The sequence below is a fragment of the Abramis brama genome (assembly GCF_963993115.1).
Source record: "Abramis brama genome assembly, chromosome: 6".
NCBI classification, from domain to species: domain Eukaryota; kingdom Metazoa; phylum Chordata; class Actinopteri; order Cypriniformes; family Leuciscidae; genus Abramis; species Abramis brama.
Window position 1 is genome coordinate 30,634,061 of NC_139968.1, and position 576,716 is coordinate 31,210,776.

Here is a 576,716-nt window from a genome sequence, read left to right on the forward strand (position 1 = left end):
GAAAAACGTGCATCAATGCAACCTGTTTTTAGCTTTGCCTTATAAATATAGCTCGTTACCTATAAATATAGCTCGTTACCGAATCAAACTTTACCAGTATCGATATGCTAGCTTGATAGTGAGGTACTAAAAGAAATCTTATTTGTTTATATTCATAGTGATAAAGTTAGGTATTTTATTACATGTGATTCTGACATGATGTCACTGTATGTACTGCGCTCCTCTCCGCTCGTCTCAGGTAATAAATGCGTCTTCCAGCTGAGCCTGAGCGTTTGGCGTCACGCGTTCATGTGTTTTGGGGGCGTGGCTTTGGAAGGAGCTCAGAAGGGAGGGGGTGGGAGTGAATGGAAATAATGAGCTGTGTTTATTGCAGATTAAAAGGTCTACAGTCACTCGATTATTATACTCTCTTTTTCAGAGTACTTACATTTTAATTATGTATTGGTATATAAAGACAGTTTAAACAAATTTGGAATGTTTTTTTTTAGAAAAATCCTTCCATACAATACCTTTAAGACTGGATTTTGATTTTTTTTTCAATGTATTGTAAGGGAATACTAATATTTTTATGTTTAAAAAGCTATTACAGTAATGAAAATATGATATGTTTTGTTAAGTTTCTAATGTAATACATTTCTCAAAATGTAAAAATTGTTATTACATTATGAGCGCAAGATTTTATTACGTTTTGAGAAAATTACAGTATAAACATTTTATTACCATTATGAGTTGCTACAATAATATATTTATATATATATATAGTGTAATAGTGCGCTTTGAGTACCCAGAAAAGCGCTATAGAAATGTAACAAAGTATTATTATAATTCTAAATATAAATATATATATATATATATATATATATATATATATATATATCTTTTTAACATTTCTTTTTAAATAACAGATTTTTACTATTTAATTATTCATAGTTATATATACATTTGCTTATATTATAAGAATTATAAATATGAGAATACTTCACCTATACCCAGTGAATAATATGTTATCTGTATAATTTTGTATTTACCTCATTCATTTCAGTACAGTACAGTACAGTATAGGCTACTATAAACAGAATATAATATATACTGATACTACATTTGCAGAACAAGACTTACAGCAATGCGGGCAGAATCCACCACACGAGCAGCATTTCTGTGTTTTTTTGTGTTGGACTTCCATGCACTCTCCTCGATATACTTTTGTTTGTTTTTAACTCTCTGTCTGAGGGTTAAACTAGCAAAACATGTTTTACATGTTTTGGAGCTGGCATTGTTGAGTGCCTGGCAGTGGGGACATGGTTTCTGTTTTGGTTTTGTCATTTTGCTCTAAAAGAAAGAAAAAAATTAAAATACAATGCAAACAAAGCAAGTGCAGGCAACTGCTACAATTGGAGCTTTCTACCTGAGGTTTCTGTTTGGAAGCTACAGAATACTGTATAGTAGAAGGTGTAGTGGTGTGGACATAAAATTAGATAATTAGATAATATTTTTTTGGAATGCATGACAGAATGTAGATCATGTGAAAGAAATACTTCAAATGAAAATTCATTCAAACTATTTTTTTTTTACTTATCATTACAGTATGTGTATTAATGCAAATACCATATAAGCACATATAAGTCACATATTATGTATAACAAATGTACATATACATACACTTGTAGAAATTATATATGCCTGTGCATGGACATAGACCAAGTCGATATTCTATGTAAATAATAAAAAGTAAACCATCCATTAAATATTTAATCTATTATGGCAGTCTAACACAAATCCCAGGTCATAAAGTATCTGATAAACCCCAAATCATAAAGTATTAGCTAACATGCTAATGGACGTAGGCCTATTGGTAACACTTACCATAGTACCATTAGCATTAGCACCCGTCAATCGGTTTTAGGTATGGCTTTTATTCTCAATAAAAAATAAAATAAAATAATAATATATATATATCAACAACCCTGATAGACGTGTGAACAGGCCAGAAGCATACACAGTAGGCCTACACAATCATTTAATTATGCATACAAAGTATACATACACATGTGTTATGGATTTTAAAGCTTTGGAGTTGTTGGAGGTAGCCTAGCCCAGATAAAAGTCTTTACAGATAATATTAAAAAGATGATTTATGGACATTAAATACATTTATATAGCTATAGAAACTTAGCTATAAAAAAATATCAATTTAATAGGCCTTATTTCTTACCAGAGCTTTAGAAAATTGCGATGACGTAGGGTCTATAATATAATAGTCTATAATAAGATTTAACATTAAGCTTTGTATTAGTAGAAAACCTGTAGTATTTTCGAATTACCATGCTTTCCACCCTCATATCCCCCTGAGACAAGAGATTTATGTATTTTTTGTCTGAAAAAAATCCTCCGATGACGCAAAAATCGTCATTTTGCGTCATCGGGGGATTTTCTGGCCAGAGGCTAAAGACTACAGCCAGTAGATGGCGTTGTTCCGCATGTTTTCAGCCCGCCCATAGAGGGTGGGATCTCACTCACAGAATGTACAGTGTCAGCCATCTTTCTTTGGAAGCTAAACTAGCAGGCTCTTGTTCTGTGGAGATAGCTGAATAGTAGGAGAAAGCTGAGTAAGTAGGGGTTACATCCTCCTTTTCCCGGACTTGTCCGGCAGGCGAGATCGTTCAAAATGTCCGGGATTCGGCTTTTGCGTTCTGCGGTCGCCATTCATTGTTTACATGCACACCTTTTGTTTCAATCTAACTGAATTCATTCCGATCGGTGAATCTGAATGTAGTGTTTACATAAACGCTAAACAAGTGATCGGTTGATGTGCGTTTTACCATTGCTAAGAAAATTCCCGCTCCTCCGTGAGAGAGACCCGGCGCGTCTCAGTATGACGCCACCGGCCTCGCGCCGTTCTCCCGCGGCCATCAGCCTCGTCCTGCTCGCCACAGTAAACATAATGAATGAATGGCGACTGTAGAACGCAAAAGCCGAATCCCGGACATTTTGGGCGATCTCTAAATCCCAGGCAAACTCATCACGTAGGCTAGCCTTGATGTTTGTTTTCAACTGTGCTCCCTTACCAGTAGGCGTGGCCTCCTAAGGCAGCGAAGCAAGTGCATTCTGGGAGTTGTTGTCTTTCATCCACATAAGCCAAAAATAAATTTTCTGGCTTTTCTCAGTTTAGAAAGCTCCAAATTAAAAAAATTTCTTCACATTTCTTGTACTTAAATGACCTATTTTAAATACAAACTCATCTTCCCAGAGGTGAAGTATTCCTTTAATTTGACGTATAAGGCAAACCGTTGAAATCAATGGAATTTCCTGTTCGTCAATTAAGTGACGCCTAGGGGTACGTTCGAAGTCTTCTATGTAACGCGGAAGGCACTTGACCATGCTTCAGTTTTTGACGCCCAGGGGATGAGAATGGGTTGCAATGTTTTAAAAATATAATTTACTAAAGCATACTGTATCAGTGATTCATATTTCAGCCACAGAAATAAGATATTTTATTTTAAATTTAATACAGTGATTGCTTTTATTGGTCGCACCACACGATAAGTGGTCGCTCCAAATGACACGAAGACCTTATATAGTTAAAAATCTATTTAAATAGATCAATGAACACCACTTTTTTTTTTTTTACAAAAAAATAGATTTAAACCAGATTTTATACAAATTTCACAGAATTTTCCTGAATATAAACATTTTATAAACATTCTTTTTTATAAAAATTACATCACAAACACAAGTGCACCATTTAATTTAATGTGACTTAGAATTCCTTTCTAACAAATAATAATGTTATAGATATAAATTATTTCATAAAAGTATTGTATACAGGTAACATTTGGGGTCAATAGTTTTTTTGTTTTAAGTAATTAATAGTTTTATTAATCAAAGACACATTCAGTGTCACATTCAGGCACAGGCTATAATGTTACGAAAGATTCTATTTAAAATAAATGCTGTTCTTTTGAACTTTTTATTCATCAAATAATCCTGACATATAAAATGAATCACAGTTTCCACAAAAATATGAACATTGATAATAATCAGACATGTTTCTTGAGCAGCAAATCATTAGTGACTCTGGATCACAAAACCAGTCACCAGTCGCACAGGGTAGGGGTAAGTGTACCCATTAAGCCCATGTACCCTTTAAGCCCACTTTCAACTCTTAAGTCAAATTAAAAAAAGAGAAAATAATATTTTATGCTGCTTATTATTTTAACCAATCCAGTGATTTGTTACTTCCCTGGCATTTTTAATTGCATACCAATTACATTTGTCAATGTTGAGTAAGCCCCACCCATGTGCACGCTGTCTCAGGGGACCTCACACAAAGTCACCCCAAAACTTTGGTGTTTCGGGACCCTTCAGAAATCAACACATTTCAGCAATTTTCAGCCATTTCTTTGGTAACTACATTGATATTATGTCAAATAAGAGATAAATGTATTGTTTTTTGTGTATGAACAAATAGTACTTTATCATTTTATATCATTTTCCTTTAAATGGAAAGATGAGTTTTATTAGCTTGCGTTCAAAGCTAATCTCTAGGTCAAACCATTAGCCTTACAGAAAGATAGACTGCCAAAGAATTAAGCATGTGAACTGCAAACAATGAATGTTTTGTGATTCATTTTACATTCATTTACAAATAAATGCATCATAAATTGTTTTGTAGAGAAGATTATTTTTATAAATTAACTTTTTTTTAAGATGGGCTTAAATGGTACAGCACCACAAAACACATGCAAACTACAGCCAACACAAGCTAACCTTGAATGAAATACTATGATACTAGTCCACAGTATATTTAAGCTCCATGCATGTATTTGTAAACATATCTTATATTTTTAAAGGAAAACATTGTCTTTTTTCACCATTACTCACTATGTACCATTTAAGCCCACCTTATGTGTTTCAATGAGGAATCCCTCTAATTGCAAACTTTGATACATTTTTTGAAAGTGTTTAAAGATAACATGTCTTTGTGTGCTTTTACCTTACTAACCTTTTAACCTTACCTTACTTACACACAAATTACACACATTCATTCATATCCTATTTGTGGCAATAGCCAACAATACATTGTATGGGTCAAAATTATCGATTTATCTTTTATTCCAAAAATCATTAGGATATTAAATAAAGATCATGTTTTATATATTGTAAATGTCCTACCATAAATTTATAAACATTTATTTATGTGAGTGAATGCAGCAATATCGCAAACATAAATGAACAACTTTAAAGGAGATTTTCTCAATGTTTCGATTTTTTTGCACCCTCAGATTCCAGATTTTCAATAGTTGTATCTCAGCCAAATATTGTTCTATCCTAACAAACCATACATCAATGGAAAGCTTATTTATTCAGCTTTCATATGATGTATAAATCTCAATTTAAAAAAAATTGACCCATGTGACATTGACCCATTGAGTGGTTTTGTGGTCCAGGGTTACATATTAGAATGATTTCTGGAGGATCATGTGACACTGAAGACTGGAGTAATGATGCTGAAAATTAATCTTTGATCACAGGAATAAATTACAGTTTACTACATATTCACATAGAAAACAGATATTTTAAACTGTAATAATATTTCACTCTTTTCCTATCAAGGTACTCTGCTCTTGTTGCAGGGTCAGAATTTTTTCGCTTGGCAGTGGCATCTGGTAAAATAGATTAAAATAGTTTTAAATAAATAAATAGGCAATAATAAATACACTACTAATAAATGCATTATTACTAAACTGAAATTACATGCTCTAATTTTTTTTGTTGCATTTTTCTCATATTGTATAAAGAGTAAACACAAACTGTCTGAAATATATAAAAAAAATATCCCAAATTGCATAAAAATCAATTCCAAATTATACTAAAGTAAAGTACTGTTTTTATATAAACCGTCAATTGAATATAAAATCATAAAACTGCCAATCTAGGACATATATCTATCATGGAAAACAGTCTGCAGTGCTCGCACCACATGATATTTGGTCGCACCACATGATATTTTCAAATTCAGTCAAAATTTACAGGCACAGAATTGGCCACCTAAACAAAACGAGCTAGCTTGCCAAAAAAGGTCACTATGAAATTTATAATAAAAATATATATTTGTAGAAATAACTTTAATATAAATTTTTTTTTGAGGTCATACCACATGACATCCAAATTTGGTAACTACATACCAACCATTACAAAGGTTTATTTTTTTTTCCAATTTGAGAGAATTACAATCCTGCTTGCTGCTTTCATGGGTCCTTGGTAAATTGGTTTATTTATTCAAACACAGGTAACTTCCTGTGTTTGAATAGTTTTCAACATATAAGTCCCAAAATGGTAGTTCCTTGATGGTCGCACCACATGATATTTCATAAAATGGACATCATCGGACAAAGTTTGTTTGTATATTATGATGGAAATATAAATACAAATGCTTTGAATTTTTTTAAAGGATTACAAAACATTTTGGAAATCATGCCAAATAGTGCAGAAAATAAATTTGAATAAATTCAGAGTAATTTCAAAGACGTTTTCAAAACAGAAGTTATGGCTGGACGGTCGCACCACATGATGTTTTGACACTTTAAATAACAAAAAAAATAACAAATAAGTAAAGGTTTTTGAAAAGTTAAAGTGAGTACATACATGGGAGAGGTACTACAAATATACAGTATCTTTTTATGCTTTTAAACCCATTTTTGCCTGAAAAAATGCAATCGGACAGAAAATGTAGGCCATTGACCCAAAAACGTGTCCCATTTTGGCACCGAAGACATTGAGTTTAGATTGAAATGGGAAGCCATTTTAAAAAAATGTTCATTAGATCTGATTCTGCTAATCATTGAACATAGTAAGAAAGGAAAAAAAAGTGGTACAAGAAAAACTCAATGAGATAAAGTACAAATCTCTGGGATGAGTAATGATGACATAAAATTGCCATTTGAAAATAAATTGAAACAGGATCTTGAGAAACTTACAGCTTTGGTCATACAACAAACAATCAAGAAACTGAAGAGAGATGAAAACGATTTCAAAGATGACAGAGTCTACAAGTTGAGATCTGTGTCCTTCAATTTTACTACCAATAACTTCTAATATGTCTTCACCAGCTGCTTCTACCACGTCTAATTTTTTGGACGAAAGACCCAAACACATAAAATCCAACATAAAAAGAAGAAAACAAGGAGAGGCAGAAAACAGTCAAAGACAACAACTGAGACAACAACCATAGATTATCAGAGACCGGAACAAGAGCAGACGGTAATCAACCTATCTAAAACACTCTAGCCCCTGACTGTGTTAGTGTGTTGTCTAAAGGACTTTCTTTTTCTCCCACTTATCACACTAATGGGTTTAATACCAAGGTGGGTCTATTTAGATAGCCTCCATCTCAAAGTATGGTATCATCAAAATAATCAGACAACTGATAGCAAAGCTCAAAGATATCCCTTTAGACCAAAATCATACTTTATGCCTCCAATTTCGAATGGGACTGCTTTTACAAAAAAGGTGGACTTTGAAATTGAGAGACTGTTCCTATCATCAAATCAAAGAATTAGGGAGAACTTGACTAAATCCCAAAAACTGGCAATAGATCATTTGGCCAAGAATGAGTCTATAATCATAAAACCTGCAGACAAAGGGGAAGCGGTTGTGGTAATGGACAAAGACAAATATGTTGAAGAAGCCTCACAACAACTGAACATCAAGACTGCTATCAACGGCTGCTATCCAATCCAATAGACAACACAAGAGATAAATTAAAAGGATACTGAGTGGATTTCAAAACAGGAGCATATGTCAACATCCTAGAATCCCAGTGAACATCCAATCAATGTTCTAATATAAAAAAAAAATGCAGACAATTCTGTAATTTCAAGACAAATAAGATGTACAATATAAAAGCATTAATTCATTGCAATACTACTTTTGTGGTATACAGGTTATCATATAAATGTGGATGCTTCCATATAGGCCGGACCAAGAATTGGAGCATTGGTATGAGTATCGGAGCATAAGAATGCCATTAGAAAAGATAATTTGGATTATCCTATGGCAAAACACTCCCAAAATGTGCACAATAGTAATCCAGAAGGCCTAATGGTTGAGGGTTTAGAAATGATTAATAAGAATATTTAGGGAGGTGACCGATCAAAATTACTTTTACAGAGAGAAACATTTTATATATGATTTACAGGCCACAGTGTACCCTGGGTTGAATGAAGAAATAGATTTCAGTCCTTCTTTATGATCATTTTTCTGTATATACAGGGTGGGCCATTTATATGGATACACCGTAATAACATGGGAAGGGTTGGTGATATTAAAGTCCTGTTTGTGGCACATTAGTATATGTGAGGGGGCAAACTCCTCAAGCACATTTTATAAATGGTCAGAAACTTGTAAATAACTCATGAACGAATAAAGTTACGTTGAAACCAAGCACACCATTGTTTTTCTTGTGACATTACCAATAAGTTTGATGTGTCACATGGCCCTCTTCCTATTGAAAAAACAAAAGTTGTATCCAAGATGGCCGACTTCTAAATGGCCACCATGGTCACCACCCATCTTGAGGAGTTTGCCCCCTCACATATACTAATGTGCCACAAACAGGACTTTAATATCACCAACCATTCCCATGTTATTACGGTGTATCCATATAAATGGCCCACCCTGTACATTTGTTTTTGGATTCAATTTGCAATAGCCACCTAGTGGACTCTGTCTGTATGTGCATGCTTCATGTGGTAACTCATGTCACTCAGGTGTTTCTAATTAGCACACTGAAAAGGGGAAATTATTTGTTTGGAAACCACACCCTGAAGAAGGCTGTTTGCGCCGCTACGCGTGGGTTGCTTCTCCCCAATGTCTTTAAATGTTCTATTATGAAATAGTCAGTAAAATAAAGGATGATTTTTTTAATAATTTTGAAAAAGAGTGTCTTGGATTTTCTATTTTCAACCACTCTTACTGCCTGAAATTGTGTTAGAGCCATAATGTGTATTTTGCGTTATTTGTATTTTATCACGTGATTTTGACTAGTTTTAAATGGGTTTCGTATGCGTAATAATTCTGAAGAATAATAAGGAAGAAGGAAGGGTTGGTGCTAGACAGTCTTTTGACTGTGGAAAAAGAATTCATGTTTTTGAAATGTGAAAAGGTTCCAAATAGTTTTTTAGTTTGATTTCTGAAATGTCACAAGACAAAGAAAAAGTAAAGTTTTACAAGACATGTTATGGATTCATGCGTCAAATCCTTTGCGCCACATCTCCCTTGTGGAAATGGTGAAGAACGGAAAATGGTTCAGATCGCCATAACATTGTGTTACGTTTGAACTAATAATGTCTGAAATCATAGTTCCTGTTCAGATCCACAACTTTTGAGTAGGGAAGCCAATTTATTTTTTTTCACATTTGTTTCACAAATGTCTATTGAAAAAATGTCTTTTTATTTGATTTAGAACTGGTATGTGTTTTCTGGTGTACTTTAAAAGCGCTCAGTCGTGTAAAACATTTTTCACAAGCAGAACACGTGTAAAGCTTCCCCTTTGTATGAACTTTCTTGTGCGTCTTTCTTTCTCCAGAATGAAAACACAGATGTAATTTCAAAGCTCGAACACTTCTGAAACTCTTCCTGCACTGATAGCATGTGTGTGGCTTCTTTCCGGTGTGGATTTTCATGTGATCCTTAAGGAGTCTTTTTTGTGTGCAGCTTCTCTTCTGGTGCCGCTTCAGTTCACCCTCTGTACAATAGTTTTTTCCACAAACATAGCACACATACTTCTTCCCACCACTGTGTCTTTTCTGGTGAAATTTTAAACCACTCACCCATAAAAATCCCTTTCCACACAAATAACACACGTGAGGCTTCACTCCAGTGTGGATTTTCTTGTGTCTCTTTAGGAGATATTTTAGGGCAAAACTTTTCCCGCATTGCTCACATGAGTGCGGCTTCTCTCCGGTGTGTATTTTCATGTGAATCTTAAGGTATCTTTGTGAAAAACTCTTCCCACACTGATCACATATGTGCGGCATTTCTCCATTGTGGATTTTCAGGTGATCTTTAAGGGTTCCTTTTTGTGAAAAACTCCTCCCACACTGATCACATGTGTGCGGCTTCTCTCCAGTGTGGATTTTCATGTGTTTCTTTAGGAGATATTTTAGGCCAAAACTTGTCCCGCACTGATCACATGTGTGCGGCTTCTCTCCGGTGTGGATTTTCATGTGTCTCTTAAGGGTTTCTTTTTGTGTAAAACTCTTCCCACACTGATCACATGTGTGCGGCTTCTCTCCAGTGTGGATTTTTAGGTGATCATTAAGGGCTCTTTTAACTGTGTAACTCTTCCCACACTGATCACATGTGAATGGCTTCTCTCTAGCGTGGATTTTCACGTGACGATTAAGGGCTCCTTTAATTGTGAAACTCTTCCCACACTGATCACATGTGTGCGGCTTCTCTCCAGTGTGGATTTTCATGTGTCTCTTAAGGGTTTCTTTTTGTGTAAATCTCTTCCCACACTGATCACATGTGTGCGGCTTCTCTCCAGTGTGGATCTTTAGGTGATCATTAAGGGCTCCTTTAACTGTGTAACTCTTCCCACACTGATCACATGTGAATGGCTTCTCTCTAGTGTGGATTTTCACGTGACGATTAAGGCCTCCTTTAAGTGCGAAACTCTTCCCACACTGATCACATTTGTGCGGCTTCTCTCCGGTGTGGATTTTCATGTGTCTCTTAAGGGTTTCTTTTTGTGTAAAACTCTTCCCACACTGATCACATGTGTGTGGCTTTTCTTCACTATGAACTATCATGTGAAATTTAAGAATTTGTTTGTAAGGGAAACTCTTCCCACACTGATCACATGTGAAAGGCTTCTCTCTGCTATGAACTGTCATGTGATTTTCAAGACTTTGCTTGTGTGGGAATATTTTTCCACACTGAAAGCAAGTGAAATTTTTGATGGCTCTTCTCACTACAAGTTTACTTACGGTCTGTGAGCAGCTCAAAGATTTTTCTTCAGTTTTGACACGATGTTCCTCCTCCGCTTCATCCAGTCCTTCACTGTCTTTAATCTCTTCCATCGGGTCTAAAATGAAAGTTAAAAAGTAACAATTTTCAGTAAATCATCAAAAAAAAAAAATTAACATTTGCTCTAAGGTAGTGTAACCAATTAGCTCAAAAGAAATATTAATAATTAATCAAAACTTGTTATAATTAATTAATAGCTGGTAGGATTTACGGCTCTGTCTCAAGTGTGGTTAGACATGGGTCTTGCCATTTGTTCTTGCTGGCCCGGGGCCGTCGGGCAGTCCTTATTGGCGAGCCCTGAATATATAATGCTATAGTGTAATAATCTGTATCAATATTTTATTTAATGAGAAGAACAATAATAGTACCAATAATTTATTGTTGAATGACTATTTTTGACAACCTTACTGAATTTATCTTCCTCTCCCTTCATACTTTAGCGCTTTTTTTAATAACAAAAAAAGTATTATATTATGTTAATATTTTATATTTTGTAAACTTGCAAGGCTTTGTTTTTAAAATAAGGACATTAATTATGCTTTAATGCTCAGTCACTTGCAAAATAGTCAAAACGATATGCATTAAATCGTGATTAAATAGTGATTTTCTTTAAACAAATAAGATATTTTTGCCATATCACCCACGGTGGGGTTACATTAACGTACTCAGTTTCCTAACGTAACCTCGGTTCTCTCTAGAAGAGGGAACGAGTATTGCATAAGTCGCTTACACTGTGGGTAAAGTCATCTTTTCTCGAGATCTGAAGCCAAAAAATTATCCTTAATTTTGTGTTTATTGTCAATGCAGTGCGGCAGCCAGCAGACTATGGCAGGCTGTATAAGCGTGCTCATTGGCTGACTTGCGGCTGGGCCAGGTTTGGGCCAGCGCGTCCTCGCTTTTTAAAAGAAATCTCAGGCAATTGTCTTTCAACGCAAAAAGGTCTACTTCCGCTTTGCCGAAAAGGTGCCACAGTAACTGGACTGTTTGAGGGTGCAGGGACCATTCTCCCGGGGGAATGTTGTCCCTGGACAGCCTGTCTGGGCTGACATTCCTGAGGCCCGGAACATGCGAGGCTCTCAGCGAGCGCAGCGAGTGATGGGCCCACACAAGAAGGCGTTCTGTCAGTTTGCAGAGGTTCCTGGTAAAGGTCTGCACCCGCGGGTCGCGACGCAAAACAGTGCGGCGCGGGACAAATTTTGAAAGGTCATTGCGGGAGCGTGCGGGATGATGGAGGTGCACTTGCGGGTACGGGCGGGAGGGATGATACACTGCACTCCCGCAAATTTTTTGAAAAATTATTATTATTATTATTATTATTATTAATATTATTATTATTATTAAAAAGTAGGCCTAGGCTATTTTCAGTTTAACATCTGCACTGAGGCTCAAAGCCCAAATAGTTTTTTAGTCTCAATGTTTTACGAATGTTCATGGCTAGCCTATGTGACCAGAACATTAACTAATATACTGTATAATATATATATATATATATTAGATAGATAATAATATTACCTAATCAAATAGATTTTATATTTTTGTTTTTGGTTACTGTTAGCCTACTATTGTGAATATTTTGCTGTTCGTAATATGGGACCGTTTCGTGTTTTGTGATCACATTTTAAATGTTTAAATGGCCTGTGATATAGTCTATAGTCTAGGCTAGATAAGAATGATCTGTTTTACAAATGTTCCTATGTAGGCCATGCCTAAGGCTGTTTTTATGTTACACGATAATTAAGCCTATTGGAATTTGGGCCGATTAATGTTTATCTTTGTTGGCGTTAGTTACTGAGGCCTAGGCCTATTTAATGTTTTGTATGGTTGAACATGCAGGCTTACCAATAAATATGTAACCAAGTAATGGTAAGGAATTATGTGCACACGCATTTTTTTCCCCAAGACCTTTCGTGAGACAGAAAGTGAACATCCATACTGCCTGCCGTCTTGCGGGCATTTGCGGGCGGGAGCGGGACTAAAAATGACAAATTTTTGCGGGAGCGGGACTGAACAGTGCGGGAGCGGGACTGAACATTGTGTCTCACGCAGGTCTCTAGTTCCTGGATCTGACACCGCCCTGGCGATTCACATAGGACACCACAGACATATTGTCCGAGCGGACTAGAACATGGTGGCCCCGTATGTGAGGGAGGCAGCGATTCAGCACGTTCTCGACCGCTATCATCTCAAAACAGTTTATATGAAGGCTTTCTCCAGGTCTGACCACAGGCCGAACGGCAGGACAGTGTATTGATATACCTGACCGTCAAAGGCGAATCTCAAGAATGGCCTGTGACGGAGTATTATCTGAATCTGAAAGTAAGCGTCTTTCAGATCGAGGGAAATAAACCAGTCTCCCGGGCGAATTTGCGCGAGGATCTGTCTGGTTTTGAACATTTTGAACGTCTTTTCATAAGAGCTTTGTTCAAATGCCTCAGATCTAGAATCGGTCTGAGAGCTCCGTTCTTCTTGGGCACTAGGAAATAATGGCTGTAAAAGCCTGACTCGCTCAGAGAAGGCGGTACCGGTTCTATAGCCCCTTTGCACAGAAGTTTCGCTATTTCTGCACGAAGTAGATGTGCTACTTCCCCATTCACTCTCGTCTCGGTTCAGGCTCGAAAGCGCGGGGGACGGCGAGCGAACTGCAACGAATAGCCCTGCTTTACTGTGCTCAGCACCCATTCTGACACGCCTGGAATAGCTTCCCATGCATTTGCATGTGTGGCTAGGGGCAGAATGGCCTCCGGGTTCCGGTCGCCGCATTCTGCGGGCTCGAGAACCTGATTCGGAGGCGTGGAGACTCGGTGCCTGAATACACCGGCTTGCAGACAGCGATGGCTAGCCGTTTTATACATGATGTCCTGGTGGCTTTGGACGGGGAACATTTTGTGATGTGATGATGACACATCTGTGATGTAACCGGCAGAGAGTGGCCGTGTGACAGAGCGAACAGTGAGTAGATGTGGGCACGGGCTCGTGGGCACATATCTGCAGTAGCCATAGCAAAGGGGACTGACAGAGCGGAATGCTTTGATGGTGGACCGGCCGCGGCGGGACTTAACCGTCTTTTCCTCCTTTGAGTGGCTAGGAGGACTTCGCGGGCTCAGGTTTCAGCGTGATCTTAGGCCGGGGTCCCCGTGGGGGAGGCGGCCTGTTGCGGCTGGACGAGCGCGATCTAGGGCGGCCGTCCTGTCGTCGCTGCGAAGGCGGAGGCTGAGCTGGACGCTGGGTGGAGCTTCGTGCAGGCTGGTCCCGAGGGCGGCGTGCGGCTGAGCTCGAGCGTTGAGGCAGAAGCAGATTCATAGCCTGCGTGGTCTTTTGTACCTCCGAGAAGCAGTCTACAATCCCACTAACCGCTGGGCCGAAGAGGCCGGTGGGGGAGAGCGGGGCATTGAGAAAAATGGCCAGCTCAGACTCCATGTCAGCGAGCGTCAACCAGAGGTGCCTTTCTGTGACGGTCAGCGAGGACATGCACCTTCCAAGAGCCTGGGCAGCAGATTTAGTAGCGCGAAGGGAGAGATCCGTCGCGCTGCGCAAATCCGTGATGGAGGCAGGATCCGGGCCTTTCTCATCCAACACACGGAGGAGATCGGCTTGCAGGATCTGAAGTACTGCCATGGAATGCAAGGCTGAGGCGGCGGAGAAAGCGCGGCCGACAAGGGCTGATGTAGTCTTGCAGGCTTTGGACGGGAGGGCAGCCTTTGAGCGCCATCCAGAAGGCGGACAAAGGTGCGCTGCGACCGCTTCCTCCACAGGGGGGATGGAAGTAAACCCCTTCTCGGTGGCGCCGTCAACCTGTGAGAGCGCCGAGGAGACATGAGAGTGTACTCTCGCAGAGAATGGTGCATTCCACGATTTCAAGAGCTCAGAGTGGAGTTCCGGCAGGAAGGGTGCAGTCCTAGACGTGGGTGCTTGGCGGCGGCTGTGAAGAAAGCAGCCGTCGAGTCTGTTCGGCGCGGGCTCCTTGGGCAGTGACCACTTGAGGCCAAGTTGGTTGACGGCCTTAGTGAGGAGGCGCAGAAGCTCCGCGTCTACCCCGGCCTGAGAACGGCCGGACTCCTGGACTGACGAGGATGTAGAACTGGACCAATCCTCGCTGTCAGAGGCCAGGATAGAGCAGCTGTCAGCAGCGGTGTCCTCGTCCACTTCAGCCGCTTCATCCCCTGAAGCAGTGGCAGCACGGGCGGGGGCTGGCGGCTGTGCGTCCGGGAGGGGGGCGGAGAAGGAGAGAGAGAGGCTCGAGGGCAGGGTTCCGGCGAGCTCTTAAGCGCCACATAAGACTCCGGTGGCCTCTGGGAGCGGCGCTTCTTTCTGCACGGCCCAGCAGAGACAGTCGGAGTGACAGCTTCATCAGGGAAGGCTTCAAGTCGAGCCCGCAGGGTCGACATTGAAAGCTCCTCGCACTCAGGGCAGGTGCCCGTAGAGAGTGCAGATGCACAGATCTCCGGTGCTGAGCGGGGCGCGGCTCGAGGGACAGGAAGATCAAGGCATTTTTACAAAAACTTTTAGATAGAAAATGTGTCGCAGCGGCGAACACACAAAGTAGATAAAGGATACTGTCGCCGGATAGCTCAGCAGGCACGGATGGCTGAAGGCGGCGAAGGCGGCCGGCTTCCTCAGACGCTTCCTAAGCTTGCTGGTCGCTCGATTCAACGGCGGCGGCTTCTCAAGATCCAGCGATGCGGAGAGCTTCGCTGAAGAGATGAAAAAGCAGAGTTCAGCCAGTCGAGCCCTTCCTTATTTATGCTAAGCCACACCCATTCTGACGGGCTGTGACGCGTAGAGGGCGCAACGTTACACGCAGGGCTCACCGATAGGCTGCAGCAGTTGCCGCAAGTCAGCCAATGAGCACACTTATACAGCCTGCCATAGTCTGCTGGCTGCCGCACTGCGTTGACTAGGCCCGGAGTGGGTAATCGGGAGAATCGGGAGAATTCCCGGTGGGCCGCTTCACTTTTGGGCCGGTCGAGGAAATGTTTTTTTTTTCACATTTCAATGTCACGTTAGTTACATAGGCTACACACGTTTTGCATTCTGACACCGCAGCGCGCAGCCTCTGCATGGGTTGTACCATGTGAGGGAGTTCTCCCCTCCCCTCCTATAGAGTTGGTTGGGTCCATAGTCCGTCTTTTCCAAAATGTTTTCTCAGGTAGGCTACCGCGGCACCGCCGGCACCTACCGATGGCTGGGCCGGCCCTACCGTAACGGTACACGTCAGGGAGGATGGGTGGGAGGAAGCGGCCAGGAGGTATGGAAGCTTTGTTTCCGCCACAGAATAAAACATTTTAAAAGATAATTGCGACTTTTTATCTCACAATTGCGAGTTTACGAAATTTTCTCAGAATTGCAAGATATAAAGTCAGAATTGCGAGATATAAAGTCAGAATTGCGTGATATAAAGTCGCAATTGCGTGTTATAAATAGGGTTGTTCCGATTCCGATACTAGTATCGGAAATGCCGCCGATACCAATAAAAATTCTGGCATCGGTATCGGCGAGTACATCTACCCATGTACCGATCCGATACCATTTTATTAAACAATACCTAGTTATGCACGCTAGCTTTGCTTTACGCTGCAAATCGGAGATCAATTCTTCTTCGCTGCTCTAAACAGTGGTTGCTTGTGGCAAAACAGGAAGTTGTGCTGTTGCCACAAGCAACCACTGTTTAGAGCAGCGAAGAAGAAATGAAAACGCACATTTTCAGATGCAGGCGCGCGGCAAGCGCATAATGTAAGAGACGCTGACGCCCAACATCAAATGGCAAACGTAATGAAAACGGAACAAAATTGCGCTACTCGTTATTTTGTGCTTCACGGACCATTAAACAGTTTGAAACAATGCAGCGTGAGCCGATCTTGATCAAGCTACACTGTTGCTACACAGCGCTAAGAGATCCAGTAAAGAAAGCATTTGAATTCGCCACTGAAGTAATAACATCGCTGCGAGATCTAGTGAGAAACATTCATATTTCTCCGTTATTAACGGATCAAACAGCGCTGACGTGGAAACCAGGAACATTGTGCTTTCAAGTAACGTTACGTTGGTTTTATTTTGACATTATGAATAAAATTGCTGCCCTTAAATGTTAATCTGAAATAAAATAAACCTTTGTTTATAACTTAAGTACTACAATATTACATTTCATTTTTTATAAGGAGCTGTTTTTGTTTTATATGCCAATTATAGCTCCATCATTGCTCAAAGTAAAAAATGATCATACTTTATGATGTTAATAAAAAATAAATAAATAAAAAATGTAAATCAAGGGAATTTCTCTGGCATTTCTTTCTTTTTGCTGTATTGAAAACGTACCGAACTGTGACACCAGTGTATGGTATCGAACCGAACCGTGAATTTTGTGGACGTTACACCCCTATTATTCATATATAATTTTTTAGATTCCTAGATTTATTTGTTGCACTTTTTATACAGTTATATTGTAAAACTAAAATACCTTTTATAAAATAATTCTATCAATTCATACAGGGCTAGTATGAATTGCAGCTGTATACACACCCAGGTATCGGATTAGTACTCGGTATCGGCCGATACCCTGAGTCCAGGTATTGGAATCGGTATCGGGAAGGAAAAAAGGGTATCGGAACATCTCTAGTTATAAAGTCAGAATTGCGAGATATAAAGTCAAAATTGCGTGAAATAAAGTCGCAATTGCTTCTTATAAAGTCAGAATTGCAAGATATATAGTCAGAACTGCGTGAAATAAAGTCGCAATTGCTTTTAAAGTCAGAACTGCAAGATAGTCAGAATTGTGTGATATAAAGTCGCAATTGCTTCTTATAAAGTCAGAATTGCAAGATATAAAGTCAGAACTGTGTGAAATAAAGTTGCAGTTGCTTATAAAGTCAGAACCGCAAGATATAGAGTCAGAATTGTGATATAAAGTCGCGTTATAAAGTCAGAATTGCGAAATATAAAGTCAGAATTGTGTGAAATAAAGTCGCAATTGCTTATAAAGTCTAAGTGAATTATTATTTAACCTTTACATTATTTGTTATTAATACAAACTACACAATAGTAAGAGCTGAACTGTTGCTTCATTTATCCAATTTAGAAAAAGTGCTAATTTGGAATTCCACCATGGAAAAAGTGGGCCGGTTTTGGGCCTGAAACTCCCGGGCTGAAAAGTGGCCCCACTCTGGCCCTGGCGTTGACAATAAATCAGATCTCGAGAAAAGATTACTTTACCCGTAGCGCAAGCAACTTACGCAATACGAGAGAACCTCTCGTAAGAGAACTAGTAGTTCTCTCATAAAGCATAGTGAAATAAATACAAATTCAAGATACATTATACAAGACATAGGCTAACAATATCACACACACAATGTCCTGGAATATGTGTTCATTTATAGATCAGTTCATTTACAAATTAATGCAGGAAAGTCTGTTTTAAGGTCTGTTTCTCTTTCCTATGGACATTTTTCCCAGCAATAAAACAATCTGATAGTCTCCTTGGTGACTGAGGCCTTTTCTGCTTTCTTGTCTCTTTTGTGGGGATGTTTTTAATTACTAAAAGTGAGCTTTAAAGCTTATTTGTTAAATGTAGCAAATAGTTATGTATCTGATTGTCTCAGTCGTTACAATAGTTATTAGTTAAAGGTTGTATCAGCGATTTCAGGCCCAAAAAAGGCCCAAACATAAATGATCATATTCATCTTATCTTTCCTAACCGTCATAGGCAGCCGTGCACGAGCGCAAAACCTCACAACACCCACCCCTGTCGGCGATTGGTTGGAACACTATTTATTTTGGTTGAGTGGTGGTGAAACCATTTGTTTTTGTGTGCAGATCTCAGAGCCTAGGCTGCCTACAGAGACGCGTTTTTTGACGGCCTGCTTATGGGGCGGGCAGCTAGCGGATCGTTAGGAAAGATTAGATGAATGTGATCATTGTTTGGGCCTGAAATCGCTGATACCACCTTTAACATTCTTGTTGTGAACGAGCCTTAACACTTATTAACACCATACAAGTAAAAGTTTGAGTTCAAAGAAAGATGAAAAAAAATCTTACTTTTAACAGAAATGGTTTGCTTTGTCATTGTGTTGTATTGTGCAGTGCACCATATTGCATTTGCAGTAAGACATTCATTGAATAGTACAATGATGTTCGCACCAAAAAAAGTGTTATTTATACTTGTTCAAAGCATTTAGCCTATGCATTATTTATTTAACCTCTTTCACACCTTTCGGGATTTTTTCCCACACACACACACGCACACACACACACACACACACACACACGCACACACACACACACACACGCACACACACACACACACACACACACACACAAAACATCTTTAGTGTTCTGCAGAAGAAATTCATCCAGATTTTTAAAGTTAAGGACGTGTAAATTATATCAGAATTTATACCTGTATGATTGAATGGATATGTTGACTGGCTAACCATTAAAGAACTGCTACAGTTTTATAACTTTAATGTTTCACAGCATCATTAATGAAGAATCAAAAATAAACACCAACCTATCTGTTCTTCAGTCTCTTCAAGCTTCACTCTGAGGAGTTCTTGATCAGGACCACTCCTGTTCTCACTGTAATCTTCAATAAACTCCATTTTTACAGGTTTCTGTTCTTCCTGCTGGTCTGGATGCATCTCTTCACTTGGAAATAGTGATCGTTTAAAAAACCGCTTCGTGAAGGTTCAAATACTTTGCAAATCTTTTGTTTTGAATCAGCTGTTGTTCAGAGCTCGTCTCCTCTTCTTCAGTGTTTGCCGGTTTGTGAAATCAACTTAAAGAGTGCCGCCACCCACTGGTCTGGAGTGTGAAGAGCACATACAGCTTTGGTAATAAGACGAGAAAAGTGAGAAGTCAAATCTGACCTAAACCATAAGCATTCAAAAGGTACTTACAATTTGGTCAGAAGACTCCCCTGTGGTAAGCCTATGTTCTCATAAAAAGTCTTCCAGCATCATAAATCTAAGTCTCAATAGGCAGATTTTGTAATCAATTAAATTTATTTTAATTGGTTACTTTTCTTTTTATAATAAACAAAAATATAAAGGCAAATAGAACTTCATTGTTTAAGTATAAAATACAATAATCACGTTTTGAATCAAAGGTGTAGTAAACTCTGGGCTTTTTATCTTCTGCTTGGGGTTTCTTGTCCTCAGCTCTGGGCTTCTAGGCGTCGGGGGCACTGGCGTATCAGTATCCCACGAGGCAGTCAGTTCATCAGTCTTTTATACTCCTGTTGTTTACAACAGGCGTTAGGTTGTCACTCCTCTAAAGTTTCCCAGATCCTTCTCCAGGCAGGTGCAAGCGGTCCACCTCTTCATGTCCTTGAACTCCAGTAAACTCAACTAAGATGGCTGAGTTCATTTAAAGTTCTAGGAGTCCTCTAGCGCACAAACATAATAGTCACACTTTTCATTGATTTAAGTTCAATTTAAAGGTCCTGTTCTTCGTGATCCCATGTTTCAAACTTTAGTTAGTGTGTAATGTTGTTGTTAGAGTATAAATAATATCTGTAAAATTATAAAGCTCAAAGTTCAATGCCAAGCGAGATATTTTATTTTATATTTTATACTTCCTTCTTTAATGACGTCACTAGAACCGTTCTTTGACTAACCTCCGCCCACAGGAATGCTCCCTCAACTCTACCGAAATTCGTTTATGTACTTGCGCACTTCTAATAACTTACAGTGTTTACTCAGCTCTTATGGTGATTTTCTCAAGTAAAACTGACGCTTCATCTTTTGTGTGATTTACAATAAACTTTATTAAACTCATCAGTATGTTTGATCATCATTCAGACAGCAGACTTGTAGGCTATTAATAAATAATGGATACATACAAGCAGATGACAAATACGTTATAATAACCGTAATTAAACTACTAAACTATACCCGTTTCATCTCTATACAGCACTCTGACTCTGTAGGCATTATTGTCCGACTCGAACTGAACACCGTTACTGAGAGTTTCTGATATTATCATCAGACATTCCGTGAGATGAAATTGTCCTGAGAGACTGTGCGCGAGCTCATGAAGCTCCGCCCCCTGTGTCGTCCAGCAGCAGCTCATTTGCATTTAAAGGGCACACACTAAAACAGCGCGTTTTTCTGAGCCCCAAAAAATGACAAATTAAACATGCTGTAAAAAATGATCTGTTGGGTATTTTGAGCTGAAACTTCACATACACACTCTGGGGACATCAGAGACTTATTTTACATCTTGTGAAAAGGGGCATAATATGGGACCTTTAAGAAAACGTATAAAGGTCTTGTGTAGTCTGATTTAACTTTAACAAAACTAGGTCACTTAATGAGATAAGAATTTTACACCAGTAACCAATATAATAATACACATAATAATCATTCTTGAATAGACCATAACCATTCAATACGACAGGACGCATACAATTGCATTAAAAAAAATATTTTCAAAAGATCCACAAGCGATTCAAAATTGTGTTTCTGGTTAAAGCTGCAGTACCTTTTGTAAAAATGTATTTTTTACATATTTGGTAAAACTGTCATTATGTCCTGACAGTAAAATATAAGACAGATAATCTGAAAAAATCAAGCTCCTCTGGCTCCTCCCAGTGGTCCTATTGCCATTTGTGGGAAATACACTGCTCCCGGTCAGAAACAACCAATCAGAGCCAGGAGGAATGTCTTAGCAGTGTCAATCAAGCTTATGTACACGCTGATCACACCCCTCGTTCAAAATCAAGATTGCCGGTGTGCTCAGGGGGGCAGGGTTTCATATTATTGAAGCTTCCCCGGGCGCCACCATTGATTAGCGGACCCCCACCTGCTGTTAGCATTCCATTGACTCCCATTCATTTTGGCGTCACTTTGACAGCGAATAACTTTACATCCGAGGCATTTAAAGACTCCATTTGTCCATTATTTATTTCTAAAGAAACACGAAAATGTATAAAAGGCTCCATTGCCTTGTAGCTTACGTTATGGCCCCATAGAAGCAATTTTTGTAAAAATAGGCTAACGATTGCGTCATAACCACGCGACTCTCTGTCGCACAGTAGAGAGATTACCGTGTGGACAGGAGGAGAAGCTCGCGGGCAATCGGGGGGACGTGGAGGCAAAATGACAAAATAATTAATCAGAATACTTAGCAAAAGTTTCTCCTGCTCCTAGCTCATGGACACCTCCTACTCACACTCTCCGTCTCTGCAAGTTTCGGAAGGGAATGATTCAGATTTCTCTTGGCACAGCTACTAGAAGTCAGACGGGTTGCTCATGTCACATCTATGTCGTCAAGCTCAGTTTGAGTCTGGGCAGTACGCTTTACCATCAGGAAGTGAGAGCTTTCAATTGACTTAACTTGTCTCCGTTGAATCCAATGGGGTCGCTGTGTCCAGTTTATATACTGTCTATGGGACTAACATTGACACTATAGGCGTGATGCTAACTCATTGGCGCACACGTCAGAGGCGCCCGTGCCATTGGATGTGCAGTTGCCGTAGCACAGCCAATGAGTGAGCCAAATATTATTTTTATCAAATCTATTTATTATTTTTAATATTCAGACAAATATTTTTATTTTGCGGTTAAATTAGGAATTATGCAGGATCGCAAAAAAATGCGACATTTTGTTGATTTTGCATTGTATACAGCGATCGCGGAATCGCGAAAAACTGGAGGGACTGATAATATTCATAACAGAACAAGAATAAAAAAAAAACTATAAACAAGCCAAAATGAAGTAATTTAAAGCAAAAGTGAAAGTAAGCGGCGTTGGGCTCACATATCTGTCTCATTAGAATAAAAAAAATTCATCATTCGTGATTTATTTGGATGGTAAACTATTCTTTATTATAGGCTTTATTTAATGTTTTGTGACAGTTTGTTTTCAGAAGTTTGTAAGAGTTAGTAAAAGAGTAAAGAAAAACTTAACTTTTTAAGTATCTATTTTTTATTAAGTGTTTATTTGTATTGTTGTATAATCGCAAGGAATTGCAATTACCTGCCTCCTTGCTTATTGTAGATGCCTTTTTGTCACATATTTAGCCAATGTATTGGATATAATACATTGCATTCAATGTTGTTATTTATTTTGGTTGTAAAAGATGGCTTATATTGTTTTGGCTTAGATGTAAAGTAATTGATGAGACAGAAATTCTGTCTGGCACCCCAGCATATAACAAACCCCAAACAAAGAGAGTGGAAAAATGTTATAGCGTTACGTATGCGTTAGCCTGGGTTTCCCCATACTGCCTTGCTCGCAGCGCGATTTTATTCACGCTGCTAGGCAGTCTGGACACCATGGACCAAATTTTCCCCTGAAAAAGGTAACCAATCACAGAACGGGGAGGGAGCAGCTAAGGATGGCTGACGCGAAACAGTCGTTCCGAAGCTTTGCGAGATCCCGAAGCGCAGATGTTTCGAAACACTGAGCCGAAGCGTGATTCAAAACACCCATGTCACGTGACTATGGCCAAACGAAGCCTCGAAGTGTTTCACTAAGTGTTTCATCAGGTGTGATCCGCCGAATCAGCGTTTGATTGACACGGTCGGGAACAGACCACACAATCGCACATCTGTATAAAAGTGAAATCAACGCATATTGACCTCGTGGGTTTTTGTGAGAGGACTTTGATTTTGAGATAGCGGATTTTTGGTGATATAGTGACAGTGCGATTTGATTAGTTACAGGCTATTTAGGCTTACATTTAAATTTAACTGGAATTTAAATTAAACTGGAAAGAGATAGCAGTAATCTTTCCTCATTTGTATGTCCTAGCTAAAAAATATCTTTGCATGCCAGCAACAAGTGTCCCTTGTGAGAGGATTTTTTCAAAGGCTGGAGAAATTATCTGTAAAAAAAAAGAAGTAGGCTAAGTCCTTCCACAGCAGAGAAATTAATATTTTTGAATAAAAATCTCTAAAAAAAGTGAGACATTGTGGCTTGATTTCTTTTATTAATATTCATTTTGCAGGACCAAAATAACATTATGCACAGTGAGGAGCCTATAGGTTACAAGCTTCACATATTAGAAAAATACAGTAATAAAAAAACACATTTTTTTAATGGCTCGTCACGGTTGTTTCAGATCAACACCTGCAAGTGACCACTAGGTGTCACCGTTGAGACGGGTGTCGGATTGATTCGAAGCCTCGAAACAATATGGCCCATTTGGTTCAACTGTTTCATTGCTTCACGAAGCCTCGATCTGCCCATCACTAGGAGCAGCAAGACGATGACGACACCGAAGCAGTTTGTTTATATCTATGGATCCAACATGGCATAAGACTCGACGTTACCTTCTACCCTCGTGTTTATCTTGCACAGATGGTAATATTCGCTAAACGCCATCGTGTACAAATAAATCTTTGACCCATCGTCTTTTTCCTCGTCGAATTTCTGTCACTTGTGGTGGATTTTAATTAATCAACTTTAATTAATCAACTAACATTTGTTTTTCTTGCAGGAACAACATTCATATGCTTTTAATGTTTCCAAACTCTTTGAGGAAAAACTTGTGACTTTGAGTATGTGTCTATGGGTAAAAATAACATAGTTTTGGGAAGTTAAACTAGACAGTCTGTTAGAACAAATTAAGTCATCGTTAGAAGAACCTTGTGATAAGTAATCACAAGATCAGAGTTTGCTTTACCTAGTAACAGAGGGGTTTGCATATGAAGAACCAATCAAATAGTGGGGAAATTATGTAATGCAGCATGAAATTTATGCCATACCTCTATTCTATAAAAACTGTTGTATATGTGTTTTTTGGTGGGATTCTCAATGGAATTTGTCTGAGATCCTCCGGCCTTTGCTTATTGGGAGAGATTCCCTGAGAACTGCTCGGGAAGATCTCCTGGCCGTGATTAAAGCATTTAAAGGACATTTGCAGATCTGTTTGTCAATTTATTCCTGCGCAGGAAGCTAGTTTAGGAAGGAAAACTAGTTTAGGGAAATCGAGTCAGAAAGCTGGTGATCTATAGAGTGGGGACGTCGGGGACGGGAACCAATAAATAGAGCCAGGTAGTCCGGTGATCTATAGAGTGGGGACGTCGGGGACGGGAACCAATAAATAGAGCCGAAAAATTAGATTAGGTAAGATATCCAAGTGAGGACGTCGCCAGGAGACGAGACTCAGATATCAGCTACCTGAGTGGTAGAAAAAATCCATGACACACTCTACATACGTCATCTGGTATAATTGAAGCGATTGGCTTATGAGCTACATACAGGCGCATTTGATAGACATTCATAGCGCCCAATAAACGGCTCTGGGCATTCGTAAACCACGCCTCAAATACGAGAAAATGAACACGTGGTTCCCAGACCAAGTCTCAAATGAGGCTTGGTCTGACGTTAGCCAGGCTACGTATGCGTAATAATTCTGAAGAAGAAGGAAGAAGGAAGGGTTGGTGCTAGATATACTTTTGACCGTGGAAAAAGATTCTTGTTTTTGGAATGTAAAAAGGTGCAAAATAGTTTTTGATTTTGAATTCTGAAATGTAACAAGACAAAGAAAAAGTAAAGCTTTACAAGGCATGTTATGGATTCCTGCGTTAAATCCTTTGCATCACACCCTTGTGGAAATGGCTAAGAACAGAAAATGGCTCAGATCGCCATAACATTGTGTTACATTTGAACTAATAAAGGTCTGAAATCATAGTTCCTGTTCAGATCCAGAAGTTGAGTAGGGTATTTAAGTTTTTTTTTTTTTTTTTTTTCACATGAAGTATGAAATGGCTTTTTCTGAAATGGCTTCTCTTCGATGTGGATGCTTCTATGTATTTTCAGTTGTCCTGGTGGACTAAATCTCTTGTCACAGTGTGAAAACTTGAAAGGTTTTTCTCCAAGGTGAATTCTCTGTTTCAGTTTTCAGGTTTTCATGTCTTTCACACTGCTTTCACACTGGTATGTGTTTTCTGGTGTACTTTAAAAGCGCTCAGTCGTGTAAAACTTTTTTCACAAGCTGAACACATGTAAAGCTTCCCCTTTGTATCAACTTTCTTGCGCTTCTTTCTGTCTCCAGAATGAGAACACAGATGTAATTTCAAAGCTCGAACACTTCTGAAACTCTTCCTGCACTGATAGCATGTGCGCGGCTTCTTTCCGGTGTGGATTTCCATGTGATCCTTAAGGAGTCTTCTTTGTGTGCAGCTTCTCTTCTGGTGCTGCTTCAGTTCACCCTCTGTAAAATATTTTTTTCCACAAACAAAGAACACACGATTCTTCTCACCACTGTGTTTTTTCTGGTGTACTTTTAAACCATTCGGCCATGAAAATCCCTTTCCACACCAACACACGTAAGACTTCCCCTTTGAATGAACGTTCATGTGCTTCTTCAGGGAACCTGCCGAAGGAAATTTTTTACTGCACTGATTACAGTTAAATGGTTTTTCTCCAGAATGAGAACGTAGATGTACTTGAAATGAACATGTGAATCTGAAACTCTTCCCACACTGATTACATGTGTATGGCTTCAGTCCTGTATGTATTTTCATGTGTTCCTTAAGGCCTCCTTTTCGTGTAAAACTCTTCCCGCACTGATCACATGTGTGCGGCTTCTCTCCGGTGTGGATTTTCATATGATCCTTAAGGACTCCTTTTAGTGTGAAACTCTTCCCACACTGATCACATGTGTGTGGCTTCTCTCCGGTGTGGCTTTTCATGTGATACATAAGCTTTGATATAATTGTGAAACTCTTCCCACATTGATCACATTTGTGTGGCTTCTCTGCAGTGTGGATTTTCTTGTGTCCGTTTAGGAGATTTTTTAGAGCAAAACTTTTCCCGCATTGATCACATCTGTGCGGCTTCTCTCCACTATGAACTTTTATGTGGTCTTGAAAACTTTGCTTATATATGAAACTCTTCTCACATTGATCACATTTATAAGGCCTCTCTCCAGTGTGGATTTTCATGTGATCCTTAAGGTGTGCTTTTCGTGTGAAAGTCTTCCCGCACTGATCACATGTAGGCTTCTCTTCGGTGTGGATTTTCATATGATACATAAGCTTTGATAAAATTGTGAAACTCTTCCCGCATTGTTTACATTTGTGTGGCTTCTCTCCAGTGTGGATTTTCACATGATACATAAGTTTTGATAAAATTGCAAAACTCTTCCCGCATTGATCACATTTGTGTGGCTTCTCTCCAGTGTGGATTTTCTTGTGTCTGTTTAGGATGGATTTTAGGGAAAAACATTTCCCGCATTGATCACATGTGTGCGCCATCTCTCCATTATGAACTTTCATGTGGTCTTGAAGTCTTTCCTTATATATGAAAGTCCTTCCACACTGATCACATTTATAAGGCCTATCTTCAGTATGGATTTCAATGTGTCTCATTAGCTGTTCTTTTAGTGTGAAACTCTTCCCACACAGATCACATGTGTGCGGCTTTTTTACAGTGTGGATTTTAAGGTGTTCTTTAAGGTTTCCTTTTTGTGTAAAACTCTTGCCACACTGGTTACATGTGTGCGGCTTCTCTCCTGTGTGGATTTTCATGTGATTATTAAGGGTTCCTTTTAATGTGAAACTCTTCCCACACTGATCACATGTGTGCGGCTTCTCTCCGGTGTGGATTTTCATGTGAAACTTAAGGTATCCTTGTGAAAAACTCTTCCCACACTGATCACATGTGTGCGGCTTCTCTTCACCATGAACTGTCATGTGATCTTTAAGACTTTGTTTGTATGGGAAGCTTTTTCCCACTACAAGTTTACTTCCGGTCTGTGAGCAACTCAAAGAGTTTTCTTCAGTTTTGACACGATGTTCCTCCTCCGCTTCATCCAGTTCTTCACTGTCCTTAATCTCTTCCAACGGGTCTAAAATGAAAGTTAAAAAGTTATAATTTTCAGTAAATCATCAAAAAAAAGAATGAACATTTGCTCTAAGGTAGTGTAACCAATTAGCTCAAAAGAAATATTAATAATCAATCATGACTTGTTATAATTAATTAATAGCTGGGAGGATTTATGACTTAGGATTTATGATGTCTCAAGTGTGGTTAGACATGGGTCTTGCCATTTGTTCTTGCTGACCCGGGGTTGTCGGGCAGTCCTTATTGGCGAGCCCTGAAAATAATGCTATAGTGTAATATTCTGTATCAATATTTCATTTAATGAGAAGAACAGAATAGTAGCAACAATTTCTTGTTGAATGACCATTTTTGACAACCTTACTGATATATTGCTTCCTCTCACTTCGTACTTTAGTGCTTTTTTGAAAACAACAAAAAAAAGGCCTAAATGTTTGGCCTAAATGTCTACCATCCTTTTTTTATTTTATATTTTGTGAATTTGTAAGGATTTGTAGTGGATGGACAAGAATCATGATTCTTTTATTCTTTCCTTCTGAACACATTCTTTGCTAAGATTCCTAAAGCTTTCAACCTCCTGACTCGTCAGATGCAAATCATGGCCTAACGCCCGAGAGTCTAGGCCAAATTGCCCCTCTGACTTTTTTTATGGGCCCGCGGAGTGTCCCCAGAACAACAGACATTCCTCACGAGTCACGTTGGCCAGCTTCAAAGAGATCAGAATCACTCCTCTGACCCAGGGAGAGAGATTGCGAACTCTCTGTACATTCACGCACACACATACACAAACTTTAAACATTAAACTTAGAATATAAGCCTGTCAAATGTGTATGATATACTCCTGTGTGTTTCCCAGTTCATATTAGCTTAGTTTATGATTTTCTAGTTATAAGAGTGAACTCTAAGTGCTCATAGTCATGCATACGAATGTAACTTTGTATTTCCACCTTCTTTACATACCGTTCTTGGTATCTCGTTAACCGTCTCGGTCTGACTGAGCTAAACATATATAGGAGATTACAGTAAAATGTAATATTCTGTGTGTACCATATTTCTGGAGTAGAAATGACGAATTCTGACATCGTCATAAACTATGCAGATGAACCATCTCGACAGGACAAAGAAACTCTTCCCACTCGAGAATCTCTGAAGGTGATTTGTCATTCACCCAAAAGGAGGCGTGAACGAGGATTTCCTTAAGAGACCGGACATTTAGTTTCTCCCCACTTCAGTTATTCACCTCAGCTATCCTCTTCGGTTTTCCTCACTTCGGTTTTCTTTTTAGCTTTGTTTTAGTCTTTTGTCTTTGTTTTTCATATTCTCCTTTATTTATTTCCACCTACGAGTGAAATGAACTTAGCCTGAATGATTTCTTTGGTAACTTCACTTTCAATGGACCTTTAAACTCCACACGACTCTGCTCGCCCCGGAATAAACGAGAGAGCACGCCCAGCTCGGAAAGACCGACACACATGCCTTCTTTCCTCAGCAACACAAAAAGAACCATATGCAAGTATTAGCTTTATCAAGCTTTTAATGCGTTAAGAGTGTTCGCCCCTGCTTAGGGTGATTTGATTTGATTTGATGTCTCTCAAAGGTTACTTTGTCTGTGATTTTGCCATACTGTGATCATTCTGTGATCTCTCTCTATTCCTCTCACTCTCTCATTCTCATTCTCTTTCATTGTTTACTGCCATTATTCTCTTGTATATATATATATACAGTATATTCCGTGTTTAACTGTAGTCACATGTATTCATAGTTTCATTTATTAAAACCCATTATATTCTTGATTGTCTCTACCTGTTGCTCACATTGCGAAGTCCCTTAAATGTTCGATCTAAGCTACAAGCTTTACATTTGTTGATACTTTAATTAGTATAGTACTTTTATTAGTATTTATAGAACATAAAAGTTATTTTTCATGGCCAGAAAAACAGCCTTTTCGTGAGAGTGTAAAAGGATAACTTTTCTTGAGAGTTGATAAAAGATTGTGCGATCAGTTCGCTGGATGAACAGATTATTCGATAACAAATTAATTCCATTAAGGGTTATCCTGTGAATTTATCTATTCTAGACTATTGGTATATTAATGGTTAATTATAATTTGTTGTGATTAATTATTGATATATACAATTGATCTATTTTTGCCTACCTGTATTAATAATTGATTATAATCCAAGTGCATAAACACAGCGTCAGTAAGTGCATAAACACAGCGTCAGTGGCCGTAGCGACAACAACTGTGAATATGAGCAGTTAAATCAGAATAGCCAGTTGCACTGAACGATAAAGGGCAAAATAACAGCATTAACATATATCACAAACTAGTGTCAAGAAGTATAGTGTCAATATCAGTATGTACACAAGTAGTGTCACCAGTCGAAGTGATAACGTCTGCGCAAACCTGTAGTCAAGACTGAAGACTAAGACTAAGAGATAATAGAGGATAATCATTCACCGAAAGCACTGTTCTGTGAAGATCAGCCAGTTGCAAAACATACAATCCTAAAGACACGCCTACATGGCCCCTGAAGAGGCGATAGACCTCGACGAGTGAGCTCACATGGTAGCCCTCAAACCGTATTCACTTTATAGCCCTTAATTCTGTAATTGTGGACAAATGTGGGCACAGAGGACTCAGATGTGACCCTATTTTTTATTTATTATAAATGTTATATCACTGTCTTCGATAAAATTTTGTCTATCCATTTATGGTGTGTTTTTTTATTTTGGGGGTATTTTTGAATTTATTTACTTCAAAAAGTACCATATTTTCTATGTAAATTATGCTTATTTTTTTGAGTGTGAGTTTTTGGCATGATGAGAATATTGTACAGGATCAGCCCTTCATTTGTGTGTATGTGTATGCATTGTATTGGATCTATTGATTTAGTTTTACAAAAAAACAAGAAGAATGCTCTAAATTACAGTTTTTGCTCTAAATTACATTACTTTCACTTTTTCCCATTCATTTCTATGGGTGCCCATTTTTGACCCAAATACAAGATTAAGGATTTTTTTTTTTTTCACCCACTTAACATTGTAGAATTGAGTCAAAAAAAATTGTGTTTGTTCAGGAGGCAAACTTAGGAAAAGTGGCCAAGTCTTGTACCGCTCAGATCAAGGGAAGTATTTTTTTAAAATAAATCAAAATTATTTTGCCCACATTTGTCCAGAATACGGTTTTAGGGTTAAGGGGGGTCTTTCCTCCTGAACGTGCACTAGTGAAGTGCTCGGTTGATGGGTCTCTGGTCCAGTATCAGAAGAAGTCCTCCATCCCTCTTGGGCACCACAAAATAGCGGCTGTGCACTTCCATTCTCAGAATGCGTTTTGAGGCATTATCCCCAGTAGCCAAGGTAAAAACACCTGGAATAACTGTCCACGCGCCTAGAAATGACACCGGCTTTGACATATTAGTCCTATGGCCGCTGTTGCCAGTTTGTCGACTGGAGCTCTGGCCCAGCCAGGCTGGCTGCCGATCGGGCACGAGTGGGGTCATGCACGGCGGAGGAACATTGGCACTCTCGCGTTTTTTCATCGGGAGGCCAATATAGGTACAGACTGTGACTCCGTGCTTCTTGGGGCAGGGCGAGTGACAGGGTGGTGAGTGTATGAGGAGGAATGGAGGGATTGAGGGATATGTGCTCTTAATGTGGGGCTCACACAAACATTGCAAATGTCACCAACAGGAGCAGAGGAGACATGATGCAGAAAACAGCGCTTGGGGGCAGGGCCCCCAACTCTCCTTCTTTGGATGGAAAGAGCAGCAATATTCGTGACTCATAGCCTTCGCGCTTCTGCGCCTCAGAGAAATGCTCAGTAACTGACTCCACAAAGTCAAGAAAGAGGCCGGAGGGAGTGATTGGAGCCTTTCTTTTCCAGCTAGATGGGGTCACTTTGGGGTCACTTCAAAATTTCCTTGTTTTCGAAAGAAAAGCACATTTTTTGTCCATTAAGATAACATCAAATTGATCAGAAATACAGTGTAGACATTGTTAATGTTGTAAATGAGTATTGTAGCTGGAAATGGCTGATCCGTAATGGAATATCTACATTGGCGTACAGAGGCCCATTATCAGCAACCATCAGAGTCCTGTGTTCCAATGGCACGTTGTGTTTGCTAATCCAAGTTTATCATTTTAAAAGGCTAATTGATCATAATTGATCACCAGAAACAAAGAACTTTCTTCTGAAACTCATCAGTCTATTCTTGTTCTGAGAAATGAAGGCTATTCCATGCGAGAAATTGCCAAGAAACTGAAGATTTCGTACATTGCTGTGTACTACTCCCTTCACAGAAGAGCGCAAATTGGCTCTAACCAGAATAGAAAGAGGAGTGGGAGGCCCCGGTGCACAACTGAGCAAGAGGACAAATACATTAGAGTGTCTAGTTTGAGAAACAGACGTCTCACAAGTCCTCAACTGGCAGCTTCAATAAATAGTACCCGCAAAACACCAGTCTCAACGTCAACAGTGAAGAGGCGACTCCGGGATGCTGGCCTTCAAGGCAGAGTTGCAAAGAAAAAGCCATATCTCAGACAGTCCAATAAAAAGAAAAGATTAAGATGGGCAAAAGAACACAGACACTGGACAGAGGAAGACTGGAAATAAGTGTTATGGACAGACAAATCTAAGTTTGAGGTGTTCGGATCGCAAAGAAAAACATTCGTGAGATGCAGACCAAATGAAAAGATGCTGTAGGAGTGCTTGACGCCATCTGTCAAGCATGGTGGAGGCAATGTGATGGTCTGGGGGTGCTTTGGTTTTGGTAAAGTGGAAGATTTGTACAGGGTAAAAGGGATCTTGAAGAAGGAAGGCTATCACTCCATTTTGCAACGCCATGCCATACCCTGTGGATAGCGCTTGATTGGAGCCAATTTCCTCCTACAACAGGACAATGACCCAAAGCACAGCTCCAAACTATGCAAGAACTATTCAGGGAAGAAGCAGTCAGCTGGTATTCTGTCTATAACGGAGTGGCCAGCACAGTCACCGGATCTCAACCCTATTGAGCTGTTGTGGAAGCAGCTTGACCGTATGGTACGTAAAAAGTGCCCATCAAGCCAATCCAACTTGTGGGAGATGCTTCAGAAAGCATGGGGTGAAATCTTTTCAGGTTACCTCAACAAATTGACAACTAGAATGCCAAAGGTCTGCAAGACTGTAATTGCTGCAAATGGAGGATTCTTTGACGAAAGCAAAGTTTGAAGGACACAATTATTATTTCAATTAAAAATTATTATTTCTAACCTTGTCAATGACTATATTTCCTATTCAAACTCATTTCATGTATGTTTTCATGGAAAACAAGAACATTTCGAAGTGATCCCAAACTTTTAAACAGTAGTGTATGTTTTATTTATGTTTCTGATACTTTACAAGTGCACAATCGGCAAAGCGTGCAAAAGATGCACTGACAGGGGAACTAGAGGAAGACTTGAGAAGCAGCACAGCTGGAGCATCAGAGGCTACAGAGCCACAAGAAAAGGTCCCTCGGGTGGAAGCAGCAGCAGCAGCAGCGGGCAGCTTTATGCAAGAGTTTGACCAAATTGTGGAGGAGTGTGAAAATCCCGCAGCAAAAGCTCGAGCCCTGCATTCCAACTGCATGGATATCTTACGGAGAAAACCATCGCTGCCTCAGACAACCCATACCAGTACTGGGGAGTCATCAAATACCGATTACCTTGTCTTGCTGCAATTGCCACAAAATACCTCTGTGCCCCCTGCACTAGTGTAGAAAGCGAGAGAGTGTTCAGCAGTTTCCAACATTGTGGATGAAAAGAGAAATAGACTTACAGTCATAGAGAGCAGTAAGGCTCGTCTTCATGAGAAAGAATTTGCCATTGCTGATTAAGTGAGCATTCACAGGTTAAGTGAGTATTCACAGGCCAAGAGTGGTGTGACACTGCACATGTTTACAATGTTTGGTTATTATTTGTATTAATAACCAAATAATTAATTAATAAGTTGTTGTTTGACCAACTTTTTATCAGTTTATTCTCAGGTTCAGCTATGTTTTATTTTGAATTCCTGTTTGCAGGACTTTGCACTCAATATGTTTTTTACATGTTTACAATGTTTGGTTACTGTTTGATTACTATTTTATGTTCAACCAATACACTTTTGTTTCTGCGGCTACATTTTATTTATTTTAATTTAAGAAGTTTGATTACATTCTGTTTTAGATTTGAATGCAAAATTTTATTTTATTTTTTATAACAAATAAATTAGAATTTATTTTTTTATTTTTTTACATGTTGTTTGGTAACTGATTGATTAGGCTACTAGGCTATTGTATGTTTGACCAATAAAGATTTTGTTTATACTGCAACATTTTATTTATTTAGTTTGATTACATTTCATTTTCGATTTGAATGCACAATTGTTTTTCAAATAACAAATAAATAAGAAGTCATACATTACATCCATGTTATTTTGTCTTAGTTAGGAAAGTCTGGTGCCTTTAGTCTCTTCCACATGGTGGAAGGAAGGTATAAGGTGGAAGGTATACAGTTATTATTAATTCAACAACGGTATCGAGTATCGACAGAAACACAAAGCCCAGGCATCGGTATCGGGACTGAAAAAGTCAGATCGGTGCATCTCTAATCATAATATGATATTTTTGCCATATTGCCCACCTCTTAGGTGGGGTTACATTAACCAGTAGGTATCTCATAAAGCATGCATGAAATAAATACAAATTCAAGATACATTATAGGCTAATATCACACACAATGTCCTAGAATGCATGTTCATTTATAGATCAGTTCATCTACAAATTAAAGCAGCAAAGTCTGTTTTAACACTAGAAGTGCCAGAATTCCATAACTACTAGAACTACAAGGCCGCAAGCGGTCATTTTGACAGCTTGATTCCGAACTCTATATCTTGAAATGATAAATACACAAATTGAGAGATTAATGCATTTATTGTATTAGGATATTTTTTAGAAACAAAACACCAACCTGTACATTTAAATAAGTTTAATTCAGTGTTGGGGTAGTTACTCAAAAAAAGTAATTAGTTACTAGTTACTAGTTACTTCTGTAAATTGTAATGAGATTACTTTACTAGTTACTGCATTTGAAAAGTAACTTCACTACTTATTACTTTACTTTCCCATTTCTTAATTTACCCTGTAGATACGGACAAACATCATAGCCCTATCATCACTTAGCCTGTCCAAATAGTGTTTATAAATGTAGCCTATACAAAATGGCATGTAAAACCATATGAAAGAATAATATCCATGTCTGCACAAAGAAATATGCCTCACTGTAAAATCCACAAACAACAGGATAAAGGACAAATGTCTGCGGTGGTAGACACATAATCAGGGCTGGACTGGGACAAAAAAAAATCGGCATTTTGGCCATAATAATAATAGCACACTAATATACATATATTGTAAAACAAATGCACTGAAAAATAAAGGAAACTTTCATAATTAGTTTTGTACTAATTTCTATACTTGAAAGAGATATAAGCACATAATCTTTTATTTTGACGGAAAACATGGTTTACAAACGCGTCTCATTAAATTTATAGTAAATTACGGTAATCGTCAACTATGCAGATGTGGAAATAATGTGTTACTGGGTAATGGGTTCCTACACTCATGACATTCCATACACAAAAGATAAATATATTTGAAATATATTTTCAGAGTATATTTTAGAATATATGCAAATATTTCAAATTGGCCCAATAAATATATTTCACACTTAACATCATATATTTTAGTTGTATTTCAGAATATATTTCAATGTATTTGGAATATATGCCACATATATTTTGACACTTTTGGGGATCCATACAGAAAAAAAGTACATTGAAATATATTCTGAAATATAACAAAAATATATGATGTTAAGTGTGAAATATATTTATTGGGCCAATTTCAAATATTTGCATATATTCCAAAATATACTCTGAAAATATATTTCAAATATATGTATCTTTTGTGTATGGGAAAGCCTAAGTGTTTTGAGAGTAACTGTTAGTTCTGCTTACCGCAGGCTCTACACTTTCTCTCTGTCCTGATCCTCCTCACTATTCTCATCATCAGCCACAGGAGCTGATGAAGGTCATGCTGCTGCAGAAAACATTTTGACACATTTTACAGCGTCTGCTTGAAGGGCCTGTGTCTATTTTTCACGCTATTTCTCTGCACATTCCTTGCGTTTCTTCTCCATCTCTCAGACTATTTTGACAGATACACACTGACACACGTGCACGCTCGATCAAAGTGTTTAAAGATGTGATTGGACCAGCCCAGTGTCAATCAAGAAAAGATCCAATGGGCCACGGTGTTTCATGGACCGGTCAGCTAACTTATCAGGAAAAAAAAAACTGACACAGACTTTTTTAACTAATGCATTACACCGGCACGCACTTACTTAACCCAGCGCCACCAATTAAGCAAAACGAATGGGCCGCCGATGTACGAGTTGTATGGTCCGTTAAGAAGAAGAAGAAAAAAGAAGAGATGTCGACCCAAAAGGCACGTCCGCCCACTGGGAATCTCCCGGTAGTCCCGATGGCCAGTACTTGCTGCCTGGGCATACAAAGTGCATTTTTGTCCTTTCGAGCAATAAACTGAAAGTGATGTGAATATTGCCACTGGCCGAACCCCCCTGTCTCCGTCTCCATTTCCCGCTCCCCTTCGCACCAGCAGCTACGTCACTCAAATCGATCTCTATGACAACGGTGCACGCGCGCGCACACACACACACACATACACAGACAGACATGCACGCAGCACAAACAGATCAGAGCTTTACACGCAGGCAAAAATGGCTTGGGTAACGCAGGAAAGCGCGTTCCTATAGTCTAGTAAAGTAGTGTAGTTACCGATATTTTTAGTGTAATGCGTTACTTTATTTCGTTACCCAAAAAAGTAATATCGTTACTGTAATTCGTTACTTTGTAACTCGTTACCCCCAACACTGGTTTAATTATACATTTATAAATAAAAAATATCCGTAGATGTCCTGAACAAAATTACGGAGTAGCCTATGTTTTCATGTTTCCACTGTTCGATCACGCCCGCGCCTTACACACACACACGTACACACCATATTCCAGCATTGCTATCTTGACATTGCAGCCCGTTCATTATAGCCATAATAAAATATAATAATAAAAGTCAACCTAACATATAAAAATCCCACTGCTCTGTTTATATAGTCAGTAGCCTAGTACAATTCGTACCATTTTGCGCATGTGAAGAGGGCGATTATTTCCGTCGATATTGGAATGTGAGTGAAGTACAATAAAGAATAGTTTACCATCCAAATACATCGCAAATGTTGAAACATTTCGATTCAAATTAGAGAGTTACGTGAGCCCAACGCCGCTTTCACTTTCGCTTAAAAAGTTCATTTCATTTTGGCTTGTTTATAGTTATTTTTCATTCTTTTTCTGTTCTGAATATCATTACATTTAAATGATTTGTTGTGGAATATGTTTTGTGTATTTTTTTTACCACATTTTATTGTTGTGTATATTGGTATAGGCTATGTATAATAATACCGTGAATTTCAGTGCAGTCAATATGACCGTCTATGGCCGAAATAGGTAAATATGTTCATTTGTTTTTTTTGCCTTGTGTAATTAATATGAAAAACATTTTAAATGAAAATAACAGAAACTTTTAGAAAAAGTCAGGTTGGTACCAGCCGGATTTTTATTTTATTTTTTTCAACAAAGTTATAAACGGTCAAAATGACCGCGATGGCACTTCTAGTGTTAAGGTCTGTTTCTCTTTCCTATGGCCTCTGTTTTTACCCCATAACAACATTTTTCCCAGCAATAAAACCATCTTATCTGATGGTCACCTTGGTGACTGAGGCCTTTTCTGCTCTCTTGTCTCTTTTGTGGGGATGTTTTTAATTACTAAAAGTGGGCTTTAAAGCTTATTTGTAGGATGCAACAAATAGTTATGTCTGATTTGTCTCAGTCGTTACAATAGTTATATTAGTTAGCATTCTTGTTGTGAACGGGCCTAAACATATTAACACCATAGTAAAAGTTTGAGTTCAAACAAAGACTGCAAAAAAAAAAAAATCATACTTTTAACAGAAATGGTTTGCTTTGTTGTTTTGTTGTATTGTGCACCATTGCATTTGCAGTAAGACATTCATTTAATAGTTCAAACCTTTTCACACAAACAAATCTATTACTTATACAACCTCATGTTGTTCAAAGCATTTATGCATTATTTCTTTAACCTCTCGTTGTTTTGTTTAGGGATTTTTCACACACACAAAAAAAATCTTTAGTGTTTTGCAGAAGAAAATTCATCCAGGTTTTAAGGGCGTGTAAATCAGAATTTATACCTGTATGATTGAATGGATATGTTGACTGGCTAACCATTAAAGAACTGCTAAAGTTTTATAACTTTAATGTTTCACAGCATCATTAATGAAGAATCAAAAATAAACACCAACCTATCTGTTCTTCAGTCTCTTCAAGCTTCACTCTGAGGGGTTCTTGATCAGGATCACTCCTGTTCTCACTGTAATCTTCAATAAACTCCATTTTTACAGGTTTCTGTTCTTCCTGCTGGTCTGAATCCATCTCTTCACTTGTAAATAGTGATCGTTTAAAAAACTGAATCGTGAAGGTTCAAATACTTTGCAAATCTTCTTCTTCTTCTTCTTCTTCTTGTGTTTAATGGCGGTTGGCAAACCATTTAACGGTGCATTACCGCCACCAACTGGACTGGAGTGTGGAACGAGAGATTAAGCAGAAAAAAAATAAATAAATAAATAAATAAAATAAAATATTGAGTCCTTATTAGACTCAGATTCTTTTAATTAATTCAGTTTCTTTAAGAAACCTAATTATATAACAGTATATCTGACCTGCTGTTTTCCCCAAGAGACCTGACAATGAGACGTCATGATGTTTTGCCTTCCGTAGTGACTGAAAGAGGTGCTCCCTATTAATATTGTATTTCCTACACTGAAGAAGAACATGTTCCACTGTTTCTGGTTGATTACAATATGTACATTTCCCAGTTGGGTGCTTACCTATTTTATACAATGAAAGGTTTAGACCTGTATGACCTATTCTCAAACGAGTTATTAAACTTTCTTCCCTCCAATTCCAGCCCACCATCCTCCCAGCACCAACCTGTCTCTGTACATTATATAAATGCCTTCCAGTTTCACTGTTATCCCAATACCCCTGCCAAACAGACTGTGCATACTTCCTGATAATTGATTTGGCTTCTTCTTTATTTAATGGGGTTTTTAAGTCTACATGTTTAGTTTTGAGTGATCCTTTGGCCAGCATATCCACCTTCTCATTCCCCTCCACACCGACATGAGCAGGAACCCAAAGAAAGCATGTGGATAGACCCTTTAGCTCCATCCTGTATAACATAAGGAATATGTCATTGATGATATTGGATCTAAATAATGATTTACCAGATTTAATACTCATAAGTGCAGACAAACTATCAGATGCAATAACAGTATTATTTGTTTCCCTCTCTTCTATCCACTGCAGGGCCAATAATATTGCAATCAATTCTGTGGTATATACTGACACATGATCCGATATTCTTTTCTTAATATATGACTCACTTGCTGGGATGTAAACTGCTGCACCTGCACGCCCTGTATCAGGATCTTTGGAACCATCTGTGAATATAAACATGGAATTTGCAAAATGCAAATCAAAATAATTCTGTACTATTCTGCTTTCAGGAAGTTTCTTTGACATATCCTTCAATTCCTGCTGTATGTCTAGGTCTACACGTGGTGTTGAGAATAACCAGGGAGGAATTGAAGACTGTATCACTGTAGAGCTGTAATCTAATTGTCTTAATCCTATGACTTCTGCCTTTGCATCACCAATCCACCCAAAACTTATGAAATTTGTCTTATTGTGTTCCCAGCAATCTATTAAAAGACTCTTGGCAGGATGAGACTCACAATGCCCCTGGATATTTACCCAATATGCCATCATTAATTTTACTCGCCTGATTCCTAACGGCATTTCTCCCATTTCAACCTGCATTGCTGATACAGGAGAAGTTTTAAAAGATCCACTACAAATTCTCAAAGCCTGAGCTTGTATTACATCCAACTTCTTAAGATTTGATTCTGCTGCTGACATGTACGCAATACATCCATAGTCAAAAACCGACCTCATTAATGCCCAGTATATATTTTGTAGGGCTACTCTACTTGCTCCCCACTCTTGTCCTGACAAACAGCGAAGTATATTTATGACCTTTTTACATTTATTTTTGACTTTGTCTAAATGAGTATTCCATGTGAGCTTCTCATCGAACCAAACTCCAAGAAATCTAACTGTCTTAACTAGCTCAAGTGGTTGTTCATACAACTTCATGGAAATCGGCGTGACTTTATGCCTCCTTGAAAAGCAAATCACCTTTGTTTTTTCTACAGACAATTTGAATCCCCATTTGTTTGCCCATTTTTCCACATCAACTATTGCAGCTTGCATTTTCTTACTGACATGCAATACATTACGGCCTCTTACCCACAGAGCCCCATCATCTGCGTACAAGGATTTCCCTACGCTTTGTTCAAGCTGAGAGAAGATATCATTTATCATTATGTTGAATAGCAGTGGGCTACACACACTACCTTGCGGAGTGCCATTCTCCACCTTATATACACTGGAGTATTCTGAGCCAACTCTTACTTGGATTTCCCTGTCAAACAAAAAGTTCATAACCCAATTATATGTTCTACCTCCAATACCCAATGACTTCAACTTAATAAGTAATCCTTCCTTCCAGAGCATATCATATGCTTTTTCAACATCAAAAAACACAGCTATCAATATTTCTTTGTTAGTCTGTGCTTTCCTGATGTCTGATTCTAAGCACAATACTGAGTCCATTGTATTCCGACCCCTACGAAACCCACTTTGATATGGGTACAGAAGAGCTTTACTCTCTAAATAATACGTTAAACGTTCTGTGACCATTTTTTCCATAATTTTGCATAAGTGTGACGTTAATGCAATTGGTCTGTAGCTAGAAGGATCTGACTGATCTTTTCCAGGTTTTAGAATGGGCACTATTATTGCTTGTTTCCAATCTAACGGAAGTTGGCCAATATCCCAAACTTTATTAAACAAACCCAACACCATGTCCAGTGCACTATCTGGCATGTGTCCCAGCATTCCATAGCATACACCATCTTTCCCTGGAGTGGTCTGACGAGCACCCATAATTGCTCTTCTTAACTCAAACATATTAAACGGTAGATCCAACGGCTCTCCTGTCATCTCCCTTTTCTCTGTTATATTGGGATTCTCCATTATGATTCTCTCTCTACACTGCCTAGCCTCATCTGTGAGATTACATGAACTATGAACCCTTTCAAATGTTTGTGCAAGAAGTTCTGCCTTTTCTAAATTATTGACCGCCAATTTGTTACCATTATCCAACACTGGTATTTCATAATTTCTTCTAATCCCCCCCATTCTTTTAATCATGCCCCACACATCTGACAGCTGTACTTCCCTTCCAATAGTGTTACAATATTTCCTCCAAAAGGTTCTTTTTTGTATTCTTATTGTCTTCCTCACTAATGCCTGGGCCCTTTTATACTGGATCAATGCATCCTGAGAATGAAGTTTCTTGAGCTCTCTAAATGCTTTATTCCTGGCCTTTATGGCTTTACTACAGTTATCATTCCACCAGGGTACACTCTTAATCCGTTTAGTTCCTTTACTCTTAGGAATAGTTTCCTCAGCAGACTGAATAATTTCCTTAACTATTTTACTATTAATTATATTTACATCTGTCAGATTCTCCTCCTTAAGTTTACAAAATCTATTAGCACTAATCTTTTGGAAAACTTCCCAGTTAGCATCTCCCAATTTCCATCTAGGAATTTTCTTTCCCTTTTCATAATAACCTTCTATGCCAATTTTCGTTACCACAGGATAATGATCACTTCCTATTGTGGTGTATTTGATCACATTCCATGTGCTTAAACCTGCTATTTCACTAGACACCAGTGTTAAATCCAGCGCTGCCTCTGTGTTTTGCATACTATTATATCGTGTTCCTTCCCCATTATTAATACATACCAAACAGTGATTATCTATAAATTCCTCAACCACTAAACCATTTAAATCTGTCCTACTGCTACCCCAAAGTGAATTATGTGAATTGAAATCCCCACACAATATCACATTATCATCTAATACCCCTACAACCTCCTCTAGTGATTCTAGACTTAATTCCCCACACGGATTATAATAATTGATTATGTCAATATTACCTCTATTAGTCCATACCTTAACTGTAATTGATTCATGCTCTGTGCTTATACGTATTACCTTATAACTCATTCCATTTTGTATGAATGTCACCACACCTCCCCCTCTGCCAGATTCTCTATCTCTCCTAACAGCAATATATCCCTTTATAATAAAATCCAACTGTGACTTTAACCATGTCTCCTGTATACAAATAACATCAGGTTTCTCTTCCAACTTATCAATATACTTTTTAAACTCTTGGCCATTTGAAATTAAGCTTCTCGCATTCCACTGGAGTAGAATTAACACCATTAAGATGATCCAACACTTGTCTGAGATGGCTGATTATCTTCATTAAGAATGTCTTTAACTGTTTCCCAGAGCAGCCCTCTCACATCAAGGTACTTCTCAGCTGATTTGACAATAATCTTTATCCTCTCATTTCGGCTTTTTGTCTGTGCTGAACAGTTGACTACATCTGCCATAAAGAATACAAAATCATTCTTGTTCACAATCAAAGTTTCCTCCTTCAACCTATTACATCCTCCACATTTCACTACGTCTTGATTTCTAGTGTCTCTTTGCCTTATCACCTGCGCGTCTCCTGAAACCTTCCTTGCTGCCTCTGCGTAGCTTATTCCCTGAGTAGTCTTGATTCGCTGCACCTCTTCCGCTCTTTTACTAACCTCGCAACCACGGTAAGCTGAGCTATGTTCTCCTCCACAATTACAGCATTTTAACTTCGTTCCCTCTGCACATTTGCCATACTCGTGGTTTCCACCGCATCTCCCACATGTTTGCTTTCCCTTGCACACGGATGCTACATGTCCGAACCTCTGACATTTAAAACATCTAAGAGGTGGGGGAACATAGGGCCTCACTTCATAACACATATATCCAATAAGAATCTTTTCCGGGAGTCTTTTCTCATCAAATGTGACTAGTACAGAAAGACTATCACTTCTAATCCCATTTCTGTTTGCTTTAAGACGTCTGGCTTCACTCACTTTTGCATTTGTTACATTTCCTTTTATATCCTCTGCTGTTACATTTACCGGAATCCCTGTAATTACTCCTCTGACCCATTTTCTGTCATTCATCAGAGAACAATGCACTTTCTTGCCATTTATTTTATTAATTTTAATTGCTTTTCCTTGTTGTTCTCCATCCTTACATATAATTATTAATGATCCATCTCGCAATATTTTAGCACTCCTTACCTCCCCGATTTCTTTACTTATGGATTTAGTTAGCTGTATTGGATTCCAATCGCCGAATGAAGCCCCCTCTTGCGCAAGTTTTACTATTATGTTGAAATCCTCTCTCTTCCTTTCTGTTACATTTCCTCTCCCGTCACTATCACACCCATCTGATTTTACGCTCTTTTTGCGTTTATTTGTCCTACCTGCTGTATTCCAATTTCCATAACTCCCGCCACCTACATCCATCTCTCCTGACTCACTTCCTGAACCGTCACTTCCTTCTGCCATCTCTCGTCCAGTCCAGCCCAGCCCATCCACCAATGTGATAACTGCGCAAGTCCTGACCATATACAGTATAAGGTCCTGACTCCTCACCGAAACACGATAGAAGCTGTTAGGGTGAACCCACGAGACACCAACTGACGCAATTCCTTTGCAAATCTTTTGTTTTGAATCAGCTGTTGTTCAGAGCGTCTCCTCTTCTTCTTTTTTGCCGGTTTGTGAAACCAACTTAAAGAGTGCCGTTCCGCCACCCACTGGTCTGGAGTGTGAAGAGCACATACAGCTTAATTAGGGGATAATGAAGAGAGAAAAAGTGAGAGAGAGAAAATGAGAAAACAGATCAAATGCTTTTATTTACTCCTGATTGTCTTTTAATTCCATTAGACCTCATTTTTGGTATAGCTGAAGTCTTTCACATGTATTTTAGAAGCTTATTGTTTCTGAGTGTCCACATTTGTCATATGTACTTTTTTTTGTTTTTAGTTTGTTTCAAAAGATTTACAAGTAATTTTAAAAAAATACATAATTCCAAATTGCCATTCTAAGTATAAAAAAGCACATCAAATACCCACATTTCTATCTTAGACTTCATTTTTTAAATAATAATATATAGGTTTCGAAATTTTTCCAAGAACATTCACAGTGAAAAAAGTTTAGACATTTTAATGAAACATTTGTAGAGGCCTGTACATTGGCCTGATTTCTGTTAAATACAAAAAAGACCATAGGCTACAACTTAATAAACTAACATAAATTATACAAATATTAAGTGTGAGCTAAGTTAATTATGGAGTGTGGGCTCCCACCTGAAACATAAATCAGTGCTTTTACAGATTGTTTCAAAGCAACTTTACAGTGATAAAAGGGAAAGTATGAATTTCGGCTGTTGTTCTGAAGTCACGTTCAGTGTTGATGCAAAGTTGGTCAATAGCAGAATTGTTTGTTTACACAGGATATATGATGTATTTGATATTATTTAAGCAAATAATTTATGTATGTAATTTTACAATTTTTCCTTATAGCCTACTGAAAATGTTAAATGTTGCACTTGCTAGTTTTGGTTATTGTTGCCTTAATTACAACAATTAAGGCAGTCAGTATCATAAACTGTGGATGTAATGAAATTTGAAAAAGAAAAAAGATTTTTTTTTTTTAAATATTACAATGACAAAGATGTGATTCAAATAAAAAATGGTTAGTGTAATACCATAATGGTCAACTCACCATAGACCGTAACTTTGAAACTCTTGTATTTGGTCTCTTGGCTGACAATTATAGCAAGAAGGAGGCGGGAACCGGCAAACATTCAAATACATTTTAATGATAAAAATAAAACAAATACAAAACGAAAGTAAGAGACAGCAGCCCCTCATGGACGACTGCTGCCACAATAAAACTAAACACAACAACATAAGGGGCCTGTTTCAGAAAGGAGGTTAAATGAAAACTCTGAGTATGTTAACCCTGAAATGGGGGAAACTCTGAGTTTTCTGTTTCAGAATGGGAGGTATGTTAAACCTCAGAAAGCAGAGTTAGTCAAGCCTGTTTCTGAAAGAGAGGTAACTTATACTCAGAGTCACTTACCATGGTAACTTACTCTGTGAACCTAACCTGGTCGTAACCTGGTTTTCTTCGGTAAACCCAGAGTTTCTATCGGTCTCCTCCCCTTTTTTAAAGAGGAAGTGGTGTTTAAACACCTCATTCATTCTTTCAGTACATTTTTATTAATAAAATTAATCTTTTATTAATAAATAAAATATTGCTATTTTTACTGCAGCTTTTTTCTATTTTCTATAACTCCTTAACTGGCAACTGAAAATACAGTAGTAGATTAGAGTTACATAATGTAGTTCTAAACAAATTCTACAGAATTAAACTGTGGCATTTACTAAGAATCACTGAACTGTGTTGATCTGTGCACCAGCAGTTGATGGACCATCCTCCTGCTGTTCTTCCACACTCTGAGGGAGGGAGAGATAAGAATACCCGTTTATACTTAGATTTAAACTTAGATTCTATAGGCTACTCCACATAAAAATGTGAAATAATCTGAATGTAGACACATAATATTAACATTAGCTCTGAAGGCCTCTCTGTGGCAGCAGAAACTCTTTATCCCCATCGTCCTGTGAAGATGAGCATTTGGTTGAGGACACTTTATAACACTATTTGTCATACTTTCTGGTGTATTGAGTAGGCGACTTACCTGGGGTTCTGTTGGGACAGGATGCTCCAAAAGACAGATCATCAGAATCTGTTGGGACCAACAAAAAACCCAACCCAAAGTAAAATAAATGGAAATATCAAAAATAGCCTATATAAAAAATAACACATAGACCTCTTCTATTTTATGAAGGCCCTTGTATCTTCGGGAGTGACTGGCTCTGAAGTCCCTCCAGGAATTCCCTCAGTCAAAAATGCTGCTGCACTGCTAGACACTGGATGCTATTTAGTTATTTAACATGTCAAATGTTTGTAAAGTCAGGTAGTCTACACCCATGATATGCTCAAGCCTTACTTGATTGAATTATGTTTTTATATTTAATTTTCAGCAGCTGCCATGTTCTTTTAATGCCTGCAGGATTGCACCTACATGAAAATTAAAATTAGGTTGAATAACATACTGTTCTTCCAGTTTCACCTCTGATATTATAACAGTTGGGTAAGTTACTTGTATTACTAACTACAAATGACATCTTCAGCAGTGTAATTAGATTCATGTAATAATGACTATCTTTAGAAAGCATTGGTCTACTTATTACTAAATCCCATTTCAACCTCAACCATTTGAACAATACAAGGAGAGACAAGAAACTGCACTTTTAATGCTTTCAAATAAACATACAATTGCATGAATTATTCTTGAATTGACCAAAGTGTGTAGAGAGAGAAAGTTACATTACAAATATACCTTTTAAAAATGTATGTTAACTATACAGAATTGTTGTATAGTCTAATGAAATTACATCAGATTTTACTTTAAATTACAGAAGAATTAAGAGTAATCCCTTTAATTAAATTATAGTATTAATGTTCTAATACTGTAAAATTACAGTAATAATGTTCGTACTGGTGAGAAATATGCAGACCTCTTTGTGTCTGTCGCTGTTGCCATGGTGACTCATAATATCTGCGCTCCATTGATATTGTTTTTTTATAGTTGTGGTGCACGTGCTTAACTCAGAGTTTAGGTCAACTCAGAGTTGATTCATTGAACTATCTAATTTCAGCTGTTCTGTAACCGAAAACTCAGAGTGTCCCATCTCAGGGTAAGTCAACTCAGAGTTCAAGTTTTAACTCAGAGTCCACACACTGTTGGTTGAACCTCCTTTCTGAAACAGGACCCTGGCCTGTCCTCACTCGCTCTTCACTGTCGTCGCTCCTCCTATAATGCTTCCGCTCCTCCGTGAGAGATAAGAGACCGGTGCGTCATGCAGGTGCAGCTCCTCCTCTCTGGAGATCCAGTGAGTGTATATTTGAAGCTGTATCCACTTGGGTGCATGTATGATGAGCGCAGTGGAGATTAAGAGGAACCGAATTATATCTAGACTAAATAATCTCCATTGATCACCTGTATTAGCAACATTCAGAACCTACACAACTCTACAAAAACATAGAGAGGATGTTGCTACTGCTGTCTCTTTCCTTGTTGCTTTTGGGCGGTAAGTAGATTTCTATCTTGGCTGTTGAAAGTATTTTTTGGTTTCATTTAGACATCCGCTGTGCAAAAAATGCATTGCTGTTATGCGCATTCAAATCCCACTTCAATCAATTGCGTGAACATCTGCTGATTTTTTTGTGATATAACCTGTGTTCATCTTTATCCTGTGTTCACTGCAGCAGGACTCAGTAGAAAACGTTTAAAGTGAAAGTGTTTAACGTGGTTTAATGTACCAAGCCTCATGTAGAGTGTGACTTTTGATTATGCTGTGGTATTGTTGTTTATTTGCATTATGACTTAAATGCTGGAAGAGTGTGTGGATACTTTTGAGATATATTTGACTTTCTGCGGACTGAATAAAGTACATCATATGTATAGCCTATCATATATAATTAAATTAAAATTTATTTTCGTTTGCACTGTTCTTACAGCAAACCTCAGCAAGACCACATGTTTAATTCTTAAAGTGAACTTTTTTGCCTGTATGGTGCTGTTCCAATAGATCCATTGTTTTGCACTTCAGCCTTAAAGGAGAACTCCGGTCAATTTTAACATTGAGCAAATTTTTTTGTAAATTTGGAGTGCTGTCAATACAGAGAACAACGACAAAAATCGGTGTTGCCTACACCGTGTTATCCTCTTTTTAAAATTTGCACCCTGTTGACTTCAATGGGGCAAGTTTTAAACCTGCTTTTAGCCTCTTAACATCCTTGATGTGACATTACAAGTGCCCAGCCATGTGAGTGATTCCTTCAGAGTGAACACGGTGAATCTGACTGCAGTAGAGGTGAAAGATATTAATAAAAGTGATGTTAATTCAGCCAGCGCACATACCTGTATTTACATCCTGTTTTCGGTCGAAATCCACAGTCGATTGTCGAGTTCACGCGCATAGGTTCAGTTACCTATGATCACGCGCGTGAACTCGACAATCAACTACTGTGGACTTGTAATGACTTTTTCAAATGACAATTTGAAAAAGTGAGGCGCTGGAGAGCAAGTGAGGCGCTGGAGAGCTGGAGAGCAAGATTAAAGTATAAACCAGTATTAAAGTTTAAAGTATTAGTATTAGTATTAGTATTAAAGTTTAAAGTATAAACCAGGCTTATTCATTTGAATGCAAAATACAATTTCACCACTAGATGGGAGAAATTCCTACTTATTGTCCCTTTAATAATACGCTTTAAAAAGAAACATTAATAGCAAGCAATTTTCAAGCAAGCAATTTTTATTTATATAGCACTTTTCCAGACAAGTCAATGCAGTTCAAAGTGCTTTACAGACACACCAAAAAATACAAGTACAAGTAAAATACAAAAAAATAAAAATGTATGAAAATGTATTAAAATGAAGAAAAGAAAGTGAAGAAAATTATAAATTTTATAGAAAGGCCAGGCTAAAAAGATATGTTTTTAATTTTGACTTAAAACTATTTATATTTCTAGCACGTCTTACTTCTTCTGGAAGATTATTCCAGAGGCGAGGAGCGTAGTGACTAAAGGCAGCATCACCAAATCTTTTAGTTTTACTGAGTGGTACTGTTAAAAGTAAAGAATCCGATGATCTAAGAGTCCTTATAGGTTCATATATTATAAGCATTTTTAAAAGATAGTCTGGAGCAAGTCCATACAGTGGTTTATAAACTAATAAAAGGTTTTTAAAATCAATACGAAAACTAACAGGTAACCAATGTAATGATTTTAGTATAGGTGTAATGTGTTCTCTCTTCTTGGTCTTTGTCATTACTCGAGCAGCTGAGTTTTGTATTAATTGTAATTTATTAATTGTAGTCTTTGGTAGACCAGAAAGGAGGGCATTACAATAGTCAAGTCTGCTAGTTATAAATGTATGCATTAATTTTTCTGTATTGATCAAAGAGAGAAATGGTCTTATTTTAGCAATGTTCTTTAAATGATAAAATGCAATTTTTGTAATATTACTCACATGCGCTTTAAAATTAAAAGCAGAGTCAAAGACTACCCCTAGATTTTTTTGCCACTTTGCTTGGGTTTAATCCCAGAATATTTAGTTTAGGGGTAGATCCAATTATCAAAACTTCTGTTTTGTCTTTATTTAGTTGTAGGAAATTTTGCGACATCCAGTTATTTATGTCTTGAATGCAATTTGCAAGTGAATCAATTTGACCAGTGTCATCAGGAGATACGGCAGACAGAATGCAGACAGAGTAAAATGCAACAATGAGCTTTATGAAAAAGAAACAAAACTCATTTTATTACAGTAATATGATCTTACAGTAGATGAAAGAAGATGGAAGTACTTGATCTTACAAGAGAAGAAAAGTTCAGAATTAGAAATAGAAAATTTTAATCTTGAATTTCAAAATATAAACTTGCAATTGTGGAAATTCTATCAGAATTATAGAGTTTTTCTCGATGGCTAACACACTATAAAATTCATTTGGCACAATTTTCCAAACCGTTTTTTTTTCTTCTTTTTTTTCACATAATTCTCAAAACAGACACGTTTCTCAAAACGATACACATTTCACTATTCTGTGTCCAGTAAACTGTAGCATGTACACCCTCAAATTCGAGATTGTCAGATTTATTTGTAGCATGTGTGTTGTATGTTCTGTATTTTTGCAGAACTGAGAGATGACTGCCTAAGAAAGGTACAGAAAGTCTTTTGTCAGAAGACCAGGAAACTGCGAATGAATTTCTTTATTTTTGTATTACTGTGATTTAAAATATACTGTACTGTGTTGCATACACCATTCTTTGGTTTGTGAACTTTTCTTCTCTTGTAAGATCAAGTACTTCCATCTTCTTTCATCTACTGTAAGATCATATTACTGTAGTAAAATGAGTTTTTTTTTTTTCATAAAGCTCATTGTTGCATTTTACACTGTCTGCATTCTGTTGTCATTCATTTCTGTTGTATACTGTAATTGACACTGAGCTGCCAAATTTGGAGGTATTTTTGTTACAGTGGTATGAATTGATCTCACTAGTGTTCACTGGGCAGGAATTAGTCTGTGTATTTGCAGGTTTTGTGTAACCTGAGGCGAATGTTTGATTTTGACAGAAGTAAATACGTTTTTGACTGAAATATTTGATTTTGACTTGGAAGTTTGAGGTTTATACAAGCCGGTGTGTAGTTATGAAGTTGCCTATATAGTTGTGAGAAAATGGTGATCTGTTTCATGAATTGTGTGTTAGCAATCAAGAATTGACAAACTTGCAATTCTGACTTTTTACTCATAACTAAGATAAAAAAAATAATAATATTCAGTGGCCCAAGCAAACTTTCAGACATTTCCTAAACAACATTACTGTTTAAGTTAACATGCTTTTTTTTTCTCCAGACAGTTGATGAGATTAGTAAAATTAGAGATTTTCACATTCAGCCTAATTTACACAATGTTTACATCTGTGCTGTTAATAAAAACAGTACAGGTCATGTCTAAAGTTACAGTAATGTTCAGCTAACGTGAAGTAACTCTTTTGGACTACAATTTCTGCCACATTGAAGAACTACGTTAAAACTTATTTAATTTTCAAATTTTTTCATTTACATTCTGAACAGTAATGCCATATCTATCTCAGACAGTGTTTTCGTATGAAACTGAGGTAACTAGTCTGTTTTCAGATTAAGCTATATCTGTTCATTTATTTTCTGCAGGAGTGGTTGGTGCAGAAACAGATGAGACGATGAAAGTGATGGAGGGAGATTCTGTCACTCTACACACAAATCTTACTGACATACGCAACGATGATACCATACTGTGGCTGTTTGGACCTAAAGAATCCGTCATATCTCAAATAACGAGAAAGAATGACCTTACTTCATATTTTGTCACCGATGATGTGTTATTCAGAGGCAGATTACAGGTGGATCAAAAGTCTGGATCTCTCACCATCAGAAACACCAGAGTCAGACATTCAGGACAATTTAAACTCTCTATCTCTAGAGAAAAGACTACCAAAAAGACATTTCATGTTACTGTCTTTGGTGAGTATCTCATGAGTATCTATTTTTTCTATGTAATGCAACAATGCAAACTGTAAAAGCAGTTTTATAATATTCCAGCTCTGATCTGATTTTTCCCAGATGTGGTTGGTGAAACAGACGGAGTGAAGTCAGTATCAGTGAAAGAGGGAGAGTCTGTCACTCTAAACACTGATGTTTCTGAAGTACAGAGAGAGGATCTGATCGTGTGGAGGTTTGGAGATAAAGGAATTCTCCTGGCTAAAATTGATGTAGAAACAAACAAGATCTCACTAAATGATGCTGATGAGAGATTCAGAGTCAGACTGAAGCTGGATCAACAAACTGGATCTCTGACCATCACAAACACCAGAACCGAACACAGTGGACTTTATGAACTACAGATCATAGGCCGTGAGAGCTCACAGCGATTCCTTCTTTCTGTCACTGGTGAGTCTATAAAACAAGTCTTTCAAAGTATTCACAGACTTTAGTTTGGTCAGCACTTAGATACTTGGACCAATTAGGAATAGCTGGTGTTTTCATAGTTGAAATAAAGCTGAAATAAAATAAATTGTATATTTGTATAATAATAAAAAAATAAAAAATAAAAAAATAATAATAATTGGTGTACAAACTATATTCACTCAGTAAATTTCACAAACTTACAAAATAGGGCAAGTATCACATCTAATAGCGGCGCGGGCGTCGGCGAAACTGTAGCCAATAGCCTCTTTCTATAATGTCTAGCACCCACTTCGAAACCCCGGGTAGCCTTGCCCATGCATGTGCACGAATGGCTAGGGGTTGAATACGAAGCGCGCTCTGGTCGCTCAGCAACAGAGGGGCTTCGGTGTGCGACAACATAAGCGTCGCGCTTATGACATTCGAGGCAGAGGGCGCGCAGATAACAGCGGGCAGATTGCCCGCACTCGACTCCTCTGCGGTGGTTAACCGAGAGGGGGAGGGCTGGGCGAGTCCCGTAGGACTTGTCATGTCTATGTGTGGATGTGGCCGCGAGATAGCGGGCACATTTACCACACAGAGAGCATTGTCCGCTAGGGCTGAATGATATGGACAAAATTTCATATCTCGATTTTCATGCCAGATATCTCGATATCGATATCGATACAAACGCGGGGCGGCAGCTAGATGAGCAAGAGCGCGGTCTCGCGCTTCGGGCCTGTCGGCGCTGCGAAGTGGCGGCGGTGGGCGGAGGCTGAGGATGTGAGCTCTGAGCAGACGGTTTCGCACGGCCTGCTGCAGAGCTGGAGCGCTTCGGAAGGAAGTGCTTCATAGCCTGTGACGCTTTCTGTACCTCGGCGAATCTTTCCGCGAAATCTTTGACGGAAGTTCCGAAGAGGCCGGCAGGAGAAAGCAGAGCATCGAGGAACGCGGTGCGCTCAGACTCAGACATCTCAGAGAGCGTTAGCCACAGGTGTCTATCAGTCACGGTGAGAAAGGCCATGCTCCGTCCTATGGCCTGTGCAGCAGACTTAGTAGCGCGAAGAGCGAGGTCCGTGGCACTCCTCAAGTCTGGCACGCAAATTGCATCTGGTCCTTTCTCGTCCAGCTTTCGGAGGAGATCGGCCTGGAAAATTTGCAGTGTGGCCATAGTATGCAGCGCTGACGCAGCCTGCCCAGTGGCGGAAAAAGCGCGACCGAGCAGGGTTGACGTCATGCGGCAAGCTTTCGAAGGAAGCGCCAGCTTAGCGTGCCATCCAGCAGAGGGCGGGCATAGGTGGGCTGCTATCGCTTCTTCGACCGGCGGCAGCGAATGGTACCCTCTGTTTTTAGCATCATCAACAGCGGAGAATGCTAGCGAAACAGAAGAGCACATTCTAGCTGAAAAGGGGGCGTTCCAAGACTTAGCGACTTCCTCGTGTAACTCAGGAAGAAAAAGCGCTGGTCTGGACGCAGGCGAAGCGCGCTCCCCGGGAAGAAAATATCCATCCAGCCGGATGTGAGCAGGCTGTTCAGGCATAGACCACTCGAGGCCGAGGCTCGCCGCGGCCTGTGCGAGTACGCGCATCAGCTCTGATTTGATGCTAGCTCTTTTGCCTTACGATGCGCGAGCAGAGGGCGCGAGATCCACAGAGCTCGCCCAATCCTCACTGCCCGATGCCAGGAGAGAGCAGGAATCATCCTCCCCCAACGCGGCTGTCTCAATGACGCAAGCTCTTTTAGACAGTGTGTGTCGCGGTGGCGAACACACACACAGCAGAGAGTGTAAAGGATATAGGCACCGGATAGCACAGCAGGAAGGCGATTGAAGGCGGAGCGGCCAGTGACTCGTCCCGCTGCAAAGGCTTCCTCAGATGGCGCGGCTGTGTGCTTCGCTGAAGAGATGAAAAATCAGATATCAGCTGCCTGCGAGCCGGATTTATAAGCCTAAGCCACGCCCGTTTCGGCGGGACGTGACGCAGTGGGCGCGAAGCACCCTCATTGGTCTGACGTCACGCTAGGCCTCGCTCAATAGGCCACTGCAGTTGCCGCACACGAGGCACACGAGCTGTCTTGCCTATGTCTGTATGCTGCCGCAACGCGTTTTACAATAATACAAAATTATGGAAAATTTTTTGGTTTAAATATCTCGCGGAAAAGGGATTTTCCCCTAGCGTAAGATACCTACGCAGTACGAGAGACCTCTAGTAAGAGAACTACAAATACAAAAAAACGCATTGGTCCATTTCACTGTAGTGACCAAAGGACCTCATTTAAGCCTATTTATGAACTTTTATGAACAGTGGTTTTAGATCACATTCACTGTCTGTCTTTAGCTGTTCCGGATCCGGGTCTGTCTCCACGTGCTATAGCAGGGATTGTTGTTGCTGCTCTGCTTGTGGCTGCAGTTTTATCCTCTGTTGTGATTTACTATCGCCGCAAGATCTCTAAGCTACAAATGGGTGAGTAGAACAGATGATGCAGCAAAATGAAAAGTGTATGATTGTATGAGTGTATGATTTTTGCATAATATGTGTGTTTTCAGTTGGTTCTAAATTTGTTAGTACATTTTATTGCGTGAGCTTAGAATTATAAGGTTCTATCTCCGTTTAGGTTAGTTTTGAGATATTGAGCATCAACGTTTTACATCCCAGCTGGCAAAACTGTTATGTATTATTATAGCTCAAAAAGACCATCACCCTACAGGTTCTTTGAGGATAGAATATCAAAATCCTTTGGATTTGGAAATGGGATTTTTTAAGATGGCCCAAATGGAGATAGAACCTTATAATTCTGAGAGCTCTGATTCTGTTCGGAATTATAAGCTTCTATCTCCACTTTTACAACAACAACAACAACAACAACAAAAACCAAAAACCTACATTTCAAAAGAATAAATGTATATAACCATTGATTTTAATAAATGTATATATTTATAATACAAGCACACAGCTTGTAGTATATAATATAATATATAATAGTATAGTATACATCAAAGCCAAACAAGTTTGTGAGAAAAAAAGAACATGGATATGGAAAAATTACAGCTAAACATTTTTTTTCATCTAAAAACAGTGTTCATTTCATTAAAAACATTGTAAACACTTCTAATCAATAATGTATTGTGGTAATTCATTAGATTCTTTTTAAATCCTCCACCCTTGACATCCTGTCCTCTCCACCCGTATACCCCCCGAAATACACACACTGTTACTAAACATCATTAAACACTTTTTAAAAACACATTTATTTATTTTATGTTAAACTATGAGACACTTTGAGAACACACTATGAGACACTTTTATTATTTATTATTCTGTATGTCTGTTTTGTTATGTATGATGTTCTTCATGTTATATGTAATTTATGTTGTCATGACTCATTCCAACCCTCCAACCTTCTATAGATATCACTTTCTAAATACTGCCTTCGTGCCTTGTAGTATGCTTTGTCAACGACAGGCATGTACTTGAACATGGATAAAAGGTCTGACTTTTTTGCCTCTGCGATTGTGTTTTTGTTGGTGAGCAACTTTGGCTTGGGCAGCAAAAGAGACGATGGCATGTTATCCCTGGTTTTTGTTATTTGAGCCCCTAATATCCACGTGTATAGGAGGCTGAGCATGGGAGGTACTGTACTTCCTGAAGAAAATGTGAAGTGGTGCTTGCAGTGGCAAAACTCGCCACTGGGGAGATGCTAACACAATTAACATGTTGTGATACCATGATATAGCACGTTTTAGCATTATTTACCACGATTTACCATGCTTCTAAGATGATTTACTACGATTTACCACATTCCAGCATGATTTACTATGATTAACATGTTGTTAGAATGATGCTAGCCTGATTAACATGTTGCTAGCATGATTAGCATGTTGTTAGCATGTATTTAGCAAGATGCTTTTGCTTGGTGTTTGCTAGAGTGTTCTGTGTGGTTGTTATGATGTTGCTAGGTGGTTACTAGGGTGTTCTGGGTGGTTGCTATGGTGTTGATAGGCGGTTGCTATAGAGTATTGTTGGTGGTTGCTGGGGCATTGCTAGGTGGTTGCTAGGGTGTTCTGGGTGGTTGCTATGATGTTGTTATTATATTCTGGGTGGTTGCTAAGCAGTTGCTAAGGTGTTCTGGGTGGTTGCTAGGCAGTTGCTATGGTATTCTGGGTGGATACTAGTGCGTTGCTAGGCAGTTGCTAGGGTGTTCTGGATGGTTGCAAGCTAATGCTAACGTTCGCTAATGTTAAACTAGCTAGCTAGCTACCTTGGCAAACAAGCCAAGCTTACATATATATTTTTTTTACAAAAATAACACCACACAGGGATAATAAACACCTAAATGATCAGATTATGTCAAACTCAATTTCGACCAAAAGTGGAGATAGAACCTTATAATTCTAAGCTCACAATTTGGTAAATCAATTTCTGCATGAAAATCTTCATTTTTGTATAAATAATTTAATATGATTCTCAACAAAAAACATACTTGCCCACTTTTTTGATTTAAAAAAAAAAATCCCCAAAATGTATATCTTTGAATTATTACACATGTATGCACATGTATGTACACAGTATAAATGCATCTTTTGTCACAAAGTGAAAATGCATAATCTCTTTTTATAGTGAACGAAGTGTCCGTTGCAGATGGAGATTCTGTCACTCTAAAGACTGGAACTGTCCTACAGAAGGATGATAAGACAAAGTGGTGGTATCTACACCACAACGATCTCATTGCTGAAATCAATGGAGTGACCAAAGGGCCATATGCTGGTTTGGAAAAAAGATTCAGAAGCAAACTGGAGCTAGATTATAAGACTGGATCTCTTACCATCAATAACACCATGCCTATTCACTCTGGACTCTATATACTAGAAATCAGTAGCAAAACCAGAAGAACCATCAAGAAGAGATTTATTCTTACTGTCGAAAGTGAGTAGATCAATGATCCTGCACTGTGTGCACATATTAGATACTCTCAATATAAGACAAAGTGCAGTGAAATTTTAATTACTTTTAGATTTTTTTTATTAGGTTGACTAAACATTAGTTGACTATCGTGCCTTTGTCTAATTACGTTATCTAACAAACTAAAATGAAAATAAATCTGCAACATGCAAACTTGGTTAAAATGTTATCTAAATGTAAGTAATATTGAAAATGCAAACTTAAATAAGTCACATTTTTCTCTGTTGTATTTCTGTGTGCTGTTTGACATGAAGTGATGACAGTGCCAGTGAAGGAGGGAAAAGCTACTCTGGAAATTGAAAACATGAAACAGACAGGTGATCTAATACTGTGGACGTTTGGACCTGAAAACCGTCTTGTTGTTAAAGCTGATTCAGCGACTTCTATTGGTGAGAGATTCAGAGACAGACTGGAGCTGGATCATGATAGTGGATCTCTGATCATCAAAGACATCGAAGACACAGACTATGGACATTTTAAACTACAGCTCATCAACAGCGAACATACCACATTCAAGAGATTCAATGTGACTGTCACTGGTGAGGATAATTCTAACAACTATATATTTACACAATACACTGTTAAAAATAAAGGTCCTTTATTGGCACTGATGGTGCAGAACTTTTAACATAACATGGATTCTTTCCATTGGACAAAAGGTTCTGTATAGAGTATAAAGTTTCCATGAAATGTCACATTACAGCATTATAAGTTAATCCCAACAGGAACAGTTCATGTTCAGTGACCAAGTTTGCCAATCAATAAGAAGACAAAACACCATAGAACTATTATAATTCAATTGTCCTTTAGTCTTAAAATGCTTTTTGTGAGGAACAGAATCTTCCCTTCTAAATCTTCTCCCCCATCAACTTCTTCTGATGCGAACTAGAAAATATAAGTCCCAATATGTTTTGTAAATAATAGACTAATATTTCATATTTTGAATATGATTCAGAATAATTATGAGCTCTTATTGTGTAGATGTAACATCAAACAAACTCATTAAAAAAATGTTGATTTAACATGGGTGTCTTCAAATTTTGAGTTCACTGAAACATCAAAATACATCAAAAAGTTTAGTTTCAACAATAGAAACGTTGTTGTGTTATCTGAACAACATTTATTTTCTTTAGTCATTATGGCAAGAAAAAAAGTTGTGATAACAAAACATGAAAAAAAATTAGTGTAATGATTTATTTGCAAAAAAATTTCTTGCTCTCTTCAGTTTCTGTAATTCTCTTTGTATTTTCATTCAGGTCCCACGGGAGAACATCTGAATAATTCAATGACTGCAGAGAATCCGCTGTTGGACAAAGTTTAATAAATCATTTAAGTGATAAGCCACACCCACCAATGTCAATCACTGTGACATCATCAGCATTTGAGCTCTACAAAAATTTTCAGGTTTTACCAAAGGGAAAAATGTGTGTTGTGAGCTGTTAATCTCACCACGTTCTAAACGTTTTTAGATGAACAGGGAAACATTTATGAAACTCTTTCAGAATTTAATAGCAACTGGATATGCATCCCACTTACTTTACAGTTTTTCTATAACTAATTCAGTTGGCCCAATTTCCCAATTAATTCAGTTCAACCAGAAAGTCTCGAGGAGGCAAAATAACACAGCAAAGCATACATTTTTTAGGTAGGCCCCGTCAGTAGCTCGCAATCCGAGGGTAACGGAATCTGCATTTCCTGCCTGAAGACAAAGGCAAAAGACAAAAGACAAAAACACTGCACACAAATATACCACATCCTGTTATGATGACTTACAGTATGTTCCATTATGTGTGTGGGTGAACATGGTTTCTGGCAAACAAGAGCATTGTTGTGTATAACTGCCAAATATTAAAGACAGTTAGGAATGAAAAGTCTAGAAAGATAGAAATCTGACAGAATGTGAAATAAAAATAAATAATTGTATTGCTAAATGCCCTTAATGCAAGCAAGAAAATGTATTGATGCATGGCAAATAAAGCAATTGACACAAGTAATGTAACATTTAACACAAGCAGGAAATGAGAGAGAGAGAGAGAGAGAGAGAGAGAGAGAGAGAGAGAGAGAGAGAGAGAGAGAGAGAGAATAGCCAACAATACATTGTATGGGTCAAAATTATAGATTTTTCTTTTATGTCAAAAATCATTAGGATATTAAGTAAAGATCATGTTCCATGAGGATATTTTGTAAATTTCCAATGTAAATATATAAAACCATTTTGTTTTTGTGAGTGAATGCAGCACAATTGTGAACATAACTTTAAAGGCAATTTTCTCATTGTTTAAATTTTTTTGCACCCTCAGATTACAGATTTTAAAATCTGCCTTAAAAAACGCCTTAAAATGTATGTGTATTCTGGCCCATGGAACTTTCAGCTTAGCCGGCATAGAGTGGTGTACAGTGTGTACTGTAGCGTTGTTGTCCCAGTCTTTTTATTGTTATTTTGTGGGGTTTTGTGTTACCCAGCTCCTGAGTCTGACCATAACAACCCAATTCAACCCAACAACCCATAACATTTTTTGTTACCCATAACATGATTTTATTAAAAAACAATACAGAATATAAATTATCTCAGAATTGTACACTGATTGTTAATGGACAGGTTATTTTTCGGCCACGAGTGAAAAGCAGGGTGGCGGTCTGAAGTTAGAAGTTCCCCCACTGAACATGATACAAGCCCGGCACGAGATACAACGAGTTTATGGTGGAAACGAAATAACAAACTGGTCAATTACACTTGAATTACTTGTAAATGTTTTAATTTGTACTTCAAATATTTGTTAAATGAGCTTAAATGTATGCAATATGTATTCAAAGCTATATAAAATATGCTACGCTGTTAAATATGATCGAAAATAAAGGAATTATCATGCAAACCAGTGGTTGTGTGGAGTAGCCTATTTAAAAAATTAAAAAATATAAAAAAGTTTTTGAAAATTTTGAAAAGTTAATTCATAAACAGTAAATGATGTATGAAGTAAGAATTAAATGAATTAAAAGTGAATTAAAATTAACCTAACATGTGTTCTGTCCTATATTTACCCAGCGCTTGTGTTGAAATCATAAATTGGTTTGTTTTTAACCCAGTGTTTTTTAGAGTGTATCGTGAGCTGACTGTCTGAGGAAGACAATATTCTATAGATATCCTGACAGACTATGCAAAGTCGGTCAAGTTTGCCAATCAGTCGCAACAGTGTGGCCCTTGGAGTGCATAAGCAGGCATAGCTGTCCTCTGAGGGGGAAGATCCAGCTGTAATAGAAAGGCTAACCCACACCACCCAGGCTTGGTTGTTACCTGGACCGTAGGCCTATGGAGGTACGGTAGAGATCAGAGTAGACCCTGAGATATTAAATAAGAGAAGAGAATATTATACAACTACCTGACTCCTCCTGAATCCATAAGGTAGACCTTTTACTGGAGTTGAGTAATATAAATAGCGGTAGTGGCTCACGACCAAAATAGTGTAAAGTGGTCGCGGCAGAAACCACCCAGGGTTGTGATGCAGCATCACTGTTTGACACTGAAGACAGAGATGTGTTAAACTGAGATACTCAGACACCTATCTAACAAGCCATTTACTTCTTGGTGTAAAAATCCTTTTAATGTAAAATCTTTTCCCACTATAAATAACCTTTTTTGGAATGGAAAGGTTCTATGTTTAAAGTTCTTCAAGGAATAACACATGACAGAAAAAAAAACTATTAAAATAATATTATAAAGTTTTGTCTTATTTTGAATCATTGTATATATTCAAATCTTTTCACATATGATATTGAGGGGGGAAATAACATGTTCTCTTACGAGAGGTCTCTCGTACTGCGTAAGAGTATCTTACGCTAGGGGAAAATCCTTTTTCCGTGAGATATTGAAGCCAAAAATTATCCTTTTGTAATAATGTAAAACGCGTTGCGGCAGTATACAGACATAGGCGAGACGGCTCGCGTGCCTATTGGCTGTCCTGCGGCAACTGCAGCAGCCTATCGAGCGAGGCCTGGCGTGACGCCAGACCCAATGAGGGTGCTTCGCGCCTGCTGCGTCATGTCCTGCCGAAATAGGCCTGGCCCAGGCCTATAAATACAGCTCGCAGGCAGCTGATTTCTGGTTTTTCATCCTTCAAGCGAAGCACACGCATCGCTGGATCCAGAGAGAAGCCGCGCCGTTTGAAGAAGCCTTTCAACGGAACGAGTCGTCACTGAAGTCGCTGGCCGCGCCACCTTCAATCACCTTCCTGCTGCGTTATCCAGTGCCTATATCCTTTCACTCTGTGCTTTGTGTGTGTGTTTGCCGCCGCGACACACACTTTTTCTAAAAGAGCTAGCATCTTTTTAAAGATGCCTTCCTGTGGCTCGTGCAGAGCCACACTCAGCGACGGGGACTGCCACGTGAGTGATCTGCGTTTCCTGCCTGGGTGAGGAACATGCAGCTCTCGCGCTCGCTGAAGGCGGCTGCCCTCATTGCGAGCTATTTCCCATGGCGACTCTGAGGACTCGCCTGGCATGTTTCGCCGAGACTGCACCCCCGCTCACCGCACCGTAAAAAGCGCCGTGCTCAGTGGGTCGCATAACCTTCTCTTAGCATCCAAAGCTTGCCGGTTCGCCCACCTGCTTCACCGGCTTCATCAGCTTCTCTTCCTGACGGACAGCAGCCGCGGTCTCCCGCCGCTTCCGTCATCGACGCTGACGAGGAAGCCCCGCGGGGAGAAGATGATTCCTGCTCTATCCTGGCATCAGGCAGTGAGGATTGGGTGACCTCTGAGGATCTCGCGCCCCCTGCCCGCGCACCGTCAGGCAAAAGAGCTAACATTGAGACAGAGCTCATGCGCATACTCGCACAGGCCGCGGCGAGCCTCGGCCTCGAGTGGTCTACGCCTGAGCAGCCTGCTCACATCCGGCTGGATGGGTACTTTCTGCCCGGGGAGCGAGCTTCGCCTGCGTCTAAACCAGCGCCTTTTCTTCCTGAGCTACATGAAGAAGTTGCTAAGTCCTGGAAAGCCCCCTATTCAGCTAGAATGCGCCCTTCTGTTTCTCTGGCATTCTCCGCTGTTGACGATGCCAAGAACAGAGGATACCATTTGCTGCCGCCGGTCGAAGATGTGATAGCAGCCCACTTATGCCCGCCCTCCGCTGGACGGCATGCTAAGCTGGCGCTACCCTCAAAAGCTTGCCGCACGACATCAGCCCTGCTCCGTCGCGCTTTCTCTGCCGCCGGGCAAGCTGCGTCAGCGCTGCACACCATGGCCACTCTGCAGATTTTTTCAGGCCGATCTCCTCTGAAAGCTGGGCGAGAAAGGACCAGATGCAATCTGCGTGCCAGACTTGAATCTTGCTCTCCGCGCTACTAAGTCTGCTGCACAGGCCATAGGACGGAGCATGACCTCTCTCACCGTGACCGAGAGACACCTGTGGCTAACGCTCTCCTAAAAGTCTGAGTCCAAGCGCGCCGTGTTCCTTGACGCTCCGCTTTCTCCCGCTGGCCTCTTTAGATCGTCCATTAAGGATTTCGTGGAAAGATTCGCCGAGGTGCAGAAAGCGTCACAGGCCATAAAGCACTTCCTGCCAAAGCGCTCCAGTTCTAACCGTAGAGGAGTCGAGCACGGGCAATCTGCCCGCTGTTGTCAGCGCGCCCCCTGCCTCAAATGTCATGAGCACGACGCTTATGTTACAGCACACCGAAGCCCCTCTGTTGATGAACGAACAGAGCGCGCTCCGCATTCAACCCCTAGCTATGCGTGCAGATGCATGGGCAAGGCTACCCGGGGTTTCGAAGTGGGTGCAAGACATTATAAAAAGAGGCTATTCGCTGCAGTTTCGCCGACGCCCTCGCCGTTATACGGCGCGCGTCGAATCCACGGTGAAAACAGATGTAGCACATCTACTTCGAGCCGAAATTGTGAAACTATTGAGCAAAGGGGCCATAGAGCCTCTCTCTCAAGCTCAGAGTGAAGGAGGGCTATACAGCAGATACTTCCTGGTACCGAAAAAAGACGGGGGTCTCAGACCCATACTAGATCTAAGGCAACTGAACAGGGTGCTTGCGAAGCGGCAGTTCAGAATGCTCACAACCAGAAAAATCCTCGCGCAGATTCGCCGAGGAGATTGGTTTGTCAAGATCAAGTAGATCATGGCGCCCTCCGTGGCAGACGTGTTTGCTCGCTCCACTTTTGAATGCCGTATTTTCTTTTGCCTTTGTTTGTTCTTTGCTTTTTTTGTAATGCATAAATGTGATGCAATTTAAACATATAACAGGCAAGCATTACTGGACATTGCAAATTCAGCCAACCGCTTTAAATGTACTGCTGTTATACCACTGGAGCTACAACTCTTTACTCGCTCCCGAAACTCTCGCCACCACTCCCGGGTAGGCCTGGAAGCACCGAGTCTGGGTGAGGAGGCTGATCCGAGGAGAGTGCTCCGGAGACGGCGACGCAAGCGAGGCAAGAGGGGAGGACTCCATGTTAGGCTAAAAGCCCGTACTAACCGGCCACCACTACCCAGTCTTTTATTAGCTAACGTGCGATCTTTAGAAAATAAATTGGACGAACTGAGAGCAAGGATTACATTTTTACCGAGACCTGGCTCTCAGAGAAAGTACCGGAATCCTCAGTCCAGCTACAGACTCACTCCGTGCATCGAGGAGATCGGACTGCAGCCTCTGGTAAGACCAAAGGGGGAGGAGTGTGTGTGTTCATTAATAATTCATGGTGCAAAAACATACAGACTGTTCATAAACACTGTTCACCAGATGTGGAGTTTTTAATGCTGAAGTGTCGCCCATATTATCTGCCGAGGGAATTCACTGCTGTGTTTTTAGCCGCTGTTTACATCCCTCCGCGAGCTAACTTCGCGGCAGCACTCGGAAGGCTTCATGATGTTTTTAGTGCATTAGAGACGGCTAACCCCGATGCTGTTTTTATTGCCGCTGGTGATTTTAATCAGTGCAATTTACGGACTGTGCTCACAAAATATTATCAACATGTGAACATTCCTACCCGTGATAAAAACACATTAGATCATGTCTATAGTAATATACGTTGTGCATACAGGGCTACACCACGCCCCCATTTTGGACTCTCAGACCATATTTCTTTGTTTATGTACCCAGTCTATAGACAAAGACTCAAACAAACAAATCCTGTCATCAAACAAATTAAGCACTGGACTCCACAGACTGAGGTCATTCTGCAGGACTGCTTTGCACTGACAGACTGGGATGTGTTTAAAGTTGCAGCCACCCAGGAGGATCTTTCTGTCAACATCCAAGATTATACCGAGTATGTGACTGGGTATATTAGCACTTGTGCTGATAACATCATACCCACCATAAAAGTCAGGAAGTTCCCAAATCAGAAGCCTTGGATAAATGGCCAGGTACGAAACATGCTGCATGCACGGTCTTCTGCATTTGCATCTGGCAATGATACAGAGTATAAAGCTGCAAAGTATGGACTGAGAAGAGCCATAATAGCAGCCAAAAGAAATTACAGAGAGAAGCTGGACAGTTTCTACTCTACTGCTGATTCTGGACGGATGTGGCAGGGCCTGCAGCATATTACAGACTATAAGACCATCACGGGTACTATCAGCTCTACGGACAGCTTGCCGGATGAACTAAACCTTTTTTTTTACTCGTTTTGAGACTTCTAGTGTTCACACAGAGTGGAGTCATCCACACATCCAGACAACTCAACACTCCTCTCCCCCTTTTACGGTTTCATCAACTGTGGTACTCAAAGCACTGAGGAGGATTAATCCTCGCAAGGCAGCAGGACCGGACAACATCACTGGGCGGACCCTCAGAGCTTGTGCCACAGAGTTGACGGATGTATTTACATCAATTTTTAACTTTTCCCTCTGTCAGAGAATTGTTCCTACTTGCTTTAAAACCACAACTATTGTCCCCGTTTCTAAGAAGAGCTCGCCAACCTGCCCGAATGACTATAGACCAGTAGCACTCACATCAATCATTATGAAGTGCTTCGAGAGAGTGGTGCTGGCCCACATTCAGAGCAGTATGCCGGAGACATTGGACCCCATGCAGTATGCATATCACTCAAACAGATCCACTTCAGATATAATTTCCGATGCTCTTCATATTTCACTTTCTCATCTGGAAGATAAGGATACATATATTCGGATGCTGTTTATTGATTATAGCTCCGCCTACAATACGGTCATCCCACAGAAACTCACACATAAACTGTTTACACTTGGATTACATCCTAACCTGTGTGACTGGCTCCTGAACTTCCTGACGGGCAGATCACAGTCTGTCAGGATTGGGAATAGGACCTCAGCTCCTATCATTACAAACATGGGCACCCCCCAGGGGTGTGTTCTTAGTCTTATCCTCTATTCACTGTTTACACATGACTGTTGCCTCCCACAAAGACAACGTTATTTTAAAGTTTGCTGACGACACTGTAGTAATAGGACGCATCACTGGCGGGGACGAAACCGCCTACAGGAGGGAGGTGGCCAGTCTCGTTACATGGTGTAAGGATAACAATCTTACTCTAAACACAGATAAGACAAAGGAGATGATAGTGGATATGAGGAAAAAGAGGAGAACTCATCAGTCACTATTCATCAAAGACCTGGAAGTAGAGAGGGTGAGCAGTTTTAAATATCTCGGGGTCCATATTAGTGAAGACCTTACCTGGACACTGAATACAACACAACTTGTCAAGAAAGGACAACAACGACTGTACTTTCTGAGGAGACTTAGGAAGTTTGGTATGTCAACTAAGATTCTTAAGAATTTTTACAGCTGTGTTGTGGAGAGCGTTTTTACAAGTTGCATCACTGTGTGGTATGGAAACACTACTACTAAGGACCGTAAACGTCTGCAGAGAGTAGTGAAGACGGCTGAGAAGATCGTCGGGACTTCGCTGCCTACTTTGCAGGCCATTTACCATCGCAGAGTCCAAAGGAGGGCTGCTTCCATCATTAAAGACCATACCCACCCCCAGCATAGACTGTTTAAACTTCTACCGTCCGGTCGGAGGTATAGCAGTGTGAGATGCAGAACCTCCAGACTCATGAACTCATTTTATCCATCAGCCATCAGACTTTTAAACAGAGTTTAATAACTATAACAACCGCACATCTGTTGCAGTTATTTCTGGTATTATCAAGGAGCTGCTCTTAAATTGTACTTTAAAAATTGCATTTTAATATAAATTTGCACATTACATATGCACTTCTTTTAATACTTTTATAGCTTAATTTTTATTTTTATGATATTCTTTTTAAAAATATTGCTGTGTGTATGTCTGTGTCTTTATTAACGTCTTTTGCTGGGCATTCAATGTGGACAGCAAAGAAAGAATTTCATTGTACATGGAAATTCTATTTCCTGATTGTGCATATGACAATAAAAGCTTTGACTTTGACTTGACTTTGTGTCAATAGATCTGAAAGACGCGTATTTTAAAATACAGATAGCGTCACGTCACAGGCGATTTTTGAGATTCGCCTTCGAGGGCCAGGCATATCAGAACACAGTCCTGCCGTTCGGCTTATCCCTAGCACCCCGTACATTTATGATGTGCATGGATGCAGCGCTCGCACCCCTCAGGCTACAGGGCATATGAGTATTGAACTACTTGGACAATTGGCTGATTCTAGCTCAATCTCACTCGGAGCTCATAGAGCACAGGACCATTTTACTCAATCACCTCGAGAAACTGAGTCTCAGAGTCAATTGGGCGAAGAGTTCTCTGTCCCCCAGACAGATAATATCTTTTCTGTGCATGGAGCTGGACTCGCTGTCCATGATAGCACGGCTATCACCACAACGCACACTGGACATTCAGCGCGCAGCAAGCTCTTTCCGCTGCGGCGCGTCTGTCCCGCTCAAGAAATTTCATGATGCTAGGTCTCATGGCCTCAGCATCATCAGTGCTTCGGTTGGGCTCGCTCCGCATGCGACACTGCAGTTCTGGCTGAAAGCGCGAGTACCGCGCCGAGCGTGGGCCTCCGGTCTGCTTCATCTCAAGGTTAATCCGAAATGCATCTCAGCTCTGAAACCTTGGAAAGCAAAGGACTGGTACCAATCAGGTGTAAGCCTGGGGACTTCCTCGAGGGTGAGGGTGGTGTCTACGGACATATCCACCTCAGGATGGGGAGCGCTGCTCGAGGGCAGACCGTCATTCGGCCTATGGTCAGAACGGGAGAAGTTCCTACACATAAACTGCCTCAAAATGTTAGCAGTAGACAACGCGCTGACACGTTTTTGTCCCCAAAAAAGAGGACACCACGTCCTGGTCCGCTCGGACAACATGTCTGTGGTGTCCTACATAAATCGCCAGGGCGGCCTCAGGTCCCGGAACCTGCACAGGCTAGCAGAACGCCTCCTGGTATGGGCTCGGCGCAACCTGCTCTCGTTGAGAGCAGTGCATGTGCCAGGGCTCCTAAACATGGGACCAGACAGACTGTCCAGGAACAATGTTCCGGCAAGCGAGTGGTCTCTACACCCACAGACAGTCCAACTGCTGTGGAAGAAATTCGGCAGAGCGGAAGTAGACTGTTTGCGTCTCAAGAAAACGCTCATTGTCCGGAATTTTTCTCCAAGAGTAGGGACGCGCTGGCGCATGTATGGCCCCGCCGCCCGCTCTTTGCTTTTCCCCCTGTCTCTCTCCTGCCTCAGGTGATAGTGCGGATCAGGGAAGAAGGATGCTCAGTACTGCTCATAGCGCCAATCTGGAAAAACCAGCCCTGGTTCCCAGTTATGATGCAGCTAGCGAGCACTGCCCCATGGCCAGTGCCAGTGAGGAGAGACCTCCTCTGTCAGGCATACGGCTCGATATGGCATCCTCACTCAGAGCTGTGGTCCCTTCATGTTTGGGCCATCAACGGGTACCCGCTAACCTCCCAAGGGGAGTGTTAAACATGATCACGCAGGCTAGAGCTCCGTCTACGCGACGTCTCTACTCCTCAAAATGGTCAGTGTTTTCCGGCTGGTGCGCAGCTCGTGATGTGTCACCCTCAGACTGTGGGGTGACGGAGGTACTCTCCTTCCTACAGGAGCTGTTGGATAAGGGCAGGACCCCCTCCACGCTCAAAGTTTATGTGGCAGCCATAGCAGCGTTCTCAAGATCACGCTTGGTCAGTCGATAGGAAGGAACGATTTAGTTATCCGCTTCCTTAGAGGAGCCAAGAGACTGAATCCTCCCAGACCTCCTTCAGTCCCTGTATGGGACCTTTCTACGGTGCTGGAAGCCATGAAAGGTGGCCTATTCGAGCCTTTACAGACGATTGAACGAACACCTGTCTTTCAAGATGGTGTTTCTTTTGGCTCTTGCTTCAGTGAAGCGCATAGGGGACTTACACGCGCCCTCAATGAGCGTGACGTGCATGGAGTTTGGGGCTAATGACTCGAAAGTTATACTCAAACCTAGACACGGTTATGTTCCAAAATCCCTCAACACACCATTTAGGGCACAGGTCATGTCCCTGTCAGCCCTACCGGTCTCTGACGAGGAAGGAGACGCAAGCTTCCTTTGCCCAGTCAGGGCATTAAGAGCTTATGTGTCTCGCTCATCTGTCTTCAGACAGACAGCGCAGCTCTTTGTTTCGTTCAGCGGGCGGTCTACGGGTCTAGCCACGTCGAAACAGAGCCTATCCAGATGGATAGTTGACGCTATCGCGATAGCATACACTTCCAAGGGCATGCAATGCCCGTTGGGTGTCAGAGCGCACTCCATGAGAAGCATGGCTTCATCGTGGGCCTGGTCAAGTGGGATTGCCTTGCAAGATATATGTATGGCGGCAGGCTGGGCCTCCCCGTCTACATTTATAAGGTTTTACAACCTAGAGGTTCCCGCCCTACAGGCCAAGCTGCTGTTGGTCTAAATGACCAGTATTGTCTGTACTGATGCTCTCAGTCAGAATGCTGTGTCTGCTGAGCACAGTTCACTGATCGACAGTGCAAAAAAAAAAAAAAAATGCTATGGGCAAAATGTATAAGACGCACATTTTCCCCATCAGTTCAGGCCGTACCCTGCCCTGTCTGTAGGGTGTAGTCCGCGTCGAAGTGACGCTGATATATGTGGAAGAGCGCGGTTTCGCCCCTCCCTCTTCCCGGACTCCCTGTGAGTTCCCTGGGTGATTGTGCACTATATGAACCCCGGGCTTTCGCCCTTGGGTCTGTGGTGTCAGATCCCAGCACGCACGGCGTCTTGCATTGGGTCCCCTAGCGTAAGATACTCTTACGCAGTACGAGAGACCTCTCGTAAGAGAACGTACTCTGTTACTCACGTAACCTCGGTTCTCTCTAGTAGAGGGAACGAGTACTGCGTATCTTGCCGTGCATGCATACGCTCTGGTTTGCTTCGATGATGAAAAACCAGATATCAGCTGCCTGCGAGCTGTATTTATAGGCCTGGGCCACGCCTGTTTCGGCGGAACGTAATGCAGCGGGCGCGAAGCACCCTCACCGCCAGGCCTCGCTCGATAGGCTGCTGCAGTTGCCGCAGGACAGCCGATAGGCAGTGTGCCGTGTTGACTTTAAGATAATATAAATGAATGTCTAGGTTTATTGTTAAGAAGTCTTTTTCATGGCATGTAATTTTGCATAATAACCCCTGAATGAAATAACTCTGATATCAAACAATTATTAACTTTCTGTGTGGTGTTTGATTTGACATATTAGTTATAATCACAAAAAGAGCATTTTTTCCAATTCAACATTTAAAAAATTGCAAATAAGTTTCTTTATTGTTAAGTTTTATGTTGACAATTTTAATCTATTTGATGGAAGCCTTTCTGACTCTTTTTCCTTAACATTTCAATCAAACTAAACTTAGAGTAAAGAATAAGGTATATATGGCACAAGGATTTTAATGCACATAATGAAACATGGGGAAGCTCAAACAGATAAAAATGGCACAGATTTAACAACAGTTTCAGCAATGGCTGTAAAATGCCAATGGGAAGGTAAATACTAGATCAGTCAACCATTGGTAGCGTTCATTATCCAATTCCAATAATCTGCATGATAGGATTAGAAGTGTAAAGGAGTGTGGTAGCAAAAATATTAGGATTACGTATGTAACTCCTGTTCACGACGAAGAGAAAAAAGAGACTGTGTCATGGTAAAAAAACACAGACAGTCTCTCTAGGGGGGAAATCTGCTGAAATTGTGTTAGGGTTGCGGGAGGGATGCATTTATCTTTCGAGTGTGTGCTCGCTCTTTGCTTTCGAATTCGCAGCCTACAAATGCCCTTCTGTAAAGATGTAAACAACTGAGACCACAGCAAGTTTCACTTCCATTCGCAAACTTACCTTCAAGTAAATCACGTGATATCAGTGAATATCCAGACAACTGCTATTTGAATAATTTAGCAGTTGTAAAATATGATCAGTGCTCTATCATGTTATGACATTATAAAAATACAGTAGAACAGATATAACAAAAAAACAAGCTCCACGGTATTGTAAAACCAAATCTTTATTAAAGTCACCAAAAATGTGCAACAATTGCCTCTGTGAGACTCATTTCAAGGATACAACAGAACTTATTAAATCATTCAATGCCATTTGTGTTGCTAATTATTATTTTGTTTCAAGCAATTATTTTTAGAGTCATACATTTAATTGAATAGATCAATCAATAAATGGCCAATGAATGCAAAAAATATATAATAATCTGTTAATAAATAGCTGTGAAAGGAATTTGCTTTATATCTCATCATATCTGGAACTTAATGTTCTGCACAATTCATACTGATGGTCTGATTCCACATCAGATTTGCGGTAATGTTTAGTCTCTTCTATTCTGATCAGCTGTGTAGATCTGATGTCATAAAACAGCACAGCAACAGTAGCCACGCCCACCAGAAAAGAGAGAGCCAATCGAATCACAGCTTCAGTAAAACTACAACAGTGGATGTGATCTGAAAAACGCAAAAACAAAGAATCAGTATTGTGCATTAAGTCTCTTTTAAACTGAATTACAGGTGACAGTTTTGTGGGTTATTATTAGGAGTTCCAGTATCTAGTAGGTTGACAATGTGTGCAAGTGCCTCCCTGACACTTGTCTGTTGTCGGTTCTCCATTCCTGTAAACTCCCAAAAAGAAAGCAAGCAAATGCTTCAAACCGTCAATATCCATTAACCCTAAATCCCAGGGAATACATGAGCTGATCAAACGAAAATGTTGAATGCAATGTAAATTCACTTTGGGTAAAAGCATCTGCCAAATGCATAAAGGCAAGTTTTAATTGGTTTATGCAGTCGATTATAGGCCAATCACCAGCAGAAATATGAATATTATGTACTGCTTTGTAAATAAAAGCTAATCATCATCAGTGATGTACCTGAACTTGGCTTATGGAGTTCATTATTGTTGTTATTTTCCACTTGATTGACTGTTGAGTTGTTCATCACAAAGCTGGACGTCACATAATTTGAGCTTGGCGATCTTTCCGGTGATGAAGTACTTCGTGGAGATTCTGGAAATGACAGATGATACTGTGACGTTAGTCTCATCACACACACACTTTTATTCAGCCAATATCATAAAATGTGGATGTAAAGAATATTGAAAATAATAGAGAAGTAACATTTAAGAATTATGCAATGACCAATATATAATTCAAATGAAGGTTAGTGTAAATTAAGCCATAATGGTAAACTCACCATTGACAGTAACACTGAAACTCAAGTATTTGGTCTCATCGCCGCTAAGTGTTAGATGATAAAGTCCAGAGTCTGTGGTTCTGATGTTTGTGATGGTCAGAGATCCAGTTTGATCCAGTTTCAGTGTGTCTCTATTATAGGTTGTGTTGGTTTGCGTGAGTCTGCTAAATTCAGCTATTCTTGTGCTTCCAAACGTCCACTGTATCGTCAAATATTTCTGTGTTTCAGTAATATCAGAGTTTAGAGTGACAGAATCTCCCTCCATCACTGACACTGACTTCACTGCATCCGTCACATCTGAAAAAAAAGAAAGAAATATATTTTGTCACATACTAAAGGTCTGTTGATGATATCAACAAAGATTTAACAATAACTACATTACAAATACATAAAATTACACAATTAGGCTGTTCAGTATAATTGAGGAAAACCTTTTATCGACAACTTTAATAAAATATAGACACATAATGATGCTCTGAGGCACACAAAGGACAACAAAGCCCATATTCCAGGGCCCCTGGGCTCTGGCCCCAGTCTAAAATACATCCCTATGTACAATAAATATCATTTACACAAGGTCTGTGCTTTTGAAGAGTATTTGCAAGACTGCAGAACTGCAGGTCAACACAGGTCAAGCTGTTTTGGTGGTTCTGAAATTATTTGTTCCTCATTAATGGACACAATCAATTCTTCTTTTTGAATGGCACGTGATATTTCTTCAGCACTCGTTTTTGCGTGCTAACAGAAGTGAAACATAAAACACTCACTCAGCTGATTCAATCTAATTCAGTTCACTGATAGTTCATGGACTAATTTAGTTTTCATACTGAGGAAATTAAATGTTATAAACCACCTTAAATTAGCTAAATGCCTTTTGAAAACATGTTAATAATATCCTCCTGAGACCCAGAAAAAAAGGTTTTTGAATTTCGTTTTTTTTTTTTTTTTTGTTCATGTCATCACATTGTTTAGAGCATAAAAAACAAATGGTGAAAAAAATATATATATTTTTGAAAAATATTTTATTCATATGTTATGCTATGTGCTTTGTAGTGACTTAACAGGACTAAGTTGTTTAAAAAATAAAATGACATGAAGTTATATGTATAGGCAAAAACAATAGGATTTTTTTTTTCAATCACCAATAAATTTAGGGGTTTCAGGATTTCTTTTAACCCAAAATTTGTATAAAGATGATTCTCAACTATGTTATGAAAGATATAACGGAATTAATTGATACACCATTTTACTTTAAGCAATATGCCATAAATTAATATTCCCATTCAATGCAATGCATCTATACACTGTATCTAATTTGCACATTAATGTGTTCTTGGAGCAACATTTAATAAAAAAAGTAATAATTGGAATAATAATTGGCAACATTTTAAAAATAATATCTAATATTTCATTTAAATATTGATGTATAATTTATTTCCACTTGTTGTGTCTCCCAAAATGCCTGATAAACAAGTCCTGATGTCCTCTACAGTGGACACGTATGAAATCAATGCCCTGTTCTGTAACAGAAAGTCATTTTTTGATTTGAAACCCCATAACGTTTTCCTAAGATGTTGGTGTATGAAATACACTTTGAAAATTAGTCCGATTTAAATTATAATTACAATATATTATCATTTTTCCTACATTTGATCACTAAATTAATGTCAAGCATTTTTAAGGAGAAGTTGTTTTCATGGTGAAACCTCCAAACATTTGGTATCTCTGAAAAGCCCTGAATGTGCTCTTTACATGACACCCAGGTTGTGACATGTGACATGTATCGTGTCAGAGAAATTTACTAAAATGTCCATCAATTTATTTCGAATTTGTCCATTTTCAGTGTTTTACAAGATAAACTTGGTATGTTTCTAGTTGAATTCCAAAATTACTAACCACACTCCAAAACTAATAAAAAACAGCCTACTCTTGTAAACATATAGGCTATCTGACAAAACTTCCTTTACGAAAAAAGCATGGTTATTCCATGGTAACCACAAATTAACCATGGTTTCGTAACAAAAACAAAACAAAACAAAAAATAACTATACTATTACTATTATTATTTTACTATGATAAAAACATGGTTAATTTTCGAGGGTTAAGTTAAGTCATAAAAACACATTCATAACTTACCAACCAGACGACACAAGATAAAACAGAACAAAACAAAAGCGTTAACCATCTTCCCTGTCCGTTTGTTAACCACGATGTAAATGTGTGAAACTGAAATGATCCCGATTTTTGTAGCCGCATCATGTCGTCAGATCCCGGAGATCGGTCGCTAGTAGGCGTTCCCACATCCCATTGCTGGTTGCCTAGTAACGTTTATGAGTGACAGAAGTGGCTGTCAATGTTGTTGACATTGATTACGTTTTCTCACCGCTAAAAATGAACGTTTTGAAAGGGGAATATCGTATATAAATGAAATGTCCATAAACGCTTAATATCAAACATGAACTAGAAATTGCATGCTCTTTAAAGATTTTTATTCCAGACGAAACATGATCATTATAGAGGAGTTTGGCATAACTACTACTACTGTAAATAAACAATATAATGAACATACTATATATGTAACAATCAAATGATGATAGATGAATGAGACAAATTTAGCTGCGTTTTGGAACCATAAATAGAAATCTTAGTGGGGAAATTAAGGGAAGTCCCTATTAAATGCAATATAGGAACATTTGAGTTTTTTTTTTATTATTATTATTACAATATTCAAAAATCAGCTAGATTTCAGTTAAGACATAGTCTACGTGATTAAACTCTCTAATAAATAACACAGATTAATGTAGTACAATATTGGAATAACTTTTGCTTACTCGGTTGCTGCCACCACCTTTAATTATTTAAGCCAGTATACACACAACACACCACCACAACTTCAATCAAAATATGTTGTTTTATTATTAGAGGGGACTACAGGGACAGACTAAACACAACCTGGAAAGCCATAGAACTACACAGAGCACTACGTGAATTTACTCACTCCATTGGTGACAAACCCCAGAATCAATTATAGATAGTGGCACTTCAAACTCATTTAAAACCTCAACCTCATACACATCCAAAAACCCTAAACCCTCCCGGTTTCAGTTCCAGCCACCCACTACCTATGGGGTTCCATTTGTGCCAAAAATGAGTTGACTGCTTTGTGCTTTGTACTATACATTTGTCCTTGTCAACAGTCATCATCTAGTTGTTCGAAAAAATTGGTATAAGTTGATGTGTGTGTTCTCTGTTTATGTCGATTTGTTCTGTCGTCCTTACTGTATTGATCCTCCTTTTTCAGAAAAAATAGTATGTTGATGTGTATGTCCTTTGTTTATGTCGATTTGATCTGTTGTCCTGTCATCTTGTTCTGTCTTCCGTAGCCTACTTGAACTGTAAGTTAGTCCTATAGCCTACTGTCGTCCTGTTCAGTCATATTAACTGTCGTCCTGTTCTGTCATATTAACTGTCGTCCTGTTCTGTCGTCTTAACTGTCGTCCTGTTCTGTCATATTTACTGTCGTCCTGTTCAGTCATATTAACTGTTGTCCTGTTTAGTCATTTTAACTGTCGTCCTGTTCAGTCATATTAACTGTCGTCCTGTTCTGTCATATTAACTGTTGTCCTGTTTAGTCATTTTAACTGTCGTCCTGTTCTGTCATATTAACTGTCGTCCTGTTCTGTCGTCTTAACTGTCGTCCTGTTCTGTCGTCCTGTTCAGTCGTCTTAACTGTCGTCTTAACTGTCGTCCTGTTCTGTCGTCCTGTTCTGTCGTCTTAACTGTCGTCCTGTTCTGTCGTCCTGTTCTGTCGTCTTAACTGTTGTCTTGTTCTGTCGTCTTAACTGTTGTCTTGTTCTGTCGTCTTAACTGTACCTTGGGGAACAAGATTAGGCCTATATATATATATTATTGTTATTGTATAGACAATTGTAAATGTATCATTTTGATGATTTTTAAAAATAAAATGTACAATTGTCTATACAATAAAAAAAAAAAAAAATATATATATATATATATATATATATATATATATATAGGCATATATAGATATATAGATAGAATATATCTATATTATATAGATATATATTATATAGATATAGAATATATAGATTTTTATTATGAAAAATATTCAATAACTTCACTGTAATACAATGTACTGTCGCCAAATTCAGTTTACACATCACTGCTGTCCTTTTGGTTATACTACTACGGTGACGCATTGCTGCCACTGTGCCACATACATATTATTTTTTCCCCCTCAATTATGTCGTAATAACGAGATCTTATGTCGTTAACGACATCTTTTCTCATAACAACGAGATGTTATGTCATTAAAACGACATATTTTCTTGGCCTTATAAGGACATGTGTAGTCATGTACAAAATATGCCTTTATCCACATAAAATTGATAGCCTATCACGCCTTTATCACACTTCTACGTTCAAAAAGCTTAAGCAAATAGTAGCAGCCCTTAATCAGGCAAAATTAATCAATCAATTTAAATATATTTTATATAGGCCTATAAGTTTTTTTATATAATATATTATATATAAGATTTATTTTTGTTAATGGGCTATCTTCATTATCTAGAGATATAATTAAACAAAAAGTAGTCAAAACACATCTAACAGAACATAGCCTAAGTTGTTTATTTTTTTACAAAATTGTGTTCTTATTTTGTTTAATTAACGAAATGTCAATCTTCGTCAAAAATCTTAAAGATACAGCCTAAAATCTTCACATGTATAACGGATTGTCACCTTATAAACAGTAATTTGTGTGGTGGATTAAGCAATGCTATATATAAATATATGGTTAGTATCTTAATTTAAACTTTATTTTATTAGTTCATGAGCTAATTATGCTAACTCAATTTAATGTAAAGAGCTGGATACTAATTAAATAATGTAAAATATTAAATGTAGGCTATTGATTAGAGTTGTCATATGATTTTTCTAGACTAGTAGTCATTCAAGCAATTAGGACTAATCGCACGTTTATATTCTATCCTGGTGCAAAAGTAGGCTAATGATAATAAATGTGTCTGAAAAAAATAACGAAGCATTTTAATTGTTTATTAATAAACTAGTCTTTTCTAAATCAGTGTAGGCTGCCTGCAAACATATCTCCATATCTCCGCACTCCGCAGTAATGTATGCGCCTTTCATACGGACAGGATTACATAATCAGATGGTAGGCTACCCCATACGTATTTGCTTTCGATTGGATTTTTTCGTTGGTGGACATTTTTTTATAAGCTTTATATAGGCCTAGATAGCTATATTTCTCATGTCTGTGAGGCTTGTCTATACACTGTTTTTCAGTTCATTTTTGAGACGCTCTCAAATTCATAGAGATCATGAAAGCGCGCCCTGTTCGTTTTCTTTTATTTTACAAAAGCACAACGTTTTTTAGTTGTTGTGAGTTTACACAAATAAAAGTAGTTGCGACTTATGTATTATTCGTTTCTGTATGACCAGAAATGATGGAGAATTTTAAGTTGTTTCCACTGTTGATAGGAAAATGCGAGTGATGGCACCGGCGCCTCCATGTCATGCAGTGCGCGCTCCACACTCCGCACAAACACTTGGATATGCGCTTAACAATAGCGAACATTTATCCAGGTTAACGTTAGATCGAGCGGCCATGCCAGACGGATAAGTCCTCTTCATGTTTAACAAATCAAATTCTGTTGCATTTTCTTGCACCATTTGAAAAGGACGACTGAAACACTTAGCCTATACAGATAAACGCCCAATGCTGGTGTTTTTCTTTAAATACATTCGTTTAGGCTTTAAAATAAATATTGTTTGTGGGATAATTAATGCTACAATAATTTGTTTATTTTATTGGCTACTTATATTTTTCATTTTTGTTTTGCATTGAATACCATTTAAAGGATTTGCTGTGCACCGCAATGCATCTCCCATAGAAAGACACATTAAGAGCCACCTTTATTTTCTTTATAATAAAGGGTTGCTATAAAGGTGCTTTATTTTAGGTGCCTACATTTATTAATTTTACACCTTATTTATTAATAAGGTGTGTACAGAATTTGATCTTTTAACATTAATGTCCATTGGGGGCTGCTATTTCTTCAGCTTTTTGAAAGTAGATGTATGATAAAGACATGACTGGCTATCAATTTTATGTGGATAAAGGCATATTTTGTACGTGACTACACAGGCCAAGCAAATATGTTGTTTTAATGACATAACATCTCGTTATTACGAGAAAAAGATGTCGTTTTAACGACATAAGATCTCGTTATTACGAGAAAAATGTCATTTTAACGACATAACATCTCGTTATTACGACATAAGATCTCGTTATTACGACATAATTGAGTGGAAAAAATAATATGTATGTGGCAGCAATGCGTCACCGTACTATGACAACACTTATTTTGGGGAAAATACATTTTTAATTGTAACAATTATATAAATGTATAATTTTGATGATTTTAAAAAAAATATTTAATAACTTTACTGTAATTCACTGTACTGTCGCCAAATTCAGTTCACACATCACTGCTGTCCTGATGGTTATTCTACAACACTTATTTTGGATAAGTATCTTTTTGCATCATTTTAATGATTTTTATTTATGAAAAATATTCAATAACTTCACTGTAATTCACTGTACAGTCGCCAAATTCAGTTCACACATCACTCCTGTCCTTTTGGTTATACTACAACACTTAGCCTATTTTGGAAAAATATATATATTTTTAATTGTATAGACAATTATAAATGTATGATTTTGATGATTTTTATTATGAAAAATATTCAATAACTTCTTGTTGGTTATACTACAACAATTATTTTGGTAAAAATGTATTTTTGGATATTTTTTATGATTTTTATTTATGACAAATATTCAATGACTTCACTGTAATTCACTGTATTGTTGCCAAATTCAGTTCACACATCAGTGCTGTCCTGATGGTTATACTACAACACTTATTTTGGTAAAAATGTATTTTTGCATAATTTTGATGATTTTTATTATGAAAAATATTCAATAACTTCTTGTTGGTTATACTACAACAATTATTTTGGTAAAAATGTATTTTTGGATATTTTTTATGATTTTTATTTATGACAAATATTCAATGACTTTACTGTAATTCACTTTATTGGTGCCAAATTCAGTTCACACATCACTGCTGTCCTGTTTGGATAAATATATTTTTGCATAATTTGTATGATTGTTATTTATGAAAAATATTCAATAACTTCACTGTAATTCACTGTAGAGCTTAGATCGGGCCCAAAAAAATCAAGTCCGACCCTACCCGAGCCCGTATGAGCCCGAGCCTGATTTAAACCTGACCATTTTTTAATACGTGGGCCATTATAAATTCAGGGGCGGCGCCAGATTTTTTTTTAACGCAGGTGCTGAGGGGGTGCTAGTTATAGGCCTATTATACCGGTATATAAATACTATTAATAAATGAGCAACATTGGCCACTTAATATTTAATATTCAATTATTTTAATTATCACAATTAAAGTATTAATTTTATTAAATTGAACAAGCACAACATTCAACATTCAATCCAATATTATTAAAGATTTATTATTAATAATAATGTTATTTCAACATAATATTCCGTTATTTCGACATATGTGTGCGTGCAACAAGCAAGATGTGCATTTGTACATCCGGTGACGCGTGCATTGATTTTTATTAATAAACTAGTGTTTTCTGTCAGTGTCGACTCGGCTGCAAAGATGAAGTTCACGATCGCCATCTCCGTAGTGAACGCGCCCATATGGAGAAATGCACATCATGGATTACATAATCATAGAGTAGCCTATTTCTGGGGTGCGTTCTCCGATAACGTTGTCTCTTAGCGCGCTACGAAGACTCAAAAGGTACACCTTAACTACAGGTATACCTTTCCTACGTGTGTTCTCCGAACTATACCTTAGGATGTTGCTTAAGGTAAACCTTCTTAAGTTCGACCTTAGCAGGCGCTGTCCATGGTGGAGGCGCTGAATAGGTTGAAATCGATGCCTCGATGATCGATTGTGCGCTCTTTCCTTCACAGCGGTATAGGTAAAGTATTGAGAAAACAATGTTCTTTATAAAGAAGCGTTTTAGAAATAGTACAAACTGCATTTATCAGGGCTCATTGAAATATGTACATGCAGAAATAAATATGAGTATGTGTTTATAATTTAGCAAGTGTGCAATCCCAAACCCTCACGGCCATAAGTGTGTTAATGTTCTCCACAACGTATGCTGATTATCCACCAGCCATGTAGTTGACATACACTAACTGGCTCCGCGGACGGCGCCGTCTTTGATTTAAAACAAGTACTCGCTGTCTCGCTGCCATAGCTATAAAGTTTGTGTAAACTCATCTTTCTTTATATAGACTCCTAAGCCTTTTCTGTCAAATGGTTCGCCAGCTGATGTGCCTTAGGATAGTAATTAAAAAAGCTAACAACCATTAGTGTATGGAAACTTTATTAATGAAAACACTTCCATACACTGGGTGTAGGCTATAACAACTTAAGTATTTTATGTGTAAAATTTTAAAGTAAAGTAAAAATGTAATTTTAATACTAAATCAGATTTTATATTAAATGTTCATATAAAATTGTCTATATGTAATTAAACTGCGATGTAAAAAAGCTTTTTGCATAGTGACCAGGCCACTAGCGGTATGAACCGTCAGCAGCAATAAGGTATAGCTAAGAGCGCTCCAGACCAACCTTACGAACGTATGACTTACAGAAGGTATACTTAACTAAGAAGGTTTCGGAAACCACGTATTAACGATAAGGTACTTCTTAAGGTACAACTTAAGAACGACGTAGCGTTAAGGTAGTTTCGGAGAACGCAGCCCAGGACTGATGTGTGAACTGAATTTGGCAACAATACAGTGATTTACAGTGAAGTTATTGAATATTTTTCATAATAAAAATCATCAAAATGATACATTTACAATTGTCTATACAATAAAAAAATAAATATATATATATATATATATATATATATATATATATATACGTACTGTATATTTTATTGTATAGACAATTGTAAATTTTATTTTTCATAATAAAAATCATCAAAATGATACATTTACAATTGTCTATACAATTTAAATATATATATATATATATATATATATATATATATATATATATATATATATATAGGCCTATATATATATTTTTTTTTAAATAGGTGTAGTAGTATAACCAAAAGGGCAGCAGTGATGTGTGAACTGAATTTGGCGACAGTACAGTGTACAGTGTAAACTCATGAGTTATTAATCCGGGAAGTTCGAACAAGACGACAGTTAAGACGACAGAACAGGACGACAGTTAAAATGACTGAACAGGACGACAGTTAAGACGACAGAACAGGACGACAGTTAAGACGACAGGACAGGACGACAGTTAAGATGACTGAACAGGACGACAGAACAGGACGACAGTTAAGACGACAGGACAGGACGACAGTTAAGATGACAGAACAGGACGACAGAACAGGACGACAGTTAAGACGACAGAACAGGACGACAGTTAAGATGACAGAACAGGACGACAGTTAAGACGACAGAACAGGACGACAGTTAAGATGACTGAACAGGACGACAGAACAGGACGACAGTTAAGACGACAGTTAAGACGACAGGACAGGACGACAGTTAAGATGACTGAACAGGACGACAGTTAAGACGACAGAACAGGACGACAGTTAATATGACTGAACAGGACGACAGTTAATATGACTGAACAGGACGACAGTAGGCTATAGGACTAACTTACAGTTCAAGTAGGCTACGGAAGACAGAACAAGATGACAGGACAACAGATCAAATCGACATAAACAAAGGACATACACATCAACATACTATTTTTTCTGAAAAAGGAGGATCAATACAGTAAGGACGACAGAACAAATCGACATAAACAGAGAACACACACATCAACATATACCAATTTTTTCGAACAACTAGATGATGACTGTTGACAAGGACAAATGTATAGTACAAAGCACAAAGCAGTCAACTCATTTTTGGCACAAATGGAACCCCATACTGTTTTACATACATCCCCATTTCCAGAAAAGTTGTAACAATTTTGAAAATGCAATGAAATCAAGAATATGAGATTTGTCAATTCTCTTGATACTTTATTTAATTAACAAAATAAGAAAAGATCTCCAATGTGGTCTTTTTACTGACCACCTTAAATATATTTTATAAATATAAGCACATTTAGAATTTGATGGCTACAACATACTCCAAAAATGTTAGGACAGAGGAATGTTTATCACTGTGTCACATCATCTCCTTTTAATTACGCTTTTTAATCATTTGGGAATGAAGGATACCAATTGTTACCATTGCCATTTTTCAAGTGATTTATTTTTTAAATCTCATCTGATACATCTGCTACACAGTGTGTTGTCGTTGTCTGTTTCTTCTTTTCATGTTGGCTGTACATTTTCAAAAAGAGACAGATCTGGACTGCAGACGTAGAGTGTCTAAAGCCACTCTTTTGTAGCACATGCAGGATTAGACTGATGCATGAACATACCATGACAGACGTTTGCTTTTGCATTTACATTTGCACGCTTTTATCCAAAGTGACTACATTGCACTTCAAGGTACACATTTACATTCTTATTAATTCTTGCTTTCCCTGGGAATCAAAATCCATGACATTGGCGTTACAAGTGCCAGCGCTCTATTGTTCGAGCTACAGGAAAGTTAAAAAAATATATATTTTCATATTCAGTCACAAGGTGGCGCTAAAGTATCTGTTTTATCGGCGCTAACACGTTTGCTTTTGCATTTGTCACTGATGAATGTCTTTTGTCTCTGCCACTAAAAATTAGTGGTGTCAACAATAATCGATTCGGCGATGCATCGCAATGCGGGGCATGCACGATTTAGCATCGATGCGGCAAAGTGCCATAATCGATTATGTCACTGTTTTAGGGGTGTAACGGTACGCGTATTCGTATTAAACCGTTCGGTACAAGGCACGCATTTTCAAACCGAACGGTTATTTCAAATGTAAGCGCGTCGCGAGCGCGCTCATAATGTAGACGCTGGCGCGACCACAACATCAAATGGCAAACGCAATGTAAGCGGAACGAAACTGAGCTACTCGTGACGGACTGTTTATCAGTTTGGACCAACGCAGCGCGAGCCGATCTTATACTACACAGCGCTAAAAGATCCAGTAAAGAAAGCATTTGAACTCGCCACTAAAGTAATAACATCGCTGCGAGATCTAGTGAGAAACATTCACATTTCTCCGTTATTAACGGATCAAACAGCGCTGACGTGGAAACCATGAAGAAACATTGTGACGTGAATGAACTATCCAGTGTCCACAGATCTGCAATATTCACCATGGATTTACTGTAGTAACACTAACTGCAACTTTTGAAGTTTGGCAGGAATAGTAGGCTATAATGCTTTCAAGTAACGTTATGTCGGATTTATTTCGACATTATGAATAACATTGCTGCCCTCAAATGTTAATCTGAACTAAAATAAACATTTGTATATAAGCACAAAATATTACATTTAATTTTTTCCAAGGAGCTGTTTTGTTTTATGTGCTCTTAAGAAGAGTCAATTATAGCTCCATCATTGCTCAAAGAAAAAAAATGTCATACTTTATGATGTTAGTTCTAATAAAAAAAGAATTAAAAAAAAATCAAGGAAATTTCTCTGGCATTTCTTTCTTTTTGCTGTATCGAAAACGTACCGAACCGTGACACAAGTGTATCGTATTGAACTGAACCATGAATTTTGTGAACCGTTACACCCTACACTGTTTATTTTCTGGCCTTGAGTTGGACAATAAAGTTGAAATTTAATTTCAAATGGTTCTCAAGCAGAGAGAAGAGAAACATTTCTCATTCAAAGCACTGAAAGCAGTGATTTATGCTTTCTTTTTCAGGTTTGAAAATGCCATATTCAATACCCTGTACCATTCAATTTTATTTTATTTAATGACATTTATGTCAAAGATACAGGAGAGTGATAATACACACATAGCAGCCAATAAAATCTGTTGTTCAATATCTGACTGCTTGTATTGCCTCATGACTGATGAAAATTTTGCCTTGTTGTGTGCAGTAGAATTTTGATGCATCGCAATGCATCGTAGAATCGAATTGAATCGAATCTGGTGAATCGTAATCGAATCGAATCGTGAGGGCAGTGCCAATGCACACCCCTACTAAAAATGTTATGTCCGTTTTCCCCCAAAACAAGCTGAATCATAAAATGGCCTGATTATTTGTAAGCGGCATATACATATTTTCAAAAAAATATTTCTTTAAATGATATTAGAAGTTTTACCAGTGACTATGACTAACAGACAGATTTTCCTGACATGTCCTGGCTAAGATTTTTCCTAATTTTTCCTTGGGATTTTCTTTTTTTCCTATTGTTTTCATACTTGCTCAAGGTAATGACTGAAGAGAAGGCTGGTTTGTTTGCAGACATTGTACATAATCGACCAATCATGGCCTGGGATCTACAGAAAACAGTCAAACAAAGCAAGTATGAGGGCTATAGAGAGCACATCAATAGGGAACCAAAGCCAAATCCCAGATATTTCAGGCAATTTAGAAATCCTGGCCAGGAAAATGTCTTAGGAAAATAATTGTGTACAGCATACTTCCCCAATGCAGATGTCACTGCTTTAGCGCCACCTTGTGACTGAATATGAAAACATATTTTTTCATAATATTCAAGCAATGGTCTTTGTGTTCATGAATGTTTTTTTTTGTTTTTGTTTTTTTTGAGAGAGAGAGAGAGAGACAATTTCGGATGTTTTCAACTCAAGGACTGGGTAAATATAGGACAGAACACATGTTGGATTAATTTTACACAGCAAAGTGGGTTGTTTAATTATTTGTGTTGATTCATTTTTACTATAGTGGCAACTTTTTTTGTTATTTTACCTCATACATTTTTATGGATTAACTTAAATACTGTAAACTTAAAAAAATAAAATAAAAAAAACTCACAAAACCAATGGTTTGCATGATAATTTCTTTATTTGAGGGCACCACTACAACATGAGATTAACAACAACTGCTGAATTGATGAGGAATTCACAATAAAAACGGAAAAAAATACTAACTATGTTACATCAGAGATAAAACAGTAAAAACATAATTATTCACTGGCTTAGTTCAATAAAATGTCTGATCTCAAACCCTAATCAAACACATTTGAAGCAGCAAATCATTAAAGGTGTAACAGCAACAGTAAGTGTGTTGGAGCAGGTTGAACTGGAGTCTGCAGTAAAGCAGCCCTACAGGAGCAGGGTTGGCCCCATGATCTAGAGATATCTAGCTCCATCTAGTGGTTGGAAGAAAGTGAAAATGATGTGTAGCCAAGTATGATGTCTCATGCTCTGCATTTCACCCATCCTAGTGCGCGCACACACACACACACACACACACACACACACACACACACACACACACACACACACACACACACACACACACACACACACACACACATGTAGTGTTTTCATTTTTTATGGGGACTTTCCATAGACATAATGGTTTTTATACTGTACAAACTGTATATTCTATTCCCTTACACTAACCCTACCCCTAAACCTACCCATCACAGAAAACTTTCTGCAATTTCACATTTTCGAAAAAACATCACTTTTTTTATTTATAAGCCGTTTTCCTCATGGGGACCAAAAAATGTCCCCACACGAACAAGGATTTCGGATATTGCCATCCTTGTGGGGACATTTTGTCCCCACAACGTGATGATTACCAACTCACACATACACACATACACACACACACCCGGAGCAGTGGGCAGCCATTTATGTTGCGGCGCCCGGGGAGCGATTGGGGGTTCGCTGTCTTGATCAAGGACACCTCAGTTGTGAGTGATGAGAGTGTAAGAGAGTGATGTTCATTGTAGGTTACAAGTCCAACTCTCATTATGCCACAACTGCCCACAGAAGATGTTTAATGAGAAAAAAAATAATCTGTCACTGACTGGTAAACGATTTAATATATAATATGAAGTCTAATATAAAGTAATATTTTTTTATATTTTATATACTTTCTTCTGTAGTTTGCAAATAAAAATTGTATTTATTCAAAACAGACGGTTTATGGATACTGTAGAAAGGACTTCAAAGGAGAACGTGCCTCCAGATACTGAAGTTACAACGTCCACCATCAGGGGTGAATTATATATTCAAAAAGATTTTGCAGTTTTAATGCCTTTAAAAGTGTTGTTTTTCCATGTTCAGTCAGTAGTTTGTAAAATTCTGACATGTATATTGGTCATAAACCACTGATAAAAATGCATTTAATACACCATAAAGATTAACTGTGTGTGATGCCTGACCTTTTGACCTTTAGTCTAAATCATTCACACAGTGACATTCAGGATCGCATTAAACACATAGTTGATGTTACTGTGTTTAATGTGACAGTAATGTGTTTAATGTTAAACACAGTCACATAAAGTCTGCAGTAATCAGTCATTTTGATTTATCGGTATTTATTTGTCTCCAGTTAACATGGATGTTTAGATTATTTCAGACGAAAATTTAAATGCCATGAAAACACATTGTACATTCACATGTAAAAAAAAAAAAAAAAAAAAAAACAGGCGTAACTGCATATATTTTGACACTTTAAGCTCTTGACATTTCTATGAAGAACTGCTTATCAGCATTTTGTATTTTAGCAGAAGTGCATTAAACCGCAGTGTGTTTAGAGGTTAAAGTGTCTGCACAGTTATTCTCTCTCATCTGATTTCAATTGATCACTTGGACAAAATATGTCTTTAGTTGATGTAAAGCATTCAGATTGTTGTATTAAACTCATCTCTTGCTGAAAGGCATTTGATTCAGTGACAGATGCAGCTGATGTTGGTTTGTGAAGAGCAGAAAAACACAGACTAAATTTGGTAATGAATTTAACAATGGAGATATTTGATCAGGTCAAACATCTGTGAGTCATGGGATTCACAGCAGACAGGAGTGTCAAAATGTGTATATAGTCATATATAGTTGTGAGATAAAGATCAATTTAAGAGAAGGGAGAAACATAAACTAAAGAACTGACTAAAGTTCACACATTTATTTTTGTGTTCGTGACTGTGGTCATTTGTTTTACTTCTCAGCTTCTCAAGTTCCTATTCTAGTAGTCAACATCTTCCTAGAACTGTTTAACAGTGTGTTTTCAACAGAAACACCAGCAGCCATGATGAGATTAATGTTGTCAACTTTTAAAAGACATTTTTATAGGTTTGAATGTGCATTTCTCTTCTTTTCATGTAATAGTTATATCAAAGTCATATGTATTTTTATTTTATTTATTTTTATCACAGAGAGTGGCCTATTGTGTCTCTGGTATTTTCTAAATAAAACTGTCTGATAAATAAGTGTAAGTAAAAATACATTCAAAAGATAAATGAGACCAGAACAAAGAAATGAGGGATGTCTCTTCTGAAGGTTGGTTGCATATTGTATTTTGGAAAGCAAAATATTTGATCAGTCATGCAGAAAACTTGACAGTGCAAGACTCATGGTGAGTTACTGCACTGAAGCCACTGAATGGCCAATTTTTTTTTTTTTTTTTATAGCAATAACTAATCTATTTAATTGTATAATTTATAATTATAGGCCTATCAATGAGGGACTGAATGAACAACTCCAATTAAGGTGATGACAGATAATGTTAAACTAAATAACTAACAAAAAACATAAATACTCATTTATAGGGAGAGACTGATTTGAAGATGCACAGTGACAAGTACTGAAAAAACAAAGTCACTGAATCTTATAGAATCTGTTTATTTAAAAGAAACATCCAAACAAACCAAACCGATTTACTACAATGAATGGTATTTTCCAGTGTTACATGCGAGAGAGTAGTAAGTGTTTTTTGTTGTTGTTTTTTTTTACCTTTGATCGAAGTGAAGTTGTATAAAGCACAATACAAATGAAACATTGGTTTACTGCACAACACTGCTAAAACTCTCAGCTGTATCTGTTATCCCAATCCAAATCATTTTCCTTATCTTGTTATTCAATTCCAAGGCTTATAATAATACAAAACAATACGATCATTATATATTGATTGTGATTAATCACAGTGGGTCAGGCACTATTTTTGTTTTAGAATATTTGTATTGTTAAAAGTAATAAAGAAACACAACTGTAATTCAAAATATTTGTATTTTATTTGAATGGAATAAAATATCACTTAAATGACATTTATAATAAATGATATTTACTCAAGAAAATGATATAGTCAAAGCAGTTCAAGAACATCTCAACCTTCCTGTGTATCTGATTAATCAGAGTTTGATGAAGATGTTTGCGCTCTCTTCTTTTTTGATCTGAATTCATAAACCAGCACAGCAACAGTAGCCACGCCCACCAGAGCAGAGAGAGCCAATTGGATCACAGCTTCAGTGAAACCACAACAGCGGGTGCAGTCTTATGAGAGAAGAAATGGACAGGGTAATAATAAGAAATAAAATTTAATTTAATTTGTGAACAATACACATATATAGTGTCATAGATGTACCTGCACATGTGTGGCAGAGTGTGTTGATGTCCAGATGTGTGGTCTGGTTGCTGATGGGATTGTAGATCACACAGCTGTAGGTGTTTTTATCCTGATATATTCCACCTCCAGAGGTAGAGAGAGACTGATGCTGAGATCACACACACTGATGCTGGACAATACACTGATTCCTTTGTACCAGGAGAGAGTCGCATCACTCACATTTGACACTGATGAACACACCAATGAACAATTTGACAATGATGATGATGATGATGAACAAGTGTGACTAAATATGACAGGAACAGGCAGACGAGCTGAGAACAAAAACATGAGAGCTCTAATTTACAGTAAGAACATTTTCATTTTATTGGTCTTTATTTGATGTGAGAGTCTCTCTCAACATAAAGGATTCATGCTACACTGAAATTAGAGTTTAAGTGTCACACAATTCATTACATAGAAATGTACTGCAAATACATTTCTAAAATGTCATTTCTATAAAAGTGACTGACACAGAACATTATCAAACACAATACATCATATTAACCATGCTGGAAATGATCATGACATTTTGACAAAAGACAAGAATGACAATGATGATGTACAGACATTGTTAAATTACTGAAATTGTGAAAAGTGTTTTAACTCACCATAGACAGTAAGATTGAATGTGTTGAGCGGCGTCTCTGATCTGCTGCTGGTTACTCTATAAAGTCCAGAGTCTGTGGTTCTGGTGTTTGTGATGGTCAGAGATCCAGTCTTCTCATCCAGTTTCAGTCTGTCTCTGAATCTCTCATCAGGATAATCTGTCTTATAGTTGATTTTAGCTATGAGATAATTGTTGTGGACAGTTCTCCACATTATCAGATCATCTGTCTGTATTTCAGTATCAGTGTTTAGAGTGACAGATTCTCCCTCAGTCACTGACACTGACTTCACTGCATCAACACCAAACACTCCTGAGAAACAAACAGAAACAGTTACTCGGAAAGAGGGTTTTAGCAATTTTGAAACTATTTGAACTAAATATTTGTCAGGGCAAAACTAATTTTCACTGCACTCATTTCAATCTATAATTCTATAATTAAATAAAACCTTTCATACTGGAAGGGAAAATCGGCACCATTCAGAACACCGTTCATATGAACACAAAAGTATTTTTGTCTAATAAAACATACATTTTATGGGAAACATTGAATGTGTGGACAAATAATATAACTGAAGTAAAGCCATAAAAATACTTACCAGACAGACTCCATGAGCACAAACAAAAGAAAAAAAACACCCTGGACATTTTTTTCAGAAGTGTGCAAAAGAGTTTTACAATAGAAATCTTATAATAACCAGTTCTGGCGCTCATGAAATGTTAAATGTGCTGCCGGTCTGTTGTGAAGTGGTTTAGTGAAACTCTACACTCAGTGTCAATAAACTCCTGCAGTAGACAGCCCACAACAGACTGTACAAGCCACATGACTTCTCAAAATGAGAAAGAAGAACAGAGAACGTGATATGATTCAAATGTTCACATTTTCTATTATTAAAACCAACTTAAATCTCTAGGCCAGTGGTTCTAAAGAGAGGACCATGAATTGAACTGAGTGTGTCAGATATAGACATACAGATGTACAGTCAGTAAATCCCCATGAAATAAAGGAAATAACATGAAGCCACTGCTTGTCTAAGAAGTCAAAATTGAGTCAGACATCTGGGTAGATTTTTCCCCTACGGACCTGACTTAGGTTGCACCTGGAGTCCTTGACACCTGAAAATATTACACTCAGTTGAGTTACCTCTGAACGCGCGAGTTGACGCCTAAGCTGCAATCCAACCCTGCCTAAGAGTCTCACAAAGAGTCGAACGAAGTCTCGCCCCCTATCGAACACTATCACTTGGGAATAAGGTCTCTAGTGTTCTTAATGCGATCCACACTATCACTTGGTTGTAAGGTCTCTAGTGTTTCCCTAAATAACTTGTTTCCCTCCCTAGCTTTCTTGCTGCGCAGCAATAATCGACAAACAGACTTCAGCAAATGTCCTTTAAATGCTTTTTCTCAGGGAAGTTCCCAGAGCAGTTCTCAGGGAATCTCTCCCAAGAAGAAGCAAGGAGGATCTCAGACAAATTCCATTGAGAATCACACCAAACACACAGTTACAACTGTTTTTATAGAATTGAGAGGTAAGTCAAAATGACATGAATTTGATTGGTTCTTCATTTGCAAAACCTTCTGTTACTAGGTGAAGCAAACTTTGTTTTAACGATACTTCATTGTTAATCACAAGGTTTCATTTACCATATATGTTATTTTTACACACACAACCAAAGTCAAATGGGGGAAGGCAAGGTACAAAAACACATGACAGAACATATTAGTACATTGTGTTTCAAAGTGTTAGAATGTTAGGTAAGGTTAGATGTTAGAAACATGGTTAAATGTATATTACACATCGCAGGAGGAGTGAAGGTGCTGCTCTATAAACTTACAAACCAAGACAGATACAATCTAATTATTTGCTAGCTTAGTTCAACAAAATGGCTAATTAGTCCAGCATAATTATTCAGCTGTCTCTCCATCTAGAGATATCTATATCTCCATCTAGTGGCTGTAAGAAGAATTTCATTAAACAACAAAGACTTGTAGGTCTAAATCTTTATGATGACGCTGAACATGACAAATCCAGAGGAAAAATGAGAAAAACAACATTTCCTCACAAAGGCAGTAATAATTTTTTTTTCACTTCATTACAATTGCCACTATTTTTGACGGATAAAGAAAAAGTTTGAAAAGAGTTTGTTAATGCAATGAAAAATAAACCGTTCACACATCATCCATTTTATTTTAGGGTCATTACTACACATTTCATCATGTGTCCAGGTGCTGCACTAACTTCTACAATAAAAGGACTGGGCCCGGTTTCCCGATAACGCTCACTCTAAGATATATCTTACCAAAGTTGTTTATGTTCCTAAGTGTGTTCCCCGAACCATACCTTAGGAAGCTGCTTAAAGGGACACTCCACCCATTTGCATTAAGCTTTGCATTGTTAGAAACCCAGTCATACTATTGAATGGTCGTGCAACACTCTCTCATTTTCCCCTGAGACGGGAGAAATCCGTTATTTACCTCTTACACTTCCTCCCACAATTACGCAAAAATCGTCATTTTGCGTCATTGTCGGAGGAAGTGTAAGAGGGGGGGATTTCTGTTGAGACTACAAGTAGTTCCTCATCTTTCCCAGGGGGCGGGACCCGCTCACGCTACAGACCTATTACAGATCAGTGGGTGGGACTTTACTCTCTGAAACTGAAAGCAATATCCTCCATCTTGTTTGAAGCTAAGCTAACAGGCGCTGTGGTGTCATTATTGTTTTGTGTCACTATTGTTATTATTGTGGTGTCACTATTGTCATAAGATGTAAAGTTATGACAATAATGGAGGAGAGTGCTCAATATGATATAGAGGAAGAGGATTTCGGAAGTCTGATGCTTGAAATCAGGTGTTTGTGGCTACCTTTACAAGCCGCATTATAGCGAAGAGCAGCCGAGGCAGAAGACCTGCCTGCCGCGGACGAGGAGCCCGGACTGGCTCGAGTTAGGGCGGACTGGTGGCGCCGGTGATCTCACTATGCAACTACGAACAGTTAAGTGCTATTCGGACGCTAATATTGTTTCTCATGGGCTCGTCCGGTATTTTAGTCGGTGATTTTAGTGCCGTCCGAATCCATAATATCAGTGTTTTTCTCATTTAGACATTTAGATAGGTGGGCAAATGCATTTTTTTCTCAGTGCATGCATTGTTTTAGTTTGACAGGGTCGGTGCTAGCTTAGCTTAGCATAATGAATGGAATCCTTTGTTGCCAGCTAGCATGTCCTGAGTAAAAGTGATATAAAAAAAACAAAAAACCCACCTAATTACTTCTTGTGGCCTGCGTATTCACAACAGGTACAAATAGCGATGCAGATTAACACTAGGCGATTTCCTATGCAGATATTGACTTGGGACTATATTAGGGGGAAGCACAGGCGAAGCACTGCTACTTGGGCGCAGAGATATCATGCCCAAGTAGCAGTGCTTCGCCTGTGCTTCCCCCTAATATAGTCCTTAATATATAAGTCAATATCTGCCTAGGAAATCGCCTAGTGTTAATCTGCATCGCTATTTGTACTTGTTGTGAATACGCAGGCCACAAGAAGTAATTAGGTGTTTTTAAAAAAAAGTTTATATCACTTTTACTCAGGACATGCTAGCTGGCAACAAAGGATTCCATTCATTATGCTAAGCTAAGCTAGCACCGACCCTGTCAAACTTAAACAATGCATGCACTGAGAAAAAAATGCATTTGCCCACCTATCTAAATGTAGGAAAGAAGGTGAATAAGCCCTATTTCAAAAAATGGTGGAGTGTTCCTTTAAATCCTTTTTGATCACTGCCGAGTATAGTATTTACAAGAACAATATTTCATCGTAGCTCCACCTCAGCGAACAAAAATGGGAAAGAGAAGAAGGCACGTACATTTTTGAAAAGGTTATTGTGCCAGCAATATGTTACAATTTTAAAATATGTAGGCTAGGCTATTATAGGCTATTATAGTTTGGATTATTTTTTATAATATCCAATAATCATAATAAATTGCAATTTCAACTATTTCTGAAGTGCTTCATTTATAAAGATCACCGCTTTCTCACATAAACAGCCCCTGCACAAGAGAATAATTGATTCTCGAGCCATCGATATCAAACAATTCAGCACCATCGCCACGGACAGCGCTGGGTAACGTCGCACGTAAGAAGGTATATATTAAGCAGCTTCCTAAGGTATGGTTCGGGGAACACACTTATGAACATAAACAACTTTGGTAAGATATATCTTTCGAGCTTTCTTAGAGCGCTAAGAGTGAGCGTTATCGGGAAACCGGGCCCAGATCTCTGGATAATCCATAATTCGTTTGTAATTATAAAACGAAAATACCGTTTTTCTGTTTTTTGTTTCAAAACGAAAAACCAAATTACCGTTTTTGGTGTCAGAATCAAAAAACAAACAAAAAAAACAAAAAAAACGGCCCGTTTTTCGTTTTTGCCGATCATTCTATCGTTATTCCTTTTTGAACAAAGAATGAAGAGAGTCTTTGAACTGCAGTCAATTCGTTTTTCGTTTATAAACCAAAAACGGAAGTCACGTGGTCTATTCCTTTTTTGGAAGAGAAAGTAACCGGTAACACTTTCAAAATAAAAGTAACTATAGTTAGCGAGGTGATTGTAGACTAAAACTGAACTAATATAACGTTTTTTAGTACAACTAAAGTAGCACTGGGTGTGAAAAAAAAACACTTTAGCTAACTGAAATAAAAATTAAAACTAATAAAATAATAACTCTGGCTGTTAGGGAGAACATTTGTAAGACCATTGGTGACCTGTAACTTCAGATTAAGACAAGTGAACTCATTTTATATGTAGCTTAGGACAGCAGCAGCAGGTAGCCTATTTATTTATAAGTTTCTATTATTTAATTTACATTTTAGTTTTGTATATAGCCCTTCTTGCTATGTGGAAGCTCAACCAGCAGAGGTCACTCTACCCCCTTCTGTGCACCGACTCTTTCTGTGGCGACAACAGGCAACAAGGGTTTGACTTTCTTTTGACAGCTTTCATAGGGAAAGATCTTCAACTCCACTTCCCTCGCAGAGGGGACTTTACTTTCGAGGGCACTCAAAACCAAGTGGAAGTTTTAAGGGGGGAGAAATGGGACAGGGCCAATGTCTTTTTCTGTTTGTCGATAGTCACTGCATTATATCTGTCATCTCCACGGAGGCTTTACGTTTTCTAATTCAAAACAGGGTGATAGCCTGTCTGTCACGTGACGTGCTATAGGCCTAAGACCCAGACCTTCAATCAGTTCATCTTATTCATATCAGGTTTAAAGTAGTACTATTAGTTCCGAAGTTGTATTTGTAGTAGAAGCACAGTAAAAACAACACTTACCATGCTTTTACCACACTATTGGTAGTTTTAATGTAAAACTTATTGTAAATGCACAGTAACCACAACACGTACCATGCTTTTACCACAGTAACCCTAGTTTTACTGTGATAGGTGTGGTAAAAGGACAGTAACCACCACAAAACTTACCATGCTTTAAACCTCAGTAACATTAGTTTTACCACAGTAATAACAAAACTTACCATGCTTTTACATCAGTATTGGTAGTTTTAAAGTGATATTTGTTGTAAATGCATATTAACCACAACACTTAACATGCTTTTAATGCTTAATAATGTAACATCCAATATTTGTAAGGTAAATCAGTCATTTTTCTTTTACTATTATTAAAAATATTTTACATAATGATATTTTCTTTTCTCTTTTTTCAGCTGAAAAGACCAAAAGGACCTTTCGGACTCAGTCAGCCCATTATTGTTTGAGGACAAGTAACCGGAGGAGACGGATAGCTGCCAAGGCAAATATTCGCAAAGGTATGTATGTGTTGGTTTTAACCCTAAATCAAACATTTTATCAATCATTTGTTGTTTCTAAAACCTTTTCTAATGTTGATAAAATGTTGTTAGAAGGTTGGCTACGTCGTGCCAACGTTCTGTGTTTGCTGGGACCTCTTTCGTTGAAACTTGACGCCAGGGGTCCTTGACCATGCGTCAGACATTTGACGAGTAGGGAGTGAGACTGTGTTGGCAGTTAACATGGTTTAGATTATTTCAGGCGAAAATTTGAATGCCATGAACACACATTCACATGTAAAATATATATATATATATATATATATATATATATATATATATATATATATATATATATATATATATTAGTAACTGCATATATTTTGACACTTTAAGCTCTTGACATTTCTATGAAGAACTGCTTATCAGCATTTTGTATTTTAGCAGAAGTGCATTAAACCGCAGTGTGTTTAGAGGTTAAAGTGTCTGCACAGTTATTCTCTCTCATCTGATCTCAATTGATCACTTGGACAAAATACGTCTTTAGTTGATGTAAAGCATTCAGATTGTTGTATTAAACTCATCTCTTGCTGAAAGGCATTTGATTCAGTGACAGATGCAGCTGATGTTGGTTTGTGAAGAGCAGAAAAACACAGACTAAATTTGGTAATGAATTTAACAATGGAGATATTTGATCAGGTCAAACATCTGTGAGTCATGGGATTCACAACAGACAGGAGTGTCAAAATGTGTATATAGTCAAATATAGTTGTGAGATAAAGATCAATTTAAGAGAAGGGAGAAACATAAACTAAAGAACTGACTAAAGTTCACACATTTATTTTTGTGTTCGTGGCTGTGGTCATTTGTTTTACTTCTCAGCTTCTCAAGTTCCTATTCTAGTAGTCAACATCTTCCTAGAACTGTGTAACAGTGTGTTTTCAACAGAAACACCAGCAGCCATGATGAGATTAATGTTTGCCAACTTTTAAAAGACATTTTTATAGGTTTGAATGTGCATTTCCCTTCTTTTCATGTAATAGTTATATCCAAGTCATATGTATTTTTGTTTTGTTTTTGTTTTTTCGCAGAGAGTGGCCTATTGTATCTCTGGTATTTTCTAAGTAAAATGCCTGCTAAATAGAGAAGTGTAAGTAAAAATACATTCAAAAGATAAATGAGACCAGAACAAACAAATGAGGGATGTCTCTTCTGAAGGTTGGTTGGATATTGTATTTTGGAAAGCAAAATATTTGATCAGTCATGCAGAAAACTTGACAGTGCAAGACTCATGGTGAGTTACTGCACTGAAGCCACTGAATGGCCTTTTTTTTATAATTATAGGCCTATCAATGAGGGTTTGAATGAACAACTCAAATTAAGGTGATGACAGATAATGTTAAACTAAATAACTAACTAAAAACATGAATACTCATTTATAGGGAGGGACTGATTCGGAGATGCACAGTGACAAGTACTGAAAAAACAAAGTCACTGAATCTTATGGAATCTGTTTATTTAAAAGAAACATCCAAACAAACCAAACCGATTTACTACAATGAATGGTATTTTCCAGTGTTACATGCCAGAGAGTAGAAAGTTTTTTTTGTTGTTTTTTTTTTACCTTTGATCAAAGTGAAGTTGTATAAAGCACAATACAAATGAAACATTGGTTTACTGCACAACACTGCTAAAACTCTCAGCTGTATCTGTTATCCCAATCCAGATCATTTTCCTTATCTTGTTATTCAATTCCAAGGCTTATAATAATACAAAACAATACAATCATTATATATTGATTGTCATTAATCACAGTGGGTGAGGCACTATTTTTGATTTAGAATATTTGTATTGTTAAAAGTAATATAGAAACACAACTGTAATTCCAAATATTTGTATTTTATTTGAATGGAATAAAATATCACTTAAATGACATTTATAATAAATGATATTTACTCAAGAAAATGATATACTCAAAGCAGTTCAAGAACATCTCAACCTTCCTGCGTATCTGATTAATCAGAGTTTGATGATGTTTGCTCGCTCTTCTTCTTCATAGATGTACCTGCACATGTGTGGCAGTGTGTGTTGATGTCCAGATGTGTGGTCTGGTTGCTGATGGTGTTGTAGATCACACAGCTGTAGGTGTTTTTATCATGATATTCCACCTCCAGAGGTAGAGAGAGACTGATGCTGAGATCACACACACTGATGCTGGACAATACACTGATTCCTTTGTACCAGGAGAGAGTCACATGACTCACATTCACCACTGATGAACACACCAATGAACAGTTTGATGATGATGATGATGATGATGATGATGATGATGATGAACAAGTGTGACTAAATATGACAGGAACAGGCAGATGAGCTGAGAACGAAAACATGAGAGCTCTAATTAACAGTAAGAACATTTTCATTTTATTGGTCTTTATTTGATGTGAGAGTCTCTCTCAACATAAAGGATTCATGCTACACTGACATTAAAGTTTAAGTGTCACACAATTCATTACATAGAAATGTACTGCAAACAAATTTCTAAAATGTCTCAAATTCTATAACAGTCACTGACACAGAACATTATCAAACACAATAAATCATATTAACCATGCTGGAAATGATCATGACATTTTGACAAAAGACAAGAATGACAATGATGATGTAGACATTGTTAAATTACTGAAGCTGTGAAAAGTGTTTTAACTCACCATAGACAGTAAGATTGAATGTGTTGAGCGGCGTCTCTGATCTGGTGCTTCTGACTGTATAAAGTCCAGAGTCTGTGGTTCTGGTGTTTGTGATGGTCAGAGATCCGGTTTGATCCAGTTCCAGTCTGTCTCTGAATCTCTCATCAGGAAACTCTCTCTTATTCTTCCATCTGTTGATTTTAGCTATGAGACTGTTGTTGTGTCCAAAACTCCACATTATCAGATCAGCGGTCTGTGTTTCAGTTTCACCAGAGTTTAGAGTGACAGATTTTCCTTCCATCACTGACACTGACTTCACTGCATCAACACCAAACACTCCTGAGAAACAAACAGAAACAGTTACTCGGAAAGAGGGTTTTAGCAATTTTGAAACTATTTGAACTAAATATTTGTCAGGGCAAAACAAATTTTCACTGCACTCATTTCAGTCTATAATTCAATAATTCACAATAAATAAAACCTTTCATACTGGAAGAGAAAATCGGCACCAGAACAGCAATATGAGCACAAAAGTATTTTTGTCTAATAAAACAAACATTTTATGGGAAACATTAATGATGAAAATAATAAGGAGCAGAAGAATGTGTGGACAAATAATATAAACTGAAGTTAAGCCATAAAAATACTTACCAGACAGACTCCATGAGCACAAACAAAAGAAAAAAAACACCTTTGACATTTTTTTTTCAGAAGTGTGCAAAACAGTTTCACAATAGAAATCTTATAATAACCAGTTCTGGCACAAATGTTAAATGTGCTGCCGGTCTGAAGTGAAGTGGTTTAGTGAAACTACACTCAGTGTCAATAAACTCCTGCAGTAGCACCGCCCACAACAGACTGTACAAGCCTTTATGACTTCTCAAAATGAGAAAGAAGAGCAGAGAACGTAATATGATTAAAATGTTCACATTTTCTATTATTAAAACCAACATGAATCTCTAGGCCAGTGGTACTAAAGAGAGGACCATGAATTGAACTGAGTGTGTCAGTTATAGACATACAGATGTACAGTCAGTAAGTCCCCAGCAGTGGTGTAGTACTATATGGTGTAGTACTCTATATATATATTCTTTATATATATATATATATATATATATATATATATATATATATATTATTAAAAAAAATGTATACACAAATACAAATTTGCTTTTGTGGGGAAAAAGGTGTTATTGTTTTGGCAAGTTCGCTGTTTAAATTAAAAAATGTAAGAAAACTTGTGTGATATTCCTTTAAAATATAATTTTAATAGATTTCTGTCACTAACTGCTCCGAGACACAAGGGTAAGATCCAAATGCAGCTTTATTTGAGGGCAATCCAGAGGCGTAATCCAGTGTACAGGCAAAAGGTCAAAACACAGGTAGGCAGTCCAAACAAACCAACAAAGAAACAAAGAAAACAGGCAGGGACCAGAGGCAAAAGAGTAATCCAGGGAACGGGGCAAGAAATCCAAATAAACCAAAAGACAAGAAACCAGGGAAAACGCTCGGAAATGCAGACTAACAGTACAACAAGACTTCGCGGTGAGTGAATGAATGAACATGGTATAAATAGACTGAGACTAACAGGATGATGGGACACAGGTGAATGCAATCAGTGATAATGAGGTACAGGTGAATGTGATGAGTGATCAGAGATGATGAGTCCGGGCAGTGAGTATGGGAATTGTAGTCTGAGAGTGAACGTGAGTGTCTGATGTGGAGTGCCCTCTGGTGGCTCTCAAGGGCACTCCAGCTGGTGACCGTTACAATTTCATTATTATTATTATTATTATTATTATTATTATTATTATTATTATTATTATTTTAAGGTACATTTTACTGTGCAATTTCTTTCATAATTTCTTTGAGTTAGACCGAACTTTTATTTTGGTGGGTTGTAGACATTTGAGTTTCTGTGTTTTTTAATAAACTATTATTATTAAGCCTACTTGAAGTACTTTACTGTGCAATAGTAATATTTCTGTTATAATTTCTTCAAGTTATACCGAACTTTTATTTTGACATAACAACGTTGTAAAGACATAACAGTTTCTGTCTGTATTTGATACGAATGAATGACGATAGTTTTATCAAATTAAATGGTGAAATTCTGGTGAAGTGACTCTTATAGCAGCTCTGCCATGAAGGTCACATGTGTGGCCTACATGCGTGCTTCAGTGTGTGTGTGTAGTGGAGTGCACATGGAGTGCTCGTTCCCTGTGACGCGTAGAACAATTGCAGTCTCTTTGAACTTTAATATTCACTAGACACTAGTCCATATCTAGATTTGATTCATTGTACAGCCTCACTTTTGATTTATTCATTCAAAAATGGCCAAATTCCGTGACGTAGTGGTAGCCTACTGCTTTATACAGCAAGTTCCATTTGTGACTGGATTCCACGATTCGATATGTGTCGCTTCGCAAACACGGACGGCGTGAATTTATGAATGAAAGTGTGGAAGTTCTGACAAAACAAAATTGTTACGTATCCTCACACTTTTTTTAAGTGGTTATACGGAAATCCTTGGCCTTTCCTAGTGGGTAGCCTATGGCGTATAGGCTACCTGCTTATCACATAGACTACACCACCCCAGGAAATAAAGGAAATAACATGAAGCCACTGCTTGTCTAAGAAGTCAAAATTGAGTCAGACATCTGTGGTAGATTTTTCCCCTACAGACCTGACTTAGGTTGCACCTGGTGTCCTTGACACCTAATGCTTGGTACACACCAAAATATTTTTTACATCTTATAAGATTTTCAAAATGTGATAGACCAGATAGATGTGATTTTGCTCCTATAGTGTGTGGTTTGTCATGATGTGACAAAGACAGCACACCACACACAAACAGATTTTCAACCAGAGTCTCGACTGTGAACACAGGAAATCTCGCAAAATCTTGAGAGACTTCAGAATAAGCATGGCGGATGATATGCAGGAAGAAATTGCGATGATAGTGTTTGGAATGATTTTCACAGAAAATTCACGTGAAAAAAAAACAAAAAAAAAAACATTGTACCCACCATTATATATAACCTTTTATACAGAAATATACTCATTTTTTATTGTCTTTATTTATTCTTTATTGGATTTATTGTCTCTTTAGAAAAAGTTATTTAATAATGAAGTTCCCTCTATAGAACTTCACTGAACCCTTAACACTCAGCTTCCTGCAAGTGTGTGTGTGTGTGAGAATGACCTATGCTGCATTCCAGTCCACTTTTATATCCACTCAAATATTTACGATTCACGATCGGGGCGGCTCCGACGTTCTTCCGAGCAGGTTCGGACACTCTTAACACACCTCACACCAAGGGAAAATCTGATAAGATAATCTGTTGAACCAATAAGATAATCGGGACATAGCTAGGATTGTCGGAAGGGGGGAAATCGGCCCAAAATCAGCCCGATTGTCTTTTGGTGTGTACCCAGCATTAGCTGCAATCTAAACCCACCTAAGAGTCTCACAAAGATTACTTGTAGCAACTTCATTGTTAATCACAAGGTTCTACCACCTTTATCTGTCTAGTTTAATTTCCCATATATGTTATTTTTATACACACACACACCAAAGTAAAATGGGGGAAGGCAAGGTCAGCTGTCTCTCCATCTACAGATATCTATATCTCCATCTGGTGGCTGTAAGAAGAATCTCATAAAACAACAAAGACTTGTAGGTCTAAATCTTTATGATGACGCTGAGCATGACAAACCCAGGACAAATGAGAAAAACAACATTCAGCACAATCAGTTTTTCCACACAAAGGCAGTAACAACTTTTGTTTCTTTTCATTACAATTGCTGCCACTTTTTTGGACAGATAAATAAAAAGTTTGAAAAGAGTTTGTTAATGCACTGAAAATTAAAACATTCGCACATCATCCATTTTAGGGTCATTACTACACATTTCATCATGTGTCCAGGTGCTGCACTAACTTCTACAATAAAAGGACTGGTTGTTTCAGATGAAAGTGCTACCTTTCTACCAACCAACAGAATTGATGTTCCAGCGTTGTATAATTTAATATGTGTTTAGTTGAATTAAAATTGTAAGTGTTTCGTGGCTGCTGCAGACAAGAGTATAAGGAGATGCATCATGCATCCTACAGACTGAAAGAGTTTGAGAACCACTGATATATTCAATAACTGATGCACAAAATCAGAGACAGTTTCCACTTTAAATAACCATCTGAATAAATATGTTCAGAGATAAAACAGTAAAAACGTAATTATTCACTGACTTAGTTCAATAAAATATCTGATTACTCCACCATAATAATTTAGATGTCTCTCCATCTGGATCGGAGGTCTATAACTCCTGCTCCTCGAGTGCAACGATCCAGAGTTCAGCTCAAACCCTAATCAAACACACTTGAATCAGCAAATCAAGTTGTTAAAGGTATAACAGGAACAGTGAGTGTGTTGGAGCAGGTTGAACTGGAGTCTGCAGGAAGGCGGCCCTACAGGAGCAGGGTTGGCCCTCTGATCTAGAGATATCTAGCTCCATCTAGTGGTTGGAAGAAAGTGAAAGTGAAAGTGATGTGTAGCCAAGTATGATGTCCCATGCTCTGCATTTCACCCATCCAAGTGCACACTCACACACCATGAATACACACCCGGAGCAGTGGGCAGCCATTTTTGCTGCGGCACCCAGGGAGCGATTGGGGGTTCGGTGTCTTGATCAAGGACACCTCAGTTTTGAGTAATGAGAGTGTAAGAGAGCGATGCTCATTCTCTTCCCCTGCCGGAAATGTAGGTTACATGTCTGTCTATCTAACAATTACACCACAACTGCCCACAGAGAATGTTTAATTAGAAAAAAATATCTGTCACTAACTGCTAAAAGATTTTAAATGAAGACAAGCCTATAATATAAAGTAATATTTTCTTAAAAGGTGTATATGTAGCTTGCAAATCATTTTATTTATTAAAAACAGATGGATTATGGATATGTTTGAAAGGACTTTTTGAAGGAGAACTTGCTTGCAGATACTGCAGTTACAACATCCACCAGCAGGGGTGAACAGGACATAAATAGGGCCTACAGAATATTCAAAAGGATTCTACACTGTTGTTTCTTAGTTTAGTCACTAGTTGGCGCTCCAGCGGGGTCTTTAGGAGTGATATACTGTCTACACCAGGGGTGGGCAAACTTTTTGGCTCAAGGGCCACACTGGGTTTTAAAATTTGACAGAGGGCCGGCCCAGTAGCAGATTATGAAACACGATCTCATTAAATTGCGTATCTATACCACAAATTTTATTTCTCGTGCCATTTATACGCCAAAAATATATTTTTTTGCGTGCATATGCTGCGCACTGTAAACCCTTTGGTTAGGATTAGGGGTGCGGAGTGCGTGCCTATTACACGCCATTAAAGGGATATTTCGCCCAAAAATGAAAATTCTGTCATTTACTCACCCTCAAGTTGTTTCAAACCTGTATGAATTTCTTTTTTCTGCTGAACACAAAAGAAGATATTTTGAAAAATGTCGGTAACCAAACAGTTGATGGACCCCATTGACTTCCATAGTAGGAAAAAAAATACTATGGAAGTCAATGGAGTCCATCAACTGTTTGGTTTACCCGAGATTTTTCAAAATATCTTCTTTTGTGTTCAGCAGAAAAAAGAAATTCATACAGGTTTGAAACAACTTGAGGGTGAGTAAATGATGACCGAATTTTCATTTTTGGGCGAACTATCCCTTTAAGTGCGTATCATATGCACGCGAAAACTGCGTTTCATAAGAACTACAAATACAATTCGTGGTAGCCTATTCGCACTTTCATGAGATCGGGCGGGGCAAACACATTTACGTTGTGGCAACGTCTGCGCGAAATTCAACAACTGAGAGACGACATTCTGACAATACATTTTTTTTATGCTAGATATCCCCCATTTAGCATGTTATGTTTTGAGGTTAATTTTTAAAAAACGAAAATTTGGAAAAAAAACGAAATAAACGAATATACAAATTTATTTTAAGTATAATAAAATAAAACATAAAAAGCAAATGCAGATCAGAACATTTAATGAACAAAACCGGGTTCTGTACATGGCAGACGTCAGGGGAGCGTGTAGTCGAAAGCCGGGCGATAAAGGTTTTGTAAACGGAATCAGTCAGGAGGATACATCCACAAATCCAGAGTAGCAAAACTAAATAGCAGAAAAATCAAAGGAAAAACTAAACGTGTGCAAGCGGTTACCAAACATTTTTTTTCTCTGTGAGTTTTCAAAAAAAGGAAAAAACATTAACGTGCACCAAGTCTATGCGCTTAAGTTGCTGTCTGTTTGGTTTCCATGGTGACGCGTCTAGCTTGTTACGTGACACACCGCAGCCACAACAGCGCTGAATGAATGATGATCTGCTTTTATGTCATTTTTCCTTTTTTACATTTGTTAGCTATGGCATGAAATATCTGATATTCCGATTGTCAAATATATGCAACGCAATTTATATATAACGCAAAGTATTGCAAGAAAAAGGCAAAATTAATGCGATCTTAAGACAATTTTTTAAATACTCGACGGGCCGGATTAAACAGCCTAACGGGCCGTATGTGGCCCGCGGGCCGTAGTTTGCCCACCCCTGGTCTACACCATTAATCTGAGTTAAAATCTGAGTAAATCTCAAGCTCAAAATGATTACAAGACAACATGTTGATGGATCATAAACCCCTAACAAGTATACATTTTTACCTTTTGTCTAAATTAATCACACAGTAACATTCACAATAAACACATACACAGCACAAAAGGCAAGTGAAGTCATATTTAAAATAGTACTTGCAGAAAAGAATCACATTAATTCAGAATTAATTTGTCTCCTCATATGATAATGTTAAATAGAGTAGCCTGATCTATAAACTACAAAAAAAAAAAAAAAAAAAATTATTTCAGTCTGCTCTCAGTTGATCACTTATTTGCACTTATTTGTTTTAATACATGTAAAGCATTCAGATTGTCATATTAAACTCCTCTCTTGCTGAAAAGTGTTTGCTGTAGTGATTCAGTGACTAATGCAGCTGATGTTGCTGGGTTAGTTGCTCTGTGGAGTTTCATTATGGTTGTAAGGAGTAGAAAACCACTGGACCAAAATCAGAACTAAATCAAACAAGATCTAATGTTCACACATTTATTTGTGTGACAGCACTGCTCATGTCTTTTTCTCGTCTTCTCATTTCACACTCAGTGTTTTATTCCGAAACTTCTCAGAACAGTGTTTTTAATAGCAACACACTAACAGATTAAAAATGTATGATCACAGTTGAATGATGGTGTTGTGTTGTTCTTTTTTCCAGGTCAAGAATGAGGCCAAATCATTTAAAGATTAGACGTTTATTTGATATGGTAAAAAAACAGGCATAACGTTACAAAAACAGCATGATCAAAAACTACAAATCAATTTTTGAATATCTTGTTTATCAACTTTCAAGATTTATTACACTAAAATATCACAGTGTGAGAGAGATTAGACATGTCAGTAAAAAAAAGACTACTAGGTGGAGCTTCAGCAACTACTGTATATTAACAGAAACATACTGTATATCAAAGGGTTAATTCACTCAAAAATGAAAATTCTGTCATTAATTACTCACCCTTATGACGTTCCAAACCTGTAAGACCTTCGTACATTTTCAGAACACAAATTAAGATATTTTTGATGAAATCCGAGAAGATTCTGAACCAGTCATTGCAGCAACGTCATTACAACTTTCAAGGCCTTGAAAGGTAGTAAAGACATTCTTAAAATAGTCCATGTGACTCCAGTGGTTCAACCTTAATATTATGAAGTGACCCTAAAAATAACGACTTTATTCAACAGTCTCTTCTCTTCCACGTCATTCTCAAACGCTGTTGACGTAGAATCTCTGGGTTCAAACGCCGGCTCACTATTGGCCGACGCTAGTCACGTGAGCACCACGACACATGCGACACATTTACACTACGTCAACAGTGTAGGAGAATGACACAGAAGAGAAGAGATTGTTGAATAAAGTCATTATTTTTGGGGTCGCTACAATCATTAATGTTCAACCAATGGAGTCACATGGACTATTTTAACGATGTCTTTACTACCTTTCTGGGAACGACATGAGGGTGAGTAATTAATGAAAGAAATTTTATTTTTGGGTGAACTGTCCCTTTAATTGATAGTTAACATTAAGCTAAATGTGGAATTAATCTGCTTGCTGAGACACGACATAAGCACCTGCAAAGAAGTGAAATTAATGCCGTTGCGTTTATGTGATTTGCACTCTTTAATGTCTGTCTGTTTATACTAAAACATCACCACATATGGAGAGATTTTAGAGTGTGAAACAAACAGCATAAAAAGTTTTGTTTGCTTTTGAAAAAAATAAAGAATCTTTGAAATGATAGTTACTCAAAGGAGTTCTTGTCATATAATGGCACCAGACATTCACGGTCATCTTCATCTGGTCGATCAGTGTTTGTTGCTGCGTTCTTCACAGTCTTCAGCCGTGGAAGATTTCTGGTTCTGTATTAATAAATCAGAACGACCACCGCAACCACGCCCACCAGAGATGAGAGAGCCAATCGGGTCACAGCTTTACTGTTAAAACAGCGACATTCTTAAGAGAGAAGAAAAGAGCAACATTAGAAAACATAGATTCATGTTTGAAACACAGTATTAGCCCGGTTCTGTCAACACTGGCATACACCTAACACATTATCAGATTTCTGTAATGCCCATTTGTTAAAAGATTGTTAGGTTGCATTAATTAGATCAATCAGAACCGTGAACACTTCCCATAACACCCAATGTACTTGTTACATCTTAAGAAGAATGGCATCCACATGGATATTAGTCTCTCTGTCTATCCTGAGGTTACCGTAGTCAGCCGTATCCAGTCCATATCTAGATCAGATGCTGGACCTACACCTAGACACGACCAAAACAAGAGATCCTGTCTACTAGAGAATTCCCTGTGAGGGCCTCATCGACATAATCAGACAAGTCCTCTGTACAGATAAGGGCTGGATTCTGGAATCCACTGCTGCTTCAATGTATATCTATTAAGTGAATATAATCAAGGTATTAATCAATATTTTTCCTTCTACATAAACAATTTGAATGACTTCTTTAAGCATATGAGATTTGTAGAATTACATGTCAGTTTAATAGAATGTGCTCTCCATGTTTTTGAGAAAGGCACCTAACATGTGTTAAAACATATATCTAACTCAGGGTCAGCCTGATAATCAGTGTGGATATGCACCTGCATACAAATCCATGTGTGTACAATTTCTATGTTTATCTATTTCTTAGCCAATCAGAATCCTTCAACCTGAAGTAACGATGTAGGTGTAAGGTATAACTGTTGAAGAAATGTGAATATATGTAGAGCGGCCTACAAACTCCTTATAAGTCTTGAAGCTGACTTCTGCCTGATGAAACTACAAACTATCTTCAGTAAAAAAATGTCTTCAATTAACTGCACTTCTGACTCCAGTTCTTCACTCATCATATCTGGTCCTTGGGTCTACTGTATAATCCCCTACAACAGACCTATAGGGCCAGCTTCGGCTCCACTGGTGTGATGAATCGATCTTCAAGCAAAAGGAACTGGATGAATATTTGAATGCTACTGATCCCGATCTTAATTCTGACTTGTGATGCAGCCTGAATCATAATGACACATGTTCGTCCCTTGGCTAGAGGAGAGGTGTTCCCCGACTGAGCCTGGTTATATAAATGACCATAGATCAGCTCAGAAGATCTCTGTGTACCTGAACAGATTGACTGGGATTTTTTCAGTACGGGTCCAACATCATCATATATACACACAATTAAGTGGAAAGGTGCAAGCCTTGTTTTTTTGAATGACCAATGTAAAGACAGTGTGAAAAAAACAACAACATGTGAACACAGACAGTCTAATTACTATGGAATCCCTAAATGGACATCGTGATGGAAAAAAATATGACATTGGAAGAAAAAGTTTCAATAATAAAAAAAAAAAAAATAAAAAAAATGTCATTGCTTTTGCATTCGTTGTGCTCCCTCACAAAACTTTTACATACTGTACCTCCAAGAAAATTTGCGAAAAGTTATGACATAATTTTTCCTCCCATCTAATATTTTTTTCCATCACCATGTTCCAAGTTTAGGGGCTCTGTAAATTACAACCAAACAGTAATATTTAGCATATATCTAACAACTGCAATTCATCCATTTTTTATAGAATATGATTTACGCACTAAAACCAGATGAAGCTCGATCATCATCTGCATTTTTCAATGCTCATGACAAACGTCATACCTGAGCCTCACAGCTGTAGGCCTATTTATTTTCTGCAAATTATTTGCATAAAGTTGCTGGATGCTATCAGTGTAAGCTTGGTGTAACTACACTTTTTCTTAAAAAAACTGTTCGGCACAATATAAATAGGAGAGAGAGAAAGTCGTGAAAAGTTTAACTTTATGGAAATTAAGCTCCTATCGCAATCCAGTGACAACTGAGTTTGTCAAAACATGACAGTGAATTTAAGGAGAGACTTAAATTCAGCCACACACATGTTTAGGCCCAAAAATAAAATGTCAACAGTCTTAGTGAGTATGATTCAGATAGCTATATTTACCCAGGCAGCAACATATCCGACCCACATCTGCATGTGAATTTGACACGTACCAGATGTGGGCCGGATCTGGGCCAAAACTGTGTTGCTGCCTGGGTATTGTTCAGCTGTACGACGCAAAGAGCAGATTACGTTTCTTTGAATTTAATTTGAATCAAATTCTTAAAGAAAGAAATGTTGTAAAATCATGCAAAAAATTCTGTCACCACAAAACTACTTACTTCATTATCAGACTAATTATGACCTTGTTTTACATGTTAAAAAGTTAATACCCAGACAGAAAAATAGTGTCGGCCCAGATCCGGCCCACATCTGGTACTTGTGGACTCAACACGTACCAGATGTGGGCCGGATCTGGGCCGTGACTGAGCCGACACTATGTAGCTGTCTGGGCATATCCTATGTATTTAATAATCCAGCTGGTATACTCACCACAGACAATAAGATTGAATATGTTGAGCGGCGTCTCTGATCTGGTGGTTTTGACTTGATAAAGTCCAGAGTCCGTGGTTGTGATGTTTGTGATGGTCAGAGATCCAGTCTGATCCAGTTCCAGTCTGCCTCTGAATCTCCCATCAGCACTATCATTATAAAATGTCGTTTTATTGTCCTGTCTATTGATTTGAGCAATGAGAATGTCTTTATGTCCAAAATTCCATCTTATCTGATCATCTTTCTGTATTTTAGAAACATTAGGCTGTATGGTGACAGATTCTCCCTCCATCTTTGACACTGTCTTCACTTCATCTGCAACGCCAAACACACCTGCCGAACAAACAGAAATGATTGCTTCAAACTAATTTGATATATACAGTATATTTTTAAATAGTTTTAAAAACATTTGACACTATTGAATGCATAATTGAAATAAGTTCACATTTTCTTACAAGTAAGATGAAGGTAAAGATTTATTTTGTTGTGAATCAGATTGGTTGATTTATAGTCATCATAATTTATGACATTAACAGCAAATGCAAAATCTATTCTGACTGATTTAAATAGTACACTGTGCATCATAAAACAAGTATAACTTACCAACTAAACACCACAAGCACAAATGGAGGAAAATCGGGTGAATCATTTTCTTCAGCAGTTTGAACGTCAGAACCGTTTCAAATAACGAAAGACTTCAATTCTACCGTCAGAAGAGCTAAAGATGAGAGAGATGTCAGTCTGAGTTGAAGTGCTCAGTGTGAATAAATACCTCTGCTTCTCCTTTCAGAGTCTGTACATCCTCTCACATGGACTCTTAGATACTGCAGACTTCCTCCCATGAGATATTTTAAGATTGATTTGACTTCCTCTTTATGCTAGGGCTTATTAATATGTGTATCTATTAGTATATTAGTGAGATGTGATGTTAACCTAGCAAATTTGACCTCAGACCTGGCACATTCTGGCTACACTTTATTATAAGGTGTCATTGTTACAGCCTAATTTTATATTTAAGTAGGCCAACTGAGTAATATTAATTAAAAAGGCATTTACTGTTCGGGTAGGATTAGTATTTGGTTGAGGGGTATTTGCGTGTAACTATGCATACTTTACTGTTATTACTATGGTAAATACATGTAACATGTAACAAGGACACTGTAAAATAAAGTGTACCCACATTCTCTTGTGCAAGTTATACACACTTCACGTCTCATCTCATACACACAAACCAGCTTCATCAAATCTATAGTGTGGATGCAAAATATTTTCATTAAAGACATAGTTCACCTAAAAATGCAAACTCTGTGCTGTCTCATTATTTCTTTTCTTTTTACCTATGTTTTTATATTCTGTATTTAATACCTTTGAAAAACAGATAAATTTAAGTATTAGGTCTATGCAAACAGCAGACGTACAGAATCACAATCAACTCTGGAAGGTTTAGCAAGTGGAAAATCCTCAGCAAGACAAGATATTTTATGTGAAACATTACAGAACTTATATGGCATAAAGCACTTAGTTGTAAGGATGAGTTTTTTGGGGGTTCCAGCCCTTCCAGTCCATGTCGGAGTAAAGGCGAATGATAAACTGGCAAAGACGTTGTTAAGGATCCTGAGATCAACATCAGAGTGCAGATGAGTAAACAGGAAATGAAGGGGTTGATGGGAACTGAAGTGAAAAAGAGGCTGCAGAGGATATGGCACTATGAAATATGAGGAAGGCATCAGTATAGTAGGCCTATACACAGAAATTTGGGGGATGGAAAGAAGAACTGTTGATAGCACTAAAAAGGATGTGATAATGACAAGATTATACAAAACTAAATCAAAGTTTATATAAAATAGGGAAACATGAAACTGGTAATTGTGATACATGTGGATACATTGCTGGAATGTACAGCATATAATAGAGAACGATTAAAGTTAGTTCAGTCACTAAAGGAAAGGGGTGATGGCAATAAAGAAAAGGGGTGTGTGTGTGTGTGTGTGTGTGCGTGTGTGTGTACTGCTCCATACTCATTTCAGTAGGTTGCAGAAAATGCATCTTACAGTTGGTTTGCCAACCGCCATATAAACAACAGAAGAAGAAGAAGAAGAAGAAGAAGAAGAAGAAGAAGAAGAAGAAGAAGAAGAAGAAGAAGAAACAGCAGAGGGCGGTAAGTAACTTTGCGATCCACCGTTACAAAGAAGAAGAAGAAGACTCCTGCGTGGATCTATAGTCAAATATCTCAGTGTATGGATGGAACCTAGGCAGACAATTGCTATACTAAAAAATTTATCAAGAAATGTAAAATAAGAGTAAATATTTTAAGATGTTTATCAGTGGTTGAACGGGGAGCTTGTAGATTATCGTTGAAAAGAATATAGTATATTTATCAGATCAAGTTTGGATTATGGCAGTAGCCTATAACGGATTTGCAACCGAAACTAGGGGAGCGCGGGGCACAACCTAACGCGGAGCTAGTTCTAACCAAGGGCGTAGATTTGGTTTGAACATTGGGGGGGTTGAAAAATTATTCTGCATATTTTTCATGTGATCATGGTATAAATATTGGGGGGGTTGTAATGCATAGATTTAAATATTGGGGGGGTTATCTCCCCCCTAACCCCCCCACAAACTACGCCCCTGGTTCTAACACACTTGTTTTAAATACTTCCACACATGCTAGCATGACGAAACTTGGTGTATTTACTAGTTGCCATATCAACACTATATAGAGAAAAAATTGCGCCAAAATTAATTTGTTTTTGGGAGATATAGACATTTATTAAACCATAGCAAAAGTAAATTTCTTAAGTTAATTTTTCATCTCTATTTTTTGTGTTTATTTAAAATTAGACAAATCTGATATTATTTTAATCTCCAAGATGTTTTTTAACAGTTGAGATAGTTCTTTAATGCTTCGCTAACTAGCAGAAGACACTAGCAGGGTTTAAATCCCAGTTGTGCAGGCGGGGGCATGTTGTCACACTGCGTTACAATGTGCCCCTATTAGAAATATGCTATTATATTCTATACTTTTATTAATTTTATTGAGAAAACGTGAGAAAAAGGTGAATAAAGACTGAGAGTAAATGTTCAGAAATTACTAATTATTTGTTTTGAACTATGTTGTATAGCTGTGTTTTCATGTGTTCGTAGTCAAAACTCAAAAATGAGTTTATATTTAATTATGAAAAATTGCCATTATTTTATATGAAAAAGTTTTTTAATTGTATTTTATTTAGAAAATATTTTAGTTTGTCTTGTATATTTTTTTATTAGATGAGATAACATTTTAAAGCTCTACTATGTAACTTTGGTATTTGACCACAAGAGGGCGCAGTTTCCAACAATAACAAAGGCGAAGCTTGATGACGCTATGAAGGAGGTGACGATGGGAGATGTCGTTTTTAATGCGTTTTCACCATCTAGCGATTTATCTAAATGGAATTAATGAATCATGATCACGGATGAGGTAATTTATTCGTTTTTGTATTACCTGTATGTCTGATCGTATTATTCTGAAAATATTAAGAAGTAAAATGCAACATATGCAGTAATATAAAAGCAGAACCATCATAAAAACCCTGACAAGTTTTTTTTCCCTGCAGAATTCCTTTACTTTTACTCTTGATGCCTTAAGTACATTAGAGTATGCAAGATAATTTTGCTTAATAAGGTTTGAAATATATGACTAGTAGTTTTTCCCCAATGCGTTATTAGTGGTTAAAAAAAATATATAAAGTATCTCAATATTTATTCCATGAGTCAGCCCTGCAAACCTGTTGGTAGACGTGGATAGTGAAAATATGCTGTCAAACACTCTGGAGACCGTCCCAGATGATGTCCCACCAGCAGGATCGAGGCCTTACCAGGGTCTCTAATTGTGGAGCCCATCCCAGTCCAGCAGCAACACCAGGGTCTCCCACTCAGCTGAATAAAAGTCTACATCATTTTTTCTTATTTTATGTACTGTAAATTTAAATGTTTATGTTGATTTTGAGATGTTTAACGTATGTTGTAAATAGTTGGGGGAAAAAAAGTTATAGAAGAATTTGTTTCATGTAGAAATTATGACTGTCATTACAAAAATAAACAATGTCCAGAGCAATGAATTCTCATTTATTTACACATTTAAAGTTGCATAATTTTTTTTTCCTTTTAAAAAAATCTAAGTGAAAAAAAGTTTAACATTTCTCAATCATTCTTTCAAGAAGAGAAAACAGCCTGTCCATTCTCTCTTGTGCTCTCCTCGCCTCTGCAGTCCCATGTCTTCTCTAATCAAGTCCAAAACATCGTCCTCTCTGTCTCGCCTTCATCGTGGTGCTGCTGCTGGTGCTAGTGCTGGTGCTGCTGCCCCTGGCTCCTCCTCTTCTTGGTCACACACTGCTGAACTCGGCCCCTCACCTGTCCCAGGACACGTGCAATCCTAAGGCAGAGCAAATTAACCATGGCTTGTTAACAACAACAGCACAATACATTTCAGCAAAGATGTGATCTCAACTTTCTTACTTTGTATTTTTAAAATCATATTCATATTCAGAAATCATATTTATGAATACTCAAATTTAGTTAAACCTTTGTAGATATATTGCTTGCATGAAAGCACTACAAAAACATATAAAGTGAAACCCCAAATGCTTGATCTACTGCTTTTCTTATTGTTGTGGGCTTTATAGGGTGAGTGATATTTCTTAATTACACAAGTTAGACAGACTAGTGCAAATATTACAATAAAATTTAATTTAATTTATTTAGTTTTTTTTTTAATTGCAGTTTAATAAATTGAGCTATCTGCTCCTTGCTCCCTGAAACAATTATTAAACTAATATTAGCACAATTTTTGCCTCAGACCACCTGACAAATGAAGCCACGCAATGGTGACGAAGGAGTTAAGTTTATAAGAAAGAAAAACTTGAGGCTTTTAACTGTGGTTTCACTAGCTATTTGAGTAAATGAAAACATAATACTTACATTTAAATGTGAATTTGCCGTCCACCAGCGAACTCTCGGCCGTCATTTTTTTTTAAATAAAAATGCTGTCGTCACCGGCGCGCGATGACTTATGGGGTAGGATAGTCCGCTAAGTGTCCATTTATGTATCCTTCCTTTCACGGGGAAACTTTTTTTTTTTTTTTTTTTTTTTTATTGAAATCTTTCCAGTACAGACATAACAATTATAAACATTACCATTTGAACATGACAGTTTAAGATGGCTTGCAGACAGAGTCAAACACAAAAGACGCTTAAGAGAAGCGAGAGAATTACAAGAGATAGAGATAGATTAACATAGTGAAGAAAAAAAATACGAAAAAAAAAAAACCGGAGACAGCTAGGGATTTTTTAGCATTTCGAGATCATCTACCGTTGTACAAAGTTTCACAGCATTCTTTCCTTTCATGTGTTTCAGAGATGAAAAGTAACAGTACAATTCTTTGTGAAAAGCAAAAAATTTGGGAATGGATTTCATAAATCTGTTCTTATGTATGAAGAATTTTCCAAGTATTACTATGGAGTTGATCAACATATTGTGATAGTTATCTTTGATAATAAAACCATATAAAACATTTTCTTTCTTTAAAACAGGAACAGGCAGATATTTAGACAACCAATGAAATAAATCACTCCAGAGGGCATTGATGTAAATACAATCATAGAATATGTGATCTGTGGTTTCTGCATTATTGGTACAAAACACACAGTTCTTACAGTCGAAACCAAATCTATTAGAAAGAAACTCAGAAGATGGGTAGATTCCATTTAGGACCTTGTAGTGTACTTCCTTAACTTTTGGCATAATTGGAAATTTAAAGAAAAAGGATCTTAAACATTCAGCGTCTTTTTTGGAAAAAAACCCTGGAGATTGAATTGTAAGATCTAGAGAACGGGTACAGTTCTTTGTTAAATATTTGTCTAATATCGAAGTTACTTATTTTACATTCGAACAGATTACTCCCTTGTACCAAAAGTGAAGGAAGCTTTGGAGTCGAACAATCTCGATGCCGGTGAGATATCATTAAAAGAACTTGCTTAGGTATTGCATTAAAAACTTTTTTATATTGCTGTTTGTCTATAATATTAAATTTAGCACAAAAATCCTCGAATGATAGTAAGTTACCATTACAGTCCATTAAATGAGAAACAGACCAAATGCCTTTATCTAACCAGTTTTGTATAAACAGAGATTTACGATTATGTAAAATATACCTGCAGTTCCATATTGGGATATTGTGGGGACTAAAATTATGTTTGAATATCATTTTCCAATAAAACAGAGTTTGATAATGAAATGAAGAAATTTTATAAGGAAGTTTCTTGAGGTCATAATCACAACTAAGGAGAAATTTGATGCCACCAAGTTTCATAAAGATATTGTTGGGAATGTGAAACCAAATTTGTGTTTTTTTATTTAGAAATTGTTTTAGCCAGTTGGTTTTAATTGTACCATCAATACATTCAAAATCAATTGCCTTAACCCCGCCTTCTTCATAGTTTCTAATCATTGTACTCTTTTTTATATAATGTGTTTTACCTTTCCAGATGTAGTTAAAGTTTGCTTGATTTATTGCTTTGATTGCTTCCTTGGGAACTGATAGTGATTGGGCTGGGTAGATGAAGCGAGAGATGGTTTCAGTTTTTGTAAGTAATGTTCGCCCGATAATAGATAGATCTCTCTGAGACCAAGAGTTGAGATGAGCTTTACATTTTTCCAAATTCCCCCAGATATTAAGTTTGGATAATTGATTCACGTCCTTTGTAATTTGTATGCCTAGATACTTAACTGTTGTTTTCACAGGGATGGAATGAATAACTGAGAGATTACAATCATGAATAGGTAGAAGTTCACATTTATTGAGATTCAATTTTAGCCCAGACGCTTTTGAAAAAAAATCTATTGTTTCAAGGATTTTTGGGAGCTGGTCGCTATTTTCCATAAATATGGCTGTATCATCAGCAAGTTGGCTTATTGTCAGTTGTTGATTAAATATTGTTAGTTTTTTAAAATCTGAATTTTTAATAAGAATGGATAACATCTCGGCTGCAATAATAAATAACAGTGGGGATATAGGACATCCCTGCTTAATACCTTTTTGAATCGGAAATCTTGGGGAAGTTCCTTGCGGCAGAAGGACTGTGCTATTTGTATCTTTGTAAATTAATTTGATTATGTTTATAAATTGTTCACCAAATCCTAAGAGCTCTAATGTCCGAAACATAAATCTGTGTTCGATCGAGTCAAAAGCTTTAAAAAAGTCCAGAAAAAGAATTAGGCTCTTGTCTTTTACTAGGTAATTATAGTCAAGTAAGTCAAGTATAAGTCGTATATTATTATGTATTGAACGTCCTCTGATGAAGCCTGATTGTGTGTCTGACACGATGTCCTCGATCCCCACTCTAAGTCTGTTTGCAAAAATATGAGTCAAGAGTTTGTAATCGTTATTAAGAAGAGTTATGGGACGTAGATTGTCAATTATCTTTGAGTTTTTGCCAGGTTTTGGAATTAGGGTGATAATTCCTTGCTTCATTGTTGTTGGTAAAATGAATGTATTACATATTTCTTTTAGCATATTTAGTAAGAGATCTTTTAGGTTATCCCAGAAATGCTTGTAAAAGTTGCTTGTTAAACCGTCTGAGCCTGGGGATTTATCCAGTTTTAGACAGTTAAGGGCTTTTTCCACCTCTTCCATTTTAATTTCAGCATCACAGATATTCTTAAAACAATCATCAATTTTAGGGATCTGTTCAGAAATTTTATTAAAGAAAGCTTCAGCATCGATCTGCGAATAAGAAGAGGAATATAAATTACTATAAAATTGAAAGACTGCTTTGGAGATCTTATCACGGTCAGTACATTCTTGGTTGTCAATTATCAGCGTTTTTACCGCATTTCGTTCCTGCCTTCTCTTCTCTAGACGACAGAAATATGCTGTGCTCTTTTCTCCTTCCTCCATCCATTTTGCTCGAGAACGGATATAAGCCCCTTTAGCTTTATTAACATAAATGCTGTCCAGTGAGGAATGCAGTGTCGTTAATTTTTGCTTATCATCTTCATTTATCAGATGTTTATTGTAAATGCTATTGATTTCCTTTACAATATGCATTTGTTTTTGTTTACTGTCTCTACTTAAAGTTTTACCAAACGAGATTGAAATTTGACGAATTTTATTTTTCAGATATTCCCATTTGGCTCTATAGCTTGTGAATGATGGATCCATATTTATATCATTAATAGTTCTTTTAATTTCTTGACAAAAGGGATCATGACTAAGGAGGTTTGAGTTGAATTTCCAATATCCATTTCTTCTTAAACGCATATTTGATGGAGTTACATTAATTTTAACTAGACAGTGGTCTGTAAGTGGTGCAGCCGAGATTGTACAGTTTAATTCAGAGTCAGGACTAATATCTGACACAAGCCAGTAGTCTAATCTAGATTTAATTGTTCCATCTGGTTTAAACCAAGTAAATCTTTGAGTGTCTGGGTTTAGATAGCGCCAAATATCTATCAGTTTGAGTGAGTTACAAAGTTCCAACAAAGCTGTATTGTAGTGATAATTTTGAAATCTTGTAGGGTACCTGTCAAGCCATTCATCCATTACTACGTTAAAATCTCCTCCCATAAAGATATCATAGTTTACATAATTTTTGGATAAATCTTTTACAGTATTAGTTAGATCTATTAGAAGATTTTTGTTCTGGTTGTGGTTATTATAACCGTAAATATTCCCTAGGATAAAAATTCTGTCACCCATCTCAAAAACACAAATTATCCAATGACCTAGCGGGTCCTTCTTAGTAGCAGTCACTTTCCCTGGAAAGTTGTTCAGGAGTATGGCAACACCTGCTGACCTGTTTGAACCATGACTAAACAGTATCTTATCTCCCCGTTGATTTGACCAAAATTTTTCATCTGTCTCATTGCTGTGAGTTTCTTGAACAAGATAAGCTTGTGCTTTTTCACTTTTTAAATACAAAAATGTTGCTTTCCTTTTAATAGAGTCTCTTAAACCCCTAGCGTTAAGTGTTACAAAAGAGAGGTTAGAATTAAATAAAGACATGATAAAAACTAAAGGGATGAAGGAAAGAATATCTTGAAAAAAGGTGAAAGGTTGTAGAACGTAGGTCTGTTAGTTGTAACTTACGAGTTGTGATGAGCCCCTAACTAATTTTTGGTATTAATCAACATCAAATATCAAACTTTGAATCGGTAATAAGCATCTTAGAAACCGGAAACTTAAACAGTTTTATTAATGAACTTAAAGGAATATAACAGACTGCCGGTAAGTTTACTTCTTCTGAAAGAAGGGAGCCTGAACAGGCATGCAAAATTAAAGTAAATAATCTCAATCTGCATAGAACTGCACACCCATTAATGTGTGGTAGAACCTTAAACATTTAACTTAAGTTAAGTTTTTTTTTTTTTTTAAGTATGTAAAATTGTATTTCAAGTATTGAATGTAAACATATCTATATGTTGTGGTCAGATATATGATATCTAAGTGGTCAGATATATGAGCTATCAGAAATAACCTCAGGTATCAAGAACCCTTTTACCATCAATAAAACCCATGTGGCCTCTGTAGTAGATGCTCTTCCCAGCTGCACGGGCTTGCTCCATCTTTAGCCACACTGCTGCTCGAGCCTCTCTGTCTGCTTTGCAAAAGTCCTGCTTGAAACGAATCCCAGCTTCCTTGCAGAACTTAGAGTTTTTAGTCAGTCTCCAGATTTCATCCCTCTGATGTCTCATCACGAACTGGATGATCACTTGGCGATGACTCCTTTCTTCTCGTTTCCCGAGCCGATGAACACTGTCAATAACCGTTTCCATGGAAGCGGCCCACTGTGGTGCGATCTCTGACAGGATGCTAATGATTTCTTGACGGATCTGTTCATTTTCCTTTTCTTTAAGACCTTGTATCTTAAGGTTCCATCGCCGCTTGTATCTTTCCATCTCTGTAACTCTTTCCTTTAGTTCTTTATTTTCTCTGATAAGCTGTGGCATTTCTTTCTCCACTGCTTTTAATTGCGCTTTGCACTCCTTAATTTCAGCGGCATTAAATTCTGCTAGCTTGGCAACACTGGCTACCATAACAGTGGTCTCTCGTAACTGTTCTCCAAATGTGTCCATTTTCATTGTTAGCTTTTCAATTGCCTCAACAAGGGCACTTGGGTGTTCCTTTGGTTCTTGCGAGGCTTTAATCTTGTTGGGAGGAACAGAAGATTTTGTTGGAGTCGGAGGGTGGTCTTTCCTCTTACCGTAGCTGCTTCCTGAAGTTTCCATTGGTGTGTAATCGTGGTCAGAAACGTTAGCTTGAGCAGAGGTTGCCGTTTGCTTAGCTTCGCTTTTCTTGCTTGACATATCTCGGTCGGGTTGACAAAAAAGTAAAGCAGCTGCTTGGTTTTTCTCAAAAAGATGCTGGTGTTAAAGGTTATTATATGATAGCAACTATTTTGGGTGGCTGACGTTGATTTAAAAGATTATTTCGGGGGCATTGATAGCGAGCTTAGAAAACCCGATGTGACCTGCTCGCCATTCCCGGATCATTCCACTCCTTTCACGGGGAAACGAAGGGTGCATTTGGCGTCGCTTTAGCCTTCGTCGCGCCGCGATGACGCAACCGGCCTTTGAATACGGCCTTCGGAGGATGCAGAACTGAATTGGGACAGCCTTCATCACGCCGCGGTGACGCAATCGGCCTTCAAATGCGACCTCCGAAGTGTGCAGCCTTTGAATTGGGATATCCTTCGTCGCGTCGCTGTGACGTTTCGTCGCGCCGCTGTGACGCAATCGGTCTTCAAATACGGACTTCGGAGGATGCAGCCTTCACATTGGGACACAGTGTATGGCTATAACGCTTTAACCACCACTTCCGCATTTGACCATGCGATATTCCGGTGTGGTGGGTCATATTTTTTATTTTATTATTTTTTTATTCTTTGTCAGACGTCTTTATTGTTTATTGTGATAAGAAAAAAAACTCAATAAAGTTGTTGTAAAAAAAAAAAAAATCCGGTGGGGGAATATCCTATCACATGTTCCAGACCGGAAAAAAGGATAGAGCGGACATTGCGTCACTGAGGCGCGACATTTCTTTTCCGGGACGGACAGTTATTTAAAATCGGAATTTCTCTGAAATAAAAAATCTTTGGAGACTTTTAAGATATTGTAAGTACACAACTGGAGGAAATATATCACACTGTGCAAGTTATTTTCGGAAATTTTATTACAAAAATCCTGCATATTGGAGCTTTAAGCTGCCATATGTTATGTTACAATGTGCCCCACACATGTTACAATGTACCCCACCTATGGGGCATGTTGTCACATTTCACTTCCATTCTTTCGGGGTATATCAAGAAAAAAGTATATACTGTATTAATAAAACAAAAACACATAATTGTACTAGACATGTGGGAAATTAATGTGGGAAAAAATAAATACTCTGAACCATAAGTAGATTTACACAAACTGAGAAAGTCAAAAAGCGTTACTTTGTGCCCCGCTCTCCCCTAAACCTAAAAAGATTGAAGCAATACAAAATCAAGCTTTAAGAAGAATGCTGTGGTGCGTTCAGAACGTCTCCCATTGTATCTTTACAGGTAGAAGTTGGTGAAGCTCCTTTAAAGCTTCGTAGGCATAAAATAAGACTGAATTATTGGGTTAATATAAAAGGTCATAAAGAGAGTCATCCAGTAAAGGGAGTGATAGAAGAATGCTGGGAACATGGGAACAAAAACATTAAAATCTTGGGATGGAGTGTTCACAGGGAAGCACAAGAAGTATTGCAGATTGTGATGTTAGCCCAAACGTTATAATATCCAGTATACCACCGTGGATATTTCCAATGCCAATAATTGACTTATTCAAATGAAATTCAAATGGAAATCAAGAATGAGAGAGAAACCCCAAAGAACATTATCTACACGCTTATTACTGCTTCACACTCCAGTCCAGTTGGTGGCGGTAATGCACAAAAAGTTGTTTTGCAACGGCCATAAAACTCCATTAGAAGAAGAAGAAGAAGAAGAAGAATCCAGTGTCTGTGAATGTGATAACTTGCGGTTTTTCTTTCGTTGCAAATCATTAATTGATTCAATAGAAAGTCACATTCGGTTTTAAAATGTCTCGGTTTAGTGGGTTTTGTTAACAGTCGTCGCTGTCAGTCTGGTGGGTGATAACACTACGTGGATTATTTATTAATTTCCATCGAAATCAGATTTTGGATCTGGAAGCTACAACAGTATGAAGAGCACTTTAAATCCCGTTTTGTTTTTATTACTACTGTGCGGTAAGTGTATGACTTGTGTTAATTTCAGTTTTTATTTTGACCCCGCAGAAGTATTTTGAGTGTTTCAGTGACGGAATTATAAAGCTATAAAAGTGGGCGGGGCGGAATAAGGTGAATAGTTTGGCCGCTAACCCCGCTGGACCTCTGGGTTGAAAAATCGTCAATGCAAGTGAATGGGAGAAAATAATTATTTTCTGATCCCGTTTGAATTTTGCCATGAATGTGACATATGTTGTCTGTGAATTTTTTATATAATCTTGGCTTTGTAGGGCAGACTTGATAAAGGTATAGAGAGAACTGAACATGTAGTCATTTTATAGCTTCATCTATTGATTCTAAAGCGTATTTATAGGACCTTTATATATTTATTCATTTAAACTCTGCGTTATAATAACAGATTAACTAAAATTGTACCTGTGATTGATTTAGGCTATAATAATTATATAAATACCTAAAACCCAGGGTTGGTGGAAACTAAACTGAAACATAGCAAAAAATACCATTTTACTATAAGCAATATGTGTGTAAAATGGCCATAAATTAATATTCTCATTCAATGCAATGCATCTATACACTGTATCTAATTTGCACATTAATGTGTTCTTGGAGCAACATTTAATGAAAAAAAATAAGTGTAATAAATAATAATTGGAGTAATAATTAGCAACATTTTAATAATAATATCTAATATTTCATTGGAATATTCAGTGGTATAATTTATTTCCATATTCACTTGTTGTGATTCCCAAAATGCCTGATAAAGATGATTTAAGTCCTGATGCCCTCTACAGTGGACACGTATGAAATCAATGTCCTGTTACATTTTTTGATTTGAAACCCCATAACATTTTCCTGAGATGTTGATTTAAATACAATTTGAAAATTAGTCCGATTTAAATTATAATTACAATATATTATCATATTTCCATAAGAGTGCTAGATTTGATCACTAAATTAATGTCAGGCATTTTTAAAGACCAAGTAGAAGTTGTTTTCAGGGTGAAACCTCCAAACATTTGGTATCTCTGAAAAGTCCTGAATGTGCTTTTTACAGGACACCCAGGATGTGACATGTGACATGTATCCTGTCAGAGAAATTCAAGTCTATTCCTGGGTCCCAGAAGGATATATACATTAGTTTTCACGATTATGTTAATTGCATTACTGCAAAGTAATCATATATAACGTTTACAAATAATTTTCACAATTGTTCTATAAAAAGCTTAGTTTTACTCTGGGTAACACAAATTACTGTAAACAGAATCGTACTCTTATTTCTACAGTGCATATGTGAAGGTACCCAGCATGCAATGCAGCATGATTAGATTGTGCTGTGAAGTAGTTTTTACTGGTTGGTTTTATCTGCGCTGCTGAACTTATTTTTTGGTTATCTTTTAGCAGTATGTGTTGTTGGTCTATTTTGTTATAGCTTTTTTATATATTTTTTAATTTGTTGTGTGTCACGTGTTTTGTATGTCAAATATTCATGTCTGATTCACTATTGAAAATGAAACTTGTACAAACAGTGATACATTTTAAAATGATAAATTATCAGTTTATCATCATCAAACATGCTTATGTTAATATTATAAGATTCTTTAATGCCCTTTTTTACAGTGTAACCCAATATAATATAAAATATTGTGATTTGTTTTGCACTAACTAGTTTCTCCAATCAGACTCTGAGTTTTGCAGATATGCTACTAATATTAAAGGTATTGCTGTTGTATCTGGGCAGTAATGAGTTACACATATTCACTCAGCTAAATGTATTATTGAATGTAAATTTATCATTTTAATTAGCTTTGTATAAAAGCTGAATGAATAAATGTAAATTTAGCTAATCTGTAGATTGTAGATGAAGAGTGTTTTCTCACATTAGTTTGGAAGGAAGACTGTCTGTTCTTCATTTACAGCTGAATAATTCATTGCTTATAAGACAAGACTAAATGATCTGTTAAATCTGTTCACTAATATCAGCAGCAGTGTTATATGAGTTTAATCTCTGAGAAACTGTTTCTGTTTGTTCTGCAGGAGTGTTTGGTGTTGATGCAGATGCAGTGAAGACAGTGTCAGTGATGGAGGGAGAATCTGTCACTCTAAACCCTGATCCTATTAAAATACAGGGAATTAATGATATACTGTGGAAGTTTGAAGGTTCCATTATCGCTCAATTCAATGGAAATAAGATCTCATATCCCCATCTCACTGAGAGATTCAGAGACAGACTGCAGCTGGATCATCAGAATCGATCTCTGACCATCAAGTATACGAGAATCAATGACACTGGACTGTATAAACTAGAGATCAGCCACAACTCTGGGACCTCACGTATGACATTCAGTGTTACTGTCTCTGGTGAGGACACATTTATTATTTTTTGATTAAGTTGTTTTTAATAGAGGCATTTCTACAGAACCAGTAAAATGCTCTATATCTTTCACAGATCTAAAACCAACAATTAATGCATATGCCAAAATAAATGGCAGTCAGAATGGGATCAGTGCTTAAACAACAAATTACCTGAAATAAATCTTGATGTTGGGACAAGACATGCATTTCATTTTAATAATCACTGGGATCAAGTCCTTTACACACAATTACAGACTTGCACATCAATCAAAAAATCAGGAGAAAATTCCCCAGTGTTCATCTTGTCAGAAAGAATCAACTATCATTAAACATATTTTACTGAACTGTAATGCTTCTATTGCTCTGATGAACTTGTTTTATTCTGTGGATGCGTTTGAAAAAAATTCAACCAAGCAAACAAAAATGTGGTCTTAAGGTTTTAACAATAAATATTATTGTTACTTTTTATAAAACTAAAACTTATTTATTTCTCAATAACTATAAAATATATTCACCATGAACATAGCCACAGCGGCTTGCATAGTGTTAAAAAAGAAGGAATTATTTTTGTTTCACAGATGAAACTAATTAAACTGCAAGAGCTGCCAACGGATATTATATATAATGTGTTTGACATTGTAACAGAATTTTTGAACTCTCATGTTGTTCTGAATATTATCACAGCTGAGCTTGGGCCACAAGATTGAATGGTCTTAAATTACTGACACCTGTAAATAAATCTGTGATAAATACTGACTACATGAACTTTAATCTCCATCACTGATTAGATTTTAATGTTTACATGTAATTAATTAACTATCATTAACATAAAGATCTACTTACCAGATCTTCACTCAGGTTATACTATAGTGATGATGTTTATAGTGTTTGTTTCTGACGGTCTCTCTTTATCATTACAGATCCAGGTCTGTCTCCAGGTGCTAAAGCAGGAATAGTTGTTGTTCTGCTGCTGGTGTTTGCAGTTGCAGCTGCTGGTGTTTTTTACTATCGCCGCATAATCTGTTCTCCAAACCCTTTATTGGGTAAGTATAACAACTCATACAAGAAGAGATTTTCCAAAGTCAGTAGTTATATATATTTGTTTTACCACAAGTTCTGCTACTTGTGATTGTGATTGCACAAGTTGGCCTAAAATCATAATCCTGCTGTCTTTTTTGGCCATTTTGAATTTTATCTGGACTGCCTAGCGCCTCACAGATGTATTTGAAAGCTAAGAGAATGATATTGAGAGTGTTGTGTAAATGACACTGATATGTCTTGTGAGTCAGTGAATCTATCACCTCTTATCTGGTCATTAGTTTGAGTTGTTCATGCATACTTAATGGGATTGTTCAAGAAAAAAATATTTAATGCCACGATAGTTGATAGAAACCATTTCTGTCAAAAAGGAAAATAAGTAATTTTCATGGTAAATTGCATTGGTTGTCACATGTTTTATAGTGAATCACAACAAAAGTTTGAGTGTGAAGAATAATATTTAATTGTTGCAACAAAGTGGAATATTTTCAGCAAATAACCTCTTAAACTGCACATAAAGCTTTCAAGTGAGTTCAAAAATGGTGGTGATGATGAAGAAAGAAATAAGATGAAAAATCACAACATATCTTCTCAGTTCTCCAGTGTTATTGACATCTGCTCAATATTATCTCCTATTTTCTCTGTTTCTATGTGCTGACTGACAAGACGATGAGTTATCTAAACAGAAATCAGAACCGTGTAAGTATTACACCTGATACATTATTTTCTGACAGTAGAGTTCTATTGTAGTTTTCATATTCAGCATTTCTACATCTTTTTACCACATGTTCTGTTTGTGATTAGTTTAGTGCAATAATCAATGAAACGTGATTGTCCAATATTGAGTGGCATGATATTAATATACTAATTACTGAATTTCTGTTATAGAATGCAAAATTAACCACAACTACATTAAGACTGTTTGATTGTGCCTGTTTGTGTTTCTAGAGGCAGAGCATGTTAACATCCATGTAATGTTTGTACTACTGCTTATTAACTCACAGAACTAAATTAAGTTTGAGAAACGTTTAGCATGAAACCCTAAACTGCTGTGGCTGTTCATTGTGTGTGGCTTCATTTGGCTTATTCTTTCAGACTTTAACACAGAAACCATGAAGATGGCGCTGCACTTGTTTTTTTTTATGATTTGATACTTCCGGTTAATACTAAGTGAGTTGGTTTATCTCATCATATCTGGTCAGTAGTATAAATTATCAATTTTTAAGCAATAAGCCATTTTTTAAGCAAGCAGTTTCTGAGAAATACTGTTGAAAATTGAAATCAACGCCCAAACAAACATGTAAGTGAATTTTTGCCAGATGTCTGTTCTGTGTGTGTGCCAATGCACAGTCATGACGCTTAAACTTGACTTCGACTAGTTGCTGGTCATGGCCTATATAAAGCACAACAGGATAATAAAAATTGGTAGTCAAACAGTTAAATGTATAGTTCACCCAAAAAAGAAAATTAGCCCATGATTTACTCACCCTCAAGTCATCCTAGGTGTATTTGACATTCTTCTTTCAGACGAATACAATCAGAGTTATATTAAAATATGTCCTGGCTCTTCCAAGCTTTATACTGGCAGCGAATGGCCGTTTCAGTTTTGAAGTCCATAAAAGTGCATCTATCCATCATAAAAGTGCTTAATAAAGGGTCTTCTGAAGCAAAGTGATGAGTTTGTGTAAGAAAAATATCCATATTTAAAACTTTATAAAGTAAAATGACCTGTCATCAGTGTTGGGCAAGTTACTTAAAAAATGTAATTAGTTACAGTTACTAGTTACTTCTCACAAAAAGTATCTGAGTTAGTAACTGAGTTACATCATTACAAAAGTAACTAATTACCAGGAAAAGTAACTATTGCGTTACTTAAAAAAAAAGTTAAATGAAAAATGGACACTAAATATAATAAATTATTATTATAAAATATTGTACACTAATTCACACTATTCTAATGTTAATTTGGTGTGGGACATTGTGAGAGACACCTATTACCTTAAATATTAAAATGTTATCTTTACTATAGAGGAACAACAAAACAATGGAAGGTTTAGAACTTTTAATATTTATTGCACAGTCAACAACTGGCCAAGAAATAAGTCTAAAAATAAATGATGCTTCTTAAGAAATGTACCAAAAATAAATAAAAAGTAATAAAAAATATACATACACATACGAGAATATACATCTCACATTATTTCTATAACCTACAGAGAACGTCACCATCAGAGGTTATTTAAGCCAAATTTCTAGTCGTGTTTACAGCACGTGTCGTGTTCACAACCGGTCAGATGTGTTCTGGGAACGTTCTTTGCAGGTTATTTTGGAGTTTTGTTTCATATGTAAACTAATTAAAACGTTGCAGATGATACCAATATGCTACAGATATTATTCAAATGCTGAAGTGTGTAATTTCTTTATAAACAAACTATATTATGCTCGAACACATTCGGTCTCTCTCGTGCACTTCCGAGCGCGCTCTCCAACATACACACCGGTCTCTCTCGCGCACTTTCGAGCTCGCTCTCAGACACATCGGTCTCTCTCGCGCACTTCCGAGCGTGCTCTCCAACGGTCTCTCTCGCGCACTTTCGAGCTCGCTCACGGACACATCGGTCTCTCTCGCGCACTCTCCAACGGTCTCTCTCGCGCACTTTCAAGGGCGCTCGCGGCGTTTGACTCGCTTTTGTTCGCCTTGCTCTCGCCTTGACTCGCCATGACTGCCGCACATAATTAATTTTAAAGACAACGCACCATATGGTAACGGTAACGGAGTTAATTTATTTAAAAAGTAATGCGTTACAGTATTAGTTACTGTCAAAAGTAACTGAGTTACAGTAACGCGTTATTAGTAACGCGTTACTGCCCAACACTGCCTGTCATACCCTCCTGAGACCCAGAAAAAATATATATATTTCGTGTGTTTTTTTGTTTTTTTTTCCATCTCATCACATTGTTTAGAGCATAAGAAACAAATGGTTTTAAAAATAATAATAATTTACCCCAGGACTAAAATAAAATGACATGAAATTATATGTATAGGCAAAAACAATGGGATTTTTTTTTTCAATCACAAATAAATTTTTAACTAAGAAATATTTACTTGAATACACCTTGTGCTGCAACCTGGACACTTAACATACTTAACAGTATGGTGGACATATCCTTATACTGCTAATATTAGTTAATATTAAAAATGTATACATGGCCATTTAACAATATATACATGTATACATTTTCATGTATTGTTTTATTGTTAATTCACATTAATGAAAGCTAATGTTAACACATAAAATGTAAATTCTTTATTATTAAAAGCACTTGTAGTGATCCAAACATAATCTTCATCTTTAAACTCACTTAAAATCTTCTCATTTCCCTGTTTCTAGCCACTGATGTGAACGAGGAAGAAATGATACCTAAACAGCCAAGTAAAACATGTAAGTATTTCAACTCTTTAAAAAAATTAAAATGAGTGTACTCCCGAGATTCTTATTGCTTATAAGATTTTATCAAATGTATGAAGACAATGAGATGGAGACATTTGAGAACATAGGGGTAAAATATGTATTGTCTAGAATACTATTTTACAAATATCTTCAAATAAGAAGTTATTTAAAGGATAAAATTAAAGTAAAAACTTTGGATGATATTCACCCTATTTTGTGCTTTGATTAAAGTTAGTAAAATGAATAGAGTAGATAATTAAGTGTATGGGTTTACATAATATTAAAATAACATGGGAAAATGTATTAGAGAATAAAATAACAGAAGGAGATTGGAAAGAAAAATTAAGAATCACGCATTCTTCAGATTGGCAAGAATATGCTTGGAAAATTAATATGTGATATTTTATGACACCAGAAATTTCTTCTAAGTGTGATCATTTATCTTTTGGATGTTGGAGAAGCTGCGGTGAACTTAAAGCCCATTATTCTCATATATTTTATGCTTGTTAAATAATAAAACAGGTTTGGACTGAAGTCATTCAGGTAATGGTAGAAATTTTTAAGAAATTAAATATAATAAAGATACAAAATATAGTTTTGGTTATAGGACCAATGCTACTTAATAAAGATTAGTTATACTTATTTAAAATAGTGAGAATTACAGCTTTTAAAGCAATAACACAATTTTAGAGAAGGCGAGAACCCCCAGTTTTAAAAATCTCCTCATTACTCTGTTTCTATGTGCTGTTGTGACAGATGAAGATAAGACCATATTAGTAAAGGAGGGAGAGTCTGTCACTCTGAACACTGATGCTGAAATACAAAAAGATGATCAGATACTATGGATGTTTGGACCTCAAGAGAATCTCATAGCTGAAATCAAAGGAGAGACCAGAGAAATCTCTACATATGTTGCTGATGGGAGATTCAGAGACAGACTGAAGCTGGACATGAAGACTGGATCTCTGACCATCACAAACATCACAGCTGAACACATTGGAGTCTATGAACTACAGACCATCAGCAACAGAGGAACCTTATATCAAAGATTCATTGTTACTGTCAAAAGTGAGTAGCTCAAGGTTTTCAGTATAATAATGATCACATGTCTTTATTGGCAGTTATTTCACACATTAAGGCGAGACATTACAGGTAAATAGGGTAAATTTTTTAAATAATAGATATCACCATGAAACTTGCTCAGTTCATAACTTACACAAGTATATAAACAAAAATTACAAGTTTTTGAAATTTGTATGTTTAATTATGCAAATTAGTCATTATCTCATTAAATATGCAAGATTTTACATATATTTTCGGTAGATAGATCTGAACAAATGATAAAGCACAAGATGATACTTAAACACAAGATGAAAAAAAAATTCAGAGGGATTTCAGGATATGCTTTCATTACCTAGAAAATCAAAATATACTGTCCATAGCCTTAAAAAAATTTAATGTTTTATTAACAAATCCCTCTGAAAATATCTTTAGAATACTGCTAAGTGTATAACTAGAAAGTTTGGTGTACATAGGTGCTACATAGGCTGAGATGTTTGTACTGGAGAATGACAAAAAACACGTTTTGAGAAAATAGCATTTAAAGACTTAAATAGCTCTAAATGAGATTTTGTCATTAGCTTTAAATCCCCCTTTGGACATGATTGGTTACTAGAAAGGAAATAGAAAAGAAATTGGGCATTTCCTTTACATAGAAAGGAAATTCCCAAATTTGGATTACATGGCGTTGTGCAGGAGACTCAGAGCTTTACAACGATACCGTCATGTCACGTTGGAATGCTAACTTCCTGGTAAATTTGGGAGAAACTTGACTACAAATAAAATTTAATAAAATAAACATCTTAAAGTAGGGATGCACCGATCCACATTTTTTCACTTCCGATCCGATCCCGATACCTGAATTTAGATATCGGCCGATACCGATACTATTCCGATACCAGAGCTGTGTTTGCTTTAATATTTTTGTTATCATTATTGTTTATTTTATATGATGCTGAAATAAACTTCTCTCAACATGCAAGTATGGTATGTATGTAGGCCTATGCATGTATGTCCCAAAAGGCAACTTGAGGTAAGTTATAAGGTCAGAAAAGGAAGTTAAAAAAAACAGGAAATCCTGTTAACAGGAAAAATCGCATTCTGAAAACAAATATGCAACTTTAAGGGTTTCAAATTGATTGTAATGTCAATATTTATTACATTCACAAAATGTCAAATACTTGAGTCTTGAAATATAAGAAACGTGCAAGTGTAAACATCTTACACACACACACACACTATCTGAAGGGTGATCCTCGCTCCGATGCAGTAACTCTCTCGATGAATGCTCGATCAACATCAGCATCTTGCGAGCAGACGGATTTCACCTCAGACGCGCGTCAATTTCGCACTGGACGCGCGAATGGATTCAAAATATTCAAGCGTCCAACTAGACGCGAATTTGACGCGCTATTCGCGTTTGGTGTAAACGCACAGTAACGTGGTGCTTTTTTAAATGTTTGATTGCGTTCGCTGTGTTGTACGACGCGAGGGAGCTTTAAAGAGGTCTGAATCACGGCTTTGCAAACATTGCATTTAGCTGTCTTGCTTTGCGGTGTTTCCAGTGTGAAGTATTTACACAAAGCGGACATGTTGGCTAGCTGAAATCAAAGGAGAGACCATTGAAGCCCATTACTCTCATATATTTTATGCTTGTTAAATAATAAAACAGTTTTGGACTGAAGTCATTCAGGTAATGGAAGAAATTTTTAAGAAATTAAATATAATATAGATCCAAAATATAGTTTTGGTTATAGGACCAATGCTACTTAATAAAGATGAGTTATACTTATTTAAAATAGTGAGAATTACAGCTTTTAAAGCAATAACACAATTTTAGAGAAGGCGAGAATCCCCAGTTTTAAAAATCTCCTCATTTCTCTGTTTCTATGTGCTGTTGTGACAGATGAAGATAAGACCATATTAGTAAAAGAGGGAGAGTCTGTCACTCTGAACACTGATGCTGAAATACAAAAAGATGATCAGATACTATGGATGTTTGGACCTCAAGAGAATCTCATAGCTGAAATCAAAGGAGAGACCAGAGAAATCTCTACATATGTTGCTGATGGGAGATTCAGAGACAGACTGAAGCTGGACATGAAGACTGGTTCTCTGACCATCACAGACATCACAGCTGAACACATTGGAGTCTATGAACTACAGACCATCAGCAACAGAGGAACCTTAAATCAAAGATTCATTGTTACTGTCAAAAGTGAGTAGCTCAAGGTTTTCAGTATAATAATGATCACACGTCTTTATTGGCAGTTATTTCACACATTAAGGCGAGACACTACAGGTGAATATGGTAACATTTTTAAATAATAGATGAAACTTGCTCAGTTGATTACTTACACAAAACAAAAATTACAAGTTTTTGAAATTTGTATGTTTAATTATGCAAATGAGTCATTATCTCATTAAATATGCAAGATTTTGCATATATTTTCGGTAGATAGATCTGAACGTATGATAAAGCACAAGATGATACTTAAACACAAGATGAAAAAAAATTCAGAGGGATTTCAGGATATGCTTTCATTACCTAGAAAATCAAAATATACTGTCCATAGCCTTAAAAAAATTGAATGTTTTATTAACAAATCCCTCTGAAAATATCTTTAGAATACTGCTAAGTGTATAACTAGAAAGTTTGGTGTACATAGGTGCTACATAGGCTGAGATGTTTGTACTGGAGAATGACAAAAAACACGTTTTGAGAAAATGGCATTTAAAGACTTAAATAGCTCTAAATGAGATTTCGTCATTAGCTTTAAATCCCCCTTTGGACACGATTGGTTACTAGAAAGGAAATAGAAAAGGAATTGGGCATTTCCTTTACATAGAAAGGAAATTCCCAAATTTGGATTACATAGCGTTGTGCAGGAGACTCAGAGCTTTACAACGATACCGTCATGTCTTGTTGGAATGCTAACTTCCTGGTAAATTTGGGAGAAACTTGACTACAAATAAAATGTAATAAAATAAACATCTTAAAGTAGGGATGCACCGATCCACATTTTTTCACTTCCGATCCGATCCCGATACCTGAATTTAGATATCGGCCGATACCGATACTATTCCGATACCAAAGCTGTGTTTGCTTTAATATTTTTGTTATCATTATTGTTTATTTTATATAATTCTGAAATAAACTTCTCTCAACATGCAAGTATGTATGTAGGCCTATGCATGTATGTCCCAAAAGGCAACTTGAGGTAAGTTATAAGGTCAGAAAAGGAAGTTAAAAAAAAACAGGAAATCCTGTTAACAGGAAAAATCGCATTCTGAAAACAAATATGCAACTTTAAGGGTTTCAAATTGATTGTAATGTCAATATTTATTACATTCACAAAATGTCAAATACTTGAGTCTTGAAATATAAGAAACGTGTGTAAGAATTGATAAATTAGGAAATTCCAAACAGTCTGTTTTGGGGGTGACCAGGCCCTGAGAGGACAAAAGGACCTCTCTGGAGATTAGCATTTGAACTGGCCCTCGTGCACCATCGAGACGAAAGTCTCACCTCCGAGTCATCCTAATCTACATCTCTTTCCCTCTCCCCTCACCCCTCTCTCATGCTCAGACGATCACCTGATTTCACCCAAGAAAATGTATAGTTTAATGTGAATGATTATCACAGAGAATTTTCATGTTTGGTATCATTTAAAATGTCACAGTGCGACTGGTACAAATGTCCTATTTCCAGAATAAGTAAAACACAAGGTAATAAGGTTTTTGAAGGTTTATGGATAACTAGCATACAAGGAGGGGTTGGTCTCTAAGCAAATGGTCCCACACCCCCATGAAGATGCGACCACTGCATGCAAATTTCTATTGTTACATGGTTCCAGGTGAAAAGGTTTGTCTATTTAAGGAAGTGCAGCAGGGAGATCGGGGCCTTTTTCTGTATTTCAGATGGGTCCGTTAGGCTGGGAGATGTAGATCTCTCAGCCTAATGTATTTCTTAAAGGGGTCATATAATGCCATTTTTGTACAAGCTAATATGATTCTTTAGGATCTAAATTAAAAGTTTGTAATATACTTTAATTAAAAATTCTCATTAGTATTGTAAGAAAACACTAATTTTACCTGGTCAAAAACAGCTCTGTTTTCAGCACGCCGTTTCAGTGCATGTGTCTTTAAATGATAATGAGCTTTGCTCACCCCGCCTTCTGTGGGTACACCGTATCTAACACAATAACCACGTGTTATTCGTTATAAACGTGTGATTATGAATTATATTGAGAACGTCGTACATAGAAAACATGCCGTAATGTACCCTGAGTGTAAACCTTAGACGCATTCATTGTGAAGCCTGCAGCAAGGCAAGCCCGTAGGCAGGGGGGATTCGGGTGGTTCGAACGAACCCCCCCTCACGGCCAAAGGTCCAGATTTTTTTTTTTATGTGATTATTGTCATCATTGTTTTAATCAATGCTTGTGACAAATATTCTGGGTTGCCGTTTCAAATTAATATGATTATTGTAGCTGGACTTGTGTGTGTGTGCCGCAGATACCTGTCAACACTCCCGTTTTTCCCGGGTTTCTCCCGTTTTTAGCCCTATCTCCCGGACCCCTCCCGGTTTGTTATTTCTCCCGGGAAACTCCCGTAATTTGCATGGCCCAAACACCTTTAATGTATAATCGGACCAATATGTTTGTCTAATGTTGACCAGTTGCCAGATCTTGTATTAAATGCATTATATTCACACAATCCACACACCATATACAATTTCAACCCATTTGTCACCTCAACCTGGCAACCTAACCCAGTTGCGCAGTCGCGGAAAGTAGGCTATAACCATAGACTGTAAAAAATAATAATAGTAGGCTATAACCCGAAAGCGAGCCGATAGACATGGCAGGTGAGGGCCGGATTAACCATTAGGGCAACTGGTCACTTGCTCAGGGGCACATGACATCTAAGGGGCACTGACAGGTAGGACATACACAGAAATTTAATAAAGTTATCAAACACTTTACAGTCTTCACTGCATAAAGTGCATCTACGCGGGTTCACGCAGACTTTCCTCCCTCCCCGCTGAACACCAGCGATTAGCCTACTAATTCGTGAAATGCACTCCCACTGGTTGAGCTCGGTAAATTCGTTTTAGGTTCGATATTAGCCGGACATTTTCTATAGTGTCGGGTCTAACAAAGATATCAATAGCAAGATTAGTTTTAATATTATGTGACCATTGTATATTGACATGATGAAAATATTCATTCAAAATCATTCGTGCATTAATGCTGCATAATTATACCTGAAAATGCTTTGATGCGTTTCCACAGCGCACGGTGCTTAAGGGAACGTCTGCCAATTCCACCAACTGCGGTAAACGTAAACTATAATTTGTATGATTTAAAATTACTTTTAACATTTAAAAACAGACATTTTAAAATTCCAAAGCTTGCAGAAGGTTCCTAATGTCAATACTGACTTAGGCTACAGCTTTAGCCTTGAGTAAATTAACTTGTCTAAGAAAATTATTCATAAAACGTATAAATATCAGTTGAGCCTACTTTCGTCACTGACACAGACGAAAATGAAAAGACTAAGTTCAGCTTTAGGAGGGGAAGAAATAGGCCAGGATAAGAAGACTGAGATAAAAAGAAATATGAAGATGAGGAGAGGTATTGACAAATAATCTAATGATAAGGTTTTAAAGATAGCCTATTTCTTATAATTTTTTGGCTTTCAAAAGTCCTAAAATGCACATATGTAGATCAGAGAAATCCAAATTTTCTCGGGGGAGCATGCCCCCGAACCCCCCTAACTACGCCGGGGCCTTGACTCTTGATGCCCAGGGCACAGGAAATTGGACACAATTTTAATACAAAAACAAATTACAAAAGGAAGAGAAAAACGGCAAAAAGGTCCACTTTTTGAAAAAAAGAACCCCCCCTTTCAATAGTCTGGCTACGGACCTGCAAGGTTTGCAAATTTCGCAAAGATTAATATAAATACTAATATAAAGGTTAATAAAACATTACACTCACATCTTCTGGAGGTTCAGCAGTAACACGTTGGTACCGATCCGTTTTTTCTCGTTTGTAAAGCTGTCTGGTGTGAAATGATTCGCGTAAACATGAAAGCATGGACGATCGTGGGGAATCCCCGTGAGGGAATCCCCGCGTCAATCCTTTGGGCATATCGCTTCAAAAACAAAACTCAGCCACTGCATCTATAACGGCTCAGATTTAGGAACATCCAAATGACTGATGAGTTCCTTATTACATCTAAGAACAGAACACCACAATCGCGTAGACGCCATTCTCCTCCAGCATATCAACAATGGCGGACTACTATGACGACGGCTGTCACAGCTTGCTCAGGGCGGGTCTTGTGTTGAAACACGGCTGTCAATCACAATCGCGGGAGGGGCGTACGATCTTATGACGTCACAATATCGAACGGCTTGATTTCATAGATGGTCAAACATATAAGGAGATTAAAACAAAACCACTGGATGGATTTTAATCATGATAGGATGGTTGTGTACAGGCACTGCCAACAGACATTTCAGTGCAATCAACTTGTAAAAGTGCATGTACCATTATATGACCCCTTTAAATGTTGGGTTTGCATCTTATCTCTATTCCAGAGCATTTGATGTTTTGTATCGATTACCTTTGAATTGATTATGGAATTGACATGATACATTTACCTGACATAATAAATTGTTACATTGTTGATTATTCTAACTGACTTTGATATTATTTTCATTGAAGAGTTAAACTCACTTTTAGTGAGGCACAGATATTATTAAAACCTTATGGAGTCAGATGAATTAACGAGAGAATACATAACTAAATGTATTGTAAATTTAACCAACCGATATTTTGCTTGAGTAAGGACAGAACACGTGATACCTTCCCCGTGTATTGGCGAACCGGCAATTGGGCCAATATAGCGGGCCTTACACGTGCAAGTGTAAACATCTTACACACACACACTATCTGAAGGGTGATCCTCGCTCCGATGCAGTAACTCTCTCGATGAATGCTCGATCAACATCAGCATCTTGCGAGCAGACGGATTTCACCTCAGACGCGCGTCAATTTCGCACTGGACGCGCGAATGTGTTCAAAATATTCAAGCGTCCAACTAGATGCGAATTTGACGCGCTATTCGCGTTTGGTGTAAACGCACAGTAACGTGGTGCTTTTTTAAATGTTTGATTGCGTTCGCTGTGTTGTACGACGCGAGGGAGCTTTAAAGAGGTCTGAATCACGGCTTTGCAAACATTGCATTTAGCTGTCTTGCTTTGCGGTGTTTCCAGTGTGAAGTATTTACACAAAGCGGACATGTTGGCTAGCTGAAATTAAAGGAGAGACCATTAAAGCCCATTACTCTCATATATTTTATGCTTGTTAAATAATAAAACAGTTTTGGACTGAAGTCATTCAGGTAATGGTAGAAATTTTTAAGAAATTAAATATAATATAGAAACAAAATATAGTTTTGGTTATAGGACCAATGCTACTTAATAAAGAAGAGTTATACTTATTTAAAATAGTGAGAATTACAGCTTTTAAAGCAATAACACAATTTTAGAGAAGGCGAGAATCCCCAGTTTTAAAAATCTCTTTATTTCTTTGTTTCTATGTGCTGTTGTGACAGATGAAGATAAGACCATATTAGTAAAAGAGGGAGAGTCTGTGACTCTGAATACTGATGCTGAAATACAAAAAGATGATCAGATACTATGGATGTTTGGACCTCAAGAGAATCTCATAGCTGAAATCAAAGGAGAGACCAGAGAAATCTCTACATATGTTGCTGATGGGAGATTCAGAGACAGACTGAAGCTGGACATGAAGACTGGATCTCTGACCATCACAGACATCACAGCTGAACACATTGGAGTCTATGAACTACAGACCATCAGCAACAGAGGAACCTTATGTCAAAGATTCATTGTTACTGTCAAAAGTGAGTAGCTCAAGGTTTTCAGTATAATGATCACATGTCTTTATTGGCAGTTTTTTCACACATTAAGGCAACACTACAGGTGAATAGGGTAACATTTTTAAATAATAGATATCACCATGAAACTTGCTTAGTTGATAACTTGTATAAACAAAAATTACAAGTTTTTGAAATTTGTATGTTTAAAAGGGGAGTGAAATGCTATTTCATGCATACTGAGTTTTTTACACTGTTAAAGAGTTGGATTCCCATGCTAAACATGGACAAAGTTTCAAAAACTAAGTTGTACGTTTGAAGGAGTATTTTTGTTCCAAAAATACTCCTTCCGGTTTGTCACAAGTTTCGGAAAGTTTTTTTCGAGTATGGGTCTATGTTACGTAAGATGGTGCGGAATTTCCTTATATGGGTTCTAAGGGCACTTCTCCGGTAAGATCGCGGGTGCGCGTGCACTCGTAGACCAGAGCAAGAGAGTGAAAACAGGTCGCCATCAATGCGCTGTGCTGCTCGGCTTTTGGAAGTCAATGTCACCAAAGAAGTGTGTTTTTGGTTGCCAGGGCAAGACAACCCTGCACAGATTCCCCAAAAACCCAGCGTTAAGAAACCAGTGGATGGAGTTTGTTTTTTCAGAGCATCATCAATGGAGCTGTGTTTGTTCCCTGCATTTCGACGATGATTGTTTTATAAACAAAGCCCAGATCGACGGATTTGCAGATCGTCTAATGCTTAAGGATCGAGCAGTCACAATGATAAAGGTTTGCGGTCGTGCGTTGGAACCGGACGGTGAGTAAAACTGTTGAACAAATGTCTCTGTGTGTTGTTAGCTCGGCGCGTTAGCACAGCTTTAGCTCCGCCCACACGGCACGCCTCCAGCCGCTCGTTTTTTTCCGGTGTTACAATATATTCAGTTCCTGAAATATTTGGTTCCAATGGGTGGAGCTATCATGAATATTCACGAGACCATAGCGTGGGCGGGGCGACAAATACAAGCGAGTGGAACAGAAATTATTAGCGTGAGCGCCTCAGATCGCGTCCTAAACTATAACTATTCGTTTCTGAGATTAAGCTTTTTAAATGTCTATTATTGTATGTTTAAATAAATATTTACAGATATATTCTTGTGTTTTGATTCTGTCTCCCAAAGTTGTCTGTAGGTTATTATTGAAATAGCTTTTATATGATATATGATAACTCAAGACAACATACGAACTTGGAGTTGCATGTTGTTGGAAGCTTTGGATGTTGCTTTACGCTTAACTGAAAATCTTTTTGATACACAACTGTCAAAGGTTATCATAAATGTTAGGCTTCAGTTGCTTTAACAGTTGTTTTCTCTAGCAATGCTTTAGAACGTTGGTCAAATTAAGTGATAATTATTTCAATTGTATTGATGTATACATAGCAAGGTCCAACTAAAGTAATGTTATACTCAGTTTGTGCAATTTGTCGTTTTGAATGTACCATTCCAAAGGTAAGTGCACCTAATTGTAATACAACAGAGACAAAACTCTAGCAAATTGATTCATTTAATTTTGTTTTTTATTTGACACTGCCAAATTTCATATTTTCTTTCATTGATATCATGCATGGGAGTGCAAAATTAAGGGTGTTTACATCTAGGGCAAATAAAAACCTCACTGTATAATATAGTATAAGACCTCATCTAAAAGTAGTATGTTTTGATCATAAAGAGACAGAGAAATCACTAAGTGTTACTTAACTCACCTCTCATTGTATAGGTCTGTGCCCTTCTAAGGACATATTTGTCATTTTTTTTAGAAACACCATGAGGAACCTTTCCAGATTCTTTAAATTCATACAAGGTTTTAAACATTTCCTTATCTATATTGACAGCCAAAATGACAAATTCAACAAAGATGGGTAGGTTTATTTACATGAATTGTGGTTAAGACTCGTTATTCTAAAACATCACCATAACTAATTGGATGATGAATGCTTTGCAAACTATATGTAATGAACCAATTATTTATTGGCCAAAGCTGTACAATAGTAAATTGCACCGAAATAGAGATCAGAAAAGAACTTTCTCATTTAAAGAATATAATACGTATAATTTTTATAATATAAAACATTATGCATAAAGTTATCTACCTATCCTAAATACATATACATATATACATGTTTAGTGTTTCAGATGTGCTTTCCCCCATCATGTTTGTGGATGATACAACCCTTGTTCTTTCACATTCACATTTTAGTACGTTAATGAGCAATGCAAATGTTGGCTTAGTTGCTTACACTGCTTGGTTCATGTTAAATAAATTATCTTTAAATATTAAGAAATGTAATTTTGTTATTTTCAGTGGCAAAAAAACATACAACAAAGAACTAGCGCAAATTAGAATTGGGCCTGTTGAGATGCTTAAGTTAACAACAACAACAAATTTTTAGGAGTTATTATTGATGAAGGTTTGAGTTGGAGAGGACACATAGACTATGTTTGTGGCAAAATTAACAAGTCAATTGGCATAATAAGGAGGATTAGTCATCTTGTTACTCCAAAATGTCTCCGTACCCTATATTACAGTTTAATCTATCCGTATTTGTCTTATTCTAACATGGTGTGGGGGAGCACATTTCCTACAAAGCTACATAAAATTTTAATTCTCCAGAAACGGTTTGTCAGGATAGCGACTCGTTCAGGTTCCCACACATCTTCAGCTATGTTATTTAAGAAACTGCAGATTTTTTCAATTTTTGACATTAACACCTTCCAAATATGTGTTTTCATGTACAAATTATTTTCATCGGAAGGAAAGATTCCTGGTCAGTTAATGTTATACTTTAAAGCTAACTCAGCTGTTCATGCCCATAATACCAGGCAGGTAAAGGATCTCCATCCTCCAAACTTTACCACATGTAGAGGCCAATTTTCAATAAGATTTAAAGGTACACAAATATGGAATAGATTTTCTCATGTGGCGAGACAATGCACCTCAGTAGAGAGTTTTAAAAGAGTTTTAAGAGGTCTGCTGATGAACTAGTTTGTGCACTTGGTTGTTTCTATATTTTTTTGTATTTTTATTTTACTGAGAAGTGCTTGCTGTTTTATCACCAGTATTATCATGACATATTTTGTTTGTTTTTTTCTTTTTTTCTTTTATTAATGTTTGTATGAGTTGTATTATATTGTGTTTGCATTCTTTGGTTATTTTTTATCTTTCTTTGGTGGAGGCTTTAGATAAGCCATACTGGCTTTTTGCCTTCTCCGGCACTGCATCAGTTTGTCCTTGGTGTTGTACTTCCTTTAATTTGTGCAAATAAATTAATAAAAAAAATATACATACATGAAATTGATAAACAAAAAAATTTTCCTCAACATATTTCTATGTAAAAATAATTGAGTTTTTTTTAAAGCAGTCACTCATTAACTCGAAATTACTTTTATAGTAAGATACAGTGTCTTAAAATGACATATTTTATTCATATTCATCTGTAAAAACGTGAATGTTAGACAAGAGAAAAACATGGGATCAAGGACAAAATTAATACAGCAGGACTAAAAAAATATTTACTATATTATTCAAATATGTATTTATGAATATACCTTTCCTTAATATTTCGGTAGCCTATACCCATGGCTTCTACACCAGTGTGTTGTTGTGTTCACTTGTTTACAAAAAGATTTCATAAGATAAGAATGATAACATTACTAAACTGATAAGATGTAGGCCTAATTTTTATGATTAGCCTAATGGTTAGTCATTATTATCAATTAATTTGACCAACGTTCTAAAGCATTGCTAGAGAAAACACCTGTTAATGCATCTGAAGCTTAACATTTATGATAACCTTTGATAAAGTAAAGGTTGTGTATCAAAAAGATTTCCAGTTGAGTAAAGCAACATCCAAAGCATGCAACATGCAACTCCAAGTTTGTATGTTGTCTTGAGCTATTAGCCTATAATTTAAAGGGGGGGTGAAATGCTCATTTTCACTCAATCTCCTGTTAATCTTGAGTACCTATAGAGTAATATTGCATCCTTCATATCTCCAAAAAGTCTTTTGTTTTATTATATTTTTAATTGCAAGATTGGCTGTACCGAGTCTTTCCGGAAAAAACCGAGCGGCTGGGGGCGGGCCGTGTGGGCGGAGCTAAAGCTGTGCTAACGCGCCGAGCTAACAACACACAGAGACATTTGTTCAACAGTTTTACTCACCGTTCCAACGCACGACCGCGAACCTTTATCATTGTGACTGCTCGATCCTTAAGCATTAGACGATCTGGGCTTTGTTTATAAAACAATCATCGTCGAAATGCAGGGAACAACAGTCTTACACAACTCCGTTTGCTCAGGAAAACAAACTCCATCCACGGGTTCCTTAACGCTGGGTTCTTTGGGAATCTGTGCAGGGTTGTCTTGCCCTGGCAACCAAAAACACACTTCTTTGGTGACATTGACTTCCCAAAAGCCGGGCAGGGCGCTTTGATGGCGAACTGCTTTCACTCTCTCGCCCTGGGTTATGAGTGCGCGCGCGCCCGCGATCTTACCGGAGAAGTGCCCTTAGGACCCATATAAGGAAATTCCGCCCTCTCTTACGTCAGACAGAGCCATACTCGAAAAAAACTTTCCGAAACTTGTGACAAACCGGAAGGACAATTTTTGGAACAAAAATACTCCTTCAAACGTACAACTTAACTTTTGAAACTTTGACCATGTTTAGCATGGGAATCCATTAACAGTGTAAAAAACTCAGTATGCATGAAACAGTAATTCACCCCCCCCTTTTAAAGGCTTTTTTAATAATATGCAGACAACTTTGGGAGACAGAATAAAGACACAAGAATATATTTGTAAATATTTATTTGAACAGCAATCACACACCTTTAAAAATCCTAATCTCAGTCATTCATGAGAAACGAACAGTTCTATCAAATGTAAAAGAAAATTGGAGAAATATGCCTTTATTGTAGGTCTTGCAACGCTTCCTTACAGGATCAGGTCTGTAATAGTTCAGGTAAACTCAGAGTACTGAAACACATGCTACAAAACGATTCATTATTTATAAAATATATACGAGTAGTTTAAGCTTATCTTCGTTCAACTTTATTACCTGTTTGAAATAAATAATCCATAAAACAAAACGCGATCTGAGGCGTTCACGCTAATAATTTCTGTTCCACTCGCTTGTATTTGTCGCCCCGCCCACGCTATGGTCTCGTGAATATTCATGATAGCTCCACCCATTGGAACCAAATATTTCAGGAACTGAATATATTGTAACACCGGAAAGACTCGGTACAGCCTATCTTTCTTTTATAAATATAATAAAACTAAAGACTTTTTGGAGATATGAAGGATGCAATACTACTCTATAGGTACTCAAGATTAACAGGAGATTGAGTGAAAATGAGCATTTCACCCCCCCTTTAATTATGCAAATGAGTCATTATCTCATTAAATATGCAAGATTTTGCATATATTTTCGGTAGATAGATCTGAACGTATGATAAAGCACAAGATGATACTTAAACACAAGATGAAAAAAAAATTCAGGGGGATTTCAGGATATGCTTTCATTACCTAGAAAATCAAAATATACTGTCCATAGCCTTAAAAAAATTGAATGTTTTATTAACAAATCCCTCTGAAAATATCTTTAGAATACTGCTAAGTGTATAACTAGAAAGTTTGGTGTACATAGGTGCTACATAGGCTGAGATGTTTGGAGAATGACAAAAAACACGTTTTGAGAAAATAGCATTTAAAGACTTAAATAGCTCTAAATGAGATTTTGTCATTAGCTTTAAATCCCCCTTTGGACATGATTGGTTACTAGAAAGGAAATAGAAAAGAAATTGGGCATTTCCTTTACATAGAAAGGAAATTCCCAAATTTGGATTACATAGCGTTGTGCAGGAGACTCAGAGTTTTACAACGATACCGGCACGTTGGAATGCTAACTTCCTGGTAAATTCGGTAGAAACTTGACTACAAATAAAATTTAATAAAATAAACATCTTAAAGGGATAGTTCACTTTAAAATTAAATTATGGTATGTTTTAGCTTACCTCAAGGGCATCCAAGATGTAGGTGTCTTTGTTTCCGCAGTAGTTTCAATTTTGATATTTTTAGGTCAAATCGTTCTTGTCTGTCAGTCATATAATGCAGGTCTATGGTCACCACCTCAAAGAGCAAGCACAGAGTCCAAATTAAAACAATTCCCCATCGTCCAAATTAAACAATTCCCCATCGTAAGTACGTTGATGGCCTAAGACAAGAAACGAGCGGTTTGTGTGAGAAAACGAGCTGTATATCGTTTTTACCTCTTGTACACAACCATGGCGCTTTCCGGCGCTTGCGCAGACTAAGCCAGAAGGCGCGCACACGTCACACACCAGGAAGCGCGCGCGCCCTCAGATCACTTGGACGTAGTTGTGTACAAGGTAAAAACCATATAAATGCTGTTCGTTTTCTCACACAAACCGCTCGTTTCGTGTCTTCGGACTTTCGGACTTCTCTGTGCATGCTCTTTGAGGTGGTGACCATAGACCTGCATTATATGACTGACAGACAAGAACGGTTTGACCTACAAATATCAAAATTGAAACTACTGCGGAAAAAAAGACACCTAGCCTACATCTTGGATGCCCTTGAGGTAAGCTAAAACATACCAAAATTTTATTTCAAAATGAACTATCCCTTTAATGCAGGGGTGGGCAAACTACGGCCCGCGGGCCACATACGGCCCGTTAGGCTGTTTAATCCGGCCCGTCGAGTATTTAAAAAATTGTCTTAAGATCGCATTAATTTAGCCTTTTTCTTGCAATACTTTGCGTTATATATAAATTGCGTTGCATATATTTGACAATCGGAATATCAGATATTTCATGCCATAGCTAACAAATGTAAAAAAAGGAAAAATGACATAAAAGCAGATCATCATTCATTCAGCGCTGTTGTGGCTGCGGTGTGTCACGTAACAAGCTAGACGCGTCACCATGGAAACCAAACAGACAGCAACTTAAGCGCATAGACTTGGTGCACGTTAATGTTTTTTCCTTTTTTTGAAAACTCACAGAGAAAAAAATGTTTGGTAACCGCTTGCACACGTTAAGTTTTTCCTTTGATTTTTCTGCTATTTAGTTTTGCTACTCTGGATTTGTGGATGTATCCTCCTGACTGATTCCGTTTACAAAACCTTTATCGCCCGGCTTTCGACTACGCTCCCCTGACGTCTGCCATGTACAGAACCCGGTTTTGTTCATTAAATGTTCTGATCTGCATTTGCTTTTTATGTTTTATTTTATTATACTTAAAATAAATTTGTATATTCGTTTATTTCGTTTTTTTCCAAATTTTCGTTTTTTAAAAATTAACCTCAAAACATAACATGCTAAATGGGGGATATCTAGCATAAAAAAAATGTATTGTCAGAATGTCGTCTCTAAGTTGTTGAATTTCGCGCAGACGTTGCCACAACGTAAATGTGTTTACCCAGCCCGATCTCATAAAAAGTGCGAATACCACGAATTGTATTTGTAGTTCTTATGAAACGCAGTTTTCGCGTGCATATGATACGCACTTAAAGGGATAGTTCGCCCAAAAATGAAAATTCGGTCATCATTTACTCACCCTCAAGTTGTTTCAAACCTGTATGAATTTCTTTTTTTCTGCTGAACACAAAAGAAGATATTTTGAAAAATCTCGGGTAAACCAAACAGTTGATGGACTCCATTGACTTCCATAGTATTTTTTTTTCCTACTATGGAAGTCAATGGGGTCCATCAACTGTTTGGTTACCGACATTTTTCAAAATATCTTCTTTTGTGTTCAGCAGAAAAAAGAAATTCATACAGGTTTGAAACAACTTGAGGGTGAGTAAATGACAGAATTTTCATTTTTGGGCGAACTATCCCTTTAATGGCGTGTAATAGGCACGCACTCTCCACCCCTAATCCTAACCAAAGGGTTTACAGTACGCAGCATATGCACGCAAAAAAATATATTTTTGGCGTATAAATGGCACGAGAAATTAAATTTGTGGTATAAAGATACGCAATTTAATGAGATTGTGTTTCATAATCTGCTACTGGGCCGGCCCTCTGTCAAATTTTAAAACCCAGTGTGGCCCTTGAGCCAAAAAGTTTGCCCACCCCTGCTTTAATGTATATTTTCAACGTTTACTTAATAGCAGCTTGAAAGAACACATATTGAAGGAGTAAACTAGCCCAAAATCTCAAAACTGACCACTGCATGTTTTTGCCTGCCGTGTCTCGCCTTAAGCTTGATATATTACCGTGATATATAATTGCCAGATTGAGTTTTCCACCTGTTGAGTTGATTTGTGTATAGCACATCTGTTTTCTTCACATCTGTTTGGATGAGGAGAGGCACAGCTCTGATGAATGGAAGGCAGTCCTGAGACACACTATGGGCCTGTCCAAATAACCAAACTTGTAGTCTTTGCACTTGACCACTTGTCTACTTGCATGACATATTTCATGGATTTGGCCCAAGTGTTCAAGTAGGCGTAAAGACTGCATGTGTGCATACAACTTTTGATTACCCGATGGGACACACTTACAGTATAGTGTTGTAAAAATATTTAGGGGAGCGCGGGGCACAACCTAACGCGGGGCTAGTTGTAACACACTTGTTTTAAATACTTTTGCACATGCATGGATGACGAAACTTTGTGTATTTACTAGTTGCCATATCAACACTATATAGAGAAAAAAATCCGCCAAAATTTTTTTTTTTTTGGAAGATATCCATAGACATTTTATTAAACCATAGCAAAAGTAAATTTCTTACTTAAGTTAATTTTTTATCTCTATTTTTTGTTTATTTAAAATAAGACAAATCTGATATTATTTTAATCTCTAAAATGTTATTTAACAGTTGAGATAGTTATTTAATGCTTCGCTAACTAGCAGAAGACACTAGCCGGGTTTAAATCCCAGTTGTGCAGGCGGGGGCATGTTGTAACACTGCGTCACAATGAGCCCCTATTGGAAATATGATATTATATTCTATACTTTTATTAACTTTATTGAGAAAACTTGAGAAAAAGGTGAATAAAGACTGAGAGTCAATGTTCAGAAATTACTAATTATTTATTTGTTTTGAACTATGTTGTATAGCTGTGTTTTCATGTGTCCGTAGTCAAAACTCAAAAGTGAGTTTATATTTAAAAAATTGGCATTATTTTATATGAAAAAGTTTTTTAATTGTATTTTATTTAGAAAATATTTTAGTTTGTTTTGTATATTTTTTTTATTCGATCAGATAACATTTTAAGCGGTCATATGGTCATGTTACAATGTGCCCCTGCACATGTTACAATGTACCCCACCTATGGGGCATGTTGTCACATTTCACTTCCATTCTTTCGGGGTATATCAAGAAAAAAGTATATACTGTATTAATAAAACAAAAACACATAATTGTAGTAGACATGTGGGAAATTAATGTGGGAAAAAATAAATACTCTGAACCAAAAGTAGATTTACACAAACTGAGAAAGTCAAAAAGCGTTACTTTGTGCCCCGCTCTCCCCTACTTATGATAAAAATAAACTTAAGTGACAGACGACACAGTTTAGTAATTGTGGTGCTTCCAATTAATTGATAAAAAGCAATTGCAAATATTGTATAAATATAGACATACCATCTTTGCACCAATAAAATGTGAAAAACTTTGTTTTACTACCAAATTATATGTATTATCTAATTAATTTAACTTGCAGTGGAATGTTTTCCTCAGCATGCGAGTTCACGAACATGATGCATAATGGGATGCGCTTAGCCTGTGTGTGGGTTTAGTGTGTGTTTAGGGCACTGCTCTTTGGCAATTTTAAGACATGGGAGAGTCTTTCACACTTACTTCCTGTCGCGTGCACATGCTCTCAAATGGCTAAGACTGCAAATGTGTGTATTTTGGACAGGTCTTATGTAACTTGTGTCTCTCTAGCGGTTGAAGGAGTAGAACTTGTACTAACTACAAGTTACAGTACTTACATTGGGTCTTATTCACAAGTAATTGCATACACTATTCGTATTTATACGCACATTTGAACTTCTCACAAAAAATTTAGAAAACAAATGGCTACACATTCTCATATCTTTTTCCATGGTCCCATTCTAGATCCTTATTGAACTGTATTTTTGCTCATGAATAACATTTTTCGAGTTAGTTTGTTCAGAGACTCCTTAATATCACTTTTGGGAGTTAAGACAGTTTTAATACGGAGTGATAAAAGAATCTTTTATGAATACTCCTAGATGCTAATAAGTAGAAAATGCCACAACACTTGCAGAATGGTTACAGACAGTTAGGGAGATTTACGATTTAGATTTAAGAACGAGTCGGTTTATGTAAACCTTTATTGAAGGGACTGGGCAAGATGTGGGGGGTAATGTTTTCGAGCATATATTTTTTTGAACTATATTTGACTTCAAATAGACTAGCTGGTTACACTTGGCAAACTTGATCTAATAGAAACATTTTCTTTGTATTTTTCTCTTTCTATGTGTCACAAATTTTAAGTTGCATATATATCAGTGGTGGAGGGAGAACCGATCACTTTATACCCTGATACTGAAATACAGAAAGACGATCTGATAGTGTGGATGTTTGGAGATGAAGACAGTCGCATTGCTCAAATGACTGGAAAGACCAGAGAAACACATGAAGGTACTGATGGGAGATTCAAAGACAGACTGAAGCTGGACAAGAGGACTGGATCTCTGACCATCAACAGCACGAGAACTGAACACTCTGGACTTTACAAGCTACAGATCAGCAGCAAAAGAGGAGCCACAAACAAGAGATTCAAAGTTGCCATAAATTGTGAGTAGTTGTTTACTTAGTTTATTTATCTTTGTGTGTTTCATTGAAATGAACAAAACTGAATTTTAATAGTTAAAGTGCACATTGAGTTACTGTAATGTGTCATTCCTTTTGTATTTTCCTCAATTATTAAAAGTTATGGTGTACAGAATGATGAATTGATGCAGTACAGGAAATTACTGGCCCATTAATCATAAAAAATGAGCCAAAATGATCATCTTTATGAAATGCTGGCCCTCCATGTGCTGCCAAAACAGCTCTGGGCTGGGTTTCCCGAAACCTTCTTAACGCTACGTCGTTCTTAAGTTACACCTTAAGCTGTACCTTATCGTTAATACGTGTTTCCCGAAACGTTCTTAGTTAAGTATACCTTCTGTAAGTCATACTTTCGGAAGGTTGGTCTGGACCACTCTTAGCTTCACCTTATCACTGTTGCAGGTCTATACGAATATAATTCAGAAGTTTAATAATCCCAGACAGTGTTCAGTTAGGCTTATTCAAGTGTTTTCTTGCAAAGAATAAAAATGTCATTACACTGATTGTTTTTAGAATTTTAATTATATTATTATATATAATAAAATTGTATAAATTTATTTTATTTAAAGAGCGCTTTTAAAGGCCAGTGAAAGCAAAGGCTACTGTCAGTTAAGTCCTATTCGGACGCTAATATTGTTTCTCATGGGCTCGTACAGTATTTAAAACATTTACAGGGGTAAGTCGGTTATTTTAGTGCCGTCCGAATCCATAATATCAGTGTTTTTTCTGACCCAACCCACGTAAAAATCCCTGGCCAAATTAGTACCTTCTGTTTTTTGACAAACAGGTCGTGTGGTGATTTAACTGCCGTCTGAATCCACATCTCTGCGTTTTCAAGAAGAGATTCAAAATTCACGGTTTAAATCCTTTTTGATCACTGCCGAGCACCATACGTGACGTACACTTTTATTACTGAAATGCTTGAAAGTATTTACAAGAACAATATTTCATAGCAGCTCCACCTCAGCGAACAAAAATGGGAAAGAGAAGAAAGCACATAAAAAATTTAAATGGTTATTATGGCAGCAATATATGATACAATTTTAAAATATGTAGGCAATGCTATTATAGGCTATTATAGTTTGGATTATGTTTTATAATATCCCATGAGTCATAGTAAATGCAATTGCAACTATTTCTAAAGTGCTTTTTTTATAAAGAACACCACTTTCTCACATAAACAGCCCCTGCACGAGAGAATAATGATTCTCGAGCCGTCGATATCAACAAATTCAACACCATCGCCACGGACAGCGCCGGGTAACGTCGCACGTTAGAAGGTAGCCTATATCTTAAGCGGCTTCCTAAGGTATAGTTTGGGGAACACGCCTAGAAATGGTATACCTTCAGTTAAGTTATACCTTAAGAGTCTTCGTAGCTCGCTAAGAGACAACGTTATCGGGAAACTCAGCCCTGACCTGTTTGACAAGGTCCAGTTCCGACTTTCACATGCCCATTGTAAGTGCTTTTGACGGTGGACAGGTGTCAAAATAAGGGGCTTTCGCACCAGAGGAATCTTTTCTATTGTGGGGAGTTCCTGGTTTTTGGCGTGTTCGCACCATAGGAAATAGGAGCGATTTTAGGAACTTAGCTGGAGGAACAGATTTAGCTCCTACTTCAGGGTAGGGTCTAAACCAGCACAATTGGAACTATCATTGACGTTGGTGTACGCTGATTAGCCGAACGCACACGAAACACTAGTACCCACCATTTAAAAAAAAAAAAAAAAAGCTGTGTATAAACACAGATTATAGCCTATATACTTACTCCAGATGCTAACTCTACAAACATGGAAAACTGATAGATGGACCTCTCAATCTTTACATTGATGAGAAAATCCAATGCAACTTTGAGGGGACCAGGAGAAACATGATTGTTTATTTCTGCTCAGCTAACAACACTGGATATCAACCACATGGCAAACACTAATAACTTTTCATTACTGTACTGTATAAACAGTCCCATACACAAAAGAAATGTATGTAAATATATTTTAAAGTGTCAAAAATATATGTGGCATATATTCCAAATACATTGACGTTGTCCACTTATATTTATCATTTTGAAATATATTCTGAAATATAACAAAAATATATGAGTGTGAAATATATTTACATTTATAACATGTAATGTAAAATATATGACAAAATATATGGTCAAAATGTTTAGCTTGCTAAAGAATGGTCGAAAATGTATTTTGATCATAGTAATTTCTCTACCTTTTCCCCAATACACAACAGTAGGCTTCCATATTTCACTACTGTTTTATGACACACAGCTAGTATAAATACTGTACTTACATTTAAATGACTGCAATGTAAAATAACAGATAGTTGCTTTCCTAGGACTGTTAGGCCATATTAGGTGGCACGTACCTAACACTAAGTGCAATTATTAGATTTATTGTTGTTTTATTGACATCTTTCCTGAAGTCATTTAAATATTGAAAACATGCACAATATTTATGATGCAAGTATAACAGTGACACTCCAACTGTGAAGTACACTTAAACAATAGATAGAACTCAGTGTCTAACACTGCATACACACACTATTAAATAACTGTATTCAATTCTGTAAAAATAGGGAAAAAACTCTGCATTCTGTGGGTTGTTTACTACATAAAATTGTCATTTTCGGCCAATAAAGTCAGCAAAGGGGCAGCCGTGGCCTACTGGTTAGGGCTTTGGCCGGTTCGATCCCTGACCAGTAGGAAAAATGTGGGTGGGTGAAGTAGAGCACTGCTCTCCCATGCCCACATCCATGGCTGAAGTGGTCTATCTAAAAAAATTAATTAAAAATGTGTTGTTTGTTTGTGAAAATGTTGACTTTTTACATTTCAAAATATATTTACATATATTTAACTAAAATATATTTATTGGGCCAATTTCAAATATTTGCATATATTCCAAAAATATATTCTGAAAATATATTTCAAATACATTTCTTTTTTTAATTTTTTCTCATTTTAATTCTCTTATCAACATGGAAAAGTGGATCAGCCCACTTTCTGCAAATGTTTTTTTTTATTGAAAACAACTTTGGCATATACTGTAGTGTTCAATTTCACACTAACATTCTTACTTGGAGCAAATCATTTCTCACACAATGTACCACTGTCCATCAATAAAAGGAAAAACTTTGTCACACAAACGGCCCCTTCAACAGCCCTTTCTAAGGGATCAAAAGAGGCGATACAAAATAAAATTACAAAGTGCACATGTAAGGTAAACTAGGACTCTGCCTATAGTGCAGTTAAACCATGGCTTAATGCTTTCTTTTTCTCAAGTTTGCTTTGACCATAGCAGTCAGGCTACTGCTTTTATTCACCAGAGGCTCAAGTGGTATGATCCCCTGACGCACAACATCCTGTCGTCAGTTTATGGTTTGTCCCTCCTTGGACGCTCTTGGAAAATTCTCACCACTGCTGGCCGTTTCAGAAATACCCAGTAACAATAAGGCCCTTGTCAAAGTCGCTCAGATCTTTATTGCTGCCCGTTTCTCATGCATCAACACGTTGATTATGAGAAATGATAGTTTGCTTAACATCTAATCTACCCAGACCTTAATATGTGGCCTTGTTAGGAGATCATCAAAGATATTTGCTTCACCAGTGACTTGTCATTTATGGTTTGGCTCATCAGTGTATATGTTGTATTTGTTAAAAATATATATTTTTGTAGTTTGTTCTACCAGTACACACACGCATCCTCAATGAAGCTTTACTGACTCACATGTCACATAATCTCCTAATTTCTTTGTTTCTATTTGCTACCATGAAATAAAGTGAAGAAAGTGTCAGCCAAGGAGGGAGAGTCTGTCACTCTGGAGTTTAATGCTGTAATCCAGAGAAAAGATGAGTTGCTGTGGCTGTTTGGAGATGAAAACACTTGCATAGCTGAAATCAAAGCAGGGATTGGAAAGATTTCCACGACTGATGTTGCTGATGAGAGATTCAGAGACAGACTGGAGCTCGAGAAGACTGGATCACTGACCATCAGAAACATCACAACTGAACATGCAGGAGTTTATACTCTGAGGATCATCAGCAGTAAATTGACCAAAATCAAGAGATGCAATGTTACTGTCAGAGGTGAGTCTCTCAAGTCTTTCTTTTTAATTTGATTTGTTAATTTGAACCAAATCCTGCCAAGTGTGAACACACACCCTAAGATTCAAGCTTCAAAATCTCCCACTAAACTGAATTGTCAAATAAACAGTTCTGTTGCTGCCTTACCTCCATAAGTAAATTATATAAGTAAATATGTAAGGTTAATTTTCAAGCTGATTTTAAATCCCTATCTGAATAATCTTTGTGAAGTACTGTCAAACTCTGATGTTCACATGTACAGGAACTTATATAATGGAAACTTTTTCTCTATATTTCTCTTGTTCTTTGTGCTGCTGTCACAAATGTGACAGTGTTGAAGACAATAGGGATGAGGGGAAAGAATGTGACTCTATACCCTGATACTGAAGTACAGAGAGATGATCTGATCCTGTGGATGTTTGGAGATCAAGACAATCTCATCGCTCAACTGATCGGAGAGACCGGAGAGACGACATATGCTGATGCAGACGAGAGATTCAGAGACAAACTGAGGCTGAACAAGAACACTGGATCTCTGACCATCAGTAACATCACATCTGGACCTTATAATCTACAGATCATCAGCAGCAAGAGGACCTCGTACAGGAAATTCAGAGTTTTCAATTCTTGTGAGTCTTTCGATTTCCTTTTAAGAAAGTTTTATTAGTACTATTATTATTGCAATACATAAATGCTAAATAAATTAGCTAAATGTATGTCCCCTCCTTGCACCAAATTAAATAAAAAAATTAAAAGCTCTGCAAAAACAACTGAATGAACCGATTATCCGTTAATCAGGTCTGCATACAGTGAACAGAAATCATTCACAAAAGACGTCACTTTACAGTAGTAAATTAACGTATTTCTATAGACAAAAGGTATCAGAAAAATACAGGAGGACATGGAGTGAGATGAAAATACACGATACAAGGCAAGCTAAGAATGCTTTATATCAAGCATTTCAAACAAACTAATACTTCAACACGTCTTCGCCTTTTCCCGTCAGTTGCTTTGATAGATGTGTGCATCTGTTTAATGTTTCATACATATTTCCTCAGCACATAACTTACATTTTACGGTTGTATCATTATCTGTAAATGTGAGAACGTCACGCGTATTTCCATTTGCAAAAAGTTTCAGTGAACGAGCGGCAGTTTGCATATGCACATCAAGTTAATTTTCTGAATTTGGATTGTACAGAACATGTGTTTTCAGATCGGGGTCCAGAAACCAATTACGCCAATATAATTTTGGAAACATCAGGATGTCTTTATAACATCTCATTTAATATTGTTCACGTGTATAATACTATATTTATTAAATGCAGTAAATTTAGGCCATATCAATTGAACCTGACAATTTAATATCAGTGTCTGTACAAGTAACTCTGTTTGTTCTCCAGGTGAGTCCGGTCCCAAGACAGTGTCAGTGATGGCGGCAGAATGTTTAGTTTTAATCACTGATTTGAACATAGAAAGTGATGAGAAAGTGGAGTGGAGATTTGAAGATAAAATTCTCTCAGCCGGAATGAATGGAGACATCAGTAAGACTTCATACAGTGATGATGTGAGATTCAGAGGCAGACTGGAGCTGCACCATCAAACTGGATCTCTCACCATCAAAGACACCAGAACCAGCGACACTGGAGTTTATCATCTAAACATCTGCAGTGGAAAGAACATTTGCTGGGAATCATTCAGTGTTACTGTCAGTGGTGAGTAAATCAACTCTTCCAATTTGACCTTTTTTATCAGTTAAAAGTGACTTCAGCCATTTCTTTGAAAAATAAAAATTTTGTCATCGTTTACTTGCTCTTATGTTGTAATAAACTTAACTTTATTTATTCTGCGGAAGTATCTTCTTTCTACTTTTTTTCCAAATAATGAAAGTATTTTCTTCCGTTTAGTGTCAGTCTCCAAAAAGGACCAGGAAGTCCATATGCACTAAATTCCAAGTCTATTAAAGTCATGTTACTTGGTGTGAGAATGAGATGTCATAAGTTTTGATATCCGACTACAGATATACTTTGTATTTCAGATTCTAGAGGAAACCGATTGAATAATTCAGCAATTGTACCGATAAATGGAGAGGTTCCTGTTGGAGTGAATATGCAGCAGGCCACGAGTCCAGTTTGATCAGAAGACACTAGCCATAGGCATTTCACTTTTGAGCTTGAGGGACACATCTGTTCTTCATTATGTGGACCTCTAGGTTAGGATGGGTAATGGTCTCCTATTGTTCCCTATTATAATACAGACTAAGGTCCTCTTAGCTGCAGATGTACTAGTGGGAAGCTAGCCAGAAACTGACCATATATGGACTTCAATGTATCATATTCCTATATGATGGAAGGTATGTACTCTTATTGGTTAACACTGTAACCCCCATCGTATTCTTACTATATATACTCGGACAAAGTGGCAGTGTAACGATGCGGTTGAGACATAGGAGGAAACAGGATCCACGTGCAGCAGAAATCTTTTATTACTTGACAGATAGTCTCAGCCTCAGACGTCACGCCCACGGAACGTTGGCTAAACGTCTGATGCATATGGTACACTTAACTGGAAACACTTCAGGAATGTCGAAGTCGTCATCTGATTGGTTGAATTTTATCGGATTTCCGGGGGGCCCGAGTGTCGCGTTTATTTTCGGTCAGCCGGGAAACAAAGCGCAGACGTGTGATTGCGGAAGAAAAACTGTTGTGTTTACATGAGTGACAATGAGCATTTATCAAGATCAGCTAAACGTAGGATTCTCAAAAGTATGCGAGGTTCACGGCATAGACTCTTTAAGAGATGTCCAGGAGTTTTGTTTGAGGCACTTAGTGGAGACTGACTTGTTGCACGCCAGTCTGTTGTTGTGGGGACATTTCCACGCCCCGAAACGTGACGCTGAACGAAACGAACTGTAATTGGTTGTTTGACATGTCGGTCAAACGGCCTTATGGGCGGGCCTTGGCCAAAGAAAGCTGCTATGAATTCCAGACCTTCAGCCATCAGTCTGAAGGTCTGGCTACGCGAGACTACTTGACAGACACAGACTAGGGAACAGGACAACCTACATACAACATCATGAACTCATAAAGAGTGAACAAGACACAGGGCTGAAATACACAGGAAAACAAGCTGAACAAGATAACAAGGGGGTGTGGCCAATCTAAAACACCTGAGGAGACTAGTTAAACATTAAACATGACTGGGAACTACCAAACATGGAAAAAGACAGGGGAACACAGACAGGAATCATGACAGGTAGTAAAATTAAGAAAGGTTCTCCCTCAGCGCTGGGTCATTGTTCACTCAACTGCTAATTATGAGGACTGAAATGAGGCACAGTTGGACTGCAAATTTTACAGTTAATCTGACACCCTTAAATACATAAACAGCCAAATGTGGCGTTAAATAACTATTGTTCTTAAATGTTTTAACTTTTGAACTGCTAATCTGTATGTTTTATAAAAGTATTGTAAAGGAGATTCGTTGAAGAGTAGTTAACATGATTGCGTCATCAAGTTTTGATCAGCATTGATTTGTCGAAGAATCACGTGCGGTTTGTTTCTCTGAGCCAAATATGAACAATTGTTGATGCTTAGTCTCACCCCCGTCCCCAGATTGGTTTTAACTATCATCTACTCACCCAAGAAACATAGGATTTGGTCTTATGCACCACCAGTTAGAATCTTTATTTGGACGTTTTAACTGCACTCTTTGACACAGCATAACAAAAATCAAAAACAATTATACAACTGCTTTACACATCGAATGAGGCACTGAAATGTATGTTTTCAAACGAGTCGCTACACAATGAACCAGTGGAATTGCGTCCAATGGAGATAACTGGCGCAGCCAAGAGTTTCGTTTCTAAATTTAAATAATAGTTATATAGTTTGTGAAAATATTTTATACTTGTTGCACAAGACAGTTTTCACAAGTGTTTACACCATATATATTATTATTATTATTATTATTATTATTATTATTATTATTATTATTATTATTATTATTATTATTATTATTATTATATAACAATGTCCATTTACTTTACTTTCTGAGCTTTTTTGGGCACATCTACATTGTCAGTAAATAACTGAAATTTCACTGAAAAGTGCCTATAATTATAATAATATTGTAATAAAAGCAAACCTTGCTTAGGGATCGTTAAATGTCGACATAATTTCATCTTGACATCTAGAATATCCAAGTATAACTTTCTATATATGTTATAACTTTCTATGTTTTCCTTAATAATTAATAAAATGTAATAAATTTAGACAAAATAAATGTAAAATTGGGAATTTGAATGAGCTTGAATGAAAGTTCAAGTTCTCCTATTTAAAATGATATATGGCACTTGATGCTGACTGCTATAATGGGTTAGAAAAACGAAGAAGAGTACAGACGAGTCAGGTGGCCCAAAAATGTTCTAGGTCTTTAAAGCAACACTATGTAACATTTTTTACCTTAAAATAATGTTTCCAAAATCGTTTCAGTGGTTCATCAAGTCATAACAGGGTGAAAGGCACTTATGCCTCCGCTTTGCGGTCATTTACAGTGCTATGCATAAGTTTAGACACCCATGCTAAAGTTGACTAAAAAGAGGAATAAAAAATCATCTTTTGGAAATTGAACTTAGTGCCTTAATTTAAAAAATTAGGAAAAATCCAACCTTTAAGGACACCAATTTTCTTTGTGAATGAATAATGTATTGTAAATAAATAAATGTTCTTCCTTAAAATACAGGGTGCATAAGTCTGGACACCCCTATGTTAAATTCCCATAGAGGCAGGCAGATTTTTATTTTTAAAGGCCAGTTACTTCATGGATCCAGGATACTATGCATCCTGATAAAGTTCCCTTGGCCTCTGGAATTAAAATAGCCCCACATCATCACATAGCCTTCACCATACCTAGAGATTGGCATGGAGTACTTTCCATAAGATCATCTCTCAATGCAAATCAAAGCAGCTATTAGGCTAACTGAAATAAAACCATTAAGGCATTTAATTAAGGCATTAAGTTCAATTTCCAAAAGATGATTTTTAATTCCTCTTTTTAGTCAACTTTGGCATGGGTGTCTAAACTTATGCATAGCACTGTATCTGCTATAACCACACTATGTAAGATTGCCAAACCAGGTCGCGTTTCTGTAATTCGAATGAGACACAAAAAAATTACAAATTTGACTTGCTTTACGGCAAGCGTTACAATAGTCATTATTTTGTTTTTCTTCATTTCCGATGTCGCAATACATCATACTTTCATAAAATCATGCATCATACTCAACCTTGTCTGTGGACATTGTTCATTCCAAAGCCGGTGCTGGATAAACAGTGGGCGTGTTTATTTATGAAAGCGGTAATGGACAATTCCGCTTCCAACCTGTAGGTCGACCGAAGAGGAAAAGTTCCATAGTGTTGTCCAGCATGGTTTAAGTGACAGCAGCCTGTTATGTTGTAAATGATGACAGAATTTAATTATTGTGTGAACTATACCTTTAACACCAGTATTGGGTTAATGCTCAGGTTTATATTTATGCTCATGTTTTTGTCATCAAATCTGAATGTCAATTTGTAAATGTGATCTGAAATGCCTTTGTATTCATTCTTAAGTATTTGCCTGATAAAACCGCCTTATTGCACTATTGTGAATTAGTATTATGCCTATTTGTAAGTCATTTAAATAAACGTTCATGTAAAGATATTAATTTGTGTATTCTGACAATAAAGAATTTCACTCACCTGAAGAAATCCATCCTGTCCTTTTACATCTGTTAAAAGAGCATGTTAATGAAGATTATTGCTCTATACAACTTATCCATCTTAATTTTAATTTGGAGGCAAGTTACATCGCCGCAGTAACAGTTTTCTGAACTGGGGGGTGAAATGCTCATTTTCACTCAATCTCCTGTTAATCTTGAGTACCTATAGAGTAGTATTGCATCCTTCATATCTCCAAAAAGTCTTTAGTTTTATTATATTTATAAAAGCTAGATAGGCTGTACCGAGTCTTTCCGTAAAAAAACAAGCGTCTGGAGGCAGGCCGTGCGCTAAAGCAGTGTTAACCGAGCTAACAACACACAGAGACATTTGAAGCAGTTTCTTACTCACCGCCTGCGACCGCAAACTTTTATCATTGTGACTGCTCGATCCTTAAGCATTAGACGATCTGCAAATCCGTCGATCTGGGCTTTGTTTATAAAACAATCATTGTCGAAATGCAGGGAACAAACAGTCTTGCACAAAAACAAACAGTCTCTGAAAAAACAAACTCCATCTACTGGTCCCTTAGCGCTGGGTTCTTTAGGAATCTGTGCAGGGTTGTCTTGCCCTGGCAACCAAAAACACACTTCTTTGGTGAGCAGAGCAGAGCGCTTTGATGAGGTAACGTTACTGCTTTCGCACTCTTCTCTCTCTGCTCTACGAGTGCGCACGTGGTCTTCCGGCAGAAGTGCCCTTAGGACCCATATAAGAAAATTACGCCCCATCTTACGTGACACAGACCCATACTCGAAAAAAACTTTCCGAAATTTGTGACAAACCGGAAGGACAATTTTTGGCACAGAAATACTCCTTCAAACGTACAATTTAATTTTTGAAACTTTGTCCATGTTTAGCATGGGAATCCAACTCTTTAACAGTGTAAAAAACTCAGTATGCATGAAATAGCATTTCACCCTCCCTTTAAACTACACAAAAGTATATAATGTAACAACCTTAAAAATATTAATAAGTAAAATGCAGTACTAGCATAATATAAATGCAAAACTATCATAAAAACTCTGACAAGGAGTCCCCCCCCCCCCCCCCCCCTTGCAGATTACATACCTCTAGTTTTACTCTTGATACTTTAAGTACATAAGAGTATGCAAGATAATTTTGCTTAAAGGAACCATAAGATTGTGGCAAAAACTGGTACTGCAATTACTTTCAAATTACTGTAGAGCGGTGTATCCCCTCCCCCTCCCCCTGACTCGAGGTTGCCAGATAGGCTGCAGGATCCAGCAGGAACGTAGGCTGCTACAAGGAGCTTCCAATGGCAAGTGACGAGTCCTAACTTACACAGTAAGTTTTTTTTCCTGTTAATTATGTTTATGCTTCATGAGAGATGTTTTAAGAAGTAATTATGTATCGCAAAAATTTACTAATGGCGCTTAGCCAAATATAATCGTAAAGATGTATGCTCGTGTGTGACAGTACATTGTTAGAACAGTAGCTGTTTGTTGTGTATTTACGAAATGCAAATTGACCTTTCTGTGTTTCCTTATGCCCTCCTATGTTACGTGATTATTCTACGTCAACACCGTAGATTTCGAGTGTTGAAATAAACGGCAAGCACTGGTTTACGTTTACTCCTGCCTCTCGTATATACATCTAGGAAATATAAGAATATATAACATATTTGGCGACGAGGACCTTTCGTACCACGTTAAGTTTTGTTATTGTGAACGTTAGTCGAAGTTTCAAGGCTAAAGATGTTCGTGACGCAGATTCCACACCCCGACCGCGCCATTCTCCACGAGGGAGAGTGAGTGGATGCACGTGAATCCGAAAACAGCCGCGACAGTCGGAACAGAACGAGTTGTCTTCGCTGGAAGGAAATAGAGTGAAAGACAGGAAAAAGAAATTGATGACGCAACGCGGATCAGGAAAAAAAGGGAAGGAATCACAACAGCTGACGAACTGAAACAAGAGGGGAGTAAAAAAAAAAAAAAAACATGGCTGGATTAATTGGTTGTATTGGACCGTTTGATGAATCAGTAGAGCAGTAGAGTGCTTACACCGACCGAAGGTGTTGCGAATTAGCCATGGCTATAAACACTGTGATACATGCATCAGATTGTTCTTTATGTAATCATCTATGTTTATTTTGTATCTGTCCCTATTCAAATAAACAACAAATAAATAAATAAACGTTTTGACTACTTTGTGCTGGCAAACGAAATAAAAGATGAAACAATTGTGCCAACATTTCTAAGTGTCATGGGTGTGAAAACGTTTAATCTGCTGTGCAGTTTAGGCCTAACTCAGCCACAGAAACCAGGCGACAAATCATATGAGGAAATAGTGGGCTTACTCAAGGATCACTATTCACCCAAACCACTGATTATCGCAGAGAGATTTCGCTTACATAAAAGAAATCAGCAAGATGGTGAATCCATCTCACAATTCGTGGCTGTGTTGAAACGATTGCCCGAACATTGTGAGTTTGGCCAATCATTGAGTAACACCATACGTGATAGGCTTGTCTGTGGTCTTCGAAGTGAGGCTATACAAAAACGACTGCTAACTGAAAGTAACTTAACTTTACAGAAGGCCATAGAGATAAGCACGTCAATGGAAATGGCCGCAAAAGAGGCACAACAACTAAGTGCATCCACCCATGTGCACAAAGTGTATGCTGATTCAAAGAACAAGTCAAACTCAGATAAACCATGTTACCGCTGTGGAAAAGTGGGCCACCAGCCTGAAGATTGTTGGTGCAAGGACATGAACTGTAGAAATTGTGGCAAGAAAGGCCACATTGAACGTGCCTGCAAAAACAAAAAGACACAACCAAGCAAAAATGCTGGACCTAAAAAGAAAAGTTACTAGAAATTTAAACAAAAGCATGTGAACCAAATGGAAAATGCCCGGCACACACAGAGTGATTCTGGATCTGAGGAAGAGGATGCCTTGTGTGTTTTATCTGTTTCAGGAGATGAGCAGGGCTATTGGGTGACTCCTCTTCTAGATGGGAAACCAGTACGGATGCAGGTGGACACAGGAGCTGCGGTATCACTGGTGTCAGTGACAACATTCAATGAAAAGTTGCCACATCTCACACCTCAGCCATCAAACATTACCCTGAAGACCTATACAGGTGAGATTGTTCCTATTAAAGGGTTAATTGAGGTGACAGTTAAACTAAATATGCAAAAAAAAGAAACTTCCACTGTACATTATTGAAGGCAATCACCCAGCTTTGCTAGGAAGGACTTGGCTGGAGAGGATTAAGTTGGATTGGCAAGAGGTCCATCTGGTCAGTGAAAACTCAAAACTCCAAGGGATTCTAAATAAATATTCGGATGTGTTCAGTGACGAACTAGGAAGTATGAAGGACATTGCAGTGAAACTGACGGTAAAACCAAACAGTCAACCAAAGTGTTTAAAAGCCAGACTGTTGGCCTACGCAATTAAACCCAAGGTTGAAGCTGAATTAGAGAGACTAGTAAAGGCTGGAGTTCTGCGACCAGTACACACGAGTGAGTGGGCCACGCCAATTGTGCCCGTCATAAAAAAGACGGGTCCCTTCGACTATGTGAAGATTTTAAGGTGACTGTGAATCCGGTTCTGACCCCAGAGCAGTATCCCCTGCCTCGTATTGAGGATCTTTTTTCTGGTCTCGCTGGGGGCCAACGGTTCAGTAAGATTGACTTGTGCCAGGCATACTTGCAGAAGCACGTGGGAACTTCTTACCATTGTGACTCATAAGGGGATGTACCAATATCAGTGGCTTCCTTTTGGAATTACCTCAGCGCCGGCACTGTTCCAAAGAGCAATGGACCAGATTCTCAGTGGGCTGACCGGGGTGCAGTGTTACCTTGATGATTTGCTTATCACCGGAAAGGATGAGGCAGAACACTTGAGTAACCTAGAAGCCACCTTGCAGAGACTGCAAAGTTTTGGACTGAGAGTCAGGAAGGACAAGTGTGAGTTTTTCTGCCCTTCTTTTGAGTATTTGGGGCACGTGATTGATAGTTCGGGACTTCGTAAGGCACCCTCGAAAGTGAAGGCAATAGTGGAAGCGCCATCTCCACAAAAAGTCAGTCAGCTTCGATCTTTTTTGGGGTTGTTGACTTATGCGAAATTTGTGCCAAATTTAGCTAACAGGCTGAAACTGTTGCACGAGCTACTGAACAAATCCAAAAAGTGGGACTAAACCATGTGAAGAATCTTTTAATGAGGTGAAAACAGCCTTAGCCCAGTCTGAAGCTCTCACTCATTTCAACCCCGCTCTGCCAGTGCAGCTGGCATGTGATGCATCGCCCTATGGCGTCGGGGCGGTGGTGTCACACATCATGCCATCGGGTGAGGAAAAACCCATCGCTTTTGCATCACGAACTTTGAGCAAGGCAGAATGTAACTATGCCCAAATTGAACGTGAGGCACTTGCTATTGTCTTTGGGGTGAAGAAATTTCATCAATTCTTGTTTGGTAGAAGATTTACACTCCTAACTGATCACAGACCTCTCACCTCCATCTTTGGCCCACATTCAGGTATTCCTTCACTTGCTGCCGCAAGAATGCAGTGTTGGGCCCTTCTTCTGTCTGCGCATCAGTATGATATCAAGTACAGAAGATCGGAACATCATGCTAATGCTGACGGGCTCTCCCGACTGCCATTGCCCACTACACATCCAGAACCAGCAAAGGCAGAAATTTTCTACTTCAAAGAGGTAGACAATTCCCCTGTAACGGCAGCTCAGGTAAAAAAGCACACACGTACTGACCCAGTGATGTCCAAGGTTTTGGACCTTGTGCTCAGAGGGGATGTGGGAGAAATGTCTCCACTCCTAAGGCCTTATGTGATCAGGAGAGATGAGCTTACAGTTGAATCTGGATGTCTACTGTGGGGCTCAAGGGTCATTATTCCACCACCATTGAGACAACGAGTACTGGAGGAACTTCATTCTGGACACTGTGGAGTTGTTCGGATGAAGGAGATTGCCCGTAGCTACCTTTGGTGGCCAGGTGTGGACTCTGAGATTGAAGAAAAAGCAAAAATGTGCAGTGCATGTCAAAAGCTGAGAAATAGCCCTCAACCAGCCCCGTTACACCCCTGGCAATGGCCCGAGGAACCGTGGGTGAGAGTCCATATTGATTTTGCAGGACCATTGGAAGACCATATGTTTTTAGTTCTTCTTGATGCCCACAGCAAATGGCCAGAGGTTGAGGTAATGAAATGCACGTCATCAATGAAAACTGTGGAAGCCCTTCGTTCAATTTTTGGTCGGTTTGGCTTGCCACAACAACTTGTCAGTGACAATGGGCCTCAGCTGGTCTCGGAGGAGTTCGAGGCTTTTATGAAGGCCAACGGGATTCAACACATTCGATCAGCACCGTATCACCCGTCCACTAACGTTCTTGCTGAGCGGTTTGTCCAGACAATGAAGCAAGCTCTTAAGTCGACACAGGGTAAAGGATCACTGAATCAACGCCTGAACACTTTTCTACTTTCTTACAGAAACACCCCACATGCCATCACCAAAGTGTCTCCTGCCGCCGCTATGTTCAAAAGACAACTTCGCACACGTCTGGATTTGTTGAAACCCCTGAAAACAAAACAGACGGTTCAAGCGCAACAACACCTTCAGATGGAACGGCGTATAAAAGCAAAACATCGTTGTTTCAGACCTGGAGAAAAAGTGCTAGCTCGTAACTATGGGAAAGGTGTCAAATGGCTACCAGCAGTAGTGATTGCACAAACAGGACCAGTGTCTTACACGGTTGAGCTGGCTGATGGTCATCTCATCTGGAAAAGGCATGTAGACCAGTTATTAGCTGCAAATTCATGTGACAACTCGGGAGAACAGGTGACGATAGATCCTTACCTGGAAATTGCTTCAGAATACCATGATCTGTCTGAGAATTCTTCCACACCAACCCTCGAGAATGCACAGACTGAGACTCTACCAAGTCAGGCGAAAGAGACTGTTCCAGGTACAAGTCAGTCAGTGCCCTTGTCAAACTAAACCCCTGCGAAAGAGACTGTGACTGTGAATGTACCTACCATTCGGCCATATCCTAAAAGAGAACGTCGACCTCCAAATAGACTGACACTCTAGTTAGTGACAAGCCCACAACAATGGGGCAGAATAATCCCCAGGGTTATGTCCGGGAATAGAGGTAGTCTACCCTCTTTCCCTAGTTCGTAAAAAAAAAAAAGAGAGAGATCCTTCTGGATATTGTATGCATCTGAAGCTAAGAGAAAATGTTCCTGTTGAAGTAATGTTTTTTTTCTACTACAAATTTAGGAGGGAGGAATATGTTGTGTATTTACGAAATGCAAATTGACCTTTCTGTGTTTCCTTATACCCTCCTATGTTACGTGATTATTCTACGTCAACACCGTAGATTTCGAGTGTTGAAATAAACGGCAAGCACTGGTTTACGTTTACTCCTGCCTCTCGTATATATATCTAGGAAATATAAGAATATATAACACTGTTAGTCTAACTTGTAACAGTAGGTATCTGTCATTAACGCAAGTAGTACAAGCACAAACCTAAGTCATATGTGTGACAGATATCAAAGATACAGCTATTCATTTAGCTGACGCTAGTGAAAAGCGATAAGTGAAAGTGTAAGGCCCGTTATATTGGCCCAATTGCCGGTTCGCCAATACACGGGGAAGGTATCACGTGTTCTGTCCTCACTCATTCAAAGTATTGGTTGGTTAAATTTACAATACATTTATCATATGTATTTACTCGTTAATTCATCTGACTCCATAAATGAAAGGTTTTAATAATATCTGTGCCTCACTAAAAGTGAGCGAATGTTTGACTATTCCTTTTTAACCATTAAATGAACAATGTCAAAATCAGTTAGAATAATCACATAACAATTTATTATTTCAGATTTTAGAGATCAATTCCTCAATCAATTCAAATATCTAAAACATGATTATACAATGGTTACACCAAAGAATCTTACCCAGCTTGTACCTGAGAGAGAGAGAGAGAGAGAGAGAGAGAGAGAGAGAGAGAGAGAGAGAGAGAGACCACCTAACCAGTCTGCGTCCACCAGAGAAGAGGAGCCCCGAGAGTCAGAGCACACCTTCCTTTATCCTCTGACCAGGTGACATGGGGGATGGGCGAGACCACCCTCAAATGGCTTCTATTCAATGACAGGGAGGCTGGCCTATCTGGCCTTATCTCTAAACCAGTTTTCTCTAAGCTTCTCTAAACCTTATTCCCTTATATTTTATCTATCTGGATATGAGATATCTGTACCACTCACTTTGAGACATTTCAAATGACACCAAAAACATAACAGTCAATGATAAACATTCACATTAAACCATATTCTTGTGTGAGTTCTTAGTAGTTTGCGGAAGTGAGGTCGTATGGGGGAGGTCAAATGGTAATTAGCCCTTTGTCTCAGACCAGGGCCTCAACCAGTATTTTCAGTCTTACAAAAGTGACCAGCTGTATTTTTAAACTTACTGTCATGAATATTTGAAATGTCCATTTACATTAAGTACAAGTTAGCCAAACATAGATGAATCTTACCTGTCCAGGATAAAATTAGCAATGTCGGCATCTGTCTTCAAATTCTTCTCCGTTTTCAGCCGTCTCCATCTTTCAAAGGCATCTCCTATACAAATCCTTGTTTTATTTCGGACTTTGTCATGACGTATTTCGGATGCATAACGAGGTCTTTTAGGTTTCGTAACGTTAGACATTTTTTATCTGACAAGTTTGTAGCTGCAGCTGTAGTAACTTGAGCAGAGCTGGCAACCCGGATGCCGAAACATACTGACTTTGCGATTAGTAGATAGGCTAGGTGGATGGTGGGGCATCAGGCCATAACACAACATGACAACATCAACATCATTTGAGGGCTGCAACTTCGCTTTTAAATGACAATATCCTGGCCTGGGTTTTAGTAGGTTTTCTCCAATGCAGTATTAGTAGTTATTAAAAGTACTTTTTTTCAGAAATATAGCCTACTCTTTAAAAAAAAAAAAAAAAACCTCAGTGACGTGGCAGCCGTCGATTGAGTCAGCCCGGCAAACCTGTTGGTAGACAACTTAGTGGATAGTGGAAATATGCACTCAAACACTCTGGAGACCATCCCAGATGATGTCACACCAGCAGAAGGCCACCATGGTCTATATTGTGGCAGCCCATCTCAGTCCAGCAGCACACCAGGGTCTCCCTGCTCAGCTCAATACAAGTCTACATCATTTTTTTCTTATTAGAAGAATTTCTTCTTCTTTTTTTTTCCCCAGGAAATAAAGGAAATAACATGAAGCCACTGCTTGTCTAAGAAGTCGAAATTGAGTCAGACATCGCAGGAGGAGTGAACTGGAGGTGCTGCTCTATAAACTTACAGAAGAAACCAAGGCAGATCAAATCTAACTATTTGCTAGCTTAGTTCAACAAAATGGCTAATCAGCACAATCAGTTTTTCCACACAAAGGCAGTAACAACTTTTGTTTCTTTTCATTGCAATTGCTGCCACTATTTTGGACAGATAAAAGAAAAAGTTTGAAAAGAGTTTGTTAATGCACTGAAAAATAAACCGTTCACACATAATCCATTTTAGGGTCATTACTACACATTTCATCATGTGTCCAGGTGCTGCACTAACTTCTACAATAAAAGGACTGGTTGTTTCCGATGAAAGTGCTAACCTTCTACCAACCAGCAGAATTGATGTTCCAGCATTGTATAATTTAATATGTGTTTAGTTGAATTAAAATTGTAAGTGTTTCGTGGCTGCTGCAGACAAGAGTATAAGGAGATGCATCATGCATCCTACAGACTGAAAGAGTTGAGAACCACTGATATATTCAATAACTGATGCACAAAAAGTACAGTACATGTTTCCACTTTAAACAACCATCTGACTAAATATGTTCAGATAAAACAGTAAAAACTTAATTATTCACTGACTTAGTTCTATAAAATGTCTGATTACTCCACCATAATAATTCAGACGTCTCTCCATCTGGATCGGAGGTTTATAACTCCTGCTCCTCGAGTGCAACGATCCAGAGTTTAGCTCAAACCCTAATCAAACACACTTGAATCAGCAAATCAAGGTGTTAAAGATATAACAGCAACAGTGAGTGTGTTGGAGCAGGTTGAACTGGAGTCTGCAGGAAGGCAGCCCTACAGGAGCAGCATTGGCCCCATGATCTAGAGATATCTAGCTCCATCTAGTAGTTGGAAGAAAGTGAAAGTGATGTGTAGCCAAGTATGATGTCCCATGCTCTGCATCACCCATCCAAGTGCACACACACACACACCATGAACACACACCCGGACCAGTAGGGAGCCATTTTCGTCGCGGCACCCAAGAAGCGATTGGGGGTTCGGTGTCTTGACCAAGGACACCTCAGTTGTGAGTAATAAGAGTGTAAGAGAGCGATGCTCATTGTAGGTTACAAGTCCAAATCTCTAACCATTTGGCCACAACTGCCCACAGGATGTTTAATGAGAAAAAATTATCTGTCACTGACTGGTAAAAGATTTAATATGAAGACTTTAATGTAAAATAATATTTTCTTAAAATGTGTATATGCAGCTTGCAAATCATATTTATTAAAAACAGACGGATTATGGATATGTTTGAAAGGACATTTTGAAGGAGAATTTGCTTCCAGATACTGAAGTTACAACATCCACCAGCAGGGGTGAATGACATAAATAGGGCCTACAGATTATTCAAAAGGATTCTACACTGTTGTTTCTTAGTTTAGTCACTAGTTGGCGCTCCAGCGGGGTCTTTAGGAGAGATAGGCCCATTAATCTGAGTAAAAATGACTAAATCTGAAGCTCAAAATGTATTATCGCTGATAGATTAGAAGAAAACATGTTGCTGGATCATAAACCCCTACATTTTTACCTTTTGTCTAAATTAATCACACAGTAAAATTCACAATAAACGCATATACAGCACAAAAGGCAAGTTGAGTCATATTTAAAATAGTAATACTGCAGAAAATAATCACATTAATTCAGAATTCATTTGTCTCCTCATATGATGTGTTAAATAGAGTAGCCTGATCTATAAACTACAAATTATCTGTTTGAAATTTTCTGTTCCCTCTTCCAACGCTCAGTAGACACCCAGGTGGTTCCACTGCTTTGGAAGACAGCAGTTGTGACCCCCCTCCCCAAAGTCTCCCATCCATCCTCATCCAAGGATTATAGGCCCATCGCCCTCACCTCTCTTGTAGTTAAATCATTTGAGCAGATCATTAAAACACACATCATGAATTCCTGTAGACATGCTCTTGACCCTCTACAATTTGCCTACAGATTTGGGAGGGGGACGGACGATGCCATTGTAGTGCTTTTAAATTATTTGTATACACACCTGGAGGGTTGTAAAACACATGCTCGCATTTTATTTGCAGACTTTTCCTCAGCATTCAATACAATCCACCCACAAATTTTAGGAAACAGACTTAGAGACAACTTCCAGCTAAATTCAACACTAATTAAATGGATCTTGGACTTCCTGAGTGGACGGCCACAAAGAGTAAGGGTGGGGAATACATTATCTGGGGTCCACCACGTTATTTGGGACACCACAAGGTAGCGTCTTGTCACCACTATTATATATATTGTACACTGACTGTTGTCGCAGTAGTTACCCTGGACGTTATATAATTAAATTCGCAGATGATACTGCTGTGATTAGTTTATTGAAGCGAGATGAAACTGAACATGGTCCAGTGTTGCATGAATTTGTTGACTGGTGTGAAGCCTCCCAGTTGCATTTGAATGCATCTAAGACCAAAGAGTTGGTTTTTGATTTTAGACATGGGGCTCCCTCACCCACTCCGACTCTAATAAAAGGAGAGGAGATAGAGATGGTGACGGAGTACAAGTATCTTGGTCTTATGATTGACAGTAAATTATCCTGGGATCAGTGTGCTGATGCCGTTTTTAAAAAGGGTCAACAACGTTTGTATTTTCTTAGAAAGCTTAATTATTTTAATGTTGATAATAAAATGTTGACTCTTTTTTATAAGTCTTTTATTGAGAGTATTCTCTCCTACTGCATAGTATGCTGGTATGGACATTCAAAAATCACCCACAGGAACAAATTGGGGAAGATTGTTAAAACCTGTGGAAAAATCATTAGTAAACAACAGGTAGACCTGTACCAACTATACCTGACGAGATTGGCACAGAAGGCAGACAAGGTTTGCATGAATAAAACCCATCCACTTTCAGTGGAGTTTAAGCCTCTCCCTTCAGGTCGTAGATATAGATACCCCAAGGTTAGAACCAACCGAGCAAAAAACTCATTCATTCCCATGGCAATAACCCAATCAAATAAGGTGTGGGGAGGGGTATGACTGGAGAATATATGTGAAGTAATGTGAAGTAGTTTTATTTATTTATGATATTGTGCATGTGGATAATGTTTATGTTGTGGATTATGTGTCAATATGTCTGTACTGTACAACAAATTGCCTCTCTGAGGACATTAAAGTTTTCTAAGTCTAAGTCTAAGTCAGTGACTGATGCATAATGTTGCTGGGTTAGTTGCTCTGTGGAGTTTCATTATGGTTGTAAGGAGCAGAAAACCACTGGACCAAAATCAGAACTAAATCAAACAAGATCTAATGTTCACACATTTATTTGTGTGACAGCGCTGCTCATGTCTTTTTCTCGTCTTCTCATTTCACACTCAGTGTTGTATTCCGAACCTTCTCAGAACAGTGTTTTTAATGGCAACACCCACGTCCATAACGGTATGCCGCCATTTTCTTGTAAATAACCTGGTAGTGTCTCTTGTATATTCTCGATAAAAGTGTCTGCTGAATTGTAATCAAGAAGCAATATGAAGTGATTTTGTTTTACTAAAATAATAATAATAATAATTTAATTGCCAGTGAATTGTGTATAGATCTGTTATTATTGTGTGTGAAAGCAACCTGAATACACCACATGCTAAAGAGGTTTTTTATCACTTTTTATATTAGATTTCATGATTTCATGCAGAAAACTTTACAAAGGAAAACTGTTCATGGGTATATTTGATCTTGAAATTATTGAGACTAACAGACTAAAGATGTATGATCACAGCTGAATGATGGTGTTGTGTTGTTCTTTTTTCCAGGTCAAGAATGAGGCCAAATCATTTAAAGATTTATGTTTATTTGGTATGGTAAAAAAAAAAAATCAATTTTTGAATATCTTGTTTATCAACTTTTAATATGTATTACACAAATATATCACAGTGAGAGAGAGATTAGAGATGTCAGTGAAAAGACCACTAGGTGGAGCTTCAGCAACTACTGTATATTAACAGAGACATACTGTATATCAAAGGGTTAATTCACTCAAAAATGAAAATTGTGTGATTAATTACTCACCCTTATGACGTTCCAAACCTGTAAGACCTTCGTTCATCTTCAGAACACAAATTAGAATATTTTTGATGAAATCCGAGAAGTTTCTGAACCAGTCATTGCAGCAACGTCATTACAACTTTCAAGGCGTTGAAAGGTAGTAAAGACATTCTTAAAATAGTCCATGTGACTCCAGTGGTTCAACCTTAATATTATGAAGCGACCCTAAAAATAACGACTTTATTCAACAATCTCTTCTCTTCCACGTCATTCTCAAACGCTGTTGACGTAGAATCTCTGGGTTCAAACGCCGGCTCACTATTGGCCAACGCTAGTCACGTGAGCACCACGACACATGCAACACATTTACACTACGTCAGCAGTGTTGGAGAATGACACAGAAGAGAAGAGATTGTTAAATAAAGTCATTATTTTTGGGGTCGCTACAATCATTAATGTTCAACCAATGGAGTCACATGGACTATTTTAACGATGTCTTTACTACCTTTCTGGGAACGACATGAGGGTGAGTAATTAATGAAAGAAATTTTATTTTTGGGTGAACTGTCCCTTTAATTGATAGTAAACATTAAGCTAAATGTGGAATTAATCTGCTTGCTGAGACACGACATATAAGTCGTGCATTGTAACTGGTTTGGGTCAGGGAATGGGGTCATAAAACACCTGTCTGCAGGCAGGAACATGTCATAATCACCTATGAAAAAATGCAGTTCTGTTAGGATCAGCATAAGTGTATGTAATACAGTGAGCTTGATATTTAATTGTGGAACTTTCCTTACCACTTTCAAATAATGTGCATAAAGCACCTGCAAATAGGTAGAAGTGAAATTAATGCTGTTGCGGTTATGTGCTTTGCACCCTTTAATGTCTGTCTGTTTATACTAAAACATCACCACATATGGAGAGATTTTAGACTGTGAAACAAACAGCATAAAAAGTTTTGTTTGCTTTTGAAAAAAATAAAGAATCTTTGAAATGATAGTTACTCAAAGGAGTTCTTGTCATATAATGGCATCAGACATTCACGGTCATCTTCATCTGGTTGATCAGTGTTTGTTGCTGCGTTCTTCACAGTCTTCAGCCGTGGAAGATTTCTGGTTCTGTATTAATAAATCAGAACGACCACCGCAACCACGCCCACCAGAGATGAGAGAGCCAATCGGGTCACAGCTTTACTGTTAAAACAGCGACATTCTTAAGAGAGAAGAAAAGAGCAACATTAGAAAACATAGATTCATGTTTGAAACACAGTATTAGCCGGTTCTGTCAACACTGGCATACACATAACACATTATCAGATTTCTGTAATGCCCATTTGTTAAAAGATTGTTAGGTTGCATAAATTAGATCAATCAGAACCGTGAACACTTCCCGTAACACCCAATGTACTTGTTACATCTTAAGAAGAATGGCATCCACATGGATATTAGTCTCTCTGTCTATCCTGAGGTTACCGTAGTCAGATCCCTATCTAGATCAGATGCTGGACCTACACCTAGACACGACCAAAACAAGAGATCCTGTCTACAAGAGAATTCCCTGTGAGGGCCTCATCGACATAATCAGACAAGTCCTCTGTACAGTTGAGGGCTGGATTCTGGAATCCACTGCTGCTTCAATGTATATCTATTAAGTGAATATAATCAAGGTATTAATCAATATTTTTCCTTCTACATAAACAATTTGAATGACTTCTTTAAGCATATGAGATTTGTAGAATTACATGTCAGTTTAATAGAATGTGCTCTCCATGTTTTTGAGAAAGGCACCTAACATGTGTTAAAACATATATCTAACTGAGGGTCAGCCTGATAATCAGTGTGGATATGCACCTGCATACAAATCCATGTGTGTACAATTTCTATGTTTATCTATTTCTTAGCCAATCAGAATCCTTCAATCTGAATTAACAATGTAGGTGTAAGGTATAACTGTTGTAGAAATGTGAATATATGTAGAGCGGCCTACAAACTCCTTGTGAGTCTTGAAGCTGACTTCTGCCTGATGAAACTACAAACTATCTTCAGTAAAAAAATGTCTTCAGTTGACTGCACTTCTGACTCCAGTTCTTCACTCATCATATCTGGTCCTTGGGTCTACTGTATAATCCCCTACAACAGACCCTATAGGGCCAGCTTCGGCTCCACTGGTGTGATGAATCGATCTTCAAGCAAAAGGAACTGGATGAATATTTGAATGCTACCAATCCCGATCTGAATTCTGACTTGTGATGCAGCCTGAATCATAATGACACGTGTTCGTTCCTTGGCTAGAGGAGAGCTGGCCCCCGACTGAGCCTGGTTATATAAATGACCATAGATCAGCTCAGAAGATCTCTGTGTACCTGAACAGATTGACTGGGATTTTTTCAGTACGGGTCCAACATCGTCATATATACACACAATTAAGTGGAAAGGTGCAAGCCTTGTTTTTTTTGAATGACCAATGTAAAGACAGTGTGAAAAAAACAACAACATGTGAACACAGACAGTCTAATTACTATGGAATCCCTAAATGGACATCGTGATGGAAAAAATATGACATTGGAAGACGAATGCATTGCTTTTGCATTCGTTGTGCTCCCTCACAAAACTTTTACATACCTCCAAGAAAATTTGCAAAAAGTTATGACAATTTTTCCTCCCATCTAATTTTTTTTTCCATCACCATGTTCCAAGTTTAGGGGCTCTGTAAATTACAACCAAACAGTAATATTTAGCATATATCTAACAACTGCAATTCATCCATTTTGTATAGAATATGATTTACGCACTAAAACCAGAGGAAGCTCGATCATCATCTGCATTTTTCAATGCTCATGACAGACGTCATACCTGAGCTTCACAGCTGTAGGCCTATTTATTTCCTGCAAATTATTTGCAGAAAGTTGCTGGATGCTATCAGTGTAAGCTTGGTGTAACTACACTTTTTCTTAAAAAAACTGTTCGGCACAATATAAATAGGACAGAGAGAAAGTCGTGAAAAGTTTAACTTTATGGAAATGAAGCTCCTATCGCAATCCAGTGACAACTGAGTTTGTCAAAACATGACAGTGAATTTAAAGGAGAACTTGGTAACTTTTTTAACTTAATAAAACTGTCTAGAAATCATTTGGATGGTTAAACAACCTGTTCTGGTGATATTGGTGACTTTCCCCGCTCCCCCCAGCGTTCCCAGGCGGAAAACCAACCTTGCAACTTGGGGACTACCGACCCGGCAAGATAGAAATTGGTAGTCTCGTGAGAAGCGAGAATGAGAACGAGAACGAGCGCGAAACACGAATTGCTTTACGGCAATTCGACATAAACACACACGCATGTATGATGTATTACTAGATTACCCACCTCGGCAGACATAGCTCCACACGATACAGTTGGCTTGCTCCGATCATAACAAACGCACATGAGCAGCGGTAGAGAGGGGGAGGAGGCCGCCGCAAGTGAGTTTTTTACGACCGTGTTGTGAAATATACGCCCCACCACAGCTGTAGGGGGAGCTCGTGGGGAAAACATGCGACAACAAAAGGGAAAATCAGCGAAGAAGTGACTAGAGTTCGCTAGAGTTGCCGAGTTCTCCTTTAAGGAGAGACTTAAATTCAGCCACACACATGTTTAGGCCCAAAAATAAAATGTCAACAGTCTTAGTGAGTGTGATTAAGATAGCTATATTTACCCAGGCAGCAACATATCCGACCCACATCTGCATGTGAATTCGACACGTACCAAATGTGGGCCGGATCTGGGCCAAAACTGTGTTGCTGCCTGGGTATATCCTATATATCGAATAATCCAGCTGGTATACTCACCACAGACAATAAGATTGAATATGTTGAGTGGCGTCTCTGATCTGGTGGTTTTGACTTGATAAAGTCCAGAGTCCGTGGTTCTGATGTTTGTGATGGTCAGAGATCCAGTCTGATCCAGTTCCAGTCTGCCTCTGAATCTCCCATCAGCACTATCATTATAAAATGTCGTTTTATTGTCCTGTCTATTGATTTGAGCAATGAGAATGTCTTTATGTCCAAAATTCCATCTTATCTGATCATATTTCTGTATTTTAGTAACATTAGGCTGTATGGTGACAGATTCTCCCTCCATCCCTGACACTGTCTTCACTTCATCTGCAACGCCAAACACACCTGCCAAACAAACAGAAATGATTGCTTCAAACTAATTATATATATATATATATATATATATATATATATATATATATATATATATATATATATATATATATATATTTATTTATTTATTATTTTTTTAAATAGTGCAACACAAACATTTGACACTATTGAATGCATAATTGAAATAAGTTCACATTTTCTTACAAGTAAGATGAAGGTAAAGATTTATTTTGTTGTGAATCAGATTGGTTGATTTATAGTCATCATAATTTATGACATTAACAGCAAATGCAAAATCTATTCTGACTGATTTGAATAGTACACTGTGCATCATAAAACAAGTATAACTTACCAACTAAACACCACAGGCACAAATGGAGGAAAATCGGGTGAATCATTTTCTTCAGCAGTTTGAACGTCAGAACCGTTTCAAATAACGAAAGACTTCAATTCTACCGTCAGAAGAGCTAAAGATGAGAGAGATGTCAGTCTGAGTTGAAGTGCTCAGTGTGCTTCACCTTTCAGAGTCTGTACGCCCTCTCACATGGACTCTTAGATACTGCAGACTTCCTCCCATGAGATATTTTAAGATTGGTTTGACTTCCTCTTTATGCTATGGGCTTATTAATATGTGTATCTATTAGTATATTAGTAAGATGTGATGTTAACCTAGCAAATTTGACCTCAGACCTGGCACATTCTGGCTACACTTTATTATAAGGTGTCATTGTTACAGCATACTTTTATATTTAAGTAGTTTTTCTTTTTTTAAGTTCTTTTCTTTTTACCTATGTTTTTATTTTCTATATTTAATACCTTTGAAAAACAGAGAAATTTAAGTCTTTGGTCTATGCAAACAGCAGATGTACAGAATCACAATCAGCTCTGGAAAGTTTAGCAAGTGGAACATCCTCAGCAAGACAAGATATTTTATGTGAAACATAACAGAAATGATAGGGCATAAAACACTTAGGTGTAAGAGTGAGTTTTTTGTGGGTTCCAGCCCTTCCAGTTCATGTCGGAGTAAAGGCGAATGATAAACTGGCAAAGACGTTGTTAAGGATCCTGAGATCAACATCAGAGTGCAGATGAGTAAACAGGAAATGAAGGGGTTGATGGGAACTGAAGTGAAAAAGAGGCTGCAGAGGATATGGCACTATGAAGTATGAGGAAGGCATCAGTATAGTAGGCCTATACAGAAATATGGGGGTGGAAAGAAGAACTGTTGATAACATTAAAAAGGATGTGATAATGACAAGATTATACAAAATTAAATCAAAATTTATATAAAATAAGGAAACATGAAACTGGTAATTGTGATAAATGTGGATACATTGCTGGAATGTACAGCATATAATAGAGAATGATAAAAGTTAGTTCAGTCACTAAAGGAAAGCAAGTAGGCTACTGCTCCATACTCATTTCAGTAGGTTGCAGAAAATGCACCTTACAGTTGGTTTGCCAACCGCCATATAAACAACAGAAGAAGAAGAAACAGCAGAGGGCGGTATAACTTTGCGATCCGCCGTTACAAAGAAGAAGAAGAAAACTCCTGCATGGATCTGGAGCAAGTTTCAGTGTCAAATATCTCGGTGTATAACCTCGCTATACATGCAAATGTAAAAAAAATAAAAAATCTAAAATAGGAGTAAATATTTTAAGATGTTTATCAGGGGTTGAATGGGAACTTGTAGATTTTCGTTGAAAAGAATATTATATTAATCAGATCAAGTTTGGATTATGGAAGTATAATTTACGGATTTGCAACCGAAACTATACTTAAAAAGATTGAAGAAATACAAAATCAAGCTTTAAGAAGAATGCTGTGGTGCGTTCAGAACATCTCCCATTGTATATTTACAGGTAGAAGTTGGTGAAGCTCCTTTAAAGCTTCGTAGGCATAAAATAAGACTGACTTATTGGGTTAATATAAAAGGTCATAAAGAGAGTCATCCAGTAAAGGGAGTGATAGAAGAATGCTGGGAGCATGGGAACAAAAATATTAAAAGCTTGGGATGGAGTGTTCACAGGGAAGCACAAGAAGTATTGCAGATTGTGATGTTAGCCCAACTGTTATAATATCCAGTATACCACCGTGGATATTTCCAATGCCAATAATTGACTTATTCAAATGAAATTCAAATGGAAATCAAGAATGAGAGAGAAACCCCAAAGAACATTATCTACACGCTTATTAGTGCTTCACACTCCAGTCCAGTTGGTGGCGGTAATGCACAAAAAGTTGTTTTGCAACGGCCATAAAACTCCATTAGAAGAAGAAGAAGAAGAGGAAGACTCCAGTGTCTGTGAATGTGATAACTTGCGGTTTTTCTTTCGTTGCAAATCATTAATTGATTCAATAGAAAGTCACATTCGGTTTTAAAATCTCTCGGTTTAGTGGGTTTTGTTAACAGTCGTCGCTGTCAGTCTGGTGGGTGATAACACTACGTGGATTATTTATTAACTTCCATCGAAATCAGATTTTGGATCTGGAAGCTACAACAGTATGAAGAGCACTTTAAATCCCGTTTTGTTTTTATTACTACTGTGCGGTAAGTGTATGACTTAATTTCAGTTTTTACTTTGACGTAACGTTAGACGTATTTGAGTGTTTCAGTGGCGGAATTATAACGTTATTTATAGTTTGGCATGTGGACTATAAGGGGTGGCAACCATGCCTGGACAGTCGGACTGGTAATCTGGCATACTGGGCAAATGCCCGGTGGGTCGACGTGCTTTTTGGGCCGATACATCTCATAATTTTTTATTATTATTATTATTTTTTTTGGCTTAACGGCCCATAAAACTCGTACATCGGCGGCCCATTCGTTTTGTATTGCTTAGGCTAATTGGTGACGCTGGGTTAGTGCCAGTAATGCATTGGTCAAAACAAGTCAGTGTTAGTTTTTTTTCTGGTAATAGCAAAGGTATGTCTGTGTGATACTTTAACGTTTCTTTTATCATAATAATAACAATTGTGGCCAAATAAGTGTTTGTCACGCAAGGATTGTGCAGAGAAATAGCGCGATTTTTTTTTGTTTAGAGCATAAGAAACAAATGGTGTATATATATATTTTTTAATATATATTTATATAATTTTTTTTTTTTTAATTTTTTTTTCATATATGCTATATCCTCTGTAGTGGACACCAGGGGCCTGTACCATGATGGTAGTTGAACAAACTCAGGGTTGCAGGATTAGTTTCGAGTTGACAAAACCAAACCAATCCAACCAGGCTTTGTTGGTACCATGATGCTGATCGTCAACTCAGGCTTTGATCCTGAGTTTAGATGTGACATCAGTAGCGAACAACCAATCACAGGCTGAGAAATAGTGAAACTGCGATTCATTTCTCGCGAGAGAAGCAGCGCGATTCACATATTAAATCAAATAATTAAAATATTAAGAATTTAAACAAATTTACATAGCAAGAAGAAAATAGCTGTCTATAAGAGGACAACTAAAAGTAAAAGTCTCCCTACTGTATATCAGTGCAAGTAAAATTTGTGAAGTTAGTTTATAAACTTAATGTCCAAAAATACAGTTGATAAAGGTATAGAGAGAACTGAACATGTAGGCTAGTAATTTTATAGCTTCATCTATTGATTCTAAAGCGTATTTATATGACCTTTATATATGTATTCATTTAAACTCTGCGTAATAATATATGAACTAAAATTGTACCTGTGATTGATTTTAGGCTATAATAATTACATAAATAATATTTAAATCATACAAATGTATTATTCTAAATTAGCATTACTATAAGCCAGACGATTTTGTCTTTAAAAATCATTTGCTGTGTAGTGACCTTTAATTTGGAGCAGAAACAGGTGGAGTGACTTTATCGCATCAGACGTGTCACTTTGCTCACAGCTGATTGGTCAAACTTCAGTCTGAGATCTTGAATCCAGAACATAACCTCCCCCGGAGCAGGTTAGCCGTGCAGCGTAAGATACCATGGTGACGAACACGGATTAAAGCCAAGCTACTTTCATAGTACCTAAAACCCAGGGTTGGCGGAAACTAAACTCTAACATAGCTGGGTAGCCGCCTAAACCGGCTTCATGGTATAAGCCCCTGGACTCAGTTGTTTTAAAAATACCATTTTACTTTATGCAGTATGTGGGTAAAATGGCCATAAATTAATATTCACATTCAATGCAATGCATCTATACACTGTATCTAATTTGCACATTAATGTGTTCTTGGAGCAACATTTAATGAAAAAAGAAGTGTAATAAATAATAATTGGAGTAATAATTAGCAACCTTTTAATAATAATATATAATATTTCATAGGAATATTCAGTGGTATAATTTATTTCCATATTCACTTTTTGTGTCTCCCAAAATGCCTGATAAACATGATTTAAGTCCTGATGTCCTCTACTGTTGACATTTTTGAAATCAATGCCCTGTTCTGTAACAGCAAGTCAATTTGAAACCCCATAACGGTTTCCTGAGATGTTGGTTTTAATACAGTTTGAAAAGTTGTTCAATTTAAATTATAATTACAGTATGTTATCATAGTTCCATAAGAGTGCTAGATTTGATTACTAAATTAATGTCAGGCATTTTTAAAGACCATGGAGAAGTTTTCATGGTGAAACCTCCAAACATTTGTTGTCTCTAAAAAGCCCTGTATGTACTCTTTACAGGACATCCAGGATGTGACATGTGACATGTATCCTGTCAAAGAAATTCACTAAAATATAATGTCCACTACAGTGGACAAAAGTCTATTCCAGGGTCCCAGGATATACATTAGTTTTCACGATTATGTTAACGATTGCATTACTGCAAAGTAATCATATATAACGTTTACAAATAATGTTCACAATTGTTCTATAAAAAGCTTAGTTTTACTGTGGGTAACACAAATTACTGTAAACAGTATCGTACTCTTATTTCTACAGTGCATATGTGAAGGTACCCAGCATGCAATGCAGCATGATTAGATTGTGCTGTGGAGTAGTTTTTACTGGTTGGTTTTATCTGCGCTGCTGAACTTATTTTTTGGTTATCTTTTAGCAGTATGTGTTGTTGGTCTATTTTGTAATACCTTTTTTATATATTTTTAATTTGGTGAGTGTCACGTGTCGTGTTTTGTATGTCAGATATTCATGTCTGCTTCACTATTAAAAAAGAAACTTGTACATAAAGTGATACATTTTAAAATGAAAAATTATCCATTTATCATCATCAAACAAGCTTATAAATAATATTATAAGATTCTTTAATGTCCTTTTTACAGTGTAACCCAATATAATATAAAATATTGTGATTTGTTTTGCACTAACTAGTTTCTCCAATCAGACGCTGACTACTTTTTTTTTGCAGATGTTTCCCTCTAACTACTATTAAAGTTATTGATGTAAAGAGTTGCACATATTCACTCAGCTAAATGTATTTAATTTATAATTTTAATTAGCTTTGTATAAAACAGCTAACATCTGTAGATTGTATGTAGATGAAGAGTGTTTTCTCATTAGTTGGGCATAAAGACTGTCTGTTCTTCATTTATGGCTGAATAATTCATTGCTTATAAGACAAGACTAAAGGATCTGTTAAATCTGTTCACTAATATCAGCAGCAGTGTTATATGAGTTTAATTTCTGAGAAACTGTTTCTGTTTGTTCTGCAGGAGTGTTTGGTGTTGATGCAGATGAATTGAAGACAGCGTCAGTGACGGAGGGAGAATCTGTCACTCTAAACCCTGATCCTACTAAAATAAAGGGATTTAATCAGATAGAGTGGAGGTTTGCAGAGTCAGGTTCAGTCATTGCTCAAACTGATGGAACTGAGATCTCATATCCCCATCACACTGAGATATTTGGAGGCAGACTGCAGCTGGATCAGAATGGATCTCTGACCATCAAGAATATAAGAATCAATGACACTGGACTGTATAAAGTAAAGATCAGCCACAACTCTGGTACCCCACGTATGACATTCAGTGTTACGGTCTCTGGTGAGGACACATTTAGTATTTTTTTATTAAGTTGTTTTCAATAGTGGCATTATCTACAGAACCAGTAAAATACTCTATACATTCAACAGATCTAAAACCAACAATTAATGCATATGCCAAAATAAATGGCAGTCAGAATAGGATCAGTGCTTAAACAACAAATTACCTGAAATAAATCTTGATGTTGGGACAAGACATGCATTTCATTTGAATAATCACTGAGATCAAGTCATTTACACACAATTACAGATTTACACATCAATCAAAAAATCAGGTGAAAATAGTAAGTTAAGTAAGTAGGTGAAAATCCCCCAGTGTTCATCTTGTCAGAAAGAATCAACTGTCTTTAAACATATTTTACTGAACTGTAATGCTTCTATTGATCTGAGGAACTTGTTTTATTCTGTGGATGCGTTTGAAAAAAATTCAACCAAGCAAACAAAAATGTGGTCTTAAGGTTTTTAGAAAAAATAATTCATAAATATTATTGTTTACTTTTTATAAAACTAAAACTTATTTATTTCTCAATAGCTATAAAATATATTCACCATGATCATAGCCACAGCAGCTTGCATAGTGTTAAAAAAGAAGGAATTATTTTTGTTTCACAGATGAAACTGAATTAAACTGCAAGTGCAGCCAACGGATATTATATATAATGTGTTCGACATTGTTACAGAATTTTAGGTTCACAATATTACTCTCATGCTGTTCTGAATATTATCACAGCTGAGCTTGGGCCACAAGCTTGAATGGTCTTAAATTACTGACACCTGTAAATAAATCTGTGATAAATACTGACTATATGAACTTTAATCTCCATATTTGATTTTAATGTTTACATGCAATTAATTAACTATCATTAACATAAAGATCTACTTACCAGATCTTCTCTAAGGTTATAGAGTGCTACTGATCTTTCTAGTGTTTGTTACTGACGGTCTCTTTTTATCATTACAGCACCACCTCTGTCTCCAGATGATAAAGATCTGTCTCCAGATGCTAAAGGTCTGTCTTCAGGTGCTAAAGCAGGAATAGTTATTGTTCTGCTGCTGGTGTTTGCTGCTGCAGCTGCTGGTGTTTTTTACTATCGCCACATAATTTGTTCTCCAAACCGTTTATTGGGTAAGTATAACAACTCGTACAACAAGAGATTTTCCAAAGTCAATAGTTATATACCACAAGTTCTGCTACTTTTGATTGTGATTGCAAAAGTTGGCCTAAAATCATAATCCTGCTGTCTTTTTTGGCCATTTTGAATTTTATCTGGACTGCGTAGCGCCTCACAGATGTATTTGAAAACTAAGAGAATGATATTGAGAGTGTTGTTGTGTAAATGACACTGATATGTCTTGTGAGTCAGTGAATCCATCACCTCTTATCTGGTCATTAGTTTGAGTTGTTCATCATCCATACTTAAAGGTATTGTTCAAGAAAAAAATCAGCCAAAAAGTAAGAAATGTCATCCTACAGCCACGATACATACAACCGGCGTAGCGTCATAGAACGTCTCTGAAAAGGTTCACGCCCACTTTTAGGGGAAAACAATCCGGCGAGCGCCATACACAGTAACGGATTGAGGACGTGTACTAACCCTTACAAACATGTAATTTGTATTTAAACATTTTTTTTTTCACACAGTAGGCTACCCCTATTATGTATTTGTATTTAATTATTTTTTTCCACACAGTATTTTTTATTTTATTTTAAATACATTTCCTTGTATTTATGCCCATCTCTGCCTGCCATCATCATCAATATCTTGCTGTTATGGAAATATCATGAATTACGGATGATGCTATCAAAAGCTAAATCAGGCTAGTTGTATAGCTGGACAGAAAAGTGCACTCAGTAGCTACTCTAAATATAAAGACACAATATTATACATTTAAAGATGTTTACTTCTTAAAACCGTAGTAAAATCATTCACTGGCTACCTGGTGACTCGATGAGGTACGAGTAAATGTCAGGGTAAACCACTGGGTCTGGGTGGGGTTGATAGGCCAATTTGACGCTGGTAGAATGAAACGGGATATGTTTTTAAGTTGCCCAAATTAAGTTTATAAATGTATTGTTCACGCTCTATGGAAGGCAGTGTGGACATATAATTACTCGACATATTTCATCTAAGTGATTTCTGAAGTTATACACGTCTGCCGGCTGTTTACGGACGTTGTTTTGTGCCGCTATTTTGTATTGAAGTCTATGGGAAGTCTGGCTTGTTTTCCCCTAAAAAGGGGCGGTTACAAAATTGACAGTTAAGTTCCCGGATGTGCCGGTTGTATGTATAGTTTATAGAAACCATTTCTGTCAAAAAGGAAAATAAGTAATTTTCATGGTAAATTGCATTGGTTGTCACATGTTTTTATAGTGAATCACAACAAAAGTTTGAGTGTGAAGTATAATATTTAAAAGTTGCAGCAAAGTGGAATATTTTTACCAATTTAATAACCACTTAAACTGCACATAAAGCTATCAAATGAGTTCAAAAATGGTGATGGTGATGATGATGATGAAGATATAAGATGAAAAATCACAACATATCTTCTCAGTTCTCCAGTGTTATTGACATCTGCTCAATATTATCTCCTATTTTCTCTGTTTCTATGTGCTGACTGACAAGAAGATGTGTTATCTAAACAGATATCACAAACGTGTAAGTATTAAACCTGATACAGCGAGAAAAATTAATTATTGTCTGACAGTAGAGTTCTAATGTAGTTTTCATATTCAGCATTTCTACATCTTTTTACCACATGTTCTGTTTGTGATTAGTTTAGTGCAATAATCAATGAAGCATGTGATTGTCCAATATTGAGTGGCATGATATTAATATACTAATTACTGAATTTCTGTTATAGAATGCAAAATTAACCATACCTACATTAAGACTGTTTCATTGTGCCTGTTTGTGTTTCTAGAGGCAGAGCATGTTAACATCCATGTAATGTTTGTACTACTGCTTATGAAGCTCACAGAACTAAATCTAAGTTTGAGAAACGTTTAATATGAAACCCTAAACTGCTGTGGCTGTTCATTGTGTGTGGCTTCATTTGGCTTATTCTTTCAGACTTTAACACAGAAACCATGAAGATGGCGCTGCACTTGTGTTATTTTATGATTTGATACTTCCGGTTAATACTAAGTGAGTTGGTTTATCTCATCATATCTGGTCAGTAGTATTAATTATCAATATTTAAGCAATAAGCCATTTTTTAAGCAAGCGATTTCTGAGAAATACTGTTGAAAATTGAAATCAAAGCCCAAACAAACAGTTAGGTGTGTGCCAATGCACAGCTATGACGCTTAAGCTTGACTTCGACTAGTCGCTGGTCATGGCCTATATAAAGCACAACAGGATAATAAATATTGGTAGTCAAACAGTTGAATGTATAGTTCACCCAAAAAAGAAAATTAGCCCATGATTTACTCACCCTCAAGTCATCCTAGTTGTATTTGACATTCTTCTTTCAGGCGAATACAATTCAAGTTTTAAAGTCCATAAAAGTGCATCTATCCATCATAAAAGTGCCTTAATAAAGGGTCTTCTGAAGCAAAGCGATGAGTTTGTGTAAGAAAAATATCCATATTTAAAACTCTATAAAGTAAAATGCTTCCGGTCAAACGAACATACGGATTCCACTTAAGTTTAAAGCGCAACATATGCGAATACGCATTTCGCTGCTTCTGACTTGAAGCATAAGTTGCGCTTTAGGCGTTTGGCCGGGAGCTAGAATTTTCCTTTGTGTTATGAGTTTAAGATGTAAACAGGATGATTGCGCAACATTTACATGAGATACTGTTGCCATGTGTGCAAGTAGCAGAAACAACCAGGAATACCAAAGTTAACGTTGAAAACGTTTAATTTGAAAAGGTATGAATGACGTTACAAACCATGAAAAATTATAAAATGTAAAAGGAAACCGTAAAGTAAGAAAACAAGAGTGTCGCCAAATCAAATGAAATAATAAAAACATAATTCCCATAACTATTTTACCCAAACCTCTAAAACTATCTACCAAAAGAAAAATGCAGAAACAAAATCCGAAATCTTCAGCGTATACGCCGCCTTAAATAAACTACGCTGACTAAATAAAAAACAATAAATACAATGCGTGGCGATCACTCTCTGACTAAATAACAGAAAACAATATTAACTACCGTGGTCTTTAAAGATGGAACATGCACGCATAGGTCACACGTACTACACACTTCTAGTGTTCTAACTCTAAAACAGTGCATTCCATCTAGCCTGGTTAAAACCAGACCATTCTCAGTAGTAACTGAGTTATGGTCTGGCAAAGCTTCATTAATAACTCATTTCCAAAGGGGCGTCACCAACGGACGTCACTCAAATGCCTCTGGGCGCAATTGGATAGACCTAAAACCAATCAGAGCGATCGTCATCGTGTAAAGCCATATGCTGCGTCCCAATTCGTCTAAGTTACACTACGCCATAAAAGTATGTACTCTTTTTGTGAAGAAAAGGTATTTACTTTTGAATGTGTAGCAAAAAAGTAGGCAAGCTTTGGGACATACTACTTCGTCATCTTTATCGGACGGATCTGTCGCGTGCATCCTGTCACGTAAACTGCCCTGTCAATCATCTTGTCACAGTTAAAATCCTCTACTAAATCTAATTTAATTTCCTACCGTTTTGGAGAGAAATGTAGTAGCACGTTCATCTGCCAGTGGGTCTTTCATGGAGACTGTCCTCTTGTGTTTGCAATTTGAATATAATAATGCATTTAAAAGTTGGTGCGCTTCACCAATGGACGTCGGAGTGGACTTCGCTCAAATGCCTCTGGGCACAATTGGATAGGCTAGACCTAAAACCAATCAGAGCGATCGTCATCGTGTAAAGCCCGCCTCAACATTTCTGATTGGTGCCACGATTTCGACGGATTAGAAATGGGCTTGAATGAGCTCTTTGCCAGGCTACTTGCAGAGCAAATCTAAATTTGCCGGAAGTTGTCTGGGTTTTCACAGGCTACATTCCATCGGCAGCAATACTAACAAACCCCCAAAGGAATGTTAATCTCTGAACCCTTGCATAAGCAAAAACAAAAACATAACCATAAATAGCCGTAAACGTGATCATGATCATGGTTTCGACAAACAATTCAAGTCATGGGAAGTTGGCTGAGATCTGGCACTGATCTTCCTCACTCTTGGTGACTGGGCCTTTTAAACCAGCAGAACGTCTGTGGATTGGTGGAACGTCAGTTCTGATTTTAACGTCGTGACGTCACATCTCTTATGGGCAACCAATGAACACCACCTAGGAATAACGAATAGAAACACAAACACAAAAGAAAGAGAAAAATACACAAACACACTTGGAATGTAACAGTTTGTAACATGTTAAATATGAATATTGTTCTTACACAAACTCATCACTTTGCTTCAGAAGGCTGCATTGTAACGCACACACATAGCACATCACGCGCAGATTGCACACGCTCAGAATCATTCAGTAGTGAAGAAATGTATTGTCAACACTGTTCTGTGATTTATCAATAAATTTTTTTTTTTTTTTTAACTGAAAAGTTCTAGCATATGTTTGATAGTAACTAAAACCCACAGCTGCAAAATTAGTAGAGAGACGCTGTCAGGGAGAATTAATTCACACCCAGTCGCGCTCTCACTAATCCATTTAGATAAATGTAATCTTTCTGTGCAGCTTTATCTGTATCTGATTTAGAATGAGAAGAAATCTGTGAGAAATATAACGACCCTAAAGAACAGATAAAAAGAAGCTGTTAGAGCAATAGCCTTGTGGGCAGCGCTTATTAATGGTTCAGGCTTATTAGTACATTAAAGACAGCATCAGCGACTAGTCAAAACGACTTTCATCACATAAATGTCGACTTTAAAAAAAGAACTATGTCCCACTTTAATAGTAGTGTTTTGATTGGGTGTCGATTTCAAATATCAATGATATTTCTCAGAAATCACTTACTGCACCTTTAAATGAATAGCAGATTATTTATTCGCCCACATGTCATTTCGATCCTGTATGCTGTTATTTTTTCTATGGAACACCAAAGGAAAGATTTTGATTAATCTTCTTTTGTGTCCCACAGAACAAATTCAAACAGGTTTGGAATGACATTAGGTCAAGTAAATGATGACAAAATTGACATTTTTAGGTACTAATTTTTTAATTAACGAAGAAATATTTACTTGAATACACCTTGTGCTGCAACCTGGACACTTAACATACTTAACAGTATGGTGGACATATCCTTATACTGCTAATATTAGTTAATATTAAAAATGTATACATGGCCATTTAACAATATATACATGTATACATTGTTTTCATGTATTGTTTATTGTTAATTCACATTAATGAAAGCTAATGTTAACACATAAAATGTAAATTCTTTATTATTAAAAGCACTTGTAGTGAACCAAACATTATCTTCATCTTTAAACTCACTTAAAATCTTCTCATTTCCCTGTTTCTAGCCACTGATGTGAACGAGGAAGAAATGATACCTAAACAGCCAAGTAAAACATGTAAGTATTTCAACTCTTTAAAAAAATTAAAATGAGTGTACTCCCGAGATTCTTATTGCTTATAAGATTTTATCAAATGTATGAAGACAATGAGATAGAGACATTTGAGAACATAGGGGTAAAATATGTATTGTCTAGAATACTATTTTACAAATATCTTCAAATAAGGATTTAAAGGATGATATTAAAGTAAAAACTTTGGATGATATTCACTCTATTTTGTGCTTTGATTAAAGTTAGTTAAATGAATAGAGTAGATAATTAAGTGCATGGGTTTACATAATATTAAAATAACATGGGAAAATGTATTAGAGAATAAAATAACAGAAGGAGATTGGAAAGAAAAATTAAGAATCACGCATTCTTCAGATTGGCAAGAATATGCTTGGAAAATTAATATGTGATATTTTATGACACCAGAAATTTCTTCTAAGTGTGATCATTTATCTTTTGGATGTTGGAGAAGCTGCGGTGAACTTAAAGCCCATTATTCTCATATATTTTATGCTTGTTAAATAATAAAACAGGTTTGGACTGAAGTCATTCAGGTAATGGTAGAAATTTTTAAGAAATTAAATATAATAAAGATACAAAATATAGTTTTGGTTATAGGACCAATGCTACTTAATAAAGATTAGTTATACTTATTTAAAATAGTGAGAATTACAGCTTTTAAAGCAATAACACAATTTTAGAGAAGGCGAGAACCCCCAGTTTTAGAAATCTCCTCATTTCTCTTTCTCTATGTGCTGTTGTGACAGATGAAGATAAGACCATATCAGTAAAGGAGGGAGAGTCTGTCACTCTGAACACTGATGCTGAAATACAAAAAGATGATCAGATACAATGGATGTTTGCACCTCAAGAGAATCTCATAGCTGAAATCAAAGGAGAGACCAGAGAAATCTCTACATATGTTGCTGATGGGAGATTCAGAGACAGACTGAAGCTGGACATGAAGACTGGTTCTCTGACCATCACAAACATCACAGCTGAACACATTGGAGTCTATAAACTACAGACCATCAGCAACAGAGGAACCTTAAATCAAAGATTCATTGTTACTGTCAAAAGTGAGTAGCTCAAGGTTTTCAGTATAATAATGATCACACGTCTTTATTGGCAGTTATTTCACACATTAAGGCGAGACACTACAGGTAAATAGGGTAAAATTTTTAAATAATAGATATCACCATGAAACTTGCTTAGTTGATTACTTAAACAAGTATATTAAAATAATTACAAGTTTTTGAAATTTGTATGTTTAATTATGCAAATGAGTCATTATCTCATTAAATATGCAAGATTTTGCATATATTTTCGGTAGATAGATCAGGGGCCTCATTTATAAACGTTGCGTACGCACAAAAGAAGGCGTACGCCGCTCTCTACGCAATAATTGGTATTTATAAAAAGCAAACTTGACGGGAAAATGTGTGGTCCTTCACGCAAACTCTGACCCAGGCGAACGCACAAAAACGGTTGAAATGAGAAATGGCGACACCGTCGGCAGATGGAAGAAACACGTGAAAGTGTGTGAAACTGTAGACCGTTGTGTAAAAGAAATGGCAATACTGCCTCTCATAAATAACATGAAGACTTCACAAAGCAAGTCTTACAATTAACAGCCTACACAAATACCCGTTTGATCGATCTGCAGTGTAAAACAAACAAAATCAAATGAAGATTACAACAGAAATGCAAATTAACACATATTTGCAATAAGAAAAGTGAAATATGTTTAGTCTATTTTATGGCATGTTATGCAATTCATCATCATAACACATCAGCAGCTTGTCAGATGCAATCAAATGGATGGTAATAAAATGCCATGATGCCGTCACAATGCGTAATGACGCACAATGGCTGATCTTGCGCTTCACGCTTGCGCGAGTGAAGTTACGTTTCTTGGTTTTCCTCTCTGTGTTTGCCATGATTTCGCAATCGATGAATATTAACTTGTGGGCGTTTCACGGACTATTTATGGGCAACTATGGGCGTGACATGAAGCCGCAAAAGCTGTGCTACATTTAGAATTGATTGTGATTTATTAAGGGAAAACTGCGTAGGATGTGCGTGCGCATGGTTTTATAAATCCGAATATTTCTGTGCGTACGCACGTCCTATGTTTCAATCGTACGCCACTTCTGACGCAAATCCTACGCAAAGTTTTATAAATGAGGCCCCTGAACATATGATAAAGCACAAGATGATACTTAAACACAAGATGAAAAAAAAATTCAGAGGGATTTCAGGATATATGCTTTCATTACCTAGAAAATTAAAATATACTGTCCATAGCCTTAAAAAAAATGAATGTTTTATTAACAAATCCCTCTGAAAATATCTTCAGAATACTGCTAAGTGTATAACTGGAAAGTTTGGTGAACATAGGTGCTACATAGGCTGAGATGTTTGTACTGGAGAATGACAAAAAACACGTTTTGAGAAAATGGCATTTAAAGATTTAAATAGCTCTAAATGAGATTTCGTCATTAGCTTTAAATCCCCCTTTGGACACGATTGGTTACTAGAAAGGAAATAGAAAAGGATTTGGGCATTTCCTTTACATAGAAAGGAAATGCCCATATTTGGGTTACATAGCGTTGTGCAGGAGACTCAGAGCTTTACAACAATACCGGCATGTTGCGTTGGAATGCTAACTTCCTAGTAAATTCGGGAGAAACTTGACCACAAACAAAATGTAATAAAATAAACATCTTAAAGGGATAGTTCAATTTGAAATTAAATTTTGGTATGTTTTAGCTTACCTCAAGGGCATCCAAGATGTAGGTGTCTTTGTTTCCGCAGTAGTTGCAATTTTGATATTTTTAGGTCAAACCGTTCTTGTCTGTCAGTCATATAATGCAGGTCTATGGTCACCACCTCAAAGAGCATGCACAGAAAAGTCCAAATTAAACAATTCCCCATCGTAAGTACACATTGATGGCCTAAGACACGAAACGAGCGGTTTGTGTGAGAAAACGAACAGTATTTATATCGTTTTTACCTCTTGTACACAACCATGGCGCTTTCCGGCGCTTGCGCAGACTAAGCCAGAACGCGCGCACACGTCACACACCAGGAAGCGCGCGCGCCCTCAGATCACTTGGACGTAGTTGTGTACAAGGTAAAAACGATATAAATACTGTTCGTTTTCTCACACAAACCACTCGTTTCGTGTCTTCGGACTTTCGGACTTCTCTGTGCATGATCTTTGAGGTGGTGACCATAGACCTGCATTATATGACTGACAGACAAGAACGGTTTGACCTACAAATATCAAAATTGAAACTACTGCGGAAAAAAAGACACCTAGGCTACATCTTGGATGCCCTTGAGGTAAGCTAAAACATACCAAAATTTAATTTCAAAGTGAACTATCCCTTTAATGTATATTTTCAACGTTTTCTTAATAGCAGCTTGAAAGAACACATATTGAAGGAGTAAACTAGCCCAAAATCTCAAAACTGACCACTGCATGAAAAATCTATGTTTTTGCCTGCCGTGTCTCGCCTTAAGCTTGTTAAATTACCGTAAAATTGCCAGATTGAGTTCTCTTACGAGAGTCCTCTCGTACTGCGTTTTTATTAAAAACGCTACGGGAAAAGTCTCTTTTCACGAAATACTGAAGCAAAAAATTATCCTTAATTTTCATACATGTAAAGCGCGTTGCAGCAGTACTCAGCTATGGCGAGACGGCTTGCTCGCTCATTGGCTGCTCTGCGGCAACTGCATAAGCCTATAGAGCGAGGCCTGAGGTGACGTCAGGCCAATGAGGGCGCTTCGCGCCCTCCTTGCCATTTCCCGCCGAGACGGGTGTGGCTAACCTCTATAAAAGGAGCTCGAAAAGGCTGATTCACTTGATTTTTCATCTCTTCAGCGAAGCTCACGCATCGCTGGATCACGAGGAAGCACGCGTCGTCTGATGCAAGCACTTCAGCGGGACGAGCCCTCGAAGCCGCTGGCCAACGCCGCCTTCTACCGCCGTACCTGCTGCGCTTTCCGACGTCATATCCTTTACATTCTTTGTTCTTGTGTATTTGTGTGTGTTCGCTTTGCAACACTCGCCCCTAAAAGAGCTGCGTCTTTTTCAAGATGCCTTCTCATGCAGCGCTCGCGCTCGCTGACGGCGAAACGCCTTCACTCCGAGCCAATTGCCTACGGTGACTCTGAGGACTCGCCGGGCATCCTTTCCGAGGCTGCCCTTCCTGGAAGCGGATGGCGGGATTAGTTTTTCTTTACGTTACAAGAAAAGCTACCCTGCCTCTGCACGCGTCATTCACCGGCAAAGGAGAAAAGAGTGTTCTTAGTCCCACCGTTGGTCGGTCTGACCTCTTTTCTCTCACATTTCTCAGTTCCCTGTTCGGCGACTGGAAATATTATTGCAGCAAGTGAGTCTGTTATACACGCTTGCCTGCCAGCAAACGCCGAAGAATACATGTTGACGCCGCTTTCAAAAGCCTGTATCCCCCTGTGGCTCAGTGGTGGAATTATAGGTTTTCCACACGGGAGACCGGAGTTCGAATCCCGGTCTAGTGGCATATATATTTATGCCGCCAATGCTTTGCTCTGTCAGTCCCCTGAAGGCGACTGCAGAGATGCATTTTGCAGCCAGCGAGCGCGTAGTACCCGCTTGCTTGGTTGGCGGATGGCTGGTACCAATCAGGTGTAAGCCTGGGGACTTCCTCGAGAGTGAGGGTGGTGTCGACAGACGCATCCACCTCGGGATGGGGAGCGCTGCTCGAGGGCAGACCGTTCTTCGGCCTGTGGTCGGAACGAGAAAAGCTCCAACACATCAACTGCCTGGAAATGCTGGCAGTGCACAACGCGCTGACGCGTTTTTGTCCCCACATCAAGGACCAACACGTCGTAGTCCGTTCGGACAACACGGCCGTGGTGTCCTATATAAATCGTCAGGGCGGTCTGAGATCCACATCCCTGTACAGGCTGGCGAAACGCCTCCTAATATGGGCTCAGCACAATTTGCGCTCGCTGAGGGCAGTGCATGTGCCTGGGCTCCAGAATGTGGGCCCAGACAGACTGTTCAGGAACAACATTCCCCTGGGCGAATGGTCTCTACACCCACAAACAGTCCGGCTGTTGTGGGAGAGATTCGGCAGAGCGGAGGTGGACCTATTCGCGTCCCGCGAAAACGCTCATTGCCCCGTGTTCTTTTCCAAGAACGACAGCGCGCTGTCCCAGATGTGGCCGCGCTGCCCGCTATATGCTTTTCCCCCCGTCTCCCTCCTGCCACAGGTGTTAGAGCGGGTCAGGGAAACAGAATGCCCAGTGCTGCTTGTAGCACCGTTCTGGAAGAACCAAGCATGGTTTCCAGTCCTGATGCAGCTAGCAGACATCGCTCCATGGCCAGTGCCATTGAGGAGAGGTCTCCTCTCGCAGGCCGGGGGCTCGATTTGGCACCCACACCCGGAGCTGTGGTCCCTTCATGTGTGGGCGCTCAACGGATATCCGTTGACCTCACAGAGGGAGTGATAAATACCATCACTCAGGCCAGAGCGCCGTCAACTCGGCGGCTTTATGCCTCAAAGTGGTCGGTTTTCTCCGGCTGGTGTACAGCTCGGAGCCTATCACCTCTCGATTGTGAGGTAACGAAGGTTCTCTCCTTCCTACAGGAGCTGTTGGATAAGGGCAGATCCCCTTCCACGCTCAAAGTTTACGTGGCGGCTATTACAGCGTTCTCTGGAACAACGCTGGGTCAGTCACTAGGAAGGAATGATTTAGTCATCCGCTTCCTCAGGGGAGCTAGGAGGCTGAATCCACCCAGACCTCCTTCAGTCCCTATGTGGGACCTTTCTACAGTTTTGGCGGCCATGAAGGGTGCCCCTTTCGAGCCTATCCAATCTATTAGCCTCAGACATTTGTCTTTCAAAACAGTGTTTTTGATGGCTCTCGCTTCGGTGAAGCGCATAGGCGACCTGCTCTCCGTGAGCCCAGTGTGGCAAGATGACCGAGGGCGGAGTCAGGGAAGATGCAAGTTTCTTAAGAAGCTTCTTGTTTATTTTTTTTTTTTCCTTTATATTTTCAAACACGTGAAAATATTTACAGTGTTAGGACAATAAAAAAAAAATGCAAAACAAAAACTGTTCATAAAGAAAATAAATAGGCAGTAAGTTGCCAGGCTACGTCTCGTGGGACCCTGCACACTATACAAACCAGCATTACTATGCAACAGTTCTTTCTCTCAGAACAGCCCTGCTTCAACTGAGGCCATGGGGCCTAATACAGCCTTAAAATAGCTGTAGCCCCACCCACTAGATCGCCCTACTGCTAAGAAAACAATTATCCATGAAACCACAGGAAAATAATTAAATAATAAATCAAACAAGCCAACAACAAATAAACAAACACATATCCAACATTTCTCCCCCACCAAAATCACATTTGTAAAGAAAAAACCCCTACAAGTAAAAACACAAAAACACCCCTGCAATAATGGTTTCTCCCGCCCATCACCCGCGAAACCCCTCTATTTCAACACAGTGGTACATCCCCTCGGCTTCCTCACGCGAAAGCAGGAAGTTGAACCGGAGATCGGGACGGTGGTGGGTTAAATGTGTACATTGTTATAATAACAAAGCTTTTACTAAATAAATAAAAGGTTTTAACAGCCAGTGTGGATATTTTCATTACTTGATACCAAAAGACGTTAATACAGATGGGCGACAAAATGTCAATGTATAGTTTGTGTAATATATGCATGGAATCAAGCACAACCATTTGCCATTTAAGAATGCCGGTAGGCCTTTCCCTGCAACTTAAACAACATTGCATGCTAGCTGGTATTTATGGCAAACTGTAGTAAACGATATTGTAAATAGTGCACCCGTAATAGATCAGCAAAACGGCAATGACAGTGAAGGTTAGCGGCGGCGTTCGGCTGGCTGCTGGCTTTGTGAGCACGTCACAGCTCAGCTCGTGACACCCAGCGTGCTTAGAGTTTGGACCTATGACTCTAAAGTCATACTCAAACCTAAGCATGGCTATGTGCCAAAGTCCCTCAACACGCCGTTTCGGGCTCAGGTTATCTCCCTGTCTGCCCTGCCGGGATCAAGTGAGGAAGGGGACTCAAGTTTTCTTTGCCCTGTTAGGGCTTTAAGAGCTTACGTGTCCCGCTCTGCTGTCTTCAGACAGACTGAGCAGCTCTTTGTCTCGTTCAGTGGACGTTCCAAGGGAATGGCTGTTTCGAAACAGAGCTTATCCAGATGGATAGTTGACGCCATAGCGCTGGCTTATACTGTCAAGGGCATTCAGTGCCCGTTGGGAGTCAGAGCACACTCCACGAGAGGCGTTGCCTCCTCGTGGGCTTGGTCCAGCGGGATTTCCTTACAGGATATATGTACGGCGGCAGGCTGGGCCTCGCCGTCTACATTTATTAGGTTTTACAACCTAGAAGTTCCCGCCTTGCAGGCTAAGCTACTATCGGTGTAGTCGATTCAGCTGTCTAACTAGAACACTGAAATCGCATGCGCAACGCGCTACCGACTGTCTTATGGGCAGAATTGTGTAAGACCCACATTTCCCACATTTAGTTCAGGTTCCACACCCTGTCTATGTGATGTCATATTCGCGTCTGCTGGCGCGACCATATAAGGACGGAGGGAATCCCCTCGTCTCTAGACTCTCTCTGTGAGGTCATGTTTACGTCTGCGGACGTTACAGTTTAGGGAATTAAGTTCCCCCTCCCTTATTCCCGGATTCTTTGTGAGTCTATCTGGTGGTTATGCACTGTACATCTGGCTTAGCTTCCAGTGATCGGTGTTTTTATCCCAGCACGCACGGCGGTTCCCGTAGCGTTTTTAATAAAAACGCAGTACGAGAGGACTCTCGTAAGAGAACGTACTCGGTTACTAACGTAACCTCGGTTCTCTCTAGAAGAGGGAACGAGTACTGCGTTCTCTGCCGTGCGTACGGTTCACTCTGGTTCGCTTCGGCGATGAAAATCAAGTGAATCAGCCTTTTCGAGCTCCTTTTATAGAGGTTAGCCACACCCGTCTCGGCGGGAAATGGCAAGGAGGGCGCGAAGCGCCCTCATTGGCCTGACGTCACCTCAGGCCTCGCTCGATAGGCTTATGCAGTTGCCGCAGAGCAGCCAATGAGCGAGCAAGCCGTCTCGCCATAGCTGAGTACTGCTGCAATGCGCTTTACATGTATGAAAATTAAGGATAATTTTTTGCTTCAGTATTTCGTGAAAAGAGACTTTTCCCGTAGCGTTTTTAATAAAGACGCAGTACTCGTTCCCTCTTCTAGAGAGAACCGAGGTTACGTTAGTAACCGAGTACGTTTTCCACCTGTTAAATTTGTGTATAGCACATCTGTTTTCTTCACATCTGTTTGGATGAGGAGAGGCACAGCTCTGATGAATGGAGGGCAGTCTTGAGATGCACTATGGGCCTTTCCAAATAACCAAACTTGTAGTCTTTGCACTTGACCACTTGTCTACTTGCATGACATATTTCATGGATTTGGCCCAAGTGTTCAAGTAGGCATAAAGGCTGCAAGTGTGCATAGAACTTTTGATTACCCGATGGGACACACTTACAGTATAGTGTTGTAAAAATATTTTTAGTATGATAAAAATAAACTTACGTGACAGACGACAAAGTTTAGTAATTGTGGTGCTTCTAATTAATTGATAAAAAGCAATTGCAGATATTGTATAAAAATAGACATACCATCTTTGCACCAATAAAATGTGAAAAACTTTGTTTTACTCCCAAATTATATGTATTATCTAATTAATTTAACTTGCAGTGGAATGTTTTCCTCGACATCTCATGATTTCTGGGCATGCGAGTTCACGAATATGATGCATAATGGGATGCGCTTAGCCTGTGTGTGGGTTTAGTGTGCGTTTAGGGCACTGCGCTTTGGTAATTTTAAGACATGGGAGAGTCTTTCACACTTACTTCCTGTCACATGCACACGCTCTCAAATGGCTACGACTGCAAATGTGTGTATTTTGGACAGGTCTTATGTAACTTGTGTCTCTCTAGCAGTTGAAGGATATGCTGTAACTACAAGTTACAGTTCTTGCGAAGGAACATTGGGTCTTATTCACGAGTAATTTCGTACACTATTCGTGTTTATACGCACATTTGAACTTCTCACAAAAAATTTAGAAAACAAATGGCTACACATTCTCATATCTTTTTCCATGGTCCCATTCTAGATCCTTATTGAACTGTATTTTTGCTCATGAATAACATTTTTCGAGTTAGTTTGTTCAGAGACTCCTTAATATCACTTTTGGGAGTTAAGACAGTTTTAATACGGAGTGATAAAAGAATATGTGTCTTTTATGAATACTCCTAGATGCTAATAAGTAGAAAATGCCACAACACTTGCTGAATGGTTACAGACAGTTAGGGAGATTTACGATTTAGATTTAAGAACGAGTCGGTTTATGTAAACCTTTATTGAAGGGACTGGGCAAGATGTGGGGGGTAATGTTTTCGAGCATATATTTTTTTTGTACTATATTTGACTTCAAATAGACTAGCTGGTTAAACTTGGCAAACTTGATCTAATAGAAACATTTTCTTTGTATTTTTCTCTTTCTATGTGTCACAAATTTTAAGTTGCATGTAAATCAGTGGTGGAGGGAGAACCGGTCACCTTATACCCTGATACTGAAATACAGAAAGACGATCTGATAGTGTGGATGTTTGGAGATGAAGACAATCTCATTGCTCAAATGACTGGAAAGAAAAGAGAAACACATGAAGGTACTGATGGGAGATTTAGAGACAGACTGAAGCTGGACAAGAGGACTGGATCTCTGACCATCAACAGCACGAGAACTGAACACTCTGGACTTTACAAGCTACAGATCAGCAGCAAAAGAGGAGCCACAAACAAGAGATTCAAAGTTGCCATAAATTGTGAGTAGTTGTTTATTTAGTTTATTTATCTTTGTGTGATTCATCGAAATGAACACAACTGAATTTTAATAGTTAAAGTGCACAATGAGTTACTGTAATGTGTCATTCCTTTTGTATTTTCCTTAATTTATTAAATGTTATGGTGTACAAAATGATGAATTGATGCAGTACAGGAAATTACTGCCCCAGTTACTCATAAATAATGAGCCAAAACATTATGATCATCTTCCTGAAATGCTGGCCCTCCATGTGCTGCCAAAACAGCTCTGACCTGTTTGACAAGGTCCAGTTCCGACTTTCACATGCCCGTTGTAAGTGCTTTTGACGGTGGACAGGGGTCATAATAAGGGGCTTTCGCACCAGAGGAATCTTTACATAGTTCCTAGAACTATTGGGGGAAGTTCACGGTTTTTGGCTTGTTCGCACCGCAGGAAATGGGAGCGATTTTAGTTCTAGGAACTCTTTTGGAGGAACAAATTTAGCTCCTACTTCAGAGTAGGGTCTAAACCAGCACAATTGGAGCTATCAGTGACATTGGTGTACACTGATTAGCCGAACGCACGCAAAACACTAGTACCCGCCATTTAAAAAAAAAAGCTGTGTAAACACACAGATTATAGCCTATATACTTACTCCAGATACTAACTCTACAAACATGAAAAACTGATAAATGGACCACTTAATCTTTATGCTGATGAGAAAATTCAATGCAACTTTGGCTACATCTGCATTAATCCGGATTCATTTGAAAACAGCGTTTTCGTTTATAAACGCTCTCCGTCCCCACTAGCGTTTTCAGGCGTTTTCAGACGTTTCAGTGTGGATGAGAAACTTTTGAAAAACACTTGAGAACGCTAAATTCACCTTTACTGCGCATGCGTAACACCCCACAAAAGATCACTGATATGATTCAGATGGAAAAATAAATAAAGTTATCGCGCAATTCTTCTGACAGGATAATTTTATTTAGTAAAATATCTCACCATTCACTGATGTGGTCCAGGTCGCACACAGTCACCGGTCCCACTTTATATTAAGTGGCTTTAAGTACTATGTACTTACATTGAAATTAATAAGTTGATACAATGTACTTATTGTGTAACTACATGTTTTTACATTGTACTTACATTTTAAAAATTCCTGCATGTAATTACAGCTGTAATTAATTTATGTAATTACATTTGTAATTACACAGTTGACCCTTCCCTTACACCTTAAACCTACCCAGTCCACCACACCTGTCCCTAACCTTACCCGTATCACACCTCAATAGCAGCAAAAGTGTTTTACAATACAACATGAACACAATAAGTACATTGTACTTATTTTTTTATATAAGTACATAGTACTTAACGGCACTTAATATAAAATGGGACCCAGTCACCGTATGTTTGGTCTAAAACGCGACTGCTCTCATGTTTTGTCACAGGACAGCAAATGTGAGTAAATTCTGTCATCTTTGCAGGACTGTGATATGAAGAGTGTGCAATGTAGAATATTTTGTGCAACAGTGTGAAAGTGAATAGCACATAACAGGCACAATACTGGTATAAACATGAATATCTATTGGTACAATATGTGTCACATGACTAAATTTACGTCATCGTTTTTAAAAACCACCGGTTTCACAGTTCACACTTCAACGTGAAAACAGCGTTTTCAAATGTATCCCCTTTGAAGTGCGTTTTCAAAAAAACTTCATTTTTATTAATAAAAACATCGTCTGAGTGTGGACGGAAGGCCAAAACGGAGAGAAAAATATACATTTTCAAACTAAAACGTATTAGTGTGGACATGGCCTTTGAGGGTACCAGGAGAAACATGATTGTGTATTTCTGCTCAGCTAGCAACACTGGACATCAGCTGCACGGCAAACACTAATAATGTTTCATTACTGTCAGCTTTCTATGTATAACAGTTCTAACTAATAACTAGTGCTGTTAAATGATTAAAATATTTAATCGCGATTAATCGCATTAATGTCATAGTTAGCTCGCAATTAATCACACATTGTTATTTATTCTAAATGTCCCTTGATTTCTTTTTGTCAAATTTTTTCTCATTTTAATGCTCTTATCAACATGGAAAAGTGGATCGGCTTGCTTTGTGCAAATGTTTTTTTTATTGAAAACAACTTTGGCATATACTGTAGTGTTCAATTTCACACTAACATTCTCACTTGGAGCAAATCATTTCTCACACAATGTACCACTGTCCATCAATAAAAGGAAAAACTTTGTCACACAAACGGCCCCTTCAACAGCCCTTTCTAAGGGATCAAAAGAGGCGATACAAAATAAAATTACAAAGTGCACATGTGAGGTAAACTAGGACTCTGCCTATAGTGCTATTAAACCATGGCTTAATACTTTCTTTTTCTCAAGTTTGCTTTGAACATAGCAGTCAGGCTACTGCTCTTTATTCACCAGAGGCTCAAGTGTTATGATCCCCTGACGCACAACATCCTGTCGCCAGTTTATGGTTTGTCCCTCCTTGGACGCTCTTGGAAAATTCGCACCACTGCTGGCCGTTTCAGAAATACTCTGACCCAGTAACAATAAGGCCCTTGTCAAAGTCGCTCAGATCTTTATTGCTGCCCGTTTCTCATGCATAAAACGTTGATTATGAGAAATGATAGTTTGCTTAACATCTAATCTACCCAGACCTTAAAGGACAAGTTCGGTATTTTACACTTAACCCCTTAGCTGTCACCCCCCTTTTTGAGAATGGACATTAAAATGCACTATTCATGCTTAAATGGTTGTAATTCAAGAATGCTTTGGAGTATAGACCCAAGTTTGGTCTTGTTTTAAAGGGGAAAAAATGCAGATTATTACTGAGGTGAAAGCACTTCAAAAAATTAAAGTATGAAAAAGTTATGGAAGTTTAAATTTACATTAAATCAAATATAATTTATTTAATATTTTTCTTTTATATAAAATATATATTTTACAAAATATGTTTTACAAAAAAATTACTATAAAATCAAAGCCATATATCTAACCAAGTTGTGTTCCAAATTTGAAGTTGATATCACAAAAATTGAAGTTCCCATGAGATTTTGTTTAGGCGTATTACCAAAAATAGCCACCGGGTGTCATTGAATTCCATTGAATTTAACTGTATGCATTCTACCATAATAAATTAATAAATTTCTGTCCAAATATCACTTCTGTCACAAAATATGGAACCTTGAGACTCAGACCTTTCTGAGAATATGTGTTTTGTCAAGATTATAAAATATTTTGATCATAAATTATGAAACATGACAACGCCCAAAAGGGGAGGAGCCTGATAAAATAATTTAGAGTACCGTTTCTATGGTAACACAATGTCCAATTTCAAAACAGTTTTCACAGGATGAATTCTGAGATCGTAAGCTTTCAAATGATACCTAATTATGATAACTACTAAAATATGTGATGTAATAAAAAAGGCAATAAAAAAGATAATATTATATTTTAGAGGATAATATGTATATTATACTTTTTAGAGGATAATATTATTTTATAATTTTTTTTTATTGACAAATACTAGATTAAATGTTTTATTATGAACTTTTAGCATGAAAACCAAAGTTTCAGTTATTAAAAGTGTGTGCGTCGACTTTTTGTTACAAACGCCAGAAACGGCTGTTATGATGTCGATTTTTTGAGGTGCGCTCTTGTCATAAATTCATCTATTACTGTTCCTGCATAAATTGTAACAAAAAACAATGCTGAAATATCTATTAAGGAGTCTTAGACCTTTCCAACGATATATAGTTTGTCATGATTAAATTAGGATTTAATTGTAATATAGTGAAGTAAACTTAGGCGTCCGTATACGGGACGGTGACAGTTAAAGGGTTAAAGCCCTGTTTACAGATCGTATCTGATGAAATAGAACGGTTAAGATTAAATTTTGGACAAATGCTCCTGTCCCGAGAATTTTAGGTTTATTTCGCTTTCCCCCCCACCCCCACAATGGTTGTCTATGTGCACTGGAACATTCCTTCCTAAAACGCATTAAACTTTCGTTTACAAAGACGTGAAACTCACCGAGTGGTCAGGGGTGTCCACTGATATGCTCACACAAAAATCGCTGAAAAAGATGAAAAAATGTGTTTTAGGAAGGAATGTTCCAGTGCACCTAGACTACCATTGTGGGGGTGGGGGGGAAAGCGAAATAAACCTAAAATTCTCGGGACAGCAGCATTTGTCCAAAATTTAATCTTAACCGTTCTATTTCATCAGAAACGATCTGTAAACAGGGCTTTAAGTGTAAAATACCGAACTTGTCCTTTAATATGTGGTCTTGTTAGGAGATGATCAAATATATTTGCTTCACCAGTGACTTGTCATTTATGTTTTGGCTCATCAGTGTATATGTTGTATTTGTTAAAAATATATTTTTTTGTAGTTTGTTCTACCAGTACACACACACATCCTCAATGAAGCTTTACTGACTCACATGTCACATAATGTCCTAATTTCTTTGTTTCTATTTGCTACCATGATATAAAGTGAAGAAAGTGTCAGCCAAGGAGGGAGAGTCTGTCACTCTGAGGACTAATGCTGCAATAGGGAAAAAAGATGAGTTGCTGTGGCTGTTTGGAGATGAAAACACTCTCATTGCTGAAATCAAAGGAGGGATTGTAAAGATCTCCACATTTGACGTTGCTGATGAGAGATTCAGAGACAGACTGGAGCTTGAGAAGACTGGATCACTGACCATCAGAAAAATCACAACTGAACATGCAGGAGTTTATACTCTGAGGATCATCAGCAGTAAATTGACCAAAATCAAGAGATGCAATGTTACTGTCAGAGGTGAGTCTCAAGTCTTTCTTTTTAATTTGATTTGTTAATTTGAACCAAACCCTGCCAAGTGTGAACACACCCTAAGATTCAAGCTTCAAAATCTCCCACTAAACTGCATTGTCAAATAAACAGTTCTGTTGCTGCTTCACCTCCATGAGTATTTCAGTCAGTTATTATTTAGAGCGGAATTCTGTAAATAAAGCAAAACTGTACAGTCGTCCTATCTGGATTAATGGTCTTTGAGGCAGCAAAGTAAATATGTAAGGTTAATTTTCAAGCTGATTTTAAATCCCTATCTGAATAATCTTTGTGAAGTACTGTCAAACTCTGATGTTCACATGTACAGGAACGTATATAACAGAAACTTTTTCTCTATATTTCTCTTGTTCTTTGTGCTGCTGTTACAAATGTGACAGTGTTGACGACAATAGGGATGAGGGGAAAGAATGTGACCCTAAACCCTGATACTGAAGTACAGAGAGATGATTTGATCCTGTGGATGTTTGGAGATCAAGACAATCTCATCGCTCAACTGATCGGAGAGACCGGAGAGACGACATATGCTGATGCAGACGAGAGATTCAGAGACAAACTGAGGCTGAACAAGAACACTGGATCTCTGACCATCAGTAACATCACATCTGGACCTTATAATCTACAGATCATCAGCAGCAAGAGGACCTCGTACAGGAAATTCAGAGTTTTCAATTCTTGTGAGTCTTTCGATTGCCTTTTAAGAAAGTTTTATTAGTACTATTATTATTGCAATAAATAATTGCTAAATAAATTAGCTAAATGTATGTCCCCTCCTTGCTCCAAATTAAATTAAAAAATGAAAAGCTCTGCAAAAACAACTGAATGAACCGATCTACAATGAATTTGATTATCAGAACAGAAATCATTCACAAAAGACATCACTTTACAGTAGTAAATTAACATATTTCTATAGACAAAAGGTATCAGAAAAATACAGGAGGACATGGAGTGAGATGAAAATACACGATACAAGGCAAGCTAAGAATGTTTTATATCAAGCATTTCAAACAAACTAATACTTTAACACGTCTTCGCCTTTTTCCCGTCAGTTGCTTTGATAGATGTGTGCATCTGTTTAATGTTTCATACATATTTCCTCAGCACATAACAATTTACGGTTGTATCATTATCTGTAAATGTGAGAACGTCACGCGTATTTCCATTTGCAAAAAGTTTCAGTGAACGAGCGGCAGTTTGCATATGCACATCAAGTTAATTTTCTGAATTTGGATTGTACAGAACATGTGTTTTCAAATCGGGGTCCAGGAACCAATTACGCCACTATAATTTTGGAAACACCAGGATGTCTTTATAACATCTCATTTAATATTGTTCATGTGTATAATACTATATTTATTAAATGCAGTAAATTAAGGCCATATAAAGTGATGTATCAGTTGAACCTGACAATTTAATATCAGTGTCTGTACAAGTAACTCTCTGTTTGTTCTCTAGGTGAGTCCGGTCCCAAGACAGTGTCAGTGATGGCGGGAGAATGTTTAGTTTTAATCACTGATTTGAACATAGAAAGAGATGAGAAAGTGGAGTGGAGATTTGAAGAGAAAATTCTCACAACTGGAATGAATGGAGACATCAGTAAGACTTCATACGGTGCTGATGTGAGATTCAGAGGCAGACTGGAGCTGCACCATCAAACTGGATCTCTCACCATCAAAGACACCAGAACCAGCGACACTGGAGTTTATCATCTAAACATCTGCAGCAGAGGCGGAAAGAACATTTGCTGGGAATTCAGTGTTACTGTCAGTGGTGAGTAAATCAATTCTTCCAATATGACTTTTTTTATCAGTTAAAGTGACTTCAGCCATTTCTTTGAAAAATAAACATTTTGTCATCGTTTACTTGCTCTTATGTTGTGCTAAACTTAACTTTATTTCTTCTGTGGAAGTATCTTCTTTCTACTTTTTTTCCAAATAATGAAAGTATTTTCTTCCGTTTAGTGTCAGTCTCCAAAAAGGACCAGGAAGTCCATATGCACTAAATTCCAAGTCTATTAAAGTCATGTTACTTGGTGTGAGAATGAGATGTCATAAGTTTTGATATCTGACTACAGATATACTTTGTATTTCAGATTCTAGAGGAAACCGATTGAATAATTCAGCAATTGTACCGATAAATGGAGAGGTTCCTGTTGGAGTGAATATGCAGCAGGCCACGAGTCCAGTTTGATGAGAAGACACTAGCCATAGGCATTTCACTTTTGTGCTTGGGGGACACATCTGTTCTTCATAATGTGGACCTCTAGGTTAGGGTGGGTAATGGTCTCCTATTGTTCCCTATTATAATACAGACTAAGGTCCTCTTAGCTGCAGATGTACTAGTGGGAAGCTAGCCAGAAACTGACCATATATGGACTTATTCAATGTATAATATTCCTATATGATGGAAGGTATGTACTCTTATTGGTTAACACTGTAATCCCCATCGTATTCTTACTATATATACTCGGACAAAGTGGCAGTGTAACGATGCGGTTGAGACATAGGAGGAAACAGGATCCACGTGCAGCAGAAATCTTTTATTACTTGACAGACACAGACTAGGGAACAGGACAACCTACATACAACATCATGAACTCATAAAGACTGAACAAGACACAGGGCTGAAATACACAGGAAAACAAGCTAAACAAGATAACAAGGGGGCGTGGCCAATCTAAAACACATGGAGAGACTAGTTAAACATTAACCCTCCTATTACCTTTGGGGTCAATTTGACCCCATTCAGTGTTTAACGTCTCAAAATACATACTTTAAAAAAAAATTTTTGCTTCATATTTAAAGACTTTTCCTAATTTAATGGGGACAACTGGGTAAACATAAAATTAACATGATGATAGGTTTTCAATGTTCTGTACGTACTTTTGTAGCATCGGTGTTCTTTGGGGTCAATTTGACCCCAGGCTCATTTTGCTGTATAAAACATATAAGAAATATCATTTTTTTTGTTGTTCACACATTGGTGATTAGGCACAAATCCCACATTTATTCTGGATGATATTGAGGTCATTATAAGTTGAGATTTTATGATCTTCAAAAACCTTCCCTCTGCTTTAGGGCCCTAACCTGACATTACCATATAGGCCTACTTGAAGTATTGCGAGAACCACTGATAGTTCACACGATATAGTGGAGGGGGGAATCATAATTCTCACAAGAAATTAGATATTTTCAGTGCCAATTATATATTTCCAGGGAAGGGAAAACATAATTCTTGCAAGAACTTTGATATTTTGTTCCGTGGGGGAGGGGAAAACATAATATAGGGGAGGAGCAAATGTATGAAAGCTTCCACAGAAGCCTTATAAACCATTTCTCTTTGTGCTTTGTGAGCTCTCTCTTTATGCTCTTTCTCAATTGAAAATTACCTCTTAGCAAAGTTTTTTGGGGTTTTTTTTGGGTTCTATACGGACCTGTTCGCCAGCAAGACACCAGTCGACCCGCCCGAAATGCAGGACGACGCCATACCAGCCATCCCGTCAGTGTTGACCAGTGAGGTCAAGCATGCGATCCAGAACATCCAGAAAGACCGGGCGCCAGGGCTGGACGGAATCGAGGCCGAGCTGCTCAAAGAGGGTGGGCCGATGCTTTGGGCAGCATTGGCCAGCCGTTTCAGCCGCTACATGGCGCAGAGAAGAACACCAGATCAATGGAAGACGGCCAAGACAGTGCTGTTGTACAAGAAGGGTGACCGGTGAACAGCTGAGGAATTATCGGCCAATCTGGCTCCTGCCGACCGTGTACAAGGTCTTCACCAAGGTGCTGTACAACCGACTAGCCAGGCAGTTGGACGAACAACAGCCACCCGAACAGGCCGGCTTCCGGTCTGGCTACAGCATAATGGACCACATCCACGTGCTGAACCAACTGCTCGAACGCTGCCGGAAGTACAAGATGCCCTTGGTACTGGCCTTCATAGACTACGAGAAAGCCTTCGACAGCATAGAGATCAATGCCGTACTGCTCGCCCTACAACAACTGGGCATATCCTACGAGTACGTGGACCTTTTGCGGGAGCTGAACAGCGGATGCGCCACCAACATCACCTTGTTAGACCGGACACTTCCCACTTGAATGACAGGGTACAGCTGTGGCCAAATTTGAAATTTTTGCTGCTTCATTTGTTATGATGTTGATTCACATTTTTCTAGATTATTGTGCAGAGTGATCAGTGGCATTTTACATCATTTCAAAAAGCTTTATCACAAAACCCCAAATTTCACTGTTTTTGTCCTTGGCACCAAATTACCAGCTAACATCATTTTACTAATCATATCATCAGCACATGATTGCTATAAGGAAGGAAGAAGTGCTTCCAATCATTGTGTTCTTCTGTTAGCAATGGTTTCCTCCAAAAAAAGATGGAGGATCATCTTTGCATCAAAATGGCCTCCATTTACCAGATCATCAAGAGCTTCAAGAATAGAGGTTTGGCTGCAGTGAAGAAGGCTTTAGGATGTCCCAGAGTGTCCAGCAAGTACCAGGAACTTCTCCTCCTGAGGAATCAGCTAGGGAATCGTGTCACCACCAGTGCAGAACTGCTCAATATTGGCAGCAGGTGGGTGTGAGAGCATCTGCACACACAGCGAGGCCAAGACTTTTGGACAACGACCTGGTGTCAAGAAGGGCAGCAAAGAAGCCACTTTTCTCCAATAAAAACATCAAATATTGGCTGAAATTCTGCAGGAAGTACAAGAATTGGACAGCAGAAGACTGGTGCAAAGTTAATGTATCTGATTAGAACATCTGGAAAATCGATTGTCCAGAGAAGAAAAGGTGAACGCTACCATGAGTCCTGTGTCGTGCCAACAGTGAGGCATCCTGAGACTATCAATGGGAGTGTCATATTGACCCCAAACCTATCCTTGATAAAATATATTGTATAATATAATAAATAAATAGCTATTAAAACACCAAAAATATATATCATTTTTGAATTTTAGATAAATCAGTGACATTTTATAGTGATTTGCTAATTTGTCCATAGTCGTGCAATAGGTATTCTGGATGTATAAGGGGTAGGGGTAGGGGTGGGGGTGGGGGTGGGGGTGGGGGGTTGGTGGTGTTTTATTTAAAGGGCTATTTAAGTAGTCAACAAAGAAACATAAAGTACCTGACTTAAACCTTTGGGGAAAAAATCAAATTGTGGGGGTTTAAATTGGTGGGGTCAAATTGACCCCAGTGGGTAAAAGATGTTGGTAGATTTGAGGGTAACAGGAGGGTTAAACATGACTGGGAACTACCAAACATGGAAAAAGACATGGGAACACAGACAGGAATCATGACAGGTAGTAAAATTAAGAAAGGTTCTCCCTCAGCGCTGGGTCATTGTTCACTCAACTGCTAATTATGAGGACTGAAATGAGGCACAGTTGGACCGGAAATTTTACAGTTAATCTGACACCCTTAAATACATAAACAGCCAAATGTGGCGTTAAATAACTATTGTTCTTAAATGTTTTAACTTTTGAACTGCTAATCTGTATGTTTTATAAAAGTATTGTAAAGGAGATTCGTTGAAGAGTAGTTAACGTGATAGCGTCATCAAGTTTTGATCAGCATTGTATTGTCGAAGAATCACGTGCGGTTTGTTTCTCTGAGCCAAATATGAACAATTGTTGATGCTTAGTCTCACCCCCGTCCCCAGATTGGTTTTAACTATCATCTACTCGCCCAAGAAACATAGGTTTTGGTCTTATGCACCACCAGTTAGAATCTTTATTTGGACGTTTTAACTGCACTCTTTGACACAGCATAACACAAATCAAAAACAATTATACAACTGCTTTACACATCGAATGAGGCACTGAAATGTATGTTTTCAAACGAGTCGCTACACAATGAACCAGTGGAATTGCGTCCAATGGAGATAACTGGCACAGCCAAGAGTTCCGTTTCTAAATTTAAATAATAGTTATATAGTTTGTGAAAATAGTTTATACTTGTTTGTATTTTTGTTGCACAAGACAATTTTCACAAGTGTTTACACTACTTATACATATATATTATTATTATTATTATATAACAATGTTTCCATTAACTTTACTTTCTGAGCTTTTTTTGGGCACATCTACATTGTCAGTAAATAACTGAAATTTCACTGAAAAGTGCCTATAATTATAATAATATTGTAATAAAAGCAAACCTTGCTTAGGGATCATTAAATGTCGACATAATTTCATCTTGACATCTAGAATATCCAAGTATAACTTTCTATGTTATAACTTTCTATGTTTTTCTTAATAATTAAGAAAAGTAAAACAAATTTACACAAAATAAATTTAAAATTGGGAATTTGAATGAGCTAGATTGAAAGTTCAAGTTCTCCTGTTTAAAATGATATATGGCACTTGATGCTGACTGCTATAATGGGTTAGAAAAACAAAAAAGAGTACAGACGAGTCAGGTGGCCCAAAAATGTTCTAGGTCTTTAAAGCAACACTATGTAACATTTTTTACCTTCAAATAATGTTTCCAAAATCGTTTCAGTGGTTCATCAAGTCGTAACAGGGTGAAAGGCACTTATGCCTCCACTTTGCGGTCCTTTATCTGCTATAACCACGCTATGTAAGATTGCCAGACCGGGTCGCGTTTCTGTAGTTCTAATGGGACAAAAGAAAACTACAAATTTGACTTGCTTTACGTCAAGCTTTACAATAGTCATTATTTCGTTTTTCTTCGTTTCTGATGTCGCAATACATCATACTTTCATAAAATCATGCAACATACTCTACCTTGTCTGTGGACATCGTTCATTCTAAAGCCGGTGCTGGATAAACAGCGAGCGTGCGTGCGACAGTTTGCTGCGGGCGGCGAAATTATTTACGACAGCGGTAATGGACAATTCCACTTCCAACCTGTAGGGCGACCGCAGAGGAAAAGTTCCTTGGTGTTGCTTTAAGGGTTAAAGTGACAGCAGTCTGTTATGTTGTAAATGATGACAGAATTTAATTCTTGTGTGAACTATACTGTAAGGCTGGAAGCTTACGCTGCTATTTTGAACCAATAATCGGAACAAAAGGCAGTTGAAGGATAATTCAAATATTTATCTGACTCCAATATAATTAATCTGACTCCATTAAAGTTGTTGTTATTCTTTAACCTCTTATTCTTTAAAGGTAAAGGTCTTTAGAACTGATAGGAAAACATAGGATTTAACCTGAACGTTTAGATAACGAAAGTTATAATCACTTTAGCTTTCAAAGTAATCAGTGATAAAAGGAAAGATTCTCAAAGCCTTTAAAGCAGGCAAAGTTATATATTAAGTTACATGTTTAAATATACAGACAGTAGAATGGAACAACATACTGTATAGAAACTCAGTTGTAACAAACAAAGAAGAAGAATAGGCCATAAAAGCCTTTCTTGTAGTATGAGGTTACGCACCGGTGTGCGGGAGTGGCAGGGTTAAAGCCTTTCTCCTAGATCAACAGTTACCTTTTCTTCTTATACCCTGAGCAAAGCATTATTAAACATGAGTGGAATACCGAAACCAGAAGATGAGGCAAATGGGTAGTGATTAAGAGGGGGAGAAGAACATTAACATATTCTCCTCAATGCATGTTTAACCAATAGTACCTAGATTGTACATTAGGATACTTTAATATCTCTATTAAGTTCACCAACATTCATTTCACTTTATAGGCTGTCAGATGAGACCAAACATGGCATAGTTACATATTAGAACACACTAGTAAATAAACAGTATGTAGTTGAAAGCATCTACAGTACTGTATGTCCTGTGAAGCAAATGGTGCAGACATGTCATTGAGGTGCAAATGACTCTGTCTCTCCCGACAGAACCATCCTGTGCCTGGAGTGTCCCAACAGTCTTCAGTCAGCATATTGATGAATCCCTTGCACTACATATGCATTAGCATACTGTGATGATGAAGGCCATTGTGCCACGTTTAATTCAAATGTTTACCTTTAAAATGCTTTTTGAAGTATTAGGGCAGTAAAGAGTTCTGCCCATATTTGTTCAGCCCTACAATACCTTTAACACCAGTATTGGGTTAATGCTCAGGCTCATATTTATGCTCATGTTTTTGTGATCAAATCTGAATGTCAATTTGTAAATGTGATTTGAAATGCCTTTGTATTCATTCTTAAGTATTTGCCTGATAAACTGCCTTATTGCACTTAAAAAAAAAAAAAAAAGCTTGTTTGCACTTACTCAACTCTTGTACTTGTGAAATGTGTGTAGTGCCTTGGATTATTCACTATTGTGAATTAGTATTATGCCCATAAGTCATTTAAATAAACGTTCATATAAAGATATTAATTTGTGTATGAATGACTTAAAGATTTCACTCACCTGAAGAAATCCATCCTGTCCTTTGAAATATCTGTGTTAAAAGAGCGCGCTAATTAAGATTATTGCTCTACACAACTTATCCGTCTTCCTTAATTTTAATTCGGAGGCAAACATCTCTATCGCCGTAGTAACAGTTTTCCGAACTTTTCAAAGTTAGTGCTTAATATAATAATCATCTGAAACTTGGCAAACTATCAAACTGGCAGCTCTAGTAAGATGAAAAGATATATATTGATCTCTGTCATGGAAATGCATATATAAACCTTAATTAAACAATTTGATAATCAATTAAAAAGCAATTTATGCCTGCATGATATTATGCTGTTAGCCACATTAGACCAGCAGTTTGATGGATGGATGGATGGATGGATGGATGATTAGACAGTGGGCACCATCTTCAGGTGAGATGCAGGAATCAATTCGGCCTGACACCACAATGCATTATATTGCTCTGTGTTTAAGGATATGTCTAGTCTTGTAAAAGGGAAAAGGAAATGAAGGTTAAGAAGCGAAAAGGAGTCAGCAAAACAACAACTGAATCTGAATGCACCCATCAAAAAGATATTTGTCAAATGCCAACACCAGGCTGAAAAGAATACAAAATAATGTTGTTTGTGATAAAACTGACCAATATTAGAGAAATTTTAGATCACAGTGAACTCGCACTAAACGAACAGAATGAGAGTTTAACACAATGGATATCACAATGGACTCGCGTGTTGAGCTCACAGAATGAGCACACAGTGCTTTTACACTTTGTTCACTGGGACCTCACTTGTGATGACATCATGAGTATCCTGGGAGCTCATGGTGAGATAAAATTTTGACTGGATTCTTGGATTTTAGCCGGTTAGACACTGTGGAAAAGCCAGCCGCAGTTTGAAAATACATGTTCATCTATTACTATGAATACGGTCATTTAAGGATGAAGGTTTAGAGTGACAGAATCTCCTTCACTTCATCTGTTTCAACACCAAACACTCCTGCAGAACAAACAGAGAAACAGTTTCTCAGAGATTATACTCATATATAACACTGATGGTAATGTTACTGAACAGATCTAACTGAGATAATTTTTCTTGTCTTATAAACAATGAATTATTCAGCTGTAAATAAAGATCAGACAGTCTTCCTGACAAATGAATGAAATACAATCCCATATAGTGTATCTAAAATCTAAGGATTATGTTTGTTTTTGTTATAGACAGATAACGAATAAGAAATAATTTAAGGCACAGAAAAAAAAACATTCTCACATCATCCTTTTTAGGGTCATGAACTCCTTTGTCATTAAGACAGACACATAGATGTCAAGAATCAACAACAATGGTGACATGCTTCATGCTGCAATGCATTCTGGGTGCATCATACAAAACTCATATATGGCTCCCAGAATGCATTGCTGCAGGATGTATGTCACCGTTGTTGAGATTCATACGCTGATTCTTGACGTCTACAGTGTCTAAGAGCTTGAACTGTTCAAAATGATTTGTGTGCAATGTGTTTTTAAAATTCAGTTTTTAAAAAAAAAACATATGTTGCATATTGATATTAATAACATAGATTAGACATGAGATCAGTTGATCAGATCACTACATGATAATATCTTTATCATCAACAAGCAAAACATTTATATTAATAAAAGTATTTTATTAATATTTTTTTAAATAAAAATCAGAAGTCAAACTGTCCACCTTAAGCAAACACTGAACACCATAATGGTGAAACCAAACTATTATTTTCAATGAAACATCAACATCTAAACCTCTTTTAATTTCAATATGAAGTTTTGTAGACATGACAGAAAAAAAGTCAATCTGGTTTATAAGTGAAGCTGATAATGCTGTTTTTGGAGTTATTTAATGACGTTGGAGCTTGACGTCAAACAAAGGTTTTGTTTTTACTTTCAACCAAATTTTGACATCCAAGCAACATTTGAGTCCACATCCAATGCCAAATGGGAAGCTTCCCGCTAAAAACTTTATAAGAATGTTATGGGATAATGTTCTAACAATATTATCACGAACATTTGTTGAATGATTTTTAGCACAACTTTCTGGGAACAAAAATCACAGATAATAAAAAATGTGTAGCTGAGTAAGAGCATTGCGTAATATAAACTTGACTAAAGTTCATACAATAATTGATGTGACTGTGTTCAGCTGTTTTTCCTCTCAGCTGGAAAGAATGAGATATTCCAGCATACGAGTCAAGGACGCCCGTTCACCCTCAGCTCAATGTGAAGTTGTGCAATACACATGTCATTAAAAATGCCAGCTGTATCTTGTTATGCCGATCATTTTCTTCTGCAACAAGACTTACAAAATGCAAAACAAAATCTTACAATAATACAAAAAAAGATTGTATTTATTGATTGTCAGATTAATCACAGGTTTGTAAAGCACTATTTTTTTGTAAAGCTGCTTTAAAACTTTGTATTGTAAAAAAGCATAAAAAAACAATTTAAATGAAAAATAAATGTTTTTTATTTTTATTTTAACAGAGTAGTTTTTATAATGGAGTAAAAATTATTTTATAATCACTTAACCCTCATTTGTGCTTTGGGGTCAATATGACCCCAAGCGACTTTTCTTTCATTAAAAACAATGGTTCCCTTCATCTCAGTGGAATAAAATTTGGTGACTTTTTCTACATTATCTATCTATACACACACAAAAAAACTGGGCTTGATTCGGTTGTTCTAAAGGTGTGTAAAAAAAAAAGTCACACTCATGACCTTTGGGGTCAATATGACCCCACATTGAAATGAATGGGAAAATCGAAAAAATTTGTTTTTTTATTTTTCATTTGTCAAAAAAACCCTATAAATCCAGAATAAATCTGAAAATTTCAATACCACAATGAAGTCCTGGTACTCGAGCACAAATGCAATGTGGAACGAACATGATCACTTGCACACACACATGCTCGCGCACACAAACACACACACAGGTGTGACTCCAATAGAAAGCATTTTTATAGAAATTGACAAATAAAATCAATAATTCCAGCATAAATCTGAAAATTCTCACACATAAATGAAGGCCTGGTACTAGAGCACTAATGCAATGTGGAATGAACATTATCACACACACATATGCTCCCACACACACACAGATACAAATACACACACAGACAGAGAGAGGTGTGACTGCAATAGAGAGCATTTTTATAGAAATTGGGAAATAAAATCAATAATTTCTGCATAAATCTAAAAAAATTTCACACATAAATGAAGGTATGGTATGAGAGCACAAATGCAACGTGGAAAGAACATGACTACACACAGATCACATACACAGAGAGACAAACACAAACAAACAGGTGTGATTGCAAGAGAGAGCATTTTTAGTGAAATTGGTAAATAAAATCAATAATTCCAGCATGAATCTAAAAATGTTCACACATAAATGAAGGCCTGGTACTAGAGAAAAAAAACAATGTGGAATGAGCATGATTACACACACACACACACGCACGTGCATGCAGACAAACACACACACACACACAGTGTGTTTACTCTTCACTCCTATTCCTATCCGCCTATAGCTGTTTTTTTTTTTTTTTTTTGTTTTTTTTTACTTTTTAAAAATTAATTTCTTATTCTAAAGTTAATTATTTTATACATTTCGATTATTGAAATAATATACAATTGCAATCAAGTAGTTTCTTTTAGTGGCAACTTATGTGACATTATTGCAAATTTATATAGCATTATTGCAATAACAAGACACTTCAAAAGACCTCAAACAACAAAAAATATTTTCTAAACTTTGACAAAATAATGATTTAATGTATTTTAAAATGTTTAAATATATAATTCATAAAAAAAGAAGTTATAAGAGCAATAAGTCACATCCAGAAAAATGAATGGATCTCTATGGGGCCTCTGCTGGAAGTATATGGTAATTACACTTTGTGGCTAAAACTATATTATCTACAAAAAAACATCTAACCACCAGATGGCAGAATTCTGCATCTAACACCTAGATCAATATCCAGAAACAACTTATATTTAAATTTGATCATCATTAATTTGTTTATTTCATAAAAATGTTATATTTCATACGTATGCTAAAGGTGTAGTTCAGGAATTTTGCAGTAAATAGGTAAAAAAGTACTTTATATCCCCCAAAACACAGCATAAAAATATAGATGAGAAGTAAACGAAAAAATGATATATAATTTATATTATTAAAATGTATATTTCTTGTACAAAAGCCCTGTGCATCTTTGGGGTCATATAGACCCCAAATGCACTGAGTGTGAACAGGAAACTAAGGTCATATGATAAAAAAACTTGATAAATTATATAATGAATTAATTTTTTTTTAATATATATATAAATATTTATATATGTCATTGTAGCCTATCTCTATGGCTGACAGAGTTCAGTGTTGTTGAGATTTCTGGTCATACTGTCATGAATTCCAATGGGAATTCCCATGGATTTACTTCCATTTACTCTCACTACAGTCAGATCTGTGGGCAGAAATGAGTTCGCCTGTTTTGGTCTTGTCCGCTTAGCTGCTGTTTTATGTTGTCGTTCACGTGTTGGATTAGTGCAGATCTCTATGACCTGTAAAGACTGTGGTATTTCTGTATGATGCTGCATGATCAGATTCAGTTTTAGATGGCGCACCCCAGTGCAGGATGATTTGGTTTGCTATAACTTGTGCCACATTTCTAGTTGTGTTCTTGTAAACGCAAAAAAAGGAACAATCTGGTCATGTGAAATCTCTTGGTTCATACTGTATGCACTTTAAACAACCATCTGGCTGAATATGTTCAGGCTTAGAAAGATAAAACAGTAAAAACTAATTGTCTTTGTTCAATAAAATGGCTAATTAATCCTGCATAAATATTCAAATGTCTCTCCTTTAGAGATATCTAGCTGTAAGAAGTGACTGCAAGAAGAATCTAATTTTTCCTCCGCTCATATTACAATAGCTTATTCATTATTCCATATTTAGAGTGTGTTGTAGGTCTTTCGCTTTAAAGGTCAAATTTTTAAACGCCCATTTCTTGAGACGTTTCCAGCTCTGGTTTTAGAATAAAACAGGCACTCATGACACTCTGTTCTTTTCTCTGGTCCTTAGTAAAATTTGGTCTCAGCAGCTTTGTGAAAAGTTTTAAAAGAGTACGTAAAAACTTTTACTGGTATATCTAGGCAAACTCTTTTTTATGAACAGGCTGGAATCTGTAACATTATGAAGAGCATTTTCAAGAACGCCCCCCCCCCCCCCCCCCCAACAGGTGATCACATGACCGATATTCACAACCACATGAGTGTGATGCTGATTTTTTATACAAACATACATATCTATACAAATATAGATTGTTTTCCTTCAATAACAGGGTTCAATATGTTCAATCTCTGTCTGTGTCTTTCATTTTAAAATAAAATTCATTTTACAATGATGTCATACTGTAACTTTCAAAGCACAGAACTCCTTTCCCAAAAGTATTATTTGCTAAAACAACTTGACGAAAACGTCTAAAATTATTGACACCTGACAGAGGTCCTTACAGAGTTTAATGTTTATGTAATTAGCAATCATTAACATTTATTTGTCAGATCTTCACTCAGGTTATATAGTGCTGATGTTTATAGTGTGTGTTATAGATCAGACACATTCACACTAATGTCTGTCTTTATCATTACAGTATCAGATATTCACTCAGGTTATATAGTGCTGATGTTTATAGTGTGTGTTATAGATCAGACACATTCACACTAATGTCTGTCTTTATCATTACAGTATCAGAGTTTTCGTGAAGAGGCAAAAACAACGCAAGAAGTGCTCAGAATACGAAGTTCATGTATTGAGAGTAGCAGAGTAGCATAAGGCTGATAAGCGAGGATTTAGAGGAAAAGGAAAAAAGTTTTTTTTATTATTATTTTTTTATTATGAGGTTAAGTGCTCACGGAAGAGATGAGTCTTAGCTGTCTTTTGAATGTTGCCAGGGATTCGGCATTCCGGATGAGGAAGGGGGGAGAGCATTCCACCAGCATGGAACTGTGAATGAGAATGTTCTGGAAAGTGATTTTGTGGCTCTCTGTGATGGAACCACGAGTCGTCGCTCGTTGACCGATCGTAGGCTTCTGGTGGGTAGGTAGATTCGTAGGAGCGACTCGAAGTAGGAGGGAGCTGAGCCTGTGATAGATCTAAGCAAGCCTCAATGCCTTGAACTTGATGCGAGCAGTGAGAGGTAACCAATGCAGGGAGATGAACAGAGGAGTGACGTGGGCCCTTTTGGGTTCGTTGAAGACGAGACTAAGGTCCTCTAATGTACTAGTAACTGACCATATTTGGACTTGTTATTCAATGTGTCGTATTCCTATATGACGGAAGGTAGGTACTCTTATTGGTTAACTCTGTAACTCCCATCATATTCTTAATATATAAAAAATTCAGAGACAACATATGTTCACATTCATGGCACAATTCAAACGGGACCAGAAAATAATTATTTTCTCCCATTCACTTGCATTGACGATTTTTCAACCTAGAGGTCCAGTGGGGTTCTCTTACGGGAGGTTCTCTCGTACTGCGTAATATCTTACGCTATGGGGGAAGTCTCTTTTCCACGAGATATTGAAGCCAAAAAATTATCCTTAATTTTGTATTAATGTAAAACGCATTGCAGCAGCACGCAGACATAGGCAAGACAGCTCGCGTGCCCATTGGCTGCTCTGCGGCAACTGCAGCAGCCTATCGAGACAGGCCCCGTGACGTCGGGTCCAATGGCCGCGCTTCGCGCCCATTGCGTCACGTCCCGCCGAAACTCACGTGGCCTGGACCTATAAATATAGCTTGATAGGCTGATTTCACTGATTTTTCATCTCTTCAGCGGAGCTCACGCATCGCTGGATCCTGAGAGAAAGAAGCCGCGCCGTCAGAAAAAGCCTTTTCAGCGGGACGAGCCACTGCATCTGAAGCCGCTGGCCGCGCCGCCTTCAGTCGCCGTTCCTGCGGCGCTATCCGGCGTTATATCCTTTTCTCCTCTACTGTGTTTTGTGTGTTCATTGCACTAAAATAGTCTTTTTCAAGATGCTCCTTTCCTTTGGCTTGTGCCGAGCCCCACCCAGCGACGGGGACCGCCATGTCTTCCGCGTTTCCTGCCTGGGTGAGAAACATGCAGCTCTCGCACTTCGCCCGCCAGCTTCGCTCGAGTCTCCGCCGTCTGCCGCCGTTTCCGCAATAGATGACGACAAAGAAGCCGCGTTTATGGAGGATTACAGCTGCTCTATCCTGGCGTCGAGCAGTAAGGAATGGTTGTCTATCTCCCTCTGTTCGAGCCGCGCAAACTGCGCCGCTCACATGCAGAGCCGCCTTAACCTAATGTTAGGCCCTGGGGCTGAGAGGTTTTGTAGGCCCCCCATCCCCTCGATTTATAGAGTCTCATTTTAAAAAAGTGTAATATCTAGGAAATCTACATCACAGAATGCATTAATTTCTTTCGAGACCTACAACAGTGAGTTTTTTAATATTGTTTTCAATTTTAATATTGTTATTAACATATCACTGAGCACATAAACACAAGACACTTTATTTAACAACCACACACAGCAACTAAATTTCAACTTTATAAAATGAGAAGCTATTTTCGCGAGCGACAACCAATAGGAAAGAAGCCTTTCAGTGGAGCTCAGCTCCCGTCACCGTCTCGAGTGCAGGAGACAGAAGAGTTCGAGGGCGATTTCACTGTTTTATATGTAACTAATCACAAACATGGATATAATAAAATGATGCATGGAAAAGAAACTGTCGACAGTCTCAGTGAGTTTATGCTGGATTTAGTGCGTAAATCATTTTGTTTACAAATTAGACGCTTTGCAGTTGTTATATACGTTAAAGATTTTATTTTGGATGTGTTCATTGTGATTATATTGGCTGGGTTTGTAAAAGTTTATAAAATTGAAAGGATCATTGCTTGGTGCATTTGGAAACAAAGCTTGTCTATTTCTAAATGTAATCGCGTGCATCGCTGCTGATTTACGTTGAAAAAAACTTAGATTAAACACACTCGCAACAGACACACCCCAAAGCGGAGACGGAGACGTTACAGCGTTGCCAGCGGCACTGAGCGGACTTTTGCCGCTGTAGTGGACACGCACCGTCCGCCTCATTCGCGCCGCGGGACCTCTAGACGCGCGTAAACGCGTCTTTACATTGACTTAACATTGAAATCACTCGCGCCAGACGCTCTATTCGCGTTTGGTGTGAACGCACCATAACAATAACATTATAGCGACAGCAACGTCCACAAGCGACTAGCGACATACAGCGACAAAATCTGACAAGTTAAAACAATATGACCTTTTCAGCTCATCATGAACCTGAACATGGGAGGCCCCTGAACTTGGGAGGCCCCTGGGCTTCAGCCCAGGTAAGCCCGTGCATTAATGCGGCCTTGTTTAACAACCACACACAGCAACTAAATTTCAACTTTATAAAATGAGAAGCTATTTTCGCGAGCGACAACCAATAGGAAAGAAGCCTTTCAGTGGAGCTCAGCTCCCGTCACCGTCTCGAGTGCAGGAGACAGAAGAGTTCGAGGGCGATTTCACTGTTTTATATGTAACTAATCACAAACATGGATATAATAAAATGATGCATGGAAAAGAAACTGTCGACAGTCTCAGTGAGTTTATGCTGGATTTAGTGCGTAAATCATTTTGTTTACAAATTAGACGCTTTGCAGTTGTTATATACGTTAAAGATTTTATTTTGGATGTGTTCATTGTGATTATATTGGCTGGGTTTGTAAAAGTTTATAAAATTGAAAGGATCATTGCTTGGTGCATTTGGAAACAAAGCTTGTCTATTTCTAAATGTAATCGCGTGCATCGCTGCTGATTTACGTTGAAAAAAACTTAGATTAAACACACTCGCAACAGACACACCCCAAAGCGGAGACGGAGACGTTACAGCGTTGCCAGCGGCACTGAGCGGACTTTTGCCGCTGTAGTGGACACGCACCGTCCGCCTCATTCGCGCCGCGGGACCTCTAGACGCGCGTAAACGCGTCTTTACATTGACTTAACATTGAAATCACTCGCGCCAGACGCTCTATTCGCGTTTGGTGTGAACGCACCATAACAATAACATTATAGCGACAGCAACGTCCACAAGCGACTAGCGACATACAGCGACAAAATCTGACAAGTTAAAACAATATGACCTTTTCAGCTCATCATGAACCTGAACATGGGAGGCCCCTGAACTTGGGAGGCCCCTGGGCTTCAGCCCAGGTAAGCCCGTGCATTAATGCGGCCTTGCTCACATGGGATGTCAGAAGCGGACGGTCACGCGGCTAGCTCTCTTTACGTCAAAGGAGAGCTTCCCTGCCCCCGCACTCAGTTTGCGCGCGCGAAAGGAGAAAAGAGTGTTTTAGTCCCGCCGAGGCTAGACCAACCTCCATTTCTCACACATTTCTCAGTTCCCTCCTAAGTTCAGGCGACTGGAAATGTCAATATTGCAGTGAACGAGCCTGTTGTAATACAAGCACGCCTGCAAACGGACGCCGTCACAAGACATGATGACGCTCTCTGGATGGATGTTTTCCTTCAAATGTGCTAGTTTTTCTTTACGTTACAAGAAAGCTACCCCGCCCCCTCACGTGCGTCACTCACCGGCGGAAGGAGAAAAGAGAGTGTTTTAGTTCCGCCGAGGCCGGACCAACTTCCATTTCTCACACATTTCTCAGTCACCTCCTAAGTTCAGGCGACTGGAAATAGAGCCGTAAACGAGCCTGTTATAATATGTGCACGCCTGCAATCAAACGCCGTCACAAGACAAGATGACGCTATCTGGCAAAGTCTTCCTAGCCCGCCTAGGCAAAATATGGTGTTCAAGTCTCGCTGCGGCCAGACTTCCACCAAAACTTCTCGCTCGTTCAGTTCCAGAAAATGCGACTGTTTCAGTGTATTTTGCAGAAAACAAGCCGGTACCACAGCCCGTTTGTCTGCACACAAATGCCGTTTTTACGTCGGCCCAGATAAATCTCATAGAGTGTATTTCTGGTATTCCAGCCACGGCCGATGGTGTTATGAGTGTAGTAAAATGCCCACGCCCAGTGCTCATTCCTACACACAGACACAGCCTGCCCCATTTCAGGACTCGCACACATGAAATTGGCTCATGTCAATTGTGCATTAAATGTAGTGAATGTGCCCACGACCCAGTGCCCACAAACACTACACACTACACACTGCATGTCTCACGGTTTCTGTAAAAACGAAACCAACGACGAGGCCTCAAGTCTTCCTAGTCCGCCTAGGAAAGCGACGGTGTTCAAGTCCTGCTGCGGCCGGACTTCCACCAAGACTTCTAGCTCGCTCAGTTCCAGAAAATGCGACTGTTCCAGCTTATTCTGCAGTAAACAAGCCGGTAACACTGCCCGCTTGCCTGCTAACAAACGCCGTTTTTACGGCGACCCAGATGAATCTCTCAAAGAGTGTTTTTCCTGGTATTCCGGCCACGGCCGATGTTGTTATGAGCGTAGTAAAAATGCCCACTCCCAAGTGCTCATTCCTACACACAGACACAGCCCGCCCCACAGGGCTCGCGCACATAAAATCGACTCATGTCGATTGCACATTAAATGTAGTGAATGTGCCCACAAACACTACACACTGCTTGTCCCCCGGTTTCTGTAAAAACGAAACCAAAACACATGCAGTCAGTTCAGGCCAATGGTGTTTTCAGTGCAGTAAATGTGCCCGCTGTCCCGCGCCCACATTCACTCGCAGACATGACAAGCCCCACGAGGTTCCGCCCGCTCGCTCTCTCTCAGCTGCCCGCTATAACAGAGTCGAGCGTGGGCAGGCTGCCCGCTGTGATCAGCGCGCCCCCCGCCTTGGATGCCGCAAGCACAACGTCTATGTTACAGCACACCGAAGCTCTTCGGCCGCCACTATGTCACAGCCAGAGCTCAGATTTCATTCAACCCTTAGCTATCCATGCGGATGCATGGGCAAAGCTTCCCGGGGTGTCAGAATGGGTGCTGAACATTATACAAGGAGGCTATTCGCTACAGTTCGCTCGACGCCCTCGCTGTTGCGAGGCACGAATCGAAACCACGGTAGAAAAGGAAGTAGCACATCTACTTCGAACCGAGATTGCGAAACTGTTGAGCAAAGGGGCCATAGAGCCTTTATCTCAAGCTCAGAGCGAAGGGGGTCTGTACAGCAGATATTTTCTGGTGCCGAAAAAAGACGGGGGTCTCAGACCCATTCTAGATCTAAGACGCCTGAACAGAGCGCTCTCTAACGCCGGTTCAGAATGATCACTACCAGAAAAATCCTCTCGCAAATTCGCCAGGGGGGCTGGTTTGCGTCAATAGATCTGAAGGACGCGTATTTCCAAATACAAATAGCGTCACGTCACAGGCGATTCTTGAGATTCGCCTTCGAGGGCCAGGCATATCAATATACAGTCCTACCGTTCGGCCTGTCTTTAGCACCCCGTACATTCACGATGTGCATGGACGCGGCCCTCGCTCCCCTGAAACTCCAGGGAATGCGAGTTTGGAACTACTTGGACGATTGGCTAGTTCTGGCTCAGTCTCGTTCAGAGCTCATAGAACACAGGACTATATTACTCAAGCACCTCGAGAATCTAGGTCTCATAGTCAATTGGGCGAAGAGTTCACTGTTTCCCAGTCAGAAAATATCTTTTCTGGGCACAGAACTGGACTCGCTGTCTATGACGGCTCAGCTATCGCATTCAGCGCATGATGGAAAATTTCCGCTGTGGCGCTATAGTCCCGCTCAAAAAAATGTCAAAGGATGCTGGGTCTCATGGCCTCAGCATCACCAGTGCTTCAGTTGGGTCTCCTTTGAATGCGCCCACTACAGTTCTGGTTACAAGCGCGAGTGCCGCGCCGAGCGTGGACCTCCGGTCTTTTTGCCTCAAGGTCGATCAGAAATGCATTTTCAGCTCTGAGACTTTGGAGAGCGATCGACTGGTACCAGTCAGGTGTAAGCCTGGGCACTTCCTCGAGTGTGAAGGTGGTGTCCACGGACGCCTCCACCTCGGGATGGGGAGCGCTGCTCAAGGGCAGACCGTTCTTCGGCCAGTGGTCAGAACGGGAAAAGCTTTCTACATGTAAACTGCTTGGAAATGATGGCAGTCGACAATGCGCTGAGGCGTTTTTGTCCCCAGAAAGCAGGACATCACGTTCTGGTCCGTTCGGACAAACTAGGCTTGGTTCCCAGTCCTGATGCAGCTAGCAAGCTCTGCCCCATGGCCGATACCAGTGAGGAGAGACCTCCTCTCTCAAGCCAATGTGTGGGCCATCAATGGGTACCCGCTGACCTCCCGACGGGAGTGTTAAATACGATCACGCAGGCTAGGGCCCCCTCTACGAGGTGGCTCTATTCCTCAAAATGGTCTGTGTTTTCTAGCTGGTGCACAGCCCATGGCACGTCACCCCCAGATTGCGGGGTGACGGACGTTCTTTCCTTCCTGCAAGAGCTACTGGATAAAGGAAAGAACCCCATCAACGCTCAAGGTTTACGTGGCAGCTATAGCGGCGTTTACTAAACCAACGCTTGGCCAGTCACTTGGAAAGAACGATCTGGTCATCCGCTTCCTGAGAGGAGCGAAGAGGTTAAATCCTCCCAGACCTCCCTCAGTCCCCATATGGGAACCTTTCCACGGTCTTGGAGGCCATGAAAGGTGCCCCATTCGAGCCGATCCAAACTGTGGATATCAAACACTTGTCTTTCAAGACAGCATTTCTCCTGGCTCTCGCTTCAGTGAAGCGTATGGGGGACTTACAAGCGCTCTCAGTGAGCGCGACATGTATGGAGTTTGGGCCAAATGACTCGATAGTCATACTCAAACCGAGGCACGGGTACATCCCTAAATCCCTCAACACACCGTTCAGATCCCAGGTGATTTCCCTGTCAGCCCTGCCGGTCTCTGACGAGGAGAAGGACGCCAGCTTACTTTGCCCGGTCAGGGCATTAAGGGCTTATGTGTCTCGCTCGTCTGCTTTCAGACAGACAGAGCAGCTCTTTGTCTCGTTCTACAGACGCTCTAAGGGGCTAGCTGTGACGAAACAGAGCCTATCCAGATGGATAGTTGATGCCATAGCGCTGGCTTACGCCTCTAAGGGCCTGCAGTGCCCGTTAGGTGTTAGAGCGCACTCCACGAGAGGCATGGCCTTGTTGTGGGCCTGGTCTAGTGGGATTGCCTTGCAAGATTTCTGTATGGCAGCAGGCTGGGCCTCCCCATCTACATTTACAAGGTTTTATAACCTAGAGGTTCCCGCTTTGTAGGCTAAGCTGCTTTCGGTCTAATAAGTCGGTACTGTCTGACCCGATGTTTTCGGCCCAGAATACTGAAAATGCTTGAGCAAACGCTCGCTGATCGATCGCGCAGCTCTGTGGGCGATGTGTAAGACCCATAATATTCATCAGACCGGGCCGAGTTTTCGCCCTGGCTGTATGGAACACTATTATCATAATGCTTCCTTTTAGGATGCTATCTAATACAGGAATGATGCTATTCTAGCCCCTCTTCCTGGACTCTCTGTGAGTCCCTGATGATCATGTACTATATGAGCCCTGGGCACTTGCCCCTGGGACTTTGGTATTGGATCTCAGCACGCATGGCGTTTTACATTGTGTTCCCCATAGCGTAAGATATTACGCAGTACGAGAGAACCTCTCGTAAGAGAACGTAACCTCGGTTCTCTCTAGAGAGGGAACGAGTACTGCGTATCTTGCCGTGCATGCAACACGCTCTGGTTCGCTTCGGCGATGAAAAACCAGTGAAATCAGCCTATCAAGCTATATTTATAAAAATGTATTACCGCTGATAGATTATAAGAAAACATGTTGATGGATCATAAACCCCTAATAAGTATATATTTTTTACCTTTTGTCTAAATGAATCACACAGTAACATTCACAATAAACACATACACAGCACAAAAGGCAAGTTAAGTAATATTTAAAATAGTAATACTGCAGAAAAGAATCACATTAATTCAGAATACATTTGTCTCCTCATATGATATGTGAAATAGAGTAGCCTGATCTATAAACTACAAAAAATGTTATCTCGGTCTGCTCTTAGTTGATCACTTATTTGCACAAAAATATGTTTTAATATGTGTAAAGCATTCAGATTGTCATATTAAACTCATCTCTTGCTGAAAAGTGTTTTATGTAGTGATTCAGTGACTAATGCAGCTGATGTTGCTGGGTTAGTTGCTCTGTGGAGTTTCATTATGGCTGTAAGGAGCAGAAAACCACTGAACTAAATCAAACAATGACTTCAACAGCTGAAGGACAATAAGAGACTTGATCAGGCCAAACATCTGAAAATGAGTAGGCCTATATGTCAGAAAACTCATGGGGTTCAACAGCCCTGAATGCAAATATGCACTAAAATAATCATGATGAGAGATAGAGATCAACCGAAGCGCGGGTTAGGATATAAACTGAAGATCTGACTAAGGTTCACACATTTATTTGTGTGACAGCGCTGCTCATGTCTTTTTCTCGTCTTCTCATTTCACACTCCGTGTTTTATTCCGAAACTTCTCAGAACAGTGTTTTTAATAGCAACACCCACGTCCATGATGTATTTAAGGTATGCTGCTGTTTTCTTGTGAGTAACCTGGTAGTGTCTCTTGTATATTCTCGATAAAAGTGTCTGCTAAATTAGTAAATGTAATCCAGAAGCAATATGAAGTGTTTTTGTTTTAATAAAATAATAATAATAATATTTTTTGATTGCCAGTGAATTGTGTATAGATCTGTTATTATTGGGTGTGAAAGCAACCTGAATACACCACATGCTAAAGTGTTTTTTTATCACTTTTTTTATTAGAGTTCACTAGTCATGCAGAAATTTTATAATGGAAAACTGTTCAAGGATATATTTGATCTTGGAATTATTGAGACTAACAGACTAAAGATGTATGATCACAGCTGAATGATGGTGTTGTGTTTGCAAACAAGTTTCTTTTTCCAGGTTAAAAATGAGGCCAAATAATTTAAAGATTATATGTTTATTTGATATGGTAAAAAACAGGCATAAAGTTAAAAAACAGCATGATCAAAAACTGCAAATACATTTTTGAATATCTTGTTTGTCAACTTTAAAGATTTATTACACTAAAATATCACAGTGAGAGAGAGATTAAAGATGTCAGTGAAGACACTAGATGGAGCTTCACCAACTACTGTATATTAACAGAGACATACTGTATATCAAAGGGTTAGTTCACAAATTGTGTGATTAATTACTCACCCTTATGACGTTCCAAACCTGTAATTCCTTCGTTCATCTTCAGAACACAAATTAAGATATTTTTGATGAAATCAGAGAGGTTTCTAAACCACCCATTGGCAGCAATGTCATTGCAACTTTCAAGGCCCTGAAAGGTAGTAAAGACATTCTTAAAATAGTCCATGTGACTCCAGTGGTTCAACCTTAATGTTATGAAGCGACCCTAAAAATAACGACTTTATTCAACAATCTCTTCTCTTCCACGTCATTCTCCAACGCTGTTGACGTAGTGTCAACACTGCAGCTCTCTGGGTTCTATGTAAGAACGCCGGTTCACTATTGGCCGACGCTAGTCACGTGAACACCACGACACATGCGTGTGATGCTGACGCAGGGGCTGGCCAATAGTGAGCTGGCCTTCTTATGTAGGACCTGGAAGCGCTGCACTGTTTACACTACGTCAACAGTGTAGGAGAATGACGTGGAAGAGAAGAGATTGTTGAATAAAGTCGTTATTTTTGGGGTCGCTACATATCATTAACGTTCAACCAATGGAGTCACTATTTTAACAATGTCTTTACTTCCTTTCTTGGAATGACAGGAGGGCGAGTAATTAATGAAAGAAATTTTATTTTTGGGTGAACTGTCCCTTTAATTGATAGTTAAAATTAAGCTAAATGCGGTATTAATCTGCTTGCTGAGACACGATATATAAGCACCTGCAATCAGTAGAAGTGAAATTAATGCAGTTACGGTTATGATTTAAGAGTGTGAAACAAACAGCATGAAAAATTTAGTTTGCTTTTGAAAAAAAGAAAGGATCTTTGAAATGATAGTTACTCAGAGGAGTTCTTGTCATATAATGACACCAGACATTCACGGACATCTTCATCTGGTTGATCAGTGTTTGTTGCTGCGTTCTTCACAGTCTTCAGCCGTGGAAGATTTCTGGTTCTGTATTCATAAATCAGAACGACCATCGCAGCCACGCCCACCAGAGATGAGAGAGCCAATCGGATCACAGCGGTGAAACCACAACAGCGACTTTCTTAAGAGAGAAAAAAAGAGCAACATTAGAAAACATAATTATGGTTCATGACCAAAACAAGAGATCCTGTCTACTAGAGAATTCCCTGTGAGGGCCTCTTCAACATAATCAGACAAGTCCTCTGTACAGTTAAGGGCTGGATTCTGACATCCACTGCTGCTTCAATGTCTCAATATCTTCAATATCTACAATTATCTTCAATTATTCAATATCTAATAAGTGAATATAATCAAGGTATTAATCAATATTTTTCCTTCTAAACAATTTGAATGACTTCTTTAAAGGAGCCGTATGTAAGATTGTGGCCAAAACTGGTACTGCAATCACTTTCAAATTACTGTAGAGCGGTGCATCCCCTTCCCCCTCCCCCCTGACTCGAGGTTGCCAGATAGGCTGCAGGATCCAGCAGGAACGTAGGCTGCTATGTAGCTGTGGTAACTAGAGCAGAGCTGGCAACCCGGATGCCGAAACACTACTGACTTCGTGATTGGTAGATAGGTGGAGGGTGGCGCTTCAGGCCAAAACACAACATGACAACATCAACATCAGTTGAGGGCTGCAACTTCACTTTTTAAATGACAATATCCTGGCCGTACTACTGTTGTCAGTGATATAAGTATTTGAAATGAACATGATTTCTTAATGTCTAGTGACATATCAGGGCCATTTTATGATTAATTGAAATACATTTCTTACATACAGCTCCTTTAAGCTTGATTGAATTGATTGATTGAAGTATCTTTAATGTCCCCTAGGGGCAATTTTGTTCACAACAAATAGCCAACACATACACATCCACACAAAAACACATTAAACCTTAAAAAAATAAATGGATAAAAAAAACCATAAATACACATGTACCTATAGTTTGTTGAGAAACCCAACAACTAATGCTTCAAATGATCTCAGATATCTGTTGGACCTGGCACGTTTTAGATAGGTACCTCCTTCCTGATGGTAGGAGGCAAAACTCATTGTGTAGTGGGTGAGTGATGTTATCCAAAATGGCCATTGCCCTCTGTGTAGCTCTGGCCTCGTACATATGCTCAATGCTGTTAAGATCAGTACCATTACTTTCCGACATATGCTTACAGTTTTTCCCAATCTGTTTTTGTTAGTTACACTCAAATTGCCGAACCAACAGATCATAGTAAAAGTTAAAATTGACTCAACAAAGGATGAATAAAAAAATTTCAGAAGGTATCAATCAACATTATTTGGTCTTAGAGACATTGAGGTGGAGATATGAGTCCTTGCACCATGAAATAAAATTGTCCAAAACTGGTCCATGGCCCTCCTCATGATCTTGCAGAAGACTAATTATCACAGAATCATCAGCATACTTAATGATATGCCTCGATTCAAACATACTCTGACCAGGGCCGGTTCTAGACATTTGGAGGCCCTAGGCAAAATTCATGTTGGAGGCCCCCCACCCCCAATAAAAAACACTTGAAACAAATATGATTCCTAACCTTTTTATTTATACAACATTTAATTTTAAATTTAGTATATTTTTACTTACACAGTACATACGTTTGGACAAATTACTATTTTTAATGTTTTTGAAAGAAGTCTCTTATGCTCATCAAGCCTGGATTTATTTGATCAAAAATACAGAAAAATAATATAGTGAAATATTATTACAATTTAAAATAATGGTTTTCTATTTTACTATAGGCTACTTTAAAATATATTTCTGTGATGCAAAGCTGAATTTAGTGTCACGTGATCCTTCAGAAAACTTTATAATATTCTGATTTATTATCAAATGTTAGAAATGGTGCTTAATATTTATTTTATAACATGTGATACATTTTTCAGGATTTTTTGATTATTAAAAAGTTGTTTTAAAAAAGTCTTCACTATCACTTTTATATATTTAACACATCCTCGCTGAATATTCCTGTTTTTTTCTGTATTTTTGATCAAATAAATGCAGGCTTGTAGAGCATAATAAGAAACTTCTTTCAAAAACATTAAAAATAGTAATGGGTCCAGACTTTTTACTGGTAGCCTACTACATCAAACTTTATCTAAGGTAATCTCTTTTTTGTTTAATGAAGATGTTATTGTTCTTGTTGTTATTTTGCTGTTTTATTCAGTTTATTCACAGTTCCAGAATACCACTTCAGTAGATGAACATGAACGTGCTTTTATAATTTTTTTCATAGCTGCGTTATGGGCAGGATTTTTCCCTCCCATTTAATCAATATTGACTGCAGATATTGTCATATTATTAATATCAGTAATATGATATTACCCAGCAAACATTGCTCCGACGGCAACGTCGTGTCCCTGGCCAAAAATAGTCGCGGTAGGACGGCATAAATCGGTAAAAATATGTAACACAGAACATTTCCTAAAAATGCATTCAGATACATTTGTACATGTCTACAGTTCTCTGGGATTGCATGTATAATTGTTATTTTGACTTTTAGCTACGTGTAGTTCAATATATAGTGTATTGGGTGAGAGGACGTCACCTGGCGACGTCTTTTACACGTGCATTTATAGTCCATCATGACCCTCTATGAAATCCTTGTGAAATATGCAAAAGCTGTGCTTAACCCTTTACCTGTCACCCCCCTTTTTGAGAATGGACATTAAAATGCACTATTCAAGCTTAAATGGTTGTAATTCAAGAATGCTTTGGAGTATAGACCCAAATTTGGTCTTGTTTTAAAGGGAAAAAATAGCAGATTATTACTGAAGTGAAAGCACTTCAAAAAATTAAAGTATGAAAAAGTTATGGAAGTTTAAATTTACATTAAATCAAAATCATTTACATTTTTTTTTATATAAAATATATATTTTACAAAATATGTTTTACAAAAAAATTACTATAAAATCAAAGCCATATATCTAACCAAGTTGTGTTCCAAATTTGAAGTTGATATCACAAAAATAGAAGTTCCCATGAGATTTTGTTTAGGAGTATTACCAAAAATAGCCACCGGGTGCCATTGAATTCCATTGAATTTAACTGTATGCATTCTACCATAACAAATTAATAAATTTCTGTCCAAATATCACTTCTGTCACAAAATATGGAACCTTGAGACTCAGACCTTTCTGACAAATATGTGTTTTGTCAAGATTAGAAAATATTTTGATCATAAATTATGAAACATGATGACGCCCAAAAGGGGAGGAGCCTGATAAAATAATTTAGAGTACCGTTTCTATGGTAACACAATGTCCAATTTCAAAACAGTTTTCACAGGATGAATTCTGAGATCATAAGCTTTCAAATGATACCTAATTTATGATAACTACTAAAATATGTGATGTAATAAAAAAGGCAATAAAAAAGATAATATTATATTTTAGAGGATAATATGTATATTATACTTTTTAGAGGATAATATTATTTTATACATTTTTTTTAGTGACAAATACTAGATTAAATGTTTAATTATGAACTTTTAGCATGAAAACCAAAGTTTCAATTATTAAAAGTGTGTGCGTTGACTTTTTGTGACAAACGCCAGAAACGCCTGTTATGATGTAGATTTTTTGAGGTGCGCTCTTGTCATAAATTCATCTATTTCTGTTCCTGCATAAATTGTAACAAAAAACAGTGCTGAAATATCTATTAAGGAGTCTTAGACCTTTCCAACAATATATAGTTTGTCATGATTAAATTAGGATTTAATTGTAATATAGTGAAGTAAATTTAGGTTGCCCGTATACGGGCAGGTGACAGTTAAGGTCCTTGCATGGTTAATACTGCAATAATTAATTTAATTGCCCATAGTAGTTTTTAAGAGGTTGTGAAGACGTCCACTGACGTCCTTTACACGTCTAGTCAAGCAAGACAGAAACAAACAAAAAAACAGGAATTATCTTTATGAAATACACGATTTGTATACAAAGTAAATATATTTACTTTATCTTGTTTAAATAAATTATAATCACAAAGTGCCCAGTGTGGTTAAGTGAATGCAAAGCCACTGCATTTTAGTCATTATTTCAACCTGTTGTACCTGATGTATTCGTTGATATTTTTTTATGGAATGTATGCATACATGTAAAACAGAAATATATCCGGTCACCATTTATGTCTGAGTTGGATGTAATTGCCAAAACTGTGCTGCCAAGATGTAACAAAAGATCTCGCGACATTACAAAATCCTGCGATAGGTTAGATTATCTCGCGAGATGTTAACGCGTTCTCTCCATAGACTCACACTTGGGAACATTGAAGTTTGAACAATCACGAGGAGAGGAGGAATATTATTAGAAATCTACTGTTGGGTACGTACATTTTGTATTATTAGATTAACGTGCTAGAGTTTTATTTGTTTGACATGAATGAACCGAAAGAAATGATGCCCACATTGTCAACTGAAATTGGCCTACTGAGTTTGGCTAAAATTAGCTAGTAGGCTAAAAGTTACTTTGAACTTATACAACGGTATACCATAAAGTATGTTTAATGATAGTCAAAGTTATTACTGTAAATTAATAATGTAGCCTTGTGAGAGTTTCTTTCAGAAAGTAAATTATCTGAAATAGAATGAAATGTTTAGCTGGATTTGAACATGTTTTCAGTAACTGCTTTAAAAATATTTTGTAATTTTAGAATTGCTAAACATGTCTATTCAGGGGACATCACAGCCCACCTGTCTTTATCAGAAATGTCCTGTTCACTTTCTCACTGTTACACACCTAGTTAAGGGTCTTTCTCAAGGGCACCACAGTGGTATTGAAGAGGCAGGGGACAAATGCTGTTACCCCCACCCCCCAACACCAATTTAAAGCAGAACATCTTTTATACAATAAAATAAAATGTAATGCATGTTGATTAGCTTTTTCTAATGTTTCATTCATGATTCATTCATCTTGTTCCATGGTTTTGCATGTCATTTACCTCAAATTTTTATCTCAATTTTTTTTTTAAATAAATATATTATCTTCCCTTAGATGCTGTGAAGAGGTGGAGCACAAATGCTACAGACACTGAAATTGATGCAGCAATGGCAGAACACCTGAAACACACTCCAGGAAGAGCTGGGGTGGTGGATACAAAAAATGAGCCAAACAATGTGTTTAAGGGATAGTTCACCCAAAAATGAAAATTGTCATAATTTACTCAACCTCATGTTTCAAACCTGTATACCTTTCTATGTTATGCTAAACACAAAGATGTTTGGAAGAATGTTTGTAACCAAGCAGATGTCGCTTCCCATTAACTACTATAATAATTTTTTCTCCAATAATGGTAGTCAGTGGTTGCTCTATTTGCTTGGTTACAAACATTCTTCAAAATATCTTCTTTTGTGTTCAGCAGAAGAAAGAAACTCATACAGGTTTGGAACATGAGGGTGAGTAAATGACATAATTGTCATTTTTGGGTGAACTATCCCTTTATATAATAATTCAGTATTTTGTAATTGGTATTTTACTTTGGTTAACAAATCGAGAGCTTGGAATTATAAGGTTCTATCTCCGTTTGGGGTAGTTTATTGAGCATCAAAGTTTTTAAACTCAGTTTATTTTTTTTGAGATGGAACCTTTTTATTTTATTAATAACTACTAACAAAATATTTTTTTTTTACAAAAATAACACCACACAGGCATTAATAAACACCTAATGGATCAGATTGTCAAAAACTCAATTTCGACCAAAAGTGGAGATAGAACCTTATAATTCTAAGCTCACGGAATGTTAAACATTGAAAAAAATAAAAGAGAAATTTTGTCTGTTCAAGATAAATAAAAGATAAATTTTGTCTGTTCAAGATCAATAAAATGTTGTGCTAAATCAGAACATGCTTCTTTTTTGCTTATGTCCACAAATAATGTGTTCTTGTTTGTGATGTACACGTGATTAACACGTTTTATTGACATTCAGGTCTGACTGGACCAATTTTGGACCTTTTTCAAGATGTGTAAACCTCAAGACTTGATTGCCTTTCACGATGTTACACAATAGGTGTGTGATTATTTTATATGCAGGCTTATATATACACTTAAATTATGCAGCAACACATTTAAACACACAGATGATGACGCATTTAGACGTCCAGGGACGCGCAGAAAAGACGTGGAATTCACGGCCAGACGACGTCAAAGACGTCGGTTCAACTTCCATTTTGGAACTATTTTTCAACCACGACGGGACGTCTCTGTCGGACGTCTTTTCAACGGTCATTAAACGTCCAAATGTTTGCTGGGTATGTATTGCATTGCTACCTTAAATATGCTATACACAAATCAAGTGGAAGAGAAAGATACGATCGCTACTGAGCAGGAAAAAAATTCTAAACTAATGATGTCAGGGTATCATCTAATCATCAGCATCAGAATTTAGAAGATAGACCCATAGACATGAGATCCTTTATTTGAAACATTTAAAAATGTTGCAGTGTGTTGGTTTTTTAACTTTGAATACAAACGTCTTGTCTTTTACTTTTGTAGCTTTTTTACTAGTCAGCTCCCAACGCGATGTTATTCATTGTACGCGCAAATTCAAAGCGTCGCGTCTGGGCACGTTAATGACGCTCGCGCTCTTTTAAACTCGCATTTTGCACTAACAAAGCGGTGAATGATATTTCCAGAAATGACGCTGATCTACAGTAGCCCACAAGTTTATATTTAAAATACATTGCAATCACTCCAAAATCGATGACCTGCATTACGAGCTGTGCTTCTTTGCGTGCCTATTTAGGCTTTTGCTTCGCACTCGCAGCACCTGATGGATGCGTTCGTTGACCGCCTCTGACCGCCGCTGACGTCCCCTCGGACTTAACTGGCTGGCGCCTCTATATACAGTCATGGGCTGGCGTTAATGTGACGTAATGTAACAGTCTATGGTTAAGATAAATATCGTCACTATTTTTAGTTAATTAATAAATTTTGAAATAAAGTGTAGATAGGACATTTGTACATTTTTTTTTTTTTTGTCCCTCTGTCTGGGCCCCATCCCGCCAATCGGGCCCTAGGCACGTGCCTAGTTTGCCTTTGCGTTAATCCGGCTCTGACTCTGACAGTCATTGGTGTAAAGCACAAATAAGAGTAGTGACAAAACACACCTTTGAGGTGACCCTGTTGAACACATTAGGACCTCAGATAAAGTGTTATTTACCCGGGACCTCTGTGACCTCATAGTTAGAAAGTCAACCAGCCAGCATATTATACCAATGTCAATATCAGGAAATTGCAATAGTCTGTTAGCAAGAATATGGGGCTGCATACAATTAAACGCTGATGAAAAATCAACAAAACACAAACGTGCATGTGTCTTCTTGCCCTCCAAATGTCCAGTTATAAAGTCCAGCAGTGTTGCTGTGGCATCCTCAACCCCCTTACTTGGTAAATATGCGAATTGTAATGGGTCAATCATGCTCTGAGTCATGCAAAGTAAACTCCTCCTTACAATACGCTCAAAACCCTTCATCACCAGAGATTCTTTAAGCTTATGAGATTTGTGTAGTTATAGAATTACATGTCAGTTTAATGCATGTGCTCTCTCCATGTTTTTGAGAAAGGCACCTAACATGTGTTATATATCATATATCTAACTCAGGGTCAGCCTGATAATCAGTGTGGATATGCATTGTATATATCAATCCATGTGTGGACAATTTCTATGTTCATCTAGTTCTTAGCCAATCAGAATCCTTCAACCTGAAGTAACGATGTAGGTGTAAGGTATAATTGTTGTAGAAATGTGAATGTACGGAGAGCGACCTACAAACTCCTTGTGAGTCTTGAAGCTGACTTCTGCCTGATGAAACTACAAACTATCTTCAGTAAAAAAAATGTCTTCAATTGCACTTCACTTCCCTGGGTCTAATGTATAATCCCCTACAACAGACCCTAGGGCTAGTCCTAGTGAGTTTGATTCAGATAGCTTTATTTACCCAGGCAGCAACATAGTATCCGACCTACATCTGCATGTGAATTCAACGAGTACCAGATGTGGGCTGGATCTGGGCCAAAACTGTGTTGCTGCCTGGGTATTGTTCAGCTGTACGACGCAAAGAGCAGATTACGTTTCTTTGAATTTAATTTGAATCAAATTCTTAAAGAAAGAAATGTTGTAAAATTATCTAAAAAATTTGCACAAATGATTCTGTCATCACAAAACCACTTATTCCATTATCAGACTAATTATGACCTTGTTTTACGTGTTAAAAGGTTAATAGACAGAAAAATAGTGTCTGCCCAGATCCGGCCCACATCTGGTACTTGTGGACTCTAACGCGTTGAGAGTACCAGATGTGGGCCGGATCTCGGCCGTGAGCCGACACTATGTTGCTGTCTGAGTATATCCTATATATCGAATAATCCAGCTGGTATACTCACCACAAACAATAAGATTGAATATGTTGAGCGGTGTCTCTGATCTTGTGGTTTTGACTTGATAAAGTCCAGAGTCCGTGGTTCTGATGTTTGTGATGGTCAGAGATCCATTCTGATCCAGTTCCAGTCTGCCTCTGAATCTCCCATCAGCACTATCATTATAAAATATCGGTTTATTGTCCTGTCTATTGATTTGAGCAATGAGAATGTCTTTATGTCCAAAATTCCATCTTATCTGATCATCTTTCTGTATTTTAGAAACATTAGGCTGTATGGTGACAGATTCTCCCTCCATCCCTGACACTGTCTTCACTTCATCTGCAACGCCAAAAACACCTGCCGAACAAACAGAAATGATTGCTTCAAATTAATTTGATATATATTGTTGTGAATTAGATTGATTGATTTACAGTCATCATAATTTATGACATTAACAGCAAATACAAAATCCATTCTGACTGATTTGAATAGTACACTGTGCATCATAAAACAAGTATAACTTACCAACTAAACACCACAGGCACAAATGGAGGAAAATCGGATGAATCATTTTCTTCAGCAGTTTGAACGTCAGAACCGTTTCAAATAACGAAAGACTTCAATTCTACCGTCAGAAGAGCTAAAGATGAGAGATGTCAGTCTGAGTTGAAGTGCTCAGTGTGAATAAATACCTCTGCTTCTCCTTTCAGAGTCTGTACACCTTCTCACATGGACTTATATAGAAATGAAGTCTAGATACTGCAGACTCTTGTTCCTCCCATGAGATATTTTAAGATTGGTTTGACTGCCCCTTTATGCTATGGGCTTATTTATATGTGTATGTGTATTAGTATATTAGTATGATGTGATGTTGACCTAGCAAATTTGACCTCAGACCTGGAACATTCTGGTTATACTTTATTATAAAGTGTCGTTGTTATGGAGTAATTATATATTTAAGTACTGAGTAATATTAATTAACAAGGTATGTACTATAGGTTCAAGTAGGATTAGTATTTGGTTGAGGGGTATTTGCATGTAACTATGCATACTTTACTGTTATTACTATGGTAAATACATGTAACAAGGACAATGTAAAATAAAGTGTTACGTACCCACATTCCCTTGTGCAAGTTATACACACTTCACATCTCATCTCATACACACAAACCAGCTTCATCAAATCTATAGTGTGGATGCAAAATATTTTCATAAAAGACATATATAGTTCTACCAGAAAGACTCGGGAGAATAAACACTGTGACAATTATCCATTTATTAACAACCCAGCAAGCAATAAAGTTCTTTGGCGTAGGCCCCGTCCGTAGCTCGCAATCTGAGGGTCCGGACTCTGCATATCCTGCCTGAAGACCAAGGCATGGGCGCAGCCGAATGAAAATTCTGTCAAAACTCTTTCACCCCCTAATGTCGTACCAAATCCATATGACTTTCGTTCATCTTTGGAACACAAATGAAGATATTTTTGAAGAAATATGAGAGCTTTGTGTCCCTCCATTGACACACTATATGCAAAAACAGGGTTGGAACAACATGAGGGTGAATAAATCTAGACAGAATTTCATTTTTGGGTGAAAATCCCTTTAATTAATCACATTCACTGCACACTTGGGCAGATTCTTATCCCATGTTTTGTTCCCTTTTGTTGTCTTAAACATCAACAAAAATTACCTTATTTTGGATTCAGTCCCATTAAAAAGAGAAGAAATCAAATGCAAACTCTGTTCCGTCTCTTTATTTATTTTTTCTTTTATTTGATTACCTATGTTTTTATTTTCTATATTTAATACCTTTGAAAAAAGAGAAATTTAAGTCTTTGGTCTATGCAAACAGCAGATGTACAGAATCACAATCAGCTCTGGAAAGTTTGGAAAGTGGAAAATCCTCAGCAAGACAAGATATTTTATGTAAAACATTACAGAAATGATATGGCATAAAGCACTTAGGTGTAAGGGTGAGTTGTTTGTGGGTTCTCTAGCCCTTCCAGTCCATGTCGGAGTAAAGGCGAATGATAAACTGGCAAAGACGTTGTTAAGGATACTGAGATCAACATTAGAGTGCAGATGAGTAAACAGGAAATGAAGGGGTTGATGGGAACTGAAGTGAAAAAGAGGCTGCAGAGGATATGGCACTATGAAGTATGAGGAAGGCATCAGTATAGTAGGCCTATACAACGAAATATGGGGGTGGAAAGAAAAGCTGTTGATAACAGTTGGTAATGACAAGATTATACAACACTAAATCAAAGTTTATAATATATTATATTATAAAATAGGGAAACATGATACTGGTAAATTTGGATTTTGTGTCTGTAATAAAGTTTGATTGATTGATTGACTGATTGGTAATTGTGATAAATGTTGATACATTGATGGAATGTACAACATATAATTGAGAACGGTTAAAGTTAGTTCCATCACTAAAGGAAAGGGGCGTAAGCAATTATTCACTTAAGGAAATATTAGGAGAAGAAACAAATTATAGAATTCATGAGGAATTATTCAGATTTTCGAATGATACTGGGAAATATGAGTGTGTGTGTGTGTGTGTGTGTGTGTGTGTGTTCAACTAAGTTGTGCTCTATACTCATTTCAGTAGGTTGCAGAAAATGCATCTTACAGTTGGTTTGCCAACCGCCATATAAACAAAAGAATAATAATAATAAGAAGAAGAAACAGCAGAGGGCGGTAAGCAACTTTGCGATCCGCCCTTACAAAGAATAAGAAAAAAAACTCCTGCGTGGATCTGGAGCAAGTTTCAGTGTCAAATATCTCGGTGGGTGGAACCTAGGCTGACATTTGTTATAAAAGGGAGTGTTAAAAGAATACAGGGAAGATGGGAACAAAAATATTAAAAGCTTGGGGAAGCTTGTTAACAGGGAAGCACAATGGTATTGCATGTGATATTAGCCCAACTGTTATATTATCCAGTACACCACCGTGGATATTTCCAATGCCAATAATTGACTTATTCAAATGAAATTCAAATGAAAATTAAGAATGAGAGAGAAACCCAAAGAACATTATTGCACAGCAGTCGCAATTACATGTGGGCCACATGTGGGTATTATCTGGCACATATGGCCTAGATGTGGCATGGCTGAACAGATATGGGCCAAATCGTAGCCATATTTGTTTTGCCATAACTTTAAAATCTGCGGGAAATGCTCTCTTGGTTCACAACTGATTTTGAGGTATATGGCCCAGATAACAACGATCACATGAGGACCATATGTGGTTGAGCTATGGCACACAGTGAGAAACACCGACTTGTGGTAAACATTTGGCTTATACATGGAAAAACACAGGAATCCTGAAATCAAGTGCGGCAAACATCCGCCGTTCCACACCTCAGGTTGCTCTGCATCTTCCCTCCTATTGGTGGAGTGAGACTACGGCGCGAGTTTGACTGCGACGCTGGCCAGCTGACGCCTTTTACTCTGCTTTCCTCACGACTGTGTACATTCAGGTAAGTGATGTTTTGGCATTTTAAAGTCATATACATGAAATATGCATCATGTGTCAATATTGCATGTTATTATGCGTTTAGTTATTCGTTCCATCGAGGAAGGGGTTGAACTAGCTAATATTTTCCTCAGTTTACTGCTATAACTTACAATAAAGTTTAATGTAACTTAACCGTTAACTTAGGCTATAGCAGTTCGCTGGTTTGCCGTTTTAAATTAAGATGTTTTTGTTTATAAATCAACAGCTCACTTTCATACACAATAAAATAGTATAGTTTGTCATTGTGTAGTAGCCTATTTGTGAATTAAGGCGACGCGGCCCAATGTCGGTGTTACTGTTTGTCAGAAAACCTAAATCCTAATTTGTGTTCACAATCATTCAACTAATCATAATAATATAAAAATGCCAAGAATAAACACATTAATACGTGTGCATTATTGTATGTATCTTTATTTAACTCTGAAATGATATTCAACCAAGACTTTTTCTCATGACCTTTCCCTCTTTAAAATTAAAGTTGTAATGTTAACGTTAGGCTATTAGTGTCAAGTCACAATACCAAAATTATGACTTTCGATACAATACCTGAACATTAACATGAACTAATAATGAACTGCACTTCTACTGCATTAATATGTGTTAATGTTAATTTCAACATTTAGCCTACTAACACATTCAATATAAAAATTTTTTACTTGTTAACTTTAGTATGCACTGTGAACTAACATGAACAAACAATGAATTGCTGTATTTCTGTTAACTATCAATTAATTGAGCAGCCATTCACTGCCATTATAAAGCTTGGAAGAGGCAGGACATTTTTATAATTACTCTAATTTCTCATGATATAGTTTATATACCATGCTATGGTATACTGTCATACCACCCAGCCCTAATGTGTGGTATGGGTGGGGCAATTACAATAATTTCCATATTAAAAACCTAGAAAATATGGTTTCAGATCGAGTAAATAATAGTTTATAGTTCATTTTTGAATATAAAAGCACTTTCATTTTAGGGTGGTCTATTTAAATGCATATTTCAACCACTTACACAATGTTTTTTTTTCCTATCAGATTACCTATGTGGGTTTGGTTGGTGGCTTTGACCTGGATAACACCGTGTGGAGAGTGCTGAAAGGCACTTCTACAACTGCTGTGTGTGACGGGGCGCTTAGCTACCATCACGGCGGCGATGCGCTACCTATTACAGTTCACAAAGACTGAGTGCAAATGTTGCTTGTATTTGTTTGTCAAGCGTGTCAAGGTGTTTTGTTAATCATTATATTGTTTCAAATTAGCGGTAACCTAGCCTTTTATCAAAACTCCCACAGTAATCCCGTAGTTTCGTGTGCACACTTATAATATCTATTACTACGGTGATTTATGCTATAGCTACTATCATCAATACATATCTTGCTGTTTAAAACCTTGTTATTTATTTCACAATCATGATCAGTTTCAATAACCACGTAACATATGTTTTCGTTAATTATGTATCTGTTTATTTAGTTTAAAAGGAACATAGCTTTGACATACCATCTTTGTGTCTTACTGGCGTCTCCGGTTTGTTTGTGTAAAGGAAATTTTGCCGCAATTGGGGGGTTTAAATGACGCTATGACTTCCGGGTCAATTGCAAGTGAACCGGAGTTTGAGTTATTAATTGTTTGACTGTTAGTATGACTTGTGGCTTTGCCAAATGTTAGCTGGAATCATAGAAATAATATTTTGTAATTTTCTAGTGTTATAGATGTAGCATTTCGGCTGTTTTTAAGCATTTATGGACTATTCACCTGAGCCACCCCTGCATTGTAATATTGTGTTGGTATGTGCCAATTTCAGGGGTACCTTTAGTCCTATAAAGATGAGTAGCTTTATTCTCTTGGGGGGCATGAGATGAGAAGGCTTAAGTCTGTGTGATGCTCTATGTATAGTGGCTTGTGCAAAGGCTGCAAAATTGTGATTGTTTTTTTTTTTTTTTTTTTGACTCGTATGTCAATTTATTTTCTTTACTAAACAGTTTTTTTTTCTTTTTCTTGTAAATTTGTAATGCCTTTCTTTGGCCTTAATTGGGGTAAATAAAAATATCCCATCTGTTCAAACTCATCCAACTTCTCCTGAGTGTTTACATCTGCTCACGACGACTCAGCCACATTTACCCTCAACATTTGGTGGCAGCGGTTTCCGGGTAAACAGTGTCCGAGCAGCACTCAGTGAGTCAAGATGGACAATCAGGGCAGAGGTACGGCACCCCCTAGAGATGGTTCAGCTATGGGTACCAGGCCCAAATCCACAGAGTCGTCCAAGCATCCTACTCCTGTGGTCGAAGACAGGACAGATCGCTTGGAGAGGATTGTGAGAACGATGGTGGAGTCTCAGCGGCATCAGCAGGACCAGATAGAGGCAGAGGCGCTCCGGCAAGAGCGGAGATGGAAAGGTATGGAGCACCAATTCAAGCAACTACAGCAACTGGTGAGAGGCAATCCAGCATCAACGCAGGCGACGAGGCAGCCACTCGCCGGAATGCAGCAGATGGATCTGCCCAGCTCCCGCCCTTCGACAGCCTTTGATCCGCTCAACATGCCTTTTCTGGATTTACCAACTCCTCAGCCACATCCAGATCAGCACCCAGCACCAGGGATGCAGAGCTCTCTTAACTCCACCGCCCTTGGCCTTGCCGCACCTCTAAACCTCCAGCGGGGGTGGAAACCCCCTAGGATGTCCTCGTATGAAGAGGACGAAGATATTGAACATGATTTAACCACTTTCGAAAGGCTTGCAGCAGCAAGTCAGTGGCCCCATGACACTTGGGCATTGTATCTTGTGCCCTTGTTAAATGGTAAGGCCAGATCTGCCTATGTGGCCATGTGTGTTGAAGACAGCCAGGATTACATGAAAGTGAAGCAAGCCATTCTCAACAAGTTCAACATCAGCGCCGAGACTTACCGCCAGCGTTTCCGCTCCAAGTCTTTCAAGGAGGGTGAGACGGCGAAAGAACTTCAAGCCCGGCTAAAGGACCTGATGGAGAAGTGGCTAGTTCCAGAGACACGGACCAGGGACCAGGTGTGCGACCAAATCGTGCTGGAGCAGTTCCTGGGCATGCTGTATCCTGAGCTTCAGGTGTGGGTGAGAGAGCGCACCCCAGATTCATCGGCGCAAGCAGCAGATCTGGTGGAGACTTTCATGGCTGCCAGACAATCCAGAAGAGGCTATCACCTGGGTCCACAACAGCAGGACTGGAGAAGACTCTACCAAGTAGCTCAGAAAGAGCCAGAGAAGACAGCCTCTGGTAGGTCTGCGGGTGGTAACAGTCGGGTGTTTAGGCCCTCTAACAGCCCTAATAGCCCCACTCCAGCTGGAACACCTAGAGTACTTATATGTCACGGTTGTGGTCAGCAAGGTCACATTAGGCCCAATTGCACACTGAAGAAAGTGTCTGATTCCAGACTATGTTACCTACCTGGCCCTAGCAAGCACTTATCTTGTGTGTCTTCTGATGTTACTGTCCCGGTGAAGATAAGTGGAAAGATAGTCCAGGCTTTAGTTGACTCAGGAAGTAGTCAGTCTTTCGTTCTTGAATCTTGTTTGAGGTCTGATTTCCAGCCAGTGGGCAAAGTGAGGGTCCGCTGCATACATGGGGATGAGTCCGAGCACCAGACCAGCGAGGTCCTCATAGAAATTAATGGCCAAAAATACTTGTTAACCGTAGGGATTTTGGATAAATGCCCTTACCCAGTGATTTTAGGCCAGGATGTGCCAGTTCTGACAGAACTATTGCAAAGTGTTAACACAGTCAGTGCTTATGTTACAACTAGAGCACAGGCCAAGGATAAACTAGACTCCAATGTTTGGTCAGAGTTACCATTTGAGGGTTGTCCGGGTGACAAAACTAAAAAGTCCAAGGCAGAGAGGCGTAGAGCAAAGGTGGCAGGTACAGCTGTGCAGGAAAGTCTATCCTTTCCACAACTAGAGGACACTGAAGTCTGTGATGAAGACTTCAAGAAACTTCAACAGGAAGACCCCACACTTAGCTCTTGCTTTTCTTCTGTTAAGACCGATGATGAGGCTAGAGAAGCCATGAGGGAGGGTGACATGTGTTTTGTTGTCAAGAATGAGAAACTGTATCGAGTGAGTGCAGACACAGAGCAGTTAGTGGTTCCTGAGGCTCTTAGAGCCAAGGTGTTACACCTAGGTCACAGCATTCTGTGGTCAGGACATCTAGGCAGGGAGAAGACTGAGAAGAGAATCCTGCAAAGATTTTATTGGCCAGGTTTCAACAAGGACATAGCAGAGTACACTAGGTCATGTCCAGAGTGCCAGTTGTCTGCTCGCTCCAAAAGGGGTTTAAAAGCTCCCCTCATCAGTCTCCCAATTATTGACACACCTTTTAGTCGCATTGCTATGGATGTAGTTGGTCCCTTAGAGAGGAGTAGGGCAGGGCACCGCTATATCTTAGTAATTTGTGATTACGCAACACGTTACCCAGAGGCATTCCCCCTCAGAAATACCAAGGCAAGGCAAGTGGCCAATAGTTTAATTCAGCTTTTCTCCCGTGTGGGTGTCCCTAAAGAAGTCTTAACCGATCAGGGAAGTAATTTCACCAGCAAGGCATTGAGGCAGGTGTACTCCCTGTTAGGGATTCGGGGTATTAAAACCACACCCTATCACCCGCAGACCGACGGCATGGTTGAGAGATTCAATCAGACCTTGAAGTCGATGCTGCGGAAGTTCGTGTCCGAGTCAGGAGCTGACTGGGACCAGTGGCTGCCTTACCTATTGTTTGCCTACAGAGAAGTACCGCAGGCATCCACCGGGTTCTCTCCCTTCGAACTCTTGTTCGGACGGGAAGTGAGAGGCCCGCTTGACATCCTCCGAGAGAGTTGGGAGGGGGACGCTCCTCACCAGCCAACCAACATTGTGAGTTATGTCCTGAAGATGCGGGAGAAGCTGGACCAGCTGAGCTCCAAGGCCCACCAACATCTGGCCCAGGCTCAAACGAGGCAGAAAACATGGTATGACCGGACAGCACGCAGTCGCACCTTTATGTCCGGACAGAAAGTGCTGCTGCTGTTGCCATCATCAGAAAGCAGTTTGCTGGCAAAGTGGCAAGGCCCGTTCAAGGTACTTCGCAAGGTCGGTGAGGTTAACTATGAAGTCTCAATGCCAGACAGACGTCGCTCCAAACAGATCTTCCACGTGAACCTCCTAAAACAATGGATTGACCGACCATCTTCTATCCAAGACCAGCTGTGGGCGCGGACCGTGGAAGAGGAAGAAGAGCCGTTGGAACAATACTTTCCTACTGCGGGTGGTGAGTCAACCTACCCCTCCGTTACCCATTTGACAACTGAACAGCAGGAGGACCTGCTGAAAATCATCCCAAGAGGCCTGTTCCGAGACCAGCCGGGGCGAACTGAAGTCATCACCCACGACATCCGGCTAACTTCTCCAGGCCCCATCCGGCAGACCACCACCAGGGTTCCAGCGCGACTGATCCCCGCACTGAAGCAGGAGGTGTTGGCGATGCTGGAAATGGGGGTGATCGAGACATCACACAGCGAGTGGTGTAGTCCCGTGGTGCTGGTGCCAAAAAAGGATGGGGGGCTCCGCTTCTGTGTCGATTTCTCGAAGCTGAATACCATCTCAGCTTTTGACCCATATCCCATGCCCCGTGTGGACGAGCTGGTGGAGCGCCTGGGAAAGGCTGAGTTCCTCAGCACCTTAGACTTGTGTAAGGGGTACTGGCAAGTGCCACTCACCCCACAAGCACAGGAACTGACTGCCTACAAAGCTCCATCTGGCTTGTTCCAGTTTAGGGTTATGCCCTTTGGCCTTCATGGAGCAGCAGCAACATTCCAGCGCCTCATGGATGAGGTGCTGAGGGGCGCTGAGGACCACGCCGCGGCTTATATCGATGATGTCATCATTCACAGTTCGTCATGGGAAGAACATCTTCAACACCTCAGTGATGTCTTCCGAAGGATTCGGCAGGCCGGGCTGGTAGTGAATGCCAGCAAATGCCAGCTTGCCCGGTCTGAAGTGTGTTACCTGGGATATGTCCTGGGGTGCGGCACCATACGTCCTCAGGTCAACAAGGTGGATGCCATCCGCAGCTCCCAGCCGCCTTCAACTAAGAAGGGGGTGAGATCTTTCCTGGGGTTGGTCGGATGGTACCGGCGTTTTATTCCCAACTTTTCAAGCCGAGCAGCTCCCCTCTCAGACCTCACTCGCAAGACCAGCCCCAATAAGGTGGTCTGGACTGCTGAGTGTGAGGCAGCTTTCCACGACCTCAAGGAGAGCATGTGCCACGAACCGGTGTTGCAGAGTCCTGACTTTTCTTTGCCTTTCACGGTGCAAACCGACGCTTCGGGCATTGGCCTGGGAGCAGTGTTGTTTCAGGGTGAGGGGGAGGACAAAAGACCCATACAGTTTGTGAGCCGCAAACTGTTCCCTCGCGAGACTCGGTACTCCACCATCGAAAAGGAGTGTCTTGCCATCAAGTGGGCTCTGGACACTTTAAAATATTACCTTGTTGGCAAAGAGTTTGTCTTGGAGACAGACCACAGGCCCTTGCAATGGCTACATCGCATGCGTGACTTTAATTCCAGAATCACCCGATGGCACCTATCCTTGCAGCCATACAGGTTTACTGTGAGGTATAGGGCGGGAAAGGACAATATCATTGCTGACTTTCTTTCACGTCATGAGCTGGACCTGGACGTTCTCTCTTAAGGGGGGGGGGTGTGTGACGGGGCGCTTAGCTACCATCACGGCGGCGATGCGCTACCTATTACAGTTCACAAAGACTGAGTGCAAATGTTGCTTGTATTTGTTTGTCAAGCGTGTCAAGGTGTTTTGTTAATCATTATATTGTTTCAAATTAGCGGTAACCTAGCCTTTTATCAAAACTCCCACAGTAATCCCGTAGTTTCGTGTGCACACTTATAATATCTATTACTACGGTGATTTATATGCTATAGCTACTATCATCAATACATATCTTGCTGTTTAAAACCTTGTTATTTATTTCACAATCATGATCAGTTTCAATAACCACGTAACATATGTTTTCGTTAATTATGTATCTGTTTATTTAGTTTAAAAGGAACATAGCTTTGACATACCATCTTTGTGTCTTACTGGCGTCTCCGGTTTGTTTGTGTAAAGGAAATTTTGCCGCAATTGGGGGGTTTAAATAACGCTATGACTTCCGGGTCAATTGCAAGTGAACCGGAGTTTGAGTTATTAATTGTTTGACTGTTAGTATGACTTGTGGCTTTGCCAAATGTTAGCTGGAATCATAGAAATAATATTTTGTAATTTTCTAGTGTTATAGATGTAGCATTTCGGCTGTTTTTAAGCATTTATGGACTATTCACCTGAGCCACCCCTGTATTGTAATATTGTGTTGGTATGTGCCAATTTCAGGGGTACCTTTAGTCCTATAAAGATGAGTAGCTTTATTCTCTTGGGGGGCATGAGATGAGAAGGCTTAAGTCTGTGTGATGCTCTATGTATAGTGGCTTGTGCAAAGGCTGCAAAATTGTGATTGTTTTTTTTTGTTTTTTTTTTACTCTTATGTCAATTTATTTTCTTTACTAAACAGTTTTTTTTTCTTTTTTTTTCTTTTTCTTGTAAATTTGTAATGCCTTTCTTTGGCCTTAATTGGGGTAAATAAAAATATCCCATCTGTTCAAACTCATCCAACTTCTCCTGAGTGTTTACATCTGCTCACGACGACTCAGCCACATTTACCCTCAACACTGTGGCACGTTATGAATTGGAGAGAAGTCAATGGGAAGATTGGTGTCCAACGCCTGGTCGTAATAGAAGTTGTCATTGGTGAGACCTTTTTTAGAAGTCCCTTTTATTTGTATTGCACTTTGCACAATTCACAACTTTTCAAAACCGCTTTACAGAACATTGTATTTTTATTTCTGTTATCTCAGTATCGAACCAAACAACTTTTTTTGTCATTACCTGATCACATCCGTGGCTCACTTAAGTGACTGCATTTTTTTATTTAGAAGTTTTATGTTTTGTTTTTAAAGAAACTTATTTTTTATATATTGCGAATCATATTGTTTCAATCATACATTTTAAAGCTGTAATCACAATATAAGATTATCATTCTGTCAAAGTCTCATACCAGTGCATGCCTACAACTATCTGTATTTAGTTCATTATCACTGTGTATTTAAAAGGTTAGTTTACCCAAAAATGAAAATTCTGTCAGTAATTACTCACCCATGTTGTTCCAACCCCCGTAAGACCTTCGTTCATCTTCGGAACACAAATTAAGATATTTATGATGAAATCTGAGAGCTGTCTCACTCCTCCATAGGCTTCTCTGTTATCGAAACTTGCCAGCCCAGAAAGTTAGTAAAGACATTGTTAAAATAGTCCAAGAATACAGTGGCTGAACCTTAAGTTTATCAAGTGTCGAAAATACTTTTTGTGCGCAAAACAAGCTAAAATAAAGACTTTATTCAACGTAGTGTAACAGCACAGCGCTTCTGTGTTGTACGTCAGAACGTAGGCTCACGACTGGCCAGCATCCCACACATGACCAGCGTTGGCCAATAGTGAGTCTACGCTCTGACGTACAACCCAGAAGTTGGAAAAACTTGAGGGTAATTACAGATAGAATTTTCATTTTTGGGCGAACTAACCCTTTATGTTCCTCCTTGCATTCAGTACTTGGCCCATTATTGTTTGTGTGTTTCTGCTTCCAAATTGTCTCGCATCATTGCAGATTATCTTGAGTTTATTTTGTGTTAGTAAAAACACTTATTTTTGTAGACTCTGTCTTTGGACTAAAACATGACATTAATGCTATCTGTGTTGGTGTGTTTTTACATTAGAGTGTGCATGTCTTTTTTAAAAAAAAAAAAAGAAGCAGAATACATGCAGTGCTGTAAATTTTAACCAGTTGTTGGTGCAAAAGTATTCTAAAAATCGAAATAATTTGTCATAAGAAATTACGGTATAATTCTGGCCCACATATTGAAAAATACAATTTGCAATTCCTTTTGAAAACTTACTGGAAAAAAACTTTCATACAGTGGTAATTCAGAGGTGTTTAATTTGTTAATAATTGCAATTAAAATATTAAAGGATATTTACATTAATGATTTTTTTTTATTATCCTGCAGCTCTAGCTTCCAGGTTGTATTGCTGCTAACATTATTGAAATTCTTCTTTATTGCAGGTGCAGTCAGACAGAATCCCCTTGCTGGAAAAGATCAACACATTGCCGACCCTCATTGGAGACTTCTCTGCACATCAACACACTTCTCAACTCTTTACCTTTCAAGTTTGCTTTAACTTTCTCAATTTCTCTTTAAAGTTCTCTTTACCAACTGTGATTTATATGTATTACTCTCATTGGACTAATTAAACATAACATTAATACAAGCTTTGATCGAGTGTTTTGAACTTTAGTGTAAAAAATTAGCTTTGAATGCTATTTATATTATTAATTTGTATTCTTGAATGTTTTCAACTGAATTCTACTTAAAATAAGTACAACTGAGTAGCTGTAATTCTATGTTTTCTTAAATGTTTTCAACTGAATACTACTGTAATTATTAAATTCAACTTGTTGCTGTAATTATATTTATTTTGATAAATGTTTTCAACTGAATACTACTGTTATTATTCAACTCTTGCTGTAATTATATTTATTTTTATGAAATGTTTTCAACTGAATACTGCTGTAATTAAGTACAACACTTTAGCTGTAATTATTTAAATGCTTGTCAAAATAAATAGTTTTGAGTACATTTGTTGTTGAGTGTTTAATTTACCTGTGAGTTAAGACTTTAAATACTGTCAGCTGCATGTGGGCCACATAAGGGCCGTTTGATTTTAACAGAACTCAACCATACTAAAGTTGCATACCAGGCCCACATATGAGCCACATGAATTTGTAGTATTTGGCTCATGCTTGGTGGAGTTATGGCAGTCCTTTGGTTCAGTTCTGGCAAAGGAGATGTGGGCCATATCTGGGCCGGCAAACACAAACTAATCTGGGCCACAGCTCAGCTGTTTATCTGGCCCACATCTGTGCCAAAGGTAATTTGCTGACTGGGAGGCTATTTAGATCAGATTTATTCGTCATGGTTGCATTTACTGATGGTTCTGGATCCTATCTCTGGAAGAACAGCAGCTGATATTCCTAAATTTCAAACAAGTATTAAGAAAATTATCAAGCTCAGAGAAGAACATGCTCAGAGGGTGTGGCCGCCATTTTATCGTCTGCCGCCGCAAGGACTGTGCAACGTCGTATTCGTTATGGGTAATATTATCTTGTTTGAGTATTTGTAATAAAGAATTTACCTCACTGTAAGAGGATGTGTAACTTATATGATAATTTTGAGTGAAATATGCAACAGCAGTGAAAGTTATGCAAGGTGAATTGTTTAAGTGTCCCTTCGATAGCAAACTTACTCACGCAACGTGCAAATTCTGTGTTAGACCAGTCTAACGATCCCGAATTTGACTGTAACTGTGCAAAATTGGTTCTTAACTTATTCGCTCCGTGCACAAAATGGCGACCGTTGACGTTTCGAACTTGAGTGTGTGGGCCAGTACTTCCGGTGAAAACTTCCGGTGATCTGACAGCGAGAGCGAGAGACAACAGCGACCGAGTTCCATTACCACAGCGATATTTTTCACAATGAGTGTTTTTAGGATTCAAGAGAGGTGACTTGCCTTTCAGAGGGTGACAGCCTCAGCACTTCATCGCTGTGTGCCGTTATGTACCATGTCGTCACGTTATAACAGAGAAGTCAGCTTTCATGCATTCCCCGCTGACGCTGCGGTACGGGCTGAGTGGATACAGAAGATCCGGAGGCATGACTTCAACCCGACCAAATTTTTAAATGCATATCATTTTCAGTGTATTTCACCTGTGCGTTTCTATGCTTTCTATTACTGCTTTTATTTTGTGCAAGTGAGATGAGTAAAGACCATCTGTTTAATAAATCATTGTCTGTCTGGTGTTTATGCAGCACATACAGTATTGTACTACGTGTAAAATATACACAAACAGAATATGCGCAGAGAAAATAGTATTGAGTATTATAATATAATATAGTATTATAATATAGAAAATAGTATTATGGAGATAAATTGTAGGCAGCCTTTCACAGGGCAAACGTGAATGTTCACGGTGCATTTTATGCAAACAACTCTAATCGTAGTTATAATACTCTATATTTACAGTAGGCATAATTGGCAGCATGAGTCAAATACTGTTCGTGAAGATTAATACATACGTACATGACGTACGTAGTCAGATTAATGAATGAAATACAACTGTTCACGTCACGAACAGAAGATTGTATTTGACTCATGCATACGCAATAACAATTATGCCTACTGTAAATAGAGTTATAACGTTAAAAGTTGTTTGCATAAAATGCACCGTGGACATTCACGTTTGCCCTGTGATAGGCTGCCTACAATTTATCTCCATAAATACTATTTTCTCTGCGGATATATTTTTTACTTACTTACATCAATTGCTCGATCAATATTATTATCACATTTTACATTTACATTTTTAACTATAGGTACCACAAACAATTTAATATGGGTAAGTTTGTGTATATTTTACACGTAGTACAATACTGTATGTGCTACATAAACACCAGACAGACAATGATTTATTAAACAGATGGTCTTTACTCATCTCACTTGCACAAAATAAAAGCAGTAATAGAAAGCATAGAAACGCACAGGTGAAATACACTGAAAATGATATGCATTTAAAAATTTGGTCGGGTTGAAGTCATGCCTCCGGATCTTCTGTATCCACTCAGCCCGTACCGCAGCGTCAGCGGGGAATGCATGAAAGCTGACTTCTCTGTAACGTGACGACATGGTACATAACGGCACACAGCGATGAAGTGCTGAGGCTGTCACCCTCTGAAAGGCAAGTCACCTCTCTTGAATCCTAAAAACACTCATTGTGAAAAATATCGCTGTGGTAATGGAACTCGGTCGCTGCTGTCTCTCGCTCTCGCTGTCTCCCGCTCTCGCTGTCAGATCACCGGAAGTTTTCACCGGAAGTACTGGCCCACACACTCAAGGTCGAAACGTCAACGGTCGCCATTTTGTGCACGGAGCGAATTGGCTTGCTAGCTGGATTGATCCGTCATAAAATGAATTGGAGGCTTGCGATCGCCGCGATTGTTTCGGCGCCGAGTCTATTTTTAGCTGCGTCACTCACTCACGCTGAATTGGCCACAGTGCGTTTTTCTTGATCAAATTTGACCTGTCTAACATGAAAAATAAGACATTTCACCATAAAATCATGAAGTGAGGTGTTCCGTGTTTCACAATCACAATATTAAGATTACTTTGATTATGTAAACTACCTATTTACAACATCGTAGCTGAGCTGCCCAAGGTGTGACAGACGGGTTAGCCTAAGTTAACGTTACATCAGAACACCTGAAAAATGTGACAGAATGGACGATAGTCGTCTGTTTTGGCAGTAAACACGCTATTTGATTAACGCTATAAAACGCATATTTGTTGAAATTATCGATCTATGTATTCTGTGAACTCCCATTCGTTTCTCAAAAAAATAAGCATCTATCTATCTATCTATCTATCTATCTATCTATCTATCTATCTATCTATATTACATGCGCACTTTGATGGCGTATAATATGATATAAAAAGTCATTTTTGCGTATTAATTGCACGATGAAACACAATGCATGCTATAGATATGCATATAGACAATTGTACCAAGTAAACATTTAAAATTATTTTAAAATCAATTTAATTACTTGAGAGAATTGTGAAGTGTCATATTAAGGGATTAGTTCACCTCAAAATGAAAATTTCCTGATAATTTACTCACCCTAATGTCATACAAGATGTTCATGTCTTTCTTTTTTCAGTGGAAAAGAAATTAAGTTTTTTGAGGAAAACATTTCAGGATTTTTTTTTTTTTTTAGAAAACGAACGACTGATCGTTTCGCTAGATAAGACCCTTTTCCTCAGCTGGGATCATGCAGAGCCCTTTGAAGCATTTCAGAGCCCTTAGAAATTGCATTGATTTGGACTTCAACTATTTGGTTACCGTTGAAGTCCATTGTGTGGAGAAAAATCCTGAAATGTTTTCCTCAAAAAACTTAATTTATTTTCCACTGAAGAAAGAAAGACATGAACATCTTGGATGGCATTGGGGTGAGTAAATTATCAGGAAATTTTCATTTTGAGGTGAACTAATCCTTTAAGTGAACAAGTTGGGTAAAACAGAACCATGTAAACAAAAAGCATATTTTCATGTGAATACTGGTTCCCACTCCTAATCAACATCTTCTCTTTCACAGTTTTATGAACATGACCAGGTGAACAGCAACCTCCTATTTATAGTAAGTCATATTCAAATATTCTGATTTAGGCTGCTTGTGTCATTTGTTAAATATGGTATCTTATTATACTTTTTATTCTTCTTTTTAGGATTGTTTCTTTTTTAGTGCAAAGAATGTGTCCATCGAAACTAGCTAGCAGGTATTTGTTTCTGCAGCATTTTAGGCAGACTCATGTGTGCTTTAGGGGCAGTTTTCGCTATCCATGTCCATACACAGATTGCCCATGCACGTTTAGTACATGGAGTAAGCTTCTTAATCACACATACAAAATACATGCTAAACAGGAAACTCCAAAGCCAGAAGAATTAACAACATTCCAGTATCATGTGTGTTCATGCAAGGAGCTAGCAACAGAAAGATTATTTTCAACACATAAATGGACATCTCAGGCATAATGAAACAGTTCAGTGTATGTTTGTAGGATGTGCATTTGAAAGTAATATTTACAGTACATTTAACACCCACAGATACCGGAAACACAATCCACATTCCACATTCATTAATAGACTTCAAACCCATTGTCGTCAGCCAATGCCCATGATAGAGGTGTTCAAGAATCAATGGCCAGCTCTATTTCAGCAGAGTGAAGTAAGTAAACATGTTATGTAGTGTTTTATTTTAGTCGTTATTAGGTTCTTTTCGTTGTAAGAAATTGTTTTTAGGGCCCAAGCCCTGAAAGGGCGAAGGCCCTATTGTTTCCGGAAGGATTATTAGGGCCCAAGCCCTGAAAGGGCGAAGGCCCTATTGTTTCCGTAAGGATTTTTTTTTTTTTTTTTTTTTTTTTTCATTATTTTTTTTTTTGCCTTTTTGCCACTTTTGGGGCCCTTAACATGCTCAAAAACTCTTGAAATTTTGCACACACGTCAGAACCTGCGGCCATCAGGGCCGGGCTTAAGCTGGTACCGGGGCGTGGCAGGGGGGCTCGACAGCGCCCCCTGGAATGGGGTCCGAAAACTTGGTCCATAAATCAAACACGCTTGCATGTAATAATATGAAACTCAGTACACATATAGATTAGAGTTCTCAACGGGCCTGAAAATTACAACCCGACCCGAACCGGCCATTGGCTTTTAAAGCCCGGACCCGATGTAACCCGACACATAAACATGAATTATCTGCCCGAACCCGACCCGCGGCCTGACGCCGCGTCGGTTTTTTTTTCTCTCATACACGTATTATCATGACCAGCAGACGGGAATTCAAATCAACCTTTAATGTTCACGCCTTTTAACAATACAAACAATACAAACAACTGAAACAATACACTTTAAATATATAAATAGGCTGTAGTAGCGACGGTGAATTCACCTGCGGCAAGTTTACTTCTCACCAACTCCATCTTCTTCTCCAGGCTAAAGGCGTGCACGCAGCGGCGTCAGGTCTGCCCCCGCCCCTCTCCATGATGCACGTTACACGCAGCAGCCAGACTTTCTTTACGGTGACCAGCAGCGATGATTAATAAATGTTTTTTTTTTTTTTTTTTACTGAGCGGAAAAGATTAAGCCCGAGGTCCGACCCGACCCGAGCCATTTGATTATATTTTCGGCCCGAACCCGCGGGTCCCGTCGGGTTTGTCGGGCCGACCCGACCCGTTGAGAACTCTAATATAGATCTCATCGGGCCGAACAACTTTCGTGCTCTAAGTTTTACAAAAGCCCAACAGGAAGTCGGTTATTATACGTTGTTTGGAAAACGCATACAATGGAATGTGAAATACTCCTCCTAGGGATTTCATCCGATCGCCACCAAACTCGGTGTGAATGAAGTCAAGACATTGAGGATGAATTCTTGCGAACAGATTTTTGATATCTCGAACGGTTTGGCCGTGGCGAGGAAACAAATTTATGGCGAATAATGGGACACAGGAAGTGTGTTATAACTTCTGCATACATTAACTGATCTTGATGAAACTTCCGCAGTGTGTTCGTTGTAAGAGGCCGATCACATGGATGTGACTATTGTGAGTCAAAGTTATAGCGCCACCAACTGGCAGCAGGAAGTGTGTCACTTTCAAAATGCTTTGAAGTCACCCTCTTACTTTTACCCGATTTGCTTCAAACTTTATGTGTATAATGTAAACACCCGGCAGATGTAGACCTGTGAAAGGATTATTGATATCTTAGATACTGTTGCCGTGGCAACGCATCAAATTTTAATATTCTTTTCGGTTGCGTTTGAGACTCTTAGCATGCTTGAAATTGGATAAAACTCGACAGACACATAACACTTATTATCCAGTAGACATGTGAAAAGTTTAAGAAACGGGCGTGGCAGGGGGGCTCAACAGCGCCCCCTCTTGAACAGGGTCTGAAAACTTGGTTCATATATCAAACACACTTGCATGAATTAATATGAAACTCGGTACACATATAGATTTCATCGGGCCGAACAACTTTCCCTCTGTCAAGTTTCACGCCAGCCCAACAGGAAGTCGGCTATTATGGGTTGTTTGGAAAACGCTTGCTGTGGAATGTGATGTACTCCTCCTAGAGAATTCATTCAATCACCTCCAAACTCAGTCAGCATGAAGTCAAGACATTGAGGATGCTAAATTGCAGACGGATTTTTGATATCTCGAACGGTTTGGCCGTGGCGAGGAAACAAATTTATGGCGAGAAAAGAGAGGAGACAAAGTGTTATAACTTCTGCATACATTAACTGATCTTGATGAAACTTTAGCAGTGTGTTCGTGGTAAGAGGCCGATCAGATGGATGTAACTATTGTGAGTCAAAGTTATAGCGCCACCAACTGGCAGCAGGAAGTGTGTCACTTTCAAAATGCTTTGAAATCACTCTCTTATTTTTACCCGATTTGCTTCAAAATGTATGTGTATAATGTAGACACACGGCAGATGTAGACCTGTGAAAGGATTATTAATATCTTAGATACTGTTGCCATGGCAACACATCAAACTTTAATATTCTTTTTTGATGTTTTTGAGACTCTTAGCATGCTTGAAATTGGATGAAACTCGACAGACACATCACATTTATTAGCCAGTAGACATGTGCAAAGTTTCAGAAACGGGTGTGGTGGAATGGCTCAGTAGCGCCACCTTTAGTCAAAAATGGGGGCTTAGTTTTTCCTAGAATCACAAAACTTGGTACGTATATTGTTCTCATCAAGCCGGACAACTTTCTTATTTATACTCCTTAGCTCCGACCAACAGAAAGTCAGATATTTTGGTTTGAAAGAGGATTTTCTCCCTCTCTCTCTGCCTCTAGCCTACGTCTCTGTGTGTGTGTGTGTAGGGGGGTGGGGGTGGGGGATTTGTCTATTCCATTTAATCTTAGTTTTTCAAGGTTTCAGGGGCTTTTGGGGTCCTTAACATGCTCAAAAACTCTTGAAACTTTGCACACAGTTCAGAACCCACGACCATCAGTGCCGGGCTGAAGCTGGTAACCGGGCGTGGCAGGGGGGCTCAACAGCGCCCCCTTGAACACGGTCTGAAAACTTGGTCCATATATCAAACACACTTGCATGAATTAATATGAAACTCGGTAAACATATAGATCTCATCGGGCCGAACAACTTCCGCACTCTAAGTTATTAGCTCCGTCCAACAGGAAGTCAGCTATTATGTGTTGTTTGGAGAATGTTTGCTATGGAATTTGAAACACTCCTCCTAGAAAATTAATTAAATCGCCACCAAACTCTGTGTGCATGAAGTCAAGACATTGAGGATTCTAAATTGCGGACGGATTTTTGATATCTCGAACGGTTTGGCCGTGGCGTGGAAACGCATTTATGGCGAGAAAAGAGAAACACGAAGTGGTATAACTTCTGCATACATTAACTGATCTTGATGAAACTTCAGCAGTGTGTTGGTGGTAAGAGGCCAATCAGATGGATGTAACTATTGTGAGTCAAAGTTATAGCGCCACCAACTGGTAGCAGGAAGTGTGTCACTTTCAAAATGTTTTTGACAAAAGTGGGGGGGTTAGGTTTACCCACAATTATAAAAATCAGTAAGTATATTGGTCTCATCGAGTCGGACAACTTTCTAATTTACAATCATTAGCTCTGACCAAGAGGAAGTCAGATATTTTGGTTTGAATGTGGATTTATTTGCAAATTCAGCCTCTGCATTTTTACCCACTCCTGCTAATTGGTTTATTTTATTCACACCAAACTTTTTCAACATGATGAAAATACATTAAAGATGCTAAATTGTGAACGGATATTGAATATCTCAAACGGTTTTGCTATGGCGAGGGATTAAAGTAATGTCAAAAAAGGAATCAGAAAACGTCTCAGATCTTCTAAAAATTTAATTATACACTATTTATTTTTATATAAAATTATACAAATATCAGATCTAAACCCAGTTTTGGGTTTATTCAGTTTTTTTTTTTAATTCAAGAATTATGTACAAGTTTAAAAACAGCCAGAATGAGCTATTTAGTAAAAAGAAAAGTCATACATAGGGCTATACTGCCCACTTGTGTTCAAAATCAGGTAGGCCCATTGTATATTGTATTTATATATAAATATATTAGCGATGTGACTCAGAATTTTTTCACACTGGTTAATCGATGTGTGACAGTGCGGTGGGGGCTTTTAGAACGCTACCTTAAAAGCGAAAGTGAAATACGGACGTCCAGTAGGAATGAACTAAAAAACATTCACTCTGTTCTGCTCGTTCCTCACTGTAGACACATATTGCCCATGCAGCCGTGAGCATTTTAGTTTCATTTTAAAAATGGCGCCATTTCGGGGGTGGGATTGCTTGAATGTTTTTTTACAAAAGCACAATGTTGTGTTTTATTGTGAGTGTACATAAAAATAAGTAAACACATTGCAATTTAAATGATGTCCTGTATGAATAAAATTACGGAGTAGCCTATATTTTTATGTTTCCACTGTTCGATCGCGCCCGCGCCACACACACACACACACACATATATATATATATATATATATATATATATATATATAAAAAACATTAAGGGACAAGACAGAGAATATTACTTGTCTGATATATATATATATATATATATATATATATATATATATATATAAATATATATATGTATATATATTTATTTATTTATTTATTTATTTATATTTTTTTTTTTCAGTGTGTCATGTCATTTTGCTGTGTACTGGACCTATTCACTGCTCCATCAACGTTTCATGACAAATCGCTATATTTACTTGTTTAAAATGTACTGCAAGATGCAGTTTCTTTCCAAAACGAGATAAGCGCCAAACCTATTTTTAGCCTAAACGGGATATATCCTCTCAACCAATCAGAATTCGGTGAGCGTTCTATGCAATCCAAATAGGCGGCGATCTGAACAGAGGTTTGTTACTTTGTTTATGTTCATTCATTTCTCAAAATGAGTGCTTTAAACTGTAGTAACACTTTTGATGGCCTTGATGAGCCAGTGAGACCTACACCTGGGGGTAGAAAACGCAGACTGGACAAAGAAAATCACAAAAAACAACAAAAAAAGAAGGTTCGTCACTCTGGTGGCGCGTTAATACCAACAGTGGGATGTCAACACAAAGCTGCCGCCAAAGGTTTCTGTCAGGCCGGGAGGCTGTTGCCGGACGATCTGATGGTAAATTTCAACTATTTTTATGAATAACAAAACAAGGTTGACCAGGACCAGGCCATACTTCATCTCCTGGACATCACGCAAGTGACAAGGAAGCGTCCGAAAGTCCAGGACATTAACAAACAAAAAGACCGGAACGTATCTGTTAAGTACAGTCTTTTGTGCAACAGACATCCGGAGAATGTGCCCGTTTGCAAGGCGACCTTCATAAAAGTGTTTGGTGAGTACAACTTTCGTTTCAGAATTGACTAGTATAATACTGTTTTGTAGGTTTCCCCCTCGCGATAAAGATATTTTCCTGTAAAGAAGCCTGCTAACGTGACATTAAAAGTACTGAATAGTTCTAATAGCCTAATAGCCTAAATGTGTTACTAAATGATTTGAATGTATTTTTAACATTGTTGTATTTAAGGACTGGTATTTGTATGTGCGTTATTTTTAAATTATTTGTTTTATGTGGTGGACAATATTAGAACATGTCACTGGAAATATGTATTTTATTTTTACTATTTATTTTATTTTATTTTACTATTTATTTTATTTGGCTTTTATTTATTTCATGCATTTGCACTTATTTAATTTATATTCATTTATACTATGAGTACCTGATTATATGTTGCATGTTCTCTGGTTTGTTTTTTAAAGGAGAACTCGGCAACTCTAGCGAACTCTAGTCACTTCTTCGCTGATTTTCCCTTATGTTGTCGCATGTTTTCCCCACGAGCTCCCCCTACAGCTGTGGGGGGGCGTATACGTCACAACACGGTCGTAAAAAACTCACTTGCGGCGGCCTCCTCCCCCTCTCTACCGCTGCTCATGTGCGTTTGTTTTGATCGGAGCAAGCCAACTGAATCGTGTGGAGCTTTGTCTACCGAGGTGGGTAATCTGGTAATACATCATACATGCGTGTGTGTTTATGCTGAATTGCCGTAAAGCGATTCGTGTTTCGCGCTCGTTCACGTTTCTCACGAGACTTCCAGTTTCTATTTTGCCGGGACGGTAGTGCCCAAGTTGCAAGGTTGGTTTTCCGCCTGGGAACGCTGGGGGGAGCGGGGAAAGTCACCAATATCACCAGAACAGGTAGTTTAACCATCCAAATGATTTCTAGACAGTTTTATTAAGTTAAAAAAGTTACCAAGTTCTCCTTTAAAAGACAAACCATCTTTTTTTTTCTTTTTTTTAATTGATGGATTTATAGCGTTTTGAAAAATAAATAAATAAACTTTGAATTTATCATCAACAATATTGTTGTTTGATTTAATAATCATTGTTCAACGTGTTCAGACTGAGCCAAAAAAACATTTTAATTAGGATAAATTGAATATTCACAAAATGTGTGGGTCTAGGTAAAAAATGTAATTTTCCTGAAAACTACTGAAATGGATTTATCCCGTTTTGGAAAAGAGCTCCTCATATAAATATAGCTGCGAGCAGCGATGGAGGGCCCAAGCCAGTGACACCGCCACCCCGGTGCCTTTAGTGTAACTGACTGATCTAGAGAAGATCTGTGTGGAGGAGTGGGCCAAAATCCCTCCTGCAGTGTGTGCAAACCTGGTGAAAAACTACAGGAAACGTTTGACCTCTGTAATTGCAAACAAAGGCTACTGTACCAAATATTAACATTGATTTTCTCAGGTGTTCAAATACTTATTTGCAGCTGTCTCATACAAATAAATAGTTAAAAAATCATACATTGTGATTTCTGGATTTTTTTTTTTAGATTATGTCTCTCACAGTGGACATGCACCTACGATGACAATTTCAGACCCCTCCATGATTTCTAAGTGGGAGAACTTGCAAAATAGCAGGGTGTTCAAATACTTATTTTCCTCACTGTAACAACAATTCTGTTAATACTTTTGTTTTAAAAGAATATATGATTGATTATTATTAAATGCTCAATTTTCATTTTCATTTCACAATAAAATAGGTATTAGTGGAATAATAATATATATATATTTTTTTTCATTTTAATAAAATAATATTTTTAATAGGAATAATTTTGCAGGGGTAATAACTTTGTGTATGCCTTTCATTGTTCATCTGAACACAATAGAATTTGTAGAAGTTTTCAGATGTGTATGTCTATGTCCATAAAATGGAAATAAATGGCAGCCAACAATGTAATAGTAGAAGTGAAAAGTAGCAATGCAATTTGCTTATTACTTTTAAAATATAAAGGGTCAAATTCACCTGGGCTTAACCAAAGTGTTTTGTGTTTTGTCCAGGCCACTGAGGATGCAGAAAATGGGGATTTACAAAATCCAAAGAGGAGATTGTACAGAAGACATAGGAGTTGTGATCGAGGGCATTAAGGTTTTGAGGGACCTAGACTGCGTGATCCTGGCATTCATCATGCTGTTCGGTCTCATTTATGCTCTTGATCTTAATTTTCCTGACAACCTCAAGTAAACCTTCAAGTTTATCCAGAAAATCCTAATGAACTTGGATGGACATAGGCTGAATGCAAAAATCCAGCAACTTAAAATCAAGCTGTTTGCATGAGATGTGCACTTTTTTTGAGAACACAATGAGAATTATTTGAGAATACATTGTTGTATATTGAGTCATTAACATCCTTATGCACGCACACACACCACACATTATTATTTTTATTTTTTTTAACACTCTTACATGCTTTTTCTTACACACTTTTTGTGTGTATTTCTACTTAGTCGTTCTTGTCTTTAGGGATAGTTCACCCAAAAATGAAAATTCTGTCATCATTTACTGATCCCGGGGTTGTTCCAAACCTGTATAAATGTATTTGTTCTGTTGAACACAAAGGAAGATGTGCTAAAGAATATGGGAAACTTAACAGTTCTGGGCCACCATTGACTTTCATAGTTGTTGTTTTTTCTTCCTACTATGGAAGTCAATGGTGGCCCAGAACTGTTCAGTTTCCCATATTCTTTAACATATCTTCCTTTGTTTTCAGTAAGAACAAAGACATTTGTACATGTTTGGAAAAAGGCTTTAAAATGTGTACTTGCATTTTTCTAAGTACTTTTCACATTAAATAACTATTGCACTATTGAGTTTTAAATAAAAACATCTCGATCAAGATTTGTCTCTTGTCTCTATGGGGTACAAAATAAGGATTTCCTAATTGATTTTTCAATGAAATGTTCTAATTTAAGTTTAAGAAGCATAAAACTTATTTTTAAATGTATCCATTTCATCTAAACTATTTGATCAAAATTGAGTTGGACCAACTCATTTAAGTTGGTCAAAATTGAGTTGGACCAACTCATTTAAGTTGCTCATAATTGAGTTGGACCAACTCACTTAAGTTAGTCAAAATTGAGTTGGACCAACTTAATTACATTTCATTGCATGAATTAGTTTTTTATAAGTTGGGGCTACACATATTTATTGGATGGAAATCCTGCCATCAATTAAATTGAGTTTGTCCAATGAGTCATTTTTTTGAGTGCAGTGGGTAGAGGATGTAAAACCAAGATTAGTAGTAATATGTTATAATTCTTATGCAGCAATCACTAGCCTCATAAGTGGAAATAAATCATCAAGGCAAGACAAAGTTTTTGCATGTATATGATACGCAACTTTCACGTTCATATGATACGCACTTCATGGCGTGTAATTAAACGTCCAAATGTTTGCTGGGTATCGTCAATTTTATTCAATGATTTCTTTTTTAATCAAACTACTTTATAGCTCATCGATACACCAACATATGAATAGTCTAAATATAGTTTGTAACAAAATTTGAGATAAGCCATCCCAGCAAACATTTGGACGTTTAATGACCGTTGAAAAGACGTCCGTCCGAGACGTCCCGTCATGGTTGAAAAATAGTTCCAAAATGAAAGTTGAACCGACGTCTTTGACGTCGTCTGGCTGTGAATTCCACGTCTTTTCTGCGCGTCTCTGGACGTCTAAATGGGTTTATTTTTTTAGTTCTTCTGGATGTTTATAAGATATATATATATATATATAATCCTGCATATAAAATAATCACACCCATATTGTGTAACATCGTGAAAGGCAATCATTTAGGCTATTTTTACACATCTTGACAAAGGCTCTAAAAAGGTCCAAAATCGGTCCGGTCAGACCTGAACGTCTATAAAACCGTTTAATCACGTGTACATCAACACATTATTTGTGGACTGAAGCAAAAAATAGTGCTATAATTTAGCACAACATTTTATTGTGAATATTACATTTGAAATGTCTTCCAGTTGTTAGATATAATACAATGTGGTAAATTCTGTGGTAATGGCATTTTCTCTAACAGTTTCACATTAAGGTTAAGCAGACATTAATCAAACCAGAATATAACAAAAGTACAGGAACAGTCAATGCATTCTATTTTTAGAGTCTTTCTATATTCCATCATTGATGAATAGAAGTCAGAGCTGTGGCAGTACTAAGTTTCAGTTACTAACAGTCTTGCATTACTGTTAAACAGCCATAAATAAAAGTTTTTAGAGTCTACGAAGTTTATGGCTTTATGGTTTTTGTTTTATGGCTCATTTTTTAAATCCACCACCCTCAGCTGTTTCTGGAGCATTCTTCAGGTGTTCCTCCACTGCTGCATCAATGTCTGAGTCTGTAGCATTTGGGCTCCACCTCATCACAGCATCTGAGGAAAGAGAATATGGTTTAAAAAAAAAAAAAAAAAAGGCTAATTTCTAGGTAAATGTACTTTTTTTTTGTTGAAAATGTTGGAAAATAACCATGTTATTTTACTGCATAATAATCGTATGCCAAAAAATGATGTTCTGCATTAAATGTGTTCGAATAGTGAAAAAAAAAGAGATAAGATCAAGATAATTGGCTAATTTATGTTTCACATGTGAACAGCCAGCTCAGTCTTTGAGCATCATCCATATTTACCAAATCAATCTCTGATTATATCTTACAAAAAAAATAATAAAAAAAAATAATAATAATAAATCACGCTGTTCACAATAATTAGAAATATAGGTAACACTTTAGAATACTGTATCTTACTTACTGCATAACTAATAAGGAATTATTGAGGAACTAATAGATAATTATTTATTAACACTTAAGTCACTACTGTTAACTACTAAGGAAGATGTGTTAACTAATTAGTATGTAATAGAATTGTATGATTGTGTTAAGTTTCAGTTAGTTAATCAATAACTAATGAATTATGTCATAACTCTTGAAGAACTATTATTAATTATCTATTAATTAATGTGCAAGAAAAATAACTAAGAAGTAACTACTAATGAACAGTCATACACAGTGGTTACTACAATAAACCGTTTTATTTTAGCAGTGGAGTGGTGGATGAAGTACACAAATCAAGAACTTGAGTAAAAGTACAGATAACCCAATAAAATATTACTCCAGTAAAATGATAAACTATTGGCCTATTCATTTTCAAAATTATCTTAGTAAATGTACAAAGGTAATTACTTGAAAAGTAAAAAGCACTGATCAATGTTTTTTATTTTATTTTCTAGCCAGTTTTAGTCATTCTTCAGCACTAATAAGAAAGATAAGTGCAGACATTTACTAGGCTATATATTGATCTGCAAATAAGCAAACTTTTTATTTAATTAGCAAAATGTATCATAATGTATGATAACTTATCTATTTTACAAAGGTTTAGATAATACTGTTAATAATATGTTTTTTACAGTAAGTTTGATTTGAGTCAGAAGTATGTGGTAATTCTGTATTAATTACTAATGAGTTCCCTATATTCTCACTTTAGAATACTGTTCCAGGTTCCAAGTAATTCCTGAAGAATTATCTAATAATTATTTGTTAATTACCAATTAATTTCCTTATATGTTCACTTAAGAATACTATTTCAGGTTATAAGTAGCCTAATTCCTGGATAATTATTTGATAATTATTTATTAATTACTAATGAGTTCCCTATATTCTCACTTTAGAATACTGTTCCAGGTTCCAAGTAATTCCTGAAGAATTATCTAATAATTATTTGTTAATTACCAATTAATTTCCTTATATGTTCACTTAAGAATACTATTTCAGGTTATAAGTAGTCTAATTCCTGGATAATTATTTGATAATTATTTATTAATTACTAATGAGTTCCCTATATTCTCACTTTAGAATACTGTTCCAGGTTCTAAGTAATTCCTGAAGAATTATTTGATAATTATTTATGAATTACTAATAAGTTCCCTATTTTCAGTTTCCCTCAGTCATTGCCTCAAACATGAATTTACTCAATGGCATTCTATGCTGAGGAAAACAGACACACACAGTACTGTATATAAAATATAAAAACTAATCTGAGGTTAGTTTTGTATGACTGTTCATTAGTAGTTACTTCTTAGTTATTTTTCTTGAACCTTAATTAGTAGATAATTAGTAGTAGTTCTTCAAGAGTTATGACAGAATTCATTATTTATTGATTAACTAACTGTTACTTAACACAATCATAAAAATATATTACATACTGATTAGTTAACACATCTTCCTTAGTAGTTAACAGTAGTGAAGAAGTAGTTAATGAATAATTACCTATTAGTTCTTCAATAATTCCTTATTAGTTATGCAGTAAGTAAGATACAGTATTCTAAAGTGTTACCGAAATATATAATATTTCTTTCACTTTCAGTTGACATGGGGTAAGCACTCCTTGAGAGTCTGGTGCCAGTTATTTCAAAATGTAAAGATTTGTAAAATGTAAATTCAATTTCGGATAGGACAACCCCATGGCTGGAGAAGACCATTAACACACATAACCTCACTTCTGTGCTCTCTCCCGAATGCAGCGGTCCAGAGCCAAGACAACATTTGGAAATTCTGTTAATGAAAACAAAACACACAAAAACTTAAATAAGAGGGTAGTTAAATAAAAACAGTAAACAATATTGTTTTATTTTAACTACTTTGTGGATGTAGCAAAGATTTAGACTTCTTGTAATCCAATTGGACATAGTCAACTATTGTAGCCAACTAGCCATATAATAATCATTCACAATGACTAAATCCAAGGTAGCCAACCCTGGTCCTCGAAAGCCACTCTCCTGCTGGTCTCCAAACTATCCCTGCCCAACTTCCTGCTGACTAATAATGGATCAGGTGTGCTGTCAGTCAGAAGCTGGAAGGGCAGGAATAGCTGGAAAACAAGCAGGGCAGTGGCTCTGGAGGACCAGGGTTGGCTACACCTGGTCTACATATGTTAAATTGTGAAGTGATAAGACTGCTGTTCAAATTATACACTTCACAGTGTAATACTGCATTAGTTACTATAAAATTAGCTGGCTGTACTTTAGCTTTTTATTGAGCAATGACAGACATTTTAGGCTCTATATGTGTAACTTTATGAACAATTATTTAGAAAAATGTATGTTTGCATTTAAGGTATTTTGTGTATAAAATAAGATGCAAATCGCAAAGTTCTCACATAAAATGGGGTGTCCTCTGGGACTGGGATGATAATGCAGAATTTGGAACTGGAGACATTAAAAACAAATGGGTGAAAAATATTTAAGGTAAGAAAGGACACTTTAATCAATAAACACCATAACTATATGGTAAAAAAAAACAACAACAAAAAAAACACACTTTTATGAAGGACATTAAACAAGAAACAAATGCAATGTCTCTTTGGTTCTGCCAGATGGCCTGGAGAAGGATTCCTGAATTCTCGGTCTGACAGATGGCTGTTCGTTATGTGACCCTGAAAGAAAAATGGAAACTTAATGTAATTTCGTCAAGCACAACAAACAAAATCACGTTTTAAAAATTTCACTTAAGTGATTACAAAATTGGTAATCTTAGAGTATGGTTAGAGAGCAACTTTGTAACAGAGCAAACCTGAGCCATTAACTGCCTTAATATAGAGAGCACATAAACTGCCCTCCAAGTGACAATAATACACTCACAATACATTTCAAATATGATCAAAAACTGAAGATTCGTTCTTTGCATACAGACAGGATTTATATTCATTATGCAAAAAGGCACGGCCATAAAGCATTACTTAAGTATTTAAAGCTGAGGCCATAGGTGAGGAATCAGGTAAAGTTAGTCTCCTTCCTGATACTTGACTATTTTCATTGTGCATTAACCTCACCTGCACAAATAGTTGATTTTATGGTAGTGTAAGATATAAACACAGTAAATCACAGAAACGCTTTGGGATATTATGTTAACATTTATGCAAAACACCTCCTGACTCATGAAATATCCTAAATGGTCCGAACTAATAAACGGTCCGTAAGCACAAACGAGTAGCGCAGTTTCGTTCCGCTTTCATTTATTTTTTTTACCATTCGCTGCTGGGCAAATGTTGCGGTCCCAAATTTTGACCTATAACAAAATTTGGTCTCACCGGCAGAAAAAAATTAGCCTGGTTCTACCAGACTCTCGTACATTTAATTTGTACTTGTAAACTCTTTGTAAAGAGTCTGTCCCCTCTCCATTGACAAGCGTTAACTTGATTGAAGGCGGATACTCTGTTGAAGCAGAGAATGTGTAATGTTACATTTATAATACAAAATGTACTTACCCAACAGCAGATTTTTAGTAATTCGGCAACACAACAATGCACCCTCAAATCCTGCTCGCCTCGTCGTTGCTATGCGTGGTTGCAGTCAGAGCCCGTCTGGTGGTTGTAGAAAAACAGGAAAATGGCTACTTTATCGCGAGATAATATATCATATCGTTGGATTTTGCAATATCGCGAGATTTGCTACAACATCTCGGTGGCACAAGCTAAGGCTGCTGTAAGTAAAACATCCTGCAGTTATGAAACGCTACAATTCGTTGCAAAAACTAAGTTAAAAACGGCCATTGTCTGAAGACTTTAGGACTTTGACCTGTCACCGCTACGCATTGCCTACCTTTTTTTATTAACCTCGCCAAATTTGACAAGATTAATGAAAATGATTGTGTTACAGATAAGATATACAGAAACAAGTTTAATTTAAAACAGTGATTTATTACAAACTTGTGTTTACTTGCATAGCTACATAATTGCATATTACTTTAGGATTAATGTTTTAAATATAGCTCAAAATTTGAATACAGCAACATCTCCATCAGCGATAGGTAACGTTTCTAGAGTGCCGCTGTTCTGCAGAGTTTAGCGTCAACTCCGATTAAAAACCTCACCTGTCTTAAATATCCTCAAGACGATGATTAGCTGGTTCAGGTGTGTTTGATTAGGGTTGGAGGAGCTAAACTCTGCACCCAGGACCGACGTTACCCATCCTTGTTATTGATTAAATATGAAAGTAAAACGGCCAGTAGATGGTGGCAAGTTACTGCTCGGAGAAGATCGACGCTCGCGGTGCCAGGTCCAGTGCATTAGAGGTGAATGATGGATCATCAGCAGACAGGCATAACTGTAACAGGTCGTCGTTAGGATGACGAATTTAACGATACCATATTGCCAGGTATACGTATACCGGCAACAGGTTGAGTTGCAGGCACACATGCGGTTTAAAGGTGTCCTGCCACGGAAACATTTTTGCCATCAGTTGATGGTCGTCTTCTCCTGTATAACAAAGCATCAGTAGCCACGAGTCACATTGGTGTGATGTCACCTCCCCTCTTCGATTGATTGGCTAGAGGAGTAGCTGTCAATCTAGAACTAGTGGACCAATGGTGAAGCTTAAGCCCGCCCAAATTTACATTAAACTCGAATTGCAACATTTGGGAAAGCAAGCGCAGAACATAGAAAGAAGAGCGACGAGAAAAAAAGCACAAGCGTACAAAAGAGTAAAATATGAGCAGTAAATGCAAGAAAGCACAAAGTACACAGTAATAAAACCAAAGAAAACATACTTTTTAAGAAAGCATGAGCATAAGTTTAAGTTTTGTGCAAAATAACTTTTAATGTGTTTAAAGTTTTTATGCTTGTTATTTCTTGATTCACGCTTATTATATTTTGATCCGTGACCACGTTGTTTGCTATTCTGATCATTTTGCATTTTTTTTTCAGTTTGTGCAATATATTTTTACATGTGTTTTTACATTTTTTAATCACGCTTATTATTTTTTTATACGTGACCGCTATATATTTGGCGGGAATTTGATCCCATAGTAGGGTGCTGTCTTTTTGACAGCACTGACATAATCACAATCTTGCTCATCCAGATAAATATCAAACATGTTTGATATGATCGGGGCGAGCCCGATTTGTGTGAGAGCAGATCGGGAGGGGCAAGATTCGATCTGTGAACGCCTCACATTACCAGATAATCTGCGCCGAACATCGGAACTGATCGAGGTCCTCGACAAGATTTTTTCTCAGATTCTCGGGAGGGGTAAATCGGGCATAAATCGGCCTAAAACTCCTGTAGTGTGAGCCAGGCATTAACTTAACTTATCTTAACTGAAACCTAACGTTAACTGAAAAACACATTTTCTTAGAATGTGTAAGTAATTCTTTAAGATTAAATGTTTATGAAAATGTATTTATCAGATTCAATTTTGGTTGATGTTTGGATATGCTTTAATGTTTAAATGTATTGATTTTGCTATTTGTGTTTGCTAGGAGCATTTCCATGCTGCACCATGAGGCTAACCAGGCTGTACAGACAAGAACCTGGTGAGGGTCAGATTTTACAGATACACTGTAAAAAATTTATTGTCAAATTAACAGTAACTTACTGGCAACAATTATCCAGTAGTTGCTGTATTTCATTCAACAGTAAAATTACTGTAACACTAAATACAGTACTGTTAAGCATACTGTAAAATTAAATACATTATTTTACTGTAATTTTTTACCACGTTAAAACACAGTATTACACCGTTGATTTTTAATAATACTGTATAGTATTATACAGTTATGAAGTGTTATTTTATTACTTTTATAGTGCTACTGTGTTACCTGTAGAATATGTAGAAAATCTGTAGGAATATTATTTTAACTGTTAATGGGAAATAGAAAAAAGAACAATTGATGCTTTAACTGCACAACAAGGTTTATTGTGTATTTTTAATAATAATAATGTAATATGATACAACAATAAAAATCTGTTTTAAAAGAAGACTAATGAACAATATATATTTAATAATTAAGATCAGTGAACAATTCATGTATTTCAATTCATGCAAAAATTATCCTGAACAGGTAAAAAAGAAACTTAGAAAGAAAGCAAGACAGGTGAGGATGAAGGCCAGGTAAGGAGGGTAATAATAATAATAATTCATTTAATAATTCATTACATTTATATAGCGCTTTTCTCGGCACTCAAAGCGCTTCACATAGAACGGGGGATCTCCTCAACCCTCCTCAACGGGGGTAGTGATGGTGTCAAGTGGTAGAAGAGTGACAACACTTCTGATAATCCTGCAAGGAATGATAAGCACAAATCAATCAGAGGCAAAACTAATAATAAAAAAAACCTAACTCACATTATCAACACCTTTTTAGGAGAATTTTTTTTTCCTATGGTATCCACTTTATTTTTCACGGAAGAGTGGGCACGGCCATTTATAAATGAAATGTGTCTGCGCTTGAAATGCACTTGATTGGGGCTAACAGTAGCTGCTGATCATTTCTGTTCGATTCTCGATTTTGAATCAAATTTCATTTAGATATATGCATAGATTTGATTTTAGATTTGATCATAGATTTTAAATCTATTCTATGCATATATCAAAATGAAATTTGATTCAAAAGAGAATTCCCAATTTCAAAAGTACCGCCTCTTTTGAATCAAATCGTGACCCAAAGAATCGATTTGAATCGAATTGTTGAATCAAAAAGATTCCCACCCCTATTACATTTCATTATATTTTAACTTTACCTGTTGTCTTCATTATTTAATGTATGTTTGAGAACATTTAAAACTTAAAATAAATAAATATTTGACATTGATTGTGATAATTATCAATACTGACTGATATGAAACATTTTATCAAGATGATTTTTGACCATATCACTCAACCCTATTTTTTACCATTTCATGTTTTAATTAAAACTTATTTAAAGAGGTGTAAAAATTATAATATAAAAATAAAAATTATTTGACTTATACAAGGCATATTTGTTAAATGGAAACTGTGAAGGGAACATAATTACATTATAAAACAGACTATCAATTTGAAAAATGTATGGTTTAAGTCATTTCCACCCTTTTTGGATTTTTCTAAATACAGATTCAGACACAAATCATTTCTAAAGATATGGGCTCCGCTGCACATCCCTAATATTACTCTTACCTTAATGATTTTGCCAATCATATTCTGCAAAGTCCCTGATTCCAGGCCATGGTCTTCCTCCGAACAACCTTCGCACTCTTTCTGCTCACCTGGAACTGTGATGTTCATTTCGAATTTTCAGGATTTATCCTGACAAGAAACCTGTAAACACAAAAAATATATATAGCCTATATATTTTCCAACTGAATCAAGAGTGATCACAATATGTAGCATCATCTGTAATAAGTCACATCACAATAAGCTCTAAGTCAAAGCTCTAAACCATCACTTGTGCAAAATAAAAAGCCATTGGTGTTACTAATAGAGATCAATTTGTAACAAAAGTGTATGAATGAACATAGACTGAGGTAACTGCACAAGGTCCTGGCAGATCGCCAGGTCAGGTCCTCACAGACGTGTAAAAGAATATTCTGATTTAGACAAAAATAAGCGCCAATAAATCAATAAGAGGAATCGAAAATTTAATTTTATAACAAGAATCCGAATCCTAACCTTGGGTATCCGATTTCAGGATATCGATTTTCAATTCCCAACGGTATGATATATATATATATATATATATATATATATATATATATATATATATATATATATAATGAACGCGCAGGCGCTTCCACCGACTTAAAATGGTAAATAACACAATTATTAGATCATTCTGACCTTATAAGAGGCTACATATGCAATCTATGTTTATAAAATTACATTTAATAATCAAGTAGGCTAGCTATCATCATGAAGGAAATCCGCGTTACAGGCGTTATAGAACATAAGCCGCGGGCAGTTCTTCTAAACTAACATAACCTGCTACTATTTAGTTTGCATAAAAAATATATAAAGATTCATCACTAACCAGATATTTATGGCGAAAACTTCGCCGACAGACACAGCGACGCGATGCAAAGGCCTGCGCGCCCTCAACGTTGCAGGGAACTGAAGACTAGAGTTATTCATAAAACGGCAGCTTGTGGTTATTTTTCGCGGTCATTTCGTACTAATGTATTTAAATTTACAGTAACACCAATGTCCCAAACTACATTGAAACCTAGAGTAGCCTATCATATTGTACACAGCTGATAGTAAAATGTTAAGAATAAATTAAATTAAATATCTAAATCCTGGTCATACTCTCTAAATAATTTTAAAGTTATTAGCTAGAATCCATGCATACAAATATTAACCTTGCCCATCACCTGCCCCCAACATCATAAAGTCACAAGAAGGGAACAAAGATTCTTCCATCAGCTGACTATTTAGTGAGGTTTTTTAAGGTGCGTGTCTAAATTTATTCGTAAAGGGTTAGTTCACCTACAAATTGAAATTATGTCATTACTTCCCCTCATCTTGTTCCAAACATGTAAGACTTTCTTTTATCTTCACAACACAAATGAGGATATTTTTAATGAAATCTGAGAGCTTCCTGTCCCTCCATTGACAGTCCACGTAACTACCACGTTCAAGCCCCAGAAAGGTGTAAAGGTACATCAAGTACTCCATGCGACTCCAGTGGTTTAACTTACATCTTATTAAACTACGCAAGTGCTGTGTTTGCAGCAACAAAACATTTACCACTTAATTTATAAAATATTAATTTCCAACATGCGTTCATGAGAACATTACGAGTTGTGCATGTTGTTGATGTGAAAGCAGATGTTGTTAAGTGAGTGTGCAGCGAAGATTAATAATTTGTAAATACAGTTAAGGTTTTTTTTTTTTGTTGTTTTTTCGTGCAAACAAAGCACTCTTGTTGCTTCATTAAAAAATAATAATAATTGAAGTTAAACCACTTGAGTCACATGGATTACTTATGATTTCCTTTATACCTTTCTGAGCCTTTGGAAGTGGTCGTTGAATAGGCTGTCGATGAAGGGACAGAAATTTTATAAAAAATATCTTAAGTGTTCCGAAGATGAGCAAAACTCTTACTGGTTTGGAACAACATAAGGGTGAATAATTAATGACAGAATTTACATTTTTGGATGAATTAAGTCTTTAATTTACTTGGAAATCAGTAAATTCAAGTCTTAAAGGGGAAGTTCACTTTAAAAAAAACTTTTGCTGATAATTTACTCACCCCCATGTCATCCAAGATGTCCATGTCTTTCTTTCTTCAGTCGAAAATAAATTAAGGTTTTTGATGAAAACATTCCAGGATTTCCCCCCATATTATGGAGTCCAATGGGACCCAAATGGTTCAAGGTCCAAATGACAGTTTCAGTGCATTTTAAATGATAAACTGACACAAATACATTTGAAAATGTGTATATGGTCCTCCTTCCGCACATTTGTAAACACGTCAAGCGTGACCTTTTCAACGTAATTGCGTATTACGTGACGTCACGAACGCGCATCACAGAACAGAGCAAGGCGAACATTTGTGCTTATAAAACTTAAACTTTTTTATTTATTTTTGAAATGACCGATCGTTTCGCTAGATAAGACCCTTATTCATCGTCTGGTATCGTTTAAAGCCCTTTGAAGCTGCACTGAAACTGTCATTTGGACCTTGAACCGTTTGGGTCCCATTGGACTCCATAATATGGGGGGAAATCCTGGAATGTTTTCATCAAAAACCTTAATTTCTTTCGACTTAAGAAAGAAAGACATGGACATCTTGGATGACATGGGGGTCAGTAAATTATCAGCAAAAGTTTTTTTAAAAGTGAACTTCTCCTTTAATCTAACCAAAATAGTTTATTGTTTGAGTCACGAAAATTTAAGATGATTGAACACAAAGTATTAATTGTAATTGGTCTGGTTTTGTGTTGTCTAGGGAACCAGCACTACAGGATTTTGAGAAAGTTGGATCTGCACAGCCTTTCCTGCTCTGTGAAACAACTATGCACTGAACTGTACTGTTAGCTTACTGTTTACTGTTTTAACAAAATGTACTCCATGAGTAATGTATATATTTCACACTTTCAAAAGCATTATATTAACTCCAAAATGTCATTTATACATTTCGGGAGTGTTAAATTTGGCTCAATTTGAGTTAAATGTACACTGGCTTTTTTGCTGTGTACCTTAATAAAGTGTGTTTGTTCCATTTTCTGCCATTTGTCTTTAGTAGGATTGGAAGCAGCTCTAGAGGTAGCCTATTTGTATTGACACTCAATAATGTTATTGCTGAACGGTATTTTAACACTTAATGTTGTTGTATTCACACTACACTGGTGTTGGTGTAAAATTAAAAGTATTACTCAATAACACTGTAATTTAACACTAACACTAGTGTGGTGTAAAAACAACAATGTTAAGTGTTGAATAGTGCTAACTTTTAACAATATACAGTGTTGAATTAACAGAAAATTAGTGTTAAAAAATTAACACTTTCAAAAGTGTAAATGTAACACTGTGTAGTGTGGACACATATAGACACTTTGCTGGTGTTGCACCCTTAAAACAGACTCCGTCTTCTCTTTTGCAACTTTATTTTGCCAGTTCTGTTGGAATTATTTTTTTACACAAAGCAACACAAAATCTTCATGCATCAGTGATATTTTAGACGATTACTTCACTCGTCTCTGTTTCTCCCCCTTCTGCGCGTGCGCTGGCTGATGACATCATCGTAACTGAACTTTCACCTCTCAGTAACATATACCCGAATAATATCCAGAATATTTATCAAATGAAATTATAATGCTTTCCCTTACAGAATTCTAAACATATACCCATTATGAAACTATAAAATTATAAAACAATACTTCTATACTTCTAGGTCGCAACACCCTCCCCCACTAACAAAAAAAAAATGTCTCCAAACATTTTCTTTCCTATCTTCACATTATTAATAAAACAATGTCTCTATAACAGAACACATAGTGGAAGGTAAGTAAACAGTTAAGTATTTCTGCACGCATCATACATTACAGGCTGATCAACATATTATCTCTCAGTATTCTTTTTTTTTTTTCTCAAGTCTCTCATGGCAGCAATACTAGACTAAGTATCCATAGTCCATTAGTATGAAAGGGTGAATAATCCATTGAAGTATTGGTGGGCCCCCCAATCTTCACAAAAGGGACAAGGAAAATACCATGTACACCCAGACTTATGTGTCTACATATTCAAAAGCCATGCATTTAGTAATCTATACCGTAAGTGTACACACAACTACTGTTCCTGTAACTACTGTTCGTATATTACACTACTGTCTTAATTCCAATATACTAGGATAATAACTCATTTCTGTACTTATTACTTAAATAACTATCCAGATTTCCTGTTCTGTATTACGTGTTAGCTATTACCATGAACTGTAACTTGTGATTGATAAACATTAACTATAAACTAACATACTAAGATTATCTCTGAGTGTTTTATATCTTTGCATGATAGAAAGGATACACAAATGATGATCTGGCAGAGGAGTCACAGGCAGTTCCTGCAGATGTCTTCACACCAACATGGTAAGTCTTCAGCTGTTGAAAGGTTGGCTGGCCTAGCTGGTCATAGGTGTAGATACGCCTGGGCTGCCTAGCTCTCCTTGGCCTGTTCCTCCACATCTCAGTATCACTTTGCTCATCCTCTGATTCAACAGCTGGCACATCAATCTCTCTCTCAGAGCTATGTCTCTCCTCAATAGGCTCTTTTTCAGGCTGTAACTCTGGTACAAGCACCCTCTCAGGCCTGTCTCTGAGTATCTCTGTTCCTGGACAGAACTCTTCTGCTTCAGCATTCAGAGGTGTCTTAGCATGTCTCTCTGCTGTCCAGAGACAATACTCCTCCTCACTGGAACTGTCGGTGTCTGTTCGGTAAGTATCATGTCTGGCTGTATGATCCTTTCTTGTTGTCTGTTTTGCTTTTCTTCTTTTGCTTTTCTCTCCAAGGTCGGGTTCATGACTTTCTGGCTCGTCAACCAGATAAGGGCATGGTAGAAGTAAGTTACGATGTAACACTCGTCTTCTCCCTGTTCCTTGGGATGGTTCAATCACGTATACTGGACTATCAGGGCCTTTTCTTCCCTTGACAACATGAATCATCTCTTCCCAGTGGCTACGTAGCTTTCCAGTACCGCCTCTGGGTGTGAGATTTCTCACCAGAACATGATCACCTGGCTCCAGAACAGAACTCCATGTGCGCTGATTGTAATTTTTCTGTCCTCTCCTTGCACTTTTCTTCATGTTTTGCCTCGCAATAGCATAGGCTTCATGCATGACCTCTCTCCACTTCTCTGCATAGTCAGTCTGTGACTGGTTCCTTTCTCCTCCTTTCTTGGGGAACATTAGATCGACTGGTAAAGTTGGCTCACGACCAAAAAGAAGGAAGAATGGAGAGAATCCCGTCGCTTCATGAACAGTTGAGTTATAAGCATGGACCACTTTGTTTAGGTGTTCTTTCCACCTTGACTTCTGAGACTCTTCAAGCGTGCGCAACATACCCAGCAACGTTCTGTTGAAGCGCTCTGCAGGATTAGCTTGAGGGTGATATGGTGAAGTGCGTGAATGGCGGATACCAGAGTAGTCTTGTAGCTTACGAAAGAGAGTATTTTCAAACTCTTTTCCCTGATCATGATGTATCTTGGATGGGAAACCAAAACGCATAATAAAATCATCAAAGAGTTTTCTGGCTGCGGTCTTCCCAGACTTGTCCTTTGTTGCGTAGGCCTGTGCGTATTTGGTAAAATGATCCACAACTACAAGTATATACTCCTCACCCCCTTTACACTTGTCCAAGTGTACGTAGTCAATGGATATCATTTCAAACGGTGCAGAAGTCTCAATGCTTTGGATAGGTGTCCTGATTATTCTGTTTGGTTTTTTCCTTTTTATGCAGCGACACATCTGGGTAACATAGTGTTCCATTGCCTGTCTCATTTTTGGCCAGAAGAACCGTTCTCTTGCGAGTGCCATCATTCGATCAGCACCCAAGTGTCCCATTTCCACGTGGAGATGTTTGTACACAATAGGCTTCAGGGACTCAGGAACAACTAACTGCTTTCTTGCCGCAGTCTCTCTTTTGAGGATGCCATCTCCATCAATCCTTAGACGGGGCCACTCTCGGAGAAGTTGTCTCACTGCGTCACTTTCTGCCATCTTGTCTTTATGTTTCAAGGATGCATGTGTTTTTTTCAAAGCCAGAACTCTGCTAATGGCTAAGTCTGCATTTTGAGCAACTCTGATGTCTTCCACTGCAAGGGGCTGGATTGGCTCTAAGATGTTACACCCATCTGGCAGTGCATCAATGTTACATGTGACAGCAGAGATCCAATCAACATCCTCGGTTTTATCTTTTTCTACAGCGTTTCCGATGCATTTGATAGCTTCCTGAGGGCATTCCTCTGTGCACTCTCGCATGATCTCTTCAATGGGCTTTTGTCTTCGTGACAGGAAATCTGCATCCCTGTTTGCTGTTCCGGGTCTGTACTTTAATGTGAATCTATAATCCGCCAGCTCTGCCACCCAGCGATGTCCTGCTGCGTTGAGTTTAGCTGACCTTGTGACATACGTCAAGGGATTATTGTCACTATATACAACAAAGTCAGGTGCATGGAACAGATAGTCACGAAAACGTTCCGTGATGGCCCATTTTAGTGCCAAGAATTCTAATTTGCCAGAATGTAGCTTGTAATTCTTTTCTGCCGGTGACAGTGTCCGTGAGCCATAGGCAATGACCCTAAGAACACCCTCTTTACGCTGGTACAAAACTGCACCTAAGCCCTCTTCTGAGGCATCCACGTGAAGAACAAAGGGTTTCTCCAGGTCTGGATATGCCATCACTGGTGGATTTGTCAGCTGGTCCACCATTCTGTTCAGTATGTCTTGGTGAATTATTGTCCACTGGACAGGATAGGACGGTGGCAACTGAGCAGACTTACGGCTTACATTCCTTCTCTTTTGGCTTTGCGTCTGTTCAGACTTGGGCTTTGCTAACAGTTCGTAAAGAGGCTTGGCTATCCTGGAGAAGTCTGGTATATAGGATCTATAGTAACTGAGGAAACCCATCAGCTTTCTCACCTCTCGCACAGTGGTTGGTGTCTCATGTTTCAGTGCTTGAACTGCTTCCCCCTCTTTGGGATTCATCTTGTATCCCTCTGCAGAGATTACTCGACCCACATAACAGACCTCACTTTTGAAAAAGTCACATTTCTTTGGCCTCAGTTTTATACCACTCTCTCTTTGCCGCTGAAGTACCTGTCTAACGTTTTGGATGTGTTGTTCAAAGCTGGAGCTAAACACTAACACATCATCTAAATAAGGGACACACACCTCATCTCTCAGATCTCCCAGGCATCCCTCCATGTAGCGCTGAAAAGCTGCAGGCGCATTAGTGAGTCCAAACGGGATCCTCACCCATTCATACAGTCCCCATGGTGTTATGAATGCGGTGCAGGGTCTGCTTTTCTCACTCATGAAGCCCTGGTGGTAAGCCTTGCCCTGGTCCAACACTGTGAACCAGGAGTTGCCCCCCAGGTTTTCCAGGATCTCCTGTATTCTCGGGATTGGATGACGATCCGGCTGTGTTTTCCCATTCAGCAGTCTGTAGTCTATGCACAGGCGTAGACCTCCGTCTTTCTTCCTGACACATACCACTGGTGAAGAATATGACGAACAAGACTTCTGGATCCAGCCTCGACTGAGTAAGTCCTGTATGTGAGTTTTCACTTCTTGGTAGAGGTGTCTAGGAATTGCATTGTATGTTCTCTGCACAGGCACATTATCTTTTAATTGTATGTCCATTTGCAAATCTTTGATACACCCTGTGTCCCAATCATCCTTTGCAAAAACATCACATTCCTCTCTGAGCATTTGTTGTACCTGTTGCCGTCGGTCATCTGACAGATGGCTCAGGTCTACAGGTGGATCCCAGGGCTCAGCTTGTGGTATCTGGCTGGGTTGCTGTGCAAATGAGGTGACACTACTGCTATCTCGTGCCTCAGGTCTCTGATCAATCGTAGACATCGTCTGTGACGGGTAAATGGCACCAACACTGTGCAGCCATCCAAGTGTTGTGCGACTACTCAGTATAATGTCATTGTCAGTCAGGTTTTCAACAGTAACATCTATTTTACTGTTATCTTCTGAAGGGAGCTGGATTAACTGCTCTCTAATGACTAAACCTGTTGGCCATGGTGTCTCATGGTTCGGCTCCAACACTACATGTGACGAACTAAACACTCTCTTATTTAGCCGGCCACATGGCACTGCTACCACTTTGTTTTTTGGGATTGTCACTGGTTGTCGGCCTACTCTGGCTATGTGGGGTTGGTTCTCAAGCTTTTGTTTTTTTAAAACAGACAAGACAGCTCTCGCCGTTTTGCGCCCTACCTCCAGAGCTGAGCACAGCTTTTCCACCATGTGACCAGAAGGAGTACAGTCTCCACAGGTGTCGTTTGTCAATGCTAGTTCTTCAATCACATTAAAGCCAATGATGGGGCGTTCAATGTCACTGCTGGCAACCAGGATTGGGACTACAACAGGTTTGTCACTCATCCCAGCCACAGCATTCTTAGACAAGGTGAATTCAACTTCCATCCATCCATCATAAGGAATGTCCGTTCCGTTCGCAGCTGAAAGCTCCAATGCTCCCTCCTCAAGCAGCTCCTCCACTGGTCTCACCTTGACATCTGGTAGGTATTTTCTTTTCCAGTTAGTTCCCACTATTGATACTTGTGAACCAGTGTCCCACAGTATTGAAGTGTCAACTCCCCCTAGGGAGGCTCGAACCAGGCATCTTTTCCCTACTAGTTTGGCTGTTTGTCGTTGTTTGCCAGTGAGTGGTGCTCTTAAGCTGAACAGCTCCACGTTTTCAGCGTTTTCGGCAGGATGAGAGTGAATTTCAATTTTGCTTGTATTGGCTGAGGTATTTCTCATTCTACAACCTGATGCCCAGTGTTCTGCGCTGCCACACTTATAACAGTGATTACATCTTCCATCCGGATTTGACAATTGACACTGCTGGCACTGTTTCCTGTTTACAGTCTTTGGTTGTGGTCGATATTTTCGGTTTGGTTGTTCACTCACTCTCATTGGTTGGGGCTTAGAGGCCTGGTGAAGACTAGCAATTTGAGTGGTGAGGTCCTGAATAGCTTCACATATAGCTTTATTACCCTGGTCAACCTTTTCCATCAGTGTATCACGTTTGTTTGTCTCACAGTGTTTATTCTTATTGTTTGGTTTGTGAATGTAGCTTTCCTTTCCACATTCCTCGCTTTCCTCACCAACCACTGCTATTTTTATTGTCTTTGTTTTTGATGTAGTTAACAACTTATTCTTTCTTTCCATTTCCAGAGTATATGCAGCTGTCATTTTCTCCAAAAGAACTTCATCTTTAACTTTTGAATCCTGTAAGTATGGCTTTATGTCTGCACGGATGGCATCATCATGGAGGCCAGTGAGTACTGTTTGGAGAAACTGATTTTGGATTAGCTCTGTACTGTACTTCAAACCAGATTTAGCTCTTTCTGAAGCAAAGACAATTTGTTGTCTCAGATCCATTGCTCGCACTAGAAACTGAATGGGTGTTTCTTTTGAATCTTGAACAGCACGCGTGAGAGAGTGGTACAAGTCTGTAGCATCCCTCTCAATGTAATGAGTCCGTAATATCTGTCTGAGCGCTTGCAATGACAGATCAACTCTACTTTCAAGATAACTTTTCAGTTTTGTTCCTGGAGCTATAGCTTGAATGACAGCTTCTACGACTTCTCCCTCATCATATCCTTTTTTTAGTGCTCTTTGGATTTGTCTTTCTAAACTAGTATGCTAATTTATCCTTTTGATTTGGTTCTCCAATTTGTCCAATTATTTTTAATTCTCTTCTGTACAGTGGGTGGACAAAGGAAACATTTTGAGAAGCTGCTCCTGTTGCATTTGGGCCAGAAACATTTTCTCCTTGTTCATTTGGACTGTCGGGTGCAATAACATTTTCGACCACCGGGCGGCGCTCTTCCGCGATTTGTTGCGGCTGGAATACTGTATTAGCGTCACTTTTCCCTTTGATTTCCTCGATTTTGTCATTTACTTGCAGCAATAGAGACATTCCTTCATCCTCTTGTGAAATAACATCTTCCCCTTCCAAATACTGGAGGATATTTCTCCGTAGCTTACGAGGTAGGTCTTTTTCACTTGTTTCCACTGTTAGACTGAGTGCCCAGCATATATCGTTCAAATTTGATGCTGTCAGTGTCAGTAACTTTTCTTCTATCTCAGCTACAAGCGTTTCCCACTCAGACGACATCTGTTGCACTTTTGACATGATAGAAAACTTTTACCTTCACTGTTTCGTCTGGAGCACTGCAGTTTTTGACGATGTTGAATCACTCGTGGCTCATCTTGCTTGCTTCGTGATTAACTCCAACCGAGCAGAAACACCAAGTTCATGTTGCACCCTTAAAACAGACTCCGTCTTCTCTTTTGCAACTTTATTTTGCCAGTTCTGTTGGAATTATTTTTTTACACAAAGCAACACAAAATCTTCATGCATCAGTGATATTTTAGACGATCACTTCACTCGTCTCTGTTTCTCCCCCTTCTGCGCGTGCGCTGGCTGATGACATCATCGTAACTGAACTTTCACCTCTCAGTAACATATACCCGAATAATATCCAGAATATTTATCAAATGAAATTATAATGCTTTCCCTTACAGAATTCTAAACATATACCCATTATGAAACTATAAAATTATAAAACAATACTTCTATACTTCTAGGTCGCAACACTGGTGTTAAATTTGACACTGTAGGTGTTGATTTAACACTGGGGATTTTGCTGTGTACACCTTTTAGAATATTTGATTGAATGCTGAATGGTGCGCTTGTTCAATTTAATAAAATTAAAACTTTAATTGTGATCATTAACAAAACTGAATATTAGTGGCCAAGTTTTGCATAGCTCCTCCGTCAATGATCTAGCACCCCCTCAGCACATGCGTTCAAAATTCCCTGCAGAGAAGCTATGGAGGCAGTGTAATTTTTATTTTTATTTTTGTTCCGTTACCTCCAACCCCCGTTTTGAGTCGCCAGATCCACCCCCCCCCCCCCCCCCCCCCTGCGCTCCGGGACCTCCCACTTTACAAATTAAGCACTGCTAGTTACTCTCCATCACAGTAATGTACAGTTTACGTTGTTTGTTAGATAATTTGCAGTTACATGCAGGTTTTAAAGTATAGAATGTATTGTTTTCAGATGTTTTAATGTACATCGTATTTTATCTTCCACTGAGAACACAGGGATGAACCGTATAACCTGGAGGCCAAGAAAAAGTGGTTCCCCCCCTGTATATTACCTTATGAGGATTTATAACACACTACAGTGATGCTGGTGATGTATTTAAGTGTCTTCTTTTATGTGAAAACACTGTCATCCACAGTTCAGACTCTTCCACTGAGAACACAGGGGGAACCGTATAACCTGGAGGCCCAGAAAAAGTGGTTCCCCCCCCCTGTATATTACCTTTTGAGGATTTATAACACACTACAGTGATGCTGGTGATGTATTTAAGTGTCTTCTTTTATGTGTAAACACTGTCATCCACAGATCAGACTCTTCCACTGAGAACACAGGGGGAACCGTATAACCTGGAGGCCCAGAAAAAGTGGTTCCCCCCCCCTGTATATTACCTTTTGAGGATTTATAACACACTACAGTGATGCTGGTGATGTATTTAAGTGTCTTCTTTTATGTGTAAACACTGTCATCCACAGATCAGACTCTTCCACTGAGAACACAGGGGGAACCGTATAACCTGGAGGCCCAGAAAAAGTGGTTCCCCCCCCTGTATATTACCTTTTGAGGATTTATAACAGTCTGCCCACCATATATTCCAGCCAGATTTATTTTCTCCCATCCCCCACCCATACTCGCACATACACACATTTGAATTTATAACACAAACACGTACTTTTATTCATTCTCATTATTGCTTATAACACATCAATTTAAAAAAAATATAAAAAAACCCCGACATTAATTAGCGCCCTGTCACGGCTGTCACTGCCTACTGCGCTTCTGGTTACGTGGTGATCATACTGCCTACTGCGCTTCTGGTTATGTGGTGATCATACAATAATAATAATAAAAAGGATTGTAGCTTTTGCGTGTGAATGAAGAAACATTTATGAAGTACGTTTTGCTGTTTTATTTTCATACAACACCAAAAAATATTTGTATTAAATAATACGATGCATTTTCTGTCATGATTAATGACATACTGCCGATATTTTATAGTGATTGTTTCATAGCCTATAACGTTACTAACTATTCCGAATGTGTAGCTAACTTTACTAATTCTACATTACAAGAAGTCTAAACACTTTAAGTAAGATTAAATTTAGACCTTTTTATTTTTCAGAATGGATCCGACACAATATGAGGAGATATTAAACTACCAAATTAGTGGAAAATACCCCGAGAATTTAACAAAATCAGAAAAGTATGTAATTCGGCGACATGCTCATCACTATGTTGTCCAGGGTAAGATACTGTACTGTAATTCACACTTGTTTATAGTTTGCATATATCCGACAATATGCGTATTATGGTATTGCATAAAACAAGTAATAAAAACTCAGTGAGTGTTTTAGCGCAATTTTCTCAAGTTCAGATTCAGGTCAGATCTGAAGCAAATCAGGTAGGGGAGACAAGCTCCAAGCTCCGTGCGCTGTTTGAGCTATTCAGATGGTATAATTCAGTGGAAAATGAATAGGAATTGTATTCTGTATTGGCGAAATATTTTAGTAACATATGATAATTAATCAATATTTCTCCAAATATACAACAATAGTTTTATAGGTGAAAAGGCAATATTTTTCTTATTTCCCTTCATATAAAGTTTTAATTAATTTTTGAAGCATAAAGGAACGATAATATTCCAATAATAAAGGAACAATAATTTTCTAATATTATTGTAAATTTTAGAAGCTATCGATTGCAATTTGTTTCAACTCAATAGCTATTATGGTTGCCGAGAAATTTGCGAAAAACTGAATTTTTTCTGGAATTTCCAGGAAATCCAAAATCTTTTCCTGGATTTTTTTTGTGCGTTCCCGAGATTAGACCCTCCTTAACATAATGCCGAAACCCCAAAGTCTCTAGGTGGTCTGGTTGAGGAGTAGATAGAAGTGAAAGATTGGTGCGCACAGACAGAACAGAAATCATGAGTTAACAATCGCAGTTTTGTCCGGTGGAAAATTGCGCTAAAAAAGAAATGCTAGCGCAGGTGGATGTCCAGTTTTCACTACAGCCAGAGGCGTCATTGCCCATTCAAACCGAGGGGGCACGTGACGCGCTCAGCGATCGTCATATTTCATATATCATAACTGTTCAGTGTTTTCAACCATAGTTTATCTTATGTTTTTGTCTGACATTTAGATACAGATAAGTACTAGCAAAATATATAATAATAAGCTGCCAAATCTCACGCATTCACCGTGAGACACATGCAATTGACACTTTTCACACGCTCTCACGCCACATTTTCTCACGCACAGAAAAATCGCTGAGATCATCTAGCTAATAGTAAATAAACACGAATGAACATTTGAAAGATACAGTACAACTTACCGAAATGTATATTCCTCATACATAATATCGACCAATCAATCAAACAAAGGGGTCAATAAAACCGCTGGAGAACAATTATGTCACACAACATTTACCTCAGGAAAGCCATGATGACCATAATATAGGCACGTTAGTTGGCTAGAAAAAAAGAGCTATAGAGTATTTTGCTTAATATGTGTACTATATTACATATTTATTATATTTTTACTTATATCATTAAATAAAGTTATTATAATAAAAACGCATTATATTTAATTTGAGATATTTTTAACCTTAAATAATACTAGCTGCTGATAGGGCTCTCTGTATGTTTACAGAATTAGGTAAGTTGTTTTTTTCTTGAGGTAAATTAATGCCTATCTTGTGTAGCCTACCTAATATTTATCCAAATGAGTCAATATTAAATCAAATCAAAATAATTGAATTGAAATAATAAAAAAGTGTAGCTTACCAGAAATTGTACCATGTAAACACTGTAACATGTCACTAAACCTAATAAAATTCAGTTTAGTTACTAAAATATTTTGTCATTTTATTTTCACAAAAGTTTTTTTGAAACATGAAAGTAGACACTTTATTTGCATTTTAATATGTTTTTTAATTTTTTTATAAGTAAACTTACTTTTGTAAATTTAATTTGACGTGGACACACACACACACACACACGCTAAAACACACAAACTATTTTGATTTTATTTTTCATAGATGGAGTACTCTTTTATATCCGCCATAAGGGCACAGAAAGACAGGTGAAAGTAAAAGTGGTCAGAGGTGCTGCAGAAGCAGACAGCATTTTTAAAGAATTCCATGCCAGTGAGGCAGGTGGGCATAGTGGCAAGGAGAAGACAACACATGCCATTTCTAATAGATACTATTGGCCTGGAATGTCAGTTGACATTGAAAACTGGGTGAGTTTTAATGACATTTTGCTAAATTGTATAAACAGTGCCAGTTCCTATAAAAATAAAAAAATAAAATATGAAAAGAATTACTAAACAATGTTTTTTATTCCTCTCTTCAGATTAAATTGTGTTTTGCGTGCCAGGCGAATAGACCTATCAAACTCCAGGAAGAGTACACTCCAATAATTGTGTGTCTTCTTTTTCTTCTTTTTCTTCTTCTTCTACAAATGTTGTCCAAAAATACATTGCCTGATTTGTTTGTGTAGGTGACTGAACCATGGCAGTTGGTTGGCATGGACTTAATTGGCAAGTTGACGATGAGTTCAAGTGGGAATCAGTACATCTGCGTACTTATAGATTATTTCACAAAGTGGGTGGAGGCTTATCCACTTGCAACCAAAACAGCCGAGGAGGTTACAACCTGCATTGTAAAAATGTTTTATCGTTTCGGGGCGCCGAAAAGAATACTCACAGACCAAGGCAGGGAGTTTGTGAATCAGGTTTGTATTTGCATTTGCTCAACTGTTTACTTTATTATTAATGTTGTTATATATTTTTTTGTTATTTTTTTTATTATACCAATACAATTATTTTCTCCAGATCAACAAAGAAGTTTGTGAATTGTTCGGTATACAACGCAGTCTTTGTTCACCGTACCATCCACAAACCAATGGGTTAGTGGAACGAATGAATGGCACAATGCAGAGGTAAGATTAGTAATTGTAAAAGTAAAAGTCAAGTCAAGTCATCTTCATTTATGTAGCACTTTTAATAATGTAGATTGCTTCAAAGCAGCTTTACAGAGATAAAGTATAATTTAAGGTAAGATTGTTTTGTCTTTATAGCGGTTCTTTAATATAGTTATGTTCCATCTAAAGTTAGTTTTGATTGATTCGCTTCCGTCACAACGATCATTTGTTATTAAATTAGGGGCCGCTAAGACGACACCATTCTCTCTACACAGACTTTAAACGCGAACCTGTGAGAAACGCGAACCTGATGGCGTTCACATGTGCATTAAGAATGGGTTCTATAGTTATGTGCGTTTGAATATATGTGCGCAGGTTTGGAATTCCCTACAAACCAAGCCTAAACAAAGTACTGGTGTTTTCTTATAATTTTAATACAGAAATATATATAAATATATATAAAAACACCATAAATATAAAAGTATTTATGCATCTGTCTTTCAGGTATCATTGAATTGCATTTATGAGACATAAAAACTTGATGTGTGAAATATAGTAAATTTCTTTTTATGTTATATTTTTTTTATTTACTTTTTTAGAATTTGAAAGAAATGAAAGAGATTAATATTGGAATATTACAATATAAGTGTAATAATGTAATTGAATTGTAGTCCTTGAAAACCAAAAATAGTGCTTGAAAACCCCTTGAAATCCCTGGAATTTCAATTTACAGTGTCTGTATGAACCCTGCAAATAATACGTACATCGGTGGCCTATGGGGCCTGAACATAAAGAAAAGGCAAACAAATTATACAGAGAAAGGGATGGATGACTGAAGGTGCACAATATACACATACAGTGGGGAGAACAAGTATTTGATACACTGACAATTTTGCAGGTTTTCCCACTTACAAAGCATGTAGAAGTCTACAATTTTTATCATAGGTACTCTTCAACTGTGAGAGGCGGAATCTAAAACAAAATCCAGAAAATCACATAGTATGATTTTAAAGTAATTAATTTGCTAAATTAATTTGCATTGTACTCCCCACTGTATATGTTAAGTGGACCTGATAACATGGACAATGAGTTTTCATACATTGGTAGGCATGAGTCCGGTTCATAGTATTTTAATAAAGCAGTGTTTTGCTTCATTTACACATTGTGTTGCAGAAAGTGGAAAGCAGTAAAGAACTTCACAAACAAAAATGTATAAGCAGTAACCATATACCATTAAAGTAGTTTTTTTTTCAGTGCCCTTGGAAAACTGTGTCAGGACAAACCACAAACATGGGACAAATACCTTGATGCTGTGCTGTTTAACATCAGGTCCAAAAAACAACTGACTACACAGTATTCACCATTTTACCTGATGTTTGGAAGAGAGGCACGCTACTTCTCAGCAGTTCCTGAATCTTCTAGTGTGAGTTAATTCACTGCATATCTATATCTTGTTTCAATCATTTTTAAATATTTACTTTTATAAATATATAATTTCCTATCATTGTCTAGGTAACTGAAACAGTGGAAGATGTGCTCCAGGAAGAGCTAATCAAGCCTGCCATACAGATGCAGGACCAAGTGTATGAGGCAGTGAAGAAAAATATGCAAGCCTCCAGGGACAAAATAAAAGCAAAAAAAACAAGCCTAAAAGGCTGTAATTCACAAATTTGTTCTTGGGGAAAAGGTGCTCAGAAGGAACATCAGAAGTCAGCAGAGGAAAGGAGGGAAGTTAGACAGAGATTTTCTGGGGCCCTTCACCATTATTTCCTTACAAGGCAAAAGTGCAGATTTAATTAGCGATGATGGAGTAAAATTCAAGAAAATTAATCTAGATCACTTGGTCCCATATGTGGAGGAAGTAGCTCGAGTTCCTCACAGGCTCAGAAGGTTTGACACAGTGAACCCAGTGCCTCAGGTCCCAGACACAGTGCCTCCAGTCCTGGTCCCAGACACAGCAGTGCCTCCGGTCCTGGTCCCAGACACAGCAGTGTCTCCGGTCCTGGTCCCAGACACAGTGCCCATGGTCCCAGACACAGCAGTGCCTCCGGTCCTGGTCCCAGACACAGTGCCCATGGTCCCAGACACAGCAGTGCCTCCGGTCCTGGTCCCAGACACAGTGCCCATGGTCCCAGACACAGCAGTGCCTCCGGTCCTGGTCCCAGACACAGTGCCCATGGTCCCAGACACAGTGCCTCCGGACAGTGCCCATGGTCCCAGACACAGCAGTGCCTCCGGTCCTGGTCCCAGACACAGTGCCCATGGTCCCAGACACAGTGCCTCCGGTCCTGGTCCCAGACACAGTGCCCATGGTCCTAGACACAGCGCCTCTGGTCCTGGTCCCAGACACAGTGTCCCTGGTCCTAGACACAGCGCCTCCGTTCCTGGTCCCAGGTACAGTGCCCCTGGTCCTTGACACAGCGTCTCTGGTCCTGGTCCCAGACACAGTGCCCCTGGTCCTTGACACAGCGCCTCCGGTCCTGGTCCCAGACACAGTGTCCCTGGTCCTAGACACAGCGCCTCCGTTCCTGGTCCCAGGTACAGTGCCCCTGGTCCTTGACACAGCGTCTCTGGTCCTGGTCCCAGACACAGTGCCCCTGGTCCTTGACACAGCGTCTCCGGTCCTGGTCCCAGACACAGTGCCCCTGGTCCAAGGCACAGTGCCTCCGGTCCTGGTCCCAGACACAGTGCCCCTGGTCCAAGTCACAGCGTCTCCGGTCCTGGTCCCAGACACAGTGCCCCTGGTCTGTGATACTGAAAAAAGTAAGTTGCATCTTAAATATAGTATTTAATATAGTATCTCACATTCCTGCATCCAGTGGTTCACAGCTGGAACTTCCAAAGGCTCACCTGAACAGGGGTACAGGGGTACAGGGGTGGTTGGTAACTGGGTATGCACTGGAATGGTGCTGCTTCACACTGCTTCAGATGAAATAGTTGATCATGTACTAAAGAGAGCGTTAGCAGGTGCATCTGGTGCTGATGGCATGGTTGAATCTGTGACAGTTATATTATATTTTAATTATATTTTTTCAGTTCTGAATCATGGTAATTTATTGTTATTAATGTCATTTTTCCCTTACATCATTTTCGCAGGCATCAATGCTATTTGGTCTGGTAAAAAGGTTTGTGTCCTGATGGCCAAAATTGGGCCATACAAATTTTTTTCCATGGACATATCAAACCTTGCACCTGGCAGGGAAGTGGAGAGCGAGGTACAGTATTCAGCATTTTCAGTCTAGACAAATGGCCAAGAAAAAGTACTTTTTTTAGAAAACATAACTTTTTAAGAAAAAATACATATATTTATGGAGTATGAAAACTGCAGTTTCAGAAAATAGTAGTGGTCACTCATTTTGTCAATGTCTTCACATATTTTTTTCACGTTTTCACTCAACAGTACTGTAACAGTACTGTGTCCTATGGTGTGACATTTAAAAAGTACTAAGAAATTATATTAAATAACATAAAAAAAATACTTGAGGAAGAAGTGTTCACATTATTAAAACATTATTTTCTTAAAGTGATATTTATTTTACATGAAAGTACTAATTAGAATCATTTTCACCATGAATAGATGCACTTGATAAACTTTTTCCTACGAATTGTCAATAAAACTTTTTCGCCAACCTTACAAAACTGTTTGAAATTGTACCTATCTAAGAGGAGATATTAAGTTGCCATAACAAAGACATCTCACACAATGTCATATTTGCATTAAAAATGTCATAACTGAGCGAATGACACTTAATGACATTTGTCATAAACATGCATAAAACCTCCTTCATATTCATGACATGTGTCATGTCATGATTATGACGGTGTCATGTCAGTCTTATGCACACCCCTTCAAGTAAAGTGTTACCTAATATTACATAGTCCTGCTGTTAAAAATACAAATTTGAATTAAAAAATGAAATTTAGGGGTGTCACACCAAAGGACAAAAAAACGTAACTTCAGTGCTCTGAAAACATAGTTAAATATTTGAACAATTCTGAGAGAAATACTTACCATGTGCACTGCTCATGGGCTTCATAGGGGTCTTCAGTCACATGACCTTGAATGGGGTCTTTCAACTAAATGTAGTTGTCCATGATTTTGCCCAACTTAATATCAGGTTATTGCATAACACCAAAGGACATATTTTTTTCATTGACAAACTTTATGAAATTCCTACACTCCTACAGGTGTAACTATAGCAAGATAATGTTATTCACTTCACCTGTCAGTGTTTTTAATTCTATGGCTGATTGCTTTATGATTAATCCAGTGTCTAAATGTTGTTGACACTCTGTACACTTTTGTAGAAGATTTGAGTGATCTCTGTAGGTTCTGTGGAGAAGACAGTGATCCAGTCTTGACATCTGCTTGGGTAATGGGACTTTTTATTTATTTATTAGTTTTTAGTTTATTTATTTAAAAAATAGTTGTAACAGACGAATCTAATCTAATATTGAAATAAAATAAATTTTTGACATTATATTGTATGATCATTCAGATTGCCTGTGATGGATGTGACAGGTGGTACCACTAGTCATGTGTTGGCAATCCACCAGCAGAGGCAGATTATTATTGCCCACTTTGTACTACATAGACCAAGGTGAATTATAGACCAAGATTTTTCCTTATCTTGTTTAGGCGCTCTATCCTGCACATACTCTCTGGCACAACTGTAAACTATCGTAATCAGTGTTCATGCTCTGCACTTGCGCTCATGAAAATTACACGTTGCTCCTTTGCTATTATCTCTCTGCTATTTAAGTGTTTGTTTTTTACCTCTTTGTCAGTTTATTGTTTTATTGCATGCTAGTTACGTTCGCTCTACTTTGTGATTTACCCACCTTCTCCAGTCTAGCCTAGTCTTGTCCTTTCCTGTCTTGTGTGTCCAGCATGAGCTCTGCTCAGTGATCCTGCTGCAAGACTGCTTCTCTGTGCTGCTGAGTCTGCACTCATATCTCCCTAAGTGTCTTCTGTCTACTACAGCATACCTCCTACACTCCGCCTGGTTGCTGCCAGGCCATTTTTGAGTTCCCTTCTCTAGTTCTGTGTCTGCCAAAATGGCTGGTGAATGCCAGACTGCCTTATGCTACTGAGCAATAAATCTCAGTAACCAGCTTTCACTTTTTAGTCCTTTCTCCACATTGCGACAAAGGTGAATTGTGAGTTTTCGAAAGTGTGTATGTTGTTGAAAGTGTGTAAAGTGTGTAGGTCAGGGGTGCCCAATCCTGCTCCTGCCGATCGACTGTCCTGCACAGTTCATCTCCAACCCTAATCAAACACACCTGAAGCAACCAATTAAGGTCTACAGGATCACTTGAAAATTAAAGGCAGTTGTGTTTGATTAGGGTTGGAGATGAACTTTTGCATTTAACAAGCCATTTGCATCCAGGCGATCTTTCCACTGCTGCCCCCCCTCCAAGACCAAGGGCAGCAGTGGAAAGATCGCCTGGATGCAAATGGCTTGCGACTCAACCTCGCAAAGTCGGAGTACCTAGAGTGTGGCCCCCAGACTGATGGTACCATTGGCATCGACGGAACGGATCTAAAGAAAGTTCAACACTTCAAGTACCTCGGATCAATACTCTCATCGAACGGTGACACCCTCCCAGATGTCCGCGCACGTGTGAGTGCTGCCTGGTCAAAGTGGCGCCAAGTCACGGGAGTGCTATGCGATCGCCGAATGCCCATCCGCCTAAAGTCCAAAATTTATAAGATCATTGTACGCCCTGTCGCCCTGTATGGAGCCGAGTGTTGGCCAGCGACTGCCAAACATGGCCAGCTTCTACACGCCATGGAAATGCGTATGCTCCGCTGGTCACTCGGGCTGACAAGGCTAGACCACGTCATTAACATCGACGTCAGGAAGCGGATGGGAATAGCGCCGATTACGGAGAAGATGCTCGAGGCTCGTCTCCGCTGGTATGGCCATGTAACACGCAGCCATGAGAACTCAGTGGCGAAGACAGCTATGCGCCTTGACCTACCCGGTAAGCGACCACTTGGCCGCCCAAAGATGAGATGGATGGACCGGATCAACCAAGATATGAAGGACGTGCAAGTCGCCCCGGAGGACACTACGGACCGGAATAGATGGAGAGCAGCCTGCCAAAAAGCGGATCCTGCACCTGCGCGGGACAAACGCTAGGACGAAGAAGAGGTTGGAGATGAACTGTGCAGGACAGTCGATCGGCAGGAGCAGGATTGGGCACCCCTGGTGTAGGTTTTTTGTTTTTGTTTAATTTAAAATGTTTATAGTTTTACACATTCAGTGTAGTGTTATACATGCCCTGTTATACATTCATAAAGATTACACTTACATCACCAGCATCACTGTAGTGTGTTATAAATCCTCAAAAGGTAATATACAGGGGGGGAACCACTTTTTCTGGGCCTCCAGGTTATACGGTTCCCCCTGTGTTCTCAGTGGAAGAGTCTGATCTGTGGATGACAGTGTTTACACATAAAAGAAGACACTTAAATACATCACCAGCATCACTGTAGTGTGTTATAAATCCTCAAAAGGTAATATACAGGGGGGGAACCACTTTTTCTGGGCCTCCAGGTTATACGGTTCCCCCTGTGTTCTCAGTGGAAGAGTCTGAACTGTGGATGACAGTGTTTTCACATAAAAGAAGACACTTAAATACATCACCAGCATCACTGTAGTGTGTTATAAATCCTCATAAGGTAATATACAGTGGGGGAACCACTTTTTCTGGGCCTCCAGGTTATACGGTTCCCCCTGTGTTCTCAGTGGAAGATATATATATATATAGGCCTATATATATACTTTTTCTGGACCTCCGGGTAGACGAAATGTAGGCCTATCATAAAATATCGTAAATGAAAATAACAACACAGTAGCCTACTTATTGTGCAGTGCAATATAGTTTATTTATGTGTGCAGCAAAACTGACAAAAAGACACACACACACACACACACACAGTAATAATAATAAAAAGAACTTGGAATTAGCAAATACGATGTACATTAAACCATCTGAAAACAATACATTCTATACTTTAAAACCTGCATGTAACTGCAAATTATCTAACAAACAACGTACATTACTGTGATGGAGAGTAGGTAAATGTATATAACTGCGATGGAGAGTAACTAGTAAAAACACACAAATGCACAATATATCCGCTGAACGAAGCTTGCGCGGAATTATGAGGTCATGATTTTCGTCTTAGCACGCGCGGCGCGCTGAGGGGAAACAGGGGAACCGAATTCTCCGGAACACCGGTAACCCCGCCCCCAGCCCCTGACGCAAGCGGTTCTAACTTGGCTCTGTTCCAGACCAGCAATGATTTGGTGCTATTTAAGAACCACTTTTTCTGGTTCGGAGCTGGTGCTTTGCGTGTGGAAAAACAAAGAACCGATTTGAAACTAGGCTCTGGCTCCTAACCAGCACCAGCTCTGCCTTGGTGGAAAAGGGGAAAAGGCTCCGAGTCTGCAGCTTCATACTAGCCTCTTCATATTTCTGACCCCGCGTGTCTGCGCTATGATAAAGTCTGTGAATGTGATAACTTGCGGGTTTTCTTTTTTGCAAATCATCAATTGATTCATTAGAACGTCACATTAAAATCACAAAGTTTTAAAATCTCTCGGTTTAGTGGGGTTTGTTAACAGTCGTCGCTGTCAGTCTGGTGGATGATAACACAACGAGGATTATTTATTCATTGCCATCGAAATCAGATTTTGGATCTGGAATCTACAACAGTATGAAGACCACTTTAAATCCCGTTTTGTTTTTATTACTACTGTGCGGTAAGTGTGACTTATGTTAATTTCAGTTTTTACTTTGACCCAGCAGAAGTATTTTGAATGTTTCAATGACGGATTTAAAGTTATTTATAGGGTCTCATGAGGACCCAGGGGCGGATCTAGAAAAATATTTATGGGGTGGCGAGAGGGCAGGAATTTTTGAGGGGTGGCAACATATGACGTATATTGAATTTAATCACAGTTAAATTGGTCATAACTTGTAATTTGTTGCTGCCAATAGGGATGGGTATTGTTAAGGTTTTAACGGTATTACTACTCTTACCAATACTCCTTATCGATCCGGTACTTTAACGGTATTCTTATCGGTTCTTTTTGTTATATTAAAAAAAGGGGAAAATTATTTAGAACACAATTAATATTGCTTTAGATATATATTATTATTATATATTATTAGATATATATATTCTGAAATGTAAAATAAATATCTACAGCAAACGAAAAAGCGTTTTGCTTTTAACAAAACAAATAAAACATGTATGTTATGCAGAAGGGTGCAGGCTTTTGTGTTTTAGAAGACATAGCAGGACACCAAAAACAAAGTACAAACACATGGGGCCTGTACCATGAAGCCGGTTTAGGTGGCTAGCCAGCTATGTTTCAGTTTAGTTTCCGCCAACCCTGGGTTTTAGGTACTATGAAAGTAGCTCGGCTTTAATCGGTGTTCGTTGCCATGGTATCTTACGCTGCACGGCTAACCTGCTCCGGGGCAGGTTATGTTCTGGATTCGAGATCTCAGACTGAAGTTTGACCAATCAGCTGAGAGCAAAGAAACATATAGGTGACGTAACTTATTCACCTTTTCTTCCAAATCCGGTGACATCTCAGCGCAAATTGTTAGACGAGTACTTCGTAAAGAAATAATTTTTAGCATGACAAAATCCCCTTGCCTTTCCTGATAATTATTTGTATGAAAGATACAGATTTTCCGCGGAAGCAATGTCTTATCTTTACGAACTTCTTGAGCCGCACATAAAGAATTTAACACGTCGAATTCATGCACTTACTGTACCGCAAATATTGCGTTGCGTTTTTTTTTTTTTGCAAGTGGTACATTCTTGCACGGTGGGTGACGCACAGAAGCTGGGGGAAAACATATGTTTGTCGAACCATTCGCAAGGTGGTCCTCGCTCTGCAGGAGTACATTAATAGTTTCATTAATAGTGTTTCCCGGACATTTATCGACCATGTCCATAAAAGAGGACTTTTATAAAATTGCCGGTAAGATATATTGATAGGGTGACATCACATGAACACTTTTTTTTTTTTTTTTTAAAGAAGCAAATTTCACAAATGTAGGCTACTATACAATACATGTTAAGAATTATTTTAAATATTTTTTATTATTATTCTGTTAATCTTATGATAGGATTCCCTAGAGTCATTGCAACATGCAGTCTATTGCTCCAATCTCCACTGCTCTAGGGCAGTGGTTCTCAACTCCAGTCCTCGTGACCCACTGCTCTGCATATTGTGTATGTCTCCCTTATTTAACACACATGATTCAGATCATCAGCTCGTTAGGATAGACTCCATGAACTGAACTGAGTGTGTCAGATAAGAGAGACATCCAAAATGTGCAGAGCAGTGGGTCCCGAGGACTGGAGTTGAGAACCACTGCTCTAGGGAAACATGAGGCAGATTATGTTAATAGGAAGTCCTATCACAGCCTTAATGTTCAAGTAGAGATGATGTGAATATGTGAGATGATTATTTTCTGAGAGATGAATCTTTAAATTAATAGTAGCCTAACATTAACAGATATAACAATGATCTACTAAACATTTCATCTGCAGACGACTTGTGGTCATGAACGTATGATCAAGTTTGGATGCCAAATGTCCTGGCTCCAGTGCTTGTCTCACAAATTTTCCGTGAGTCTTTGTTGTGTCAGCGCTTTGAGGAAAGCAAGTTAAATTTGGTACAGTACAAAACAGTGTTAATTTGAACTGAGATAGAAAAACCTACACAATAACCCCCTATCATGACCCTCAGACAGGGCCACAGCACCGCTTCAATGTGGCCCTCAGTAAAACCAGAGTGAAGATAGAGATGACCTTTGGCATCCTAAAGGCACATTTCAACTGTGTTCGGCGCTTCAGAGTCACCAGAGCGGCCCACCCAGCTGGTGCAGATGTAGAGGCAATCACCATACAATATTACACTTAATAAAAGCACATTGAAACTGCAGATAGGTCTCAAACTGTTTTATTGGTTTTGTGGGATGGGAGGGAGAAAGAGCAAGAGAAAGTTGCATTAATAAATATTCATACTAAAGTGTTACTTGGTTAAATAAATTCACATACTGAGATCAGTTTTATCCAGCTGTTTGATCTCCAATTTTTTTTTTTTTGGAGCCTTCTCAGCTCACAGTGCAGTCTAGTTCGTCTCCTTTAGTGAGCAGTCTAGTTCAAGTCTCCTTTAGTGAGCAGTCTAGTTCAAGTCTCCTTTAGTGAGCAGTCTAGTTCAAGACTCCTTTAGTGAGCAGTCTAGTTCAAGACTCCTTTAGTGTGCAGTCTAGTTCAAGACTCCTTTAGTGTGCAGTCTAGTTCAAGACTCCTTTAGTGTGCAGTCTAGTTCAAGACTCCTTTAGTGTGCGGTCTAGTTCAAGACTCATTTTGTACAGGGCCCTGACTGAGTCTGTTTCCACCTAAAACATAATTCCACCACAAACATGATCATTACAAGTTTTCTGGAGGCTCAGAAAAAGTTCCTTGACTTCCTACAAACACAGGACTGACTGTAATTTATGTCAAGGGTTTTAAATCCTTACACATTTCTTCTGAAGCCCATTGAGGTAGAGGCCTCCATTTCTGGGGCAGGTTCTGAAAAATCCTACAATAAAAGAGATGTGTAAGGGCCAGTCCCTTTTTTATGCCACACATTTAAATGTTTGCCATAATAAAAAGCCCAGTGCATTCACATCAGAAACTGTCTGAGAACACACAGACAGAGTGTCTTCATTTCCTCCACCCTAATAAATAAAAATAGGCCAATGTAAAGCATAACTGTTGTAAAGCAGGTTATGTTTGGTGTTCTGTCTGCTGCACACTGACCTCTGTGTGGGAGACTGTGTGTGTGTGTGTGTGTGTGTGTGTGTGTGTGTATGTGTGCTGGCTTCAACAGGGACACTGTATTTCCCTCTACTGCAGAACATACAGTCAGCCATATTTAAAACTTAAAAAAGTAGTAATGTATTGCACACGTACCCAGTGTTACTTGCTTAGAGGAGCCAGCACCAGGGTCAGACTGTACAGCACCTGTAATCACATCCATAATCGGCCGTCCCTTATTGCCTACTCAGAGCCAACTCCTCCGCCAGTGTATTCTGGTTTTCTGAATTTAACTCTTTATTTCTGTTTGCTGCAAACAAGTGTTTATGATAAAATGTTCACAAAAGTAATAAAAGGTTGCGGTAAATACTCACCACTTTGAATTATATTTTTATATTTTGTCTTTATCTGCTGCCAAGAACATTTGGAGTTGGGGTTGCATCTAAAAATCAATGAATATTAATCTTTCTTAGTACATCCATGCACATTTTTATATATTATAAAAATAGGCTATAGGCTATATTACACGTATAGGCTACACATACATAATTTTACATAAATATATAACGTATTTGTTTAACTTACACATTAACATGAATCAGCAATCTTTCTCCAACAGTCTTCTCTTGCTTTGGCAGCAGAGAACGTATTGTTTCGAGCTTGAAATACATATTTAAATTCATCGTAATTCTGAATGATTATCTCTCGTTCCTCCGCGGAAAAATATATCGCTCTCGCTCTACCCGCAATTGGTTGTTCAGTGCCGACGTCACTCTTTTATGTGCACGCGCGCGTGGAGTAATCATAGCTTGAGGATCAAAGCCTGAGTTGACAGAGAAAGTTGATGAGCTGCATCATGGTACCAATAAAGCCTGATTGCATCGGTTTGGTTTTGTCAACTCAAAACTAATCCTGTAACCCCGAGTTTGTTCAGCTACCTTCATGGTACAGGCCCCTGGTCAAACAAATAATTAAACAAATACAATTAAACAAATATACAAATTATATGTCCAGTGCTTTAATTTCAGTAATGTCTACTGACATTACTGTTTAGGAGTAATATGGGCTAAAAAGACATCTAATAAAGTCAGATTTAAAATAACACTGCATAGTTTATCATAGATAGATTAAAGCTTATATCATTCAAGAGCTGGGACTGATTTCTCTTTGCCTTTTGTTGTTTGATTCACATTAATGGAGCAATCGTCAGCAGGATTATTAGACTGTTGCCTCTTTAAGACCAAATGCAGATCTAATCATTATTACGCATCATATTTTCTCCCAACTATTAACGCCCATTTAAGACATAAACTGTATTTAAGTGAATAAACTGTTTAAGTGAATCTCCAAGACGGCCATTTTGACATATTTGATTAGATGCGCACACGAAGCCCAAATACGTTGCTTGTCTCGTTGCGGTGTGTTTCAGAGTGCGCGCCGCATTTTGAACAGCGTCTTGCGTCAATTTTGGTACTTTTAATAGCCTTTTATTATCAAACGCGTCCCGCAGTTTAGCAACAGTAGACTACATTTTACAAAAATCACCGATCGTGCAGATTCTGACGTAATGTTTGGGTTTTAGGGAGAAATGACAGTGCACCGCTGTGAAGGGAAGGAAGTTGCGCTGGAGAGAATGCGGCTTTGGTTTTTAATGATAGGCTATACCTCAAATATATTATTTTTTATAATCATTGGAAGCCAAAATCTAAATCAAAAATAAAATTAGTTTACTATCAAAGAAAGTGTAACCGTTTGAATGTATTCTGTCCTCAATAACAAATATAAAATCAGAAAGTTCTCTTACGAGAGGTTCTCTCGTATTGCGTAAGTTGCTTACGCATCGGGAAATTCTTCTTTCTTCGAGATCTGAAGCCAAAAATTATCCTTAAAATTGTATTGTCAACGCAGTGCGGCAGCCGGCAGACCTAGGCAGGCTGTAGCGTGCTCATTGGCTGCTCGGCGGCAACTGCTTAAGCCTATCAGTGAGCGCTCTGATACGCGGCCTCCAATGAGGGCGCTTCGCGCCCTTCACACCCTTCTAACCGTCAGAATGGGTGTGGCCAGCGTGTATATAACCAGCGCTCACAGGCTAAATATCTGATTTTCTTGTCTTCAGCGAAGCTCTTCGCATCGCTGGATCTTGAGAGCCGCCGCCGTTGAAACCAGCGACCAGCAAGCTTAGGACAGCGCCTGAGGAAGCCGTCTTCGCCGCCTTCAGCCATCCGTGCCTGCTACGCTATCCGGCGACATATCCTTTACATTATTACTGTTACTGTGTGTGTTCGCTCCGCGACACACTTTCTCTGTATTCTAAAAGAGCATTCGTTTTTCCTGCGGCTCGTGCCGCGCCCCGCTCAGCAATGGAGACCGCCACCTCTTCTGCGCTCTCTGCCTGGGCCGCGGGCACGCCGCCACCGCACTCTCTACGGGCGGCTGCCCCGAGTGCGAAGAGCTTTCAATGTCGACCCTGCGGGCTCGACTTGAAGCTTTCGACCAAGCTGTCGCTCCGCCTGTCCCTGCCGGGCCGCGCAATTAGAAGCGCCGCTCGCAGAGACCACCGGAGACTGTTGTGACTGAGGAGCTCGACCGGAACCTCTCCCTCGAGCTCTCTCTCGCCCTCTCCCTCCCGGCCGCTCAACCGCCGGCTCTCGCCCGCGCCGCGTCAGGAGATGAGGCGAATGTGATAGATACCCGTACTCTCCCTCTGTTCGAGCCGTGCAACTGCGCCGCTCTCAAGGGATGGCAGAAGCGGACGGTCTCGGAGCGAGTTTCCTCTCCCTCTGTTCGAGCCGCGCAAACTGCGCCGCTCACAAGGGATGGCGGGAGCGGACGGTCTTGGAGCTCTCTTTACGTTACAAGAAAGCTACTCCGTCCTCGCGCGTCACTCACCGGTGAAAGGGGAACAGAGTGTTTTCGTCCCGCCGTGGCCGGACTATAACCTCCATTTCTCACACATTTCTCAGTCCCCTCTTAAGTTCAGGCGACTGGAATTGTTACTATCGCAGTATACGAGCCTGTTATAAATACACGCACGCCTGCAAGCAAACGCCGTAACAAGACATGATGACGCTAACCGAAAACTCATGTATTCTCCCCTGTGGCTCAGTGGCGGAATCTTAGACTTTCACGCTAGAGACCCGGGTTCGATCCTGGCTCTCGCGGCAGATAAAATTTATGCTGTTCGCTTCTCCGAGCTCGCGGACAGTTTTTCTTACTTACAGAAAGCGAACCCGCCTCTCGCACCACACCTACTCATGGTGCTCGAGTATTTATGAGCGTCTAAACACGAGAGAAGAAAAGACGGTTAAGTCCCGCAGCGCTGCGGCTGGACCACCGTCGAAGCTTCACGCTCTGTCAGTCCCCGTTGCCACGGCTACTGCAGCTGTTTACCTCGCAGTCAACGAGCCGGTATATCTACCCGCTCGCCTGCGCGCAACCGCCGTTCTCACGGCAACCCAGATAAATTTCAAAAGAGCATAATGTCTGGTTGCACGGCTGACGCCGTATGTGTTTCAAGTGCAGTGAATGTGCCCACGTTTCTGTGCTCACCCCTGTACGCAAGCACTATACATCCCGTGTCTCTCACAGAGCCCACTCTCATAAAGCAAGCAAAAGCCGCTTTAGTGTTAAAAGTAGGTCACGTGTCCACTTCTCCGTGCCCACACCTACTCACTGCCCGCTCTGTCACACGGCCTTGCACGACCGGTCATGTTTTGAATGTAAGTCCTGTGCCCGCCCTCGAGCGCTCACACATACTAACGAACATTTTCGCCCCCGACGCTGCCATCGCGCGTTGCGCCTCACACTATATGTTCCCCGTCCAAAGCCACCGGGACACTGTGTGTAAAACGGCCAGCTATCGCTGCGTGCGATCCGCCATATCTAAGCACCAAGAGCGCGCGCGCTGCGTGCGCCCCTCCGTTTCGAGCTCTCGAGCCCGCGATGCCAGGCGATCGGAGCCCGGAGGCCATTCTGCCCCTGGCTGCACACGCAAAAGCGTGGGAAGCTATTCCAGGCGCATCAGAATGGGTGCTAAACACAGTAAAAATGGGCTATACTCTGCAGTTCGCTCGCCGCCCTACGCCCTTTCAGGCGCGTACCGAGACGAGAGTGAATGGAGAAGTAGCACATCTACTTTGAGCAGAAATAGCACACTTCTGTGCAAAGGGGCTATAGAACCGGTTCACCCTTCTATGAGCGAGTCAGGCTTTTTACAGCCGTTATTTCCTCGTTTCCAAGAAGGACGGAGCTCTCAGACCGATTTTGGATCTGAGATATTTGAACAAAGCTCTTATGAGAAGACTGTTCAAAATGCTCACAACCAGGCAGATCCTCGCGCAGATTCGCTCGAGGGACTGGTTCATCTCTCTCGATCTGAAAGACGCGTACATTCAGATCCAGATAATACCCCGTCACAGGCCATTCTTGAGATTCGCCTTCGACAGTCAGGTATATCAATACACCGTCCTGCCGTTTGGCCTGTCTTTAGCACCCCGTACATTCACAAAGTGCATGGACACGGCTCTCGCTCCCCTGAGAGGGCAGGGAGTGCGAATTCTAAACTATCTGGACGATTGGCTGATTTTAGCACAGTCAGAGGCCGAACTCATCCGCCACAGAACAGTGCTTCTCAGCCACCTAGAAAGCCTGGGGCTTACGGTCAACTGGACCAAGAGCTCGCTAGTGCCCAGTCAATCAACCTCTTTTCTGGGTTTGGATCTGGACACTGTAGCGATGACGGCCCGCCTGTCGACACAGCGCGCGAGTTGCATTCGACGCCTGGCCGCATCCTTCCGGCCGGGCAGCACCGCACCTCTCAAAACATTTCAGAGGTTGCTGGGTTGTATGGCCTCAGCTGCTGCAGTGCTTCAGCTGGGTCTCTTACGAATGCGCCCGCTACAACGCTGGCTGAATGCCCGAGTGCCTCACAGAGCATGGGCTTCCGGCGGCATCCGAATCAGAGTGACTCAGAGCTGCGTTTCAGCACTGAAGCCCTGGTTAGCGGCCGACTGGTACCAGCGGGGAGTGACAATGGGAGCTATCTCACACCGCAAAGTTATCTCGACGGACGCTTCCACCTCAGGTTGGGGCGCTCTTTTCGAGGGCAAACCGGTTTTTGTCCTGTGGTCAGACCAGGAGAAATGCCTCCACATAAACTGTTTGGAGATGATAGCGGTCGAGAACGCACTCAAGCGCTTCCTCCCATTCATACAGGATCACCATGTGCTAGTCCGCTCGGACAACATGTCCGTGGTATCCTATGTGAACCGACAGGGGGGTGTCAGATCCAGGAATCTGTGCAAGCTGACAGAACACCTTCTCGTGTGGGCTTACCGCTCGCTGCGCTCGCTTAGAGCCGCGCACGTGCCGGGCCACCTGAATGTCGGTCCAGACAGACTGTCCAGGGACAACATTCCCCCGGGAGAATGGTCCCTGCACCCCCAGACAGTCCAGTTTCTCTGGCGCCTATTCGGCAGAGCGGAGATCGACCTCTTTGCGTCGAAAGACAACGCTCACTGCCCGAAATATTACTCGAAAAGCGAGGACGCGCTGTCCCAGACATGGCCCAGCCTCCCGCTGTATGCTTTTCCTCCGATCTCCCTGTTGCCACAGGTCATTTCGAGGATCAGAGAAATGCACCACTCAGTGCTTCTGATAGCCCTGCGCTGGGAGAACCAAACTTGGTACCCAGAGCTAGTGAGGCTGTCGCACTCATCCCCATGGCCGATCCCGGTGAGAAAGGATCTCCTCTCCCAAGCCGGTGGATCGATCTGGCATCCCCATCCAGAGCGTTCGTCTCTGCATGCATGGGTGATCAACGGATACCCGTTGACCTGTCAGAAGGGGTTGTGAACACGATCACACAGTCTAGAGCCCCCTCTACGAGACGGCTCTACGCGTCTAAATGGTCGGTGTTTTCCAAATGGTGCGCTACTAAAGCTTGGATCCACGCGCATGCGTGGTCCCGCGGGTGCTCTCCTTCCTACAAGAGCTGTTGGAAAAGGGCAGGTCCCCTTCCACGCTCAAAGTATATGTGGCGGCTATTGCAGCTTTCGTGGAGACGACGCGCGGCCGGGCAATAGGAAGGAATGAGCTCATTATCCGCTTCCTCAGAGGAGCTAGACGGATGAACCCCCCGCGGCCCCCCTCGGTTCCTTTTTGGGATCTGTCCTTGGTCCTGAGGGCCCTGAAGGCTTTTCCCTTTGAACCACTCGAATCCGTGGATTTAAAGTACCTGTCGCTTAAAACCGTTTTTCTGATAGCTCTGTCTTCAGTTAAACGTGTGGAGGATTTGCACGCGCTATCTGTTAGCCCTGCATGTCTTGAGTTCGGACCGAACGACTCGAAAGTCATTCTCAGACCGAGACACGGTTACATCCCCAAAGCGATTGGAACCCCTTTTAGGGCACAAGTCATTTCCCTTTCGGCTCTGCCAGCATCCGACAATGGGGACAGTGATAACCTCCTATGCCCTGTCCGGGCGCTGAGAGTTTACATCACGCGCTCCGCCGCTTTCAGGCGTTCAGAGCAGCTCTTTGTTTCCTTCGGCGGACGCACCAAGGGTCTCGCCGCCTCGAAACAGAGCCTGTCCAGGTGGATAGTGGACGCGATTGCAGCAGCTTATGCCTCCAAACACCTGCAGTGCCTTCTGGGTATCAGAGCCCACTCTACTAGAGGCATGGCCTCGTCCTGGGCCTGGTCCAGCGGAATTTCTATCCACGATATTTGTATGGCAGCGGGCTGGGCCTCCCCATCAACATTCGTGAGGTTTTATAACCTGGAAGTTCCCGTCTTACAGGCAAAATTATTGTCAGTATAAGTGACATGTATGCTCTGCCCAGTCTCTCATGTGCAGACTACGTTCACATGCTAACGATACTTCTGGTATATACTTAAGGTGAAGTGTTTTTATACTCAGACCGGCTGGGCCGCTCTGTTTCTCATTCCCCTCTACGCGCTGTTTTACCGGTGCTGGCCCGCGCTGCTGGCCGCCCGTATTCCACTATGTAGCGCGGGGGTTTATTCTCTTCATGAAAGACCGACTATGTCGCTCTTTTCTTACCCTAATGAGTGCTTATGTACTGTGTGGCCTCGATCTGCTGGCCCTACAGTTTTGCACTACTATATGCTTATAGACCGGCCGCGCCGCTCTATTTTATAGACTGAGTGAAGTGCTTTGTGCTGTGCTGGCCCGTCTCTCCGACCGGCCACATATTCCAGCAGTATGTTTTCCCCGGTCTCCCTGGGATTCATGGGCTGGATGCTCGGCGCACACGGCGTTGACAAAGGGTTCCCGATGCGTAAGCAACTTACGCAATACGAGAGAACCTCTCGTAAGAGAACGTACTCGGTTACCAATGTAACCTCGGTTCTCTCTAGAAGAGGGAACGAGTATTGCGTAACCTGCCGTGTCGCGCCACGAGCTTTTGCGCTTCAGACTGCGAAAACCAGATATTTAGCCTGTGAGCGCTGGTTATATACACGCTGGCCACACGCATTCTGACGGTTAGAAGGGTGTGGAGGGCGCAAAGCGCCCTCATTGGAGGCCGCGTATCAGAGCGCTCACTGATAGGCTTAAGCAGTTGCCGCCGAGCAGCCAATGAGCACGCTTATACAGCCTGCCTAGGTCTGCCGGCTGCCGCACTGCGTTGACAATGAATACAAAATTAAGGATAATTTTTGGCTTCAGATCTCGAAGAAAGAAGACTTTCCCGATGCGTAAGCAACTTACGCAATACTCGTTCCCTCTTTTAGAGAGAACCGAGGTTACATTGGTAACCGAGTACGATTTATCACATGCACACACATTTATGTTTAGACTACTTCCTATTGTATTTGTTCTTTCCCCAGTTGTAACCTGGTTTTATTGCTGTGATATCTGAGAGGAATTGGATTTAATAGGACTGCTTAGCTAATCAAATGATCGATCTCCTAACTGGCACTGTAGGCTATTGTGTGTGTTGTAGCCTACGTCGGCGTAACGGCGACCATCAGTAAACGTTATGGATACAAACAATATTTTATATTTTTTATTAAGCTGTTCTTGTCTTTACTAAAATTAAAATTAGGCTAATCAATGGGAAGAGTGCTCTTGTCTTACAAATCACGAGGGAGCGATTTGACCGCTGATTTTGGCTAGACTAGCTGTTTTTGCTGATGCTGAATCGTCTTTAGCATACAATACATTCATTACAAATGTAACTTTAAGTTAAAGGTGTGTTTAAACTACACCTGGGGAAACTCGTCTTTAGCATACAATACATTCATTACAAATGTAACTTTAAGTTAAAGGTGTGTTTAAACTACACCTGGGGAAACTCGTCTTTAGCATACAATACATTCATTACAAATGTAACTTTAAGTTAAAGGTGTGTTTAAGCTACACCTGGGGAAACTCGTCTTTAGCATACAATACATTCATTACAAATGTAACTTTAAGTAAAAGGTGTGTTTAAACTACACCTGGGGAAACTCACTTCACCTTCAGAGGCTCTGGGGCAGCTCAGTCTCTCCAGTCGGGTTGCAGCAGACTCGCTGTGTGTGAGCCAGACTGAGCGAACGCCGCTCTGCACGTTTGAATCAGAGACGTAGCTAAGTATTTTCTACTCAAGTCATGATGCGTTTAGGGGCGCCCAGGTAACGAAGGTTTTTACCGTAAACGTCTTATTTTCAGCCGGCCTGGCTGACATCAATGGGGTGGCAAGACCTTTACTAGGGGTGGAAGCTGCCACCCCGTGCCACCCCAGTAGATCCGCCCTTGATGAGGACTATAAAGGATGGCAACCAGGCCTGGTAATCTGAATAGGGGGCTCTCCAAAAAATCGGCAGCTGGCAGCAGGAAATATCTGCCACTGGCAGCTGACAGTACCGTCAAATTCAGACGTCAGCTGCCGCTAATAATCGGAAGTCAGAGGTGGATGCCGCTTTTAGCCAGGCAAATAAGTTATTATATGAATATAAAATTTAGTAGTTATTTCATATTATTTGGTTAAAAAAGGTTTATCAAATATAAATCAAGTAACGAAAATCATAGAGATAATAAAAAAAAAAACATTAAGCTACACTACAAATTATGAATTTGTACATTTATAAACATAATTTATGAATGAGTGTACATGTTTGTTAAATAATGAAATCTATACAGAAAGAAATGCCTATGGAATCATATTGTGTTTATTAAAGGGGGGGTGAAATGCTATTTCATGCATACTGAGTTTTTTACACTGTTAAAGAGTTGGATTCCCATGCTAAACATGGACAAAGTTTCAAAAATTAAATTGTACGTTTGAAGGAGTATTTCTGTGCCAAAAATTGTCCTTCCGGTTTGTCACAAGTTTCGGAAAGTTTTTTTCGACTATGGGTATGTGTGACGTCAGATGTAACGGAATTTCCTTATATGGGTCCTAAGGGCACTTCTCCGGTAAGATCGCGGGCGCGCACTCGTAGACCAGAGCAAGAGAGCGAAAGCAGTTCGCCATCAAAGCGCCCTGCCCGGCTTTTGGGAAGCCAATGTCACCAAAGAAGTGTGTTTTTGGTTGCCAGGGCAAGACAACCCTGCACAGATTCCCAAAGAACCCGGCGTTAAGGCACCAGTGGATGGAGTTTGTTTTTCCTGAGCATAAACGGAGTTGTGTAGACTGTTTGTTCCCTGCATTTCGACGATGATTGTTTTATAAACAAAGCCCGACGGATTTTCAGATCGTCTAATGCTTAAGGATCGAGCAGTCACAATGTAAAGTTTCGGTGAGTAAAACTGCTTCTATTGTCTCTGTGTGTTGTTACTAGCTCGGCGCGTTAGCACAGCTTTAGCGATCGCCCACAGGGCCCGCCTCCAGCCGCTCGTTTTTTTCCGGAAAGACTCGGTACAGCCTATCTTTCTTTTATAAATATAATAAAACTAAAGACTTTTTGGAGATATGAAGGATGCAATACTACTCAATAGGTACTCAAGATTAACAGGAGATTGAGTGAAAATGAACATTTCACCCCCCCCCCCCCCTTTAAATATATATTCTTTATATATATTAAATATGCAACACTTTCACTTAAATAATGAAAGTATTGTCTAAAAGAAGAAGAAAAAGAACTGTCTCTCATCAATTACCTTTATTTAAAATCATATTTTGCTATGATTTAAGTTCAACTTTACATTTGTAGTACTACTTTAATGCATTCTTGTCTTTGTTTAATGAAGCAGCTGTAACTTTTGAAACAGGCTTTGTATTTGTTGTTCTGATATCAGAATGATCGAAACAGTCCTGAACTAGATGGTAAAGTTCGTAGACAAACTTTAAATTGGCTTGAAAAAGCCTAGCCAGAAAGTTTTAAACAGTTTAAAAAATGTTCTAGCATGGTTTAACATGATTTACCATGTTTCTAGTATGGTTATCACCGGCGCCACCATTGACCATTGGTTGCTGTCGCTTGACTTCCAGTTACATGTGATTGGTTGCTACTGCATTGTACGATACTGATTGGCTGCCACGAAATGGCAGGTCCCTCCTAATATGGCAGGGCTTCCGGCTGTCAACGGCAGCTACTTCCTGCTGCCAGCTGCCGATTAAAACCATAAAACTCGTACATCGGTGGCCCATTCGTTTTGTATTGCTTAATTGGCGACGCTAGGTTAGTGCCAGTGTAATGCATTGGTCAAAAAAAGCATTCGTTTTTTTTCTGACAGACCGGCCCATGAAACGCATAGATCAGCGGCCCATTTGTTCTTTTCTTGATTGACACTGGGCTGGCCCAATCACATCTTTAAACACCTCCCCCTCTGGGCTTTGAGCGAGCGAGCAGTGTCATTGTGTAGCGCGAAAAATAGATACAGGCCCTTCAAGCAGACGCTGTAAAATGTGTCAAATTATGTTTTATGATGTAGTGGGCCAGTGTGGGTCAAAATGCCAGGGTCGATTTTTTTTTGTCCCAGTCCAGCCCTGGTGGCAACAACAAATCAAACATTCATGCATAGCTTTTGTGGATTTCTGACCTGTCATACCCTCTTGAGACCCAGATTTTTTTTTTCTTCTTTTTTTTTATTTATCTCATCACATTGTTTAGAGCATAAGAAACAAATGGTAAAAAACATACAGGTATGTTATGCTATGTCATCTGTAGTGAACCCCAGGACTCAGTTTTTTTTCCAATCAATCAAAAAACAAGTAATAAAAACTCAGTGAGTGTTTTAGCGCAATTTTCTGACGTCATGGGATCACAACACCAAGAGATAGTAAATCTTTTTATGTTTTTTTTTTTTTTTGTGCGTTCCCGAGATTAGACCTTCCTTAACATAATGCCGAAAACCCGAAGTCTCTAGGTGGTCTGGTTGAGGAGGAGATAGAAGTGCAAGATTGGTGCGCACAGACAGAACAGAAATCATGAGTTAACAATCGCAATTTTGTCCGTAGGAAAATTGCGCTAAAAATCCCATTGTTTTTGCTTCTACATATAATTATATGTATAAGCAAAAACAATGGGATTTTTTTATCAATCACCAATACATTTTTGGGTTTCAGGATTTATTTTAACTAAAATTTGTATAAAGATTATTCTCAACTATGTTATGAAAGATTTAATGGAATTAATTGATACACCATTTTACTTTATGCAATATGTGGGTAAAATGGCCATAAATTAATATTCTCATTCAATGCAATGCATCTATACACTGTATCTAATGTGCACATTAATGTGTTCTTGGAGCAACATTTAATGAAAAAAGAAGTGTAATAATTGGAGTAATAATTAGCAACATTTTAATAATAATATCTAATATTTTATAGGAATGTTGTTGTATAATTTATTTCCATATTCATTTGTGTCTCCCAAAATGCCAGATAAACATGATTTAAGTCCTGATGTCCTCTACAGTGGACACGTATGAAATCAATGTCCTGTTCTGTTACAGAAAGTCTTTTTTTGATTTGAAACCCCATAATGTTTTCCTGAGATGTTGGTTTAAATACAATTTGAAAAGTAGTGCAATTTAAATTATAATTACAATATTTTATCATAATTCCATAAGAGTGCTACATTTGATCACTAAATTAATGTCAGGCATTTTTACAGACCAAGGAGAAGTTGTTTTCATGGTGAAACCTCCAAACATTTGGTATCTCTGAAAAGTCCTGAATGTGCTCTTTACAGGACACCCAGGATGTGACATGTGACATGTATGATGTCAGAGAAATTCACTAAAATATAATGCCCACTACAGTGGACAAAGTCTATTCCTGGGTCCCAGGAGAATATACATTAGTTTTCTTGATTATGTTAACAATTGCATTACCACAAAGTAATCATATATAACGTTTACAAATAATTTTCACAATTGTTCTATAAAAAGTTTAGTTTTACTGTGGGTAACACAAATTACTGTAAACAGTATCGTACTCTTATTTCTTCAGTGCATATGTGAAGGTACCCAGCATGCAATGCAGCATGAATAGTTGTGCTGTAGAGTACCTTATTTTACTGGTTGGTTTTATTTAATTTTGTATAAAAGCTGAATGAATAAATGTAAATGTAACACATCTGTAGATTGTAGATGAAGAGTGTTTTCTCATTAGTTTGTCAGGAAGACTGTCTGTTCTTCATTTACAGCTGAATAATTCATTGTTTATAAGACAAGACTAAATTATCTGTTAAATCTGTTCACTAATATCAGCAGTAGTTTAATTATATGAGTTTAATCTCTGAGAAACTGTTTCTGTTTGTTCTGCAGGAGTGTTTGGTGTTGATGCAGATGAAGTGAAGACGGTGTCAGTGATGGAGGGAGAATCTGTCACTCTAAACCCTGATCTTACTGAGATACAGGGAATTAATGATATACTGTGGAAGTTTGGAGATAATGGTCCAGTCATTGCAAAAACTGATGGAACTAAGACCTCATTTCCCTATTTTACTGAGAGATTCAGAGGCAGACTGCAGCTGGATCATCAGACTGGATCTCTGACCATCAAGTATACGAGAATCAATGACACTGGACTGTATAAACTAGAGATCAGCCACAACTCTAGGACCTTACGTACGACATTCAGTGTTACTGTCTCTGGTGAGGACACATTTATTATTTTTTGAAAAAGTTGTTTTCAATAGAGGTATTATCTACAGAACCAGTAAAATACTCTATACCTTTCACAGATCTAAAACCAACAATTAATGCATATACCACAATAAATGGGATCAGTGCTTAAACAACAAATTACCTGAAATAAATCTTGATGTTGGGACAAGAAATGCATTTCATTTGAATAATCACTGGGATCAAGTCCTTTACACACAATTACAGACTTGCACATCAATCAAAATTTCTCCAGTGTTCATATTGTCAGAAAGAATGAGCTGTCATTAAATATATTTTACTGGACGTTTGAAAAAAATAAAAAAATTCAACCAAGCAATAAATGTAAATGTAGTCTTAAAGAGCAACTTGCAGGTTAAATTTATAACTGAATTAATACTTGATACTGTCTGAAGAGGTTTTTTAAAAACACATATGTAGAAATTACTAATGAAATCTAATTGGTTGTAGAGATTTTGATGAAAATGTGCTAGGCTCTGGAATACGCCTTTCCCCCTATATAGCAACGCGTCATATGACGTATGCCGAGGTAAATATGAGCTCGCGTTCAGCCAGCGCTCTCATTGTGGGTGTAGTAGTTAGAGCAGTAGTGAGCGACAGAGAAAGTTTTAGATCGAGTTTTAGAGAAGCCATAATGGTAAATTATTGTGTTTGTGCTGGTTGCACAAAATCCAGCCTGTCAGGACATCGTGTCCATCATTTTCCTTCTAGGAAAAACAAGGCTTTTCGTTCTTGGGTGCGTTTTGTTCGGGTTCTCCCGCCGGATGTAGGCGCGAGCACAACATCAACTGGCAAACGCAATGTAAGCGGAACGAAACTGAGCTACTCGTTATTGTGTTTGTGTGGACCGTTTATCAGTTTGGACCAGTGCAGCGCGAGCCTGATCAAGCAACACTGTAACTGCGAGATCCAGTAAATAAAGCATTTGAATTCGCCACTGAAGTAATAACATCGCTGCGAGATCTAGTGAGAAATATTCACATTTCTCCATTATTAACGGATCAAACAGCACTGACGTGGAAACCAGGAATAAACATTGTGCAATTGCAATGAATGAACGAACTATCCAGTGTCCACAGATCAGCAACATTCACCATGGCTTTACTGTAGTAACACTAACTGCAACCATGGAAGTTTGGCATTTTCCACTAAGGCCCAGTATGCATCCACCTCCCTGCAACACTGACTTTCCTCAGCTGTAAACATTGCCTCGTATTTCCCACACAAGCACCTATGGAACAAAAAATGTATCAGGAATAAATATCTCTCTGTCTCTCGATGAGAAACCGCTAAGTTATATCACGTAACGTTAGTCTGGGCGGATATTAATGAGCATGACAAACGCCTGATCAAAGCTTAGTTTCTGTTATTGTAAGTTCCAATATGTTCTGTCTAACATTGATCCTGGCCTGTCCCTGCTCTCTTGGCAGCCTAGCAGGCTCATAATTGTACGGCTGTGGTCCGTCAACAATTTCCTCAGCGTCCGAAATGTCATTGCAATCCATTTTTCCCTGTTGTTTGAATCGACCGCTCTCCCTCGTGCTACGTCACGACTCTCGCCCGTCACGCCCATTTTCAGATGCGGAAGTAAAATTTTCTCACAAAAACGACTCCAGAAGCCACTGTAGCATATTTATAATTTTTTTTTAAAGAAAATCTAGTTCCTACATTATTTTTCTATACATTGACTTGTTGGGTCTTCTAACCTGCAAGTTGCTCTTTAAGGTTTTTAGAATAAAAAAATCATAAATATTATTTAGTTACATTTTTATAAAACTAAAACTATTTATTTATTTCTCAATAACTATATAATAAATATATTCTCCATGATCATAGCCACAGCAGCTTGCACAGTGTTAAAAAAGAAGGAATTCTTTTTTCACGTTTTTGTTTCACAGATGAAACGGAATAAAACTGCAAGTGCAGCCAACAAATATTATATATAATGTGTTCGACATTGTTACAGAATTTTAGGTTCACAATATTACTCTCATGTTGTTCTGAATATTATCACAGCTGAGCTTGGGCCACAAGCTTGAATGGTCTTAAATTACTGACGCCTGTAAATAAATCTGTGATAAATATTGACCACATGAACTTTAATCTCCATCACTGATTTGATTTTAATGTTTACATGCAATTAATTAACTATCGTTAACATAAAGATCTACTTACCAGATCTTCTCTCAGGTTATATAGTGCTGCTGATGTTTCTAGTGTTTGTTACTGACGGTCTCTTTTTATCATTACAGAACCAGGTCTGTCTTCAGGTGCTAAAGCAGGAATAGTTGTTGGTGTTCTGCTGCTGGTGTTTGCTGCTGCAGCTGCTGGTGTTTTTTACTATCGCCGCATAGTAAATTCTCCAAACCATTTATTGGGTAAGTATAACAACTCATACAACTAGAGATTTTCCAAAGTATAACATTTTCCAAAACTATTTTCCAATGCTCTATATATATATATATATATATATATATATATATATATATATATATATATATATATATATATATATATATATATATATAATTTTTATTTTTTACCACAAGTTCTGCTTGTGATTGTGATTGCAAAAGTTGGCCTAAAATCATAATCCTGCTGTCTTTTTTGGCTATTTTGAATTTTATCTGGACTGTCTAGCGCCTCACAGATGTATTTGAAAACTAAGAGAATGATATTGAGAGTGTTGTGTAAATGACACTGATATGTCTTGTGAGTCAGTGAATCTATCAACTCTTATCTGGTCATTAGTTTGAGTTGTTTATGCATACTTAAAGGGATTGTTCAAGAAAAAAATCTGCCAAAAAGTAACGATAGTTGATAGAAACCATTTCTGTCAAAAAGGAAAATAAGTAATTTTCATGGTAAATTGCATTGGTTGTCGCATGTTTTTATAGTGAATCAACTTGCGAAGGAACATGTGGTCTTATTCATGAGTAATTGCGTACACTATTCGTATTTATCCCTCTGGGGTCTAAGGTGTTTTTGGGGTCCTTGAGATGTTCTGACATGCCCTGACATTCGTGCTTTTTTCAGTTGCTTATAAACATATTAATGGCAAAGGTGTAATTACACTCTATTTAGCACAAACAGGGCTACCATAATATGTGAGAAACATGTATGTACATGTTTGTATTTTTGAGAGAATAATGTTTATGCATGGTTATTGAAAAAACTAAAAACTAAAGTTTCTGAAATAAGGCCACAAAACCCATACTAAATATGTGTCCACAATACTTTTGAATAATGGATGTCGTCGCATAGTTTTTTCTTCAAAATGATCTGAAAATCATTCTGCCTAATCATTCACATAAAACAATACATTGATGTAAATTTTGTAAGACACTTTCTGTTTGGAAAGTCAATATGCGCAGGTTTGTCAACGATCCAACACCATCATGAATATTGAGTGGTTCACACCTGAGTGGTTCACACCTGAGTGGTTCACACCCGCATAATGGGCTGCATACATAATGAGCCATTCATTCAGGTGTGTCACTGAGCCACAAGAAAGAATGCAAGAGCAATATATATATATATTAGGGCTGTGACATTAACAAAAATAACACGTTAAAAAAAATAACGCAGATTAATCCATTCCGTATTGACCTTTGAACCTGGAGCCGTTCTAGCCACCATTCGACTGTAAAATGAAGGAGGGAGACGAGAACGCGCTGGCGCTGCCTGGATCATTGATTGGAACATTTACTTATAAAAAAACAGCCGTCATTTCAACGTTGATTCACCGGTGAACGTAAGCGACCAAGGTCGAATCAATGTTGGATTATGTTTCGATTGTGCAAAACAAATCAACGTTGAAATCGTGACGTTGTTTCACCGTTGATGTCGTGACGTTGTTTCATTGTTGATTATGTGACGTTGTTTCACCGTCTCTTCTTTCAATATGGGTGAATAAAGATTGTATGTCGACGTTGAACCAATGTTGAATTATGCTTCGGTTTTGCAAATTGAATCAACGTTGATATCGTGACGTTGTTTCACTGTCTTACCTTTCATCATGGGATAATACAATTGTACATTCAATTACAACCTAGTTTGCATTGTGATTAACTGTACGCTAAAATATTGTTAACTGTCAAATTACTTGCAGCAATGGCTTAATTAAACACATTTAATAAAAATATAACACATGCTCAAGATTGTAAAACAAGTTTTATTCTGAAAAAACAAAAGTCTAAAAATACTTTCTAAAACAGATGAAAAACATCTCAAACTTCAAATTGCAGCATTTTCAAAGTAATGTTAAAAACCTGTAAAGCAAGTGTAAATAATGTTTATAATTTAATGTTTAATATTAAATGTATAATTTAATAATGTTCAATAATTTGATAATGTTCAATTGTATTGTATTGATTATTTGCTAGGCACAATTATTTCAATGCTCACCCTTTGAACATTATTTCAATAACATGTTCAACACAATTTTTTTTAATTGATTGACAGCCCTAATTTATATGCAATTAAAATGTGATTAATTTCGATTAATTAATTACAAAGCCTCTAATTAATTAGATTAATTTTTTTTATCGAGTCCCGGCCCTAATATATATATATATATATATCAGAGATGGGGGACTTGAGTCACATGACTTGACTCGAGTCAGACTCGAATCGCAAATTTAAGGCTTGACTAAATTAAGAAAATGACTCGACTTGACTTTGACTTGAGATCCAATGACTCGAGACTTGACTTGACTTGAACTGTATGACTCGAGAATGACTTGATATACATTTTTATATAAATCTTTGCAAAATCAATTGATGAACAAAATGAAAGCAACGGAACCATTGACGCCAGTCATCAGATTCTGAGCACATTGCGGTGAGCGCGCTAATTGCGCTAAATACAAAAACATCTCCCAGCATCATTTCTTTTTGGATATAAAGACTAAAATTGACCATATTCATACAAGAAGATTTGCTGTACGCATAATAACTGGCAAGGGATATCGGACGACCATCACAACCTCGAACAGTCGAACTTCATTCAGGTCTAAAAGTAAGCTAACCTGTTTGTTAATTTGACTTTCTTTAAAACTAAATCTTTAAATCTAGAGAGAATATGTCATGGGATAGATGATCATGGGACGAGAATACAGATGCAGAGGAAATGTATTAGTAACATGCAGACAAGGTACAAAAACTCAAAAACTCAGGACTCCAGGAACGGGGAAACTCGGACAACGAACCAGCACAAGACTACAAACACAAGGAAGCTAAATAGGGGAACAAACAAAGGAGGGTAACGAGACAAACAGGTGGGACAAATAAACCAATAATCAAATAACAAGATGGGAGGGGCTAGACAATAGACACGAGCACATGGCCCAAAATAACAAAACACCCATGTGCAGCACAAGACAGGACAGGCATGTGACAGAATATTGGTCAAAACAGCATGCCTCTTTATACACAATTATGTTTTCAAATGTAGCTTAATGTTGTCAATATTCAAATGATAATTAATGATGGCATATGTTTTGTATAATATTTGCCACATTTCTTTCCAATCATGCTTGTTCCAAATATGTTGTTCTTTCCAATGACAAAAAACAACATAAAAAATGTTAATGTTTTGTCGTGTTTTATGTTTCTCTTAAAGCAGGGTTAGATGTTATCAGGGGGTTGGGGGCAAAATGCCAGCAGAATTAATATGCACCCAAAATTCAAAATGTGGTGGAAAAATTGCCCTAGTATGAGTTATTTTTATAATTAGCCTAGGCGGATTTAACTTCATATTTAAAAATATATAACTTATATAAAGGGGATGCAAGTTTGAAGAATACCATTTGGTGGCATAGGAACCATTACACTTTTTGTGAATTGTTTTAATACCTTTTAATGGTCTTCTGCAATGTTTGAGGCATATTTATTTTTTCATGATTTAATGTTGGCCTAATTTCAGTTACATTTACATTTTAGGCTATGTAGTTTGACATTTTTTTTTTTTTTTTTTTTTTTTTTAGATTTTTATTGTAGTAACCACTCAGCTGTATGTGGAAATGCATATTTAAAAAAATTGCAAATAAAACCATAGTCCACAACTTCTGTAGTTTTAACTTATTTTAATATATAAATTCAGTGAAATCATCAAACGTTTGTATGACTTGCCAGTGACTTGTGACCCAAGCTACGACTTGACTTGACTTGCTTTTCACAAAATTGACTTGGACTTGCTTGAGACTTGAAGGTTAAAGACTTGAGACTTGCTTGTGACTTGCACATGTGTGACTTACTCCCACCTCTGATATATATATATATATATATATATATATATATATATATATATACATATATATATATATATATATATATATATATATGTGTATATATATATATGTATATATATATATATGTATGTATATATATATATATATATACATATTCTACCAAATTGGTTCACAGTTGGGTAATGTTTTTAAGCATATATTCTTCTGTACTATATTTGACTTCAGATAGACTAGGTGGTTACACTTGGCAAACTTGATCTAATAGAAACATTTTCTTTGTATTTTTCTCTTTCTATGTTTCACAAATATTAAGTCGCATATATATCAGTGGTGGAGGGAGAACCGGTCACTTTATACCCTGATACTGAAATACAGAAAGACGATCGAATAATGTGGATGTTTGGAGATAAAGGCAATGTCATTGCTGAAAAAAAGACTGGAAAGAAAAGAGAAACACATGAAGGTCCTGATGGGATATTCAGAGACACACTGAAGCTGGACAAGAGGACTGGATCTCTGACCATCGAGAGCACGAGAACTGAACACTCTGGACTTTACAAGCTACAGATCAGCAGCAAAAGAGGAACCACAAACAAGAGTTTCAAAGTTGCCATAAATTGTGAGTAGTTGTTTATTTAGTTTATTTATCTTTGTGTGATTCATCGAAATGAACACAACTGAATTTTAATAGTTAAAGTGCACATTGAGTTACTGTGATGTCATTCCTTTTGTATTTTCCTTAATTTATTAAATGTTATGGTGTACAAAATGATGAATTAATGCAGTAAAGAAAATTACTGGCCCAGTCATAAATAATGAGCCAAAACATTATGATCATCTTCCTGAAATGCTGGCCCTCCATGTGTTGTCAAAACAGCTCTGACCAGTTCCGGATCCAGTTACGACTTTCACATGCCCATTGTAAGTGCTTTTGATGGTGGACAGGGGTCATAATAAGGGAGTTTCACACCAGAGGAATCTTTTCATAGTTCCTAGAACTATTGGGGAAGTTCCCAGTTTCTGGCGTGTTCGCTTTGCAGGAAATAGGAGCGATTTTAGTTTTAGGAACTCTTCTGGAGTAACAAATTTAGCTCCTACTTCAGGGTAGGGTCTAAACCAGCACAATAGGCTCTATGCACGATCGCTTCCGCGTTTTGTCTCAGCCCGCCCAGTTACATCCGGTGCTGCGTCAGAAGCCGTTTTTGCATTAGGTGGAGATAATGGCAAATTACACTCTCTGTTTACAAGAACTTCCAGCGGTTAACGTGAATGATGTTAACAATATTGTGAGGCAGTTAACTGTCACAAATATGAGTAAGAAAGAGAAGTTCTTTAAATTAAAAATTTCGAGCTACATCGACAACTTTGAGGGTGAGTATTCTCTCATATCACGCGAAATCCGACTTGCGAATCAGTTTCTAAAATCGTTGTCTCCGTTTCTGAGAAAATTAATTTTATTAAAGTGAATTGTCCTATAGAATGCGCTATGCGGAAGTAAAGACGCCGGCTGAGATCCTACCGGAAATATGTCAGCAGCGTTCGTGCATAGAGCCTATTGGAACTAGATGCGAAAGTTCGTAGAGACAAACTTTAAGTTGGCTTGAGAAAGTTTGGACCAGAAAGTTTTTTGCTAGGCGGTTGCTAGGGTGTTCTGGGTGGTTGCTATGGTGTTGCTAGGCGGTTGCTAAGGTGTTTTGGGTGGTTGCTAGGGTGTTTTGGGTGGTTGCTAGGGTGTTATGGGTGGTTGCTATGGTGTTGCTAGGTTGTTCTGGGTGGTTGCTATGCTGTTGCTAGGTGGTTGCTAGGGTATACGGGATGGGTTGCTGGGATGTTCTGGGTGGTTGCTATGCGGTTACTAGGGTGTTTTGTGTGGCTGCTAGGCAGTTGCTAGGGTGTTCTGGGTGGTTGCTATGGTGTTGCTAGGCGGTTGCTAGGGTATTCTGGGTGGTTGCTAGGCGGTTGCTAGGTTGTTCTGAGTGGTTGCTATGGTGTTGCTAGGCGGTTGCTAAGGTATTTTGGGTGGTTGCTAGGGTGTTGCTAGGTTGTTCTGGGTGGTTGCTATGCTGTTGCTAGGTGGTTGCTAGGGTATACGGGATGGGTTGCTGGGATGTTCTGGGTGGTTGCTATGCGGTTACTAGGGTGTTTTGTGTGGCTGCTAGGCAGTTGCTAGGGTGTTCTGGGTGGTTGCTATGGTGTTGCTAGGCGGTTGCTAGGGTATTCTGGGTGGTTGCTAGGCGGTTGCTAGGTTGTTCTGAGTGGTTGCTATGGTGTTGCTAGGCGGTTGCTAAGGTATTTTGGGTGGTTGCTAGGGTGTTGCTAGGCGGTTGCTAGGATGTTCTGGGGGGTAAAATCTTAAACCCTAATAACTCTCTCAAGCCAACTTAAAGTGTAAATTGCAGGGTAATTTTTTCACGAAGATAATGCAATGTGTTTATTAAACATAAAGATAAGAACCACCCACCATTGTTTTTTTTATACCAAAATGCTGATATAATATGAAAAGTTGGCACTTATAACAGTGGTTTTAACCGCTCCCGCTCCCTTCCACTAGTTAGGGCGTTACGTCATAAGAGGAACTCACTAGTAGAGTTACCGGTAGTGATCGACCGATATATTGGGCCGATATTTGCGTGTTTTACGTGTATCGGCATTGGTGCTGCGTTCGCCGATAGTTTTTTTCCCGGCTTTATTTACAGACAGGCATCTGCAGGCAGCTCTGTGTTGCTGGAGATGCTGCAGTTCACGTGCAGCCCATGCACTGCCCCTCCCACACTAGCAGAGTGCTGGAAGCCTCTTCAACACAACGGTATTTTTTAAACTTTCAAAGCATCTTTTAACTGTTTGACTTAGCTGAAATATTGCCATACACTTTGAAAGTGGACACACGTTGCTCTATATGTGCGTGCAACTATAGCTAAGCAAGTTTGTGGGTCCAAATGGAAAACGCGAATGCCTCATCTATAAAACTGCTTGTCATCATTGTATTTAGGGAGCTGCAAATAGCTAAGTTTGAGGCTATCCATACGGCAGCTGTTACAAACACTGGTCATAGGATTAAATAATGCCGACGTTGTTCCGTGATGCCGTGATATTTGTGGGAGTTTTATTCAGCGACCACCTGAGTGGACGTGTTCTCATAAAAGAAGCGACGCGGTTGCGACAAGCATGCGATGCAGCGGCAGCGCGTTTGTTCAGGCGCTCCTATGCCGTGGTGAGATGAAAACATCTAAACTTTTCTGAATGCTGCAAGCGCACGCAGGTCATGTGACAAAAAATAACTGACCTTTCCATCACAACATCGAAAGCTCGGCCGAACAGCTGATCATAGCTGGACAGGGCGGGTTTTTATTTCTCATCTCCATAAATATATGTAGTCGTAAAGGGCTAGACATAAATTAATCCTTACTTCCTCGTCATCATGGAGAGCAGTTCATGGTTGCATAGCAAGACAGACGCCACGGGAGCGCAAGCGCTTGTAGAAAGGAGAAAGCGGTGCGGCCGTGCTTTCCACACGTTTTTAGACGCGATATGTGAACAGTCCCTAATTCATAATAAACTGAGAATCTATGTGGTTTAAAATCGTTTTTGTTTTGTTTAAAATGGAGATCACGATTACATAGGCTATAACAGACAACTACACAGAATAACATGTTCCAGTCTATTTATAAAAAAAAAAACTAATTTGAATCATTAATTCAAACATGTTTAAAACAAATTAATTCAGTCTCATTCATAAATACCTGTTTAATTAATGGATGATTCACCGTTTTTTAATGAATCTCTTGAGTCTTCTTGAATAAATGATTAAATGAAAAAAAAAGTTGATTTTTGCCACCTAGTTTGTCAAATATTGTTTTTTTAAGTTCAATAAATGTTCCTTGTAACATTTGTTATCATCATTGTGTATTTTTTATGCTGTAAATTGAGTGAGCAAAAGCAGAATCGGCTCCAAATATCGGCCCAAGAAAATCGGTATCCCGTATCGGCCCATCGGCTAAGGCTGATGAAAAAAAATCGGCATCGGCACTAAAAAATCCATATCGGTCGATTCCCTAGTTACCGGCATATTCCATAGTACGCTAGCAGCTATAGATGCCTTACATAACTTCAGAAAAGTTGGTTGTATGTTTTATTTGATAAAAAAAAAATTATGGATAAAATAACTCCATTGTAAACATACTCGTGTGTGCTGACTTCAAGGGGACCGTGATCCTGCCTGAAATGAGAATAAGCTATTCGCAAAACAAACGGGTTCAGGCACGTCAGATCAGCCGGTCGCAGGTCGAGCTGTTCCACTAAACTCCAAAACGCGTTCACCTCACGGCAGCACACACTCTCCACTGCTGATTCAATTGGGTGGCATAGCCCACACAAACACAGTGATGGGGACATCGATCTCTCTTTTTCTTTTCTGACAATAAACATCGCTAATTAAATCGTGAGAAATTGATAACGCTTGGATTGAGGAAGGGTATTACATGACGTTTGAGGCAAGGGCGTAGGTTTGATTTTGAAATTGGTGGGGACAGGGACATCCCCTGAATCTGTCATTAAAGGGACATTTCACCCAAAAATGAACATTCTGTCATCATTTACTCTCCCTCAAGTTGTTTTAAACCTGTATGAATTTCTTTATTCTTCTGAACACAAAAGAAGATATTTTGAAGAATGTTGGTGACCAGACAGTTGATGGACCCCATTGACTTCCATAGTAGAAAAAAAAAAAACCTCAGTACTGGTTACCAACATTCTTCAAAATATCTTCTTTTGTGTTCAGCAGAAGAAAGAAATGCATACAGGTTTGAAACAACTTGGGGGAGAGTAAATGATGACAGAATTTTCATTTAAAGGTGAACTTACAGAAATGAACTGTTGGCATATTTGTTTCACATCAATAATGTCCAGTTTGTCCTGTTGGACATGACACACAGCAATACTTGTGCCATTAATCTGAGTCATGTTTTCAGTGTCCTAAGAGCACTGAAACTTCTTTCAGCTTCAGCTGATGAGACTGGGATGACAAGGGTTTCAACTTCATCAAACATTCCTCTCATTTCAACAAGACCAAGCAATGTTGTGTTTTTATGTTTTATGGGGACTTTTTACAGACATAATGATTTTATACTGTACAAACGGTATATTATATCCCCCTACACTAACCCTGCCTATCACAGAAAACTTTCTGCATTTTTACATTTTCAGCTGTTTTCCAAAAATAAATAAATAAATTCCCACAAGGACAAGTATTTTGGATATTGCCATCTTTGTGGTGACATTTTGTCCCTATAATGTAGTGTTACACACACACACTTAAGCATACACAATCTCTCTCTCTCTCTCTCTCTCTCTCTCTCTAACGATTGTTAAACTAACGATTGTTCGCCACTTATCCCGCGATTGTAATACAAAACTGATTTGTCCCGCATTTTTGTACTGTTGATTTCTCCCTAGCTTACCGCATCTAGGTTTCCTTCGGAGGAGCATAATTTACCGCTTCATACCAGAGCCTCATCTCGCAAGTTAGATAGAAAAAACAAAGCCAATCAGTTTAGCGATGTGTGTTAGCAGGCGGGACTCAGATATATTAACCGTTTGTGTACCATGAATTGCGCATTTTTCTCAGAACGCTCTTGTAAGAGATTTTAATCTAAATAAGATGTTTCCTGATTAAATAAAATAAGCCTAATATATAAAAACCACAAGACACAACCGGACAACAGTGGTTATAATATAATTTAAGTTTTGATCGAAATTATTGATAGGGACATAGTGTCACTGAATATTGGTAGGGACACGTCCCTAGCGTCCCTACTAAATTCTACGCCCCTGGTTTGAGGCGTCGATGAGACTAGCGATTGATGCCTGTGCAGTGTGTGCATCTCTACAGCTCTGATTTGGACTGACTTACTGTAAGTAAATAATGTCTTTAGTCGTTGTCCCTCCTTGCTATTCTACATGACAGCAATATTTTGAAAAGACTTGCTTGTTCCGTTATTTTATCCGGGTTAAGTTTGCACCAGGCTAGACTAGCTCTAACGTAGCTAACGTTACTAAACCAGGACACCTGGCTAACCCTCCACTCATTCTCCTCACACCAAGCATTAATAACTCTTTGAGTGCCATGGCTCCCCTCTCTCACGCCTGACCGGTTAAAAATTGTAGAGCTGTGGTCCATAAAGAATTTGATGGTTTCCCACATTCTCAGTCGTTCTCCAAATAGCCATAATACAGTAGGAATCTAGCAGAGTATGGGTTGCGAGTTCCTCTTGTGACGTCATCACCAGTTACTGAAAAAACACGCTACCTTTGAAGAAACCCCAATAAATGTTATTTTAACACATTTTAAGACAGAAATAATTAAGTAAGGAATAATTGACGACAGGCCGTTGAATTATTAGAAAAATAATGCACACCCGAGGTGGTAATGCGGTCACGACGCGAAGCGGAGTGGCCGTTCACCTCGGGTGTGCATTATTTTCTAATAATTCAACGGCCTGAAGTCAATTATTCCGCTTATACTACAGTTACCACACCTCGAAACATTGTTCAGATTATGTATTTCAAGACGTTTGTAAAGTTTTTGTCATTAAAACGCTCTTGTATGTAGGACTAATTTCTTACGCATCTAATCCCATGCCTCCGTTGCTAATTCCAAAACGTCATTTTAGAGTTAGTAACGGAGGTTTGAGCCACTGATAGCAGACTAATGCTGGGGACACACGACTAGCTGACACATTCTCTGACTGTTTTCATCGCAGCATATTTTAAACACCGACTTTGAACACAGACTGAATGCGCTGAACACGCGTTTGGACATGATCAGTCATAAGAATCAAATAACATTCATAACCGGCCTTAAAGTGTGTCCCCGGCTTTATGCAGTTATTAATGCAGTTATTAGAGAGAGATGTGCAATAATGAGACAGAAAAGCATGTGCGTCAATATTATTATTTATTTATTAATTCAATTCGTTTTAATTAATTCGTTCATTCTTTTGTTTCTATTATTGACAGATGACAGTAGACTAGCCAAATAAATGAAACACAAAGCCCTTTTAACAAGTAGGCCAATCAATAATTATTTATTTGTTAAATTATCTGCAATAAAAATTCGTGCTGCAGGACTATCCATTTATTTAGCCTATATTCAGTTTAATTTTCTATTGATTATATAGGACTATATACTTTATTTATTCAAATTAAACTGCATGTTTCCATTGATTGTGAAGCTAGACATTGAAAATTGCAGATCAAGCGCATGGGGCTAAATGCTTTTTCTTGTTATGAATTGTATCCTATTTTCCGTTATTACCGTTAACTACGCGAAGTGATTTGGAACTGTAATGCGGTCAAGACCTGCCTGGAACTACTTTAGCCGTGCGTTTCCCTGAAAATAATGCACACCTTAGAACGTTCGTCAACCAATCAGATTCAAGCATTCAACGGCCCTGTAGTATAAATATATATATATAGAGCACTTTAATTTACACATTAATTGGCTGTGGTGGTTAACCTGCAACTTACACTTTAATAATAATAAGTTTAAATAGGATTTCAGTAAGTTGGCTCTCTCAAGCCAACTTAATAATAAGTTTAAATAGGATTTCAGTAAGTTGGCTCTCTCAAGCCAACTTAACTATCAGTGACGTTGGTGAACGCACGCAAAACACTAGTAACCACCATTTTAAAAAAAAAGCTGTGTAAACACACAGATTATAGCTTGTATATTTACTCCAGATAATAACTCTACGAACATGGAAAACTGATAGATGGACCTCTTAATCTTTACACTGATGAAAAAATCCAATGTGACTTTGAGGGGACCAGGAGAAACATGATTGTGTATTTCTGCTGAGCTAGCAACACTGGACATCAACCACACGTCAAACACTAATAACTTTTCATTACTGTCTACTTTCTATGTATAACAGTTCTAACCATAGACGATGCCCCTTCGCTCTCTTCCATTGGTGAGAAGTGAAGCCGCCAGTGTACCGATATGGCGTTGACATCGTGGGGTTTGAGTCTGCGCAGTAGCGATTTCGGGACCAGACCTGCGCAGTAGTGAGCAGGAAGTAAAGCCGCGAAATCAAGGCCCCGCCCTCACTATCGGTGCGAAATAATTAATTATAGAAATTTAGATATTAAATTTAAAGCTCCATTCTCCTCTATCCTCCGAAGATCCCGAAAAAAGGCTGTTGGTGCTTCAGTAACTACTTCGCTCAGAAAACCTGTCAATCACAGCTGTCAATCATGATGTCACACCACCGTTTTTATAGCATCAAATAACTAACTAAATACAAACTTATTTTAAAAACAAACACTTGAATTTACATCAGCGTGATAAAAACAACAGTAAATGACAGAAACCACCTTCGGAAAAAAAGATAGGTAACTAAACCCTAAACCAACTTTTTTTTGTTTATGATCTGTAAGAATGGGGCTTTATTAGTGTTGTTCATTGATTCGAGTAACTTTTTTGACATTTGGGTATAAAGTGTTTTAATTCTACAATATATGGTGTAAAAACGTCTGAGTGCTGCCCTCTTCAGGTTCAACGGTGGCTACTGCAGTTGAATTTTCCTATTGGATGTTGCGGTACTGCGTGACGTAAACGGTACTGCGTGACGTAGGCTGGTTCCAGCTCACCACGCCCTCCCTTGGTACGAGCTCACCACGCCCTTGGATGAGCTAGCGTAGATTTATCTGTATTTAGTACAGTGGTAGGTATAGTGTTGCTGGGTGCAACTGCATAGCTTTCCAGCAGACTTGGAAATTAGGCGCCAGTGTTTGCATGCACTTGGCCTGGAAGACCGTGAGTGTAAAACCTGCATTTTACGCGGAATTGCTTTTCCAACGCAATAGAGGTGGACATTGGCTTCTCCACACAGCTCGCGCTGAACAGCGACGCAGTGCCAAACGCTGTTCCTCGATCCTGCATGGACTCCACCACCGCAGCGGCGTCTTGATGTGAGTGATCATATATATTTTAATCACAATTTATGGTTAGGCTAAAGTTAATCCTCTGGGGTCGACAAACGCGTCGGCGCATTTTGCTGGATTTTTTCACAGAGCTGCAAAATATGAATATGCCTATACAGAGCGCGCGCTATTGACATCAACTCGATAAAACTCATCAGATGCATATTTACGTCGTCTTGCGACCCTGTGAGCAAACTCTCCATTTTAGACAGTCTGACAGCAGGACTCTCAGGTGCACGCCCTTCCACTCACGTTTCGTCCCCTCTATCTCCGTTGGGGTCTGCCCACTTTTCTAGCATTTTTCAAATATTGCCAGTGGGTGGAGTCAGGCTCTGACCAGGGGTTTAGTTACCCTTTAAAGTGTAATTAAATTGTTTAGTTGGTCTCAAGTCTCGTTGAATAACACGGGGAGCCTGGGTTTATGACCTATACTAGGACCAGTCAACAGGGGACGATCGAGACGTTTTGGCTTCACTTTTCAGGGCTTGTGCGGCATGCTTGGTTCTAACTAATAACTAGTACTGTCAAATGATTAAAATATTTAATCGCGATCAATCGCATTAATGTCATAGTTAGCTCGCAATTAATCGCACATTGTTATCTATTCTAAATGTCCCTTGATTTCTTTTTGTCTCGTAATTTTTTTCTCATTTTAATGCTCTTAACATGGAAAAGTGGATCAGTATTGTTCAGATGTACGACGCAAAGAGCAGATTACATTTCTTTGAATTTAATTTGAATCAAATTCTTAAAGAAAGAAATGTTGTAAAATCATCAAAAAAATTTGCACAAATGATTCTGTCATCACAAAACCACTTATTTCATTATCAGACTAATTATGACCTTGTTTTACGTGTTAAAAGGTTAATAGACAGAAAAATAGTGTCTACCCAGATCCGGCCCACATCTGGTACTTGTGGACTCAAACGCGTTGAGTCCACAAGTACCAGATGTGGGCCGGATCTTGGCCGTGAGCCGACACTATGTTGCTGTCTGAGTATATCCTATATATCGAATAATCCAGCTGGTATACTCACCACAGACAATAAGATTGAATATGTTGAACGGCGTCTCTGATCTTGTGGTTTTGACTTGATAAAGTCCAGAGTCCATGGTTCTGATGTTTGTGATGGTCAGAGATCCAGTCTGATCCAGTTCCAGTCTGCCTCTGAATCTCCCATCAGCACTATCATTATAAAATATTGGTTTATTGTCCTGTCTATTGATTTGAGCAATGAGAATGTCTTTATGTCCAAAATTCCATCTTATCTGATCATCTTTCTGTATTTTAGAAACATTAGGCTGTATGGTGACAGATTCTCCCTCCATCCCTGACACTGACTTCACTTCATCTGCAACGCCAAAAACACCTGCCGAACAAACAGAAATGATTGCTTCAAACTAATTTGATATATATATATTGTTGTGAATTAGATTGATTGATTTACAGTCATCATAATTTAAGACATTAACAGCAAATGCAAAATCTATTCTGACTGATTTGAATAGTACACTGTGCATCATAAAACAAGTATAACTTACCAACTAAACACCACAGGCACAAATGGAGGAAAATTGGGTGAATCATTTTCTTCAGCAGTTTGAACGTCAGAACCGTTTCAAATAACGAAAGACTTCAATTCTACCGCCAGAAGAGCTAAAGATGAGAGAGATGTCAGTCTGAGTTGAAGTGCTCTTTCAGAGTCTGTACACCTTCTTACGTGGACCTATATAGAAATGAAGTCTAAGACACTGCAGACTTCCTCCCATGAGATATTTTAAGATTGGTTTGACTTCCCCTTTATGCTATTGGGCTTATTAATATGTGTATGTGTATTAGTATATTAGTATGATGTGATGTTGACCTAGCGAATTTGACCTCAGACCCTGGAACATTTTGCTTACACTTTATTATAAGGTGTCGTTGTTATGGAGTAATTATATATTTAAGTACTGAGTAATATTAATTAACAAGGTACTATGGGTTCGGGTAGGATTAGTATTTGGTTGAGGGGTATTTGCATGTAACTATGCATACTTTAATGCTAAAACTAAAATTTGAACACATGATGCTGGCCCGAGAATTTTCGGTTTCTTTCGCTCCCCCGTGAAACTCACCGAGTGGTCGGGTGTTCGCTTATATGCTCACACAAAAATCGCTGCAAAAGCTACCACAGAACCGAAAATTCTCAGGCCAGCAGCATGTGTCCAAATTTCAATCCGAACCGTTCTATTTCATCAGAAACGATCTGAAACCAGGGCTTTAAGTGTAAAATACCGAACTTGACCTTTAATTACACTCTTTTTATTCATTTTTTTAAAGCAATTTCTTTTATATGTGAAAAATTCGGTAATAGCCTATAATTACAGAATCAAGAAGTTACAATCTAAAATAAGGCTGTTTAATTTATAGATTTATTTGTTTAACTTTTTAAATTAATTTTCAGATTATTTATTTAAATATGAATTCATATCTTAGTATATCAGATTGGTATCGGTCGATGCCAGTCTGAATTTTCTTGATGAGAGTTCATCTCAAATTTGGGAAGATCACGATTATGATCATGGATTGTGATTGTTTTTTAACCTGTTAACCGTTGCCAGTGCGCAGGCGCACTGAAGCGTTTTTTTTTTTTATTTAGTTCAAAGTTACTATCAGATTTAATGTTATACCTTGACAAACATACATCATTAAAAAGATTTATAGAGCTGGTAAGTCCCGCCCCTTCCGCTAATCCCCCTGGACCTCTAGGTTGAAAAATCGTCAATGCAAGTGAATGGGAGAAAAAAAAGAGTAATAAATTGTATGACCTCAATAACTAAATATGAATGGGGAGCAAGGAAAAGTGCAATGTTATGTATATATCAAGCCCTAGTACGTTCTAGCATAGATTACGGATGTGCAGTGTATGGTGATGCAGCTATATCTCAGTTAAAGAAACTGGAGAACATACAATCTAGAGCACTTAGAATCTGCTGTGGAGCTATAAGAAATGAAATGGGGGGAAATGCCATTAGACCTGAGAAGAGAAAAGCTTGCAATGATGTATTGGGCTAACTTAAAAGGTGGTAAGAAGAATCATTGTACACGCGTAATACTAAATGACTGTTGGGAATACAAAAAGAATGGAGGAAATAGCTTTGGCTGGAAATATGGACAGTGGGTCAAGGATTATGGTATAGAGGATGAAGAAATTTGTTCTAACATGCCATTAAGTGGTGTGGCAGTGTGGAATATTACTGAACCTGTTGTTGAAATGAGATTATTGGAGGCTCGGGAAAAAGCAGAAGAAATATGCAGTAATAGTTATAGAGTTAATGTTTTTATGAGAGAAAACTTTAATTCTTTTGTGTAGATTTACACAGATGGATCTAAGGATCCAATTGAGCAAAAAGTGGGCATAGGAGTGTATATTCCCAATTTTAAGACAGAAATAAGCTTGAGGCTAAGTAACAAACTGTCTGTGTACTCTACTGAGCTAACTGCAATTATAGTAGGACTACAATGGGTTGAACAGGTTAGGCCAAACAGGATTTTAATTTGCTCAGATTCTTCATCAGCTCTTAAAAGTATAAAATCTACAAAAAGTGATAGAGAAGATTTGTTAGTGGAAATTTATACTTTATTGTACAGACTGAAAATGGAAGGTATAACTGTATATTTTTGTTGGGTGCCAGCACATATCGGGATAATAGGGAATGAAATAGCTGATAAATTAGCAAAAGAGGCATTAAAGAAAAACGTGGTGGAAGTTAAAGTCCCTTTGGGTAGAAGTGAAATAAAATCTGTGATTAATAGGAAATTAATACAAAAATGGCAACAAAGATGGGAAAATAGCAGTACAGGTAGGTGGTTTTATAGTATTGAGAAATCAGTAGGGAAAAAAGTGCAGTTTTTTGGAAGATATAGAAAAGAAGAAGTAATGATATCTAGATTAAGAATGGGACATACAGGATTAAACTCAACATTAGCATTAATGGGGAAGCATGACAGTGGGATGTGTAACGAATGTAATATTTTAGAAACAGTTGAGCATGTGCTTTTTAAGTGTGGTAAATATGATGGTCAGCGTGACAGTCTTTTTAATAGTATTAAAAATAGGCCAGTGAGTGTTGTGGATCTTCTGGGGAAGGGTTTAAGTCGTGACAATCAGATATATAGGGCTGTTTTAATCTTTTTGGAGGTTACAGGTATATGTTACAGGATATAGGAATATAGGGTCTGAGGGTGAGATGTATGGTGCCTCTGCCTGCCTTAAAGGCTGAGGAGCCCAGTGTGGAAGCTGGAGGAGCTGAACACGCAGCGTCAGCTGAAGCCTGGGCTCTGATCCTTTGGGGTGGGTGGGGTATCCACCCCCCCTTCAATTAATTTTTTTTTTTTTTTTTTTTTTGGAAAGGAAAGGAAGGAAAGGTGAAAGAAAGAAAATAAAATAAAACAATACAGATTCATCACCCAGGTGGATAAAATATTCAGTAGGTGGCGGTAATGCTCCTATAGAGTAAACGGCCAGATAACTAAAAGAAGAAGAAGAAGAATGGGAGAAAATAATTATTTTCTGGTCCCGTTTGAATTTTGCCATGAATGTGAACATATGTTGTCTGTGAATTTTTTATATAACTTTTCGTGTAAAGAATGCTACAATTTAGCGTGTAGAAGTTTGATACGGGTAGACTTTGTGTGTGAGCACTTTGTGGACTACAACTCCTCGCTGCTTTCGACGCGTTTGTAACGTCACCACCACTAGCACACGGACACTAGCTCACGGATCCCGCTAAACATGGCTGTGTCTTTGGTGCACTTCACCTCCTTCTTTCAGGGAGAGGACAAAATTGTTGAAGTTGGCGAAAACCACGGGTAAGTCAACTTTATGGGGTGACGTCACATGTTGAGACATGTAGTCTTTCTCGTTATGTCTTTTCCACAACTGCTAGCTGAAGAATCATACCATATAGCCTACTGTCAAACTCGTAACATGAAAAGTTATATAAAAAATTCACATAGCCTACAACATATGTTCACATTCATGGCACAATTCAAACGGGATCAGAAAATAATTATTTTCTCCCATTCACTTGCATTGACGGTTTTTCAACTTTGACCCAGATAGCAATTACATGTGGGCCACATGTGGGTATTATCTGGCACATATGGCCTAGATGTGGCATGGCTGAACAGATATGGGCCAAATCGTAGCCATATTTGTTTTGCCATAACTTTAAAATCTGCGGGAAATGCTCTCTTGGTTCACAACTGATTTTGAGGTATATGGCCCAGATAACAACGAACACATGAGAACCATATGTGGCTGAGCTATGGCACACAGTGAGAAACACCGACTTGTGGTAAACATTTGGCTTATACGTGGAAAAACACAGGAATCCTGAAATCAACTGCGGCAAACATCCGCCGTTCCACACCTCAGGTTGCTCTGCATCTTCCCTCCTATTGGTGGAGAGACTACGGCGCGAGTTTGACTGCGACGCTGCTGGGCAGCTGACGCCTTTTACTCTGCTTTCCTCACGACTGTGTACATTCAGGTAAGTGATGTTTTGGCATTTTAAAGTCATATAAATGAAATATGCAGCATTATGTGTCAATATTGCATGTTATTATGCGTTTAGTTATTCGTTCCATCGAGGAAGGGGTTGAACTAGCTAATATTTTCTTCAGTTTACTGCTATAACTTACAATAAAGTTTAATGTTTAACTTAACCGTTAACTTAGGCTATAGCAGTTCGCTGGTTTGCCGTTTTAAATTAAGATGTTTTTGTTTATAAATCAACAGCTCACTGTCGTACACAATAAAATAGTATAGTTTGTCATTGTGTAGTACGTTAGCCTATTTGTGAATTAAGGCGACGCGGTCCAATGTCGGTGTTACTGTTTGTCAGAAAACCTAAATCCTAATTTGTGTTCACAATCATTCAACTAATCATAATAATATAAAAATGCCAAGAATAAACACATTAATACGTGTGCATTATTGTATGTATCTTTATTTAACTCTGAAATGATATTCAACCAAGACTTTTTCTCATGACCTTTCCCTCTTTAAAATTAAAGTTGTAATGTTAACGTTAGGCTATTAGTGTCATCACAATACCAAAATTATGACTTTCGATACAATACCTGTTCATTAACATGAACTAATAATGAACTGCACTTCTACTGCATATATTAATATGTGTTAATGTTAATTTCAACATTTACTATTCAATATAAAAAAAATATACTTGTTAACTTTAGTATGCACTGTGAACTAACATGAACAAACAAAGAATTGCTGTATTTCTGTTAACTATCAATTAATTGAGCAGCCATTCACTGCCATTATAAAGCTTGGAAGAGGCAGGACATTTTTATAATTACTCTAATTTCTCACGATATAGTTTATATACCATGCTATGGTATACTGTCACCCAGCCCTAATGTGCGGTATGGGTGGGGCAATGACAATAATTTCCATATTAAAAACCTAGAAAATATGGTTTCAGATGGAGTAAATAATAGTTTATAGTTCATTTTTTAATAAAATATAAAAGCACTTTCATTTTAGGGTGGTCTATTTAAATGCATATTTCAACCACTTACACAATGTTTTTTTTTCCTATCAGATTACCTGTCTGGGTCTGGTTGGTGGCTCTGACCTGAATAACACCGTGTGGAGAGTGCTGAAAGGCACTTTTACAACTGCTGTGGCACGTTATGAATTGGAGAGAAGTCAGTGGGAAGATTGGTGTCCAACGCCTGGTCGTAAAGGAAGTTGTCATTGGTGAGACCTTTTTTAGAAGTCACTTTTATTTGTATTGCACTTTGCACAATTCACAACTTTTCAAAACCGCTTTACAGAACATTGTATTTTTATTTCTGTTATCTCAGTATCGAACCAAACAACTTTTTTTGTCATTACCTGATCACATCCGTGGCTCACTTAAGTGACTGCATTTTTTATTTAGAAGTTTTATGTTTTGTTTTTAAAGAAAGTTATTTTTTATATATTGCGAATCATATTGTTTCAATCATACATTTTAAAGCTGTAATCACAATATAAGATTATCATTCTGTCAAAGTCTCATACCAGCGCATGCCTACAACTATCTGTATTTAGTTCATTATCACTGTGTATTTAAAGGGTTAGTTCACCCAAAAATGAAAATGCTGTCAGTAATTACTCACCCTCATGTTGTTCCACCCCCGTAAGACCTTCGTTCATCTTCAGAACACAAATTAAGATATTTATGATGAAATCTGAGAGCTGTCTCACTCCTCCATAGGCTTCTCTGTTATTGAAACTTGCCAGCCCAGAAAGTTAGTAAAGACATTGTTAAAATAGTCCAAGAATACAGTGGCTGAACCTTAAGTTTATCAAGTGTCGAAAATACTTTTTGTGCGCAAAACAAGCTAAAATAAAGACTTTATTCAACGTAGTGTAACAGCGCAGTGCTTCTGTGTTGTACGTCAGAACGTAGGCTCACGATTGGCCAGCATCCCACACATGACCAGCGTCGGCCAATAGTGAGTCTACGCTCTGACGTACAACCCAGAAGTTGGAAAAACTTGAGGGTAATTACAGACAGAATTTTCATTTTGGGGCGAACTAACCCTTTATATTCCTCCTTGCATTCAGTACTTGGCCCATTGTTGTTTGTGTGTTTCTGCTTCCAAATTGTCTCGCATCATTGCAGATTATCTTGAGTTTATTTTGTGTTTGTAAAAACACTTATTTTTGTAGACTCTGTCTTTGGACTAAAACATGACATTAATGCTATCTGTGTTGGTGTGTTTTTACATTAGCGTGTGCATGTCTTTTTTTAAAAAAAGAAGCAGAATACATGCAGTGCTGTAAATTTTAACCGGTTGTTGGTGCAAAAGTATTCTAAAAATCTAAATAATTTGTCATAAGGAATTACGGTATAATTCTGGCCCACATATTGAAAAATATAATTTGCAATTCCTTTTGAAAATTTACTGGAAAAAAACTTTCATACACTGGTAATTCAGAGGTGTTTAATTTGTTAATAATTGCAATTAAAATATTATAGGATATTTACATTAATGATTTTTTTTCATTCACCTGCAGCTCTAGCTTCCAGGTTGTATTGCTGCTAACATTATTTAAATTCTTCTTTATTGCAGGTGCAGTCAGGCAGAATCCCCTTACTGGAAAAGATCAACACATTGCCGACCCTCATTGGAGACTTCTCTGCACATCAACACACTTCTCAACTCTTTACCTTTCAAGTTTGCTTTAACTTTCTCAATTTCTCTTTAAAGTTCTCTTTACCAACTGTGATTTATTTGTATTACTCTCATTGGACTAATTAAACATAACATTAATACACGCTTTGATTGAGTGTTTTGAACTTTGGTGTAAAAAAATAGCTTTGAATGCTATTTATATTATTAATTTGTATTCTTGAATGTTTTCAACTGAATTCTACTTAAAATAAGTACAACTGAGTAGCTGTAATTCTATGTATTCTTAAATGTTTTCAACCGAATACTACTGTAATTATTAAATTCAACTCTGTTGCTGTAATTATATTTATTTTGATAAATGTTTTCAACTGAATACTACTGTTATTATTCAACTCTTGCTGTAATTATATTTATTTTTATGAAATGTTTTCAACTGAATACTGCTGTAATTAAGTACAACACTTTAGTGGAGAAGAGCCTAGTATTTATTTAAATGCTTGTCAAAATAAATAGTTTTGAGTACATTTGTTGTTGAGTGTTTAATTTACCTGTGAGTTAATAAGACTTTAAATACTGTCAGCTGCATGTGGGCCACATAAGGGCCGTTAGATTTTAACAGAACTCAACCATACTGAAGTTGCATACCAGGCCCACATATGGGCCACATGAATTTGTAGTATTTGGCTCATGCTTGGTGGAGTTATGGCAGTCCTTTGGTTCAGTTCTGGCAAAGGAGATGTGGGCCATATCTGGGCCGGCAAACACAAACTAATCTGGGCCACAGCTCAGCTGTTTATCTGGCCCACATCTGTGCCAAAGGTAATTTGCTGACTGGGGAGGTCCAGCGGGGTTTTACGGAAGGGGCGGGACTTACCAGCTCTATACTACAGGGCCGTTGAATGCTTGAATCTGATTGGTTGACGAACGTTCTAAGGTGTGCATTATTTTCAGGGAAACGCACAGCTAAAGTAGTTCCAGGCAGGTCTTGACCGCATTGCAGTTCCATATCACTTCGCGTAGTTAACGGTAATAACGGAAAATAGAATACAATTCATAACAAGAAAAAACATTTAGCCGCATGCGCTTGATCTGCAATTTTCAGTGTCTAGCTTCACAATCAATGGAAACATGCAGTTTAATTTGAATAAATAAAGTATAAGGTCCTATCTATAATCAATAGAAAATTAAACTGAATATAGGCTAAATAAATGGATAGTCCTGCAGCACGGATTATTAGCCTATTGCAGATAATATAACAAATAAATAATTATTGATAGGCCTACTTTTAAAAGGGCTTTGTGTTTCATTTATTTGGCTAGTCTGTCATCTGTCAATAATAGAAAAAAAAAAGAATGAATTCGAATTAATTAAAAGGAATTGAATTAATAAATAAATAATAATATTGACGATTTGACGCACATGCTTTTCTGTCTCATTATTGCAACATCTCTCTCTCTAATAACTGCATTAAGCCGGGGTCACACTTTAAGGCCGGTTATGAATGTAATTTGATGACTGATCATGCCCAAGCGCGTGTTCAGCGCGTTCAGTCTGTGTTCAAAGTCGGTGTTTAAAATCTGCTGCAGTCGATGAAAACAGTCAGAGAATGTGTCAGCTAGTCGTGTGTCCCCAGCATTAGTCTGCTATCAGTGGCTCAAACCTCCGTTACTAACTCTAAAATTACGTTTTGGAATTAGCAACGGAGGCATTGGATTAGATGCGTAAGAAATGAGTCCTACATACAAGAGCGTTTTAATGACAAAAACTTTACAAACGTCTTGAAATACATAATCTGAACAATGTTTCGAGGTGTGGTAACTGTAGTATAAGCGGAATAATTGACTTCAGGCCGTTGAATTATTAGAAAAATAATGCACACCCGAGGTGAACGGCCACTCCGCTTCGCATCGTGACCGCATTACCACCTCGGGTGTGCATTATTTTTCTAATAATTCAACGGCCTGTCGTCAATTATTCCTTACATAAGACTCAAGTTTCAGTATTTGACCACTATTGTATTCTGAGAAACTTATAGCGACAGGTATTTCTTAATTTGTGTCAGGAGTTATGAAATGAAAAAATGAATCGATACCTTTAATCAGTGGTGTAGTGCAGGGTATATTCTTGTTCAGTCGGCATTGCGTATAGCCTACCCACTTCTAAATCCCCTCTGATGTGCGTGTGAAAACACCCAGTCAGGGTCGTACCCACCATTGAGGTCCCCGAGGTCCGGACCTAATTGTTTTTAGTTTAGCCTATATAATGAAAGTTTTGAAATAATTGCCTAATATTAACTCTAATTTGGTGCTGCAATGATTTGCCCATCGCGACGATAACCGACCTTCTCATCTGAGCTGCTTCAGCACTCAAACACCCGCTCGTCAATGTCAAAATGTTTGAGACCAATCAAAGCAAGCGGGATTTATGTTCACTCACAGAAGCGCGAGCCCAACGCGACGCTTCACGCTTGAGTTAACGATAATACAAGTAGCTAAACTGAACAGCTGTTTTTCGATCGAAGTTTTAAATGACCGACAGAAATAAACAGTTTGATCAAAGACAGTGGAAACTATAAGCTCAATTTAACAACACAAGCACCATATTAAATATATTGCCATTATTATTATAAATACAATGTATAAATGTATTTGTATAACGTTACCTCGAATGTATTTGAATATTTCCCCAGTATCAGCACTTAGACTTTTCACTGTTTGTATCACTCCGCTTGTCTGTGTTTGCGCAACTTGCATCATTAAGCCAGAAGGTGGCACACGTGACTGTCTTTATGAATGAGCAATTGAACCATTGATTAAATGAACATATTAGTCCAAAAACATTGATTAATTTAGGAAAGAAAAAGTAGCTGAAACTGATCTTTGATACTCATATAAATTGCTCATATGCCTCTGGTCTGGACTGCATTGGCGTTTGTTTGAAATGTAACATCTATGCAAAATAATCCTTGAACCATTTCCTATTTAAGGCCATTCCCGTTTCGAATATGTGATTGTGTATTGTCAACAATAAGCATAAACATTCTGCATTTCCATTTTGTAGTGTGGATCATTCATTGCGACATTTAAACTGATTCTCATGTTTAAAAATATCTGATAAAATACTTCATGCTACTGCCCACTGACATGCTTTTAAAGCTACTGTTGTCCATTTATTTTGGCCTTCAAAACACCTTAAAATGCACATGTCGAGATCAGGAAAATCTATATTTTCTCAAGGGGGCATGCCCCCGAACCCCCCTAGCAAAATAATTTTTGGGACCTCGGTTTTTATAAAACCCTGCGTATGGCCCTGCGCCCAGTAAAGACAGAGTTGCAGTGATCCCTTGAATAGTCGTCCAATTTTCATGTGGATGGACTAAGGAATAGTCACTCAAAATTCATAATTATTTAGTATTAATAAATAATTAAAAGCCAGTATTAATTACAAAAACTGCACCTCTTCTGTGGCTAATATTAATTTTATAATGATCCTTTTTCTGTGAAGTCAAGCAGCAAAAGTTAAGTGATAATGTGTAAATACTATACTGGCCCATTTTGGGGTGAACTTATTTGCAAGACTATCTTACATCACTGTTTATAACACAGAGCGTTCATCCTTTCCTGGGGCGCTTAAAAAAAATTTGAGGCATAAATTAAGAGTATACCCACTTCTCCAGGCACCACATCACTGCCTTTAATATGAATTATGCGCGTCAGCCGCTTTCATTCATAAAAAACTCCCGTGCTGTCGTCATAGAGACAGAGCGCAACGCGTCATAATCTGAAGACCACGCCCACCCAGGGGGAAAACAAACCAACGGTCTCATTGCGAGAGACTGCCTCCTTGTCATTTCTTGCTTCTAAGAAAAGACAGAATAATGCCTAAAAGCTGCTATGTGACAAGGTGTACAGCAAACAAGCTAAGAAACCCAGAAATAAGTTTTCATAAGCTGTCGATCCCAAAAAACGAGTGTTTAGGACATGAAAGTGGATACAGGCTGGAACGAATGGGTAAATTGTGGGATCCTGACACTCAGTATGCACTAAAAATACACTACGTGTGCAGTAAGTTAAACATTTGGTCACTGGTGAGTCAAATATCCAAATGTCAGCTTTATATATTATATTTCTGTAAGATAAATTATCCTGTGTTGCCGATTACGGTCTCCTCCAGCGGGCGTACGTTAGTTCTCAGAGTAATGAGACACTTGACGCTCTGTCTCAACTGCCTGTAGGCCTATCCACTTTTATGTCCTAACTCGTTTTTTGGGGTCGAGAGCTAATAAAAACTTATTTCTGGGTTTTTTAGCTTGTTTGCTGTACACCTTGTCACACAGCAGCTTTAAGGCATTTTTCTGTCTTTTGTTAGAAGCAATAAATGACAAGGAGGCAGCCTCTCGCAATGCAAAGTCAATGGGGACGGTTGGTTTGTTTTCCCCCTGGGTGTGGGCGTGGCCTAAATGCGCTCTGTCTCTATGACAGCGATACACAAAACAACGTCCTTCAGAATGTGCATATTTGGAGAAATACTGATAGATTCTCATAGATTTACGTCAGATTTCTATAGACAGGAATAATATTTATTGAATTTATACCCAAATGCGTCGATGTAATCATTATGAGCGGTTAGATACTCTGATACTGTGTTAGCTTGATTTATTTTCTCTTTCATATTGTTTGTTTTTTATGTCATTGTCACTAGTATCTTTTAACGCCAGAGGGCTCAGGGATAGTGTCAAAAGGAAAGCTCTTTTTTTGTTTGCTAAAAAACACAAGTCAGATTTTTGTTTTCTTCAGGGGTGTCATTCTAATAAAGATGATTACAAATGGTGGAAATCTCAGTGGGGTAGTGATATTTGGAGTTCACATGGCACTGAACGCTCTGCTGGAGTAAGCACTTTGAGAAATACGTTTAATGGGGATATATTAGGTTCAGATTCAGATAGTTTGGGCCACTTTCATTTATTAGTGATTTCACTTAACCAACAAACAATAATTCTGGGAAATATATAGGCCTATGGGTACAATACTTCTCAGGATAATAAATGTTTCTATGATAAGTTAGATAAGAAACTCACACATTGGTCGAATAAATTCCCTAATGCTTTTTTCATACTAGGAGGGGACTTTAATGTATCTTTAAATAATTATTTGGATAGATATCCGCCAAAGGGAACTGCGTGTATTAGCCCTGCATTGTTAGGATTAATAAATAAGTTTGAATTGGTGGACATTTGGAGAGAAAGATACCCTAACAATGTGGAGTTTACCTGGGCCAACAAAAGTGGGTCTAGTCAATCTCGAATTGATTATTGGCTCATATCAAAATGTATGTCCAATTTTGATTTAAATGCTGGCATTCAATATACCCCTTTGACCGACCATAAAACTATCTTTATTAATACCCCTTTAACGGCAGATTATGCACCAGGCCATAGCAAAGCCTCTTTGTGGAAACTGAACAGTTCACTCTTAGAATTACGAGATGTAAATAAAATTAAAGAATTAATTGCTCAATATTGGAAAGCAGCCACAATTCAAAATTCTTTTTGTACCAACTGGGAGCTTCTAAAATTTGAAATTGGAGTTTACTTAAGAAACATTGGAGCAGTCTTAGCTAAAAAGAGAAGAGTTCTTGAGGACAGCCTGATTATGAAATTATCTCAAACCCGTAACTTTAGTTGTCTGTCTATGGAGGAGAAATCTGAACTTGCAGATCTGCAAACTAAATTAGATGATTTATATTTATCGAAGGCTAGGGGTGCTTATATAAGATCCAGGAAAAGATGGCTTGAAGAAGGTGAACTCAATTCGGCATATTTCTTTAAGCTTGAAAAACGAAATTTTACCCTTTCAACAATTGAGAAATTATGTGTTGATGGCAAAATTATAAAAGATCCAAGGGATATAGCCAATTTCAGTGCCAATTTTTATAAAAATCTGTATAGTTCAAAATGTACAGAGCAGATGTCGAATTTGTTTCTGGACTCAGTTAATAATGTTAAAGCTATTTCTGAAAATGATAGAATGTGTTGTGATGGAATTTTAACTCATGAGGAAGTACAAAGTGCAATCAAGAGCTTGAAAAACAATAAATCCCCAGGATGTGATGGACTCACAGCTGAGCTGTACAAATTATTTGCTAATGAACTTTCTCCTTTTTTAACAAATGTTTTTAAAGAGAGTATTGATAAAGAAGCTCTACCTCCTACGTTAACGCAGGGTATCATCACACTAATTCCTAAACCAAAGAAAGATCTTACCAATTTGGACAATTGGCGGCCCATCACACTCCTTAACAACGATTATAAAATTTTTGCCATAATATTTGCTAAAAGAATTAAAGATTGTTTGGATAGCGTTATAGATGAGACTCAGTCTGGATTTATGAGAGACCGACACATAATGAATAACATTAGATTAATTTTAGACTTATTTGATTATAAAAACTTGGTGGAACATAAGTTTTATTCTTTTCCTGGATTTTTATAAAGCTTTCGACTCAGTAGAGCATCATTTTATTTTTAAGTCGGTACAAAAGTTTGGATTTGGTGAGTATTTTTGTAAGGCTGTAAGAACCCTTTATTATAATTGTAATAGTTCAATCAAATTAAAATACGGTACTTCTCCTAGATTTTACTTGTCACGTGGTATTAGACAAGGATGTCCAATATCCCCTTATCTGTTTTTACTAGTTTCCCAGATATTTGCATCTTATGTTTCTAATAGTGGTCTTCGTGGTATCTCCATTGCTGACAAACAGATACTCATCAGTCAGTTGGCTGATGATACCACTCTTTTTTTGCATGATGCTAGTCAAGTTCCGTTAGCACTAGAATATATTCAGCAATTCTCCAAAGCATCAGGCTTAGTCTTGAACCTTTCGAAATGTGAACTCATGTCCATCAAAGAGTGTAATTTGTCACAAATTTGTAATATTCAAATTAGAGATCAGGTATCATATTTAGGTATTATTATAACAAAAAATTAACTAGAAAGATGCTCTGTAAATTTTAATCCACTAATTGAGAGTACACAGAAAAAACTTTATATATGGCTCCAGCGAGATCTGTCATTAAAGGGAAGAATTTTACTAGCCAAAGCTGAGGGCTTGTCACGCTTAACATACGCTGCTCTTTCTTTGAGTGTTGACACCGCCATTCTTAAAAAAATTGATACCATGCTCCTCAACTTTGTTTGGAAGAATAAAACTCATTTTGTCAGAAAATCTGTACTTATGAACACTATTGAGAAGGGGGGGTTAAACTTTCTAGACTTTACTACTTTAAACCAGACCTTTAAAATAAACTGGATAAAAAACTTTATTAATAAGCCCGCATCTATCTGGAATTTGATCCCTAATGTTATTTTTTTCCAAACTAGGGGGTTTAAAATTCTTATTAACCTGTAATTATAGCATAATGAAAATCCCTGTCAAATTATCCCTTTTTCATAGGCAAATGTTATTAGCTTGGTCCCTCATCTTTAAACACAATTTTACTCCTCACTCTTATATAATTTGGAATAATAAGGACCTACTGTATAAACATAAATCTCTTTTCTTTGATAATTGGGTTAGTAATGGAATTATTTTTGTATCTCAACTTTTCAATCAATATGGTTCAATTTGCAATTATTCTGAGTTCTTGGTAAAGCATGGAATTCCTGTTACTCCAAAAGAGTTTGCAATCGTGGCTGATGCAGTGCCACAAGGAGTTATCATGCTTTATAAAGGATTTTCTTTTTCATCTCTTTGTCGCTCAGTGGATCTGTGTAAGACATTTGTTGGTAAACAATGCCTTTCTTCTTCTAAATCCAAAAACAATAAGAAAATTCGAGTCTTGTTTCAGGAGGAGTTGGTTTCTGTGCCATATGTAATTTCTTATTGGAATGGTTTTGTAAGTGATATTCCATGGAAAAAAGTTTGGACATTACCTCACAAATACCTGATAACTAACAAAATGAGAGAAATTACCTTTAAATTAATTAATAGGTTTTACCCAGATAAGTGCTCTCTCAAAAGACTTAAGAATGACATTGATACCCTCTGTTCTTTCTGTTCAGAGAAACCTGAGACTACTTTACATTTATTTTGGAACTGCTCTTTCACAGTGACATTTTGGTGTGACATTTGTGATTTTATCAAATGTTATGTGAATCCTAACTTTGAATTAACATATAGAAATGTAATTTTTGGTTTTCATGAATGTGAAAAGAAAAGTGATAATTATTTTATAAACCTTATTTTTCTGTTAGCTAAATTTCACATTCACAAATGTAAATTTTCTAAATGTAATGCTCTTTTTTTGAGATTTAAACATGAAATGAAAATTTACTTAGAGTCTATTGAGTTCTCTAAAAACTTGAAAGCTATAAGAACAGTGGCTGTGTTTAAGGACTTGGCACTTAATCTGGACTGAAAGACTGAAGGAACTTAATCTGGACTGAAAGACTGAAGGAACTTAATCTGGACTGAGGGTCTCTGGAGTATGGTTGTAATGTAATGACAATGGCTGTTGTTAATGTTTTTGTGTTTGTTTTTTTTTCTTTCTTTTTTTCCCCCTCTTTTTCCTGTTATCTTCTACAAGCATTTAATAAAAAATAAAAATAAAAAAAAGAGATCGCTGTATCATGCAGATTAAGATGTTTTGAAGACAATAAACATGATTGCAATAATATTTGAGTTACCTGTGTTTTTCAAGCCATGCCAGGTATTCCATAATAATAGATGATATCTATAATGTAATGCTAATCTATATAGACTAATCATTGTGCAGAATACTATCAAATAGTATATTTTCTGTCTGATTTTTTTTATCTGATGCCAAATTAGATCACAGAAGATTATTTAAAACATTTATTTGCGTTTTAAAGTACGTTTGGAGCACAAACATGGTTTTAATCCCATAAATTGTCATGTATTGATGGTGTGCTAAGCTAACATGCTAGCTAGCTCTAGGTGCTTCTATCTTGAAAAACATTTAACTAAATACAGAGTTTTAGACTTATCATCTTCATATTTTAAATATAATATGGTCAGACATGTGGCTTTAGCTGTAGTGCATTTCTAGATTGCTACAGTGTCAACTTCAATTTTATTTTCATGAAGATGTTTCATAAAAATAAATTTCTAATAACTTTACAAAACTTTGAAGCTATTTATAACTATTTTTTTCATTATTACAATAATTAATTCTACATTTACAATAAACTGCCAGGTGTCAGCTTTCAAATGAGATCATACTTGTGCTTTTAGTACAAAGGGTTCATGAACCGTATCTGTTTCAGTTTGGGTATGTCATTTCTGGGGATTTTTCAAAAGTGGGGTTGCAGCTTAACAGGTTAAAAGACTGTAATATGAAATTTTTGTAAGATCCCCCACCCCTACTCTAACTGTTGTTTTTACATTCATTCTGATGTCTTTTAAATGTTCATTTAGCTTAAGACACTCTGCAAAAACACTTAGGCGTTGCGCCTGTGCATTCACATTTTTCTGCTTAGAATGTCTGATCGCTATTTGTGAACAGCATCAAAAGTTAAAATTTCTCTCTACATGCAAGAATGTTACATACATTGCCCTTAAAGCTAGGGTAGAATTTTTTTTCCAGAAACTGGTTGAAAGTGTGTTCCTATCTTGGTATATTAAAATACAGGTGCTGGTCATAAAATTAGAATATCATCAAAAAGTTGATTTATTTCAGTAATTCCGTTAAAAATGTGAAACTTGTATATTATATAGACTCATTACATGCAAAGTGAGATATCTCAAGCCTTTATTTGTTATAATTTTGATGATTATGGCTTACAGCTTGTGAAAACCACAAAATCAAAATCTCAGAAAATTAGAACATGAAATCACACAGTAATTACACAGTAATCCCATGGTCATTGAACCAGGTTTTGGTTCTTTTGGCAGTGTGGGCCGGTGCAAATCCTGCTGGAAAATGAAGTCAGCATCTCCATAAAGCTTGTCTGCTGAAGGAAGCATGAAGTGCTCTGAAAATGTCCTGGTAGACGGCTGCGTTGAGTGGACAGCACAGTGGACCAACACCAGCCGATGGCATGGCTCCCCAAACCAACACAGACTGTGGAAACTTCACACTGGACTTCAGGCATCTTGGATTGTGTGCCTCTCCATTCTTCCTCCAGACTCTGGGACCTTGGTTTCCAAATGAGATGCAAAATTTGCTCTCATCAGAAAAGAGGACTTTGGTCCACTGTGCTTTATTAAATCCAGAGTCAACGCAGCCGTCTACCAGGACATTTGCAGAGCACTTCATGCTTCCTTCATTTTCCAGCAGGATTTGCACCTGCCCACACTGCCAAAAGAACCAAAACCTGGTTCAATGACCATGGGATTACTGTGTGATTTCATGTAATATTCTAATTTTCTGGGATTTTGATTTTGTGGTTTTCATAAGCTGTAAGTCATAATAATCAAAATTATAACAAATAAAGGCTTGAGATATCTCACTTTGCATGTAATGAGTCTATATAATATACAAGTTTCACTTTTTTAACGGAATTACTGAAATAAATCAACTTTTTGATGATATTCTAATTTTATGACCAGCACCTGTATGTATATGGGATGTCCTACCTGTTTGTCAATATATATACATTTGCATACCTCTACGCAACTTGTTTGCAAAAACATGTCATCAGCGTGTTCATTGTGCAGAGAAAGTGAGAATAGATGCCAAACATCAGCAGTTCCTCTTGAACCAACAAGTGAAAAAGGTTTTATTTAAAAAAAAAAAACTTATGACATTATATTATTGCAAAATGTTTTTTTTTTTTTTTTTTTTTTTTACTTTTTTCATTATTCACATTCATTATTATTGTTATGTCTCACCAGTGAATAAGACATGAGATAATCTAAAAGCGTTGCACTTTCCTCCACCAACTCTGTCTCTCCTCCTGGCTCTTTGCAGAGGAGGCATGGCTTTGGAGACACTCTGAAGGGAGGGTGGGATCGTATGCTTTCAAAGCTAGCTTGCTATTGCTAGCTTCTGTGAAATTTCCTACCCTAGCTTTAAGACTGTTTGCAATATTTATTGTTTTAATGCTTACTGTAGTGCATCGTATCCTATATTCCCCATATATTTTCATTTTCTAATATTTCTTACAGAGAGTGTCCAGAGGACTTCAAAGGAGACGGAGGCAAACATTGGAGCGGTTGTCGCCTTATGTTTAAAATATGCCCCAGACAGGGTGGGCGGAGGTGGCAGGAAAAAACATTTGTATGATTTTAGAATAAGGATAATGTTAAATATAAATGGTTATTGTTGAAATCCTTATGTTAAAATAATGTAAATAAAGTAAAATAAAAGGTTATTTTATAATCCATTTAATTTCTTTGTCATTTATCTAATAAACAACATTTGTGGATTCCAGTTTCACTAAGATTTTTAAGTTGCTATTTAATAAATACTTTTGGGTTGTCTCGCATTGGATCTTGACCTCTGTTTGATCTTGTTACATGAAGTTTCTTTGTATGTTGATTTTTATTTTACAACAAAAACCTGGCTTTGCTAAAAGTTCAATGTCATGCCAACAAAATAACCATATATTTCTTTAAGTTGGAATTTGACAGCTGATGTTGTGTTTTGAATGATATCTGGCCCAACATGTGAGTTTGATGTCTAGCTTAACATTGGGGTCTGACGTCAAACTGATTTCCATTTTCAACCAAAATGCAACGTCCAACATTGGAGGTTTACCCAACATCGAGTTGACGTCATAACCCAACGTCAGACTGACGTTTACTTTCAATGTTGGACAGACGTTGCATTTTGGTTGAAAATGAAAATCGGGTTGACGTCATAACCCAACGTCAGTCTGACGTCAGTATCCAACGTAGGAAAGATGTTGCATTTTGGTTGAAAATGAAAATCTGGTTGACGTCATAACCCAACGTCAGTCTGCCTATTAACCCAACCATTCTGCCTATTTTCATTTTCATTTAAAAAAATCTTAAACATAATGGCCACACAAATGTGGTTCAGGCAACGCAATTATCTTCACTGCATATTTATAACAACACGAAATAAAGCACAACCCTGACTCTTTTTGTTTTCATTTTAAAAATATGATAAATAAAAAACATTATAATATTGATAATAAAGCAAACTAAGTCAGCTCTCTACGCTACAACGTTAAAGTTATATAGACTAAATAAAGCTATGAAACTTCACTTTGCCCTCAGCTTAACATTTTGCCAGGGAACAAATTATAGATTGAGACAAATAAAATAAATACATCGTCCATTAGATATACACAAGACGATTTATATCTCATGTTAAACCACTAGACTTGAGACATCCAAGCCAGCAGCAAACGTCAGTAGCACTAGCCGAGGAAAGGCTGTTCTCGGCGGGGTACATGAGCGCCGAGCGTCCGATTGCCTGGTTCTCACAACTCCGAAAACGTCAGATCAAATTTTCAAATAGGCGCTATCTTTATAAATAAACCAAAGATTTGAGCTTTAAACAACTACATTCTCGCCTGAAATACTCATAAAACTACATTTCGTGACACAATTACAGCAGTATTTTTTAATTACGCGGGGTTTCTCCTCTGCTATTGACGCTTGCTGGTTGGTATGAGATGCATTCTGGGATACCTGGCTGTCTCAAGTCCGCACAAGTCACCTCTTGATGCATCCTCGGTAAAAGGGGCGGATCAAGAACACATCCGGGTATTTGAACTGGACTTGGCTAGATGTGAACTTTGAATTGCAACAGTACTTGGGCAGCGACTGATGATGTTTCACAAGTACACAAGAACACAAGTACAGACAAGAACGCATATTGAGAAACGGCCGAAGAAAAAGAAGAAGAAGAAGACATTCTTTCATATTTCTGACTCCAGCGGGTCTGCACTATGATAAAGTCTGTGAATGTGATAACTTGCGGTTTTTCTTTCTTTGCAAATCATCAATTGATTCATTAGAACGTCACATCAAAATCACAAAGTTTTAAAATCTCTCGGTTTAGTGGGGTTAGGTGGGTGAAAACACAACGAGGATTATTTATTCATTGCCATTGAAATCAGATTTTGGATCTGGAATCTACAACAGTATGAAGACCACTTTAAATCCCATTTTGTTTTTATTACTACTGTGCAGTAAGTGTGACTGTACGTTATGTTAATTTCAGTTTTTACTTTGACCCAGCAGAAATATTTTGAATGTTTCAATGACGGATTTATAAAGTTATTTATAGGGTCTCATGAGGACTATAAAGGGTGGCAACCAGGCCTGGACTGATAATCTGAATAGGGGGCTTTCCAAAAAATCGGCAGCTGGCAGCAGGAAATATCTGCCACTGGCAGCTGACAGTACCTGTCAAATTCAGACGTCAGCTGCCGCTAATAATCGGAAGTCGGAGGTGGATGCCGCTTTTAGACAGGCAAATAAGTTATTATATGAATATAAAATTTAGTAGTTATTTCATATTATTTGATTAAAAAAGGTTTATCAAATATAAATCAAGTAACGAAAATCATAGAGACAATAAAAAAAACGAAAAACATTAAGCTACACTACAAATTATGAATTTGTACATTTATAAACATAATTTATGAATGAGTGTACATGTTTGTTAAATAATGAAATCTATACATACAGAAATAAATGCCTATGCAATCATATTGTGTTTATTAAATATATATTCTTTATACATATTAAATATGCAACACTTTCACTTAAATAATGAAAGTATTGTCTAAAAGAAGAAAAAGAACTGTCTCTCATCAATTACCTTTATTTAAAATCATATTTTGCTATCATTTAAGTTCAGCTTTACATTTGTAGTACTACTTTAATGCATTCTTGTCTTTGTTTAATGAAGCAGCTGTAACTTTTGAATTAGGCTTTGTATTTGTTGTTCTGATATCAGAATGATCGATAACAGTCCTGAACTAGATGGTAAAGTTCGTAGACAAACTTTAAATTGGCTTGAAAAAGCCTAGCCAGAAAGTTTTAAACAGTTTAAAAAATGTTCTAGCATGGTTTAACATGATTTACCATGTTTCTAGTATGGTTATCACCGGCGCCACCATTGACCATTGGTTGCTGTCGCTTGACTTCCAGTTACATGCGATGGGTTACTGCGTTGTACGATACTGATTGGCTGCCACGAAATGGCAGGTCCCTCCTAATATGGCAGGGCTTCCTGCTGTCAACGGCAGCTACTTCCTGCTGCCAGCTGCCGATTTTTTCGCTGAACCCTACTGGTAATCTGTCATACCGGGCAAATGCCAGGTGGGCCGACATGCTTTTTGGACCAATAGGCCTACATCTCAGAATTTCTTCTTTTTTTTTTTTCTTTTTTTTTTTGGCCTAATGGCCCATAAAACTCGGTGGACTCGTACATCGGTGGCCCATTCGTTTTGTATTGCTTAATTGGCGACGCTGGGTTAGCGCCAGTGTAATGCATTGGTCAAAAAAAGCATTCGTTTTTTTTTCTGACAGACCGGCCCATGAAACGCATAGATCAGCGGCCCATTTGTTCTTTTCTTTATTGACACTGGGCTGGCCCAATCACATCTTTAAACACCTCCCCCTCTGGGCTTTGAGCGAGCGAGTAGTGTCATTGTGTAGCGCGAAAAATAGATACAGGCCCTTCAAGCAGACGCTGTAAAATGTGTCAAATTAAGATACAGGCCCTTCAAGCAGACGCTGTAAAATGTGTCAAATTATGTTTTATGATCATATGTCGTGGGCCAGTGTGGGTCAAAATGGTAGGGCCGATTTTTTTGTCCCAGTCCAGCCCTGGTGGCAACAACAAATCAAACATTCATGCATAGCTTTTGTGGATTTCTGACCTGTCATACAATCTTGCGACCCCCCCCCCCCCCCCCAATAAAAATAAAAATATATATATATTTTCATCTCATCACATTGTTTAGAGAAAAAAACTAAAATAATAATTAAAAAAAAAATTTTTTTTTAATTATATTTTATTCATATGTTATGCTATACTATGCCATCTGTAGTGAACCCCAGGACTCAGTTGTTTAAAAAAAAAATTGACATGAAAGGATATGTATAGGCAAAAACAATGGGATTTTTTTTTATCAATCACCAATACATTTTTGGGTTTCAGGATTTATTTTAACTAAAATTTGTATAAAGATGATTCTCAACTATGTTATGAAAGATTTAACGGAATGAATTGATACACCATTTTTCTTTATGCAATATGTGGGTAAAATGGCCATAAATGAATATTCTCATTCAATGAAATGCATACACTGTATCTAATTTGCACATTAATGTGTTTTTGGAGCAAAATAATATCTAATATTTAATAGGAATATTGATGTATAATTTATTTCCATATTCACTTGTTGTGTCTCACAAAATGCCTGATAAACATGATTTAAGTCCTGGTGTCCTCTACAGTGGACACGTATGAAATCAATGTCCTGTTCTGTAACAGAAAGTCATTTTTTGATTTGAAACCCCATAATGTTTTCCTGAGATGTTGGTTTAAATACAATTTGAAAGTAGTCTGATTTAAATTATAATTACAATATGTTATATTTCCATAAGAGTGCTACATTTGATCACTAAATTAATGTCAGGCATTTTTACAGACCAAGAAGAAGTTGTTTTCATGGTGAAACCTCCAAACATTTGGTGTCTCTGAAAAGTCCTGAATGTGCTCTTTACAGGACACCCATGATGTGACATGTGTGACATGTATGATGTCAGAGAAATTCACTAAAATATAATGTCCACTACAGTGCACTAAAGTCTATTCCTGGGTCCCAGGAGAATATACATTAGTTTTCTCGATTATGTTAACAATTGCGTTACCACAAAGTAATCATGTATAACGTTAACAAATAATTTTCACAATTGTTCTATAAAAAGCTTAGTTTTACTGTGGGTAACACAAATTACTGTAAACAATATCGTACTCTTATTTCTTCAGTGCATATGTGAAGGTACCCAGCATGCAATGCAGCATGAATAGTTGTGCTGTAGAGTACCTTATTTTACTGGTTGGTTTTATTTAATTTTGTATAAAAGCTGAATGAATAAATGTAAATGTAACACATCTGTAGATTGTAGATGAAGAGTGTTTTCTCATTAGTTTGTCATGAAGACTGTCTGTTCTTCATTTACAGCTGAATAATTCATTGTTTATAAGACAAGACTAAATTATCTGTTAAATCTGTTCACTAATATCAGCAGTAGTTTAATTATATGAGTTTAATCTCTGAGAAACTGTTTCTGTTTGTTCTGCAGGAGTGTTTGGTGTTGATGCAGATGAAGTGAAGACGGTGTCAGTGATGGAGGGAGAATCTGTCACTCTAAACCCTGATCTTACTGAGATACAGGGAATTAATGATATACTGTGGAAGTTTGGAGATAATGGTCCAGTCATTGCTGGAACTGTTGGAACTGAGATCTCAAATCCCTATTTTACTGAGAGATTCAGAGGCAGACTGCAGCTGGATCATCAGACTGGATCTCTGACCATCAAGTACACTGTAAAAAATGATTTGTTGACACAACTTGACTTAGTCAAGTCATCTTGTTGCATTGACTCAGTTAAGTTTAGCCAACGTTAGGATTTAAGTTCACTCAACTTTTATGTATTTGTTGAAATAACTTGCAATAAATTGAGCCAACGTACTGTATCAATTAATAAGCATTTATAATTTTTAGTAAAGTCAACTGAAAAACATATTGGTTGAACTTAATTTTTCATGTTTTCACAACCATTAACCAAGTCTAATTGACATAAAATAGTCATTTTTCCTCAACATCATAACTTAACTATTTGAGTTTACTGGACTTCATTGCTTGCTTTAACAAGAAGTTCTAGATATCTATCTGGAACCAGATTTTTAATGAAATCAACAACTGCAAAATTGAAACTCTCAGCATTTATTTTTTTTAAATAGATGCATTGCACCCAAAAGACACAGACACAAAGAATTATCTTGCAAAGATAAAAAAACACCACAAGAAAAACCCTCACATATATACAGCTCACACAAACGCAAACTTCTCTATGCACAGACCCATCTTAGAGCCACATTAGTTCAAATAACTCTCCTTGTCATTATCAGATATTTTCATTGCAGGAACAAGTGTACATGAAGAATTCACAATAAGCTGTATTAAAACCCTCACAGATTAAACTATTTAAAAACAGTGTCTTCAATTCCCACTCAGAAACATGACAAGGAAAGAGCAAGCAGAACAAGGTAACAAGAAAACAGTCTGTTTGAAAATCAAGAATACCAACATTTGTTTTCAGTCTTATCTCAGCAACTTGCTCTTCAAAGAGTGAACTCTTGCGTTGCAAGAGTCTGATCCAACACCAATAAACAGGCGCTGTATCACTTCAAAAGTGAATTTCTTTGGGTAGTCAAGGTTTAATGCGTACACCAGGCCCATCAGGTTCAGAAAAGCATTAGGTACAGCACTCAGGTGACGCATTACCACTTCTTCCTCAATCACCAGGACAACGTCATTGTAGAACGCTGACTGAGGTTCCATCACATTTTCCACAACCAGTAGGATTCCTATCACCACACCCTTGATCACTTCCTCTTCAATGTCACTGGGCTTTATAGAATGCAAACAAAACAAGGTACTATTACTTAAAACCAATTACACAAACAATTTACAGTCCCCAGACCCCTGCAATTTTTCCTTGTTTTGCCTTAAAGGTTTCAGCTTACCTCACATAACTTCATGAATTTTGAAGGAATCTCTCGCATGTACCACGGCAGGCCAAGCAATGCTGCAGTCCTCATCCTTTGGTTTGTTGTCTGTAAATTAAAGGATGGTTAAAGTACCAGCTTTATTGGTTCAATCCTTTGTTTTTCTTTATTCGTTTATCCTTTCTCCCCCTCCCTCTGTCTTGTTTTTAGAAAAAATAAAAACATTCATTTCAAATTTGCACATTTACACTTGTACACTTTTGTTGTAAATAATTTACCAGTGATGTGGTGCAACAACAGTTGTTTGTTGCCTTTTTGTTCAGCACCAAAATAAGATTTAATAGTGGGTGTAACACGCTCATGGCACTTAAATCAGGAGTGTCTAAGGGTGCTTTCACACTGGCAGTTTAGTTTAGGGGGCTTTCACACTGGGCTCGTTTGCTGCGGTACGAGCCCGAGCGCGATTGTTCCTGCCCCCCACCACCCACCACCCACCACCACACTCAACTTGATTCTATCGAAACCCTGGTGCGTTTGCGTGCATATTACGTCATGGCAAACGTTCATGGCGCATGATAGAAAACAGAACATGGGGCAATATATTGTGTTTTTTATTAATTCGGTGCTATTATGCGCAGCTGAGTGAACAACAACACGAGCCGGGAACAATCGCGCTCGGGCTCGTACCGCAGCAAATGACCCCAGTGTGAAAGCACTCTAAGTCTGCTCCTGGAGGGCCAATAATGTATTGCAGAGTTTAACTCCAACTTGGTTCAACACACCTGCCTGGAAGTTTGTAGTGATCCTGAACACCTTGATTAGCTGGTTCAGGTGTGTTTAATTGGGGTTGAAGCTAAACTCTGCAGGATCTTGGCTCCCCAGGAGCAGGATTGGGCACCCCTGCCTTAAATGAATTGGGGTTGTAACAACACTTAAAGGATTTAAAAGGATAGGTTACCAAAGATAATTGTCATTTACTCACCAACATGCCACTCCAAACACATGCAAAAAATATTAATAAATGAACAATGGCTAGGCTGTTAAGCTCTATAAAGGACAAGTCAAATAAAAAATGCAGTTAAAAGTAGTGGATGAGTCATGTTGCCTATTTTAAAAGTAAAACTTTGTGTAATGAATAGGGTTGGGTATTGGTTGGGTTTTATCCGATACCAGTAGCCTACCTACTCGGTATTTTTCAAACGGTTCCGGTGCTTAAACGGTTCTTGAAACGGTACTTAAGAAAACTAAACTGCACACGCTTTATCAAAAAAATAATACCTCTGTGTGTGTGCGTGTGTGATTTTCTGAAAAAGATTTTCTGATTAAATGAAAAATTGTGCCCTTTAAAAGGCTACTGATGTAGCACAAAACACTTGAGTTAAGATCAAAATGTTGTCTTCTCATATTATGACTTTTACAGAACAGAGAAATATCTGACAAATTTAACACACACAGTATAGCCTCATATAAATATACTTGATATTGATATACTTCATACTTGATATGCAAGATTTGCAGTTGGCATTAAAATACTAGACTTACCCGAAGAGGAACACTGGCAGCTGAACTTGAACTTTAGTCAAGCGTGTCAGAGGTTTTGGGTTCAAATTTGTAGTTTTTATTTTTTTTTTTAAACCGATTATGCTCATCAGTGGTTGTATATCAAGCAGGGACACTTTGTGTCCATTATATTTTGAGATTTCACCAGAACGAATAGATATGAAGCGCCGTCTAGGGCTTAAATCAAACTTCATTCACGCTGCACGCACATATGAAACCCTTGCATACACGTATACTAGGTAGTCACACATACGTATACTGCTGAATGCTCAAACTAATACATATGAAATGCACAACTTCTAAAGTCGCTCACGCACACACACGCAAACTCTAGACGCGCGGAACTCTCCGCGCACATAGCCTACTCATCTGAGACGCGAGCACACACACACACACACACACACACACAATCTCTCCGCGCACATACTCATCTGAGACGCGAGCACACACACACACAAACTCTCCGCGCACATAACCATATAGACGGCGCCTCATAAATAGATCGATCTCCGCAACGTATTGAAGCGCGCGTCCGAGTGAAGACCGGTGTGCGCGAGCCACGAGAAAACACTGTATCCGCGCCACTGATCGCAGCGGCAACGAGCACTTTGATCACTTGATTTAAAAAAAACACATTTCAGTGATCGTCTCTTATTTAACAAACGAACTAAATGAATGCTCTGCTGGTTAACTGGAGATGTTTTATTATTGGATCATTCGTGCCGCGAGATGTTTTATAGGGGGCGGTAAAAAAACGTCAGGCATCGAAATCAGGCACCGAAAGTTTCGTTCTTATTCGGTCTGGTTACTACCGTTTACGTCGGAACCGGTTCCCTATTGGAACCGGATTTCGGTACCCAACCCTAGCCAACAGCATTTGGTGATGTGATAAAATAAAAAATTTGCAAAAGCTACTGTTTTGCAAATGTACAGTCAGTGGAGATCACATGATGCCTTGCATGATATACAGTCAAGCAGGGAGAGAGGGCAAGCGCATGCTGGCAGTGGCAGGTCGTAGCGCCACTTCCGGTGGCATCGCGAGATGCCGTGGCAGCTGCCAGTCGTTTCTGGCAGCTGCCAGATTTCTCGCGGCAGATGCCATGGTTTTTCTCGCTGTTTTTGCTGTTTGCTCGGTAAAAACTACACTGTTCTCAGTGGCGTGCGGTGGTGTTTTTTGTTGTAGTTGTTGTATTATTATCTTGAGTGTTAACACTCATATTTTAACACTTTACACTCTTGAGTGGGGACTCATATACACGCCCAGGAGTGTTCATTTAACACTGGAGTTTTTGCTGTGTAATTTAAGATACTGAATTTCTGATGTTTGTGTGTTGTACGGCTTCTGTTATCAGTCGTTGCCTGCCATCAGTCAAGGCAAGGGAGGCAGAGACTCTTTAGAGAAAAAAAAATGGATGAGAAAATTATCGATATTACAAAAAAATCGAGAGGGGGTAAAATCTTTGCGTGGCAGGGGGAGCTGCCACTCGACCAGTCACGGATATATGCGCCTGCCACTCGACCAGTCACAGATATACGCGCCTGCCACTGCTTTATATGCGCCGGCCACTCGACCAGTCACGGATATATGCGCCTGCCACTGCTTTATATGCGCCGGCCACTCGACCAGTCACGGATATATGCGCCGGCCACTCGAACTTACACAATATGTAAGGTTTAAAAAAACAATCAAATGCAGCGCGCGTCTCGTGGATCGCGCCGGCCAGACCAGCCACACAATCTCTCACTGTTTACATCTATCAGACACTCCTAATGATACACAAAAGCACACATACAGTGCAATACATATCTTATTTACCTATTTCTCATCTTATCTGTTTTTTTTTATTTGCACTTTTTCCCATATGGGAGCGCGCTCGTGGCTAAGCGATTCAACGAAGCGTCGACTCGCACCAGCCACACGATCTCTCGCTGTTTACGGCCACTACCAGCCACGTACGCGATCTCTCACTGTTTAACATCTTTCAGGCACTCCTAATGATACACGAGCGCACAAAGACAGTGCAATACATATCTTATTTACCTATTTCTCAACTAAATCTTATTTTTTATTCGCTCTTTTTACCCGTATATGGGAGTGCGTGCTCGTGGCTCTGTTAGCTTCGCGCCGGCCACACCAGCCACACAATCTCTCACTGTTTACATTTATCAGACACCCCTAATGATACACAAAAGCACACATACAGTGCAATACATATTTTATTTACCTATTTCTCATCTTATCTTATCTTATCTTTTTTTTTTTTTTTTTTTGCTCTTTTTACCCGTAAGGGAGCGCGCTCGTGGCTAAGCGAAGCGTCGCACCAGCCACACGATCTCTTGCTGTTTACGGCCACTACCAGCCACACGATCTCTCACTGTTTACATCTTTCAGACACTCCTAATGATACACGAGAGCACAAAGACAGTGCAATACATATCTTATTTACCTATTTCTCAACTAAATCTTATTTTTTTTTATTCGCTCTTTTTACCCGTATATGGGAGTGCGCGGTCGTGGCTCTGTTAGCGTCGCGCCGGCCATACCAGCCACACCAGCCACACAATCTCTCACTGTTTACATCTATCAGACACCCCTAATGATACACAAAAGCACAAATACAGTGCAATACATATCTTATTTACCTATTTCTCATCTTATCTGTTTTTTTATTTGCTCTTTTTCCCGTAAGGGAGCGCGCTCGTGGCTATAAGCGAAGCGTCGCACCAGCCACACGATCTCTCGCTGTTTACGGCCACTACCAGCCACACAATCTCTCACTGTTTACATCTATCAGACACCCCTAATGATACACAAAAGCACACATACAGTGCAATACATATCTTATTTACCTATTTCTCATCTTATCTGTTTTTTTATTTGCTCCTTTTACCCGTAAGGGAGCGCGCTCGTGGCTTAGCGAAGCGTCGCACCAGCCACACGATCTCTCGCTGTTTACTACCAGCCACACGATCTCTCACTGTTTACATCTTTCAGACACTCCTAATGATACACGAGAGCACAAAGACAGTGCAATACATATTATTTACCTATTTCTCAACTTAATCTTATTTTTTTATTCGCTCTTTTTACCCGTATATGGGAGTGCGTGCTCGTGGCTCTGTTAGCTTCGCGCCGGCCACACCAGCCACACAATCTCTCACTGTTTACATTTATCAGACACCCCTAATGATACACAAAAGCACACATACAGTGCAATACATATTTTATTTACCTATTTCTCATCTTATCTGTTTTTTTTTTCTAAGCGAAGCGTCGCACCAGCCACACGATCTCTCGCTGCATGTTTGCGGCCACTACCAGCCACACGATCTCTCACTGTTTAGGCTACATCTTTCAGACACTCCTAATGATACACAAAAAGCACACATACAGTCATGGGCGTCAGTTTGGTTTGAAATGTGCTGGGGACAGAGACGCATTCGGAAGTGCATTTTCAGAAGTGCTGGGTACAATGACGCATTCATTTTTTTTCTCTCTTTCGCGCAGGTTATGTTTTGGAAGACGATGTCCTGTAGCTCAGGCACGGCCCCACTTTTCAACAAGCCCACCCAAAAGTTTCAAAAAAAATTTTTTTTTTTACTATATTCTAATTTTGTCAATTATTATAAAAAAAATCGCCAATAAGTCATAATTTGTGCTAAAATAGTGTTTAGTTTTAAAAACCATTTTAAAAAGCTGGTTATATTTTGATGTTTCTGTGCAAGTTCAGCAGACAGTGAGGTTCGGGTTTGTTCCGATCAGAGCTCCTGAGTGGAGAGCGCATTTCTGAATATTCCGCTCCGCTCGTCCACTTCGTAAAAGTAATGATTATGAATGATTGTTAATAGGCTATATCTTCATTAACTAGAGATATAATTAACAGAACATCTAACAGAACATAGCCTAATTTGTTTATTTTTTTTTACACCTTGTGCTCTTATTTTGTTTAACGAAATGTCAATCTTCGTGTTTATAACATACAATACAATACAAAAATATTCAAGATGTAAAACGGATTGTCACCTTATAAACAGTCCTTTTTTAATGGAATAATACACCCTTATAGTAAAGAAAAAGCTTCAGTGATAAAGAATATGAACGCAATGCATTTAATTATACATTAAGCGTTTTCCTTTCATAGAAACCCTTTATTATAAAGAAAATAGGTGGCTCTTAACGTGTCTTTCTATGGGAGGATGGCATAGCGGTGCATAGCAAATATTCAATGCATTCAATGAAAATATTCAATGGTATTCAAAGAAACAAATAAAATAAATAAATTATTGTGGCATTAATTAGCCCATAAACAATATTTATTTTAAAGCCTAAACAAATTTGTTTAAAGAAAAACACCAGCGTTTGGCGTTTATCTGTATAGGCTAAGTGTTTTAGCCGCCCTTTTCAAACTGCCGCAATAAAATGCAACAGAATTTGATTAGTTAAACATGAAGAGGATTATCCGTCTGGCATGGCCGCTCGCTCTAACGTTAACCTAGATAAATGTTTGCTATTATGAAGCGCATATCCAAGTGTTTGTGTGGAGTGTGGAGCGCGCACTGCATGACATGGAGGCGCCGGTGCCATCACTCGCATTTTCCTATCAACAGTGGAAACAACTTAAAATACTCCATTTCTGATCATACAGAATATAATAATACATCAGTCGCAACTACTTTTATTTGTGTAAACTCACAACAACAAGAAAACGGTGTGCCTTCTGTAAAAAAAAGAAAAACGAACAGGGCGCGCTTTCATGATCTCTGTGAATTGGAGCGCGCCTCAAAAATGAACTGACAAACAGTGTATAGACAAGCCTCACAGACATGAGAAATATAACTATAAAGTTACTGAAAAAAAATGTCCACCAAAGAAAAAAAATCCAATCGAAAGCAAATACGGTAGCTACCATCTGATTATGTAATCCTGTCCGTATGAAAGGCGCATCTAGGCTACATTACAGCGGAGATGTGGAGATATGTATGCAGGCAGCCTACACTGATTTAGAAAAGACTAGTTCATTAATAAACAATTAAAATGCATCGTTATTTTAAAACGACATAAGATCTCGTTATTAGACATAATTGAGGTGAAAAAATAATATGTATGTGGCAGCAATGCGTCACCATATGATTCTGCTATATTTAGCCTACTTTTTATAGCTATATTAAATCCAGGCAATTGGTTCATGAAACATTGATTAAAATTAAGATATAATTAATACAAAACGAAATTCACTTTAAAGAAAGGCAGCTATTCTGTTTGAGGTCTCTGTGAAAGTTTTAAAGCAGTGCTTTTAGTGCCGCTTTCAGAGCGCTGCACGTCCGTAACCATAAACTGACACATTGTTTTTTCCCTCATAAATGCAAACACGGAAAATAAAATGAATATTATAGTGTTTTTTTGTTGGGTCAGACAATGATTACCAAATTTCTCTCTCATATTGCTCCACATAACCAATGAAAACGGTGAAAAAAATCGAACCAAAAGTCAAATTAATATGGACGGAAGTTAAGTGGTGGGTACAAAATGACTCATGACGAAATCTGGTGGGTAGCCTACGCGTAAAATAAAAAACCAAGATGAGAAATAGGTAAATAAGATCTGTATTGCACTGTATGTGTGTTTTTGTGTATCATTAGGGGTGTCTGATAGATGTAAACAGTGAGAGATCGTGTGGCTGGTAGTGGCCGTAAACAGCGAGAGATCGTGTGGCTGGCGCGACGCTTCGCTTAGCCACGAGCGCGCTCCCATACGGGTAAAAAGAGCAAATAAAAAAACAGATAAGATGAGAAATAGGTAAATAAGATATGTATTGCACTGTATGTGTGCTTTTGTGTATCATTAGGAGTGTCTGATAGATGTAAACAGTGAGAGATCGTGTGGCTGGTAGTGGCCGTAAACAGCGAGAGATCGTGTGGCTGGTGCAACGCTTCGCTTAGCCAGTAGCCACGAGCGCGCTCCCATACGGGTAAAAAGAGCAAATAAAAAAACAGATAAGATGAGAAATAGGCAAATAAGATATGTATTGCACTTTATGTGTGCTTTTGTGTATCATTAGGAGTGTCTGATAGATGTAAACAGTGAGAGATTGTGTGGCTGGTGTGGCTGGTATGGCCGCGGCGCGACGCTAACAGAGCCACGACCGCGCACTCCCATACGAGTAAAAAGAGCGAATAAAAATAAGATTTAGTTGAGAAACAGGTAAATAAGATATGTATTGCACTGTCTTTGTGCTCTCGTGTATCATTAGGAGTGTCTGAAAGATGTTAAACAGTGAGAGATCGTGTGGCTGGTAGTGGCCGTAAACAGCGAGAGATCGTGTGGCTGGTGCGACGCTTCGCTTATAGCCACGAGCGCGCTCCCTTACGGGTAAAAAGAGCAAATAAAAAAAAACAGATAAGATGAGAAATAGGTAAATAAGATATGTATTGCACTGTCTTTGTGCTCTCGTGTATCATTAGGAGTGTCTAAAAGATGTAAACAGTGAGAGATTGTGTGGCTGGTAGTGGCCGTAAACAGCGAGAGATCGTGTGGCTGGTGCGACGCTTCGCTTATAGCCATGATGAGCGCGCTCCCTTACGGGTAAAAAGAGCAAATAAAAAAACAGATAAGATGAGAAATAGGTAAATAAGATATGTATTGCACTGTATGTGTGCTTTTGTGTATCATTAGGGGTGTCTGATAGATGTAAACAGTGAGAGATTGTGTGGCTGGTGTGGCTGGTATGGCCGGCGCGACGCTAACAGAGCCACGACCGCGCACTCCCGGGTAAAAAGAGCGAATAAAAATAAGATTTAGTTGAGAAACAGGTAAATAAGATATGTATTGCACTGTATGTGTGCTTTTGTTAATCTGATAGATGTAAACAGTGAGAGATTGTGTGGCTGGTCTGGCCGGCGCGATCCACGAGACGCGCGCTGCATTTGATTGTTTTTTTAAACCTTACATATTGTGTAAGTTCGAGTGGCCGGCGCATATATCCGTGACTGGTCGAGTGGCCGGCGCATATAAAGCAGTGGCAGGCGCATATATCCGTGACTGGTCGAGTGGCCGGCGCATATAAAGCAGTGGCAGGCGCGTATATCCGTGACTGGTCGAGTGGCCGGCGCATATAAAGCAGTGGCAGGCGCATATATCCGTGACTGGTCGAGTGGCAGCTCCCCCTGCCACGCAAAGATTTTACCCCTACAGAAAAAATCAATGCAAGTATTACAAAATATGACATTAACCCTTTCGGACCCTGTGTCCATTACAATGGACATCACATGTCAACCCCTTTTTTTAACTTCTGGAGCATTTCACCTAGTTTAAAGCCTGCAGTCCATTAGATTGGACGTTTGTCATCCAATCAAATGGCAGTAAAGCTCTGCATGTAGTAATTATATAAAAAAAAAAACACTACATTGAACAGAAGCATGGCAGCACTTCACTCCAAACACAGAAGCAAGCAACATTTTCTATGGTTTTATTACATTTTTTTTTATATGTTTACCAGTATTTCATAGTTTGGATGTAAAATAGAAAGATTGAACTTATTAATTAAAGTTAAAAATCGATTGTAGAATTGCAAGTTTTAAATCCGGATTTTTTCAAATGTGTCTGTCCATTAGAATGGACAGTGGGTTCAAAAGCCTGTTACTGAAATCACATTCCAGTAACTGAAGTCCAGTAATGCTGATTGAAATTTCTTATATAAAAAATCTATATCACAGTACCGATACATTTTTGAAACTTTTTCATATGCAGAATATATAGTTCTTGAAGTGCTTGAACATATAGCTGATGGAAATATCTCAGATGTTGACTTTATGTGAGGTGATGAGGAAGATGGAGTCATGGAGATGGAAGAAAAATATCCGTATTTAAAACTTTATAAAGTAAAATGACTAGCTTCCGGCCAATCGAAACATACGGATTTGACATAAATCTAAAGCGTAACTTGAATATGAATTATTTTTCTTACACAAACGCATCGCTTCGCTTCAGAAGCCCTTTATTTACCCCCAAGAGCCGCATGGAGCACTTTTATCATGGGTGGATGCACTTTTATGGACTTTCAAAACAGAAACAACCATTCACTGCCATTATAAAGCTTGGAAGAGCCAGGACATTTTTTAATATAACTCTGATTGTATTTGTCTGAAAGAAGAATGTCATACACCTAGGATGGCTTGAGGGTGAGTAAATCATGGGCCAATTTTAATTTTTGGGTGAAATATCCCTTTATAGGTATAGTATACCCAAAAATTATATTTGTCATCACTTACTCATCCTCATGTTGTTCCAAATCTGTATGAGTTTCTTTATTCTGCTGAACACAAAAGAAGATATTTTGAAGAATGTCGGTAATTAGACAGTTGACAGTAGCCATTGACTTCCATAGTATTTTTCCTACTATAGCCTATATTTTCCTAATAACTACATATTATATTATTATGATATAATATTATCATTATTAGTAATTATTTTTAAAATTATAATAATATTTAGCAGTAATGTATCAATATAGATATTACAGTACAATACCGTATACTTGATTACAGCAAAAGCAGAACAAATGATGAAATACAGTACAAATACAGTAAAGTACTATTTGGTAGTTTACAGTACTGTTCTTGTGTACTGTAAAGTGAATTACAGTACAGTTACTGGAAATCGAAATACATGCATCATGCATGGCAACCATGCTGCCAGTAATGTACTGTAGAAATACAAGAAAATCGTTAACAGAGAAATTGTTTCAAAGATGCACACAGGAAATTACTCTAACGTGAATGCATTGATTGATTCCTAGGTTTATTTTGTTATGAATAAACAAATGTGCGATCTATAAAGCAAAAACCTTACAATTAAAGTTGAAATGTTGTAATGTTCAAGTTTTTGATCTAAAAAAAGAAAGATGCGCAAAGAAAATGACTGTAACATGACCATATTGATTGATTCTAAGAAATTTAGTTTGTTACAAACAATGTGCAATCTGTAAAACAAAAACTTCAAAATTAAAGTTGAAACGGTATACTGTTGAAAAGTTTTTGACCTTGAGAAAAAGCTTTAAGTAGGCTATATATTAACAATTTTTATGTTTATTATTTAATTTTATGTTGGTACATTTTTGTGAAGTACACCTGTTTTGACCTGACGTCCATTGCAATGGACAAAAAAAAAAAAATACAATTAAAGCCAAACATTTTTTTATTTTGTTTTATTTGGTCTCATTTATAGAAGCCTCATGAGCTGGGAAAATGTACTTTTATATTTTTCAGAAACTAAACAAACATAATTCAGGTCTGAAGGGGTTAAAAGCGTAAAAGTCACTATTATGTATAAAGTAATTGTCCAACTGCGACACCCGCTGGTAAAGTTAAAAAGAACAGCTGAACATCAGTTGACAAAAAAAATAAAATAAAAAATGTTTGTATTGTTACTGCCTTTTGTTATTATTTTGGAATAAATGTAAAAATACGTAAAAACACTAACTTGATGACATTTATTGGTTTTGATAAACAGAATATTACACAGTGTAAAAATACAAAATATAATTGTATTTGGCCTTTTTAGTGTATTGTTTATTTAAGGGAAATGTGACAACACACATACACGAAGCCGGAGGGCTTAGAAAGTGCAAGACAGACTCATATTGAAGTAATAACTTACAAAGTACCAGGAAATCCCTAATATGGACAAAAGCATCCAGCTATCACTGTATGATCTGAATAAAAGGCAGAAACCTTTGGAAACATGAAGGCATTAAACACACGATTGCGACCATATGGTTTATTTGTACTTTTTTTCAATCATCTCCAGGTCATTTTATGGTAAATTACCAGGTAAGTTTATGAACAATTCAGTGCCTGACATAGCATTTATTACAGTACAAAAACTATTGTCTTATATTTGATAAAAATTAATAAAACAAGTAATAAAAACTAGTGTTTTAGCGCAATTTTCTCACCTCATGGGATCACAACACTAAGAGATAGTAAATCTTTTCCTGGATTTTTTTGTGCGTTCCCGAGATTAGACCATAATCTAATCATAAACATAATGCCGAAAACCCGAAGTCTCTAGTGGTCTGGTTGAGGAGTAGATAGAAGTGCAAGATTGGTGCGCACAGACGCACAGAACAGAAATCATGAGTTAACAAGCGCAATTTTGTCCGGTGGAAAATTGCGCTAAAAAGTGTTTGTAGTACATTAACAAATCATTTATTGGTTATTGTCCAACAGTGCATCTGATTTCTAAGCCAATTATGGGGCGCCGTTTGTAAAGCGGCTCACGCTGAAAATAATCAGAATCAGAATCAGAATCAGAATCAGAAAGAGCTTTATTGCCAAGTGTGCTTGCACCCACAAGGAATTTTTCTTGGTACTGAAGCTTCCAGTGCACATATACAAATACAAATACAACAAGAACATAGTAATACAAATTCTAAGAATAAAAATATATAAAAAATAAATAAAAATAGTATAAAAGTAAAAAAGTAGGGTCACAGTTGGGTTTAGTCTGAATAAACATTTACAGATTATGAACATATTTACAGTATTTTGAGTAGTATGAATAATATAAATATAAATATCACCTGAATTAGAGAATATTACACTAGACAGTGGGAGTCTAGCGCATGTTACAGATTATAAACATATTTACAGTATTTTGAGTAGTATGAATAATATAGATATAAATATCACCTGAGTTTATTGCACTAGACAGTGGGAGTATTGCACTTACAGGCATATGCTTTGGGGGGCATGTTAAGTGTTCAGAAGGGAAATGGCCTGTGGAAAGAAACTGTTCCTGTGCCTGGAAGTTCTTGTGGCCAGTGATCTGTGTCGCCGTCCTGACGGTAACAGTTCAAACAGGGGGTGTCCAGGGTGAGTGGAGTCTGTGATGATTTTACCTGCTCTCTTCCTCACTCTGGAAGAGTACAGGTCCTGGAGGGTTGGCAGGGGGGCACCAATAATCCTCTCTGCAGTCCGGACTGTCCGTTGTAGTCTCCTGATGTCCGATTTGGTAGCTGAACCAAACCAGACAGTGATGGAAGTGCTTAAAATAGACTCAATGACGGCTGAGTAGAACTGGATCAGCAGCTCCTGTGGCAGATTGAACTTCTTCAGCTGGCGAAGGAAGTACAGTCTCTGCTGGGCCTTTTTCACAATGGAGTCAATGTGATTTGCCCACTTCAGGTCCTGGAAGATGGTAGAGCCCAGGAACCTGAATGACTCCACTGCTTCCACAGTGCTGTTCATGATGGTGAGAGGGGGGAGTGCTGGGGTGTTTCTCCTGAAGTCCACGATCATCTCCACTGTTTTGAGCGTGTTCAGCTCAAGGTTGTTATAACTGCACCAGACAGCCAGCTGTTCAACCCCCAGTCTGTAAGCAGACTCGTCACCATTTTGGATGAGACCGATGACAGTGGTGTCGTCTGCAAATTTCAGGAGCTTGACAGAGGGGTCTTTAGAAGTGCAGTCATTAGTGTACAGGGAGAAGAGCAGTGGGGAGAGAACGCACCCTTGGGGGGCGCCAGTGCTGATGGTGAGGGTCCTGGATGTGAGTTTCCCCAGTCTCACTAGCTGCTGCCGGTCCGTCAGGAAGCTGGAGATCCACTGACAGATTGTGGATGGCATGGAGAGCTGAGTCAGTTTGGCTGTGAGAAGATCAGGGATGATGGTATTGAAGGCCGAACTGAAGTCCACAAATAGGATCCGTGCATAAGTCCCAGGTCTGTCAAGATGTTGCAGGATATAGTGCAGTCCCATGTTGACTGCATCATCCACAGACCTGTTTGCTCTGTAAGCAAACTGAAGGGGATCCATCAGGGGTCCAGTGATGTCCTTCAGATAGGTCAACACCAGTCTTTCAAACGACTTCATGACCACAGACGTGAGAGCGACAGGTCTGTAGTCATTAAGTCCAGTGATTTTAGTTTTTTTGGGAACCGGAATGATAGTGGAGCGTTTGAAGCAGCAGGGAACTTCACACTGCTCCAATGATCTGTTGAAGATCTGCGTGAAGACTGGGGCCAGTTGGTCAGCACAGGCTTTTAGACAAGCAGATGAGATGAGATAACAGTAACATTATGTCACATTTAGCTTCAAACAATGTTTAACCCTTTAAAGCCGCACGTATCATATTTGATACACGAGTTTCTAAGACATATATTGAATCAGTGAGAGCAATACTTTCTTTGAAAACCTGTTGTATCTATTTTGATACGTGTATTCTGCCATCTTGTGGAATTTCACTGTACTGCAGGCAGTAGAGGGGTGATTTTTTAGCTTTTCAAAATGGCGGCTGCGATTGGATCAAGCCAGACGCTTTCGGCAGTAAAATAAAGGCTAATTTCAAGTTGTTAAGATAAAAAATAATATTGGATTGCGCCTGATATAATTAATTTAACACTTTCTGAATTGAAATAATGCATAATTACTTAATAATTTAATCGTTAAATTACAAGTAAATCGTGTTGGAAATTGTGTATCAAATTTGATACTGCAGGTATTAATGGTAATGTCAAATTGTAGTAATGTTATCTACTTTATGACTACCACAATGCAAACACAAACAATATTGGGATGATTCAATTAATGGCAATTAATGACTGAAATGCCATATTAACCCTCTGGGCTATAGACGTATTGCAGATGAGCAAACACTCTTAAAAATACGTCTTCCAGATGTAAAATGCACATCAAATAGTCGGTGCTATCTGGGATATGTCGCCCATTTTCGGGCGGGAGGAAGCTAAGTGTGACTTTTTTTTTTTACGACCCTTTAACATATCAGAAAAGGTAGGTATCGTTTGAAAGAACTCTTTTTAAATTTTTTGAAAATATAAATTACATTACATTTGGACATTGTCCTGCCAAGAAACGGCGGATAAAAGACAATATATATATATAATTTTTATTATGATTTTGCATATCTTTCTTATTTGTCATGGAATAACTCAGGAAGGAAATAAGGTAGGAGGAAAATTCTTTTTTAGTGAAGTCCCCCTACAATAAAATAATAATTTTTGGATAAAGGAATCAAAACAGCATTTGGAAAAGAGATGGCCTTTTTGTACAGTCTTTGACACCCCCTCATGGGCATTTTTTTCTCCATGAAGAATATCTTGTCATAAAAGCAATAGATTATGTTAATTTTGGGCTCATTTTAATTGTAATAATATGCTGTAAAAAATGAAGTGCCATTTTCAATTATCTGAGAATGTTTCATGAGCTGTATGATGTTTTTGACACATTGCAGTACATTATTTTATAGATTATGAAAAAAAAGAAATTCTATTTATCAGCAAATAACTCAGCAATACTTAAGAGTTTTTCAGAGTGGATACATTCACTGTAAAGTTCAGACTCTAAGCTTTCAAATGACATCAACTTTGTGTTAATCAAGGCAAGAATTTTGAAAAATATGGTAATGAATATTTTCGCAGCTAGGTGGCGCCTGCTGGCGGTACACTCGGTTTTAGAGGGATTACTCAGCACTCCTTAGGAGTTAATAAATGTAATTAGATGCATTAAAAAGCTGAGATGCTAAGCTTTAAAATGATATATAATTTGTGTTGTTCCATTCAGTGGTTGCTTAGTAATAAAAAAAAATATTTCCGAAAGGGAATAAATCAAATAAATAAATAAAAAAGCTATAGGCCGCCTAAAGCTATAGGCCGCCAAAGTGCATCTTTGCACTTTGTTGGTGCAAAGATGCAAGCATTGCACCATCAATCACTTCTCACATGTGTACTGTGAGAAGTGTAAGGTGCATCTTTGCCTGAACAAAGACAGAAACTGCTATGTTTTCAAACTGTTAAAGGCATAATAGATTTTTTGTATCTAAACTCTACACGGTTGTAAGCAAAACGTTCCCAAAAAGCCTGATGTATCAAATGTGATACAAAAAATATATCATAAACAAAATGAGTTGGCAAAATTGTTTTTTTTTTTTTTTTGATTCAAGGCTTAATAAACATCTAATTTCCCAAAATATATAATTTTCTGCCATTTTTTTAATGTGTCAGGCTTTAAAGGGTTAAAAAACTGGTATGAATTTTTGACGGTCACTTTTTACCACATTTACAACAATATTTGTCAACTTAGAGATATTTTAAATAGTTAAATCTAATTATTAAATGTTACACCTAAATGTTAAATGTTAAATCTAAATGCTAAATCTAAATGTTAAATCTAAATCTAAATGTTAAATATAAATGTTAAATCTAAATCTAAATCTAAATGTTAAATCTAAATCTAAATCTAAATGTTGAATCTAAATCTAAATGTTAACTCTAAATCTAAATGTTGAATCTAAATGTTTGGGGTGAAACTAAATATTTAACTAATATGCAAATTCAAAATGCCGGTAACAGGAAGTGCCAAAATAAAAGCTTGAGTGGTCAGTGTGTGTTTATAGCATGGTTTATAGTGTCAAATAACAAATAAAAACCACTACAAACTATCTTCAGTAAAAAAAAATGTCTTCAATTGCACTTCACTTCCCTGGGTCTAATGTATAATCCCCTACAACAGACCCTAGGGCTAGTCCTAGTGAGTTTGATTCAGATAGCTTTATTTACCCAGGCAGCAACATAGTATCCGACCTACATCTGCATGTGAATTCAACGAGTACCAGATGTGGGCTGGATCTGGGCCAAAACTGTGTTGCTGCCTGAGCATTGTTCAGTTGTACGACGCAAAGAGCAGATTACGTTTCTTTGAATTTAATTTGAATCAAATTCTTAAAGAAAGAAATGTTGTAAAATTATCTAAAAAATTTGCACAAATGATTCTGTCATCACAAAACCACTTATTCCATTATCAGACTAATTATGACCTTGTTTTACGTGTTAAAAGGTTAATAGACAGAAAAATAGTGTCTGCCCAGATCCGGCCCACATCTGGTACTTGTGGACTCTAACGCGTTGAGAGTACCAGATGTGGGCCGGATCTCGGCCGTGAGCCGACACTATGTTGCTGTCTGAGTATATCCTATCGAATAATCCAGCTGGTATACTCACCACAGACAATAAGATTGAATATGTTGAGCGGTGTCTCTGATCTTGTGGTTTTGACTTGATAAAGTCCAGAGTCCATGGTTCTGATGTTTGTGATGGTCAGAGATCCATTCTGATCCAGTTCCAGTCTGCCTCTGAATCTCCCATCAGCACTATCATTATAAAATATCGGTTTATTTTCCTGTCTATTGATTTGAGCAATGAGAATGTCTTTATGTCCAAAATTCCATCTTATCTGATCATCTTTCTGTATTTTAGAAACATTAGGCTGTATGGTGACAGATTCTCCCTCCATCCCTGACACTGTCTTCACTTCATCTGCAACGCCAAAAACACCTGCCGAACAAACAGAAATAATTGCTTCAAATTAATTTGATATATATTTTTGTGAATTAGATTGGTTGATTTACAGTCATCATAATTTATGACATTAACAGCAAATACAAAATCTATTCTGACTGATTTGAATAGTACACTGTGCATCATAAAACAAGTATAACTTACCAACTAAACACCACAGGCACAAATGGAGGAAAATCGGGTGAATCATTTTCTTCAGCAGTTTGAACGTCAGAACCGTTTCAAATAACGAAAGACTTCAATTCTACCGTCAGAAGAGCTAAAGATGAGAGAGATGTCAGTCTGAGTTGAAGTGCTCAGTGTGAATAAATACCTCTGCTTCTCCTTTCATAATCTGTACACCTTCTTACATGGACTTATATAGCAATGAAGTCTTAGACACTGCAGACTCTTGTTCCTCCCATGAAATATTTTAAGATTGGTTTGACTGCCCCTTTATGCTATGGGCTTATTTATATGTGTATGTGTATTAGTATATTAGTAAGATGTGATGTTGACCTAGCAAATTTGACCTCAGACCTGGAACATTCTGGTTATACTTTATTATAAAGTGTCGTTGTTATGGAGTAATTATATATTTAAGTAATATTAATTAACAAGGTATGTACTATAGGGTTCGAGTAGGATTAGTATTTGGTTGAGGGGTATTTGCATGTAACTGCATACTTTACTGTTATTACTATGGTAAATACATGTAACAAGGACAATGTAAAATAAAGTGTTACGTACCCACATTCTCTTGTGCAAGTTATACACACTTCACATCTCATCTCATACACACAAACCAGCTTCATCAAATCTATAGTGTGGATGCAAAATATTTTAGGCCCGAACCCAGAGTACTCCCCCCAGTTGGTAAGTGTAGATGGAACTGGAAGTGAGGAGATGGGGTGGAGGAGGGATGCTGACAAACTTTCAATGAACAGAGATAGGTCTGCTGTGAATTTATACTCTGTCATTGAGTTGATTAATCTCCAGCTGTGCATAATTTGGTTAATTATCTGAACCTGCTCCTCCCGAACTTTGTTAATAAAACATCATTTAATTACCTATGTTTTATATTCTGTATTTAATACCTTTGAAAAACAGAGAAATTTAAGTCTTTGGTCTACGCAAACAGCAGATGTACAGAATCACAATCAGCTTTGGAAAGTTTAGCAAGTGGAACATCCTCAGCAAGACAAGATATTTTATGTGAAACATTACAGAAATGATATGGCATAAAGCACTTAGTCGTAAGGGTGAGTTGTTTGTGGGTTCCAGCCCTTCCAGTTCATGTCGGAGTAAAGGCGAATGATAAACTGGCGAAGACGTTGTTAAGGATCTTGAGATTAACATCAAAGATGAGTAAACAGGAAATGAAGGGGTTGATGGGAACTGAAGTGAAAAAGAGGCGGCAGAGGATATGGCACTATGAAGTATGAGGAAGGCATCAGTATAGTAGGCCTATACACAGAAATATGGGGGTGGAAAGAAGAACTGTTGACAACTGTGGGTAATGACAAGATTATACAACACTAAATCAAAGTTTATAATATATTATATTATAAAATAGGGAAACATGATACTGGTAAATTTGGACTTTGAGTCTGTATGACTTTGATTGATTGATTGATTGATTGATTGATTGATTGATTGATTGATTGATTGATTGATTGGTAATTGTGATAAATGTTGATACATTGCTGGAATGTACAGCAAATAATAGAGAACGGTTAAAGTTAGTTCCGTGTGTGTGTGTGTGTGTGTGTGTGTGTGTTTGTGTGTTCGTTCGTGTGTTCGTGTGTGTGTGTTCAATTAAGTTGTGCTCCATACTCATTTCAGTAGGTTGCAGAAAATGCATCTTACAGTTGGTTTGCCAACCGCCATATAAACAAAAGAAGAAGAAGAAGAGGAAGAAGAAACAGCAGAGGGCGGTATAACTTTGTGATCCGCCGTTACAAAGAAGAAGAAAACTCCTGCGTGGATCTGGAGCAAGTTTCAGTGTCAAATATCTCGGTGGGTGGAACCTACGCTGACATTTGTTATACATAAAGGGAGTGATAAAAGAATGCACGGAAGATGGGAACAAAAATATTAAAAGCTTGGGGAAGCTTGTTCACAGGGAAGCACAATGGTATTGCAGACTGTGATATTAGCCCTTATCCAGTACACCACCATGGATATTTCCAATGCCAATAATTGACTTATTCAAATGAAATTCAAATGAAAATCAAGAATGAGAGAGATGCCCCAAAGAACATTATTGCACAGCAGTATTTAGATCAGATTTATTCGTCATGGTTGCATATACTGATGGCTCTCTGGAAGAACAGCAGCTGCTGTATATATTCCTAAATTTCATACAAGTATTAAGAAAAGAATAACTGATCATGTATTGTGTTTGCAGCAGAATTAATTGCCAAGATAGTAGCACTCCAGTGGATGTAAAACCAAGATTAGTAGTAATATGTTCTGATTCTTATGCAGCAATCACTATAGCCTCGTAAGTGGAAATAAATCATCAAGGCAAGACAAAGTTTTTGCGTGTATATGATACGCAATATTCGCGTTATTATGATACACACTTCATGGCGTGTAGGCTAATACGCACGCAACACCCCTGATCTGCAGTGCGTTTACAGTGCGTAGCATATGCACGCAAAAAAAACAAACATTTTTTTGTGTATAAATGGCACGAGAAATTAAATTTGTGGTATAGATACGCACTTTCATGAGATTGTGTTTGAGATTCTTGCAAGTTTGTTAAGAATAAGTAGTGTAAGCTTAATAGTGTTCTTGTGGGTTCCTGCTCATATGTGAGTGGAGGCTAAATAAGTGGTTGATAATAAACAAGCTGTAAAACATAACGAGATAAATATTCAAGTGACTTTGAGCAAAAAAGAGGTTAAAGGTAAAATTAAAGAATTCACAAAAAGTATGGAACAGTGATAACAAGGGTAGACATAGTATAGACTATGGAAGCTTGTTTCCGCCACAAAAAAAAATAAAAATAAAAGATAATTGCGACTTTTTATCTCACAATTGCGAGTTTACATCTCGCAATTCTGACTTTATTTCTCAGAATTGCGAGATATAAAGTCAGAATTGCGTGTTTTAAAGTCGCAATTGCGTGTTATAAAGTCAGAATTCTGAGATATAAAGTCAGAATTGCGTGTTATAAAGTCAGAATTCTGACTTTTTTTCTCGCAATTGCGACTTTATATCACGCAATTCTGACTTTATATCTCAGAATTCTGACTTTATATCTCAGAATGCTGACTTTATATCACGCAATTGGGAGATATAAAGTCAGAATTGCATGATATAAAGTCGCAATTGCGTGTTATAAAGTCAGAATTGTGAGATATAAACTATTCTGAGGTAAAAAAAAAAAAAAGTCTGTCTTTTTTTCCCCCTTAGAATTGGACTTTATATCTCACAATTCTGAGAAAAGATGTCAGAATTGCGAGATATAAACTCGCAATTATGTGTTATAAAGTCAGAATTGCGTGATATAAAGTCAGAATTCTGAGATATAAAGTCAGAATTGCGTGATATAAAGTCGCAATTGCGAGAAAAAAAGTCAGAATTCTGACTTTATAAGACGCAATTGCGACTTTATATCTCGCAATTCTGACATTATATCTCAGAATTCTGACTTTATATCACGCAATTCTGACTTTATATCTCAGAATTCTGACTTTATTTCACGCAATTCTGACTTTATATCTCGCAATTCTGAGAAATAAAGTCAGAATTGCGAGATGTAAACTCGCAATTGTGAGATAAAAAGTCGCAATTATCTTTTATTTTTTTTATTTTGTGGCGGAAACAAGCTTCCATAGTATACAGAAACAAGTACGAAATGGAAGAAGTGTTTAGGAATATAAAAGAAGATACAATTATTGCTTGCATTCGAATAGGGCACACTAGACTAAATCATTCTTTGTTCATAATAGGAAAACAAAACGGGTAAATGTAATTATTGTGATCAGGCAGAAACAACTGAACATGTTTTAATAAAATGTATAAAATATGAAGGAAGTAAGAAAGTTGGGTGTTGAATCATTAAATATGGAAAGCCTTTTGAAAGTGCATGCAGATCAAGATAAAATAATATAGTCCTATTATGAAATATATTAAAGCAATATGAGCTGACTGGAGGAATTAAAGTAGCCTAATTGGTTTAAAATTAGATAATTTTTTCTCACTCTCTTGTTTATTGAAGTTGTTTATTTCTAAACGCTTATTATTGCTTCCCTAAACCCAAATACCAACACCAAATTACCTAAAATCACCCAAAAGTGCAAAGATTTTACAAAAACAAAAACACACAACAATAAAAAAATAATAGCCTATGTATCGAAAAATAAATTTTGCTTATTTAAATGTAGGCTAATATATTGATTAACTTTCAAAGTACAGCACTCTCCTCACAAACTCATCATCCAGACTGAGGCAGCAATGACTCGTTAAATACGATCTGGAGTTCGAGCCTTCTGACACCCAAAGCGAAAGAGAAAGTGAGACATCGATCACTTCACTCTATAAACCAATAGGCTACACGCGCATCGAAGCTTCAGTGTCACTAACATCACTATCTGCGAATGTAATAACGTGCGGTTTTTCTTTCTTTGCAAATCATAAATTGATTCATTAGAACGTCACATTAAAATCAAAACGTTTTAAAATCTCTCGGTTTAGTGGGGTTAGTAAACAGTCGTCGCTGTCAGTCTGGTGGGTGATAACACAACGAGGATTATTTATTCATTGCCATCGAAATCAGATTTTGGATATGGAATCTACAACAGTATGAAGAGCACTTTAAATCCCGTTTTGTTTTTATTACTACTGTGCGGTAAGTGTGACTTGTTAATTTCAGTTTTTACTTTGACACAGCAGAAGTATTTTGAATGTTTCAATGGCAGATTTATAAAGTTAAGGACTATTATAGTCTGCATATACCTGTCAAGTTTTGGATTTGAAAATAAGGGAAATTTTCCGGCGCCCACCGCGAGCAGTCCCACCACCCCAACCAAGCTCAAGTATCCCTAACATTTTAAGACAAGTGTAGCCTACAAGAAAGCTAAAATCACCACTTGACATGCAGTGAACATTCACTATAGCCTAAATGAAAACACAATATGAAGAGCATTTAGCCTATTTAAAGGCGTATTTGCGTATTTTCTGTTCATTTAACATTGCTTGTCTTTACATTTACATTTTATTTTCATTCCACACATTCTTTTCATTTCATATTGCTTTTCTTTTACAGTTTTTCTTTTCATTTCACATAACTTTTCTTTACTCTTTTATTGTACAAATTTGTTGCAGACTTTGCATTCGCGGTATTAACTTACATGAGGGTTTTGTTTTTTTTGGCAGGAGTGCCTTAATTCCGTCTCTGTCGAAGCGTCCATCATCCGTCTCTGTTTTTATTTATTTTATTTATTTATTTTTTCGCGTTGTCACTTATCATCTGAACTCACACATAACCTCGCGACAACTGCCACCTACGGCTACTGCATGGCAGTTAAAGCGAGGCTAGTGACAGAGCATTGGGAATGTTTTTTTTTTTTCTTTTTTTACTCCGCCTGGGCCCGGGGTATTTTTTTTAATAACGCAGGTTAAAATACGGGAGATTTACGTGAAAATACTAATACGGTAGGACGGCGGGAAAGAAGGGTAAAATACGGGACTTTCCCGGCCAAAACGGGACACTTAGCCTACTGGTAATCTGAAGAGGGGGCTCTCCAAAAAATCGGCAGCTGGCAGCAGGAATATCTGCCACCTGTCAAATACATCAGCTGCCGCTTCGAGGAATGAGCTGAATCTTCTAAGTACATCTCTTAAACTTGTGGAGGAAAAGAAAGCCCTTAAATTATTTTCTTTACTTGAAACATTTAAGTTTTGTTCATTTGTTGTTGTTGTTTTTTGTTGTTGTATCTCAGATATGTTTTATGATTTTGCTCAATCTATCAGGAAGACTGTCTGTTTACAGCTGAATAATTCATTGCTTATAAGACAAGACTAAAGGTCTTTAGATCTGTTAAATCTGTTCACTAATATCAGCAGCATTGTTATATGAGTTTAATCTCTGAGAAACTGTTTCTGTTTGTTCTGCAGGAGTGTTTGGTGTTGATGCAGATGAAGTGAAGACAGTGTCAGTGATGGAGGGAGAATCTGTCACTCTAAACCCTGATCTTACTGAAATACAGGGAATTAATGATATACTGTGGGGGTTTGAAGGTTCCATTATCGCTCAATTCAATGGAAAGAAGATCTCATATCCCCATCTCACTGAGAGATTCGGAGACAGACTGCAGCTGGATCATCAGAATGGATCTCTGACCATCAAGAATACGAGAATCAATGACACTGGACTGTATCAATTAAAGATCAGCCACAACTCTGGGACCTCACGTATGACATTCAGTGTTACTGTCTCTGGTGAGGATACATTTATTATTTTTTGAATAAGTTGTTTTTAATAGAGGCATTTCTACAGAACCAGTAAAATGCTCTATACCTTCAACAGATCTAAAACCAACAATTAATGCATATACCAAAATAAATGGCAGTCAGAATAGGATCAGTGCTTAAACAACAAATTACCTGAAATAATTGCATTTCATTTGAATAATCACTTTAATCAAGTAATTTACACACAATTACAGACTTGCACATCAATCAAAAATTCCCCAGTGTTCATATTGTCAGAAAGAATCAGCTGTCATTAAATATATTTTACTGGACGTTTGTCAATAACTCAATAACTATAATAAATATATGCACCATGAACATAGCCACAGCAGCTTGCATAGTGTTAAAAAAGGAGGAATTATTTTTTCACGTTTTTGTTTCACAGATGAAACGGAATAAAACTGCAAGTGCAGCACAACGAATATTATATATAATGTGTTTGACATTGTTACAGAATTTTTGAACTCTCATGGTGTTCTGAATATTATCACAGCTGAGCTTGGGCCACAAGCTTGAATGGTCTTAAATTACTGACACCTGTAAATAAATCTGTGATAAATACTGACTACATGAACTTTAATCTCCATATTTGATTTTAATGTTTACATGCAATTAATTAACCATCATTAACATAAAGATCTACTTACCACATCTTCTCTCAGGTTCTATAGTGCTGCTGACGTTTCGAGTGTTTGTTTCTGACGGTCTCTCTTTATCATTACAGAACCAGGTCTGTCTTCAGGTGCTAAAGCAGGAATAGTTGTTGTTTTGCTGCTGGTGTTTGCAGTTGGAGCTGCTGGTGTTTTTTACTATCGCCCCATAATCTGTTCTCTAAACACTTTATTTGGTAAGTATAACAACTCGTACAACTAGAGATTTTCCAATGTAAAACATTTTCCAAAACTATTTTCCATGTATATACAATATATATATATATATATATATATATATATATTTTTTTTTTTTACCACAAGTTCTGCTTGTGATTTTGATTGCAAAAGTTGGCCTAAAATCATAATCCTGCTGTCTTTTTTGGCTATTTTGAATTTTATCTGGACTGCCTAGTGCCTAACAAATGTATTTGAAAAATAAGAGAATGATATTGAATGACATTGTGTAAATGACACTGATATATGTCTTGTGAGTCAGTGAATCTATCACCTCTTATCTGGTCATTAGTTTGAGTTGTTCATGCATACTTAAAGGGATTGTTCAAGAAAAAAAAACTGCCAAAAAGTAACGATAGTTGATAGAAACCATTTCTGTCAAAAAGGAAAATAAGTCATTTTCATGGTAAATTGCATTGGTTGTAGCATGCTTTTATAGTGAATCACAACAAAAGTTTGAGTGTGAAGAATAATATTAATCGTTGCAGCAAAGTGGAATATTTTCAGCAAATAACCTCTTAAACTGCACATAAAGCTATCAAATGAGTTCAAAAAATGTGTTGATGAAGAAATAAGATGAAAAATCAAACCATATCTTCTCAGTTCTCCAGTGTTATTGACATCTGCTCAAAATTCCTATTTTCTCTGTTTCTATGTGCTGACTGACAAGAAGATGAGTTATCTAAACAGAAACCAGAACCGTGTAAGTATTAAACCTGATACAGCGAGAAACATTTGATTATTTTCTGACAGTAGAGTTCTAATGTAGTTTTCATATTCAGCATTTCTACATCTTTTTACCACATGTTCTGTTTGTGATTAGTTTAGTGCAATAATCAATGAAGCATGTGATTGTCCAATATTGAGTTGTATGATATTAATTTACTATTTACTGAATTTCTGTTATAGAATGCAAAATTAACCACAACTACATTAAGACTGTTTGATTGTGCCTGTATGTGTTTCTAGAGGCAGAGCATATTAACATCCATTACTGCTTATGAAGCTCACAGAACTAAATCTAAGTTTGAGAAACGTTTAACATGTAACCCTAAACTGCTGTGGCTGTTCATTGTGTGTGGCTTCATTTGGCTTATTCTTTCAGACTTTAACACAGAAACCATGAAGATGGCGCTGCACTTGTGTTTTTTTATGATTTGATACTTCTGGTTAATACTACGTGAGTTGGTTTATCTCATCATATCTGGTCAGTAGTATTAATTATCAATATTTAAGCAATAAGCCATTTTTTTAAGCAAGTGATTTCTGAGAAATACTGCTAAAAACTGAAATCAACGCCCAAACAAACAGTGTGTGTTTGATTGGGTGTTGATTTCAAATATCAATGATATTTCTCAGAAATCGCTTACTGCACCTTTAAATGAATAGCAGATTATTTATTCGCCCTCATGTCATTTCAATCTTGTATGCTGTTATTTTTTCTATGGAACACCAAAGGAAAGATTTTGATTAATCTTCTTTTGTGTCCCACAGAACAAATTCAAACAGGTTTGGAATGACATTAGGTCAAGTAAATGATGGCAAAATTAATGAATTTAATTTAAGAAGAAATATTAACAGTATGATGGAAATATCCTTAAATACTGCTATTATTAGTTAATATTAAAAATGTATACATGACCATTAAACAATACTGTATACATGCATATATTGTTTTCATGTATTGTTTGTTGTTAGTTCACATTAATGAAAGCTAATGTTAACACATAAAACGTTATTGTACATGTTTGATTATTAAAAGCGCTTGTGGTGAACCAAACATTATCTTCATCTTTAAACTCACTTAAAATCTTCTAATTTCCCTGTTTCTAGCCACTGATGTGGAAGAGGGAGAAACAATACCTAAACAGCCAAGTAAAACGTGTAAGTATTAATGTAAAACTATTAAAATGAGTGCGCTCCTGAAATTCTTATTTCTTATAAGATTTTATCAAATGTATGAAGACAATGAGATGGAGACATTTGAGAGCGTAGGGGGAAAATATGTATTGTCTAGAATACTATTTTACAAATATTATCTTCAAATAAGAAGTTATTTAAAGGATGGAATGAACGTAAAAACTTTGGATGATATTCACCCTCTTTTGTGCTTTGATTAAAGTTAGTAAAATTAATAGAGTAGATAATTTGATAGGATGAATATATAATGTATTCATAGAAATTAAGGGTACGGGTTTACATAATATTAAAATGACATGGGAAATGTTAATAGACAATAAAATAACAGAAGGAGATTGGAAACAAAGTTTTAAAGGAAATTTAAGAATCACACATTCTTAATATCGCCAAGAATATGCTTGGAAAAATAATATGTGAAAAAATCTTCTAAGTGTGATAATTTATGTTTAGGATGTTTAGGATGTTAGAGAACTTAAAGCCCATTACTCTCATATATTTTATACTTGTAAAATGATCAAATAATTTTGGACGGTAATTCAGGTAATGGAAGAATTGTTTAAGAAATCAAATATAATAAAGATACAAATTATAGTTTTGGTTCTAGGACCAATGCTACTTAATAAAGATTATTTAGAATACTGAGAATTACAGCTTTTAAAGCAATAACACAATTTTAGAGAAGGCAAGAACCCCCAGTTTTAGAAATCTCCTCATTTCTCTGTTTCTATGTGCTGTTGTGACAGATGAAGATAAGACCATATTAGTAAAGGAGGGAGAGTCTGTCACTCTGAACACTGATGCTGAAATACAAAAAGATGATCAGATACTATGGATGTTTGGACCTCAAGAGAATCTCATAGCTGAAATCAAAGGAGAGACCAGAGAAATCTCTACATATGTTGCTGATGGGAGATTCAGAGACAGGCTGAAGCTGGACAAGAAGACTGGATCTCTGACCATCACAAACATCACAGCTGAACACATTGGAGTCTATGAACTACAGACCATCGGCAGCAGAGGAACCTTATATCAAAGATTCATTGTTTCTGTCAAAAGTGAGTAGCTCAAGGTTTTCAGTATAATAATGATCACAGTGTCTCACAGGCCAGACACTACAGGTGAATAGGGTAACATTTTTAAATAATAGATATTACCATGAAACTTGCTCAGTTGATTACTTAACACAAGTATATATAAAAAAAAATGATTACATTGAAATTTGTATGTTTAATTATGCAAATGAGTCATTATCTCATTGAAGGATTAGTTCACTTTAAAAAAAAACTTTTGCTGATAATTTATTCACCCCCATGTCATCCAAGATATCCATGTCTTTCTTTCTTCAGTCGAAAAGAAATTAAGGTTTTTGATGAAAACATTCCTCCTATAATGGACTTCAATGGGCCCCAAACGGTTCAAGGTCCAAATGACAGTTTCAGTGCGGCTTCAAAGGGCTTTAAACGATACCAGACGATGAATAAGGGTCTTATCTAGCGAAACGATCGGTCATTTCAAAAATAAATAAAAAAGTTTACGTTTTATAAGCACAAATGCTCGCCTTGCTCTGTTCAGTGATGCGCGTTCGTGACGTCATGGAATACGCAATTACGTTGAAAAGGTCACGCTTGACGCTTGAAATCATCATCGAAAAAGTTATCACTGCACACTCTCATACATATTAGAGCATAGGGTGTGTTGATATCAAGTGCAGCGCGAGCAACCACAGTTTCAATCGCTCAGGATTGTGTATAGGAAATCTATGAAAAGTAAAAAAATTTCTGTCCTGACGAAAATTTTCTTTTAGGCATCATTTTAATATTAAAACAACTAGGATTAAACTTAAACTTTTTTATTTATTTTTGAAATGACCGATCGTTTCGCTAGATAAGACCCTTATTCATCGTCTGGTATCGTTTAAAGCCCTTTGAAGCCGCACTGAAACTGTCATTTGGACCTTGAACCGTTTGGGGCCCATTTAAGTCCATTATAGGAGGAATGTTTTCATCAAAAACCTTAATTTCTTTATAAGAAATTAATTTAAGAATCACACATTCTTCATTTTGCCAAGAATATGCTAGGAAAAATAAAATGTGAAAAAATCTTATAAGTGTGATAATTTATGTTTAGGATGTTTAGGATGTTAGAGAACTTAAAGCCCATTACTCTCATATATTTTATACTTGTAAAATGATCAAATAATTTTGGATGGTAATTCAGGTAATGGAAGAATTGTTTAAGAAATCAAATATAATAAAGATACAAATTATAGTTTTGGTTCTAGGACCAATGCTACTTAATAAAGATGAGTTATACTTATTTAGAATACTGAGAATTACAGCTTTTAAACTAAGCAATAACACAATTTTAGAGAAGGCAAGAACCCCCAGTTTTAGAAATCTCCTCATTTCTCTGTTTCTATGTGCTGTTGTGACAGATGAAGATAAGACCATATTAGTAAAGGAGGAAGAGTCTGTCACTCTGAATACTGATGCTGAAATACAAAAAGATGATCAGATACTATGGATGTTTGCACCTCAAGAGAATCTCATAGCCAGGGTTCGAATTACAAAGTGGCTTTCGGGGGAGCCCTATTTTCCGATCCTCCCTGACTGATTTTAACGCTTTTGGTGCATGTTCGGGCATTTAAAACAATAGTTTTACAGTAAACAGTACAGAACGTACTTGGTTACTTACGTAACCTCGGTTCCCTTACCTCGGAGATAAGGGAACGAGTACTGCGTTGCCTTGCCGTGCTATTTCTCTCACGTCAGGTGTTTTCGCTTCAGTCGATTAGATCTGTCATATGGCGAGTTTTCTCTGTATTTATACTCTTCTATTTGGCGCGCAGAGTCTGGCAGGTCGCCAAGCGCTCCTATTGGATCGCGTGCTTCTGCTTTCTCGCCATTGGTTTGTGCAGTTGCCTCAGCACAGCCCATCAGCGCGCTCGCGCGAGCTCTGATGCTCTCGCCTGTGCTGCTGCAATACGTTTTAAAATAAAGGCTTCAATATTCTCGAGAAAAGGAGTTTTCCCTTGTACAGAATGTACAAAAAATGTACAGAAAATCAAAATCTATATGCGACACAAAAAAATGGACAGTGTTTTAGAGCTCCCCCTAAATGTCTCAAAGTAGGCTTTCAGGGGAGCCCAGGTCCTTTTCAGGGGAGCCGAGCTCCCCTTAGCTCCCCCGTAATTCGAACCCTGCTCATAGCTGAAATCAAAGGAGAGACCAGAAAAATCTCTACATATGATGTTGCTGGTGGGAGATTCAGACACAGACTGAAGCTGGACAAGAAGACTGGATCTCTGACCATCGCAAACACCACAGCTGAACACATTGGAGTCTATGAACTACAGTCCATCAGTAACAGAGGAACCTTATATCAAAGATTCATTGTTTCTGTCAAAAGTGAGTAGCTCAAGGTTTTCAGTATAATAATGATCACACGTCTTTATTGGCAGTTATTTCACAGATTAAGGCGAGACGCTACAGGTGAATAGGGTAACATTTTTAAATAATAGATATCACCATGAAACTTGCTCAGTTGATTACTTACACAAGTAGGCTATATAAAAAAAAATTATTACATTGAAATGTGTATGTTTAATTATGCAAATGAGTCATTATCTAATTGAAGGATTAGTTCACTTTAAAAAAAAAACTTTTGCTGATAATTTACTCACCCCCATGTCATCCAAGATATCCATGTCTTTCTTTCTTCAGTCGAAAAGAAATTAAGGTTTTTGATGAAAACATTCATCCTATAATGGACTTCAATGGGCCCCAAACGGTTCAAGGTCCAAATGATAGTTTCAGTGCGGCTTCAAAGGGCTTTAAACGATACCAGACGATGAATAAGGGTCTTATCTAGCGAAACGATCGGTCATTTCAAAAATAAATAAAAAAGTTTACGTTTTATAAGCACAAATGCTCGCCTTGCTCTGTTCAGTGATGTGCATTCGTGACGTCATGGAATATGCAATTACGTTGAAAAGGTCACGCTTGACGCTTGAAATCATCATCGAAAAAGTTATCACTGCACACTCTCATAAATATTAGAGCATAGGGTGTGTTGATATCAAGTGCAGCGCGAGCAACCACAGTTTCAATCGCTCAGGATTGTGTATAGGAAATCTGTGAAAAGTCAAAAATTTCTGTCCTGACGAAAATTTTCTTTTAGGCATTTCAATATTAAAACACCTAGGATTAAACTTAAACTTTTTTATTTATTTTTTAAATGACCGATCGTTTCGCTAGATAAGACCCTTATTCATAGTCTGGTATCGTTTAAAGCCCTTTGAAGCTGCACTGAAACTGTCATTTGGACCTTGAACCGTTTGGGGCCCATTGAAGTCCATTATATGGAGGAATGTTTTCATCAAAAACCTTAATTTCTTTTCGACTGAAGAAAGAAAGACATGGATATCTTGGATGACTTGGGGGTGAGTAAATTATCAGCAAAAGTTTTTTTTAAAGTGAACTAATCCTTTAAATATGCGAGATTTTGCATATATTTTCGGTAGATAGATCTGATGATAAAGCCAGGTGCAAAATTTTTTTTTCATTTTGTTTACACACAAGATGGAAAAAAACTCATAAGGATTTCAGGATATATGCTTTCATTACCTATGAAATCAAAAAATATTGTCCATACTCCAATGCCTTAAAAAAACAAGATTTTCGCCATATTTTTTTTAATTAAAATGTCACATAAATCAGGCCAGGAATGATTTATTAACAAATCCCTCTGAAAATATCTTCAGAATACTGCTAAGTGTATAACTGGAAAGTTTAGGCTGAGATGTTTGTACTGGAGAATGACAAAAAACTCATTTTGAGAAAACGGCATTTTAAGATTTAAATGGTTCTAAATGAGATTTCGTTATTAGCTTTAAATCCCCCTTTGGACATTCACGATTGGTTACTGATAGAAAGGAAATGCCCATATTTGGGTTACATAGCGTTGTGCAGGAGACTCAGAGCTTTACAACGATCCTGGTCATGACAGACTTCAGTAGACGGACGGAACACGGCATGTCGCGTTGGAATGCTAACTTCTTGGTAAATTCGGGAGAAACTTGACTACAAACAAAATGTGATAAAATAAACATCTTAGTGTACATTTTCAACGTTTTCTTTATAGCAGCTTGAAAGAACACATATTGAAGGAGTAAACTAGCCCAAAATCTCAAAACTGACCACTGCATGAAAAATCTATGTTTTTGCCTGCCGTGTCACGCCTTAAGCTTGATAAATTACCGTAAAATTACCAGATTGAGTTTTCCACCTGTTGAGTTGATTTGTGTATAGCACATCTGTTTTATTCACATCTGTTTGGATGAGGAGAGGCACAGCTCTGATGAATGGAAGGCAGTCTTGAGACACACTATGGGCCTGTCCAAATAACCAAACTTGTAGTCTTTGAACTTGACCACTTGTCTACTTGCATGACGTATTTCATGGATTTTGCCCAAGTGTTCAAGTAGGCGTAAAGACTGCAAGTGTACATACAACTTTTGATTACCCGATGGGACACACTTACAGTATAGTGTTGTAAAAATATTTACAGAGCTTTATTTACACATTTTGATTTCCAATACTTTGCATTTTAAAATAAACTGATGTGACAGACTACACAGTTTTTCTAATTAATTGATAAAAAGCAATTGCAAATGTTGTATAAAAATAGACATACCATATTTGCACCAATAAAATGTGAAAAACTTTGTTTTACTACTAAATTATATTTATTATCTAATTAATTTAACTTGCAGTGGAATGTTTTCCTCTGCATCTCATGGTTTCTGGGCATGTGAGTTCAAGAACATGATACATAATGGGATACGCTAGCCTGGGTGTGGGTTTAGTGTGTGTTTAGGGCACACACTAAATCTCCTCATTTCTCTGTTTCTATGTGCTGTTGTGACAGATGAAGATAAGACCATATCAGTAAAGGAGGGAGAGTCTGTCACTCTGAACACTGATGCTGAAATACAAAAAGATGATCAGATACTATGGATGTTTGGACCTCAAGAGAATTTCATAGCTGAAATCAAAGGAGAGACCAGAGAAATCTCTACATATGTTGCTAATGGGAGATTCAGAGACAGACTGGAGCTGGATGAGGAGACTGGATCTCTGACCATCACAAACATCACAGCTGAACACATTGGAGTCTATAAACTACAGACCATCAGCAACAGAGGAACCTTATATCAAAGATTCATTGTGACTGTCAAAAGTGAGTAGCTCAAGGTTTTCAGTATAATAATGATCACATGTCTTTATTGGCAGTTATTTCACAGATTAAGGCGAGACGCTACAGGTGAATAGGGTAAAATTTTTAAATAATAGATATCACCATGAAACCTGCTCAGTTGATTACTTACGCAAGTATATAAAAAAATTATTACATTGAAATTTGTATGTTTAATTATGCAAATGAGTCATTATCTCATTGAAGGATTAGTTCACTTTTTAAAAAAAACTTTTGCTGATAATTTACTCACCCCCATGTCATTAAAGATATCCATGTCTTTCTTTCTTCAGTCGAAAAGAAATTAAGGTTTTTGATGAAAACATTCCTCCTATAATGGACTTCAATGGGCCCCAAACGGTTCAAGGTCCAAATGACAGTTTCAGTGCGGCTTCAAAGGGCTTTAAACGATACCAGACGATGAATAAGGGTCTTATCTAGCGAAACGATCGGTCATTTCAAAAATAAATAAAAAAGTTTACGTTTTATAAGCACAAATGCTCGCCTTGCTCTGTTCAGTGATGCGCGTTCGTGACGTCATGGAATACGCAATTACGTTGAAAAGGTCACGCTTGACGCTTAAATCATCATCGAAAAAGTTATCACTGCACACTCTCATACATATTAGAGCATAGGGTGTGTTGATCTATTTCGACCTCACTCAGACCGTCACCACGGTCTTACCTTGAATGACGCCATTCCTCCGCCTATCCTCGAGACCTAATATCAACAATGTCAGGTGACTGACCTTAGGGGTTGGCTATATAACATCCAGGTGAACCAACCACTTCCTCTTGCCTTTCTCGCCTCATCTGAGACCGACGCGGTAGAGCGCATTGTTTTGATTACAGGAGAGATTTGTTTCAATCCGTCACGTTTTCGTGCAGGTGCTTCACGTCCCTGCAGGATTGCAGTCTTTTTTTCTCCTCATTTAAATATCTCGACGCGTCGTTGGAACGCACGTCGGTGAGTATTTCTTTATTTTTTCTGTTTGTTTACAGGTATTTATTGATTGTTCTCAGGTCAGCTGTTCGCAGCAGACGAGAGTTTTTTCTTTCCATTTACTGCGTGTGCGCACGTAGAATGATGGATAATTTTCTAATATGATTTTCAAGTGGTTCTGTTCGCAGACTTATTTTGAAAGATGAATATGAAGAGTGATTCGTCACAATCTTTATATTAATTGTACCTGGTTAATTAACTAATACCAGGCAGATATTTTTTTTTGTTTGTTTTTTTGTTTGAGGAATTACAGATTAAGGAAGTGTTTGATTTGATTAATGATCTGTGATTCGTCACAATCTATTTGTTTATGGCATAAACTAAATGCTGCATTATTTGGGAATCTTGCAGTTCAACTTCAAAGAATTAGTTAAATACTGTGATTCATTACAGTTAATCTTTTGTTAATTTTCCTTTTTTATAGACCATTATTATATGAGTGATCTGACCTCTGGCTTGTTGTCATGAGTCACTCAAAATGTCGTTTTTGCCAAACTAGCATACACCCAAGAGATGGGCATCGCGAATGCCCCTCTTGTTTGGGTATGCAACATGTATTGGACGATATCGAAAATCCCTGTGCAGCTGCAATAGAGCTATCTTTGCAGGAAAGAGTGCAAAGAGCAAAATTTCTAACTGGTGGTAATAAAGAAATTATTCCCAGTATTTCCTCTCATAAACGCAAGAAGCCTGATGATTCCATCAGGTCTTCAGGTTCTGACATGCCTCCGGATAAACGGGAGAGGGTCACGGTAGTTCAAGAGCCCAAGGATGACACTCAGTTGCAAATCTTGGCAGCATTACGTGACTTAGCTGGTAAACTTGAAACACGTAATTCTTCAGTAAGCACACAGCCATCTGCACTCCGGGCTGCACCCTCTCCTGGAGATGAGTTGACATCATGTCAGGAAAAGAGGGATGATTATACGGATGCCGTGTCACTGCATGCAAATAACTCCCTTTATGGTAGTGAGGAGAATGCAGACGAAAACGAGGAAGATGAATCCAGGTCTGAGGTTTCAGAAGGAAGCCTGCATTCTGACGTTCTTTCACGCATTTTAAGTGCAGCAAGGATCCTGGGTCTTGATGCTCAGGGAGAAGCTACAGCTCCAGCCCCCACACAAGGTGTATGGGCGAGTATTTCTCCTTCACAGCCTACTGTGTCAATCCCTGTAGCTGAGGATTATTCCCAGATGCTGAGGAAAGCCTGGAATAATCCAAAAGCTGCACCCCAGTTTAATGCAGGTTGTAGACGGTTTGTTAAGTTGGATTACCCCCCTGAGAGTGGTATGGGGAACATGCCATCAGTGGAGCGAGAAATCGCAGCTTTAACCGCTTTGGGACCTGATAAGGTTACTGACAATCCTCGCTGTCCCGGTAAGGAGTGCCAAAAGACAGACCGGATAATGAGCCAAGCATATAACGCAGCTACTCGGGCAGCCCGTTCAGGAAATGCTTTAGCAATAGTTTTGGCTGCTTTAAGGAAAGTCGTTAATAAAGAAGAGCGTGATGTGATGAATTTGATCGACACAGCACTCATCACACACTCACAGCTTACCAGGGACATAGGGGCATCTATGTCTTCGGCAATTTTAGCTAGAAGACAAATCTGGTTGGCTCAGACATCTTTACCTGACGCTATCAGGAAGGATCTGACTAATATGCCAGTGGTTCCAGGTCGGATATTTCACACTGATTCACAGGCTTTACTGGATACTGCTGATCAGGCAAGGCGCAGAAGGGAGTCAGTTCAGCAAACATTTGGTGGCCCTACCAAATATGGCCATAGGGCTGCTCATTCTTTTCAGCCCCCACACTTTCCTCGTTCAGAAACTTGGGGGTATGGCAGAGGACGATCTAGGGGTTACCAGTTCCATGATCGAGGAACCAGACCTTTTTACCAGGCTCCCCAAACCGACCAGGCTCATAATCCAGTCAGGGGAGGACCACTTAAGAGGCTTACTTCCAGGGGTTTCAAACCCCGGGGAGGCCAGGCATAGCAGTCTCGGAGTCGTCGGAGAATGCTCCCAACTGTGCCTGGACAGTTGGGAGAAGGTAACATCAGATCCTTGGGTTCTAGACATCATCAAGACAGGATACAGGATACAGTTCCGGCGGCGCCCTCCTACTTTTTCAGGGGTTCATATGACCATAGTCAGAGACCCAGTCCAGGCACAAATTTTGGCCAACGAGATCACAGTCTTACTTCAAAAAAAAGCGATTGTACAGATAAGCACCAGCAAACAGCTCACTGGGTTCTATTCGAAGTATTTCCTAGTGCCAAAGAAGGACGGGGGACTTCGACCCATTCTGGACTTACGAAAGCTGAACAAATTCATAAAAGTGTTGCCCTTCAAAATGCTGACTACAACACAAATTCTGGAATCCATAGAACTGGGAGAATGGTTCACTTCCATAGATTTAAAGGATGCCTATTTCCACATACCCATCTGTCAGGATCACTGCCCGTTTCTTCGCTTTGCCTTCCAAGATCGGGTTTATCAGTTCAGGGTCCTTCCATTTGGCCTGTCTCTGTCTCCAAGGGTTTTCACCAGGGTGGTTTCAGCAGCCCTTCGTCCTCTTCAGTGTGCAGGTCTGAAAATTCTATCGTACCTGGACGACTGGCTAATTTGTGCTCCTTCTCGCAGTCAAGTCACGAAGGACACAGAAATGGTGCTTCAACATGTACAGTCTCTCGGGTTCAAAGTGAACTGGGAAAAGAGCAATCTAAGTCCCAGACAGCAGACAGTGTTTGTGGGAATTTCGCTAGATTCCCAACTGATGACTGCAACTCTATCACCCCAGAGAGTGGTGCAGTTGGTCAATCTTACTCAGTCATTCCGTCTGAACAAGAGAATGAAATTAATTCAATTTCAGCGATTGTTGGGCATGATTGCAGCAGCAGCAACTGTGGTCCCACTCGGCCTTCTCAGAGCCCGTCCACTACAGCGTTGGTTGAACAACTTTCACTTACATCCCAAATTTCACAGACATGTAAAGATAAAGGTTACACGAAGGTGTATCCAAATGTTACACCCTTGGAAGACATTACCATCACAAGGGGTTCCTCTAGGCAACATCCCAGCGAGGCGGTCTGTGATAACGACAGATGCCTCTCTAACAGGGTGGGGAGCAGTTTGGGAAGGCAGGTCCATCAGGGGACACTGGAAATTCCCCTGGACCACAGAGCACATCAACGTGTTGGAACTCAGGGCAGTCCATCTCTCCCTGAGGGCTTTTCTCCCGTTGTTGCAGAACAAACATGTTTTGGTGAGAACGGACAACATGTCTGCAGTATACCACATCAATCACCAGGGTGGCACCAGATCAGTGCGGTGTCTCCAGGTGACAAAGGAACTACTTTCTTGGGCATTTCCGAAGCTCTCATCACTCAGAGCAGTATACATACCGGGAGTAGCAAACAGAGCAGCAGACCTACTGTCTCGAACTGGGCCTCTCCCGGGAGAGTGGCGTCTCCATCCCGAAGTGGTGAGATTAATATGGAGGCATTTCGGTATGGCAAAGGTCGATTTGTTTGCAACCACAGAGACAACTCATTGCGATCTATGGTATTCTCTGAACAGCCAGGGAGGCCCCTTGGGGATCGATGCACTATCTCAAGAATGGCCGGAAGAATTGTTGTACGCTTTTCCTCCTCTACCTTTGATCCACCTTGTGCTCAACAGGGTAGCTTTGGGCCGTCACAAGGTTTTACTTGTGGCCCCGAGATGGCCAAAGAAGCATTGGTTTCCAACCCTTGTACGTTTGGTCCAAGGTTACCCTTGGCAGTTACCGAGGAGAGCAGATCTCCTCTCTCAAGCGGAGGGACAAATCTGGCACCCAAGTCCAGAGACACTTCAACTATGGGTATGGCCCTTGCTCAGTCCCTCTCTGAAGATTTGGATGAAGCTGTATTAAGGACAATGAATAGTTCTAAGGCACCATCTACGTGGAGTAACTACTCTAGCAAGTGGCGAATATTCTCAGCATGGTGTCAAGACCAACAACTAGATCCGGCCAAGTGTGACACCAGTTTGGTTCTTCGTTTTCTTCAAACATTGATGGATTCTGAGAAATCAGTTAATACCATAAAAGTCTACATTGCAGCCATCTCACACTTCCATGTGTTAGTGGATGGTGCAAATATTGGCAAACACCCTTTGGTGTCTCAATTTCTCAAGGGTGCAAAACGTTTGCGACCAGGGAAAATGATGAGATCACCTGCTTGGGACCTTTCTATTGTCTTACACTCACTAGCCAAAGCACCTTTTGAACCTTTGGAGCAAGCAGATCTCAAGTTCTTGACATGGAAAACAGTATTCCTACTGGCGATATGTTCAGCTAAGAGAGTTGGTGAATTGCACTCTTTATCAGTCAGTGAAGACTGCTTGAGATGGAAGCCAGAAAAAAACAGGGGTTTTTCTCTGGCCAAACCCATCATTCCTACCCAAGGTCCTTAAACCTAGCACAATAAATCAGGTAATTGAGCTTGATGCTTTCCATCCAGATCCTCTTTGTTCAGGTGAAGAGCTGGATAATTTTTCTCTATGTCCTATTAGAGCATTGCACACATATATTGAGCGTACTCATCAATTACGACAGTCACACACACAACTATTTGTATGTTTTGACAAGAAGTGTGCAGGCAAACCTGTGTCTAAGCAACGATTATCTCATTGGATAGTGGATACAATTTCACAAGCTTATGTCAACCAAAATCTACCTATCCCTGGTGGTCTGGTTGCTCACTCTACCAGGACCATGGCAACTTCCTGGGCAGCACTGAAGGGGGTAGCGCTCTCAGACATCTGTGCTGCAGCCTCTTGGAGCAGCCCATGCACGTTTACGAGATTTTATAGGATTAATGTTGCAAATCCAAATTCTTTGGGGTCTGCTGTTTTATCTGTTGCTAAGTAAACAGGGGAGGGAAAATATACTAGTCCCTCGTGACCCTGGTGGTATAAGTCATCCAAGGTAAGACCGTGGTGACGGTCTGAGTGAGGTCGAAATAGATCGTAAGTTATGACTATAACTGTGGATCTATGAGACCGAACGATGACCGTCACCATCCCTTGTCACTCGGGACGAGCTGGGCGTTCCAGGCAAGAGGAAGTGGTTGGTTCACCTGGATGTTATATAGCCAACCCCTAAGGTCAGTCACCTGACATTGTTGATATTAGGTCTCGAGGATAGTCGGAGGAATGGCGTCATTCAAGGTAAGACCGTGGTGACGGTCATCGTTCGGTCTCATAGATCCATAGTTATAGTCATAACTTACGATATCCAAGTGCAGCGCGAGCAACCACAGTTTCAATCGCTCAGGATTGTGTATAGGAAATCTATGAAAAGTAAAACATTTCTGTCCTGACGAAAATTTTCTTTTAGGCTTTTTAATATTAAAACACCTGATTAAACTTGGGTTTAGTGTGTGTTTAGGGCACTGCACTTTGGCAATTTTAAGACATGGGAGAGTCTTTCACACTTACTTCCTGTCATGTACACACGCTCTCAAATGTTTGCAAATGTGTGTATTTGGACTGGTCTTATGTAACTTGTGTCTCTCTAGTGGTTGAAGGATATACTGTAACTACAACATGGGGTCTTATTCATGAGTAATTGCGTACACTATTCGTATTTATCCCTCTGGGGTCTAAGGTGTTTTTGGGGTCCTTGAGATGTTATGACATGTCCTGACATTCGTGCTTTTTTCAGTTGCTTATAAACATATGGCAAAGGTCACTGAGCCACGAATGCAAGAGCAATATATATATATATATATATATATATATATATATATATATATATATATATATATATATATATATATATATATATATATATATTTATATATTAGGGGTGTAATGGTTCACAAAATTCACGGTTCGGTTCGATACGATACACTTGTGTCACGGTTCGGTTCGGTACGGTTCGATACGTTTTTGATACAGCAAAAACAAAGAAATGCCAGAGAAATTTCCTTGATTTAATTTTTTTTCATTCTTTTTTTTATTAAAATTAACATCATAAAGTATGATTTTTTTTTTTTACTTTGAGCAATTCTAGAGCTATAATTGACTCTTCTTAGGAGCATATAAAACAAAACAGCTCCTTGGAAAAAAATGAAATGTAATATTGTAGGCAAGTAGTTAAACAAAGGTTCATTTTAGTTCAGATTAACCTTTGAGGGCAGCATTTGTATTCATAATGTCAAAATAAAACCGACATAACTATTCCTTCCAAACTTCCATGGTTGCAGTTAGTGTTACTACTGTAAATCCATGGTGAATGTTGCAGATCTGTGGACACTGGATAGTTCATTCATGGCACAATGTTTCTTCCTGGTTTTCACGCGCTGTTTGATCCGTTAATAACGGAGAAATGTGAATGTTTCTCACTAGATCTCGCAGCGATGTTATTACTTCTGTGGCGAATTCAAATGCTTTCTTTACTGGATCTCTTATTAGTGCTGTGTAGTGACAGTCAGTGTCGCTTGATCACGACCGGCTCGCGCTGCACTGGTCCAAACTGAAAAACGGTCCTTCAACCACACAATAACGAGCAGTTTCGTTCCGCTTGCATTACGTTTGCCATTTGATGTTGGGCAATGTTGTGGTCGCGCCGGCGTCACATTATGAGCGCGCGTCAATTTTTTTATCGCGCGATTAACGCCTAGCAAACTTTGTAGTTTTTTTTTTTTTTTTTTTTTTTTGGACATGCTTTTGCAACAACTAGTAACGTTAGTACAACACCACCGGATCTAGCTAGACCGGAAACAAAACAGGCACGCCGCACACACTTGTTTGGGCTTGCGAGCCGGCCAAAGAGTGGACGAGGAGCCGCGTCTATGGACAACTTGTATCGCACATCGGACACGTACTTTCTCAGTTTATGGCCAGCAATAAAAGGTGTGTACACTCATAGAGAATAATGTGTTCGAATTTTAAATAAATACGAGGCGCTGCGCTTCGCTTCTCGTCCAGTGTGCGACCCCCTTTAACATTATGTTTTGAGTGGATGAATGATGAGCGCGAGACGCCGAAATGGATGCCAATAAGATTCTGAATGGAAAGTTTAATTTTAAAAAAGTGGCCAAAATGTTTCAGTTGACAAGACCAAAGTGATCTGTGTGTTTTGTCATTGTGAACTGAGCTATCATTGCAGCACGTCCAGTCTGAAATGGCCTACTACTTGATGGCCAAGCACACTGATTCGCTGATGCGAATTCTCCACCCCCTCGTCAATATTAGGACCTCGTCAGTATTTCTTTCACCCTTTTATTGATGGACAGTGTTACATTGTGTGAGAGATTATTTGCTCCAAGTGAGAATGTTAGTGTGAAATTGAACACTACAGTATGCCAATGTTGATTTCAAAAAGAAACATTTGCTCAAAGCAAGCCAATCCACTTTTCCATGTTGATAAGAGCATTAAAATGAGAAAAAATAATGGGACAAAAAGAAATCAAGAGACATTTAGAATAGATAAAAATGTGCGATTAATTGCGATTAATCGCGAGTTAACTATGACATTAATGCGATTAATCGCGATTAAATATTTTAATCGTTTGACAGCACTAATATATATATATATATATATATATATATATATATATATATATATAATTATGTATAATAATAATAATAATAATAATAATTCACACACACACACACACACACACACACACACACACACACAATAAGTTAATATAGACGAAGTTGATTATAATATGCACTAGTTAATTATTGGAACCATCTGGAACCCAGATTTTTTGTTTGTTTGTTTGCTTGCCATTTAGTAATATAACGCAATTATTAGTATTCTAACGCAACTTATCATTATATAAATGTAAATTGAATTTTTCAAAAATAAAATAAAAAACTTTTAATACTTCTGTCACTGTCACAATTTTTTTTTACTCGCCTGCCATAAACCTGGCATATTGCACAAGAATGGGTCATATAACTACACAATGAGTTTTAAATTCATGATTTAATATTAATGATTTTTTAATTCTAGATGTTTATTTAAATGCTGCGTGACTTTGAAGTGTTTTAATGTGCGTGCGCGTGAACATTCGAACATTCGCATTCAAACACTGGAGCGAGCGCGCTGTGCGCGCGAGAGCAGATGGAAACGGGAAACGTCATCAACTGACACACAGCAAAACTCTTGTCTCTCGCTGTTGTTTTCACTGCTTTCAGGTGAGTTTAGTCAACAAATTCACACAAATAATACATACAAACGTCCCTGACACCTTTATTACGTGTAATTGACACGCTCCTGTTGAATATTTACTTTATAGAAATGGTTTTGTGTCTTCGAAAAAGTCCGTTAGCATCTCAACCAGTTTCAGAAGAGGTAAGTTAGGCCTAACTTACGTTAAGGCTAACTATAGTCTGACTGGAGCTCTTGTTTATAAAAGTTTGGGGGTTTAACCACATCTTTGTGTAGATAACAGTTTTTGATAGTTTTGTTTTGCTGGTAATTTGTCAATGGGTGATTGGAAGTAAGCTAATTTATTTAACCTAAAAGAATGCACTGCACTGTTAATCAGTGACGTCACTTACAAATAGTGATTTAAAAAAAGTGATTTCAGGAGCAACAGGAAAAAAACCTCTACAACAAAGGGTGAATTATTCATTTCATATGCATCTATTTATATTAATATATAATTAATTATTATCTTAATATATTATCTAAATATATAATTTTTTCTCTTTTCTGCAGTTCACCTCTGCTCTGGCTTGGTTTCTTGTAATAAACCCTATTGTAAATCCTATGTAACAGTGTTGGCTCTGTGAAATTGCATGTTATGTTCCTATTGTAGATCATCATGCTGAAGGCCTGCTGCAACCCCATCCAAGAAAATCTCCATGGCTATGAACCATATGATTAGTAAGCAAAACCACCTCAAACATACAATGCACTACTGTCCAAAAGTTTGGGGTCTGTAAGATTTATGCTTTTGAAAGAAGTCTCACATTTTAAAATCATTAACCCCAGGATTTTTCAGTGTGATTGTCCTTGAGAAGCCTGTAGGCTAAATAATAGGCGACAAATATAATGGTATAATGGTCGTAGTAACAATTATTTATTTAACTATTATGATAACAGGATATCATGGTCATTGGTATATTTTATTTTATTTTATTTCTCTAGGTCTGTTTTGAGTTATGTTGGCCAGTGAGACAGACACCATACTCAGGGGTATTTATTTATTTGTATGTATTTTTTACTGATAAATACTGAAATTCTTTTTACTTTTAAATGCTAAATATGGTTCAGGCACGCAAGTTATTTTTCACAGATATCTGGCCAGCTTACTCATGGCTCATACTCTTAGCCTTTAAAATGTTTGAATTGATATCCCCAATGCAATATCAGGGGCTAAAGATATCATTAGAGTTCTTAAACTTATGGCTATGCTCTTGTTATCAGATGAAATAATCCCTAGCGTTTGGCCCTGTGATTCTTCAGGACAAGACCTTGATGCGGTCACCTTGACAAGGTGAGTTTCACAATAGCTGCCACTATCACAAATCAAGAGACTGAACACAACAGGCTTTCATCCATATGAACACACCCATATGTAGGCATGGGTACTGAAACATGAACATTAATGGGTACATTAATTATGAACTACAATTAATTTGCCTTGCCTAAATTCATAACGACATCACCACATAACCACACTTGCGACATCACCGACGTGCGTATGAGATCCATTCACAAATTGTCAAGAGTGCTTGCTTTAACAGACACATCATTTAGAGCCAAGATGAAGACGGCATCGTTGTTCGTCAGTATTTTGTTTCCATAGCACATTAACAAAACATTGAATGACACTAATAACACTAAAAACAATACAATTACAAAATGTTAATGATAATAATATCACTAAAATTATATAGGCCTAATAAAAGTCTTTAGTTCAAGAACGCAGCACAACTCTGCCGTCTGTGAAATCAAAAGCAACTTCAAACTAGGGGTGTCCCCGACTATGGATTTTCATAGTCGAATCAGAATCGTCATGTCTTGCCTATAGTCGACTAATAGTCGAATCATGTTTGTGGGGGTGGGGCTGGGGGCGGGGATTTAACATTTCAAAGCCACCATGTAGAGAAAATCACACAAAGATATAGAAGAAAATGTATAAAAACATTTTGGATCAATAAAACTAAGAAATAACATAATTAACTCCAGAAAGGCCACGGACAGGATTTGCATTTCACATGCAAATCAAATTAAATCGGCTAAATTACCTGTGCGAGCACAACATCGATGCACCGAAAAAATAAACAATTAATTTACTAAATTAAATTAGAACAGAATATACCTTTCTAATAAATAAAAATACAAAACGAAATAAATCAGAATCAAGTCACAAGATGAGGAGCAAATGTGTGCAAAATGCCTAAAGTGCAGGGGAACATATATTCAAAACACAAGCCACAAATAAAGATTAGATAACCCTGACAGATCAATAAATAAAATTAAAATAAAGAAACTTTTAAAATAACGATAGTAGCCAGAATTTTCAACTTTGTCTTTTTAACTGCAGAAACAACAATAAATGCTAAACTGGAGTGGCAGTCTTTTTAGCTAAAAATGTTCACACTCACAGCATCCAAAAATCAAATTAGAACCGGCTGAAAAGTTTTGAAATCACTTGTACCCGTATAGCCTACCTGATCGAGAGAACAAATCCAGTCTTTCACTCTGTCTGTGTCCGCTGGAGTCTTTTCAAATTGTGCGCGCGGATAAAATACATTCTGACGTGAAACATGTTCGTTGGCCGGCAGAAGTGCGATCATGGTTTTCCTGATGCTAAATCCAGCCTTGGAGAATATCCTTTCTGATCACATCCACACTTTAAAGTTTCTTATCCCAGACATTGTTAAAAATGTAAATCCTTGCCGCCAAGACGCTCCTCTGTCGGTCACGGATTGAAAGTGAAACTTAAATCTGTCACGGGGTGTTTGGATTTATTCACGCACATTAAAAATATTTATTAAAAGCTTATTTCTTTGCACATTTTTATATACAGCATTATCATAATAGGCTGAATATTAATGTATTGACAGAAAACTAGTTCTATGTGAAATCAGACATTGAGCGCTCTCATATAGCCAAAGGGGCATGATCCTCGTTTCATAACACCTGTGCGAAGATTCGACCGTGAGATCGGTAGTCGAATCCGGCTCCTCCAATCGAATCTTCGACTATTCGGGGTCACCCCTACTTCAAACACTTGTTTAACAAGTAATATTCTTCTAATTGTTTCACTGTCAATAATGTAAGTCCACAAGAGAAATATTAAGCCAGTAAATTAAGATAGTTGCTATACCGTTATATCGTCGTCTCTGAGAGAACGCGCTGTTAATGCAGCGAAAGCTCAGTCCGTTTCTGCTTTCACTTTCAGGGAACGATTATGCTGAATAAACTGGCAATGCATGTCATGTAAACACATTAACCCGTTTTCCTTTATCGGAGTCAAGTCATAAGTTTAAGTATAACCGATCGACTTTTAGATTTTTGCCTTTGATTTCTCTCAGCATTTAAAACGCATTAACCCGCGTTCTTTGGGCTTATTGAAGTGCGATGTGTGAAGTGCACTTGCATACAGACAGAGAGTGCACTGGTAGGATGACATATATCACAAACTCTGACTCTTTCTTGACCCAAGAAATTATTAAAACGTGTTCTCTGAGAGGATGTGTGTCCGTAAATTTCCCGCTGACATGTTGAAATACTCTGAGTCAGATACAAGAATGATAAGGATCTTTTTTTTACTTTGCTAGCAAAATAGAAAACAATTCTCATATATAAAACAAACTAATAAACGAGTAAATAAGCAAGTTAATGATCAAATAAGTAAGCCCCGCCCCCTCACGATAATATCGCGTACCACCGATCTTACAGGCTGACGATATGAAAATGGAGCATATCGGCCAACACTAGTTAAGACCGACCGATATTTTTTTTTACCTCTTCAAACATTTAATACAATTGCAATAAAATAACATTAGTTATTAAGTATTGTGAATATAAATTGCCTAGACCTACATACAAACACAAGCTACGTTTTTTAAATAAAAACCCGTGGCACGTCATCTCTATGATTATGTTTACACCATTGGTTTACGCATGTCACACTACAGCCTGCAGGCTAAGTTCGCTTCGTTTCATTCACTGTCAATGGTTCGCGCTTGGTAATGATGCTGCGGCTTTACTCTAAAGATTATTTCATTTTTATATGTTGTTGAATATGGTTTATTAAAAAATAAACATGTGAGAGCGTGTTATAGGCTATATGTCATGTTATAGTCAGATATGATGACGCTACTGCAACACGCATCGCCGCAGATGAGCATCTATTCATCAAACCAACGTGCAAACTATCGCAAATCAAAGTGAAAGTCGCTGACGCTTAACACACAATCATCTTCATTAAATGTAAAGAAACTAAATGATCTTACCAGGGCTGTTTCTGCTTTCTCTTATTGCGGGCTTTGATTCAGAAATTTTAGCTGATGATCAATAAAATAATGTATCTCATATCTGTTGCTTTTGGTGACGTGCACTCCATTAAATCTGCAAATAGCGGGAATTTAAGATCGGATTTATATCCAAAAAAAAAAAAAAACACACACATTGATGTAACCAGGTGTAAATGGAATCGTTTTGATAAATCAGACAGCAATCCGATCTGAGAAAATGCATGAAGTGGCCTGGTGTGAACAGCCCCTAGACATCGGTGAAAAACTAAATAGAGATGCATTGTTAATTTTTTCATAGGTATTACATTGCATGTTAATGCAATTAACTGTCATTTTGTGAATTCTAAAGTCAATTTAATTTATTTGTTTCCCTCTGAAAATCCACTTTAGTTGATATCTAGTGGCTTGAATACTAATCAACTATTACATAGTGAAACTCCTGTTGTGGATGCACTCCTCCCAGGACAACACGCTGAAACCAAGCGTGCCGCACAAGCCCTGAAAAGTGAAGCCAAAACGTCTCGATCGCCCCCCGGTGACTGGTCCTAGTGTAGGTCATAAGCCCCGCCTCCCCGTGTTATTCAACGGGACATGAGACCAACTAAACAATTAAATACACTTCAAATATCTTTTTTCCAAAGGTGGTTTCTTTCATTTGCTGTTGTTTTTATCACGCTGGTGTAAGTTCAAGTGTCTGTTTCAAAAATAAGTTGGTTTTTAGTTAGTTACGTGATGCGGTGGTGTAACGTCATGATTGACAGCTGTGATTGACAGGTTCTCTGAGTGAAGTAGTCACCGAAGCACCAACGGACATTTTGTCTGGATCTTCGGAGGACTGAGGAGATTGTATACTTTATTTTAACAAGCCTCTTGTCGTACTGCAATCAATTTTTAAAAAGTGTGCAGAATCCACTCTCCCTCAGTGCATTCGGCGAGAGTGAGGGCGGAGCGTTGATTACTTCCTGCTCACTACTGCGCAGGTCTGGTCCCGAGATCGCTACTGCGCAAACTCAAGCCCCAAGATGTCAGCGCCATATCGGGCTTCAGTTCTCATCAATGGAAGAGAGCGAAGGGGCATCGTCCATCTTTTTTTACAGTCTATGGCTGAAACACAGCAACTAATCCCAAAGAATTTACAACGTTTTTAATGCAATATTTTGCTCATTATAAAGTATGTATATATGGCAGTCCCAATCATAGTTATTAATGTTCTGCATTGAAGCTAATGATCATCACATATTGAGACTTTTAATTCGAAATCAAAGCTACAGCTAACACTGTCTGTAAAAGACAGACTTACAATCGGTTAAATGTACTGTTATGTTGATGAAATATTGAAAAAAATCTACTTTAGAAAACATGGCTGGTGATGAAGTAAAAAAGATCCAGCACATTTAGATGGTACAAACTTTTGAACTGACTGTATGCATATCCCACACAGCCTCATTTTTTTATTCACTTGGAATTAAATATGGCATCTACCCAGACTAAAGTTGCTTGACACGTGCTGAAAGGTTCCACACAAATTGTTAAGATCTCACTGAAATGACTAGATATCTTTGTAGGAAAAAAAATACAGCTTCTTATTTGTAATATTGAGATCTTTAAAAAAAATGCAGCTCTGATGTGGTAGCCAAAGTAGGAGTAACGTCACAACATTTATAGCTACCAACTGGAATATATTCTGTATAAGTTTATTTTTTCTGTAGAACATAAAAGAAGATATTTTGAAGTGTTTTTTTTCATACAATTGAAGCTCATTTATGTTTTGTCTTGAAGATCCACATACAAACACTTTAAAGAGCAGAAGTGTGTCAGGAAAGGAGTGTCCCACGAATAAACACTCTGCAAAGCCTCCCCTGACACCATCCAAGCTGCAAGTTTTGAGAGGTAATCTGTTATTTAATTTATTCATTCATTCATTCATTCATTCATATACTTTATGTAGCCGTAGCCAATTTAGTAAAATGGTTTTACATTAGTTGATTACCTTTCTAAGTTTTACTAGTTGAAAAGTGACAAATTAATAATCTAAATTATTTATCTTTCAAGTCTGCTTCAGTGACTGGCTCAAACAAAAAGAACCCGAAAAAGGAGAAAGAGAAGCGGGAGAAGCAAGTGGGGTATTACATATCCCAAAAAATACAAGATGTCATAAAAAAAGAAAAGAAAAATGTAATGTAAAATGTATCTCTATAATTCTGTTATTGTTCTCCTTTAGTTACTATTATAGTTTTTAGCATTTTAATCATTTCAATTAATAATTTTGTACATTACTGTTAGCATATCAATGGGCTGTTTTAAGGGGCTGCAATATCAAATAAAAGGAATTTGTTTGAATTGTTTCCTGTGCTCCTGAAGATTATTTTAAGTATACTTGGAATTGTTTACATTATTTTTCCTGCCACTGTGTGTTGTGACAAATAGAGAAGACATAGAGTCAGCCAGTCTGACCAGCTAAAAACAGCCTGACCAGCTAAGCCCAACAATGACCAGCTAAAACCAGCTAAGCCCAACAATGACCAGCTAAGACCAGCCTGACCAGCTAAAACCAGCTAAGACCAGCCTGACCAGCTAAGACCAGCCTGACCAGCTAAGACCAGCTAAAACCAGCTAAGCCCAAAAATTACCAGCCTGGCCAGCTAAAACCAGCTAAGCCCAACAATGACCAGCTAAAACCAGCTAAGCCCAACAATGACCAGCCTGACCAGCTAAAACCAGCTAAGCCCAACAATGACCAGCCTGACCAGCTAAAACCAGCTAAGCCCAACAATGACCAGCTAAGACCAGCCAGGCTGACCAGCTAAAACCAGCTAAAACCAGCCTGACCAGCTAAGACCAGCCTGACCAGCTTAGACCAGCCTGACCAGCTAAAAAAGTGTTCAAAACCCCTCTAAAACCAGCCTGATAAACCAGCTATGACCAGGCTGGGAGACCAGCCAAAACCAGCCTGACCAGCTTAGGCTGGTTTTAGCTGGATTTTTCAGCAGGGGTAACTGATGTTAAGGGCTTCTGCCTTTGCTTTACCTCTGCTTTTGGAAGTTATGACAAAAACAACATCTTATTTTTAGCAGAAAAGAACAAAATTGACTCAAGATATTTTTCCACATGATAAAACTGATGTCCATTGTTCCAAAAATGGCAATAACTCATTTTGACCAAAATTGAAGTTAAGGTCTTTTGCCTTTGCACGGCAGTATTGCAGATGAGCAAACACTCTTTAAAATACGTCTTCCAGATGTAAGTTTCACATCAAATAGTCGTGTGCTATCTGGGTTCGGTTTGAAAATGCGTAGGCTACCGAAAACCGAACCGAAAGCCTCGTACCGAACGGTTCGATACAAATACGCGTATCGTTACACATATATGTGGTGGGCCGTTATCGGCGTTAACGTGCTGCGCTAACGCGAGACTCTTATCGGGCGATAAAAAATATCGCCGTTAATCTTCTCAAAGTTGGGTTGGGAGCTGGCTCGATGACGCAATCTACCCGCGGCCGTGAGGTACACCAACCCGGCTGCAACGCATCATATTCGTCGTCATCTTATAGTAAACACGGCTGAAAGTGAAAGCATCCATTATTTGGACTTGGTTCGGATTTAAGCCGTCCGACGAGCAGCAGCAAACTATAGACAGAGTGTGTGTAAGTTCGGTAAGTTAACACACGACTAATCCGTTCTACTAGCCTGGTAATTCCCAACTCTGCTACTTCGCTTTGCTTCGTAGACAGAGTCTGGAAGGGCATAATAGAAAAGCGTTTTCTTTCTCGCGGGGGGCGCTTCTCTGAAGTTTAAAATCATTGGTTACCCGTAAGCCAATCACATAACGTTTGGTTATGGCGTGTGTTATGCACATGCTCAGCCGCATCTAACTTCCACTGTAAACACATGTATGATGCGAAAACAAAACCATCGAGCGAAATACCGGAGTGAACATGGCTGTGAACGACTTTTGCAGATTATGTGAAGTAAATCTACGCATCCACGGTACAATCAGTGTACAATCAGTGTCTATGTCGTCACGGTTCTCAACCCGCCCTCTGTTCGTTGATTGGCCGGCTGTTTTCAGGCCGGAGAAAAACGGAAAGCTATTACGCTATCTCAGACTGAGTACAGAAGCGAAATGAAATTGAGCGGAAGTACGAAGTCTGACGTAGTCAGGCTACCGTTCTACCACCTCAAATTCAAAACGAAACACTGAATACCAGCGCGCGTATTATTCCCAATATATCTTAGTGGTGTAGCACATAATCTCTGTCTGCGCCCGATTTTAAGATTCATTGTTGTGTTTCTTTTTAACTGAAAAGACATCAGTTAGACAATATTCTAATTTTAAATTTAGGGTTTCATAAGCTCCAAGCCATAATAAACATTAGACCTACTTAAGTCTCTGCAGCTAGTGTACTTAAATTTTATTTATCTGCAAAATTATGTTGTATACTTACAGTTTTGCACAATATATGTTCTCAAAACTACATACACCCTTTAAAAAAAAAAACATTTAGCAGTTGTTTAGCAGGGTCTGTGTAACCTGTTCTGAAATGGTTTTATTATCGTTATCGCAAGAGGCTGCAATGTAGCCTATATCACAATATGGATTTTAGGCCATATCGCCCATCCCTAATTGATAGCCTATAGTAGTTGATAATAACATAGGCCTACCTAATGTTGCCTATGGACGGTAACAGTACAGTAGTAACCTTTTACAGTCTATGAGTAGAACAGCTTTCTCAAGCAGTTTGTGATGCATTTTGGAAACAGGAGATGAGCCCCTGGTCTAATGCGCCACCTGGCTTGAAAAACCCGTTCTCAAAGACTTACTTTTATAGTCATTATTTGGGTAGCACACATATTCTGAATGCCTTCGGCAGAATTCAAATGAGCCTTTTTAATCTAGATTAATCTAGATTAATTTAAAAATTAATCTAGATTAATCTAGATTAAAAAAAAAAAAAATCTATGCCCACCTCTAATATATATATATATATATATATATATATATATATATATATATATATATATATATATTAGTGGTGGGCATAGATTATTTTTTTTAATCTAGATTAATCTCACTGTAATCTTGGAATTAATCTAGATTAATCTAGATTAAAATGGCTCATTTGAATTCTGCCGAAGGCATTCAGAATATGTGTGCTACCCAAATAATGACTAAAGAAGGGCACGTGTTTCTTAAATACAAAGTGACATTTAAAAGAACTTTGAAGAAATGGCAGAGATTTTTTTTTCTAACATAATAAAGTATGATTTATAATAAAGTAATATTTTACTTTGAGCAATGATGGAGCTATAATAGACTCTTCTTATGAGCATATAAAACAAAACAGCTCCTTGGAAAAAAATTAAATGTAGCCTAATATTGTTGGCTAGTAGTAGGGTAGAGTGGGGGAAAATGCCCCCCTTAAGGAAAATGTGACATTACAGTGAAACAAAACATAAATGTGACTAGAATTGCCATCCCGGTTTTGAGTGACTATGGCAGGAGTTATTCACCAAATATTAAAATTGCTCAGCCTTCATAATTAATTAGTATTTTCACTGAAAATATTTTTGTACAAAGGGGGCGTTTTGCCCCAGCGGTGGGGTAAAACGCCCCCCAAGGTGGGGTAAAATGCCCCCTTTCTTACCAACCAGTTTGCTTCATAGATCAACAGCAAAATTAACAGACAATAGTTTTTAATCTCTAAAGGTAAAAGGCAAGTAATGTATCAACATGTATATATATTAATATTTATTTCAGCAATGTTCAAAATAGGCAAAATTAACTACCTTCCATCAGTGAGCTAACTATGTGCTAGCAAGCTAGTTAGTTAATGCTCACTTGAGGTAATTTTTTCATGTTTTGTTCAAATATTTTGATTTTACCACCTAGTTATACTGCATTAAGTGTAAAACAAAGGATTTGATAGACAGAAATATTTTATTATAGTAATTATGATAGAGAAACTGCTATGAGCTATGAGTTTTTTAAAAAAATGTTTAATTTTTAAAATATAATTATATTCCTTATAAATAATATATGATCTCAAACTACAGACTTCACTATTCATCTATCATACATCACTGCGATATCCTGCAGAACAATATTCTCTTAAACACTTATTTACTAATATCTGAAAATTATAGCATTTACCATGTAATCCTCTTCTCTTCAAATGTGTCGCTGGTGTCAGCTTCTCCATAGAGATTTGTATATCCCCGTTATCAACGTAGTGCATAGCAACAGTAAAAATGTATCTTGGCTATTTTTAGTGGTTATTTTGGGAAAAACAGGTGGGGGGCGTTTTACCCCACTCTACCCTAATAAACAAAGGTCTATTTTTAGTTCAGATTAACATTTGAGGGCAGCAATTTTATTAATAATGTCAAAATAAAACCAACGTAATGTGACTTGAAAGCATTAGGCTATAGCCTATATTCCTGCCAAACTTCATGGTTGCAGTTAGTGTTACAGTAAATCCATGGTAAATGTTGCAGATCTGTGGACACCGGATAGTTGATTCATGGCACAATGTTTCTTCCTGGCTTCCACGCGCTGTTTGATCTGTTAAAAACGGAGAAATGTGAATGTTTCTCACTATATCTCACAGCAATGTTATTACTTTTGTGGCGAATTCAAATGCTTCCTTTACTAGATCTCTTATTAGCGCTGTGTAGTAACAGTGTCGCATGATCATGATCGGCTCGCGCTGCTTTGGTCCAAACGGATAAACAACGGTCCGTCAACCACACAATAACGAGTAGCTCAGTTTCGTTCCGCTTACATTACGTTTGCCATTTGATGTCGGACAATGTTGTGGTTGCGCCAGTGTCTTTTACATTATGAGCGCGCGTGCCACACGCAATGCGCAACACGCCTACATTTGAAATAACGAAATTTTGGTCGGCAGGAAAAATGGTCCAATGAACCGTTCGGTTTGAAAATGCATACCGAACACCGAACCGAGTTCGGCTAGGTATATCCACGCTAAAATATTAAGGTGAAAGTCATCATAGCTTGCGTAGTATAGACCCAGCTCCCAACCCAACTTTGAGAATAGATTAACGGCGATATTTTTTTTATCGCCCGATAAGAGTCTCACATTAACGCAGCACGTTAACGCCGATAACGGCCCACTACTAATATATATATATATATATATATATATATATATATATATATATATATATATATATATATATATATATATATATATATATATATATATACAGTGCCCTACACAATTATTGGCACCCCTGTTTAAGATGTGGTCGCGGACTTGTAAAAATTCTCTTTTTTTTTTTAAACAACATAGAACCCTTTTATTTAAGTACATTACTTTGGTGGTAAAAAAGAAATCACACATTTAGAAAAAAAAAACTTGAAATCATGTGTCCAACAATTATTGGCACCCCTGATGTTAATACTTTGTACAACCCCCTTTTGCCAACAAGACAGCACTTAATCTCCTCCTATAACATTTCACAAGATTGGAGAACACAGAGAGAGGGATCTTGGACCATTCTTCTTTGCACAGTCTTTAGATCATCCAGTGTCCTGGGTCTTCTCTTATGCACTCTCCTCTTTAGCTCGCCCCACAGGTATTCATTCGGGTTGAGGTCTGGGGACTGAGATGGCCATGGGAGGACCTTGAGTTTGTGACTGCTAAACCATTTTTGTGTAGATTTTGCCACATGTTTTGGATCATTATCCTGCTGAAAGACCCAATGACGACCCATCTTCAGTTTTCTGGCAGAGACCATCAGGTTTTAATTTAAAATGTCCTGGTAGTTCAAAGCGTTCATAATGCCATGCACCCTAACAAGGTTCCCAGGGCCTTTGGAAGAGAAACAGGCCCACAGCATCACAGATCCTCCACCATACTTCACGGTGGGCATGAGGTGCTTTTCGGCATACTCATCTTTTGTTTTACGCTAGACCCACTTAGAGTGTTTGTCGACAAAAAGCTCAATCTTAGTCTCATCTGACCAAAGCACACGATCCCAGTTGAAGTCCCAGTGCCGCTTAGCAAACTCCAGACGTTTACGTTTGTGAGTGTTAGTGAGAAAAGGCTTTTTCCTTGCATGTCTCCCAAACAGCTTGTTGGCATGTAGAGAGCATCTGATGGTTGTTTTGGAGACTTTGTGACCCCAAGATGCCACTCTTTGATGCAATTCTGTGACAGAGAGCTTAGGACTTTTTTTTTACTTCTCTTACCATCCTTCTCACTGTGCGTTGTGTCAAGATAAACTTGGGACCTCTTCCAGCCTTGTTTGTCACTGTTCCAGTTGTTTTAAACTTCTTAATGGTTCCTCTGACTGTAGATACGGGCAAGTTAAGGCAAGTGGCTATTTTCTTGTAGCCATTGCCTGACTTATGCAGGTCGACACACATCTGCCTTATGCTGGGCGTACACCAAAGGATTTTCACAGTCCCAGACTAAAGACCGGCATTTTTTAGGAATCTTACTGGAGTCTCGGCGCGCTCCCGTCGTCTCGATCGTTAAATGTGAGGTGATAATCTGCAGTCGGCGACCCGATTTATGCCCGTCTTTCTCTAGTCTTTCATATTAAACATGTTTGATATTATCGCAAGTCTTAGCGTAGTCATAGTGACGTAAAACAATCAACAACCAATAAATTCGCTACCCTTGCTGTGAGTATTGTCCATTCTCTGTATTCTATAGTAGATATGTATATTTTCTTGTATTATGTACCCTCGAATATTCACTGTGAAACACTTGTTCATAATTTCAACACAACATTTAAAATTATACCCTTTCAAGATATTTAGTTCAAACTATTGTCCTCATCATATAATGATATAGATTCATAACCCCCATAGACAGTCATGTGAAAAAGTTAGGTCATCCCAAATAAATAGTAAAATCTTTATTAAGAAATGTTCACATAACAATGTCTAATTAGATTTTTTTTCATTCCTGGAAAAGAAAGTGATTTATTTTAATTTAACAATATAAATTAACATATTTTTACTCATCAAACTAAAAATATGCATAAAATGCCTATTTTAAGGGAGGTAAAAATTAGGACCCCTAGTAACTAGTGATGTTGTTGAAATTACTTCAGTGAGGTAAAATTATGGAATGGCTGATGTCAAAGTCCTTTGATATCTTTTTAAATCCTTTTCCACACTCATAAGCAGTGTGGGGGAAATATATGGGGGTTATGTACCCTCAAATTTATTATTTGTCCTAATTTATTCCTCCTCAAAAATTGCATTCTTTTAAAATTACATTTCACAGAGAGTCTTAAAAAGGCCTTCCTTATTTTTAAATAGTTTAGTTAAATCACTGGGTCCTTCAGTATTGTTCAAATTGTTATTACATGTCCATATGTTGAAAAATAGACAGGCTTTCGTGGTGTCCTATTTTTTTCACATGACTGTATGGTTGCCTTTATATAATTTAATAATAATGATAATTTATTATTAATATTATTATTATTATTATTATTATTATTATTATTTTAATTATTATTTAATGATGATAATCACATAATTTGGACAGTGACTCCCACCCCCTGCAGAACACCATCACTGCACTGAGCAGCTCCTTTAGCGATAGACTCCTTCACCCCAAATGTGGTTGCTTATCTGATATACCACCACTGTAGGCCTACCTTCAGAAATATTTTGGATCATGCAACATAATGTGATACATGTTGATATCTAACTTTAGCTGCTTCTCCTCCATTTTTGTTAAATCACTGCTGAGCATGATAGGAGGAATTTGGTGGGAATAAAAAGCTAAAATAATCTAGTTGTAGTCTTGTAAATAGTGTCACTACAAGATTCAATGTTTGTAAAGTCTTTAGTCTGAGACTCAAAACTGTGAACCCCAAGTCTTTAGATGTGAGCTGATAATCTTATAAAGTCTTTTCTAAATCTTTTCAAAGTCTTTAGGTGTACAGAAAGCATTACTTGAATGGTGTGTTCTCTTGTCTTTGCCATGTTGACAACTGGGTAAGAGAATTAGGCCTCTGTGTCACGTCATATTTATACCCCAGGGAAACAGGAAGTCATGAATTACTGAGTAAAAGTTCCTAGATACCCTGACCAACTTTAGCAACTACAGAAAAATATATTTAAAAAAAAATCAATTAAATTTTTCAGCGGAATTGTTAGGGGTGCCAATAATTATGGGACACATGATTTCAAGGTTTATTTTTTTTCTAAATGTGTGTTTTTTTTTTTTTTTTACCACCAAAGTAATGTACTTAAACGAAAGGTTGTATTTTTCTCTTTTTTTTTGCATTTGGGTTCCATGTTGTTTAAAAAAAAAGGAGAATTTTTAGAAGTCCACGACCACATCTTAAACAGGGGTGCCAATAATTGTGGGTTTTTAAGCATATATTTTTGTGCACTATATTTGACTTCAAATAGACTAGCTGATTACACTTGGCAAACTTGATCTAATAGAAACATTTTCTTTGTATTTTTCTCTTTCTATGTGTCACAAATTTTAAGTCGCATATATATCAGTGGTGGAGGGAGAACCGGTCACTTTATACCCTGATACTGAAATACAGAAAGACGATAATATAATGTGGATGTTTGGAAATAAAGACAATGTCATTGCTCGAATGATTGGAAAGAAAGGAGAAACACATGAAGGTACTGATGGGAGATTCAGAGACAAACTGAAGCTGGACAAGAGGACTGGATCTCTGACCATCAACAGCACGAGAACTGAACACTCTGGACTTTACAAGCTACAGATCAGCAGCAACAGAGGAACCACAAACAATAGATTCAAGGTTGCCATAAATTGTGAGTAGTTGTTTATTTAGTTTATTTATCTTTGTGTGATTCATCGAAATGAACACAACTGAATTTTAATAGTTAAAGTGCATACTGAGTTACTGTGATGTCATTCCTTCTGTATTTTCCTTAATTTATTAAATGCTATGGTGTACAAAATGATGAATTAATGCAGTATAGGAAATAACTGGCCCAGTTAATCATAAATAATGAGCCAAAACATTATGATCATCTTCCTGAAATGCTGGCCCTCCATGTGTTGCCAAAACAGCTCTGACCAGTTTCGGGTCCAGTTACTACTTTCACATGCCCATTGTAATTGCTTTTGATGGTGGACAGGGGTCATAATGAGGGGATTTCACAGCAGAGGAATCTTTTCATAGTTCCTAGAACTATTGGGGGAAGTTCCCGGGTTTTGGCGTGTTCGCACCGCAGGAAATGGAAGCGATTTTAGTTCTAGGAACTCTTTTGGAGGAACAAAATTAGCTCCTACTTCAGGTTAGGGTCTAAACCAGCACAATTGGAACTATCAGTGACGTTGGTGTACGCTGATTAGCCGAACGCACACAAAACATTTAAAAAACCCGCCATTAAAAAAAAAAGCTGTGTAAACACACAGATTATAGCCTATATATTTACTCCAGATAATAACTCTACGAACATGAAATACTGATAGATGGACCTCTTAATCTTTACGCTGATGAGAAAATCCAATGTGACTTTGAGGGGACCAGGAGAAACATGATTGTGTATTTCTGCTCAGCTAGCAACACTGGGCATCAACCACACGGCAACTTTTCATTACTGTCCACAGTTCTAACCATAGATGATGCCCCTTCGCTCTCTTCCATTGGTGAGAAGTGAAGCCGCCAGTGTCCCGAAATGGCGTTGACATCGTGGGGTTTGAGACTGCGCAGTAGCGATTTCGGGACCAGACCTGCGCAGTAGTGAGCAGGAAGTAAAGCCGCGAAATCAAGGCCCCGCCCTCACTATCAGTGCGAAATAATTAATTATAGAAATTTAGATATTAAATTTAAAGCTCTATTCTCCTCTGTCCTCCGAAGATCCCGAAAAAAAGTCTGTTGGTGCTTCAGTTACTACTTCGCTCAGAAAACCTGTCAATCACAGCTGTCAATCATGACGTCACACCACCATTATAGCATCAAATAACTAACTAAAAACAAACTTATTTTAAAAACAAACACTTGAATTTACATCAGCGTGATAAAAACAACAGTAAATGACGTAAATGGCACCTTCGGAAAAAAGATATTTGAAGTGTAATTAAATTGTTTAGTTGGTCTCTAGTCCCGTTGAATAACACGGGGAGGCGGGGTTTATGACCTATACTAGGACTAGGCGATCGAGGCGTTTTGGCTTCACTTTTCAGGGCTTGTGCGGTACGCTTGGTTCTAACTAATAGTACTGTCAAATGATTAAAATATTTAATCGCGAATAATCGTATTAATCTCATAGTTAGCTCGCAATTAATCGCACATTGATATCTATTCTAAATGTCCCTTGATTTCTTTTTGTCTCATTATTTTTTCTCATTTTAATGCTCTTATCAACATGGAAAAGTGGATCGGCTTGCTTTCTGTAAATGTTTTTTTATTGAAAACAACTTTGGCATATTCTGTAGTGTTCAATTTCACACTAACATTCTCACTTGGAGCAAATACTTTCTCACACAATGTACCACTGTCCATCAACAGCCCCTTCAACAGCCCTTTCTAAGGGATCAAAATAAACAAAATTGCAGGTGATGCAAAATAAAATTACAAAGTGCACATGTAAGGTAAACTAGGACTATATTGCCGTTAAACCATGCCTTATTACTTTCTTTTTCTCAAGTTTACTTTGGACATAGCAGTCAGGCTGCTGCTCTTTATTCACCAGAGGCTCAAGTGTCATGATCCCCTGACGCCCAGCTGTCGCCAGTTTATAGTTTGTCCCTCCTTGGACGCTCTTGGAAAATTCTCAACACTGATCGTTAGAACACACACTCGTTTATTGCTGTTTCGGAAATACTCTGACCCAGTCGCCTTCCCATAACAATAAGGCCTTTGTCAAAGTCGCTCAGAACTTTATTGCTGCCCGTTTCTCACGCATTAACACTTTATGAGAACTGATTGTTTGATTACCATCTAATCTACCCAGACCTTAATATGTGGCCTTGTTAAGAGATGATCAAAGAAATTAGCTTCACCAGTGACTTGTCATTTATGTTTTGGCTCATATATGTTGTATTTGTTAAACATATATATTTTTGTAGTTTGTTCTAACTGTACACACACATCCTCAATGAAGCATTACTGACACATATGTCGCATAATCTCCTAATTTCTTTGTTTCTATTTGCTACCATGATATAAAGTGAAGAAAGTGTCAGCCAAGGAGGAAGAGTCTGTCACTCTGAGGACTAATGCTGCAATACGGAAAAAAGATGAGTTGCTGTGGCTGTTTGGAGATGAAAACTCTCTCATTGCTGAAATCAAAGGAGGGATTGGAAAGATCTCCACATTTGAGGTTGCTGATGGGAGATTCAGAGACAGACTGGAGCTGGACGAGAAGACTGGATACCTGACCATCAGAAACATCACAACTGAACATGCAGGAGTTTATACTCTGAGGATCATCAGCAGTAAATTGAACAACATGCAGAGATGCAATGTTACTGTCAGAGGTGAGTCTCAAGTCTTTCTTTTTCATTTGATTTGTTAATTTGAACCAAACCCTGCCAAGTGTGAACACACACCCTAAGATTCAAGTTTCAAAATCTCCCACTGAACTGCATTGTCAAATAAACTGTTCTGTTGCTGCCTTTCCTCCATGAGTATTTCATTCAGTTATTATTTAGAGCAGAATTCTGTAAATAAAGCAAAACTGTACAGTCTTCCCATCTGGATTAATGGTCTTTGAGGCAGCAAAGTAAATATGTAAGGTTAATTTTTAAGCTGATTTTAAATCCCTATCTGATTAATCTTTGTGAAGTACTGTCAAACTCTGATGTTCACATTTGCAGGAACTTATATAATGCAAACTGTTTCTCTATATTTCTCTTGTTCTTTGTGCTGCTGTCACAAATGTGACAGTGTTGAAGACAATAGGGATGAGGGGAAAAGATGTGACCTTAAACCCTGATACTGAAGTCCAGAGAGATGATCTGATCCTGTGGATGTTTGGAGATCAAGACAATCTCATCGCTCAACTGACCGGAGAGACCGGAGAGACGACATATGCTGATGCAGACGAGAGATTCAGAGACAAACTGAGGCTGAACAAGAACACTGGATCTCTGACCATCAGTAACATCACATCTGGAGCTTATAATCTACAGATCATCAGCAGCAAGAGGACCTCTTACAGGAAATTCAGAGTTTTCAATTCTTGTGAGTCTTTCGATTTCCTTTTAAGAAAGTTTTATTAGTATTAGTATTATTGCAATACATAATTGCTAAATAAATGAGCTAAATGTATGTCCCCTCCTTGCACCAAATTAAATTAAACATGAATGAACCGATCTACAACGAATTTGATTATCAGTTAATCAGGTCTGCATACAGTGAACAGAAATCATTCACAAAAGACGTCACTTTACAGTAGTAAATTAATGTATTTCTATAGACAAAAGGTATCAGAAAAATACAGGAGGACATGGAGTGAGATGAAAATACATGATACAAGGCAAGCTAAGAATGCTTTATATCAAGCATTTCAGACAAACTAATACTTTAACACATCTTCGCTTTTTCCCGTCAGTTGCTTTGACAGATGTGTGCATCTGTTTAATGGTTCATACATATTTCCTCAGCACATAACTTACATTTTACGGTTGTATCATTATCTGTAAATGTGAGAATGTCACGCGTATTTCCATTTGAAAAAAAGTTTTAGTGAACGAGCGGCAGTTTGCATATGCACATCAAGTTAATTTTCGGAATTTGGATTGTACAGAACATGTGTTTTCAAATTGGGGTCCAGGAACCAATTACACCAATATAATTTTGGAAACACCAGGATGTCTTTATAACATCTCATTTAATATTGTTCACATGTATAATACTATATTTATTAAATGCAGTAAATTTAGGCCATATCAAGTGATATATCAGTTGAACCTGACAATTTAATATCAGTGTCTGTACAAGTAACTCTCTGTTTGTTCTCCAGGTGAGTCCGGTCCCAAGACAGTGTCAGTGATGGCGAGAGAATGTTTAGTTTTAATCACTGATTTTAAGGTAGAAAGTGATGAGAAAGTGGAGTGGAGATTTGAAGATAAAATTCCCACAACCGGAATGAATGGAGACATCAGTAAGACTTCATACAGTGATGATGTGAGATTCAGAGGAAGACTGGAGCTGCACCATCAAACTGGATCTCTCACCATCAAAGACACCAGAACCAGCGACACTGGAGTTTATCAGCTAAACATCTGCAGCAGAGGTGGAAAGAACATTTGCTGTGAATTCAGTGTTACTGTCAGTGGTGAGTAAATCAACTCTTCCAATATGACTTTTTTATCAGTTAAAGTGACTTCAGCCATTTCTTTGAAAAATAAACATTTTGTCATCGTTTACTTGCTCTTATGTTGTGCTAAACTTAACTTTATTTCTTCTGTGGAAGTATCTTCTTTCTGCTTTTTTCCAAATAATGAAAGTATATTCTTCCGTTTAGTGTCAGTCTCCAAAAAGAAGTTCATATGCACTAAATTCCAAGACTATTAAAGTCATGTGTTACTTGGTGTGAGATGTAGATCATTATTCACTCAAGTTCGGAAGACTGAGTTCACAAATCGTGTTAATTTGTTAGAAAAGAACAAGTGCTCAAACAAGACTAAACTTGGTCCTTTGTCATTTTATGGTAAATTCTTGTCATTAGTTTTGATGTCTGACTACAAGTCTTCTTTTTTTTTATGTTTTTTTAATTTGTATTTCAGATTCTAGAGGAAATCGATTGAATAATTCAGCAATTGTACCGATAAACGGAGAGGTTCCTGTTGGAGTGAATATGCAGCAGGCCACGAGTCCAGTTTGATCAGAAGACACTAGCAGAGGCATTTAACTTTTTTGCTTGGGGGGCACATCTGTTCTTCATTATGTGGACCTCTAGGTTAGGATGGGCAATGGCCTCCTATTTTTCCCTATTATAATACAGAATAAGGTCCTCTTGGCTGCAGATGTACTAGTGGCAAGCTAGCCATAAATGTTATTAGATGTATCGTATTCCTAGATGATTGAAGGTATGTACTCTTATTGGTTAACTCTGTAACTCCCCTCATATTCTTACTATATATACTCGATGACAATGACAAAGTGGCAGTGTAGCGATGCGGTTGAAACATAGGAGGAAACAGGATCCACGTGCAGCAGAAATCTTTTATTAAAACTCAACTTGACAGACACAGACTAGGGAACAGGACAACCAACATACAACATCATGAACTCATAAAGACTGAACAAGACACAGGGCTTAAATACACAGGAAAACAAGCTAAACAAGATAACAAGGGGGCGTGGCCAATCTAAAACACCTGAGGAGACTAGTTAAACATTAAACATGACGGGGAACTACCAAACATGGAAAAAGACAAGGGAACACAGACAGGAATCATGACAGGCAGTAAAGTTGAGAAACTTTCTCCCTCAGCGCTGGGCAAGCGGCAACCTCCCTGTCTCTCTCTTGAAACCAACATGGAAGTGAGTTAAACTGCAATTCGTTGACTGGCCACTTGAGGCTGGTGTCAAAAGCGAGTCAAATCTGTATCTGCCCCATGTTAAAATGGCAAATTTTACAGGAGAAAAAAACGTGTTTACAGCCTGGTGTCTGTATGTGGCTTGGTCTATACAGTTAATTTTGCCCTTCATAACAACTGTGAGGGGGGTGAATTTTTTTATAACTAATCCGTTTAGTTGATTAATATTTAAAGTTCTACATAATTAAGGGTGTGTCCACTTTTGAGTGACAGGTGGATTGCCGCTGATGTCAATGCTAGCCATTTGTCTGCTGTTACTAGCCGTCATTTTACCTCAGCAAATGTTTGCTGCTGAACTTGCCATCTCTGCAGTGTTTGTGCTTTTTTCGGGATTATTTCATACAATTTAATACACCCATCACTTCGCCCACGGCTTAGGATTCCGTCGTTGTCGTCGAGTATCGTTCGAGAGAACAACCAGCGCTGTATTTCAGTTGTTTTCCTCTGTGAACATGCACTTATGGATGTCTGACAATTTCGTTGCTTTTTGGAGTTTTCAGATTTAAAAACGTCAATAAAGGCTTGTTCGACTGCTCTCACGGAACAGATAGATTATAATATATGTTTAACTTCTGTACCGTCAGATGAAATCCTGCAGGTGTCGGTGCTTTCTCCATCCATGCAATAAATGCACATCCTTGAATGAGCGAGGATTTTCTAGCTCATTTACTTGAACTTCATAGGTAATATATCTATGGTTTAACCCATTTGAGAGGCGGCCAAAATAAGAGTTTAAAATGGACTGAATAAGCTCTCTACGAACTTGACGAGCGATGCTGCGCTGAGGGACCATAGAATATAAAAAAAGAGTGACTGACATGTATGCACATAAATCACTGTCACACACACTCTCTCAGAGTAATATTAAGTTACTGCATAATACATTTTCAACTAGCAGAATAGAACAGAATCACGATACACAGTCTCACTTGTAGCCATGTCTTTTAACTATTATAATATTTCGAAGGGCAAAAATAGGAACTTTTAATTGGCTTTACATCATCAACTGTCACTTTAGCGCGAGGCCCTGTGCAGTCGCAGACTTGCTACTGTCAGTAGTAGCATAAGGTTATAGCATTACCTCCCCACTCCCAGCCTCTTTGATCATTTTCTGTTATCCAGAAATGACGCAAGGCCAAGATGGCGACGGCCGGCTCCGCCTACTTTAGGCTTTAAAAATGCTCTTCAGAAACCTACAGGTGATGTCACGGACACTACGTCCATATTTTTTTACATTCTATGGCGCTGGGTCATCGTTAATTCAACTGCGAATTATGAGGACTGAAATGAGGCACAGTTGGACCGCACATTTTACATTTAATCATAGGCTTTCCTGTAGTAGTGCTGGCACTAGCAATGCCAAGGTCATAGGTTCGATTCCCAGGGAAAGCAAGAACTGACAAATGTAAAATGTGTACCTTGAATGCAATGTAAGTCGCTTTGGATAAAAATGTCTGCCAAATGCATAAATGTAAATGTAATCTGACACCCTTAAAGACAGAAACAGTCACATGTGGCGTAAAATAGCTATTGTTCTTAAATGTTTTAACTTTTGAACTTCTAATCCAATCTGTATGTTTTAAAAAAGTATTGTGAAGGAGATTCGTTGTAGAGGCACCGTAGTAAACATGATTGCGTCATCAAGTTTTGATCAGCATTGATTTGTCAGAGAATCACGTGCGGTTTGTTTCTCTGAGCCAAATATGAACAATTGTTGATGCTTAGTTTCACCCCCGTCCCCAGATTGGTCTACTCACCCAATAAGGTTTTGGTCTTTTGCACTGCCAATTAGCATCTTTATTTGGACATGTTTACTGCACTCTCTGACACAGCATAACACAAATCAAAAACAATTATATGAAATGTATGTTTTCAAACGGGTCGCTACACAATGACCCAGTGGAATTGTGTCAAATGGAGATAACTGGCATAGCCAAGAGTTTTGTTTCTAAATTTAAATAATACTTATATAGTTTGTGAAAATATTTTATACTTTTTTTGTATTTTTTTCAAGTGTTGACACTACTATATATAAAGTCACATTGCTTCAGTGTTCTATTATTATATAACAATGTTTCCATTTACTTTACTTTCTGAGCTCTTTTGGACACTTCTACATTGTCAGTAAATAAAAAAAAAAACATAAAATGATATGTTCTGGTTAAAATGATATACTGTATGGCACTTGATGCTGCTCGACGGTGTTTTAAGCCCCCAATGGCTCCTTAGAGGCAGCTAACCCTACCCTCAGCCTTAAACCTACCCATCCCCTCGCTGCCTGGAAGGCGCCGTTGGGGGCTTAAAACACCAAACACCCTTGATGCTGACTGCTATAATGGGTTAGAAAAACAAAGAAAAGTACAGACGAGTCAGGTGGCCCAAAAATGTTCTAGTCTTTAAAGCAACACTGTGTAACATTTTTAACCTTAAAATAATGTTTCCAAAATCATTTCAGTGGTTCATCAAGTCGTAACAGGGTGAAAGGCACTTATGCCTCCGCTTGGCAGTCCTTTATCTGCTATAGCCACACTAACATTGCCAGATCGGGTCGCTTTTCTGTAGTTCTAATGAGACTACAAATTTGACTTGCTTTACGGCAAGCGTTACAATAGTCATTATTTTGTTTTTCTTCGTTTCTGATCATCATACTCTACCTTGTCTGTGGACATCATTCATTCTAAAGCCGGTGCTGAATGATGCAGTGGACGTGTGACAATAAGCTGCGGCAGTGAAATTCATGACAGCGGTAATGAACAATTCCGCTTCCAACCTGTAGGGGGACTGCAGATAAAAAGTTCCATAGTGTTGCTTTAAGGGATAAAGTAACAGCAGGCTGTGATGTTGTAAATGATGAAAAAAATTTGATTATTGTGTGAACTATACCACCACACACCAGTATTGGGTTAATGCTCATGTTCATATTTATGCTCATGTTTTTGTGATCAAATCTGAATGTCAATGTGTAAATGTGATCTGAAGTGCCTTTGTATTCATTCTTATATTTGCATGATAAAATCGCCTTATTGCACTTAAAAAAAAGCTTGTTTGCTCTTAATCAACTCTTGTAACTTAAAAGAAATGTGTGTTTATGCCTTTGATTATTCACCATTGTGAATTAGTATTATGGCCATTTGTAAGTTATTTGAATAAACATTAATATAAAGATGATAGGCTATCAATTTGTGTATGAATGACAATAAAGAATTTCACTCACCTGAAGAAATCCATCCTGTCCTTTTAAATATCTGTGTTAAAAGAGCACTTTAATGAAGATTATTGCTTTGCACAACTTTTCCGTCTTCCTTAATTTTTAATTCGGAGGCAAATGTCTCTATCTATGAATTACTATGAATACGGTAATTTCAGGATGAAGGTTTAGAGTGACAGAATCTCCTTCACTTCATCTGTTTCAGCACCAAACACTCCTGCAGAACAAACAGAGAAACAGTTTCTCAGAGATTAAACTCATATATAACACTGATGGTAATGTTACCGAACAGATCTAACTGAGATCATTTTTCTTGTTTTATAAACAATGAATTATTCAGTAAATAAAGATCATACAGCCTTCCTGACAAATTAATGAAAGAAAATCACTTATAGTGTATCTAAAATCTAAGGATTATGTTTGTTTTTGTGATAGACAGATAACGAATAAGAAATAATTTGTTAAAAAAAATTCTCACATCCTTTTTAGGGTCATGAACTTCTTTGTCATTAAGACACACAGATGTCAAGAATCAACAACAACGGTGACATGCTTCATGCTGCAATGCATTCTGGGTGCATCATACAAAACTCATCTATGGCTCCCAGAATGCATTGCTGCAGGATGCATGTCACCGTTGTTGAGAGATTTATACGCTGATTCTTGACGTCTGCAGTGTGTCTAAGAGCTTCAACTGTTCAAAATGATTTGTGAGCAATGAGTTTTTAAAATTCATATTTTGTTTCAATTTTTGAAACACATATTGCATATTGCTATTAATAACATAGATTAGACATGAGATCAGTTGATCAGATCACTACATGATAATATCTTTATCATCAACAAGCAAAACATTAGCATTAATAAAAGTATTTTATTAATAATAATTTTTTTAAAAAATCAGAAGTCAAACTGCCCACCTAAAGCAAACACTGAACACCATAATGGTGAACCCAAACTATTATTTTCAATAAAACATCAACATCTAAACCTCTTTTAATTTCAATAAGACGTTTTGTAGACGTATGATAGAAATAAAGTCAATCTGGTTTATAATAAGTGAAGCTGGTAATGCTGTTTTTGGAGTTATTTAATGACGTTAGAGCTTGATGTCAAACAAAGGTTTTGTTTTCACTTTCAACCAAAATTTGACATCTGAGCAACATTTGAGTCCACATCCAATGGCAAATGGGAAGCTTCCCGCTAAAAACGTTATAAGAATGTTATCACTACACTGTAAAAAATGATCGTAATTTTAACGGTAAAAGACTGTAAAAATGCTACAGTGAAAAACTGTTAATTGGTTAACAGAAAGTTTCTGTACTATATACGGTAAATAACTGTGATAGATCTAACGGTACATTTAATGTAATTTTACTGTAACATACCGTTAAATTTACAGTTTTTGAAAGTGAAAAAACAACTCATTGTATAATTTACAGTGAAAAACCGTAAATTGACATTCCCACAATTCCCTGTGACACTTCACATTTGATGTATTTTTGTTGAAATAACTATGTTTGTTTCTTCATAGTTTTCTTAGTTTGTTCTAATCAGTTATGTACATTAGGGGTTTATGTTACATTTAATGTTGTTAAATTAATGTTTATTGCATTTTTAAAATTTCATGTGTTACCATGATGGTGTTTAATGTTTGTGTGAATGACACTGTGCAGCTTCTATATATATTAGTATTAACTTTCTTGTGGAAGAACTGCTTGTGTTGAGCTTTGATTGATCATGTGACTCTCATCACTGCTGTGATTGGTGGTTATCAGTGTACAAAACAGATATTAATACTTCAATAGGACGGTAAATTAACTTTATATCATATTACTGAAATTTACTGTTATATTTACTGGATTATACTGTAAAATTGACATGTTGTTCAGAATAGCACGTACATTTTACAGTTTAAACCAGTAAATATAACAGAACTCCAGTGTGTTATATGCTGGTTTAAACTGTAAAATGTACATGTTATTCGGTAAAAGCAATTACTGTTTTGTTGTATATTTTACGGAATTGTTCTGGTAACCCCAGCTGCCAGTTTTTTTCCGTAAAAACTACGGGATTTTTTTTACAGTGTAACATTCGTTTTCATTTTTAGCACAACTTTCTTGGAACAAAAAATCACAGATCATAACAAAATGTGTAGCTGAGTAAGAGCATTGTGTAATATAAACTTGACTAAAGTTCATACAATAATTGATGTGACTGTGTTCAGCTGTTTTTCTCTCAGCTGGAAAGACTGGGATTTTCCAGCATACGAGCCAAGAGTGCTCGTTCCCCCTCAGCTCAATGTGAAGTTGTGTTTTCCCACCTCTCATATTACAATAGGTTATGTATTATTCTATATTTAGAGCGCTTTAAAGGTCACATCTTTAACCCTTTATGGGGCAAGTAACTATATTTAGTCACTTCTGCACACATTCAAAATGCCCCCCCCCCTGCCTCCGTTTGGAGTGCTAGAGTCATGTAGTTTGCTCTCAGCCAATCAGGGGAGATCAAGCTATCTGACAGATATTGACATCAAGGCATCTGACCAATCAGCAGTGGCCTGGCGCACCTCAAACACAGCCATCTTGCAGAAATCAAAAATATTGCTTTTTTGAACCTGGCTTCTCCCACAGTTATAGTAATAACATCAAAACTAAACATGGTAAGTTGATGCAACTCACAAATTATTTGGTTGAATAGTTGTGTTAAAGATTAGGATTGCTGTTATTTGCATAGCATTTGTAAAAATTAGCTTAATGATTGGCTGAAAACTAAATGCACCATATTTGATCATATGCCCCGTTTACCTAAGTCGAGGAAGTGTCCATTTTTAGACATATGCCTTATGAATGTATGTTTTTTTTTAATTATAGTTAAATGGTATACACGGGTGCTTATTGTTCGTGTGAGGCCTAGTACTGTGTGAATTGATTTTAATTACTGAATATTGGTTTGTGATAAAACGCAATTATGAGCAAATATAAGCTCATGACCATAGGTGAGAGTAGGAACGGAAAATCGACCGGAAAATCGAGAGCTTCGCTTGGCAGCTCCTTCTTCACCACGACAGACCGGTACATAAACTGCATTACTGCAGAAGCTGCACCAATCCGTCTTCAATCTCCCGTTCAGGCCTTCCCTCACTCTTGAACAAGACCCCAAGATACTTGAATTCCTCCACTTGAGGCAGGAGCTCTCCACCAACCTGAAGTGAGCAAGCCACCCTTTTCCGACTGAGGACCATGGCCTCGGATTTGGAGGTGCTGATTCTCATCCCAGCCGCTTCACACTCGGCTTCAAACCATCCCAGTGCATGCTGAAGGTCCTGGCCTGAAAAAACTCGTTAGCGCCAACTAGTGGCCGATTTCTTTCAAAATTCTTACAGACCTCTAGGGCCATGAGTCGAACATGCCCATCGAGATTCGTTCCGATCGGCCTCCGTTAACCTTGTCTAATAGGTGCTCAAACTTCATTGGCCGATGGCGGCCATGTTTTTTGAGATACTCCAATGTCCTCATAGACATACATGGCACCTTGGACCAAGACACTGCATACCAATTTTCAAGTCAATCGGACTAACGGTCAGGTGGTTATAGCCTGTTATATGTTTTTTTCATGTTATAGCGCCACCATGTGTCCAATCGCCGCGGATTTTTTACTGTGACCTCAGATTGACCTATTACACATGTGTACCAAGTTTGGTGAAGATACCTCATTTACTTCTGGAGTTATAGCCGTTTTAGTAAAATAGGCCCCTCCCACAACGTACGTTTTGGCGTCCCTTAGCGTCCGTGAATCGAAATTTCAACTTTGTTTCGATAATTATTGATATTCAGACTCTAGAGAACATTTCTGCACTGGTTTGGTTCCGATCGGGCGAAAAACCTGATGAGGCCAGCACGACAACATCATCCGCAAAGAGCAGAGATGAAATTGTATGGTCCCCAAACCTGAAACCCTCCGGCCCCTGGCTGCGCCTAGAAATTCTGTCCATAAAAATTATTAACAGAACCGGCGACAAAGGGCAGCCCTGTCGGAGTCCAACATGCACCGGGAACAAGTCTGACTTACTGCCGGCAATGCGAACCAAGCTCCTGCTCCTACAGGGACCGGACAGCCCTTAGGAAAGGGCCCCGGACCCCATACTCCCGGAGCACCCTCCACAAGATGCCCGTATCAGTACCTAAAGACAGAGATGTCTCTAAATAAATGTTCCTTGCAGTTTGTGCCTATAATAAATAAATGTTCCTTGCAGTTTGTGTGTGTTTGTGTCATATATTTTTTTAATTCACTCTCTGTAATTTATTTTACCCTAGACAGGCAAGTGCTCATATATGGTAACTTCATTGACCTTGATTTGCAATGCAAAGATGAAAAAAATTGAGAACTTTTTTTTTTGTTTAAATGTCCTTTAACATCCCCCATTAGGGTTCTGAGGTTAAAAATTTGAATTTCCAAATATTTCAATGAGTGCCCTATAAAGGGTTAAACGTCCATTTCTTGAGACGTTTCCAGCTCTGGTTTAAGAATAAACAGGCACTCATGACACTCTGTTCTTTTCTCTGGTCCTTTGTAAAATTTGGTCACAGCAGCTTTGTGGAAAGGTTTCAACTTTTACTGCTAAAACTTTTACTGCTTTATCTAGGCAAACTCTTTTTATGAATAGGCTGGAATCTGCAACATTATGAAGAGCATTTTCAAGATCGGTTTGTCTTTGCTAGTAATGTGGAATAAGTGAAGTGTAGCCTACGATTTCTCTTTATTCTTTAAACTTTCTGTTTGACTTTTTACCTAACCTATTACTGTAATATTTTATGTTACCTTAATATATATATATTGTATTACCTTTTAAAGCATACACTATACAGTACCTTTAGTAACAGCACAGCAGCTTAATGATCAACCAACCTTAATGTTATTGGCATCTTGAAAAGGGGAGTCCGTCAAAAGATGATGAGAATGGTTTATTTTTAATCAGTCTATAACTAGAAGCAGTAATTGCTGTGAAATGAAACAAAAACAAAGTTGTAACTGCCTCTGTAGGAAAAATGTATTTGAATGTTTTCCCCCCCATCATTTGTAAGTAGATTTGTATAATATTATACATAATCAGTATAGATACACTACATGTTCATGTATTAATTAGCTGATCTTTATTTACTTTATTTTATGATATGAGTTTAATGCATTATATATTTTACAACTCTGGGACCCAATGTATAACATTCAGTGTTTCTGTCTATGGTGAGGATATACTTTTATTATTTGAATAATTTAGATATTTTAAGTTGTCTTTTATTTAGATTCAAAGTGCAATATTAGATACACCATATTCAATAACATAGCAGAGTTTTAGATTCACAATATCACAGTCTTGCTGTTGTTCTGAATATCATCACGGCTGTGATTGGGCCGCAGGTGATCACATGACCGATATTCACAACCACATGAGTGTGATGCTGATTTTTTTATACAAACATACATATTTATTCAAATATAGATTGTTTTCCTCCAATAACAGGGTTCAATATGTTTAATCTCTGCCTGTGTCTTTAATTTTCATATATAATTCATTTTAAAATGATGTCATACTGTAACTTTCAAAGCACAAAGCTCCTTTCCCCAAAATATTATTTGCTAAAACAGCTTGATGTAAACGTCTACAATTATTGACACCTCTGTGATAAATACTGACTGTTGTCAGGCTTCCCATAATAATGTAAAAAAAAATATATATATATATTGTTTAATCTTTGTTACAGAGTTTAATGTTTATATGTAATTAGCAATCATTAACATTTATTTGTCAGATCTTGACTGTGAATTTGAATTGGAATGCGCGCAAAGGATTATGAGTGATTGAATGACACTTGATGCATCCTTCAAAGTGGGCTGAATGAAGAATGAAAAACAAAGGCAGCCTTCCAAGGATCCTTCAAATTGAGAAGGCCTTCAGCGGCACTTGATGACATGGCAGCCGAGATATGCAGCCTTATAGCAGAAACACCCCATATCCCAACTTTGTCTCGACCCCGGAAAATCGCTAGCAGTGTGAATGCAGCTTATCCCTTGTACCAGTAGAGAGTCACATGACTGTGACATCACTGAACACAGCCATGAACAATTCTGGTGTGATGAAGGACACTGTGTAAAGAATTGTGTGATGACAGGAACGGGAAAACATTTCTGGAAAGCTACAGAATAAATTAAATTAGGTTAAAGCGTCCACACATGCGACATCCGCGACAGCGACAGAATGTGTGTATGCTTTTGCACAAAAGTCTGCAATTTTCTTCACAAGAAGACTATGTTTCGGGCATAATATGAGTAGACGAATTGGGACGAAGACAAAGATGTTGACATTAAAAAAAGTTAAACTCCATGTAAATGAAGAGCGAGTTTCGTGTCAGTGACGTTCACGTCAACGTCCACGAGAGACTTCACACAGTACAGAAGACTAGCGACAACACGTTATATGATGTAAGCTACACTTATATGATGTCTCTCTGCTTCGGGTACGAATCACAGTGTAAAATACTTCTATATCCACTGACATATGTTTGTGATTTGAAAAGATAATGCTTTTATGAGATTTATCCGGCGTAAAATTGGTGGCAAATAAACATGTGGATGATCCGTTGTGATAATCCCTAACAGGAGCAACCAAAAGTGAGATAGAATCGTTTCTACACGATTTGTGTTAAATCATTAAAAGATACACATGTTGTAAAATGTTGATTACACAAATGTATACAACAAACAGGCTACTTAATAAAAAAAATTGCACAAATGAATAACAAAACCATATCACTACATAATCAGAATAATCATGATTAATTATTGATTTACGATATATATTTATATACCGAGCAGGGGATACTCACCATAGACAGTAAGATTGAATGTGTTGAGCGGTGTCTCTGTTCTGCTGCTAGTTACTTTATAAAGTCCAGTGTCTGTGGTTCTGGTGTTTGTGATGGTCAGAGATCCAGTCTTCTCATCCAGTTTCAGTCTGTCTCTGAATTTCCCATCAGCACTACCATTATAAAGCGTTCTCTCATTGTTCTGTCTGTTAATTCGAGCTATGAGAATGTCGTTGTGTCCAAACCTCCACTCGATCACCTTATCCCTCTGTATTTCAGCAGCATCAGGCTTTAGAGTGACAGAATCTCCCTCCGTCACTGACACTGACTTCACTGCATCAACACTTAACACACCTAATGAAATGCATAATTGCAATAAGTTCACATTTTCATAAAATTAGTAAGATCAAGGTAAATACTTTTTCTTGCTAACTTGAGTTTTGAAGCAGATTGATTGATTACCAGCACATGCTAAATCTTTTCACTGATTCTGTTCAAACTGACACCATAAACACTTCTAACTTACCATCTAAACACCACAGGCACAAATGGAAGAAAATTGTGTGAATCATTTTCTTCAGCAGTTTGAACATCAGAACCGTTTCAAATAACAAGACTTAAAATTCTGACAAGGTGACTTTTAAAAGAATCACAACAGAAATGTTATATCAAACGAGTCCTGACACGACTGAAAACTTGCAATACAGATGATCTGAAGGTAAGCATGCAGCCACAGCCAGTCTGTGCTCAGTGTGAATAAATATCTCTGCTCCTCCTTTTAGAGTCTGACCGACTCCTCACCTAGACATATTTAGAACTGAAGACCAGACCAATGCTCGCAGCTGTCAACCGGCAACAATCGCGCTCGGACTCAAGCCGCAGCAAACATAGAGGTTCATTCTTGTGTAAAGCCGGGTGCACACTGTGAAATTTTGACCACGATTTGGCCGTCTGAGACAAATTTTGCATATCCTAAAAGATTCCTCTGATCCTAGGCTAAAATCTGTATCTTTGTTCGTTCGTTTGACATGTTCACCGACAGCCGATATATGACCGATGCGATCAAATTGGTCCTCCGCCGAAAATATGGCAGTTTCAGAAGATTTGGCTCACAGTCCTGAAGTGTGACTTCTCCTACGATGTTTTTCATGACAAGCCATGACCAAAATTAACGTTAGAAATTTCTTTGTAGCCAGCATTTCAATCGCGCGTGTAACCCAGCTCAAATCACAGAACGTTTCATTGATCAATGATGTAAAACTCCGGACAAGTTTTCTTGCGTGGATCCGTTTTTAACTCATCTTGACTGCCGCACAGTCTGACATCAATGACAACTGAGATCTAACAGTGTAACACGGCTTACAGCTATGATCATGTTTGCACAGTCTGACAAGCAACAATCGTAAAGGACTATTATAAATCGCACAGTGTGCACCCGGCTTTACGCAGCACGTTTGAGCTTGAGAACCAATGAGGTTCATTCTCGTGTTACGCAGCACATTTGAGCTTCAGCAAGAACCAATGAGGTTCATTCTTGTGTTACGCAGCACGTTTGAGCTTCAGCAAGAACCAGTGAGGTTCATTCTCGTGTTACGCAGCACGTTTGAGCTTGAGAACCAATGAGGTTCATTCTCGTGTTACGAAGCATGATGGAGCTTCCGCAAGAACCAGTGACCAGTTTTATCTTTACCTCATACAAAGTGATCGCGTCTCTCCAGAAAACCTGGACTAAACCGCTCCATTCATATGTGCATTAGATTTACAATCTCTTGATGATTTTTTTCAAGCTTCAAAGTTGTAGTTGCATAAAACGGAGCGACAGAAATCGCTCAGATTTGATTAAAAATATCTTCATTTGTGTTTCGAAGATGAACGAAAGTCTTTCAGGTTCAGAATTACATGAGGGTGCATAAACGATGACAGAATTTTCATTTTGTGGTGAACGAACCCTTTAACCTTAATATTCACAATAATGTAGAAACTACAACATAAAAATCTTGCTAACGATCCTTCTTCAGTAAACTGTGCAGTGCTGGGGGTCCTCCAGGAACAACTGACATAATGTACACGAGACTAAATGCGATTCTGCTGTATCATGATGACAGATGAGGTCATTAAAATTACAAAATTGCACAGTATTGAGATTATTGCTCATAGGGTTAGGGCCCGGGGTGGAGTAGGGTTAGCCATTTGTTAGGGTGGAGTTTATAATTGTAGTAAAGTTAGGGTAGCAGGACTGGACTGGGGCTAAAATTCGGCACTGGCAAAAATTCAAGTTCCCCTGTGCATGTTTTTACTAGGGTTAGGGCCTTAAATTGGAGTAAATAAATGAATAAATAAAACTAGTACAGGGACAAATAATGATAGATATGTCCTATGTAGTGTTTTGAGTTTTGTGACCATTCCATCAAACTTTAAGTCATTCTCCCCAGAAATAAATTATATCTATTTTTATTTCAGATGTTTTGTGAATATGGCCCCAGATCACTCAATATTACGCTGACAGAGGTTTTCACAGTAAGATTCAGAGCAAATCAGAATCTAAATCGAAAAACTGTATCAAGCTGTGATTACATAACTAATTTAGGAAAATATTTTGACAGATCATAGAAATATGTAATAATTAATATAACCTAAAGATTATTCAAAAGGAATCTACCTATCAGTTCTAAGGCCTTTGACAGTGTTGTTTTTCCATGTTTAGTCACTAGCTGGCGCTCCAGGGTCTTTAGGAGAGAAGTAACGTCTGTACACCATTAATGAGTTAAAATGACTGATTCTGAAGTTTAACAAAGATTCTGACATGTAGATTGAAATATGACATGTAGATGGATCATAAACTGCTGATAAGGACCTTTTACCTTTTTCTAAATGAATCACATCAAAACACATAAAATAAAATAAAAACTCAAAATACTGCAAAAGAGAGTCATATTCATTGTTGGTTGATTGATGCAATCAGTGTTTTAGTTTAGTTGGTCATTATGGTTTGTGGGAAGCAGAGAAATACTGACTTAACAAAACAATAAAGGACAACGAGAGACTTGATCAGGCCGAACATCTGAAGATCAGTAGGCCTGTATGTCAGGAAACTTCGTTCAACAGCCCTGAATACAAATATGCACTAAAATAGTTGTGATTAGAGATAAAGATCAACCAATGAGCAGGTTAGAATATAAACTGAAGGCCCGAAAAACGTTTTTATATATAACGGTTTGAATAACACGTATATTTTTGTAACTGTGCTGCTCAGGTCTTTTTCTCGCCTTCTCCTTTCACACTCAGTGTTTTATTGCGTGACTTCTCAGAACCGTGTGTTGTTAATGGAAACACCCACATGCATGATGCATTTTAGGTAGCCACCTAAAGCCACATTTCTTTTCATATATGGTTTTCTTTTCGATGGACTGGTAGTGTCTCTAGAATTTTCTGTATAGTCTGCTAAATGAATAAATGTAAAGACAAAAGCAATATATAGCGATTTTGCTTTTTAAAATAATAATAATGTTACTGCCAGTGGGGCAGATCTATAGAGATCTGTTATTCTCAATGTTAGTCATGTGAAAACTACACGAAGGCACCACATGCTGAATTATTTTTTATTTTTTTTGTACACTTTTTATAGTTAACTATAGTCATGGTTGCTGATCTGGTTGTACCTTTGATATTATTTTATTTTCTCCTTCCCTTTATTCTTATGTCATGTGGAACGCTTTCCAAGTTATTTTCTTCCGTATGAACCTTGGTCTGTTGCGATTTGATGCATGGACCTTTTATCAGCAAGAGACATGGAAGTCATATGTCTATCAATCAAACATAGATCAATGAATCAATGTATGTATTAATAGCTGTAATTGTATGAATTATTCTGTTTATATGGAGAAAATCTAAATAAAGTAAGGGGGAAAAGATTGCAGTAGTCATGCAGCAAACAATACAAAACTGTTCATGGACTGATTTTAACTTAATTGAGATTAAGATGTAAAATCCATACAGCAGTGAGCAGAGCTGAACAATAAGGCAAAATAAGAGGCAAAATAATTTAAAGATTATAAAAAAGCATGTTTATTTAATATTTTAAAACAGAGGCATGAAGTCATTAAAAAAACAATATTGCATGTACAATAATATTGTATATCAACTTTTAAAAACTTTTTACTATAACATTATCACAGCAAGTGAGCGATTAGAGATGTTAGTGAAAAACCACTAGGTGGAGTTGTTGTATTGATTTTCACTGTATCAGCAGATACATGTATTAACGTTCAACATTAGGTAAGTTGCATGCGGTATTGACCTACTTGTTAAAGACTAGAAATATCAACCTTATAGTAAATGAAAAATAAAATAATCATTGCAATATTTATTCAAAGGTTTTTTTTGTGTGATGTGGCTCTAATAAGCATTCAGTGTTTGCTGCGTTCTGCACGCTGCTTTTCTGTCGAAGACTTTTGGATCTGGATTAATGAACCAGAACGACCACTGTGGACACGCCCACCAGAGCAGAATGGAGTCTTATGAGTCTTATGAGAAGAAATGAGCAACGTTATAAAACAGAAATATGATTCATATAACTAGTGCAAGATATAACATTCTCCCAGGACAATCAACTCTCCCCAGAGGCAAGAAACTTCCATGTGACATCTCTTAACAATGGTCTTATTTCACATCGTCTGGAAGGATAGCTTCCAAAAAGGAAAGGAATTTTTTTTTCTTTTTTTTTTTTTTCTATGAGGTTAAGTGCTCACGGAAGAGATGGGTTTTCAGCTGTCTTTTGAATGTTGTCAGGGATTCTGCATTCCGGATGAGGGTGGGGAGAGCATTCCACCAGCATGGAACTGTGAATGAGAATGTTCTGGAAAGTGATTTTGTGGCTCTCTGTGATGGAACCACGAGACGTCGCTCGTTGACCGATCGTAGGCTTCTGGTAGGGATGTAGGCTCGTAGGAGCGAGTGAAAGTAGGAGGGAGCTGACCCTGAGATAGATCTGTAAGCAAGCGTCAATGCCTTGAACTTGATGCGAGCAGCGAGTGGTAGCCAGTGAGAGAGATGAACAGAGGAGTGACTTGGGCCCTTTTGGACTCGTTGAAGACACGACGATTTTATTTCGAAGAACAAGGAAAACATTGTTTTAGTGTACTGTGATAATGAAAAGATTGTTAAAGTTATGAAAGAAACTATACTACAATATAAATATGAAGGTATCGTAGATGGTATAAAGGCTGCGTTTGATTCCCTTGGCACCCCTAACTGGACGGAAAAATGCATTGCATTCGGTGCAGATAGTGCATCTGCAAACATGGTGGAGTGATTGCTCTTTTGCAGAGGAATGTTGGAGAGCATGTGATTCCCACTGCATGCCACATCAGTTAATGTTTTCCTTTGGAAAGTATGTAACTTCACTACTTTTTACAGGAAAAAAAAACTGAATCTTCTGGCATAATATTCTTTGGTTTTTATTCACAATGCCTATATGAGAACTGTCTCTGTACTGTTACAGCTGATTTGCTGAATTCTAATACAATTGTTCTCCCTTTTTTTTGGGATACGTTAGAGCTGGTGGTTCTAAAACTGCAGCGCAAAAATCCGATGGTAGCAAAAGTATATGATCTCCTCCAACTTGTTTGGAAAACATATAATTTAAGTGCAAAGTCAAGACGGGAGATGAATGCCCTTGGAGAACAGCTTGGTGTGGGGGTTTGCACTCCTTCTAGTGTGAAGGGAACAAGATGGATTCCTCAGGTAAACAGAGCACTCTTAAATCCGAAATGAATGGAGACCTGGTTGCAGACAGTGGTCAGCATAATGATGAACAAGTTCAAGACGCTGAACTGCCAAAATACCCCCAATGATGTCTAACTAGTGATGAAGGTGCAGAAAACGCAGCAAAAACTGGACTGGTTGATGCTCAACGATGGCCGACTTCAATTTTGGCCTGATTTTAATCAAATGAAGACCAGCAGTTTGTTATTCTCTCGGGAATAATTTTAAAGATATTGCTGTTCTACTTGGGCTGTAAAGAGTTGCACATATTCACTCAGCCCTACACATATTGTATTTCTCATTTTACAGCTTTGGTCACAGGTTAAACAGTCTGACCTATCAGCAGCACAATTAACTGTTTTTGCTCAGCTAAATAATAATTGGTATTAGTCTGAAACCGAAAGACTCGCACATTCAAGTTTAAAATGGTCTCGCCCTCTTTTACGTTAAAAATAATCTGTTTGTGTAGGTGGTGTTGTCATGAAAAAAAAAAATAAATAAATAAATAAATAAATAGGGTCCTAGAAATGCAGTCCTGAAACTGCATCCTCTGGTATTGCAGGAATGCAAAAACTCGCCAACACAAATATTTTATCGTGTTTTTGTGCAATTTTTTCTCAGTTTTTGATTTTTGACACAATAAACACAATAATGATATTGGTCTATTAGAAGATATGCTTTCAAAGCTAGCTTGCTATTGCTAGCCTCTCCTATGGCCAATTGCCTACCTTACTTTTTACCAGACAACTGTATATACATATTTTCCATATTAATTAAAAAACTTCAAAATGACTCACTGGAACCCGTCTCCAAGCACAATTACAGTAATGTAAGGATTCTGTCAGCTATTAACTATTATGTTGTCAGCAGTAGTAAGGATAAACAGTTAAGATGTTTCTCCTAATAATAAAGATGACACTGTTGTGGTGCCATCTTGTGGCTGTCAGAATCTAATTGAACAACAAACACTCACTGACCCCAATGTAACTGATGGAGCTGAACACGATTGCAGGATTGTGGAGAGGATCAGGTGAGGCCCATCCTAGCTGGTTAAGCAGACTGGTTTTAGAGAGGTTTTGAACAATTTAAACTTTTAAACCAGCTGAACACCAGCTTAGCCAGACTGGAAACAAACCAAGACCTGCCAACCATCTTAGGCTGGGTTTAGCGTTTTTTTTGTGTGTGTGTGTTTTTGTCCACATCAATATACTGATAAAGTAATTTCACTCACATATCACTTGAAGAAATCCATCCTGTCCTTTTAAATATCTGTGTTAGAAGAGTGCATTAAAATGATTGCTGTAGGGCTATGTGCAATTTAACCATATTAAATCATTTAACATTTTTGTAGCTGCTGTTCTAATAGTTGCTTTAAATATAATACAGGCCTATTGAAATATTTGCTGTTTTATGTGTTGCTAGAAAATACTTTTATTTCATCCGACTACTCATATATGCCTGAATGGCCTTCAAAAGGAAGGTGCTTTGTGTTCCTATAAGTGTAGTTACAACATCTACCAGCAGAGGCGAACAGGCCGTTCAATACTAACCAGAAGACAAAACGTACTCGGTTACTAACGTAACCTCGGTTCTCTCTAGAGAGGGAACGAGTATTGCGTAAGCTAGCTTACGCTGCGGGAAAGTCTCCTTTCACGAGATACTGAAGCCAAAAATTATCCTAATTTTTTAAAACTTGTCAACGCAGTGCGGCAGCCTGCAGACCTAGGGCAAGCGAATCGCGTGCCCATTGGCTGCTCTGCGGCAACTGCAGCAGCCTATGGCTGAGCCTTGCGCGTGACGTCACGTCCAATGAACGCGCTTGGCGCGCTTAGTGCGTCACAGCCCGTCATTAGGGGTGTGGCTTAGCGTATATAAGCAAGGAACAGAGGCTGCTTCGCTGGTTTCTGTCGCATGAAGCGAAAATGAGCTCGTGGCGAGAGCACGGCGGGTTACGCAATACTCGTTCCCTCTCTAGAGAGAACCGAGGTTACGTTAGTAACCGAGTACGTTCTCTTACGAGAGGTTCTCTCGTATTGCGTAAGCTAGCTTACGCTGCGGGAACACCTTTGTCAACGCCGTGCGCGCGCCCAGCATCCTGAATGAGTCCCATGGGGAGCCCAGGGAACGCGAAGCGGAGCTGGGCGGCCAAGATACCACAGTACACAAGCACATAATATGGGGCAGGGAGCGGCACAGCCGGTCCAACTAACACTTCCATATAGTGCAGCTCAACCAGTAGAGCTAAATCAGGAGCGTAGCCCGCGCACAGACAGTGGGCTGGCTTACGCGAGACTTAGACTGATAGCACTTTGGCCTGCAAGGCGGGAACTTCCAGGTTGTAAAACCTAACAAATGTGGAGGGGGAGGCCCAGCCTGCCGCTGCACAAATGTCATGAATGGGAATCCCACTGGACCACGCCCACGATGAGGCCATGCCTCTGGTGGAGTGTGCCCGAATGCCCAAGGGGCACTGCAGGTTTTTAGATGCGTAAGCAGCTGCGATAGCATCGACTATCCATCTGGACAGAGTGTGTTTCGAGGCGGCGAGACCCTTGGTGCGCCCACCAAACGAAACAAAAAGCTGCTCTGAACGCCTGAAGGCGGCGGAGCGCGAAATATAGCTTCTCAGCGCCCTAACTGGGCAGAGGAGGTGACTATCTGCCTCGCAGCCAGTATTCGGCAGGGCTGAAAGGGAAATGACCTGCGCTCTGAAGGGAGTGCCCAAAGTTTTTGGGACGTACCCATGCCTCGGTCTGAGAATAACTTTAGAGTCATTGGGTCCGAACTCGAGGCACGCAGCGTTAGTGGATAACGCGTGAAGGTCTCCCACACGTTTTACTGAAGACAGTGCTATCAGAAAAACGGTTTTGAGCGTGAGGTATTTCATATCCACAGTTTCTAAGGGTTCAAAGGGATGTGCTTTCAGTGCGTCTAAGACCAGTGAAAGATCCCACATAGGAACCGAAGGGGGTCGCGGGGGGTTCATCCTCCTCGCTCCTCTAAGGAAGCGGATGACAAACTCGTTCCTTCCTAATGCGCGGCCCGGCTCTGAAACAGAGAGCGCTGAAATGGCCGCGACATAGACTTTGAGCGTGGAGGGGGACCTGCCCGTGTCCAGTAGCTCTTGAAGGAAGCACAATACTTGCGAGACCCCACATGTCTGTGGATTGAGCCCTTTGGTAGTGCACCATTTGTTAAACACAGACCATTTAGACGTGTAGAGCCGCCTCGTGGAGGGGGCTCTAGATTGTATGATCGTGTTCATCACCCCTTCTGGTAGATCAGCATGTAATTGTTGAGGCTCCACGCATGCAGAGACCAGTGCTCTGGGTGGGGATGCCAAATCGAGCCGCGGGCTTGAGAGAGAAGGTCTCTCCGCACCGGAATCGGCCAAGGGGCTGAGTCTGCCAATTGTATGAGTTCCGGGAACCAAGCTTGGTTCTCCCAGAACGGGGCTATGAGGAGCACTGTGTGGCGCGCTTTCCTGACTCTCTCGATAACCTGAGACCACTCCCCAGGGGGAACATTGTCCCTGGACAGTCTGTCGGGGCCCTCGTTCAGATGGCCAGGCACATGCGATGCTCTCAGAGAGCGCAGAGAGTGCTGAGCCCATACGAGGAGGTGTTCCGTCAGGGCGCAGAGTTGCTTTGATCTGACACCGCCCTGGCGGTTCACATAGGCCACTACTGAAGTGTTGTCCGTGCGGACTAGAACATGGCGACCATGGAGGAAAGGGAGGAAGTGCATGAGCGCTTTCTCGACCGCGAGCATCTCTAGACAGTTTATGTGTAGGAGATTCTCCTGGTCTGACCAGTGGCCAAAGACCGGTCTGCCTTCGAAGAGCGCTCCCCAACCTAGGTTGGACGCGTCTGTCGAGACAACTTTCCGGTGTGAAACCACTCCCATATTCACTCCTGTGTGATACCATTCGGCTGCTAGCCAGGGCTGCAGGGCTGAGACACAGACCTGAGTCACCCTGATTAGCGAGCCGCCGGTCGCCCAGGCTCGATGGGATACGCGCGTTCTCAGCCAGCGTTGAAGCGGGCGCATGCGCAGTAAACCCAGCTGAAGCACCGCTGCAGCTGAGGCCATATGCCCCAGAATGCGCTGAAATGCCTTCAGGGGAACCCGGTTGCCTTCTTTGAAGGATGCAGCGAGGCGCTGGATGCGGCGCACGCGCTGCTCCGACAATCTGGCCGTCATCGCCACCGAGTCCAGTTCTATTCCGAGAAAGGAAATCGACTGCCGGGGCGAGAGCGAGCTCTTGGTCCAGTTGACCGCTAGACCCAGACCCTCCAGGTGGTCGAGTAACGCTGTTCTGTGAGACACAAGTTCTGTCTCTGACTGCGCTAGAACGAGCCAATCGTCCAAGTAGTTCAGAATTCGCATTCCCTGACTCCTCAGGGGAGCGAGAGCCGTGTCCATGCATTTCGTAAATGTACGGGGTGCTAAAGACAGGCCGAACGGCAGGACTGTGTATTGATAAGCTCGACCGTCGAAGGCGAATCTCAAAAATGGCCTGTGACGGGGAGTTATCTGGATCTGGAAATAAGCGTCTTTCAGATCGAGAGAGATAAACCAGTCTCCTGGGCGAATTGCGCGAGGATCTGTCTGGTTGTAATCATCCTGAACGGCCGTCTCATGAGAGCCTTGTTCAGATGTCTCAGATCTAAAATAGGTCTTAATGCTCCGTCCTTCTTGGGAACGAGGAAGTAACGGCTGTAAAAGCCTGACTCGCTCAGGGAAGGATGTACCTGTTCTATGGCCCCTTTTCGCAGCAGCTTTGTTATCTCTGCTTGAAGCAGATGTGCTGTTTCCAAACTCACTTTCGTTTCCGTCTGCGCTAGAAAGCGCAGAGGGCGACGTGCAAATTGGAGCGAATAACCGTGTCTTATGGTGTTGAGCACCCATTCTGACGCGCCCTGAATAGCCTCCCATGCTTTTGCATGCATGGCTAGGGGTCGAATGGTCTCTGGGTTCAGATCGCCGCGTTGCGCGGGATGGGGAACCTGTATCAGAGAAGACGGGGCGGCGCGCGCGCCCGCCGATGCTCAGACACGAGGGCAGAAGAACAGGGCTGGCCGACTGTGCAGAATTTAGTAGCTCGATCTCGGACGATGGAGCGTGAACTGCTGTCAAACATCCCAGGCGCGAGAGCGGCGTGGGGATTATGGTGTCTGAAAGTGGGCGCGCGTGCTCGTGAGCTGGCGCGGGATTTGCACTTATGACACGGCCAGTGTTTGGGGGCTTTATGAGGTTTGCAACCTGTCTGGCAGAGCGGGCAGTGGGCAGGTGTGAGCACAGGGCTGTGGGCACATTTCCTACACTTGATGCTCGAGCGGAAAGTTTCCGCTTTAAGAGATAGCGCTCTGGACGCGTTGCCATGGGAACCTGGTCTGTGTGAGGCAGTGAGCACACGGGAGTGGGCACTTTTTCTACACTTAATACCCCTGCGGCTTGAGCCGTGGCAAATTGAGGTAACTGAGTGACAGAGCGAGCAGCGAGTAGTTGTGAGCACGGAAGTGTGGGCACATTTACTACATTTAGAACTCGAGCGGTGTGTGGCCGCTTTATGAGAGAGCGCTCTGGGCGCGTTACCATGGGGATTGTACTTGTGTGAAGCAGTGAGCACATGGATGTGGGCACATTTTCTACACTTAAAGCACTTATACTCTTTTTGAGATTTATCTGGGTCGCCGTGAAAACGGCGTTTGTGTGCAGGCGAGCGAGTGTTAATACTGGCTCGTTGGCTGCGGTGTGTGCTGCTGCAGTAGCCTGAACATAGGGGACTGACAGAGCTGTGCGTTTTGATGGCGGCCCGGCCGTAGCGGGACTCAACCATCTTTTCCTCCTTGCGGATGCTAGGAGGACTTCGCGGGCTCGGGCTTCAACGCGATCTTGGACCGCGGGCCCCGTGGGGGCGGCGGTCTGTGACGGCTGGTCGAGCGCGACCTGGGGCGATTGCCCTGGCGTCGCTGCGAAGCGCTGGGAGGCTTGGAAGAGCGCTGGTTAGAGCTGCGCACAGGAGGCTGAGTTTGAGGGCGGCCTGTGGCTGAGCTCGAACGGCGGGGCAGGAAGAGGTCCATCGCCTGCGAAGCCTTCTGTACTTCAGAGAACCGATCCACAATTCCGCTGACCGCAGGGCCAAAGAGGCCGGTGGGCGAGAGTGGTGCGTTGAGAAACACAGCGCGCTCTGACTCACTCATGTCCGCGAGCGTCAACCAGAGATGTCTGTCGATGACGGTGAGCGCGGCCATGGATCTGCCGATGGCTTGAGCAGCGGTCTTGGTAGCGCGCAGCGCGAGATCCGTAGCGCTGCGCAGATCAGTAAAGGCAGACTGATCCGAGCCCTTCTCGTCCAGTTCACGGAGGAGGTCGGCTTGAAGGATCTGAAGAATAGCCATTGAGTGCAGGGCGGAAGCAGCCTGGCCGGAGGCGGCGAAAGCGCGGCCGGCGAGAGCTGAGGTGGTCCTGCAGGCTTTAGACGGCAGGGCAGACTTTGAGCGCCATCTAGCAGACGGCGGGCAAAGGTGCGTTGCCACAGCATCCTCAACGGCGGGGATGCCGTTATAGCCGTTCTCGGCGGCTCCGTCCACCTGGGAGAGAGCCGAGGAGACTGGCGAGCGGAGTCTGGTGGAGAACGGAGCGTTCCAGGACTTAGAGAGCTCGGCGTGGAGCTCAGGCAGGAAGGGTGCTGACCTAGAGGCAGGCGCAGGGCGGCGGCTAGGCAGAAAAAACCCGTCAAGGCGATTGGGCTCCGGCTCCTTAGGTGGGGACCAATCCAGTCCCATTCTCTCGACCGCTAAAGTGAGGAGGCGGAGAAGCTCTGCGTCAACACTAGCGCGGGTTCGAGAAGACTCCAGAGTCGAGGGGGCGGAGCGGTGCGAGCCCGACCACACCTCGCTGTCAGACGCGAGCAGAGAGCAGCTGTCAGCGGCATCATCTGCATCGTCCCCCAGGGCGACGGCAGTGCGGGCAGTGGCCGGCCGCTGCGCGTCGGAGAAGGGTGGGGGGGAAGGAGAGAGCGAGGCTCGCGGGAGAGGTTCCGGCGAGCGCTCAGCTGTAGCGTCCAGTTCCGGCGGCCTTTGAGAGTGACGTTTCTTCTTTCGTGGCCCGGAAGAAGCGGCCGGAGAAGATGGAGTTTCTTCAAGTTTAGCGAGTCGAGCCCGTAGGGTCGACATCGGTAACTCCTCACACTGTTCGCAGCCGCCCTCGGAGAGAGCGCGAACAGCGTGGTCAAAACCCAGGCAGAGAGCGCACAGCACGTGGCGGTCTCCGTCGCTGAGCGAGGCTCTGCACGAGCCACAGGATGTGCGAGGCATTTGAAACAACGCCTCGCGCTCTTTTAGATGCAAGTGTGTCGCGGCGGACACACACACACACAACACAGAGCAGAAAAGGATATATGTGCCGGATGGCGCAGCAGGCAGGGAAGGCTGAAGGCGGCGAGCGGCCGGCGTCCTCAGGCTGAGATCCTCGGCGTGCTGGTCGCTGGATTCAACGGCGGCTTCCTCGGAGATCAGCGATGCGAAGAGCTTCGCTGAAGAGACAGAAATCAGCGAAGCAGCCTCTGTTCCTTGCTTATATACGCTAAGCCACACCCCTAATGACGGGCTGTGACGCACTAAGCGCGCCAAGCGCGCTCATTGGACGTGACGTCACGCGCAAGGCTCAGCCATAGGCTGCTGCAGTTGCCGCAGAGCAGCCAATGGGCACGCGATTCGCTTGCCCTAGGTCTGCAGGCTGCCGCACTGCGTTGACAAGTTTTAAAAAATTAGGATAATTTTTGGCTTCAGTATCTCGTGAAAGGAGACTTTCCCGCAGCGTAAGCTAGCTTACGCAATACGAGAGAACCTCTCGTAAGAGAACAATACACACGTGAGCCACTATTGTGTTTCATATACTATGAAAAAATAAAATGTATATATATATATAAATATATATGTATATATATATAGTAAATGCATTATGAATGTTCTTGTAATTTAAAAGCACATTGTCACTGTGAGGAGACCATTTCACGAATCTCAGGAAACAAAAAGGAATGCAATCACCTTCACTATATGAGAAACATCAAAAACATTTAATCAAAAGTTCAGCAATGAAATTGAGCTGTTGAATAATAAAGTCTGTTGATATTTCCTGATCAAACACACTGAAGATCACTGAATAATATACAGACAGTTTTCGCAGGAGCTTCTAGTGATGATGATGATCAGATTGAATCTAAATCAATATCAGAAACAGGATTAAGCAATGATCACATAACATAGGAACATGTTGAATAGTGAATATACACTTCCCAAAAACACTGAAGTTTCCACTGCACTGGTCAGTTTCTGCTCTTGTTTTCACACTTCATCTCTCACACTCGTTCACATGCATTAAAGCAGAAGTAACTGCAGCTCTTTGACACTTTTAGCTCCTGACAGCTTCAGATTCATGTGACGCTGTTTATTAATGTTTGTTTTATCAGAAGCGCATTAAACCGCAGCGTTTACGGTTAAAGTGTCTCTACACTTATAGTTCTTCGCTCTCATCTACTCTCAGTTGATCACTTGCTTTTATATTTGCACAGAAACGAATGTTTTGTTGATGTAAATCGTCCAGAATGCTGTATTGAACTCTGTTTTACTGTAAAGCTGTAGTTAGTCAGTTGACTGATGAAGCTGATGCCTGTGGTTTAGTTCAGTGTGGATTGTCTGCACAGATCTCAACCCAAAGATACAACTGATTCAGAAACAGCTGATAAAAAGACTGTGGAGAAACTTGACCAGGTCGAACATCTGTGGATCACAGGGTTCAACAGAGATGAATGCTGAAATGTGTTAAAATAGTCATGATGAGAGATAAAGATCAAGCTAAGAGCAGAGTGGAAAATAAACTGAAGGGACTAAAATTCACACATCTTTTTTTTGTGACCATGCGATTGTGGTCAGAATTTTTTTTTTCTCCAACAGAAACATCCGCAGCCATGATGTTTGTCACCTTTTAAAGACTTTTATAAAGTTTGAATATATATATATATATATATATATATATATATATATATTAACTATAAGGATTAACTATAAGGATAAAAGGATCATGGCTGTAGGATACATGACTTTACAAACATTTGACATATTAAATAAATGTCATTCAGTGTCTATTTCAATATGCAGCAGCTGTTTACACTCTTTTCACATAATTAAATGTTCTCTAATCCAACCTGTAACATTTCTTTATAATTAGGGCATGTTAATGAAATTAACATTTGACTTCTACTCAGACAACAGCAAAAAGACAGAGGCTGGACCTGCACCACCACTGACAGATGAAGAGGAGATGGCCACAATACCAAGTACTGGAGGAATATTAAAATCCAACAGAAAAAAGAATAACTGTTGCTTTTTGGGGAAATAAAGATGACCAAATAAATTGTGAATAATTTGACAACTGTGGTGGTGGTTAAAGCATATATATTCCCTTCCATTTAATACAGTAATCTATTTCATTTTCAGATGGTGCGATGATGAGATTATGTCTGTCATCAATACATCCAACCACACTGGAAATCCTAAAGGAAATTCTAATTATTAGGTTACTTTCAGAGGTCACAGCATCGTTATCAAGTGAACGTCATTTATCAGATTAGCCTCATTTAAACCGATTTCTATACCACTGACTTGCAATGTGAATCTCTTCTTTGATGGCTCATACAGGTTTGTGATCAGCAAACCACACAAAACCTCTCAGAAAGAGCATGAGAACAAAGGCACACTTTCCTTCCCGCTCAGCGGCCTTACTAATGTGCTATGCATCCCCAAAGTTATAGAAAAATGAATACTGCACTGCAAAAAAAATGTTTTTCTTACTTAGCATTTTTGACTTGTTTCCAGTCAAAATATCTCAATATTCAATTAAATCAAGGTGGATTTTCTACATAATGTATCTACATATATTATCTACATCTAAAAATTTTAGTAATTTTTTTTCTTATTTTGCAAATTATCTGCAATGGGGTGAGAAAAATAATGTTGTTTCCATTTTCATTAAGTTTAATTTTGCAATGTGAGTGAGTGAATGAATGAATGAATGAATGAATAAAGTATTTAAACATCGCTACTGCTTTAAAAAGGGGGAGGAGACCGAAAGAAACTCTGGGTTTATCGAAGAAAACCTGCTCCCGACAAGGTTAGGTTCACAGAGTAAGTTATCTGTGTATCTATTGGCAACATCTGTGCGGCGGCCGACTGGTCCTCGCCGTCCACCTTCGCCAGATTTTACAACTTGGAAGTCCCTGCACTGCAGACACGAATCCTTTCTGTCTAGCTGGAGTTGACCTCTGAATGAGCTTGACCCACCTCTCTGCCCTACTGCCCTCAGGGCCCTTATCCATGCGCCTTAGACTAGGGCCTTAGAATACGTCGGTCTGCTTGGTCTGCTATATTTCCCATAGCGTCTAACTACGCAATACGAAGTATACGTTTTGAAAGGGAATGTCTCGGTTACTAATGTAACCTCGGTTCCCTGAGATAGTGGAAATGTATTGCGTAGCTCCCCCTTATGGCTATGTGCTATGACGCACATGACTTGGTGTTCGTCGCTTCAGTTGAAGTAAAGGCACACTATGCATTTTTCCGTTTTTGTCAAACAGCGACCCCTGCTGTGGAGTACTTGTATTTCAGGTTACTGTTGGAAATACCACTCGAGCAGAGTCGTCTCTGCACTCACGGCCTGATCCCCCCTGTTTACCGGTACCTGTTCAATAGGATGGAAGCTGTAACGAGTGGAAATAAGGTGTGGCCCCTTTAAGAGCTGCATGTGCCCTGTTGAACTGTCAGCAGTCTGTATTGTATGTGCACCTCGAACACCCCATGTATGCGGGTTATTTCTGTTTGATGCTCATTCTTATCCTATTTTTGTTTATCAAGTAACGCAGTTACACGAGTTCGATAGGGGAATAAAGTGCAAGTTGTGAGATGCCAATCGCCTCCGTGAGTCTGTTTGGCATCTGTAATAACTTCTAGCATCTGTGAGCTATCCCTATTTTTCCTCCTGACACAACGCGTTACAAAGCTTCGGACATCGAACAGGCACAGATAGCCTCCAAAGATGTCTACTATCAACAAGAACGCCAGGTAAGCATTGCTGTTGCATCCATTGCTGCTTTTTAGCTCTCGCCAACGAGTGAAAGCCTGACCGAGTGAGACTCTTGTCCTGTTCCTCACGCGGTCGGTTTCTCGTTTTCTTTTCCTTGACTCTTCCTACCGCATTTTCTTCGTCGACTCTGCCATGATTCACGTCTGAAATATGTGCTAGTGTCTTCCATAGAGGCTGCTTCATATGTTGTTGATGTATGTGACGTTGTGCCGTAAAACAAGTCGTGATTCTCGCGAGATTTGTCGGGGTGCCACCTCTCAAACTTGCATTGCTGGTTTTTCAGTGGCTTCCCCCCCTGCTTTGTTATCGGGATAATTCGCCCTACTATGAGTTTATGTACCATCGAAATGATTTCGAAGCTGTTATATTGAGGTACAATTCTTCCATAGTGTGCCTTTAACCTGAACTCTGTGACGAAATTAGCTGCTTATATAGGCAGATGCCCCGCCCCCTTTGGCGGGCTCCCCTTTCGATTGGCTCGCACAAATACGCCACTTCGCCATAGGTTCATGCAGTCCCTGGTCTTCAAGGAAGATGTTTTGTGTTCCCTGATAAGTGTAGTTACAACATCTACCAGCAGGGGCGAACAGGCCATACAAGCACTAACCAGAAGAGAAAACAATACACACCATGAGCCATGAAAACACATATACTGTGAAAATCATCAAAATGTAAAAGAGTATTATGATGAATGTCCTTTTATTTTAAAAGCACATTGTCACTGGGAGGAGAACATTTCATGAATCAATGATTTCACTATGATAAACATTACAGACATTTAATCAGAGTTCAGTGAGGAAATTGAGCTGCTGTATAATAAAGTCTGTTGATATTTCCTGAACACACTGCAGATCACTGAATAATATACTGAGAGTTTTCACAGCAGCTCCTAGTGATGATGATCAGATTGAATCTGAATAAAAAACATGATCAGATTGTGATCACATATGTATATTTTTAACAGCTTATTGAAATATTAAATATTTAATATACACTTGAAAAAAGAAGTTCTCTTTCATCATCTCGTTTCGAGATCCACCTATGGGAAGGGCATCCGGTACCTGACCTCTGTAGAAGCATCCAATTGCACCAAGTCTGGTTAACAGACAGAAGCGCGCAGCCAATGCCCGGTAAGGCCACACCCCCTTACCTAAGGCATATATACCCCAATGCCCGCCACGGATTTCTCCAGCTTTTTTGCGGATATGTCGCTGTCCAAGCCTGCCGCCTCGTCGGGGGACTCCCAATCACGGGCCTGCCCGGCCGCGTGTGGAGCCCTTATTTCCGCGAAGGACCTTCACCAGCTGTGCGTGGTTTGCTTGGGTCCGAAGCATGCTCGCGAAGCCTTGGAGTATCCTGAGAACTGCAGCCTTTGTCTAAGGCTGCCGAGGAAGCTGCTGAAGCGCCGTTTCAAGGTAGCTGTGACACAGTGCACCGAGCTCTCCCTAACTTCGGACTCGGACGGAGGACACGGTGATGACGCGCTACCGGGGGCCTCCCGGGGCGCGACTCAGTTCGTTTGGGCTGACCAGCCCAATCCCGCCTTCCCCGAAGAGGACATCTTCGAGGGCGGCCTCGCTCTCGTCCACGAACCGGCCGGTTCTGGCGAGGAGGATGATGCGGCTATCCTTGGGGTCTCCGAGGACGAGGAGGCCATCCCGCCCTCCGGTGTTCCCCAGGCTAGCACGGCCCACACGGCTTTACCACAAGCCGTTCTCCTGGAAGTGTGTGAGCGAGCGGCCGCTCGTCTCAACGTTGAGTGGCCAACTCCCCAGAACGTCACCGACCAGGAGAGGGACATTTATGATGGGAAAGTGCTGGGACCCCCTCCCGGCCCGAGGAAACAACTCTTCCCCATCCTCCCGGCGTGCGCGAAGCACATGAGAACGTACTGGAGCGACCCGCTCGACTTCAGACACGGTCTCTCGGGACTCGAGGCTAAGGATATGGCGGCTCACGGTATGGGCGACCCCCCCGCTGTCGAGCCGTCCATCGCCAGACACCTTAACCCCGCTCAGGGTGGGCTACTCGCCCCGCCTAAGCCGGTCCTGCCAAACAAGATGGACCGTTTTGCTGCTTCCATTCACCAAGCCACGTATAAATCATCGGCCGTGGCTGTCAGGGCGCTGAACGTTTCTTCCCTCCTCTCCGCCTACCAGGCGGAGATTCTCGAGGAACTAGGACAGCAGCTGGTGAAAGGAAATCCTTCGGATACCCTCTGGAAGGAAATCCTCACGGTGAACGACCTCGTTCTCCGTAACGCCCGGCAGGCCGTCCAAGCTTGCGGGCGCTCCATGGCGCTTTCCGTAGTGGGAGAGCGCGCGCTGTGGCTCAATCTGTCAGGACTGCCAGACAGCGAGAAGCGGCGCATCGCAGGCGCGCCGGTGGAGCCCGGCCGGGCTTTCTTCGGTCCCGCCGTCGCACTGATGCAACAACGGTGCGATGATAAGAAGAAAGAAGATGAGGCGTTTAAGCTGTGCCTTCCCAGGAAGGCTGCCCCACGCCAGGTGCCCCCTGCGCGTGGGCCTAACCCACCTGCCATAGGTCGACAGTTTGCTCAGGGCAAGGAAAAACCCCGCAGCATCCCTCCACCACGGCAGCAAGCCCCAGCGCCGGCCAAGCGCTGGGGAAAGTCTAATCCCCCCGCGGCCGCGGCCGGGAGACAGGCTAACCCCACTTCTACCGACTCGAAACGCAAGCGGCCTGCCTGACGTTCTTCCGATGGGGGCTTCGAGTCTGCCGTCGCGGGTCACAAACCCGTCGGACTCCCCTCTTTGTTCAGGACCCCCGTTGAAAAGACCCAGGGGTGCCCTCGGCTCACCGCGCCGCGAGAATGCCCAGTTCGCGGGTGCAAGTGTGTGTTTTCCCCCCACGTTCAGGGGGCACTCTGTGAGGTTACGTTCATGTGTAGTGGCACCAAAGCACCACTCGCCCTCTGTTCCCCTCACGTTTTCAATAAAGGCTTCGGCCCAAGTGCATGTCCAGCACAAAACACACACAATTCAAAAAAACACGAATCACATAAATTCGTTTCGGAGGGAAATCCCCTCTCTGCAGAGAGATCCCATCTCATTGCAGAAAGAGGAAATTCCTCCGAATCCATACATGCCGCCCCCAGTGTGCCCACTGGATGGCGGCATTGCATCATTGACAAACCAGCTGGACACTCACAGCTGCGCTCCAGCCCGAGCGGGGGCGCTCGCGAGCCACAAAGCGGCTTGGCAGGCCATTTCAGCTCCCGAGTGGGTGTTGCGTACCGTAACCAAGGGTTACAGGCTGCAGTTTGCAATGAGACCTCCACATTTCAACGGTGTTCTTTCTTCTCACACAGAGGAAAACGCCGCACACATTCTGAAAGAGGAAATCTCCTCTCTCCTAAGCAAGGGAGCGATTCAGAGGGTACCACCCAATCTGGTAAACCAGGGTTTTTATTCCCGGTATTTTCTTGTTCCAAAGAAATGCGGCCCGCCCCGCCCCATATTGGATCTTCGAGTGTTGAACAAGCACTTGAGGAAATACAATTTCAGAATGTTGACACAAGGCTCTCTCGCCCGCGCCATAAAACAGAACGACTGGTTCACATCAGTCGATCTGAGAGACGCTTTCTTTCACGTAAGCATTTACCCCCCACACAGGAAGTATCTTCGTTTCGCCTACCAAGGCACATGTTACGAATTTACAGTTCTGCCGTTCGGGCTCAGTTTGAGTCCCTGAACGTTTTGTTTATGTGCGGAAGCGGGTTTGACGCCCCTGAGACTATCAGGGCTGAGAATTCTGACGTACATAGACGATTGGCTCATCATAGCCGAATCGAAGGAGAGTGTGTCGCGGGACACCACCCGGGTACTTGCGCAGATCACATCCCTCGGTTTCAATGTGAATATGAGAAAGAGCAATCTGACTCCCAGTCAGAATGTCATTTTCCTGGGCTTGGAATTGAGCTCAGTCTCCATGCGAGCGCGTCTCTCTCAAGAGCGCGTTCGCTCTCTGATGGACTGTCTGTCTAGTTTCAGAGAAGGGGCGAGAGTACAATACCGTACATGCCTCAGGCTGCAGGGTCTCATGGCTTCATCTATCCAGGTTGTGCCATTGGGTCTACTGAGAATGAGAGCGTTCACGAAATGGGTTTTGTCACTACATTTCAGCCCGATTCACGATCTCTGCCGCTCAGTCACAGTGACGCGCGCCTGCTCGGCGGCCCTGCGTCATTGGGAGAGCAAGGACTTTTACACACGGGGAACCCCCCTCGGGACGGTTACGATGCAGAAAGTTGTGACGACAGATGCGTCCTTAACAGGCTGGGGAGCCACCCAGGAAGGCAGAACGGTGAACGGTCTGTGGCTGAGCAGAAGCAGCGCACATAAATTATTTAGAGCTCCTGACCATCTGGAAAGCTCTAAATCATTTTCTGCCTCGCCTGCAGGGACATCACGTTCTAGTACGGTGCGACAATACCACGGCAGTGGCTTATATCAACCGTCAGGGCGGCATGCGCTCGTCGAAACTCCACGCTCTAGCGTACAAGCTTTTGGTGTGGAGCAGACGGGTGTTTCTGTCATTACGCGCGACTCATGTTCCGGGCATTCTGAACAGAGGCGCGGATCTGCTATCGAGGGGAAACCCAATCTACGGGGATTGGCGTCTTCACCCGCAGATAGTGGAGATTTTATGGGCGAGATTCGGACAGGCAGCCGTAGATCTATTCGCCTCGCGCGAAAACCACCATTGTCCTATGTTCTTCTCGCTAAAGGACCTGTCTCTTATTCTGATAGCACCCAGGTGGCCCAAAGCCCCGTGGCTGGCAGAGATAATCCCTCTGTTATACGCCGAGCCATGGCGCCTCCCCCCTCGCACGGACCTGTTGTCCCAAGCCAACGGGGAGATTTACCACCCCCACCCGGACAGGGTGGCTCTCTGGGCCTGGCCCGTGAGAGGACGAACCTAAATGCACTGGGGCTCCCGCCGCGTGTAATTGCCACGATCCAGAATGCCAGGGCCGCGTCCACGCGATCCCAGTATGGTTGTAAGTGGCAAGTGTTCGAGGGGTGGTGTGATGGGCGTGGTCTCACATCTTATCAGTGCTCGGTGCCCGATATTTTGTGTTTCCTGCAGGACCTCATGGAAAAGGGCAGGTCCTTTTCCACTATTAAGGTCTATCTGGCTGCGATTTCAGCCTGCCATGTGGGTTTTGAGGGCTCGTCGGTTGGGCAGCACCCTCTAATCCGCAGGTTTATGAAGGGTGCACGCCGCTCTTTACCGGTCACCAGGAGATTTGTTCCAGAGTGGGACCTCTCCATGGTGCTGGAAGCGCTGTCTCTACATCCCTTTGAGCCGCTGGGGAGTATCTCCCTTAAGCTGCTGTCCCTCAAGACAGCTTTGCTCTTGGCCTTGGCATCCGCTAAACGGGTCAGTGAGCTACACGCACTCTCGGTTCATTTCTCGTGCGCCAAATTCTCCCTAAGTGGAGATAAGGTTTCTCTTAAGCCTAACCCGGCCTTCATGCCAAAATGCTTCCCTGCGTTCACGTCGGAGGTTTTGGAGCTGTCCGCTTTTCACCCTCCACCCTTTGCTTCCCCGGAGGATCAGAGGCTGAATGCTCTGTGTCCCGTCCGTGCTCTGCGAGCATATATGACCAGGACCAGTGCTTTCCGTAAGAGCGACCAGCTCTTTGTTTCATGGGCTCCTCCGCACAGGGGGAGTCCCATTTCGAAGCAACGCCTCTCATATTGGCTTGTGGATGCGATAACTATGGCATATGAAGCGAAGGGAGTGCAGCCCCCAGAGGGCATCAGAGCTCATTCCACAAGAGGCTTAGCCACCTCTTGGGCTTTGTTCAGGGGAGTGTCACTGCAGGATGTCTGCTCCGCTGCCAGCTGTGCCTCTCCTCATACCTTCGTGCGTTACTACCAGTTAGATGTCACTAGAACCTCGGTGGCACACTCGGTCCTAGGGGTAGGGTCCTCTTAACCCTTTCCCTCAAGCTCCGTTGGGTATCCAACAAGGAGTGAACGGGCGGGCCAGTCATGTTCATTCCAGTCACCAAACACTTGCATTCCTTCTTGGGTTTAGCTATGTGCATTGGTAATGGGGGGCTATTTTCATGTATGTGTCTCATGCATGGTGCATGCTCTGCTTGTCCACTGCAGTCAGCGTGGCGTTATGCTGGCAGGGTCATGTTTTTCTTTTAGGACGTGTCAGGCACCACCTCTCGGAGGTGACCGTCCTTCTCCCCAGCTAACAATTTTTGGTTCCCATAACGTTAGTTTTTGGTACCCAGAACATTCTCAGAATGTTAGTTTATGGTTCCCAGAACGTTATTTTTTATGGTAACCACCCAGCAACGTTCTGGGAACGTTATTTTATTGTTACATAAAAATAAAACCAAAAAAGAACGTTCCCCTAACGTAAGTATTTGGTTCCCAAAAAAATAACCAAAAAATAACATTAGGGGAACGTTCTGTGTTAACTGGGTCTGGTCTCAGAATTTCACTGTAGGTGTATTGGGCAATCGGGGAGCTGTCCAGGTCTCCCATAGGTGGATCTCGAAACGAGATGATGAAAGAGAACAATAGGTTACTGTCGTAACCCCGGTTCTCTGAAACATCGAGTGGAGAGATCCACCAGCTTTGCCCCGCTTGCTGCACGAGAAGCGAATATACTTACTGAGGTACACGAGCGCGCATTGGGGTATATATGCCTTAGGTAAGGGGGTGTGGCCTTACCGGGCATTGGCTGCGCGCTTCTGTCTGTTAACCAGACTTGGTGCAATTGGATGCTTCTACAGAGGTCAGGTACCGGATGCCCTTCCCATAGGTGGATCTCTCCACTCGATGTTTCAGAGAACCGGGGTTACGACAGTAACCTATTGTTTCCATGTCAGTTTTTAAGGCCTTTGACACTGTAAAATAACATGTTGTTTTTCCATGTTTAGTCACTAGTTGGCGCTCCAGCAGGGTCTTTAGGAGAGACCTACTGTCTGTACACCATTAAACTGAGTTCAAATTACTGAAACTGGAGTTTAAAAATTATTCTGACATGCATACTAGTCAATAACCATTTGTTTAATATTCCATGATGATGATCAGCTCTCTGTGATGTTTGGCCTGTTGAGCTTCAGTCAAAATTATTCAAACAATGGTTCAAATGGTTTGTGTTCAATATAGTAATACTGTAGAAGAGAGTCATATTGATTCATCACAATTATTTTTTCTCTTCAGTCAACACAGAAATGTCGATCATGCAAGGTCTCATTAATTGTCAAGAATGGCACTGACAATTTTAGAAGAAAAGTTTGATGCCATGAACATATACTTTGTTGTATCATTTTTAAAAATGTAATTTACCAACATGATATCATTGTTATATAAAGCAGATCTGAATGGAAATGTTCAGTATTAAAAACCAAGTTTCCACTGATGTCAGTTTCTGCACACTTCATCTCTCTCTCACACATTCAGATGCATAAAAGCAGAAGTAACTGCAGCTTTTTTGACACTTTTAGCTCCTAACAGCTTCATTTTTGTGAAAGACTGCTTATCAGAATTTATTTTAGCAGAAGTGAATTAAACCGCAGTGTTTAGAGGTTAAAGTGTCTCTACACTAACAGTTCTTCTGTCTCATCTGCTCTCAATTGATCACTTACTATATTTGTACAATTTACATGTTTTGCTGATGTAAATCATTCAGAGTGTTGAATTAAACTTGATCATCTCTTGATGAAAAGTGTTTGATGCGTTGACTCATTGACTGATGCAGCGGATGTCGCTGGTTTAGTTGCTTTGTGGAGTTTCATTATGGTTTGTAGGGAGCAGAAAACTACTGGACCAAAACCAAACTAAGTCAGTTTTAACAATAGAAAATAACTGATCAGGCCACACATCTGTGGATCAGTACATGCCATGAAACTCATGGGGTTCAACAGTCGTTTGTGCCAAAATGTGTTAAAATAGTCATGATGAGAGATAAAGATCAAGCTAAGAGCAGAGTGTAAAATAAACTGAGGGTCTGACTAATGTTCACACATTTCTTTGTGTGACTTCGCAACTGTGGTCAGTTTTTCTTCTCAGTTTCTGAATTCACTCAACATTTTTTTTCTTCTCCAGTGCATCTTCCAAGAACTGTATAACAGTGTGACTTCAACAGAAACAACCATGTTGTTTAATATTTCTAACAATTTAAAAGACATTTTAAGGTTTAAAATATATATTTGCTGAATATTGGTCTAGATAAAAATAACATTATGCATTTTGGGAACCCACACTCCTGCATTTCTTTTACATAATGATTTCATTCAGGTGACTTTTTAATCAAATGGCCTAGTATTGCCCCTATAGTAGTTTCTGAATAAATGCTATTACAAAAATTTTATCTCAACCCAGGCAAAATCTAGATAAATATTTTTTAACAGATTTTCTTTTCGCTCAACATGTTTTTGTTTTGGGTTCCATAAAGAAAATGAGTGAATTGTTATTGTCAATACATTTTATTTTATGCTGTATGATCATCAGCATCCAGAACCAGAAGTATCCAAGAGCTCAGAGGAAACAATAGATGGAGAAAGTGTTATGCAAAGAAGCAGACTATTATAAACAAAGTGCTTTAAGCTTTATTAATAAATAAACAGAATAAATTCTGTTTAAAATGTTTCATAAAATCAATGTAAAATGTGACATAAATTAACACTTCATGATGGAATAGTTTTATGATAGATACATACAGAGATAAGTCTCTGTTAGTGATCAAGTGTTTCCATGTTCCGTCACTAGGGGCAGAGTTCTGCTTCAGGAGAATCACTGTTTACAGTCACACCAGCAATGCCAAACTATCAGAATATTTATCTTATCAAAAATAAAATGAATGTACAGAAGTCCCTGACATTGTGTAGATATTTAGTATAATAAATCACAGTTTTTTCTTTAATTACATTCTTTGTAAAGCGTAAATAAACACAAAGGTTGACCACACATTACCATTCAGGATCACAATAAACAAAAACTTACATAAATTGCAGGAGAACATCTATTAAAATCATTCACAAATGAAACACTGCTGAGCAGAGACATCCCTGCTGAACAGACCAGCATGGTTGGCATGGAAAAAAGTTGTAAAATTGGATACGCAGAAACGGTTTAGCAATTGTTGGCACGTTGCTATTTTGAGGAACTGAAATAGACTGCACCATTGACCAACAAAAACCTGGTCTAAAGTCAATGGTGCAGTATTTCTTTTGTTATTTAAAGGGTACATTAGTAATATGCGCCTCTGCTTATTACACACACAGGAATGCGCAGCAGGACTGGCTTTTTAAGGGAATGGGAAATTATACTCTGATTGTTTTTTTTGCATGTTACGCACAAAACACACCCATTACTCATTAAGAGAATAGGGACAACCCTTTTAGACCATGCGCTGGGCGCGCCGACCATTTTTCCCATTGTTAAACTAGCAAAAGTGGCACTAAGTGCTCTTGCGCCCTGCGCTTTAGACCATTCGCTTAGATCATTAAAATAGGTTGCATTGTTTATGTCTTGTGGCTGTACTATTGAAACAAATTATAATATTTACAGATCGGCCCCATTCACGGCCAAGCCATTGTAAGTCGTTCATTGTAACCCAGATCTCTGCTTTTCTTAAAAGAATGCTGTCAATTGAGTTCAAATTGTACTGACCCCAGAATTTACCTTTGAACTTTCAAATTATATTGCAGTTGTCAATCATCTTTTTTTTTTTTTTTTTTTTTTTTTTGTGGGTTCAAACCAGAGGCAATATATGGCCTAGGACAGCATCTAAATTAACTCCTGCTTCAGAGGGTCTAACCCAGCACAATAGGAACTACCAATGACGTTAGAGTATGCTGATTGGCCGAATGCATGCAAAACATCATTTTTAAAAAGCTGTGTAAACACAGTTTACATGTATATGGAAAACAGCCAGGCACTTCTCAACCTTTATGCTACTAAGTTGTTGACATTGTTAAATGTCACACTTAAATTAAGTCGATTTCAAAAACCTGTAAAATATGCTGATCTTTCAACAGGCATATTTACTGCCATTATAAAATGATTGAAGAGGGAAAAGAAGCACATGTGAAGGCTTGATCAACGTCTCACAGCGACTCCTGCGTACACCACCTCATCTTCCTCTTTAACTCTCTAAAAGAAAACAGAAACACATTAGATTGCACATGCTTTATATAATCATGTCTAGTTATTTAGCATAATTTTTTTAAGATTGGCTTTTACAATTTATAAGATCTGATCTTCCTCCTACTGTCTTGAAAATATACTGTCTATAATATCAGATTGTTATACATTCACTCAAATTTTTTACATGAAGTGATAAAGAAGGCTTGTCTGTCATTGTACAATGTAAAAATCTAACTTTGTAATGGATTGCTCAGTTTCAGCTTTTGTTTCTGAGTGCTTCAGTTTTCTATGACACTGTATATTAAATTAAACATGCAACGTGATTTACTAAGGCTTGCAATAGACAATTTAGTGGTATTTGCGTCATTATTTACCACCCAAATAAAGCATGTCTTAACCCATTTTGCGTCTGACATAACATTGAATTTGTGCATTGTTAGTAGCTCCCATCAGCCGCACACTTATTTACCCATTTAGTAAATCTGGCCCCTAGTGTTATTATTTTAATATGTATTACCGTATTTTATTGTGTATTAAATATTATATTTAATAAACAGTGTAATAAATATTTTAAAATGAGTGTACTAGTGTAATCTAATACTAGTGTGTATTAATGATAGGTCATTATGTGCATATACACACAGTCATAAAAGATCTTACCGATTTCTGTGCTTTTCTTTTGTAGAACGTTGGATCTGCGTAAGTGATGTCTTCAGCACGGGACTGAACTGCATCAACAATAATGACAAATGGGTTAAAACAACAAAACACTCACTTTCATGTGTATCACTGTTTCTAAACAAAAAGTATTTTTCTTTTACAGATTCGCATACAGCACTTGCCCTCTTGGATAGTTTTTCTTTGTTTCCTGCAGATCCAGAAGATCCCAACTACAACCAGTATCAGCAGAGCTCCAGCAGCAGCAGCAGCAGCAGATACTGGTAACATCCAATTTACATCTGCAGTGAAGACAGAGTCTGACAGAGATTGATGAAATATTTTATTTATCCTATTGAAAACAATTGTGGAAATAGTTTGAATAACCATAAGCTATATGTGTTTTGAGGCCTCATGGCCTATGTGACTGTGATTACAAAGGTCAAGATCTGAGAATTTATGTGGCCACTGAGCAGTTTTTGCTTAGTCAGGAATTGTCCAGTAAACAACAGGTGTCTGTGAAAGAATAAGACCATTGTTAAGAGGGTTACTTGAAGGCTTCTCGCTTCTAGGAAGGAGTTGAATGTCCTTAGAAAATGTTATATCTTGATTTTGATAAAGGGCTGACCATAACTTAGCAGATTTCCACAAGTAGAGAGGAAGGCAAGAGGAATGCAACTTAATGGGGTGAAACAGGAGGGGTGAATCTTGCCAGTGAATATGTCACTTGGAAATAACAAATAGGAAAAGGTATAAGAATGAGGCCCTGGCCAGAGACAAATTCAGATGTCCTGCAGGCATCTCAGCTTTGTTACTTTGTTCAATAAAGTCTCATTTTTACTTCTGGAACTCTGGAACTCTTGAGCTTTATTTTCAAGAAAGAGATGACGTTTCTCGTCAACAAGATCAGCTGAGTAAATAATTGCCAACATCACTACTGACGTACCTGCACATGTGTGACAGAGATCAGTGTTGTTGAGATGTGTGGTCTGGTTGCTGATGGGATTGTTCAGCACACAACTGTAGGAATCATCCAGACACTCCAAATGTAAAGAAAGGTTTCTGCTGAGATCAGACACACTGATGCTGGACAATACACTGATTCCTTTGTACCAGGAGAGAGTCGCATCACTCACATTCAACACTGAACACACCAATGAACAATTTGATGATGATGATGAATAGTGTGAAGAGTTGCTGCTGATGACAGGAACGGAAAGATGAGCTGGAAAATATTACAGCATAAATAAAAAAAGTGTGTAATATTTGTCAGTTTATTCATATAAAATGGAGTTGATGACAAATGAATAATTTGATTGATTTATTTACAATGTTAAAAAGTGAAACAGTTCATTCAAATTTTAAATTGAGTTCATGATAAAATATATCAATATAATTTCATAATATTTAGAATAATTACGATATGACATTGATTTACAATGATAAGAAGTGAAACAGTTTATTTTAAATGTTCATGATAAAATATATCAATATAATTTCATAATATTTAGAATAATTCTTACTTTTTTTTCTTCTTTTTTACAGTGTTAAAAAGTGAATATTCTGTATGTCCAGCAGCAGTAATTCTCTACTCACCATAGACAGTAATATTAAACATGTTTAATTGAGTCTCTTTGTTCATGTTGGTGACTTTATAGAGTCCAGAGTCTGTGGTTCTGGTGTTTGTGATGGTCAGAGATCCAGTCTTCTCATCCAGCTTCAGTCTGTCTCTGAATATCTCATTAACATGAATTAACGTGATCTGATTCTCCCCTCTCTTCAGTTCAGCTATGAGCGCGTCTTTAAGTCCGAACTTCAGCATTATTATTTCATCTCTCTGTATTTCAGTAAGATCAATATTTAGAGTGACTGGATCTCCCTCCATCACAGACAAACACTCAGTGCCAAACACACCTGAAAAACAGACAGGAACAGAAACCAAAGGAAAGTCAGTTCTGTTCACCTTTACAACATCTCTGTTCAGCTGCGTTTTGTTCATGCAAGTACAGAAGTCTCCAGCCTGACTGTCTCTAAAGTTACTCAGACAGTTTACAAAGATTTGATGCTAATCATTTTAATTATTATTATTTGTATACGAGTAGGCTACTTCTGTTTTTGACAGCTAAATATTTTGAAAGTAAAGAGCATACTAACCACTTGTTAACCGATGAGCAAGTTTGTTTGATTGTTTGTTTGTTGTAGTTTTTAAATGAATAACTCCTACTCTGTCCAAGCCAGATCCCAGAGAAATAACATAAACCAAAAACGGTTTTGATGCGTTTACGAGATGATGTAAGTTAACTAATACTAGACGAAAGTGCTCCAAAAAAAATCACAGACCACACATCAGCCTATTGATTCATTTGCAGCATTATTTATAAATGTGACACTGACATTTACATTAATGTAAATCATCCTAAGTGTAACTAACATCTTAACACCACAATAATTGAAGCCATAAAGCGCTTATGACTTACCGATCAGACTCCACGAACACAAACAGAAGACAATCGGGTGAAACATTTTCTTCAGCAGTTCGCTTAATTCTTCAATCCTTTCATGGCAACAAACACAACACAAATGTTACAGAAATGGGGCCCTCACAATCTTGAAAACTATGATGCGCATTTCGTAATTAAACTATAGATAGACTAGCATTAAACAGAGTGCAACACCTGTTTGTCGTAAGTTGTTAGTTCAGTAAATAATTGTCTGAAAAAAGTCGTAGGAAAAGCCTCACTAAACTTTAAGGAAACTGCAGTTGAAGTCCGATTCGTGAGAGAATCATCCGTTTGATTCGTTTCTTTTCAGTTGAACCGCCCACTATTTTATATGCAAAATTTCATAAGAGTGTATATTATTTGCAGCTAGAAATAATACAATTATAAAATAATAATACAAATATAAACAAAGTCACCAAAATATGTTAGAAACCTGGTACATTTTCTTTGTCTAAAAACCTCAATATAACACATATTTACTATGAAAACCAAACCAAATTACATTTCTAGTGGGTATTCCAGAAAGCAGGTTATGTGATACGAGGGTATGTTTAGGGGTAAGTGGATAATCTCACCTTTCAGTTCCAAAAAAAAAAGAGGTAATATTCATGGTATGTAAGCAATCATATAGCAATTTGCTCTCTAAACAGGGCAGGTTCTGTTCCAGGGTTAGTTTACTTCAGAACTATTCAGCGCATGCATGCCCTATTGATGAGGCTGTAGGATGATATATTTTTTTTGCATCTGAACTCTTCATATATATATACACAGTCAAACAAAAAATTATTCAGACACCAGATAGGCCTATTATTTTTCAATTTTTTTTCTAGTGGGTGCAGGACACTATAGTTAATTTATGTAAGTGAGGATAGCAAAATAAAGTAAACTGTGACATATTATACCCAAAAATTCTTACCAGTAAAATATATCTAAAAATTTGGGACTAAAAATTATTCAGATACTTTGACCTGACCATGTTTTGCTTAAAGGAACACTCCACCGTTTTTTGAAATAGGGCTTATTCACCTTCTTTCCTACATTTAGATAGGTGGGCAAATGCATTTTTGTCTCAGTGCATGGATTGTTTTAGTTTGGAAGCTCCACCGCTAGCTTAGCTTAGCTTAATGAATGGAATCCTTTGTTGCCAGCTAGCATGTCCTAAGTAAAAGTGATCAAAAAAACAACAACACCTTACTTCTTGTGGCCTGCGTATTCACAACGAGTACAAATAGCGATGCAGATTAACACTAGGCGATTTCCTAGGCAGATATTGACTTGGGACTATATTGGGGGGAAGCACAGGCGAAGCACTGCTACTTGGGCGCAGAGATATCACACAACACATGAAATCCCACAACTTCCGTCAACATACCGGCGTGAATAGTAGCTGGCTATTTTTCCTACAGTACATGAATGGCGATGAACATGGCTGATTTTGTGAGAGACGAAGAGGGTGACTTCTCAGACAGTCAAGATCCAGAACCATACCTCTATGAACCAGAGTTTTCAGAAGATGAGCTGCGTGCTTTGGAAATAGAACGACAAGAGGAGGAGGTTGCGATCGCTCAACAGCCTGAGGACGTGAGGATGAGAGCCAACACGAACTGGTGGTGTGAATGTGGGGGAATATGTCAATCTATCCCGACTGAAATAGTGTCTGTGCTGTGGCGAGTGGGACAAGTTACTGCCATCGATGACCAGGCTCAGCGCGTCAGATCAAGATGAGCGTGCCCGCAGTTGTGTCACAGCTACGAGGATTTCACGGCGTTGATCCATCCTGCAGTACTCAATTTTTTTTTTCGGTGTGATAAAGTGAACTGGTAAAAACGCCCCACGCCGAATGGACCAAATGGACAGCTGTCCACAGAGTAAGTGATTATTTTAAACATGACGTATGTATAGATCGACCCATATTATACCTGTATTCACAAGTTGTGAGATTTCATGTGTTGCATGATATCTCTGCGCCCAAGTAGCAGTGCTTGGCCTGTGCTTCCCCCCAATATAGTCCCAAGCCAATATCTGCCTAGGAAATCGCCTAGTGTTAATCTGCATCGCTATTTGTACTCGTTGTGAATACGCAGGCCACAAGAAGTAAGGTGTTGTTGTTTTTTTGATCACTTTTACTCAGGACATGCTAGCTGGCAACAAAGGATTCCATTCATTAAGCTAAGCTAGCGCCGACCCTGTCAAACTAAAACAACGCATGCACTGAGACAAAAATGCATTTGCCCACCTATCTAAATGTAGGAAAAAAGGTGAATAAGCCCTATTTCAAAAAACGGTGGAGTGTTCCTTTAAGTTTTTTTTCTGTAATTGCTAATGCTACCTTTTAACACCACAGACTGAACAAAATTAAGCATTGCTTGAAAATACAGAATTATTTCTGTATTCGCTTGTCACTGACTAGATACATTTAAAATAATGTAGTTAGTTAGATTAGTTTATTTCGGTCAACTTCAAAAGAAAGAAAAAAAAAAGTTGCTTGACCGAAAAGGTGTCGGCTGAAGCTTATGCTTATTGCGCTGATCCTTTTTACATTTAAAGTCCACATGAATTCAAAATTGACCATATTTACTTTGTTTGCCTAAATTGTTAGTTTTGTGGTGAACAATTCATCCATGCAAGTCAATCCACACAAAAAAAATTTTTGGCTTTGTAATCTTTAATCAAAATCTGAAAATGCCCCTCCCCTCTGCATTGGAGGACCTTCCCTGATGACGTATGCTTGACGGCTTGGTTTGGGAAACGCTTAACCACTCCCCTCAAACCGTTAGTCTGCTATGAGCGAGAGATGGAGAGGAGGAGCGCTAGAGTAAAACCCTGCCCTCTGTTCAATATTCCTTTTCACTGGGAAATACGTCACAACACTGGAGAAAAGTCGTTTGCAACTTCCGGTTCACGCGGACTTTAATTTATTTTACACACAACATCAAAACACCAAACAACAAAGTCATCTTGCGTACATAAAGAATGACTAAAAGAAAAATAAGCTAAATTCATTTATAATTTACATGTTTGGATTACATGTTACTACCTATGCATTTACATGTTTTCAGTTCATCATCGATGTAGGCTTTTTACTGGTAACATAAGACATTTGGCATTATCAGAACCCACAAATATTCCACCATTGCATAATTATACATTATATTTGACATTATATAGTAGTTTAATGTAGTTAGTATTTTTCCTTACACAGAAATTTTCATTTTTGTCCACTGACCAATGACATTTTATTGGAAAACATTTGTCTATATTTAAGTTTTGTTCCGCATCTACTTTATCTGAAAACAGTCAGTCTAAAAATCCCAAATTTTTAAGTGGCATTGCTTTGCTGTGGAATATATAAGAAAAAAAAACTAACAATATAATTTTCATGCCATTGACACCTCTGGTTTGCTCACTAAGGATTGTAATGTAGAATTCTTGTAACGGCCACTTTGAAATGATCTGAATTGTAGAAAGTTTTACACAAATAAAAGCATTCTTTGCGGATTAAAAAAAAAAAAAAACGTCAAGAAAACATGAAGTGTTAATTAATGATAAATGACATTTTACTTTACAGTGTAGTTCATAACTGTTTATAGTGCTGAGCAGGAAATGGAAATATACAGTGTGGAGCTGCAGTGATTACAGAACAGGCAAACTCTGAATGAATTGATCAAGAACATTGCCCCCCTAGAATCTTGATGATAGAATATCTGATTAATCAGTTATTTAACTGACTGATGATGCTTTTTCTCTTCTCCTCGATTTAATTCTTCTGGATATGATGTCATAAACCAGTACAGCAACAGTAGCCACGCCCACCAGAGCAGAGAGAGCCAATCGGATCACAGCTTCAGTAAAACCACAAAAGCAGATGGAGTCTGATGGAAGAAATGAACAAGTGAATTATGATTTCTCACAGTCTTTGAAACAGACTATATTAGTTGCTCTGAGCCTACTCAACTGACCCATGTTTTGCAACCTACCCGTTTGGCAAAAAATAAATAGTGTGGGTCATTGTGTAGGTAGTTTAATACATTAATATGCATAAATTTTTCAGATACTTTTATCCAAAGAGGCAGTAACAAGATAAGTGCTATAAATACAGACCCTTTCCAAAAAATTTGAATATCATAGAAAAGTTTATTTATTTCCATAATTCCATTCAAAACGTTAAACTTCCATAGATTATAGATTCAGGGCCCACAACTTAAACGATAGTATTTAGTTGTTTATTTGTACATAATTAGGGCTTCCAGCTCATAAAACCCACGAAAACAGGATTTCAAAAAAAATTAATTTTACATGAAATCACATAGTAATTACACAGTGATACCATGGTCACTGAACCAGGTTTTGGTTCTTTTGGCAGTGTGGGCAGGTGCAAATCCTGCTGGAAAATGAAGGAAGCATGAAGTGCTCTGAAAATGTCCTGGTAGACGGCTGCGGTGAGTGGACAGCACAGTGGACCAACACCAGCCGATGACATGGCTCCCCAAACCAACACAGACTGTGGAAACTTCACACTGGACTTCAAGCATCTTGGATTGTGTGCCTCTCCATTCTTCCTCCAGACTCTGGGACCTTGGTTTCCAAATGAGATGCAAAATTTGCTCTCATCAGAAAAGAGGACTTTGGTCCACTGTGCTTTATTAAATCCAGAGTCAACGCAGCCGTCTACCAGGACATTTTCAGAGCACTTCATGCTTCCTTCATTTTCCAGCAGGATTTACACCTGCCCACACTGCCAAAAGAACCAAAACCTGGTTCAATGACCATGGTATTACTGTGTAATTACTGTGTGATTTCATGTAATATTCAATTTTTTTGAAATCCTGTTTTCGTGGGTTTTATGAGCTGGAAGCCCAAATTATGTACAAATAAACAACTAAATACTTGAAATCGTTTAAGATGTGGGCCCTGAATCTATAATCTATGGAAGTTTAACGTTTTGAATGGAATTATGGAAATAAATAAACTTTCCATGATATTCTAATTTTTTGGAAAGGGTCTGTATATTTAAAATAAAATTATAATAATACTGTTAGCATGTATTCGCTTTGTAATGTCTATGCCATTAGCATCATCAAACACAAATGATTTTATAGTGATTCTGAACAAACTACACTCTAAAAAATGCTGGGTTCAGACTGTTTGGTCATTTTATTGGTTTATTTATTTATTTACTTTTTTCTGTAACTCAGCCCAGCATGGCAAGAACTACTGGATTGCACCCTTCCCACTGCATGCTACCCGCATCACCAGTGGAAGACGTCTCACTGCCGGACTGAACACCCGACTGTGTGGAACGTAAATTTAAACTTACAAAACCTCTTTCTAGAGACCATGGCATTATACATGCAGCATATGTTTTTCTAACTTGCTTAGATCTGCTACTAGATCTGCAGAAGCATCCAATTGCACCAAGTCTGGCAAGACAGACAGAAGCACGCAGCCAATGCCAGGTAAGGGCCGATTGCCCAATACACTCACAGTGAGGTTCTGTAAGCCAGATCATGAACCCACCATACTGACACACACGCATAACTGCTGTGTACAGGCAGGACATGAAACATGTGTGTGGCACACACAAGAGAAGGAGGGGTTTAATCTCACAGGTGTTTTCTGGCTCCTGATAATCTTATTTAATCTTTATTGTTATTATTTCTTTTGTCTAAATCTTCACTGCAATGTATGTGTATTATGTTATTTTACTTATATGTGTGGTTATTTTTATCATTTTACCCTATTCAAAGTTATATTTTTGTCTTTGGCATATAAATGTGAAGATGAAAGCACATGGTGATTAAAAGTACATCACATCTGTTTTATAGAGCAATATAAGGGCGATTTACTCAGAGGCTGCATTTATTTGTTTTCTATATCAGGTATTTTTTCTCTGTATTGCCCTTTTTGCATTGTTAATGCACTGAAGAGAGCAATATATGGGTGATTCACTCAGAGGCTGCTTTTATGTGTTTTATATATCATATTAAATCAAGTGAAACTGCCGCCTGTTGTCCCGTGTCTGTCTCTACAATGCTACACAACCCAGACAGGTCTTCTAACTGTGATGCAAGCCACCGGTTACACTCACTAACCCCTACATGTCGGCTATTGAGAAGATTCTTGATAAATGACCCAACAGGCTCAAACCGGCATTTAGGTAGAAAAAAAAATAACATTACTGCCAGCATACCTTCACATGTGTGACAGAGTGTGTTGATGTCCAGATGTGTGGTCTGGTTGCTGATGGGATTGTTCAGCACACAGCTGTAGGTGTTATTATCCTGATATTCCACCTCCAGAGGTAGAGAGAGACTGATGCTGAGATCACACACACTGATGCTGGACAATACACTGATTCCTTTGTACCAGGAGAGAGTCGCATCACTCACATTCACCACTGAACACAGCAATGAACAATTTAATGATGATGATGAAGAACATTGTGAAGAGTTGCTGATGATGACAGGAACGGAAAGATGAGCTGGAAAATATTACAGTATAAATAAAAAAGCTGTGATATTTGTCAGTTTATTCATATAAAATGGAGTTGATGACAAATAAATAATTTGATTGATTTATTTACAATGTTAAAAAGTGAAACAGTTCATTCAAATTTTAAATTGAGTTCATGATAAAATATACCAATATAATTTCATAATATTTAGAATAATTACGGTATGACATTAATTTACAATGTTAAGAAGTGAAACAGTTTATTTTAAATGTTCATGATAAAATATATCAATATAATTTCATAATATTTTGAATAATTATTACTTTTTTCTTCTTTTTTTACAGTGAAAAGTGAATATTCTGTATGTCCAGCAGCAGTAATTCTCTACTCACCATAGACAGTAATATTAAACATGTTTAATTGAGTCTCTTTGTTCATGTTGGTGACTTTATAGAGTCCAGAGTCTGTGGTTCTGGTGTTTGTGATGGTCAGAGATCCAGTCTTCTCATCCAGCTTCAGTCTGTCTCTGAATATCTCATTAACATGAATTAACGTGATCTGATTCTCCCCTCTCTTCAGTTCAGCTATGAGCGCGTCTTTAAGTCCGAACTTCAGCATTATTATTTCATCTCTCTGTATTTCAGTAAGATCAATATTTAGAGTGACTGGATCTCCCTCCATCACAGACAAACACTCAGTACTAAACACACCTGAAAAACAGACAGGAACAGAAACCAAAGGAAAGTCAGTTCTGTTCACCTTTACAACATCTCTGTTCAGCTGCGTTTTGTTCGTGCAAGTACTGAAGTCTCCAGCCTGACTGTCTCTACAGGTACTTAGACAGTTTACAAAATAAGTTTTGATGCTATTTTAATTTATCTGCATTTAATACGCATCAAGGAGTAATTGCGTTTTTGACAACTAAATTGTTTAAAAGAGAATTAACCACCAGTTTACCCATGAACGTTGTTGTTTTGGTGGTGTTGTAGTTTTTTAAACAAATAAGGCCATGTGTATTATTATTTTTTTTTTCAATTATTTTAAATAAAGTTGCAATGCTCAAAGTTCAAAGCAAAGGTTAGTGACATCACCAACCCTAAAATTTAAATAAACTCCACCCCCGGGAACACGCAGTCCATGTTGAGAAGAAGAGTTGTTGTAGTAGAGCACATTTGTGAGTCTGCTCAAGCTGTCGCATCCGTCTTTTTTTCAAATTCTTTTCACAAGCAATACAGTATGTAACACAAAACACTCTGTAGGCATCTTTCAACAATTCTCTTGAAGCTCCACCCTCTGTGCCAGGAGCAGCAGCTCATTTGCATTTAAAGGGACTGTAAGACAGGAAAAACTGGAAGAATTGGTTGAGGAATGACCACTCTTCGAGTAGACACAGGACCTCTCTGGAAATTAACATTTGAACTCCCCCTTGAGCACTATCGAAATCTCAGCTTTGAGTCATCCTCATCTACATTTCATTCCCTCATCCCTCACCCTCACCCTCACCCTCTCTCTCTCTCTCTCTCTCTCTCTCTCTCTCTCTCTCTCTCTCTCTCATGAATCCCTGAATTCACCCAATAATATATGTAGGCCTAGTTTAATGTGAATGATTATCACCGAGTATTATACATGTTTGGTATCATTTGAAATGTTTCAGTGCGACTGGTACAAATGTCTAATTTCCAAAAATAAAAGGTAATAAGGTTTTTGAGGGATAACTGACACACAAAGGAAGGTGGTCTCTCTAGACAAATGGTCTCATACCCCCAAAAGGTCTCTAAATGCAAATTTCCATTGTTAGCAGATGTTTCCATGTGAAAGAGGTTCTTTCCTTAAAATGAAATGCAAAGGGCTCTTACATATTCTTTTAAAAAAATAAACATATATCTGTATTAAGGTAAAAATGATTGATAAATCTATTTGGAAGTTCTTTGGGTGTCTTGTTCATTATATAAAAGCAACAGAACTTAAATTACATCAGTTTATTAGCAACACTGTGCACGAGCGTGAATCCCGTGATATCCATCTTTGATCTCACAGGTATCAGATCCACTACAAGAAGAGAGAACTGTCTGTCTTGCCTGTGCTTTTTTCACTCCTCCTCTCACTGCAGCTGTCTACGTCTCGTATATGTCACATGCCTGTCATGTCTTGTGCTGCACATGGGTGTTTTGTTATTTTGGACCATGTGCTCGTGTCATTGTCTGATCCCTCCCCCTTGTTATCTGATTATTGTTTGAGTTCATCCACCTGTTCCCTCCTGATTAGTTTCCCTTTTTAAGTTCCCTTTTTAGTGTTATGTTGTCTAATGTTTCCCTTTCCCTGTGATCCTCCAGTATGCGTCATGTTCTGTTTTTGTTTTGTATTTATTAGTTATATTTTCCCCATCATGGGTTTTTTTTTTTTTTTATGTGTTGTTTTGTAAATAAACATCATTCTCCTGCACTTGAGTCCTCGCACCTTTTTGCATTGTACCAGCCGTGACAGTATAGGCCTACATTTCAGGTGAGGCAAGGCGCACCTGAAACAAGCCTAACAAGAAGCACATACAGTGTTTGAACTGAATCAAGTCTTATGGGGGGTCCCCACCATAAAAGAAATTTCACCATACAAAACATTTTTGGACGGGGAGTTGTTTAGTCTAGCAATATACAATTTATACAAAATATACAATATATTGATCATAATATGCATAAATATATACTATTTATTAAAAACTGTTGATAAAGAATGATATATATATACAGTGAGGAAAATAAGTATTTGAACACCCTGCTATTTTGCAAGTTCTCCCACTTGGAAATCATGGAGGGGTCTGAAATTGTCATCGTAGGTGCATGTCCACTGTGAGAGACATAATCTAAAAAAAAAAAATCCAGAAATCACAATATATGATTTTTTAACTATTTATTTGTATGATACAGCTGCAAATAAGTATTTGAACACCTGTCTATCAGCTAGAATTCTGGCCCTCAAAGACCTGTTAATCTGCCTTTAAAATGTCCACCTCCACTCCATTTATTATCCTAAATTAGATGCACCTGTTTGAGGTCGTTAGCTGCATAAAGACACCTGTCCACCCCATACAATCAGTAAGAATCCAACTACTAACATGGCCAAGACCAAAGAGCTGTCCAAAGACACTAGAGACAAAATTGTACACCTCCACAAGGCTGGAAAGGGCTACGGGGAAATTGCCAAGCAGCTTGGTGAAAAAAGGTCCACTGCTGGAGCAATCATTAGAAAATGGAAGAAGCTAAACATGACTGTCAATCTCCCTCGGACTGGGGCTCCATGCAAGATCTCACCTCGTGGGGTCTCAATGATCCTAAGAAAGGTGAGAAATCAGCCCAGAACTACACGGGAGGAGCTGGTCAATGACCTGAAAAGAGCTGGGACCACCGTTTCCAAGGTTACTGTTGGTAATACACTAAGACGTCATGGTTTGAAATCATGCATGGCACGGAAGGTTCCCCTGCTTAAACCCGTCTTAAAGGGTTAGTTCACCCAAAAATGAAAATTCTGTCAGTAATTACTCACCCTCATGTTGTTCCAACCATGTAAGTCTTTCGTTCATCTTCGGAACACAAATTAAGATATTTTTGATGAAATCTGACAGAATTTTGACTCCTCCATAGGCTTCCAGTGTGACCGAAACTCACCGGCCCAGAATAATTATTAAAACATCGTTAAAATAGTCCAAGTAACTACAGTGGCACTACATTAAGTTTATCATGCGACGAGAATACTTTTTGTGCGCAAAAACAAACAAAAATAACGACTTTATTCCACTTTTCATTTCCTTCTCTCTGGGCCTCGTAGTGTTTTTGCGCTGCGCGTCTGTGTTGCACGTCATCACGCAACACACACATGACCGGCGTCGGCCAATAGTGAGCCTACGTGGTGACGTGTAACACAGACGCGCTGCGCAAAAACACTACGAGGCCCAGAGAGAAGGAAATTAATAGTGGAATAAAGTCGTTATTTTTGTTTGTTTTTGCGCACAAAAAGTATTCTCGTCGCTTGATATACTTAAGATTGAGCCACTGGAGTCACTTGGACTATATTAACGATCTCTTTAATAACTTTTCTGGGCCAGCAAGTTTCGGTCACATAGAAGCCTATGGAGGAGTGAAACATGGCTCAGATTTCATCAAAAATATCTTAATTTGTGTTCCGAAGATGAACGAAGGTCTTACGCGGTTGGAACAACATGAGGGTGAGTAATTACTGACAGAATTTTAATTTTTGGGTGAACTAACCCTTTAAGTTTGCCAATGACCATTTGGATGATCCAGAGGAGTCATGGGAGAAAGTCATGTGGTCAGATGAGTCCAAAATATAACTTTTTGGTCATAATTCCACTAAACGTGTTTGGAGGAAGAAGAATGATGAGTACCATCCCAAGAACACCATCCCTACTGTGAAGCATGGGGGTGGTAGCATCATGCTTTGGGGGTGTTTTTCTGCACATGGGACAGGGCGACTGCACTGTATTAAGGAGAGGATGACCGGGGCCATGTATTGCGAGATTTTGGGGAACAACCTCCTTCCCTCAGTTAGAGCATTGAAGATGGGTCGAGGCTGGGTCTTCCAACATGACAATGACCCGAAGCACACAGCCAGGATAAGGAGTGGCTCTGTAAGAAGCATATCAAGGTTCTGGCGTGGCCTAGCCAGTCTCCAGACCTAAACCCAATAGAGAATCTTTGGAGGGAGCTCAAACTCCGTGTTTCTCAGCGACAGCCCAGAAACCTGACTGATCTAGAGAAGATCTGTGTGGAGGAGTGGGCCAAAATCCCTCCTGCAGTGTGTGCAAACCTGGTGAAAAACTACAGGAAACGTTTGACCTCTGTAATTGCAAACAAAGGCTACTGTACCAAATATTAACATTGATTTTCTCAGGTGTTCAAATACTTATTTGCAGCTGTATCATACAAATAAATAGTTAAAAAATCATACATTGTGATTTCTGGATTTTTTTTTTTTAGATTATGTCTCACACAGTGGACATGCACCTACGATGACAATTTCAGACCCCTCCATGATTTCTAAGTGGGAGAACTTGCAAAATAGCAGGGTGTTCAAATACTTATTTTCCTCACTGTATGTAATATATATATATATATATATATATATATATATATATATATATATATATATATATATATATATACATATATATATATATATATAATTCTTTATCAACAGTAATATTTATATATATTCAGTCCAATGTTATATATCAAAGAGAGATAAACTACCATTCTTCTTTTAAATTACTTACTAAAGTAATACTGGATTTAGAGGGTGACAAAGCAGCAGACCCAAAAGGGCTACTATGGCAAATATACTAGGGGCTGCGACAGCCGTTTGTAAATTCTTTCTTGAACGTAAAGTTCACGTAAAGAAAACCTCAAAAAGGTTATTATAGATCAAATAAGACAGAAACACACCAGTTCACCGGTCATTTTCCTCAGCTGTAGGCAAAGGCAAGTTTCAAATCAGTGCTTCTCCCAGAAACTAGCCCCCCCAGCCCCCCTCAATTCGAGCACTGAACACACACACACACACACACACACAATTCGAGCACTGAACACACACACACACACACACACACACACACACAAGGGCGCCGTAAAGGGGTGGAAGGTTAGGACGATTCTAAGGGCCCAGGCTGATTTAGGGCCCAGAAGAGCAGACCCCCTTTTTCTTTTCTTATTTCTTTTCTCTTTTTTATACATACATTAAATGAGCTAGGGCCCCTCATGCACTAAATGTGTATTTTGTCCGTTTTGACCATAGATTTAATATTTAAAAAACAAATAATGTATTTACTGTTTCAGTCACACCCCTCCCCCTTACAATGGTTCATTCCACCTGCGCTGTCCGAGTCCGAGCTACGATCGCTATAGTGTAACGTCTCTTGCTTATTGCACTTGCTATGATGCAGCGCAGGCAGTGACACACGCAGGCATGTCATGTCACATCAAAAGTTAGGGCATCAAAAAAGGAAAGGAAAGAGAAGACCGAGAACGCCGAAGTCGACAGTATGTCACACAGTTTTTCAAAAAGAAAGGTATAGCTTGCCCTATTCCTGTATTCCAAAACTTTCAGAGTTAGGGTAGAGTGGGGGAAAACGCCCCCCACCTGTTTTTCCCAAAATAATCACTAAAAGTAGTCAAGATACATTTTTACTGTTGCTATGCACTACGTTGATAACGGGGATATACAAATCTCTACGGAGAAGCTGACACCAGCGACACATTTGAAGAGAAGAGGATTACATGGTAAATGCTATAATTTTCAGATATTAGTAAATAAGTGTTTAAGAGAATATTGTTCTGCAGGATATCGCAGTGATGTATGATAAATGAATAGTGAAGTCTGTAGTTTGAGATCATATATTATTTATAAGGAATATAATTATATTTTAAAAATTAAACATTTTTTAAAAAACTCATAGCTTGTGGGGTAAAATGCCCCCTACGCTGAGGGGTAAAACGCCCCCCCTGGGGGCATAGTTTCTCTATCATAATTACTATAATAAAATATTTCTGTCTATCAAATCCTTTGTTTTACACTTAATGCAGTATAACTAGGTGGTAAAATCTAAATATTTGAACAAAACATGAAAAAATTACCTCAAGTGAGCATTAACTAGCTAGCTTGCTAGCACAGTTAGCTCACTGATGGAAGGTAGTTAAATTTGGCTATTTTGGACATTGCTGAAATAAATATTAATATATATACATGTTGATACATTACTTGCCTTTTACCTTTAGAGATTAAAAACTATTGTCTGTTAATTTTGCTGTTGATCTATGAAGCAAACTGGTTGGTAAGAAAGGGGGCATTTTACCCCACCTTGGAGGGCGTTTTACCCCACCGCTGGGGCAAAACGCCCCCTTTGTACAAAAATATTTTCAGTGAAAATACTAATTAATTATGAAGGCTGAGCAATTTTAATATTTGGTGAATAACTCCTGCCATAGTCACTCAAAACCGGGATGGCAATTCCAGTCACATTTATGTTTTGTTTCACTGTAATGTCACATTTTCCTTAAGGGGGGCGTTTTCCCCCACTCTACCCTACTTATTTTTGTTGCTACATGACCTGCTTTTATCTAGCTAGCTTAGTAAAATAATTACTGAATTATGATTTACATCCAACAACACACACACACACACACACACACACACACACACAAAAACATTCAGATTTTTTTTTATATATATATAAATAAATCAGATAGCCTATATATAAATCAGATACGCGGAAGCGCCCGTTCTGTCCAAACTCCCGATCTGTCCAAACATTATCCCAGAGAAATAAAATAAAATAAAAAAATCGTGAAAACATCTCTCAGATAACCATAATGCAGCTGCTCACGGAAACTCCCAACATTTCAGAGAATGGGTTAAAAAGAAATAATTAAACAATCACATTTGTGCAAAATGACAGACCTCACATCAGCCAAATTTTGAATTTGTATATTTATCAAAGTATATGGCACTGATATTTAACATGAATTTAAATCAACCAATGCGTGTTATAATCAGTAGCCTACCATATTAAAAACAAAATAATGGAAGCCATAAAAGGCGTAACTTACCGATCAGACTCCACGAACACAAACAGAAGACAATCGGGTTAAACATTTTCATCAGTAGTTCAAGTCTTCAGTTCTGACAAGACGACAACAATGCAATGTTACAATAATGGGTTTCGTCATAAAACAACATGAAGTAGAGTGCTATTGCTCAATCTGTCCTGTCGGCCTGATGTTAATGCACCTCTGCAAAAAAAGAACCTAGGCTATCTATCATTTCACTGTGTGGGGAATTAGCAAATTGGCACCCCCTGCAGCTGCACCACCTGGTGGTCAAAGAGTGTAAAACAAGCAGATTACAGATTACCTGATATCTACACTGTATTTTGCGCCAGTTAAGGCTAAGAAATAACGGATAAAATATATATATAGGCTATATTTTCTCAAACTAATCTATTTATATGATTATGATGTGTAGTTTCTGGTGGCATATAATGATTGTATAACATAGCCTAACTGTAATAAACGTATTGGCCATACAATAAAACGTAATTATTTGGTCATAATAGGCAGGAGGGACAATATTATCAAGTGAAAAAGACGTAGTATTAAATGTATTAAAATATACTTGAAATTCGAGTATGTTTATAATACATTTGTATTCCCAACATGCTTATTTGAAGTGCATTAAAAATTCATTAAATTGCATTTTAAAGCAACACCAAAGAACTTTTCCTCTGCGGTCCCCCTAGAGGCTGGAAGCGGAATTGTCCATTTCCGCTCTGTCGTAAATAATTTCGCCGTCCGCAGCCTACTGTCGCACGCACGCCCACTGTTTATCTAGCACCGGCTTTGGAATGAACAATGTCAACAGACAGGTAGAGTATGATGCATGATTTTATTAAAGTATGATGTACAATACTGCAACATCAGAAACGAAGAAAATTAAAATAATGACTATTGCATCGCTTGCCATAAAGCAAGTCAAATTTGTAGTTTCTTATGTCTCATTCGAACTACAGAAACGCGAAGTGCCTTTCACCCTGTCAAGACTTGATGAACCACTGAAACGATTTTGGAAACATTATTTTAAGGTAAAAAATTATCTTTAGTGTTGCTTTAATATATTTCTAAAAAAGTATAGAAGTAGCCTACATTGGTAATAAATATAGTTACATTTTAAGAAATATGCTAAACATACTTTTAATATATTTCTAAATAGTATAAGTACTTTGGTAATAAATATATGCTTAGTTACACTTTTAAGAAATATGCTAAACACAAACATACTTTTAGTTAAGTTTTAGTGTATTTACAGAAAACATACCCCGGATTTCCACTGTAATGGAAAATTTTGATTTTCATTGATTTACAGTGTTGATTTTCATTATTTTCATTATTAAGACATTGAAATGATCTTTGCTGGACTGTACGTAGTCTGCCAACATATGACTAATGTGTGTGTGCTTTTAAACACTGGGAAACAGGTGAGACGTCAGGAGGAGGCAGATTGAAAAGGGACCTCTGACCCCTAGGGTCAGAGGCCGCCCAATTTAGAACTTGTGAGTTTGTAAGAATAAACTCAGCAGGATTAGAAAACTAGCAGGGAAGCCTCTCCTTGTTTAGATAAGGGCCTGTAAGCAGAAGACCGTGAAAGCAGTATAAAGACTCCTCTGTCCTCCCTCTCGTCGTCGCACTTTTTTCACAGATTGTACTGGTGACTTCTGCGTGGCAACTGGGCCTTCTTGCAAGAATAAATACTTTTAAAAGACTATTTGACTTCAGAAATGTCTCTTACGCTTACGCAGTGATGGTTGTTTAATGAATATTTTTGCCACAACAATTGGTGTCAGATAATTGGGACGAAATTCCTGGAAAAGGCTTCTGGACCTCGGCTAGCGGACAGGTGGAGGGAAAACGCCCTGAAAAGCAACAGGCTTCAGTCTCACCTCGATAACCATTCAGAGAAGGAGAACCAAACCGCTCGCTCAGGCCCGGAGGGATTTTCCATGAAAACTCGGAAAAGAACTCAGCAGCAACAGAGAAATCTCTGGTAAGAGACAGTTAAAAATATTTTCTTTTTGGGGGATTTTAAGTTTCAGACTGTCTCTTATGCAAAGATGATTGTTTAATGAAAATTGCGATATCAATTGGTGTCAGAAGTTGGGATTCCATGGCAGTTTCTTCTGGCCCTGAGTAAAGCGGATTGACGATTGATCATCCTGAAGCACAGGCTTTAGTCTTACCTTGCAGAATTGAGAGAGAAGAGCCAACTGCTATCAGGGCCAGGAGGAACTCCACTGGAATCAGAAAGAACCCGGTGGCAACAGAAGCATCTCTGGTAAGAGACAGTTAAAATATTTCAGAGTGTCTCTTACGCAGTTGATGATTGTTTAATGAATTTTTGCCACAACACCACGAACTGCGGAACGGCTGCGGATCGGCTCCACTGCGTGTCGGCTCCGTGCTCCGCCATCCTTCAATACACACCAGGTCTGGATGGCTGCATTCGAAACCGCATACTTCCCTACTATAGAGTAGGGGAAAAAGAGGCGAGCGAAAAAGTAAGTACGAATCCTCTGTATTAATAAAAGAGTAGGCGAGAAATACCTGGGTGACGTACTAATTATCGCGAGATTCAGACGTATACTTATAGTGCGTTCGAATATGCCTACTTTCCTAGTGGGCGAAAACAGTAGGCTACGTGAAAGAAAAAGTTTGTTCGAAAACATCAGTATTCATAAAAGAGTAGGCGAGAAGTTCCCGGATGGCTTACTGCTTCTGGCTTACTGCTTTCTTTAAAATTGCATGTGTTGAACTACTGTAGAGTAAACTGTTGAATTGTTGAAGGTGTAAAGACGTTACAGTGTATATTTTGCTGTAAAAACGTTTTATTGTAACAGGGGAGCTCCAGTAAGGACACGCAAGTTACATCTCCAAAGTGGATTTACATAAACCATATACATCTTAAAGACGCTTATTTTAAATGTCTATTTACATCTGACAGGAAAATCTTCAATAAGTATTGCAGAAGAGCACATCTCAACATGAAATAGACATCTGAGTGATGAATGTGTGCCATTATGTAGAACAAATCTATAAAGAAACTAAACATAAGTCATCTATTTTATTCGTCCATTAGTACTGTTGATAAATTGAGTAACATTTATGTTGGATAAAAAGTTGAAACAACCTCAACATGTAAATGTTAGCCTGGGTTTCCCCATATACAGTCGGCATCTAGTCATAGTTGGGGGCGTGGCGAGGGTGGAGTCGGCGTGGGGGAAAACACTGCGAACATCGTGTGTATTTGAATGACAAAAATGTGGTATTGCGAGTCATTGATGCCTGCCGACCGGCAACTGTACATTGCAAAATTAACTGCAATAGGTGCTATGAAAACCCAGATTCACTTAATGGCTGGAGCGGAGGTGTCGTTTCCAGATTTTGTTATCTGGTTGAATCTCCAGGTAAGACATTGCGGTAGCTGTAGCGGTAACATTAGCCTAAAACTCCATCAACTTTCGTAGAGTTGCATACCATAACTCCATAAAACCTTGTCACTTACATATATGCTTCACTATTAATCCTTTTGTAAAACAGTGATCAGTAGTACGAAGTTGCCGAGGGACTGTGCTGACAGTTATCCCTCACTCATAGACTGCAGTCTGCATGAGTGTAGACCTCGAACTACAAGCGAGCCTTCAGCTGATAACGCTAATGTGAATGAGACATCCCTTATGAAAAACAACTATAGGATCTTGTAGAATTTTGGGACAAAATATTATAGTAGGCTAATCTTAGAGGAATACTATAGGAATACTATAGTATAACATCTCAGAAGTATTATACTATAGAAATTTTATAGGATTACTATAGTTCTTTTTGGTAAGGGATGTAGACAAATTTGGCCCGCCTAATGTTTAACACCCACTACTATATCACACAGGGATCTACTCACACAGTAATCTCAAAAATTACAAGTCCCTGTCCTCCTTTCCGGTTCTGTGTGTTTATTAGGAAGGATGTAGGCCTAGAACTTCAATTTATAATGTGTTTGTTTATTGGCGGTACAGAAAACGACACAGCAACTCTTCGGCATGATTGTCCCGTGTATTTCAATTAGCGCCAAGGCAATAGGCTTGTTTGAGATGAGCAAAATCTGCGCAGGACCGATCCCTGGTGATCAGCGCGAGATGCATGCCGGTTAGAAATGTGTCCGAGTGCGGTCCGCCTTGCTCTGATGTCATGCTGACGTCAAAAATCTCTCGCGAGCGCAAGGCGCACGTGTCAAATTCTGCAGTCGGGCGCAGTCCAAAGTAGTCGATTGCCGAGTTCACGCGCGTGATCATAGGTAACTAAACCTATGCGCGTGAACTCGACAATCGACTACTTAAATATTGCCCTATTGAAGTCAACAGGGTGCAAATTTTAAAAAGAGGATAACACGGTGTAGGCAACACTGATTTTTGTCGTTGTTCTCTGTACTGACAGCACTCCAAATTGACAAAAAAATGTTAAAATTGACCGGAGCGCTCCTTTAAAGTGTAAGTTGCAGGTTAAAATTTTCAAAAAGATAATACAATGTGTTTATTAAACATAAAGATAAGAACCGCCCACCATTGTTTTTTTATACCAAAATGCTGATATAATATGAAAAATTGGCACTTTTAACAGTGGTTTTAACCGCTCCCGCTCCCTACCACTAGATTGGGCGTGACGTCATAAGAGGAACTCACTAGTAGAGTTACCATACGCTTGCAGCTATAGATGCCTTACATAACTTCAGAAAAGTTGGTTGTATGTTTTATTTGATAAAAAAAATATGGATAAAATAACTCAATTGTAAACATACTCGTGTGTGTTGACTTCAAGGGGACCGTGATCCTGCCTGAAATGAGAATAAGCTATTCGCAAAACAAACGGGTTCAGGCACGTCAGCTCAGCCGGTCGCAGGTCGAGCTGTTCCACTAAACTCCAAAACGCGTTCACCTCACGGCAGCACATACTCTCCACTGCTGATTCAATTGGGTGGCATAGCCCACACAAACACAGTGATGGGGACATCGATCTCTCTTTTTCTTTTCTGACAATAAACATCGCTAATTAAATCCTGAGAAATTGATAACGCGTGGATTGAGGAAGGGTATTACATGACGTTTGAGGCGTCGATGAGACTAGCGATTGGTGCCTGTGCAGTGTGTGCATCTCTAATGTTACAGCTCTGATTTGGACTGACTTACTGTAAGTAAATAATGTCTTCAGTCGTTGTCCCTCCTTGCTATTCTACATGACGGCAATATTTTGAAAAGACTTGCTTGTTCCGTTATATTATCCGGGTTCTCTTTCATCATCTCGTTTCGAGATCCACCTATGGGAAGGGCATCCGTACCTGACCTCTGCAGAAGCATCCAATTGCACCAAGTCTGGCTAGACAGACAGAAGCGCGCAGCCAATGCCAGGTAAGGCCACACCCCTTACCTAGGCATATAACTTCTCCGCGCGCTGCTATTCCTCAGTTGACATTCGCTTCTCGCGATCTCTGCACTGACACAGTTCGGTTGGATTAACGTTACGCTGCTCACTTTCGAGTCTTCAGGAGGACATATCGCCAGATCAGCCTCCGCCAGACGTGAGTGACAGTCGTTTCTTCAGCCTATCCGCTGTGTTTTTTGCATCCGGAGCCGCCCGCGCTCTCGCTGTCCTTCACCTGCTCCTCCTTACATGGCTGCCCGCCACGGATTTTTCCGAGTTCTTCACCGCTGGCCCACCCATGGCTATGTGACTGTCTAAACCGCCGCTTCTCCGGGGAACAGCCTATCATGACGAGCCTGCCCGGCCGCGTGTGGTGCTCTCATCGCCGCTAAAGACCCCCTCGTTCTGCGCAGTCTGCTTGGGCTTAACACGCTTAAGAAGCTTAGGAGAACCCGGAGAATTGCGGTCATTGTAATTGCTGTAACGTTAGCTTTTACTAAGCCGGCTTTTAGTTGCACGATCCCGTGCTAGGCCTTCTGACTCGGATGGAGGACACGGTGATGACGACGTGCTACCGGGGGACTCCCGGAGCGCCACCTCTCTAAAATATTTGAGCTGACATCAGCCCAATCCGCATTCCCTGAAGAGGACATCTTCGCGGGAAAACTTCAGTCTCGTTGACGAACCGGCCGGTTCCGATGACGAAGCTCTTAAGCACGGCTGGAGCGTCCCGCTAGACCAGTGGTTCTCAACCTCTCCTGCAGGGACCCCCTGACAGGCCATGTTTCTGTTTTAACCCTGAAATGGCACACCTGACTCAATTAATGAGTAGTTATTAGAGTAGGAAGAGTAGGACTTAGTCAATTAATCAATTAGTCAACTACTTATTAAGCCTTTAATTATTTGAATCAGGTGTGCCATTTCAGGGTTAAAACAGAAACATGGCCTGTCAGGGGGTCCCTGCAGGAGAGGTTGAGAACCACTGCGCTAGACTGTTAACACGGTCTCACGGGCCTCGATGTGTTACTATCATGTGTTGAGGTTTTCAATTTATGCCTTCCTAGGAAGGCGGCCCCGAACGCAAGCGGCCTGCCTGTTGTTCGACCGTTGGGAGTATCGGGCCACGAGCCCTCCGGATTCTCTCCCGGTCCCGGAACCCCTGTCCAAAAGACACAGGGTCTCCCGCGGACAGTCGGTTAATCCCGACTCGTGGCTGCCCAGCCCGTGTGTTTAGTGACGCTGTCGTGAGGAAATGTACATAAGCAGTGTTACCACACCGCACGCACTTGGTTCTCCTCACCCAGTTATTAAAGGCTTCCGCCCCAGTGTTTTCCCAACACAAAACACACACATCACTAAACAACACATTTAACAAACGAATCAGATGAATTCGTGCAGATTTATATATCTGCCAACATAGAGAGCAAATCTCTCTGATCCCATGCATGTCGCCCTGAGTCTGCCCACAAGAGGGCGCCATTGCCTCACAAATCAACCAGCTGGGCTCACACAGCTCAGTTGCGGCTGCCCAGCCCGTGTTTTTAGTGGACGTCGTGTGTGGAGGGCTTCGGCCCCTGTGTTCCCCAACACAAAACACACACATCACTAAACAACACATTTAACAAACGAATCAGATGAATTCGTGCAGATTTATATATCTGCCAACATAGAGAGCAAATCTCTCTGATCCCATGCATGTCGCCCTGAGTCTGTCCACAAGAGGGCGACATTGCCTCACAAATCAACCAGCTGGTCTCACACAGCTCAGTTGCGGCTGCCCAGCTCATGTGTTTTTAGTGGCATTGGCCCTCATTTATCAAAAGTGCGTACACCAAATTTCCAGCGTACACCTGGCGTACACCCAAAACCACGGTGACTTTGAGATTTATCAATATGGACGTTGGCGTACGGCACGCTCAAATCCTACGCCAGCTCAGGAGGTGGTGTACGCACGTTTTGAGTGCGGGAATGCGCAGAAAAACAATTCCTAACACCACAAAACGCACTGACAAACTAAAAGATATAATATATTATGACCCACTGTAAAAAACAACAACAACATAGTAATTATAAACTTCAGTGTTTATTTTTGTGCAACATGGACTTCAATGTTTAATTTGTGAATTTGCCAAAGCATTTCAATTGTAGGCATATGTATTCCTTAAGTTGCGAGCCTGTGCGCTTTCCCTGACGTTTCAAGCCTTGTTTATACTTTCGCCTGGCTCCGCAGCGCGAGTCTCCGCAGACTGCGCGCGCACCTCCCCAAACGGACGAGGCGTTTATACTCGACGCGCTCGCCGTTGTATTCTTTGAAACGATGGTTAGGCCAGGGTTAGGCCCGGCAGGTGTGCACGGACTGGGTTTAGTAATGAAAGGCTTTCAATGACCAAAACAATAATTCAGACTGACAAAATAATAAAAATGCCATTCTTCTTATTTTAAATAATAATAATAATACAAATAATAATAATAACGAAATTCTTCTTCTAAATAACAATAAGCGTCATTAATAATAAAAATCTATAAATCAATTTTGTTTCTTTCCACTTCCCTGGTTTCGCTTTCTCTTTCTCAAAGAAGTTTCTCTTCTTTGCCGTCTTCCGTGTGTCCATGGCGTAAAATGAGGGCGTGGGGGGAGCGGAGACTTGAATATATAGGGGCGTGTTATTCTAATGACGATCGATTTCAGCCGCGGCATTTATCAAGGGCAGGTATTGCGTACACCAGAATTTCAAAGGTACGCACAGCTTCATAAATCAGGCGATGAGAAGAGTGTAAGCATAATCTTACGCCAATATATACGCTCATTTCTACGCAAGATTGATAAATGAGGGCCATTGTGTGTGGAAGGCTTCGGCCCCTGTGTTCCCCAACACAAAACACACACATAACTAAATAACACTTTAAAACAAACGAATTAAATAAATCTGTTACAGAGAGAGTATCTCTCTCCGCGGATATTATTTTTCTGCCTGCACTTGAGACTGCCCAGTTCATGTGTTCAGGAGATGCCCAACACAAAACGCACAGAGTTAAGAATCAAATGAGAAAACTTCTCACTGCAGAGAGAGGAAATCCCTCCGAATCCCTGCATGTCGCCTCTAGTGTGCCCACTAGATGGCGCATTTGCAAATGAACCAGCTGGGCCCATACAGCCCCGCTCCGGCCCGAGCGGGGGCGCTCGCAAGTCACGAAGCGGCTTGGCAAGCTGTTTCAGCACCCGAGTGGGTTTTGCGTACTGCAACCCAGGGTTACAGGCTGCAGTTTGCAATAAAACATTTGCATTTTAACAGCGTTCTCTCTTCACACACAGAAGAAAACGCCTCACACATTCTGAAAGAGGACATTTCCTCCCTCCTAAACAAGGGAGCGATTCAGATGGTGCCACCCAATCTGATAAACCATGATTTTTATTCCTGGTACTTTCATTATCCAAAAGGCATGGCGCCCCCAACCCTATATTGGACCTTCGAGTGTTGAACAAACATTTGAGGAAATACAATTTCAGAATGTGACACAAGGCTCTCTCGCCCGTGCCATAAAGCAGAACGACTGGTTCACATCAGTCGATCTGAAAGATGCTTTCTTTCACATAAGCATCTACCCTCCACACAGGAAATATCTTCGTTTCGCCTACCAAGGCAATTGTTACGAATTCACAGTTCTTCCGTTCGGGCGCAATTTGAGTCCCCGAACTTTCTGTCTGTGTGCGGAGGTGGGCGTGGCGCCCCTGAGACTATCAGGGCTGAGAATTCGTACTTTCATAGACAATTGGCTCATCATAGCCAAATCAAAGGAGAAGGTGTCGTTGGTCACCGGCCGGGTGCTCGCGCACATCACATCCCTCGGGTTCAAGGTGAATGCGAGCAAAAGCAATCTGACTCCCAGTCAGAATGTTATTTTCCTGGGCTTGGAATTGAACTCAGTCTCCATGCAACGCGTCTCTCTCAAGAGCGCGTTCGCTCGCTGATGGACTGTCTGTCTCAGTTCAGAAGAGGGGCGAGAGTACAATATCCTACATGCCTCAGGCTGCAGGGTCTCATGGCTTCATGTATCCAAGTTGTGCCGTTGGGTCTCCTGAGAATGAGAGCGTTCACGAAATGGGTTTTGTCACTACATTTCAGCCCGATTCGTAATCTCTGCCGCTCGGTAACGGTGACGCGCGCCTGCTCGGCGGCCCTGCGCCATTGGGAGAGCGAGAACTTTTACGCACGGGGAACCCCCCTCTAGACGGTTACGATGCGGAAAGTTGTGACGACAGATGCGTCCTTAACAGGCTGGGGAACCACCCAGTAAGGCAGAATGCTGAACGGTCTGTGGCTGAGCAGACTACGTTCTGCGCACATTAACTATTTAGAGCTTTTACCATTTGGAAAGCTCTGAATCATTTTCTGCCTTGCCTGCAGGGACATCCCGTTCTAGTACGGTACGATAATACCACGGCAGTGGCTTATATCAACCGTCAGGGCGGCATGTGCTCGTCGAAACTCCACGCTGTAGCTTATAGGCTTTTGATGTGGAGCAGACGGGTTTTTCTGTCATTACGCGTGACTCATGTTCCGGGCATTCTGAACAGAGGCGCCGGATCTGCTATCGAGGGGAAACCCAATCTACAGGGATTGGCGTCTTCACCCGCAGATAGTGAAGATGTTATGGATGAGATTTGGACAGGCAGCTGTAGATCTTTTCGCCTCGCGCGAAAACGACCATTGTCTTATGTTCTTCTCGCTAAAGGACATGGACGCGCCCCTCGGGGCAGACGCACTGGCCCACCCATGGCCCAGAGTGCTCCTGTATGCTTTTCCTCCCCTGTGCCTGATGAATTTCACACTGGCCAGGGTGAGAGAGCACGGCCTGTCTCTCATTCTGATAGCACCCAGGTGGCCCAAAGCCCCGTGGCTGGCAGAGATAATCCCTCTGTTATACGCCGAGTCATGGCGCCTCCCCCCTTGCACGGACATACTGTCCCAAGCCAACGGGGAGATTTACCACCCCCACCCGGACAGGGTGACTCTCTGGGCCTGGCCCGTGAGAGGACGAACCTAAATGCACTGGGGCTCCCGCCGCGTGTAATCGCCACTACTCAGAATGCCAGGGCCATTTCCACGCGATCCCTATATGGCTGTAAGTGGCAAGTGTTCGAAGGGTGGTGTGATGGGCGTGGTCTCACATCTTATCAGTGCTCGGTGCCTGATATTTTGTGTTACATGCAAGACCTCATGGAAAGAGGCAGGTCCTTTTCCACCATTAAGGTCTACCTGGCTGCGATTTCAGCCTGTCATGTGGGTTTTGAGGGCTCCACCGTCACACCCTCTAACCCGCAGTTTTATGAAGGGTGCACGCCGCTCTTTGCCGGTCATCAGGAGATCTGTTCCTGAGTGGGACCTCTCCATGGTGCTGGAAGCACGGCCTCTGTATCTTTTGAGTCTCTGGGGAGTATTTCCCTTAAGCTGCTGTCCCTCAAGACAGCTTTGCTCTCGGCCTTGGCATCTGCTAAACGGGTCAGTGAGCTACATGCACTCTCGGTTCACCCCTCGTGCGCCAAATTCTCCTTAAGTGGAGATAGGGTTTCCATTAAGCCTAACCCGGCCTTCATGCCGAAACGCTTCCCTGCGTTCACTTCGGAGGTTTTGGAGCTATCCGCTTTTCACCCTCCACCTCTTGCCTCCCCGGAGGATCAGAGGCTGAATGCTCTGTGTCCCGTCCGTGCTCTGCAAGCATATATGACCAGGACCAGTGCTTTCCGCAAGAGCTCTTTGTTTCAATGGCTCCCCCCGCACAAGGGGAGTCCCATTTCAAAGTAATTCCTCTCACATTGGCTTGTGGAGGCTATACTATGGCTTATGAAGCAAAGGGAGTGCAGCCCCCAGGGGGCATCAGAGCTCATTCCACAAGGGGCTTAGCCGCCTCTTGGGCTCTGTTCAGGGGAGTGCCACTGCAGGACATCTGCTCCGCTGCCAGCTGGGCCTCTCCTCATACCTTTGAGCGTTACTACCGGTTGGATGTCACCAGAACCTCGGTGGCACACTCGGTCCTAGGGGTAGGGTCCTCTTAGCCCTTTCCCACAGCCCCGTTGGGTTAACCAACGAGGAGTGAATAGGCCGGCTGGCCATGTTCATTCCTGTCACCAAGCATTTGCATTCCTTCTTGGGTTTGGCTATGTGCATTGGTGGTGCGGGGGCTATTATCATGTATGTGTCTCATGCATGTTTCATGCCCTGCTTGTCCACAGCAGTTTAGCGTGGCGTCACCCTTGCAGGGTCATGTTTGTGGGACGTGTCAGGCACCGCCTCTCTGAGGTGACCGTCCTTCTCTGGCCTTCAGAACCTCACTGTGAGTGTATTGGGCAATCGGGGAGCTGTCCATGTCTCTCCCATAGGTGGATCTCGAAACGAGATGATGAAAAAGAACAATAGGTTACTGTCGTAACCCCGGTTCTCTGAAACATCGAGTGGAGAGATCCACCAGCGTTGCCCCGCTTGCCGCACGAGAAGCGAATATAGGCCTACTTACTGAGGAATAGCAGCGTGCGGAGAAGTTATATGCCTAGGTAAGGGGTGTGGCCTTACCTGGCATTGGCTGCGCGCTTCTGTCTGTCTAGCCAGACTTGGTGCAATTGGATGCTTCTGCAGAGGTCAGGTACGGACCCTGCCCTTCCCATAGGTGGATCTCTCCACTCGATGTTTCAGAGAACCGGGGTTACGACAGTAACCTATTGTTAAGTTTGCACCAGGTTAGACTAGCTCTAACGTATTGTAACGTCTAAGCTTGTAACGTCCACTCATTCTCCTCACACCAAGCATTAATAACTGTTTGAGTGCCATGGCTCCCCTTTCTCACGCCTGACCGGTTAATTTGATGGTTTCCCACTTCCTCAGTCGTTCTCCAAATAGCCATAATACAGTAAGAATCTAGCAGAGTATGGGTTGCGAGTTCCTCTTGTGACGTCATCACCCAGTAACTGAAAAAACACGCTACCTTCGAAGAAACCCCAATAAATGTTATTTTAACACATTTTGAAAAAGAAATAATTAAATATATACATATAGAGCACTTCAATTTACACATTAATTGGCTGTGGTGGTTAACCTGCAACTTACACTTTAATGCTCATTGGTTTAAACAACTGTGATGTATTGTTCTCTTTTAAATTGTTTGATTTTAAAACTCTAATACCATGTTTTATGTGTATATGTTATGTGTGAATATTCCCAAACTATCTGACAGTGCAATCTCTTTGGGTTATGCAATTTAATTTTTATAAAAAAAATAAAATAAAAAATAAAAACACATGTCTGTATTAAAGAAAAAAATATTGATAAACGTATTTGGAATGGAATTAAATAACAAGTACTTTGGGTGTCTTGTTCATTTAATTTATTTTCATATAAAAGCAACAAGAACTTGAATTACATCCAGTTTATTAGCAACACTGTGCATGAGCGTGAATCCCGCGATATCCATCTTTGATCTCGCAGGTGTCAGATCCACTGCAAGAAGAGAGATCTGTCCGGCTTGCCTGCGCTTTTTTCACTCCTCCTCTCACTGCAGCCGCCTACTCTCGCATACAATTCAGGCGAGGCAAGGCGCATCTCAAACAAGCCTAGTGTTTTCCCCATAGACCGTATGGGTTTTCCTTAGGAAAATTAAGGGCTGGTGGAGTGATGGAGGGATGACCCTCCATCACTCCACCTGCCCTTACGAGACCCTCCTTCACTCCACTTGCCCTTACGAGACCCTCCATCACTCCACCTGCTCTTATGAGACCCTCCATCACTCCACCTGCTCTTATGAGACCCTCCATCACTCCACTTGCCCTTACGAGACCCTCCATCACTCCACCTGCCCTTACGAGACCCTCCATCACTCCACCTGTCCTTACGAGACCCTCCATCACTCCACCTGCTCTTATGAGACCCTCCATCACCCCACTTGCCCTTATGAGACCCTCCATCACTCCACCTGCCCTTACGAGACCCTCCATCACTCCACCTGTCCTTACGAGACCCTCCATCACTCCACCTGTCCTTACGAGACCCTCCATCACTCCACCGGCCCTTACGAGACCCTCCATCACTCCACCGGCCCTTACGAGACCCTCCATCACTCCACCTGCCCTTACGAGACCCTCCGTCACTCCACTTGCCCTTACGAGACCCTCCGTCACTCCACCTGCCCTTACGAGACCCTCCGTCACTTCACCTGCCCTTACGAGACCCTCCGTCACTCCACCTGCCCTTACGAGACCCTCCGTCACTTCACCTGCTCTTACGAGACCCTCCATCACTCCACCTGCCCTTACGAGACCCTCCATCACTCCACCTGCCCTTACGAGACCCTCCGTCACTCCACCTGCCCTTACGAGACCCTCCGTCACTTCACCTGCTCTTACGAGACCCTCCATCACTCCACCTGCTCTTATGTACTCTTAACACTGGACAAATTCCCTTATCCGATCATTGAAAAATCCTAGGCCTAGGCTGCAAAGTCTGCAGATATGTGGGTGTTCTGTTTAACTTATAGGCTAATTTTTTTGCATTGTGCTTGTATTTTCTGTTTTAGATGCTCTTACACAGCAGATGGGGACAGCCGCCATCACCCAATTTACTTTTGCCCAGGCTGTGCAAAAAGTGGCTGCGCTATGTGCCAGACCGGGCAGGAGGGACTGGACGACAAACCATTCAGACATCAGAAGACCATGAACTGTAAATAGGCTAAAGAGGACAAATAATTAAATAAGAGGCTTAAAAAAATGAATTTGTTTTTACCTTAGTGTGGTCAGTGTTTTAGGATAGGCTATAGGCATAAAAGCTTTCAAATGTTCCATCACTTTTTAACATCCTGACTGTAGATAAAGCACGATTCATTATAGGCTATTTAATTCAGGGCATTACATTTTCGTATGCCTAGCAATCATTTTCTATGGCTTAATAACGATTGAAATTCAGTTGAAATCACGTTGATCAACTGAACTGTTCAGGTAAAATTTCAACATTGTTTCAATGTTCCTGATAATTGAAATAGCCTATGAAATTCTGTTGATCTATGGATGGGGTTTCAACGTTGTTTTAATATTAAAACAGGCTGCAAAATAATGTAGAATCAACATCAGAGTTCGATGTTGATTCAATGACTTAATGTTGACACTGTAATGTTGATTTAACATAGTTTCAATGACTGTTTGCTATCTGGGGTTGCGCTCTGTCTCTATATGTAAGGCTCCCCATGGATTTCGTGTTCTGCAGTGAGGACCATCTCGATAAATTAGCAAAAAAGGAATTAAAGAAAAAATTAGTGGAAGTACCACTGGGGAGAAGTGAGGTAAAATCAGTGATTAAAAAGAAACTAGTAAATAAATGGCAACAAAGAAAAGGAAAATAGCAGCACATGCCATGGAGATGGTATTATAATATTGACAAATTAGTAGGAAAAGAACAATGCAATGGAAGGTACAGAAAGGAATAAGTAATGATCTCTAGATTAAGATTAGGACACAGGATTAAATTCAACACTTGCAATAATGGGGAAGCATGAAAATGGTATGTGTGGTGAATGTGATGTTTAAACCAGCATGTATTTTTTTAAATGTAATAAATATGACGATCAAGTTTAAAAGGATAGACCAGTAAATGTCACATGCCTCTTGGGAAAGGGATTGAGAGATTCTGTTTTAACCTTTTTAAATAATACAGGATTAGAGCATATGTACGGGGATTGTGATGCTTCTGCCCACCTTGAAGGTTGAGGAGCCCAGGGCGGACGTTGGAGGAGCTGAACACCCAGCGCCAGCAGAAGGTGGGTGAGGCATTACATCCACAAATAAAAGGAGAGAATAGGGAAGGAATATAAAATAAAATGACTATACATATGCATCACCCATGTAGGCTGTACAGTAGGTGGCGGTAATACTCCTAAGGAGTGAGCGGCCAGTAACAAGAAGAAGAAGACTCCACCCAATCCCCGGTAGAGGGCGCTAAATTCCTGTTTTCTCCATTACTGACAGAGACGCTGCGTTCCGCCATTGAGTCTTCTCCTCTTCGCCACAATCTTTCAGGATATAGCGTACATCTGCTTATTTTTTCATAGCATATAAATAATAGTTAAACGTATTAGTGAATTACAGTTGGTAATAAAAGTATCTCTGTTGTTTTGTTCAGTACGATTTGGTTAACAATCGTCGTTTGCAGTCCGTGTGGGTGCGGTTCAGAAACGACCAACAATTAGACAGAATCAAGATTTATATATTTTTGAAACAACATCAATATGAAGACCATTTCCCAAAATTTCATATTTTCATTGTTCGTCTGCGGTAAGTGTTTGATAAATGTTACCTAACTTTTGGTTTCATATTGTAACCGGAAACCGATTTCTGATTATTCCAACGCACTGAAGAGGCGAGCAGGGACAACGAACAACGCACCACAATCAGAGGGGAATGATATTTCTACTTGTATAGATATTCGATCGTTGTCATTAGCAGCCATAATACATAAACAACGCTCTATTAGGAAAAAAAAAGTTTGTTTATCTATAGAGTGCCGAAGTTATGACGTCACTTTGTAGGCCAAAACGCGGAAGTGAGTTAGCATTTTAGCACTACGGGTTCCCTCGCCCTAAAGTCTATGGGTTTTTTGAATGGGTTTTTGCTAAATCGCCTGAAATAAGGTCTGTGGTTAACAAAGCCTCTAAATATTTTCACGTTTTGATCTATGACATAAAACACACCAGTTATAACCTGCTTGTGATTTTTTAAAACTTTATTGTGTCTTAAAAACGGTGGTTGCTAACAGTTGCTAAAAGGGACTACATCCTTTGGCGGGGACTTAGACGTCATCATGACAAACATGAAATCTCTCACTAGCCCGCGTTTCAGCTTCACGTTCTTAGAAGTTTACCTTTCAGTTAATATAGCCTACATAACATTATTTTTGTTTTGTCCCGAGATGCAACCACAAGTCATCGAATGAAATCTCGTTTGTTTTCCGTCCGATGTTATCCAGCGGAGACTCTTGGTTCGTGCCAGATGGAGTAAAAAAGGCTAGCAGTAGCATAAATAAACGTTTTTCATGGCCAAATCAACAGCTAAAATACCTTTCGTCTTTCTCTTAAAATATCTAAAAGCTTGTTTACTTTGCCACTGTTTAATAGATTAGATCCGCTGCAGTTTTATTAAAGGCTAACGTTACGTTGAGAAATGTGTTTAATTAAAATATTCAAAATAATACCTGGTTTATTGACTTTTATTGTAACTTGTTTGGATATTATTATAGAAAGGGTGGGTCCTGCACCGTGTGAACTTGGCTTTTACCCACCTATAATAATATGATTGTATTTGTAAACAGCATTGCCGTAGTTAAAGCAGGCAATGATATTAATCTTTGTTATTTTAGTAGTAAATGTTAACTATATTTAATGTGCTATATAAACGTGGACAATTCCCAGAGAACACGCTGATATGTATAGCCTTAATGCACTGTAAGTTGACTGTCTGACAAATACACAAATTAAATGTTAAACTATTGTATACTACCTGTATACTATTGTAACTACACTCCAGTCAGCTCACAGTAATGTGAATGTGAGATAAAATTTACTACACAGGCTCTCACATTGGGGCTTGTGGATTACCAGGTAAAAATAGAAAATGTTAACAAAATGAGTATATATGGTTTATTTAGGGAAAATATATGGTATATATTATAATATAATATAATATATTATAATAAGCATTTGCTATTGACAATTCTCTTTAAATTCAACATATATAATTATATACAACTATTATATTAAATGTTTGGAATTGAACTGTGTTATGCTTGTTCAGAGATTATTTGTATAGTTATCTTAAATACATAGAACACTATTATAACTCCTCTATCTCTCCCTAGTTTTACTTACTCGATTAACCTTGTCCCTCATGCTGGCCCTTACCATACCGGCAAGTAAACCAGCATCTAAGCTGCACTGTTCATGTCCAGATTTATAGTTGTTCTCTCTTCGATCTATGCTTTTTCTATCGTCTAAGAAAAAGGACATGGAAATTGATACGGCCATATAGCTAACGTTAGTGCTTCTGAGATGGTTAAAGCGCGTTTTTTTCCTGGCGAATTAGCAAATGGTATGCAAACATACAATCAAACATAACACAGAGAAAGATAATCTTTAAAGTTTATTTGGGGCACAATGATCAGGCATAATAATCTTAATCACAAAGAAAATAATATTAAGGTTTATATAAACTAACAAAATAATAAACGAATAAATAAAACATTAACAAAAGATAAAAAAAAATCTCAGAGAGGCACGCATAAACAAAATTAGTTTCTAACATTTTTGGAAAAACAGAATGGGCAATATTTCTCATGAAAAAGTGGATAAGTGTTCATACCATAGACTGTAAAAATAGGTCCATACCATAGACTGTAAAAAATAGGTTCATACCCTATGGTTCATACACAGCGCAGATCATAATGAGCGAGCGAGTGAGTTTGAGGAAGCTTGATGATGACGTTGTTCCGCGACCATGGTGTGCTGTAGTCCGTTGATAGCCTACGTTAGCATTTTATATCCGACGGCTTTATTTAGGCTTCAAAATGTATACATTTTGGATTAACTTGTAAAGATTATCTTGATAGACAAAACGTGTAAGGGTCACAACTCTTTGTTGAACACAGATCTTATTTTTTGCGATTTTCCAAAAGTCTATGGGGAAAATGCATTGCTTTTTGATCGAGGGAACCCATGCGCCGCTAACTTCCGGGTTGGCCTACAAAGTGACGTCATAACTTCGGCACTCTATAAGCCTTCCTTTGTTAAACACGTGACAACATAGGCCTACTACTTTTGAATGTCATTTTGGGACAAAATGGGTACACATGTATTTTAATTTATAATAATATTAATAAAAAAACTGGTTTGTTTGTACATTTTGAATTTAAATGCACATTTTGTTTGTACATTTTGATTTTACACATCTGTTATTTATTTTTAATGGAACAAGTTAACGAAATACAAATAGGCCTATACCAGGTGCTTCCTCGTTTTTTTTCTCCCTCTCTTTTAATGGTTATATCATCTCTAGCTATATCAACTCTCTGATGTTTATCCATAATTAGTGATATCAGACAGAAGCAATCACAACCACAAAATGCATCAGCTTCTAAACTCTATTATTTCATTCTTTTCTGAACAACTCTGTCATGTTGCTGCCTCTGAGATAAATTGTTCATATTTTGGTAAAAAAAAAAAAAAAAAAACTTTGTGTAAAACCGTGAATGTTTAAAGTGTATAAAAATCGAATAAATGTAAAAGTAGTGCATCTTCAGATTCTTAAAACCACTGACAGGTTTTGTTTGTGTTTGTTACTCTGTTTGGAAGACTTTACATAAGTCAATTAGACATAAGTTAACAGATAGACAAGACTCAGATAAACTGGATTACTAACATGACCAGCAGTGTTGTGTAAGTTTAAACTTGGAGAAACAATTTCTGTTTGTTCTGCAGGAGTGTTTGGTGTTGGTGCAGATGAAGCGAAGACAGTGATGGAGGGAGATTCTGTCACTCTGAACTCTGATCTTACTGAAATACACACATATAGGCGGATTCTGTGGAGGTTTGACACTGAACTCATAGCTCAGGTCACTGAAGGTAACATCTTATCTAATGATGGTCCTGATGGGAGATTCAGAGATAGACTGCAGCTGGACAGTAAAACTGCATCTCTCACCATCACAAACATGAGAAGGAATCACTCCGGACTTTATAAACTAGAGGCTGTCAGTGAAAGTGGGACAATAGGCAAGAAATTCAGTGTTAATGTTTATGGTGAGCATATAATTATTATTATTTATTTATTTTTATTTTTTTCAAGTTTGTTTTTGTTTGACAAATTAAACTGAATTACATTAAGATTGTAACTACCAAATTAGTTATACTGTGTTCAGCAGTCTTTCATTATTTTTGTTATGCAGTATCGCACTCATGACGATGTTCTGAACAGCAGCATGATGGCGATGGCCATTAACCATTTTTAATGGTTCTAGAAAGAAAATCAAGTCACTATATTTTGTTTAGGTCATTCCACCAGTATTAATAGTCCAAAGAAGAATCGGCAGTTGTGTAGAACTGAGAATTGTAATGTTATCTACTGAACACAGACAACTGCAGTGATACAAACATCGACTCTTGGCCAGTCCAGTTAAGCTGTAGCTACCTGTTGTACATGTCAAACTGATTATATTAATCTGCATGTGCCCTTATGTAGTGACCACAGAGCTGTCCAAATGTAAAACTTCAGATTGCTGTTCTACAAGTAATGGTGTTTAATCTCTTTCTGTGATTCTGTTTCTTGCAGACTCTCCACCTGCTATTGTGGTTGGTGAAGTTGAAATAAAGAGTGTGTCAGTGATGGAGGGAGATCCTGTCACTCTTCAGACTGATGTTGCTGAAACACATGGAGATGAGCTGATAGTGTGGAGGTTTGGAGATAAAGGAAAACTCATAGCTAAACATGACATAGAGGCAAAGAGCTCACTATTACTTGATACTGATGAGAGATTCAGAGACAGACTGAAGCTGGATCATCAGACTGGATCTCTGACCATCATAGACAGCAGAACCACAGACTCTGAGCTTTATACAGTGAAGATCAGCAGCAGCAACAAACAGACGTTATACAAGAGATTCACTGTTATTATCAGTGGTGAGTAACTTAAGTCTTTTAATGTAATGATTGTTTATCTGCTGTCTGTAAATCAGGTAATGTGACTTCAAAGGGCTCATATTAGGGGTGTGCAGCGGAGCCTAAATCTGTATCTGTAACCATCTCAAAATTAATTGTATTTGTATTCAGATAAAACTGGAAATGGGTTGTGTATAAACCAGAAGTTTGAAACTTACACGAGAAGCTCAGTTTAAATATAATTCTGTTCCCTTCAAAGTTTTCATTTCACAAGTATGCCTTGTATAACTAATAAAATATTTATATCATAATAAAATATAATCATTTATTTAAATATCTTATGATTAAAACAATAACACTAAATGTCAATGTTAAATTAACTTTTTTTTTAAGAGGAACTTTTGTACAGAGTTGTCAGGACAGTAATCCACAACCTCAAATAAGAGTTGTCTGACTCTAAAACATCTGATTGGAGAACATGGATTGGATAAAATATTTAGTGGTTGAAAAATTGCTAAAACAACTTTTACTATGCATACAAATGCAAATTCTGACAAGTATGGTATCACATGGATGGGCAGATTCATTCCTGCAGAGTTCAGCTCCAACCCTGATCAAACAACTGAACCAGCTAATCAAGCTCTTCAGGAATACTAGACAGATACAAGCAGGTGATCAGGGTTGCTGTTAAACTCTGCGGGAAAGTGGACCGCCCATCCATTATTTATTAAATCATCTAAGGTTTAAAACATTTAAATAGACATATCAAAAATGTGTTTGACTTAGTTGATTTTACTCTTGACAAAGCTCTGTTTTCTGAGAGATGTGCAGAGATGACAATGTGGCTATTTGATTTGTGATCGTGCTTTACTCATTTCATTCAGAGAGTTCAAAGTAATTCACTGCAAACACTCATTATTGAGTAGTGATTTTAGAGGTTTATATATAACATGCTATGATCATCTGGCTCAGCTGTTATTCACACTGTAAAAAATGGTCAAATGATTGTCAGCTACAGCTGCTAAACAAAAAACATAAAATTAAATAAAAATGTCCTGGTTTAAATAAGGTGAAAGAAAAAAAAAAGTTTACAGAAATGTTCATTAAACATTTTACAGAAAACAAACTGTTATATTACATGTATTTCCTGAATTATGACGATCAAACACCTTGACTATATATATTTTTTAAACCGTAAAATTACTGGCAGACAAAAAAAAACGTAAAATTGAAATAAAATATCATAATATGAATAAAATGCAAAAACATTTTCAGAAATTTTCAGTAAATTAATTTCAGAAAAACATTTATTTAACAGGTTTTTCCTGAATGATCATGATCAAACACTTTCACTGTAAAATGTAAATATCTTACTGTTAACCATTGGCTAGCTATAACACACAGGAACTAATGTAAGTACAGACATCACTGTGTTAGTGACTAGACAGCTACTGCCTTTAAATAAAGCAACATTTAGCATATTGCTGTAACTGTGTTTCTAAAGCACTTTTGTCATGGCAAAAATGCAAGAGTAAATGTGATCCGACAATTTTGGCTACATATTGGTGATGATATAACCATCATGTAGTGGCCTGATTCACTGATACTACCCAGAGTCAAATCTCTGATTAAATTATTTAATATTTTTATGTTAGTTATTAAATTCTTAAACAATAAGTTATTAAACAATTTAGTATTAAACTGTTTATTGTAGCCCTACAATAATACTGCATAAAATCCTGCAGTCATTATACAGTAAATGTTTTGACAGGATCATGTAGACACACAGACATCAAGAATCATCATATGTATCTCAACTATGGCTGCAATTGTCGATTTTTGACGATTGACGATTTTTGTTGATTGTCACCATTGATGAGATTCATACGCTGTTTCTTGATGTCTCTGTGCGTCTAAAAGACACAGCTCAAACTTTTTCTGAATAATGACTTTAAAAAACTCAGAATATCTGTTGTAATACTGATGTCATAATATCATAAAACTGCTGAACAAATATGAAATTAACAGCTGATTTATTCAGATATTTCACTCAGTGAGTCAGACCTCTACATGATGACTGTATCACCCCCGATAAATAACCAACATCTTCTCAGATTTTCTCTTGCACGTTTACTATAATAATCACGTCTTATAAACACACAGTTAAGCAGCCAGCGGAAAACTAAAGATTAAAAAGTCAAAACAGTAAAGCAAACACTGAATACATTTTCTATAAAAATTGTGAATTTCTGGAATTTGTCATTAATGGCATAATACATAGGTAATAAATTTTTTTTTACAGTGCTGCAAACACAGAGTAACCGTGTTTGACGAATATTTTTCCTATTATTCGGTAGAATTCGTCATTTGTTTTGAAGCCATTACTGTGCCTTTATGAATAAGGTATTCGGCTTCTGGCACATCCCAACTCCCAAGCCATATATCACGATTATAGAGACCAAAACTCAGGATTCTCAATATTATCAGGGTTTTGTTCAAATGAGATGAAAATATTTTAAAAAAAGCACTGATAAACACACAGAAAACATTTGAACATGTTTTATATTTAAAAATCAACAAACAACAAATTAAATTATTAGCTCTATGCACTTTTTTTAAGCAGAAACTTTAAATTATATGACCGCCGTCAATAGCAACGCATTATAACACAGCGCACATCTCTTGTATCACCGCGAATGCGCTCTCTCGTTTCATGCAAATGCAACTTATCGTCTTGCTTCTCAGTTTTTGATTGTATTGAAAATGAAATCAGAAGACTTAAGTATTAATACTACTATATTGTCGTAATGAAAAAATCATTTCATCACATTTCTGGAAATCTGTTTCAGTCTGACTGCTCTGATCGGATTTTGTGTGGTTTATGTAAACGTCAGACGTTGTTATAGGAAACATGCTGAAAGTCACTGCAGAGACAATGTCTGTAGAAAATGACAATATAATTATATTAAAATTATATATATATATATATAGTTTAATCTTCATTCATTACAGATTTTAATGTTTATATGTAGGCTAAGACCGGAAGTATGTTGTCGCAACGCGGCATTAATTCATTTATTGAGATACAAACAAAATGTCATTTAAAAAAGCAAGAGAAGGATTGCTTTTGGCATTAAATGACAATCTCTTGTCAGAAGAGGAGTTTTTACTATTGTATGACGTAAATAAATCTAAAAACCTAGATTTACTCTCACGTTGTAGCGACTCCGGCAAATCAGCTGTTCTCCCGTAGTAGACCGTTACAGTAGAACGTTTCAAAGTAGCAGTTAAATTCGCGCATGCGCAATACAACGCCAGAATGCCGTTGCCGTTCCACCAGAGGCTGTTGCTTAAAGTCCCTATTATTTATTTGCCAGATCTTCACTCAGGTTATATAGTGTTGATGTTTATAGTGTGTGTTATAGATCAGACACACTCACACTAATGTCTGTCTTTATCATTACAGTATCAGATCTACACTCAGGTTATATAGTGCTGATGTTTATAGTGTGTGTTATAGATCAGACACACTCACACTAATGTCTGTCTTTATCATTACAGTATCAGATCTACACTCAGGTTATATAGTGCTGATGTTTATAGTGTGTGTTATAGATCAGACACACTCACACTAATGTCTGTCTTTATCATTACAGTATCAGATCTTCACTCAGGTTATATAGTGCTGATGTTTATAGTGTGTGTTATAGATCAGACACACTCACACTAATGTCTGTCTTTATCATTACATTATCAGATCTTCACTCAGGTTATATAGTGCTGATGTTTATAGTATGTGTGTTATAGATCAGACACACTCACACTAATGTCTGTCTTTATCATTACAGTATCAGATCTTCACTCAGGCTATATAGTGATGATGTTTATAGTGTGTGTTATAGATCAGACACACTCACACTAATGTCTGTCTTTATCATTACAGTATCAGATCTACACTCAGGTTATATAGTGCTGATGTTTATAGTGTGTGTTATAGATCAGACACATTCACACTAATGTCTGTCTTTATCATTACAGTATCAGATCTACACTCAGGTTATATAGTGCCGATGTTTATAGTGTGTGTTATAGATCAGACACACTCACACTAATGTCTGTCTTTATCATTACAGTATCAGATCTACACTCAGGTTATATAGTGCTGATGTTTATAGTGTGTGTTATAGATCAGACACATTCACACTAATGTCTGTCTTTATCATTACAGTATCAGATCTACACTCAGGTTATATAGTGCTGATGTTTATAGTGTGTGTTATAGATCAGACACACTCACACTAATGTCTGTCTTTATCATTACAGTATCAGATCTACACTCAGGTTATATAGTGCCGATGTTTATAGTGTGTGTTATAGATCAGACACACTCACACTAATGTCTGTCTTTATCATTACAGTATCAGATCTTCACTCAGGTTATATAGTGATGATGTTTATAGTGTGTGTTATAGATCAGACACACTCACACTAATGTCTGTCTTTATCATTACATTATCAGATCTTCACTCAGGTTATATAGTGCTGATGTTTATAGTATGTGTGTTATAGATCAGACACATTCACACTAATGTCTGTCTTTATCATTACAGTATCAGATCTACACTCAGGTTATATAGTGCCGATGTTTATAGTGTGTGTTATAGATCAGACACATTCACACTAATGTCTGTCTTTATCATTACAGTATCAGATCTACACTCAGGTTATATAGTGCCGATGTTTATAGTGTGTGTTATAGATCAGACACACTCACACTAATGTCTGTCTTTATCATTACATTATCAGATCTTCACTCAGGTTATATAGTGCTGATGTTTATAGTATGTGTGTTATAGATCAGACACACTCACACTAATGTCTGTCTTTATCATTACAGTATCAGATCTACACTCAGGTTATATAGTGCCGATGTTTATAGTGTGTGTTATAGATCAGACACACTCACACTAATGTCTGTCTTTATCATTACATTATCAGATCTTCACTCAGGTTATATAGTGCTGATGTTTATAGTATGTGTGTTATAGATCAGACACACTCACACTAATGTCTGTCTTTATCATTACAGTATCAGATCTACACTCAGGTTATATAGTGCTGATGTTTATAGTGTGTGTTATAGATCAGACACATTCACACTAATGTCTGTCTTTATCATTACAGTATCAGATCTACACTCAGGTTATATAGTGCTGATGTTTATAGTATGTGTGTTATAGATCAGACACACTCACACTAATGTCTGTCTTTATCATTACAGTATCAGATCTTCACTCAGGTTATATAGTGCTGATGTTTATAGTGTGTGTTATAGATCAGACACACTCACACTAATGTCTGTCTTTATCATTACAGTATCAGATCTACACTCAGATTATATAGTGCTGATGTTTATAGTGTGTGTTATAGATCAGACACACTCACACTAATGTCTGTCTTTATCATTACAGTATCAGATCTTCACTCAGGTTATATAGTGCTGATGTTTATAGTGTGTGTTATAGATCAGACACACTCACACTAATGTCTGTCTTTATCATTACAGTATCAGATCTACACTCAGGTTATATAGTGATGATGTTTATAGTGTGTGTTATAGATCAGACACACTCACACTAATGTCTGTCTTTATCATTACAGTATCAGATCTACACTCAGGTTATATAGTGCTGATGTTTATAGTGTGTGTTATAGATCAGACACACTCACACTAATGTCTGTCTTTATCATTACAGTATCAGATCTTCACTCAGGTTATATAGTGCTGATGTTTATAGTGTGTGTTATAGATCAGACACACTCACACTAATGTCTGTCTTTATCATTACAGTATCAGATCTACACTCAGGTTATATAGTACTGATGTTTATAGTGTGTGTTATAGATCAGACACACTCACACTAATGTCTGTCTTTATCATTACAGTATCAGATCTTCACTCAGGTTATATAGTGCTGATGTTTATAGTGTGTGTTATAGATCAGACACATTCACACTAATGGCTGTCTGTCTTTAGCTGTTCCAGATTCAGGTCTGTCTTCAGGAGCTGTAGCAGGAATAGTTGTTGGTGTTCTGCTGCTGGTGTTTGCTGCTGCTGCTGGTGGTGTGATTTACTGTGGCCTCAAGATCTCTCAACTATCAAAACCATTTTGTAAGTATTACAGTTGAAAAAACAATAGAAAAAAAAACATTGAGCTTTATTGCAGTATAGCAGTATAAATGTATAATATTTCTCACAATCAATATTTCTACTTTTTTACCAGCTCTACTTATGAGTGATTTAGTGCTATAATTAATAAAGTGTGTGATTATACAGTAAAGAGCTGAATTACATTAATATACTAATTACTTAATCTTTGTCTGTTTGTAATGCTGAATTTAAGATCTTTTTTGACTGTCAGTTTGTGTTTGTTCGTGTATTTTTGTTCTTCTGCTATCGAAGGTTAAGAAATTGATCAGAAACTTGACTAAAATGAGAGTCCTGCTGTCCCTTTTCTGTCATATTGAGTTGTTTTTATCTCGACTGTAAATGACACTGTTGTTTATAAGTCAGTGAATACATCACTGATTTTCTGTCACCGATGATGGAGGGAATTAGTTGTTGAATATTTCATAGGTTAACTTGACATGTTTTGAGTATGAAAAATAAGATTTGAGAATTACAGCAAAGATTTTGTGGAAACAAACACATAACTGCACACAAAGCTATCATGTGTGTTCAGAAGACTTCTAGCACATGGTCTTTTCTGGTAATTTCTGAGCTTTGTGAAGGCCTTTATAAACTGTCATTGTATGGAAAAGAGCTGCAAGAGGACTCTTCAGTCTTGTAATTCATTTGGAAGAGCATGAGGAGGAAATAATGACAGAATGTTATATTGAGTGATATGTTGTGTGTCATGTCTGTGCTGCATACAGTTTTTTTTAAGTGTCACAGATGTGACGCATTACTGAAGCACATTGACAAATGGCTCTTATATATTAAAAAGCAGGGCTGCTCTGACAAAATTAGTGTATATTAAACAGAGATGTACACTCACCTAAAGGATTATTAGGAATACCATACTAATACTGTGTTTGACCCCCTTTCGCCTTCAGAACTGCCTTAATTCTACGTGGCATTGATTCAACAAGGTGCTGAAAGCATTCTTTAGAAATGTTGGCCCATATTGATAGGATAGCATCTTGCAGTTGATGGAGATTTGTGGGATGCACATCCAGGGCACGAAGATCCCGTTCCACCACATCCCAAAGATGCTCTATTGGGTTGAGATCTGGTGACTGTGGGGGCCATTTTAGTACAGTGAACTCATTGTCATGTTCAAGAAACCAATTTGAAATGATTCGAGCTTTGTGACATGGTGCATTATCCTGCTGGAAGTATATGGAGCTATTCTTGTGCCAATAAAAATGAACGTAGCTTTTCAAGAAACTAATGAAAATATAAATTGAAACTAAATAAATGATCTCTAAAACTGAAAAAGAATAAATCGCAGGCAAATTTTTTGACTTCGTTTTTAATACACTGCATGTTTTGCTAACTATTTCTCATATTTCAATCGCTGATCTGAACTTACAAATGCGCTTCCAGAGTTTTCACTTACGCTTCTGAAGTTTTCGTTTACACTCCCAGAGTTTTCGTTCGCCGTTCTGACACATTTCTCTCGTGGGGGCGGGGCTAGTAGCAGTGTGTTCTCATTGGTTACTGAGCTTTTGATTGATAGCTTCGTGACCTGGAAGTGAAGACGTCAGTGGTGTGTTTATGTGTGGATGTGAACGTCTGTAATCGCAGCTTTCTATTTCATTTTAGTGATATTAAGTTATGTTTGTTTTTTAATTTTATCTGTATTTACCTGCTGCTACTACTTAGTTACTACTACTTACTACTACTCACAAGATATATATTCAGTCTATTCAGGTGTAATTGCACATTAAAGTACTGTCTGTATAATACTTAAAATATTGTAGTGTCCAATGTTTTCGGAGAATATTTGTATATTCCTGATGATTATTTTGCATGTTAGGCTCTGATTAGGTTTAGCTGTTACAATTTAAAGAGAATATTAGCAAACGTGTGTGATATATTCAGCCGTCAAGAAGGTCAAACTTCAACCAGGTAATCAAGGTTGGCAGCCATGGCCATCACACTACTCATTGTTAGCATGATATACGTTTACACCATCAAAATGAATGATCACTTAAATAAGAGGAATTTAAACAAAATGAAAATTACAGTCGTGGCCTGCTGTCAGATACAGACCTCAAAGGGCATTTCATTACATATGTCACACAAAGAATGTTCTTATTGCCATTTTTTTTTATTGATAATTATATTTAGTTATTTCATTTAATTAACATTTTCATTTAATTTAAATATATTTTAACAATCATCAACCGTTTCAATCGTGACTTATACAACCAGTTAAATTAATGTAATTGAAAATATGAATTCAAATAAATGTACATTCTTTATTGTCACTAAAGCATATACACAACTATCAGAGTGAAGGTCTTGGATGCAATTATGTTGTGACAGGAAAGACCAGAATCCACAAAACATTAACTGCATAATATACATGCAATGCACAGTATTCTCATGATATACATTACTATACAAAATGCACAATTACAAATACAGAATACATTTTAAAAATTCATATACATTTTAAATGTTGCAATGATTCTTTAAACAGTTCCTGTTGCAGTACAAGTAACAAAGCAGTGACTGGACACAAGCAGAACAAGGATTGTCCACCCAAAACATGAGCATTCTCTCATCATTTACTCTCCTTCATGCCATCCCAGATGTATATGACTTTTTTTCTTCATATAAACATAGACAAAGATATTTAAGGAAATAATCCATCTCTGTGAGTCCATAATACAAGTGGATTGTAACCCATGTACGTAAGATTTTTAATAGTTAAAACAGTTTACATTATTATTATTTTATCTAGCGTATTGTTTGACTTCAGAAGGCATTGATTCATCCACTGAGGTCAAATGGATTACCGTCACGCTCACTGTGTGTGGTTTTTAAAGCGTCTTTAGGACTCGCAGAGATGGATTATTTCCTTACAATTTTAATTCGTGTTTATCTGTAGAAAGAAAGTAAAATGCATCTGGGACAGCTTGAGGGTGAGTAAAATAAGAGAGAATTGTATTTTTGGGTGAACTATCCCCTCAACATTCATATGCTATTGGTATGCTAATCCAAGATTAGCATAGTTTAATAAGAATAAAGTGAAACCTCTTGTGTACTTGCGAACTATGTTTGTTTTAATCTAGAGGAAATTTAAATATTTGCTATATTAAAATAAATCAGGTGTCTGAAGATCAAGATCCCAGTCATTCAAAGGTGATGTGTCTGAACAAAGTAAGATTATTTTATGACAGGGACAGTGGATCTCTGGTACTATCACTCCATCAGCATCACTCTGTGTCAGCATCAGAATTTTGTTTATGGAAAAGTTGCTCCACTCCCTGGAAAATGAGAGAAGAAATGTATTATAATCTAACAATACAAACTGCTTTGAACTCCCCCTACAGTAACAATTTGCAGACTTAAAATATTTATTATATACAGTATATTTAAGGGATTTTACAGTACTAAATATTTACCTCGGAGTCAAGCAGCATTTATCATCTGTAATACTGTTGTGTAACCAGTAGATGGCTGTATTGCCCTATATATAAACATATGGATGTGTATTCCTTAGTAGCTGGATGTTTTCAGTCATAATTACTTGCATGTATTAAGTTTTTAATGTGGACATATATTTATTATTAAAGACTATTAAAGATTTAACATTTGTCAAAGAAATGTTCATTTGAAGTGCACTTTTTTTCATTATTATTAGTCAAATATGGACACAGAAAAAGCAATTTGTTACTCATACTAGATACATATAATAGCTTTATCAGTCATCTTTATCACACAAAAGTAATCAGAATAAATACTGCAACCAGGGCGATACTTCAAAATAATTGAGTGTTGTTTACATATTATGAACAGAGATGTATTCTGTGGTCAAGTCGTGTCTCTCCTCTTTCAAAAACTCTGCATCGCAAATTAATCAGAAATTGAGGAATTAAGGTTTAAAAAGCTTTATTGGCATGGTAAAAAAGGCTTTACATTGCCAAAGTTGAATCAGGCAGTGATTGACAGCACTCTATGGCATCAGTCATTGACTGATACAGTACAGATAGGCAACTGTACAGTACTCTAGCTCAATGTTGTTTGGGGTGGCTGGGGGGAAATATGATCTAATCGAAGCAAATATGATCTAATCAAAGACTGTAACCAGAGACAATTTATATAAGAGACATGCCACTTCCTCAATCCTCAATACAACTATATAAGGAAAACCCGTAACGGCAAAGATGGCGGTTGTATGCACATGTCCCGCCCCTCCCGCTGGAAAGCCAATCATCTGCTTTTAACAGTCAGCAGCTGACCACTAAGGAGCGAATGTACAGTGACGTGACATAACTGCCATATTCAACCTGTGCTTTCGCGCTGTGGCTGGCGCTGAGCCAAAGACGGACGTGCTCAGCGCTTGTCATAGGCTATATCACAACTGTTCAGTGTTTTAACCACATAATGTTTATTTTAGGTTTCAGACATTTAAATATAATTGTTTAAGTGCTTGGCACAACACCGGCATTCTGGATAGAGACGTAAATGAAGTTGGTGTCGTGAACGTGAACCCTTGCGCATGCGTAGTAAAAGTATAACCTGTGGGGAAAAAGGCGTTTTAAACCTTATTTTGGGGCAAAGTCATCAAACTTTTTCAGCGATTTTTATCATATTTTACTGCTGTTTCTATATATGCAGTTTTTATGTCCCGGTGACCAGTGAAAGTGCAGTTCTGACTCTCTGCCCATTCATTTAGATAGGAGCCTGGTCTTGTTAGTCCGAAAAAGCTGCCCGGAGGCGTTGCCAAGATGGCGGCCGAGTGGCACGACTTGCCTAAAAGGACTTTGCTGTAACCGAATGTAGTTACAAGCAGTGGTGTAGTCTACGTGATACGCAGGTATACGCCGTATACCCACTAGAAAAGGCCAAGGATTTCCGTATACCCACTTAAAAAATCGTGAGGATACGTAACAACTTCGTTTTGTGTCAGAACTTTCACTTTCATTCATAAATTCACCCCGTCTGTGTTTGCGAAGCGACACCGAATCGCGGAATCCAGTCACAAATGGAGCTTTCTAAGCGAACGTCACCGAATTTGGCTATTTTTGAATGAATAAATCAAAAGTAGGGCTGTACAATGAATCAAATCTCGATATGGACTAGTGTCTGTGAATATTAAAGTTAAAAGAGACTGCAATTGTTCTCCGCGTCTCTGGGATGAATGAGCGCTCAGTGTGTGCTCCACTACACACACACACACACACACACACACACTGAAGCACGCGTGATCACGCTCGTGGTGTTTTCAACGTTTCACTGTATTGAGACATGAGCTACTACATGTGCACTTCATCGCAGAGCTGCTATGAGAGTCACTTCACGAGAATTTCACCATTTCATTTGATAAAAGTCATTCATTCGTTTCATATACAAACACATAGAAACTGTTATGTCTTTACGACAACCTGTCAAAATAAAAGTTCGGTATAACTTGAAGAAATTATAACAGAAATATATTACTATTGCACAGTAGAGTATACTTCAAGTAGGCCTAATAATAATAATAATAATAATAGTTTATTTAAACACACAGAAACTCAAATGTCTACAACACACCAAAATAAAAGTTTGGTCTAACTCAAAGAAACTAGAAAGAAATTGCACAGTAAAATGAATAAAAATAATAATAATAATAAAATCTATTAAAACGTTATTTTAAGGGAATATCACAGAAGTTTTCATACATGTTTTAATTTAAAGAGTAAACTTGCCAAAACAATAACACCATTTTTTTTCTCAAAAACACCATTTCTAAAAGTAAATTTGTATTTGTGCCTATAATGTTTATTTATTTATTTATTTTTTTAATTATCAGCTGATAAAACCTGTGCTTCAGGGGCCATATTCATATAACATCTAAGGCTAAATGTAGCTCTTAACTGGCTGAGTTAGATGGTTATTAACACTAAACAGTAGAAAATCAGTCCAGTAAATGTCATTGGCTGTTAAAGTCTTATGTTGCTTATAATAAATTGACATGTTGATAACACCTAATATTTCATAATGCTCTCAATTACATGTCGATGCATACTGTATGCATTAGTGAGTGTGGTGGGGTGACGGTCTGGGATGGGTGAGTATGAGGCCGGGGGGGGGGGGGGGGGGGGGTATATTACAGTATACTCACTACAAAAAACTAGACTACACCACTGGTTACAAGTCTGGGCTAACAGTTAAATCAAGACAACACAGCAGCTGTATAATGTTATGGGCTCTCTTAGCTCTAAAATGCCTCTCCACCTGAAAAAAGCCAGTACTGTATTATAAATAGTATTAGTAGTATTAAAAAAAAAAAAAAAAATCAGACTTACCACGAGTAGGCTTATCCAGTAACGTTATCCTCCTGATATAGCGACGATGACTAATGATAAATATCATTCGTCTGTACTATTCCTTCTATAAGAGATCATCTCAACAATATAGTGTAGCAGCAAATAAATACAGATATAAACTTAATATCACTAAAATGAAATAGAAAGCTGCGATTACAGACGCTCACATCCACACATAAACACACCACTGACGTCTTCACTTCCAGGTCAAGAGGCTATCAATCAAAAGCTCAGTAACCAATGAGAACACACTGCTACTAGCCCCGCCCCCACGAGAGAAATGTGTCAGAACGGCGAACGAAAACTCTGGGAGTGTAAACGAAAACTTCAGAAGCGTAAATGAAAACTCTGGAAGCGCATTTGTAAGTTCAGATCAGCGATTGAAATATGAGAAATAGTTAGCAAAACATGCAGTGTATTAAAAACGAAGTCAAAAATTTGCCTGCGATTTATTCTTTTTCAGTTTTAGAGATCATTTATTTAGTTTCAATTTATATTTTCATTAGTTTCTTGAAAAGCTACGTTCATTTTTATTGGCACAAGAATAGCTCCATAGAAGTAGCCATCAGAGGATGGGTACATGGTGGTCATAAAGGGATGGACATGGTCAGAAACAATGCTCAGGTAGGACGTGGCATTTAAACGATGCCCAATGGGCACTAAGGGGCCTAAAGTGTGCCAAGAAAACATCCCCCACACCATTACACCACCACCAGCAGCCTGCACAGTGGTAACAAGGCATGATGGATCCATGTTCTCATTCTGTTTATGCCAAATTCTGGCTCTACCATCTGAATATCTCAACATAAATCGAGACTCATCAGACCAGGCAACATTTTTCCAGTCTTCAACTGTCCAATTTTGGTGAGCTCGTGCAAATTGTAGCCTCTTTTTCCTATTTGTAGTGGAGATGAGTGGTACCCGGTGGGGTCTTCTGCTGTTGTAGCCCATCCGCCTCAAGGTTGTGCGTGTTGTGGCTTCACAAATGCTTTGCTGCATACCTCGGTTGTAACGAGTGGTTATTTGTCAAAGTTGCTCTTCTATCAGCTTGAATCAGTCGGCCCATTCTTCTCTGACCTCTAGCATCAACAAGGCATTTTCGCACACAGGACTGCCACATACTGGATGTTTTTCCCTTTTCACACCATTCTTTGTAAACCCTAGAAATGGTTGTGCGTGAAAATCCCAGTAACTGAGCAGATTGTGAAATACTCAGACCGGCCCGTCTGGCACCAACAACCATGCCACGCTCAAAATTGCTTAAATCACCTTTCTTTCCCATTCTGACATTCAGTTTGGAGTTCAGGAGATTGTCTTGACCAGGACCACACCCCTAAATGCATTGAAGCAACTGCCATGTGATTGGTTGATTAGATAATTTCATTAATGAGAAATTGAACAGGTGTTCCTAATAATCCTTTAGGTGAGTGTGTATCTCTAATATAGCCAAATATACTATGAACAGTTTAAAAACAAGCTTGTTTCTTTCACTAAAACTTGATTTTTCAGTGGTACATTTTTTAAATTCTGTCATTAATTACTCACCCTCATGTCATTCCATACCCATAAGACTCCAATTCATCTTTGGAACACAAATACAGTATAATTTTAATTAAATCTGAGAGCTTTGTCTCACTCCATTAACAGCTACGCAACTGACACTGAAAGGTAGTAAAGACATCAGTAATCTATGTGACTCCAGTGGTTTAACCTCAGTTTTATGAAGCGCTTTGTGCAAAAAACATAATTTACCACTTAATTTACAAAATAAAAACGTCTGCTCTTGGATCCAAACAACGCATGTCAATGTTAAACCACTGGAGACACATGGATTACTTTAATGATGTCTTTACTACTGTTCTGGACCTTCAAAATGGTAGTTGTGTAAATGTCAATGGAGGGACAGAAAGCTCTCAGATTTTATTATAAAGATCTTCATTTGTGTTCTAAAGATGAACGAAGGTCTTATGGGTTTGGAACGACATGGGGGTGAGGAAATGATGACAGAATTTTCAATTTTGGGTGAACTAACCCTTAAACCAATTAATTTGTTAACATGCAATTCTCACTTATCTTATAATCTATTTCTGTGTGTTACTGTGACATGAAGTCATTACAGTGCAGAAGGGACAACCTTTCATTTTACACTCCTACATTGAAAGAAAGAGAGGTGATCAGATACTGTGGATGTTTGGAGATAAAGACACTCCCATAGCTGAAATCAAAGGAGGGACTGAAGAGATCATTACATATGATGATAATGCTGATGGGAGATTCAGAGGCAGACTGGAGTTGTACGTGACGACTGGATCTCTGACCATTACAAAAACCGAAACCACAGATGCTGGAGTCTATAAACTGAAGATCAGAAGATGCATATGGACCTTATACAAAATATGCCATGTTAATGTCACTGGTGAGTCCTTCCATTCAATATAATAATGGTCACATTCTTCCTCATACTTTCAGTTTTTTCTGAAGGTGATTCTGCTTGAACTGCTTAATGTTTAGATTCCCTTCAGAGTTTACTTTGATCATTTCAGTTCAGTGTGTGTCTTAAATTCAGTGTTTTTTTATTCACTCCATTGAGCAATATTGTCATAAAACCACACATTGTGACAAAGTGACAAAAACGCCCTAAAAATGTAATTACACAGATATCATAAAGGTTTCTAGACCGTATTGATTGAAGAGACAGAACACAAGAACTGTGCTGGTTTTCTGGTGTATTTAATGTGCACAGAAGCAGATCATCTGAAACTACAGGATGATGTCAATCTGAGCCGCTGTATTTAATCACAGCTTAAATACAGCATTTCATCTTCAGCACAAACTCTTCATTCGCAGTGTAAAGACAATCACTGATAACACAATTTCTGCATGATCTGTGTAGAAATCTCAAACGCTGATGCTCACATGCCGACACTTGATCTAATGGCAACTTTGTCTTTGTATTTATCTCTTTCTATGTGCTGTTTTCATTGATGAAGAGAGGATATCAGTGACGGAGGGAGAATCAGTCACTCTAAACCCTGAAACTGCAATACAGAAAGTTGATATGATACTGTGGGCGTTTGGAAAGGAATCTAAACATACATTCATAGCTGATTTCACAATAGAGACCAAAGTGGTGTATAAATATGATTATGCTCTTGATGGGAGATTCAGAGACAGACTGGAGCTGGACAAGAAGACTGGATCTCTGACCATCACAAACAGCAGAACCACAGACTCTGGAGAATATCTACTACATATTGTATCCAACAGTGGGGTTTCAGACATGACATTCAGTGTTATTGTCAGAGGTGAGTCACTCTAGTCAGTGTAATAATGATCACACTTTTTGATTGGCAGTTATTCATTGTAATTCTGCTTTTCTGTAGGTAATTCAGCTTATATTCCTTTATGTTCAGACTCCATTCAAAGTTTGTTCTGTAGATCATCTCATTCTTTAGAAATCTATGATTAAAGTTTAAAAATCTCCCATTGAACTACATTGTGAATAAACACTGTTCTGTTTCTGACTCAAATAGTATTTCCTTCAGCTTTTGCTTAGATCAGCGCTCTGTTTAAAGCTCACATGGATTTATGGTTTTGTTATCAAATCTGAAGCTGAGACAGGAATATAAAGGTTCTGTTTAATAAAAACAGCAAATCATTTCCATTTCAGTCTGATAAAACAGCATCTGAATGATGTTTATGTATTAATTTGATGTTCACATGCAAACTTGATCTAATGGTAATTTTGTGTTTCTATGTTCTGCTGTGACAGATAAAGTGGAGGAGAAACCACTGGAATGGGATGATTCTGTCACTCTAAAACCTGATGCTGAAATACAGGGAGAAGATCTGATCCTGTGGATGTTTGGAGATGGAGACTCTCTCATAGCTCAAATCAGAGGGACTGGAGAGATTATTAAATATGATGGTGTTCCTAATGAGAGATTCAGAGACAGACTGGAGCTGGACAAGAAGACTGGATCTCTGACCATCACAAACATCAGAGCTGAACATGCTGGACTCTATAAACTACAGACCATCAGCAGCAGAGAAATCTCGTACAAGAAATTCAGGATTTTGTTGGAAAGTAAGTAACTGTTTTTCAGTTTATTTTTTAAGATGTACATGAGTTTAATTGAAATGAACAGTTTTACACTGAACTGAATTGTAATAAGTAAAGGTGAACATTATAGTGCGTAAATGTAACTTGACATTCATTTAGTATTTTCTCAATTTATCCAAAAGAATAAAATACAGAGCATGAAATGAATATACCAATTATACATAATGTACTTGCAAATATAAATATTGAATTTATATTAAAACGTATATTTTGTTTTAAAAAGTCACCTGTGTAGTTTGTGTTTCTAAATACAGTACTTGTGTACATGCAGGAACATCCTTTATGAAACTTTACTGACTCGTTATTATAATCTTCTCATTTCTCTGTTTCTATGTGCTGCTGCTGTGACATGAAGTGAGGTACGAGTCAGTGACTGAGGGAAAATCTATTACTCTACACTATGGTCCTAATCAAACACATACAGATGATCTGATACAGTGGATGTTTGGAGATGAAGACACTCTCATAGCTGAAATCAGAGGAGGGACCAGAAAGACACATGATGGTCCTGATGTTGCTGATGGGAGATTCAAAGACAGACTGATGCTGGATAAGACTGGATTTCTGACCATCAGTGACACCACAGCTAAACATGCTGGACTTTATAAACTGAAGATCCGCAGCAGTGAAGTGAACATAACCAAGACATACATTGTTATTGTCTGTGGTGAGTCGCTTCAGTCAGTGTAATTATAATCACAGTTCTTCCTCATATATTCTGTTTTTCTTCAGGTAATTCAGCTCAAACTGATTTCTGTTCAGACTGCTTTCAGAGTTTGTTCAGTAGATTATTTCTGTTTTTAGACATCCATGATTGAAGTTGCTGCCTCAACTCAATGAGTATTTCATTCAGCTTTTATTTATATCAGCGCTTTGTAAATAAAGCAAATATGTACCGGTATATTATTTTCTTCTAGTCACAAACAGCAAACTGTCCATTTCAATCTGATAAAACAGGATCTGAATGAAAATTACAGTCTCTAAAGTTCACAAACTGTTGACATGTTCACATATTGATCTAATGGAAACATTGTCTTTGTGTTTCTCTGTTTCTATGCGCTGCTGTTTCTAATGAAGCGAGCGGGAAAGCAGTGACAGAGGGAAAGAATGGTATGATTGTGTTTGCGCTGAATATCTTGAAAGCATAATCATAATCTGATGTGTGTGATGTGGCTTTGTTTACTTTATTCATTCAGTTTCAAACACAATGATTATAAGTGAATTAAAGAGCAAATTTCTTGAGAGAAATAACCCACTGGTGAATCATTTAATGCTACAAAGATCCAAGATGTAGAAGTCTAAAAGATCTAAGTATACTTTGTTTCATTTGACATATTCTAGTAATGCACGACTGTGTTCCCATATTAATTTGTGCTTGAACTAGATTGAACTTGTTAAATAAGTAAGATGTACTACTGACAATGTGTTAAATGATTTTGTACATTGTAAATGCTTGACTTTAGTTTTGATGTCTTATATATAACTAAATCCAGATCATTTCTTTGTAATATCTCTCTTTGTAATATGTCATTGTCTGTGTATTTTCTGGCTGATTCCACAGAAAAGCGAGTGAATGAATCGGCGACTGTAGAGATGCCACTGCTGAATGGAGAGGATGTGAATGAACAGGAGGGGACGAGTTCACTTTAAAGAGATAAGACGCCCACCAGTGTCAATCACTCTGACATCATCAACAATTCAGCTCCAGCTACAACAATAAAAACATATGTCTGCTTATATGAGCCTTAAAGTGAGAAATGAATCCGTGTCTGTTGAGCTGTTAAACTTGTATGTAAAAAAATCTTCTTTGGTTTTAGATGAACAGGGAAACGTGTTTAACTAACAGCTTCATATATTGTTTTTTAATGTTACACTTCATACCTGTAGTTTGACTCTGAGAGCTGATTTTGTGTGATTGAAAACAGTGAGTTTAAGTAATATGCTTTTTAGATGTTTTTCCACAGCAGTATTTCTCTAACCATTGAATGTGCTGTTTTATGTAAATAACAGCAGAACCAGATTAATGTTGATGTTCAGCATTGATCACAGTGTCTTTTAAGCTGAGATCACATGACCTTTGTTATACTTTTATTGTAAAACAAAACAAAAAAAAACTAAAGTTGACATTATTTTCATTGAAATTGTAAATGTGTGCCTTATTCTGCTTTAGTAATTATGCTTAAGGGTCTGATCTGAAGTAAATCTGTTAATCTTCCAATCAGATGTGAATGCCAAGTTGTAAATGTGATTGAATTTATTTGTATTCATGATGAAGCACTTAAAATGACTCTTGTTGCACTTATAGCAAAAAAAGATGGAAAATGCCTTTGTTCAATCCTAGTACTTAGTTACACTATAACCACAGTGTGTTGTGTTTTGTGTTGTTTTATTGATTTTGACAAAAGCATCTGCTTGAGGAATAAATGTCCATGTTAGAGACATGCCTCTGATCTTATTACATTTCTGTCCTATAGTGGAAAAACACTTATTTTGCTTCCTAACAGCCATTTTAGCATGCGACTTATAAACAATGTACCTATATATGCAATATTAATAAATAAAAAGGTAAAATTGTATGAAATGTGTGTTGCTTCCTTACATATGTACACAGTCATATCTTCAGAGTACAGTAAATCTGAACATATACAGTTAAAAAAAAAAAAAAACTAACTAACTCTAGTTGTGTAAATCGTAATCAACACCCAGAGATGAAATGGGACTGTAAGATCAGATGTTCAACCAACTGAACTTGGTAGGATTAATAATGGTTTTGTGGTCAAATTTGGCATGTTATTAAAATAATAAAAGTGCAATCTAGACAAGTTTTTTATTTTTTATAGCAATTCAAGTTCTGCATGTTCCTCCCCTGCCATGAAACGGTTCAAAATATGCACTTCATTTTTTTAAAAACCAGATGGCAGTAGAAGTGTGTGTGTGTGTGTGTGTGTGTGTGTGTGTGTGTGTGTGTATATATATATATATATATATATATATATATATATATATATATATATATATATATATATGAAGAGTTCAGATGCAAAAGCCTCTAAGTGCCATCTGAAATTTTCTTATAGAATGATCATTTTTATCAAGCTCGTACATTTAAATTCAATAATTTCACTTAAATGGCAATGAAGATTACCTATTCATTGTCATTTAAGTGAAATTACTGAACTTAAATATACAAGCTTGATAAAAATGATCATTCTATAAGAAAATTTCAGATGGCACTTAGAGGCTTTTGCATCTGAACTCTTCATATATATATATATATATAAAGCTTCGAGGAAAGAACCCAAATGTATACACTTTTTGTATCAAAGGCTTCCCTCATTACTTTTGTAATTTGTGTCAAAAACACTTGTTAATAATCATAGAAATACAAGTTTATTTCCATAACGCATATAGTGGCGTTTAAGGGCCTCATTTTGAAGCCAGGTTATGTAGGCCTATTACTTAAATATTAGGAATTGTATTAGGATTATATATTAGGATTAACAAAAGTCTGAGATAGGAACGGGATTAAAGTGCTTGAAAGAGGAACGACAAACATATTTAAAGGGATAGTTCACCCCTAAATCACTAATATCACCAACTGAATGTATCTGGCGGAGTGATGTCCAGATGTGTGGTCTGGTTGCTGATGGGATTGTTGAGCACACAGCTGTAGGTGTTTTTATCCTTTTTTTTTTTTTTATGACAGTAAATGTGGATCTTTTAGAAGAATTTAAGAAGTGCTAGTCTATTCTTGACTCTGTCTCGACCTGCCAGGGTCTTGTCGTGATCTCAATGATCTCAACCCATCAAAAGTGTTGTCTTGGTTTCAACCATAGACTAAAAAAAGACACTCACTTGGTCTTGGGGCTGTACCATGATGATAGTTGAACAAACTCAGGGTTACAGGATTAGTTTCGAGTTGACAAAACCAAACCAATCCAACCAGGCTTTGTTGGTAGCCTACTATGATGCTGCTCATCAACTTTCTCTGTCAAATCAGGCTTTGATCCTGAGTTTAGGAGTTTAGGGCTGCGTTCCAGTCATAAATTGTCGGCCACCGTAACTTCTGCTGGTTGCAATTCGCAATCTCACCAGATGTCGCTTAAAATACACAGTGCACCTTTAAAGTCTAACATAATCTAATATAAATAGTCTCAAGTTACAAATTAAAAGTGATATTTAATCAATGTTATTTTGTACCAAATGCATGACTTTTATTTCCAGTGTGGCACAAGGAAGATGCAAGGCATAAAGTTAAGAGACTGATATTATCTCTTCTTTTCTATACAATTTAAAAAAAACATTATGGTAAATTATTAGACTATGCGACTCTCCTTTTGTGTTCCACAAAATAAATACATATATGGACGAGTAGCTTATTTATTAAGAAATGTTACCCTTGAAAATAGAGGACAGAAGAATATAGCAGAAAAATTAGTTTGCCTTGGCAATTAAAATGTAAGTTCCTTGCTCTTGTAATATCAGGGATGTAAATATGACAAATATGTAACCCACATTTTCCACAACTCATTGGATCTACACAAATCATGCAAATTATCTATTCTGGATTCAAAACAGTGATTTTTATTTAAAGGTAACAAGTTTGCATCCCTGAATATTCAGCTAATGATGTCCCTTTGTTATATTTGCATATTTATTATAATATTGCTAGAGGGAGGTCCCAAAAGGGAGCAAATGTCCATAGCCCCCATGTTAAAATGTCCGTTTTCACAGCATTCATGTCTTTACAGGTTGGTCCCATGGACTTTTATTGTATTTTTCGATAGGTTCCGAGTGCCTGACAACGGCGCGGGTAGTGAATTTTTTTCTAACTCGTTAGTTTAGAATAGTATGTAGATATAAAATGTATGACAATAAGGGCGTGGTTAACTTTGATTGACAGCTTGATTGACAGCTGACAAGGCAGCGCCGCGGAGAATTTTTTAATAGCCTACAAGCGCCATTTTTTAATACAGTTGAAATATAGGCTAATACTACTGTTTCTGTATCATGAAATGTAGTTTTAAGAGTTTTTCAGGCGAGAATGTAGTTGTTTAAAGCTCAAATCTGTGGTTTAATTAAAGATTTATGAAAATTTGATCCAGTTGTGAGATCCAGCGATGACCGGGCGCTCGGCGCATGTAACTTTACCCCGCCTGGAACAGCTTTTGCTCGGCTGGCGTTTGCCGCGGACTCTGGCGTCTCTGTAGTGGTTAAACATGAGATATAATTCGTCTTGTGTATATCTAATGGGCGATTTTTGGTCTTGTGAATCTATAATTTGGTCCCTGGACAGCCCTCGTTTTGGCTGTGGGGAAGTTTCATAACTTATAAGCTAGGCTATTTAACTTTACCGTTGTATAGAGAGCGCTGACTTTGTATGTTTGACTGAATTGTTTGCTTTATTTGTATTCTTGTACCTTTTACTTATACTTTTATAATGGCTAATATTGATAAAAGTGAAATTTAACAAAAAGAGACTGGGTTGAGTTTTGTCATTTTAAATTTTAATACAACAAACGAAGATGATCTGTAATGTTGTTTACTGCAAAATCTGTTGTTTAATACAAATGCACATATTGCCTGGACCATATTAAAATGTTTAATATTTTTATATCATATTTAAAACGAAAAGAGGCAGGTTTGTGTTTTATATTTAGTTTTTTTTATAAATAGGCAAACGTTATGTGCAGTGAATATAATCAATACGCGTTGCCTGAACCACATTTGTGTGGCTATAATGTTTAAGATTTCTTTAAATGAAAACGAAAAGAGTTAGTATGGTGTTTTATAACATATTTCGTTGCCTAAAATATACACAGAGATAACCGGAGTAGCAGAGAGTATTTTTTTACAGTCTTCAGGTGTGTTCGACATCGGCTGCGGCTGGATGCACCCGATCGGCGAGAGTAGCCGCGTGCAGGCGGGGAGGAGCTGCAAACGGAGACGTGAAGTCAGACACTTTCTGGTTCCCGTAGTGACCGCTCACGTGGTGTTTGCATACTTTACCACAGCTGCAGTGAAATAAATGCAATATTTGCCAAATAATGCACAGATGTTTCAGAGACATTTTCATTCAATACTTTATGTAGCCTACTGCTTCATCCAGCGTCTGTTTGAACAAGAATAAAGTCAACATAAGCTACTATCAATGAAGTGGAGTCTACGTTTTTTAATCAGTTTTAATTTGATAAACATGACACAATATAACATGACAACGACATTAAAAGAGTGTTCACTGTTATAATAAACTGATTTGAGAGCTTTAGAGGAACTAAAGGTTTTCGAATAAACACAAAACACACGTGATCGTTGTCATGCAGTGAATCCGGCCAATCGTGAAACAGCTGTATAGAGTGCAGCCGCTCTTGAGAAGCTGCACTGGCTGAGTTCTATGGCGAGTGGATAGTGCCACGGATAACTTACCGAAGTCGACAGTCGTGTACTTTTACGTGACAGAAGGGGTACGCTGCATCACAGACGCGTGACACCAACGTGTGACTCCGACGTCGCACCACAGCACGTCTCATCACAGACGTGTGACACCAACGTGTGACTCCAACGTCGTATCACAATAAATTAATATCTATTTTCCCCCCTAGCTTTTCTTATCTTTCCTTTGTTATCTTTCTAATCAATCATTCTTTTCTTGTGTTCTGATGACATTGAAAATATCTTTGATACAAATTTTGTATTGTATACAAAGTTGTGTATCTCATTAATGTCATCTCTGAATGGTTAACGGGCATAGTATTTTTTTTTTAATAATTCACTCTTTCTACTGGATATGAGGACTATGCCAATTATAGCCTACACCATCAAAGTCACAACTTTTTGCACAATTATTAACAACAACTTTAAAGTTGAACAGATAAATTCATTATCTATAAACATAATATTCTGGAATGTGTCATTCTGAGTTTATACTTTTGAACAGCCGCGGCGCTACCATTGGGCCCGGGTACCCATTTTAGGTCCGGGCCCACCCATTTTCTACTATGGTTTTGTACGTTTCTTCATTCGAATCTATTTGCAATCCATTCCATTCTAAACAAACAACGCAGTTTACATGCTTTGTCCTTGTTACATTATTCATTAAGATAATAATTAATAAATGCACGCATAATTATCAGTGAACTTGATAAATGTTGCAGATATGTTTTACATGCATGCACAAACAAATGCCTTTCAACTTATGTGTGCAAAATTCAGAATAAAATGAATGTGCAGCAATTTGTACAAATAGAGAGTCTAGGTCTACTATACGTGTTGTAGCCATTAAATAAACTTATTTAGTTTAATATTTGTTAAAATATTATAATGTTATTTTTTAATTTATGTTGATTATGAAAAGTGAACCGCACACACGAGTACGCAATTTCGAGAGACATGGAGCGGGTCAGACATGATTTTGACCACTTAATTAAGTTTTGTTTTGCAGAAAAAGATTTTTTAAGTGAATTTCGTTTTGTATAAATTGTATCTTAATTTTATTATTTATTTTTTTATCAACCAATTGCCAAATACCAAATATAGCAGACAACACAATCATAGGCGCGGTCACTTGCACTTCTCGTAAACCGGAGCGCATCTCATCCTAACTTAACGAAACTCAGCATATGCCTCACAGACATGAAATATATCTTAAGAAAGCTTGAAATGTCTTTTTAACAATTTAAAACGAAAAGAAATAGGCTACTCTCTGGTTATGTAATGATGTGCATTTCTCTCTCTAGGCGCGTTCACATACGGAGATGGCGATCGTCAACTTCATCTTTACAGCTGTTGTTGCTGTTAATAAACTAAAAATAATAGGCTTATAATTTTATTAAACAATAAATTAAATGAAATTTTAATTGTATTAAAAAAGCAAAAAGAAAAAAATCCCGTTTATCAATGTTGTGTGTGTGTGTCGAAGGAATTTGTCCGCAGCTTCTCAAAAAAAAAAAAAAAAAACACTGTCATTGTTAACTAATAAAACAGTTATGTTTTATGTCAGTGTCAGCTAGAGATGAAGTTGACGACTCGCGATCTTCGCAGCGCCATCAGAGAGAAAAGCACATTTCATTTCATACGAATTAGCCTACATAAGCAGCGCAGTCTGTTTTCTTACGCTGAGTTTCGGTTCATTTATGAGACGAGCTCCAGGTTCGCCAGCGCCTCCGTGTCCTGATTATCTATTTTCTAATAGCCTATATTTAGCTAAATCCAGACAATTTGTTGATGAAACATCGATTAAAATTAAGATACAATTAATACAAAACGAAATTAAATTTAAAAACAGGATTTGTGCTTTCAGTTTGAGGTCTCTGTGAAAGTTTTAAAACATTATTTTAGTGCCGCTTTTAGAGCGCTCACGTCCGTAGCGGAGAGCTGTCTGTAACTTTTTTTTTTTTTTTTTTTTTTTTGTGAAATACATTTCTAAAAAAAATGCAAATTAGTCCAGTGCGACTTAGGCATAGCCTATGTTATTTTTCTTCCTCGTGACGCAATTTTTGACTGATGCGACTCCGGAGCGACATAAAATAGGCTACGGTAAGTTATTTATTCTTTTTGTGCAAATGTCCCATAAAGTCCCATCCTTTAAGGATTAATTTATGTCCCGTTGACCGGTCCATTGCATTACGAATAAAAGCAGAATCAATAAAGTCACAAATGTGATGTGCAGTCAGGTGGTTTGAGTGTGTGCGCGTTTTTTTACGAGTTTTATAGTCTTGATATTGTTTCTTATTCAAAAGGGGAACCGTTTTTTGTTTTGTTTTTTGGCTTATTTTAACTGGCCCAGTTTTCTGGGGGCCCACCTACAATTAAAATTCTGGCGTCGCTAGTGCTTTTGAAGGTGGTAATAATTTTAATTAGGCCTAACACAGTTGACCATAATGGGCGAATACACAATATGAAACTATTCACTATATAGTTTTCAGGAGAAGGTGACAAGAAAATTTAATAGCCTATTATTTTCAAGAAATTAACAATGAAAAAATATAAGACAGGGAAATAGTCTTTTAGTCACAAAATGTAAAACAATGTAGGTTCATGTTCAAATGTTCAAAACTAGGGCTGTCAGTGTCGACTATTTTATTTGTATTTTTTTGGTTAGAAAGATAGATCTGGGCCGGGTTTCCCGATAACGATGTATCTTAGCTCTTAAGAGCGCTTTCTACGTGCAAGATTACGAACGCTCGCATGCAGCAATTCCACGAGCGTTTCCCAAAAATGAACTTAACATGAACATCTACGTGCTACTTAAGAGTCGCTGTCCATTCATGAAGTTCTGAAACATAACCTTATATGGAATCGTATTCTGAACGTTTAACCTAATAATTGTCATCTGTTGTGGATTAGCAATCAAGACAAGTCTATATAAAGCACATACAGGCGGAGGCACTGACAAAATGGCTGAAAAAAAAACCGTAAAAAAAAGATGTAATTTTTAACAGATTTAAAGGATTTGTTTTATTTATTTTTTGTTCATTCATTTCATTTTGATTAAAATTATTAAATTAAATTATTTCAATTTTTTTGTTTTGTTTTCTGACCTTTTTAATTATATAATTTATACATTAATTTAACCAACAACAAAAAAGAGTAATAAAGTGTACAATAAAGTACAATCAAAACCTTATATTATAATCACATTGCATTTGAATAAAGTTAAAGGTGTAATCTGCCGGTTGTCCTGCAGGTGTCCTCATAAATCTGTCTTCTTACGATGCACTTGGGGATGTACGATTACTCCAGAGCACTCGTAGATCTACGAAGATTTTCAAGTGCTACTTAAGCTACGATGCTTTTGGGAAACAGACCGTAATATTAAGATCAGTCGTACGATCGTTTTTACGATCAACTAGGCTTACGATGCTTTTGGGAAACGCAGCCCTGAAGTGAACAATAGCCTTTAGTATGACTTAAAAACATTATAAATGAGGCAATATAATTGGTTCAAATAAAGAATTAAAAGTAATTATTTTATTGTTTTATTTAAATACATAAAGAAATCTATAAACAATGAACTTATGTATATTATGTATTATAACAAATGCCAACAGAGGGCGCAAGAGGCCTGACGATAATTGTTACACTTGACATCAAGAGCAAACCATTGTTTATCTAATGTTTGATTGCACTTAATCTGTAATGTTTTGCTATAGCCAACAGTTTCATTTTGAAACCTCAAACATCTATTTGCATTCTTAGAAATATATTGGTTCATTTTTTTGTGTTGTTAGCGTGTTTTTAAGTTGCTAAATAAGTTAAACAGCACAAGTCCATATTCCGTTTTTTATAATATTTTTAAATATTTTTAAAATAAGTCTCTTCTGCTCAACAAGGCTTCATTTATTTGATTCAAAATACAGAAAAACTGTGATATTGTGAAATATTTTTACAATTTAAACTGTTTCACAATTTATAATTAATACAATTTTATACAAACGCTGAGTTTTGGTTAAGTTAGGATGAGATGCGCTCCAGTTCACGTGCAATGCAAGTGACCGCGCGGGCGCCTCCATGTCATGATATTGTCTGCCATTTGCTTCTTATTTAGCCTATTAAATACAGGCAACTGGTTAATGAAAAATTGCTTAAAATTAAGGTGCAATTTATACAAAACGAAATTCACTTTAAAGAAAGGTTTTCTAAAAACAAAACTTATGAAGTGGTCAAAATCATGTCTCCCGATATATTGCGCATCCAATCTTACTCATGCTGTTCACTTTTCATTATCAACATAGATGGGGAAAAAAATAACATAATAATATTGTAACAAATATGAAACCAAATGTGCTTATTTAATGGCTACAACATGTCTAAAGACTCTCTATTTGTACAAATTGCTGCATATTCAATTAATTCTGAATTTTGCACAGTTTAAACTAAGGCATTTATTTGCGCATAAAACATCTGCAACATTTATCAAGTTCACGGATAATTGTGCCTGCATTTATAAATCATTATGATATAAAATCATAATAAAGTAGGCTATACTATATGTTCAAAAAATTAGATGTTTAATTACACGTTAAGAATTTTCCTCCCATAGAAAACAAGAATGCTTAATGTGGCTTAATGCAGATTATAATGTCCCATTATTATGTCTAAATAACAGATATTATATCGAAATAACAACGTATTATGTCGAAATAACGAGATACTTATGTCGAAATGTTGAAATAAGGACTTAATGAAATTGAAACATGTTAAAAATATTTTACACACTAACGTAATTAGGTTTTTGAACGGTAAGATTTTTTTAAGTCTCTTCTGCTCACCAAGGCTTCATTTATTTGATTCAAAATACAGCAAAAACAATCATATTGTGAAATATTTATTCAATTTAAACTGTTTCACAATTTAAAATGTATACAATTTAAAACTTTCTATTTTAATATATTTTAAAATGCAATTTATTTCTGTGCTGGCAAATTTCAGATAGCTGCTGTTGTTTTGAACTTTCTATTAATCAAATAATCGTAAAAACAAAATTGTACACAATTGTTTTTAACATTGATAATAATCATAAATGTTTCTTGAGCATACAATCATCATATTACAATGATTCCTGAAGGATCACATGATTCTATTAAAGACTGGAGTAATGATGCTGAAAATTCAGCTTTGATTGCAGGAATAAATGACATTTTAAAATATATTCAAATAGAAAACAGTTATTTTAAGTTGTATAAATAGCCTATTTCAATATTTAATATTACTGTCTAAAATATCTTACCGTTCAAAAACTTTTGACTGTATAGCCTATCAAACATTGAATAGGCTAAACTTAGTTATTAAGCACCAGTGGCCCTTTTTACTGTAGGCTAAAAGCAATAGCCTATAACACGTACATCTAATGCAAACTTTGAAATGTTTAAAGGCGAAATACATTGGGGAAGTGTTTATCATGCGTCTTATTAGGCGACGTACAGAGGGACGACGTGTGTATCAGGCGTCTTATTAGGCGACGTACTGAGGGACGACGTGTTTATCATGCGTCTTACTAGGCGACGTACTGAGGGACGACGTGTGTATCAGGCGTCTTACTAGGCGACGTGCATGGTTCAGACGTTATGATTTTTTTATACATTTCTCACGTACGCCGTCGCCACGTCGCCGTAAGGTATACGTTACTACTGTGACGCCGCCGTGACGCCGCCGCCGGTCTGTCGTCTGACGTCTCTATCAATCCCATTCAAAAATAGACACGGACTGACGGCGACAGAAGGGTAGACTGCTCCTTCGCCTTCTTCAGGGTAGACTTAGAAAAGGCATTATCTACCCGCCATAGAGTTCTCCGGCTACTCTCAAATCGCTCTCGCGGTACTTTGATGGCATACGTCACAGTCACGTGGCATCGGCGCTGTATCAAGTCGGACAAAATTTCTAACCGGCATGCACTGCTTTAAGTCAGCCGCCGATCGGTCTGCGCAGAGCTGTATGAAGTCGAACAAGCCTATCATATAAAGGCTAGATGTCTCGTCCGCGCTGCTGGCCAATGGAGCTCGACATCCGCACACGGCGGCCATCTTACGACAGGATGCTCGCTCACTCATAACATGGTGCATGTACTTTTAAATAACCATAACTTGCTCAATTTTCAACCGATTTTCAAACGGTTTGGTTTGTTATAAACGTCAGAGATGTAGCTATTATACTGCATACATATGAATAATTATGTTCAAAATGTTTAAGCATTCAGAATTATAGCCACGTTAATAACGTTTGTAAGAAACCAAACCGTTTGTAAATCCGTCCAGATTTCAGCAAGTTACGAGCATTTTAGTTGGCGTATGTCACTCACCTTCCGTCCACAGCAGCAGGGAGCAGCAGCGCAGTCTCCTGACCTAAGATGGCCGCCAAGTGACGACACAGCTGACTCCGCCTTGAGCCATCTAGCCTTTCTATACATGTCTATGCTCCTGCAGCCCAGTGCAGCCGCTCTTGAGAAGCTGCGCTGGCTGAGTTCTCCGGCTACTCTCGAATCGCTCTCGCGGTACTTTGATGGCATACGTCACAGTCACGTGGCGTCGGCGCTGTATCAAGTCGGACAAAATTTCTAACTGGCATGCACTGCTTTAAGTCAGCCGCCGATCGGTCTGCGCAGAGCTGCATGAAGTCGAACAAGCCTTTCGACTCTATTGGTGCGTTCTATTATTGTCAATGAACCGACTCGGACCTCGGATATGACGTCACTTCAACGCTTCAAGCGTTCTGGTATGTTTTGCGCGTCTGAGTCGGAGAAAAACATGGACGCCACCCGGAAAGCTGTTGCTATGTAGCTCTGGCCGAGTACCAGGCGCTCCAAAATAAGTAGCACTATGTGCTTCACCTAGTAACTAGTTTACCTTCTGTTAGCAACGCTAGCCACGTTAGTAACACCTGTTTGAAACAAGGCTTCATTCAATATTGCACTCACAACAAGACCGATTCCCACACCCACAGGCGGTGATACGGACGCAGTAGACGAGTGATTACAATTTAAACAACGTCATTTAAACAACCAAAGCGGTACACAAACAATGAAAACAAGTCACACAGGGCGCAGCCATCTTGGATTCCGTCTCGGAATTCTTGCTCGGTGTCCTCACGGTTGTCCAAACTTCCGAGCGGCAAAATCCGAGGAAAGGGGGCGTGTTGGTGCGTGTTGCTAGGCAACGTCTGTCTTTCTAGTCGGAACTCCGACACGGATAAATAATAGAACGCAGCATCTGAGCAGAGAGAGCTGAGTGACGCGCGCTGCGTCAGAAGGTGGGCGGGGTTAGGATTTCCCAAGATTTTCCAAGATGGCGCCGCCCATACCCCCCATAAACGGCTTCAGAACCGTTCTTCAGAATAGACTTGTTCGACTTCATGCAGCTCTGCGCAGACCGATCGGCGGCTGACTTAAAGCAGTGCATGCCGGTTAGAAATTTTGTCCGACTTGATACAGCGCCGACACCACGTGACTGTGACGTATGCCATCAAAGTACCGCGAGAGCGATTCGAGAGTAGCCGGAGAACTCAGCCAGCGCAGCTTCTCAAGAGCGGCTGCACGAGGGCTGATGACGACACAGCTGTTCCACGATTGGCCGGATTCACTGCATGACAACGATCACGTGTGTTTCGTGTTTATCCGAACACCTTTAGTTCCTCTAACGCTCACAAATCATTTTTTTTATAACAGTAAACACTCTTTTCATGTAGTTGCGATGTTATATTGTGTCATGTTTATTAAATTAAAACTGATTAAAAAACGTAGACTCCACTTCATTGATAGTAACTTATGTTGAACTTTATTCTTGTTCAAACAGACGTTGCATGAAGCTGTAGGCCTACATAAAGTATTGAATGAAAATGTCTCTGAAACATTATTTGGCAAAAATTGCATTTATTTCACTTCAGCTGTGGTAAAGTATGCAAACACCACGTGAGCGGTCACTACGGGAACCAGAAAGTGTCCGACTTCACGTCTCCGTTTGCAGCTCCTCCCCGCCTGCACGCGGCTACTCTCGCCGATCGGTTACATCCAGCCGCAGCCGATGTCGAACACACCTAAAGTCTATGGGTGACGTCACAGACGCTTTGTCCATATTTTTTTACAGTCTATGAAGGGAACACATCAGCTAAGTTATTATTAGTCCAGTTTTGTTATGTAGCCTAAACACTATCATAATTAATTTGGTTTTAGAATTTGGTTGTCACTCCCGTAAATTACTAAAGCCCGTGTGGACAGAATGAGATTACAGCGCTCAAAAGAGGAGTGACAATCGTATTTAAAGGGATAGTTCACCCCATCATATCACACATGTTGTCATACCTGAACGGATCTGGCAGAGTCCTCTGATGTCCAGATGTTGAGATTGATTTCTGATGGGATTGTTCAGCACACAGCTGTATGTGTTGTTATCCTGATATTCCACCTCCAAATGTGAGATGCTGCTGCTGAGATCACACACACTGATGCTGGACAATACACTGATTCCTTTGTACCAGGGCAGAGTCGCATAAAGTCGTAATTGTGAGATATGAAGTCATAATTGTGAAATACAGTATAAAGTCACAATTTTAAGATGTCACAAGTATTAGAAGTAAGTTGCAAACAGAGTTGCAAAATTAGCTTATAGAAGATGTCACACTAAAAAAAAAAAAAAAAAAAAAAAAAAAAATATATATATATATGTTGTTTTCTTGGAGAAATGGGAAACAGTATTTGGTACTTCCCATATTTGAACCACCATTTGGCTGAACAGAGAAGTGCTGAGTTTTGCATTGTGAAATTTCCTCATCAAAAGGATTTTTTTAATTTCCTCACATTATGATTAAGTCTAGTAAAAACTCTTTGAATCGCCCTTCATCAGTTGAAGCTTTCATTCTGAACTGAGAATTAAAAAAGAGAAAAGTTTGACCAACATGAAAAGCAACCAACCACAGATAGCTCTGATTTTAAATGACATTTAGGAATGTAGATTAGGCAACACCACAAAAGCAGACCAAGTGGAAGATTTGCCATAGATGACATGTCAGGCACAAAGTATGGAGCCCTTAAAAGGGACATGTGATGATGGGAAAAATAGGAGATGGAAGGAAAAAATAATTCAGCGCTTTTGCATTCTCTTGCAAAAGTTTTGCATTTCCCCGAGAAACATTGCGTTCACTCACAAAACATTTGCGGTCCCTCTCAAAACTTTTGCTTTCCCCAGACAAACTTTGCCTTCGCTCGCAAAGAACTCAAAAGTTTTGCGAGGGAATGCAAAGTTTATCAGGGTATTGCAAGACTTTTGCGAAAGAACAAAAAAGCATTAAAATATATTTTTTCCTCCCATCTCATGTTTTTAAATATTTTAAAATAAAATAGCGCACCATATATGATTAAATATAACATTTTTGTTATCAGGTCATTTTTGTTTTCATTTTATTAAAAGCAACTTTACAGAAGTCATGCCATAATGCCTTATCCTTGGCAAATCATCTTTTGCACTGTTCCCTTAAGTTTAATTGGTGGCTCAATTTACCCACTAGCCCATATTTTACCCCATATCTTAACATATTATATTATGATAATTTAATAACCCTACTTGAAATGAGAATATGGCAAGAGGCAAATCATATGTGCACACAGCATAATGCTCTGCTTACCATAGACGGTGACAATGAAATTCTTGATCGAGACCTTGTTTTCAACAAAGATTTAGATTTTCTAAAGTCCAGCATGTTCTGTGCTGATGTTTGTGATGGTCAGAGATCCAGTCTGATAGTCCAGCTTCAGTCTGTCTCTGAATCTCTCATCGTGACAGGTCTCATTGTGAAATCTGTTGATTTTAGTGATGTGAGTGTCTTGCGGTCCAAACGTCCACACTATCACATATCTCTGTAGTTCAGGAACATCAGTGTGTAGAGTGACAGAATCTCCCTCCATGACTGATACTGTCTCTGTTTCACCGGCCTCAACACCAAACACACCTGGAGAACAAGCGTAGGAAAAGATTCACAGTCGCAACTGATGATGCTTTATTAAAACAGTAACTAAAAAAACAAACATTTACACCACCAGTTAAGTACAATATCCACAGACAGAAAAAAAAACAAATGTGTGATGCATTTTCTTCAAGAACTTGCAACCTGCTAACCCTTCACGAGTCTAAAGAGGTAAAGACTTAATTGAAATGAACCCTGAAACTGTTTCTTGCCGAGATGAGATGCAGTTACTTGTTTAGCGGTAAAGTCATAGAGAGACTGTGCAGTCAAGGCCTGATGTGTGTAAGAGCATTTTACAGTATAAATCAAACAATATCCTTTTTTGTTGTCAACTGTATCTTTTCAATGGCCTTGTATCTTATTATTATTATTATTATTATTTGTTTTATTCATTTATGTCAAGGTTAGAAGAACTGAACTTTAAATGTGTACCTTTCAAACTTTTAGTCCATTGAATAGTCCCATAACAACACATTGACTTACTGAAGTCCTATTAGTTTTATTCCAATCTTTATTAAAACACATTAACAGGCCATGGATACAAGCTTTGTCTATAATAGTCTATGCTGATTTTCATGTTGAATGCTCAAAGGAAGTTAAATGGAAAATAGATAGGCCTACTGATCTGTGATCAGGTTTTGCCTTCCTCTGCCCTCATGAGTACAATGACAGAAACTACAAGCAAGAACACCAACAGCATAATATAGACCTATTATAAATATTACGTTTCTGTTTTGACTTGAAAATGAGTATTACAGTAAAGCAGTAAAATAACATTTGTGCATAACCTAAATGATATTCATGAGAGAACATTTGTTGTTTTGTGATAACCGGCCCATCTGTTTAAAATTTCCTCAGCAGTGAGTCAACATTTGTTTTGCCATCCGTGACGGCACTGGCACTGTCACTCGTGTTTTGCTCGTTTATAGCCTACGACAGAAACGCCACGGATCGATCACCTCATCAACTCGAGTCATGATCTAGGATACTAAAACAATATGAAGAAACTGTTATTGCTCTTTTCTTTCGCATTTTTTCACGGTAAGTCATCGGTTCGTCATTCTTTCGGTTTCACATTCAGGCTAGCCTATGTTATTATCCGTAAAATGTCACGTATTAGGCTACAACAGATTCGGAAAAATACGAATTTCACCGTCGCTGTAATGTTGATGAATCGGAACATTGTCATGTAAGGAAAATAATTTGCAAAGAATAAAAGAAAAGCTAAATCATTGCTTTTGTCTGTTCTACAATAATCTAGGGGGCGGGTTTCCACACAAACAGTTATAGCCATAGGTTATCAACATATGATAAACTTATTTTAAACTGGTCAAAGATAAATTCATGACGGAATGTACATTCATTCATTCATAGCCTTACGGTTCACTGCTTCTGTTTTTGTTATGCAAATATTGCGCAATCATTCGTGGACAAATTTATTGGCATCTATGTGCATGAAGAACCAACTTACACAGAACATTTCCATTGCACAAAAGGTTCTTTACATTATTTTAATGTTAATTTACACTATGAGTAACATCTTTTTAAGAACTGATCACTGACAGGTTCTTGCTCTTCTTTCTTCTATGGCACTGCTGAGAAAACCCTCCTTTTGGAACCTTTATTTTTAAGATTGTACTGTTTGTGTAGTTTACTGATATTGAAAACTTTCAGCTACATTTTGTTTATTTCTCAGGTATGTTTGGGGAGACAACACAAGTGTCAGTGAAAGAGGGAGATTCCGTCATTCTGCAGTCTAATGTCACTGAAATACAGAGAATATTTTTGTTGATGTGGATGTATGGATCTCAAAACTCCATTATCGCCAAAATCGAGGGCACAGCTCAGACAGTCTCATTATATGATGTTGATGATTGGAGATTGGAGGACAGACTGCAGCTGGACAATAAGACTGGATCTCTGACCATCAGTGACATCAGAACCAAGCACTCCGGAGATTATTATATAAAGATCATCAGCACTGAGACCTTAGTCAATACATTCACTGTTACTGTCCATTGTGAGTAGCTCCGATAGATCTATATTGATTATATAGTTCAGGCCTATATGTTTTACTTTTTACCATAACTGTTCCTGTTTGTTTTCCAGATGTGATTTTTGCAGGGTTGGAAAACAAGAGAGAAGGAGATTCTGTGACTCTACACACTGGTGTTACTGATTCACAGAAACACAATCTAATACGGTGGACGTTTGGAACTACGAATCCAGACACTTTTATAGCTGAAATGAACATAAAGATTCATGAGATCACATACAGTCCTGATGAGAGATATAGAGAGAGACTACATCTGGAAAATCAGACGGGATATCTCACCATCAGAGACCTCAGAACCGCAGACGCTGGTGTTTATCAACTTCAGATCTCCAACAGTAAAGAGACCTTATACAAGAGATTCAATGTTTTTGTTGGTAAGTAGCTCACGTTTAATCATGTTAAATGAGCATTCCCCTCAAATCGTGCAATAAAATGACTTATACTAATGACTTTCTCTCTTCAGCCATTCCAGATCCAGGTTTGTCCGCTGGTTATATTGTGCTGATTTGTGTGTTTCTCCTGCTGTGTGTGGCTGTAGCTCTGGCCGTGATTTACTACATGTTCAGATACTCTAAACGGAAAGGTAATCATTATCTGAAGAGTTTGGTTCCAAAACGCGATAAATCCATTTTGATTAATTTGAGTAAAAATGTGTTTTCTTTACCAAGAATTTGGCCAGATGAAAAACGCTATTTTCTGGTTCAAACTTTCACATAGCATATTTAGGTTATAATAACAAAACAAATTCAAATCCAGATTTTGATTTTCAAAGATTTATTATAAAAACTGATCATTTTTTCCCCAAAATGCAATAAATTCACAACACTTTTTTCCCCCAAATGCAATTAATCCATCGAATCAATATAAAAGTTATTTTTCATATTGAAACTGTTGAAAATACACAACAAAATAAGTTGATCCATCCACATATGACAGCCTGAACTCGATCAATATCTTATTAACGTTACAGGCACTGGACTAAAAATACATTCAATCAGCTATCGCTAGGAAATACCTCCTGAACTTTTTTGACGGCGATCATCTGTAAAACGGCTTAGTCCTGCTCGGTTTTCGTTGACTGAGTAAAACAACTGAAAGTTTTTCAAAAGATCCCCTGGGTTCAACGTGTCAGCGTGACAGAAGTTTGATGCTGTCGTGTGAGAACAAGCAACAGCTGGCATTTTTCCTCCTCCCGCGCCTCGTCTTCTTAATCTCCTCACGTAAATGATTAGATTTCGATGGCTTACGTTTCTTCCCTACCGCAGAAACCACCACAGGTTCATCAATGCCGTCAAAATTATAAAAGATTTTGTTTGATTGTTGATCAAAAGGTACAAAGTAGATAGGAAAAACTAGGATGCCGGGTGTATTCAAAGCGCTGCCGTTACGGTTTACAGTGCGTGGAATGGTGCGCTGTGATTGGTTGAGAGCGGATTTATCTCATTCTGCAGAGAAAGGAGACTGGCGTTTGTCGCGGTTTGGAAAGAAAGGGAGAAAACATGACAGAATAACACGGCGGATATCGCATTTTACATAAAATTTTAAATTGACTTTTCAATACTGACCCTATACAATACTGATTTTTGCAGGAACTCAATTTTTTTTTAAATGGCGTTTATCGCGTTTTGGAACCAAACTCTTCATCTACAGGTATTAAAAGGAATATATAACAAGAGGAATAACCCCATATAAGAGTTTAAAAGTGTATTTAATTTGCATAACTATGCATAACTAACGAATTATACCGTAGGTGATCTTAAGAAAAACAAGAAATGATTGTAGCTGTAAAGCAGTCTGTGATTCTTGTTCCCGCTTAAGATACAGGAAGTTCTAGAATCCTAGAAATGCATTTTGAAAAGTTACTTTTCAAATGAATTGAAAACCAACAGAAAAAAGAATTCCTAATAATTCCTTTATTAGGAATGCACCTTAAAATGCTACTTATTTGCAGATCACTAGGAGATTTTGCAGTTTTATGCTGTGAATTTTTGAACAATTAAACATCTCCATGATGTTGAGAGTCAGACACAAACGGTGTCAGTAAATAACACTTTTGAATCAAATTGAAAACCAATATCTGAGTGAACATCTGTTTCTTGTTGGAACAGCTCCTTCATTGCAAATGCATTCTCACTGTTCCCTTTCAAGGGAACTCGTGTTGCGTCGAGTTTGACGCTATGGGAACGCTTTGCGTGATGACGTCTTGAAGCACATGTAAAATCAGTCCAATGGTGTGGCGGAACGCCAGAGGCGGGTGACGTCACGTACCAGGAAGCTATAAAAGCCGGCCCGAAACAGAAAACGAAAGCTTTCTGAGTCTTCAGTTGCGCTCTGTGTTGAATCTGTCCTTGTTATTTGATGTTGTCTGTCTATATTATATATATATTCAGTATGGCGAGCAAGCAGCAGTTTAGAGTGTGTGTCCATCCCTGCCCGCGTTATTTAACGGGAGGTGACACACACACTCTTTGTGTTGTTTGTTTGGGAGAGGAGCATGCCCAGTCAGCACTCGAGGGTGGTGACTGTGTGCATTGCGACGCGCTTCCATTGCGTACGCTCCGATCCCGCCTGGCTCGATTTAGACAGGATTACGTTCTCCAGGGCTCGGGTCCCGCCGCTGCCGAGGCACGGCGTCGATCTCAGACCTGGGGTTCGCAAATGGATCTGTCAGTGGATGTTGAGACGGGCTCTGCCTTATCTCAGCCTCTTTCTGAAAGATCCAGTGCCTCTCATCAGGGTGTGGAAGCACGCGCTGCGGTTTCTTCCCCCCCGATGGAGGCACCAGTACTGCAATTGTCCAGCTCCGAGGAGTTGGACGTTGTTAGTATTGAGGGTGAGGCTGAGGATTCGCCACCTCAGTCTCACGCGTTTGAGGAATTGCTTGATGTTGTTACAAGAGCTGTTGAGCGATTATCTCTTGAGTGGCCAGAAGATAGGCAGGGCGCTCGTTCGAAAAGTAAGCTCGTTCGAAAAGTAAGCTCGACGAACGTTTCCTGCCATCTCGTGCGCAGCCCTAGCGCAGAAGCCTTCCGTTTTTCCCCGATCTCCACACCGTCTTTCCATCGTGGGGGAAACCAGTTTCATATAGAGTGTATACTGCACAAACATCACACTATTCAGCCATACACAATTATAAAGAGCATGGTTATGGGGAGATGCCGAAGGTGGAAGAGACGCTCGCGAGCTATCTCTCTCCAGCAACGGCATCCTCTCTGAAGGCTCCTGTGTTACCATCCAAGCCAGTAAAATTCACTTCTTCCCTGGTTCATAAAGCTTATGCCGCCGCCGGTTTCCACTGATGGTTTATTTGGAGACGCAGTTAATAGTGCTGTAGCGAAGTCTCAAGAAGCTTCAAAACAGGCAGCTGCACTTCAGAAACTCCTCCCCCGCTGTTCTTTCTATGAGGCTGCTGAGCGGAAGCAGCCTCACTCCTCAAAAAAGAGCGCTGAACACCGTGCCACTCAGAAACAGAGCGTTTCCTCCCGTGCTCCCCCACAAAAATCTCGGGGACACGGAGGGCGCTCTCAAACCCAGCAGCCCTCGAGGGGTAAAACGGATCTGCGGACCGTTATTACTGCCAAGAAGGCTGCTGGGAAAAAGTCCTGACGTCCGAGGGCTCAGGACAAATGAGGGTAGTCCCCCCCGAAGCAGAGCGGTTAACACCTCTTTTTACGATGCCCGTCTCTCTTCGGTACCCTCAGGGGACCGTTCTGCTAACCCTGCCGCCTCCGGTGTTACAGGGCGCAGCGGTCTCCGGCGAGCACATATCTCTAGGACCACCCAGAAGCGTAGTGGCCTCGGGATGCCCGCCCCCTCCGAGGAGGGTGTTAGAGCAGTCTGTTCGGTCGTTCCCTGCCGGTGCGCCGTTACAGGGCGACGAATTGACTACTCAACAACAACTAAATCCAGAAACCAGTCTTGAGAGGCTGGTACCTCTAGTAGAATCTTTGACAGCGTGGAAGCTACTGTCGAATGTTTCTCGTTGGGTCCTGCAGACCGTGGAAAAAGGGTATCAGATACAATTCAAGAAACGCCCACCTCGGTTTATGGGGGTCCTGCCCACAGTGGTGGCCCCCGAGCAGGTTCTGATTATGGAACAGGAAGTAAACACTCTGTTAGAGAAGGGGGCCATAGAATATGTACCCCCCTCCAACAGGGAGTCCGGGTTTTACAGCCGGTACTTCATAGTTCCAAAAAAGGACGGAGGATTGCGTCCCATTTTAGATCTTCGAGTTCTGAACGAGTCAGTCATGCAGCTCAAGTTCAAAATTTTAACATTGAGACTAGGGCTGTCAATCTTCCTCTATAATACTATTCGAATTCCATTCCTTATTTTATTTAATATTTGAATAATATTCGAATTTTAAATGCTCAAATTCATCCTATTATTAATATTTACGACATTACACAGTCTTATGGATCGCCAATGTGTGATGTTGATCGGTCTCATATCTTCACAGATAAACCGTCAGTTTGTCTGTTATTGCCTTTTGGCGGACAGCTGGAAGCAGTTGAGCCCCGTGATGAGGAGAGAGAGAGAGGCAGAACATAAGTAATTCTTGCCTGTTTTAGCGGCGGTTCCTCGGACAGATCGCCTAGCTTGTCAGGTTGTAAGTTGTCATAAAAAAAATAACATTTTCCTCTCCGTTTTGGCCTTCCGTCCACAATGAGACGGCGTTTTTATTAATGAAAACGCACTCCAAAGTGGATATATTTGAAGACGCCGTTTTCACGTTGTAGTGTGGACTGAGAATCAAATTGTTGATCTCCGTTACCGTGGAGACATTCCTCTACGCGACTTTTGACAGTTGTTATGTTGATACAGCGTGGATAACGTGCACAATTGTGTTACGATTCAAAAAACTTTATTGTTTATCAGACGAAACAAAAGCATTTAATTTTCACATGTGTGTGCCAAGGCGGCGAGAAAGGCAAGATTGCATTTTTAAAAAAATATATATACATAAAAAAGCAATATTCGAATAGGAACTTCAGCATTCGAATAGTATTGATTTTTTTAATATTCGAATTATATTCGAATTTCGGAATTCGTTCCAACAGCCCTAATTGAGACAAATCGTGCCACAGATCAGGTCAGAGGACTGGTTTGTCACGATAGACCTCAAGGACGCATATTTACATATTTACATCCGTCCGTGTCATTGGAAGTTCCTGAGGTTTGCTTTCGGGGGCAAATCATACCAATATCGAGTTCTTCCATTCGGCCTAGCTTTATCACCCCGCACTTTCACCAAATGCATGGATGCAGCTCTGGCGCCGCTGCGCCTCCAGGGTATTCGCATCATGAACTACATCGACGATTGGTTGATTTTAGCTCAGTCGCATCAGTTGGCGGTTCAACATCGAGATGTTGTTCTCGCCCACATGAAAGAGTTGGGGTTACGGCTGAATGCCAAGAAGAGTGTGCTTTCTCCACTCCAGAGGACCACTTTTTTAGGCGTGGTTTGGGACTCAGTGTCGATGCAGGCGTGCCTGTCACCGCCACGTATAGAGTCCATTCTTGCAGCTGTGAAAAGTGTAAAGCTAGGCCAGCTACTCACTGTCAAACAGTTCCAGAGACTGTTGGGTCTCATGGCAGCAGCTTCCAACGTGATACCTTTTGGACTGCTGCACATGAGGCCCCTGCAGTGGTGGCTTAGGACCAGGGGGTTTTCCCCGAGGGACAACCCATTTCGCACAATCAAGGTCACGCGGCGATGCTGACTCGCCCTGGTTATGTGGAAGAAACCTTGGTTCCTGTCCCAGGGCCCAGTGTTGGGAGCTCCTTGTCGTTGCAAACTGCTAACGACGGATGCTTCCCTCACGGGTTGGGGAGCGATCCTGGAGGGTCGCTCGTCTCAAGGTCTGTGGGAAGACCATCATCGTTCCTGGCATATCAATCGCCTAGAGATGTTAGCGGTCTTCCGGGCTCTGAGGAGCTTTATCACAGATCTCAGGGGACACCATGTGTTAGTGCATACGGACAACACGTCGGTAGTCGCCTATATCAACCACCAAGGGGGTTTGCGCTCGCGCCCATTATCCAATCTGGCACGCCATATCCTCTTGTGGTCCCAGGGGAAGTTGCTGTCACTCAGGGCAGCCTACATCCCCGGGGTTCAGAATATAGGAGCAGACACTCTGTCGAGACAGGGGCCGAGGCCCGGGGAATGGAGGCTCCACCCCGAGGTGGTGGAGCTGATATGGAGGGAGTTTGGCCAAGCACAAGTGGATCTGTTTGCTTCTCGAGAGACGTCTCACTGTCCACTTTGGTTCTCCCTCACACATCCAGCTCCTCTCGGACTGGATGCTATGGTACAGGTGTGGCCGAGGCTACGTCTGTACGCCTTTCCCCCAGTTGCTCTGCTCCCGGGAGTTCTGGAGAGAGTTTGCAGGGACCGGGTTTGCCTGCTTCTTATAGCCCCGCGTTGGCCGGGCAGAGTATGGTTTCCCGATCTTGTGTCCCTCCTCGACGGGCATCCGCTGGAGCTTCCTGTCAGGAGGGACCTTCTGTCCCAAGCAGGGGGTTCAATATTTTACCCCCGCCCAGAACTGTGGAACCTGTGGGCTTGGCCTCTGAGGGGGCCCAGCTCATAGAGTCAGGTCTCTCAACTGAGGTTGTTGAGACCATTCTACAGTCCAGAGCTCCCTCCACGAGGAAACTTTATGGCCTGAAGTGGAGAGTCTTCACTTCTTGGTGTAGTGACCGTCGGTTAGACCCAGTTAACTGCCCAATTGGTACAGTGCTGGAGTTCCTGCAGGACCGGTTCACGGCAGGTCTGACCCCGTCCACTTTAAAGTAACAACATGTAACTTTTCAACCTTCATAATATATTTCCAAGACCCTTGTGATAGTACATCGACTTACAATAGGTTGAATGAGACGTCTGTAAGAGCCTGACGGGGTCTGTATCGCTTTTACTGGCACTATGTAACTTAGGGGAGCGGGTAGTAACCAGCGCTCAAAAAGAACTACAAAATTCGACTGCTTTACGGCATACGTCATTTCGCCCACCACTTCCTCAAATTCGGCTGTGATAGGCCAACCAACGCGTTTGTTTTCGTGCGTTTGTTTTCGTCATGGCTGAAGCAGCAGGGAAACATAAGAAGTCCAAGGTTTTGTCGGAGTAGAGTCGGAAGAGGAAAAGGGAGAGTGATAAACTGAAAGGCAGGACGAGGATCAATATTGGTCGAGCGTTTGCTCGCTGGCGTGAGCTTATGGAGGAGGAGTGTTACCAGACCGATGCTGACTTGGCCGTCATGCTGTTGAACTAGTAAGTAAATTGCTTGCATACTATCTTTAGTTTTTCTAATCTGTTGTCTGCCTGGCTACGGAAACTATCTGGTCCTCCATTTATCTTCATGAATCGGCTAGTAGATGAGCGAATTATCAATCTGGTAGCTAGTAAACACTAACATGCTAGTTTTAGATGGTTAGGATGCTATCGCTATCATTCTCGTTCAGATTTGAGCATTGCAATCGACATGCAAATCGCAAATGTTTGAGTTAAAATGTTTAGTCTACTAAACATGTAGAAATTATGAAAGGAGGAAGATGAATAATATTATCATTGCCCATATGAAAAAAACCTGCATGCTTCATATACAGTAACCGTAAATCATTTTACGACAGCGGTAATGAACAATTCCGCTTCCAACCTGTAGGGCGACCGCAGAGGAAAAGTTCCATGTTGTTGCTTTAAAGGTTTATGTGGCGGCCATAGGTGCTTACCACATTCCTTTGGGTGGAATGTCTGTGGGGAAAGACCCCTTGATATCTCGTTTCCTTCGTGGCACTTGGAGGCTGAGGCCTGCAGTTCGCTCTAGGGTGCCTCCATGGGATTTGTCCATTGCGCTACAAGGCTTATCCCTGGCCCCCTTTGAGCCCATTGAGGAGGTTCCTGAGAAGTTTCTAACTCTGAAAGCTCTTTTCCTTCTGGCTATTTCTTCTCTCAAGAGAATAGTGGATCTGCAAGCATTATCGGTTGCTCCGTCATGCTTAGAGTTTGCACCGGGTATGGTTAAAGCTTTTCTACATCCGAGACCGGGTTATATCCCCAAGGTCCCCACTAATGTGGTTAGACCTATTGTTCTGCAGTCCTCCTCCCTTTAAGAATGCGAATCAGGAGGCTAATAATTTGCTTTGCCCAGTTCGGGCGTTAGACGCTTATGTCCACAGAGCTGCCCTGTGGCGTAAAAGTGATCAATTGTTTGTATGCTTTGGGTCTCCTAACAAGGGAGGTCCAGTGTCTAAGCAAAGAATGAGCAAGTGGGTGGTCGAGGCTATCTCGCTTGCTTATGAGGCGGCTGGGAGGCCTTCTCCTTTGGCTGTCCGGTCGCACTCTACGAGGAGTATGGCGGCCTCTAAGGCCCTTATATCAGGAGTGTCTTTACAGGACGTCTGTGATGCGGCAGGTTGGTCCTCACCGCACACTTTCGTCAGGTTCTACTCTCTGGATCTAGACTCTGCTCCAGGGTCTCATGTTTTGTCTTCCTAGTGCTGCTCACCAGATTTCACACAGGACAGACATTTGTAGCTATGGAGGCGTTGGTATAGACGTTCCCATAGCGTCAAACTCGACGCAACGCGAGTTCCCTTGAAAGGGAATGCCTCGGTTACGACTGTAACCTCGGTTCCCTGAAGAGAGAACGAGCGTTGCGTCACCTTACCATATCTCCTTCATGCCTGTCAGCACGACTTCAGACTTTACGAAGCTCTCGTTTTCTGTTTCGGGCCGGCTTTTATAGCTTCCTGGTACGTGACGTCACCCGCCTCTGACGTTCCGCCACACCATTGGACTGATTTTATATGTGCTTCAAGACGTCATCACGCAAAGCATTCCCATAGCGTCAAACTCGACGCAACGCTCGTTCCCTCTTCAGGGAACCGAGGTTACAGTCGTAACCGAGGCGTTTTGGAGCAAAGCAATTATTTCTGATTTGACTTCATTTACAGTGGTTTATTCATTAAACAAATTTAGAATTTTGACTTAAACAATAAAACACCTATTAAAACATTTTATATCTTGGTGCTGAGACAGAAAATAAAAAAACGGTGTCAGTGACGGAGGGAAATTCTGTCACGTTGAAATGGTCATCGCTCAAATACACAAAAAGGCCGGTAACATTTCGTACGCCGACGACGAGCGGTTCACGACAAATTGCAGCTGGACCAGCAGACTGGAGATCTGACCATCAGCGACATCAGGATCCGGATCTCTGGAGATTATCAGATGCAGATCACCGGCAGCAGAGCCAAAATCAAGAGATTCAAGGTTATTGTACGAGGTGTGTGGGTGAAATACTTCTAACACTCTACAGTGTTGTCTGTAAACGTGTTAATTTGTTCATTTTACACTTCATTGAGGTCTAAAGTGGTATTTGAGTTGTTCATCTGCACATATCAACATGCTTTGTTTCTATTTCTTTATGAAATGAAGTGGACACACTGAAATTCACGGAGGGAGAGTCTGTCCATCTGCAGACTGGTATTACCGAAATACAGAAAGATGATGTGATTATGTGGAAGTTTGAACCTAAAAACGCCCTCATAGCCAAAGTTGATGGGCAAACCAATGAGACCAGCGTCTACGATGTTGAGGACGAGAGATTCAAAGACAGACTGGAGCTGGACAGTCGAACTGGAGATCTCACCATCACAAACACCAAAAGCAGCGACTCTGGAGTTTACGAAGTACAGATGAAGAGCAGCAATAAAGCTTCATACAAGAAATTCAACGTTCTTGTCTGGCGTGAGTAGCTCATGATAATCACAGTATTGATAGTGCGGTTTACTTTCACATTCACATGTTTCTTCTAAATGTTTCTCTCTCTTTGGCAGTGAATACGCTGAAATATACAGTTGGAGATTCTGTGAGTCTACACACTGGTGTTACCAATCTGAAGAATGATGAGCGGATACTGTGGAAGTTTAGTGATAAAGAAACGTTCATAGCTGAACTCAACGCAGCCACCAATCAGGCCTTATTCTATGAAGGTCCTGATGGGAGATTCAGAGACAGATTACAGTTAAACCAGCGAACTGGAGATCTGACCATCAGGAAGATCAGCAGAGCACATTCAGACGTTTATACACTACAAATCACCAGCGGCAAAAAGATCACATGCAAGAGATTCATGGTGATTGCCCACGGTGAGTAACGCAATCATATTTACCACTGTTTTGATGCTTTTAATGGTCTTAACACAGATTATTAATAGTTAAAGACACAAACAACTGAAAAAGACCAACCTGATCTCATGGGAAAACGTAACTTTGTTACAAGGTGGCACTTTTTTATGAATTCGTACTGTGTAAAAACGTAAGCATGAAGGTCCACCCCTAACCCCATATCTTAACACTTGGGTGTAAACAGATTGTACTAAAACAAACAAATTATATTGTGTGTATTTATATGAATTAGCCACCAATTTGCCCAAAACGTAAAATAGTTACAAATTGTCATGAGTGTGTTGAAAAGACACACCAATGTTAAAAATTTTAAGATATTTGGGCAATAATTTAATTTGGTTGATAAAGCAAGGAATATAAGAAAATAAAGTGTACTACTAGAAGATGATCGACAGGCCATGTTGTCCCCCTCTTTACCCTTCTTTACTCAAACATCAGACTTTTTAAAAGTGAAAAGAATAAAATGTTGGCTGAAATGTTGTTTAGCTAACGTTCTGGCAAGGTTCTCTCAAAGTTCTTCCAGTAATATTAATATAATGTTTGTTCAAATGTATCTGTTCTTCAATAATGTTCTTCAATAAACGTTAACATAAAAGCATTAATTATATATCATTCATGGAATGTTTTTTTTTTCTCAAGTTTTAGTTAGATGTTCGTCTAACTTTTTTTTTTATTATTTTACTTTGTTTCAGAATGTTTTAGAGAACATTCTAAAGTAACTCTCATAATGTTTGCAAAATTCTAAAATGGAATGTTCACTTAACTTTCACATTACCAAGAACAAATTACCTGAAGCTCTAAAATTATACTTTCTTTTCTGTTTTTGTCCAGAAAGCTTATATCATTTCATTTTTATAATATTTTCTATTTTCTTATGCAATTTTTTTGGGAGATTTAAATATATATATATATATATATTTAACTTTAAATTACTAGACATTATAAAATCATCTTTTGGTAAAGTTTGATCAATTTTGGTTTTAATTTTGAGCATTTGATAGGTTTTTACATGTATACTGAAGCATTCCTCGCAATCCCAAATTTCTTTATTATTATAGAAACACTGATTTTGATCATCCAGGTTTGCTTAGATTAACAATTGAAATGTCGTTCCAAATCCAAACCTGTATAGATTCTGTATGTGGAACGCAGAAATCCATCACAATATTGAAGAAAATGTACCCTCTTGACCTCCTAATTAATCAGTCATCAGTTCTTTCGATGTTACCGTGGCAGTGAGGTCAGATCACCTGTTATAATGTCCATGTTTTTCTCTGTTCTCTGGTGCTGTGACAAAATGAAGAGAAGACTGTGTCAGCGACAGAAGGAGATTCGGTCACGCTACACAACGAAACTGAAATACAAGATGATGATCTGATTCTGTGGCTGTTTGGAGCTGAAGACAGACTCATAGCTAAAAGAGAAACAAATAAAAGTCCCTGTACATTTTATGATGCCGAAGAGAAGTTCAAAAACATATTGAATCTGGATCATCAAACTGGATCTCTGATCATAAGAAACAGCACAATTGAACATGCCGGAGTCTATAAACTACTGATCATCAGCAGTCGAGAGACTAAATACAAGAGATATAAAGTTACAATCCGTGGTGAGTAACATGGTGATCTTTTCTATTTCGGCTCTGTGTACAGACGCTCTGAAATTATCATATTGCTGTCACATCTTGTTTTGGTTTTGTTTTGGTCATTCATGTTTCATGTCTTTGTCATGTGATTCTCTGTTAGTCATGTGATCCTGCCATGTGTTCCCTTGTCTGATGTGTCATGCTGTCATTGGTCCATTGTTTCATTGTTCATAGCTGTCCTTTGTCTAGTCATTAGTCTGTATTTAAGCCCTCATGTTTGCCATGTGTCTTTGTCAAGTAATGTTTCCTGTAACCACTGTTTGGTAAGTGCTGTGTCCGTGCTTTTGTTTTCTGTATTCTGCATTCGGTTTCTTAACAAGCTCACCTTCAGTGGACTACTTTACAATTGCAAGATTTCATTTTCTAAATTGTCCTTTAATTTTCTCAATTCTTTACGGTTTGACACTCAACATTGTATTATTTTGAGTGTTTTTGATCGGGTAAGTGCTAGGAATGCTTGTTTTTTACACATGTTTATTGGCTGAACATTGACACTTAAGTAGCTGAGACATCAACCTTTTTAACCAGTGTTCTTTGCTTTCTTACAGAGAGAGAAAGAAATACAGACAGCGGGGATGAGCAGGAGGGGATACGCTTAATATAAATATAACTGAATTTTTTGCACATTTGTATGACATTATGTAAACAATTTTAGAGAATTTATCATCGACTATTTTAATTAGGTTCTTGTGAACATAACAAATGTGATCATAACTGAACTTGGTTCAAATGGTTAATCTATTTTTTTTTATGTTATATATTTATGAATTTATTTTACTACAGTCCTTAACTTGTTAGTGTATGGACCTTATATGTACTGTATAGCAGTGATTTGTTACTGTGTTATGTGTTAGACAGTGCTATATTTCATATTGGCTAAATGCATGCATACTGCCTGACTCTTGTCATTGGACAATGATTTATAATTGGTAATATTATACATTTTGATATTAATGAGGTTCTAATGAGTCTGCTTTAAGGTTTATTCCATGTCTGTTTTTTTTTATGGTCTTGCTTTTTGTATTCCACTGCTTTTGTGTGTGTGTTCCTTGGATGAATGGCTTTTGTTTTATTCTCATTTCCAAGTCATTTGTATAAGATTCTGCTCAATTAATAAAAGTTCATATAATATATAGATACATACTGCTGGTATTATTATCTGTTTGTAAACCACAATCTGATGAAGTGTTTTCTGGAAAGATAGCAAAAACTAAGATATTCTCTAGTTTAATTCAATAAAATAGTCAATAATTTCACCTTAAGGAACAGTCAAAATAACAATTGTTTGTCACTATTGACAGTGGATCTTTTTTGGCCACAAAATTTCCCCAAAATGTTGTTATTCCCTACAGACCTTTTTTTTTTTACCACTGAGCAAAACAATTTTCCCTACTTGATATTTTGCTCTCCTTAAATGTAAAAGTTAATCTAAAAAACAACATTTTTGCGAACTCATTAATTAATATAGGTTTCCACTACGATGGACAGCATATTTTCATTGTTGTTGGTTTATCAGGGACCAATCAGTGACCAGACATTACTCATATTAGAAAAATAAATTTGTTTCCAATGGTCTGAAGGAATTAATATGTCAAGACCATTACGTATAAACAATTTAAATTTCCACTTAAAAAAATTACTTCAAATAGTTAAGTGCTCTACTGTATTTATTGTTTTTGATTAAACTGGATTTAACAAGGTCACAAATCTTTAAAATGATTAAAAACCAGCCCAAGAGTAGATGTGAAGTTTATTGTAAATATTGTTTGCCATTGCAGATGTTAAAAGCTGATAAATGGAGGGTGTTTTTCTTTCATCTTCTTAGTTTTTCCACTTATCCAATGATCTGAAATGAACAAAATGGCACAAGAAATGTGAAATGAAAACAGAGTATTATAAGATCATGACATTGATTGCTTCTTAGTTCCTTATGTAAAGGTTTATTATAATGATGATATAATTGCACTTACTCCACTAATCCAGCTGCTGTATGCAGACACACGAGTGAAGACTGTTGGCTTCTGGTAGGCATTACAACCCAATGATGACACAAAGCTGGCCACACCATGGACGACGTACTGACCGCTGACCTGACAGTTCAGAGGACCGCCAGAGTCACCCTAAAAACAACACAACAGGAGACAAAATTAGACATTTTACTGCAGCATGAAGCAGTTCATGATCTGTTTGTCAGCCAGTCTTTCTCACCTGGCATCCAGACAAGCTGCCGCCACCAGCGCACACCATGGTGTTCTTCACGGTGCTTCCCCACCAGTCGCTACGAGAGCAGGTACTGTGGTCCACCACGGGCAGGTAGGCCTGTTTCAGCTGAGCGGAGAGTGACCCACCAGCTAAATGAAGATCACATCCATGAGAGGAAGGAATCAGGAATAAGTACATGCAAATGATTTCAGGCAACGTCAAAGCTATCTGAAGTGAAACTGACTCTGAGTGCGGCCCCAGCCGGTGATGTAACAGTTGTTGTTGTGGGGCAGAACCTGTCCAGAGGGTGGAAGGGCAGCCAGCTGCACATACGTGTTCAGAGAAGCATCAGAGGACAGACGCATAAGAGCGATATCATATCTGAAAAACAAAGAACACACATCACAGTCTACAAGGTGCACTTCATTTCTCATACTAGGGGGTGCTATAACTTTAGAAGATATTTAATATGATCATGGATGTTGTGTTGATGACGTAAGTCCGGGTAGTTATGCATGAAACTTATGTCAAAAACTCAATAGAGTAAAATATGCTTCTTTGATATTATCTGTAATTGTAGATATACAGTAGTTGCATGTGCGGCATTAAAGTTAAATGCGTAATTGTTGATATATGATGTGTTTACTGTCATTAGTGCAAACAATAAGGCAGCACTTTATTTTAAGGTTACACGTTACTACATGTACTTTTATATTACTACTATAGTAATAACAGTAAATTATGCATAATTACAAGTAACTATGCCTAAACCAAACCCAGTAACACTTTATTTTACAGTGTGAAATCAAATTCTGCATAGAAAACTTTAACTGCTAGCCTTTCTGCTGTTACTCGTGGCTGCTCTGTAAGTGCATTCTTCAGGCATCAATTCAATCGAGATAACAGCGTCTTCCTCTAATATGTTAGGGTACATTTCACATTTCTGCTTACTATATGATCTTTATATACACAAGCCTATCTACAGGGCATGACATTTGGTGTGAGGTTGGGGGTATTGGGTAGAGAGAAAGGCTTTTCTCTGTTCTTGACACACAGTACAATCTTTTACTCGGGCCTCAATGTCAGCATCTAAATTTGGCCACCACAGGTAACTCATGGCCAGGCCTTTCATCCTCGACACACCTGGGTGAGATTGATGTAGCTGTTCCAGCAACCCCTGAACGTCCTTGCTCTGGAATGATGATAAGGCTCCCCACAGCACACACCCGTCTTGAACACTGAGCTCTTGTTGTCTCTGTTTATAAGGTGCAAATTCATTTGTATTACTGTGATCAGGCCAACCTTTAAGCACATACTTACCAGAGAGGACAGGATCTCGCGTTGTCCAGTGCTTGATTTGCTCTGATGTCGTCAAAGGACTAACAATGCTCTCCAACATCAAGACATGATCCTCCTTCAATTCTTTCTCTGGAATCTCTGGAACAGGAAGACGACTGAGGGCATCAGCATTTCCACCGTCCTTGCCCGCTCTGTAAGAAATGACATACTCGTATACCCCCAACATCACTGCTCATCTCATAATTCTTTGAGAGACCATCTGTGGCACAGCTTTCAATTCATTCTGTAAACTTAGTAAAGGTTTATGGTCTGTAGAGAGCACAAATTTACGGCCATACAGATATTTATGGAATTTCTTTACCACGAACACTACAGCTAAATCCTCCTTCTCCAGCTGTGAGTAGTTTTTTTCTGCTACTGTAAGTGTTCGTGACACAAACCCAATGGGTCTCTCCATTTCATCTGCCATACGATGTGCTAACACGGCTCCCACACCATATACGGATGCATCACAAGAAAGCAAAAATCCTTTTTTCTCATAGTGGATTAACACACGGTTAGATTCTTTGGATTTTTTAAAGGCTTCTTCTTGTTCCTCTTTCCAACCCCAGGGGACATCCTTCTTCAAAAGCCTGTGCAATGGAGCAGTGTTGAGAGGTTTGGCAGAAACCTGTTATAGAAATCCAACAGTCCCAAATATGCTTTCAGCACGGTTACTGACGTCGGTCTTGGTGCATCTTGAACTGCTTGGACTTTTCCGGGAACTGGATGAACACCAGTGGCATCCACTTTGTGTCCCAGGAAAAATACTTCCTTTTCCAAGAATTTACATTTTCCCCTTTTCAACCTCAAACCATACTCCTCATATGCTCCTGATCATCTCGTCCTGTCAGCAAGATATCGTCCAGATATACAGTGACCTTTAGAATGTCTTTCAGGACCCCTTCCATGGTCCTCTGGAAGATTGCTGGACTGGAACTAACTCCCCCAGAAAGGTAATCTGGGTACGTGAACAATCCTTTGTGTGTATGCATGACTCATATCTAACTTGCTGTGTTTTTCACCTCCAGCTAAAACTGCAAACATGTCCTCCATTCTAGGAATGGGATACTGCTCCAGTGACGACTCTCTGTTAATGGTTACTCTGTAGTCATCACAAAGTCTTACTGTCCCTTCTGGCTTTAAAACCAGCACAACATGTGCTGCCCACTCTGAGAATCTCACAGGCTCTATAATATGGTCTTTAATCAGGCGATCAAGTTCAGCTTCAACTTTCTCTCTCATAGCAAAAGGCAGTGACCTTGATTTAAAAAAAAATGAGGCTTTGCATCACTTGGTACATGAATCTTAGCAGTGGCTCCTTTTAATGTTCCAAGTTCCTCTTTGAAAACTGTTTCATGCTTCCTTAAGATGTCTTGCAACAACTCTGAGCTGTCTTTAATTTTACTCACTTTTTCCCAGCTGAGTTTCAGGTCTATGAGCCATGATCGTCCTAATAAATTAGGCCCAGATCCTGCCACCACCACTGAGTTCTTTGATAAGCCCTTTGTGTTTTACTTTGACCTTGGTGGTACCTAGAAAGTGCACTGTATGTTTTTAAACTGAGAGAGCTTGTTTTGAGTTCAGGCAAGTTCCAACACAGATGTTTTTTCTCGGTGCGACCGATTAGTACAGACCAAAACCTGGCCATTTTTCAGCAGCAATAATCAGCCAAATTTGCAAGTCCGTTCAGTTCAGTGGCATTGTTTACGTTCAGTGCCTCCAAAATGGCCGACTTCCGGATTGATGACGCGTAGTGAAAACCCTCTATAAGGCCAGGCAACATACACCCCACTGGGGCTATTTTTTTCCTTTACTCCTTTCAAAATGAAACTTTACACAATGAAAGTACCCATTAAAAGTAAAAAAATTTGTATTACAAGTTTCTTTGACAATGAATTTTAATATGCAAATGAGCTATACACTAATCAAATATGCCCAAAATATACCCAAATAGGCTTAATTTTTTCCTTTACTTCTACCACAATAAAACTTTACATAGTAAAAGTATACATGAAAAGGAACTTTTTTTTGTATTTCAAGTTTGGTTTGAAATGAATTTGAATATGCACATGAGCGCCACACTTATTGAATATGTCCTGATTTGCATATAGGCAGAAACACCATTTATATGCATGACAAATACATCAGCTCAATCTTCATCCAATCATCCTACTGCCAATGGGTGATGGCAATGCTGCTTTTAGACTGGCCTCTAACCTGAAAACTGCCTGGCTTGGTAGTACCTGCCAGTGGTATAACCCCCACCGGTATAGTCTTCAGGGTCACGGAGGCACACAAGCCTCCCAACCACGACAAGGTAGCAACAACAGGGGAGGTGTCTTTTTTTTTTTTTTTTTTTTTTTAACTAACCTAGATATTGCTGTTGCTAGCTTCTCATAACACTGCAAAGCTACTTTACAAACGGTGGAAGTCTGATGTGTGGCCCGTCTGGTCTGAATTTCTTGCTAACTACTAAAAGAGAAGCAGTTTTGGTGTCTGGCAAAATTATTTTAAAGAGCTGGAATGTCTGGAAAGTCTGTCTATCTGGTTTTTCATCTGTCTTCTGTGTGAGAGTGAATCGTTTAGTTGGTAAGAATGACTTCTGCCTGTAATCTCGTAATCTAACCAACAATACCAATCATTTGTAAATCCACCAGCCCAAAATTTAATCTCACCACGTTACTAATGGCTAAGATGGCTATTCTGACTTTCTTCTGATGTTATCTGTGGGGGAATGTCATTCATTAGGTAAGGCTTGTTCGCAAAAAAAAAAAAAAAAAGATTTTAGAAAGCACCTGGAGGCTTGTGCAATCAATTCTTAAGGTCAATATAAGTCTTTTTGTGGCAAGTGACCCAGGTAAGTGTGGCAAGTGACTTCAAATGTATCGTGTTTATGCATAGGTTAACTTACTGAATGGACATGAATGTGTTAGTTATTTGGCTCCTGTTTTTTCTACTTGTGACTTTATGGTTTCTGGGCCATAAGTCAGTTAGGCCTAGTGTTGAGCTCATTTGCTTGATTTTTCAAAGAAACTTGTAAAACAAAAATGTTACTTTTCATGTATACTTTCACTGTGTGAGGTTTGATTGTGGTAGGAGTAAAGGAAAAAATAAGTCCATTAGGGTGTATTTTGGCCATATTCGATTAGTATATTGTTCATTTGCATATTCAAATTCATTTTCAAAGAAACCTCTAATACAAAATGTTTTACTTTTCTTGTAGACTTTCATTGTGTAAAGTTTTATTGTGGTAGGAGTAAAGGAAGAAATTAAGCCTATATGCGGGTGTATTTTGGGTATAGCCTATATTCGATTAGTGTATAGCTCATTTGCATATTAAAATTCATTTTCAAAGAAACTTGTAATACAAAAAAAAAATTACTTTTCATGGGTACTTTCATTGTGTAAAGTTTCATTTTGATAGGAGTAAAGGAAAAGAATAGCCCCATTGGGGTGTATTGTTGCCTGGCCTTATTGCCACACATCTCGGATTGATGAGAATTTAACATATTTCCTCAACTAGGAATTCTTAGGACTTTTAGTATGTTGTTCTGGACAACTCATAGAAATGATCTAAGCTGAAAAAAAATATTTTACAATTAGTTCTATTTTTGGCTCCAAAATTAGTTACTTTGCCTGGACTAAAAGTTCTGACTTCTATCCTCGTCGTCGCCATATGTTGTATCGTAGATACGAAGGGAAAACGGACACTTCTGGATGGTCTCTTTTTTGTTAGGACTCATTTCTGTAGCCAGCAATACACACACAAGCGCGTTTTAGCAGTGCTAGAGCCCACAAACACAGTGCGCCACCGCCCCCTACTGGACAAACACACTTAGTATTTTTACATGCTGTGCAGTCATTCTTTTGAGCATTTTCATATGCCATACATCAAAACAAACCTTACACCCTAGATTTGAAGGCTATGTATGTAATAAATCAATAGTAACTACATAAATAGCTCAAAAGTGCAATAAACTAAAAACTAAAAAATTAAAATAGTTTTTTCTACATATTTTATTAAATACAGAAATATCACAAATCTCAAACTAGTCAATGTACCTCAAACATCATCCTCAAACTAGTCAATGTAAAAAACTTGTAAAAAATATTTTAAAACTATACACAATTGATTTGAACTGTTTACATAAAAATAAAAAAATAAATTATAAACAGTGCGTTGTGGAGTCAAAATGATGAAGCAATGATAAAAAGAGACAATAACAAAAGTAGAACGCAATAGAGTCATGAATAGAGTAGCATACAGCAAAAGGGAGTCAAATTTCGCAGCTTGTGACGTCACAACATGCGACAAACCCTGGGATCAAGGGTGCACAGAACGTTTATTTTTTTTTATTTTTTTTTATTATTATTTTTTTATTATTGAAATCTTTCCAGGGGTCCGTTCTTCGCACGTCGCTAACTCACTTAGGTGGATTTGATTGTTGGCGATTTGGCATGATCTTGGATTGTTTGGTTCTTCGACGCTCATCCTGGACTTGCTGTCATAGCAACATGTGCGCAAACTTAAACCTGCTCGGGAGCAGGCTTATTTCATGTTAACAGGATTAGATCCCGGCTTCATAAACGGAGCTGATACGGGAAGTCCAGCGCAGCGCGATAGTGCACTTTCTTTCTGAGATATATATTTTTTCTCGTGATTCGTGAGATTGTCGTTTTTTGTCGCTTTTATGTTTAAAAAACAGTTTTAGTGTTTTTTTGTGGCATTTCCAAGCCACTTAAGACCCAATGTTGTAGGCTAAAGCAGGTTTTTTTTTTTTTTTTTTTTTTGGCTATCATATTTTTTTTATGAAGATCATACAATCATGACCATGCCGAATTACAGATATGTCACTCAGGCTTCACTAACTGATTGGTACCATAGACTAGGCTACCATAGACTGCCACCAAGGCCTCAATGAAGGGGATTATGTGAACAGAAAGGGGGTTCACAATGTAAATGTGCAGCCCAGTTACTATTGTGATTCTTAATATTCCAGATTAGTAATATTATATCAAATAAAAAAAGGCAGTTGACTAAAATCTTCCATATCACAAATGTGAAAGCAAAATGGCCAGGATCTGTGCATGACTTAAGAATTGTCAGAGATTCACATTTATGCACATTATTTGAAAGTGGTAAGGAAAGTTCCACAATTAAATATCAAGCTCACTGTATTACATACACTTATGCTGATCCTAACAGAACTGCATTTTTTCATAGGTGATTATGACATGTTCCTGCTGCAGACAGGTGTTTTATGACCCCTGTTGTGGCAAAAACAATAACTAACAAAACAGCATCAGGCATAAGAGACATCAGGATTCAAATTGTCCTTAAAAGATATTTATTTCTTGCAAGAAATGTTCCCAGTCTACCCACAGTCCAGCTGCAGGCGGAGTGAGACCCAGAGCAGAGGTTGGCCAGCATTTTTATAGTGTTATCTCTTGTCACCCACCACAGTACAAGGAACAAAAGGGACCCCTGTGGCTCCCCTACCCCCGGGAATTCTCTCACCTCTGAAGTCCCACACACACACACCCTGCAGCTGTACTAATATCATAAAAGAAACTCAAAATACAGACAAATGAATGTATGGCATTCTTTTGTTAAATCATTGAAAATAAAATATAGAGAAAATATCAATTTTCCCATAACACCCCATTCCCTGACCCAAACCAGTTATAATGCAGCTCTAGCCAGGACAAGGGCACACAATGAAATGAACTTTGGCTAACTAAAGGGAAGATGTCTGTGTCTGAAAAGTCGGAGGGTTGCACACCTGACAGGGCCTGTGACATTGTTGCATGTGCCATTTTACACAACATTGCCAAAAAAAAAAAAAAACCTTTTCATTAAATGTTTAATAAAAGACAAATATGCTTAGTTCCTTGAGTTTTATTTCAATTGTTCTTTGTAAAGAAAAGCCAGTGGTCAAGAGATATTAGACACATGCCTCATGCAACAAATAAAAAGGAAAAGTTGGCTATACACTGCCCACCTGTAGGCCTATGTCTCCTCTGTCTGTGCAGACTCTTCTGTAGGCCTTTCTGTAGATGTGGAATCCTGCAACTTATATTGCAGCCATAAGTATAAATTAAGTAAAGTTATTTATGCACTTGCAGGCTAGTTCCTCCATATGACAGTTATCTGAGAGGGTTTATTCACTGTCCAGTGCAATGGAAACAAATGGACATTACAAAGTCTTATACTTTCTTTCCTTTGGAAAGTTAGAAAATGTCCACTTACTGCACATATTTCAGCTCCACTTTCTTGGGAACAGATACAAGTGTTGGTGTATTATGTAAAAGTGCACAAAAGAGGAAAACACAATGTCATTACAATGAACTACACTCGGGAAAAATGGGATCAATAACTCATGGCATAATATTTTTACATTATCAGTTTTCACTTTCACAAGTCAAAGCAATTCATCATTACTCAAGATTTAACAGTTGAAATTACTATACGGCCTTAATTTAATGCAGCAAAAATTATTTTACAGTGTAGGCTACTAAGATTTTTTCTCAGCCTTTTTCTTGGTTGCTTTTATAAACAGACAACCATTTATTTAACAGTGCCTTTTATAAAAGAGACTATATAACAAAAAATTACCATTATGTAGAATATTTTTGTACTTCACTTTTATTAGTTCCCATGTTCTAGTGTGGTGACTCTGGCATTACAATGAACAAAGTAATTATGCAATTATTAAAATACAAAAATATAGGCTAATAAATATATTATAGGATAAATATATTATATAAATATAGGCTGATAAAAACATCTAACATGGCCACTTCTAACGGATTTAAATTGTCTGCTACTTTTTGCCAGCCCTCTCTCCTGGCTTTTGCAGACTTTGAGGTGTTCCCTGGCGTTTTGATTAAACATTAAAATTCCGAATAAACTTCGACTATTAGTTCTTGCTCTGCGTAGGAGAAAAACTGAGCGCGCTCTTTGGCCACGCTGAGCAGCCAATAGCAGCGTTGCTGATCAATGTTCTACTATCGATACATATCCCCTTTTAACCAGCGCATGAACGCGCAGTTATCTCAGATGACTCAATCCAGCGATACTAATCATATCCGGCAAGTGTGTTCGAAGAACCGAGTTAGCCAGATCATGATTCGCACGATGATATCATCTTGGATGTGTCATTTGATCTCGGATGTAATAAGCAACGTATACGAAGAACGGGCCCCAGTTGTCTAAACACATTTACTAAATCTAGCCATCATTTTCCAATATCATAAACACATTTCACATGAAGACACAATTCACAAAACACAATCCTCCGTTCTCATAAATCTTAACTCATTTTTCCTTGCTAAAACACAAGTTGCAAAAGAACTCTGCTCATATTCTCAAATGAAAGCTCATGTGATGCAAAATGCTTGCCACAGTCAGCAATATTTGAACACAATGAACACACCTGGCGTCATTCATTACACACAACGACTCAAAATTGAAGACACTTGTTGCTAATGCTGTGACCACATGTATAAAAGCAAGTTCAGAGTGCACAGTTTGCTGAAGATTCCAAACAAACACAATGGATGAAGGGAGAGTCAGGGGAAGAGGAATTCAAGTCAGAGGAGGGAGAAGAGCTGGCCATGGAAGAAGAGGAGCAGGCCAACGAGGAAGAGGAGTTCAAATCAGAGGAGGAAGAGGAGCAGGCCAACGAGGAAGAGGAAGGAGGCCAACAAGGGAGAGGAGAAGGTCCAGGAGGGAGAGCAAGACAACCTCGCACCATCATTACGGACGAGATGCGAGCAACAGTCATTGACCATGTCATTGTCCATGGCATGACAATGGCTGAAGCAGGACTAAGAATCCGTCCAAACCTGAGTAGGTTCACCGTGGCCACCATTATCAGGGCATTCAGACAACACAACATGTATTGTACTCTATTGCTTTCTTTGTCACAATACAATTTTACAAGCCTGTTAAAGTAGTCTATTGGTTTCAAATTGGAATATTGGTTACTGTATTGTAAAACATGTCAATTGACAACACATGTTTCTTTCTTTAGAGTTGAAAGAATGCCACATAAAGGTGGGAGGGTTGCCATATTTACAGCGGCACAAGAAACCCTCATTGTGGATATGGTTCTTGAGAACAACCTCATCAGACTCCGGGAGATCAGAGACAAAGTCATTGCCGATAATGTCAACTTTGAGAGCATTGATGTCAGCTTGGCCGCAATAGACAGAGTTCTCTGGCGCCAAAAGATGCGGATGAAACAGGTCTAGGGTTCCCTTTGAGCGCAATTCTGCGCGACACAAAGACCTACGTTACGAGTATGTGCAAGGAAGTATACATCCATGTTCACAGTACAGTTAGTGGACATACTGTGTTGCTCAGTGGCCTACATTACGTCTGGACAATACTGTGCTACCTGATTGACTGTTGTTCTGAACACCTGTGCACTTTCACATTTTCACAGAGGATATTACAGTTGGACGCGATGGCCAGACCTCATGAGTACCTCTTCCTGGATGAGGCTGGCTTCAACCTGCAGAAACGAAGGCAAAGAGGCCGTAACATCATTGGCCAAAGAGCCATCACTGAGGTTCCTGGCCAACGGGGGGGGTAATATTACTCTTTGTGCGGCCATGGGTTCGGAGGGGCTTGTCCACCGGCATGCTGTCCTTGGGTCTTACAACACCCAACGTCTCCTCACCTTCCTAGAGGAGCTAAAAGACATCCTCCTGGACCGTCAACAACACCATCCTGGGCCCGCACATCACATTTATGTGATCATTTGGGACAATGTACGCTTCCACAGAACAAACCAAATCAGAGAGTGGTTCACCACCAACAGTAACCACTTTTTAAACGTCTGTCTGCCACCCTACTCCCCTTTCCTGAACCCTATAGAGGAGTTCTTCTCATCGTGGAGATGGAAGGTTTATGACAGACAACCATACACTAGAGAGAACCTCCTAAGGGCAATGGAGCTGGCCTGTGTTGACATCCCAGTGGAGGCCTTCCAAGGATGGATTCGCCATTCCAGGGTGTTTTTCCCGCGGTGCCTGGCAAGAGACAATATAGCCTGCGATGTGGATGAGGTGATGTGGCCCGATGCAGCTCAGCAACATGATGCCGCACAGTGATTGTGGTGTGTGTGTGGTGTGAATAAAGTAAATAAAAAAACTTCACACCCTGATCATGTTTTCAAGAGTACTGTTGTGTGCAATAGATTCTGTTTTTGCATTGATGTGTTACAGTAGTGTACACGCAGAATTTACTATAGATTTATACTCTTCATATGAAACTCACAAATCTAAATGCCTAATCCTCTGCAGAGATCTAAGAAGATCCATTACTGTAAAGTTTAAAAAAATATGCATTGGTAGTTATGAAACAAAGAACCTTCTCACAAATCGAGCATTGTGTTTTCAATTGTTTTACTGTAGTGTGTAATGATGTGTATAGTGTTTACATTTTTGAAAGCTTCGAGCTGCTCTTTTGGTGTGAAAGTTTGAGTTTTGAAGTGAGAAGGTGTGGTTGTGTTTATGTAGCTTTAGAAAAGGGTGTTGTGTTTAGACATTGGGGAACATGGAGGAAACGTTTGTGAAATGTGTTTTAGCTTTTGAGAAAAACTGTAATACAACAGTGTTAACTCCCTCAAGTGACGTGTTCATAATGCTGTGAATTCCCGCCATCTCCCTCGCGCTCGTCATGACTCATGCAGCGTCACTTTGAGAAGTTGACAGCTCGTTGCCTCTTAAGGTGATGATACACAGGGCAACTTTTTGAGCAATGTTGCCGTCAATGGGCAACCAGATGAGACACAGGGCCCACGACCCATCTAAATTATCCAGATAGAAATGTATTGCCCATTTTCAATGGGAAAGTGCTCAAGCAACAATTGCTCGGCTAGATTGCCCAGCAACATTTCTCAAAAAGTTGCCCTGTGTATCATCACCTTTATTATGGGTGCTATTTGTTTTCTATTGTTTAATTGTATCTACTAATAATATAAAAAATACTCTTTTTAGTATGAGCGTGTGAAGGTGTGTTGGGGACACTCTAAAACTGTGGAAAAACTCCTTCTGTACTGAAATTGGAGGACCAGATTCAATATGCAGTGCACCTTATGACCCATGGCGTTAACTTGAACTGCGTTTCTGTCAGTGCGTGACTACAGCTCGTTAATAAACAACGTTTTTTTATTTATCCATTTCATACAATCTGTCTTCATTTAGCAAGTGCACTTGTGCAAAAACATTTTTCAAGTTCAACATTTTTGTTTTTGTTGTTGCTGATAAAACAGATTCGCTGAGACTAAAAAAAAAAAGACATGCATTTGTTTGTGTGTTTCTTTTGTAAAAGTTTCCCCGGATATACTTTCCTGTTTAATGCACACTTTTCCTTTCAAATTGGGTTATCAGCATTATAATTTGAGTAAATGTAGCCGTGTAAAATATAAGGGCTGATGCCACCCTTCTAGAACAATGTGCATTTACGTTTTAATTTATTGTACCATATTTAATCACATGGAATTACAGTGCAGCCTAATTAGTGTTAGCTCACAGTTTTTGCCTTATTCAGTGCGTGAGGTGAACTGATAATATTAGTGATTCTCATTTCTTTATCAAAACACTAAAACTGGTACAGTTTGGGAGAGAAATTTGATATTTTTAATCTCTCTATTTAACCCATCTCATGGTGTGTGATGCTGAACTATTATCATGTGATTACACTCACTAATATTATCATGTTTGTGAGTTTCTAAAGGTTCTTTGCACAGTTCTGAACAATTATATTTTATGTGCAACAATACCATGCTCAATAACAAGTGGCCTTAGGCCTAATTTTAAATGTATATATTTTTTTCAAACAATGTGATTTAAATGGTGATGACTGTTTGTTGTGATGTATTTTAAAAAGATGGATGATATTCTTCAATCTTTCTGACAAAGAACAAAAGATAATGTAAATTATAGTATGTACAATGTTTTTTTTTTATTAATTGTAGTGTACAGTGTTATATAAGGGGGTAGAATTGGCAGCTCACTACTCACTACTCATGAGTACTTTTAAATAAGCTACGTTTTTACTCTTACTCAAGTAGTTTTTTGGACAAGTACTTTTTACTCTACTCACACTACATTTTTTGGAATGTAATTGTACTTTTACTTGAGGATGTTTTTTCAGTAGTCTTTCCACCACTGATCTTAGTTAATGTTCATTTCAACATTAAATAATACATTATTAAAATCAAAAGTTGCGTTTGTTAACATCATTTAATGCACTGTGAACCATCATGAACAATGAATCACTATTTTTATTAACTAATATTAACAAGCTTAATAGATGATTTAACAGTATTGCTCATTGTTATTTATATTTGTTAGTTACAAATATAATATATGTTCTTTTCTTACAAATGAACATGAAAAGTACCCAATTAAGACTGAACCTGGTAATTGGTAATTTAATGGAAAAGTGTTAACATCGCTTCTGACGTCTAAGATCTCTCTTTTTAATTTCTCTAATTGTCTCTGTTTCTCAGATTCCACTGGAAACGGACTGAATGAATCAGCAAGTATAGTGATGTCACTGATTCCTGATGGAGTACAGAAGGGGACGAGTTCAGTTTGATGAGATAACACACACACACACACACACACACCAGTGTCAATCACACCGACATCAATTGAGCTCCGTCTTTTTTATCAGCCTTTAGAATCTGTCCATTGAAGTGAGAAATGCCCCTGTGCTGTTGGTAAAAGTGACGCGGAGGGTGCCAATACGTGAGTTGGGAGTGAGAACGTGTTGGATTGTAAGTGGAAATGCTCTTGCATTATAGAATATTTTAGGTACCGTACATGTCAGTTTTTATCAAGGAAAATAGTTTGTTTCTTGTCAAAGCCTTCAGAACATTTGGAATATATGCAACACGACACATGAGATTATTGTATGGCATGTTTTCACTCTTTTTTTAAAGACCCCCATGTCTTTTTCCCATGAAAATCAGCTTTTAATGTTGTTTATATGTCTGTGTGGTGTTTTTAAAATGCTTAAAGACAAACCATTCAAATTCTCAAAAACGCGGTTTGAAATCACGTTTTTTCTGACGCCACAAACTAAACTACCTTAAGCAATCAGGTCAACGTGCCGGCGGGATCTAGCAGGTTATCCTGGTATATTTTTCTGTTGAACCCTAACCCTACATTTAGCAATATAGAGGGTGAATTATGTATATGATGTATAATTCACTCTTCCACTTCTTCTGAATCAGTTTCTGGTTCAAACATATATGGCTGAATTAAACCAGTATTTACACTTGCTATTGTGCAGCGTTTACTACAGTAAAGTTGAGCGAGTGGATCTCTGTGAGTGGGATTCACTGTAGAGTCAAATTACATCCAGCAGACTGAGCTGGTGTGAGTGAGTGGAGGCGGGGCTAATTAGCATATTCATGAATCTGCATATACTAAATGAAGCAAGGGTGTAATTACATTCAAGCTATTTTAAGACATGAATATTTTTTTTTCACATGAAAAAAACATGATATATGTAATAAGGTTTTAGAACAACATCAGAGTGAGTAAATGACTGAATGTTAATTTTTGTTTTTTTGTTAATTAAATTTTTGTGTGAACTATCCCATAGACAGTCACAGAAAAATAAGTTGTGAAGGATTAAATAAAGTCCAAGTGAATGAAAGCCGTCATATGTAAATAATTATGGAATATGGCAGTGTTTTACATGAGTATTAGTTCATTTTATGTTTTTGAAATCATCCGAGTTTTCATGAATGTAGCACAACTTTTTTATTGTTATATAAGCTTCTGCCTATTGTTGGATTGGATGATGTTATCTGAACTTTGAATTGACACCATTAGTGCTGTAGTATTGGAATAGTTTTTTTGTTTGTTTGCACTTGCACTGACTCAACTTTAGTACTTACAGTAATGTGGTATGATATCATATTGTGTTGTGCTTTGTAAGTAAAATTTACTTCTGTTTGTATTATTCTTTTATTGTATGTCAATTGGATAAAATCCTTTGTTAAATGAATAAATGTTTGTTTAAGATATTGATATTATACCACTGGTCTATATCCTCCTGAGACCCAGAAAAAAAAGTTTGTTGAATTTATTTTTTTCTAGGTCATCACACTGATAAGAGCACAAGAAACAAATGGTAAAAAAACATTTTTGAAAAATAATATTTTATTCATACGTTATGCTATGTCCTCTGTAGTGGACGCCAGGACTAAGTTGTTTAAAAAATAAAATGACATGAAGTTATATGTATAGACAAAACCAATGGGATTTTTTTTTCAATCACCAATAAATTTTGGGGTTTCAGGATTTTATTTAACCAAAATTTATATAAAAATGATTCTCAACTATGTTATGAAAGATATAACAGAATTGATTGATACACCATTTTACTTTATGCAATATGTGGGTAAAATGTCCATAACTTAATATTCCCATTCAATGCAATGTATCTATACACTGTATCTAATACGCACATTAATGTGTTCTTGGAGCAACATTTAATGAAAAAAGAAGTGTAATAATTGGAGTAATAATTGGCAACATTTTAATAATAATATCTAATATTTCATAGGAATATTGATGTATAATTTATTTCCACATTCACTTGTTGTGTCACACAAAATGCCTGATAAACATGATTTAAGTCCTGATGTCCTCTACTGTGGACATGTATGAAATCAATGCCCTGTTCTGTAACAGAAAGACATTTTTTTTATTTGAAACCCCATAACATTTTCCTGAGATGTTGGTTTAAAAACAATTTGAAAAGTAGTCCAATTAAATTATAATTACAATATATTATCATATTTCCATAAGAGTGCTAGATTTGATCACTTAATTAATGTCAGGCATTTTTAAAGACCAAGGAGAAGTTATTTTCAGGGTGAAACCTCCAAATATTTGGTATCTCTGAAAAGTCCTGAATGTGCTCTTTACAGGACACCCAGGATGTGTCATGTGACATGTATGATGTCAGAGAAATTCACTGAAATATAATGTCCACTACAGTGGACAAAAGTCTATTCTTGGGTCCCAGGAGGATGTGATCTTTCTGTCATCTGTCATGAATCGTGTCTGCCCTCTAGTGTGTAATGCTGATACAGCGGTTCAGTTTTATTTATATATATTATATATCATGTCATGTGAAATCTGTTGGTTCATACTGTATATGCAATGATTGATGTACCAAATCAAATCTTCAGAGACCAGACTGAATCTGACCACAGATACAGCAGACATCTGGAGAATTACACAGAGAGAGAGTTTGCACTTCAAACCATAATCTGACCAAATTCGTGCAGGAAAAACACAGTAAAAACTAAATTATTCATTAATCAATTTAACCAATTAATCCATCCTAAGTATGAACACTTACATTTAATTTAAAGTTCCACCTTTAAAAAAAGATACTAGGAAAAGCTTCCTCTTGTGAAACAGACCAAAACATTTTGACTCATCTTGCATGAAAAGCTCTAGTCAGAACAGTGTAATATGATGTTGAATGTGAGGGGTCAAAGGTCACAGGTTTACTGGCCTGCTGGAAGAACATCCTGACCTACCAGCTGACAGTTATTATTATTGGCAGTTCAGTAATGAACTGTTTTTGCACAGATAAATAATAACTGGTATTAATTGGTCTGACACTGAAAGACTCGCACATTCGAGTTTAAAATGGTCATGCCCTCTTTTACCTTTAAAGTAAGGTGGAGACATAATAATAAAAAAGATAATTTCCATGAGTCTATTCTTTGCATTGATTGTGTGGTGGTGTTGCAAAAAAAAAAAAAAAAAAAAAAAAAAAAAAAAAATTGCTGATGCCAACAAGTATTTTATCATGTGTTTTTGTGCAATTTTTTCTTAGTTTTTAATTTTTGAGGCCATGCATGCAAGGTAAATATTAACAAAAATCAAACACAATAAACACAATAATGATATTGGTCTTTTAGAATAAATGCTTTCAAAGCTAGATTGCTATTGCTAGCCTCTTCAAAATTGCCTACCTTACCTTTTACCAGAATACTTTATATACATATTGTCTATATTCATTTAAAATGACTCACTGGAATACAGACCCATCTCCAAGCACAATTACAGTAATGTAAGGATTGTGTCTGCTATTCACTATTATGTTGTCAGTAGTAAAGATAAACAGTTCAGATGTTTCTCCTAATACAGACACTGTTGTGGCGCCATCTTGTGGCTGTCAGAATCTCATTGAACAACAAACACTCACTGACCCCAATGTAACCGATGGAGCTGAACAAATATAATACAGGCCTATTGAAATATTACAGTGTTATATGTTGCTATATAAAATACTTTTATTTTCATCAGACTACACATATATATGAATGGCCTTCAAAGAAGGAAGACGCTTTGTGTTCCTATAAGTGTAGTTACAACATCTACCAGCAGGGGCGAACAGTCCTTGTATTTTAAAAGCACATTGTCACGGTGAGGAGAACATTTCATGAATCTCTGGAAACAAAGAAGATTTCAATCACCTTCACTGTGATAAATATTAAAGACATTTAATCAGAGTTCAGTGAGGAAAATAAAGTCTGTTGATATTTCCTGATCAAACATGCAGATCACTGAATAAAATACAGACAGTTTTCACTGGAGCTTCTAGTGATGATGATCAGATTGAATCTGAATCAATATCAGAAACAGGATTAGGCCTTGATCACATAACATAGGAACATATTGAAAATTAAAATACACTTCCAAAAAAATTTTGGTTTCCACATATCAGTTTTTAAGGCCTTTAACACTAAAATAACATTAAAATAAACATAAAAATTACATGTTGTTTTCCATGTTCAGCCACTAGTTGGCGCTCCAGCAGGGTCTTTAGGAGAGACGTACTGTCTGTACACCATTAAACTGAGTTCAAATTACTGAATCTGAAGTTTAAAAATGATTGTTTCATGTATATTGGTCATAAACTGCTGATAAATATGAAATGTCCCATGATGATCAGCTGTGAGTTGTTTGACCTTTTGACCTTTAGTCTAAATCATTCACAGTGACATCCAGGATCACAATAAACACAGCTTCTACATTCTTTAAAAATGTTATTTATCAAAATAATATGACTATGATATATTAATCAGATCTGAATGTCATAGTTCAGTATTAAAAACAAAGTTTCCACTGCACTGGTCAGTTTCTGCTCTAGTTTTCACACTTCATCTCTCTCACACGTTCACATGCAGAAAAGCAGAAGTATCTGCAGCTCTTTCACACTTTTAGCTCCTGACAGCTTCAGATTCATGTGACACTGTTTATTAATGTTTGTTTTATCAGAAGCGCATTAAACCGCAGTGTTTACGGTTAAAGTGTCTCTACACTTATAGTTCTTCTCTCTCATCTGCTCTCAGTTGATCACAAGCTTTTATATTTGCACAGAAATGCATGTTTTGTTGATGTAAATCGTTCAGAATTCTGTATTGAACTCTGTTTTACTGTAAAGCTGTGTCGAGTCAGTTGACTGATGCAGCTGATGCCTGTGGTTTGGTTTAGTTCAGTGTGGTTTGTGTGCACAGATCTCAACCCAAAGACACAACTGATTCAGAAACAGCAGATAAAAAGACTATGGAGAAACTTGATCAGGCCAAACATCTGTGGATCACAGGGTTCAACAGAGATGAATGCCGAAATGTGTTAAAATAGTCATGATGAGAGATAAAGATCAAGCTAAGAGCAGAGTGGAAAATAAACTGAAGAGACTAAAGTTCACACATTTATTTTCTGCGACCGTGAAGAGATTGTGGTCAGATTTTTTTTTTTTTCTCAACTTCACACTCATTGTTATTTCCCTCTTCAGTGGTCGACATCTTCTTAGAACTGTTTTACAGGGTGTTTTCAACAGAAACACCCGCAGCCATGATGAGATTAATGTTTGTCACCTTTTAAAAGACATTTTTAAAGTTTGAATATGAATTCACTGAATATTACACCAATTCATTCTTCGCTTTTCTTAATGGTCTTGTAGTTTCTCTAGTATTTATTTTAAGTTTTTGATAAATAATGTAAATATATGCAGAATCCAGAAGCAATATGAAGTGATTTTGTTTTATATCATAAAAAGCAGTGGATGTTTTTGTCAGGGGATATTCTTATAGATCTGCTATTCTCAATTGTTATATTAGTCTTTTATGATGCTCATGTGAAAGCTACATAAAGACACATAATCTGAATCAGTTTTTGATAGATTTTACATGTATTTATATTTCAAGACTAACAGAATAAAGATGTAGAAACAAATAAACAAAGAGTAGAGCTGTATTTGTGATGTCTGCAAAGGTCAAGAATGAGGCGGAATAATTTAAAGGATATTAAAGCATGTTTATTTAATATTGTACAAAAGTAAAGTAGGCCTATAACTTTTTAGGAATTTTACACTAAAATGTCACAGCGAGAGAGAGAGCAGTGAAAATACATTAATATTACTAATTAATATTATAATGTTTTACCTTGACCAAATATCACATTCATTAACTCACAAAAATCCTTCACAGAAAGGATTCACTGTTTTTTTTGTCAAGTTGATTTCATTTATTACCTGCATCTTAAATTCAATTCTGCTAATTTGCAAAAAAATGCCTACTATTACCAAATTTGAAGATTTGTTTTTAATTATGTATTTGTATCAGCTTTATAGCTTATATAACAAAAGCAGTCAAATGTCAAATTTTATTTAAAATGTAACATTAATGTATTTTATTTTTTATTTAAAATGTACATTAACAGTCTGCAAAGAAGTGGAGAAATATGTTCACTCCATTGAATGTCAAAGATCTTTACATAAACGCAAATTTACATACAGTAAATAAATAAACAGTTTTTCTCAATATCTGTAATTTTGTTGCTGTTTCGATGTAGTAAAACCCCCAGATGTAGCCGAAAACATCTGGCTCGTGTTTACATTTTCTTCTGTTACTGGCCATAATTATATCCTTGAAATCAGGATTAGGCATAAATAATGTCTTCAGAATCATTCACACACATGACAACCGGCTCAGAACTAATACCTAGCGCAGAGGTACTCGCTATGCAAATATGCCAATAACCCCCCCATCACAGACCATTTTTGAGATTCGTGTTCAAAGGGGTGGCCTACCAGTACACGGTCCAACCATTCGGACTGTCTCTGGCACCAAGCACTTTTAAGAAGTTTTTAACCCTTTACTGCCTGGAATTGATGACGTTTTTTCTGGCCTTCAAACCCTTCCTACTAGACCTAACAGGGCACCACATCTTAGTCCGGTCAGACAATATGGCGGTGGTGTCCTATAAACCATCAGGGTGGACTCAGGTCAAGGCCATACAAGCTAGCCAGACACCTCCTCTTATGGGCTCAACACAACCTGCGCTCGCTGAGACCGGTGCATGTCCTGGGCAGACTGAGCAGACATGCTGTCCCGGGGCAGTGTGTTAGCAGGGGAATGGACCCTCCATCTCAGGGAACTGAGGTTACATTTTTAACCGAGTGTTTTTTTTGTTTTGTTTTTTACAGCGGAGGCAAAAGTCTGCTGTATGGTTATAACTGCATCGGCAGATTCAACACGTTCATTGGGTAAGTGCAGCGTATATTATATACAAACATTCAAATAAGCAAAGTGATTATTCACAAAGTTACCATATAACAGGTTTTTAAGGCCTAAAGTATCACAGTAAAGGTGATGATACACAGGACAACTTTTTGAGCAATGTTGCTGGGCAATGTTGCAGTCAACAGGCAACCAGATGAGACACACGGCTCACGACCCATCTAAAGTATCCAGATAGAAATGTAATGCCCATTTTCAATGGGAAAGTGCCAAAAGCAACAATTGCTCTGCAAGATTGCTCAAAAAGTTGCCCTGTGTATCATCACCTTTACTGTGATACTTTAGGCCTTTAAAACCTGTTGGCCTAAGAGAGTCATCCAAACGATGTAGTTTGCCTACAGTATATATATATATATATATTAGTCACTGGTAAAATATAATATACTGAAATATTTGCAATAGTATATGTTGATTGCAAATATGTAATTTTATCAGACTACACATTTACGTTTGAATGGCCATCAAAGAAGGAAGAAGCTTTGAGTTATTAGATATGTGTAGTTACAACATCAACCAGCAGGGGCGAACAGGCCATACAGTAGGGTAGAGTGGGGGAAAACGCCCCCCTTAAGGAAAATGTGACATTACAGTGAAACAAAACATAAATGTGACTAGAATTGCCATCCCGGTTTTGAGTGACTATGGCAGGAGTTATTCACCAAATATTAAAATTGCTCAGCTTCATAATTAATTAGTATTTTCACTGAAAATATTTTTGTACAAAGGGGGCGTCCCAGCTAACAATTTTTGGTTCCCATAACGTTAGTTTTTGGTACCCAGAACATTCTCAGAATGTTAGTTTATGGTTCCCAGAACGTTATTTTTTATGGTAACCACCCAGCAACGTTCTGGGAACGTTATTTTATTGTTACATAAAAATAAAACCAAAAAGAACGTTCCCCTAACGTAAGTATTTGGTTCCCAAAAAATAACCAAAAAATAACATTAGGGGAACATTCTTTGTTGACTGGGGTTTTGCCCCAGCGGTGGGGTAAAATGCCCCCTTTCTTACCAACCAGTTTGCTTCATAGATCAACAGCAAAATTAACAGACAATAGTTTTTAATCTCTAAAAGTAAAAGGCAAGTAATGTATCAACATGTATATATATATTAATATTTATTTCAGCAATGTTCAAAATAGGCAAAATTAACTACCTTCCATCAGTGAGCTAACTGTGCTAGCAAGCTAGCTAGTTAATGCTCACTTGAGGTAATTTTTTCATGTTTTGTTCAAATATTTTGATTTTACCACCTAGTTATACTGCATTAAGTGTAAAACAAAGGATTTGATAGAAAGAAATATTTTATTATAGTAATTATGATAGAGAAACTATGCCCCCGGGGGGGGGGGGGGGGGGGGGGGGGGGCGTTTTACCCCTCAGCGTAGGGGGCGTTTTACCCCACAAGCAGTTTTAAAAAAAAATGTTTAATTTTTAAAATATAATTATATTCCTTATAAATAATATATGATCTCAAACTACAGACTTCACTATTCATCTATCATACATCACTGCGATATCCTGCAGAACAATATTCTCTTAAACACTTATTTACTAATATCTGAAAATTATAGCATTTACCATGTAATCCTCTTCTCTTCAAATGTGTCGCTGGTGTCAACTTCTCCATAGAGATTTGTATATCCCCGTTATCAACGTAGTGCATAGCAACAGTAAAAATGTATCTTGACTACTTTTAGTGGTTATTTTGGGAAAAACAGGTGGGGGGCGTTTTACCCCAGGGGGTCGTTTTCCCCCACTCTACCCTACTAACCAGAAGAGAAAACAATACATACCATGAGCCATGAAAATACATATTGTGAAAATCATCAAATTGTTATAAAGTATTATGAATGTAGTTGTATTTTAAAAGCGAATTGTCACTGGGAGGAGACCATTTCATGAATCAATGATAAATATTAAAGACATTTAATCGGAGTTCAGTGAGGAAATTGAGCTGCTGTATAATAAAGTCTGTTGATATTTCCTGATCAAACACACTGAAGATCACTGAATAATATACTGACCGTTTTCACTGCAGCTTCTAGTGATGATGATGATCAGATTGAATCTGAATCAAAAATATGATGATGGGACTGTGACCACATTTTTAACATTATTGAAATGTTAAATATTTAAAATATTTAATATATTTAATATACACTTTCAGCCACTAGTTGGCGCTCCAGCAGGGTCTTTAGGAGAGAAGTACTGTCTGTACACCATTTAACTGATTTAAAATGAATGATTCTGAAGTTAAAAAATTATTCATACATGTATATTGATCATAAACCACTGATAAGAATCAGTTTAATATTCCATGATGATCAGCGCTCTCTGTGTGATCTATATATATACTGTATATAATTTCCATGGGTCTAGTCTTTGCATCTGTTTGTTTAAAGTTTTAATCAAGTCTCCTCTTGGAGTAGAATTGGCTAGGTCTCTCTCTCTCTCTCTCTCTCTCTCTCTCTCTCTCTCTCTCTCTCTCTCTCTCTCTCTCTCTCTCTCTCTCTCTCTCTCTCTCTCTCTCTCTCTCTCTCTCTCTCTCTCTCTCTCACACACACACACACACACACACACACACACAACAACAACAACAACAACAACAAAAAAAAAAAAAAAAAAAAAAAAAACTAGGGTCCTAGAATTGCTCCTGAAACTGCAGCCTCTGGTATTGCAGGAATATAATATTGCAAAATCTTGCTGAACACTATTATTTTATCATGTGTTTTTGTGCAATTTTTCTCAGTTTTTATTTTTTGAGGCCATGCATGCAAGGTAAAAAATTAACAAAAATCAAACACAATAAACACTATAATAATGGTATTGGTCTATTAGAAGATATGCTTTCAAAGCTAGCTTGCTATTGCTAGCCTCTTCAAAATCGCCTTACCTTTTACCAGACCACTTTATATACATATTTTCCATATTCATTTAAAATGACTCACTGGAACACAGACCCATATCCAAGCACAATTACAGTAATGTAAGGATTGTGTCTGCTATTAACTATTATGTTGTCAGTAGTAAAGATAAACAGTCCAGATGTTTCTCCTAATACAGACACTGTTGTGGCGCCATCTTGTGGCTGTCAGAATCTCATTGAACAACAAACACTCACTGACCCCAATGTAACTGATGGAGCTGAACACGATTGCTGGAGTGTGGAGGATCAGATGAGGCCCGTCCTGGTCATAACTGGTTTAGCAGACTGGTTTTAGAAAGGTTTAAAAAAAAAAAAAATCAACCAGCTGAACACCAGCTTAGCCAGACTGGAAACAAACCAATACCTGCCAACCATCTTAGGCTGGGTTTAGCTTTTTTTTTTTTTCTTCTTCTTCTTCTTTTTTTCACATCAAGATACTAACAAAGTAATTTCACTCACATATCTCTTGAAGAAATCCATCCTGTCCTTTTAAATATCTGTGTTACAAGAGTGCATTCAATTGATTGCTGTAGTAGGGCTATTTGCAACTTAATCATCTTCAATTATTTTTAATTTGTATCTGCTGTTCTAATAGCAGCTTGAAATATAATACAGGCCTATTGAAATATTACAGTGTTATATGATGCTTTGTGTTTCTATAAGTGTAGTTACAACAGCTACCAGCAGGGGCGAACAGAAGAGAAAACAATACACACGTGAGACACTATTGTGTGTTTCATATACTATTCAATTCCTCAATTTTATTTAAAAAGTATTATGAATGTCCTTGTATTTTAAAAGCACATTGTAACTGTGAGGAGACCATTTCATGAATAGGCCTACATCTGGAAACAAAGAGGATTACAATCACCTTCACTATGATAAATATTAAAGACATTTAATCAGAGTTCGGTGAGGAAAATAAAGTCTGTTGATATTTCCTGATCAAACATGCAGAATGAATAAAATACTGACAGTTTTCACAGGAGCTTCTAGTGATGATGATCAGATTGAGTCTGAAGCAATATCAGAAACAGGATTAGGCCTTGATCACATAACATAGGAACATACTGAACCGGTAAATATACTTCTAGTTGGTGCTCCAGCAGGGTCTTTAGGAGAGACGTACTGTCTGTACACCATTAAACTGAGTTCAAATGACTGAATCTGAAGTTTAACAAATGATTCTGTTTCATGTATATTGGTCATAAACTGCTGATAAATATGAAATGTCCCATGATGATCAGCTCTCTGTGAGATGTTTGACCTTTTGACCTTTAGTCTAAATCATTCACAGTGACATCCAGGATCACAATAAACACAGCTATGTTCTATATTATTTAAAAATGTTATATATCAACATAATATGACAAAATATGATATATTAATCAGATCTGAATGTCATAGTTCAGTATTAATAACACAGTTTCCACTGCACTGGTCAGTTTCTGCTCTTGTTTTCACACTTCATCTCTCACACACACACACACACACACACACACACACACACACACACACACACACACACACACACACACACACACACACACACACACACACACACACACACACACACACACACACACACACACACACACACACACATTCACATGCAGAAAAGCAGAAGTACCTGCAGCTCTTTCACACTTTTAGCTCCTGACAGCTTCAGATTCATGTGACACTGTTTATTAATGTTTGTTTTATCAGAAGCGCATTAAACCACAGCGTTTACGGTTAAAGTGTCTCTAAACATACATACCTTATCTCTCATCTGCTCTCAGTTGATCACTTGCTTTTATATTTGCACAGAAACACATGTTGTACCCAAAGACACAACTGATTCAGAAACAGCTGATAAAAAGACTGGAGAAACTTGATCAGGCCAAACATCTGTGGATCTCAGGGTTCAACAGAGATGAATGATGAAATGTGTTAAAATAGTCATGATGAGAGATAAAGATCAAGCTAAGAGCAGAGTGGAAAATAAACTGAAGAGACTAAAGTTCACACACTTATTCTTTGAGACCATGATTCATTTATTGTGGTCAGATTTTTTTCTTCTTCTCCGCTTCACACTCATTGTTATTTCCCTCTTCAGTGGTCAACATCTTCCTAGAACTGTTTTACAGGGTGTTTTCAACAGAAACACCCGCAGCCATGATGAGATTAAAGTTTGTCACCTTTTAAAAGACATAAAGTTTAAATTTGAATTCACTGAATATAATTCATTCTTTTTATTAAATAGTTTTTCTTAATGGCATTGTTGTTTTAAGTTTCTGAATGAATAAATGTAAATAAATGCAGAATCCAGAAGAAATATGAAGTGATTTTGTTTTATATCATAAAAAGCAGTGGATGTTATTGTCAGGGGATATTCTTATAGATCTGCAATTCTCAATTGTTATATTAGTCTTGTTTGATGCTCATGTAAAAGCTACATAAAGACACATAATCTGAATCAGTTTTTGACAGTTTTTACATGTATTTATATTTAAAGAGACTTTTAAGAACTCATTACTTTTTATAAAAGAGACTTTTATATTTCAAGACTAACAGAATAAAGATGTAGAATCAAATAAACAAAGAGTTGAGCTGTATTTGTGATATCTGCAAAGGTCAAGAATGAGGAATTTAAAGGATATATTAAAGCATTTTTATTGAATATTGTACAAAAGGAGGCATACAGTTATAAAAAAAATAATTTTTTGTATAAAATAAAAATTTGTGTGTGGAATTTTTCACTATAAAACGTCACAGTGAGAGAGAGCTGTTGGTGAAATAACATGTTCATCCAGCAGGAGGAGCTTCAGCAGGGTCACTATCAGCAGACACACACACACACACACACACACACACACACACAGGACTGACACAAATGTTGAAAACTATACAAACATAAAACCTAAACACTGCTCAAAAGCTACGACATAAATCCATTAATATCACTTAATATTGAATATAATATACTAATGTTACAATGTTTGACCTTTTGACTTTGATTTGATACTACATTAATGTTACTCCTTCACAGAACCTTTAAATGATACAAAACACAAATAACAGTAAATCTGGAACAATAATATGAGAAGCGTGACTTTACCTGTGACTACATGATCTTACTAATTACTACAATTTAACTTTGAATTTTACACAAGAACTAGGGTAACTTTTCATTAAAGCAATTACAAAGGATACTGGATCCCATGAATTAAGGACACAGTTTTCTACACTGTAAATTGAGGTAAAATGTTATTTCACTAAGAGCCCGTGAAAGATCAATATCAGTGTCTTACATAAATTAGAAGTTAACTATTAAATATTATATTTGTTTAATAGTACATTTTAAAATCAGTTTTACTGTCAAATGTGCATTTCTCTGTGAGAAAAAAAAATACAACATTCATTTTGTTGACTGCATTTGCAGTTTATTTGTAAAATAGTCTATATAAATCTGTTATTATTTTGTTTCTCTCTTAAATTAAGACCTTAACCCCATTCAAGGGGAATCGTAGCCCGGATGGGCTGGTTTTGTTCAAAGTAAATTTTAGTCCCAGTCCAGTCCTGTCTACACTCTTAATTTTTTTTTTTTTTTTTTTTTTTTTGCCATTGATGATTCCATGAAGAACATTTAACATCCATGGAATCTTTCCATTCCACAAAAGGTTCTTTATAATGGAAACATTTTCTGTACAGTATTAAAATGTTCTTCACAATAAGAAAATGTGTTATTTTAAGAACTGTTCACTGAAAGGTTTGGGGAACCAAAAATGGTTCTTCTCTGTCAGGTTTCCTCAAATCCGGCCCTGGAGGGCCACTGCCCTGTTTAGATCAAACCCAAATCAAAGATGCCTGTTAAAACGAATCAAGATTTTCAACGTAACTAGAAAATTCCAGGTTTATGAGTTTGATCAGGGTTTGAGCTAAACTCTGCAGGACAGTGACCCTCCAGGACCAGAATTGAGGAACCCTGGTGTATGACATCACTGCGAAAACCCCCTTTTGAAACCTTTTGGAGTGCTATGACTTAATGAGATTTGTGCATGTATTTGTATACGCATAAACATGTGATTCCATCTCCTCTCTTGTATTTGGGGTGTAGAAAGCTAGTAACCCAAAAACAGAATCACTTTTTGATCAAGAGTTGATTAACGTCTCGTGACTCCTGCGTACACCACAGCATCCTGATCCGTAGCACTCTAAAAGAAAACATAAATGCAGGTTCACCGTCATATGCAAGAACTTTATGTACACTTTATTTATCTATCATCCTCCTCCTAAAAACATTTTAAAACATCTCTAAATTTCTTCTTGTTAAACGGCTTTTTATTTTATTTTATTTGCTGATGTACAAACAGACAGTGGTCTTTATCTACTCTTGCACACTCAGCTGAAATACTGTATCTACACCAGGTCTTTCGGTTTCTTTATAACGGGTTTCAAGTGGTTTGGAGAATAGACAATCTCACAGGAAAACATAACTGTTACGAGGTGGCAATTTAAAAAACGTATGATTATCAGACAAAAAGTATGGAGGTCCATGCTTAAACATACCGTCACTGGGAAAACATACAAATGAGATTGTACAAATTCATATGAATTACCCACCAATTCACCAAAACATAAAATAGTTATAAATTGAAATTGTGTTGCAACTAATGGATGGATATAATATTTCAGTATTTTTCTCTTCGTTCGTTTGATTAAATATGTTCATTAAGTTATTTTAAATTGTATTTAATGTAGTAATTTCATATTTTGGGGGAATAAATGTATCTCTGATGACTTATAAGAGTTTGTTATAATAATGTAATACCTCTAAATGATGACCTTCTGTGATCCTATATAACAAACACATCAGAGCAGAAGACAAAAGGACACTAAAATAGATCTACTACTTTTATAAATATCTGTTGTGGTGATGTCATGCTAGTCTGTGTAAATCATTAAACACACACCTAAATCAGACTCAATGCTAAAATAATTCGGAGACAAACCATACACAGAAATAAATTCTCTTACCGATTTATGTCTTTTGTAGAATGTTGAATCAGCGTAAGTGATCTCTCTATCACGGGTCTGAACTGTTTCATAATTACAGAAAAAAAAATATATATATATATATATATATATTTACATATCACATATACATATATACACTCATACAGTAGGTAATACTTGCCTTCTCTGTCAGTTTTTCTGTGTTTCCTGCAGATACAGAAGATCCCGAATGCCGCAACAATCACCAGAGATCCAGCAGCAGCAGAAGCAGCAGAGATCAACACTATCAGAGACTCTGAGTCTGGAGGAGAAGGAGAGAGTCATTAGTGTGAGTGAATCTGTACATAAACACAAAATATCATCACAGATGTACCTGAACATGGCTGACAGAGTTGAGTGTTGTTGAGATGTAGAGTCTGGTTGCTGATGGGATTGTTCACCACACAACTATACGAGTCATCCAGACACTCCAGATGTAGAGAGAGATCAGACAGGCTCCTGAGATCAGACACACTCACGCTGGAGAATACACTGTTCCTTTTGTACCAGGAGAGAGTCACACGACTCACATTCACAACTGAACACACCAATGAACAAGATGATGATGATGATGATGAAGAATTTTGTGAAGAGTTACTGCTGATGACAGGAACAGGCAAAGGAGCTGGAAAACAGAGAACAAATATATATATTATACGGTGTCCCTGGTATCGTTGACGAAAAATTTAAGGGGGCCCCAGCGCGGGGGGGTAAGTGGCCCCCGGGGACCAAACGAAATTTTTCCGTAAAAGTCTAGTAGACGAACATACCATAAAAATTTCTTCATCCTCGGTGCCACGGTTCAGGTAGTTATTTAGGAAAAACTGCATTTTTTTGGGTTAAGGGGGGCCCAGCGCGGGGGGGGAGTGGCCCCCGGGGACCAAACGAAATTTTTCCGTAGAAGTCTAGTGGGGCTACATGCCCACCAAATTTCATGTTCCCCGGTGTTTCGGTGTCCCTGGTATCGTTGACGAAAAATTCAGTAAGGTGACAAAAAAAAAAAAAAAAAAAAAAATTTGACAATCCCTATATGAACACTTTCGCTAGCTACGCTAGCGGCGGTCATAATAATTGTAGATGTGTTGGAAATGGTCATGACTTTCAGAAAAGAGACAAAGATGACAGATTTCTCTTGTGATGTTGGACATTTATTATAGAAATTATTTTTCAAAAACAAATGCATCTATTTGTACAGACATTACTTACGTTTTCGGTGGCTATTGTTAGTAGAGATATTAAATTAACGAAAGTGTGAAAAGTGTTTTAACTCACCATAGACATTAAGATTGAATGTGTTGAGCGGCGTCTCTGATCTGGTGCTGGTGACTGTATAAAGTCCAGAGTCTGTGGTTGTGGTGTTTGTGATGGTCAGAGATCCAGTCTTCTCATCCAGCTTCAGTCTGTCTCTGATTCTCTCATCAGGAAACTCTCTCTTATTCTTCTGTCTGTTGATTTTAGCTATGAGACTGTGTCCAAAACTCCACATTATCAGTTCATCTGTCTGTATTTCAGTATCAGAGTTTAGAGTGACAGATTCTCCCTCAGTCACTGACACTGACTTCACTGCATCAACACCAAACACTCCTGAACAACAAACAGACATGTTAACTTAATTAATGACATTTTAGTAATTTTGGAGTTTTAGTAATTTCGAAAAACAATTCTTCACTTTGCACTAATTTCAATGTATACTTATTGAAAGGGACTGCAGAATAAACACATAAAGTATTTGAGTATATTAGTCTGGTAACACTTTACAATAATGTTCATTAGTTAACATTAGTTAACTACCTAAGTTAACATGAACTAAGAATGAACAATACTTCTTCAGCATTTATTAATCATAATTAATATTATTTTCAACATTTACTAATACGTTATTAAAATCAAAGGCTGTATTTGTTAACATTAGTTAATGTACTGTGAACTAACATGAACAAACAATGAACAGCTGTATTTTTTTATTAACAAATATTAATACAAATAAATGAATAGATTAATAAATACTGTAACAAATGTATTGCTCATTGTTAGTTCATGTTAGTTAATACATTAACTAATGTTGACTAATGAACCTTATTGTGAAGTGTAACCATTAGTCTGATACAACTGGAAAATATTAGAAGCAAAATGGAAATGATAAATAACAGAATTATGTGAACAAATGGTAATATAAATATAATATAAATATAACTGTAGCCATATGAATACTCACCAGACAGACTCCATGAGAACAAAAAGAAGAAAATAAACATTTTCTTCAGCAGTTCACAAAGCAGTTTCAGAACAGAACAGTGATAGTAAATGTTGAAGGTTTCGTAACAAAGCTAATGAAGCTGCTGGTCTGTTGTGAAGTGGTTTAGTGAAACTCTGTCTGTTAGTCTGATTAAACTCCAGTAGCACCGCCCTTCAGAGACTGAATATGACTTCTCAAAACCACACTGCTTGATATAAAGAAAAAATAGAATGTGAACTCTTTCTGAAAACATAATTTAAACATATCCCATTATTAAAACAAATATGAACCTAGTGGTTCTTAAATCATCCACATCACATCTATACAGAGAGCATGCACACTAAACACAGAACAAACTACCAAAGTCATTATATTATATTATATTATATTATATTATATTATATTATATTATATTATATTATATTATATTATATTATATTATATTATATTATATATTTTCAAAAGTTAAACGATAGTGCTTTTATTTTGGTAGAAAAGTTGTATTTTTTATTTTTTCTGGAGTATTTGCTCTGTTGCTCTTGCTTTGTTTTGAGCTATTTTCGTTAAAAGGAGCAAAAACAGACAATATGTGTCTAAAATGTGAGGTTATTAACTTCTTGTTTATCGTACTGTTATAAAATAAAAATCACATCACATTTACAATCATGCTGATAATCAGGGAAAATATAATTCCTGATAATTCTTAAATTTCTCATGTTATTAATATAAAATTGAGAACTCCCTATTCAGGGATTTTTTTGCACCCATAACTTTAATGGTATGCATCAATCAATTAAGGAATGAAATAATAGACTAATTCTGTTTACGAGAAAGAAAGAAAAAATTCAATTATTAAGTCGGCAGGACATAAGTCAGTATCAAGTCAACTGTTCTTAAACTTAAATAATTACTGAAACAAAATAGGTCTGTCTGTGTGGGAGGTGCTACTGGAGTTTAATCAGACTGACAGACAGAGTTTCACTAAACCACTTTACAACAGACCAGCAGCTTCAACCTTCAACATTTACTATCACTGTTCTGTTGTGAAACTGCTTTGTGAACTGCTGAAGAAAATGTTTATTTTCTTCTTTTTGTTCTCGAGTCTGTCTGGTGAGTATTTATATGGCTACAGTTATATTTATATTACATTTATATTACCATTTGTCAACATTAGTTAATGTATATTAACTAACATGAACTAACAATGAGCAATACATTTGTTACAGTATTTTATTAATCTATTAATTTATTTTTATTAATGTTTGTTAATAAAAATACAGCTGTTCATTGTTTGTTCATGTTAGTTCACAGTACATTAACTAATGTTAACAAATACAACCTTTTTAATAACGTATTAGTAAATGTTGAAAATAATATTAATAATTATGATTAATAAATGCTGAAGAAGTATTGTTCATTCTTAGTTCATGTTAACTTAGGTAGTTAACTAATCTTAACTAATGAACATTATTGTAAAGTGTTACCAGACTAATATACTCAAATACTTTATTTTTTCTTTATTTGCACAATTTTTCAAGAGTTCCAGGACTGATCATAAAAATATTTATGTTGTGAAACCACAAAGGAAATGTTTATGATTATTTTCTTCTTTTTGTTCTCATGCCTTTCTCATCATCATTTGTGTTCACCTGCACATCATTCTGCTCTTTACTGTTTCCATTATTCATTTTGCCTCTAATATTTTTCAAGTTTTATTAGACTAAACTTGCATTGCATAGTAAAGAGAACAATTCCAAAATGACAAAAACTCCAAATGTAGTAACTGTTTCTGTTTGCTGTTCAGGAGTGTTTGGTGTTGATGAAGTGAAGTCAGTGTCAGTGACTGAGGGAGAATCTGTCTCTCTAAACTCTGGTGAAACTGAAACACAGACAGATGATCTGATAATGTGGAGTTTTGGACACAACAACAGTCTCATAGCTAAAATCAACAGACAGAACAATAAGAGAGAGTTTCCTGATGAGAGAATCAGAGACAGACTGAAGCTGGATGAGAAGACTGGATCTCTGACCATCACAAACACCAGAACCACAGACTCTGGACTTTATACAGTCACCAGCAGCAGATCAGAGACGCCGCTCAACACATTCAATGTTTCAGTCTATGGTGAGTACTTGAGTACCCTGTTTATATATAAAATGTATTTGTGTGTGTGTGTGTGTGTGTGTGTGTGTGTATAATTTATATATATATATATATATATATATATATATATATATATATATATATATATATATATATATATATATATATATATATATATATATATATATATATAAGACTATGTGATTATACACAGATTATTTTGTGCATTTATGCAATCTTGGAATTAGTTATTTTAATAATCAACATTTCATAACAATTATTTATTTAATACTGTAAGGCCCGTCCAATTGGCCCAAGGATAGTTTCCAATGGCGAGTGAAGGTTTCCGCGTTTCTGCGCGTCCAAGTGGAAAAGACAGTAACTTTTATCTGACTCCATTTTATCACAACCTCGAATTTAGGTTGGAATGCCTATTGGTTATTGGTCATTCATAAAATAGTTAAGCTACGCATTTGATCATTCTATTTAAGGCGAGACACTACAGGTGAATAGGGTAAAATTTGTAACTAGCAGATATCACCATGAAACTTTCCCAGTTGATTACCTACATTAAGATGAGAAAAAAATGTATTACAAGTTTTCTGTAATTTAATGTTTAAATATGCAAGTTAGGCCATATCTAATTAAATATGCGCTAATTTGCATATATTTTAAAAAACGAAATTTGAGGATAAAGCCAGGTTAAAAATTATGTTTTCATTGTGTTCACATATTAGATGGGAAAAAAAATTACAGAGGGATTTATGGATATCTACTTTTGTTATCCTGTAAATCAGAAAATACTGTCAATAGCCTTACAAAATGATTTTCGGCATGTTTTTTGGAATAATATGTTATATAAATCAGGCTAGGAATAATATATTTACAAATCCCTCTGTAAATGTCTTCATAATATAACTAGGTACAAGACTTAAAAGTTTGGTGTATATAGGTGCTACTGAAGAGGAGATTTCGGACTTGAAGTATGAGAGAAAAGTCATTTTGAGAAAACGGGCTTTAAAGATTTATCATCAGCCAATGAGATTGGGTCTCGGTAATTGACTATTCTGTTTAGAAGGCCACCTTCACACTCGCTCTGTCTAAAAGTATTTTGCATAGTCTCCATGGATCTATTTACACTTGAATTAAAGGAACACTATCTCTAGTCAGAGGTCATGACCACTACAACAGATATATGCCGACCAATATTACCATTATTAAGCTACAGTAGTAGCTTTGGTTTGGTCATGTCATGGTTTCCCACGTACACCAAGTTAGAGTAACATTACATTAAAACAGAGGTAAGGCGCATAAGAGGTATAGGCTATTGTCGATCAACATTTTGTTGTCCTAAACAGAAATTCCCTTTTTCGTCTTTATAGTCTAGGTACACTTGAACTAGTGCCATCTTAGATCTCTAAAATCGCAGTTGGTGTGCCCTATGCTCCACTCAAAACTGGACTCCAGTTTGTTACTAATCTTTACGGTAACAATGGATGCAACTTAATCTGCTAGAATCAATATTTTCAGAGTAAGTCAGCATAAAATCAAATGTAACAATTTATTATGTCAGGTAAATGTATCATGCCAATTACAGAATCAATTAAAGGATAATCAATACAAAACATCAAATGTTCTGAGGTAAAAAATTTAACAAATTAGCTCAAAGGGGAAATATTAATAATAATCCATAATTACCAATTATGATTAATTATTAATATTTGGGTCAGTTAATTAGATTAACTTTGAGGTAAGCCAAATTAATATTACAATCAATTAATCAGTTCCAACGAACTCTTTGATTATTCATTTATTCTAAGGAAAATGTATCTTTCATGGTCGCTGAAAAATAATTATTCCTTATGTACAGCAATTAGAGCATGTAACAAGATCAAAATCGTAAAAGGGACTTTGTATGCAAACAGAGGATCAGAAACCAAATTCATAATTGTGCACAAGTTTTATTAACTAAATCACAAACATAACTAAACTAAACAAAACAAACAAACATACATACATACATACATTCATCCATCCATACAGGCATAGGTCAAGTGGTGAGTGTTATGGAACCGGAAACAGGAAATAGAACTATGGAGCAAGATCTATTTTAGTATGAAAAGAACCATCAGCTAATCATTTTCAGAGCACCTCATTAAATTGATTTACTTGAAGGAGGACAATTCTTGAAGTGGTTGAAAAATGAGTCCGTTGGGGGGTCCGTGAAGGTCAAAAGTCATGGTGCAAGTTGCAATCGTTTCTTCTCCGTTGGATGAAGAAGATAGGACGAACTTGTATTGTCGCTGTTCTCATGGCTGGAGTGCAGATTGTGGCCTACACGTTCTGGGCTGGCAGGACACAAAGAGCACATGGTGAAAGTTGCGAGGGACTTCGTCCGTGTTGAATGACGTCACTGAACTCCTGAAGTTGTCCTTGATGCTGGAGTGAGCACATGTCCTGGATGCTTCGAAGCCTCCTGCCCTGGGCCTGTTGAGGCCATGCTGGAACACACGGCATCCTTAAGGCAAGAGTTGTCCGTTTCCTTCTTGGTTGGATTTAAGAAAGGCAGGCTGACTCGGCCTGGAGAGGCCTGCAGGGCCCAGTGGGGGGGGAAAGGGGGTCCTGTATGTATGGATGTATGAATGTATTTATGTTTGTTTAGTGTTAGTTATGTTTGTGATTTAGTTAATAAAACTTGTGCACAATTATGAGTTTGATTTCTGATCCTCTGCATACAAAGTCCCTTTTACGATTTTGATCCTGTTACATGCTCTAATTGCTGTACACAATAAGAAATAATTATTTTTCAGTGACCCTGAAAGATACACTTTTCTTAGAATAAATGAATAATCAAAGAGTTCGTTGGAACTGATTAATTGATTGTAATATTAATTTGGCTTACCTCAAAGTTAATCTAATTAACTGACCCAAATATTAATAATTAATCATAATTGGTAATTATGGATTATTTTTAATATTTCCCCTTTGAGCCATTATTGTTACACATATAATTTGGTTAACCATAATATGCAAAGTCTGAAACTTTAATCCAATAGTTTTTAAAAGAATACAAAAGCCACACCACATAAAAGAAAAAAATGTTTACACATTTCTCAAGTGGTTATATATATAGAATATATAGGATTACAGGGTTTACTTCTCCTCCTCTGCCAGTATTTAAGTGAGATTCACAGCTTTCTGGAGACATTCCGTTCGATCGTAAAACTCAGTCTCAGTATGTGTCCTGTAACAAGACACCGCATCCTGCCAGTGTGTTCGTTTTTTGGGGGGACATTTCACAAGCCTTATTTGGGAGAGTGAGTTTGCTGGATTATTCATTAAATAAATGAATAATTTGTGTGTGTCTGATTGGTCCAGACGCTACACGATGTATATCTGACTCAAGAAAATAGTATACATAATGCTGAGTGTCTGAAAGACATTCTGCATTACGAGTTGATCTCCTTAGAAATCGCCCTGAGCATCTTGAGTAATTTCTTTAACTCAGACTTAAGACAGAAACCTCTTTCAAATGAATACATGTGCTAACAATGGGAATTTGCATTGATCACGATCTCCAGAGTTTACACTTTTTGAGGGCAGGATGCTATTTGCATGAAAGGCCCACCCTCCTCTGTACGTAAGATATCTCTAAACTCTTAAAAACTTTATTACCTTTTGTTTTACTTTTGTGGAGACGAGACAATTTTAAATGATACCAAACATGTATAGTGTTGTATGATAATTGTTCACATTAAACTATACAGATTTTTGGGTGAATCTCAGGTGATTTCAGCAAGAGAGAGAGAAGAGATGGGGGGGGGGGGGGGGGGGGGGGGGGGGGGTGAAGGGAAGAGATGTAGATTAGTACAATACTGAGGTGATTGACTCAGTGTGATTTCATCTTGGAATGGTGATGCTAATTTCACAAGAGAAAGTTCAAATGTTAATTTCCTTTGTTTTCTCAGAGAGTAGCCAGTTCTTCCAGTTTCTCCAGTCTTAAAATATACTAAATCAGTTTTAAATATCAATGAAGTGACAAATATAACAGCATGCTTATTTACTGAATTAGATTTATTCTTTAATATTTTGCAGTTCATCTGCCAGTTCCTGTCATCAGCAGAGACTGTTCCGTTCTCAGACTGTTCCAGAATTGTTCACTGCTGTGTTCAGTGATGAATGTGTCAAGGGCGAATCTCTCCTGGTACAAAGGAATCAGTGTATTGTCCAGCATCAGTGTGTGTGATTTCAGCATCAGTCTCTCTCTACCTCTGGAGGTGGAATATCAGGATAACAACACCTACAGCTGTGTGATCAACAATCCCATCAGCAACCAGACCACACATCTCAACATCACTCAACTCTGTCACACATGTGCAGGTTTGTCAGCAGACCTATATTTTTTCTACCAAATAAATAAATTATATTACTGTTTTTAAGTTGTTAATTTCTTCTTGCACAAGACTGTATCCACTGTTGTGGTGTTACTGAAGCTGTGATCCGATTGGCTCTCTCTGCTCTGGTGGGCGTGGCTACTGTTGCTGTGCTGGTTTATGAATTCAGATCCAGAAGTCTTCAACAGAAGAAGAGAGAGCAAATGTCACCATCAAACTCTGATTAATCAGATACTCAGGAAAGTGGAGATGTTCTTGAATGACATTTTATTTGAGTAAATAGCATTCATGAATAGTGATTATTAATTCATTTGATCAAATGTAAATGCTCCTTTAAATTTAAATTGCGTATATTTTAGTTTTTTTTTTCCCCATAACTGTTATGTTTGTATATCCCTTTTTACAATACAAAACATTCTGCCTTACTAATAATAATCAGTCAATCAATAAATATAATGAATTATTATTTTATTTTTTTGTATTCTGTTGAATTATTTTAAGATAAGTTACAGGCTCAAAGGAAACGTCAAAGGGATGAAAAGACTATTGCAACTTCTGCTCCAACTTTAAGTATAACTAAAGCCAAGTTGTTAGGCAGAACTCAGCTAGCGTGACCCATGCTGGACTTCAGTATGTTACTAACCTGGTCACAGATTTTTAAAAACATGGACTCAATGTAATCTACAATAAGATAGTAATTTTAGGCAAGCTCAGAATAAATTTAAGCGTAATAATTTATTATTAATCACATCAAAATGTATAATTACATAATCAGACAATTTGAGGATAATCAATACAAAACATAAAATGCTCAAGAGTCAAAAATGCATTAAAAATACATAATGAATGTGAGGAAAATACTTAATACAATTGGCTCAACTGGCAACAGAATCACACTGAGCCTTTGCAACCTTTCCTTACTTAAACAAAGATAAACATTCTCCTGATGAAGGCATGAAATAACTATTGGAATTTGCATTAAATAGGATCCTTTCCTAGAACTATAGGGACATCTTATTGGGAAACAGAAGGAAATATGTCTTAAAGATCCCATGATAAGTAGGGGTGGGGGAAAACTCTTTTGATTCTTAGATTCATTCTTCTGAATCAATTCACAAATGTCAAAAATCTTTTCTTTTTTTTTCTTCTTCAAATAACGTAATATTGATGGAACTCAAAAGGCGTAACTCTGAAGCATAGAAGTGCAGTGCACGGACAGTCTGTGGCAAGCACATAACAGAGACGCGTGCTTCTCAAATCTTATTTGTGCCAAGAGGGTAATCCAGCACCCGGAAAGCGTACCTTCTATAGGGGCATCCATTGGCTATCAGACCATCACCTGCTGTTAGCATTCCATTGACTCCCATTCATTTTGGCGTCACTTTGACAGCGAATAACTTTACATCTGAGGCGTTTAAAGACTCCATTTGTCCATTATTTATTTCTAAAGAAACATCACAATAAAAGGCTCCATTACCTTGTATCTTACACTATGGCCCCGTAGATGCAGTTTTTGTAAAAATAGGCTAACGATTGCGTCATAACCACGCGACTGTCGCACAGTAGAGAAATTACAGTATGGACAGGAGGAGAAGCTCGCAGGCAATCTTATTGGGAACAATACTTAGTAAATACTTTGATTAGTCACTCAAATCTTTATGTAACGACTGAGACAATCAGACACACACTGTAAAAACGAACTTTTTGGTATAGTAATATATATTAAATTAACCATCATAATTTTTACTTTATAAAATTAAAATTCAATGAGAACTAGAATTTTCTAAGTAAAATTTGAAATATCTACACATTTAATTCATGTAATAAATTACCTGGTTGGAAAGAGTAAATCTTATTATATATTTGCTTGTAATATTTAAACATTTTATAGTCACTTCACATAAACATAGTAATTTTAAGTAAATTTTAATCGAAAAAGTATAGCGCGTTTGAATCATAGACAGTAAAAGAAATGGACACAGCGACCCCATTGGAACTCAATTGAGACAAGTGAAGCCCATTTTTAGCGATTTCTTAGCACTTCCTTTCCTGACGCGCAGACTCAAACCGAGCAAAGCGTTACACGGACCACGTGAGCAACCCGTCTGTCTTCTAGTAGCTGTGCCAAGAGAAATCTGAATCATTCCCTTCCAAATCTTGCAGAGACGGAGAGTGTGAGTAGGAGCTGTCCATGAGCTTGGAGCAGGAGCAACTTTTGCTAGGTATTCTGATTAATTATATTGTCATTTTGCCTCCACGTCCCCCCGATTGCCCGCGAGCTTCTCCTCCTGTCCATACGGTAATCTCTCTACTGTGCGACAGAGAGTCGCGTGGTTATGACGCAATCGTTAGCCTACTTTTACAAAAACTGCTTCTACGGGGCCATAACATAAGCTACAAGGTAATGGAGCATTTTATACATTGTCGTGTTTCTTTAGAAATAAATAATGGACAAATGGAGTCTTTAAACGCCTCAGATGTAAAGTTATTCGCTGTCAAAGTGATGCCAAAATGAATGGGAGTCAATGGGATGCTAACTGCGGGTGAAGTTCTGCTACAAGATGGCGGCACGCGGCCGACTTCAACTTCCGGTCGACTTCCTTCCCCCCTGGTTTGAATCCGCACATGCCTGTTTGGACAAGACCAGAGCCGTTAAATATGAGAGTTGCGACACGCTTTGATCTCGCCGCCACGCGGTCACGTGGTTCATGTAGCTCTGCATAGTTCCAAACAAATCCGCGTTGCCTATGATTTTAAGCGGGGCAGACAGCAGCAGGTATATTTGCAGCAATTATCGGTAAATATTGACGCATAATGTGCATTGCTTATTACGGTGGCACTTAAATGACTTACATACAATATCATTTATTTTCTGGAGAGTAGCAGAAACACAGCATTACAGTTTTTTTCAATCGCTAACAAGCGCTTACCCATACTTCAGATACTTTTTCTAAACTCTTAACACAGACTCACACCTACAAAACACAATTGGCCAAATGGTTAATTGTCTTCTCAAAAACACATTTAGTATAATATTTCCATCAAGATCACATCTGATATCATCCAAGGCGATGCACCTGGGATAAAACTGCTGGGTATGTCGGATCCACCCTTGGAGCCAGCATCCATGGCTTCAAGGAGGGACATCTGGTCATGTGGCATAAACCTTCCACCTTCACATTACATTTTGTCCAGGTTGACGCCTTTTGGCCAGATTGAATCCTGCCTCATCTATATGTATATGAATTCATGAGGGGCCTGGCTGGCCTCCAATTCCATAACTCTCAAAACAAAGTTTATGTAAATCATGTCATTACTGTATACTATACTGTAACCTATTACTGTGTAGGTTACCTACTTGCAAAGTGCAAAGCTTATAGAACTGGACATTGAATTGAATATACAGTACACTATACCTGGACATATTGTCGTTGTAGCTCCTTGACTCTCACTGATATATTGTTTTTGAACTGATATCATTGCAGAAGCAGAGGTTTTTATAAACTTTCATATTGTGAAATATTAGTACAATTTGAAATAACTGATTTCTGTTTAAAAATATGTATGTCATGTAATAAATTGTGTAAAATGTAATTTATTCCTGTGATGAAAAGCTGCATTTTCAGCATCATTACTCTTCATGACATTGTTCAAAAGCAACACATTTTGCTAGCAATCAAAATCACATTTTGCTAAAATCATGAAATTTACAAAAATGGTAAAAGTTAATGTAAATGGTAAATAAATAAATGCAGTCCATACTGTATCTAAGGTTTGGAATATTGTTTTTGCTATTGTGGGATGTTGTGTGTTAACATTTGTAAATACTACAAAAACAATCCATCATTTTGTTGGGAGGTATAGCTTGTCTGTTAAGAAAATGTAAGCATTATGGAAATGTGTTCACTGACTGCATATTGTGTGAAAACGACAAGAAATGTGTGAATGGTATGGCCACAAAAGACCGATGCTGTGCTAATTGTGTTTAGAGTTTTGAAAATGTGACAACTGATTGGACAAACGCTTGTTAGCGACTGAAAAAAACTGTAATACGTTTTTGTGTTTAATTTTGGAAGGAAATTGGGTGCTCCCATAGCGTAGAATACATTTACACCAACAACAACCATTTGCAGCAGATTTCTGTAATGATGGAGAGACGGCATTATCGTTAGCAGTGTGGTCAGTTGAAATTAAACTGGAGAAATGGTTAATGAGTGGAATAACCATGTTAACGGGATTCATTTCAGTATACATTTACATGTAAACATACAACTGTACACAGTTATGCATGTATTTGTGTGATAAATGGTTTGAAAGGATCTAGGGGTACGTACATTAGCCATACTAAAATGAATCCGAATCCTTTAACAGTAATGTTATGGATCATATTTAGGAACATGGTTATTTCATTCAGTAACCATGTCTCCAGTCACACACGCACACACATGTATATATGTTTGTATATAATAATAATAATAATAAAATACATATAGCCTATACACACACACACATATATATATATATAAATACATGTATGTATTTATTTAATTATTATTATACTCATACATACATACATACATACATGCATGCATACTCTGTCAGTAAGATTTGTAATGGTTTTAAAATAAGTCATCTCTTCTGCTCAACAAGGCAGCATTTATTTGATTAAAATAATAATATATATATATATATATATATATATTTCTGTCAGGACCACTACCGTCAAATATGATTGACAATTAGCATACAGTTTGGATTGGCGGAATGGTTCCGTTCTGGGCGAGAACTCCCTGCGCATCCATGCAGCCTAGCATGGATAAGAGCAGGGAGAGCAGCAATAATCCCCCTTGGGGTAAACAGAACAGAACCAACATGAAAATTTGCAAATATATTTAATTCAAGATTTAAAGTACAACATTATTCAATAATTATTCTGATTCAAGGGGAATCAGAATGTCAAATCCTGACTGGGCGAGAGGAGGAGCTGGGGATGGAGGAGGGTAATTTGCTCCTGAGAAACGCGATAGCTGCTGATAATACTGAAGGAACTTATATATGTATATGGTGATAGGTGTCGTATTCCTATAGGTAGATGTGGATCAGCTGAGGGTCAGCTGATGCGAGCTTGACTAACGTGACCTGCCAGAACTAACGCTATGCTTGATATATATATATATATATATATATATATATATATATATATATAATGACGGTTTAAAATAACTATGTTCTATTTTATGTTCTATGTAATTTATTCCTGTGATCAAAGCTGAATGTTCAGCATCATTACTCCAGTCTTCAGTGTCACATGATCCTTCAGAAATTATTCTAATATGATGATTCAATGTTGAAAACAGTTGTGTAATTTTTTTTTTTTCCGGATTCTTTGATGAATAGAAAGTTCAAAAGAAAAGTGTTTATTTGAAATATGATCTTTTGTAACATTATAAATGTCTTTACTGTAACTTTTGATCAATTTGATTCATCCCTGATGAATAAAAGTATTGATTTATTTTATTTTTATTTTATAAAATAAAATAGACCCAAACTTTTGAACGGTAGTGTTTAATGTTACAAAAGCTTTCAATTTCAGATAAGCTGTTCTTTTAAACTTTCTATTCATCAAATAATCCTGAAATAAAAAAATGTTAATAACTTTTCTCAACATTAATAATAATCACATGTTTCTTGAGCATCAAATCATCATATTAGAGTGATTTCTGAAGGATCAT

At 38.4% G+C, this 576,716-nt stretch overlaps 15 protein-coding genes and 4 long non-coding RNA genes across 34 annotated transcripts in view; 8 read left to right on the forward strand and 11 right to left on the reverse strand.

Moving 5' to 3' along the window:
- LOC311085723 (uncharacterized protein) overlaps positions 1-19,795 on the reverse strand; it is a 24,692-nt gene extending 4,897 nt beyond the window's left edge. For 3 of the 6 annotated variants that reach the window (XM_084118309.1, XM_084118311.1, XM_084118310.1), the window contains exons 1-3: positions 19,532-19,795; positions 10,992-11,089; positions 1,120-1,329 (exon numbers count right to left, since the gene is read on the reverse strand). In XM_084118309.1, coding sequence (XP_083974435.1) covers positions 1,120-1,329; positions 10,992-11,089; positions 19,532-19,661 — 438 coding nt within the window. In that variant the 5' untranslated portion in view covers positions 19,662-19,795. The other 3 variants (XM_084118313.1, XM_084118312.1, XM_084118308.1) reach the window with 3 other exon arrangements.
- Positions 19,796-23,635: 3,840 nt separating this feature from the next.
- LOC311084603 (uncharacterized protein) lies at positions 23,636-43,713 on the reverse strand. 4 transcript variants are annotated; one of them, XM_084116759.1, is made up of 5 exons: positions 43,488-43,713; positions 39,418-39,474; positions 39,131-39,203; positions 38,275-38,548; positions 23,636-27,823 (listed from the first exon to the last, which is right to left on the reverse strand). In XM_084116759.1, the coding sequence occupies exons 4-5, from the start codon at positions 38,402-38,404 to the stop codon at positions 25,890-25,892; spliced, it is 2,064 nt and encodes a 687-aa protein (XP_083972885.1). In that variant the 5' UTR covers positions 38,405-38,548; positions 39,131-39,203; positions 39,418-39,474; positions 43,488-43,713; the 3' UTR covers positions 23,636-25,889. The 4 variants fall into 4 exon arrangements, with proteins under 4 accessions (XP_083972885.1, XP_083972884.1, XP_083972883.1 ...); XM_084116758.1 differs by having other exon boundaries at positions 38,275-38,543; positions 38,692-39,203; XM_084116757.1 differs by having other exon boundaries at positions 38,692-39,203.
- A 3,251-nt stretch (positions 43,714-46,964) lies between these two features.
- On the forward strand, positions 46,965-59,450 carry LOC311085726 (uncharacterized protein). The gene is made up of 7 exons (XM_084118319.1): positions 46,965-47,228; positions 50,870-51,199; positions 51,299-51,625; positions 53,956-54,081; positions 56,236-56,541; positions 56,832-57,116; positions 57,834-59,450. The coding sequence occupies exons 1-7, from the start codon at positions 47,189-47,191 to the stop codon at positions 57,896-57,898; spliced, it is 1,479 nt and encodes a 492-aa protein (XP_083974445.1). The 5' UTR covers positions 46,965-47,188; the 3' UTR covers positions 57,899-59,450.
- A 10,556-nt stretch (positions 59,451-70,006) lies between these two features.
- Positions 70,007-73,495, reverse strand: LOC311085809 (uncharacterized protein). The gene is made up of 4 exons (XM_084118430.1): positions 73,350-73,495; positions 71,214-71,510; positions 70,892-71,026; positions 70,007-70,469 (listed from the first exon to the last, which is right to left on the reverse strand). The coding sequence occupies exons 1-4, from the start codon at positions 73,396-73,398 to the stop codon at positions 70,255-70,257; spliced, it is 696 nt and encodes a 231-aa protein (XP_083974556.1). The 5' UTR covers positions 73,399-73,495; the 3' UTR covers positions 70,007-70,254.
- A 14,265-nt stretch (positions 73,496-87,760) lies between these two features.
- Positions 87,761-421,468, reverse strand: LOC311085752 (uncharacterized protein). Its single transcript, XM_084118372.1, has 5 exons — positions 421,243-421,468; positions 420,738-421,070; positions 96,931-97,248; positions 88,424-88,732; positions 87,761-88,087 (listed from the first exon to the last, which is right to left on the reverse strand). The coding sequence occupies exons 1-5, from the start codon at positions 421,307-421,309 to the stop codon at positions 87,858-87,860; spliced, it is 1,257 nt and encodes a 418-aa protein (XP_083974498.1). The 5' UTR covers positions 421,310-421,468; the 3' UTR covers positions 87,761-87,857.
- On the reverse strand, positions 104,244-323,919 carry LOC311085787 (uncharacterized protein). Of its 3 annotated transcripts, XR_014606940.1 has the most exons (4): positions 233,933-234,336; positions 233,432-233,764; positions 224,787-225,115; positions 104,244-105,127 (listed from the first exon to the last, which is right to left on the reverse strand). XR_014606940.1 is itself a non-coding variant. In XM_084118421.1 (3 exons), the coding sequence occupies exons 1-3, from the start codon at positions 323,847-323,849 to the stop codon at positions 224,904-224,906; spliced, it is 591 nt and encodes a 196-aa protein (XP_083974547.1). In that variant the 5' UTR covers positions 323,850-323,919; the 3' UTR covers positions 224,533-224,903. The 3 variants fall into 3 exon arrangements, 2 of the variants coding, with proteins under 2 accessions (XP_083974547.1, XP_083974546.1); XM_084118421.1 differs by lacking the exons at positions 104,244-105,127; positions 233,432-233,764; positions 233,933-234,336 and adding exons at positions 323,299-323,631; positions 323,804-323,919 and having other exon boundaries at positions 224,533-225,115; XM_084118420.1 differs by lacking the exon at positions 104,244-105,127 and having other exon boundaries at positions 224,539-225,115.
- Positions 119,926-414,064, forward strand: LOC311085740 (uncharacterized protein). 2 transcript variants are annotated; one of them, XM_084118337.1, is made up of 14 exons: positions 119,943-120,223; positions 122,258-122,581; positions 123,496-123,618; positions 124,280-124,312; positions 127,006-127,056; positions 127,822-128,133; positions 130,031-130,342; positions 186,492-186,803; positions 380,283-380,594; positions 404,597-404,899; positions 407,268-407,576; positions 407,986-408,282; positions 409,064-409,378; positions 409,830-414,064. In XM_084118337.1, exons 1-14 carry the CDS (start codon positions 120,178-120,180, stop codon positions 409,925-409,927), a joined length of 3,147 nt encoding a protein of 1,048 aa, XP_083974463.1. In that variant the 5' UTR covers positions 119,943-120,177; the 3' UTR covers positions 409,928-414,064. The 2 variants fall into 2 exon arrangements, with proteins under 2 accessions (XP_083974464.1, XP_083974463.1); XM_084118338.1 differs by lacking the exons at positions 186,492-186,803; positions 380,283-380,594; positions 404,597-404,899; ... (2 more) ...; positions 409,064-409,378; positions 409,830-414,064 and adding exons at positions 135,754-136,065; positions 146,574-146,876; positions 150,699-151,004; ... (1 more) ...; positions 152,404-152,715; positions 153,039-156,738 and having other exon boundaries at positions 119,926-120,223.
- On the reverse strand, positions 169,539-173,758 carry LOC311084116. The gene is made up of 3 exons (XR_014606439.1): positions 173,584-173,758; positions 172,911-173,243; positions 169,539-170,299 (listed from the first exon to the last, which is right to left on the reverse strand). It is a non-coding gene; the product is annotated as an uncharacterized lncRNA (long non-coding RNA).
- LOC311084120 lies at positions 250,247-250,868 on the forward strand. The gene is made up of 3 exons (XR_014606440.1): positions 250,247-250,289; positions 250,378-250,428; positions 250,757-250,868. It is a non-coding gene; the product is annotated as an uncharacterized lncRNA (long non-coding RNA).
- On the forward strand, positions 290,289-341,909 carry LOC311085768 (uncharacterized protein). Of its 2 annotated transcripts, none has more exons than XM_084118396.1 (5): positions 290,289-290,879; positions 306,669-306,998; positions 309,281-309,406; positions 313,593-313,898; positions 341,592-341,909. In XM_084118396.1, coding segments are annotated over exons 1-5 (810 nt in total). In that variant the 5' UTR covers positions 290,289-290,833; the 3' UTR covers positions 341,594-341,909. The 2 variants fall into 2 exon arrangements, with proteins under 2 accessions (XP_083974522.1, XP_083974521.1); XM_084118395.1 differs by lacking the exon at positions 341,592-341,909 and adding an exon at positions 315,976-316,945.
- On the reverse strand, positions 347,353-365,380 carry LOC311085795. The gene is made up of 4 exons (XR_014606955.1): positions 365,227-365,380; positions 364,726-365,058; positions 348,170-348,259; positions 347,353-348,053 (listed from the first exon to the last, which is right to left on the reverse strand). It is a non-coding gene; the product is annotated as an uncharacterized lncRNA (long non-coding RNA).
- LOC311085238 lies at positions 389,603-396,444 on the forward strand. 2 transcript variants are annotated; one of them, XR_014606755.1, is made up of 7 exons: positions 389,603-389,812; positions 389,914-389,969; positions 390,439-390,506; positions 390,771-390,818; positions 391,050-391,119; positions 395,891-396,001; positions 396,164-396,444. It is a non-coding gene; the product is annotated as an uncharacterized lncRNA (long non-coding RNA). The 2 variants fall into 2 exon arrangements; XR_014606756.1 differs by lacking the exon at positions 390,771-390,818 and having other exon boundaries at positions 389,608-389,812; positions 396,164-396,442.
- A 24,745-nt stretch (positions 421,469-446,213) lies between the features above and the next one.
- LOC311085767 (SLAM family member 9-like) lies at positions 446,214-451,201 on the reverse strand. 3 transcript variants are annotated; one of them, XM_084118394.1, is made up of 7 exons: positions 451,102-451,201; positions 450,904-450,980; positions 450,023-450,340; positions 449,373-449,651; positions 448,612-448,746; positions 448,430-448,497; positions 446,214-447,775 (listed from the first exon to the last, which is right to left on the reverse strand). In XM_084118394.1, the coding sequence occupies exons 2-7, from the start codon at positions 450,947-450,949 to the stop codon at positions 447,722-447,724; spliced, it is 900 nt and encodes a 299-aa protein (XP_083974520.1). In that variant the 5' UTR covers positions 450,950-450,980; positions 451,102-451,201; the 3' UTR covers positions 446,214-447,721. The 3 variants fall into 3 exon arrangements, 2 of the variants coding, with proteins under 2 accessions (XP_083974520.1, XP_083974519.1); XM_084118393.1 differs by having other exon boundaries at positions 448,603-448,746; XR_014606932.1 differs by lacking the exons at positions 446,214-447,775; positions 448,430-448,497 and having other exon boundaries at positions 448,616-448,942; positions 449,055-449,651; positions 450,904-451,184.
- A 2,610-nt stretch (positions 451,202-453,811) lies between these two features.
- LOC311085781 (uncharacterized protein) lies at positions 453,812-465,203 on the reverse strand. Its single transcript, XM_084118413.1, has 4 exons — positions 464,995-465,203; positions 457,774-458,091; positions 457,118-457,408; positions 453,812-454,799 (listed from the first exon to the last, which is right to left on the reverse strand). The coding sequence occupies exons 1-4, from the start codon at positions 465,044-465,046 to the stop codon at positions 454,648-454,650; spliced, it is 813 nt and encodes a 270-aa protein (XP_083974539.1). The 5' UTR covers positions 465,047-465,203; the 3' UTR covers positions 453,812-454,647.
- Positions 465,204-480,383: 15,180 nt separating this feature from the next.
- On the forward strand, positions 480,384-504,336 carry LOC311085743 (uncharacterized protein). Its single transcript, XM_084118344.1, has 11 exons — positions 480,384-480,468; positions 480,564-480,715; positions 483,910-484,230; positions 484,760-485,107; positions 491,124-491,258; positions 499,746-500,051; positions 500,626-500,940; positions 501,408-501,722; positions 502,114-502,425; positions 502,836-502,868; positions 503,320-504,336. The coding sequence occupies exons 2-11, from the start codon at positions 480,670-480,672 to the stop codon at positions 503,406-503,408; spliced, it is 2,220 nt and encodes a 739-aa protein (XP_083974470.1). The 5' UTR covers positions 480,384-480,468; positions 480,564-480,669; the 3' UTR covers positions 503,409-504,336.
- A 14,789-nt stretch (positions 504,337-519,125) lies between these two features.
- LOC311085528 (uncharacterized protein) lies at positions 519,126-533,226 on the forward strand. Its single transcript, XM_084118028.1, has 9 exons — positions 519,126-519,248; positions 519,904-520,227; positions 520,317-520,637; positions 520,727-520,846; positions 529,305-529,538; positions 529,704-530,015; positions 530,105-530,416; positions 531,759-532,064; positions 532,649-533,226. The coding sequence occupies exons 1-9, from the start codon at positions 519,206-519,208 to the stop codon at positions 532,702-532,704; spliced, it is 2,028 nt and encodes a 675-aa protein (XP_083974154.1). The 5' UTR covers positions 519,126-519,205; the 3' UTR covers positions 532,705-533,226.
- Positions 533,227-533,838: 612 nt separating this feature from the next.
- The window catches only part of LOC311085782 (elastase-1-like), a 200,576-nt gene continuing 157,698 nt past the window's right edge, over positions 533,839-576,716 (reverse strand). Inside the window, exons 5-8 of the mRNA XM_084118414.1 lie at positions 534,547-534,683; positions 534,309-534,451; positions 534,071-534,220; positions 533,839-533,946 (exon numbers count right to left, since the gene is read on the reverse strand). Coding sequence (XP_083974540.1) covers positions 533,935-533,946; positions 534,071-534,220; positions 534,309-534,451; positions 534,547-534,683 — 442 coding nt within the window. The 3' untranslated portion in view covers positions 533,839-533,934. The remainder of the gene's footprint in view (positions 533,947-534,070; positions 534,221-534,308; positions 534,452-534,546; positions 534,684-576,716) is intronic.
- The window catches only part of LOC311085753 (uncharacterized protein), a 40,870-nt gene continuing 24,007 nt past the window's right edge, over positions 559,854-576,716 (reverse strand). The window contains exons 3-7 of the mRNA XM_084118373.1: positions 563,523-563,834; positions 562,585-562,875; positions 562,393-562,512; positions 562,233-562,294; positions 559,854-561,409 (exon numbers count right to left, since the gene is read on the reverse strand). Coding sequence (XP_083974499.1) covers positions 561,359-561,409; positions 562,233-562,294; positions 562,393-562,512; positions 562,585-562,875; positions 563,523-563,834 — 836 coding nt within the window. The 3' untranslated portion in view covers positions 559,854-561,358. The remainder of the gene's footprint in view (positions 561,410-562,232; positions 562,295-562,392; positions 562,513-562,584; positions 562,876-563,522; positions 563,835-576,716) is intronic.
- On the forward strand, positions 565,481-571,454 carry LOC311085783 (uncharacterized protein). The gene is made up of 4 exons (XM_084118416.1): positions 565,481-565,596; positions 566,291-566,611; positions 570,686-570,970; positions 571,054-571,454. Exons 1-4 carry the CDS (start codon positions 565,560-565,562, stop codon positions 571,209-571,211), a joined length of 801 nt encoding a protein of 266 aa, XP_083974542.1. The 5' UTR covers positions 565,481-565,559; the 3' UTR covers positions 571,212-571,454.

Coding starts and splice junctions, on each gene's coding strand:
- LOC311084603 (XM_084116759.1), bottom strand. CDS start 38,404: ATGGATTCAGACCAGCAGGAAGAACAGAAACCTGTAAAAATGGAGTTT. Junction 27,824..38,274: donor AGAGACTGAAGAACAGATAG/GTTGGTGTTTAT, acceptor CTTTCATTTTAG/ACCCGTTGGAAGAGATTAAG.
- LOC311085743 (XM_084118344.1), top strand. CDS start 480,670: ATGAAGACCATTTCCCAAAATTTCATATTTTCATTGTTCGTCTGCG. Junction 500,052..500,625: donor ATGCCATGTTAATGTCACTG/GTGAGTCCTTCC, acceptor TCATTGATGAAG/AGAGGATATCAGTGACGGAG. Junction 500,941..501,407: donor ATTCAGTGTTATTGTCAGAG/GTGAGTCACTCT, acceptor CTGCTGTGACAG/ATAAAGTGGAGGAGAAACCA.
- LOC311085740 (XM_084118337.1), top strand. CDS start 120,178: ATGAAGAGCACTTTAAATCCCGTTTTGTTTTTATTACTACTGTGCG. Junction 120,224..122,257: donor GTTTTTATTACTACTGTGCG/GTAAGTGTATGA, acceptor TTTGTTCTGCAG/GAGTGTTTGGTGTTGATGCA. Junction 128,134..130,030: donor ATTCATTGTTACTGTCAAAA/GTGAGTAGCTCA, acceptor CTGTTGTGACAG/ATGAAGATAAGACCATATTA.
- LOC311085781 (XM_084118413.1), bottom strand. CDS start 465,046: ATGAAAATGTTTAACCCGATTGTCTTCTGTTTGTGTTCGTGGAGTCTG. Junction 458,092..464,994: donor GTGTTCGTGGAGTCTGATCG/GTAAGTTACGCC, acceptor TCTGTTTTTCAG/GTGTGTTTAGTACTGAGTGT. Junction 457,409..457,773: donor GTTTAATATTACTGTCTATG/GTGAGTAGAGAA, acceptor AATATTTTCCAG/CTCATCTTTCCGTTCCTGTC.
- LOC311085783 (XM_084118416.1), top strand. CDS start 565,560: ATGTTTATTTTCTTCTTTTTGTTCTCGAGTCTGTCTG. Junction 565,597..566,290: donor TTTGTTCTCGAGTCTGTCTG/GTGAGTATTTAT, acceptor TTTGCTGTTCAG/GAGTGTTTGGTGTTGATGAA. Junction 570,971..571,053: donor ACTCTGTCACACATGTGCAG/GTTTGTCAGCAG, acceptor TTCTTGCACAAG/ACTGTATCCACTGTTGTGGT.
- LOC311085809 (XM_084118430.1), bottom strand. CDS start 73,398: ATGGTTAACGCTTTTGTTTTGTTCTGTTTTATCTTGTGTCGTCTGGTT. Junction 71,511..73,349: donor TATCTTGTGTCGTCTGGTTG/GTAAGTTATGAA, acceptor CTTTTTTTTCAG/ATGTGACGGATGCAGTGAAG. Junction 70,470..70,891: donor ACTCCATAAGCCAAGTTCAG/GTACATCACTGA, acceptor TGCGTTTTTCAG/ATCACATCCACTGTTGTAGT.
- LOC311085768 (XM_084118395.1), top strand. CDS start 290,834: ATGAAGACCACTTTAAATCCCGTTTTGTTTTTATTACTACTGTGCG. Junction 309,407..313,592: donor TTCTCCAAACCATTTATTGG/GTAAGTATAACA, acceptor ACAAATATTAAG/TCGCATATATATCAGTGGTG. Junction 313,899..315,975: donor TTTCAAAGTTGCCATAAATT/GTGAGTAGTTGT, acceptor CTTTATTTACAG/ACAGGCATCTGCAGGCAGCT.
- LOC311085528 (XM_084118028.1), top strand. CDS start 519,206: ATGAAGAAACTGTTATTGCTCTTTTCTTTCGCATTTTTTCACG. Junction 520,228..520,316: donor ATTCACTGTTACTGTCCATT/GTGAGTAGCTCC, acceptor TTTGTTTTCCAG/ATGTGATTTTTGCAGGGTTG. Junction 529,539..529,703: donor CCAAAATCAAGAGATTCAAG/GTTATTGTACGA, acceptor TATGAAATGAAG/TGGACACACTGAAATTCACG.
- LOC311085752 (XM_084118372.1), bottom strand. CDS start 421,309: ATGTTCAAACTGCTGAAGAAAATGATTCACACAATTTTCTTCCATTTG. Junction 421,071..421,242: donor GTGCCTGTGGTGTTTAGATG/GTAAGTTAGAAG, acceptor GCATTTCATTAG/GTGTGTTAAGTGTTGATGCA. Junction 88,733..96,930: donor ATTCAATCTTACTGTCTATG/GTGAGTTAAAAC, acceptor TTTGTTTCTCAG/GAGTGTTTGGTGTTGATGCA.
- LOC311085767 (XM_084118393.1), bottom strand. CDS start 450,949: ATGTTTCACCCGATTGTCTTCTGTTTGTGTTCGTGGAGTCTGATCG. Junction 448,747..449,372: donor TCTCTGTCACACATGTGCAG/GTACGTCAGTAG, acceptor AATCTCTGTCAG/ACTCTGTCTTCACTGCAGAT. Junction 447,776..448,429: donor AAAGAAAAGCACAGAAATCG/GTAAGATCTTTT, acceptor GTTTTCTTTTAG/AGAGTTAAAGAGGAAGATGA.
- LOC311085726 (XM_084118319.1), top strand. CDS start 47,189: ATGTTGCTACTGCTGTCTCTTTCCTTGTTGCTTTTGGGCG. Junction 51,200..51,298: donor ATTTCATGTTACTGTCTTTG/GTGAGTATCTCA, acceptor GATTTTTCCCAG/ATGTGGTTGGTGAAACAGAC. Junction 54,082..56,235: donor GATCTCTAAGCTACAAATGG/GTGAGTAGAACA, acceptor CTCTTTTTATAG/TGAACGAAGTGTCCGTTGCA.
- LOC311085787 (XM_084118421.1), bottom strand. CDS start 323,849: ATGATTCACCCAATTTTCCTCCATTTGTGCCTGTGGTGTTTAGTTG. Junction 323,632..323,803: donor GTGCCTGTGGTGTTTAGTTG/GTAAGTTATACT, acceptor TTTGTTCGGCAG/GTGTTTTTGGCGTTGCAGAT. Junction 225,116..323,298: donor ATTCAATCTTATTGTCTGTG/GTGAGTATACCA, acceptor TTCTCTCTTAAG/AAAGTCGCTGTTGTGGTTTC.